The sequence below is a fragment of the Bos javanicus genome, chromosome 1 (genome assembly GCF_032452875.1).
Source record: "Bos javanicus breed banteng chromosome 1, ARS-OSU_banteng_1.0, whole genome shotgun sequence".
In the NCBI taxonomy this organism is placed as follows: Eukaryota; Metazoa; Chordata; class Mammalia; order Artiodactyla; family Bovidae; genus Bos; species Bos javanicus.
Window position 1 is genome coordinate 70,812,456 of NC_083868.1, and position 554,711 is coordinate 71,367,166.

The 554,711-nt window shown below is 42.4% G+C and overlaps 11 protein-coding genes, 4 long non-coding RNA genes, 1 other non-coding gene and 1 pseudogene across 48 annotated transcripts; 7 read left to right on the forward strand and 10 right to left on the reverse strand.

The window, feature by feature from the left end:
* Positions 1-20,468: 20,468 nt before the first annotated feature.
* Positions 20,469-60,217, reverse strand: TNK2 (tyrosine kinase non receptor 2). Of its 20 annotated transcripts, XM_061411397.1 has the most exons (17): positions 60,126-60,215; positions 47,742-47,880; positions 39,250-39,430; positions 38,182-38,252; positions 35,979-36,200; positions 34,909-35,061; positions 34,184-34,461; positions 32,616-32,742; positions 32,076-32,222; positions 31,900-31,994; positions 26,684-26,878; positions 25,370-25,461; positions 24,698-24,817; positions 22,711-24,056; positions 22,514-22,609; positions 22,224-22,351; positions 20,469-21,226 (listed from the first exon to the last, which is right to left on the reverse strand). In XM_061411397.1, exons 2-17 carry the CDS (start codon positions 47,802-47,804, stop codon positions 21,220-21,222), a joined length of 3,321 nt encoding a protein of 1,106 aa, XP_061267381.1. In that variant the 5' UTR covers positions 47,805-47,880; positions 60,126-60,215; the 3' UTR covers positions 20,469-21,219. The 20 variants fall into 20 exon arrangements, with proteins under 20 accessions (XP_061267381.1, XP_061267410.1, XP_061267420.1 ...); XM_061411426.1 differs by lacking the exon at positions 47,742-47,880 and having other exon boundaries at positions 60,126-60,217; XM_061411436.1 differs by lacking the exons at positions 47,742-47,880; positions 60,126-60,215 and adding an exon at positions 46,094-46,182.
* A 1,237-nt stretch (positions 60,218-61,454) lies between these two features.
* On the forward strand, positions 61,455-65,643 carry LOC133244424 (uncharacterized). The gene is made up of 3 exons (XR_009735399.1): positions 61,455-61,667; positions 64,776-64,905; positions 65,346-65,643. It is a non-coding gene; the product is annotated as an uncharacterized LOC133244424 (long non-coding RNA).
* Positions 65,644-70,273: 4,630 nt separating this feature from the next.
* TFRC (transferrin receptor) lies at positions 70,274-220,069 on the reverse strand. 3 transcript variants are annotated; one of them, XM_061411562.1, is made up of 20 exons: positions 219,912-220,069; positions 219,443-219,548; positions 93,526-93,584; positions 92,776-92,986; positions 92,076-92,283; positions 90,638-90,787; positions 90,148-90,256; positions 87,552-87,665; positions 84,054-84,152; positions 83,545-83,684; positions 81,738-81,895; positions 80,911-81,030; positions 79,276-79,361; positions 78,990-79,053; positions 77,966-78,033; positions 77,143-77,201; positions 76,839-76,920; positions 75,088-75,309; positions 73,870-74,010; positions 70,274-73,303 (listed from the first exon to the last, which is right to left on the reverse strand). In XM_061411562.1, the coding sequence occupies exons 1-20, from the start codon at positions 219,999-220,001 to the stop codon at positions 73,061-73,063; spliced, it is 2,529 nt and encodes an 842-aa protein (XP_061267546.1). In that variant the 5' UTR covers positions 220,002-220,069; the 3' UTR covers positions 70,274-73,060. The 3 variants fall into 3 exon arrangements, with proteins under 3 accessions (XP_061267546.1, XP_061267566.1, XP_061267556.1); XM_061411582.1 differs by lacking the exons at positions 219,443-219,548; positions 219,912-220,069 and adding an exon at positions 100,264-100,987; XM_061411572.1 differs by lacking the exons at positions 219,443-219,548; positions 219,912-220,069 and adding an exon at positions 100,127-100,233.
* Positions 220,070-220,079: 10 nt separating this feature from the next.
* LOC133244419 (uncharacterized) lies at positions 220,080-225,302 on the forward strand. The gene is made up of 2 exons (XR_009735398.1): positions 220,080-222,620; positions 225,058-225,302. It is a non-coding gene; the product is annotated as an uncharacterized LOC133244419 (long non-coding RNA).
* Positions 225,303-229,524: 4,222 nt separating this feature from the next.
* Positions 229,525-247,721, forward strand: SLC51A (solute carrier family 51 member A). The gene is made up of 9 exons (XM_061411649.1): positions 229,525-229,993; positions 230,543-230,637; positions 242,006-242,160; positions 243,195-243,268; positions 243,676-243,834; positions 244,386-244,497; positions 244,762-244,908; positions 246,698-246,803; positions 247,346-247,721. Exons 1-9 carry the CDS (start codon positions 229,956-229,958, stop codon positions 247,480-247,482), a joined length of 1,023 nt encoding a protein of 340 aa, XP_061267633.1. The 5' UTR covers positions 229,525-229,955; the 3' UTR covers positions 247,483-247,721.
* A 477-nt stretch (positions 247,722-248,198) lies between these two features.
* On the reverse strand, positions 248,199-297,859 carry PCYT1A (phosphate cytidylyltransferase 1A, choline). 4 transcript variants are annotated; one of them, XM_061411628.1, is made up of 10 exons: positions 296,839-297,307; positions 294,609-294,634; positions 277,687-277,813; positions 269,389-269,488; positions 259,141-259,257; positions 257,831-257,982; positions 255,378-255,456; positions 254,809-254,951; positions 253,178-253,366; positions 248,199-252,300 (listed from the first exon to the last, which is right to left on the reverse strand). In XM_061411628.1, exons 3-10 carry the CDS (start codon positions 277,801-277,803, stop codon positions 252,094-252,096), a joined length of 1,104 nt encoding a protein of 367 aa, XP_061267612.1. In that variant the 5' UTR covers positions 277,804-277,813; positions 294,609-294,634; positions 296,839-297,307; the 3' UTR covers positions 248,199-252,093. The 4 variants fall into 4 exon arrangements, with proteins under 4 accessions (XP_061267612.1, XP_061267620.1, XP_061267593.1 ...); XM_061411636.1 differs by lacking the exons at positions 294,609-294,634; positions 296,839-297,307 and adding an exon at positions 297,613-297,859; XM_061411609.1 differs by lacking the exons at positions 294,609-294,634; positions 296,839-297,307 and adding an exon at positions 297,320-297,480.
* Positions 297,860-301,993: 4,134 nt separating this feature from the next.
* On the reverse strand, positions 301,994-329,918 carry DYNLT2B (dynein light chain Tctex-type 2B). Of its 4 annotated transcripts, none has more exons than XM_061411713.1 (5): positions 329,121-329,914; positions 326,223-326,356; positions 321,002-321,071; positions 311,595-311,658; positions 301,994-302,138 (listed from the first exon to the last, which is right to left on the reverse strand). In XM_061411713.1, the coding sequence occupies exons 1-5, from the start codon at positions 329,687-329,689 to the stop codon at positions 302,070-302,072; spliced, it is 906 nt and encodes a 301-aa protein (XP_061267697.1). In that variant the 5' UTR covers positions 329,690-329,914; the 3' UTR covers positions 301,994-302,069. The 4 variants fall into 4 exon arrangements, with proteins under 4 accessions (XP_061267697.1, XP_061267669.1, XP_061267679.1 ...); XM_061411685.1 differs by having other exon boundaries at positions 301,994-302,143; positions 329,004-329,911; XM_061411695.1 differs by having other exon boundaries at positions 301,994-302,143; positions 329,121-329,868.
* Positions 321,002-347,214, reverse strand: TM4SF19 (transmembrane 4 L six family member 19). Of its 4 annotated transcripts, none has more exons than XM_061411736.1 (6): positions 342,339-347,214; positions 337,484-337,685; positions 337,002-337,079; positions 334,937-335,106; positions 334,502-334,685; positions 321,002-321,071 (listed from the first exon to the last, which is right to left on the reverse strand). In XM_061411736.1, exons 2-5 carry the CDS (start codon positions 337,661-337,663, stop codon positions 334,505-334,507), a joined length of 609 nt encoding a protein of 202 aa, XP_061267720.1. In that variant the 5' UTR covers positions 337,664-337,685; positions 342,339-347,214; the 3' UTR covers positions 321,002-321,071; positions 334,502-334,504. The 4 variants fall into 4 exon arrangements, with proteins under 4 accessions (XP_061267720.1, XP_061267728.1, XP_061267708.1 ...); XM_061411744.1 differs by lacking the exon at positions 321,002-321,071 and adding an exon at positions 326,270-326,356; XM_061411724.1 differs by lacking the exon at positions 321,002-321,071 and adding an exon at positions 330,895-333,309.
* A 98-nt stretch (positions 347,215-347,312) lies between these two features.
* Positions 347,313-407,226, reverse strand: UBXN7 (UBX domain protein 7). Of its 2 annotated transcripts, XM_061411664.1 has the most exons (11): positions 407,145-407,226; positions 385,688-385,835; positions 380,326-380,393; positions 371,713-371,778; positions 369,236-369,348; positions 363,751-363,897; positions 362,242-362,332; positions 361,471-361,598; positions 357,119-357,512; positions 356,923-357,002; positions 347,313-355,618 (listed from the first exon to the last, which is right to left on the reverse strand). In XM_061411664.1, the coding sequence occupies exons 1-11, from the start codon at positions 407,215-407,217 to the stop codon at positions 355,457-355,459; spliced, it is 1,470 nt and encodes a 489-aa protein (XP_061267648.1). In that variant the 5' UTR covers positions 407,218-407,226; the 3' UTR covers positions 347,313-355,456. The 2 variants fall into 2 exon arrangements, with proteins under 2 accessions (XP_061267648.1, XP_061267658.1); XM_061411674.1 differs by lacking the exons at positions 361,471-361,598; positions 362,242-362,332.
* Positions 407,227-407,349: 123 nt separating this feature from the next.
* On the forward strand, positions 407,350-427,072 carry LOC133244500 (uncharacterized). Its single transcript, XR_009735420.1, has 3 exons — positions 407,350-407,497; positions 426,578-426,672; positions 426,778-427,072. It is a non-coding gene; the product is annotated as an uncharacterized LOC133244500 (long non-coding RNA).
* Positions 427,073-428,519: 1,447 nt separating this feature from the next.
* LOC133244503 (uncharacterized) lies at positions 428,520-433,386 on the reverse strand. The gene is made up of 3 exons (XR_009735425.1): positions 433,158-433,386; positions 429,223-429,366; positions 428,520-429,127 (listed from the first exon to the last, which is right to left on the reverse strand). It is a non-coding gene; the product is annotated as an uncharacterized LOC133244503 (long non-coding RNA).
* Positions 433,387-433,476: 90 nt separating this feature from the next.
* On the forward strand, positions 433,477-433,899 carry LOC133244492 (small ribosomal subunit protein uS14-like; annotated as a pseudogene).
* A 2,516-nt stretch (positions 433,900-436,415) lies between these two features.
* On the reverse strand, positions 436,416-463,037 carry RNF168 (ring finger protein 168). The gene is made up of 6 exons (XM_061411782.1): positions 462,737-463,037; positions 457,802-457,882; positions 450,682-450,857; positions 448,031-448,152; positions 445,962-446,043; positions 436,416-442,716 (listed from the first exon to the last, which is right to left on the reverse strand). The coding sequence occupies exons 1-6, from the start codon at positions 463,035-463,037 to the stop codon at positions 441,757-441,759; spliced, it is 1,722 nt and encodes a 573-aa protein (XP_061267766.1). The 3' UTR covers positions 436,416-441,756.
* A 2,525-nt stretch (positions 463,038-465,562) lies between these two features.
* Positions 465,563-472,303, reverse strand: SMCO1 (single-pass membrane protein with coiled-coil domains 1). The gene is made up of 3 exons (XM_061411819.1): positions 472,105-472,303; positions 468,197-468,346; positions 465,563-466,010 (listed from the first exon to the last, which is right to left on the reverse strand). The coding sequence occupies exons 1-3, from the start codon at positions 472,152-472,154 to the stop codon at positions 465,566-465,568; spliced, it is 645 nt and encodes a 214-aa protein (XP_061267803.1). The 5' UTR covers positions 472,155-472,303; the 3' UTR covers positions 465,563-465,565.
* A 14,426-nt stretch (positions 472,304-486,729) lies between these two features.
* TRNAE-CUC (transfer RNA glutamic acid (anticodon CUC)) lies at positions 486,730-486,801 on the forward strand. The gene has a single exon. It is a non-coding gene; the product is annotated as a tRNA-Glu (tRNA).
* Positions 486,802-509,183: 22,382 nt separating this feature from the next.
* WDR53 (WD repeat domain 53) lies at positions 509,184-522,266 on the reverse strand. 2 transcript variants are annotated; one of them, XM_061411790.1, is made up of 3 exons: positions 522,036-522,266; positions 513,673-514,168; positions 509,184-509,967 (listed from the first exon to the last, which is right to left on the reverse strand). In XM_061411790.1, the coding sequence occupies exons 2-3, from the start codon at positions 514,150-514,152 to the stop codon at positions 509,371-509,373; spliced, it is 1,077 nt and encodes a 358-aa protein (XP_061267774.1). In that variant the 5' UTR covers positions 514,153-514,168; positions 522,036-522,266; the 3' UTR covers positions 509,184-509,370. The 2 variants fall into 2 exon arrangements, with proteins under 2 accessions (XP_061267774.1, XP_061267782.1); XM_061411798.1 differs by lacking the exon at positions 522,036-522,266 and adding an exon at positions 521,416-522,014.
* A 66-nt stretch (positions 522,267-522,332) lies between these two features.
* On the forward strand, positions 522,333-536,088 carry FBXO45 (F-box protein 45). Its single transcript, XM_061411807.1, has 3 exons — positions 522,333-522,803; positions 528,064-528,420; positions 532,909-536,088. The coding sequence occupies exons 1-3, from the start codon at positions 522,501-522,503 to the stop codon at positions 533,092-533,094; spliced, it is 846 nt and encodes a 281-aa protein (XP_061267791.1). The 5' UTR covers positions 522,333-522,500; the 3' UTR covers positions 533,095-536,088.
* Positions 536,089-554,711: the final 18,623 nt, after the last annotated feature.

The following is a 554,711-nucleotide window of genomic DNA, read 5'->3' on the forward strand; positions in this document are numbered from 1 at the left end:
CCAATATATATCTAAAGTAATATCATTTCAACATAATATGAAAAAGTATTAACCTGACAGTTAATGTTTTTTCTCAGACCACCACTCAGTGAAATTCAGGTGTGGGTGCGTGCTTAGTCGTTAAATCGTATCCAACTCTTTGTGACCCCATGGACTATAGCCTATCATGCTCCTTTGTCCATGGGATTCTCCAGGCAAGAATACTGGAGTGGGTTGCCATGCCCTCCTCCAGGGGCTCTTCCTGACCCAGGAACTTGCATCTATTTCTCCTGCATTGGCAGACGAGTTCCTTACCACCAGAGCCACCTGGAAAGCCCCAAATCCAGGTGTACTGTATAGTTATTGTATTGATACCTCTCAGCTGTGTCCAGCCAGGCTTCAAGTCTAGTGGCTGCCATATTGGACCGTGTGGCGTCCCCTGTGAAGAGTGTGTGCGTGGCAAGCACACAGAGGGAAATGACTACACAGCACGCCCCAGAGAAGCAGCCTTCACGTCCTTCACCGCTGTATGGGACACTAGTGACTGGCTGCGTTGCCAGGTTGGCTGGAGGTCCCTCCAGGCAGTGTCCACTCTAGATCCCTCCCACGCCCCTGCTTAGATTTCTCAAAAGAACAGCCATTCTACAAAGATTCTCCTGTCATTTTCAACCAGAGACCATGTCTCTCCTGAGAAGAAAACTAGCTCTTCTCATTCCAACCCCATTCTCCCCATCTTTTGCACAGCCCCTCTAGATGAACTTGTCCAAAAATCAATCAAGTGATTGATTGATCAATCAATCAACATTAAAGCAAGTGCTTTCTACATGCCAGCTGCTTGCCAGGGGGACATGAGGCAAAACTGGTTCCTGCCCTCCTGGATCTCCCAGTCTAGTGAGAAATCTCTCCCCATCTCTCCTCACCCACTCCTTCCTGCTTCTCCCTGGACCTCAGCTCTCTCTTCTGGCACCCACGGGCAGTGACAAGGGGCCGCCCAAATTGCAAACCACATGCCTTTGGCTTAGCTTCCATTTCGGAGTCCACCTGGCCTTGCTCTTCCTGGGGAGGTTTTTGTGCATTAGTCACTGGGTTCAGAGAGCACAGGATGACAGAGAGGCTGAAGTCATGAGGAGGACAGAAGGAAGTTTCGTACAGCGAGGACTCAGCTCCAGGTCTCACAGCCCTTGGGCTGCTCTGGAATGATCAAGGCCAGGCTGTCCTAGGGTGAACACAGAGGCCCCAGCAGGTCTAGTTGAGGCCAGAGCTGCACGTGGGGTCCCATTGTGCACACAGCCAGAGGAGAGAAGGGCTGGCTGCCCTGGGGGGTTCCATCCTGGCTGATGCTCTCCTCCCCTTCAAATCTGTCACAAATCAGCACACTTCCTGCTCAGCAAGATGGCTAAGCCCTCAGACCTGCTTCCTGGGGCCATGCAGGGGCCTCTTCCCTAATCACTTCCCCGTCCCTCTGGCTCCCTAACTCCAGTTTGCTCATCACCAGGCACCCAGTTCTGCTGAGCAGCCCTGCATAGTGCACTACCCCAGCCTCCAGGGTGACCACAGTCACACCTGCCCAGACGTTTCTCCTAAACCCACAAACAGTGGGCAAGACCACCATTCTCACTGCACGCTGAACTCAAAGTACACCAAAGTGGGAGGCCACCAACGCTAGCAAGGGAAAGGGTTGCTGGTTTGTGGATGTGCTTTTCTTGCTGGACAGGGGGGCTGTTTCCCTTCATTTCTTCCTCCTCCTCCTACGCACTCCTGTCATCTCCTTACCAACACCGGGAAAAGGAAAATCTGCCAGAGTCAAGACACTGAGTTGATGGAAACTGAAACTGTTGGTCATGTCCAATTCCTTGCCACCCCATGGGCTGTAGCCCGCCAGCCCCACTGTGAGATTCTCCAGGCAAGAATACTGGAGTGGATTGCCATGCCCTTCTTCAGAAGGATCTTCCCAACCCAGGGATTGAACCCAGGTCTCCTGCATTGCAGGCAGTTTCTTTACCATCTGAGGCTTGATGGAAAAGCCTAGAAAACCCAATGGATTATGTGTGTGTGTGTGTGTGTGTGTGTGTGTGTGTGTTGTAGGAGGGGTCCTTGGGATCAGAGCAGAAAGCCCCCGATGCCCCCAACTCCCAAACAATGACTGACTGTGGTAGGGATGTTAACCCACTCCTGAGAGACACAGGCTGCAGGATTCCTCGATGGCTTTGTCGAACTTTCCAAGGACTACTTGACAGGTGGTAGGTGGGACGGGGTGGGGGGTTGTCCAGGACGCCCCATTTCACACTCTCCCTCTCTCCTTCACTCAGGTTCAGACTTGCACGGTGGCCTGGAGACACTCTCAGAGTTTCCAGCTCCTTCATTATTTTCTCTCACATGATCACTTCCCCAAATAAAGACCTTGGGCATTTGATCACAACCCTTGGTGATGGCTTCTTGGGGGATCTGGGACTAACGCAACGGGGCTGTGCGTTTTCTTATACAACCCCAGGTGCAGCTGAACCCAACGCCCTGAAGAAGTCCACCGCGATTCCACCAGCAGGGGGCATAGGCGCACACAGAGCCAGTGCCCCTCCGCCCTCCTCTTCCACCAAGCCCAGGGAGCTCCTGGTTGAGAACTTGATCCCATGCTGGCCCCTCCGTGACTTGTCAGCTCCCATTTGTACCTGCCGAACGGTTGTTCTTCAAAGTCTTACTCAAGGTCAAGTGAATTCCAAGTGAAGGGCATGGCATCCCAGCTGGATACTGCAGCGCTCTCTGCTCTTCTGGGACGAAGGCATGGAGGGAGGAGGGACCCGCAGAGACGCTCTGGCACCTCCTGGATCTGGACCTGCTGGTGTCTCTGGGGGTCTGTTTGTGGTGTGTGGGGCAGACAGCCTCATAGGGTGTTACTTGAGGAAGAGGGTCTGGGTCGTGGTTCTGTCTGCACACCCAAGCTTTGAAGGTGCAGAGCAGTTCAAGGGGTCCCCTGGGGAGCATGGGCTTTGGCGACAAGCAGACTTGGGTTCAATCTTGCCTTCTCCCCCAGTTACCAGTTGTGTAAACATGGACAAACTGCTTAACGTCTCTGAGCTTGATTTTCTTAGTTTAGGAGAGGGAATAACAACACTGACTTCCTAAGCTTACTGGGAGGGGTGGATGAGTAACACATACATGGCCAAGTCGAGGTTTTCTCTAGGGGACCAGGGGTTCTTAGTAGGGATCGTAATGACCCCTACAGGACAGTTTGGGAAGTGCTGAGGTGTTTTCAGTGGTCACTGTACCAGAGGCCCCTGACGTAGAAGGCAAGGGCCAGGGATCTACCCTACACAGAGCAGTAACACACAGTGAGGAAATGCCCCTGTTCTGTATGTGGCGAAAGAGGGGTTTTTGCATGATATTAAGACATACTGAATTTTCCAGGAATGCAACCACTGGATGAATTGGGGAATATTATTTCTTTTGTTTGACACTTTACCAAGAATTGCTCACTGATTTAGAAAACCTCACCACTGACAGCACTGCCAATTGGGGTTTTTGAGCAGGCATGAGATATTAATACCTATGTGTTAGTGCCCATTTGTAATCACATCACGTGTCTCAATGATGTATTCTGACTCTGTGCACATACATGCCCTGTGGACCGTGCTCAGCTACAGATTGGGATTCCAGCGGGTCTGCGGCCAGCGTGTCTCATAAGCCCCCAAGAGAGGCCAGTGATGCAAGGTCCTGGCGCAGTCATGCCTGAATAGTGACATGCTTCATTATAAATCATAAATTCCACTTCCTCCTTTGTATGATGGTCAGGGCATTCATTGTCTTAGGTTAAGGGCCACAGGAAACACCCTGAGAGGAATAGTTCCATGCAGGTGGTTACCTGAGACGTGTTCTTGGAACCCCTGTGAGGGGTGGGAAAGGCAGGCTTGGGCGGAGGGACCTGAGCTGGGAAGACGATCATAGCAGAGGGCTCAGTTGGTCCCTCGGGAAGTTCAAGGTCTGGATGGCCCTTCAGAGAGGTCTCAAATTGACACAGGGAGCCCAGCTTTCACTCTGACTCTGAAGGATTTGAGCCATTGTCTGTGCATCCTTGCATTCATTCACCCATTCAGGTAGTCATTAAATTCTTACTGAGTCCCTGAATTCACTCTGGGTAGAGTTCTTTCCCTCTGAGACATCGCCTCTACCAGATCTCCCAGCATCCAGACCCTCACTGACTTGTTCTTAGAAGAGATGTGCAGAGACTGTGACCAAGGAATCTGCGGGTCAAGGAGGGGAGGGGAGGTGTGGGTCTCAAGCAGGAGGCCCTACGGTCCCTCCACAGTAGCTTTGTCTTAGCCTCCAAGTAGGAGAGAGCGTCCCTCCCAACCCAGCAATCTCTTTTGCACCTGATTCTCCAGTTTATCCAGCCTGAAAAATGAGACACAGCCATTTGCGCCAAAGTGCTTTACATTCTTTTTCTCATCAAGTCCTTACAACCACCTTAACATTTATGTTTTATGACGCCCATTTTATAGGTGAAGAAACAGAGGTTCAGACAGTCTAAATATTTCACCGGAGGTGGCCAGTAGAGGACGGAACTCCGGGTTCCAGAGCTTGTGCCCTTTGCACAGCAGCATGCAGCCTGCCAGAAGCCCCCTGGGAGAGCCAGAAGGACTCTCCAGACTGGAGAAGAAGAGGTCAAGGGAAGACATAGGAAATATCTTCCTGCCCACGTGGAGATTTATCGGAGGATCTAGTACCTGTCCTGTTCTGAGAACAAAGCTGAGCAGACTCAGAGGCATGGCTGAGCATCCCCCAGTGGCAGGGGGACGCTACTGTAATCTAGGGTCCACACTGGCACACCTCTGAGAGAAAAAATGTATGCCACTAGCAATACACAGAGGCAATGGGTATAAACGGGGATGTGCCAGAGACCCTGGGATGGCCACCCTGCTCAGTGCAGGAGGGTGGCAGAAGTACTCTCTGAGAGGATTGCCCACAGTGGCCAGGATGCACAGACTCTCCCCTCAGGTGGGCTATGGACATCAGGCAAATTTCTGAGCAGTCACATGGTTTATTCAGGTGACTCTCTCATCTTGGCTGCATTCTCAGGACCCAGGTTGGCAGCCAAGGTGGGTATTTATGTAACAGGAAGCTATGTGGGTGCTGGGATCACCAGATCTGAACCTGGATTCCAGTGCCCTTGCTTTCCTGTGGCTTTAGGAAAATTACCTAACCTTCCTGAGACTCAGTTTCCTTGTCTGTAAAATGGGACTAAGAAATTCCAGTTTATGGGGTAACTGTATTATGTAAGCTAAGGCCGATGAAAGTGCTTAGTAGGTGCTCGATAAAGACAGTGTATGCCTTTGAGGTGGGGTTGATATGTGGTGGGACTGGGGTCATCAAGGTGACATTAATTAAGTGTCAGAGCCAAGTCTTCTTGGCCGGGGTGAATGCCTGATTGGCTGGTGGCTTTCTCCTGTGAGCATACACTCAGGAGCACTAACCTGGGAGGCAGATTCCCGTCCTAAGCTGAGGTCTGCTGTTGGAGACTCTGGGAAACAAAGGGTGGCAGGCGGATGGGAAGAAAACCAGAACCTGAAGTTCCATCAAACCAGCACGGAATTTTCCTTTGGTTTCCCTTTGGCATCTCCAGACTTGGAGTATGACAGCTGACCGGGAGCTGTGATCAGAAAGAGCTCCCAAGAAGCTCTCTACTACTGGTCGAAGGAGAAGGAAGGGGACTCCTGTGGGTTAGAGTGAATGGAGGATATATACGTTTTCTGTGGTTTTTTCACTCTCTTCCACCCCAGTTCTCCAGCAAACCTATAGCAGCAGTGGCAACAATTGGACAGGTACCTAAAGCTCCAGGGGAGAGAACGCTTCTCTCTGACCAGAGACTCTGGCCTCCAAAGTATGGGGGAACCACACTGCTTTCTCCAGTCCTTCTGTATTCTCTGTTTGCATGGTCAGAGGTGGTTGCCATCATGTGAAGTGTTGGGTAGGGCAGGGAAATTAAAGCCCTGGCTTTCTAGCCAGAGAACCTGGAAGGAAGGCCCCTGGGAACCAGAAAGTGCTGAGGAGTTGGTGAGGAGGGGAGGCTCCAGAAATCAACCCTATAAAATTGTAGAGGAACTCCTGGGCTCATATCCAAACTACATATGCCTGGATCTTTCCCTAAACAGCACACCAAAGGAAATAAACCTGCCACCCAGGTCCCAAACTGCCCCCAAGGTGATGCTCACATGGTCAGATCTGAGTAGCATTACAAAGCACCAGCAAAGTCTTGAAAATTGAAGTGACATTGGAACTGCAGCTCACAAGGCAAGTAGGAATTTGTTACTGTATATCAATTGCCTGCTCAAACAAACAAAACCAACATCCTCCATAAGCATTAAACAAAACTAGAGTCTCACAACATAATATTCAATCAAAACAAAAAGTTCACTGGAAGGCCCCAACATGATGAATGGGCTACAGGCAGCCCAAGGGCTCCTTGGTTTAAGAGACGAGGGATGGGTGGAGCAGTAAGGCCAGCACCAAACCAGTGGCTTTGGCCCCAGAACCCTCAGTTCTGCTGCCCTGAGGTCTACATGTGTCTAAATCTGCCCAGTTCTTCCTAGACCAGCCACCCTAGCTCCCCACTCAGAACCTGGCTCTGCTTGCCCTCCCCCTCACTATCATATTTGCTTAACCAACTCCTCAATGAGCCCCCTCCAGTCAATATAAGCTGCCTGTGGGAAGGGACTGGTGGTTTCTCTCTCTCTTTGCAGTGTTCTGCACATGGCAGGAGGCACAGAAGGAGGACTCACCTCCAACTAAGGCTGGAGAGATGGGGAGGCAAAAGTGGACAAGTAATCAGATCGCACAGCTGGAAGCCCTGAGGTGTGACTCCCTCACAGTAGCTCACTTCCATTTCAAGAGGGGGAAACGGATGCTCTTGAGAGATCCAAAGACAGGGACGAGGCTGCATGTGAGAAGCAGAGCTGGGATTCAAATTAAGGCTTCTGCTTATAACCTGGGGCCCTTTAGATGGAGAAGACAAGACAGACAAGGCAGAGGAACACAGACGGCAGCTGTTGGCAGAATTAAAGCATCTGTCTTCTCCTCCCAGGATTGGAACACTGTCTAACAGAGGCAGGGGATAAGGACCCTCTTCCAACACCTCCTCTACAGTCTGTGAAACTCAGGACCAGGGAAGGACTGGGACTTGCCTAAGGTCATACAACCAGTGGCAGAAACACTTGCTGTCCTGAACTCTCTATATTTCTGGAGAATTCAGAACTATCAGATCAGATCAGATCAGATCAGTCGCTTAGTCGTGTCCGACTCTTTGCGACCCCATGAATTGCAGCACGCCAGGCCTCCCTGTCCATCACCAACTCCCAGAGTTCACTGAGACTCACGTCCATCGAGTCAGTGATGCCATCCAGCCATCTCATCCTCTGTCGTCCCCTTCTCCTCTTGCCCCCAATCCCTCCCAGCATCAGAGTCTTTTCCAATGAGTCAACTCTTCGCATCAGGTGGCCAAAGTACTGGACTTTCAGCTTTAGCATCATTCCTTCCAAAGAAATCCCAGAGCTGATCTTCAGAATGGACTGGTTGGATCTCCTTGCAGTCCAAGACTCTCAAGAGTCTTCTCCAACACCACAGTTCAAAAGCATCAATTCTTCGGCGCTCAGCTTTCTTCACAGTCCAACTCTCACATCCATACATGACCACAGGAAAAACCATAGCCTTGACTAGATGGACCTTTGTTGGCAAAGTAATGTCTCTGCTTTTGAATATGCTATCTAGGTTGGTCATAACTTTCCTTCCAAGGAATAAGTATCTTTTAATTTCATGGCTGCAGTCACCATCTGTAGTGATTTTGGAGCCCAGCAAAATAAAGTCTGACACTGTTTCCACTGTTTCCCCATCTATTTCCCATGAAGTGGTGGGACCCGATGCCATGATCTTCGTTTTCTGAATGTTGAGCTTTAAGCCAACTTTTTCACTCTCCACTTTCACTCTCATCAAGAGGCTTTTTAATTCCTCTTCACTTTCTGCCATAAGGGTGGTGTCATCTGCATATCTGAGGTTATTGATATTTCTCCCGGCAATCTTGATTCCAGTTTGTGTTCCTTCCAGTCCAGCGTTTCTCCCAGTCCAGCGTTTCTCATGATGTACTCTGCATATAAGTTAAATAAACAGGATGACAATATACAGCCTTGACGAACTCCTTTTCCTATTTGGAACCAGTCTGTTGTTCCATATCCAGTTCTAACTGTTGCTTCCTGACCTGCATACAAATTTCTTAAGAGGCAGATCAGGTGGTCTGGTATTCCCATCTCTTTCAGAATTTTCCACAGTTTATTGTGATCCACACAGTCAAAGGCTTTGGCATAGTCAATAAAGCAGAAATAGATGTTTTTCTGGAACTCTCTTGCTTTTTCCATGATCCAGCGAATGTTGGCAATTTGATCTCTGGTTCCTCTGCCTTTTCTAAAACCAGCTTGAACATCAGGAAGTTCACGGTTCACATATTGCTGAAGCCTGGCTTGGAGAATTTTGAGCATTACTTTACTAGCGTGTGAGATGAGTGCAATTGTGCGGTAGTTTGAGCATTCTTTGTCATTGCCTTTCTTTGGGATTGGAATGAAAACTGACCTTTTCCAATCCTGTGGCCACTGCTGAGTTTTCCAAATTTGCTGTCATATTGAGTGCAGCACTTTCACAGCATCATCTTTCAGGATTTGGAATAGCTCCACTGGAATTCCATCACCTCCACTAGCTTTGTTTGTAATGATGCTTTCTAAGGCCCACTTGACTTCACATTCCAGGATGTCTGGCTGTAGGTGAGTGATCACACCATCATGATTATCTGGGTCGTGAAGATCTTTTTTGTACAGTTCTTCTGTGTATTCTTGCCACCTCTTCTTAATATCTTCTGCTTCTGTTAGGTCCATACCATTTCTGTCCTTTATCAAGCTAATCTTTGCATGAAATGTTCTTTTGGTATCTCTGATTTTCTTGAAGAGATCCCTAGTCTTTCCCATTCTGTTGTTTTCCTCTATTTCTTTGCATTTCGCTGAAGAAGGCTTTCTTATCTCTTCTTTCTATTCTTTGAAACTCTGCATTCAGATGTCTATATCTTTCCTTTCTCCTTTGCTTTTCGCTTCTCTTCTTTTTACAGCTATTTGTAAGGCCTCCCCAGACAGCCATTTTGCTTTTTTGCATTTCTTTTCTATGGGAATGGTCTTGATTCCTGTCTCCTGTACAATGTCACGAACCTCATTGCATAGTTCATCAGGCACTCTATCTATCGGATCTAGGCCCTTAAATCTACTTCTCACTTCCACTGTCTAATCATAAGGGATTTGATTTAGGTCATACCTGAATGGTCTAGTGGTTTTTCCTACTTTCTTCAATTTCAGTCTGAATTTGGCAATAAGGAGTTCATGGTGTGAGCCACAGTCAGCTCCTGGTCTTGTTTTTGCTGACTGTATAGAGCTTCTCCATCTTTGGCTGCTCAGTACTACAAGGCTTCTATAAATTTCATTAATGAGTACAGGTCAAGAAAAGAAAGGTGCCTATATTTAGAAAGTGGAGAGTGAAAAAGTTGGCTTAAAGCTCAACATTCAGAAAACGAAGATCATGGCATTCGGTCCCATCACTTCATGGGAAATAGATGGGGAAACAGTGGAAACAGTGTCAGACTTTATTTTGCTGGGCTCCAAAATCACTGCAGATGGTGACTGCAACCATGAAATTAAAAGATGCTTACTCCTTGGAAGGAAAGTTATGACCAACCTAGATAGCATATTCAAAAGCAGAGACATTACTTTGCCAACAAAAGTTCGTCTAGTCAAGGCTATGGTTTTTCCTGTGGTCATGTATGGATGTGAGAGTTGGACTGTGAAGAAAGCTGAGCACCGAAGAATTGATGCTTTTGAACTGTGGTGTTGGAGAAGACTCTTGAGAGTCCCTTGGACTTCAAGGAGATCCAAGCAGTCCATTCTGAAGGAGATCAGCCCTGGGATTTCTTTGGAAGGAATGATGCTAAAGCTGAAAGTCCAGTACTTTGGCCACCTGATGCGAAGAGTTGACTCATTGGAAAAGACTCTGATGCTGGGAGGGATTGGGGGCAGGAGGAGAAGGGGACGACAGAGGATGAGATGGCTGGATGGCATCACTGACTCGATGGATGTGAGTCTGAGTGAACTCCGGGAGTTGGTGATGGACAGGGAGGCCTGGCGTGCTGCGATTCATGGGGTCGCAAAGAGTCGGACACGACTGAGCGACTGAACTGAACTGAATAAATAATTTGCTGAAATAACATAATAGGTAATGATTACTTTTTAAAGGAATGCATCAGATGAAATGCAAAGCACTGGGAGGAGTTGGTTAAATAGTAATAGATTTAGCACAATTAGCTTTGACAGTAATAATTATAGAAGAAAAGTGGCAACTACTTCTATACTCAACCAAAGGGAAATGATTAAAAATATTTGGCACATGTACTCAGTGAAATATGTTTATGAATCTATGATGAAGTGAAGTGAATACAGTAAAAGCCAAAAAAAAAAAAAAAAAAACACCAAGATGTTTAGTACTGATTGTATTCAAGTGTCAGGCTACAAATGAATGGAAGATTCTATTTTCCTGGGTTCCAGAAATTCTGTAATGAAAGTGTTCTTTTAGCAAAGGAAGAAAATGTTTGATTTAAGAGAGGAAGAAGCCATTGTTTTGTTTTAGCAGGAGGACAATAGCTGGATCAATAGCTTATCTGACTTTGAGCAACTTCCATGCCTGGTAACCCATTTCTGCTTTGCTCATAATATCTCTAGCTCCTAGTACAGTGCCTGATACACAGGAGGAATGCAGGAAATATTAGTTGGTGAGGAAATGACTGGATGGATGGATAGATGGATGAAGGACATATTTGGAAATATTTAACACTTGAAATTTAACACAATGAAAGCAAATAGGAAATCCAGTTGACAAGCTCTCCTGGAGCACAGAAGGAAGAGCAAGATACAGGTCTGCTCTCTGGAACTTAAAACCTAATCACTGAGGGACTTCCCCGGTTGTCTCATGGCTAAGACTATACACTCCCATCACAGGTAGCCTGGTCAGGGAACGATCCTGCAGGCCATAACTAAAGATCATCCAACAGCTAAGACCTGGCACAGTCAAATAAAAATATCAATAATAATAAAATTTTTTTAAAATTTAAAACCTAATCACAGAGACAAAACCATCCCTTGAGGCCCCTCGTCCAGCGTTTCCTCTGGTCTCTCCCCTGCCTCCCCACACCCCTGTCCAGCCACCATTTTCTACCACAAGTGCGTCTGTGATTTCACGTCTTTATTTCTCCTAACTTTCCTCTCCTGTGCTTGGCAACTGCTCATCCTTCAAGGTCCACACATTTCTTCAATTGTTCGATTGTGGTACTAGGGCTCCTTGTCTCTGCCCCATCAGAACTCTGGGCTCCACCTCCCCTCATTTACTGTGAGCCCTTAAGAGCCTGGTAACCATTCCAGAGGGCAGCTCACACAGATGGGACCCCTGCGAATGAACCATAGGGGTGGGGCTGCGGCCTTGGGCGTGCAGAAGAGGCAGCCTGGGCTGGAGGGGCGTGGGAAGGACTTGGGGGAGGCAGCACGTCTGGAGGGGTGGCTGCCGTCAGCCAGACTACAAGACGTCTGTACACAGGGGCAGTGCCAGCCTGGCAGGGATGGCAAGAGTAACAGGCAAGGGGCTGGCTGCTCCTCCAGAAAGGGAGGATAAAGACCCCCGAGAACAGGAACTGTCAGTACAGAAGGTGCTGGTGTGTGTGTGTGTGTAGGGAGAGCCAGGCCCACCTCACATGCTTGGAGACAGGAGAAAGGCAGAAGGCAGGATTCCTAAGGCCAGTGACACTAAACGGTGGGAGAGGAGGTCAAGCAACAGGGCAGGTCAGACAGCAGAAGAGCAACAAACCAGTTAAAAAATGGATCACCAAGAAGCACATGAAAAGATGCTCAGCGTCACTGATGCAAATCAAAACCACCTAGTCCTCATTAATATGGCTACTATTTTAATAAATAAATAAATTTTGTTATGTGTATTTTACCACAGTAAAAAAAATTGGGGGGGATTCCTTGGCTGTCCAGTGGTTAGGACTCTGCTTTCACTGCCAAGGGCCAGGTTCAGTCCCTGGTCAGGGAACTAAGATCCCACAGCCATGTGGCATGGACAAAAAAAAAAACAAAAAACAAACCCTGGGAAAAACAGTATAACGGAAAGCCATTTTCCAATAGAACAGAAGTAAAAAAAAAAAAAAAAGAAAAGAAAGCCAGCTACAATCCTATCCCTAAGAATAATCAATTTTAATATTAATTGAATATCAATTACACATTCTTTTAAGGATGGTTTGATATGCTGTGTTGTATCCTATTCTTTGGAGGAAATAAAATATGACCAATCAATCCCTTATTATTGAATATTATGATGGTTTCCAATTGTTAACTATTATAAATGATGTTATGATTAAATTCCTTGTATATATTTTTTAAATGAATGGTTTATTCAGAGAAGGGAGGCATTCAAATGGGTGATGGGTCATGGGGAGAGCAGGGCAGGGAGCACAGTCCATGCTGGGAGAGGACCAAGGGCTGGGGAGCCAGCAGGGCCACCCAGCTCTTTGGAGTGAGAGTGGAGCTTGCCTTACAAGCCTTCACACAGCTGAGCATGTCCAAGGATCCCTTGGAAACGTTGCTACAATGGAGATTCCAATTCAGTAGGTCAGGGTGGGCCCAGGCTCTGCGTTTCTCGCAGGCTCCCAGGTGATGCCGACACTGCCGGACCTACCTTGTGCCACCCTTGAAGTAGCAAGGATAAGGATACCCTTAGGATAAAGGGCGAACACACAGGGTACAGCCTGTAGTAATAGAGATATTTCCCGCGGCATTCGGTCCAGCGGTTTGTAAAAACTCCACCTGATCTCCATTTCATAAAGACCCGCAAGAGAAGGGGATTCTGGGCACCCGATGCCAGAGCCAAAAAGGGGGAAGCCATGCATCCCAGAGGTGGCCGCAGGGACAAAGTCAGAAACCTCCAAGGGGCAGCTGCAGAAAGCTGGACCCCTGGGAATGTTCCCGCCTGGAAAGTGCGTGGATTTCTGTTTAGCTTTTAATCATGGAACGGTTCATTCACTCTCTTAAGTAGGCAAGCCCTCTTATTCCAACACTAAGTTATACAATTATCAAGTCATGGCCCATTTCCTCCAACCATCTGGACCATTCTCAACAGATTACCTCATTCAAAAGTATTTTAAAACAAAGCTCCAAAATAGAAATCCTTTCTTTTAAAGCATATAGGCTTTATTTCTATAATTCAAAAAGATATATGCACTCCTCTGTTCATAGCAGCACTATTAGCCATAGCTAAGACATGGAAACAAACTAAATGTCCATTTACAGATGAATGGATAAAGATGTGATATATACATACACAGTGGAATAAGAAAGGACACACAGCAAAGAATGAAATAATGCCATTTGTAGAAACGTGGAGGCAAGTAGAGGTTATCATACTAAGTAAGTCAGAAAAAGAGAGACAACCATATGATATCACTTATGTGTGGAATCTAAAATCGGACACAAATGAACCTCTCTATGCAACAGAAATAGACTCACAGACTCAGAGAACAGACTTGGGGGAGAGGGTCGGGGGAGGAATCAAATGGGTGTTTGAGGTTAGCAGATGCAAACTATTGTGTATAAAATGGATAAACAGCAAGGTTCTACTGAACAGTGCAGGAAACTATGTTCAATATCCTGGGATAAACCATACTGAAAAGAATAGGAAAAAGAATGTATGTGTATATATAGATAGATAGATAGATACACATATACATATAGCTGAATCACTTTGCTGTACAGCAGAAATTAAGACAACATTGTAAATCAACTATACTTCAATTTAAAAAGAAATGAAAAAACATACATTTTGTTTTAATAAGGGGAACAAATCTTTCTGAAAAGCCATTTAACAATATCTGTTAAAATAATTTGTTACAAAATAAAAATGTTGGCAAAATAATGTGTTAATAGAGAACGTCTATTTTCCACTTTCACAGAATGCAAAATATGCAGTGTTTAAATATCCTGTGAGAAGATGCATTTAAAGATACAGAAAACTGGTGGTGTCAAATGGCAGGTAAAAAACGTCAGGTACATAAGAATATAAGCCAGATAACCTTATTTTTATAAAACCACAATACAGACATATATGTGCACAGGAAAAAATATATCAAAATTTCAAGTGGTTCTGGGTAATTTTAATTTTCAAATTGTGCTTTTCTGAATGTTTCAATTCAACCGTAAGTACATATGACAATCATAAAAACAGTGTTAAAAAATACAATGATGGAAGAGATCATAGGCAAAATATTCTCTGATATAAATCATACCAATGTTTTCTTAGGTCACTCTTCCAAGGCAATAGAAGTAAAAACAAAAATAAACAAATGGGACCTAATCAAATCTTCAAGCTTTTGCGAAGGAAAAAGGAAATCATAAACAAACAAAAGGACAACCTACAGAATGGAAGAAAACATTTGCTATCTAACAAGGGCTTAATTTCCAAAATATACAAGCAACTCATTTAACTCAACAACAACAAAAAAACCCAGTTGAAAAATGGGCAGCAGATCTAAATAGACATTTCTCCAAAGAAAATATACAGATCCCCAATAGGCACGTGAAAAGATGCTCATAATCACTATTATTAGGGAAATGCAAATCAAAACTACAATGAGGTATCACCTCACATCCATCGGAATGGTCATCATTAAGAAGTTTACATATAACTAAATGCAAGAGAGGGTGTGAAGAAAAGGGAACCTTCTTACATCGTTGGTGGGAACCTAAGTTGGTATAGTCTCTATGGAGAACAGAATGGAGGTTCCTTAGAAAACTAAAAATAGAATTACCATATGATCCAACAGTACCACTCCTGGGCATATATCTGAGCAAAATTATAATTCAAAAAGATACTTGTACCCTTATGTTCATAGCAACACTATTCTCAATAGCCAAGACATGGAAACAAGCTAAATGTCCATCGACAGAAGACTGGATAAAGAAGATGTGGTACATATATACAATGGAATATTGCTCAGCCACAAAAATAGAATGAAATAATGCCATTTGCAGCAACATGGATGCAACTAGAGATTACCATACTAAATGGAGTATGTCAGAAAGAGAAAGACAAATACCATATGATATCACTTACGTGTGGAATCTAAAATATGGCACAAATGAACTCTCTCTACAAAACAGAAACAGATTCACAGACATAGAGAAGAGACCTGTGGCTGCCAAGGGGGAGTGGCGGATGCGGGAAGGATGAACTGGGAGTTTGGGGTTGGCAGGTACACACTATTATGAATAAACAACAAGGTCCTACTTCACATAGGGAACTCTATTCAATATCCTGGGATAAATCATAATGGAAAAAATATTTTAAAATATAAATAAAAAAGAATGGATGTATATGTAAAACTGAGACGCTTTGCTGTACAGCAGAAATTAATACATTGTAAATCAACTATACTTCAATAAAAAATAAATAATACAGTGCTGGTATGGCTTCCCAAAGGGCACCTGTGTCCTCCCAGGACTTTTTCCTCAGCCCACAGCTTCCTCCCAGTTAGTCCAGTTTTCTGGGTTAGGGGTGGGCTCCTTCAAAGCCTCCCACTCAGTTTCTCTGCTTGGCATTAAATCCTAGCCAGCCCCGTTTGGCTCCAGATGATTGGCGAACCTGTTTCTTCCCCAGTAGCTTCCCTGGAATGTCCTTTTAAGCACCCATGGGGCTGGGCCTGGAGTTTCTGGACTTGATTTATTGGACAACGACCTCACACAATCTTAACCCTTCATCTTACATTTGGCCCAAGAGACTGCAGTGTCACATGTTGCCAATAGGTGGCGCTGCCTAACACAAAAGCACTCTTGTCCAGGCGTTCTGAAGATGGATTTCAGAGATCATGATGTAAAACTAACTGCTTGTGAGGTTGTGCATACATAGCATTGCTATGTAAAGGCACGAGGACAAATCTACCACCTACCACGACCACTACCATCACTGCACAAGAACAGCCACTTCAATACCAATGCAGGAAGACAAAAATCTCAGGATAAAGACAATCGTTGTAATGGAGTACATTTTGAGAAAAAGTTGTTTGGTTCTTATTCTTAACATTGCACCTCAGGCCAGTGAAAACTTGACCCTAGACCAGCACAGGCCCTGGACTGGCCTTTAGAACCCCTGTTCTAGCCAAGGATTTAAGGAATTGGTGGCCTCTTCATTTTCCAAGTTCAAATTTCTGTAAAAATCAATTTGCTTTAAGGACACCTTTATTCTCCCAGTGTGCAGTGAGACACCATGCATAGACCTGTGCTCCACTCATGGCCGCAGTGACGCGGCAAGTCACTTTAAAGCAGAGCCATCTCTCTCTTTTTAAAAAATTGTATTGAAATAAAGTACATTTACAGTGTTGTATTTAATTTCTGCTGTAGAGCAAAATGACTCAATTATACATACATATATACCTAATTTTTAAGCATTTTTGAAGTGGACTATTTTTAAAGTTTTTATTGAATTTGTTGCAATATTGTTTCTATTGTCTATGTTTTGGTTTTATTTCATTTTATTTTTTGGCTCTGAGGCATGTGGGATCTTAGTTCCCCGGACAGGAATCGAGTCCATACCCTCTGCATGGGAAGGTGACGTCCTAACCACTGGACCAGCAGAGAAGTCCCCATATACATATTCTTTTTCATATTCTTTTCCATTATGGTTTATCATAGGTTACTAGATACAGTTCCCTGTGCTATACAGTAGGACCTTGTTGGTTATCCCATCTCTCTTAAAGACACAGGTCTGACCACATTATTCCTCTGCCACCTCCCTTTGTCTGTTAAGTTAGAGGACTCAGCATTTCACACCAGTGTCTTCATGTTCCAGCCCTAGGATCCACTCACTAGGATGACACAATGAAAGACACTTCCAACTCACCCCAGAAACCTAACAAGAGGAGGAGTGCTAGCCTCGCCACCTGTTGTCCTCAGGACAAGCCAGTTTGCATCCCCATAGGGTGTGAGTGCAGTTTCCCACCCCTACAATGCTGTCATGTCCCTTCGCCTTCCTGGCATTTGTCTGTTCTTCCCTATCAAGTCAGCACAATGTCTCTTCCTCCAGGGAGCCACCTCCTCTCTCATTCCAAGGCATCAAGCATGTAAGAGTACGCATCATCTTGCTGCAATGTCACAGTCCCCCTGGGCACAGACTATGTCTCTTCAACTTGTATCCCCTCTTCAAGGCTTGACACAAAGAAGGTATCCAGTGAATCCTCACTGATTTGCTGATGCTCCGTATTGGCAAAAAAACTTGGGTCAGCTCTTTCAGTATCTTTCCTTAAGATCTTTTCAATAAACCCAAGAGATGCTGGCAGAAGCTGGCAGCCTGACCAGAAACAAGAACAATGGCAGGAAAACCTAGAATTCAGGGAGCTGTGTCTCTGGCAAGAAAAGTACATTGGTTCTCCTGACCCCCTGAGGAAACTCCAGATGCTTTGGTATCCCCCTGATAAAATATAATTCTGAAATGTATTAGCTCTGCCATCATTCACCAAAAAACATTTTTTTTTTTAGAAGTTGCTCAGTTGCGTGTAACTCTTTGCAATCCCATGGACTGTAGTTTACCAGGCTCCTCCGTCCATGCAATTTTCCAGGGAAGAGTTACTGGAGTGGGTTGCCATTTCCTTCTCCAAAAAATGATGTTTTTTAATGGAGCTAAAAGTGCCCATGATCTGTAACTAGAAGTGACTTGCTAACAAAAAACAAATTGTTTCCAAATAAGAGGGTAGGTGAAAGAAGAGATTTGTACACTTAAGAGTTGTTCAGTGTATAATGCAAGCTATCAATAGGCGGGAACATGAAGAAACAAAATGTGTTATGATTATGGTTTACTGGGTACTTCGCATGGCCAGTCACCTAGCAAAATGTTTCACCTACATGACCTCATTTAATCCTCACAACTGTTCTATAAAGTGGGAATTACACTCTTCCCCAGTTTACAGACTCAGAAAAGTTGTCATTTTTCCAAGATTCAACAACTGAGAATGAAATCCAGGTCTAGCAGCAAGGCCCAAATACTTTTTCCTTTCCTATGACAACATGCTTTTTCCTGGTGTGCTACAGTCCGTGGGGTCACAGAGTGGGACATGACTGAGCAACTGAACTGACCTGATAATATATTTGATTAATTTCTTTAAATTGCAGCTAAATATAATTTAATTCCTGCCTTTGTGAATCGCATACTCAGAATATATTTGCATCCGAAAGATGCAATATATATATATATGCAATATATAAAGATCTCCTAGGGGGCCTACCCCACAGCCAACCTGGAGCCCTAGACACTAAGGAGAACAACTCAGGCACATCTTGAATTGCCTTTGTTTTTAATAAACCCAAGCCATCAGCTTACTTTATGACTTACCTCTTTTCCTTAAGTTCAGATGATAATATGATAAAGCTCAAAAGGCTAAATTTCTTCTTTCACTAAATTCCTTAAAACCAGTAAGAGATTAATAATCTAATTTTTAATGGGTCAAAGCTATTAATAAGTAGCTCATAGAAAAGAGATATAAATGGCCCAACTTAGAGGAGTGCATTTTAAAACACACCATTTTCCATGTGTCAGACTGTCTAAAGGTCAGAAAGCTCTGATACCACAAGGAAAGCTCTCACACACCGGTGACTGTGACACTGGGAAGACCCTCCTCTGTGGGGAGAAAGCTGGCAGGATCCCTCAGGAGCTGCATACACGCTAGCTCAGGAACACCGCTTCTGGGAACTCATCCTTCAGATTGCCTTTCAAGTGACGAATAACCCACATTCGCCATTTATTGCTGCAATGGCTGTAACTGAAGAGGACTGGTAACAACCAAATAACTCACCATCCAAAGGGGCCTGGTTAAACAGAGAATGGTTCAGCCATATCCACGCAACCCGAGACAAGACTGGGGAAGCTCTTTCAGTATGGCTAAGGAGCTCTTCAGAACACTTTAAGTGAAAAAAACAAGAAACACACAGAAAACTGAGGATAAAGGCAGCCTCTGAAGAGGGGAGGTGGCAGCTGGGGTGGGAAATCTCACTGTATACTCCTGAGTATCTTCTGAATTTTGAACCAAGTGATTATTAGTTATCCAGAAAAAGAAAATTAAAATGCTTATACATATTGAGGCCTTCCATGTTACAACAAACAAAAGGGCTTCCCAGATAGTGCTGGTGGTAAAGAACCCGCCTGCCAATGTAGGAGATACAAGAGACACGAATTTGATCCCTGGATTGGGAAGATCCCCTGGAGAAAAGGACATGGCAACCCACTCCAATATTCTTTTTTTTTTTTTTCTTCAGTATTCTTGTCCAGAGAATCCCATGGATAGAGGACTTTGGTGGGCTATAGTCCATAGGTTTGCAAAGAGTCAGACATGACTGAAGTGACTTCAGTCAGTTCAGTTGCTCAGTTGTGTCCGACTCTTTGCAACCCCATGAATCACAGCACACCAGGCCTCCTTGTCCATCACCATCTCCCGGAGTTCGCTCAGACTCACGTCCATAGAGTTGGTGATGCCATCCAGCCGTCTCATCCTCTGTCATCCCCTTCTCCTCTTGCCCCCAATCCCTCCCAGCATCAGAGTCTTTTCCAATGAGTCAACTCTTCGCATCAGGTGGCCAAAGTACTGGAGTTTCAGCTTTAGCATCATTCCTTCCAAAGAAATCCCAGGGCTGATCTTCTTTAGAATGGACTGGTTGTATCTCCTTGCAGTCCAAGGAACTCTCAAGAGTCTTCTCCAACACCACAGTTCAAAAGCATCAACTCTTCGGCGCTCAGCTTTCTTCACAGTCCAACTCTCACATCCATACATGACCACAGGAAAAACCATAGCCTTGACTAGACGGACCTTTGTTGGCAAAGTAATGTCTCTGATTTTGAATATGCTATCTAGGTTGGTCATAATTTTTCTTCCAAGGAGTAAGCGTCTTTTAATTTTATGGCTGCAGTCACCATCTGCAGTGATTTTGGAGCCCCCAGAATAAAGTCTGACACTGTTTCCACTGTTTCCCCATCTATTTGCCATGAAGTGATGGGACCAGATGCCATGATCTTAGTTTTCTGAATGTTGAGCTTAGCACATGCTAAAAAAATTTCTGGGTTAAGTCCAGCTAATTGAGTTACTGTACTCTGTCCTACTGTCCTACAGTATATCCTGCCTCACAGAACTCCAGAGATAAAACTTAAGAGACACTGAATTAGGTGGGTTCTGTCCTCAGCCAGCTCAGGAAAGGGAGAGACTCCTTAGGGTCAAAGAGGCCTGTACTTCCTCTTTATCATCAACAGATGGCGCTACAGGGCCTGCTGCCTGGGATAGATGGCAGTGGCTTGGGGAGCCCTGGAACCTCAGGCAGCTGACAAAAGAAACAGGCAGACACAAATAAGTAACATAAAATAGAAACTAACTTTATTTCTCTGGAAGAAGCAGATATTCATAGCTGGGGCAGCAACTTTGGCAACAGAGACTGGTGGGAAAACACGGAACAGCACAGGGGAAGAGCTGGGTCAAAGAGGAAGCACTGGTGTCCCTCCAGGGCTGCTGCCCCCTTGGTCTCCTTCCAATCCTGGGCCCTAGGGCCCTGGTCCCTGCCAGAGAACGAACTGGCACCCTAGCTCTGCTACCTGAGCCACCTCAGGCTATTTTCAGGCACAAGATCCTCAGACCGGCCAAGTCCCATAATACGACCATGGTGAGGCCACATTCTGTTCGACAGGGCTCCCTGGAAAGGGCCTAGCCCTGTGAAGGGCCCCCACCCACTCCCTGGTCCACTTCTCTGTATGGCCAACACATCCTCCCTGCCCAAGGTCAAGTCTGGCTTTCCCGCCGGCAAGGCCTGGCCACACCCTTTAGCCACAGGCTCCACCAGGGACTGAAGCCCAGAGGCAGGTCCCTCCTGCACCTTGGCTGGGGCAGCACAGGCTCTGGAGCTGCAGGGTCAGCACTGGGGGAGCGAGGGACAGACGGGGTGGGGGTCCCAGCGTCCCAGCTTCCTGCTGCCGTGGCCTCGCTCTGCCACTGGGAGCCGTGGATGCAGCAGGTCCTCCAGGCCTGGCAGGGAGTCTCCCCGCCCTCCTCAGATGGACAAGCTTAAGTGATTCCTTCAGGGCAGATCCTCTGGCTCTTCAGGCATCTCAACGCCTAAAGGATGGGAAACAATCAGAAAGCCCTCCGTCAGCAGGGGTCAGTGCAAGAGGATGGAAGGTCCAGGGTGAGCAGGTACGAGAAGGCCTCTTGGTGCAGGCCAAAGGGGTTGAAAATGGGTGGTTCTAGGCAATAATTTTGGAATTTATCATCCTGGATGCCTTCTTTAACCGTGTATCAATAACTGATGCAAATGAGTAAGAATAACCACAAGGTAACGGTTAACATTCAGGGACAGCGTCCTGTGGGCCAGACACCTGCTGTGTGGTATGACAGAGGCATCCCTCATTAATTCTTCTAACCATTTCTATGAGGTTGGAACTAACACTGATACACATGTTACAGATGAGCACCCTGAGAGATCAGGAAAGGAGCATAAGCTGACACCATATGTGAGCAGGGCGTTGGGCTCCAATCAGGCTGTCCTGCCAGGGGACTCTTGACACCCCACACCCTGCCAGCACCTCCCAGGGAAGAAGTTCACTTTTGACTCAATAAAACTTTCATTGGTATTTATACTCTACATCAAGTTTGCTATTAATATACATCTACATATTTTGTCAGATTACATATAAATTTTTTACAGGAAAAGTAATGGATTTTTTTTTATTAGACATTCCTTTAAAAAGGCATTAAAACTTTAGGTGTTATTTTAAACACAAATAGGAAATGAGAAGGTGAGAAGTATTTGTCTAAATTATTGGATCCTAAACTGCTGCTCGCTAGAGCCTGCTTAGGAAGCAAGCTCCCTGCAACCAGAGTGGCTCTGATTCCTCTTACTCATTAGTTCATCTGAACAAAGAAGCTATGAAGTCAAGACAAACGTGCTTAGGAGAAACTGTTTTCCTTGAGAACTGCCTGTCTTGTGGGATTGGGACCCCCTCCCTCCTCCTGCCTGGAGCCCTGCGTCTGGCCGTGCAATGTTGGCTACTCCCAGGGGGGCTGCTCCAGGAAGCCCGGGGACAGGAAGACGGCAGATGCAGGGTTTGCTCACTTGTGGTGGGCAGGGCCGCAGGAGCCCAGCAGGTGGCAGCCGGCCTGTTCCAGGTTCCAGTCGAACATCTCCAGCACATTGTGGCACTCGCCTCGTGGCCGCAGACCCAGACCAAAGAGCTGCTCCACCTGGGGAGCAGAGGGCGGTGCCATGGGACACACTGGGGTGGGGTGCTGGACCAGGGCAGGGCAGAGGAGGGGGGTGGGGGGAGGGAGGGAGAGAGTGGGAGGAGAGCCGCAGAACAGTCTTCAGGGTCCCTGAAAGCCAGAGTGGGCAGGAGGTGGTGGTACCTTCAGATACTGGGCAGCCCTCTGCACGCTCCAGCTGTGGCTCTGCAGGGCCGCCTGGCACTCCTCTGTGGTCACCCCATGCACCATGGCCTGCAGCTGGGCACACCACCCCCACCCGTCAGCACCACTCAGGCCCCTTCCTCTGGGTCCCTTGGGCCCCCGCCCCTTCTCACCCTGCAGCCAGGCCCACTACTCACCATCTGGATCTTGTCTGCAGGCCGCCCAGCCTCTGGCCCGTCCCCGGGGTAGCCCCTCTGTGGCAGCCGAGCAGTGGCCCTCAGGGAGGATGGCCGGGCCCCTGGGTTGCTGTTGTTGCTGGAGAAGTTGGCCTTGGGGTCTGGGGCAGCCTGGGGCATTGGTCGAACAGTGGCAGTGGGGGCGGCTGGGGCTGGGGTGCTGGGCGGGGGCAGCAGCAGGGGTATGGGCGTGGGGTCTGGCTCTCTGGGGCTCTGGGCCTCATGCAGGAAGCGCTGGTAGCGCTCCAGGTAGGGCGGGCGCTCGGGCAGCAGGTAGTAGTGGGTGCTGCTGACCTTCTTCCCGTCTCGGACGATGGGCAAGATGCAGGGGCCGGCCCGCGGGCCAGGCGCCTGGATCACCTGGGGTGTGGCATACTTGGGGTCTGAGGCAAAGCTCTGGGTGGTGGGCATGGTCTTCCCAGGTGAGCTGGAGAGCCGGGGAGGCAGCGGGGAGCTGCCAGGTGGCACCAGGGGGCTGGGAGTCCTGGAGCCTTGTGGAGACAGGGGCTCCCGGGGAGGCACCCGGGGAGGGGAGGCAGGTCCGGGCCACTGGCCCATCTCCTCCTCACCTGGGGGGACTGGAGACAGCTCACCACGCGAGCGCGTGGGCCTCGGGGGGATGGGCACCCGGGGGGGCACCTGGGGCTTGTCGTCACCCCCAGGGCTGGGTGAGGGGACCAGAGAGCCAGGCGGGACCTGTAGCTGCCGCATGCATTCCTGCTGCAGCGCCTGGAAGATCTCTGCGGTTTGGGCCGAGTTGGGTGGCTTGCCCCCACTCTGGGGTGGGAGGAACAGGTTGTCCTCCAGCGGGGGGAGGAGCCTCGCCGGCTCAGGCACAAAGGCATAGTTGGTCTCGCCCTGGCTGGGCTCAGCAGAGACCCCGGCGCCCACGAGGGTGCTGTTGATGGAGCAGACCTCGAAGTCATCCTCATCCTGGGCCACGTCATCGTAGGCGGGAGGCGGGGGCAGTGGGCGTGCATCCCAGTCCACCACAGGCGTGGGATGCAGGGGCCGGGGCAGGGCCCGTGTAGGGCTCTGTGGCGGGGTCTTGTCCAGCAAGGAACAGGCGTCCATGGCCAGCTGCGCCAGTGATGGGGCACAGGGCCGTGGGGCCGGCACAACAGGCTCCTCGCCGAAATCGATGAGCGTGACCTCGCCACCACCGCGGCCGGCCTTGGTGCCTGGCACCCGGGCTGAGGGCTTCGCGAGCCACAGCCCACGGGGCAGTCCTGGCTTTCGCAGGCCCAGCCTCTTGAAGTCGCTGGACAGGGGGTCTTGGTCCTCACTCACGGGGTCGTAGGTTGGTTCTGTGATGGAAGGGAGAACCCCAACAGGGAGGCAGCGTCAGGCAGGTGGATGGGGAAGACAGTCAAGTATCTCTACCAGCTCCCAATTCCCCGGAAGGGCAGCCCTCAGCCACCAGAATCATCCGTGCACACAGACCCTTTCCAAACAGGAGGGGAGAACCTGCTCTGGGGGCTAGCAGCCCTCCACAGGGGCCAGTGAGCCCCTGCCTCCATTGCAGCTAGAGCAAGCAATACCCCACATCCGCCCGCTTCAATACCCTCTCTATTGACACAAGACCCCAAATCCCTGTGGGCCCTGGTTAGCAATCCCTACTCCGTTACAGCACACCATTAGTGCAGGCAGGGGCTATGGGCCATCTCCCACCGTCAAGGGCAACAGGAGCCATCCTTAGAGAGGACAGGGCTCCCGACAAACTGGCACGAAAGCCCAGACACAGCTTCTGCAGGTCCAGCAGGAAGTGAGGCAGGGCTGCACAATGGTGGGCAGAGGTGGCGGTGGGCACCAGGACCACACTCTTATTCCAGAAGCCCAGGCTTTGGGGGGTTGGGGGGAAGGGCAGGCATGCTGGGCCAGGTCAGCCGCAGAAGCTCACAGCACACGCCCACCTCCCCTCCCCCCCGGGCCGGCCAGGGCTCTGTACCTTCCAGAAGGAGAGGAGTGAGAGGAGAGAGGGGGCGGGGGCGGGGGCCAAGGCACCGGGAGCAGCCCCACTTACTCTGAGTGAAGATGGCAGGCTGAGGAGGGCGAGGTGGAGGCTCCCCTGCAAGAAAGGCCATGCGGAGAGTAGAGGGGCAGAGCAGGAGAGGACAAGGGAGGGGAGACAGAGCCGGAGAGAAGGGCAGAGTGCGGGGGGAGAGAGAGAGAGAGAAAGTGAATAGGGGGAGTGAACGCACACACCCAGCAGCGATGGGAAGCAATGGGGCGGCAGGATGGGAAAACTGTGTTCCGGACCCACGGGCCCAGGATCCGGGAGATGGATGAGGCTCCCAGCCAAGATGGAGCCTGGGGGGTGGCTTTGGCTCAGGAAAGGAGAGCAGGATTAGGGGGCAGTGAGGAGAGCCAGGATCTGAGCATGGCGGGGAGGAGGAGGGGGAGGAGGAAAGCAGAGAGGGCAGGCCAGCGCTGGCCAGACTGACGATGCCCACCTCGGCGGATACCACTGCCTCTCACCGCCCGCCCCACTCCCCGCTGGAGCCAGGGACACAGCTGTCCCCCGTGGCCCTGACCCAACCGGCTCAGGGTAGCCCGAGGAGGCAGCACCTCTTGCTCGGTAGCTGATGGGCTAGGGGACTGAGGGTTTGGGGACCCTTACTTTTCACCCTGCCCAGATGCTGGGTGGGCCTGGATGTGCTCAGTTCCACGCTCAGCAGGTCAGGAGGGTCCATGGGGTTTCCCAGATACAGTCTGTGGGGAGAAAAGCGGGTCAGAGATGGGTGCAGGTAGGGTGGTGGCAGAGAGGGCACCCTGGGGGAGTTGCTGGGCCTGTGCCCAGGCCTCAGGCAGAGGACAGAAGAGTCCTGTCCAAGCCCCTGACGGACGTGGGTCTGGAGCACAGGACTTCTGGCTCCCAGGCGCTCCCTTCCAAAGATCCAGCAGTGACCAGGGGAGGGTGCCACGGAGAGGGGGCAGAGGAAGAACTCCTAAGTGTAGGCTGAAAAGCCTAGGATTGTATGGGTTCCAAGTACTCCCTGAAAGGGTAGAGCTGGCCCTCTGCAACCCCCGCGGCACCCCCACCCCCACTCAGCAGCCACCTGCTGCCACTCTCTTCTCTGCTGCCAGGCCACACTGCCACGGCCGCCTCCTGCAGGGGGTCTGCAACCCCAGCTCTCTCAGGCCCTCCCCGGCTCTGGTGAGGCGAGAGCCCTGGCACCCTCCCTGGGCTCAGTGTCCTGGTGTGCAGAGCAGGGGGTGAACGGCAGGCTGAACCTCGCCCCTTGGGACAAGGCCTGTCAGAAGATGGAGAAGAAAGCACTGCTCAGAAGCCCAGTGGGGTTGGCACAGAGGCTTGGAGTCCCAGTAGGAGGAGCTCCAGGTGGCTTCCTGGGGCAGGGCCCTCAGGAAGTGACTAATCCTCCTGTGTGTCTTCCCCAGATGCCCCTAGATGACCTCATCCTTTCGCTTAAAGGAAGCTGAACCCCCTCCCAGGTAGAGTAAGCAGGGTGGGGTGGGGTGGGGAGGGGCAGAGGGCTCCGAGCTGCTGCCTAAATGCCCTCTGGAGTGTCCCTGCAGGGAGTTTTTCTGCACCTTGCCTCTCAGGCCTGAGCCAGCAGCTTCCGTCTCTAGGACATGGGTGCTTCCAGCAGAAGAAGGGAAACTGCCACCAAGTACTGGGGATCAGGAGATGCTTCCTACTAACTGCTTCCAAAGGCTACTTCCAAGTCCATTTTCCTAAGGTCAGTTTTCAGGGAGAACTTAAGAGGTGCAGGCCCTAGAGGCCCTTCCACCAAAGGAAGACTTGGTCCAACCTTTGAAGCTGCAACCTCAGGCCTGCCTGCAAGGAAAGGCCTAGGACAGGAGACCCTTGGCCCAGGGCTGTAATGGGGACCTTGGAGGCCTGGAGAGCCTGAGTGCCCAGAGAAGGGCTGCTGGCCCTGGAGCCCCCATGTGGGACCCCACCAGTACTCACTCGTCAATCTTGTCAGGGAAGCCCCAGCAGTGGCGGGGGTCACTGTCGCCATGCCCCGTGTGGATGAAGCTATTCTGCAGCGGCTGGCTGATGTCCTGGGCCGACAGACCAGCCACGGAGGTCACCACGTTGCGAGGGAAGGGCCCCACGCACAGCGTCCGCGTGTTCTGCCCACGCCACCAGTAATTCTCAGCCCTGCCCAACAGAGGTGATGTGGTAAATGCCAGGGTGTGGTGGAAGGTCCCAAGGACGGGACCCTTTTCATACCAAACTCTCTGCACCATGGTATCTGACCACCTCAGCGGAAAAGAACATCAGGGTGAGGGCCCCAGGATCAGAGCAGCCCACCAGCAGCCCCCCAGGATCTGCCACTCACCCAGTACAGGGCCTGGCGTTAGCACAGAGCCTTACCCTAAGCAACTCAGATGGGCCAGACAGCTTTTCCTCCAGTTTAGAAATAAAGAAACATGTTCAAACAAGTAACACAACTTGCCTACAGTTACCAGAGTGCAGCAGATCCAGGATTCAAACCCAGCTGTCAGTGTGTGAAGCCAGCACTCTTCTCACCGTACCACCTCACCTCCCTTCTCCCCTGGCAAGGCCTAAGCCCCTGTCCTCCCCTGGCCACCCAATTTCACTCTTCAACCTGGTTCCAGGAGCTCTAAGCTGCAGGGGCCCAAAGGAGCACCACGGCCTTAGCGTTGGGCTTGGGGCCAAGCCCTCCAACCACATCCCTCCTGCAGGCAGGTAGTCCTTCAGAAGCTTGGAAGCACCTGGGGCAACCCAAGGTTTACGTATCTCCAGCACCTTCCACCACCTCCTGCCAGGACTGTGGGACCCTCGCTCTCACTCCCACCCACCTCCTTGCCTTAAACAAGGGGTCCAGGAGGGACCCCAGCCTCCCAGTGTGGCTGGACTGTGGGACCACCAGCCCCTCACTCTGACTTCAGACAGACTCTGTTGGCACAGCCTAGGTCCGGGCCTGGGGTCGGCGGTGGAAGCCGGGCCAGGTGGGCAGGAAAGAACAAAATGCCCTCTTGGATGTTTCGAAAGCCAAAGAGTCAACAGCCCCGAGGCTCCTGCACCTGCTGCTGAGATCGCTCACACTGGGAACAGGCCCAGATTTTGGGCAACGGCAGAGGTGGGGAGGGCCTCCTGCAGCTGTAGGGGGGGTCCATGTGGCATCAAGCTGTGTCCCTTCACTGTCAGCCCCCCACCCGTACACTACCTGTCCACACCAGGGGCATAGAGCAAGGTTTCCTCCCATCTGCAGCCAGATCGGAGGGTTGGGGGAGGTGGAAGCAGGACGGAGGCAGTGAGGCCCATGAGCACAGTGATTCTGGGGGAGCTAGGAGGTGCAAGGGGAGGGCTGAGGGCCCAGCCTCCTTGCCAACAAGGCTGCTTGCCCAGCCACCACAGACACAGCAACCCTGTGATTACCGCCGTGCCTCTCGGGGGTGAGGGCAGGAAGGGAAGGAAGAAGAGAGGACAACACCCGGGAAGGGACAAAGCCCATCCAAAAATAGCAGGGCCATTCCAAGGAGAGGAGCACATCCCCTCCCCACCCCACCTCCAGGCTGGCTGAGGCCAAAGAGGCATAGAGGGGAGGGCCTGGCACCCAGCCCCCGATGCTGCCCTCCCCCCAACACCCACAGGCCCCCGGGTCTCATGGGCCCCTCCGCGGAACAGCCTCAGACACCAAACCCAGCAGCTGGATGCTGGATTCTGCTCTGCACACCTCTCCAGAGATGCTCACTAACTGAGCTGGAGAAGCAGTGCAGAGTGGAACAGACTCACACCGGAATCACGACCACCCAGGGGGGCAGGTGGTCACTCCCTCCACTCCTTCCCTTTTGCTAACACAGCCCCTCACCTGGAAGCCTCCTCTGGACCCACTTCTGAGAGGGGAGAGCAGAACTAAGCCTACCTTGTTACCTGTATGGCCAAGACAAGAGCCAGGCCTAGAAGGAAGGGATCCTTTGTCACTGCTGGGAGTCCTGACACCAAGTCTCAAAAAAGGCTTTGCTACAGGTGGGGGCTGTGGGGAGTGCAGAATATGTGTAGGAAACATACTTGGGAACCACATCCTAAGCACGGAAGCAGCATCCTCCCAGGGAGAGTCAAATATAACTCCCGAGGTGGCCAATGCTACGTTCCACTGCTCCCAGTCCCCTCCCCCGCCCTCCAAGGCTCTGTGGGATGGAGACACCATCAGCCCAGGAGAAGCAGGTCAGCCTTTCCCACCCATATTGCTCTGGCCACACCTCCCTTCAGCCCAGAGTCTCCATGGCAACGGGAGGGCACAGTCCCTGAAGCAAACCAGCATCTCCAGCAGGATGGCCTCACAGCATCCTGGGACAGGCGAGATATGAAGCAGCAGCCAGGAACCGGGGCCTGGATTAGGAACCCCTGAAGGCTGCCCCAGTCCTACTGGGGACCAGTCCCTGGAAACCTCAGTCCCAGCCTAGGTAGCCTAGAAATGGCTGACAAACGTGGCTTAAACAGTGCTCTAAACACCACCTGAGCGCTTCTCTCCGGGTGTCCCCAGCAGCCCCTGGCCTTGAGGGACAACACAGCCTTTGCTTCCTCCTCCCTCGCCTACCAGAGGAAGCAGAGGCTCCAGGCACCAGCCAGGCCAAGGACCAGCACAATGGATTTCAAAACCTCTGTTCCCCACACCTCTGTTTCCCTTCTCTGGCTGGTGGAGACAGAACGTCAGAGTTCTGTCAGCCATCCTAGCCTCCAAAGACGCACTGGAGAAGAGCGGTCTTCACCCATCCCTCTCGGTCTAGACAGAGCCTCGCGAGCTGGGCTCACAGAACGTCTGGTGTCCTCTCTCTGTCCACTGCCTGATACCTCGAGAAGCACTGAGTCTAAAGAACTGGTCAGAGTCAGGGGCAAGGGTGCTCCCAGACTGTGGCTAGGAGACAGTTTCGGCAAGAAGGAATCCAAGTCTAACAGAAGAGCACAGATGTGAGAGAGCTGAGAGCCAGGCTGCTGGAGGATGGAGAAACAGACTGAGACCCACATGCACAAACCCAGACCCAAAGGGACACCCACAGACAGACAGCCCATCCACCCGGAGATGTGGAGACAGAGCCAGACAAACACACACACTTGGGACCCAAGGACCCAAAGGGACACCCACAAACAGACAGCCCATCCACCCGGAGATGTGGAGACAGAGCCAGGCACACACACACACTCGGGACCCAAGGACCCAAAGGGACACTCACAGACAGACAGCCCATCCACCCGGAGATGTGGAGACAGAGCCAGGCAAACACACACACTTGGGACCCGAGGACTCAAAGGGACACCCACAGACAGACAGCCCGTCCACCCGGAGACATGGAGACAGAGCCAGGCAAACACACACACTCGGGACCCAAGGACCCAAAGGGACACCCACAGACAGACAGCCCATCCACCCGGAGACATGGAGACAGAGCCAGGCAAACCAACGCACTTGGGACCCGAGGACCCAAAGGGACACCCACAGACAGCCCATCCACCCGAAGACATGGAGACAGAGCCAGGCAAACACGCACTTGGGACCCAAGGAAACGAGGCGGCAGCTCAAGCCCTGGCGCTACTGACACACGGCCCACTCCCCAAGCCTCGCCGGCTGCCATGCCTCCTGCCCTCACCTCCCACCTCCTGAGCGGCTCCAGGGACCCACGGCAGGCGCTGTGGTCCAAGTCGGACTGCTGGCCCCAGAGGAAGAGCCCAATGAGTCCACACTGGCAGGCGGCGGCAGCGGAGCCAGCAGCCCGGGACGGAAGGGCGGGGTGGGGGCGGGGCCCGCCCACTGGGGCCTCCCAGGAGGAGCGGCTCCCCTGAGCCTCCTGTCCCCCGCCTCGCTCCAGGGGTGACCCTGGGTGCCAGCTCCAGAGACACACGCCCCAGAGACACACCAAGCCCCTGAGTCACCTCCTGGGGAACACTGGGCCCTGGCACATGGGCCCTCACTGAGAGCAAGGGCCTAGGGGCCCTTTACTGAGAGTAAAGGCCTGGGATCTACAGGGCAGAGGAGAGTGCAGGCCCAGGGTTCTGGCATCTGGAGGAGGGAACGGCTGCAGGCTCAGGCTCTGGCCCAAGGTCCTGCCTGCACCTCCAGGAGGGCCCTCATCCTCATCTTCCTATTTCCAGAACCTTCCCCAGACTGCCAAGCCGGAATGCTGGCCTGGAGAGAAGATGCTGGGGGCCACAGGGGTGCAGGTCCCGCTCCTCCACAGACAGCCTGGGCTCTGGGGCCTGTGTCATCAGTCTGACTCAGACCCAGAAGCTCTCCCTTCTCAACAAACACCCATGAGGAACAAAGTTTCTCCAAAGGCCCCAAACCCCAAACCTGAAGTCCAGGTAGAAAGGGCTCCGTGGGAAGCCCCTGCCCCCATCCCTGCCCAGCTCTGAGTCAGAGGAGCTGGGGCCTGGGGTGTGGGGTCCAGGGGATTTCCTCCCCTGCTCCTCCATACTCAGCCCCCACCCCAAAGGCACCTCTAGCCGGCCCCACCTCAGTCTGTTCCTCAGACATCCCAGGGATCAGATAACAAAGGGTGGGGTGAGCGGTGGGTGGGGACTCCTCCAAGGCAGGCCCACTTGAACTGCGGGGGCTGCAAGTAGAAGACGTGACTCAGGGGATGCTGCCTGTGGGCAGACACGTGCTGCCAGGTGTGAGGGGGAGGGAGGAAAGAGACCCTGCGAGGGCAGCTGGGGACAAAAGGCCCAGCAGAGGATGGAGAGGAGCCCTCGGAGGGAGCTATGGGCTCAGTGGAGGGCAGAGGCTGCCAGGAAAAGGCGGGGCTGCTCTGGGCTACTGCAGGGTGCCCAGGTGAGAGTCCAGAGTCCTTATCCTGACAGGAGGGGAAGAGGAGGGTGGGGGAGGGTAAAAGGAGCCCCCGAGTCCCCAGTTGGGCCCCAGGCCCTGATGCTCCTTCCTACCCACAGTGGTAGCATGGCCCTGACTCACAGAGCCGCAGCTGAAGCCTAGTGGGCAAAGGGTGGAGGAGACTCCAGGAAGGGAAAGCCCTTTGTATGCCTCGGCACCTGCATACTTCACTCCTCACACTCAGGAGGGGACCCAAGCCTGCCCTCCATCTCGCTGCAGGAGCCAGGGTGTTGCCACAACAGCCTGAGGGGCAGAGGAGCTCTCAGGCCCCAGAAGCCTCCTGGCTGAGTCCTTCAAGGCAGTGGGACGCAGACCCCAGGCTCCCTACCTCCCCTCGATGACGGTGATGACGTCATTCATCTGGATGTGCAGCTTGTCAGGTTCTTCGAAGTCCTGAAGGGCCCGCATGTCGGTAGGCTGAGCCTGGGGGAGACACCAGTCACTGCCCGCCCCAGGCTGATCTCTGCTTAGATACCCCTGCCCTTGTGGGCACACCTGACTCACCTCCAGCAGGAAGTCCCGCAGGGCCACAAAGGTGGGTCTGTCCTCGGGCTTGTGAGCCCAGCACTGGACCATGACATTGTAGATGTCCTGGGGGCAGTCCTCCGGCCGGGGTAGACGCTCCCCCTCCTTGTCAATCTTATGCAGGATCTGGGGGTGGAGGGGCAGTTTAAGGACAAGCAGAGCACCTGGCTCTTCACCCCCATCTTCCATGTCCCCCAGTCACGGAACCACTGGAACCACAGTCTGCCATGCCTGCACCGCAAAGAAGACCTGTGCCTGATCCCCAGGCCTCAGACCCTGACCCCCAGGTCTGCGGCCTACAAAGAGAGGGCCATGGCAGAGGAGGACCGCGAGCTGGTCTGTTCCTCACCACTGGGGCCATGCTCCCCGCTCAGCTCTCTGAGGGGTTCGAGCAGACACAGGGCACTGGACACAGCGATTCCAACAGGTGAGAGCCAGTTCCAACTGGGCCAGGCAGACAGCCAGGGATCAAATCAACCCCCGGCCACCCGGTGGGGAGCACCACCCCAGCCCCCTCACCTGACTGCCATTGAGGCCAATCCAGGGCTCCTGGCCATAGGTGAACATCTCCCACAGCGTGACCCCAAACATCCAGGTGTCGCTGGCGTGGGAGAAGGTGCGTGTCTTCAGGCTCTCTGGGGCACACCTGGCAGAGGCAGGGGTCAAACAGGTCTCTCAGAGAACCCTTGCCCCTGCAGCAGCCCCAGTGGACCCCAAATGCTCCTGCACAAGCCTGCTGTTGCTCTGAGAGCCCAGGCACACAGCAGGCACTGGGGGCACAGTGTGAAGTGGACAGGGCAGGCCTTCTAGACTACGGGGTGCACAGTCGTGGACCCAACCGTCTCTGCTCAGGTCTTTCGTCCACATGCAGCCTGGAGCAGGAAGAGGGGGGGCATTCCCACAAGGAAGCAGGGCAAGGAGGAGGGTCAGAGGCTCCAGGAGGGGCAAAAGGGGGGCGGGGATAAGATCCCAGGCTGTTTTCTAATTGTGGTGGGAGGATGACAATTTCCAGATTTGGGGCAGGATCCCAGGATTTAGGCCATTTCAGCAGGAAGGTGTGGGTGGGAAATCTGGACAGGGCCTGAAGAAGAACCAAAAAGGGTGGGAAGAGGCACAGTGGTGTCCCCAGACGTCCCCACATGCCCTCCGGGGCGAGGAAGAAACATGCCACTGCAGTGAAGCCAGCAAGGGGCAAGCACTCCAGGGTGGACTGCGGTGCCAGAAGTGAGGAGGAAGTGCCCTCGGGGGAGAATCAGAGATGTCTTGTGGGACTCGAGAGCTGGCCCAGCCATTCAAAGAGGGGGTAGAGGGTTGGGGGTGGGAGGGAGGGACACAGGTAAAATCATGTTCCTTAAGACCCACATTCCTCATCTATGAAATGGTAATAACAATAGTCTGCTCGCTTCATAGGGTTGTTTTAAGAGGGCTGCATAACAAAGTGACCTTATAATTTACCAGGGTGCCTGACTATGAAAAGAGGTGTTATTAATCACTGGAGGACATTAGGCAGGATCCAGGATGTGTGATCACCCTCGATATAAGGTCAGTAATTAATTAGAGTGATCGTATATCCTGGATTAGAAGGGTTTTCTGGCAAGCAGAACTGGACCGACTCCTCCCACCCCAAAGCTAGGAGACCACGCTCCTCCAGGTGCCTCTGATATCAGAGGCCCGTGACGGTCTCAGCGCAGGATAAGCTCACACAGGGGCCAGGGCAGGGCCAGATACCAGCCCAGTGTGCAGGTGAACATTTCTCATCAGTCTATAAGGCCCTGCCTGGAACACACCAGCCAGTCTCTGCCTGGCTGACTTCTGCTGTCTTAGGAGCTTAATACTGGGTCTTCCCCAAAGCCTTCCCGCATCCCCACAGCACTTAGCCCTGTGTGTTCCAGCACCCGCTACGAGGGCCCACAAGCATTTCTGGATGGATAAGTGAATGGATGGGCACACGAGAAAGGAAGCCAGGCCCAGAAGACACAATGCCTAGTGGAGGTACAGAAGGCCCTGGAAGCGCCAAGGCCTGGGTGTGTAGGGACTAGGGCGGGGCTGGGTCCAGGGCCTGGGAGCCAGCAGCGCCTGCCCCTCACCAGGCAAAGGGCACCTTGCGATGTTCCTGCATGACGTAGTGGTCGTCGTTCTGGGGCAGTGCTCGCATCAGCCCGAAGTCCCCTATCTTGACCAGGTCGCGGGTGGCCAACAGCAGATTTCGGGCGGCCAGGTCCCGGTGGATGAAGCGCTTGGCCTCCAGGTAGCCCATGCCCTCAGCCACCTGCACAGCGTAGCGGCTCAGGGTGCCCAGCAGGAAGTGGCCCTGGTGCTTGCGCAGCCGGTCCAACAATGATCCCAGAGGTGCCAGCTCTGTCACCTGAGGCCGCGGGGGAGGAGGGAAGGAGGCATAAGCATGGCTGAGCCCTGCCCCTCCCCTCAAGGCCTGCCACTGCCATGCTCCTTCCTGACCTGTCCTCCGGGGCCCTCGCCCTCCAGGGAACATGGGAAACTGAGGCCCAGAGAAGCCACCCAAAGGGGCCCAGCTTTTAGCAATGCCAAAACTAAACTCTGGGGCCAGGCCCGCCCATAGGTGCAACTCTTTGCCAGAGAACACAAGCACAATCCGGAGAGGGAAGAGAGGTCTGGCTGCACAGTCAGCAGGGCAGGCCTGGGAACCCCTCTGCCACTTGGGGGTGGAGGGACCAAAGCAGGACCTTCGTCAGGAAGGAGTGACCCCAGCACTAGCAGGAGGTGAGGGGGGCCTGGGGGCCCAAGACCACAGGCCCTTCCCTGTCCCCAGCCCCCTTCTGCCCACAGTATGCACCATCTTCATGGGCGGTGTGAGCACCACCCCGTAGAGGCGAATGAGGTTTCGGTGGTCAAGCGAGTGCATGGCGTTGACCTCCCGGATGAAGTCGTCCATGGCCTCCGGCTGGCTCAGCACGTCGGGCTTCAGGCACTTCACAGCCACGCTCACCTAGCCAGAGCAAGGGATTGCAGGGAGTCAGGACAGACCCCAGTCCCAACCCACTGGGCCAGCTTGCTCCTCCTCCTGCCTCAGGTCTGCTCATCTGGGTGAGCCTGTCCCAGGCGCCCGTGGCCTGGCATGGGGAGGGCAGCTGGCTGACGTCCAAAGGCCATGAGCTGGGCCTCCCCTTCGTGAGGGCATGCCCAGGTTAAGTGGCAATGATAAGGAAAGAGATGACTGGTATGATGATAGAATATTAAAATATTATAATAAAAAGATGTTTTTGGTGTGGAAAGTAAATGCTTTAAATATAATGCCATAAAACTAAGCTATGGTGACAGGAGTCAGACCAGTGGCTTTCTCTTGAAGGAAGAGGACGCCCAGTGGAAGAGGTGAAGGAGCCTCCTGGGGCAAGAGAGATGTCCCATACTATGATCTGGGCAATGGTCACACAGGCCCGTGCGTATGTGAAAATTCACTGAGCTGTACGCTCGAAAACTGTGTGCTTTACTGCACACGTACTATCTATCCCTCTGGGGAAATTTTTAAAGATACAATACTAAGACAAAAGGGCAAGAGTTAAAAAGCTGTGTTTGAAAGCTGTATCTTGAAGAAATTCAATAAAATGCCTGAGGGGGGGAAACAGGTGGAAACACTAACTTGGCTTCCTCTGAGTGGTGGGAAACAGATATTTTTTAATTTTAATTTTTAAAAGAGTTTTCAAACTTTTATGATAAGTAAAACAGTTTTATAACTGAAAAAGAAACCCTTGTGTCGAGTTAACCCTGAGCATGGACTCCAGGGTGAGCCACTCTGGATCTGTGCCCAGCCCCCTTCACATCCGAGTGGAGGGGACCGATCCACCTTGGAGGGCAGAGCAGGGCCTCTGCCCCTCCACCACACCCCCAAGGACCCAGGGAGCTCACCGTCTTCCCCGAGGGGGCGTCCCACTCGCCCCTGCGCACCACGCCAAAGGAGCCATCTCCCAGCTTCTCGAAGAGATGCAGGTCCTTCTCCCCAATGAGGCAGGTGAGGCTCTGCAGGGACCCCTCCCCAGCAGAGCCCCCTGGGGTGGGCGAGGTCTTCCGGAAGGTGCTCTGAGAGTGATGAGGGGGGAACTCAGCCTCCAGCCGCTTTCCACTGAACACCTGTTTGAAGGCAGTCGGGGGCCGGATGGAACCCTGAGGTCCCAGGGCCAGTCATTCCGTCCTGCCCCACTTGGTCCTCGGTGAGGCCTCCACACAGGTACTGGCTTTGCCAAACTTCCAGGAGACAGCCTGGCTGGAGGCCCATGTCCCCTCCTGACCACACCACCAAATGGGAGCCCACGGTCTCAGGGTGGCCTCAGGATATGTGCCAGAAATGGACTACAGGAGTGTAGCCCGTGGCTGCTGTGGCCCCACACCCAGCTGTGGGGTCAGGGACAGCTCAAAGGCACCCCCCTCCACCCCACCTGTCCCTCTCTGCACCCCTGCCCAGCACAGACTCCAGCCCCTCACCCAAGCAGATGGGCTTTAGCCTCAGGGGCCCTCACAAACACCTCCCGTCCATTTTTAGCCCTGGCCCCTTCTCTGGGTTGCCCATTTGGCGCTGTCTGTCTCCACCCTCCCCAGGGAGTCGGCTGCCCTTCATCCTGCCAGGAGAGAGGATAATTTGAGCCTGAGGTTGGACCGTGAGAGAGAGAGAGAGACAGAGAGACAGAGAGAGAGAGAGAGAGAGAGAGTGTGTGTGTGTGTGTGTGTTTGTGTGTGTGTAATGGGGTGGGGGTGGGGGAATGGGGAGAGGGGGTGAAGATGAAGCAAGGCCTTGCTGGGGAAGGGCCTGGGAAGACAGCTGGGCTTCTGGAAAGAGGCCCAGAGCTGAGAGCTCAGAAAGAAGGAAGGTTGGGGGACTCTGTAGCCTGAGCTTGGGAGGGAAGGGGCCAAAGGTCAGGGAACAAGAGGGAAGCCCTGAGAGTCAGAGCAGCTCTGACAGTTTAACATGGCCACCCTACCAGGGCATGCAAAGCCCTTGAGGTAGCACACTCTGCTCAGCTGGGCACCTGCCCCCAAGGCTGGCAGAGTCTCGTCTGTACAGGGTGAAGGGGTCTCCAATCTGAGGGCCTCTTCTCACCACTGCTCCATCTTTCCTCCCAGCAACTGGAATCTCTTCCATTCCAAGCCACGTTCAGCTGACAAAGCCCTTCACAGCCTTTTTCTCAAGGGATCCTCCCCAAGGCTCTGAGGTGAGCTGGGCAGTGTGGCTGGCACTGTTTTACCGACCACATATCTCAAATCTGGAGAGGTCAACTGACTGGCCCAGAGACCTCCAGTCAGTCGGAGGTAGATCCAAGACCCCTGAGTCCTGCACACTGCACAACTCTTCTCTCCTGCCTTCACCCACCCCAACACACTCATCCTTCCTGAAAACCTGGGCAAGGGACCAGGACAGTGTCCCCAGAAAAGGCTACAAGATCCCAAGACACAGCCCCTTTGCCAGATCACAGCCAGGAAATCTCTGCTGCCCAATCCCAGGTCCAGCTGTTTGGTACTGCCCACCCCCCACCCAACCCTGAGGCCAGAAGTGGGGCGGGAAGGCCCGGCTGGTTCATTTCCTCTAGCATTGTCTTCCAGACAATGGGCAAAGTTCCACTGAGTCAGACCTGGGACTCACCACTCCACAGACCCAAATTAGAGAAAGGGGGGTGGGGGAGGCCTTGGGGAAGGAAGCTGTCAGGGAGGCCAGTAGACCAGAGAAACCCTCCACGGACTAGGAAGGTGGGGGAGGAGGGAAGCAAAGCCATCCTGGGTCCAGACAGTCCCACCGCCCCATACTGGACAGCGGCCCCAACACTCAGCGCAAGGGCTCAAGTTACAGAGCACTTGTCAACAAGCGCCTGCTCCATGCCCGGCACCACCACCCAGCGGGAGGGGACGTGGAGCCAAGGCTGCATACAGGCCACTCAGCACCGTCTCCAGCGGAGACAGACACTTAGCCGGGCAGCTCTACAAGTACCCTGCCTGATAAGACCCCAGAGGAGGAGGTCTGTACAAAGTGTGAGATTACACCGCGGGGAGAGGGAAGGCTCCCAGGTGACGTCAGAGGCGCCCCGATGAAACCCCACTTCCACCTCCTTCCCAGTCCACCCACCTTGCTCATCCAGGACTTGCGTTTGCACATGGCCTTCCTCCTCTTCACGGCCTCCCACAGCCGCCGCTGGCCTGCGGGGCAGGGGGGAAGGGGAACCCATGCTGTTAAAGCGCTCATCCCCCCACAGAGGCTGCTTCCTCGTCCTCCTGGGGGAGGCCACCACTAGACAGTGCGCAGCGCAGCAACGCCAAGGAACAAGCCGTCCCCACCACCAGGGCCCGGCCGCCATTAACCAGATGGGCGCTGTGTCCCATTTCCAGGCAATTCTTCTCCAAGTGGACGGAGGTGTTTAACCACCAAAACTGAACAGCAGTACTCTTATGTCAACTCTCAAGAAAAAATAGTTAAGTCAAGGTGATGGATAGAATTTCTTCAATTTTGAGTTTTTCTCCCATAAGGCTGTATTATGTTCCTGGCATTAACTGTCAGTTCTCTAGGCTACAAGCAGCGTAAATCAGTATCTAAATTCTCACATTATCACTTATTTAGCTATTTTAGGCTGAATGCACTAAAAAGTTGCTAACGTTCTACAAGGAACACCATGACTTCTAGAAGCTACAGTCAGTACTTTTAGGATAAACACATGGGGGGAGGGGAAGTTAGCCTATAGAACAGATCTTTGTAGGAGAGAGGAGAGAAAGGGACAGATCAGGAGAAAGGCAGCAACCCATCTGAGGGTTTTTATCTTTCCTTCTCCACAGACCTCCAGACACTAGCCCTCCGGGTGTTTGGCACAGGCTCAATTTACAAACGAGGAGGAGATGGAAGAAATACAGCCTACGTATGTCTGCACAAACAAAACTCAGTGTGTCGTTAATCCTGAGTAGCTAGAAATTTAAGTCAGACTCCTCCAACTGCAATTCACCTTCACCACTGCACACTCATTGTGCACAGCTTTAAGCCCCACCTGGGGAGATGGGGGGGCAGATCTTGGACAGGCAGTGAGAGCTCTCAGCTCTGCCACTCAGAACAAAGCAAGGAGGGCTCTCCCACGAGGCCGGCAGTTCTGAGGACAGACAAGGTAACTGGTCTGTGGGTGACGATGGGCAAGGCCACACCCCCACCTACCGGGCCGGCCCATGCCGATCTTCTCCAGGTCCTCGTTCTTGACATACTCAAAGTGGGACAGGCGGGTGACGTTGAGGTCGTCGCGGAGGCGCAGGAAATACTGCTGGAGCTGCACCTCGGACAGCAGCTCTAGCAGCCAGCCCGTGCCCTCCTCTGGCTGCATGCTGCTGCTCCCCAGCCTCTGTGGGAACAGAAGAGCTGCTCAGGGACTGCAGAAGGAAGGGAGGTAACACGCGGCCCTGCTACTGGCCTGGGCTCACCCACATCCTACTGTGTGCTGCAGGGAAGGACTCAAACCCCCGTCCTGCTCCCCCAAACAGCTGCACGTCGTAAGAGCCTGCAGCCATGTCCTGCTTCCTATGGCAACAGGGGTAGAATCAGGGTACCTGGGACATGGCCCAGGCCCTGGAGTCAGGGTCTTACTCCCTAAATCTGTCACCTGTGGTCGAGTGACCTGAGATCAAACTCTGTCCTCTGGTTCCCCACTGGCTCTTCGACTCTCCTGGCATCACAAACTCTATAAAAATCTGATGAAAATATCGATTGGATCTCCAGGAAAATACATACATTCTTATTCATAATGTTACTTAAAAAAGTTGGGGGGGGGGGTGCAGTGTCCCTTGAGACCCATCCAAGAGCTCTGCAGATCTGAGGGACCCCACAGGGACTAGATGAGCTCCAGCATGTTCCTCCCAATGCCTGACACTCTAGGAGCTTCTCCTCTGGTCCAAAAACCACTCCCCAGGCACCACACAGAACCACAGGAGCTTGGAGAGAAAGAGGGGTGGAGGCCAGGGCGGGCTCGCAGCCGCAGCCCAGGGAGGCAGTGTGGCTCAGCTACAGTCAACAGTTGTCACAACAGGCTGTGGCCTAGTGGTGTCAAAGATTTTCAATTTTTAAAAGAAATACCAGAAATCGGAATCTGTGTGTAAAATCTCACCATTAAAGAAAGTTTGAGGGACTCTGCCAGTGGTCCAGTGGTTAAGAATCCACCTTCCAAGGCAGGGGACTCGGGGTCGAACCCTGATCAGGGAACTAAGATCCCACATGCCACGGGGCAGCTAAGTCATAACTAGAGAGAACCCTGTGCACTGCAACAAAAACCCCACATGCAGCAACTAACACTCGACATAGCCAAATAAATATCTTTAAAAAAATTTTTGAAAAGGTAATATAGGCACATGTAAAATACCAAAAGGCACAATGAAGCCATAATAAAGTCTCATCCCTGCCTGCTGCACGGCCCGTCCCCAAAGTCAGCTGCGTTAATGACTTTTACCCATTCTTCCAGACTTGTTTTCCCCCCACACACATACTCACCCATTACCCACACCATTCTGTTCCTTGTTTACACTTGACATTAGATCTTTCTCCTGACTTTTGAACTATGTCAACTAATTCAAGTTTGAAATATACACACGCAAGCACGTGTGTACACTGTGCTGGCCAAACAAAACTCCGTGCAGGTCACAGTCAGGCACGGGGCCACCAGGGAGTGGGCTCCTACCGACACTCCCTGGGGCCCAGAGAATGAGGCCAGTGGCACCCTCAAAGCTAGGCAGCTTGGCTCATCCGACACCAAACCCATCCTGGTCTGAGTAAGACCCCCTCGGAGCTGAGGGCTTGGCCTAGCCCTGACCTGTGTTCAATCCCCGCTGAAGACAGGGACCAGGGAAAAGGCCAGCTGCTCCGAGAACCCCTCCTCCCCACTGGGAGGCAGGCTTGTCCCCCCAGCTCTCCTCCCAGGTCGCTCTGGGAGAGCAGGCACTCACAGCTTGGGCCCAGGGCGAGCCTCCTGCCCCCACAGTTCCCAGCGGAGCTGCCAGCCCAGTGCCAGAAGCTCAGACTTTCCCAGGCAGCCCTGGGCAGTACAAAGAGCCACGGACAGAAACGAGACGCCCTCAGTTCAAACCCTGGCTCCTCCACTGAGGCGGCGGCCCAGAAGGGGGTTTCCAAACTTTAAGCCCTAACCGTTCACCCGCATGGTTCTCAGGAGGCCTGGGTAGCCCCCTAGAGAACATGTCTGGCTGTTAATATGTTGGGGACCGCTAGTGGCAGTGAGTGAGTGCTGGGATTCTCATACTGTCACAAATCCCATACAACTGAATTTATGCAGGTGAAAAATTTACTTATAGTCATCTGAACAGAGAATCAGATTCCATTTTATACACAAACAAGAAAGTATTTTTCTAATTTTAATATAGACTGAATTTTCCTAGAATGGAACTGCTGTGTAAACTGAGGAGAAACTGGCCTTTTGCTTTGTTCGGAGATGAGAAGTTGTCCACCATTCAGAAAGAGGTCACTGCAGACAGCCCACCCTTACTATTTCAAATGTCTCCTCTCAGTCAGCACTTGCCTGACAACATCTTTGCCTCCACGCTGGTTCTACCTGAGGTCTTAGGATCTGACTGCTTCATAACTGAAGCAGTAACTGATTTCCTTTCCATTTTCCTTTATATTACAGGAGGCATTATGTTAACTGACTACACACATAGGCACATGTGCATACACACAGAATAAACAGGTTGTATTTCTATTAACTTTATTTAAGAAAAATAAAAATAACTAACACTTCAACTACAGTTAACCAGATGCTGGGGACAGTTCTAAGCACTTGGCTGATTAACTCACTTATCCTCATACAAAGTCATCCATTACAAACAAGGGGGTATGGACTGAAGAGAGCAGGGCACCACCTCTTTCCAGAAGAAAGCCCCAAAGGACCCCTGTGAAAATCACTAACCCAGGCAGTGTCTCTCTATGGAGTGACCAGACGGGACCAGCTCGCACCTCCATCATCACTACCTGGTCCCTGGAGCAGAGTGATCCCACCCCCTACACGGCTCAGCCTAAGATGAGGCTGGCCACCAGAGCAGGTGGTCTGAAGACCCCCACTGCGTCCTCCCCAGTCCTCAAGTCCCAGTGCTCCAGGCCCCTCAACCCTACGCTCCTGGGGGCAGGAGGCAGCCACTCCTGAGAACAGCTCAAAGAACTGCCCTGTGTGGTCAGGGCTGGGGGAGACCCAGGGGCCCCTCCCCTGAAGAAGTCTCTGAGAAAGCACAGTCTGGCCTGTTCCTTTTTCCTGAAACACCAGCTAACAAATCTCCCTGCTCCCCAACCCTGGGAACAGGCTGCTCTGCGTGGGGGGGGCATGTGTGGGAAGACGGGAGAGAACACTGGGATCCCGGGGAAAAGAAGGCGGCAGCCAGGGTCCCAGCCCTGTCTCTACCACCCAGCCCAGGGTGATCCTGGACAAGTCCGCTCCCCCACACCCCACCACCAGCCCGTGTCTTTGCTTCCCCCAGCACAGCCCAGTCTACACACCTGTGTCTGACACGTGTAGCTCTCGTGGCTGGCACACACACTTCCCACACAACACTTTGCCGACACACTCGTCACCAAGAACACAGCCACCAGGGCAGAGAGGCCCTGAGCCCCTGTCGAGCCCGCCCCGTCCTTCTCGCTGGCCCTCAGCGCAGGGCTGGCTCTGACGAGCTGATTCAGGCCCGGCTGTCCACTCCCGCCCCCAGCCCCCCACTCACTGTGTACAGTCTCCGCCGGAGTCTGGCTAGAAGAGGGAACGAGAGCTCGAGGCCCGGGAACCGACGAGCTGCTGGCATCTCCACGGAGAAGGACCCACCCTGACCAGGTCACCGGGGCTCTGGCCCGAGAAGTGGGGGGGATGGGGGACAGTGGTCTCAGCTCCTGAACTGCAGGTACTGCCCAGAAGGGAGGTTAGCCAGAGGTCTGCCCCAGAGGCCCCCAGAGTCCACACCAGGAGCGGTGAATACAGTAGAAAAATAGGGTGGTTCCCTTTGCTCTACTCTACAGCTGTTTCCACAGCTGGCCAGCCTGGCAGGAACGAGCTAGTTCTTCTCTGGGGTGGCTGTAGCCTGGGTCCTCTGTCCTGTCTCTCTGTCTTCTCTTCAGTGCAGTGGTCACAGCTCAGCCCTACTCCCGGGCTCCCCCACCCGACTGCCCGCCCTCCCTCCGCCTCCCTCCCTCCCCAGCTGAGCAGCTCTGACACTGGCTGAAAAAGGACCTTTCTGAATCACTGCCAAGAAGGCGGCGGGAATGGGGGGACTCTTCCTCCCAGCCACCCGCGCTGCCCCCCCCCACCTCCACATACACAAGGCCCCCTGTCTCTGGCTTCCACCCCAGCCCCCATAGTCGCAGACAACTTCTGGGATTTTAGGGTGGGGGCCATGTCAATCAAGCAGCAATATACAAAGAGGCCCCCATATGTGCTTGTGTGGGGGCTCTGAGGGCTAGTGAGGGGGCCTGGACACCAGAAAGTCAATCCTGGACCTTGCATGCAGACCCTTCAGAGACCCTCCCCCATCTCCCAGCCCCAGCCTTGGCTGGGCGTCTCCTGGCTCAGGCCCTAATGTGGCCCTGTTACCCTGGTGCCCGACGGAAATAAGAGTCTGGCAGCCTGCCAGAGTGGGGCAGTCCAGCCAAGGGTGGGTGGGGGTGAGGGGGACGGTGAGGAATCTCCACCCCCTCCCCTGGGGTTCCCTTGTCTGCTACGCACATCACCCAGGATGCCTCCTCCCCAGACCAGCTGGCCAAGATCCAAAGCCCCCTCAAAACAAACAAATAAGCCCCTAAACCCTGTGATGGCTCCACCCCAAAACTATAGGATTCCAGGCTATAAGATGTCTCCTGAACAGTACCTACATACAGGGACAACAGCCCCAGCTAGAGGGAACTGCATCACTCCATCAACCCCCCTGGGCCCCCCATGTTCCTAGAGCTGACAATTGATCCCTCTGGCCCTCCTCAAGGGTGCCAGCTGCTCTTACACCCCCCTCACTACAGCCCCCAGACACACCTGACAGCTGCAGGAAGTTCTCTCAGGCTCCCTCAGCCCCCACCCTCAGCCATGCCCAGGGAGCCCCTGTTTCTTGCACACTGCTCTCTTGTCCCTCTCCAGCTGGCTACCAGCTCTGGGAGCCCCAGCTGGCTGGTGGAATAGGCAGCTGGGGTGAGAGTTTTGGGGAGTCAGCATCCCAGGCTCTTTCTAGGGCCTCTCTCTCAGTGATTGACCTTCCTGGCAAGGAGGTGCTTGAAGGGACAGACATTTCCTGATCTGACCCAAGGCGGGAGGAGGGGGCATGGGACACCCCCAGGCAATCAGTCCCTCTTTCCCAGCCCCCTCTCATCCCCCACTACCCAATACTTATGATGCCAGCCAGGTGCAGCCTCTCCTGGGTCCCAGTGAATCACCAGTCTTAGAATGGAACCACAGCTAACGGACAAGAGGAGGTCAGGTCGCAGTCACACTAGAGCTAACTTTCCCCTAAATTCTGGCACACAATGCCCACAGCACAGAGAAACCTATTACCTACCTCCCACCAAGCACCACTCTGAAGGAAACCCAGGCACCTGACTTAAAGGGGACAATTTAAGCAGGATCACTCCCTCTGTCGAAAGTTGGGGGAACTACTGGATTGGAAGGGCCGAATTGAAAATTACAACCGCCCAGAAAGATGTGTCCCAAACTCACTGGAACCCCAGACCTGATTCTCCCCTTGCACGTCAGGTAAGAACAAGCCTCAACAGCTTGCTCAGCAATCCAGCTGTAGGAGGCTGTGAAGAAAAGTAAAGCGTGGTCAGGGGTCAGAGCTCCGACTAGCTCTGGACCCCTCTCTCCCAGCCTTGGAAAACAGCACCCTTCTTCCCCAGCTTTGTCCTGTCAGTGACTGCCCTCTATTGGCCAAGAGAGAAAGTGCTTGATCTCCAAGGGTAAGGGAGGCAGACCCGTAAACACCCTGATCATATTTTCCAAAGCAAACAAGGACATTTGGCTTAATATGCAGATTCATAAAGCCAGTAAGAGGGAATGTCCAGGCACACGGACTCTGTGTCCGTGAAAGACTAAATCCATATCCTGGCAGTGCTTCCAGTGCTCCCATGCAGCACTAAGGCAAGCCCAAAGGGCAGCTTAATTGGGTCCTAAGGACTCAGAGACACTGAAGCAGATGTCAGCAACAGAAATTCATCACCACTGACTTTCCCCATCCTACCCCACACACAAACACACCACCATTCTTCACCCAGCCTCCTAGCCCCCAGGATCTGTCCTGGGGCCCAGAAGCATAGATACCCCTCACTCCTGACAGGCTGTCCTCAGCTCACCAGCAGACCTCGGGGTCCAGGCTATCTGGCTGCCCCTTTACCTGCGATTCCTCCTCAGCCCCAGTCAGGCGCTGATATGCAGATCTCTCCCCCATGAAATCCAAACTCCCGGCTTTAGGGCCAGAGAGGGGAGCAGAGCCCTCCCGCAGCCCCCCACCGCTCCAGCGCACCGGCAGCGTCACTGCCCTGCGTCCTGAGGGGCCGGGCCTCTGACATCCTTCAGAAGGAGGGCAGGGGCTGTTATAGCGCCTCGGCCAGGGGAAGGCCAGGTCCTCTGCCCCACATGCACCCCACATCTGCCACCTGCAGCCCGAGCAGAGCGGGTTGGTTAGCGGCCTCTCCCGCTGTGCCTGCGGCTGCCCTTCCCCCAATCCCATGCCCAGCCTCCATTCCAAGGAGCCACCTCTCCGCAGAGCAGCGCCACCAGCTGCCCTCCCGCCCCGACCCAGAGAGCCAGGTGTGGGTCCGCACCTTTACTGACCACAGACCCACAGCTCCCCTCAGCCCCTGGCCGCCTCCAGGACCTCAGAGCCACCGATCAGGTCCTGGGAATTCAAGAGCCCCCATACTCCATGATAAGGAGGGGGATCCATCCAAGAGCCCCTATTCTGACTCAACCCGAGACCCCTCCCTCTAGACCTTGGGGCCTGAAACCTCTCCTTCCAGCCCAGCTTCTACCTGGCTGCAAGAATGCGCCCACCTGGCAGGCTCCGCAGTGCACCGCCGCGGCTCCGCACTGCCGCTCCGCACTCCGAGCTAACCTGCCCAGCCCACTCCTCGCCGGCTATGGAAGCCACGCCCCCGGCATCCACACAGGGAAGGAGACCGCAGGCCACCGCAGCCCCCGCCTCCGTCTCTTGGCCTTGACTTCTCCCTGCCGCCGTCCCTCCCCCATCCCACCCCAAGACTGTGCTGGCCCAGTGCCAGGGAGCTCAGAGCCTTCAGGGCCGGGGAGAGTACTGGGGCTGACCTCTCTGGCCTCAGAAGAGTGCAAGTACCCACACTCCCTGCTGGAGGAGCTGCTCCAACATGAGTCCAACGGGCAGTCTCCCCAGTGCCGCGATGAGGACACTGCCAATGGAAGAAGGCCCACTGCAGAGGCTCTTCCTCTCCCTCTAGCCCGGAGGGCCCCAAGGTGCCACACGCACACCCTCTCATTACGATGGCATGTGAAGCATCCACTGACTCCTCAGCACCAGCTATTTAGGGCTGAGCTCAAGGCACCCTCACCCCTTTGGGGTTTGGGGCAGAGGAGGAGGGAAACGCTGAGACATCAACACACACCACTTCAAGACTGAGGAAGGAGACCCCAAGTGGGCACCAAGTGAGTTCCCATAAGGCTCACTGTCTTCAAAAGCTCCTTCTCCACCTTGAAGCACGCTGGTACAGGGGATGACCTTGCCAGGGTATGTGTTGTTACTCAGTCATGTCCAACTCTTTACGACCCCATGGATGGTAGCCCACCAGGCTCCTCTGTCCATGAGATTCTCCAAGCAAGAATACTGGAGTGGGTTGCCATTCCCTTCTCCAGGGGATCTTTCTGACCCAGAGATCGAACGGGAGTCTCCTGCATTGCAGGCAGATTCGTTACTGCTAAGCCACCAGGGAAGAGACCCTACTAGGCAGGGTGCTTATTCTAGGCAGAAGCTCCTCTGCTCCTACTGCAGGTCTCCAGAGCTCCAGAAGGCAGAAACTGGTTTTGGGAACAGCAGCAGGAACCCAAACTCAGGAGACTGTAGAGATAGAGAGGTTGAAAAAGATGCCCACACATCCTTTCTCCAGGTTGGATAAAGGGTTCGATCTAAACCATTCCCCCTTCCTGCTTTCTTCCTGCCTCCTCCCTTCCTAAATCTCTTGCCTCCTACTGCCATCCTGCTACAAGACATCCACAAGATCCAAACTGCCTCTCGGGTTTAGGGAATCTACCCCACAGGTACACCCCATGATCAACAACTTGGCCCCTTATCTCCAAAGGCAGCCGATAATGGCCAGGAACCAGCCTGCCTCTGCTGTCCCCTCCCCTCCCCCAGGCTCTCCTACAGCATCAGTGGAGTGACAAATCTACACTGAGGAGCAGACGTGACATGTAATTTCCGGCCAGAGGATTTTTCCAAAACAATCTACCGTATTCTCGAGAATATATGCCAACCCCACCTCCAGGCCAGCCCTCTCCCACCTCTGCCTTCCCTCTTCTCCAGGCCCTGGAGGGAAGATAACATATAGGAGAGGAGAAAGAGTGTGTGTTTGGGGAGAGGGGGGCGGGGGATAGGTTATGGCTCTTCTTCCGACCTGAGGATTATCTTGCCTCCACATGCTAGCCCCACCAAACCCAGTCAACTTCAACTCACCCCTCTGTGTGCAGGGCCTAAGCTTCTGGACCAGGGCCAGGCTGGTTCCCCGTGGGACTTCATCCCAGAGGAACTGCATCAGGAAACCTCACTCCTTCAGGTCATCCCAGGTCTGAAATCACACTGGTCTGGGAGGAGGCTGGCCACAGGCCAAGGGAGAGAAGAGGGTGATTCAGACACACACCATGGCTGTCCACACCCTCTCCATCTCCAGGACGCAGTGACCCACTCCCTTCCAGGGGAGCTTGGCAGCTGAGGTCCTGGGATAGACAGTCAAGGCTGAGGCATATTTGCCAGCACTGGGGGGCGCACAGGCCTTGAGTCTAACTAACCCTGAAGGTTCTTCACCCTTCTCCTTAACTGCTGGTATTTCTTAAGACTTTGAAACTCTCCCTTCCTTCTCTCTGTACCTGGGGGGTGGCAGTGGGGGGTCACCTCCTCTCCTCCTAGGGTTCCGATTAGCCCCATGTGCATTCCTGAGCTCCTGAAGCTCTAGACCTGTGTTTCCAGACATGTCCAGCTGGCTCCGCCAGGGGGATACAGGGGTACCACACGCGTCCACACTGAGCTCAGCCTCCCCGACCTTAAACCAAGCGTGTGCTCCTGTCTCCGGACTGAAAATGTCATAAGCCAATGCCAGCCACCTAGGCTGGAAACCTCACCCTGGGCTCCCCGACCATAACTCCCTACTCACTCCCCCATGGGGCAGACCATAAAATCTGCTCTCTGCCTCCTCATTCTCCCTCCCATCAATCTCACTGCGATGAGAGTCAGAAAGAACCTGAACTGAAATCTTGGTTGTATCACTCTCTAATCATTTGGGCAACTGACAACCTCTAAGCCTCAATTTCCTTATCTGTAAAATGGAGATAAACAATGCCTCCTGCATCAAGTGCAAACTCAGTGAGGTCACGAGTAGCACACCTGGCACAGCATCCGGTACACAGTCCCTACTGTTACACTCATCTGAACACAAGTCTCAAGTTCCTTTCCTGCTTGCATCCTTCTGTAACTCCTCACTGAGCCAATTACAAGGCCCTTCACAATCCACCTCTCGTATATTTGTCCACCTCCACCTCTTTTATCATTTCCTTCAAATGTCTCCATGTTCCAACCAAATCAAATAGCCTTTCCTGGAGCTTAATGTCTTTGTGCTATGCTTTGCGATTTACTGTCTACATCATGAACTCCTACACATCCCTCAAGACCCAGCTAAAACATCACTTCCTTTATGAATTCCTATTTCCTATTCCCAAATGGTTAATTTTTTTTTTACAATGCTTCCTATGTTATCTTGTTAAAGTATATTTGAAACCAAAGTGGCATATCACATAATAGCACATGTGGAAAATAGTCAAGAGAATGAAAAAAAATGTTTAATTATCCATCATGTTCTGCTCCTTTAAGGGTCACTGTTTCTGTACCACTCTGTATTAATATAAAATTCTATTGAGGGAGCCCTACATACGTACCTCTCTTGTGGTTTATACATTGTAAAATAACCATCTGTTTATATCTGTCACCCTGAAGAAGAATCTGGCAAGGCACAGGTGGTCAACAGAGTTCGCTGAAAAGGACCTCAAGCCTTTGTGATGGACCTGTCTATATTCCAGTGAGCTGTGCCACCTACGTCCAGTGAATATCAGGAATAAACCTGGTTGCCCTCGTTGGCTCTGGCTTTGCTCCGCTTCCCCCACCAACCCCTACCCTCTGTCATTATTTCTAATCCAGAAAAGCAAGTAACTTTGTGTGGGCTACCAAACTCGTTACAGTTACCCCTGTCCCAGAACTACTAAGCTACTTTGCTCCCACAAAGCTATTTCAGCTCCGGGGGACAGCACAGCAGTCCCTCAAGACAGAGGGGGAGTTTTGACTGAAGGCTGCCTTCTCATCAGACTGGACGGAGATGCTGAGAGAGGGAGAGCTGGGGTACAAGACGCCACAGGGTTGACTGATGGGAAGGAGGTCTGGTTTGTCAGGCATCCCAGCCGCAAAGAGAGAGAAAGGACAGGGACAAGGCAGTGAGAGGGTGGGAAGGCAGGGCGTGGAAGCCGGCACAGACACACCAGGTCAGGGACCCTCCTATACCTCATCTCCTTTGACTCCAACAGAGAAGGAAGTGTAACTTTCAGAAAGCAAAGGGAAGAAGCTGACTAAACAGCACAACACAGACCCAGGCTGAGCCCAACACCTCACCATATCTATCAATTTGCTCTTGAACGTATTTTGTAGCTGTTTCACGCTCCACCAGTTGAAGACTGGTGTGCCAACCCTGACACCCAGAGAGAGGACACAGAGAGTCCTGACACATTCCTGAGGCATCCCTCCCCCGCATAGAAACACCACCCGCGTGTGTCAGTGGGTAAATTCCAGCAGCTGTCTGGGTCTCTTGCACACACGTACCACACACGCCTGAGTGCCAGGGCTGGGATGCAGGGCACTGCAGCGAGCTGCCTCTCAGCACCCTCTGGCCCAAGCATCATCACGGCACCAAGGCCCAGAAGTACAGGCTCCTGGGAAGAGATGAAGGATGGAGTCCGGCTTGCAGCAGCCAGCCACTCCCAGAGCTCTTCAGGGCTGGTCCTGCTCAGGCCTCACCCCACCCCCACCCCCTCAGCAAGAGCCTAGAGCTGAAGGGGCCTATTGTTGGGGCCTGGAGGTGGGGTGGGGAATGAAGCCAGAGCTGTGAACTGGAGAGCATTTACTCTGAGAGCGGGACTGCTCATCCCCCTGGGACCATGTCCACACCAGAACCCCAGGAGCTAGGAATATCCAGTGCAGGGTGGACTGCTGAACTGGGAGAGGAGGAGTCCGAAGGTGGGAGTGAGAGAAATGTCAGGGACTACAAAATATTTTAAGTTACCTTACATCCCACCCATTTTAGCCATAAAGAAACTGAGACCCTGAAAGGGAAGGACCACGCCAGGTCTCAGGCGCCTTAGAAGCTGTCACAAGGAATGGATGCCTACGAGTCAGGGGAGATCAACAGTTCAGAGCAACGGTGATTCCCGTCTAGCCATGAAGGGGCAGCCTTGCCAAGGTCAGGGGCCTGGGAAGAGAACTTGCCTCAGTGGGAGTCACAGCATCCAGGCGACAGGCAGAGACAGGAAGAACCCGGAGTTCTCACCTCCAACAGAAGCCTGTGGCTCCCAGAACCTAGAGGTGCTGAAGGAGGGCCCAGACCAAACTTCTCAACACCCGCCTCCTTCAGTCACTCACCACATACCCACTATGTGCTCACCCTGTGCTAGGTTTGGGGGAGTATGACAGAGAAGTCACAACCTGGGTTCTCAAAAAGACACTGTGTGCAAGTTCTTCACTAAAAGCTTTTATTTTTTTATTGCCTGAATAACCTTCCCCCTTACTACCCTACGTTATCCCAGTTTTACAGATGAGGAAACTGAGGCTCTGGAGACATGACCAGGGTCATACAGGGAGTAACAGCTGAACCAGAATTCAGTCCATATACAACCGGACACGAAACGGCTTGGTTGGAGGGTTGGGGCTCATGGAGGGCAGGACTGGAATCCTATTTGTTTATATTTAACTGAATGAATTCATGGATCCTGGGAGGAAGTTTAAAGAGGGGACAGAGGTTTCAGGAAAAGACACATGCACATAATTCCACTTCTTCCCAAAACCCTCCTGAGGTGGCAACTGTCAAAAGAGGAACTTTCTGAATGGCACAAGTCCCTAAGGACAGGAAGAACAGCAGAGGAGAAAAACCACAACAAAGCTTTAGAAGCCAGAAAGCAGATGGGCCAGTGGCTACGGAGAGCAGACCTGAGAAAATCCCCAGTCTCAGGGTGAAAAGTCCTTGACTGCCCCCCACAGAATCCTCAGAAGACCTGGGAACTAGCAGCCCCAGAAACCTCTAGAAGAAGAACAGGAGACAGAGAGAAGTGCTAAAAATACACAGGATTAGTTAAAAGCTGTTTAAGAAGCAGTAAGACCCCTCTGGACTCCCTCCCCAATACAAAGCCACTGGGTGGCTGCCCTGGTACCACCCAGCAAAGTCGGGACTTTCCTTCAGAGGTAAACTGCCGGTCTCTGACTGGCACAGCAGGCTTGGCTGAGAACCGGATGCCATGGCCCTAAAAAGGAAGGCACACATAGACATGGCGATTCTAGTTCCCCTTCTGCATTCCCTCCAGCAACGTGGAGCCAGGCCTCCATCTCCTAGCAGAAGACAGGGGTATCCTTTCGGAGGACTCTGAACAGGCAAGAAAGATACAAAGAAACCAACCCTGGGAGTCCCCCTCAAACCGTCCAGCCAGGTCACCATACGAAGAGGCTCAGTCAACAAGACCACCCAGTGCTTGCAGTCAAGAGCAGATGACAAAAAAATTCTCAGACACCCAAGCAAAGCCTCTAACATGGAAGAAAGTAAAACACAGAAAAAAAAGAACTGAGAATAAACAAGACTACACAAGAGAAGAAACCTTCTGACAGAAAATGCTCATTAATATCCTGAGAGAGACAAGATGTTTCATCTTGTCTTCTTATACAAAACAAGAAGACGATATATATATATATATACATTTTTTTTTAAACAAGGGGAATAAAAAATTACAAACAGGCAGAAGACATAAAAAATTCAATAGACCCATCACCACCTCTCCCAGCAGTCTTGCCCTGGCAGTAGGTGCTTATAAATTTGTTCAACAGATCTATTTGCAAATCTATTTGTTGAATAAATAATGAGGTACTATTTCAAACTTTAATGCCCATACAGATCACCTGAGGATTCTTGTTAAAATGCAGATTTAGATTCCACACATATGGGGTAGGGCCTAAGTTCTGCATTTCTAACAAGCTCCCAGTGATAATGTGCTGGTCCTTAGCCTACACTCTGAGAAGCAAGGGTCTCGGCTAAACTCTGGAGCAGTGGTTCTCTGCACTAGCTGTGTATTAAAAAATCACCTGGTGGGTAGGAATGTGTCAATGTATGGGTCCCACCCACTGAGATTCTAAACTTGGTCTAAGTGAGATTTAGGCACCATATCGTTAAATCTCTTCAGATGAATCCAGACTGGGGTTAAGAACTGCTGCTCTAGAGAGAAAGCCTGTAATTGTGCTAATCATTGGTCCTGGCCAGAACAGTCGTGTTTTCAAATATTCTCCGCCACTGACCCTGACCACTCTCAGAAGGCTCTTCTCATCATGGCCATGAGCACCAGTTTATGGGACTACTTACTATACAGATGATAATTCTTAACACTAAATCCTATTAATGTCAGTGGATGGAAAAATCATTCTACTAAATTTCTAAGAAATTCATTCTGAAAATTTCTTCTTCAGATTCACACACTTCTCTTAATTTTTCTAATTTAAAAAAATCTGAGTCTTAAAATGTTAGCAAATTAAGTCCTTAAAAAAAAAAAAAGGTGTTTTTTGTTTTTTAGTGAAATATGGATACTTCCCTAGCCAAAAATCCTAACCCATTCTTCCAATATGTCTATTAAAACTTAAGGTGACTTTAGTAGTTTTCTGTCTATTTCATCCATGCCATGGGATAAAAGAACATCAACAGACATTTTCTGCTATCAAAATTGCTAAAATCACAACAGAAGGGATGGAGGGAAAAGTACAGGGAATTGCCACAATGGAGAGCAAAATCCACACCAAAGCTACATAATTAAAGAATATTGGAGATGAAGAAAAGACGCTATAAACTTCTGGGCAAGGGGACAAAACAAGGATTGGGAATGACTTTAGACATTAATGTTAACTCTGGAACTTAACAGCAATGTTTTTAAGATTCCAGAGCAACTGCCAGCCTGAAAGTGAAAACCGCTCAGTCGTGTCCAACTCTTTGCGACCCCATGGACTGTATGCGACCCCATGGACTATACAGTCCATGGAATTCTTCAGGCCAGAATACTGGAGTGGGTAGCCTTTCTGTTCTCCAGGGGATCTTCCCAACCCAGGGATCGAACCCAGGTCTCCCAAATTGCAGGCAGATTCTTTACCAGCTGAGCACAAGGGAAGCCCAAGAATACTGGAGTGGGTAGCCTATCCCTTCTTCAGCAGATCTTCCCAACCCAGGAATCGAACCAGGGTCTCCTGCACTGCAGGCAGATTCTTTACCAACTGAGCTATCAGGGAAGCCCATTTCCAGCCTAGATCTCTATATTTACTAATTAAGTGACTTGATTATCAGACTGGCAAGGTCTCAGAATAATCTACCATTCTTTCACCCTCCTCTTGGGAAGCTATTGAACGATGCGCTATCCCAAACTAGAGAATAAACGGAACAAAGGGGAAGATAGGAAATGGGAAATGCAACACGGGAAGGCAGTGATGGAAATGCCCAGGATACTGAAAGGGAGAGCCCAGGAGGACAGCTAAGCATCCGTGATAGAGAGCAATTAATCCATGCCATCAGAGCACAAGGTCTGAAAGAGCCTTCTTCAGAAAGGTGAATCTGATAGAATTCTTAACAGAATTGACATCCTGAGAAATTCAGACAGCTAGTGTGGGGTCTAACTGAAAGGTACATAGAAAACTAAGCAAACAAGAAAAGTCAACTCCAGGAAAAACAAAAAAGTGTGCAGGAAAGGAGAAGTCATGGTTTACTACATCATACCATAAACAATGAATAGCAGACTGATGAAAAAATGAGATACATCCAGAGTGGATGGACTGGAAGATGGGAAGAGTAAAGGTGGTAGTGAGAGAATTAAAGTAAAATCCCCAGCTCTGGCCAAGACAGAACAATATAGATCAGACTTATCCTCCTGACAGAAACAACAGAAACATGGACAAAATACACAAAATGGTTTTGAAGACACCGTATATCAAGATACAAAGACCAGTGATACCTAGGAGACAGGAAACAGAGGAAGTCAGCCCTATAGTTGAGTTTCCAGGCTACAGAACAGGGAACTAAAAGCCCACAGATTCAAGAAGCTCAATGACTCAAACACAAGACACAAGAAGAAAAGTATATCATTGCACATCATAACCCAATTGCTCAAAGTCAGTGATAACATCTCAAGAAGTAGTTGGGAAAGGCAAAGGAGACATGCTACATACAGGGAACAAAGATGACAACAAATTTCTTGCAGAAAACAATGGAAATGAGAGGACAGAGACACTGTATCATTAAAACTAGTGATTTACAATTCTATTCCACTGAAAATATCTTTTTAAAATAAAGACTAAATAAACTGTTTAAACATATAAAAGCTGAAAGAATTCAATACCAGCAGACCTGCACTATAATAAATGTTAAAAGAAATCCTTCAGACAGAAGAAAAATAATACCATATAGAAATGTGTGTGAGTGAAAGTTGCTCAGTCGTGTCCAACTCTGTGCAACCCTATGGACTGTTGCCCACCAGGCTCCTCTATCCACGGGATTTCCCAGGCAAGAATACTGGATTGGGTTGCCGCTTCCTTCTCCAGTATAGAAATATAGATTTATGCAAACAAATGAATAGCACTGGAAATGGCAACTACATGGTTAAATAGTTAACATATTTTTCTTACTGTTCAAAATACTTTAAAAGATAAATTAACTGTTTAAATAAAAATCTTACCATTGCTGCATGGGGGTTGTCACGTGCATAAATAAAATTTCTGATAATAACTGCATAAAGGAAAGAAAAAGTGAAAATGTACTATTTTATGGTTCTTACATCACTTGAAGGCAGACTATAATACATCAAAGATGTATATCATGAATCCTGCAGACATTACAAGGAAAGAAAACTATCCTCATAAAAATAGATGCAAAAAATCTTAACAAATTTTTTAGAAAACAGCATTCAACAATAGAAAGAATAATCATCATGACCCAATGGAGTTTGTCTCAGGAATGCAAGGTTGATCTAGCATTTGAAAAAAATTAATGCATGACAATTCCACACATTAACTAAAAAAGAAAATCCTATGATCATTTTGAGAAACACAGAAAAAGACATTTGACAAAATCCAACATCCATTTCTATGGATTTTCTATTAAAAATCCCAGTAAAATAAGAATAGAAGGGAGCTTATTCAAACTGATAAAGATCATACATGAAAAAAAACTATTCATAATGGTGAAATACTGAAGACTTTCCCCTGAAGATCAGGAACAATATATCTAATCTTCCACTTAATATTATGCCAGAGGATTAGCCAGTGCAATCAGGCAAGAAAAAGAAATAACAGATATAAAGATCAGAAAGGAAGAAGTAAAACTGCCTGTGCTAGCAGATGACATGACAGTCTATGTATAAAACCCAATGGAAGCCACAAAAAAGCTACTAGAACAAGTCTGTTCAGCAAGGTGGGAGGATATGAGTATATAATACTCAGAAGTAAAAAATTGGAAATTGAAATTTAACAAACAACACCATCTTACACCAACATTGTTGGCAATAGCAAAAGGTCGTAGCAATCATTGATGAATAAATGAAATGTAATATAGTCATACGATGGATGACTATTCAGCCTTAAAAGAAAAAAATTCTGACACATGCTACAACATGGATTAACCTTGAATACATTATGATAAGTCAAAAAAGCCAGTCACAAAAGGACAAACACTGTATGATGTCAAATTCATAGAGACAGAAAGTAGAATGCGACTGCCAGGGGCTGAGGTAGAAGGAGGAATACAGAGGTTGATTAATAGGTACAGAGTTTCAGTTCTGCAAGATAAAAAAAAGTTCTGGAGATGGATGACAGCAATGGTTGTACAACATAAATACACCTAACCTGGAGAATCCCAGGGACAGAGAAGCCTGGTGGGCTGCAGTCCATGGGGTCGCAGAGTCAGACATGACTGAAGCGACTTAGCAGCAGCAGCAACCCTACTGAACGACACACTTAAAAATGGTTAACATGGTAAGTTTTCTGTTGTGTATATTTTACCACAGTTAAGGTAGATAAATTTTTAAACAAAATGCTGAATTCCATTAAAAATGCCATTTATAACAACACCAAAAATTTGCAATACTTAAGGATACATCTGACAAAAGATTTAAAGGTTTGTACACTGTAAACTACAAAACATTGGTGAAACTCATAAATATAAATAAATACAGAGGTGCACATTGTGCATGGGTCAGGTTCAATATTCTAAGATATCAATTCTCCCCAAATTGGTCTATAGAGTCAATGCAATTCCAGCAGGCTATTTTGTAGAAATTAACAAATGGCTCTAAAATACAAATGTGCAACAAACCCAGAATAACTACAGCAATTCTGAAAAGGAAGAACAAAGTTCAAGATCTTTCCGTGATTTCAAGACTTACAATAAAATCTAGTGATCAAGATAATGTGGTCCTGGGATAAAGATAGAAAAGTTAGATCAATGGAACAAAACAAAATTCACAATCAGATCTACACATATACAACTGATTTTCAATAAAGGTACAAAGACAACTCCATGGAGAAACAAGTCTATTCAAAAAATTCTGGTGAACAACTGGACCTCCACATGCAAAAAACTGAACACCCTGCACCATATACTAACCCAAGAATTAAACCCAAATAGACCATAGACCTAAATGTAAAATCCATAACTATAAAAGTTATAGGAGGAAACCATCGTGCTTTCAGTCAGGCAGAGAGTTCTTAAGACACCAAAAGCGAAATCCATAAGAGAACACATTGGTAAATTGAAGTTCATTAAAATCTAAAACTTTGGCTCTTTGAAAGACACAGTTAGGAGAATCAAAATGCAAACCAAAGCCTGGAAGAAAATATTTTCAAATCATATATCCCATAAAAGGCTTGAATCCAGAATACAAAAGAACGCCCAAAACTTAGAATGGAAAAAAAAACCCCACACAATTAAAAAATGGGTAAACAATTTGAACAGACACATCACCAAAGATAAACAGATGGCAAATAAGCACATGAAAAGATGCTCAACATTAGTCATTACATAAACGCAAATTAAAACCAAAATGAGATAGCATTACAGACCTATTAGGGTGTCTAAATTTAAAGAGACTGACAAATGCTGACAAAGCAGCAAACTAGAACTTTCATACACAGTTGGTGGGGATGTAAATTGGTACAACCACTGTGGAAAGCAGTCTGGCACTTTGTTAAAAAATGAAATGTACATCTACCATATGCTCCAACTATTCCAGTCCTAAGGATCTCTCCAAGAGAAATAAAAGTATATGTCCATACAAATAATTATACAAATGTTCTTAATAGTTTTACTGTAATAACCAAAAACTGAAAACAACCCATCAGGAGGTTAATGGATAAAGAGACTGTGGTATGCACATACAAAGGAATACTACTCAGCAATAAAAAGGAATAAGCAATTGATACACACAAGAACATGGATGCATCTCAAAATAATTATGCTGACTTAAAGAAAGCCAAGCCAAAACAAACAAACAAAAATACTGTATGATTCCATTTCCTTAAATATAGGTAATGTGAACTAATGTGTAGTGACAGAAAGCAGACCACTGTTACCTAGGGAAGGGGGATGGCAAAGGAGGGACAGGACGAATGAATTACAAAGGGGCACAAAAGAACTTTTGTGGGGGAGTCTGAAAATAATGGGTATGTTCATTATCTTGATTGTGGTGGTAGTTTTCCAGGTATATACAAATGTTAAAACTTATTAAATTATGTTTTAAATATGTTCCAATAAATATATTCCAATATGTTCCTCAATAAAGCTGTTAATAAAAACAAAAAAAGCACTTCATCTTCCAGAATAAAACACAGGGCAGGGTAATAATCATGGACTTCGGGGACACAGGAAAAGGTCTGGGAGCACCAACCCCTCCTACCTAATGTCCACTCCCATGGCTCCTAGGAAGGTGGATGCTAGGCTGGCAAAGGGTCTGAGCCCTCTGCACTGAGGACACTGTCGGGAAAACAGCAGCCCACCTCATAGAGGAGGAAACTGAAGCCCAGAGACATTATCTTGCCTCAGAGGGTTACACAGCTAGTAAATGGTTTAAACCCAGACCTGCCAAAGTCCTTTCTCTTCATCTACCACAAATTCAAGAATCAACCTGAAAAAGGGTAAAGGTGTGCGCTTGTGTGTCTGTACTCAGAACAATTCTCTCCACTGAAACCAGAGAGCCAGAACCAGTCTGGCCATCCCAAGAGCCAGACTCCTTGGACACAGAAGCTGAACTTCCGGTGCCTGAGTGTTTGTGGTGGCAGGATGACAGGCAGGCGTGGGATGAAGCTGACAGTCAAGTCTGGGTTTGCATGGGGAGCAGGCTAACCGGCTCCTCCAGCGGAGTCCCAGCAGCTGCCTGCCGAGGATGCCACCACCACTCTCCATGCCTGACAGAAAAGGACCATCTCCACCCAGTCCGGTTGGGACAGGGGTTCTGGGGGCCATCTGACTCAGAGCCACTCCCTGGGCTGGGGCAGAGATGGGTCTTGGCGACGGTCCTGAGACAGGCAGCAATTTGCACCCACCTCCACCTGAGGGCTAGAGAAGCAAGAACCCACACAGTGCCAGGTAAGAGATGAACATCCCTAAGAGGACGAGGCCCATAGATGAACCACCAAGTCCCTATGGGGCAGGAATGAACAGCCTGGCACCCAGACCATGAGGGAGTCAAAAGGAAGCCATATTTAGCCCCCACCTCTGCAAGCCCTACCTCCAAGCTGGGCTGGAAGCTGGCCCTGGCTGGTACAGAACTCATGATGCCACAGCTCAGCTGCTCATCTGTCCACCTCCTTGGGGTGGGGCAGAGGTCTGGGCCACACAGGATGCCCCGAGTCCAGCGATGCAGATACCCCTCCTCTCCCTCATTTTCAGACTGGGGTCCTGAGAGCCCACACGGAGACAGGGCCTCACCAGTGGCTCTCCACCCTCCTGCCCACTATTTATCCTTGGCTCTGGGCCCTCACTATTAATCAAATGTGACAAGAAGGTGTGGCGGGAGCAGGTCAGGCTCGTGCCCAAGTCACTGATTGCCACACTCATCTCAGCTCATGTGGCTACAGTTACAAGATAAGGTCCTGTCCTTGCAATGTTGCCCCTTCCCTTTTTGGGAATGTGATTTGAGGACGTGAAGCAGCCTGTGCTGACTGCACCACCCCAGCTAGGGCATGAAGCACCTCCACTGGTAGCTGGCTGGGGGGTGGGGGGGAGGCGATTACTTCCTCTGCAACCTCACCCTAGGGCTACCCCTCTCTTCCTTCTGCCCAGGCCTGGCAGTCACCCAGACAGTCTCACCGCCAGTCTAGACTCTAAGGAAATGTCCCATCACTCCAGTTGGCACAAACAGTGCTGGGGGGAGGGGCCCTGCCTTGCCGTTGAAAACTGCACTGCTTGGGTCCTCTCCAGGTTTAAACACGGGGAAGGAAAAAAAAGGCAGTTCGGAGACCACGCTCTCCTGAAGTAACTACAGCCCCCTCCTTCCAATTGAGAACAGAACTGGGCTTCCTTACCTGCTGCCTTCCACTGGCTCACTGCAGACACTGCTTCTATGATGTCCCAGCCGAGGTGGCAGAAAAGGACCCAGCAGGGCACTGCTTGCTACCGGGCAGTGGTTTCCAACGCCCCCAGGTTCGCGGTGCTCTTCTTCTCCCCTCTCCCCAAACCCCTACATTCTGCGCTCACCTCGACCCCGGCCCGGACCCGCCCGGCCCTGGTGCCGAGCAGCCGGCCCGTGGGTTACCACCTCCTCCTCCGCCTGCGCCTCCGGATCCTGTGCCCCTCAGGGGGACCCTCCGCCTCCTGGGACCCCTTCCCGTCCAGGTATGTTTCCTGGACAGCCCGCACCACCTGTCCCTCCTGTACCCCAGGCAGCCAATTCGCTTCCTGCACCCCCAGACGTCCCTCTCCCTCAGGCCCCCGGGGCCCCACTGGCCGGGCCCTCCCCAGCAGTTCGAGTCTCTTGCGACGGGCCGGGACCTCTCCCAGGACCACCGCCTCCCGTCTGAGGTGCCCGCAGCTCTCCCAGTACTGCTCCCCGGAACTTTCGAGCTCGTCTCTGCGCTCCCAAGAGCCCTCCCCGAACTCGGACAGCTGCTCGGGCTGCTGCAGCAGCCGACGTGGGCTCCCCTCCCCCCGTTCCTGCACCCCGGTGCGGGCCTCACCCCGCTCCTGCACTGCGGGGCTGCTTTCCCCTTTCTCCTGGTGCTGCTTGCCGGGCCCCAGCCCCTCCTCCTGCACCACCGGCCAGCCCGCGGAGCCAGTCCACGGCGGCGGGCGCCTCCAGTCCGCGCCGTCCGGCGGCCCCCACACCACCCCCAGACTGGGCTCGTGGCCCCGGCCGCCCCGCTCCTGCACCCCCGGGCCCACCCCGCCCTCCTCCTGCACCGCCGGACCCACGCCCCCCTGCTCCTCCACGCCGAGCTTCAGCCCGCGGAGCTGCTGCGGGCCCCAGCTGAGAACCCCGACCAGCTGCGGCTGCTGCTCCGGCAGCCCTGGGCTGAGCCCGCCGCGCTCTTCCTGCACAACTCCCCGCCTGGGGCCCCCAGCCGGCACTGCCCAACGCACTCGCCTGCCCCCCAGAGGCCGCGCGGTCCCGCCCCTCCAGATGGTGCTGTCCTCGGCGTCCGCTCACACCTCCCCGCGCCCGGCTGCTTCCGCCCCGTCCCCCGGGGGAGGGGGCTGCGGGGTAGCGTCCCCTCCCGCTCCGCCCCCCGTCCCGGTCCCGGCTCCCTGCCCTCGCTCCTGGGCGTCGAGGTCCGCCCGCCGGGCGCCGCGCCCTGCGCCGGCCCCCGCAGGTGCTGCGGCCCAGCGCGCCGGCCCAAGAGCCAGGAGCGCCCGCCCTCCCGCCGGAGTTCCTGGAACCCGCCTGCGCCTGCGCCGCCCCAGGGGGCGGGGCCCGACGGGATTGACCCGCCCCTTTAAGGGGCCCTGTCCTACTTACTCCTCCCTCTCCCTCTTCCTTCAAACCGGCTACCACTCCCCCTTCTTCATCCCGCCAGAGGAGCTGCTTGCGCCTTCTGGTGGAGCCAAAGGGAGAAGACGTGAAGCAGAAGGTAGAGAGTTCACATTGAGCCGGTGTAGTCAACAGGGCCCAGTGGAGGAGCATTGAAATAGGAGCCTCGAATTCTAAGCAGCAGTTCAGCCGCTCCCCCTACTTACCATGTAGCGTTGAAAAAAAAAAAAATCATCACTTCCCCCTGGCCTCAGTTCCTTCGTTTCTAAAATGAAGAGACTGAATTGGGAAGTTTCCAAGGTCCCAATCCAGTGAGTGAGTGACTGCAGAGAAGGAGTCTAATCCTAATCTCTCAGCAGCAGCCCAGAGGCCAAACTGGACCGCCTTGACCCTTTCCCTGGGTCTAAGGGGGAGCTGGGCTCAGGCCTGTGACACTTCTTGCTAGGGGAGTACAAGCATAAAGAGCTCCAGGCAAAGAGGGCCTTCCTCCCTCCTCCACTGCTCCCTCTTGGGCCTGCACCTCGGAAGAAGGAGAAAATTCAGAGCTCTTCTCCCAGTGTCGGTGCAGCCTGCCTAACCCAGCCCCAGGCAGCCTTGTGTGTGTGTGTGGGGGGGGGGGGGGGCCGGGGGGGGGGGGGGGGCGGCTTATAACCCGAAGACTTAGGGCAATTGGCCCTGTTACTGACTGTACTTCATCTGTAAAATGTGTATAGTAATCAAACAACTCCAGACAGAACTGTCCCAAGGATCAGACAGCAGAGAACTCTGTAAAGGTGTCTTCTCTGCGCGCCTATTCTCCCGCGTTGGGCCCAAGGGCTCTGGTCTGAGACAGTGGGGCAATGAGAAGGGGTGGGTTCTAGACGGCTATGGGGGGCTGGACTGGGTGGATTTGGGTCATGGCGTCTTGCCCTGTGAGGTGAGCAGGACAACTTCCTACTAAATCATTCGCTACCAGTGTCTGTAAGGTTTGCCCTTTGTCATGGAGCAGGGGCCACAGAGCAGGAAGGTGAATGCACCCAACCTGGGCCGAGACAGGGTGTAGGGCGCCACAGGTGATAGAAATGAGGCTGTACACAATTAAGCAACAGCTGGTAGAATGAAGCCAGGGTTCAAATCCAGTTTTCTGACTCCCAAGTCTGCTCTGAACCACTAAGACACAACAAAGCAACACCAAACCCAGGAACTTTGGGAAGCATCAGGTCTGCCTAGGTTTTGGGGATCAGTAGATGCAAACAACAATTTGGAGCAAGTTTTTCTGCTAATAAATCAAGCTCAAAATTAAACAAGGCAAGAGGTCAAAGCACCTACGTGCTGGATGGTCCTGCTGATTCTCTTAGGGGAGCCCGACTCCCCATCCTCCCATCTCCCCTCCAGTTGCTCTCAGGGGCCAGACCCATGCCTCTGGTCCCTAGTGCAGGGTTACCTGGACCGTTAGGCTCACAGAAAAGAGGCCTCCTGCTCCCCACACCCATCCTGCCCAGTCCCAGCTCCTGGACTGTCCCCACCACCACGTTGAGCAGTGGGAGCTGTGATGGGAATTGTCTCAGAGGATGGCTCCTTCTCTGCATTGTCTGATGACTCTGGTACTAGTAGCCAGGGAGTCTCATCTCCCCCAAGGGGACTGACACCATAATGGAGTAAATGAGACAGGCTAGAAGCACAAGGTTCAGGAGATTCAGGAGGTGGCTGCAGAAATAACCCCAGCCCTCCTGTATGCCTGTGCCAGTCTCTTCCCAGAACTGGAACTTGAAGAGAGCTGCCCACAGCAGAGTGACTCTGCAGGGAGAAGGGCTTGTCGGGTCTAGTTCTAAGTAGAGGTGGCCCGAGCTGCTTGAGGGAGGCTTGTGGCGCTGCCCTTAAGAAGGCTTGAGACGGTTGCACGCAGGGTAAGCAGGAGGGCAAGGAAGGCAGCCTGTCTCATACCTGTAAGCAGGTGTTCAGCCAAGAGTGGTGGATGCTGCGGAGTTATTGGGCTGAAGGTTTTTCTTTGGTTCTGTTTTGTTTTTAAAAAGAGAGAAATGTTTTTAAACTCCTGTTACAACCTAATAGTAGCTGAACTGAATTTAGTGTTTTAATTGGCTTTTTTTAAAATGAAAAGACAATAATAGAAAATGTCAGAATATAATCTTTTTGAACTTTTCACTGAGTCATAACATGCATCCAGAGAAATGCAAAGACTTGGGTTTTACAAAGTGTGTATACCCAGGACTGAGATCAAGAAACACCACAATCAGGATTCATATATAAGTTTTAAAAGAAACTTTATTATATTAATCTTCAAGCATGCCCTTCATATTCATGATTTACTTTTAACTTTCTGACAGCCCCATCCTGCCACCACCCCCAACATAAACTCCATAATAACAGGAAGTTTTGCCTGGGAACAGACTGGCACAGGCACCTAGAACAATGCCAGGTATACAGTAGGTGCCAGGAATACTTATTGAATGGATTAGAGTCCATCACAGATAGTGTAACCAACCAGATAATGTAACTCTATGGGGCCTTCCCAGGATAGACCGCCCCCCTACCCACCCCACCATGTCTTCCGCCTGCCTCTTTTCTGTAGAAAAACTTTAGCCTCTTAGGCCTTCCCCAAGTTCCAATAAAAAATAAATTTAATCAGAGAGGTAAGAAAATGCAGAAATAAAGCATAACAGCCAAGCAAGACGAAACAGTAATACTTTAGCCGTTAAACAAAGTCAAGACCCTTTAGTTCCTCCTCAAGGGCTATAGATAATATCCTAAGCCATGTCCTTTGAGCTGTTTGACAGATACTAAAACCCCCACCAGGTGGAATAAGTTAACTGTGTGCTGCCCACAAGCATGTAGACCCCGGACCAATTGGAACCAGCAGGTTGGTGATGTTGACTCCCAGTTACATCACCACCAGCCAATCAGAAGGAGATCCATGAGCTGATTATGCATCCTTCAATCTCCCCTCCCTCACTCTGTCCTTAAAAGTTTTTCCTGGACCCATCAGGGAATTGGGTCTTTGGAACTCTAGCTGCCTGGACTCATTGCCTGGTGTCCTGCAATGAATGGTGCACTTTTCTTGATCACAAGAAAGTGGATTAGCTGTGCACAAGTGAACGAATCCAAGTTTGCTTCAGTAAGAATAATAGAAGTATTTTTATGATATTTTAATTTCATTATTTACAAATGTATGTGCTGTACATCCTGCTATAAAATGTGTTTCCCTCTGTAGGTCAGAGGCAAAAACTTCTGAAGGCAAGTGCTCTAACTTGAGAAAGTTGGGGAGGCTGTGGTTCCGGCCAGGGCGATGAGTATGGATGAAGTGGAATAGTATGCTGGCTTGACCAATGCTTCTCAATCAGGTTCGTATTCAGCAAGCTGGGAAGGGGATGCTGAGATTCTGTATTTCTTTCAGGCTCCTACACTTGAGTAGTGCCTTGAACCCAGAGATTCTCCATAAGGCTGCACATAAGAATCACGTGGGAAGGGCTTTTAAAAACTCTGCTGCCTAAGTTCCACCCCAGAACAATTAAATTTGAATCTCTAGGATGGGGCTCAGCAGCCATTGGTTTTAAAAGTTCACCATGTGCAAACAGAAACAGTGGGTGCTGGTTCCCTGGAGTACCTCCAGTGCCTGAGCTGAGGTGGGAGGAAAGTGAGGTGTGGGGTTAGGACAGATATCTGAGCAAACGATGCAGTATGACAAAGGACCATCTGCCCCTTAGTGGAGCTTTTAGAGAGGGATTTCTAAAGGAATTATTTGGCATGGGGCTATCTGTTAACCCAGGTCACGTCTTCCCAGGACCGAGAACGGACAGTGCCTTCATCCTGTCGAGCAAGTCGGAGCTCCCCAGAGCTGCTCGGGCAGCTGGGCTCACACGCTTCCAAACAGTTCAGACAGTTACTAGAGCAGTGGGAGGAGATTCTGCCAGCTGCTCCCACGTGCCTGCGCCTTCTGCCGTGCTAGAGAAAAAGCCAGATGAACCCAGAGTTTACAAGCCCTGGATCAACATAGACTATTCAGAATGAAGCGCCATAGTCCTGGGTTCTGACGCCCCCTGGTGGACACTTTGAGTTGAAGTTGGTAACCGACAAACGGACTAAGGTACTCTTTTACTTATAATTTAACTTTTAATATAATTTTTAAAGGTTACTTTTCACTTAAAATTAAATTACAAAATATTGGCTGTATTCCCCATGTTGTACAATACATCCTTGAGCCTGTCTTTACACCCAATACTTGCTACCTCCCACTCCACCACCCCTATATTGCCCCCCCATAACAACTACTTTGTTCTTTGTATCTGAGTCTGCTTTTTTGTTTTATTCACGTTTGTTGTTTTTATTTTAGATTCCACATATAAACAATATCATACAGTATTTCTCTTTTAATTAATTTATTTTAATTGGAGGATAATTACAATATTGTGATGGCTTTTGCCATATATCAACCAACATGTATCAACCACAGGTATACATGTGTTCCCTCATCCTGAACACCCCCTCCCACCTCCCTTCCCACCCTATCCCTCTGGGTTGTCCCAGAGCACTGGCTTTGGGTGCCCTGCTTCATGCATCAAACTTACACTGGTTATCTGTTTTACACATGGTAATATACATGTTTCAATGCTATTCTCTCAAATCCTCCCACCCTTGCCTCCTCCTACTGGGTCCAAAAGTCTGTTCTTTACACCTGTGTCCCCTTTGCTGCCCTGCATGTAGGATTGTCATTACTGTCTTTCTAAATTCCATATATCTATGCATTAATATATGGTATTTGTCTTCCTCTTTCTTATTTCACTCTGTATAATAGGATCCAGTTTCATCCACCTCATTAGGACTGACTCAAATACGTTCCTTTTTATAGCTAAGTAATATTCCATTGTGCATATGTACCACAACTTCCTTACCCATTTGTCTGCCGATGGACATCTAGGTTGCTTCCATGTCCTAGCTATTGCAACAATGAACATTGGGTACACGTGTCTCTTTCAGTTCTGGTTTCCTCAGTGTGTATGCCCAGCAGTGGGATTGTTGGGTCATATGACAGTTCTATTCCCAGTTTTTTAAGGAATCTCCACATTGTTCTCCATAGTGGCTGTAACCAATTTGCATTCCCACCAACAGTGTAAGAGGGTTTTCTTTTCTCCACATCCTCTCCAGCATTTGTTTATAGACTTTTGATAATAACCATTCTGACCAATGTGAGATGATACTATTTATTATGGTTTTGATTTGCATTTCTCTAATAATGAGTGATGTTGAGCATCTTTTCATCTGTTTATTAGCCATTCTTATGTCTTCTTTGAAGAAATGTCTGTTTAGTTCTTTTGCCCACTTTTTGATTGGGTTTATTTTACTTCACATAATGCCTTTAAGTCCATCTATGTTGCACAAATGGCAAAATTTCATTCTTTTTGTGGCTGAGTAGTACTCCATTGTGTGTATGTACCACATCTTTACCCATTCATCTGCTGATGAACATTTAGATTTTTGCTGTATTGGCAATTGTAAATTGTGTTGCTGTGAACATTGGAGTGCATGTATCTTTCAAATAAGTGTTTTGGGTTATTTTCATACATACCCAGGAGTGGAACTGCTGGGGCATATAGCAGTTCCATTTTTGTTTTTTGGAGAAACCTCCAGTTGTCCACAGTATTGACATCAATTTACATTCCCATCAGCAGTGTACAGGTTCCCTTCTCTCTACATCTTTGCCAACATTTCTTATTTGTGTTCTTTTTAATGATGGCCATTCTGACAGGTGTGAGGTGGTATTTCATTGTGGTTTTGATTTGCATTTCCCTGATGATTAGCAACAATGATTATTGCCAATTACCTTATAATTTGGTTATGCTTTTTTTGCTATGCAACAATTGGTATGAAATCAGGTTTTTTTTTTCCATGTAACAATTCATATGAAATCATTTTATCAATCTTTTCCCACATGGCACCTCTAATTTTCATTTCACATTATAGTTTATTTACTGTGTTGCTAGTTTCAGGTATATAACAAAGTGATTGTTGTACATTAAATCCACTCTTTCAAAGCTTGACTGCAGAAATAAACTTGTCAGTCCTTGCAAAAAAAAAAATCCACTCTTTCTCAGATTCTTTTCCCTTATAGGTTATTATAGAGTGGACTTCCCTGTGCTCTACAGTAGGTCTCTGTTGATTATCTATTTTATATATAGTTGTGTGTATTAATCCCAAACTCCTGATTTATCCCTCCCCCATCTTTCCCCCATGGATACTGTAAATTTGTTTTCTATGTCTGTGAGTCTATTTGTTCTGTAAATAAGTTCATTTGTATCCTTTTTTTGAATCCATGTATAAGTGATATCATATATTTGTCTTTCTGATTTACTTCACTTAGTATGATAATCTCCAGGTTCATCCATGTTGCTGGCATTCTTTTTAATGGGTGAATAATATTCCATTGTATGTATATGTGTGTGTGTGTGTGTGCACACACATACCACATCTTTATCCATTCATGTTGATGGACATGTAGGTTGCTTCCATGTCTTGGCTACTGTAATTAGTGTGGCTATGAACATTGGGGTGCATATATCATTTTGAATTGTATTTTTTTTCTGGATATATGACCAGGAGTGGAATTGCTGGATCATATGGTAGCTGTTTTTAGTTTTTAAAAGAACCTCGGTAGTAGTCTCCACAGTGGCTGCACCAACTTACATTCCCACCAACAGTCTAAGAGGGTTCCCTTTTCTTCATACCCTCTCCAGTATTTATTATTTGTAGACTTCTTGATGATGACCATTCTGACTGATGTGAGGTGATACCCCATTGTAGTTTTGATTTGCATTTCTCTAATAATCAGCGACGTTGACCATCATTTCATGTGCCTTTTGGCCATCTGTATGTCTTATTCAGAGAAATGTCTATTTAGATCTTCTGGGCATTTTTTTGATTGGGTTGTTTGTTTGATTTTGATTTGTATGAGTTGTTTGTATATATTTGAAAATTAATCTAAAACAAAAAGACAACCTACAGAATGGGAAAAAATACTTGCAAATGATGTGACCTGTTAGAGTGTTCTTAATGAAAACCAATGACCAAATGGACATCTACATGCATCCACATGCAAAAAAATGAATAAACCATATATTCTTTACAAAAATCCTTTATATGGAAAACTATAAAACTCCTAGAAGATAACATAGGGGAAAATCTAGATGGGTTTGGTGATACATGAAAGAAATAATTGATAAGCTGGATGTCATTAAAATTAAAAACTTTTGCTCTGCAAAGATAAAAAAGACAACCACAAACTGGGGGGAAAATATTTGTAAAACTCATATCTAATAAAGGACTGTTATCTAAAATACACCAAAAGAAAAAAAATCTTAAAACTCAACAATAAGAGAATAAACAACCTGCTTAAATCAGGAGCAAAAGATCTGAACAGACACTTCACCGAAGATATACACTTGGTAAATAAAAACATGAAAAGATGCCCAACATCTTGTCATTAGGGAAATACAAATTAAAATGAAACACCACTACAAACCTACTAGAATGGCCAAAATCCAAAACACTTGACACCACCAAATGCTGCCTAGGATGTGGCGTAACAGGAGCTCTCATTCTCTGCTAGTGGGAATGCAAAATGGCACAGTAACTTTGGAAGACATTTTAGAAGTTTCTTACAAAAAGATAACTCGTAACATATGATCCAGCAATTGCATTCCTTGGTATTTACCCAAATGAACTGAAAACCCAACGTCCACATAAACACCTGTACACGTCTTTATTCATAATTGCCAAAATTTAGAAGCAACAAAGATGTTCTTTGATAGGTGAATGGAGAAATAAACTGTTACATCAGATAATGGAATATTATTCAGCACTAAAAATAAACAAGCTATCAATCTATGAAAAGACATAGAGGAAACTTAAATGCATATTACTAACTGAAATAAGCCAATCTGAAAAAGTTACATTGAATGACCTGTATGATTCCCTAAGATGTAATGGAAAAACCTGAATGAACTTTTTGGCCAACCCAATACATGCCATTCTGGAAGAGGCAAAACTATGGAAACACTAAAAATTATCAGTGGTTGCCAGAGGTTACTGGGAAGGGAAGCTGAAGAGGCAGAACAGGATATTAAGGGCAGTAACATTACCCTGTCCGAGAAGGCAGTGGCACCCCACTCCAGTACTCTTGCCTGGAAAATCTCATGGGAGGAGGAGCCTGGTGGGCTGCAGTCCATGGGGTTGATAAGAGTCAGACATGACTGAGTGACTTCACTTTCACTTTTCACTTTCATGCATTGCAGAAGGAAATGGCAGCCCACTCCAGTGTTCTTGCCTGGAGAATCCCAGGGACGGGGGAGCCTGGTGGGCTGCCGTCTACGGGGTCGCACAGAGTCGGACACGACTGAAGCAACTTAGCAGCAGCAGCAGCAACATTATCCTGTATTGTACTATAACGGTAAATACATCATTATACATTTGTCCAAACCCATAGAATGTAAACCACCAAGAGTGAATCTTAATGTAAACTATGGACTTTGGAGGATAATGATGTGTCAAGATAGAGTCACTGATTGTAACAAATGTACTTGGGGGTGGGGCACTCTCAGGATATTGATGGTCAAAGAAACTGGGATGGGGGTGGTGTGCAGGCAGGGAGTATATGGGAACTATACTTTCCGCTCAGTTTTACTGGGAACCTAAGTGAAATCTATTAACAATGACAACTCAGTGTTCAAGCATTTTATTAAATCATTTGAGGAATCTCCACATTGTTGCACATACCAGATTGTATACAATGTAAGGGCATATCACTTGTTCACAAACACAGCTGAGCAGTAAGTTGGCAAGTCTAATACGCTATCTTTAGTAAACTAAAATTTCAAGAACATTCCAGAGGAAACACAATAAAGGTCATGCAAGTTCTAGATAGTGAATCATGACAAAGCTCACTCATTTTATCCTTTTACTTTCAAAATACATGTGACATCTAAAACCAGAAAAAATCTGACCAGCTGGTTGACGTTAGTCAGATATCCATTTCCTTCAGGAATATTAAGCCCCTTACCACATAATGACTTGTTTGATTGTAAATAACTTAATCCTAACTACAGAAATATTTTCTGAAGAAATTTATGCTGTAAAATGTATACTCGTTATTCATAAAATGCCTTGAAGTCACTGTACTTTCATTAAAATGACAAAGCATGATACTCAAACCAGGAATCCCAACTCTGACCTTTTCACTTACACTAAGTATCAGTTCAAGATAAAACACTAGAAGACTGAAACAGACTGAATAGTCAAACAAATCAGTGAGGCTGTATTCATCTACATCTATTTTAATTTACATAAATGACACTAAGTTTAAGAATCTTAAGATTACCCTATGAACTTTTTTTTTGGTGACAGTATTGAACTGCCTTAGAACAAACAATTATCAGGTTTATAATAAAAATGGGTGAGTAGAAAATAAAGTCCTAACTGATGTGGTCTCAAACTTACTTGTTCATGTCTACATTTAACTTATAACCACCACATACTAATGGTTGGGGAGACATGATCAAAGACCCTTTAGCAAACTTTACCTCCCCCAACCCTACAGTTGCCCCTCCCCCCAAACTCTGGTACAAGTTTCTACTGCTTTAAGCTAAAAGGTTAATTCTGGATTCAAACTTGTGTGAACTAAGTTTATAGGAGATAACATGCAAATAAGGGGATAAAGTTAAATTTACTTGACAACAGCAAACATTATAAATGTATGCCACTATCCTGCCTAACAGAAGACCCGGAGAAACCACAAATAACACAGCATTAGGTTTAAAAACAAAGAACCTTGAAGGAAGTAATTTTATTTTACAGTGGTTGAAGTTATCCACCAAATGCTTAATGACCACGAAATGTTTCTGCAACTAAAACTAAAAGATAGAGAATTATAGGGAGCTGGGAATACATGTTAGATACTAACGATCTTCAAGCTTTGCAGATGTCATTGCATGAAGAAAATTATGGGAAACACTGTTCCCGATAATTACGTACACCCTTAGTGTAACATATGGAGATCACTGTCTCCGATATAGACACTGTGGTAGGCAAAAACTACCATGTTCTTTATACATTATGGAAGACACTGCTCCCGATAATGTGAGTTACGTTTGTGACAAAGGTACTGGAAATTTTGCAAAATTCAAATTGAAGTTACATCTTGGATAAATTGAACTGTAAAATTTTGCATGTATGAATACAATCACAGCTTTTAAGTGACATTAATTTATAACTTGGTCACAATTCACTGCATTTAGAAGAACTGCCATTTTTATCTGGTTAGCTAAATAGAAGTTTAACTTGATTAGCAACCACTAATTAAATTTAATTCTCAAGACTGAGCTTTATAATTTTATTTGGCTTGTGGTTGTTTTCTAACACCCTTAAGTGTTGACCACAAGTGCAAAACTTCCAGTATCTGTTGGGTTTTATTAGCAGATGCTGCTTTTATTTAAAAAAAAACCAAAACGACAGTATAACTGTCATAATTATGGAAGGCACTGCTTCCGATAATTATCTTCTATTAAAAAAAAACAAACCACCATTTATAGTGAACTCTGTCACTGATAAATAAACAATAAATATCTCAGTGCCAAAATGACAGGAAGCTTTTCCAAAAAATTAACACTTTGGCCAAAATTTGGCACTGTGTTCTCTAAAGTCTGACAAACTGAGTTTGAAATTAAACACCTAAAACCTGGTTCTCTTTCAAAATACCTTGGAATAAGTGAAAACAAAAAACTAACAAAGGTTTATGGGACAAGAGATAGAGGAAAAGAAAATATACTAGGTCTTTGGCTTTCTGGTCTCCTCTTTTCATAGACAATCTTGAGGTTGCCACATTAAGGCCTTACTCCTGTGAACCTCATTTTATGCAGCTGAAGTTCTTCTATTTCAGACCTCAATGGCAAGAAAACATGTCCCATCTCTTCTGAAAGTGAACTGTTCCACTTTCAGAGGTAGAAACCAGCTAAATCCTTACAGAAGGCAGAGACCCCATGTGGAGAGTAAAGCCTTACAGTCTGGTGTCTGTCTAGCATCAGATGAAGATGGAAGACCACTCTAAGCCACCACCTTCCACCTTCAGCAGGTATCACCTTCCTCCTCCAGCTCAAAAGATAACCAGCTCATGTCCTTAGGATTTAGACCAATAGTTCACATAACTGGTTCTGACTTTTTCAGAACTATGACAGGAAAGAGGCAGTTACCATTACAAAGCACTAAAAATTCTAGAGATAATCACAGAAAATATTCTATTGTGAACATTTTAAAAAATTATTTAATTTAACTAGAAATGCAAGTACCTACCCTGTATTAAAAGCTGCTGTCTAAAGACCAATATCTAGTAGTACCAAGATTGGGTAGAATTTTAATATTAGTTTTTTAGCCCTACTGAAAATTTAGCATAACCAATACAAGTCTAGAAACCACACTACCCTGATGTTTTAGCATAAGTTATGGGTGTCACATTTAAAATTCGTTGTCAATGTCCCAAATGTCCCCAGAGAGGGCATTTGCGGCTCCCTGAATAGTCCAAGTTGCCAGAGCCAACTGGTTTTCCAACAGTGTTTGATTAAAAGCACCATTATTTTTCTTACGCAGCTTCAAGTGCTCCAGTAAAGCTGACAGAGTGTGAGAGCCAGAGCCCCAGAAGATGTGTCGGAAAGGAAACTCTCTTGGAGATACGTAGGGTGAGAGGAGGTGATATTCCACCTGCAAAAATAAAACACAGACCTTACACAATGCTCAGCTTTTGTCGTGAGAAAATGACCTGATATAGTAAAACAACCATCATTCTCTCGCTTCAATGTTTAAATTTCCCTGAATTTTAAGAATGTTGAGAACCAAGCTACTAATCTTCTAATGTTAAAACTGTAAGGAAAGCTGTCAATCCCTTTGTAAACTCTAACTGCACTGGGTTGTTTTTTGTTTCTTTTTTGGTTGGCGTCTACATACGGAAGTTTTACAAGTTTCCACTATAATAAAACAGCTAAGGGCTGACTTAAACAGAAATACAGAGAAAATGACAGATGAAAATCATTACTGATCCTTTCTTTAAAATGATTTCAGAGCCTAAAAAAACTAATACTAGGTCAAATGTCTTCTGTATTTTCAGTTTAGATATACTAGCTTTAGATCTTTTTTAAAATTTGTGCTGAATTCTAAAGCGGGAAAGGATTCCAGGCTCCTAGAATTATAAAATCTACTTTTTAGAAACACAAGATTTACCAATTAGACATGAACAAACTTGAATTCCTCCTTTTCTAAGGATTACGTACTTTCATGATACGGTCATTGATTTCCCTCATCACAGATCTGTCTGTTTTCTCAGCATTCTTATAATCCGTAGTTAGTCTAGACGTAGCACGGAAGAAGTCTCCACGAGCAGAATACAGCCACTGCATATTCAGACCCATATCCTGAAACAGAAAGACATGAAAGTCACTATTAGACGTTATATTTCTAAGGGTGTTATTCCACATACCTTTCTAAATTTAGGTGTAGTAACTGAAACGATCCTGATAAAAGGGGGTGAGACTCACAAACAAGCTCAAGTCAGCAAAAGCTGCTGCTGCTGCTAAGTCGCTTCAGTCGTGTCCGACTCTGTGCGACCCCATAGACAGCAGCCCACCAGGCTCTGCCATCCCTGGGATTCTCCAGGCAAGAACACTGGAGTGGGTTGCCATTTCCTTCTCCATTGCGTGAAAGTGAAGTCACTCAGTCGCGACCGACTCGTAGCGACCCCATGGAATGCAGCCTCCATCCATGGGATTTTCTAGGCAAGAGTACTGGAGTAGCTTGCCATTGCCTTCTCCGCAGCAAAAGCTAGATATAAGCATATTGTACACAAGGTTCCAGGCTCTATATGCTAAGTAATGTACTCATATTTAAGCTCAGCAAATAGTACTATTATCCATTCTTACGTCCCAGTTTCTGATCAGTTACAATTAGTTTCAAGAAAGCCAATCCTTATAATTAAGATTAGGTTATCGGTGATTTACTTTATTTAAGGGATCTGTTGAATTGACTTCTGGTACTATAAAAGCCACTCATTAATATTAATTTGGTTTTATCAAAACTTTGAATATTTGACACAAAGGATCAACACTAAATAAACCCACTGGCTAAGTGCCTCTCTCCACCCATGTGATCTCTGAAAAGTATTTGTGGCACAAAGTCAAAAGTTCATAGTTGAGATCTTCATATGGTTTACATCCAGCCTCTTTATGGGGTGCTAGGAATACATGAATGAGAGAACTGTTTCAGATGAATGAGGTAACACTGTTGTAGATTCTGAAACACTGCTGTGGTCTGTCCTATGTACTGCAGTCTCTGGGCTTCCTCTCAAGTGAGTTGTGGATTCTATGCAAAATTATACTTCAGTGCACTTTAAAACATACTTTGTCTACCTGTCCTGCTCCCCAGGAATAGCTAAACAGTATTCTTCAAACTGTTTGATACTTTACCAGTAGGAACCTGATTTAATTAGTGCTTACCCTTATGTCTGCTCTGAATAGGTTCATTTCCTTCACAAACCGAAGTATTTCATCATTATACATCTCGTAGTTCAGGTTCAGCTCAACCCCATGGGTAAGTTTAATCACAAGCTGACCGGCCACTTCTGCTGCTGCACGTGCCACTCTGTTCAACTGAGGAACTTCTCTGTTCAGTGTCTCATAGGTGTCCATGGGAGTGCCTAAATAAGGGTAATCTGTGTCCTGGGAAACAAAGGTGGGTTATAAGACTAGGAGTTTCACATTCTAGTTTCCCCCATCAAGGTAACAGTAACTATAATTCTTCCTTTGCTTCTAATATATTCCTACTCCAACTTTATCTCCTATCCACTACTTTAAGAAGATACTGCTTTTGCTTGTTCCTCTGAACCTTACCTACTCCTGGAATGATTTTACTTTCTTCTAAGCTGTACTGAATCCCTGTTCTATCACATCACAGACCCTGAACGGATTTGTAGCCAGAGCAGGTTGTATCCTTGTTCTTGTCTCCCTGTGAAGTTTGGCATGAGGGAAGAGGAGAACATGCCTGAAATGTACTTTCAATATAAAGTGTTACTTTTAGCCAAAAATTTACCTTCTTTCTCATCATGCAGCTTTCATCCATTCATGCTACCTTTCTGACGAGACAGTCACAAGAACTCTCTCCTTTCACTGGACAACTTTAGTAACTATTTCTTCAACACTACCACTGTCCTTGGTGACAGTCTCATTGGCAATCCTTTGGTTTGACCTCAGTCCTTAACTTTCAGACTGTACATGCTTATCTGTATGTGTCACACACATATCTGTATAGGTATGTATGTTATTTGTACAGGTATTACCTATACCTCTGAACAGCTTTTAAAAAAAAGACTCCTGAAGGTCAACAGAAATCATCCATAAATTTCCTCAACCCTAGGACCTGATACTCAGTTCTTCCTAGGGTACTAAATAGACATCATGACCTAATATTTCAATACCATTCATACTGCTGATCTAGCAGAAAGTTAGGGGAATTCCAGCTATGTTAATCTCTAAATCCACATCTTTCATCACTTCCTCACTTTTTCTGTCCTAATCCCAGGCTAAAACACCCAGTGGGAAGAAGTCTAGTAAGGACCTGGCCTCTACTGGGTCAACAATTTGATGCCAAAGTTTCTACCCTGAACCCCTGTACGAACTCTGGGATCTCTTCACACCTTGGAAGAGCCTGCTACAGAGCTGGTTTTTCAACTCCAACACAGAGGCCTTCATCATTTTCAGTCTGCCTGGATTTCAGTGTCTTCTAATTGGCTCTTGTACCAAGCCAATCTTGGTTTTCCAACAACTTGGTCAGTTCAAAGTTCTGTCCCTTAAAAAGCTTGCCTTTTTTGTGTGTGTGCTTTTATCTATAATCCCTGCCTAAAAAACTAACTAACATCTTGGGATAAACATCTACAATCATATTTCAACAGGCATCAAGATCAGCATTATCCAGTAGAACTTTGTTTGAAGGAAATATTCTATACTTGCACTCTCCAATAGACAGCCTTGTTACTGAAAGTCATCATATATAACTGAAGAAGTTTTAGCAAATAAACTCAAACGCTAACTAAGCTGAGATTAAAATTCTATGTTAAGACTGACAATAAGAAAGATTACAGTAACTGCACATGTATAATTTCTCAATACATACTAAGCATTCTAGGAAACTTGGTCTCAAAACTGACCAAAGAAGATCTAAGATACAGTGCTGTAGCATTCTTCAGACTTACCTCACAAAAACAGAAAGAGACCGCTGGGATTCCAGAATATGCAAGGAAAGGGAAAGCAGCATTATCCAAAGAAAGTTTTTGCCTACAAGAAGAGCCAAAAAGCATCTTTAGAAAGTTTTCCAAAGAACAGACTATGCTACATGCACCCCTATCCTACCCTCAGGTAAATTCTTAAACTGAATCTTTCCAGGTACAGGTAAACTCAATGCTAGGTTATTTTTAAACCTCTAATGGACATAGTAGGTGCTATTTATTGAGTGACCCTGCTTTCCTGTTAGCTATTCATTGACCTTTCTCAACTTACACTTTGCTGATCCAGTTGCTGTCCCGATACAGAGACAGCCCATTAAGTGGATGCTTCACCTGTAAAATAAATTATGATTAAAATGAATTTTAATCATAAAATTCTGGATTTTAATAAAATATTAAATTTATTTAATATAAATAAATATAATATAAATTTATTTATTCTGGATTTATTCATTCAGACTAGTCACTAACATTTTTCTCTATAAACATTTATTTAAAACATTACATTTTTTATTATATCATCTTGAAAAAAATTTCTTTAAACAGTTACAATCCATAATTTCTGAAGTTATTCCTTCTAGGCTTGTGCTGTTAGTTCTTTTAGTTATGAGAAAGAAAGTTTTCATTTTTAACATTTTAGGGGGCTTCACCCAGTTTTAGCAGTGCTTTCTAGACTTTATGTTCTGCCTACTATCTTCTTTCTAGTTTCTTCCTTCCAGCACATTTTATACTACTGCAACCTAACCTGCAAACACATTACTGCCCTGTTGGGAGACCCTACAGTAACTCCCCAGTTTCCCATGGGATCGAGGTCAAGTTCCCTGACCCTTTTTCATCTCCAGCTTTAATCACTCCAATATGTTTTTTCCCTGCTCATTCAAAACTATAGTCATTCATATGTCTGTTTTTATTCAGTGAGCATTTCATCTGGCTTTCTTATTTAAGTCTCAGGTATGGTTTAAGTTCATTTAACCCTTCCTTAACATTCTGACTCTAGACAACCCTCATAGACACCTACAGTAGTTCAATATAAATGTCTGTCATCCTAATATTTTGTCCAACTTTCATTACACTTTGATGATTAAGGATATACTCACATCTTTCATGATTTTCTCAATAAGTGAATACAACAGTGGGCTGGCAGAAACTTTGAAACTGGTAGTACCTGCAAAGAGATTAACATTGCTCCTCCTTTAGTCAAGCAGTTTGCACGCTACTACTTCTACAGCTATAACTACTTGGCAAACAGGAGGACAATAACCTAATCGATGGCATATACAACAACTCTCCCTCTTTACCAAGTAGACAAAAAAGTGGTTGAGGAGTCAAGCTCTTTAGTGACTGCTAAACACCAAATTTTACTCAACTGAAGCTCTTAGTCCTTGAGTTTGCATATTTAATGTTAACGACTTGTATTTTTGTAACTTTTTGGTTCACCCATGTTAGGGCAGTCATCTATTAGCAATAGCAAGCTTGTTATATTCAATACATTTTGTGGCAAAGGTAAAATAGCAATAATGACTAATAAAATTTAGTTTAATTGTAACTCCTTCCTTTTTCTTCCCCAAATAGACATGTCATTACTCTCCACTTCATCCACTGGCTACATCTGTATTTTTACTAACACCAGACTCTTTCAGAAGTTTGATTATCTTATATTTCTATCCATGAAGCCACAATCTAGCAAGTTGTGAATTAGTCTCCAGAAGTACCATTCTATTGGCATGGTTTATTTCCTCCTGGTCCAGAGTAGATAACTAGTGGTTCTCAAACTTTAGTGCATCATAAGCACTGCTTACAACAGTTTGCTAGGTGGTACGGTCCAGATTCTGGTTCAAAAGGTCTAGGGTAGGGCCTGAAACTTTGCATTTCTCACAGTTCCCAGGTGATCCTGATGGTGCTGATCTGGGACCACGTAAAGAACCACTGCTCTAGGCAAGGCAATCCACACCCATATAAATTATGCATTATTTAAGAGAAAACTATGTCAATCTTTTGATCTGGCTATGTCCAGTGTAGACTGTAAAAAATAACAAGTGCTGCTTTAGAAAGCTTTCTTCTTCTTTTTTATAAGTAGTTTATAAATTTATCATGAAAAGATACTAAAGAAAAGACACTTACCAACAACAGCTTTATCCAGATTAATGTAAGTGAAAGCCTTTAAATGCAATGAGGAAAGGTATCCCTGGAAAAGGAAAAATACGAATGTACTAGAATGTATTAATCCAATTATCACCTACAGAGCTATTATTAGGGATTTCTGTTTAAGTTTGGATTTTATTGAAACTAAATATACAAAGTTAAAAAATCATATAAACAAATCTAAAAGAGCATGGTGTTTGGAAGACAGCTTAAGCAATTACAAGTGGGAGGCCCATTCTGGGTATGGATGAGATATAGATAATACCTCTAGCCATTCAGTGGCACCAACAGCTCCAAAGTCTCCACCACTCCAGCTGGCAAAGACAATGCTTCTGCTGGGTTTAAACTGACCTAAGAGACAACAAAAAGTTAGTTCTATCTTGGAAAAGGTTACAGGTTGGTAACTGACTTAAGATGCATCAGAAATTTCAGATTACAGACTACAGATTCAAAACTATTTCTTTTCCTTTTGAGGCCCCAAGTGAAAAGAACCAAAAGAAATAGAAATAAATTTTAAAAGTAATAGGAGATCATTTGCAAATAAGACCTGAAGTACACAGTAAGGACCAGCTTACTAGACCTCACTCCTACATTCCATTCTTTGAGTCCCATAACTTCCAGACCAAGAGCTATTTGAAATCACAACCGAAGTATATTCTTTGAAAACGATTTGCCTAGAAGTCACTTAAAATACCAGATTACTTTAAAAACAAATGTTTGAGATAGAATTAAAACTCACAAATTTAAGTTTAGGAAAGAGTGAGTTTTCAGAGAAATTAATGATAGTTCCTTTGGGGCTTTTATGGGCCACTACCCTCCACTCCACTCCTCCCCCTCCCCTGGGTACATCCTTTTCTGCATTAATTTACTTTTGTTTATGACTTAAGCACTGCAACTTGCCCTAGGACCCAAAGATTCAAGATTTGTGATGGGGGTTTGCATGTGCGGGTGGGTCGATATAAAAGAGTGGCAAGTACCATGTGACAGTCTTGAAAGTGAGCCTTTCTTACATAAACATATTATATACTATATAATATACTTATAAACCAAATATTCTATATTTTACTTATAAAGTTCTATATTATCATTCTATAATCAAACTATAGAACATAGTGCAGAGGTATGACACTGCTTGCTTTCACACAGATTCCTTAGGGACCATGTTAGATTTGCTGTATCATTCTGGTTATGTCAAAGAGAATTTAGGGCCCAAGACAATGCTTTTCAGTGTCTCAAAGAAACTCATGATTCCCAGTACGATGAAGACACTGCACAGAAAACTGTTTCAAAGTCAAAGGCAAATACAACAAAAGACAACGTACTTTGTACTTAAGAATTCAGGGTCTAGGGATTCCCTGGTGGTCAGTGGTAAAGAATCCGCCTGCCAATGCAGGAGATTCGGGTTCAATCTCTGGTCTAGGAAGCTCCCACATGCTGCAGAGCAGCTAAGCTCGTGTGCCACAACTATTGAGCCCGCAATCTAGAGCCCAGGAGCCGCAACTACTGAGCTCATGTGCTGTGGCTACTGAAGCCCCAGGTCCTAGGGCCTGTGCCTTGCAACAAGAGAAGCCACGGCAATAAGAAGCCTACACACCTCAACTTGTCTCAAATAGAGAAAGCCTGTGCAGCAATGAAGACCCAGCACAGCCAAAAATAAATAAATAAACTTTAAGGAATGTTTATGTAACAAAGGCTTACTTTTAAGCCTTTCTCCCGTGGTACTTGCCACTCTTATACCCACCCACCCACACATACAAACCCCCATCACATTCTTGAATCTTTGGGTCCGAGGGCCCAGCACAAGCGAACCATAAGAACATAGGCAAAAGTGAGCAAAGCATATTATAACATTTAGAAGCACAGTACATAGATGCTCAAGTTCTCAAAATTTGTACTCTACCTTTTAAGACCATATCGGAAAGTATCCGGGCAAGTGTCAATAGCAGACTTGTTCCTACACTGGACTTTGCAGCTCCAGGACCCCAGGCATCCCTCTGGGCCCCTACTATAACATAGCGATCTTAATAAAAAAAAAAAAAAAAAGATAAATTATTCAAACAGCTTTTAAACTGTTTTCTAATAGTGAAGTCTAGAATAAGCACATTAGTAGAAGGGTAAAAAATGTAGTATATGTAGTAAGGGTAAGAGATACTTACTTCAGACCTGACTTAGGACTCCAGGGATTAAACATTCATACAACAATACTAATCTCTTTTTTCTACATTACTAATTAAGGTTACTCACTGCCTACTTATTTGTGCTCGCTAATTGTCTAGTAAGCACTGAAGTCCAAGGGCTTTCCTTACCAAATGGTATGACTATTTGATAGCAAACAGATATAGTGGCAAACTCCAGCCTGCGTGCCCATTCATTAATATTGTCCATGGCTGTGTTCATGCTGCAGTGGCAGAGTTGAAGAGTTGCAATGGAGACTATTTGGCCTACAACATGTTTATTATTTGCCCCCTTAAGAAGAAATTTGCTTACCTCTGGTCTACTTAATAACTTAAAAAGAGATTTCCTAGGCACAATGGTCAGTTCAACAAGTTAACTTTCTAGGTTGTTATTACCTCCTACTAAAGCTGACACTTGAACAGTTAGTTCACTTTAGGACAGATATGGTTTAGCATTTCAAGAAACCAAGCCCAGTCAGTGCTCCTGCCCTCTCTCCCTCTAGCCACTTCTTTAGTGAGGAAAACCAAACAAAAAGTCCCCAAGGATCTTTACCTGGTTCTTCAAAGCCCTTAATAACTCCAAAGACATTAAGAATTCTTATCTCCTTCAGCACATTGTTCACGCTAAGTTTCACATTCTTATCCTGTGAGGATACCAGCTTACATGAAGAGTCTGTTCCCCAAATACGAGGACAGTCTCCTTCCATATTTCTAGAAGCAGAAAGTAGAGATCAGAGTTCTGAGTTACTGTTAACTTCCTCACGGTTTACAAAATCAGTGACTTTCGAGGTCAAGAGGACAAATAGAACACACAAAATTACTCACTAGTGACCAAATACTTGTGTTTTACTCTGATCTGTAGGCAGTCATTTGAAAAGTATGAGCTGCTTCCTAGTTTAATGAATTTTTTAAAAAATTACCTATCCCACCTGATGTATGTGTTTCTGCCAGAGAATAGCTATAATTTACATTTTAAATAGACTCCAAGATGGATTAAAAATGAAGTCCATATCTATAAAGGTGCATCAATACATTCTCATGTTTCCTAACTCTCCACTAACAAGGCAAGTGAAAGTGAGAGCCGCTCAGTCGTGTCCAAGTCTTTGAGACCCCATGGACTATATATATACAGTCCATAGAACTCTCTAGGACAGAACACTGGAGTGGGTAGCCTTTCCCTTTCCAGGGGATCTTCCCAACCCAGGGATCAAACCCAGGTCTCCCGCATTGCAGGCAGATTCTTTACCAGCTGAGTCACAAGGAAAGCCCAACAAGGCAAGTATGCATTCTTATTTCAGTTACGAAAAAATACTCTCATGCTGCTATAGTTAGGTTAGATAGCTTCCCCCTTCTGATTCCGCATGTGTTATCCAAATGACTGCTCAAAAGGGCTTACTTACATAAATAAGTCAAAACATTATTAACCCCCCAGTACGCAAGAACAAGATAAGGGGCTGGCTTCACAGATTAGGAAAGGCTTGTAGGTAGTAGGAAGAAGTAGCTGATTCTAAGTTTGGTTTTAGTCAAAAAGAATCACCTATTAAAAAAACCTATTAGACACATTATTAATAGTCATATATTAAGTCCTTGCATGTAGATGGCTCTTCATTTGATATCAGTAATCCTGCTAAGTAGAATACACTTCAGCTATACAATTATGTCAAACATCACCAGTGTGGTTAGAGTAACTTATTCTATGTCACATAGCAAATAAATACTCACGTGAATGTTTGAAAATAGACTAACATCCCCTGCCAATACGAAGGGATATATCCAGATCAAGATAAAAATTAACGACATGTACTCTAAGCAGCCTGGTTTCTATTTTTAAACAGAAATACTAGTACACTAGGGAGGATATCCAGAAGGGCTAATTATGACTATAAAGCATCTGGGAAGCTCATGAGAACTGAGGATATTCAATCTATAGACAAAGAAACAAATCATTCTGCTGCTAAAAAAGAAAGTCCAGAACTAATGGATATTCCAGGGAATAAGATTTCAGCCCAATACAAATTCTAACAGATCTTCTCCAATAACTGAATGTTGCCGTAGGTAACAAAATGCTTTAACCACAGGAAGTACTCAAGCAGAAGGTACGCCAACAATATTACACAAGAAATTCACTGGGTGGACTGAACAAGGTCTCTTCAAGTTTAACGAATCGAATGTCTATTAAGATCAGTTTATAGAGGAAAAATTTCATTTTTATATACATCAAGTTAACAGCTAACCATCCCCCAAACACCCAACATGTGTTTTAAGCCAATTGTTTTAAGATTTTATCAAATCAACAGATTATTATTTCTCCCTAATCATAAAACTTGACCCTGCAAGATGGCTTTCAAATAAGAACTTACTGAAATAGCTTTTCTGCACCGGCTCTGGTAATTGTTTGGACAGGTATGTTGGGCAATCCTGATGACTGAGATGGTGGAAATTGAGTGTGATTAAAAGAAGGGAATCCAGGTGTGTAAGGGTCACCTGTTCCCAGATGAGCCTAGTGAAACAAAAGAGTAATTAGCTCACACATTTATTCAGGAAATCCCTATAAGATTCAAATTCTGTATGAGGTTATAACCTACATTTATAGTCTGAAAGTCTGAGTGGCTCTATAATATATGACTTTTGTTTTTATATGGCATATGTCAAATTCTTAATTCAAGGTACTATTGGTAAAGTATTTTTAGCAATAAGTAATAATTAGGTTTCAAAGTCATGTAATTCATCTTCTCACTTATTGCTAAAATTCTCCAAGGGCAAAAAAAGTATTTGAGGAAGGCATAGTTCTATTGCTATTAATGTAGATGGAACCCAGCATCAATTTGTAGAACCCAGTAACTTATTTAGTCAAGAAATAAAAACTCACATGTCCAAAAACTGGAAGATTTGCATTAACAATGGGATATTTACTGTAGTCCATGTATATCAAGACACCAATTGCATTTAAACTTTCAGCATTTGCCACCTAAAGAAAAACACATAAAGCTCAGAAAATGAAGATCTAATCAACAAAAATTAAAAGAATACATACTGAACATATACTGAAAGACAAAGGGCTACAGCAGACTACACCAATACTTCCAACATTTCAATAGCTAGCATGGATAGGAAAAAATACTTGCCTTAAAATTTAACTTTTTTAAAGAAATTAACTGAAAATTTTACAAGATAATTGTAGATTCATTTGTAGCTTTAAGAAATAAGAGATCCACTGTAAACTTTGCCCAGTTTTCTTTCAAAGTCTGCAGAACTAACAGCCTGAATACTAACATTGATACAATACAATCTACATATATTATTCAGACTTCTCCAGTTTTACTTGCACTCATTCATGTGTTTGTACGTATTAAGTTCTAAACAATCAATCAAAATACCAAACAATTAGTTTTAACACCACAAAGATTCTTCAGTTGCCATTTGTTTTCACCCTCAACTTTTGGCAACCACTAATCTCTCTTCCATTTCTAAAACGTTGTCATTTCAAAAATGTTATATACTCCAAAAGCTAAACATAGAGTTACCATATGACCCAGCAATCTCACTCCTAGGTAGACACACAAGATAATCAGAAATATCTATTCACCTAAAATATATAAATGAATGTTTATTGTAGCACTCTTCATAAAACCAGAAAGTAGACACAGCCTAAATGTCTGTCAACTGACAAGTAAACAAGCAAAATGTGGTATATCCTTACATCAAATACTATTCAGTCAGAAAAAGAAATGAAGCACTGATTAATGGTACAGCGTGGATGAACCTTGAAAACATTATGCACGTGAAAAGAAGCCAGTCAAAAGAGGCAAAATATTGTATGATTCTGGTCATATAAAATGTCCAGAAGAGGCAAATCCATAGCAAGAGAGTAGATTAGTGATTGCCAGGGACTAGAAGGAGGGAAGAATGGGGAGTAACTGAAAATGGTATAGGGTTATCTTTAGGATATAATGAAAATATTCTGGAATTAGATCATGATGGTAGTTGCACAACCTGTGTATATACTAAAAACTGAATAGTATACTTTAAAGAGTGAATTTTATGGTATATTGATTATATATCAATTTAAAAAGTAAAAAACACTTCCACTCCAATGTGGTTGCACAATAAAGCTTAACTAACTCTTAAAGACTAGAGATCTCTTCAAGAAAATTAGAGATACCAAGGGAACATTTCATGCAAAGATGGGCTCGATAAAGGACAGAAATGGTGTGGACCTAACAGAAGCAGAAGATATTAAGAAGAGGTGGCAAGAATACACAGAAGAACTGTACAAAAAATATCTTCATGACCCAGATAATCACGATGGTGTGATCACTGACCTAGAGCCAGACATCCTGGAGTGTGAACTCAAGTGGGCCTTAGAAAGCATCACTACGAACAAAGCTAGTGGAGGTGATGGAATTCCAGTGCAGCTATTTCAAATCCTCAAAGATGATGCTGTGAAAGTGCTGCACTCAATATGCTAGCAAATTTGAAAAACTCAGCAGTGGCCACAGGACTGGAAAAGGTCAGTTTTCATTCCAATCCCAAAGAAAGGCAATGCCAAAGAATGCTCAAACTACCGCACAATTGCACTCATCTCACACACTAGTAAAGTAATGCTCAAAATTCTCCAAGCCAGGCTTCAGCAATACGTGAACCGTGAACTTCCTGATGTTCAAGCTGGTTTTAGAAAAGGCAGAGGAACCAGAGATCAAATTGCCAACATTCGCTGGATCATGGGAAAAGGAAGAGAGTTCCAGAAAAACATCTATTTCTGCTTTATTGACTATGCCAAAGCCTTTGACTGTGTGGATCACAATAGACTATGGAAAATTCTAAAAGAGATGGGAATACCAGACCACCTGACCTGCCTCTTGAGAAACCTGTATGCAGGTCAGGAAGCAACAGTTAGAACTGGACATGGAACAACGACTGGTTCCAAATAGGAAAAGGAGTACGTCAAGGCTGTATATTGTCACACTGCTTATTTAACTTCTATGCAGAGTATATCAGGAGAAACGCTGGGCTGGAAGAAGCACAAGCTGGAATCAAGATTTCCAGGAGAAATATCAATAACCTCAGATATGCAGATGACACCACCCTTATGGCAGAAAGTGAAGAGGAACTAAAAAGCCTCTTGATGAAAGTGAAAGAGGAGAGTGAAAAAGTTGGCTTAAAGCTCAACATTCAGAAAACCAAGATCATGGCATGGCATCTGGTCCCATCACTTCATGGGAAATAGATGGGGAAACAGTGGAAACAGGGTCAGATTTTACTTTTTTGGGCTCCAAAATCACTGTAGATGGTGATTGCAGCCATGAAATTAAAAGACGCTTACTCCTTGGAAGAAAAGTTATGACCAACCTAGATAGCATATTGAAAAGCAGAGACATTACTTTGCCAACAAAGGTCTGTCTAGTCAAAGCTACGGTTTTTCCAGTGGTCATGTATGGATATAAGAGTTGGACTGTGAAGAAAGCTGAGCGCCGAAAAATTGATGCTTTTGAAATGTGGTATTGGAGAAGACTCTTGAGAGTCCCTTGGACTGCAAGGAGATCCAACCAGTCCATTCTAAAGGAGATCAGTCCTGGTGCTCTTTGGAAGGAATGATGCTAAAGCTGAAAGTCCAGTACTTTGGCCACCTGATGCGAAGAGTTGACTCACTGGAAAAGACTCTGATGCTGGGAGGGATTGGGGGCAGGAGGAGAAGGGGACGACAGAGGATGAGATGGCTGGATGGCATCACTGACTTGATGGACGTGAGTCTCAGAGAACTCCAGGAGTTGGTGATGGACAGGGAGGCCTGGCGTGCTGTGATTCATGGGGTCGCAAAGAGTCAGACACGACTGAGCGACTGAAATGACTGAACTGACTGAACTGAACTCTTACAGAGAATTCAAAATATAAATAATAAAAACCCTTCCAAGACAACCACTGTCTTTCCATTCTAAGCCCTTGTATAGGTGACTTTTTATTTTCCTTTTTATAAAACACAGTTATAACTGAATCATATACATTAATATATATAGAGAGAGAGAGAAAGAATGTATGTGTGTGTGTGTATATATACACATAAACCTTGGTTTTATATATATATATAACTTGGTTACACAAACACAATTTAAATGTCTTTCACTTAAGCATTTCTCATAACTCCTTTTTTACTGGAGAACAATTATTGCAAAGTACTCCAAGTAGATATGCCAGTTTCAGAAGTATCCTATAACTTTAGATAATAGGAACTTATTTGATTTGTAGAGTACTTTAATAAATTATATTATCAGGTATGAGAGTTTAACACTGATGGTTTTCAGAATGTAAGAAAATTAACAATACCATTTAGCTATAGAATGATTTTATATATTTAATAACTCATACTCACCTTTTCAGCAAAACTGATTTTTCCAGCTCTTACAATCACTAAAGATCCATTCACAGGCATATTTAAATCCTCAAAGTCTTGTTTAGTGCCAAAATTAGCATGGACCAGTTTGCCCTAGGATAAAGACATTAGATTCAATGAGCATTATGGTATTAGAACAATGACAGAGTCTGCTGAAAACTGAGCGCCGAAGAATTGATGCTTTTGAACTGTGGTATTGGAGAAGACTCTTGAGAGTCCCTTGGACTGCAAGGAGATCCAACCAGTCCATCCTAAAGGAGATCAGTCCTGGGTGTTCTTTGGAAGGAATGATGCTAAAGCTGAAACTCTAATACTTTGGCCACCTGATGTGAAGAGCTGACTCATCTGAAAAGACCCTGATGCTGGGAGAGATTGAGGGCAGGAAGAGAAGGGGACGACAGAGGATGAGACGGTTGGATGGCATCACCGACTCAATGGCCATGGGTTTGGGTGAACTCCGGGATTTGGTGATGGACAGGGAGGCCTGGCATGCTGTGGTTCACGGGGTCGCAAAGAGTCAGACACAACTGACCGACTGAACTGAACTAAATATTCATATCTTTCATTACCTTATGATACCTTTCATTTAATTAACATTGACTATTTATGTTAATTTACATTGCTTCAGGTATTTGGGGGAAAGAGAAAGGATAATTAAAATATGCTTAAGCAAAGAGGTATCTGTCATTAAAAACACTGTAGACTAGCCAAGGCAGAACCAATTACATAATGTTCCTATACTTGAACTGCAGATAACCAAGGACATAAGAATTAACTGAAAGCTGTGATAATAAATCCATCCAAAAGTTGTTTTAGAATAAACTAAACTTGCAGAGATCAACTTTTAGATGTTTATGTAAGTTGTCATCATAATGCTCCTAAACTCTATCAGAGTTCAGATGAATGGCTATAAACTGACATTAGCAACTAAATATCTAAACACAGATAGCATTCAGGTGAACTAATCCTCTCCACATTCTTTAACAGAACAACCTACTGAGAGAGTTAATTCTTAGGTAGGTTGATAAGACGTCCAGGGCCCCCAAGGAGGAGAAAGGGGTCTCTTGAGGAGGAGAAAAGGACAAACATTTTTTTCTACATTCCTTAGTCTTAGTCACAGAAAATGTTTTTCCCAGAACTAATGATTACACGTTAGGGGACGACAGAGGATGAGATGGCTGGATGGCATCACTGACTCGATGGTGGTGGACAGGGAGGCCTGGCGTGCTGTGATTCATGGGGTCGCAAAGAGTTGGACAGGACTGAGCGACTGAACTGAATGATTACACAACAAAGCTCATCTTGCTCAAGGGTATATTTTTCCTTAAGCTCTGTACCTTGGTTATCTTGTTATATTAAGACTTATGTTATGGGAATGGGTCTGGTAAGACCTTTCTATTGTTCGTTCTAACTTTGTTAATTTAAGATGTATGTTGTGGGAGTGGGTCAGGCAAACACATATAAGGCCTCGATACACTAGTGAGTGGGGGCGCTCTGTCCTCTTCTGATGTCTATGTCAGTAGCTTTGTCTGTCCTTTTTCACTGTCATAAAACTTCTGCCACACAAAAGGTCTTGAGTGATCAAGCCTGGTCCCTGGTCCCGAAGCTAAATCTTCTTCAGAGATCACGAATCCAAAATTGTTGACTGTAAACTATTACTACCTACCTCCAAAACACTGGCTTGTGGGTGGCCAGTGAAAGTGATACAGCACAGGCAACCAGGAAGACAGAGAAGAACCATAAAACTTCATTTGGCTCGGAAGACAATCTTCAGATAAGACTCTGGCATATAAATATGTGGATTTTAACCTAAAAAACCTAGATAGATCTAGCTAGCTATTTTTCAACTTCTATAGTAGTTTGGCCAAAGTTGCCTAAATTTTAAAAGATCAAGCAGTAAAGCATCAAACTAACATTAGACTCCAGCCAAGATGGTTATTTACATCTGCCTTCACATAAGGGTGAATCTGATACATGAATTCATTCAGTAAATCCTAGCATGTGTCAGGCACTGTCCGAGGCTCTGTGACATAGCAGAAAATGAAACTAACTCCTAGCCCTTTGTGTAGCTTACATGCTAGTGTGGAAACAAGTGAATAATGTCAGGCTCTGTACTTACAGGGTAAGGAGAAGGGACTGGAGGAAGGCCATTTTTGATAAGATAATCAAAGAAGACTTCCCTAGGGAGGTAATGCTGGAGAAGAGACTCCAGTGCAATGGGAGGGAAGAAGCCATGCTGATATTTAAGGGAGGAGTGGGACAGACAAAGAGAAAGGCGATCTAGAAAGGCCTTGAGGTGGGAGCATGTTTGAGTTAGAGTGTTTGAGGAACAGCAGGGAGGCGAGAGTGGCCACAGCAGAGTGAGTGAAGAGCAGAGCAGCAGAATCACTTAGGGCCTTGCCAACCAAGCTGAGGACTCAGGATTTTAACTGTGGCATAGGAGGGATGAGAACAAAAATATCCCATGACCAGCTACATTTTACAAGTAAACTTATACTAAGAACAGGAAAAGACAATGAGTTTTCGAGCTATTCAACAGGGGAATAAGAATCATGCATGGCTTTGCCTTACTCACAGTAACGGTCGCAGCCTTACTATATGCCACGTAACCCTCAGGACTCTCCACTGGGTATGCCTGACTGCCGTTACCGCTTGTACTCACTATAGACACCGAGTTTTGAGAACTGTGGGGGAAAAAAAAAAGGTTAAGGGAAAATGAAGTGAAGGCATCTTTGAAAAAAAAATTAAATGGATTTAATACATTTAGCATTTGACATACATTATTTATTTTGAAGGTCTTTGCTATAATTAGGGCTTCCCTGGTGGCTCAGATGGTAAAGAGTCCACCTGGAATGCAGGGACCCAGGTTTGATCTCTAGGTCAGGAAGATCCTATCAGGCAAGATGGTAGGAGTGAGGTTACCCATTCCAGTAATCTTGCCTGGAGAATTCCATGGACAGAGGAACCTGGTGGGCTACAATCCATGGGGTCACAGAGTCAGACAATAATTAGCACACCTGAGAATAGCTAATTCTATAAAATGAGGTTACCATCTTTCAACATACCTGCCTTTGACCTGAATCTTAATAAAATGTTCATCATGCCAGACTTTGCCGAGTTTACAGTCCTGTAATTGATTTTCAATGAAAAAAGCCAAACTGGTATCTTTTTCAGATCCAGCTTCACGTGGGACATAAGAATTTTCATTCAGCATCCTGGAGGGGAAAAAACTCACTGTTAAATGAACTAAAGTTTAACTTAAACACTGAACTCAAATATCAAGCAAGTTGTCTTAAAAGCATAACTCAATAAAATAACTGTAACCCAAAATTCTGGATTAACCAGAAAGAGACAAGCTTAGAAGGAAAAGAAAAAAAAAAGCATCTATATTTGCAGGAATTAAACCTCTTTATCTACTGTAAAGCCTCATCCCTATATATCTGCTTAGGGTAATTTTAGGGGAAAAGAGTATCCATAAGATCTGCTCTAAGCGAAATGAAAGACAGTGTTACTGTTGGTGTATTCAAGACATACAGCTTCAATTTCACTTCTTGAAGCATTCTGAATATCCCAGAAGCAAAACTCCTCTTCGTTTTGATATCTCATGACTCTTTGTAAATATACACATCACATGAGTTATATAATCTTTTTTGAGACTATAGCCTCACCCTCACTTTATCCATAATGCCTAGTGTACAGTACACACAAAAATATTCACCAGAAGAAGTAAAAATGCCAAGATTTCTCATTTAAGACCAAAAGAATTATTGTCCCATTGAAACTATTCGGGGTTAACAAAAGGTAAAAGATGAGCACCCCATGCTTACTGCAACTAAACAAAGCCCGTGCACGCAGCAATGAAGACCCAGTGCAGCCAAAAAAAGAAAAGTCTAAAGACAGAAACCTGAAGGATACTTCTTAGGGTATGGGTTGAGTAAGAACCAGAAGAAATCAAGAAATACTTGAGACTTGGGCTGTTGGTTAGTCCTGAGCTACAGGATGAAAAAAGCTGCTGATTCCTTTATGGATAGTAGCAGGGCTCAGCATGACTTACAGGGGAATGAGATGGAGAATCAGAGAAGAACAAAGTCTGACAGCAAGCAACAGGCTACAAAGAACCATATGACAAAAGACCAAAAGCCTATGAATTTTCTTTAAAAAAAAGGGGGTGGGGTGGGGGGAGAATCTGCCTGCAATGCGGGAGACCCGAGTTCGATCCCTGGGTTGGAAAGATCCCCTGGAGAAGGGAATGGCTACCCACTCTAGTATTCTTGCCTCGAGAATTCCACAGACAGAGAAGCCTGGTGGGCTACAATCCCTGAGGTCGCAAAGAGTGGACACGACTGAGCAACTGATGCTTTCACTTTCACTACCCTTGACTGAAAATGTCTCGCCTGTTCTAACCAGCTTTTCCTCCAGACTGTCACCCTTGTTTTATTCCATTGCACCTAATAGTATTTGCTTAGGCACTGAGGTTGGACTTGTGAAGCAGCTCAGGCTTACTTGATGGCCCTGGCAAAGTCTACGGCATCCAGTTTTCCTGACAACGTTGATTTGAGGTCTGCCCAGAATATGCGAGGTACTCCAGGGAGTTGCTCTTCTGATTCGAAAGTTTCTGTCTCCTCTGGGCACGAAGGCTGTGTTCCTGCCTCTTTCCCACAATCTTGTGATTCCACACGTCTACAATAGCCCAAGTAGCCAATCATAAATCCTAAGGATAAAGAGTTTCAGAGGTGAATTCAAAGAATTTCATTTATACTCCGTTCCTGTAAGAATTGTTAATATTTTCAAATGCTGGCATTAAATTAAACTGTAAGGCATCTGAAAGTAAATGACACATCTCAGCTTTGTCTATTTTAAACCATTCAATCTATTATATAATAATTTCATTTTAAACAGTTAGCTTTTCAAAGCAAAGGTAACTTTTCTTCCCAGAAGCCTTCTGTGAATCCTCAGGGCCAGCATCTATGCTACAAATACCCTGTGCAAAATTCTAGTGTAACATTTGCACATTACACTGAAATGATCCCTGTGTTGCTCTTCTCCCACCAGGCTAACCTCAAAGGCAGGTGTAAAATCTTAGGCATCACTGTATTCCTGGTATCTTGCACAATGCACTACATAAATGTTTGCTGAGCTGGATGAACAAACTTCCTAGAGTTGACAACAAGGAATTTTTAAAGTTTTGAATGGCTGTTCTTACCAATCAAGAAAAAGACGATTACAGCAATGATCCCGTAGCAGACATATCCATTTAACCTTTTCGGTTTTGCGATACTGGTTTGGTTGCCCCTCATGTTACTGTCAACATTTTCTTCTTCATCTGCAGCTAATTTCATCTCCACATGACTGTTATCACCATCTACTTGCCGAGCCAGACTAAACCTGGTATATGACAATGGTTCTCCACCAAACTGAGATTTAAAAAAAAAAAGAAAAGAAAGCATTATGAAGGAGAAGAAAGGGAACTGGGACATTTAAAGGAAGCTTGATCAGGTGCTACTGGGCTATTACTATGACTTGCTGTACATTCTCAAGGAAAAAGTTCCCTTTTCAAGCTAGCACACTTCCTTGTGCCCAGTTCTGTCAATAGCATAAGAGGGCTGGTTCATACACTGGCCTTTATCTCATTCAGCCTTTTCATTCAGTTTCTGTTATCATGTCTACTGATAGACATTTTGACCAGTGCTTTCTTTAGTTTATCTGAACTATCTGACTATCTCTTCACTATGCCCTGAAACTTCTTACATGATTTTCCATAATTAACTCTACTCAAGACTGAATATAACCTTCCTTTGTGAGATCTAGTACACCTCAAGACCACCACTTCAAACATAAATGAGTAACTGATGATAGCTTTGGTTATTTTTTCTTGCTTACTGGGTGAAAAGCATCTTCATATGCTTCAGACTCTTGCAAACTGGTGACAGAGAAATACATCTTAAAATCATACCAAGTTAGAGAATGCTGATCTGGCTTGATCCATCATTCTGAGCTGCCACACAGAAGAGCCTAGACACAAAACAGAGAATTAGCATAATGAGATATCTAAGAGTCAGATGCGATTGAGTGACTTCACTATCACTTTTCACTTTCATGCACTGGCGAAGGAAATGGCAACCCACTCCGGTGTTCTTGCCTGGAGAATCCCAGGGACGGCGGAGCCTGGTGGCTGCTGTCTATGGGGTTGCACAGAGTTGGACACGACTGAAGCGACTTAGCAGCAGCAGCAGCAGCAACACAGACACCACTGTATTAGACTAGTGAGGACTTTCCATTAAGTATTATATATCATTTACTTTTAAATATATTATCACCTTTCTAGAAAGGATCTTTAACCAAGACAGTTTAACATGACAACTAAATTTAGGGTGACCCTTGACTAGCTACTGAATTGAGGGGGGGATGAGGTGAGTTGAGGACAGCCTGAAGGATATTATTGGGAGAAGTAAGAAATTTGAATACAGACTATATCCTAGACAACAGTATTGTATCAATATTAGATTTAGAATTGTGATATGGTACTGCATTTTCTGGAGGACTATGTCCTTGTTAGGAGATTAATGCCAATGGTTTTAAGCATGAAGTATCGTGATGTCTGTCACTTACTTTCAAATAGTTCACTTTAACTGAATTTACTAGACAAAGAAAAGGGACAAATACAAAAGACAATAGACTGGCACCTGAAAAAAAAAAAAAAAACTAACAAAAGTAAAATTAAGCCAAAGACTGGTTATGCTACACAAATCGGTAACAAATCATGCCAACAGAAAAGGAGAGAAAACCCGATCTTTCTGATTAAATGAACAATTTCTAACAAATGATTTGATAGATCTTTGATGCAAAAAGAATAGATAAAAGAAAAGCATAGAGTATGCTATTTTACAGATGAAAAGGCCAATTATTTGAGACCTTAAGTGACTTGTTCAAGGTTGAAAACTGATCACCTAAAAATGAGGTCCAACGGCTTTCTATGAAACTGGTTTTACAGAGAGCATGTTCTCATCTCCAGAAATTTAAGAAATTACTTTTAACTTTTTTCAAAGCAAACTATGCCTCTGTAACTAAGAGTCTTAAAAGTTAAAGCACAGGTATTAATTGAAATCTAGATTTTTCTAATTAATTTGGTTTGAGTGCATCTAGATGCTTGAAAGTATGTTGAGATGTATAAAAAGACATTTATTTCACACTATTTTAAAGCTTTTCCTCTAAAAGTATACTCATAGCACATTTAACACCCACACAGCAAAAAGCAAGATGTGATATATATGTAGATTGTAAAACAAAGAAACTATACAAACTGGCATTAGAAAAGTCTCCTATCAAACTCTATTAACAAAAGAAAAAAAAAAAATTTTTTTTTAATCCTCAAGCTTTAAAGACCAGAGCCAACAAGCAAAAGTTCATACTCTTAGAAGCACAATCTCACCCCATCTGGTACAAAAAGCTTATCACTATCAACACCCCATCTGGTACAAAAAGCTTATCACTATCACTGCACTCAACTGTATAAACCCAATCACTAGAGCCAGAACTGGAAGGCCCCACCCTGAACCAATTTTAATCACCCTTTTCTAGGAAAAAAGGGCTTACCAGCTTAATATGCATCTGACTCAGCCACTCCTCAAGGTTTCTAGTTTTAAATGAATTTTAAGACTAAAGTGACAACACATTCAAATAAGTGATCTAAATAAAAGGTATAAATAAACAATGAGGAGAAACAGATATTAATAGCACATGTCATGATTTTGCATAGTTAAAATATATTTTTTACTGAGCAAACAGATACACTATTTCTATTTCAATCCCCAGACACAAAATTAAGCCTGTAACATAAAAGAAATCAAGTCAGAGGAGGAAAAAAAGTGTGACCTAGGTAATTCTCATTTTTTTTAATTAACTTATTTTTTATTGAAGGATAATTGCTGTACAGAATTTTGCTGTTTTCTGTCAAACCTCAACATCAATCAGCCATAGGTATACATATACCCCCTCCCTTTTGAAACTCCCTCCCATCTCCCTCCCCATCCCACCCTTCTAGGTTGATACAGAGCCCCTGTTTGAGTTTCCTGAGCCATACAGCAAATTCCGGTTGCCTATCTATTTTACATATTACCATATGTAAGTTTCCATGGTACTCTTTCCATACATCTCACCCTCTCCTCCCCTCTCCCCATGTCCATAAGTCTGTTCTCTATGTCTGTTTCTCCATCATTGCCCTGTAAATAAATTCTTCAGTACCATTCTTCTAGATTCCATATATATGTGTTAGAATACGATATTTATCTTTCTCTTTCTGATTCACTTCACTCTATATAATAGGTTCTAGGTTCATCCACCTCATTAGAACTGACTCAAATGCATTCCTTTTTATGGCTGAGTAATATTCCATCATGTGTGTGTACTACAACTTTTTTATCCATTCATCTATCCATGGACCTCTAGGTTGCTTCCATGTTCTAGCTACTGTAAAGAGTGCTGCAATGAACAATAGGACACTTGTGTCTTTTTCAATTTTAGGGGTGGAACTGCTGGGTCACATGGTGGTTTTATTCCTAATTTTTTAAGGAATATCCATACTGTCTTCCATAGTGGCTGTATCAATTTACATTCTCACCAACAGTGCAAGAGTGTTCCCTTTTCTCCACACCCTCGGTAATTCTCATTTTAACTCCATCATTTAAGCCCACATCTGTGAAGAACACAATTCTATCCACATTTTCATTCTATCTAAAATGATATCCACAAAGGCTCTTCCTAAAGTTTTACCCATAACAAAATTGAGTCATTTTTTCAAAATAATTTCACCCATTAGTAAAGTTTTCTATTTAAAAGAATCCCTTAATGTTTTTTCTAACTGAAATGTGCTCTAAAAGCATGGGAGAAAAACTTTTCATACCAACCTATAAACAAGTGGTTCACAAGACTACATATATAAGCCAAACAACTCTTACTTAGCTTATTTCAAGATGTCACCATCAGTGCTAACAATCTATTACAAAAGACAACCCAAAATCACCTTGATTTTTATTTATATTAGCTTCTTGTGTATCCTTGGTGTTCTCAATGATAACTGGGAAAAATATTCAGTTTCTCACACTAATGAAAATTCAGGTAAGCAAAATCAGAGCCCCACATGTTTTGAACATGAAATGGAAGAAATGTTTTAAACTGAGCCATGGGATGGAAGACAGAAGGCAGACAAAGGTAATAGCTAGACAACAGTCCCAAGCTTCTTTCAAATTCAAATCATCTTATTCCTACTTTCTTGATATGTGGCATTAATTTTCTATTTAATTTTTTAATATGGTAATTATCTTGAGGTCTTATGCTACTTTGGGATGTCTTAAAAATCATAGGTCTGTACAAAATATATATAGCTAATGAGATTAGGTACCAAAATACACTTTCACCTACATAGAAAACATATTCAAAGCCACTACTCCACTTTACCTGAAATAAAAATAAGACACATGTTTTTTAATACAACCCCATTTCAATTTAGAAAACAAGCCACAGTTTCAAGTCCTTGGAGCTCACATAAATGAAGTTTCTCTGTCTGCTTCTCTGTTCTAGAGACCTTCACCACCTAATAACTTCACTGCCCTCTACCTTCTCCAGAATGAGACAAAATCCAGCCCCGACCTCTACCCACTAACATTCTTCCTTTGTTCTTAAAGTCCTACCCATTTCTTCCCGGATCAGCTCAAGGGCCATCTCTATGAAGCCTTCTCTGACTGATTTCTCTATCCCACAAAATTTGATGTGGAATTATGTGGTAATCAACAAAGTAAAGACAACTTTATTTTTTAACAGTACCAAGGCATGCTAAATGTACATGAGGTTCACATTTCATATAATTTGGAAATTATATGAAAAGGAGTATAATGAAAACCTTGGATGTAGACTCTTCCCATCCTTGCTACTCACTGGGCAAAGCTTGGGTAGGTAAGAAATTTTTAAAAGTAGAAAAACCTTAACCTTTACCTGGCAGAGCTCCAAGATGTCAAGTAATTGGTTATAGAAACCCATTTTGTAAACAGTTTCCCAGAACACTTATGCATTTGCAGGTGAAAATGAAAAGATTACAGGAACTTACAAAACTGCATGGCCCTTAGAACACATAGCTTGGGTATACCCAGAATGACTTATAAAGAGACGGCTGGTCAAGGTTTTTACTAGCTTTAAGAGTCTAACTTTATGAGCCTAAAATGAAAAAGTAGTGGAAGGAATCAAAGAAAACAAAGCAAAATGTTCATTCTTATTTAGCTTTCTGAGAAAATGATTGCTCAAGTTGAAGGTCAGGACCACTTGAAGTCCCTGCAGTCTATCTGTGTAGTGGTCATCTGAGAGAGCAGACAGAGGGGGCACACACACAAGAGTTCTAAAAGACCTCAGAGAGTCATTTTTAAGAGCTTTCAATTGTTGTCGGATTCAAGGTGAACTGGGAGCTTTCTTCATTACAAATAGCTACGTAATCAAAGGCAAGTAAATACCTCCTTAGGGCAGAGTTAGCTGAGTTGTTTGCTATCCAACAGTCTTCCGCACAGGCTAGGTTCACCACGACCATTCCTTAACAAGAACATTCCATCAAAGACAAGTTGAAGGGTACTATGCTACATACAGACTTTTGGAAAACATTTCCTATCAATGACAAAATTTTTAATTCTGGATTTTGTGTAACATATTGAGTCTATTACAGTCCCAAATTGAGAAAAACAACAACAAAAACAGTCAATCCTAAAGGAAGTCAATCCTGAACGTTCATTGGAAAGACTGACGCTGAAGCTTCAATACTTTGGCCACCCAATGCGAAGAGCCAACTTGGAAAAGACCCTGATGCTGGGAAAGACTGAGGGCAGGAGAAGGGGGTGACAGAGGATGAGATGGTAGGGTGGCATCACCGACTCAATGGACATGGGTTTGCGTAAACTCCAGGAGATGGTGAAGGAAGGACAGGGAAGCCTGGGGTCCTGCAGTCCATGGAGTGGCAAAGAGTCAGACATGACTTAGCAACTGTCTGAACAACAATAATCCAAAACTGAGGAAAAAACCAAAGCAAAACAAAAAACCTCACAGGACCAGTCAGTATTTTAGGGAGCCTAACCTTAATTTTCAAAGCAGAAAAATCAGGGAGGGAATTCCCTGGCAGTCCAGTGGTTAAGATTCTGGACTCCCACCGCAAGGGGCACAGGTTTCAGCCCTGGCCTGGGGAACTAAGATCCCAACCACTTCTGGAAATCACCTTAAATGTCTTGGTCAATAAGGTCAAATTCCCCAGCTCAGCAACGGAATCAGCATCTAGTATTCCAAACTCCTATCTAAGCCTCGAATAAAGGTTATCAGGTGTCCAAATACTTCTGTAATAGGATAACTATCTCCTCGTTCAACCTTCTTACCAGAAAAAGCACTAGCAATCAATTTCCTTGGCATACCCAGTCACCACAATCTGGCCTATGGCAAAATGTTAACCTGGGTCAAGTCACAACTGGCCCACCCGCCCCATTACTAGCCTACAAAGCTGTCCACTACCAACAGTGATACAATGGGCTTCTAAGGCGTTTTATATCGTCAAGAACAGCCCTTTGATACCACATCGCTAATTTCCTGATGGCAAAAGCAGATTCCAATCCAAATAGCTTTTACTTGGCCCCTAGACCATAGCTTTCACAAAGTAGAAGTCTTATTCCTACGGTCTCCCATCTGTTAGTGTGAAGAGCCTAGCAATCCAAATACCTGCGGGATTCAGTCGGCTTAGAAAAACTGAGAACCCACACACAAGGCCAACAGGCAGCGCCGAAAGATCAGGTTGTACTAGAGTTCAGATACACAGCTTACAGAAACCCTTGTCTACATGCCCAGGACACAGTCGTAATGCAGTCTACTGAGGACAGCTTTGTCCCTTTCAACAATGAGACCACGGCCCCGGCAGGCCCCGAGGAATCCAAGGGCTACGAGCTCAAGGTCATCCACGCACCCCGACAGCCGTTCCCTGGGAATACTTCCTGAAAGGGCCACGTGCTCCCCGCAGAGTGGCTCAGCGCTGCGGCAGCGTGGCTGACGCCTCGCTCCCGGGCCTGCAGCCTACGGCTGTCCCAAGAGTGCCTGCATCTTCTCAGGGCGAGCTAGTGAGGAAAAGGGATCCGGGTGACCTGGGAAGCCGGGAGCAAAATAGCAGGGCGTAGAAAGACAGTGGAACACCCCTCATATCGCCCTCAGGACCCTAACAGAACCTATTCGCAGGATTGGGGGCCGAGGGGAGGAGGGCACCGGTAAGGGAAAGGTCGGGCAGCCCGCCCCGCAGCGCCGCTGCACCCCGCTTGCACCTGCAGCCTGGCTCCGCTCCCCGCCACAGCCCCTTTCCCGCCGCCACGCGGGCTACGTTCCCGCCCGCCAACCCGGAGGCGCTGCAGCCTCCGGGCGCCCCTCGCGGCTCCCCAGGCTGCTGGACCGCACCGAGGAGGGTCGCACCCAAGCCCGCTCCGAGCAGCCCCCCGCAAGCTGAGGGGAGGGTAGGAGAGTCGGCGGGATTCTAGCAGCCGCGTGTCACTCACAGAAGGACCTCCCCGTCCGCTGCTTCCCGGCCCGCCACCAGTCTTTGCCGACACCCTCTGGTGGGATAACCACCCCCAACCTGCAGTTTATAGTTTGGTCCCGCCCTCTCCCTTGCGTCACTTCCTATATCACGTACACCTTCAGAGGCGCTCGGGAAAAAGACAGCCTGGAGCTAGGAGTGGACAGGCAGTCGGATGGAGTCCCTCCGCTGGAGCGCGGGACCGAGGTCGGAGGGAAAAGGCGCGAGACTGCAAGTGCAGGAGGGGTTGGGCGAGTGGTGTACTAACTTCCTCCTCGCGTCCTTAGCTGGCGCGCAGCCGCAGCCCTGCCTCCCGGAGCCCTCAGTCTAACCTTGACCGATCTTCTGGCTGTGCAGTGCAAGGTCAAATGGTGTTAGCGTTTACTCGTAAATGCTGGATACTTAAACTGAAATATTTATTTTAAAGTGTCTGTCGTTGATGGAATATTAAGTAGGCACTAAAGCCATGTTGTGAATATATGTTTTGCAGCTTCAGAAATAGGATAAGCAAAGCAGAATTAAAAGCAAAATGTAATTGTATAGCACAGGGAACTATATTCAATATCTTGTAATAATATTTAATGGAAAAGAATCGAAAAATAGAGATATGTATTTGTATAACCAAATCACTTCGCTGTACATCTGAAACTCACAATATTGTAAAGCAACTATAATTTTTTTTTTAAAGGGAAAATGCAAATTTGTATTTCGGATGTATAAAACCCGCCCTTGAATCACTAAGACTGGCATAGAACTTGGCAGAATATTTTAATGCATGAGGGAATGGAAGAGAAAATAGAAACAAGCGATTTATTAGGGTGATAGAATTGTAGAACTTTGATGTTCCTTGCCATTGTTGTTATTATAGGATTGTGCAATGCGTAATAAATAAATAAAATGGACTGTTAATCACTTTCTAAACTCTGCTAGCAAACTTCTCACCGTTTCCCTCCCTTTGGTCGGTAATATACAGTGAGCGAGATTAGACACGTTTACAAATAGCCCCTAAGCGAGAATATTCTTGGGCCATAAAAAGGGTTACAGATAAAGCGCTCTCCAGGTCAGAGCCTAGAGGGAAACAACAACAGTCCTCTGAAATGCAAATCTCTTTCCCGACCTTGAGATTCTGCTCTTTCCCTTACTACCCGCAGGGATGTCTGTCCACCGCCCTTCTCTATACTCCGGTTACCTAAAGTCTCTCGCTAAGGAGAAGTATTTTAAAATCTTGTATGTAGTAATATCGCTGCACCTTAGTGGATCTACACAGAAAAAGAGCAGGGAATGGAACAGATTCGTTTTGATGGGGCCAACTTGAAATTCTGACAGCAGGTCGACTGAGTCCCTTCTCCTTCCCAGGCGGGTGGGACTTTAAAAGAAAAGAAACAATGCTGATATCCAGGTGAAAATCTTATAACCACGTGGAGAAAATTTAATTAGGAGATTGCAGGTCAGGATATAATCTATAAAAATCCAAATTAAAATGTTTACATTGACTAGAATGAAACCACAAAGAAGACACTAAAGAGCATGTCAATTATATGTTTATTTTCATGCTTTTATTAGTAACAAGGGATACAATGCAATTACATTCCTTTCACTATCCCTTTCTCCCTAGAAGCTCTGCGGGATCTCCCTCCTCTGTTATTTCAAGTAGATCAAAATTAATTTGTCATGCTTTGTTGTGGAACCTATACGGAGAGGCAACTCTGCTTTATCTGATATTGCATACATATGTTCAAAGATTTTACTTTTTTAAATCAGAGTTTCGTTGTTGTTGCCATTATTGCATAGCATTAGCTCCCACTTCTGGAGACCAATAACTTGGATGTTTGCAATGAAATAAATTTTTGGCAACTTTATTTAAATTATTCATCATAACTGAAATGGATATTATTCAGTTTCCAGCCTTCCATGGACTTGCATAAGACTTACCTAAAATCCATGCAGTTCTTCCAAAAGGCACACAAAAATTGTTTTAAAATCATGTATACTAGAAGTTTGCATAAGGGAAATTGGAGACTAGAGAGGGGTGTACAATGTGCTTAAATAATAAACAAGCAAGTAAATAAATAAAAGCCCTGGAGATCTGGGGAAAGAGCACAAAAACTGAAGTTAAGCAACTAGAGTTCTCAACTTTCTTGAGCCTGGGTTGTATCAGCTCTTAAATGAGAATAAAAAATACTTGCTTCACAGATTTTCTGTGTGTTTAAATGAGATAAGGCAGGTGCAGTCTCCTAAAACCACAGTCTACTCTGGCACAGAGAAGATGCTTGGTTGAGTCTGTCTGGGTATAGAATAGAGTCTGTCTGGAATAGAGCGGGATCAGGCAGGAAAAGTAACATGGAAGATGTCTTCAGGCCAGACTTAGACTGATGAGGAGACCGGCTTCCTGTGGTGTGTATTAAAAATCCTACTCTATGTAAACACCTCAGGGAAACCAGTGGTGGAAGAGAGTTACAGGAATCATAAGCTGCAAAATTCTCCCTCCCTCCCTTTTCTTCACCTTGAGATGAAAGCAGGAATCTTCCTATTTTCAGTGAGAGAGGAATAACAGGAAAAAGTAAAGCAGAGAAGTCACTGATGAAGTGAAAAGGGCCCCAGCCTCAAAGTTACCAACTAATCCAGAGCTGTCCCAACTGTGCTGCAGAACGATGGGTTTAATGGCGCTCTATGCCTCAGTTTTCCCATTGGCCACATAGAGATAACATGCTTTTATTTCCTTCACCAGGAAAATAACTTTTTCCCCCCTAAAAAGTAGGAAAGCTCCTTAAACTACACAGTTATACAAATACAAGGTCCTGCTAGTTCAGAGCCCAAGCCAAATGAGTAAATGTGGCCTGGAAACTGAAAAGTTCTAAGCAACTAGCAATGAGGCTATTTGTCCAGAAAAGGAAAGTTGTCTTTGATAGCTTCTGGTGAATAGTGTCAGATTCTTGATCTCTGAAGAAGCAGATTTAGCTTTGGGACCAGGGACCAGGCTTGATCACTCAAGAGCTTTTGTGTAGCAGTTTTATAAAAGTATGAAAAGGGACTGAGAAAGCTTCTGACATAGACATCAGAAGGGAGACGGAGGGTGCCCCCTTTGCTAGTCTTAGTAAGGGAATTAAATACTTTTTCATTAGTTACTACAATAAATCAAAAGAATATCTCAAGGTTGTAAAAATTTTCCCAGACCCACTCCCACAATCTATAAAGACCCACTCCCACAATCTATCAAAAAAGCTGAGTGCCGAAGAATTGATGCTTTTAAACTGTGGTGTTGGAAGACTCTTGAGAGTCCCTTGGACTGCAAGGAGATCCAACCTGTCCATCCTAAAGGAAATCAGTCCTGAATATTCATTGGAAGGACTGATGCTGAAGCTGAAACTCCAATACTTTGGCCACCTGGTAGAAAGAACTGACTCACTGGAAAAGACCCTGATGCTGGGAAAGATTGAAGGCGGGAGGAGAAGGGGTCAACAGAGGATGAGATAGTTGGATGGCATCACTGACTCAATGGACATGAGTTTGAGTAAACTCCAGGAATTGGTGATGGACAGGGAGGCCTGGCGTGCTGCAGTCCATGGGGTCACAAAGAGTCTGACAGGCTGAGCGATTGAACTGAACTCCCACAATTTACATTTTAAGATGACAGGATTATAGTTAACAATAGAAAGATCTTACCAGACCCACTCCCATAATATACATTCTAAAATACCAGGATTAGTCAGGAAGGAGAAACAAGCAAGATACATTGTTGTTATATAATCCTTACTAAGGAATGTAGGGGGAAAAGTTTGTCCTTTCCTTCTCTTTGAGAATTCCAGACCCCTATCTCCTCTTCCAGAGCCCCAGACCCCTTTCTCCTCCTCAGGGACCCCAGACTTCTTATCAACCTGCCTAGGAATTGACTCTCTCATCTTCAGTGGCACTTGACTGCCCTGATTCCAGTAAAAATGACTCCGTTATTGATAATGGCTAAGAGGAAAAGGTAATCAATTACCATTTATTGCATTTATACAATAATGCTCATTGAGTAGTATTGTGGGCTTCTCTGGTGGCTCAGATGGTAAAGAATCTGCCTGCAATGTGGGAGACCTGGGTTCAATCCTTGGGTTGGGAAGATCCCCTGGAGAAGGGCATGGCAGTCCACTCCAGTATTCTTGCCTGGAGAATCCCTATGGACAGAGGAGCCTGGAGGGCTACAGCCCATGGGCTCACAAAGAGTGGGACATGACTGAGTGACTAAGCACAGCATAGAACAGCATTGTGTGTCCAGCAAAGATACCTATAGAGATAGGAAAGGAATCTGTACCCCTGAAAATGCAAACAACGTGGCTGGGGAAATAGAATTTATACTTAAAGAACAAATAATAAGGATCCAAATATGAAATACAAGCAAAAATAAGTGAATCAAGGTCTGCGACAGCCAACTGCCGAGATCTGAAAAGGAAAGTAAGATTTTAGTGTGTTTATTAAGGGAGACTGTACTTCTGTACTCTAAATCTTGTTCCAAATTATACTCCTGTTCGTGCTCAGTCATGTCTAGCTCTTTGTGACCCCATGGACTCCTCTGTCCATGGGATTTTCCAGGCAAGAATACTGGAGTGGGTTGCATACGGGATCTTCCTGACCCAGGGATCGAACCTGAGTCTCCTATGGCTCCTGCACTGGCAGGCGGATTCTTTGCCACTGAGCCACCTGGGAACCCATGTATGCTTATTTATTAACACATTCTAGTTAGCTACCTGTTTTTTAATAATCTATTTTGTAATGTAAAAGTACAATTGAATATAAACACTCTCATCTCTAACTCAGGCACAAGTACAAGAGGGAACTTTTGCTACTTGCCCCACAACATCAAAATCAAACCATACACCCCTTCCAGGGGATAGAGATCAAGAACCTGGAGGAAAAACCAAGGAGGATGGGAGAGAGGGACAGCACTATAAATCCAAGCCTCTAAGATGATGCAGGTTGGGGGTGGGAGGTTTTTAGTTTTTAGACAAAGGCATTTAGTGCTTTTTCCCTTACCTTGTAAGACGTGAATTTGTTTATATTATGTATATTTTATCACAATTTATAAAATACATTAATCTGTCAACTCAGAAACTGGGGATTCAAAATCATTTGCCTTTTCTGGGGTCCTCTCTGTGGCCCAGATGTTAAATGAGTTCTCTGACATCGGCATTTCTCAAATATGTTTGACTGCGCTCCACGGCTCCATGGTAAAATGTTCACTTGACTGAACAATCCAGTATCAGTTGAGCTCAGTTCAGTCACTCAGTCGTGTCCGACTCTTTGCGACCCCATGGACTGCATCCAGTATATTTGTGTATATATGTGTATATATATCCAGTATATATGTGTATGTATGTATTTTTGTGTATATATTCACATGAAACAAGTAAACGTTTCATTAAATAATACCCTTGCTGTGTGCAAAGCAGTCTGGAATTTTCTATTTAATTTTTTAAAATGCTGATTTCAACCTATTAAATTAATTTCTCAGGGGGCTATGACCTGTGTTTGAAAACCATAGTCCTAATCCATCTCCTTTCTCAAAGCATAAATCTTTCTAGTGAACAGGACAAACAACTTGCTCAAAGTTAAACATCAACTTGAAAGGATTCTCCCTGTTACTTTGCCCACTGTTTCAACTTTCTATCATCCTGCACTTGAGCAAATATTGATTGAGGTTTTTTGAGTGGGAAGGCACTGTTAGAGAACACAGATCAAGTCCTTTCCAATGCTTTCCAACACAGTTTGGCCAGTGATGCAGAACTCTGCTGGACACACAGGATAGGTCCTCCCAGTTACTACTACAGATGCCACTCCAACCTACATTGGCTCTGACCACAGCTCCTATTTGACAACCTGTATCCACTTTCTTTACTTTGGAATCCTAGGCTCAGGGCAATCACCTTAGACTAGAATCATAAAATAAAAATGTGGAGTTCTGCACACTGGAACAGGATTGTCCCAGAGAATGAAGGAGGATTGTCAACTAATATATTTGAGGGTTGATATTTTCCACTTTATTTTTCATTTTTTCCCTTTTAAAATGTACTTGAAAACCTTCAGTTTCCTGTCCTAATACTCCTGACTAAATTATTCTGTGCTAAGAGGAAGCTCACGTGGGAGAGCATGGAGCAGGAGCAATCCAGATTAATATGGTGGAATTTGCCCCTACTTTATAGCAAGTGGTAAAAGTTATTCAGGGCGGGAAAGCAGAATACAAATTAATTTTAAAATTAATTAGAAGACTATTTATGCCAATGAATACAGTGCTCAAAGTCGGAGTTTTGAGCAGGATATAATGTCCTATTGAGCCCTTCTAGTTTCATAACAGAATTTCAAATCTGGAAGGAACTTTAACTCATGTACCATACACAGCCTATAACAGATGTCCACTAAACATATGAAGATTTCATCTAACAAAATTTCTCTACTTCACCCCATCAAGTGGTTGTGTAGCTTCTACTCAACCGTTCCAATGAGAGCAAATTTATCACTTCCAAAACCTTGATAGGTTTGGGACAGCCTTGGGAAGTTCAGACTGTTACAAAGTTTTTACCTAGTTAATTCCCTAGCGGTCCAGTGGTTAGGACTCAGCTTTCACTGCCAACTGGGTTTAATCCCTGGTCAGGGAAGACCCTGCAAGCCATGCAGTGTGGCCAAAAAAAAAAAAAGTTTTCACTCATATTATACTGAATTCTCTTTCCCTTCTACTTTTGATAAATTGGTTATTGTTTGAAGACTGTTCTTATGTCCATAGCTATCATCTTTCCTTCAGGTGAAATATCCTGATCCCTTCTAAGGGCCACCATAGGACACGATTCTACGTTTCTCCACTCACTCGTCAGTATTGGAAGCATGGTTTGACCAATCCACATGGTCAAACAGAAGAATGGAGCGGGACTACCATTCCTCTGTTCCAGGCCTTTACAGATGCCATCTGCCAGCCACCTCAGTCCCTACCTTAACAGCCACTGCACATTGCAACCTCATGCTGAGCTCTCAGCAAGAGTTCAAAGGGGACAGGCGGGCCTTTGGAGCAGAGAAACCTGGGTTCAAAATCTAGTTTTGCATGTACTAGCTAATTGTGCTACTATTCCATGTTTCTCTCTTTTCCGAGGATAATGTAATATCCACATACTGTTGCAGTCTGATACACTATACATAGATTCTCTTCCCCAGTTTATCGCTATTCTAGTTAGCAAATGATGCAGAAGAATCTAGTCTTTGGCTGGGAACATCCTTGATATTACAGCTGAATGACAGATAACAGCTAAGATTTATTAAGCATCTACTGTGTGCTAAAAGGCTTCCCTGGTGGTTCAGACGATAAAGCGTCTACCTACAATGTGGAGGACCCTGCTTCAATCCCTGGGTGGGGAAGATCCTCTGGAGAAGGAAATGGCAACCCACTCCAGTACTCTTGCCTGGAAAATCCCATGGACAGAGGAGCCTGGTAGGCTCTAGTCCATAGGGGAGCAAAGAGTCAGACATGGCTGAGCGACTTCACTTCACTTCACTTCAAAGCCAAGCCAAGAGTACATGTGAAGAAAAGGTAAACCTAGAAAAACCTAAACCTGGTGTGCTAAAAATGATGCTAGTCGTTTATCTAGTCGTTTATCTCACACAGGGCCCTGAGATCCAGCAGGGCCCTGTGTGACTCCTGGGCACAAAGCTTTTCTGTGTCCCCCGTTTCTTTGATTATCGGAAATAGCCTTCATTCAGCCTCCAAAGGGTCTTCCATCATGGCTCAGTCGGTAAAGAATCTGCCTGCGATGCAGGAGACCTGGGTTCGATTCCCGGGTCGAGAAGATCCCTGGAGAAGGAAATGGCAACCCACTCCAGTATTCCTGCCTGGAGAATCCCATGGACAAAGGAGCCTGGCAGGCTACAGTCCATGGGGTCTCAAGAGTCGGACCCAACATAGTGACTAAGCCACCACCACCACCACAGCCTCCATGACCTTCCCTGAGTTCCAATGGACAGATTTAAGCAGTTGTTAACTAGGGAAAGGGCTTCCCTTGTAGCTCAGTCAGTAAAAAATCTGCCTGCAGTGCAGGAAACCAGGGTTCGTTTCCCAGGCCAGGAAGATCCCCTGGAGAAGGAAATGGCAACCCACTCCAGTATTCTTGCCTGGAAAATCCTATGAATAGAGGAGCCTGGAAAGGGAGAGAACGTGAGACAAAGGGAAACGGTCAAGAGAAATAATAGTCTAGCTTTGGGGCAGAGTCCTGGTTCGCATCAATGGATTGTTGTTGTCCAGTTGCTCAGTCGTGTCCAACTCTGCAACTCCATGGACTGTAGCATGCCAGGTTTCCCTGTCCTTCACTATCTCCACACAGGAAAAATAGCTTTGAGCTGTTTTGTAGATACTGAAGTCCCCTCGAGGTGGGAGAAATTAATGATTCCCACAAGCATGTAGACTGCAGACCAGGCAGAACCTGAAGGTTGATGATGCTGACTCCTACTTATCTCACCACCAACCCATCAGAGAAATCTAAGTACAGGTTTAATAGAATTGCGATGCATTCATATTATCTCTACAAGACAAGCTGATTTATTAAATTCTCAGTATGTGTACTTATCCATGATAAGGAGGTTCCTTTTTTTTTTTTTTTTTACCATGCCATGCACATGTGGGATCTTAGATCCCCATGCGTGCATGTGTATGTACTCAGTCATGTCTGACTCTTTGTGACCCCCATGGACTGTAGCTCGCCAGGCTCCTCTGTTCAAGGGCTTTTTCCAGGTAAGAATACTGAAACGGGTTGCCATTCCCTGCTCCTGGGGATCTTCCTGACCCAGGGATTGAATCCAGGTCTCCCACATTGCAGGCAGATTCTTTACCATCTAAGCCACCAGGGAAGCCCAAAAATACTGGAGTGGATTGCCATTCCCTTCTCCAAAGGATCTTCCCAACCCAGGGATCAAACCCACGTCTCCTGTGTCTCCTCCATTGGCAGGATTCTTTACCACTGAGACACCTGGGAATCCCCCTTAGTTTCCCAACCAGGAATCAAACCCATGTCTTAATTATTGGACTACCAGGGGAAGTCCCATGGAGAGCAACTGAATTAAAATAAATATATTAACTTTGTTTCAAAATATCAGTAAATCAGTTTCATCTTCCTCCTTTTGACATCTGTAGTTTCAGTTCAGTTCAGTTGCTCAGCCGTGTCTGACTCTTTGCATCACATGAATCTCAGCACACCAGGCCTCTCTGTCCATCACCAACTCCCAGAGTTTACCCAAACTCATGTCCATTGAGTTGGTGATGCCCCAGCCATCTCATTGGGATTCTCCAGGCAAGAACACTGGAGTGGGTTGCCATTTCCTTCTCCAATGCATGAAAGTGAAGTCGCTCAGTCGTGTCCGACCCTCAGTGACCCCATGGACTGCAGCCCTCCAGGCTCCTCCATCCATGGGATTTTCCGGGCAAGAGTCCTGGAGTGGGGTGCCATTTAGCCTCCTAACAATTCTCTCAAGTAGGGACCATATTCATTTTATTGACAAATATGTGAGAGTGCAAAGAACACAGAGTAATTAATTTCAAGGGACACAGTTTTTAAATGGCACAGTTGAGCTTCAGATCTTTGAGATCTTTGATCTTATAGCCACCCTTCACTGCATCACAGGTACTGAAACACTGGAATACTAACCAGCAGGCAGATGGCTGAAGCCCTGGGCCCAGAACAGAATGCTTACTTCCAGGTTCCAGCCTGGACCTAGTAACCACAGCCATCTTAGGAGGGTTTGAGTCCAGTTTATAATGGAATTCGATGCCACAGGCACAAAATTAAAGATCCCAAAATACAAAGCCAAGGTCACGACATGCAATGTGCCTGGGATAATGATCTCTCAAAATGTGTCCTAGAAGTAACCTGTGCCAAAGTGAGATTTGAAACTTGCTTAACTGATGACATGAAAGCTCACAGCCCCCATCTAGGTAATCAGAAAGCAGCTAATCATGATAAACCATCTCTAAACGTTGTAAGATGAGTGCTTTTGAGACTGGATTCAAACAGAGAAGCATTTGAAGAGACCTACTCCTATAATAAAATCCATGCCAGGACTCAAAAGTAGGCAATAGGAGCCAAGAGCTGCAGAGAGAAAGAGAATCCAGAATAGAAGGCAGCCCTGCGGAGCCCAGTGCTCTCCCCATTTCAGGCAGGAGACCTTGGGTCCAGCCTTGAGGGACGCTATGGACAGGGAAGATTCCCTGTGGGTGTTGAGATGAATCAGGATAAAGTGGATTTTGAGATCCACATGGAGCCTAGATACCAAGGTGAGCTCCCTGTGCTATACAGCAGGCTCCCACTAGCCATCCATTCTGCACGTGGTGCTACTCTCTCAATTCGTCTCCCATTTCCTTCCCTCACTATGTCCATAAGTCCATTCTCTGCGTCTGCATCTGTATTCCTGCCCTGCAAATAGGTCTTGTCAGTACCATTTTTATAGATTTCATATAAATGAGTTAATATATGATATTTGTTTTTCTGACTTACTTCACTCTGTAAAACTGGCTCTAGGTTCATCCACCTCACTTCAACTGACTCAAATTTGTTCCTTTTTTTACAGCCCAGGGCTTCTTAAACTATAAAGAGCATGAGTGTTGTGGGGTCTGTTAAAATGCAGATTCTAACTCTAAGCAGGGGCCCATGACTCTGCATTTCTTCTGTTTTTTTAAATTTTTATTTATTTCTTTATTTTTTGGCCATGCTGGGTCTTCGTTACTGTGCAGGCTTTTCTCTAGTTGTGTGGGACAAGGGCTACTCTCTAGCTGCGAGTAGAGAGCAGCTCCTGTTGCAGTGGTGGCTTCTCTTGCTCGGAGCACAGGCTCTGGGCACTCAGGCTTCAGTAGTTTCAGCTCCAGGGCTCTAGAGTACAGGCTCAACACTTGTGGCACCCAGACTTAGTTGCTCCAAGGCATGTGGGATCTTCCCCACCCAAGGATCAAACCCATGTCTCCTGCATTGGCAGGCAGACTCTTTACCACTGAGCCACCAGGGAAGCCCCATGACTCTGCATTTCTAACAAGCTCACTGGTCATGCCAGGCAGCTGATCTTCCGAGCACACTTGAGTAGGTTTTAGAGGGAGGAGGGTTTCTATTAGCAGTACTCCCACAGACAGGACACTCTGTGCCAGCTGGCATTGGAGTGGTTTCTGCAGGGCAGCTGCCTTTCTGTGGCTGTAGTGGCCTCTTCTCCCACCAAGCTTTTCAGTGGACAAGGGCAATTACCAGGGCCATTGCAGCTTAAGTAAACAACCCTGGAGACCACTCCACTTCTTTGCTGGCAATCCACAAATTCCAAACCACCCACTCATCCCAAGTTCTGAGAGGATTTCGCCCCCTGAGCAGCCCCTGGACCTTGATGTGAAGATCTGTCCCAGATGGCAGTTCTCTTGCTCCACACAAATGAATCAGGCCTTGTGAATCAGTGTTGTGTCCCTGGGTAGCAGATTACCTAATGACTGGGTGAACTGAAAAAAGTATCTCTGAAACTAAATGGAGAAACAACCCAGGTGCCGTGAACTTCACCCAGGACTCTGGTGTCAGCAGACTCTGCTCTGCAGCTTCTCCTGAGACAGGGCTGGGGCAGGAACAAGCACCGTTGCTGTTGTTTACTCGCTCAGTCGTGTCCAACTCTTTTTTGACCCCATGGACTGTAGCCCACCAGGCTCCTCTGCCATGGGATTCTCCGGGCAAGAATACTGGAGTGGGTTGCCATTTCCTTCTCCAAGGGATCTTCCTAATGCAGAGATTGAACCTATGTCTCCTGCATTGGCAGGTGGATTCTTTACCACTGAGCCACCAGGGAAGCCTAGAACAAATGTAGACATTTTCAAAAACAAACACCATGACCAATTTTCTCTACCCCTACCCCCACCCCAAACAAACAAACCCACAAAAATTCTTATTGAGGACCCAAAGAGTTACAGAAAAACCTGAATGAAAATTTTGTCCAACACAATACTAAATCACTATTTTGCCTCTTCCCTCAACCCACTCACACATTCATAGTATATGAAACAGATCACATCTGGAAGGCTAGTTTTGGAGCCAAGTTAAAGGTCGATTTGAGTGGGGCACCAGCCTTAACTTGTTTCCTTTTCTTCTCTCTGAGTTGGAGAGGGAGTGGCTTCTGGGCAAGGACATTCATGCTTGGAGCTGGGGAGGGTTGGTGCTGGCACAGCGTGGGTGGCATGGTTGACTCTTGCCCAGGAATGTGCTCTCAAGGTTATCCTACCCCTCCCCTGCCCTTCCCCATACCATGGGGATTGCCCTGACCTAAAGTATCCCTGGCTACCCAGGACCTCCCCTAGAAGCTGAGCTCCAGGTGACCCTCTGGTCCCTCCCCTGAGGCCCTGCCCCTCTTCACCTGCAGACACCACTCCAGCCTGTTTGGGTAGCTCTATGTGCTTAGCTCCTGGAAGGCAAGCCCTTGCCCTGACATATTTCTTTCAGTCACTGAGCTGGGTCATGAATGGCCCTACACCAGCCTCCAGCCTGAGTGGCAGTGGGCACCTGCCCTGTACTTGTCTGCATGGCACCAGCTGCCTCTGCCAGAGACACTGCATTATCTCATCCTGTTCCTAAGCCTGAGCTTGCTCTGGGGCCATTGTTCAAGTCCCCTCTCCCTGTCTGAGGGATACCTCTGATGTTGCACATGTTCAGAGAATAGAGAATATCTGTTCCCATTCTTGTCACCTTATCCACTGTGTAGTGGATGATCTACCAAGGCTCCACTGTGTGTCAGGTACTGTGCTGAACCTGGTGATAAAGAGCTTCCCAGAATGCTTCCCTTGGGATCTCTCTGATGACTTACTTCCAGAAGCCCACCATTCTACTTCTATAGTATAAGAAGCCTTTGAAATATTGAGAGAAGCTTCCTTGTTTCATACTGAGACACCACTTACAACAGACAAATGACAAGCACACAGTGCTCATAGAAGCACTTCACTGTTCTCTACTTTCACGAATTTTTGTAAAAACAAGCTAGGCAACAGATGTGCAAATGCCATGAGTTATCAGAAAGAAGGTAAGTGATGAGTTGAAGTTCAGGTACCCACAGGCTCCCATCTGCACCTCTCCATTGGGATTCCTTCTCCTCACTATACAAATACCAATTTGTGTTCTCTCTTTCTAAATGCCAGATCTCTATTCCCAGGTTCTTGCTGGATGCCCCACCTGGATGACCCGCTCAAATTCAATCTGTCCTGAAGGGAAGCTGACACTTTGCCCCACGTCTGGTGCTCCTCCTTCCTGTCTGCCCTGCTCCCTGACACTGCACTTTACAGATTCAGAGGACAGTCCTGATAGTCTGGGGGACTCTCCCCACAGCCACCTGCTCAACCAATGTTTACTGAACGGAGCTCCTCAGGCATTGGTTTGCTTCTGGGCTCACATGGAACTGGTCATTTATTGGATAACTTCCCCCAACTGACTGCCCTGAGTTAGAGGTCATCACAAAAGTGAGTGATGGCTTCTCTGCAGAGTACTGGGCTTAGCTCCAGGAGGCAGAGACACGCCAAAATGAACTGCATTTGCCAAAGTACATCAGTGGGTACGTGACTGCACAGAAAATAATTGAATGGGAGACACACCACACTAACGAATAATAATAAGGGAAATAGTGTGGGGGATATGCGGGAACTCTGTACTATCTTCACAATTTTCTGTAAACCTAAAGGTGTTCTAAGAATTAAAATCTACTTAAAGGGAAAAAAGACGGACTTCTCTGGTGGTCCAGTGGCTAGGACTCCGTGCTCCCAGAACAGGAGGCCTGGGTTTGATCCCTGGTCAAGGAGCTATATCCCGAATGCCACAGCAAAGATCAAGGATCCTGTGTGCTGTGGCTGAGACCCAGCATAGGCAAATAAATAAATAAAGATTTTAAAATAAAGGGAAAAAGGAGTAGGGAAAAAAACGAAAAGGTATGTTGTTAAAAGTTCAGGAATTGCAATATAAATGCAAAAGCTGAAACTCAAGGCAAGATGTGGCTCAGTTCAGTTCAGTTCAGTAGCTCAGTCATGTCCGACTCTTTGCGACCCCGTGGACTGCAGCATTCCAAGCCTCCCTGTCCATCACCAACTCCCAGAGTTTACTCAAACTCATGTCCATTGAGTCGAAGATGTGTCTGGGGACTCACTAAACAAGAATGTCTGGGAGTTCAAGGGAGGGAAGACTGTGACCAAGGCTCTTGGGGAGGCTTCTGGAAGAAACAGACCTGGGGAGTCTTGGGCAGGCTGTGAGCACTTTGCTACCCCAACGCTAGGGCATGGAAGGTGTTTAAAACTTTGCTCATAGACACAAAGAAGGCAGCTTTGAACCAGACAAGCTGAAGTGGAAATCTCAACTTAAGCTCTCTAAGTATCTTACAGATACTCATCTCTAAGTACCTTAAACTCTCTAAATCTCTATGATCTCTAATCTTCAAAATGAGAATAATAATGCTCACCTCAAAAGTTTAAGTGAGAAAATACATAAAGGGCTTAGCATAGCATGGGCCCCTCAGAAAGGTCAAAAAATGTTAACTGTTGCATATGCTGTGTCCAAGTCAATACTGTATGGTATTGGTTACATGTGGAATCTACAAAACATGACAAACTAGCAAATATAATAATAAAAGAAGCAGATTCACAAATACAGAGAACAAACTAGTGGTTACCAGTGGGGAGTAGGGGTAATATAGTGGTAGAGAAGTAAGAAGTACAAATTATTAGATATCAAATAAGCCCACAAGGATATTTATACAATGGAGGGAATATAGTCAATATTTTATAAAGAGTATAAGTGGAGTATAAACTTTAAAAATTATGAATCACTACATCAGTCCAGCTGTAGCTCAGCCGTGTCCAACTCTTTGCAACCCCATGGACTGCAGAACACCAGGCCTTCCTGTCCATCACCAACTCCTGGAGCTTGCTCAAACTCATGTCCAGTTGAGTTGGTGATGCCATCCAACTATCTCATCCTCTATCATCCCCTTCTCCTCCTACCTTCAATTTTTCCCAGCATCAGGGTCTTTTCCAATGAGTCAACTCTTCTCATGAGGTGGCCAAAGTATTGGAGTTTCAGCTTCAGCATCAGTCCTTCCAATGAACACCCAGGACTGATCTCCTTTAGGATGGACTGGTTGGATCTCCTTGCAGTCCAAGGGACTCTCAAGAGTATTCTCCAACATCACAGTTCAAAAGCATCAATTCTTCGGCGCTCAGCTTTTTTTATAGTGCAACTCTCACATCCATACATGACTACTGGAAAAACCATAGCTTTGACTAGATGGACCTTTGTTGGCAAAGGAATGTCTCTGCTTTTTAAAATGCTGTCTAGATTGGTCATAGCTTTTCTTCCAAGGAGCAAGCAGCTTTTAATTTCATGCCTGCAGTCACCACCTGCAATGATTTTGGAGTCCAAAAAAATAAAGTCTGTCACTGTTTCCACTGTTTCCCCATCTATTTGCCATGTACACCTATAATTTATATAATATTGTACAGCAGCTATACTTCAATTTTTAAAAAAGTGAAAATTTGCCATATTGGAATCCACATTTAAACATACTTCAGTTTTGGAAAAACAAAAATCAAAAACCAACCAAACAAACATACAAAAACTTCAGGTCAGAGTGACTCCTAAACTAAGTTCATTACCTCCCTGCTTCTTCTCCGTAAGCCTCTCGCTCTCAGCTCCCATTCAGATCAGACTGCATTTGCCCCCCATCCTGACCTTATAGGCTGGTTTCTTGCATCTTTCTTTCTCTCTGCCTCCTCCATTCAGGCCCATGGGGTTCTCTGCCACAGGGATTGTCCACTTCTGCCACGGATCCCTTTCCTCTTTCACAAATGGGTTCTTACTCTTTTTTGACTCTCCCCATCACTGATGTGGCTTCCTCACTCCATTTCCCCACACTTGTCCTCTTCTGGGTCTTCTTGTAGCCAGCACTCCCAATGCCATATTTATTTGTCCCATTATAGCTCTATCTCAAGGTCCATCTTTAATTGGAATTCAAATTTAATAAGAAAAAGACCATCTTGGAGACTTCCATGGTGGTCCAGTGACTAAGAATCCTCCTTCCAATGCAGGGGACATGGGTTCGATCCCTGGTTGGGGAACTAAGATTCCACATGCCATGGGACAACTAAGCCCATGCACAACTACCGAGAACCTGGGCCCCTCAACTAGAGAGAAGCCTGAGGGCTGCGATGAAAGATCCCATGTGCTGCAGCAGGTCTCGCATGCCACAACTAAGACCTGATGCAGCCAAAAACAAACAAACAAATACATATTTTTTAAAAAGAAAAGGACCATCTTATCCTATAACACTTCAACCCAAATACATACATTTCTTACCATAAAAGACAAAATCAAGAGGGAGCAGTAAAGCATTTTCTGAGAAATATAACATCTGGAGTACCCAATAACATGGTAGCATCTGGTTTACTGGGAGGGGTGCAAAATATATTAATATATGGCCTGAGGTTGACATTATCAGTTTAGTGAAGAAAGAATCCTTTCTCTCTGTAACTATTAGCAGAATGAGACCTCCTTGGACATCCAGTGTTTATAAGATTAACCATTGACCAGGAGACTGATAAAATTAATCAAAGGGTCCATATCTCCCTTCTAGGCACTCCCTTACTTTTCTGCAGTTTCCCACGGCCTTGAATCCATCCAAGCGGTAACAGCAAAATTAGCAGAGGGCCATAAATTTAGATCCTGGGTCATTTTAGCTGAAAAATCCTCTATCATAGTGTATAAGAACCCTCATTCATTGCTAGTGAGTATGCAAAATGGTAGAGCCACTCTGAAAGAGAAGTTGGCAGTTTATCATAAAGTTAAACACAGTTTTACAAAACAATCCAACAATTACACTCCTAGGCACTCATTCAGTGAATATGAAAACTTAGGTCCACACAAAAGTCCTCACAAGAATGTTTAGAGCAGTTTATTCACAATCCGACCCCCCAAATTGGGAGTAACCAAGATAGTCTTCAATAGGTGAATGGATAAATACACTTTGGTACATTCATACAATGAAATACTATTCAGCAATAAAAAAAGAATTAGCTGTCAATTCATGCAAGAACATGGAAAATATTGCTAAGTGAAATGCACATTGTTAAGTGAAAGAAGTTGATCTTAAAAGACTACATACTAAAAAAAAAAAAAGAGACTACATACTATATGATTCCATTTATATGACATTTTGGACAAAGGCAAAATTATAGAGACTGAAAATATATCAGTGGTTGCCAGGGGCTTGGGGAGTGGGGAGGACTTAATAAATGAACTATATTTTAGGGCAGTAAAACTATTCTGTGTGATGCATGACACTGCATTTGTCAAAATCCATAGAACTTTACAGCAAAAAGACTCAACCTTAATGTATACAAATTTAAAAAATTAATTAGTAGGGCAGGGAAATCTCAGAGTGGAATACAGACTGTGATTTTTAAAAGTACTATTAAAATGTACTATATAACCTCACTTAAGACAGTGGAGGGTAAGTACTGACTTAAATGACTTTGGAAATGAGTAGAGGCTATAAGATTAAAGGAAATGTACATAAGCACTGTGCTCTAATTGATGAAGTTGATGCCCACAGGTGTATGGGTTAACAACTCTGAGACCACTATACATGTATACTGTGATTGAACAAATAAATAAATGGATGGCAGATAGTGGGAGGTAGACTTCTCATTCTTGGAGTGTGAAATTACAGATAAGCAAGAGGGAAGTCTAGAATGAATCAAGCAATACTAGATAGTTGCAGACATCAGTATATATGTCTGCACACACATACAAAATATATGTGTGTGTGTTTAGCCTAATGTGTATAGATATAATAGTAATAATCATGATGTGTGTATATACAGAGATTAGTATACATGTATAAAAAAAGAAAGTCAACAAGGCCAAAGTTGGTCCTTTGAAAAGATTAAGAAAACTAACACACCTTTAGTTAAACTGACTGAATTTAAAAAGAGAAAAAATTCACTCAAAATATGAAAATCAGGAATGAAAGACAGGAAATCATTACCAAACCTACAGAAACTTTAAAAGACTATAAAGTAAAACTATGAACAATTGTATGACAATAATTTAGAAAACATAAGATGAAACTGACAAATTCCTAGAAAGACACAAACTGCTAAAATGGACTCAAGAAGAAACAGAAAATCTACATAAACCTAGTAAAGAGATTTAATTAGTATTTAAAATTTCCCACAATTTAAAGCCCAGGCCCAGATTGCTTTACAGGTGAATTTTAACAAATGTTTAAGAGGAATGAATAAAAATCTTCAACAACTCTACCAAAACATTAAAGTGTAGGGAAAACTTTCCAAATCATCCTGAGTATCTCCCTGATACCAAAGACTTTACCAAAAAAAAAAAAAAAAAGAGCAATATCTCTTCTGAATACAGATGGGAAAATTCTCAACAAGATACTAACAAACTGAAATCAATAACATATAAAAAGGATTATACACTAGTGATCAAGCAGGATTTATCCCAGAAATGCAAGGTTGGTTTAACATCTGAAAGTCAATTAACATAATATACCACACCAATAGGATAAAAGATCAAAACCACATGATCATCTCAACAGACAGCAGAATAAGCATTTGACAAACTCCAACATCTTTCATATAAAAACACTCAACAAATGGAAAGGAATTACCTCAACCTGATAAAGGGCATTTGCAAAAATGGCACCCCACTCCAGTACTCTTGCCTAGAAAATCCCATGGATGGAGGAGCCTGGTAGGCTGCAGTCCATGGGGTCCCTAGAGTCCGACACGACTGAGTGACTTCACTTTCACTTTTCACTTTCATGCATTGGAGAAGGAAATGGCAACCCACTCCAACGTTCTTGCCTGGGGAATCCCAGGGGCGGGGAAGCCTGGTGGGCTGCCGTCTATGGGGTCCCACAGAGTCGGACACGACTAAAGCGACGCAGCAGCAGCAGCAGCATAGCTAATATCATACTTAAGGGTGAAACACTGAATGCATTGTCCTAAGATGAAGAAAACAACCATGTCTACTCTCACCACTTCTATTCAACATTTTGCTAGAGGTTCTAGCCAAAGCAGTAAAGGAAAAAAAAAAAAAATCCAGATAGAAAGGAAGAAGCAAAACTATATTTTGTAAATAATATGATTTTGCTTATAGAAAGTCTTAATAAATCCACTAAAAAAACTGTTAGTTTACACATGTATATTTCCTAGCTCTGCTACAGAGAAGGCACAGAAGCAGCAACATTCAGGTAAAATGAGCACATCTGGTACCCAGATCTTGGTTTCTTACATCATTCTTCGACAAAAATAAACCAGATTCCTTGGAGAAATGGCTGGGCAGGGAATATACAAGATGAATCTGGAGCATCCTCTGGTGCCAAAAGTAAGGATGTGCTCAAGGAACAAATTGATGGAGATGTGTCTCATAGCATAGGAGCCAACTGAAGGAGTGCCCCGTGGCCAAAGTTAGAACAATTAGAGAAACAAAATACATAGCCTAATACGAGATTATTATCCAAAGTATAAAATAAATATTGATGAGATCCTACTAATATAAATAAATGATTGACTAACTGGGAAAGATAGACAAATCTTCTGTACAGAAGAATTCCTATACAAATAATATATAGCGATATGGTTCCATTAAGAAGATGGAGCCAAACCCCTTACTTTTCAAGTGTGGACTGTGAATAGTGACTTCTTTCCAAAGAGTACAGTATAAAAATGGGAGATAAAAGAAAACTTTACAAGCAGTAGTACCTCAACTAGGTAATCAAAGTCAACACCAACAGAGATGAGTAATGTTGATAGGACCTTTGTTACAACGTGATGAAAATACCATTTCTGTGGTTTTGCTTCCACACATGGTAACTCCAATGTAATCAGAAAGACACATTAGACAAACCCCAATTGAAGGACATCCTACAAAATATTTGACCAGCATACCTTAAAATTGTGAAGTTCACCAAAAAAGAAAAGTGTAAGAAATGTTTATTTTCTGGAGACGACTAAGGAAACACAACTACAGGTAATAAGGTATCCTGGATGAAATCTTATTATGAAAAAAAAAAGTTTATTTAAAATATATATATATGAGTGAAAGAGGTCAAAAGCTACAAACTTCCTCTTATAAAGTCATAAATTAGCAATGGGGATGTAATGTACAACATGGTGACTATATAATACTGTACTGCATATTTGAAAGTTGCTTGAAAGTTAGACATACATTATACAACACATATAACCTCAAGATGGTGGAGTAGAAGGACGTGAACTCATCTTTTCCTTCGAGAAGACCGAAACTGCAACTAGCTGCTGAACAACCATCGACCAGAGAATGTTGGAACCCAACAAAGAAAGAAAAGATACCCCACAACCAAGGACAAAGGAGAAACCGCAACAGGCGGTAGGAGGGGCACGATCACATTTAAAATCAAACCTCATACCCACCAGAGACACTTGGAGGGCACAAACAAAACCTGTGCACACCAGGACTGGGGGAAAGGAGCAGTGACCCCACAAGAGACTGAGCCAGACCTGCCTTTGAGTGTTTGAGTGTCTCCTGAGGAGGTATGAGTCAGCAGTGGTCTGCAACAGGGACAGAGCCTCTGGCAACAGCAGTCCTGGGAGGTGCAGTGTGTGGCATAATTTCTCTTTTTCTTAAATTAATTTATTTTAACTGGAGGATAATTTCTTCACACTATTGTGGTGGTTTTTGCCATTCATTGATATGAATCACCCACAGGTGTACATGTGTCTCCCCATCCTGAAACCCACTTCCACCTCCCACCTCTCTGGTTGTCCCAGAGCACTGGCTTTGAGTGCCTGTTCAAGGCATAAGTCCTCTTGAAGAAAGTCGTCATTAGCCCCACTATAGAGTCACCAGGCGGGCGACTCACAAACTGGAGAACAATTATACCAAAGAAATTCTCACACTGCTGCAAAAGTTCTAGGCCCCAAAACAGACTTTCCAACCTGGGGATCTGGCAAAGAACTGAGTATCCCCAGGGAATCTGACTTTTAAGGTCAGTGGGATTTGATTACAGAACTTCCACAGGACTGGAGAAACAGATTTTGAAGGAGGTCACAACTATGCCTACTGTAGTTTGACCTCAGGCCAAACTACAAGGAGGGGACACAGTCCCATCCATCAGGAGAAATTTGGATTAAAGACTTCCTGAGCAGGGCCTTGCTTCCTTTGTACTCCAAGGCCAAGTTTGCCTGTTACTCCAGGTATATCTTGACTTCCTACTTTTGCACATGGTCAAGAAACAACAGTTAGAACTGGACATGGAACAACAGACTGGTTCCAAATAGGGAAAGGAGTACGTCAAGACTGTATACTGTCACCCCGATTATTTAACTTCTATGCAGAGTACATCATGAGAAACGCTGGGCTGGATGAAGCACAAGCTGGAATCAAGATTGCTGGGAGAAATATCAATAACCTCAGATATGCAGATGACACCACCTTTATGGCAGAAAGCAAAGAAGAACTAAAGAACCTCCTGATGAAAGTGAAAGAGGAGAGGGAAATTTGGCTTAAAACGCAACATTCAGAAAACAAAGATCACGACATCCAGTCCCATCACTTCATGGCAAATAGATGGGTAAACAATGGAAATAGTGACAGACTTTATTTTGGGGGGCTCCAAATCACTGCAGATGGTGACCACAGCCATGAAATTAAAAGATGCTTGCTCTTTGGAAGGAAAGCTATGACCAACCTAGACAGCATTGTTAGGTAGGTAGAATAGGGAAAAGGAGTCCAAAATGGCGGTGGCTAAAAGACAAGGAAGGGAAAAGCCCGTGAAAATAGAACAAAGGGAGGTCAAAGGAAGGTCCGAGGACCAGAGTGAAGACTTCAGGTAGAACAAACAGCACTCCTGGCTAAGCCGAATTTACATAGGGCAGGCCCAGGTGGAGGAAAAAACATACAAAAGGAGGAGCCAAAGCGCTTTCTTTCTCTCCCTCTCCCGCATGCGTGTGCTCTTTCTCTCCCTCTCTCACTCTCACTCTCTCTCTCTCCCTCCTCCAAGTGCTCCTCCACTCTCTTCTCTTCGAGTCTTTGGGTTGGCATGCCCTCACACTTCGAGGATGGATTCTCCTGCTATCTTCTAAATAAAATAGAGCTGTAACACTGATTTGCCTAAGAGCTATAACATGGTTTATCCAAGACCCAAGAGCTGTGACGCGCCGAGGGCTTTAACGTCCTTCGCTCCAAATCTTTGTTGTGATGAGACAAAGAACCAAGGAACATACACTCATGTGACATCTATGGTGCCGTGACTTGGGTTTAATCTGGCTGAAACAGCCTCTGCGCGGAAGAGGCCAAGCACAGCAGGAGCCCAACTCAGAGAAGCTCCCGTGCTAGAAGGAGAGCAAAGAAACACAGCGCAGGGGAATGCCCATTGTGCTGGAAACCAGGACAGCGAAAAACGAACTCAGCAGAAAGCTCATGTGGCCCACTCTCAGATTTCAGAAGACCTTGGGTTAAGGTAAGAGGTCCTTGCTCCTATGGCTCGAGGGACCTTTACAATCTCTCATTTCTTGTTTCCTCGAACAGGCGAGCGGCAGGGGGCACAAGTGAGGGACTCTGGAGAGGCTACTCCTCAACATGTCCCAAAGGCGCTATCTGCTGAGCCCCAATAGCTGTTACCCAAATAAGGAAAACAACAGAATGGGAAAGACTAGGGATCTCTTCAAGAAAATCAGAGATACCAAAGGAACATTTCATGCAAAGATGGGCTAGATAAAGGACAGAAATGGTATGGACCTAATAGAACCAGAAGATATTAAGAAGAGATGGCAAGAATACACAGAAGAACTGTACAAAAAAGATCTTCACGACCCAGATAATCACGATGGTGTGATCACTGACCTAGAGCCAGACATCCTCCAATGTGAAGTCAAGTGGGCCTTAGAAAGCATCACTATGAACAAAGCTAGTGGAGGTGATGGAATTCCAGTGGAGCTATTCCAAATCCTGAAAGATGATGCTGTGAAAGTGCTGCACTCAATATGCCAGCAAATTTGGAAAACTCAGCAGTGGCCACAGGACTGGAAAAGGTCAGTTTTCATTCCAATCCTAAAGAAAGGCAATGCCAAAGAATGCTCAAACTTCCACACAATTGCACTCATCTCACACGCTAGTAAAGTAATGCTCAAAATTCTCCAAGCCAGGCTTCAGCAATATGTGAACCGTGAACTTCCTGATGTTCAAGCTGGTTTTAGAAAAGGCAGAGGAACCAGAGATCAAATAGCCAACATCCACTGGATCATGGAAAAAGCAAGAGAGTTCCAGAAAAACATCTATTTCTGCTTTATTGACTATGCCAAAGCCTTTGACTGTGTGGATCACAATAGACTATGGAAAATTCTGAAAGAGATGGGAATACCAGACCACCTGATCTGTCTCTTGAGAAATTTGTATGCGGGTCAGGAAACAACAGTTAGAACTGGACATGGAACAACAGACTGGTTCCAAACAGGAAAAGGAGTACGTCAAGGCTGTATATTGTCACCCTGCTTATTTACCTTATATGCAGAGTACATCATGAGAAACGCTGGACTGGAAGAAACACAAGCTGGAATCAAGATTGCTGGGAGAAATATCAATAACCTCAGATATGTAGATGACACCACCCTTATGGCAGAAAGTAAAGAGGAACTAAAGAGCCTCTTGATGAAAGTGAAAGAGAAGAGTGAAAAAGTTGGCTTAAAGCTCAACATTCAGAAAATGAAGATCATGGCATCTGGTCCCATCACTTCATGGGAAATAGATGGGGAAACAGTGTCAGGCTTTATTTTTCTGGGCTCCAAAATCACTGCAGATGGTGACTGCAGCCATGAAATTAAAAGACGCTTACTCCTTGGAAGGAAAGTTATGACCAACCTAGATAGCATATTGAAAAGCAGAGACATTACTTTGCCAACAAAGGTCTGTCTAGTCAAGGCTATGGTTTTTCCAGTGGTCATGTATGGATGTGAGAGTTGGACTGTGAAGAAGGCTGAGTGCCAAAGAATTGATGGTTTTGAACTGCGGTGTTGGAGAAGACTCTTGAGAGTCCCTTGGACTGCAAGGAGATCCAACCAGTCCATTCTGAAGGAGATCAGCCCTGGGATTTCTTTGGAAGGAATGATGCTAAAGCTGAAACTCCAGTACTTTGGCCACCTCACGCGAAGAGTTGACTCATTGGAAAAGACTCTGATGCTGGGAGGGATTGGAAGCAGGAGGAGAAGGGGACGACAGAGGATGAGATGGCTGGATGGCATCACTGACTTGATGGACGTGAGTCTCAGTGAACTCCAGGAGTTGGTGATGGACAAGCAGGCATGGTGTGCTGCGATTCATGGGATCGCAAAGAGTCAGACACGACTGAGCGACTGATCTGATCTGATCTGATCTGAAGCTGGTGGGGGTCTTCTGTTCTTTCTCTTCTCTGTGCCAAGGATCAGACCAATGAAACTGTGAGCACCAGTCAGATATTTAGCAAATTTTCTGGCAGGCTATGAAGGGGATTCTTTGGCACGTTTTTCCCATTGCTTTTTCCTCCTGTCCTTCAGCTCTCTCCCAGGATTCAAGCCCGGCCAAAACTAATGAAACTCAGGCTCTGATGTCTCATTGCAAAAATTCATTGAGAGACAAAGCGATAAGAGGTGGATTTGTTAGGATCCAGAGAGAAGCCACTCTTCTGGGTGTGGACCATTTTCAAGGGCAAGGGATGGGGCCATGGAATTAGGCCTGGCTAGGTTTTGTGAGGTTTTGTGCTAGGTGGAATTCAGATGCTAATGAGTGAGAGGATCATCCCAGCCATTGGGGAACCACCCACTCCTCCATCTTTTGACAGTGCCTTGGAGCTGTCTTGCCACCTCTGGGTGTGTCTGTTGGCTTATAGATTGGGGGTTAAGGTTCACTTGAATTTGACTTGTCATCTTGGACCCAATTGATTTTAATTGGTTTACATTATACCCTTTTGCTATGTCATTCTTTCAAAGGTTGTGCTCTGCCCCCTACCCTCCTGTTTCTATGCTCTTTTCCTGAGCCCCATCCAGGCCCACAATGTTGCCTCTACAATCTTCTGGAGAGACAACCAGAAAATAGCTGGCCTCGGGAGGGAAATACTGTATAATATCTATCCAACCCCCTAATCCTACCCAGTACTGGTCACACTGGAGATCTTGGGGATGCCCAACTCCAGTCCGGGGGTTCCAGGAGGTCATCACGCCTTGACCTGCCTAGGGATCTGGTCCTTGAAAGGTTGTCACGCCTCAACCTGCTTGAGGATCCGCTAGTCCTAGGGGTCCCAGGAAGTCGTCACGCCTCGACCTGCCCAGGGACCCAATTCTCAGGAGGCCAGCACGCCTCGACCTGCCCAGTGATTCGATCTCTAGGAGGCTGTCATGCCTCAGCCTGCCTGGGGATCTGCACCCTGACCCGGGGACGCCTGGCTCTCTGTTGCAACAGTTCTGGGTAGGATAAGCTTCAGAAAGACTCACCCCTAAGGAAGTCCACCCATGAAACAAAGGAAGCCTATTACTTGTGGGACTGTGCCCAGTCTCAGCAATAACTCAGGAGCCCAATGAGAACCCCATTGCCTTTCTGGAGAGGCTAAAAGAGGCACTCCAAAAGTTTACCAACCTGGACTTAGACTCTTACGAGGGACGGGTGATTTTAAAGGACAAATTCCTGTCCCAATGTGCATCAGATATCAGAATTAAGTTACAACAGCTACCACAGCAGGACCCTGCTGCCTCTTTAGATGAGATGGTCCAGACAGCCACCAATACCTTTTATAACAGAGAACAGGAGAAGGAGGCCAAGGCCCAGGAGGAGGAGAGGAAAGAGACAAGGCATGCCCAGATGCTGGCCGCCCTCCAGAGAAGCCCTATGGCAAACCCCAAGTCCTTGAAGGACAAGGCACGAGACAAATGCCTGATCTGTAGACAGGCGGGGCATTGGGCCAAAGAGTGTCCAAACTGTGACAAGTCTCCTAGAACCACTTGCCACAAATGCCATAAACTGGAACATTGGGCGGCACTCTGCCCTCGGGACCCAAGAGCCTCAAGGTCAAGAGCCAAGCCTAACCTCACGATGGTTCAAGAGGACTGAAGCGGCTCGCTCCAGCCAGCCCGCCTGTCACAGATAACCATCACAGGGCTGGAGCCAAGGGTGCAACTGGATGTGGCAGGTAGGTCCGAAAATTTGTTGGTTGACACAGGGGCTACCTACTCTGTCTTGATCTCCTACTCTGGAGCTTCTCCTCCCAAACCTGTATTTTGGGTGCTACAGGAAAAACAACTACTAAAAGATTCACCCGAGCACTTCTTTGTTGCTGGGATGGACAAATATTTTCCCACCAGTTTCTTGTGGTCCCTGAATGTCCTACTCCCTTATTGGGAAGAGATATACTCACTAAACTGGGGACCACCCTTGTGATGGGAAGTTCTTCAGCCCCTAGAGCTCTACAGCTCCTGGTTACTACTGAAGAGCCCATTACACCTTCAATAGAGAGGGATCAAAGACTATGGGAAGACAAAATTAACCCCCAGGTGTGGGACCAGGGGATTCCTAGACGAGGCCACCAAGCTGAACCAGTCATCATTGTCCTCCAAGATCCCACTCGGTTTCTTAACCGGAAACAATACCCTCTCAAAAGAGAGGCTCGAGAGGAACTACAGCCTTTAATAAATGAATTCCTTGCTTGTGGGCTATTGGTCCCCACAAGTTCGCCATGTAACACCCCAATCTCAGGAAAGAAAAAAGACAGAACCTGGCGAATGGTTCAAGATCTCAGGATCATAAATGAAGCTGTAGTCCCCCTCCATCCCACAGTACCCAATCCCTATGTGATCTTGGGAGAAATCCACCCAATGCCAAGTGGTTTACAGTCTTCGATCTCAAAGGTGCATTTTTTTTGCATACCACTGACTAAAGAATCCCAATATCTTTTTGCCTTTGAGTGGGAGGCCCCAGGAGAAAAACACCAACAGATGACTTGGACAGTATTACTTCAGGGGTTCAGAGATAGCCCCCACCTGTTTGGACAGGCCCTCAGGCGGGATCTCCTAGATCTGGACCTGGGACCTAATGGGAACATATTACAATACATAGATGACCTACTAATCTGCTCTCCAGATGAAAAAAGTGCCCAACAACATGCAATTCAGGTTCTAAACTTCTTGGCAAAAAGGGGATATAAAGTCTCCCATGCTAAGGCACAGATGGTCGAGCCAAAGTCACTTACCTGAGAGTTCAGATTACACATGGTCCAGGAGGCTGTCCTCTGATCGGGTACAAGAAATCCTCCAGTTGCCCTCCCCCACGACTCGAAAACAATTGCGAGCTTTCCTGGGGCTAACTGGTTATTGTAAAATCTGGATACCCCACTATGGTCTAACTGCCCAGCCCTTATATGAAAGCTTAAAGGGACAAGATGATTCAATCGCAATGATGTGGGGAACTCCTCAAAAGAAAGCCGAGGCTACACTAAAACAGGCCTTAACTCAGGCACCTGCCTTGAGGTTGCCAGACCCAGAAAAAGCATTCCAACTTTATGTCCATGAAAGAGAGGGAATAGCCTTGGGAGTGTTAACTCAAAGGTTGGGATCTGAACCCCAGCTTGTAGCTTACTTATCCAAGAGGCTCAATCCAACTGCCCGAGGCTGGCCCCCCTGCCTTCGAAATCTTGCAGCTATTGCAATCATGATAGAAGATGCTTTAAAACTCTCCTTTGGGGGCAAACTAACTATTTTTACCAGCCACCAAGTAAAACACTCCTAAATGGGAGAGGCCATTTATGGATGTCTGATCAAAGAATCCTCAGATTTCAAGTAATGCTGATGGAAAATCCAGGCCTCACTATACACCCTTGTGAGGTTCTTAACCCAGCCACCCTCCTCCCTACCCCCGAGGGCTCTCTCCCCTTTCACTCTTGTCTAGAAACCTTGGCCCACTGGACAAAATCCCGAGAGGGATTGTCAGAAGATCCTCTGACCAATCCTGAGGAAATCTGGTACACTGATGGAAGCAGCTTTGTCTTGGATGGAAAAAGAAGAGCTGGGTATGCAGATCAGATTAGATCAGATCAGTTGCTCAGTTGTGTCTGACTCTTTGCAACCCCATGAATCGCAGCATGCCAAGCCTCCCTGTCCATCACCAACTCCCAGAGTTCACTGAGACTCACGTCCATTGAGTCAGTGATACCATCCAGCCATCTCATCCTCTGTCATCCCCTTCTCCTCTTGTCCCCAATCCCTCCCAGCATCAAAGTCTTTTCCAATGAGTCAACTCTTTGCATGAGGTGGCCAAAGTACTGGAGTTTCAGCTTTAGCATCATTCCTTCCAAAGAAATCCCAGGGCTGATCTCCTTCAGAATGGACTGGTTGGATGTCCTTGCAGTCCAAGGGACTCTCAAGAGTCTTCTCCAACACCACAGTTCAAAAGCATCAATTCTTCGGCACTCAGCCTTCTTCACAGTCCAACTCTCCCATACATGACCACAGGAAAAACCATAGCCTTGACTAGACAGACCTTTGTTGGCAAAGTAATGTCTCTGCTTTTCAATATGTTATCTAGGTTGGTCATAACTTTTCTTCCAAGGAGTAAGCGTCTTTTAATTTCATGGCTGCAGTCACCATCTGTAGTGATTTTGGAGCCCAGAAAAATAAAGCCTGACACTGTTTCCACTGTTTCCCCATCTATTTCCCATGAAGTGATGGGACCAGATGCCATGATCTTCATTTTCTGAATGTTGAGCTTTAAGCCAACTTTTTCACTCTCCACTTTCACTTTCATCAAGAGGCTTTTGAGTTCCTCTTCACTTTCTGCCATAAGGGTGGTGTCATCTGCATATCTGAGGTTATTGATATTTCTCCCAGCAATCTTGATTCCAGCTTGTGTTTCTTCCAGTCCAGCATTTCTCATGATGTACTCTGCATATAAGGTAAATAAACAGGATGACAATATACAGCCTTGACATACTCCTTTTTCTATTTGAAACCAGTCTGTTGTTCCATGTCCAGTTCTAACTGTTGCTTCCTGACCTGCATACAAATTTCTCAAGAGGCAGATCAGGTGGTCTGGTATTCCCATCTCTTTCAGAATTTTCCACAGTTTGTTATGATCCACACAATCAAAGGCTTTGGCATAGCCAATAAAGCAAAAATAGATGTTTTTCTGGAACTCTGTCGCTTTTTCCATGATCCAGCGGATGTTAGCAATTTGATCTCTGGTTCCTTTGCCTTTTCTAAAACCAGCTTGAACATCAGGAAGTTCACGGTTCACATATTGCTGAAGCCTGGCTTGGAGAATTTTGAGCATTACTTTACTAGCGTGTGAGATGAGTGCAATTGTGTGGTAGTTTGAGCATTCTTTGGTATTGCCTTTCTTTGGGATTGGAATGAAAACTGACCTTTTCCAGTCCTGTGGCCACTGCTGAGTTTTCCAAATTTGCTGGCATATTGAGTGCAGCACTTTCACAGCATCATCTTTCAGGATTTGGAATAGCTCCACTGGAATTCCATCACCTCCACTAGCTTTGTTCGTAGTGATGCTTTCTAAGGCCCACTTGACTTCACATTGGAGGATGTCTGGCTCTAGGTCAGTGATCACACCATCGTGATTATCTGGGTCGTGAAGATCTTTTTGTACAGTTCTTCTGTGTATTCTTGCCATCTCTTCTTAGTATCTTCTGCTTCTGTTAGGTCCATACCATTTCTGTCCCATACCATTTATCTAGCCCATCTTTGCATGAAATGTTCCTTTGGTATCTCTGATTTTCTTGAAGAGATCCCTAGTCTTTCCCATTCTGTTGTTTTCCTCTATTTCTTTGCATTGATTGCTGAAGAAGACTTTCTTATCTCTTCTTGCTATTCTTTGGAACTCTGCATTCAGATGTTTATATCTTTCCTTTTCTCCTTTGCTTTTTGCTTCTCTTCTTTTCACAGCTATTTGTAAGGCCTCCCCAGACAGCCATTTTGCTTTTTTGCATTTCTTTTCCATGGGGATGGTCTTGATCCCTGTCTCCTGTACAATGTCATGAACCTCCATCTACAGTTCATCAGGCACTCTATCTATTAGATCTAGGACCTTAAATCTATTCCTCACTTCCACTGTATAATCATAAGGGATTTGATTTAGGCCATACCTGAATGGTCTAGTGGTTTCCCTACTTTCTTCAATTTCAGTCTGAATTTGGCAATAAGGAGTTCATGGAGTGAGCCACAGTCAGCTCCTGGTCTTGTTTTTGCTGACTGTATAGAGCTTCTCCATCTTTGGCTGCAAAGAATATAATCAATCTGATTTCAGTGTTGACCATCTGGTGATGTCCATGTGTAGAGTCTTCTCTTGTGTTGTTGGAAGAGGGTGTTTGTTATGACCAGTGCATTTTCTTGGCAAAACTCTATTATTCTTTGCCCTGCTTCATTCCGTATTCCAAGGCCAAATTTGCCTGTTACTCCAGGTGTTTCTTGACTTCCTACTTTTGCATTCCAGTCCCCTATAATGAAAAGGACATCTTTTTTGGGTGTTAGTTCTAAAAGGTCTTGTAGGTCTTCATAGAACCGTTCAACTTCAGCTTCTTCAGCGTTACTGGTTGGGGCATAGACTTGGATTACCGTGATATTGAATGATACTGCCGGGTATGCAGTAGTCTCCAATTTTGAGACCATAGAGGCTAAGCCTCTGCCACCAGGTACTTCAGCCCAATTAGATGAGCTCATAGCCCTGACTCAAGCTTTAGAGCTGGGAAAAGGAAAAAGAATAGCCATTTACACTGACTCCAAGTATGCCTTTCTGGTGCTACATACACATGCGGCTATTTGGAAAGAAAGGGGCCACTTGACCACCTGAGGGTCCCCAATCAAATATGGTGATGAGATTCTTCGACTCTTGGAGGCAGTCCATCTGCCCACTGAGGTTTCAGTCTCCCATTGTAAAGGACACCAAAAAGGGAGCACAGAAGTGGCACGAGGGAACCAAGCAGCTGATCAGGCAGCTAGGAGAGCAGCATTACAGAACCATGACCTAATAGGGATTGCCACCTTAGTTCCACAGACTAATTTGCCAGAAACTCCTTCATATACTGAAGGTGAGACTCTTAAAGCTAAGAGCTAGGGCTTTCAAGATCATATGGGGTGGTTCCAAAAGGAGGGATTCCTTTTTCTGCCTGGGAACCTCCAATGGAAGTTGGTTAATTCCTTACATGCCACTACTCATTTAGGAGAAAAGGCCCTTCAAAGATTACTAGAAAGGTCCTTCAGAGGAACAGGCTTCCAAACAACTATAAGACAGGCGGTCTCCTCTTGTCCTACTTGCCAATTAAACAACGCCCAAGGAGCTCGAAGACCCCAGCTGGCCCAGCCTGTCCAACGACGTGGGGCCTACCCAGGAGAGGACTGGCAGATGGACTTCACCCAGATGCCAGTTTCTTGAGGGTATAAATACCTATTAGTTATGATAGATACATTCACAGGATGGATTGAAGGCTTTCCCACCCGGACTGAGAAGGCTGAAGAGGTGGTAAAAAAAACTGCTCCATGAAATCATTCCAAGATTTGGTCTGCCCAGGTCATTACAAAGTGACCGTGGGACATCATTTACTTCTAAGGTCACCCAAGGGGTCTCGAAAGCATTGGGCATTACTTATTATCTCCATTGTGCCTGGAGGCCTCAATCTTCAGGAAAAGTAGAAAGAGCCAATCAGCGATAAAAAAGATAACCCAGGAGACCTCCCTGGGATGGAAGGAGGCTTTACCAATAGCTCTCCTCCACACCCGCATTGCCCCTAAGGAACAAGTTGGTCTTAGTCCTTATGAGATGCTATATGGGAGACCTTTTGTTTATGTCAATGACCTCTTCCTAGATCCAGAGGTTCAGACCCTACAGTCTTATACCATGGCCATTGGGCAATTCCAACAGAATATACGCTTGTGGGATATGAACCAGGACCCAAAAGATTCTAAAGAGTCACCACTATATGCTCCAGGAACTCAAGTCCTAATTGAAGTCTGGAAAGATGGGTCCCCAAAGGCTCAACTCCAGCCCACATGGAAGGACCCCTACCCTGTAATACTTTCTACCCCCACAGCAGTCAAGGTACCAGGACATGACTCCTGGATTCACTACTCATGAGTCAAGCTGTGGAAGAAAACAGAAGAGGACACTCAATACACCTGTAAGCCCTGGGAAATCTCAGATACCTATTCAGGACTACCAGTGAGTGTCATTCTAATGAACATCCCCAAAATCTGGTTTCTGGAGATAAGATTTCTCAGGATAACTCTAAAGAGCTAACACAGCTTGACAGAGACTGTACTCCAAAACAGACAGGAGATAGATCTTCTGATCCCTGAACAAGGAGGGACTTGAGAGAGCCATCCTGGCGATGTGAATTTAAAATTGACTAATGCCCCTACTAGTCCTTGTTATGCTATATTGATGATGCCTATGATTATTCCATGTACTGTCAATTGTCTAACCTATTTGTCTCTGCCCAGGTCAACCAGCTACAACATGCAGTGCCAGTTCAACAAAGATATAAAACTACAGCTGACCACGGAAAATATCACACACCCTTAGATGGACACTGCTATAAGGATTCTGAGGCTTGAGACTAGCAAGAGGGGGAGACCCAATACCCCTCGCCGTCCCCGTTCAGCAGGAAGTAGCCAGAAAGACCTCAATGCCCCTATTCCCAAAGAATTGGGCCTCCCATCTCTTGAGGGGGAATGTTAGGTAGGTAGAATAGGGAAAAGGAGTCCAAAATGGCGGTGGCTAAAAGACAAGAAAGGGAAAAGCCCTGAAAATAGAACAAAGGGAGGTCAAAGGAAGGTCCGAGGACCAGAGTGAAGACTTCAGGTAGAACAAACAGCACTCGTGGCTAAGCCCAATTTACATAGGGCAGGCCCAGGTGGAGGAAAAAAACATAAAAGGAGGAGCCAAAGCGCTTTCTTTCTCTCCCTCTCCCACATGTGTGTGCTCTTTCTCTCTCTCTCCCTCTCTCACTCTCTCTCCCTCCCTCCCCCACGCACTCCTCTACTCTCTTCTCTTCGAGTCTTTGGGTTGGCATGCCCTCACACTTCGAGGATGGATTCTCCTGCTATCCTCTAAATAAAATAGAGCTGTTAACACTGATTTGCCAAAGAGCTATAAAACGGTTTGTCCAAGACCCGAGAGCTGTGACGTGCCAAGGGTTTTAATGTCCATCGCTCCAAATCTTTGTTGTGATGAGACAAAGAACCAAGGAACATATACTCGCGTGACAGCATATTCAAAAGCAGAGACATTACTTTTCCAACAAAAGTCCATCTAGTCAAAGCTATGGTTTTTCCAGTAGTCATGTATGGATGTGAGAGTTGCACTATAAAGAAAGCTGAGTGCCGAAGAATTGATGCTTCTGAACTGTGGTGTTGGAGAAGACTCTTGAGAGTCCCTTGGACTGCAAGGAGATCCAACCAGTCCATCCTAAAGGAAATCAGTCCTGAATATTCATTGGAAGGACTGATGTTGAAGCTGAAACTCCAACACTTTGGCTATCTGATGCAAAGAACTGACTAACTGGACAAGACCCTGATGCTGGGAAGGATTGAAGGCAGGAGGAGAAGGGGACGACAGAGGATGAGATAGTTGATGGCATCACCGACTCAATGGACATGAGTTTGAGTAAGCTCCAGGAGTTGGTGGTGGACAGGGAAGCCTGGTATGCTGCAGTCCATGGGGTCGCAAAGAGTGGGACATGACTGAGGGACTGAACTGAACTGAGCAGGACTTTGCCAGAAGACCCAGTTTCCTGACAGTCATTCCCTCCCACCAGGAAGTTTGCACAAGCCTCTTATCCCCATCCATCAGAGGGCAGAAAGAATGAAACCACAGTCCCAGAAAACTAATCAAACTGATCACATGGGCCACAGTGGATCACATGGAGCATACATTTCATTTAATTCAATGAAACTATGAGCCATACTATGTAGGGCCATGCAAGAATGATGGGTCATGGTGAAGAGTTCTGACAAAATGTGGTCCATGGGAAAACGGAATGGCAAACGACTTTAGCATTCTTGCCTTAAGAACCTAATGAACAGTATAAAAAGGCAAAAAGATGTGACACTGAAAAATGAACCACCCAGGTCAGTAGGTGTCCATATTTTACTGGAGAAGAGTGGAGAAATAGCTCCAGAAGGAATGAAGAGGCTGAGCCAAAGCAGAAACAATGCCCACATGTGGATGTGTCTGATGGTGAAAGTAAAGAACAATATTGCACAGGAACTTGAAATGCTAGGTCCATGAATCAAGGTAAATTGGAAGTGGTCAAACAGGAGATGGCAATAGTGAATGACATTTTAGGAATCAGTGAACTAAAATGGACCAGAATGGGTGAGTTTAATTCAGATGACCATTATATCTACTACTGTGGGCAAGAATTCTTTAGAAGAAATGGAGTAGCCCTCATAGTCAACAAAAGAGTCTGAAATGAACTACTTGGTTGCAATCTCAAAAACAACAGAATGGTTTCAGTTCACTTCCAAGGCAAACCATTCAGTATCACAGTAATTCAAGTCTATGCCCCAAACCACTAATGCCAAAGAAGCGGAAGTTGAATGGTTCTATGAAGACCTACAAGACCTTCTAGAACTAACACCAAAAAAAGATATCCTTTTCTTCATAGGGGACTGGAATGCAAAAGTAGGAAGTCAAGAGATACCTGGAGTAACAGGCAAATTTGGCCTTGGAGTACAAAATGAAGCAAGACAAAGGCTAACAGAGTTTTGCCAAGAGAATGCACTGGTCACAGCAAATGCCCTCTTCCAACAACACAGGAGATGACTCTACACATGGACATCACCAGAGGGTCTATACTGAAATTAGATTGACTATATTCTTTGTAGCCGAAGATGGAGAAGCTCTATACAGTCATCTGAAATAAGACAAGAGCTAACTGTGGCTCAGATCAGGAACTCCTTATTGCAAAAGCATTGTTTTCACTTTGGTGCCATCTCTTCATTCTTTCTGGAGTTATTTCTCCACTGTTCTTCAGTAGCATGTTGGGCACCTACCGACCTGGGGAGTTCATCTTTCAGTGTCCTATCCTTTTGCCTTTTCATACTGTTCATGGGGTTCTCAAGGCAAGAATACTGAAGTGGTTTGCCATTCCCTTCTCCAGTCCTCATATCTAGAGAAGTACTAAATCCTTTCATGGTGACATCAGATCCTCATGACTAACAAAAACCTTTTGTAAAATGACTGCTTAATGGTATTGAACTCCCCCTTCATCAAAACCTTATATATTGACCTTCCCCCACTGCCTCTTTGGAGCAGTCTCTCAGAGTTATATGAGATGCTGCCTCCTGGGCTGCAGTCCTCATTTTGCCCCAAATAAAACTTAACTCACAACTCTCAAGTTGTGTGGTTTTTTTAGCCAACACTATCATTTGTTGAGCACTAATATAGGCTGTGTATTGGGCTAATTATTTTACACAAGTAATTTTATTAATTCTCAGAACAACCCTGTCAGGTAGGTGTTATTATCTTGTAGATAAGAACACAGGCTCAAAGAGGTTAAGTATTTTGCCTAAGATCACACAATTGATGCCCAAGGTGGGACTGACTCCAAGTCTGTAGTTTCATCCATTGGGTCCTACTGAGAATGACAGGAGAAAAGATGAAACCAGGCAGGCTGGGCCCCTGTCTAAAAAATACACATTCTGAAGTCTTGCACAGTTGTTGGAATAGGGCCCCAGAATGGATTCTGACTATAGCAGAGAAAGAAACACCGTAGGAACAAGATTCACAGCAGCATTTCTGTTTTGATCAGGAGAAGGAGAAGCTCAGCCTTTTTTGTACTAAAACCCTAGAAAAATTCCTAGAACCTCATAAGAGAGACCCTGGGTGTGATGCGGTATTGGCCACCTTCCTTAATGGCCCCTACAATAAGCTCAGTAGTGAGTTTCCTATGACTTTTCATGACAAAATCCCTTAATGAAAGCAATTAGCATGATGCTAAAGAAGAATTTAGTGAAGGCTTGACATGTCAGCAGCATGGCCCCAAGTCAGAGCGCTGTGTTCTTTCTCATTATTGCTAAATTAGAGTTCATGGTACTAATGACAGGTCCTGAGAGGGACCACTCTCTCAGAGGTGGCTCTGTGTCTCCGGCTCGGACTTGTTACCACAGGGAAGCTATTGGGGCATATGCACTTGGGGCACAGGGCGATTCGCTGAGAAATCTGGGTTCACTTGTCCTGCCCGAGCCTAGGTTGTGCAAGACTGTAGCCCTTTCTGCTCCCTCACTTGGGACCTCTCTGATCTCACAGACTATACCACTAGCTATCAACCCTCTGCATTGAAGCTCCAGGGAGCTTCATGCAATATACCGTGTTAACGATGGCCTTATTACCCCTCACTGTCTCCCGGGAAGAAGTGGGCTTCCTGTTGAGGAAGGAAGGACAGACTCCATCTCATCCCCATGGCTCCACAGTAGTTGGGCTCTGGAGAGAACCAAGAAGCCCCAAGGGGATCATGATCTGGGTGTCTGCCAAGTGGAGATGCCTACCTACTCTTCTGCTATCACTCTGAACCCTGGATATTAACCAACACCAGTCAGCTCTCAGGCTGCAGGTTTCATGGTAGCACAGGCCAACATGGGCTCTGGAGTCAGTTGACCTAGATTCAAATTCTGACTGTACTCCTTACTAGTTGGGCAAGTTCCTAACCACTCTAAGTTTTCCCAACTGGAAAATGGATATGATGATCACATCAGTACCCACCTCACTGGGTTGTTATGAGAAAATTTTTATTATTCACTTTTTGGTATTTTTTTCCTCTATTCATTTTCTATAACTATGTGTATCTGTGTTGTATGTTGTTGTTCAGTCACTCAGTCATGTCCAGCTGAACTAGATATAAGGAGATGCAAGGATTGAGATCATAAAATCTGTTCCTAGAAACTCCCAACTATCTAAAGACCTGCCCCATCAGATTCCCTGGAGCACAGAGTGCCTCACTACACCCTGAACTCCCCCAGGGGTTGTTGAAGGTCAACAGCTATAGCAGCATGGGGTTCAATCTCCATAGAGGCAGGTGGCAAATGCCTTTGTTGTTCAGTCATTGGCAATGCTCTTGGTAAGTACCAATTTGTAGTTGAAAATACCTAATATAATAATTTAAAGTTTTACTTATTCTCCATTGCCACCTCAAATCTTTTTTTAAAAATTTATTTTATCTTTGGCTGTGCTGGATCTTTGCTGCTTTGTGAGGGCTTTCTCTAATTGCAGTGATCGGAGGCCTAGTCTTTGTTGCGGTGTGTGGGCTTCTTATTGCGGTGGCTTCTCTTGTTGCAGGGCACAGGCTCTAGGTGGGTGAACTTCAGTAGCTGCAGCACTCAGGCTTGGTAGCTGTGGCTCAAGAGCTTAGTTGCTCCACAGCACGTGGAATCTTCCCAGACCAGGGATCAAACCCATTTCCCCTGCATTGGCTGGCAGATTTCCTACCCACTGCACCACCAGGGAAGTTCTCAAATTTTCTTCTGGAATGATAGATGAGTAACAATGGGCTTCCCTGGTGGCTCAGACGGTAAAGAATCTGCCTGCAGTGCAGGAGACCAGGGGTCATTAAACAAACACAGAGGAAACCATAATGTAATCAGAAGGGTGGTTGGTAGAATGGAATTAGGACAAGGGAAGTATCTCTCTGGAGAGTAGCCAAAGCTGAAGAGACCTACTTCCCCAAGGTCATTGCCTTCCGATGGAAAAGGTTATCTCAGCTCCGAACTTCCTGTTTTAGGATCAGCTGAGGCCTTGGTCACACCCGCAACCCATGCCAACCTCTCCCAATCCTGCTGCATCCCCCCTTCTGTGGATGTTAATCCTAAGGGCATCTTTAGTAAACTTCCTGTGGGTTAAGCTCCCTCTTGGTCTATTTCCCTGACACCTTACCTGTGACAGTTGTAAGGTTTGAGTATTAAACCATCCCATCTCTGACAGTCTACTGTGTTTATCTCCACAATGGGCATGGACCCTCCTAGTTCCCCTGATGAGGCACTGTCCCCTCAGGGATGCCTCTTGGTAATCTATAGAAGGATGCTGGAATCCGAAGGCTTCTCACATACATGAAAAAGAAAAAATTTTAATAATCCCACAAACCACTAAAGAGGAACAATTCAAATTATACTTCTCAGAAGTACTTGGCATTGAAGTTGCTTCACTTTGAAAGGCTCATTAGAAACAACTGAGTTTTTTGCCCCTGCCGCCCCCACCAGCCCAGCTCAAATTAAGCAAAATGGGAAAATTCATTGTTTGCTCCAGAAAGAAACTGTGCAAGAATCTGAAAGACTCATCAAGAGTTTAAATTTTAATAAAATAATGAGCTCCTTGATGGAGCTCTGACTTCCTAGGTTTGAGCAGAGAGGGAGCATACACAGAGATGTCAAATTCCAGTTTGCAAGATGAAGCTTCACCCCTGAAAACACTATATTAACTAATGCCTATTCTCCTGGGTACCTTGCAGGTCACTGATTCAACTACAGATACTAAAAATAATGTAACTGTATACACACTACTATATTTAAAATAGGTAACAAACACAGGCCTACTGTACAGCACAGGGAACTCTGCTCAATACTCTGTAATAACCTAAATGGGGAATGAATTTGAAAAAGAATAAATCCTTGTATATGTATAACTGAATCACTTTGCTGTACACATGAAACTAACACAACACTGTTAGTCAACGGTACTCTAATAAAATAAAAAATTTTTTTAATGCATCTGTAATGGTTTGGTTGAGAAGGGCGTGTGTGCGTGCTAAGTCGCTTCGGTCATGTCTGACTCTTTGCATGGCTATGGGCCATAGTCTGCCAGGCTCCTCTGTCCATGGGATTCTCCAGGCAAGAATACTGGAGTGGGTTGCCATGCCCTCCTCCAGGGGATCTTCCCAACCCAGGAATTAAACCCGCCTCTCTTACGTCTCTTGCGTTGGCAGGTGGGTTCTTTACTACTAGTGCCACCTGGGAAGCCCTGAGAGGGGTGATAGTGAAAGCTCAGTCGTGTCCGACTCTTTGCAACCCCGTGGATACCAGGCTCCTCTGACCATGGGATTTTCTAGGCAAGTGTACTGGATTGGGTTGCCATTTCCAGGTAGTAGTAAATCTTACGGAACTTAGGGGCAGCTATTCTAAATTTCTAAAGAAATTTTTGTGTCATTGACACAGTTTAAAGTTGTATACCCATTAAGTGTGAACATGTTAATTTTGTGTGTGAACATGTTTTTACATGTGTATTTTACTTTTTTGCGGGGGGGGGGGGGGCATCATCCTAATGATAATTATTTACCTGGGAAAAAATTTCTCCAGTATATTATTGGAACAATAATACCTAAAGAGGAACAATTCAAATTATACTTCTCAGAAGTACTTGGCATTGAAGTTGCTTCACTTTGAAAGGCTCATTAGAAACAACTGAGTTTTTTGCCCCTGCCACCCCCACCACCCCAGCTCAAATTAAGCAAAATGGGAAAATCCATTGTTTGCTCCAGAAAGAAACTGTGCAAGAATCTGAAAGACTCATCAAGAGTTTAAATTTTAATAAAATAATGAGCTCCTTGATGGAGCTCTGACTTCCTAGGTTTGAGCCAGAGTGTAACTGCCAGAGTGGGTGCTGGCAAGTGGATGAATTGCTGAAAGAAAATGGCTCAGAGTCCTTTGGTCCACGCAGCTAAGCTTAGCTTTATTTCTTTTTAGAGTAATCTGGTCTTGGGTCAGTTGACCAAGCTCCTAATGATAACCTATTATCAGTTGAGATACATTCTGGATTTCCAACTGACACAATGCTTAACAGACACTGAGTTTCACACATAAAATTTTAATTATCAAGATCACATTGTAGACTTCCCTGGTGGTACAGTAGATAAGAATCTGCCTGCCAGTGCAGGGGACACATATTCGATCCCTGGTCCGAGAGGATTCCACACGCTGCAGAGCAAATAAGCCCATGTGCCTCGACTGCTGAGCCAGCGCTCTAGAGCCTGAGAGCTGCAGCCACTGAAGACGGAGCGCTCTAGAGCCCATGCTCTGCGACAACAGAAGCCCAGGCAACACAACAAGGTTCACCCCTGTTCCTGCAACTAGAGGAAAGCCTGCATGGCCACAAAGACCCAGTGCAGCCAAAAATAAATATTTAATACATAAAAAAGCTCACACCGGCTTTATTTTGATATAACTTGATTTTATTATTTCCTTGGTTCACACCAGAATCACATATTTGTTCACTTTGTTAAAGTATGCTTTAGAACTTGCTTACTACTTAACTGCAGCTGCTGCTAAGTCGCTTCAGTCGTGTCCGACTCTGTGCGACCCCATAGACGGCAGCCCACCAGGCTCCCCCATCCCTGGGATTCTCCGGGCAAGAACACTGGAGTGGGTTGCCATTTCCTTCTCCAATGCATGAAAGTGAAAAGTGAAAGCAGGTATCATAATAGTCATTTCTTCTCTGCACTATATACTTTATTAAATATCAAAGTATTTGATTCCTAAGATCTTAAAATCACCCTCCACTTTTTCATAAGTAGGATAGATATTTACAAACAGGTATGGTACCTATATGGCTATAATCATGGTTAAAACTAATGGGGCCACATTTGGTTCATCAGGTCAAAACAGTTGGCTCTTATCTTTCTTTTTCAAGTATTTATTGATCTGTAGTGCCTTCGTTCCTTTTTTTTGTCCTCATTACATGACATGCAGGATTCCTTTGACCGGGGATCGACCCACAAACCCTGCAGTAGAAGCATGGAGTTAACCACTGCACCACCAAGGAAATTCCTACCTCAGTTCCTTTTTGTTGGTTATTTTAAAAAATATTTTAAATGTATGCCCATAATGATATTTATTCACCCACTTAGATCCCTTGAGCATCAGAGCCTGGAAAAAAATATCTTTAGTGGCCTTCTCAGCCCTCTCCACAGTGTACAGATGCACAAACTGAAGTCCAGTGAGCTCCTTTAAAGAGGAATAGTTTCTGATAAATTGTATCAGAGATATTGTATTTGTTGGTAAGATTAACGGTGTGATTCCATTTATGTTATAAAAGAGGAGGGTTTTTTTGCTTATATATATTTTAAAATAATTTCTGAAAGGACACATAAGATGTTATTGATTATGATTAACCCTAGAGAGTGGGCCAGGGAAAAAATTGTTTCTTATTTTATAGCCGTCTGTCGTATTTAAGATGTTTTCTTCCCCTTTGTTCATATATCATATACATAATATATCATATATATTTGTGTGTGTATGTGTGCCATTTTTGCTGCATTAGTAATCTGGCTGTAAAGGCCTTCCAGAAGCCTCTGCTTAAACATACAAATTAGTGACTGAAAGATAAAAGGAATAAGATGTGTGTGTTTATGTGTGTGTATTTTGTTTTGGCTGAGCCATGCAGCTTACGGAATCTTAATTCTCTGACCAGGGATCAAACCAGGGCCCTGGCAATGAGGGCACCAAGTCTTAACCGCTGGACTGCCAGGGAATTCCCAGGAGTTTTTTATATTGAATGAGAAAGAACTCCCCTAAAACCTCTGTTCTAAAAATGCAAACATGTACGCCCACAGTAGATACTAGATAAAATCCTATAGAATCAAAATGTATAGCTCCTGTGTGAGTTTAGAAAGCACACACATTGTCTATAATTAATGTAAACAACAAAACCTCTATCTTACATCCCTCTCAAAAAAATTCTGGTCAGTTTAAAATGCAAACATGCATTTTTTGCATTCTAAAAATGCAAACATGACAGACCATCTGCTTTGAGTGGTTTTTCTACGGTAGCAGTAGTAGTAGGCTCATGGAGAGCCAACTGTTTTGACCTGATGAACCAAATGTGGCCCCATTGGTTTTAACCATGATTATAGCCATATAGGTACCATACCTGTTTGTAAATATCTATCCTACTTATGAAAAAGTAGAGGGTGATTTTAAGATCTTAGGAAAAATTTCTGGACTACAGCACATCTCTGTAGAGGAAGATAAGTAAAACAGAATGTGAACAAAATCACGGACTCACCATGACATAGCAGAGTTTCCCAGATACATCCCAAAGAACATGAATTTGGGAATCCCCAACAGCCCACGGAACCTCTATAAACCTCTATATGTGAAAACAATGAATCAGGAAGCTAGAAAATATGTGATATTCTCCTTACCAGTAAATTCCTAATTAATGTTTCAAAATTTTAGCAATCTATAGTTTCCCTTTTTGTTTCTATACAAAACCTACTTCTAGAGAGGCCCACAGTAGATACTAGATAAAATCCTATAGAATCAAAATGTATATAGCTCCTGTGTGAGTTTAGAAAGCACACGCATTGTCTATAATTAATGTAAACAACAAGACCTCTATCTTACATCCCTCTCAAAAAAATTCTGGTCAGTTTAAACACATAAATGTGAAAGAACAAACTCAAAATATAATACAGAAAATCCTAACAATATTTTTTTGGATCCATCTCCTAAAGCAAAGGAAATACAAGCAAAAATAAACAACTGAAACCTAAGTAAGGAGCACAGCAAAGGAGATCATTGATAAAACTAAAAGACAACCTACTGAATGGGAGAAAAGATTTGCAAATGATATGACTGATAAGGGATTAATATCAAATAACTCGATTTTAAAATAGGCAGAAGAAATGAACAGATATTTTTCCAAAGAGGACATGCAGATGGCCAACAGACACCTAAGATACTCAACATCAATAATCATGCGGGAACTGCAAATCAAAACCAGAATAAGAAACCACCTCACACCTGTCAGAATGTCCATCACCAAAAAGAACACAAATAACAAATATTGGCAAGGATGTGGAGAAAAAGGAACCTGTACTCACTATTGGTGGGAATGAAAACTGGTGCAGCCACTGTAGAAAACAAAATGACGCTTTCTCAAAAAAACCCTGAAAATAGAATACCACTTGCCCCAGGAATTCCACTCCTGGGTATACATCCAAAAAAAGGAAATACTTTTGAAAAGATGCATGTACCCCGATATTCATAGCAGCATCATTTACAGTTGTCAAGACGTGGAAGCAATCTAAGTGCGTATCCACAGATAAATGGATAAAGAAGACGTGATAGACACACACACAATGGAATGCTACTCAATCATTAAAAAGAATGAAATTTTGCATTTTCAGCAATATGGATGGACTTGGAAGACATTATGCTAAGTTAAATAAGTCAGAGAAAGACCAATACTATATGATATCATTCATATGTGGAATCTAAAAACCACAACAGACTAGTGAATAAAACAAAAAAGAAGCAGACTCACAGATACAGAGAACAAGCCAGTGATTCCCAGTAGGGGAAGGGAAGGAGAAACATCAATATAGGGGTGGGGGATTAAGAGCTACAAACTAAGGTATAAAATAAGCTACAAGAATATATTGTACAACATGGGGAACATAGCCCATATTTTACAATAAATAGAGGCAGAGAATAACCTTTAAATTGTGAATCACTGTATATCTGTAACTTATATAATATTGTACATCAACTACACTTCAAAAAAAGTAAAAATACAGAAAACATCTTTATAGGTGGTTTGGAATAGGAAATAGCTTTAAAAATAAGGTACAAAAGTACAAATGGGCTTTCCCGGTGGCATAGTTTTAAAGAATCTCCCTGCCAATGCAGAAGAGACAAGAGACACAGGTTCCATTCCTGGGTCGGGAAGATCCCCTGGAGTAGGAAATGGCAACCCACTCCAGTGTTCTTGCCTGGAAAATTCCATGACAGAGGAGCCTGACAAGCTCTAGTCCACTGGGTTGCAAACAGTCAGACATGACTGAGCACACACACATACATAAAACTATAAACCATAAAAGAAAATACTGATAAATTCTAGTCCATTAAAATTAAGAATTTGGTTTTATTAAAAGATTATATCTATATTTGAGAGAAATTTGTAATATGAAAACTTATCAAATAAAAAGTTGAAAAAATTTTAAGAGGTTATATAAAGCAAGAAACTACAAACATTTCTAACATACATAACCAATAAATTATCTGCATATAAAATATATTACAATTTGTTAAACCACTTAGATATGCCATCTATACTATTTTGAGAATATATTTTATAGTAAAGAAAAAGAATGACAACCTGCTGATCTGGAGCTGGAGTGCACTTGGCTCTGTAACTGTTAATAATTGACTGAATCTCTCCAACCTCAGTTTTGTTCTAAGCGACTGTAATAACAGTTACTTCCCCGTAGGGCTCTCAGAGCCAAGTATCTGTAAGCAAACACCTAATACACGGCAAGATGATTATAACCATAAATAAATAATAATGTCAGAGCAAGGTCCAAGTAAAATTCACCTCCTTAAACCCTCCTAATCTAAAATAGGACTATTTCCAGAATATGTGGTTGGAGTTAAATGGCCTTGGCTGTGGAGGGATAGAACCTGTCCACTGGTCTGCCTCTTACGTAGCCAATGGCGTTAAGTTCCTTTCTTCCCATTCACCGGCTCTGAGGCAAGAGCAATTTACAACAAACGTCACCTTCCACAAGGAGTCACTACAGACAGCCAGCAGCCAGCGTGCCTGGGGGTCAGGGTGGAGGAGCAGGGTGCGGGCTGGATTCTTGGGCAGGACACCTGGGAGGAGAAACCGTTCTGATTAAGACCGGATCCAGAGAAAAGACAATCTCTTTAACAAGTGGTGCTGGGAAAACTGGTCAACCACTTGTAAAAGAATGAAACTAGAATACTTTCTAACACCATACACAAAAATAAACTCAAAATGGGTTAAAGATCTAAACATAAGACCAGAAACTATAAAACTCCTAGAGGAGAACATAGGCAAAACACTCTTCGACATAAATCACAGCAGGATCTTCTATGACCCACCTCCCAGAATATTGGAAATAAAAGCAAAAATAAACAATTAAAATTAAAAGCTTCTGCACAACAAAGGAAACTATAAGCAAGGTGAAAAGACAGCCTTCAGAATGGGAGAATAGCAAATGAAGCAACTGACAAAGAATTAATCTCAAAAATATACAAGCAACTCCTGCAGCTCAATTCCAGAAAAATAAACGACCCAATCAAAAAGTGGGCCAAAGAACTAAACAGACATTTCTCCAAAGAAGACATACAGATGGCTAACAAACACATGAAAAGACGCTCAACATCACTCATTATCAGAGAAATGCAAATCAAAACCACAATGAGGTACCATTTTACGCCAGTCAGAATGGCTGCTATCCAGAAGTCTATGCTATGCTATGCTAAGTCACTTCAGTCGTGTCCGACTGTGTGTGACCCCATAGACGGCAGCCCACCAGGCTCCCCGTCCCTGGGATTCTCCAGGCAAGAACACTGGAGTGGGCTGCCATTTCCTTCTCCAGTGCATGAAGGTGAAAAGTGAAAGTGAAGTCGATCAGTCGTGTCTGACTCTTAGCGACCCCATGGATTGCAGCCTAACAGGCTCCTCCGTCCATGGGATTTTCCAAGCAAGAGTACTGGAGTGGGGTGCCATTGCCTTCTCCGATCCAGAAGTCTACAAGCAATAAATTCTGGAGAGGGTGTGGAGAAAAGGGAACCCTCTTACACTGTTGGTGGGAATGCAAACTAGTACAGCCACTATGGAGAACAGTGTGGAGATTCCTTAAAAAACTGGAAATAGAACTGCCATATGACCCAGCAATCCCACTGCTGGGCATACACACCAAGGAAACCAGAATTGAAAGAGACACGTGTACCCCAATGTTCATCGCAGCATTGTTTATAATAGCCAGGACATGGAAGCAACCTAGATGTCCATTAGCAGATGAATGGATAAAGAAAGCTGTGGTACATATACACAATGGAGTATTACTCAGCCATTAAAAAGAATACATTTGAATCAGTTCTAATGAGGTGGATGAAACTGGAGCCTATTATAGAGAGTGAAGTAAGCCAGAAAGAAAAACACCAATACAGTATACTAATGCATATATATGGAATTTAAAAAGATGGTAACGATAACCCTGTATGCGAGACAGCAAAAGAGTCACAGATGTATAGAACAGTCTTTTGGACTCTGTGGGAGAGGGAAGTGGGGGATTATTTGGGAGAATGGCATTGAAACATGTATAATATCATATAAGAAATGAATCACCAGTCCAGGTTCGATGCATGATACAGGATGCTTGGAGCTGGTTCACTGGGATGACCCAGAGGGATGGAATGGGGAGGGAGGTAGGAGGGGGTTTCAGGATGGGGAACACGTGTATACCCATGGCAGATTCATGTTGATGTATGGCAAAAGCAATACAATATTGTAAGGTAATTAGCCTCTAATTAAAATAAATAAATTTATATTAAAAAAAAAAAGACCAGATCCGGGAAAGAATTTCCATCCCAAGGCTCTCTGTTCACCAAAAATACACATTAGGGGCAAATAATCATCTTACATTTTTAAATAGAAGAAACCAACTTCTAAAACTCAATATAGCCCAGATTCTGCAGCACTGAAGGGCTTCCTTATTTTAAAAGCCATTTCCTGGGATTCCCTGGTGGCTCAGTGGTAAAGAATCCGCCTGCCAATGCAAGAGATACAGGTTCAATCCCTGGGTTGGGAAGATCCCCTGCAGGAGGAAATGGCAACCCATTCTTGTCTGGGAAATCACATGGACAGAGGAGCCTGGTGGACTACAAGAGTCAGACACGACTAGCGACTAAACCACAACAATGGCACCACTGAAATTAAGAATTCTTACTCTGAACAGGTTTAGCTTCTGAGAGAAATTCCTCCAAATTCTGGGTGCATTTTTAAATTGTCTATCTTGTTCATCATCACACTTAGAAATGTCAAGTAAGAAAAAAAAAAAAATGGTGTGACTAAGGCTGGCTTCAATCCTGATAGCAGAGACCATCGGGGCCAGGTCAGTTGAGAAGGCCCAGGACTCCGGGGGGCATGTCTACAAGGAAAGACGGGCTGATCTCCTTCAGAATGGACTGGTTGGATCTCCTTGCAGTCCAAGGGACTCTCAAGAGTCTTCTCCAATACCACAGTTCAAAAGCATCAATTCTTCGGCGCTCAGCCTTCTTCACAGTCCAACTCTCACATCCATACATGACCACTGGAAAAACCATAGCGTTGACTAGACGAACCTTTGTTGGCAAAGTAATGTCTCTGCTTTTCAATATGCTATCTAGGTTGGTCATAACTTTCCTTCCAAGGAGTAAGCGTCTTTTAATTTCATGGCTGCAATCACCATCTGCTGTGATTTTGGAGCCCAGAAAAATAAAGCCTGACACTGTTTCCACTGTTTCCCCATCTATTTCCCATGAAGTGATGGGACCGGATGCCAAGTTCTTCGTTTTCTGAATGTTGAGCTTTAAGCCAACTTTTTCACTCTCGACTTTCACTTTCATCAAGAGGCTCTTTAGTTCCTCTTTACTTTCTGCCATAAGGGTGGTGTCATCTACATATCTGAGGTTATTGATATTTCTCCCAGCAATCTTGATTCCAGCTTGTGTTTCTTCCAGCCCAGCGTTTCTCATGATGTAGTCTGCATATAAGTTACATAAGGAGGGTGACAATATACAGCCTTGACGTACTCCTTTTCCTATTTGGAACCAGTCTGTTGTTCCATGTCCATTTCTAACTGTTGCTTCCTGACCTGTATTCAGGTTTCTCAAGAGGCAGGTCAGGTGGTCTGGTATTCCCATCTCTTTCAGAATTTTCCACAGTTTATTGTGATCCACACAAAGGCTTTGGCATAGTCAATAAAGCAGAAATAGATGTTTTTCTGGAACTCTCTTGCTTTTTCCATGATCCAACAGATGTTGGCAATTTGATCTCTGGTTCCTCTGCCTTTTCTAAAACCAGCTTGAACACCAGGAAGTTCACGATTCACATATTGCTGAAGCCTGGCTTGGAGAATTTTGAGCATTACTTTACTAGCGTGTGAGATGAGTGCAATTGTGTGGTAGTTTGAGCATTCTTTGGTATTGCCTTTCTTTGGGATTGGAATGAAAACTGACCTTTTCCAGTCCTGTGGCCACTGCTGAGTTTTCCAAATTTGCTGGCATATTGAGTGCAGCACTTTCACAGCATCATCTTTCAGGATTTGGAATAGCTCCACTGGAATTCCATCACCTCCACTAGCTTTGTTCGTAGTGATGCTTTCTAAGGCCCACTTGACTTCACATTGGAGGATGTCTGGCTCTAGGTCAGTGATCACACCATCGTGATTATCTGGGTCGTGAAGATCTTTTTGTACAGTTCTTCTGTGTATTCTTGCCATCTCTTCTTAGTATCTTCTGCTTCTGTTAGGTCCATACCATTTCTGTCCTTTATCGAGCCCATCTTTGCATGAAATGTTCCTTTGGTATCTCTGATTTTCTTTTTTTTTTTTTCTAATTTTATTTTATTTTTAAACTTTACATAATTGTATTAGTTTTGCCAAATATCAAAATGAATCCGCCAGTCTCTGATTTTCTTGAAGAGATCCCTAGTCTTTCCCATTCTGTTGTTTTCCTCTATTTCTTTGCATTGATTGCTGAAGAAGGCTTTCTTATCTCTTCTTGCTATTCTTTGGAACTCTGCATTCAGATGTTTATATCTTTCCTTTTTTCCTTTGCTTTTCGCTTCTCTTCTTTTCACAGCTATATGTAAGGCCTCCCCAGACAGCCATTTTGCTTTTTTGCATTTCTTTTCCATGGGGATGGTCTTGATCCCTGTCTCCTGTACAATGTCATGAACCTCATTCCATAGTTCATCAGGCACTCTATCTATCAGATCTAGGCCCTTAAATCTATTTCTCACTTCCACTGTATAATCATAAGGGATTTGATTTAGGTCATACCTGAATGGTCTAGTGGTGTTCCCTACTTTCTTCAATTTCAGACCAGCGCGCTCAGCGCAGGTGGCTGCAGCTGGCACGCTCAGCACGGCCTAGAGAAGCCACCCCACGTCCGAGGTCAGGGGCGGTGGCCGGGAGGACCCCATGCCCGAAGGGCAGTGGCCAAGAGGAGCTACCCCGCGTTCGAGGCCAGGGGCAGTGGCCGGGAGGACCAACCCCACGTCCAAGGAGCCGTGGCTGTGCCGGTGCAGGAGGGCCTAGAGGAGCTATCCCACGTTGAAGGTCAGGAAGGGTGGCGGTGAGGAGATACCTTGTCCAAGGTAAGGAGCAATGGCTGCACTTTGCTGGAGCAGCCGTGAAGAGATACCCCACGCCCAAGGTAAGAGAAACCCAAGTAAGACAGTAGGTGTTGCAAGAGGGCATCAGAGGGCAAACACACTGAAACCATACTCACAGAAAACTAGTCAATCTAATCACACTAAGACCACAGCCTTGTCTAACTCAATGAAACTAAGCCATGCCCGAGGGGCAACCCAAGATGGGCGGATCATGGTGGAGAGATCTGACAGAATGTGGTCCACTGGAGAAGGGAATGGCAAACCACTTCAGTATTCTTGCCTGGAGAACCCCATGAACAGTATGAAAAGGCAAAATGATAGGATACTGAAAGAGAAACTCCCCAGGTCAGTAGGTGCCCAATATGCTACTGGAGATCAATGGAGAAATAACTCCAGAAAGAATGAAAGGATGGAGCCAAAGCAAAAAGAATACCCAGCTGTGGATGTGACTGGTGATAGAAGCAAGGTCTGATGCTGCAAAGAGCAATATTGCATAGGAACCTGGAATGTCAGGTCCATGAATCAAGGCAAATTGGAAATGGTCAAACAAGAGATGGCAAGAGTGAATGTCGGCATTCTAGGGATCAGCGAACTCAAATGGACTGGAATGGGTGAATTTAACTCAGATGACCATTACATCTACTACTGCGGGCAGGAATCCCTCAGAAGAAATGGAGTGGCCATCATGGTCAACAAAAGAGTCCAAAATGCAGTACTTGGATGCAATCTCAAAAACAACAGAATGATCTCTGTTCGTTTCCATGGCAAACCATTCAATATCAAGTCTATGCAATATCAAGTCTATTCAATCCAAGTCTATGCCCCAACCAGTAACACTGAAGAAGCTGAAGTTGAACGGTTCTATGAAGACCTACAAGACCTTTTAGAACTAACACCCAAAAAAGATGTCCTTTTCATTATAGGGGACTGGAATGCAAAAGTAGGAAGTCAAGAAACACCTGGAGTAACAGGCAAATTTGGCCTTGGAATACGGAATGAAGCAGGGCAAAGAATAATAGAGTTTTGCCAAGAAAATGCACTGGTCATAACAAACAGCCTCTTCCAATAACACAAGAGAAGACTCTACACATGGACATCACCAGATGGTCAACACTGAAATCAGATTGATTATATTCTTTGCAGCCAAAGATGGAGAAGCTCTATACAGTCAGCAAAAACAAGACCAGGAGCTGACTGTGGCTCAGACCATGAACTCCTTATTGCCAAATTTAGACTGAAATTGAAGAAATGGAATATTACCTAGCCACAAAAAAAGAGTAAAATAATGCCATTTGGAGCAACATGGATGGATCTAGAGACTGTCATACTGAGTGAAGTAAGTCAGACAAAGAAAGCCAAATATATGATATTGCTTATAGTTGAATCTAAAAAAATGGTACAGATGAACTTATTTACAAAACACTTGTTTACAAAAACAAACTTATGGTTATTAAAGGAGAAACGGGTAGGGAGGGATAAATTAGGAGACTGGGACTGACACATACACACTACTATATATAAAATGGATAACTCATAAGGACCTTCTGTATAACAGAGGGAGCTCTACACAATACTCTGTAATGATCTGTATCAGAAAATAATCTAGAAAAGAGTGATTCACTTTACTGTACACCTGGAACTAATACAACATTGTAAATTAACTATAATCCAATGAAAAATATTTTTAAAGGAAAAAATACAACCTATAAAAAATTGTGAAAGTTGCTCAGTTGTGTCCAACTCTTTGTAACCCCATGGACTGTAGCCCACCAGGCTCCTTTGTCCATTGGATTCTCCAGGCAAGAATACTGGAGTGGGTTGCCATTTCCTTCTCCAGGGATCTTCACAACCTAGGTGTCGAACACTAGGATTCTTTACCACTGAGCCACCAGGGAAGCCAATAATAATAGCTATTATTAAATATGGAAGTAGTTTATAGCTGACAAAAGCCAGTCCTCTTCAGAGGTCACTTGGATTTGCCTTGCCCTCGAGAAAGTTCTGATGAGATCAGTGTAACAGTGCAGAAACAAATGTCAAGTGGCAACGATGAAGATGGTAATGCTATTTCAAGAATCTTGGGGAACAGAAGATGCAAACAGGACATCTGACCCCATCACTTTTCTTTCCCCTTCTCCAGTTTTGGTAACAGAGTCAAGAACACAAACACTGGCTCCAAAAATGGAATCAAAGCATCCCAGACAAAGAGAGCTCGACAGGACCGGGGAGTGAGAACCACCCCATCACTCCACAGAAGCCCCTGCCCACTCTTCTTCTGTAGAAGCCACAAACTCTCCAGAGTCCTGGGCCTCCTACCACCCCCACACTGCCACCCCTGCCCACAGGGCTCACAGCAAGACTCTCAGACTTGGGTTAATTTTCTTTTATTTATGCATTTACATATTCATCATCTCCCCCACTGACTTGGATATTTGAATAGTTCATAGACAGAGTTTCACAGTTTCTGGGCCTAGAGCAGATCTTGGCGGCACATACTGCAACTTTAGCATGGAGGCCATGAAGAAAAGAACCAAAGAAAGAATGTTAGTGGAGAGAATTAATGGATGATGGTGTCTTCTCTGCTCTGCTGAAGGTTTTCAGTTGACCCCGAGTTCTCACAATTAGTCATCCCACAGCCAGCCCCATGACTGTCTCAATAGTAGGGTGCGCTGACATTTGGATGACTATTGGGAAAGCTGCCTCAAGCTCTGCATGCTGCAGGGATTTGTATACAATCCTCCTCGGGAAGCTAGAGGCTCCATGGAAGATGCATAGCCTGCTCCCTGCTCCAGGTAACTCAAGGCAGGGTCTCTTAAGGTCTCCCACACCCCCACCTATTAGACCCAAACCAGAGAAAGGGAAAGGGAAGTGACATCAAGTCTTGCAGAAAGGAATAGTCAGGAGGGCCAGTAGGTGCCAGGCTACAAAGGGGCCGAGGCCCCTCCACTTGGAGGTGTCTTTAGTTCTCATTTCACTGACGGATCCCAGTGCTGACCTGACTCTCCTGGGGATCTTGTAAGAATGATTCTGCCTCAGTAGGTTTGGAGTAGGGCCTCAGATTCAGCCTTCCTAACCATCTCCCATATGAAGGTTACCACTGGTCCAAGGACCACACTTACTAGCAGGAGCCTATCCCCTCTACCTGCAGGCGAGTCTGTGACTAAGGAGGGCCAGCCAGGCTGGGCTCTTTCTCTTAACCCAGCCTTTGGAACTCATAATGATAGCTACCACCAACAGGGTACAACCACCACTTTTCACCCTTAACGCTAACTCAGCAAAACTTCACAACAGCACTATCAGCTGGTGACTAGTTACAGATGAGGAACCCAAAACAAGAGAGGTTAGGTGACTTCCCTACAGCTGGTAAATAATGAAACTGGGTGTGAACCCAGGCGCTCTGGGTAGTTCTACACACTGGGACTACGTCACGTGCAGTCTCAAAGTCCCAGGCTACTGTGTGCTGCCCAGCTGGGTGGTGACAGATACATCTGCTGTCTGCTAACAAGATACCTTTCAAACTGTCGTGAACCCTCCAAAGTTTGTTTCAAAATACCTGCAAGCCTTCCCTTCAGCAGCTTTGGGCCATAACATAGTTTGTTTGTTTTTTTTAATCTTCAAACAAGTTCAAAGCTTGTTTGTAATTTTTTGGATAAATGTTTAGTTTCTTAGGAATTTTGAAAAGGTATTAAAAGTAATTAGTGTGGGCTGAAGGAACTGTATCTTCAACTTCCTCACTCTGGGGGACAGGTCCTATTAATATGCTTCAAACGTTGTTGATCCGTCTTGTTTGTTGAGTCATCCTGTAGGGCCCAGGGTTTTCTCCTTTGTTCTCTTTTGATCCATGGCCATGGGCAGTTAGGAGAGGAACTGAGGGGTGCAGGGGTGAGAGCCAGTCCAAAGAGCAGGCCTGCTCTGCCTCCAGCTAGCTGTGTGGCCTGCTCAGTTGCCAACCCTGCTCAGGGGTCAGGCTCCTCTGAACCTTCGTGCCAGATGCTCTGAAGTGCTAGCATGTGGCAGATTCTCTTTGAGGGTTCCTGATCTTTGTCAGACTTTTGCTAGCAGCTGCTGATTTTTTCTGTGATTGACTGTCTGTCCCCAACCTCAGGGTGATTGGTTCCTGCAAAACAGAGTCCCTAGTGAAGGTCTGAGACAAAGGTGAGAATTTCTTTGACAAAAAAGTCTTGGCAGTGATTCTGCCTCCCTCTCAGTGGTCTCGACTGTTCCTGACACTCACCCTTCCTCATGGAGCCCAGTCACCTGGATATTTTGTGATCTGCTTGACTTCCTCCAGCTCCTACTTCTAGCCTCTTGCTTAAATCCCCTCACTGGCTTCCTACTCCCCACTCAACCAGCAACAAACTACTTATCCTGGCTCCAGATCCCTCGTGTTCTGCTTAGGTTCCTCCAGAGGCCTTTGCTAACCTGCATCCTCCTCCTTCCCTCCATGCCTTTTCACGTGCTATCCCACTGCCTGGCTCACCAGTCTTTCCCCTACTTGCCTGGCAAACTCCTATTTATCCTTCAAGACTTTCCTCAGGGGTATTTTCTGAGAAGCTTTTTAAGATCCATCTGGATAAAACAAGCCAGCCATTCTACTGTTTGTGCTTCTACTGCAGGGGTCCCCAACCTTTTTGGCACCAGGGACTGGTTTTCTGGAAGACAAATTTTTCCATGGACAAGGGGGTGGGAGGCGGTGGTTTCGAGATGATTCAAGCCCGTTACACTTATTGCGCACTTTATTTCTATTATTATTACATCAGCTTCACCCCAGATCCTCAGGGATTAGATGGTTCCACAGGGAACCCCTATTCTACTGTATCCCATGCTGATCACAATGAGCTTTCACTTTATCAGTTTGAATGCATTCAGCTGCAAGTAACAGAATACCTGACTAATAGCAACATAAACAATAGAAACATTTCATTATCTCTCAGACGAGTGATGGTAGACTCTGCAGGGTTGACTCAGCAGCTCACCTCTGTCATCAAGGACCCAGGCCCCTTCCCTTCCGTCATCCTCAGCCTGTTGGGTGTATTTTGCCTCATGGCCACAAGATAGTGGCAAGTATCACTTCATCACACCTCAGCATCCAAGAAGGAAGAAGGAGGGTAGGAAAAAAATGGACTTTTTACTCCTACACTCCCTCTTGGCCTACTGATAGCCGTCCTTGCCTATCCCTGGTCCCCGCACTCTATTAGATGCTCCAATTTTAACTACTCAAATTAACCAAACATCTTAAAATGTTCACACTCAAGACCTGACTCTCAAGTACCTGAGGTCAAATACTTCTTTTGTTCTTAAAAAAAAATCAGTCTCAGCCTGAAAATCTTGAAAGGTTTGACTGAACATTTATTCACTTTTGAATAGTTTTGTAGTACATGTGGCTTTTATTCTGAGCCATCTTAAATGTGTTTTAGAAGTGGGTGTGGTATAAATAATAAATAAATGAATGAATATCTGGAAGTGTGGCTGTTTTTATTTAATCTTGGGAAAATGTGGTTACCACTGTGATAAGCCCCTTTGGCTAATAGTAAACAGGATGGCCTGCCCTCTGTCTTGAATATAAAAGCTGCAAGCCAATATAAGGTAAGAAAGCCAGCAGTGGGTGGAAGTGGGGGCATTTGAGATTTGACTTGGCTTTCTGGTACAGCCTGTTGGATGCACAGGGTATGAACCCTGAGGGATAAGGTCTGAGGCCTCATCACTGACTTCATAGCAACAGCCTGTGTAATGGAAGCATCCTTGTCTCTGGGTCTCAGATTTCTAAGCATAGGATAAGGAGTTGGGGCTAGAAGGCCTCAAAGGGCTTCTCTAACTTGGCTGCTATATATGTATTGCAGGGCGGGGGATGGGGGGTGGCGGTTATGAGGTGCCTCCCAGGGGGTAGAATTGTCCATTGGGGAGCAGTGGGAATAGGCAGTGGGGTCCCTGACCACTTTGTCTCTCTCAACCACAGTAGCTTTAACTTCCCACAAGAGCTAGGAAGAGGGTTCGCTGCCTCCTACCTGCTTTGGAAGGATAGGGTTCCCACTTTTTTTTTTTTTTTAATTATTTACTTGGCTTCATCAGGTCTTAGTGGCAGCATGTAGGATCTAGTTCGCTGACCAGGGATTAAACCCAGGCTCCCAGCATCGGGACCTCAGAGTCTCAACCACTGGACCATCAGGGAAGTCCCAGGGTTTCTACTCTTGAGGCTACTCTCCGGCTGGCAACAGAGTCTACAACACTCCTTTCTATACTCAGCTTGGAGACTGCCCCCTCAGGCTCCAAGCAGCTCAGGGGTCACCCCTACCCCTACCACCACCTCCATCTTCAACTGGGACAGGGCAGGTGGAGAGACAAGGAAAGGGAGCAAAAGGGGGGTTCCAGGGGTGCTCTCAGATGCTTGAGGGGTGAGAGGGGACTCCTGCCTTCAGAGAGCAGGACCGGAGCCCTGGGAGGCAGGGAGGGACTCACATTTCCCTGAATCACCGTCTTTGCCTCTGCCTCAGGCACAGCTGAGCTGAAGCAGGAAGAGAAGGGAAGGACTGAGAGCATAAAGGTTCCACCTCCTCACCTAATGCGCCTTGCCTCACTTCAACTTCTGCATGCCGCTCAGCAGCACAGCTTTTCAAGACAGATGGCAGGGCAGCTGGCTCCTCATGGCCTTTGACCCAGGGCATTTCCCTTCTCTGCAGCTCTAACTGCAGCCAGAGGAGGAACCACACCTCAGACTGACCTCCAGGAATCAGAGCCCTTCACCACTAGTCTTGGGCGGCCCTAGTGGCTCAGATGGTAAAGAATCTGCCTGCAATGTGGGAGACCTGGGTTTGACCCCTGGGTTGGGAAGATCCCCTGGAGAAGGAAATGGCAACACACTTTGGTATTCTTGTCTGGAGAATCCCATGGACAGAGAAGCCTGGTGGGCTACAGTCCATGGGGTCACGAAGAGTCAGACATGACTGAACAACTAACATCATCTCATCACCTCATCTCACCACTGGTCTTGAACTTACCTACAATTCTGATCTATAGCAAGTAACAGGCTGAGTTTTCCTCTTTTTGCCTCTCTGGGCTGAGAGATGAGCTTGTGACTCCGACAGGGTGGAGTACTCACTTGTAGAATAACTTCCTGTCTTCTGCTGTAGAGTTCTTTCCAGTTTACACAGAATCTATCTACTTACTTCATTTAGTCGCTAAAGTAAGTCGGCAAGATGGATACCCTGAAGCATTGTCTCCATTTTACAGCTCAGAAAATGAAGGCTCAAAGAGAACACCCATTTTCTGTTCTTGCTATGACAAATAAACACAAATTTAGCAGCTTCAGTCAGTTCAGTCGCTTAGTCGTGTCCGATTCTTTGTGACCCCATGAACCACAGCACACCAGGCCTCCCTGTCCATCACCAACTCCCGGAGTTTACCCAAACCCATGTCCATTGTGTCGGTGATGCCATCCAACCATCTCATCCTCTATCGTCCCCTTCTCCTCCTGCCCCTAATCTTTCCCAGCATCAGGGTCTTTTCAAATGAGTCAGCTGTCTACATCAGGTGGCCAAAGTATTGGAGTTTCAGCTTCAACATCAGTCCTTCCAATGAACACCCAGGACTGATCTCCTTCAGGATGGACTGGTTGGATCTCCTTGCCGTTCAAGGGACTCTCAAGAGTCTTCTCCAACACCAAAGTTCAAAAGCATCAACTCTTCGGTGCTCAGCTTTCTTTATAGTCCAACTCTCACATCCATACATGACCACTGGAAAAACCATAGCCTTGACTAGATGGACCTTTGTTGGCAAAGTAATGTCTCTGCTTTTCAATATGCTATCTAGGTTGGTCATAACTTTCCTTCCAAGGAGCAAGTGTCTTTTAATTTCATGGCTGCAATCACCATCTGCAGTGATTTTGGAGCCCAGAAAAATAAAGTCTGACACTGTTTCCACTGTTTCCCCATCTATTTCCCATGAAGTGATGGGACCAGATGCCATTGTTGAGCTTTAAGCCAACTTTTTAACTCTCCTCTTTCACTTTCATCAAGAGGCTCTTTAGTTCTTCTTCACTTTCTGCCACAAAGGTGGTATCATCTGCATATCTGAGGTTATTGATATTTCTCCTGGCAATCTTGATTCCAGCTTGTGCTTCTTCCAGCCCAGTGTTTCTCATGCTGTACTCTGCATATAAGTTAAATAAGCAGAGTGACAATATACAGCCTTGATGTACTCCTTTTCCTATTTAGAACCAGTCTGTTGTTCCATGTCCAGTTCTAACTGTTACTTCCTGACCTGTATTCAGGTTTCTCAAGAGGCAGGTCAGGTGGTCTGATATTCCCATCTCTTTCAGAATTTTCCATAGTCTATTGTGATCCACACAGTCAAAGACTTTGGCATAGTCAATAAAGCAGAAATAGATGTTTTTCTGGAACTCGCTTGCTTTTTCGATGATCCAGTGGATGTTGGCAATTTGGTCTCTGGTTCCTCTGCCTTTTCTAAAACCAGCTTGAACATCTGGAAGTTCACGGTTCACATACTGCTGAAGCCTGGCTTGGAGAATTTTGAGCATTACTTTACTAGCATGTGCTGCTGCTGCTGCTGCTAAGTCACATCAGTCATGTCTGACTCTGAGCAACCCCATAGATGGCAGCCCATCAGGCTCCCGTCCCTGGGATTCTCCAGGCAAGAATACTGGAATGGGTTGCCATTTCCTTCTCCAGTGCATGAAAGTGAAAAGTGAAAGTGAAGTAGCTCAGTCATGTCCGACTCTTTGCGACCCCATGGACTGCACCCCACCAGCTCCTCCGTCCATGGGATTTTCCAGGTAAGAGTACTGGAGTGGGGTGCCGTTGTGAGATGAATGCAATTGTTCAGTAGTTTGAGCATTCTTTGACATTGCCTTTCTTTGGGATTAGAATGAAAACTGACCTTTTCCAGTCCTGTGGCCACTGCTGAGTTTTCCAAATTTGCTGACATATTTGCATATTTGCTGACATTACAGCACTTTCACAGCATCATCTTTCAGGATTTGGAATAACTCAACTGGAATCCCATCACCTCCACTAGCTTTGTTCGTAGTGATGCTTTCTAAGGCCCACCTGACTTCACATTCCAGGATGTTCAGCTCTAGGTGAGTGGGAGTGATCACACCTTTGTGATTATCTGGGTTGTGAAGATCTTTTTTGTACAGTTCTTCTGTGTATTCTTGCCACCCCTTCTTAATATCTTCTGCTTCTGTTAGGTCCATGTCATTTCTGTCCTTTATTGAGCCTATCTTTGCATGAAATGTTCCCTTGGAATCTTTAATTTTCTTGAAGAGATCTCTAGTCTTTCCCATTCTATTGTTTTCTTCTATTTCTTTGCACTGATTGCTGAGGAAGGCTTTCTTATCTCTCCTTGCTATTCTTTGGAACTCTGCATTCAAATGGATATATCTTTCCTTTAGCAGCTTAAAAACACACAAATGCATCATCTCACCACTCTGTAGGTCAGAAGCCTGGGCACAACCAGGCACAGCGTGGCTCAGCTGGTTCTCTGCTTTGTTTCATTGTATCACAATCAAGGTGTCAGCAGGGCTGTGTTCTTTCTGGAGATTTTGAAGATGAACCTGTGTTTAAGTTCATGCAGGTGGTTGACAGAACTGAATTTCAGGTAGTGTAGGATGAGGTACCAGCTGGCTGTCATCTGAGAGCCATTCTCAGCTTCTAAAGACTGCCTGCACTCCTTGGCTTGTAGTTCCCTTCTTCCATCTTCAAAGCCAGCAATGGTGGTTGACTCCTTTCCATGCTTTGAGTCTCTGAAACCTTCCCTCGTGCCTCATCTCTCTCATCTCTCTTTTGTCTCCAGCCAGAGAAAGCTCTCTGCTATTGAGGACCCATGGGATTAGACTGGGCTTGTGGGGACAATGCAGGACAATCTCCCCACCCCAGGTCTTTAAACTTAATCCTGTCTGCCAATTCACCTTTGCCATGGCCATGTTATATAACACCTTCACAGCTCTGCACTTCACGGGGCAGGTAGCCTCAGAGACCATTATTCTGCCTACCACAGAGAGGTGTCAAAACCTATCACTTTGCTGGGAAGTGGCAGAGGTAGAACCTGGATCCACATCCACCAGTATATGCACAATATACACTTTTTCCACATCTCAGTTGGGCTTCCCTGGTGGCTCAGGTGGTAAAGAATCCGCCTGCAATGCAGAAGACCCAGGTTTGATCCCTGGGTCAGGAAGATGCCCTGGAGAAGGGAATGGCTACCCACTCCAGTATTCTTGCCTGGAGAATCCCAGGGACAGAGAAGTCTAGCAGGCTACAGTCCATGGGGTCGCACAGAGTCAGACACGAATGGGTGACTAACACTTTCACTTTCGTGTCTCAGCTGACTCAGGAACTTTCAGGGTATCGTTTAATTCATCCCATTTCTTTCTGGCAAACCAGAGGTTGGAGCAGAGGTTCATCTTTGCATAATGGAACCTTGGGAGAAATGTGGGAAACTGAGGCAGGTGGGCCCTGGCCTCCAGCCAGCTCAGTGGGGTGAGGGGTAGGTTCTTGGGCCTGTGTAGACTAGGCTGGTGGGGCCCCTGGAAGCACTGGGCTATCTCAGGAAGACTGGATGGGGAGGACGGACATGGGGCCTCTTCAGGGTCCCACAAGCTGACTGAGTCACATGAATGGCCAACATCCAAGCCAGGAGGTGGGGACAGCCTTCTCCCAAGTCAGAGACTCAGCGATAGTTAAGTTCTGGAAGCCAGTCGGAACCTTGAGCTTTCTCTGTGAGAGCTACCAGCAGCAAAAGCAAGCAAAAGCAAGTGGCCTTCTTGGGCCTGTGAGGGAGACCTTAAATCTGTGTAGAGCCAGAACCGGACAATGGAAAGGACGTGATGCCTGTCCTGTGAAACAAAGGACACGGTCGTGTTATTGGCGTTCCTTTGTGCAGGGTGCTGTCTTTATTTTGTTAAGAAACAAAAACACACTGTAATAGGGCCTTTCATAGTCTTAATTCCAACTGGTTGTCCTTCCCCTCCAAGTGTCCTTCCCCATGAGAATTTGGTTCACAGCCAAGAAAGTCTCCTTCCTTGCAGGGTTTCGGGACAGCACACACGGAGCGGAAGAGGCACCTGCGTCTCCAGTCAGCGGCCCACCAGCTCCGGCCAAGCCCTGCCAGGGAGCTGAGCCTGATGGTGAGGCTCTGAGGCCCTTTCCCAGGAACCTGGGGAGATTGCATGCTTGTGACCCCAAAAGGGAACACAGGGCGATGCCAATTATGCCTGTGTCTACAGACTGAAGTGGAAAAAGAAATCTACTAAAAAACAAAACAAGTGGTTATATTTCAGGGCATAGGTTTATCAGTGATATCTTTTTTCCTGATAATTCACATGTATTCCAAGTATAAGCATTTTGATATCTTTTAAGGATTCTACAATGAGAATGCTGCTACTGCTGCTAAGTCGCTTCAGTCGTGTCCGACTCTGTGCGACCCATAGACGGCAGCCCACCAGGCTTCCCGTCCCTGGGATTCTCCAGGCAAGAACACTGGAGTGGGTTGCCATTTCCTTCTCCAATGCATGAAAGTGAAAAGTGAAAGTGAAGTCGCTCAGTCGTGTCCGACTCTAGAGACCCCATGGACTGCAGCCTACCAGGCTCCTCTGTCCATGGGATTTTCTAGGCACAAGTACTGGAGTGGGATGCCATTGCCTTCTCCGACAATGAGAATAAAACAATGAAAATGTTATATTTGTAATCATAATGGCATAAAACTCAATTTGGTGCGTGGAAGAATTCCCTGAGTGGGATTGACAGAAAAGGGGTCCCCAGGGAGGAGGCTCTGCCACCTCTCCATTGGTGTGAGGGTCAGATACCCAGTGCCTAGAAGGACTGGCACTTGCTTGGGGCCCTGAGATGGAGCCGGTGACCTCTACTCCACGCTAGACCCGGACTCTGTGGTCCTGAAATCAATTTTGCATCCTAGCCACATAGTCCCTGCACCTGGCAGCCTAAGCTTTGCGTGTAGTGAACTAACAGTAAGCTGATTAGAGTTAGTTGATTAGGTTTCAATACCTTCTATGTTCAGCGAGGATTTTCTTTCCTCTGAAGCTGGATGAGGACTGAAGTTCCTCCCCTGGGGATACTGCACCCTAGGATTACATGTGCTTTTCCCTTCATTCAAGTCATAACTGTCAGGTCATATTTCCTGATCCCTACCTCCAGAGTATAGCCTAGAGGGGATTTAGCTTTATTTTCTTTTCATTTTTATTATCCGAGTATTTATATTTATTGCAGAAATTCTAAGAAAAAATAAGCAAAAATGTACTAAAACCACTTGCAGGCCCACCAACCAGAAATAACCACCCTATGTTTGTCTCATGAAAAGAAGTGAAACTGTTAGTCGCTCAGTCGTGTCAACTCTTTGCAACCCCATGGAGCCCACCAGGCTCTCTGTCCATAGAATTCTCCAGGCAAGAATATTGGAGTGGGAAGCTATTCCCTTCCCCAGGGGATCTATTTGACCCATGAATCAAACCCAGATCTCCTGCAGGCAGATTCTTTAACATCTGAGCCACTAGTTAAAATAAAATATCAAACATACCGTTTGGGAACATGGTTCTTCATGACATATACATCTTGAATACTTTGCAGTATTGTATATATGCAGGCCTACACATATGTTTTAATGAGTATGTACTATTCCATCACATGACCCAATCACTATTGGGTCATTCCCAATACAGTTGGACATTCCTCTACAGTTGGACAATGCTTTTCCAACTTTTTGCCATTATAAACAATGTGGTGATGAGTATCTTTGTACTCATCTTTGCCTTCATCTTGTCATTATTTGATTAAGTCAAATTATAGGAAATACACTGCTAGTTTGAAGGAAATGAAATCTTTTAAAACATCTCTTTAAAACACGTGAAATCTAAAGCCCTGAGTCTTTTTTTTTCCCCTACAAAGTGCAAAAACTGGAGATGTTAAGTATTGACTCAGATGAGCTCTGGGGCACCTCTGGCTCAGACCCTCTGATTGTCATTGCATAGCCTCAATCACCTCTCTCTGGCCTGGTAAATACAGAGGTGGACAAGGGAGGTACCTGACCTCATGGAAGTTATAAACAGAGAATTTCAGACAGTGGTAAATTATATGAAGAAACACCAGAACGATGGGAGAATGAATGGCCACAGAGAGACATTTTTAATCACATGGTCTGGTATATCTTCTCAGAGCAGGTGGTATTTGAATGGAGAGAGTATTTCATTATACTTCTCTGTTGATGTATCCTGCTTTCTCTATTAGATAGGGACCAAGTTCTGTTCCAGAACTAGCACAGTGTCTGGTTCAGGGAGAGCGCTTGGTAGCCGTGCATAGAATGAATGAATGAATGAATGCGCAGGCAAGTTAGTGGAGGTGATGGTCCCACCACCCTGGAGTCCACATACACTTTCCAGATGCATGTGGACCTCTAAGCCCAGATCCAGGGAGGTGGGGCCCTCCTTGAGGTGGGTCTCATTACCTACAAGTGAAAGATCAGAGAGGCTAAGGAGCTCACTCCACTGCACAACAAGCCATGCGGCAGAGCCGCCCAAAGAACTGAGCACAGCAGAGCAGCACAGAAGCTAACAGCAGCAGCTTGAATTTGGCTCTGCTCCATACCCTGTGACCTCAGGCAAGTCGTCAAATGCTCTATAGGTCTAGGCTTCAATCTAGAAAATGGAGAAAGCAGCACCTACCTCACAGAGCAGTTGTGAGTAGTAAACTGAGATAAAGAGTATCAAGAGTTTGGCAGGCAGGTGGGCTCAGCACTTGGGAGTAGCAGCCTGGCTGGCCCTATAGTGCCCTGGGTGCCAGTGTGGGCTGGAGGCTGAGATGGAGTTTACCTGACTGGCTCCCTTTAGGACTCTTCCAGGGTGTGAGCGGTGAGGGCAAGACTTCCACAGAGGAAGAGATATCATGGGAGCATATTTTCCACGTCACCCCACATTTTTACCCACATCTTGACCTCTCTTTAAAAAAGAATTATTTGGAGAAGGAAATGGCAACCCACTCCAGCATTCTTGCCTGGAGAATCCCATGGACAGAGGAGCCTGGCAGGCTACACTCCATGGGGTCGCAAGAGTTGGATATAACTTAACGACTACCTGCTCACTGAAACTTGAGAAAAAGCCTGCCCAGCAACAAAGACCAAGCATAGCCAAAAATAAAATTAAAATTATATTAAAAAAATTATTGTAAAAACAATACAAACACTTTAAAGGAAAAATAAATCACCTAGGATCTCAGCATTCTAACCCAGTAATGTTATTTTTTTTCTGTCTAGTCTTTCTTGTTTGTCCAAATACATACATTTGGTATCATTGCACTTACTGTAATCTATTTTATATTTTGCGTGTCACTTAAAACTTCATTATAACTGTTCCTTCATAATTCTACACTCTTCACACAAAATGTTTAATGGCAGGCTGATCATCCATCAAGTTGATGAGCTGTCATTAATTTGTTTATTTTCTTATTGCTGAATATTTAGTTTGCTTCATTTGCAGTTAAAGATAAATATATGTTCAATTATAGCCTTTTCGTTTTGTTTTAAATTTTTTTGCAGTATAGTTGATTCACAATGTTGTGTTAGTTTTAGGTATAGAGCAAAGTGACTCAGTTATATCCCCTCTTTTTTGGATTCTTCTCCCATATAGGATTACAGAGTATTGAGTAGCGTGCCCTGTGCTATAGAGTAGGTTCTTACTTGTTATCTATTTTATTCAATATATATGGCAGTGTCTATATGTCAATCCCGGTCTCCCAATTTATCCCTCTCTTGTTTATAGCCTTCTAATCCCTTACGGCTATGGTGTTTCCCCAGTGTAACAATATTCACTTTTCCAGCAGCCTGTGAGCCAGTCCTCATCAACTCCGCAGAGAGCTTGGTATTGGTGTTAATATGTCTGAATATGGTTAATTAAATCTGGTACAGCATGGTTTTATTTACCATTAAGTTCCTCTTGGAAGAAATTTAGTTCATGTTCTTTGTTTATTATCAGTCTTGATGCTATTTAGGAACCTAATTTTTGTCTTATTTGCTGCAAGATTTTTCTCATTTGTCATCTATTCCTTTTTTTTTTTTCCAAAATTATGTTTTAAAGCAATTATAAAAGCAATATATGCTCATGGTTGAAAATTTGAAAAATAAAGTCTTAAAATATATGTCACCACTTAGAATTAAACTTTATTATCCTCTTTCAAAACCAACTGTAAAAAGATATTATTGAATCTACTGGGAAGTGAGAATATGGACTGGATATTAGATGACATTAGGGGATTATTTCTAATTTTGGGGGGTGTGTAAAAGCAGGATAAATATGTAATTTTTAGAATGAACTTATCAGTTAAGATGCTTGTGTGTGTGCTGTGCTAAGTCACTTCAGCTGTGTCCGATTCTTTGTGACCCTGTGGACTGTAGTTTGCCAGGTTCCTCTATCCATGGGATTCTCCAGGCAAGAATACTGGAGTGGGTTGCCATGCCTTTCTCCAAGGGATCTTCCGGATCCAGGGATTGAACATGCGGCTCCTGCGGCTCCTGCACTGGCAGGCAGATTCTTGACAGCTGAGCCAGTGGGGAAGCCCTAAGATGCTTACTGGAGCATTAATAAGAAAACCAATGTGAAATCTCAGAGTTGCTTTTAAAAAGCCCCTGGCAAAAAAAAAGGGGGGGGGGCAAAAAAATAAACAAAAATTGGGGAAAATTAGATAAAACCAAGTTAGCAAAATTAAATATTTGCTGAAATTGAGTAATGGATGTATCAGTTCAGTTCAGTTGCTTAGTTGTGTCCAACTCTTTGCGACCCCATGGACTGCAGCACACCAGGCTTCCCTGTCCATTGCCAACTCCCAGAGTTTACTCAAACTCACGTCCATTGAGTTGGTGATGCCATCCAACAATCTCATCCTCTGTTGTCCCCTTCTCCTCCCGTCTTCAGTCTTTCCCAGCATCAGGGTCTTTTCCAATTAGTCAGTTTTTCACATCAGGTGGCCAAAGTATTGGAGTTTCAGCTTCAGCATCAGTCTTTCCAATGAATATTCAGGATTGATCTCCTTTAGGATGGACTGGTTGGATCTCCTTGCAGTCCAAGGGACTCTCAAGAGTCTTATCCAACACCACAGTTCAAAAGCATCAATTCTTCAGTGCTCAGCTTTCTTTATAGTTCAGCTCTCACATGACTACTGGAAAAACCATAGCTTTGACTAGATGGACCTTTGTTGGCAAAGTAACATGTCTGCTTTTCAATAAGCTGTCTAGGTTGGTAGGTATTCGTTTTATCATTCTAATTTTGCAAACATTTGAAATGCTCTGCAATGAAAAGTTTCAAACGCTATCTTCTCAGGAGGTCTTCCAGGGTGTCTTAACTAAAACTCAAACTCATCTCCTTGATTCTCATTTTGTATTTCTCATCCCTGATTTTTGTTTTTTTCTTCTTTGCATTATTATCTACCATACTAACCTTGCTCTTATTTCATCTGGTTAATTTGGCTTATTATCCCTCCCCAACTGGACCGCAACTCTCCCAGAATTGTCATCTGTTTTGTTCACTGCTCCTACCATCAACAATGCCTGGCTACTCAGATAATCATCGAACAAAGTCATTGTTAACATTTAAAAATTATAGATTTTCATTTTAACTTTAAATTTAACAGGGAAAAAAAAAGAAACTGTAGTAGAATGAAGGAATTGCTGAACATCAGATTATGGTTCCTAGAAGATCCTTCTAAAGTTTTTTTTTAAGTATATGAAATCATCAAGGTTGGAGGCATTAGATTTTTACGTTTGTTTTTTTTTTTTTAACTGTTCATTTCTTAATGGGCAGAAGTTTAAATTCCCAGGCAACAAAATCTAGTAACATCTTCATGAACATCAGAATAAATATTGCCAATATTTAAAGAAACAAATCTTATTTTTTTATTTATAAGCACACAAGAAGAAAAAAGTAGAAAACGTGCCCCAACTTTTAGAATGATCCTCTAGACAAAACAAAGAGGGGAAGGCAGATCTGTGAGCAAAATATCCTATAAAATATTCAGAGGAGAGAAAGCCACCCATCATGAAGAACTTACTAGAACTACTGTATCTCCCTTGTGGCTCAGGCAGTAAAGAATCTGCCTACAATGTAGGAGACCCGGGTTCAATCCCTGGGTCATGAAGATCCACTGGAGAAGGGAATGGCAACCCACTCCAGTATTCCTGCCTGGAAGATCCCATGGACAGAGGAGCCTGGTGGGCTACAGTCCATGGGGCCACAAAGAGTTGAACATGACAAAGCAACTAACACTCTTTTCATTACTTTTTGAAAGAATCCATCATAGGCATTTAATTGCTGGCCAGTCTGGCAACAGATGTACATGGGTAAACCTAGTCACGAGGCAGGAGAAAACGCCCTCTTGGTGGTCTATCACCTGTTTCTTCTACATTCTTCCTTCGCCATCCTCATTCTGGCCCATCTAAGTCTTCCCAACCTGGGTTCTGGCTTTGTCCTTCCTCCTCCCAGCCCACCCCACCCTCAGCTCCTCCCCTCACCAGCACACTGGTTTCCAGGCCTGAGGGTTGGGCTCACGTAAGAAGTTGTAAAAACAAAGACTCTACCCCTGCCTCCTTGGGCCCCATCTCAGCAGACCCTGACCTGTAGGTCAGGGTGGAGGTGGGGAGTTCATCTTTTCTGCAGCTCTGCATGTTATTTTAATGAGCAGGTTCAGGGCCCACTCCATCAGTGTCTTTCCTTACATATTCCAGAACTTACCACAATGCCTGGCAATTCAAATGTGCTAAATAAATTTGTGACAAATGAACTGAAGGGAAGGAAATATAAACCCTTGTATATGGGTACAGAAGTCAAGGTCACCTCTTTTGATTTTCACAACCACTTTGAGAAGCAGTGAATAAGGGGTATATTTTGTCCCCACTTCACAGAGGCCCAGAGAGGAGAAGGGAGTTGCCCAGTGTCACAGCTGGAGGGACCAGAGGCTGCCTCCCTCTACCAGGACAATCTCCAGGGACTTAGGAAGGGCACAAAGTTTGAGGAGCGGGGAAAGGGATTCCCATCTTCATTACATAGTGGGTTTAGGGGAGTGGAGGAGGGAGAAAAAGAAAAAGGAAGAAGAAAAGGGACCAGAAAAGAAGCAGAGGGAGGCTGGAGGTGCTAAAAAGCATGAAAAGGGAAAAAGACATCAGAAAAAAACAAAAAGCAAGACCCCAAAGCACATACAGACAGAGACTGGAAGGGATTATTGAGGAGGTGGGACCAGAGCGGCTTCTCACAGGAAGAGGCAGAGGGTGACACTGTAGGCTCTAAAGAAAACTCAGGAACTTCCTTGGCAGCCCAGTGGCTAAGACTCTGCACTTCCACTGCAGGGGGCACGGGTTCCATCTCAGTCGGGTACTAGGATCCCACATGCCGCATGGCATGGCCAAGAGAGAGAACCGCTCAGAGGGTGTCAAGCCACAAAATCTATCTCTGGGGAGCAGGCATGCACCACTGGTCCCCAAGTTTGATGCTTCTCTTGGTGTCAGAGCACTGGGCCCAAAGTCCCCATGGAAAATACATCTTTCTGCAGACTGGGGCCTCTGCCCGCCAGCCTCCTCCTCCAGGGCTGTGTGTTTAGGCAGCTGCATTGCATTTTTAGAACAATTTTTAACTTGCAGGCTGTACCTGCCGAACCAGAATGTCTGGCCAAGAGCAGTTACATAAGATCCTCAGGCCCTCTGGGTGCCAAAGGCAACAACAGCTCTGGGCCAAGGCAGGTGTGGGCTGGGTCTAATCAGAGAGTGAAGGAGGGAAAAGAGGGGTCCCCTGCCTACCAGGAGCCCTGGTAGGAAAGCCTCCCTCTGGAGAGGGGATGGTGAGTGCGGCAGGACCCAATCTGAGTCTTCTCTCCAGGAGCCCTTAGAGGGCAGTTCTATTCTCTTCTAGGGCTTCCCTGGTGGCTCAGAGGGTAAAGAATTTGCCTGCAATCCGGGAGACTCAGGTTCAGTCCCTGGGTTGGGAAGATCCCCTGGAGAAGGGAATGGCTACCCACTGTAGTATTCTTGCCTGGAGAATGCCATGGACAGAGGAGCCTGGCGGGCTACAGTCCATGCGGTCGCAAAGAGTTGAACACGACTGAGTGACCACACTACTACTATTATGGCTCCCTGAAGAATTTCAGCTATCTCCATCAAAAAACCTCATCACTGAAGATCTGTAAAATATGAATGTGTTACCATGAAGGTATGGATTTTTCTTTTGTATCTATTTAAAAATTATCTTTAGTAAATAAAGTACTTTAGCCTGGAGCAGGGGATGGACTATATGACTTCTGGATGACTCTGCCAGGCTGACGGTTCAGGGTGTACTGGGCAGATTCTAGGCAGAACATCCTGGTCTTAGCATGCAAGTGCTCCAACACCAAACCTTAGAAAATGTTTGCAGAAGGAAGAGAAACGGAGTTCATTGCAGCCTCTCTGGGCTCCTCAGGGCAGGCCCGAGCAGAAGGAAGGAGGGAAGGAGGCAGCCATGAGGGTAGTGGAATGCATGTTGCAGAAGCAACCTGGAGCCCACGGAGCCCAGAGAGGTGGGTGAGGGAGGGGGCCCAGCAAGTCAGTGCGGGCAGGAATGATGGGGAGCAGCTTGGTCCAACCCTCGCACTTTATAGACAGAAGACTGAAACATGACTCACTTGCCCACAGTCATGTAGGGAAAGCGGAGGTGATAAGGCTGTTAGTTCAAAGCCTCAAGGTCTTCCATGAACTACAGAAGGGCAAAGGTAGCCCTAGCTCTGAAGGCTGCTGGGCAGTCTGGAGTGCCAAGCCATGGGTGGGCAGCCTTCCAAGAGGTGTGGAGAAGGAGGCATCAGCAGGACTTAAGGTGGACCTCCTGGAGCCAAACCAGGGACCCTAAATGGCACTGACATCTCCATCCTGACCTTTCTTCCCAGCCTCCCAAGGCTATCACCCCACCCTGCCAACTTTCCTACAATGCAGGAGCAAAGACCCTGACTGCTCACTGTCTGCCTACCAGTCAACTGGCTTCAGACTGGGCAACAACTCCCTCCATCTACACCTGCTTCCTCCTCTTTCCACCCCCTCCATTCATCTGGCTCACAGACAGCCTGAATCCCTTTTCACTGACACTGTAGAAGTCCCATTGGTCACATTTACCTCACCCCAGATCATCATCCCCACACTCACCTGGACACCTGCCACAGCCTCCTCACTGGTGCCCTGCCTCCCACCTCTGTTCCTCCAGCCCTCCCACTCAGTCAGCACCTAGAGAGTGTCCTAAAACACAAACCTGCTCCTCTCACACCCTGGAAAGCTCGTCATGGTTTCCCCGACCTCTAAGATAAAGCACGGACTCCTTGGGAAAGCCTTGCATCTCAGCTCTCTGCTCCAAGCTTTGCCGTGTTGCTCCCAGAACCCATCAAGCCTTTTCACACCTCTGATTTTTGCACATGTTTTTTTCTTTGCCTGCGATGCCCTTCTGCCCCCTGGTCTACCAAGGATATCTCCTATTCATCTGTCACATTTCAACCAACAGCTTCTTTCTCTGGGAAGCCCTCCTTGATCTCCTCCAGCACTCACCTCTCTAGGCACTTGTCACACGTGCTCTGACCACCCATTTGCCTGGGTGGAAGGTGGCTGCTCACAGGACGGCTCTCAGTGACCTCTGCCGCTTGGCATTTCTCCTTATGCAACACTCTCCCCTTGAGTGTGGACTGGGCTCACGGGCTCCCTTCTAAGGATAAGAATATGGCAAAAGTCAGTCTCAGAAGGGTAACTTCAGAAATTGGATATGAAAAGAATGTTTGATTTGGGCCACGGATTATCTTTCACTCTCTCTCTCTCTCTGTCAAAGCCCTTGCCCTGGAGGAAGCATGCTGCCTTTCTGGAGTGGTCCTGTTGTTGTTGTTCAGTCGCTCAGTGGTGTCCAACTCTTTGCAACCCCATGGACTGCAGCACGCCAGGCTTCCCTGTCCATCACCATCTCCCGGAGTTGGCTCAAACATGTCCACTGAGTCTGTGATGCCATCCAACCATCTCATCCTGTGTCACCCCCTTCTCCTCCTGCCCTCAGTCTTTCCCAGCATGGAGTGGTCCTATGGACAGGCATATGTGACAAGGAATGGATGTCTCTGGAAAGCTGTCAGTAATGACTTGAGGTGGGGCTACTGCTACATGAATGGGCTGGAAGCAGATTCCCCCCTTAGTCAGGCCTCTGAGATGACAGCCACCCTAGTTGTCAATTGACTGTTTTCATTTTTAATCTGGCTGCACCACATGGCATTCAGGATCCTAGGTTCTCGACCAGAAATGGAACCCAAGCCCACTGCGGTGAAAGTGCAGACTCTGAACTACTGGACTGCCAGGGAATCCCTGCTTGGGTGGTTCTGGAATGGAGATTCTGAGTTAGAGACACCCAGCTAAGCTGGGCCCAGATTCCTGATCCACTGAAACCATGAGATAACAAATATTTATGGTTTTAAGCCTCTAACTTTGGGGGCAATTTGTTACACAGTAATAGATAACCAATGCACCTGTGTTTTCCATTGGCCTTGGAGCTCCTTGGGAACTCATTTATCTTCAGATCTGCTGGGGCAGCTCACTGGAGACAATGAGAAGATCCTTCAAGCTTTGAGGAAGCAAAACCAAACCAAACCAACGGGTTTCATACAAAGGATCCAGAATCAGAATGGCATCACCTTCTCAATACTTAACTCTGGAAAGCCAGAACACAAGAGAACAAGATCTCAAAATTCTGGGGAGGGGACTTCCCTGGTGGTCCAGTGGCTAAGACTCTATGCTCCCAATGCAGGGGCTTCCCAGGTGGTACTAGTGGTAAAGAATCCCCCTGCCAGTGCAGGAGACATAACAGATGTGGGTTTGATCCCTGGGTCAGGAAGATCCCCTGGACGGCACAGCAACTCAGTCCAGTATTCTTGCCTGAAGAATCCCATGGACAGAGAAGCCTGGAGGGCTATAGTCCATAGGGTCGCAAAGAGTCGAACACGACTGAAGCAACTTAGCACACACACATGCTCCCAATGCAGGGGCCCAAGTTTGATTCCTGGTCAGGGAACCGGTCCCACATGCTGCACCTAAGAGTTGAAAGTGAAAGGGAAGTCGCTCAGTCCTATCTGACTCTTTGCGACCCCATGGACTGTAGGCTACCAGGCTCCTCCGTCCATGGGATTTCCCAGGCAAGAATACTGGAGTGGGCTGCCATTTCCTTCTCCAGGGGATCTTCCCGACACAGGGATTGAACCAGGTCTCCCGCATTGCAAGCAGATGCTTTTACCATCTGAGTCACCAGGGAAGCTGCGTCTAAGAGTTGGAATGCCACAACTAAACATCCTCGTGCTGCAGCCAAGACCCAGCACAACCAAATAAATAAAAACATTTAAATGAAAAAAAAAAAAAAAGACTTTTTATTGAAAGTAAAAGCATGGACAAGACATACCATATAAATAGTAACTAATAGAGAGCTGGAGTAATTATAGTAAGATTAGAAGACAAATTAGACTTAAAAAAATTCTGAGGGAAATGATACTTAAGCTACACCAATTAAATGTGAGCGTGAAACATTTCCCAAGAAGATCCCAAATCTTTAACTCCCATGAACCCCATTTCTCAGGAGACTACTTGAGGGTGTGCTCTGCCAAAAAGAGAGAGTAAACTAAGGCTGTGGCCAAAGAGGGCACCCGGTCCAGACTGGAGCCCAGCTAGAAAGGCGACCAAGGAATATGCCACTGATTGACTACCTAGCATTCTGAACATATCGACTACAGATTTGCACAAATGGGTGTTTGGGGTTGAATCAGTAACAAGTATACAGACAACTAAGCAAACGAAAAATGTAAGACAACTGTTAACTCTAGCAAAAACAAAACAGTGTGCAAGAAAAAGTAATCATAGTATACTAATAGGCTGTGAAGAGCGTTTACAAAGTCGAAATATAAACAGTGAATACTGATCAAAACACGACAACAGACCTAAATGGAAAGGAAGGAAGGAGAAATGGGAAGTGTGCTGTGTGGTGGGGGTAGAAAGAACAAAAATAAGCTAAATCTCATCTTTCATCGTGAAAAGTCAATAGATAAAGAATTAGCTGAAAAGTTGAAAGTGATTGCCTCTGAAGAGTCGGAAATTGGGTCTGAGCTGCAAGAGACAATGGCTTTTCAAAAGTCTCACAGAGTTATTTAAAACTGCTAAACTATGTGCAAGTATTAACATAACTCTATTCAAAGTTAAACTTGAAATAAAAATCAACCACAATTTCTACACGTGGAAGATCCTCAATAAATGTCAACCATTACAATTCCTTCTATACGATATCAGACAGCTTGCTATTCTTGCAGCTCACTTGTGATATGTTAGGACACTTGGTTGCAAATTACCAAACCTCAACTCAAACTGATGAAAGCATAAAGGGGATTGTACTGTGTCATGTCACAAACAAGCTTCAGGCCTCACAAACGTGGATCCAGGCATGCACACGGTACCAGCAGAAATCTTTCTGTCTCCATTTCTTGGCTTTGTTTCCTGTATTGACTTCATGATCAGGCAGGCTCCTTTCCCACCTTGGCAAGCTGGCCTCCAGTACCTCCAGGTTTCTATCCTACCAGCTTCACTATCCTAATGAAAGGAGAGGCTCTCTCCCCAGTCGTTGCACCAGTATGCCTGGGATAGACACTCAGTGATGCGGCTTGGGTCACATGACCAACCCTAAGCAGGCTGGTGTGGCCAACGGATTGAGCACTCAGATTGGCTAAGCCTGAGTCATATGCCCACCGGGGAACCATGGACAAATGGGGTAGAATGGTCTCACAAAGGAAATCTGGGTGCTGTTACAGGAAAAAGAGAGGACAAATGCTGCAAAACCAACAGGTGTGCCTGTGCCTGAAAACTGGGATAGCTTCTTTTCATTGCATAAGCCACTGCTTAGGAAGCTTCTCCTAGAACACTACCCAATTGACCTATTTCCTCTGTTTCACAAGAGCAATTAGCATTTAAAGACAAGTCCCACGTCCCTACATCTTCTCATCTCCAGAGAAAGCAAGCCTAGATCCCCTGGTTATCCTTGCATGACAGTCTCTGGTCCCCTCAGTTTCCTGGCTCTCCTTCTCTGGGTGCTGAGAAGTGTCAAAATGCTGAAACATGGTACCGAGAGCTGAATGAAGTTCTAGGTGTAGTCTAACCAGTCCAGAGGCCCATACAGTGCTCATCTCATTTTTCCTTGGCACCTTAAAGATGCATTAACTTTTTTAATGACCACTGTGCTACACATTGTTGGCTCATACTCAGCTGTAGCCAACACCTTTTTATTACATGAGCTGTCATTAAGCCAGAAGTTCCTCAGTTTACATTAACACAGTTAGTTCTTTGAACCTAAATCAAGGACTTTTTCCTTGTTAAATTTCAACTTATACAATTTGGCCCAGGAACTTCCCTGCTGGTCCAATGGCTAAGACTCCAGGTTCCCAATGCAGGGGGCCTGGTTCAATCCCTAATCAGGGAATTAGGTACCATATGCCACAACTAAGACCCTGTGCAGCCAAATAAATAAATATTTTTTAAGGACTGGTTCATTACTGCAGTTCACTGAGGTGTTTATGAATGGATATCCTCACTTCAATACTAACCACCTCTCCAGGTTTTGCATAATCCACCTATTTGATAGGCAGATACTTTATTTTCATCCAAGAGGACAATAAAAGAAAATAGAGTAAAGGAAAAAGCCCTTTGTCCCATTATCCAAGTCCACATGGCATGTTGTGATTGCCCAACCTGCTATGGAGCAAGGTTGTTTGAATTTCCCAAGGCTGCCAGAACACATGACCACAGGCTGAATGGCTCGGACACCAGAAATCCATTCTCTTGCAGTTCTAGAGGCTAGAATGCCAAGGTATCAGTAGGGCCATATCCCCTCCAAAGACTCCACAGAAAAACCCTTCCTTGCCTCTTCCTAACTTCTGTTGGCTACTGGCAATTCTTGACATTCCTTGACTGTGGCTGCATCACTCCACATCTGCCTCCATCTCCACATGGCCTTCTTTCCTCTATGTGTTTCTTCTTTGTATCTCTATGTCCAAATTTCCCTCTTCTCAAAAGGACATCCAGTCATTGGATTTAACACTCACCCAAGTCCACTATGAATTCATCAAACTAGATGACATCTGCAAGGATCCTAGCTCCAAACAAGGTCATGTTCACAGGTACCAGGGTAAAGATTTCAACATATCTTTTTAGGAGACACAATTCAACCCACTAACCAAGCAGTATCAGATTTCACCTCCCATGTTTCTTGCATGTCCTCTCATGTCTGGATATCTTCTCTATCAGAAGTTCTTGCTGCAATCCAGGTGGCCAGGGCATTCCATGCATCCGCCTGCATCAACCAGTCAACCTGATCCACTAACCCAGTCTAGAGTGGTGGCTGCCAGCAGAATGTGTATGTGGCTGCCCTCTCCCTTTCCACTTTTTAGAGACTTTTATAGCATCTCTCTGGAGGAAAGGCCAGACTCTCCTCTGGGTAGGGAGAGGGTAGGTACAGAAGGGAGGCCATAAAGTTGCCTGGTTAAGAGCTTGGACTTTGGCGTGAGACAGACCTATGAATCTGGGCTGGCTTAATCCACCTTTTTTACATCTCATTTTCTTCCCTTGTAACTTTTCTTTATGATAATTAAATGACATCACAGCGTATCAGTGGCTGTTGCCACTTTTGCTGCTATTGCTCCTGCTGTTAGCTGTTCAGGATCTGGGGGAATCTAGATCTGAATCCAAATCTTTGACATCCCCCTGAGGCGAGATTCTCAACATCGTCAAACATGGTTCAGGGTCCACATCTGTAAAATGAGCTCTGACTACACCCAGCACAGAGCCTGGAACATAGAAAAGCCATCAGAAATGTTTGCTTCTTTTCCTTTGCTTCTTCTGGGAGTAAAGGAGAAGAGACGGGAAGGGGAAAAAGTAATGTTAGTCTCACAAGACCTATTCTTAGGAAAATCGAGTGACTCCTTCCTGATCACTCTCTTTTCCCTGTCCTTGGGGACAGAACTTGGATGCATTTTGAGCCTGTCTTTACAGAGACTCTAAACTGTTGTTGTTTTTTAAGCTAATTATAACTAGCACACGTATATCTTTTTCTCCACTGGTCCACTGAGTTCTTTAGACAACCTTCTTGAGTCACTTTCTTTATTCTGCCCACTTCACCTTTGCAGCAACTAAGGCAGGTGGTTCAGTAACAGCCCCACAGGCACAGAGTAACAAGCGGTGGAGAAGGGTGTCAGCCCACACCCTCCAATTCCAGACCCTACACTTTGTCTTTTTGCTGTTTTTGTTCAGTTGCTCAGTCATGTGCAACTCTTTGCAACCCAATGGACTACAGCATGCCAGGCCTCCCTGTCCCTCACCATCTCCCAGAGTTTGCCCAAGGTCATGTCCATTGAGTCAGTGATGCCATCCAACCATCTCATCCTCTGCCGCCCTCTTCTCCTTCTGTCTTCAGTCTTTCCAAGCAGCACTTTGTCTTTACACAAAGAAACTTAGATTTTTTAAAAACTAGGTTTAATTACATACATAAATGAGTTTTCTTTTAAAAAGTAGAAGCTTACTGATAAATATAAAGTGTCTTTGTCCATCCCTTTCAATCTCTGTTCTCCTATTCACCTCTCCAGGGGAACTACTGTTTATGGGTTTAAGAAATATGCTCCAGAATTTTAAAAAACAGACATTTCCATTCCTTTACATACAAACCTATACAAAGTATGGGCTTCCCTGATGGCTCAGTTTGAGCAAGCTCCAGAAGTTGATGATAGACAGACAAGCCTGGCATGCTGCAGTCCATGGGATCACAAAGAGTTGGACACAACTGAGTGACTGAACTGACTGATGGTGCAGTGGTAAAGCTGCTGCTGCTGCTAAGTCGCTTCAGTCGTGTCCAACTCTGTGCGACCCAGAGACAGCAGCCCACCAGGTTCCTCCATCCCTGGGACTCTCCAGGCAAGAACACTGGAATGGGTTGCCATTTCCTTCTCCAATGCATGAAAGTGAAAAGTGAAAGTGAAGTTGCTCAGTTGTGCCGACTCTCAGCGACCCCATGGACTGCAGCCCACCAAGCTCCTCAGTCCATGGGATTTTCCAGGCAAGAGTACTGGATTGTGTTGCCATTGCCTTCTCCATCAGTGGTAAAGAATCCACCTCAATGCAGGACAGAGGAGACCCAAGTTTGACCCCTGGGTCGTGAAGATCCCCTGAAGAAGGAAAGGGCAACCTGCTCCAGTATTCTTGCCTGAAGAATCTCATGGGCAGAGGAGGCTGGCAGGCTACAGTCCATCGGGTTGCAAAGAGTCAGGCACAACTGAGTACACACTTGTACAAAATATACTGTGTGTGTGGCCGTGTTTTCACACAGACAGCACACCACCTGTGGTTTGGCAACTTGCATTTTTTGCTCCATAGCACACATGAATCTGGTTTGTCCCTTTGGTCAGCTCTACTTCACCTCTGAATGTTGACCCTGCCTCTATTGACAACCCCAAGCTCCTACCCCAGGTTCCCACTCTTTCTGAGTTCTGGGGGCTCTGTGGGGCAGGTCCTAAGCAGCTATGAGGAAGCCTCCTGGGCTCAGACTTCCTTGGCCTGGAGGGACAGAATCACAGGGAGTCTACTTTGAAAGCAGAGCCACTGGCAGACCCTAAGTATCTGGGTTCAAGATCAAGGACTTCCCCCAGGCCACCTGCCGCAGGAGCAGGAAGCCCCAGCAAAGCTCTTAGAAGCTTTCTGAGGCCCTCAGTTCCTCTCTGCTGGGCCAGGTCTCCTCACCTCTACTCACTGCTAACAGTGAAAAGATAAAAGAGAAGTAAAATAAACACAATAAATAGGCTGAAAGATAGTGAAGCAAATGGCAGCAGCAAACAATAAAAACAAAACAACTGACTACAGGGCAAAACAGAAACAGTGATTAAACCCTTTTTGACTAGACTTTGATCTAAATTAGGCTCACCAAGAACAAAGCCTAAGGATGGGGTGGGAGGGGGAGCATTTCCCTAAGGGAGCTCTCTCTTCCCTGCAGGGATTCATTCTTCCTGGTGGAACTGAAGAGAGTCCCCTTGAGCCAGTCCCCATCTCAGTGGCCTCCCACACCTGAACTTCTTCCAGAGCAGGGGCTACACATTCGAATCACTCAGAAAGATTTAAAACAATTTCCCAGTGGTTGGGAGTAAATCAGCTACGAATTCACACTACGCTGATTTCTAGTGTTTGACAGTTTCCATGGTGTAAATGCCCCCACCAAGTGCTAATGGTTTACTAACTGGCTTGCAAATTAACTCACTCAGAGTTTAAGACAATGGCACTGCCTTTAGAACTCTGTAGCTTTTCTCACTTTCTAAGAATTTCCAGTATACACCATGATCACTGAAAAACCAGCCAGTCAAAACTCAGTAAGTCATTTATAGCCAAATAATGCATAAAACAACTTTTAAAAAACTCTTTCCAAAAGTTGACAGCAAAAAATATTTAATGTGGGCTGGGGGCTTGTTTTGGGGGCTTTCCAGGTGGCGCTAGTAGTAAAGAACCTGCCTGCCAATGCAGGAGACTGAGAAACACGGGTTTGATCCCTGAGCCGGGAAGATCCCCCAGAGGAGGGCATGGCAACCCCATAGACAGAAGAGCATCGTGGGTTACAGTCCATGGGGTCCCAAAGAGTTAGACACGACTGAGCAACTTAGCATGCATGCATGCATGGGAGCTTGTTTTACTGTTTGATATGAACTGTGTGAAGCTTTCACAAGGAAGCAAGTCCAGGACATACCAAGGGAATATAAGAGGAGGGAGTCCCCACTGTGTGGAGGTGGACAAGAGAGGCCCCCGCTGACTACAGAAGTCCTTCTCTGCCAGCCCTGTGGTTCATGGAGAGCTTCCACTCAGAAGGAAGCTGAGATTCCAAGAGGAAAAGCAATAAGGACACATGGTCAGTTCTTGACTCGATTCTGATATTAGAACCAGGCCTCTTTCCAAAATATACTGGAGCCCCCCTGGTGGAGTCTGAGACCCTGCTTAGGCCTGTGACCTTTAACGGTGGAGTGCTCTTCCCTTCTCTTTCCTGACCTTCAGCTATGCTCTGCAGACCACAGGCTCAGTCTGCCTAAGCCAGTAGTGCCCAAAAGGAGAGACTGGAAGCCTACAGCCTCCTGACACCCAGGAGAAAGCCTTGATTGCCCACCCGCAACCACCTCAGCAAGGCTCCCCAGGATGGGAGAAATGCCTGCAGGAAGCTTTCAGACCGTCTGCTGAGTGTCAGTGTTAGGGGAAGCACATTGACTGAAACCATCCACCCTGGTCAGGCACCATAGTAACTATTTGCATGAGTTATTTTAAGACAGGTGCTCTTGGTTAGAAACAGGAAACTAACAAGCAACCACCAACCAGAAGAGTTCAGGAGAGGTTAAAAGGAGACACCACGTGTCCAACCACCTCTTAGAATCCCTGTCGCTGGCATCCATCTTGGGTGAGCAATGCCAGGAAGGACCCTTAGTCAGAACTACTGCCCAAAGACAACCCAGAAATTACATCACCAGAAAACCCAAGACTGTGAGCCATGTGGCAATCAGTCCTCCTGGTTTCCCTGACACTCCTGTTTTCTGCCCAGGAGCCCCTTCCCAATAAAGTCTCTTGCCTTGTCAGCACTTGTGTCTCCTCAGACAATTCACTCCTGAATGTTGGACAAGAGCCCCCTTTCGGGCCCTGGAAGGGGTCCCCCTTCTAAAACATCAGGAGGCACTGTGGTGTGGATAAGGAGCCAGAGCTTGTGGTCCCAAGGGCAGGCCCACACAGCAGGAGCTGCTCCCTGCAGCCTGGGTTACACAACTCAGGAGATCAGCCAGGCAGGGTGGCAGTTCCCATTGAGAAAGCATTCCTACAAGACAAGGGGCCATTCCCTCATCCAATGTGGTGAGCCACCCCCAGGGGCTCCTTATAGCTCATACTGTCAGTGGCAAAGCTACAGTCCCCTCTTTCCCACATGGGAGAGGGCTGAGGACTGGAACAAGTCAGGACTTTCTCAGCCAGAAGCGCAGCAAACCTAGGCAGAAGAAAATAGTTGATTCCCTCAAGCACCAACCACTCTGGCCAGCTCTGGGCCTGCTTGAGTCGGGGTGGGACCTGGGTAGGTAGTCCCCAAATAGCTCTCAGGGTTGCCCTGGAGTCCTGCCCTCCAAGGTCAGCACTCCACTGAGAATCCTGGAGGGGCTCTGCTCTCAGACCCTCCTCGGTACGTCCCCCGGGCTACGCCAGCAGGGCACAGCTGGGGGCAGAGGAGAAAGGACAGGCTCTCTGTGTGCCAGTGAGGGTGTCTGGTCTCCGTGGCAGCCTCTCCTGTATCTAAAATTATATGCGGATTAAGAGCACTCCATCTGGCAAGAGCAGATGGAATTGGGTGGAAACATAATCAGGGCACTGCATTTCAGATCTGTGGCTTTCCATTTATCAAGAAGACAGAAAGTCCAGGGGAGAGGTGTATGTGGAGTGTGTGTGTGTATGTGTGCATGTGTTTTGTGTACCACATGATGTAGGGAGTAGACACTCACTTAGTATGTGTGACAGGAAGATGATTTAGGGGAGAAGGGATTAGCCAAAGGAAATGGAAAATTGACGTCAGAATAGATGAGGGAGATGGGCAAACTGGGTGGTCAGAGAAAGACCAGGATGCCCTCAAGGCTCCAAGAGCACAAAAAGGTCTGACAAAAGTCTGAATAAAAACAGGAGAGAAACCCTGCAGGATTGGGAGTTCCTCGAGGACCTTAGGCCATCTCTCCCATGGCACACAGGAGTAAAAGCAGAAAGAAGTACCTCACTGTCAGTCAAGTATAAATATGGCTATAAGCAACAGAAACCCACCTTGCAGGCACTTGAACAAATAATGGCTTCTTTGTCTCACAAAATAAAATATCTGAAAGTGGGTGGGGACTGGTGCTTAAGGGTATCAGGGCTGGCATCTTTGTGATTCTCTTGGCCTTTTTCTATGGAAATATAGTTACTGCTGTTTCCAATATCAGAAATCTTTTCAACCTAGGAAGAAAGACTAGAAAGAACCTTTTCCTCCTAGAAAGAACTGTGCCAGGCAGCCTGTCCCACTTCAATCCCATTGGCCAGAGTTGGTCACATGGTCTTTCTCAGCTGCAAGGCAGGTTGGGAAAGCAAAGCACAAGGTTGCCATGACCATGGCCTAGGCTTGTTGGCCATTCTGTTGCACCAAACAAAACGAGAGCTCTTTTAGTAAGGAAGAAAGGGGAAATGGATATTGGGAAGGCAACCAAGTCCAGAGGTGATACCCTCAGTGGTGAACATTTTCAGTAAAGACTAAATTAATATACCAAAGTGGAGCTGAAACAGTCTCCAGAAAAACTATGAGGCCTCACTCTGAAAAGGCAATAATCCAAGACACTAAAGTCTGCTTCATTGATACAATCATCTCAGTCATCACTGTCTCAATTGATCTTCAGGGCAACCCCATGAGATAAATGTTATTATATCTCAGCTCCTATAGGTAGGAAAGGTGTGTTTCACAACCTGCACATCACGTTTTGCAGGAATACATCTTTAAGATATTACAGGCATTACTCCAGATATTACTCTGCTATTTGGTCCTAAAGTGACTGCTCCTTATAGGAAGCCACCCCCTCCTCCTTCACTCAATTACTGTCTCTTGCCCTTCCCCAGGATCAAAATACCAGTAAGGAGGCCTCTGAAGTCAGGCAGACCTACATACATTCATATCCCCATTCTTCTTCTGGTCAATGTTTGGCCTTGGACAAGCTGCTCAGCTCTCTGGGCCTAGTAGACCTTGAGAGGTTGTAGCAATTAAATAGGAGATGATGCATTAGAGCACCCAGCACAGTGCCCAGAAACAGCAGGTATTTAATAGTATCAGTGCTTTTCCAGAGATGCAGCAATGTGGAAATACAGCCATGGCCCAGCTGTGGTTTTGCATAAACCAAGATCACATTATTTCCCATATACTTTCCTTACAAAATCTAACTTTTCATAATCAGGGATCATCTGTTTTGTTCTTAGCCACTGAAAAGCTGACTTGGCTTGAAGTCATCAGAAGTTATTTCAACTGGCATTTATTGAGTATCAAGTGCCAGCTGCTTGGAGGCCTGGCCCTCACCCCAGGAGGGTACAGTCTAGTTGCAGAATGGAACATGCAGGCAAATAAATCTAAAATGGGGCAGGGCATAGTGACAATTATGTGTTGTGCTAATTCAAAATGCTGGGACTTCAGAGGTAGCACAGGCTGTGTAGGTGTGGCGTGATCTTGTCCTTCCTGCCCTTGAGAGCAGTCCTCCAGAGCTGCCATGGAAGAGGTGCCACCAGGACCAGCTTAATTTATTAAAAATTAATTTCAGTGACAGCAGAGCCTTAAACTGAGGGTGGAGCCCTTCTGAGCACAGAGTCCTGTGTGACGGCAGAGGTCTCATGCTTGTGCAGCTGGCCCTGGGTGCCGCCACAGCAGCCCCTCAGCAGCCCCTTAGGTCCTGCTGCCTCTGGGTGAGTCAGGACAGGACAGACCCATGGGAAATGGGTCAGCAGGCTTTCCCAAGCCAGTGACCATGTGTCATACTCCCTACTTCTGCTTGAGGAAGGTCATTTCTGTCTGATGAAAGTCACCAGGGGGACTATGGGTTTCCACAGACCACAACGGACGCGAATTTCCCCAGCATGAGACAGAGCTGCCCCACAGTGGGGCCTGTGACAATGGCCTGTCCCTCACTGTGCCTTTTGCCACACCTCAGACCACCAGCAGAAGGTCCAGGGGCCAGGAGAAGGGATGGGAGCCACTGATTCTAACAATCCCAAATAAAAAAAGTTCCAGGGAGCCTCCGGGTCTCAGAGACAGAAACCGAAATAGGACACATAATAAACTGTACTGTGGGGACCTCCTTGGTAGTCCAGTGGCTGAGACCTCGAGCTCCCAATGCAGGGGGCTGGGGTTCGATCCCTGGTTGGGGAACTAGATCCCGCCTGCCACACTAAGAGTTTGCATGCTGCAACTAAAAGATTCGTGCCACAATGAAAACTGGGTACAGCCCCCCAAAAAGGTTTAAAAAATGTATTGCACACATAAATATTTATGATAGGCATCAGTACGGGAGTGAGATATCAAGTGACATCCTTGGGCTGGTTGGGCCCTCCAGAGGTCAGCAAGGCCGTCCTTCTGCCTCCAGCAATTTCAAGGCAAAAGTTCTGTGATATGGAGCATCTGGGCACCCACCATCTTGGAGCCATCTTGCAGGCTTGTCTGGAGATACAAGGGCTGACATGGCTGCTTCCCGCCTACTGTTCAGCTGCCCACTAATGACTTATTCTGACCCTCCCCAGAGCCCAAGAACAGGTCCCCATCAATGACCAGGTTTGCCCAGGGACCTCCATTTCTCTGCACTGTCTTTGGGAGCAGCTCTGACTGGGGGCAATCCAGCCCCACCCTGCTTCAGCCCGAGACCAGGAAGACCTAAGGACAGGCTGGCAGTGATGCCAGAAGCAAGGAAGCCATAAGTGTGCCATGGCTCAGCCTGCTGCACTTGCCAGGCCAGGCCTGGATGCCCCTGTACAGCCACAGTCACAGGGTGGGTTACAAACCTCCCCTGCAGCTCTGGCACAAGGTCCGCCTGAATGGCTCTGCTTTGAAACGAGTTTAGGGCATGTGGCCAGATCCCTCCAGCGAGGTCCTAAGTGATGAGTGATAGCCAGAACAAGCTCCTGGCTGGCCCACAAGCTCCAGGAAGGCTGGGACTTTGTAATAAACCTCTGTGTACATACACTCTTTGCACTCAGCCCAGGAGTCATTACCTGGCACTCAGAGGGTATAGGCAATATTTCAGCTCAGACTGTCCTCTTTTTAAAATGACTTTTTGGAGGCAGCTACTATCAAAATAAAACAGAAAGTAACAATATTGGTCAGGAACCCTTGCGCAGAGTAAAAAAAAAAAACAAACTACCATATGACTCAGTAACTCCACTTCTGAATATACACCCAAAAGAACTGAGTAGGGTCTTGAAGAGAATTTGTACATCCATGTATAGCAGCAATATTCACAATAGCCAAAAGGTGGAAGCAACCCAAGTATACACTGACAAACAAATGTATAAAAAAAAGTGGTATAAACATACAACAGAATACTATTTAGCCTTAAAAAGGAAGGAAATTCTGGCACATGTTACTACACGAATGAACCTTAATGACATCATGTTAAGCGAAATAAGCCAATCACAAAAAGACAAAGACACGAGGTACCTGGGGTGATCAGTATGTGGAGACAGACAGTAGGAAAGTGCTGCAGGTGTGGGTGTGGAGAGCTGTTATTCAACGGGTAGGGTTTCCGCTTTGTAGGATGAAGCGAGTCCTGGAGTTTGGTTACACAACAATGTGAATGTACTTAACACTACCAAATGTACGCTTAAAAATGGTAAACTGTATATTATGCGTCTTTTACAACTGTTAAAAATATTTACCTCTATTAAAAATAAAAATCCTAATAATATTTTGTGGTTTTTCTGCATATGAAAGAAACATTTATTAAAAATCTTGTACTTACAAAGAAGTCTAAAGAAGAAAAGCTGTAATATATCTCAGATATTACATACAAAAACTCATAAAGAAATAAAAGCTACCCATAGCCCTACTATCCAGAGACAATTGCTGCTGACAGTATGATATACATCCTTCTGTATTTTGAAAATATACATGTGTGTACACCTATCTATCCATCTGCAATTTATATCATTCAATAGATACAATTATACATATTACTTTTTCACTTAATGTATTAGAAGTATCTCCAAAATCTCCCCTAACATGAGTTTAATTCATTTCTTTATTTCTGGCTGTGCTGGGTCTTCGTTGCTGTGTGTGGGTTCTCTCTTGTTGCAGAGAGCAGGGGCTACTCTCATTGCAGCTCAGGGGCTCTACAGCGCACAACTTCAGTAGCTGTGATGCCCAGGGTTAGTACTCAGAGGTATGAGGAATCTTCCCAAAGCAGGGATCGAACATGATTTTTAATAGCTTCCTGGTACGTGATGATATGGACACAAAATGTATTCAACTAGTCACCAATTTCTGAACACTTGAGTTGTTTATAAAGTTTTTCAATATTTTTCAACAGTACTGTGGTAACACACTTATGTATATACTGTTACCTACATATCTGACAGTTTCTTTAGAAAAATTCTCCAGAAGTGAAGACACTGAGTCCGAGTATCTTGAGGCCGACCGGGCTCTCCTAACACTTGTTTCTGGCCACAGGGCACAGCTGGCCGGTGCTCTGTGCTCTGTCCCTGCTGGTGCTCAGAAGACCCCAGACCTTCCCTCCTCGGACTTCTGCTGGATTTGACTCCTTCAGGTGCTGGGGAACTGAATTCTCTGGCACTTCAGCAAAATAAAAAAGAGCCCCTGTGTCTCTATGAGCTAACTTTGTAGGTTCAAATGACATCGTACAAAACATCTAGAATCTCTGTGGCTGGAAGCGACTTAGAGATGGCCCCATCTGACTCCATCCTTTTACAGGAGAACACAAGGCACACAAAGGGGAACACCGTTCCCTTTTCTTGATGGATGGACTGAGCTAAAGCTGAGCTTGCCCCATCATGCCAGGGACAGCTGGGGTCACAGCAGAGCACAAATGCTCCAGCTCACTGGACCAAGCGCCAGCTTCCAGAAGAGTTGAGGGGTCATTTGGGGCTCTCTTTTGACAGCCTCAGTGCTAATGGCCTCATGACTACATTCTGGCTCTCAGGAAGAACCAGGAAAACCCTCCAGGACGGTATCGCAGACCCTGCTTCTACTGTAAACTCGGCAAAGCTGGTCTTAGGTTCACAGCGCAGAGGCAGGCGTGTGGGTGGGTGGTCTGCGCTTGACCAGACAGAAGAGCCAGGCACGTGTCTGGAGCTGGTTTCATGTCACAATAAGAGACAAGTGAGAGAGAAGACCAGTCAAGTCAAGAGGCAGCGCTGGTCCCTCCAGCTCCAAGGCTCTGGGTCCTGGAATTCCCATAGGAGTAGGGGGACCACCCTGAGGCCCAGTATCCAAGGACCCTCATAATGACCACAGAAAGAGGCAGCAGCTGTAGGGCTGGAAGGGGCACTGTGTTGGGGGCCAGGAGCTGGGAGCCACTCCCCGCTGACCCAGGCCAGCTGTGTGAGCCTCAGTGAGACACTTCATCTCTCTGAACTTAGCTCTTTGCATATAAAACAAGAAAATTTCCCTCATCCCCCCAGCCCCAGCCATCACCCCATTTCACTCCTCCCCTTAATAGCAAAACTCCTCCAAAGTGTTGTGGATACTTGCCTCCAAGTCTTTTCTTCTGATTCTGTTTTTAAAAGTTTATACTTTTTATGAATTGCTTCTTGCATAAAAGTAACACATATATTATAAAGGATATGAAAACAAACCAATTCCTCTGCCAGTCAGTTTAAGCAACAGGAAATCCCAAGGCATCTGAAATTCCAAGGCATCTGAAATTTCAAGGCATCACAAAGAGTTGGACACGACTAATCAACTGAACAACGAAAACAAAAGGCATCTGAAGTCCCTAATCACGCCCTTCTCTCCTCTGCTCAGGAATACCCACTATTCCAGATTTGTCATCTATCATTCCCTTTCTTTTCACTAAAATTGTTTTTTTTTTAATTGAAGTATAATTTACCTAAACACTATGTTAGCTCCAGGTATACAACATAGTGATTTGATATTTCTATATATTACAAAACAATCATCACAACTGAGCCTAGTTACCATCTGTAACCATACAAAGTTATTACAATATTATTGCCTATATTCCCCATGCTGCACATTTCACCCCTGTGACTCTTTTATTTTGTAACTGGAAGTTTGTACCTCTTAATCTCCCTCAACTATTTCTCTCTTCCCCCACTCCCCTCCCCTCTGGCAATCACCTATTTGTTCTCTGTATCAATGAGTCTGTTTCTACTTTGTAATGCTTGTTCATTTGTTTTGGTTTTTAGATTCCACATATAAGTGAAATCATATATTTGTCTTCATCTAACTTATTTCATTTAGTGTAATACTTTCAAGGTCCACAACAGGGGCTTCATTTCCAAAATAAACAAATATTTCATACAACCCAACAACAAAAAACCAAACAACCCAGTAGAAAAACGAGCAGGAGACTTAAATAGACATTTCTCCAAAGAAGACACACAGGTGGACAAGAGGCATGTGAAAATATGCTCAACATCACTAATTATTAGAGAAATGCAAATCAAAACTACAATGAGATATCACTGCACACCAGTCAGAATGGCCATTATGAGAAAGTATACAAACAGCAAATGCTGGAGAGGGTGTGGCACAAAGGGGCCCCTCCTACACTGTTGACGGGAACATAAGCTGGTGCAGCCCCTATGAAAAACAGTATGGAAACTCCACAAAAAACTGAAAATAGAATTACCATATGATCCAGCAGTCCCACTCCTAACAAAACTATAATTCAAAAAAATGCATGCACCCTATGTTCATAGCAGCACTGTTCACGATAGCCAAGACATGATGACAACAACATGAATGTCCACTGACAGATGAATGCACAAAGAAGATGAGGTACATACACACAATGGAAGACTACTCAGCCAGAAAAAAGAATGAAATAATGCCATTTGCAGCAACATGGGTGGAATTAAAGATTATCGTGCTATGTGAAGTAAGTCAGAAAGAAAAGGACAGGGACTTCTCCGGTGGTCCAGTGGCTAAGACTCTGCGCTCCCAATGCAGGGGGCCTGGGTTTGATCCCTACTCGGGGAACGAGATCCCATATGCTGCAACTACAGCCAAGTAAATAAATAATAAAAATGAGTATTAAAAAAAAGAAAGAAAAGGACAAATACTGTATGATATCCCTTATATGTGGAATCCAAAATATGACAGAAACGAATCTATCTGTGAACCAGAAACAGACTCACAGGCTCAGAGAACAGGCTTGTGGTTGCCAAGGGGACGGGGACGGGGAGAGGGGATGGTCTGGGGGTTAACAGGCTTGTGGTTGCCAAGGGGACGGGAGAGGGGGGTGGTCTGGGGGTTTGGGTTAGCAGATGCAAACCATTAATATTACATATAGAATGGATAAACAACAAGGTCCTACTGTATAGCACAGAGAACTATATTCACTATCCTGAGATAAATAGTAAAGGAAAAGAATATAAAAAGGGATATATATGTATATGTATAACTGAATCACTTTGCTGTACAAAAGAAATTAAAAGAACATTGTAAGTCAACTATACTTCAATAACAAATTTTTAAAAATTAAATAAAAATAATCAATAGTATTATACAGTTAAAAAACACTTTCAAGGCCCATCGTGTTCACAAATGACAAGATTTCATTTTTATGGCTGAATAGTATTCTATTGTATATACATCATATCTTCTTTATTAATTCATCTACTAATGGACACTTAGGTTGCTTCCATATCTTGGCTACTGAAAATAGCACTGGAATGAACATAAGGGTACATTTATCTTTCCAAACTAGTGTTTTGCTTTCTTTGGGAAAACACCCAGAAGTGAAATTGCTGAATCAAATGGTATTTTTAATCTTTGAGGAACCTCCAAACTGTTTTTCATGGAGACTGCACAAATATACACTCCGAGCAACAGTGTACAAGGGTTCCCCTTCACCACCTCCTTGACAACACTTACTATATTTTTGTTGATAACAGCCACTCTGACAGGTATGAGGGGATATCTCTTTGTGGTTTTGATTGGCATTTTCTTGGTGACTGGTGATGCTGAGCATCTTCTCATGTGTCTGTTGGTCATGTGTGTCTTCTTGGGAAAATATCTATTCGGGTCTTACAGGTTAGAGAACTTTTCAGCTATTGTCTATTCAAGTAAGTTCTCTGCCTCTTTCTTTCTCTCTTCTCCTTCTGGGACCCCTATAATGTGAATATTAGTATCCCTGATCTTGCCCCAGAGGTCTCTTTATCATCATTTTGAAAATTCTTTTTTCTGTTGAGTTTGGGTAGTTACCACTACTCTGTCTTCCGTTGATTGACATGTTCCTCTGTATCATCTAATTTTGATTCCTACTAGTGTATTTTTTTTTATTTCAGTTATGTATTCTTCAGCTCTGTTTGGCTCTTCTATATATTTTCTAATTCTTCATTAAACTTCTCACTGTGTTTATCCATTCTTCTCCCGAATATCTACGTGATCAAAGAATTACTTTGAATTCTTTTTAAGGTAGATTATCTCCACTTTGCTTAGCTCTTCTTATGGGATTTTATCTTGTTTGTTCGTTTGGAACATATTCCTCTGTTGCCTCATTCTCACCAATTCTGTTTTTATTTCCATGTATTATGGAGGTTGGTTATGTTTCTTTTGGAGAAGTGGCCGTAGGTAGGAGACACCCTATGGGGCCAAGCAGCACATTCCCCTCTGGTCACCAGAGAGATATGCTCTTGGGGGGTCCCACTCTGTGAGCTGTGTGAACCTTCTGCTGTGGCAGGGCTGACCACTGTGGGTGCACTGGTAGGCAGGGCTGGCCCCTTGCCCATGGGGCAGCCCCAGGCCCTGCCCCGAGCAGAGGCTGCCAGCTGTGGGCAGGCAGGGCTGCATCCCAACGTGGTTGGCCATGCAGCCTGAAGTGTCCCAGGGCTAATGCCAGCTCATTGGTTGGCAGGGCCAGGTCTCCAGGGGTCTGGCTACAGGACCTGGGGGCCTGGGGCTGGTGCTGGCTCACTGGCTGGCGGGTAAGCCCCTGGTGTCAACAGGCTAAGGAGAGAATGTCACCAGCTCCAGTGTCCCTGAGGTAGAGCAAGCTCCCCAAAATGGCTGCTGCCCACATCCACTGGGACCCATAAAGAGTCCCAGTTACCTCCTGCCTATCCAAGAGGCTCTCCAAGATCAGCAAGTGGGTCTGACTCAGTCTCCTAACAAATTACTGCCTCTGCACAGGGTCTTTGGAGTGTGTGAAATTTTGCATGAGCCCTTTAAGAGTAGAGTCTCTGTTTCAAACTTCAGCTGTCCTGAATGCAAGCCCGGCTGCCTTTCAAAGGCAGACGTTCTGGGGGTTCAATTCCAGGTGCAAGACCCCTAGGCTGGGGAGCCTGATATTGGGCTCAGACCCCTCACTCTTTGGGGAGACCCTCTGCAATTATAATTATCCACTGTTTGTAGATTACCCACCCAGTTGTGTGGGTCTTCACTATATCACATCTCCCCTTCTCCTACCCATCTCATAGGTTCCTTCTTTCTGTCTTTAGTTGTGGAAAATCTCTTCTGCCAGTCTTCAGGTTGTTCTCATAGACAGTTTCTCTATAAGGAGCTGTAGCCTGGGGGTACCTGTAGGAGGAGGTAAGTTCTGCATCTTCCTAACTCAGCCATCTTGATCACTCCTCTCTCATTAAACTTTCAAGCATTTATGTATCCCTAAGCTTTATGGGCTTCTTTGGTGGCTCAGACGTTAAAGCGTCTGCCTGCAATGCGGGATACCTGGGTTCGATCCCTGGGTGGGAAAGATCGCCTGGAGAAGGAAATGGCAACCCACTACAGTATTCTTGCCTGGAGAATCCCATGGATGGAGGAGCTTGGTGGGCTACAGTCCATGGGGTCACAAAGAGTCGGACACGACTGAGTGACTTTACTTTCACTTTTCACTTACATGCATTGGAGAAGGAAATGGCAACCCACTCCAGTGTTCTTGCCTGGAGAATCCCAGGGACGGGGGAGCCTGGTGGGCTGCTGTCTATGGGGTCGAAGAGAGTCGGACACAACTGAATCGACTTAGCAGCAGCAGCAGCAAGCTTTATGTAAATGGTATCTCATTAAATGTATTCTGCCACTTTTTAAAATTTGTTTTGGATTGAATTGTGTCCCTCTCAGAGAATATGGTCCATGAGCCTTAACCTTTAGCATTATATAATGTGACCTCTTTTAGATAGAGGATCTTCATAGAAGTAATAAGGTCATTAAAGTGGGACTCAGACATAAAAAAGAATGAAATAAGGCCATTTGCAGCAACATGGATGGACCTAGAGATTGTCACACTGGGTGAAGTAAGTCAGGCAGAGAAAGATAAATATCATACAATGTCACGTATATGTGGAATCTGTTTTTAATAGACACAAACAAACTTTACAAAATAAAAACAGACACAAATGTTGAAAACAAACGTATTGTTACCAAAGAGGAAACGTAGTTGCTGCTGCTGCTACTGCTGCTAAGTCACTTCAGTCGTGTCTGACTCTGTGTGACCCCATGGACGGCAGCCCACGAGGCTCCCCGGTCCCTGGGATTCTCCAGGCAAGAACACTGGAGTGGGGTGCCATTGCCTTCTCCGAGGAAACGTAGTGGGGAGGGATAAATCAGGAGAGGAGCTTGAGATGAACATACACACACTACTATGTATAAGATCAATAACCAACAAGGACCTACTGCATAGCACAGGGAACTCTACTCAATATTCTGTGATAACCTATATGAGAAAAGAATCTAAAAAAGAATGAATAGGGAATTCCCTGGTAGCCCAGTGGTTAAGAATTCACCTCCCGATGCAGGGGACACGGGTTCAAACCCTGGTCAGGGAACTAAGATTTCACATGCCTTGGAGCAACTAAGCCTGCATGCTGCAACCAGAGAAAAGCCCAAGAGCCCACAAGACATAACCGGAAAAAAAAAAAAAAAAAACCCACAATAAAATAAAGAAATAAAATAAAAACTAAAAAGAATGAATACATGTATCAGTTCAGTTCAGTTGCTCAGTTGCGACCCCATGAATCGCAGCATGCCAGGCCTCCCTGTCCATCACCAACTCCTGGAGTTCACTCAGACTCACGTCCATCCAGTCAGTGATGCCATCCAGCCATCTCATCCTCTGTCGTCCCCTTCTCCTCCTGCCCCCAATCCCTCCCAGCATCAGAGTCTTTTCCAATGAGTCAACTCTTCGCATGACGTGGCCAAAGTACTGGAGTTTCAGCTTTAGCATCATTCCTTCCAAAGAAATCCCAGGCTGATCTCCTTCAGAATGGACTGGTTGGATCTCCTTGCAGTACATGTATATATGTATATATGTATATGTATATATATATTTGAATCACCCTGCTGTACATCTGAAACTAATACAACATTGTAAATCAACTATATTCTAATAAAATTTAAAAAAAATTTTTTTAATTGTAAGCTCTTTCTTTTCAATGCAATGTCTACTCTAACCCTGGCTCTTATCAATACCCTCTGAACTAAAAGCAACTGTATCTTTGCTGGCAAAGAAGCAAAATATAGTGGGTTTTTTTTTTTTTTTTTACTGTGCTGCAGTAGGCAGGATCTTTAGTTGCAGCATGCGGACTCTTACTAGTGGCATGTGGAATCTAGTTCCCTAACCAAGAATGGAACACAAGCCCCCTGCATTGGGAGCACAGAGTCTTAGCCACTGGACCACCAGGCGAGTCCCAAATACGGTGGTTTTGAGAGCAGAGCCTGGTGCTTGGAGTCAGACAGACATGAAAACAAATTTCAGTTCTGCCACTTAAGTGATCTTCATTTAAACCTCTGTATCCCTGAATTTCCTCCATTGTCAAATAGTGATAATATCTATCTCAATCCCTGGTTGAGGAACTAAGATTCTGCAAACTGCAAGGCATGGCAAATCAAAGTCTTATTAGAGTGGGTATAATTATAAAGAGGGGGAAATTTGGACACAGAGCCACACACACCAGAAGACTGCAGGAAGACTGGAGTTCTGTTGCCATCAGTCTGGTCAGTCAAAGAACAACCAGATGCTCAGAGAAAGGCCTGTAACAGATCCATCCCCCAGCAGCTTCATAGGGAGCATGGCCCTGCCAACACCTTGATCTTGAACTTCTAGCCTCCAAACTGTGAAAGAATTTATTTGTTGTTTAAGCCACCCTATCTGTGGTACTTTGTTATGGCAGCCCCAGGAAATGAATATGTCATTCAACAATATATTCTTGAAATTTACTTGTTAATGAATGAAGCTGAGGTTTATTCATTTCTCTGCCATGTTCTGTTACATGACGTAACACCATTTATCCATTTTACTTTGAAAAGCTAAAATACTGGCAACCCACTCCAGTATTCTTGCCTTGAGAACCCCATGGACAGCTGGCAGGCTACAGTCCATAGGGTGGCACAGAGTCAGACCCGACTGACTGAAGTGACTTAGCACACACACACATGGCTCACTTACAGGTTTTTTGATTCGATAAATGCTGCTGCCCTGAAGCTCCTGCATGTTGGACCCTTCAGGGAAGTGCTCTTTGGGTCTAGAGGGCAGATGCAAGTCTTGATTGGGTAGCAACAATCAGAGCAACAATATACTCAGCAAGATAATCCTAATTGCTATCCCCTGTGTCAATATGATAGATGTAAAATGGTACTTCCTGGTGTCTTCAACTTGCATTTTCCTGATTCCTAACAAAGTTGGGCATCTTTCTGTGTTTACTGACAAGGTCTCTCGCAAAACACCTGGTAGTACTTTGTCTTTTTCTTATTTATTTCTAGGAGCTTTTGATGTACTCTGGACTCTAACCCCATACTGAATTGGCTGTGTGTTCCCAGTATCTTCACTTTTTCACTTTATTTATAGCATCTTTTTTTTTTTATAGCATCTTTTAAGGAAGAGAAAGTTTCCTTCCTTCTTAAGAAGACTTAATCTTTTAGGGCAGTTTTAGGCTCACAGCAAAATTACAGAACAGAAAATACAGAGAATTTCCCATGCACTGCCAGACCCCACACAGGCACAGCTACCTACTGCCAACATCTCCTGCCAGAACGGTACATTTGTTACAACTGATGTACCTATGCTGACATGTCAGCTTTTCATGTTAATGTAGTGGAATTTATTGATCTTTTTCTTAACAGTTAGTGCTTTCAAGAAATTCTTTGTACCCCCAAGGTCACAGAGACAGACTCTGATATACCCTTCTTGAAGGTGTATATTCTCCCTGTCATGTCGTGAATGGACCTGGAATTAATTTTTGAGGCTGCTGTGTAGCAGGAATCTTGAGTGGGCAGCAGCGCCTGCCCAGCTATTCTCACAGAGTTATTGTGAAGATCAGAGGAGAAAATATGTGCGAAAGGGCACAGAGAACCGTCCAACAAGGTACAGATCTGGGTGCCTTGGATGCTTATTTTGATACAGGATGAGAAAGCCATTTAAGAGAAGCTTGTTTCAGCTTTCGATTTGCTAATAAATTTGGTTGCATGTTAGGCTGCCGATAGACCAGGCAGAAACAAAACCTCCTCTCCTCTTCTGAAGCTAAAGGCCATGTGTGGGCTTTCCAAGAAAGTAAGTTCCAGTAAAACCGCTGAGGTTGGTCTCCCCCCATCCCCCCACCCACACTGCACACTCCCTCAGTTACCTGACATTAACAAATGTGATTGCCAAGGCAGCCCTGAGTCATAGAGAGAAGATTAAATTATACCAGAAATCTGCTCAACAAAGTGCATGAGTAATGAGATTCAGAAAGATGTCTATCTAAAGCAGCAAAAAAAGTGTGGGTGCTTTCCAGAGAGCTTGCTGTACCCCCTCAAAGATGACTCCATCAGAGCTCCTGCTCCACTTGAATGGCAAAAATTGCTAAGAAAGCACCTGTGACATCTGAGACCAGGGACCCCAGCAACTTTCCCGGACAGGAGATAACTGAGCTCCAGGAGGAGGTGGGCCAACTTCAGGGAACTGGGAGATTCAGATCCAAGGAGGCAGGTCTGCAGGGCTGGTTAGAGGTGGAGGGCTAAGAGCCCAGGGAGGAGGGGAGTGGACCCAGTAGGAGGCCACGCTGCTGGAGGAAGCTCACAAAATCAAAAGCGCCCTTTGACCTCAGAAGGTAGCATTGTTCGTGCTCCTTGAAGCACACCACGACTGAGAGCCAGGGTTTAGGCAAACCTGGGCCAGGCGCCTGCTACCCAGGCCTGTGACACTGGTCTTGTCACAGGGAAGAAAAAATCTGACTCCATAGTGGATCCTTTAATCTTTGTATTTGTCTGCTTTTGCTACAAGTTAAGAGAATGTTGCCTATAGCCTGAAAGATACAGAAAAGCCCATTCTCAAGGCTCTGATCTTTAAAAGTATAACACTTTTCCATTCTTATAGAGATCAAAAGATGGAGAACAGAGGATAACTTCTGTCTTATTGAAGGTTTATAGGAACACTGTGACCAGACCTGCCTGGACAGCTGCAAGAACAAAGGATTCCTTCGCCAAGAAGTTTGCAACAACCAGTCACATCCCCTCTGCTTTTTAGTAAAAACAGGAAGCCTGAATTCTAACTCATGGAGGATGGGTCTTTGAGACACTAGTCCACTGTCTCCTCTGTCTGCTGGCTTTTTGAATAAAGTTGCTATTCCTTGCCCCAGCAACTCATCTGTTTATCGGCTTGTTGTGCGGCGAGCAGTACAGCTTTGACAAAGTAACAGCCTCACAGGGAGGGGACTGGAGGAAGGAGAGATATAAAAAGGCCTCGGGGAATTGTTTGACAAGTGTAGCTCAGTATCTTGATTGTGGTGGCATTTCACAGACGTACACGTCAAACTCATCAGACTGTACACTTTAAACACGTGCAGTCTGTGTGTGCTTAGTCCCTCAGTCTTGTCCAACTCTTTGCGACCTTTTGGACGGTAGCCCGCCACGTTCCTCTGTCCATCAGCTTTCCCAGGCAAGAACACTGGAGTGGGTTGCCATTCCTTCTCCAGAGGATATTCCCAACCCACAGATCAAACCTGTGTCTCAGGTGTCTCCTGCATTTCAGGCAGATTCTTTACCTGCTGAACCACAGGGGAAGCTATGTCCAGTTTAGTCATTTATATCTCCATAAAGCTGTTAAAAATTACCAAAGAGCATGTTGGAGATTTTTGTTACATTGGTATGTTGATAGAAGAAAGACTGGAGTGGTGTTTCCCCCATATGTTAACAGGGTTCCAGGATGAGAGATAATTTCAATTTTCTTCTTTATGTTTTTCTATATGTTAAAAAAATATCCAAACTAGATATGTTTCACTCTTGTAGTCAGGGGGAAAAAGTGTTTACTTCAAAATAAGGACAATCTTTGGGACTCCCCTAGTGGTCCAGTAGCTGAGACTCTGAGCTCCTGATGAAGGGGGCGCAGGTTCGATCCCTGGTCAGGGAACTAGATCCCATGTGCTGCAACTAAGAGTTCTTATGCCACAACTGAAAGATTCTGCATGCTGCAACTACGACCCAGCACAGCCAAGTAAATAAATAAATATATATTAAAAAAAAAAACAACAACCAGCAATCTCGAAGTCACTGGGATCTTGTGAAGACAGGCAGCAGTGGAGCCAGGGTATCAGGTACTCCGAGCTCTGAAGCTGCAGTACCTGAGGGAACTAGCTTCGGACAGAACAAGCCAACCTTGGGTCATATCTCAGCTCTGCCACTTGTTGGCTGAGTGGCCTTGAGCTAGGTACCTCACCGTTTGGTGCTTCAGTTTCCCCAATTACAACATGGGGGTGATTGTAGAAGCCTCTGAAGGTGGTTGAGAGGTTCAGTGAGGTCACAGCCGTATTCCTACAGGACGGTAGAGACTAGACAACAAGTAGCTGCTATTCCCTCCCTGTCTTAGCTCAAGGTACTAACCAGAATTGACTTGAGAAAAGGTTTATTTAAAAAAATTAAAAGAGAATTGTGTAATCTCTGAAACAGATATTCAGTTCTGGAATTGAAAGTTTTTTGAGGTTTCTCTTAGCCGGTACCAGAAATATTTCTCTCTCCACCAACGGTAACCACCACTTGTGCCCGCCTCCCATCACCGCCAACAAGCGAGCACCCTCCCGATGTCTCTGCACATGCCCCTCCCCGCCTCCCTCTCCTTCCTGATGAATCACCTGAGCCTGCTTCTCCACCTGAGCCTGCTTCTCCAGCAGCTGCTCTTGGTGCGCAGAGACCACACTTTAGCCTTCTCTTCTCTCATGCATCCTTTTTCTGCAGACCTGGGAGCAGCCACCTGTGCCCCCACCCCGTCCCCCATGCCCAGCCCAATTTTTGACTTGGCCTTCCCTTCAGTTGTCTGGATGTGTCCTTAACTGCCTTAGTCTGGTTCCCTGGGCAGCTGCCTCCGCTCCCCTGAACCTCCGTTTCCTCATCTGTCTGCTGGCACTGATTATGCCTCCCTCACCTGGCTTGCAAGGGAACATGTTTTGTGACTTGTGCATGAAGCCTCACACAACACACGTGAGACCAAATTTTCTTCAGTTGCCACCAGTCCCAGGGAAGAGGAAACCCCTTCTGACATCCCACCCTCCTCCCAAGGGTGGGCTCCAGCCCCTGAGGACGTCACATACTTCACTGTGACCACCCTTCTATGGTGTCATCTTCAAGTGGCTGACAAAAAGCGTTGCCTGCCATTTCAGTTAACAACCAGTGCTGCCCACCATGAAGCCATCAGTCACGGCAGCCTCTCCACCAGTATGCTCCGAGGAAAATTTAGCATGGAGACAAAAGAATACAGGCCCTAGATAGATAAGATACATCAAAGGAATAATTTCAATGAGCCCAGATTCTTGCATCTTCCTACACACAGAAACGCACTAAAATCATTAACTCAAGGTGTCTGCTTTTCATGATTAGCAGCAATTATTTGATGTTTGAAAGTGAAAAGAAAATGAAGTCGCTCAGTCGTGTCTGACTCTGTGACCCCATGGACTGTATCCTACCAGGCTCCTCCGTCCATGGGATTTTTCAGGCAAGAATACTGGAGTGGGTTGCCATTTCCTTCTCCAGGGGATCTTCCCAACCCAGGGATCGAACCCGGGTCTCCTGCATTGTAGGCAGATGCTTATATATCCTGGCACCTTCCTTACCTCTTTGGAGCAGTTCCTCAGAGTGATCTGAGAGGCTGTATCCTGGGCTATAGCCTTCAGCAAGGTCCCTGCATAAAACACAACTCATAACTTTCAGGTTGTGTGTTCTTCTTCAGTTGACAAGTCTTACTGCAATCTTCTGCCGGCTGGTCACTTAAGCTTCAGGCAATCTCCCTTCTCTTCCCCCTTGGGGTCTCAAAGGCCCTTCAGGCCAAGACCACCTCATTCATCTTTCACCTCCCCACCTTTGCTTTTCACCCAAGAAATCCACCCCTTGCATAGAGCTCACCTTGTGAGCTCCTTGTCTGCTCGTTCTATTTGAACCACTGTTTGCATCTCTGAGAATCGCAGCCAGAGACTTCTAAGCCATTAAACTCTATGGGGACAACAGAACAAAGGCAGAGAGAGACAGATCAGCAATCATCACTCCAAAGGGGAAAATACTCCTTAAGAGTTTTACAGAAGTCACCAGGACAAAAGGCCTGCTATCATGTTCCAATAGGAAGGGCCCCTGACCTCACTCATGGTGTATGTGTGTGTGTGCTGGAGAACGGGGCTGACTGTGGCAGGGGTGTGTGTTTGTTGGAGAAGCAGGGGTGACTGGGAGGGACAGGGGCTGTGTGTCTGTGTGTCACTCATGGTGTGTGTGTGTGTGTGTGTGTGTGAGTGTGAGTGTGTGTGTGTGTGTGGTGGAGAAGGGGGACGGCTGTTGCAGGGACCGTTTCTGTGTGTCTGCGTGGGTGGGGATGCACTTGCAGAGTTTATACCTTTCCTCTGCCTTAAACCCTACCACCGGGTCGTGGGTTACGGGCCCACTGGAAGGCAGTTCCAGCCTGACCAGTGGTTAAGAGAACTTCAGGAGGTGAGTCACTTAGCTCCTCCTCCATGTGCTGGGTCCCTCTGGGGCCCAGCCTGGCATGCCTCTGCCTGCCTTTTGTCTCTGCCAGGTTCTCCTTCTCACCATCCTCTCCCCTACCCCCAATCAGTCTCACTACCTGCCCCGCCACAGGCGTGAGGTCAGCCAGTCTGAAGCAACCGTCTCTGGTCCAAGGACAGGCCCCTTCCTGGCACAGTTCACCATCGGAGAGGAGAGCTGCTGAATCGCCTTCCCAGGGCTCCACTGCCCCCTGCCTCAGTGGTCTGGTGGGGACCCCTCTCTCCAGGCCCCACCTCCCCACTGAGGATTGGCCATGGTCATTGTTTAGCTCCTCCACTCCCTCACTGAGGGACCTTGGGCAACTCGCCTCACCTCTCTGTGACTGTTACGGCCCTCTGGAAAACAAGACAATAACACCTACTCACAGGATTGCCGGGAGCACTGAATGGGAAAACAGTGTTTCCCAAACTTCAGTCATTCAACTTCCAGTCACAACTTTTACCATATCTGCCCATCACCTGCTCTATTTTTTACTTGGTGCCTGTCACTAAATCAACTTTAAATCATCTCACTTTGTAAAAATTATACTTTGCTAAAGAACACAGAGCCCATGCAATACGTTAATAAATGCAGCCTCTCTTGTTCCTTCGATCCATTTTAAAAACTCCTATCTCCAATCCTTCAATTACTGGTCAGCTTTTGAGCTAGCTATATTCTTTTCTAATATTCACTGTCATAAATGCTTCACTACCCTTTAAAGTTTTTATTAATTATTTTTGACTGGGCTGGGTTTTGGTTGCTCTGCCTCCTGCCAGCGGAGAAGGCAATGGCACCCCACTCCAGTACTCTTGCCTGGAGAATCCCATGGATGGAGGAGCCTGGTGGGCTGCAGTCTATGGGGTCGCTAAGAGTTGGACCTGACTGAGCGACTTTACTTTCACTTTTCACTTTCATGCATTGGAGAAGGAAATGGCAACCCACTCCAGTGTTCTTGCCTGGAGAATCCCAGGGACGGGTGAGCCTGGTGGGCTGCCGTCTATGGGGTCGCACAGAGTCAGACACGACTGAAGCGACTTAGCAGCAGCAGCAGCAGCCTCCTGCCAGTTGGTGGCTTTCTGACAGAGGCTATTCTCTAGTTGCGGTGTGCGGGCTTCTTATTGCAGTGGCTTCTCTTGCTGCAAAGCACAGGCTCTAGGCATGTTGTCTTCAGTAGCTGGGGCTCATGGACTTAGTTGCCCCTCGGCCTCGGCATATAGGATCTTCCTGAACCAAGGATCCAACCCGTGTCCCTGCATTGCAAGGTGAATTCTTAACCGCCAAACCACCAAGTCCTGTATTGTTCCAATTTTTAATGCTGCTGAAGTGAGCACAATGTTTATTAATATACAAAGTCCCCTGGGGAAGGCACATGTAGGCTGTTCCAGCATACTTTAAGAGACCCCAAGGTAACACACAGCAGCCCTGAGTCCATACCCCAGGCAGGGTGCAGCAACTGTGGGCAGGGGGAAACTTCTGCCTGGGGGAGTTGCCAGCCACCTGGAGAACCAGGACCAGGGCCCTCCATGCCCCAGGCGGGCAGTCAGAGGGGCATAGGGAACAAGGAGACATCCTGGGAGTCCCAACTGCAGGCCACTGTCAGAGTGCATGCCTCCTGCCAGTCAGTGCCTGAGGACCAAGTGCCAGGATGGCAGAGACCAGGCAAGGGGACGAGGGCAGATGTGGCCTTATTAAGCTCAGGTCTCTTGAGCTGTGTGGGCAGGCAGGGCCTGATTCCATGAGCTCACAGTGACCCGTCCCAGTGAGGAGTTAAGAGTGTGGGGACTTCAAAAACAAGCCAATTAAGTGGTGCACAGGGCCTGCATATAACAGCCCTGTGACTGTGCTCTGCGCCATCAGTTTAAAGCACTTTCACATGCTTTTCTTGGTACGTCACCCTACGAGGCAGTCAGGACAACTCCAGGACTGTTACTCCACAGATGTGGAAATCAGGGTTCAGAGAGGCTGAGATGTGAACTCTCAAGACAGTAAAAAAGGGAAGGCAATGTGGGATATTTACTGGCACCTCTTATGTTTCCATATCTGACCTCATCTAACCTCCGGGATGGTGCTAGAGGTATGAGCTAGAAGCCAAATAAGCAAAGTTAAGAATCCTACCCAATAGAAAGATGGTAATGACAACTCTACATGCAAGACATCAAAAGAGACACAGATACAGAGAACAGACTTTTGGACTCTGTGGGAGAAGGCGAGGGTGGGATGATTTGAGAGAATAGCATTGAAACACGTATAATTACCATATGTGAAATAGATGACCAGTCCAAGTTTGATGCATGAAACAGGGCACTCAAAGCTGGTGCATCAACCCAGAGGGATGGGATGAGGAGGGAGGTGGGAGGGGGGTTTGGGACAGGGGGACACTTGTACACCTGTGGTTGATTCATGTCAATGTATGGCAAAAACCACCACAATATTATAAAGAAATTAGCCTCCAATTAAAAAAAAAAAAAAAAAGAATCCTACCCAAGATGTGGCAGGTTTGAATTTGTTAATTACAGGCAGCCCCCAGCTTTATCTAAGTGTGGTCAAGAGATATTCTCCCAGTGAAATAGGGCTTTTAAGGTATTTAGGTACTCAGGCTAGTCTAAGGAGGGCCAGTTAACCCACAATACTACAGAATTCTTGAACATGTATAGTGAACACTAGAAAAACATTACTGTAACACCAGTAATTGAAACAGAAAAGCAATAGCATTTGATTTAAAAAAACAAACAAACAAACAATTATTCTTTATCTTGAATGGTTGTCTGAAAATCTGAGGCCAGATAGAAGAATGGACATAATTTCCCCTGCCCTCCTATTTTAGAACTTAAAGAAGAAGAAGAAAAAACCAGGACTCAATGGACATGAACCTGAGCAAACTCCGTGAGATTGTGAAGGACAGGGAGGCCTGGCTTACCACAGTCCATGGGGTCACAAAGAGTTGGACACAACTGAGTGACTGAACAACAACATGTGGGAGTGGGGCAGGGAGCACGCAGCAGCCCGTGGAGAGCAGGCTGGAGCGAAAAGGACAGAGTCAGCTGACCCAGTAAGGATGTTATGAAAGGAAGAAGCAGGTGCCCGGGAGCTAGCTCCACGGGAAGGGGCCGGCGGGATGGCCAGAGACCCTGAATTCTCTTCTGCTCAACAGGCTGCTTCCCACGGGAACCAGACGTCCGGCCTCCATAGAAGGATGACAGAGAATCTGCCGACTGCTGGGGAGCCAGTGATTCAGAGGCCTGAGAACAAAGCGCAAGAGCAGTTCTGTTTTCTAGGAAAGAGGAATGTGTTTCCAATGGGTAGAACCAGAAGTGGATTTAAACGCTTGCCTCCACATACAAAAGTCTGGAAGTAGGGGCAGGAGCGGCGTCTAGAGCAGCTGGATAACCCCTTCTGTCCTGGGAAGTGCGGCCCAAGGCTCTGGCTACTCTCAGCTCTGAGGCTGAGGCAGCAGGTCCCAGTCTCGGAGCCACACTCACCAGCTGTGCGACCCAGCAGGCGTGTCACTTCTCTGAGCCTCACCTCCTCCTGCCCAGGCAATAAACTTGCCCCTCAGGCCACTTCAGAGAAGAACACCTACACACAGAGAAGAACAACTCACACACAGAGTCAGGCATACAGCGTCAGGGGCGCAGACAACATGTATTCAACACATGTCACCTCCCATCCTGGCTGGCTCCCTCACTTCCTTCCCAGCCTACTTTGATCCAAGTCATGAGGCTGCAACTCAAGGGTTGTTGTTCAGTTGCTCAGTCGTGTACAACTCTTTGCGACCCCATGGACTACAGCTTGCCGGGCTTCCCTGTCCTTCACTATCTCCTAGAGTTTGCTCAAACTCATGTCCATTGAGTCGATGATGCCATCCAACCATCTGATCCTCTGGTTGCCCCCTTCCCCTTCTGCCTTCAATCTTTCCCAGCAACTGAAGGGTGGAAGAGGTCTTTCATGATTCAAAGCGGATATAAAGGGATAAGAGGCGTGATTCTAATTTGAGATCAGAGGCTGACAGCAGATCAGGCTGTGGAGGCCACCACCTCCCATTCATGGAGCCCTGCAGCAAAGGGGTTTGCAGTGGGCATGCACCCAGCTCCCGGGTCAAAGCAGAGCAGCCAGCCAAGCCAATGAAAGCGTCTATTGCCCCCTAGTCCCCAGTGTTCTCAGGTATCGTCAGAGCTGGAAAGAGCTCTGATTCCACATTCTCATTGGTTCCACATTCTCATTGCACAAATGAGGGAACAGGCCCAGAGACGGGAAGGGCTTTTCCCAGTCACACAGCCCAGCAGAGGAAGTGCTGGGCTTAGGAATCAGATGTGTCAAAACCCAGACTGGCAGCCAGAATCCCCTTTGTTAGGAAACACTTGCTCATTTACCACAAGTATCTGATGAATTTGCTTCCAGTCTTTTAAAAATACATCTGCGCTCAGTTGCTAAGTCATGTCCGACTCTTTGCAACACCATGGACTATAGCTGGCCAGGTTCCTCTGTCCATGGGATTTCCCAGGCAAGAATACAGGAGTGGGTTGCCATTTTCTTCTTCGGGGATCTTTCCGATGCAGGGATAAACCCTGCATCTCCGGCATTGGGAGGCAGGTTCTTTACCACTGAGCCACCAGGAAAGCTCCTTTTAAAAATATATAAACACAATTTAAGATTATATTTAAATATAGCATGATATACAATAGTATACTTTTAAATTAAATTATACATGAACACATTTTAAAAAAAATTAATTTCATTGCCTCCTGGGTATGCTGTGATTATTCAGTGTTTATTGAATGAATGGATGGATTTTTATCTCCACTATCCCAGTCCAAGCCTCAGCCTTCTTATCAGCTTCTTCCTGAATGACAGGAATAGGCCTTCAATTGGTCCCCTCCTCTGGATACCCCTTCACCCAGAGCCCTTCCTCCCTGTACCCACCCAGTCCTACCATGGCCTCCACAGAAGGGCCCCCAGGGGGCAAGGAGGGCAAACGAGGCTGCTCAGAGAAGTCCCCTAATCCTGCTCCTCTCGCCATCAAGGCTGACCTTGGGACACCCTTTGGACTAGTCTTGGGACAGGTCTGGGACCTCCAGACACCCTCTCCCCTGGATCCACCCCCCAGCGCCCCCAGCTGCTCCTTCACACTAATGGTGCTCCTCTCACTCAACAGCTGGGTCTGCCTTTGCTTTTACTCTTCTTTCCCCCTGGTACTGGGACTCAGAAAGACCTTGAGCCTCTGGTGGGACTTCAAGGGAATAATTCAATCATAGACAATTAGGGCTAGGGACTTCCCTGGTGGCCCAGTGGCTACGAATCTGTGCTCCCAGTGCAGGGGAGCAGATCAATCCCAGGTTTGATCCCTTATCAGGGAACTAGATCCCACGTGCCGCAACTGAGAGTTCCCACTGTGCCGCAACTAAGACCTGGTACAAACAAATTTTTTAAAAAGAAAATAAAATTAAGGCTAGTTTGATAGGGGAACCCTTTCATAATGTACACAGATAACAAATCATCATGTTGTATACTTTAAAAGTCTTACAATTTTACTTGTCAATTATGCCCCAATAAAACATTAAAATAATATTAAGGCCAGAGCCTGGGAAACTGGCAGGACCTGAGGAGACAGAGGCTCAGCCAGGCCCAGCACTGCTGAGGCCAGGGAAGGAGTGAGTTCTCCACAGTGGGGCACACCCCAGGCATAGGACCTGGGAGATACCCTGACAGGAGGTGAGAGAGTCATGGGCAGAGTATCCCTGACTAGGAGGAGAGTCCGGAGTGTGTCTGACCCCCCAGATCAAGGGTAGAGAGAGCTCAAGAATGAGTGTGTGGCCAGCAGGGGAAAGGCAGCTGCAGACAGACGGGCGGCGCCTTCCCTCCCTGAGACGGCTGTGCGCCGCCCCCCGGGGAGCACCCTGGGGGCCTGGCTGTGACCAGAGGCCCTCTGGCTGGAGCTGGTGCTGAGGAGCTCCGGGTGAGACAGGACGGTGAGCCTGGAAGGGCGTGGACCCTCCACCAAGCCCCAGGGCCCAGTGCCCGAGACCCCACTGAGCATAAACAGGGTGGGACGGAAACCAAACAAACTGCTCCTTTAAAGCCACCTGAAATTCATGTTTCAGTAATGTTTGATTTGGGGCTTCTCGTTCCTGCAGCAGGATATTTAAACAAAACAAATCTTTAAAAGCTTCAACTCCAAAGCTCAGAGCCCTCTGTGTGCCTACTTCTGGTCTCCGCTTCAGGAACAAACCTCCTTTACTTTTTGGTCTGGATTGTATCCAAGGCAGATGGAGCCCCTGGACCAAGTCAGAGGCAGCACACGTCGCTGCCAAGGGTTCAAACAACCAGACTTTTTGGCCTTCCAGAGGCTTCCTCGCCAGGGGCTCAGCGAGGCTGGCAGTTGGGGGTGCCAGCTAGGAGCAGAAAGGGCCGCATCCCTGCCCCAAACCCAAATCTGGCCAGTTATTCCCTAGGGAAGAAACTTGGTGGGGAAGAGAGCGAGCTGAGAAGTCATCCAGGGAACATGAACCAGGCTGGGTCTGTCTGAGATTGAAAGAGAGGTGGCCCATCCTCAGTCCTGGCCACTTCCAAATGATCCAAACCCAGAGCCTGCAGAACCAGCAGAGGAAGTAGAGACAGAGGGCCGGAGGGAGGTGAGGGTTACTCCTGCCAGGCTCCCCAAGCCCAGGCCTAGCCCTCACAAGGCTCCCTTTACTGTAGCCCCACACCTGCGGGGCTGTGGCGGGTGTGAAGAAGTGAAAGTTCAGCGCGTCTTTCAAGCACTGGAGGCATTCGGGCTTCTGCAGATGCTGTAACAGCGGTGACGATGAGAGGCCAGCGGCTTTTCTGTGGCCTTATCACTAGGAAGCAGAGGGCCTGCCTTCCAACCCCACTCTCCTGCTGTCCCATCCTGGCATCGCACTGCCTGGCCAGGCAAAGAGCAGGCGGGAGTGTTCTTTCCATGCTGTGTCTGCAGGGGCTGCAGAACAGATACCTAGGGACAACTGGGCAGAAGACTTTCCAGCCCAGATAGGGTCCTGCCCAGGGATCGGTACTCCTGTTTGGTGACCTAATGCTCCCCCGTTCCCCCGACTAGGGGACAGAGGAGGTTCAGGCGAAGGACCCTAATGGGTCATCGAAAAAGCCCTGCCTAGGGCCCAGTCTGCCTCGGGGCTTGTACCCAGACCGAGGACACTGGTGCCTAGCCACTAAGTCAAAGACTCCCAGGAGGGCAGGGCAGGAATAGCCCCAGGGATCCTCCAGAAAGCTCTATCCTTGTAGACAGGAGAGGGAGGCCCAAGGACTGTCCAGGGTCACGCCCACAGAAGTAACTGCAGCATCTTCTCCACAAATCATTTTGAGGATTAAATGAGATAATATAAGCCAAGCACTAAGCCTTCGGTTAGCATCAAACTGATAGTTATCACTGTCGTCACTTTTGTGATTTTTGCCTGTGGGAGCCAAGTTATTATACCAGACCTCCAGAAGATGAGTGCCCTTCCTGTTTACAGTCCAGGCCTCTGACCCACGGGGAGTGGTGAGAAGCAGGAGACAGGGACCCAGTCTTGCCTGGCCTCTACTTAGCTCTATCATCCCAGGACAAGCCCTGCTGAGCCTCTCTCCCAGTGCCAGTGTCTTGGTTTTCTTTTCACTGAGAAATAAGCTGGATATTCAGTGTGGGGATATCCCTCCTAGTGTGGGAATCTCCAATTTCAGCAGCAAAACAGTCCCAGAAGCAGCAGAAGCAGCTGGGGGAGCATGTACCTGGCTTGGAAGAGGAAGCCCCTGTCAGAGACAAAGGTGCCCTGTGCAGGCCCTGTCTCTGGCCTGGCCCAGAGTTCTAGAGGTTTCCATACCCAGGCCCAAGGGCTTCCAAGAATCACATTTGAAAATTATTACTTGAAAGCCGTCAGACAGTTTGCTTTCTGTTCCCAGAAGCAGTCGTCCAAGAAAGGTGGTGAGGGGTGGAGAGAGACAGGCAGAGTCATTGTAGGGAGCGCGTGCAAGACAGTGAAAGGAGGAAGAGGGCAGAGAGAGAGGACACAGAGTGGAAAGGTGAGAGGAGGTGAGGCAGAGACAGACACGGAGTGGAAAGGTGAGAGGAGGTGAGGCGGAGACAGACACGGAGTGACAGACCAGGGGGCTACAGGGAGAGCCAGCGGGGGCGGCGGGCGGCAGCTCTGAGCGAGGCCGGGGGAATAGCGTTTAGAGGACTACCGCCTTGACTTCCTTCAACCCAAGACACCCCCTGGCCTCGAAATAGATGCAACAAGTGCTTTCTTAACAGGAAACCCCTCAGCCTGCGGGAGAGCACAGCCGTTGGGGGTGGGGGTGGGGTGATCTTGCTGTTCCCTTGAACATGCTCAGCCCACACCTCCATTCCCCTTTGGCTGGGGGATACAAACATGCCTTGACTTTCTGTAACACAAGACCACAAACCTCCTCTCCCGACACGCTTCTCTTTTGCTGCCTGACCACCAGGAAACCCACACCCAACGGCAGCCCCAGTGTTGGTATCCCCAAGGCCCCAGCAGGTCATAAAGTCCTAACTCAGGCATCACCTGGACCCTATTGTTGGGATGATTGCTACCCTGATTAAGCACCTCCCACGTGCCAGCGCCAGGGTCAAGCTCTCCACATGCACTGCACAATGAACCCTCACAAAGGCACAACAGCAGCAATGATTCATCCCATCATAGGTGGGCCGCCCAGCTTCAGAGCCCATGCCTTAGCCACTACTCTGAACTGAAATAAAGTAAAGCTGCCTAGGAAGCACAGTGTCATGACAAAGACTAAATAAGGAGCTTTGGCCCCGCCACTTAGCAGCTGTGTGACCTCGGGCAAGTGATTTGTTTGCTCAATCAGTTCTAGTTTCTTCAAGTCCACGGTGAGAATAACAACTCCAGAGGGTTGTTGTGAGGATTAAAGGAGATCATGTGAACCAGCTCGCCCAGGTCCTGGCCCAGTGAGGCTCAGTAAAGGCTTGTTTCCCAGGACAGGTCTGGCAAACCGTCAGCCCAGCCCCTTCCCTCCACTGCGCTCCGCGTGCAGGAACTGGAAGAGGATGTGGGCATGGCTGGAGAGTCACCTGGGTGCCCAGGAGCCCAGGAGGCTCAGCCAGCAAGGGGCACGCTCTCTGGGAGGTATGAGGACTCTGGCTCCCCAATTCCAGGCTTCGGCCACCTCCTCTGCCCTGTCTCTCCCTGCCCTGCCTCACCCTCAGCCACTGGCAGGGCCCCCTTGGGTGGGGTGGGCAGGGCAGGGCGAAGGCAAGGCAGCAGGGTATCATTATCGCTCCCAGCAGAACTGGAGTCAGAGTTAAGCCTGCCTTCTTATCCTGTCCCCAGGCCCTGCGCTGACATGTCCTGCTGTCTTTGTGGGACTGCCCAAGTCCCTCCTCCTCCAAGGTGGTGCCCGGAGCAGGAACAGGAGAGGCAGCCCAAGAAACGAACACGTTTGGACACTGAGTCATCCCATCCCTTCTCTCTCTAGTGAAAATGTGTGAGATTGAGGGTGCAGGGGCAGCTGGATGAAGTAACCCCTAAAGCCCTTCCAGCTCTAACGAGTTAGGACTCTGACCACTGTGAGCTAGCCATGATGATCCTCCCTGTTTACAGACGAGGGCCCCGAGGCCAAGCAGGGGAAAGAGGCTCACTCCCACAGCACCCTAGTTGGTAGCAGAGCTGAGTGACACCCAGGTCTCCCAACTGCTGGCCCAAGGCTCTTCCCACCCCACACGCCCTGACCTTCTAGAAGGTCATGGAGGAAAGGTGTAAAGCTGAAAAAGGGGTGTCTACTTCCAGGCTCCCCCTCCTTCCTTTTGTTCCAGGAGTGGCCTGGGGACCCCACAGAGTGGCTCCAGACATGTGGGCAGCTGACAGCCCTGCAGGGGTGGGGGTCACTCCTTGGTTCCTGTCCAAGGGGCGGTAGGGACTGCAGGGCTTCTGGGCTGTGTGTGGAGAGCTGGCCCTGTTTTCAATCCTGATAACACCCCTCCCCATATCAGTGGGCCAAAGACTGCGAGGGGTGTGTCTGGGAGTCAAGGGCAGGCTCAGCAGAAATGTGGAGAAGGCAGGAAGGGAAGGTGGGACTAGTTCAATGGAAGCCCCCAGCCTGGCAGGAAAGAATTTTTGAGGGTGCCCAAGGCTTGGGGGAGAGAATGTAAGGGAATCAGAAGAAGGGGTGAGCCAGCTCCATGAACACCCCCCATCCAGGCCTTGGCCCAGGTTCCTGAATCCTCTTCCTCTCTGGTGGAGGCTAGGACCACCCTGAGGACTCCCATCTGGGAGGAGGACTGAGAGCCTCTCCTCACTGCTCAGCAGCCTGGGCAGAGCTGTGCTCTCAAAACGCACACAAACAAGCCCCTCACACAGATCTGTGAGTCACATACACCCCTGGGGTCCACGGCTCAAAGAGTCTCATGTCCTCGTCCCCACACATGCGACCATGCATTGTGGGCTTTCCAGACAGGGATGGCTGCTTCAGCTTTACTTGTAAACATGGCCCCTGAGGATTTTTAATGTGGCCGCTGAGGCCTTTTACAACAAGGTTAAAACGGGGCTGCCTTTTTGTAAGGTGGAGAGTACCTTGCATCCCTCCCCAGAACCTAAGGTTAATTCTGAAAGCTGAGAAAACAAGGGGGCTTAGGACAGGGGAGACCCTGGGACCAAGGCAAATGGGGTGAGATAGAACTGGAGTCTCTGGGTTGAAGGAAGCTGGCCAGGAGCCCAAGAGCTAGAGCCAGAGGGGTGGGTGAGGCTGGGCCTGGGGCGGAGGAAGAGGGAAGGGCAGCCTCAAAGAGGACCCAGCTTAGGGAGAACTGGAGCCAAGTCCTGTATCATCACTCACCTCCCCAGGCTGGGCCCCCAACACACAAACAGGCATGCACACACAAGCGCATACCTTCACGGGGCCCTGGGATGCTCATCCAACCCTTCCCTCGCATCTTCACCACACCCCCTTCACCTGGATACACGGGTGGTAGGAAGCAGCGTGGTTAGTGCCCATCCTGAGGGTAACAGAGAACCCTCTCACCCCTTTACCTCCCGAGAAGAGGCAGGGGGAGGGCCCACTCCCAATCGGAGGGCCAGCCCAGCCCTCACAGTAGGCTCCAGCGTGCCGGCTGAATCAGGTCCAGCTTGGCGAATTCCCAGGCGACGGGCGCCCCCTGCAGTCAGACAGGGGTGCAACAGGGCAGAGGCTGGGACTTGGGCGGACACTCCTGCATCGCTGCGTTTTCTCTTCCATCATCTTCAGCCTTCTCTGTGATTGCTATAGTTGCCCCATTTGAAGGATGACAGCAATGTTGGGTGTCTTGCCCAAGGTCGCAGAGCCAGTCAGTACTGGACCTCGGCTCTTCCCTCCGGGGGGCTTTGTCCCAGCCCTTCAGAGCCCGCCCCCTTCACACTCCCTCGCACCTAGGACAGAGTGCAGCAGGCAGTTGTAAAACGTAGGCAAAGGGTATTTAATGCGCTTGGGGTCTCAGTACTCCCGCCAGGGGAGAGGGCAAGGGCAGGCGGCAGGGCACAGGGTCTTCCCGAGAGGCTCAAGAGGTGAGGTTCGGGTGCAGGGACTCCTGGCATCTCCCGGGGCGAAAGGGCAAGAAGTAGACGGAGCCTCGTCTGGGGTCCTCCCGCAGCCGGGGCAGCACTGGGCTGGCGTGGAGCTGAGCAGAGTCGGGGGTATGAGGGCTGTCCTCGAGCCCCGCCCCACAGCCCACCCACTGCGGAGCAAGACACTGCCCAGGCCACCGCAAAAGGAGGGGGCGGCAGGGTCCCTAGGGGGCTGTGGGTTACCAACCCCCACTTCTTCCCTAATGCTCCACTTCCACATGATTCATAGACCCGGTTTCACAGTAAAAGGTGCCTTTAAATAATGGAATCCCACACCACCAGCCCCCACAATGGTAAACCACTGGACTAGTCTCAATTCTCTTGAAGAGCTGAGGCCCAGAAAGGATAAGTGACTGGCCCAAGGCCACCCAGCAAGTGAGTGGTTTGGCCTTTTCCTTTGGGAGTCCAGGGACCCCTGGGGTATTCTGGAGGTCTGTGACTCTACTGCCAACACTCTTCAGGCCTAAAATCCCCCTCCCTCCAGCTGAGTGTTCCAGCTTCAGGGCCAGCCCAACACCGGGGGGGCTTCTCCCCACACCCACAATCTGCAGACGCCCTCTCCCAACACCCACGCGCACACACAAACTCACCTCCTGGAGGACTGCAGCCTCACCGCTCCCTGGGGGACCCTTCCCTGGTTTGTAGAGACCCGGAGGTTGAGGCTGGGGGACAGACCCAGGCTCAGGGAAGGCGGGGGGACTGAGCACGGAGGTGCACGTTGGGAAGCGCGGGGTCTGTATGGGCACCCAGTCAGACCCCACCACTCTCTGCAGCCAGACAGCTTCGGCCATATACCTGGGGAGCGACAAGCCAGATGCAGGTGGTCATGGCCTCCTGGCCTGGTCCCTCTCAGTCTGGGGGGCACACAGCCTGGGCCTGGCCCTGCAGGGAGCTGGCACCTGTCTCCTCCAGGCTGCAGTGCCCCTTTTAACCCCTCTTCTTGGGGCCAGAACCCACAGAGGCAAGGAAGGGGAGGTTTCAGGGGCTCCCACTAGGCCCTGGAGAAAACTCCGAAAGAAGAGGAACAGTGAGCATATGGGGCCAGGAGCTATGCTAAGGGGCCAGGGGAAACCATCCAGCTTCACCCCACCCCAACAGCCCCAGGGGCCACCACCAGGCCTCTGCTTTGCCAACTCACTTGGGTCCCAGCGGTGCACAAATTGTTAAATACCAGTTGCTGGCACAGCCGTGGTCGAAGGGGTTGTATCCCTGCAGGTATCGGCACTGGAGTGGGTGAGGACAGGAAGAAGAGCTCAGATCCAGCAGGACGGGGCAGGCCACCCATACCAGCCCTCCGAGTGCTGGTCAGCTCAGCCCAGCCTGGGGCTGCGGCCAGACGCCAAGGACAAAGGAGCCGGAGGGTCAAGTAAAGCGTCCCACAACCCACTGGTGAGTAGCTCTGGCACCACACCCGCATCTCCTGCCTGCACAGGGGTCCTCCCCCATCACCTGTAGCCACTTTTGCAGTCTCCTCCCCTTCTGTCTCCCCTGGCCACACTTCCTTCTGCTATCTCCTTCCAGATACACTTTTGGATCTTCCTTTTGCTGTTAAACTGCTCCAAAGACAGTTCCATCCTTGCTCCTTCAACTTCTCTACTTTCCCACATCTCATTTTTTGCTTTTTTTCCCCTAAAATTGTGCCTTCACTGAATTTCACTATCTGAAAGGGTGGTTTATTAATCCAGACTGCTCCCTTTTACAGATGGGGATACTGAGGCACCAGATGGCTAAGTAACACAGCCAAGATCTCCTTGCTGGGATGTTGTGGAACTGTGATTTGAATTTATGCAGTCTGGCTCCAGAGCCCTTGTGATATAAGCAAGTGGCCCAGCAGAAGTTGGAGGTAAAAACGGAATGAAGTTGAGGTGTTTGAAGAATGCCTGAAATTGGGTTCTGGTATTGGGAAAGAGGGCTTCCCAGGTGTCACTAGTGGTAAAGAACCTGCCTGCCAATGCAGGAGACGTAAGAGACTGAGGTTTGATCCCTGGGTCAGGAAGATCCTGTGGAGGAGAAAACGGCAATCCACTCCAGTATTCTTGCCTGGAGAATCCCATGAACAGAGGAGCCTGGCGGGCTACAGTCCATAGTGTCACACAGAGTGGCACATGACTGAAGTGACTTAGCACACATGCACAGTGGAAAAGAGCCCTGTCTGGTGAATCAGGGTGCAGACCACATTTAGGTTTCTAAAGGTTGGAGATCATGGATTGAGACAGCCCCATCTGAGCAGCGGAGGGAGGGCAGGCCTATGGCCTGACTTGGGCTGTAAGAACCACAGGATGTGGGAAGGGAGAATGCTGCCCAGGAGAGGCTGAAATGAGGGACTGAGGCTAGAGAGAGAAGACATGAAGACCACAGGGGGCTGATGAGTAAGGGCTGTGCAGAGGAGTCACACATGAGCTGAGAACCAAAAATGGGTGGGGTGGGGTGATTAAGTCTTGACTGGAAAGATGGGAAACGGTGCGTAAAGAGGTCGCCTCTGTCCTTTCAGCTGTCTCAGTGTCTCCACCTACTCCCCCTCAGTGATGCAGCCAACTACAGGCTTCCTAAAACAGGTTTTAATAAAAAACTATTGCCACGTGGAAGGAATCCCATGGTAAGGGATGTTCACTTTACCACTCCGAGTAAACACAGTACTGAAAGTCCAAGGTAATGCAGGAAAAGAAAAAGAAATAAACCCATACATTGTGGAAAGGAAGAAATGAATCATGACATGACTTTCTATGTAAAATCAACAAAAAAGCTATTAGAACTAATAAATGAGTCTAGAAAAATTGTAAGACTCAAGACTAATACACAAAAATCCATGGTATTTTCTTATAGTAATAAACAAATGGAGGGATTTCCCTTGGTCCAGTGGCTAAGACTCTGCTTTCCCAATGCAGGGGGCCCAGGTTCAATGCCTTGTCAGGGAACTAGATCCCACATGCCCAAACTAAGAGTTTGCATGTCGATACTAAAGATCCCATATGCTGCAGCTAAGGCCCAGTATAGCTTAATTAATTATTTTAAAATACAAATAAAAAAATAAATAAAATAAAATACAAATGAAAATGAAATTTTAAAAATTATAACACCAAAAATGAAATGTTTAGAAAAAGGTCTAACACAATGGAGTCAAGATCTATATGCTAAAAATTGACACTAATGAAATAAATCAAAGAAGCTCTAAATAAATGGAGAGATATACCATGTTCATGGATTCAAAAACTCAGTATTATTAAAATGTCAGTTTTCAAAACTGATCTATAGGTTCAAACAAAAGACAAATGAAAATCCCAGCAAATGCTCTTATAGAAATCGACAACTTGATTCTAAAATTTATATAAATTTAGGTAAGATAAGTCAAGGTAACTAGAATAACCAACAAAACTTTGTAAAATAACAAAATAGGAGAACGCACATTGTATGATTTCAAGACAATATAAAGCTGCTAAGCAAGACAGGTGGTATTGATTTAAAAAAAAAAAAAAAGACTCCAGAAATACATCTTCACCTGTATAGTCCATTGTTTTTTGACAGATATTCAAAGGCAACTCAATGGAAGGATAATCTTTTCCAAAAATGGTGCTGAAATAACCCATAAGCAAAAAAAAAATAATCTTGACCCATACCTTATATCATATACACAATTTAACCTCAAATGAATCACAGTCCTAAATATAAAACCTAAAACTATAAAATATCTAGAATAAAATATATAAGAAAATCTTTGTGACTTTGGGTTGGGCAAAGATTTCTTAGTTACATACCAAAAGCACAATCCATAAAAGAAAATACTGCTAACATAATTCATCAAAACTTAAAACTTCTGATCTTTGGAAGATACTGTTGAGAAAATGAGATGACAAGCCACAGATGTGGAGAAAATATTTGCAAAACACATATCTGAATCTTGAATATAGAAATCGTGAAGTGAAAGTCACTCAGTCAAGTCCAATTCTTTGTGACCCCATGGACTATACAGTCCATGGAGTTCCACAGGCCAGAATACTGGAGTAGGTAACCATTCCCTTCTCCAGGGAATCTCCCCAACCCAGGGACTAAACCCAGGTTTCCCACATTGCAGGCGGATTCTTTATCACCTGAGCCATAGAAATCTTAACACTCAATATTAAGAAGGCAAACCAACTTTTAATGGTCAAATGACTGGAAAAGAATTTTAATCAAAGATATAATGGTGGCAGGACTTCCTTAGTGGTCCAGGGCTAAGACTCTGAGCTCCCAGTGCAGAGGGCCCTACCAACATTACAAAGACTCATCCCTGGTCAGGGAACTGGATCCCACATGCCACAACCAAGAGTTCGAATGCCGTGCAGCTAAAAGATCCCACAAGCCAAAAGGAAGATCAAATATCTCACAAACCGCAGTTAAGACCCGGCACAGTTACATAAATAAATACTTTTTTAAAAAGATAAACTGATGACAAACAAGAACATGAAAAGATGTTCAAAGTCATTAGTCATTAGGAAAATGCAAATTAAAACCACAATGAGATATCACTATACATTTCTTAGATCAGCTTAATTTTTTTAAAAATGACAATGCCAAATGTTAATGATTCAGAGCAACTGGAATTCCTATACATTGCTTACGGAAATTGAAGTGGTACAGCCATTTTGGAAGACAATTTGGCAGTTTCTTATAAAATTAGACATACAGTTACTATATGACACAGCAACACCACTCTTAAGTACATATCCCTTCCCCCAAAAAATGAAAACTTGTATTCACATGCCTGTACACCAACATTTATAATGGCCTCATTTCAGTTCACTTCAGTCACTCAGTCATGTCTGACTCTTTGTGACCCCATGGACTGCAGCACGCCAGGCCTCCCTGTCCATTATCAACTCCTGGAGTTTACTCAAACTCATGTCCATTGAGTCAGTGATGCCATCCAACCATCTCATCCTCTGTCATCCCTTTCTCCTCCCGCCTTCAGTCTTTCCCAGCATCAGGGTCTTTTCCAATGAGTCAGTTCTTTGCATCAGGTGGCCAAAGTATTGGAGTTTCAGCTTCAGCATCAATCTTTCCAATGAATATTCAGGACTGATTTCCTTTAGGGTGGACTGGTTGGATCTCCTTGCAGTCCAAGGGACTCTCAAGAGTCTTCTCCAACACCACAGTTCAAAAGCATCACTTCTTCGGCACTCAGCTTTCTTTATAGTCCAACTCTCATCCATACATAACTGCTGAAAAAACCACAGCTTTGACTAGACAGACCTTTGTTGGCAAAGTAATGTCTCTGCTTTTTAATATGCTGTCTAGGTTTGTCATAACTTTTCTTCCAAGGAGCCAGCGTCTTTTAATTTCATGGCTGCAGTCACCATCTGCAGTGATTTTGGAGCCCCCCAAAATAAAGTACGTCACTGTTTCCACTGTTTCCCCACCTATTTGCCATGAAGTGATGGGACCAGATGCCATGATCTTAGTTTTCTGAATGTTGAGTTTTAAGCCAACTTTTTCACTCTCCTCTTTCACTTTCATCAAGAGGCTCTTTAGTTCTTCACTTTCTGCCATAAGGGTGGTGTCATCTGCATATGTGAGGCTATTGATATTTCTCCCGGCAATCTTAACTCCAGCTTGTGCTTCATCCAACCTAGCGTTTCTCACGATGTACTCTGCATACAAGTTAAATAAGCAGGGTGACAGTATACCGCCTTGACATACTCCTTTTCCTATTTGGAACCAGTCTGTTGTTCCACATCCAGTTCTAACTGTTGCTTCTTGACCTGCATACAGATTTCTCAGGAGGCAGGTAAGGTGGTGTGGTATTCTCACCTCTTTAAGAATTTTCCATAGTTTGTTGTGATCCACACAGTCAAAGGCCTTGGCATAGTCAATAAAGCAGAAGTAGATGTTTTTCTGCAACTCTCGTGCTTTTTCGATGATCCAACAGATGTTGGCAATTTGATCTCTGGTTCCTCTGCCTTTTCTAAATCCAGCTTGAACATCTGGAAGTTCATGGTTCATGTACTGTTGAAGCCTGGTTTGGAGAATTTTGAGCATTACTTTGCTAGCATGTGAGATGAGTGCAATCGTGTGGTAGTTTGAACATTCTTTGGCATTGCCTTTCTTTGGGACTGGAATAAAAACTGACCTTTTCCAGTCCTGTGGCCACTGCTAAGTTTTCCAAATTTGCTGGTATATTGAGTGCAGCACTTTCACAGCATCATCTTTCAGGTTTTGAAATAGCTCAACTGGAATTTTATCACCTCCACTAGCTTTGTTTGTAGTGATGCTTCCTAAGGCCCACTTGACTTTGCATTCCAAGATATCTGGCTCTAGGTGAGTGATCACACCACCATGGTTATCTGAGTAATGAAGATCTTTTTTGTACAGTTCTTCTGTGTATTCTTGCCACCTCTTCTTAATATCTTCTGCTTCTGTTAGGTCCATACCATTTCTGTCTCTGATTGTGCCTGAAATGTTCCCTTGGTATCTCTGATTTTCTTGAAGAGATCTCTAGTCTCTCCCATTCTATTGTCTTCCTTTATTTCTTTGCATTGGTCACTGAGAAAGGCTTATCTCTCCTTGCTATTCTATGGAACTCTGCATTCAAATTGGTATATCTTTCCTTTTCTCCTTTGCCTTTTCCTTCTCTTCTTTTCTCAGCCATTTGTAAGGCCTTCTCAGACAATCATTTTGCCTTTTTGGATTTTTCTTGAGGATGGTCTTGATACCTGCCTCCGGTACAATGTCACAAACCTCCATCCATAGTTCTTCAGGCACTCTATCTCTCAGATCTAATCCCTTGAATCTATTTGTCACTTCCACTGTATAATTGTAAGGGATTTGATTTAGGTCATACCTGAACGGCCTAGTGGTTTCTTCAATTTAAGTCTGAATTTAGCAATAAGGAGTTCATGATCTGAGCCACAGTCAGCTCCCAGTCTTGTTTTTGCTAACTATATAGAGCTGTATCGGAGAAGGTGATGGCACCCCACTCCAGTACTCTTGCCTGGAAAATCTCACGGACAGAGGAGCCTGGTAGGCTGCAGTCCATGGGGTCACTAGGAGTCGGACACAACTGAGCGACTTCACTTTCACTTTTCACTTTCATGCATTGGAGAAGGAAATGGCAACCCACTCCAGTGTTCTTGCCTGGAGAATCCCAAGGACGGCGGAGCCTGGTGGGCTGCCATCTCTGGGGTCGCAGAGAGTCGGACATGACTGAAGTGACTTAGCAGACTTAGCATAGAGCTGTATATTGTCACCCTGCTTATTTAACTTATATGCAGAGTACATCATGAGAAACGCTGGGCTGGATGAAGCACAAGCTGGAGTTAAGATTACCGGGAGAAACATCTATAACCTCACATATGCAGATGACACCACCCTTATGGCAGAAAGTGAAGAACTAAAGAGCCTCTTGATGAAAGTGAAAGAGGAGAGTGAAAAAGTTGGCTTAAAACTCAACATTCAGAAAACTAAGATCATGGCATCTGGTCCCATCACTTCATGGCAAATAGGTGGGGAAACAGTGGAAACAGTGACGTACTTTATTTTGGGGGGCTCCAAAATCACTGCAGATGGTGACTGCAGCCATGAAATTAAAAGATGCTGGCTCCTTGGAAGAAAAGTTATGACAAACCTAGACAGCATATTAAAAAGCAGAGACATTACTTTGCCAACAAAGGTCTGTCTAGTCAAAGCTGTGGTTTTTTCAGCAGTTATGTATGGATGAGAGTTGGACTATAAAGAAAGCTGAGTGCCGAAGAAGTGATGCTTTTGAACTGTGGTGTTGGAGAAGACTCTTGAGAGTCCCTTGGACTGCAAGGAGATCCAACCAGTCCACCCTAAAGGAAATCAGTCCTGAATATTCATTGGAAAGATTGATGCTGAAGCTGAAACTCCAATACTTTGGCCACCTGATGCAAAGAACTGACTCATTGGAAAAGACCCTGATGCTGGGAAAGACTGAAGGCGGGAGGAGAAAGGGATGACAGAGGATGAGATGGTTGGATGGCATCACTGACTCAATGGACATGAGTTTGAGTAAACTCCAGGAGTTGGTGATGGACAGAGAGGCCTGGCGTGCTGCAGTTCATGGGATCGCAAAGAGTTGGACACGACTGGGCAACTGAACTGAACTGAATGAGGATAATGGCGACCTCCATTAAAAGGTCCCATGCATGCACTGCTGCACTGAGTGCCCCCGACCCTGCAGCAGGCCACCGCTGACCCATGCCTCTGCCGGAGACTCCTGGACACTCACGGGCAAGTCTGGGTCAGTCTCTTGTGGGGTCACTGCTCCTTTCTCCTGGGTCCTGGTATGCACAAGGTTTTGTCTGTGTTCTCCAAGAGTTGTTTCCCCAGTCCTGTGTAAGTTCTGGCAGCTCTATGCTGGGGTTAATTGCAACTCCTCCAGGAGGGCTTATGCCATACCCAGATCTACTGTACTCAGAGCCCCTGCGCTTGTGGCAGGCCACTGCTGACCCGTACCTCAGCAGGAGACACTCAAACACAGTTCTGGCTCAGCCTCTGTGAGGTCTCTGGGTCCTGGTGCGCACAAGGTTTGTTTGAGCCCTCCAAGTGTCTCTGGTGAGTATGGGGTTTGATTCTAAACGTGATTTTGCCCCTCCTACCATCTTGCTGGGGCTTCTCCTTTGCCCTTGGACATGGGGTATCTTTTTTTGGTGAGATCCAACATTCTCCTGTTCTGCCTCATTTATAATCACCAAAACCCAAAAACAATGCAGATATCCTTCAACTGGCACAAATGAGTAAACAAGCTGTGACACACCTGTATGATGAAATACTACACAAATAAAGAGAAGGGAACTCCTGATACGGGAAACAACCTGGATGAATCTCAAATGGATTATGCTGAGTAAATGAAACCAGACTCAGAAGGCTATGATTATATGAAATTCTGAAAATGGAGAAACTGTTGGGCTAGAAAACAATTCTGTAATTGCCAGGGGCTGCAAGTTGGGAGAGAAATGGACTACAAAAGTCCATGAGGGAATTTGGGGAGTGAGGGGAGGGTGGATGGAGCTATTCTAAATCTTGGTTATGGCAGTGATTACAGAACTGTATGTTTGTCAAAACTCATACAACTGTGCACTAAAAAGGGTGAATTTTACTGTGTGTAAAGAAAAAAGTCCTATCAAGGTTTCCAAGTTTCCACTGCACCAAGATTAAAGTATCTACCTGACTTCTTTGCCTTTTAAATCTGGTCAGTCCCAGGCAGATCACTTGATTGCGCAATGCACACCTGCTGCGATTAGAAGTGTTGCCTCATCCTCCTACCAACATTCCACAGACTTTTAGGCTTCCGTGCTTTTTTGCAATCTTTGCCCCTCACAGCAATGCCTCGCCTTCTGCCGTCCAAAACCGCTAAGTGGCACGTCCAACTCCACACCGCGGTCCTCACTGAACTCTCAGTGCTCTGAGTTTGTGCTACACAATGTCGGCAGACCCCTCTCAGCGCGTTCGCTGGTGTCCGGTGAGTTACTCTGATTTCCGGTTCCTTGTCAACACACGCGCAGGATACAGCCTTACTCGCCTCCACGCCCATGGCTCAAAATAATGCGCACGCGGCCTAGCACTCACTAGTGCACCTTCCACGCAAGAAGAGCGACTACCGAGCTCCGGAAGGAGGCGAGATCTGAGCTGAATCTGCGTCTGGAAGGGCTCACGAGGCACCTTCGAGAGAGCTCAGGCCATCAAAGATCAGGGCGAAGGAGAAAGCGCAAGGTGCGGAAGCCCGGGAGGGGTGACCACCCACAGCCCAATACCATCATGGCGCCCCGCTCGTCCCCACGTACCTTGCCCTCGTAGGAGCGCTCCGCCGCGCTCACCGACATGGCCTGGATCAGCAGCAACAGGAAGAGGGGCACCAGGAAGCCGGCGGCGGGTACAGCAACCAAGATGCTGCACAGCAGCTAAGGAGCAGCGCCTCCGGGCAGACCTCCTTGGCCCCGCCCCTCGCCTAACCCCGCCCACATCAAGCCCCGCCCACCCGCTCCCTGCTTACCCTGCTGCCTTGGGCCCGTGCCACCTCTAGCATTCTCCATCCTTGACTCTGCTTTCTCACCCCTTCGCAGTTCCTCCTATCCCCACCCATCTCTCTGACCCTACCTACCCTCACCTCGTCCCAAACCGGTCCTCTCAGGCGGCTTCACCGTCTAACCCTGCTCACCATTAGCTCTGCCCGCCCCGTGACCCCGCCCCCTCTGTTGACAGCTCCTCGCACCCTCACTGTTTGGTCGTGGGTCCCCACAGCCCAGCGGATACGCGATGGCCTTGTCCATGGAGAAGGATAGGTGGGTCGTGCGCACCAGGAATATCAGGCAGGTGACCAGCATGGCCCCCGAGTAGAGGCATAAGGACAGGACAAGCAGCATGAAGAAGCGGAAGTTGCGGTGACCGATGCAGTTATTGACCCACTTGCAGTGGTGGTCAAAGTCCTAGGCAAGAGGGAGAAGGCTCAGGCCTTGATCCAGGCTCCATCGCCCCCAAATCTTATGCGCTCCCTCTAAACCACCTGCCCTTGACCTCACGAATTGGCTCCCATTCCTAGGGAGAATCTGAGCCTCAAAGTCCTTAACCCTGCTGGCATTCCCCCAGTTAGAGCACCGCAGGGCTCACAGAGCTGCACGTCATGTCAAGAGGCTTTGGAGACAGGACCTGCCTGGTCTTCTCTGGGATAAATCCTGGTGTAACTTCAGACAGGACGTAGAATATCTCTCAGCATCTGTTTTCTCATCCACTGGGTGAGCCTAATAATAACACCCTTGCCCAGACAGTCTCCCAGGGTTGTAAGGACCAGTTAAGACAGCACATTGCTGAACTGTTGCAGACTGTGCACTCAGAACCCAGGAGACCAGGAGACCCTTTGGCCTAGACATTCAGAAGAGGCAGGATGTTCCCCTGGCTGGTCCTGCAGCTTGCCAAGGGCATTTGGACATCCAGTGTCATTGAGCCCTGGGAAGAACAGCAGTGTCTGACCAGGCCCAGCATAGATGTGGATGCCCCTCTACAGTGTCAGAACCAGTGAAGGAAGGGGCCAGCCTCCCGGAAAAGGTACAGGCACAGAGGCAGTGACCTGCCTGAGTGATCAAGAGTGGCTAGGAATTACTGCCACCTTTGGTCTTTAGCAGTCCCAGAAGTAGTTTCACACCCACCACCGGCCCCCATGTGAGTAGGCCTCCTGGTCCCAGACAGGTGCCGGGAGAGTAGGTGGGCAGGAGAGGGGCACTTACCTCCACGCAGATGTTGCACCAGGGACAGTGGTAGGTCCGGGGCGGGCGGTGGAAGCAGCACTTTTGGCACCACTGCAGGCGGAAGGCCCTGTGGTTCACCCATACCACATGTACCATCAGGGGGCCCTGTTCATCGGATCCTGGCATGGGAAAAGGATTGAGCAGCAGCTGGAGGCCCTTCCATCAGTCTGCTGCAGCAAAAGGGTGGAGGCGGGCAGCCCCACGGCATCCCTGGGCTCAGGAAGCATGGAGACCAGGTGGCAGGGGAATCCTTAGTCCCCACTGAGCAAGCTGGCCAAGCTTAGAGAGGCTGGCAGTCACAGGGAAAGTGGGTTTCCAGCCCGAGGAGTTCTTTGTGAACTCAGGCCTTCGGTACTGTGACCGATGCTTTACGGAATTTGTGTGGTAGGGAGGAGGAAGAGAAAACTCAGCGGTTGTGAAGAGCTGGCTTCTCTCCCAGGAAACTTCTGCCCTGGCCCCACCCTCCAAGGAAACTGGAAAACCTCCAAGATTCTGTTTTTTTCACACCTCCATGGTTCAAGAAATGAAATGGCAGATGCGGGGCCTGAACAAATGAGGACGTAAGGTGAAGGAGCCCTGAGGCCCCAGTGGTGGTGGGGGGAGATGGGAGGAGCACTTTAGGGATCACCCCTGCAGGCAGGCGCCCCAGGGGGCCAATATCTCACCTTGATGCAAGATGCCCGGGTCTGAGAAGTTGAGTGAAATGAGACTGAAGAAGGTGAGGATAAAGAGGAGGCCTGTGATGACGGGAAAGGCCCATTCCCCATTCTGGGCCAGCCACCTGCAACTGAAACAAGAGCAGGACTCAGCCCTGAAGCTCCAGTTCATCTAGTCAGCACCCACAGACCATAAACCCTGCTCTAAATATCCAGGCTTGTGACAGATCCATAGAGACTCCACCAGTCACCCTGTATTACCAACCACCTGCAGCTCCCAAATGCACCAAGCCCTCTATACCTCTAATAGCATTCAGTTCCCTTTGCCTAGAACATCCGGCCCTCCTGACCCCTCTTCTGCACTCCCCCTGCCTCCGTACTATCATCATCTGCTTTCCTTTCTGTTGCTCTGTAAGAAACCTGATAGCTTGTGTGGGAGACTTACGGAAATGCGAAGAAGAGGCCACTGAAAATGACCAGCAGCACCACGTTGAAGGCGGCAAATAGGCTTGGGAGGACCCAGGGGAGCGGGACCTGAGGTGGGGGGTGGGGCTCCTTCATGAGCGGCATGGCATCCTTCAAGAGCGGCATGGCTGGACCTCCCGTGTCCCCAGAGGAGACGAGAGTCACCAGGCTCCCTTCCCACTGCTGGGTCCGGGAGCCCCATGGCCACAGCAGCCTTGGAAGCCACAGCCCAGTGTAGAAGGAAAGGAGTCCCAGTGTGACATCACAGAGGCTGAGGAGAATGGGGCTAGCGGCTCTCCAGCACAACTGTCTGCAGCCTGACAACAAACCACATACCTGCTTGTGCTGCGGACTGAGGGGTCCTCTCCCTGCCAGATTGGCTTCAAGACCACGTGCGATTAGAGAAACGTGGGGAGAAGATGGGTGATGCTGCTCACCCTTTCAGGATCAGTGCTCATCAGAGGAAACAGTGTTCATCGTTCTATCTCCATCTGTTCCTTTTTTGTTATTACAAAATCGCACTTTGGGAGAGGAGGCAGCTAAATCTTCCCTTGTTTCCAGGGTTGGCTTCATGACACAGTTCTGGTCAATGAGACAGAGTAGATGTTGCAGGGTTTCTGGAAAGGCTTTTGCTTTCCTGATTAAAGGGGGAAAAGACACGGGGCAGTTTTGAACCTAGATGTGCTGGCTGGGTCCACCTCAACCCATTAGGCAATAAGTCAACACGGGGCACAGACAGAGTGACAGTGATGACACTGAGTCACTGCCCCAAGCCTTGAACTACCTCCCTCTGAGCTGCTTATTATGGGAGAAAATGACTGGGTTTTCTGTTACATACAACTGATACTTGCCATTTGCTTTAGCCACTGAGCATCAGAACCTCCCTGTGTTTGGAGGATTCCCTGAGCTATAAGTCTTGATGAAGGCAAAGACTTTCTCCAGCCCAGCTGGACCTGAAAATGCCAGACACCCACATTCGAAACCTCTCTTGCAGCTAGCACACAGGCCTGCGGCTTGGGTGCCTCAGATTAGCCTCAGAACTGAGGCTACCACCCACCAACTGAGGAGGCCACTGAGAAGAAGTAACTGTCTTTTTAAAACTTAGACCACGGCCTCTGCTTAGAACCCTCCAATTGTTCCCAGCCCCCTCAGAGTAAAGTCCAAAGTTCTTGCCATGGCTTTCAAGGCCCTTTCTGATCTTTCCCCACTGACTCTGACCTCATTTCCCAACACTCGGCCCCTTACTCACTCCACACCAGCCAGGCACGCAGCACTCTCTGCTGTTCCTCAAACACACCTGGTATGTTCCAGTCCTGGGTTCTTCACACTAGCTCTTCTCTTGCCCTGGAATTCTCTGCCACATATATTCTTAGGGCTTGCTCCCACACTTCATTGTGTTCTTTGCTCTACTGGTGCCCTCTGCGGTTATCCAGACGCCAGCATCTCCAGCTGTTTCTGTAGAAACATTGGACTTGGGGCCAATTAATGTGAATATTTAAAACATATTTTGCATAATTTACAAATGCTTTCTAGAGAGTTTGTACACATTTATACTCTATTATGAGCATACCGATATCATAATAGCTACACTATAGTTAGATATTAAAGTAAAATTGTTTCTCCAATCTTATAGATGACAAATGATAACTTGATCTTTTATATCTCCTTAAATTACTTATGAAATTAAATATTTTATACATCCATAGGTCATTTTATTGTAGTTTTGTGAATTGCCTTTGTACATCTTTTTCTTGTTCACATTTCAAATGTGGAAGTATTTTTCTCTGTTTTTTTATTGTGGTAAATATATATAACATAAAGTTTATGTTATGTATGAACCATCAGTACTATCCACTCCAGAACTTTTTCATCATCCCAAGAGGAAACTCTATACCATTAAACAATAACTCCTCACTCCACCTCCCCCTAGTTCATGGTAAACACTGTTTTACTTTCTGTCTCTATGAATTTGACTATTTCTCACAAAAGTGGAATCATACATCTGTCCTTTTGAATCTTCCTTATTCCACTTAGCATAAGGTCCTCAAGATTCATCCTTGAGCTTTAAGCAGTCCTGGAAGTTGGTCTGTTGTAACATGTATTGGAATTTTTTTGCTTTTTTAAGACTGAACAATATTTAATTGTATGCATATGCCACATTTTGTTTATTCATTCATCTGTTGATAGACATTTAGACTGTTTCCACCTTCTGGCCACTGTGAATAATGTTGCTATGAACATGAGTGCACAAATGTTTATTCAAGTTCCTGCTTTTCAGTCTTTTGGGTCTATATCCAGAAGTGGAATTTCCAGGTCATAGGAACTGCAGTAGTATTTTCTATTACAGCTACATTATTTTACATTCCTGCTAACAATGGACAAGGACTCCAATTTCTTCACATCCGTGTAACACTTTTTGTTTTCTTCTATATTTGTTTGTCTTTTATAATATCCTAATTGGTATAAAATGATATCTCACTGTGATTTGGATGGAAGTGTTGGGTTTTTCTTTCAGATTTGCAGGAGCTCTTTTATCTTAAAAATTCTAGCTGTTTATTACAAATATGTTCCCAATTTATTGTTTGTCTTTTAATTTTGCATGCAATATTTAGTGTAAAGTTTTTGTTGTTTTTATGTAATCAGATCTATGGATAATTTCCTTAGCATCATCTTACCTTATTTTCCCTTCTTCTATCTGATATTTATATTTCTTGTTTTCTTTTTCATTTAACTCTTAAGCCCATCTGAAATTAATGTCCGGGTAAGATACTAGGTGAAGGTCTAATCGTGTTTTTTCCCCACATCATTATAATCAATTATTCCAGCATCATTTATGGAATAAATGTTCCTTTCCCTCTTATGACATAGTTAAGTTCTTCATACATACTAAGATGTGCAGGTGACTCTGTGATGTGCCTCCCAGAACCCTCTCAGGAATGAAGAGCTTACCCCTCCAGCAGCTAGAAAACTGCCTCAGCTTCGGAGACTGCCTCCCCTAAAGAAAATTGCCTCACCCAGGGTCCCGCCTCTTTTCAGGGACAGCTTGCATCCAAGGAGTGGTCCAACATGAGGATAGAAAGGTCCAGATGCTTTTCCAACGGAAGACAATTCTGAGAAGCCATCCTAGCCCCCATGTGACCTTGGAGGAGGCTGAGGCCCTTACCTCAGATCAACATCTCCCCCTGCTCAGCCTTGCTTCCTTCCCTTCCTTCTTTCCCTCTTCTTTCACAGGTGTTGGTCCCCAAATCATTCCCTAATAAACAACCTGTGTCTAATCTCTAGAGTTTGTTTGTGGACTTTTTGTTTCATTGATTTACTGAATTCAGCACCATGTATTTTGATGTTTGTAGTTTTAAGATCCAGGAGTCTTTTTGCATTCTTAGTTGTCATCATTTGACTCTCTAAACTTATAAGCTGTGTAGTAAATGAAAACATCAGAACACAAAAATATTCACTAATGAATGAGAAATGAGGCCCCACTCAAACATCACCTTTCATTTAATACTAGCATCTTCCTTTTCCATCTCAACTGTAATGCGAAACAATGCCAAGTTCAAGTACAATGATAACTTATTGCAAAGTGACATTTAAAATCTTGCAAAAGAAGTAGCATTTTATGATGTTGATTGAAGTTATATTAGAATACAATTTTTAAATTTTTAATTAAAAAAATTCATTTTATTGTGGTAACATCGGTTTTAACATTATATAGGTTTAATGGGTAGGACATTGTATTTCCACTTCTGTATACACTACAACAGGCTTCCCAGGTGGCTCAGTGGTAAAGGATCCACCTGCCAATACAGGAGACGTGTTCAATCCCTGGGTTGGGAAGATCCCCTGGAGAAGGAAATGGCAACCCACTCCAGTATTTTTGCCTGGGAAATCCCATGCATAGAGGAGCCTGGCAGGCTATATAGTCCAATGGGGTTGCAAAAGAATTGGACACCACTTAGCAACTAAACAGCACTTACAACTAGCACAATATTATAAATAACTGTACTTCAATAAAAATATACTAATTTTAAAAAGAAAAAGCATTTGGCAAAATCCTTCCATGATTCCTTGACAGATTAGGAATAGAAGGGAACTTCGTCAATCTGAGGAAGGACTTTTTTGAAAAACCCACAGCTAGGGTCATAATCCCATTCCAGTATTCATGCCTGGAGAATCCCCATGGACAGAGGAGCCTGGTGGGCTACATTCCATGGGGTCGAAAAGAGTTGGACACGACTGAGCGACTAAGCACAGCATCATAATAGTGAAAGATTGAAAACGTTCTCTGTCAGATTAGGAAGAAGACAAGCACACCTGCTTTTGCCACTTCTGTTTAACCCTGTACTGGAAGTTCTATAGAGCTATTAGTCGAGAAAAAGAAAGAAGAGCATCTGCGTCGGAAAGAAAGAAGTAAAACTATCTCCATTTGCAGATGACACAATATTGTATATGGAAATCCCTGAAGAACACATACACATACACACACATTCATTAGAGCTAATAAATGAGTTTAGCAAAGTAGCAATTTTCATAATAGCCAAATATGGAAGCAAACCAAATGTCCATTAGCTGATGAATAAATGCCATTACCTGATTTTTAAAATCTGGTATATATCCATACAATGGAATATTGCTACTGCTGTTAAGTCGCTTCAGTCATGTCTGACTCTGTGCGACCCCAAAGACGGCAGCCCACCAGGCTCCCCCGTCCCTGGGATTCTCCAGGCAAGAACACTGGAGTGGGTTGCCATTTCCTTCTCAAATGCATGAAAGTGGAAAGTGAAAGTGAAGTCGCTCAGTCGTGTCCGACTCTTAGCTACCCCATGGACTTCAGCCTACCAGGCTCCTCCATCCATGGGATTCTCCAGGCAAGAGTACTAGAGTGGGGCGCCATCGCCTTCCCCAACAGTGGAATATTATTCAGCCATTAAAAGGAATGAGCACTGATACATGCTACAATATGGATAAAGCGTGAAAACATTATGTTAGATGAAAGAATTCAAATACAGACAGCCACACATTGCATGATTTTATTTGGATGAAACGTCAAGAACTGGCAAATTCATAGAGAGAAAGTAGACAAATGGTTGCCAAAGGGTGAGAGGAAAGAATAATTGAGAAGCATGAGGTTTCTTTGGGGGATAAAAATATGCTGCAGTTAGATTAATGGTGATGGGTGCACAACATGATAAATATATACTACAATGCACTGAACTACTTTAAAATGACTGAGGTAGTGAATATTATGTGAATTTTATCTCAATAAGAAGTACTGTAAAAGAGAAAGACTGGCCTTTGAATATCAAATGATTTAAGAGCCCTAGGGAAAAACTGATAAAATTTATAATCAGTTTGTATTTTTCAAAAATGACCGTTACACTGAGAAAGCCAGAACTGAAGTAATAGATGTCTTATGTTACCCTATGATTAATTAAACAAAAATAAATAAATAAAGACTTCATTCTTCTTGATTCTAAAAATCAAGGTTCCACAGGTAGCAGTCCTAAATTAGCAAGAGAAGAATCTGATTGGCTGGCCCACCTCATCTTCTAGCCACACCGTATCTATGGACAGACCGGCCTTAACTAATCCATGGATCCCACTGTATAAAGATAGTCACTTAGGGACTCCCACTTGAGAGCTAAAGCCTTCCCTCTCCCCCACCACCTGCCCTTCTTCCTTGCGTCACCATCCATCCTGAGGATTAGCCGATCTCCCTGGGCCTCCCAGCCCCTGCTCAGCGGCCTTCCTTCCTGCTCTTCAGACCTCCTCTCCTGCCTCCCTGACCTCTGCCCCACAGTTCTGTCCCAAAGAAGTTTCAGAGAACATCCTCAGCATCCTGTGTTCTGCTCTGTTGTTTTTGTTGCTCAGTTGCTTCAGTCGTGTTTGACCCTTTGCCACCCCATGGATTACAGCACGCCAGGCTCCTCTGTCCATGGGATTTTCTAGGCAAGAATATTGGGGTGCGTAGCCACTTCCTTCTCCAGGGGGTCTCCTCGACCCAGGGATCAAACTTGGGTCTTCTGCATTGGCCAGGGGATTCTTTACTACCGAGCTACTGGGGAAGCCCTGTGTTCTGCTCTAAGGAAGTCTAAAGTTCAGGGCTTTGGATGATTAAGCTCAAGGCTTCTCACCAGGGTAGGGATGAATGACCCAGGGAGCGGGGAGCATTCCTGTGGAAATGGTTTGAGGAAGCTGAGTCAGCCTGCGTCTTTGCTAGGGCAGGCCCAGGCGACTGACCCTCTGGAGGTCAGTGCCCTTGTCTTACGGGTTGTGCACTTGTGTCCACTCAGGAGGTCATTGGCCCCTGAGACTCCTGGATCACTGCACTGTCCTGTCCAGAGAACTGTGCTTTAGGAAAAGGGTAATGAAGAGAGAGGACTCTTCTTGATCCTCAGGAGATATTTTGAGGCACTATGTTGGGACAGAAGTAGGGAGTCTTCTTGGTACTGCATCGGTAACTGCTTCCTCGGACCACATCTACCCACCAACCCAGAGCAGGGGGACTTTTCTGCCTTCCCAAAACTGACTCTCTTGACCCTCTACTGGGCTTTTGTTGCTGCTGTTGTTGTTTTACTATCAAGAACTTCATCTAAGCCTCAACAGAGCCCCTAACCCAGGTCCCTTCTGCCTCTCTCCATATCACCATGTATCCAGCTTAGCGTAGTGTCATAACCCCTCTGATCCTCAGTTTCCTTATCTGTAACATGAGAATAAAGATAATGTTTACCTTTAATGAACTGAGAAAGTAGCATTGGCATATATACACTATCATGTGTAATGGGAAGCTTCTGTATAACACAGGCAGCCCAGCCTGGTGTTCTGAGGACCTAGAGGGGTGGGATGGGAGAGGGGAGGGATGCTCAAGAGGGAGTGGAGAGATATAACACTGGCTCTCTTTGTTGTACAGCAGAAACCAACACATTGCAAAGCAATTATCCTCCAATTAAAAAAAAATTTTAAAGCATTTACCTTATAAGAGTACTTGTAAAGTTTAAATGAGATAAGGAATATGCAGCAATTCCTATACCACCTGTTGCATAAACACTCCACAGGCGTTAGCTACTGTTGCTGTGATTTCATTATTCTATCTGTCATGCAACTGATTCTAAGGAGCACTTAAGTATGTGTGAGGCCCTGTGCTGGAAACTTAGGGGTACTATGTTTGGCCTTAAATAGGTTTAAGGAGAGAGCAAGAGGAGACATCACCAATCAATAAAATAGTTCATAAGCATACTATTTGGCAGGTTTTCAAAATCTGTCAAAATGCCCAGAGATTCCACTCCGTAACTGCCTCTTAAATACTCCCCTCCACCCATTTGCTGCACCTTCAGGGCTGTTTGGCTGGATGAGCCTGTCATCAGGATGCTCTAGGCTGGGCCTCATCTGTATTTCCCAGCTGCCCTCCCTTCTGCACACCCAACCAATAGCACCAATACAGTCAAAGCCTCGTCCCTGACTTCCATCTTCAGGGGGACAGAGCCTGAGTTCCTGCCGGGTTCTGACTGGGAGGGGGTTGCTCAGCAGGGGAGGTTGTGGGGGCGGATCAAGGATTTTGTCTCTAAAGGGCCCTGGGAGTCTCCTCAGGAGGGATGGAGAGTGAAGGTGGACTGGGGTCAAGGGGTGGCCAGAGGCATTCATGGGAGGGAAGAAGGAAGCACCACACCTACGGACAAGGAGGAGTCAGGAACCAGGGAACTCAGCCAGCTGAGGGGTTCAAATTCCTCTGAGGTGAACTCTGAGAAAGGAACCTGTGGGCACAGGAGGCCTGAGGAGGGAGAGAGCCAGAGGGGAAGACCCAGCCATTCTGCCAACTCACAGCCAGTCTTGGAAGCTGCAGTCAGCTGAAGCTGCCTCCCCTCAGGGTCCCGACTTGCCTGTCTCTCCTTGGCCCCCAGTGCCCGCCGGGAAGGAAAGCCGGATAGAGCAAGAAGACGATGGAGCCAGACAGGACTCAGATAAGGCTCGATCCCAGGTGAGTGAGGGAGGCAGGCCCCAAGCCAGGAGCCAGTTGCTAAGCAGCAGGGGGCCCTCTCACTCTGGCCTGTCCCTACCTCCCTCTGAGCCCAAGAATGAGACAGGACTGACAATGGACTGGTCATTCTGGAAGGTCCTCAGAGACACTGGGGAAGGGTGAGTGTATGACCTTCAGAACCTTAGCTTTGGCCCCCAACCAGGTAGAGGAAAATCCCAGAGGTGGAGGGGGCATGAGGGACATGCATAGAGCTCTGACCAGCTGGGGACCCACTCCTGGTGCTAAGGGTCCATTCTTTCTCTGGGACCCTGCTTTTTCTCCCTAGCCAACCCCTGGGCTGCTGCCCCTGTGAAGTGGAGGGAATGGACTGTGGGCTTTTTGAGCACTGCAGCCAGACCTGCAGACTGTCACCTGGGCCTTGAGGGGAAATGGAGACGCTCTGTGAACCTAGGAGTGTTCGAGGGAGTGTCAAGTTGCTGGAGTCCCTTCTGCTACCCACCCGCCCACCCCCAGTCCCCATATTCTGAACACAGGTTGGTGTCTCTCCAGGTACACGGCAGATCTTCTGGAGATCCTGAAAACCAATTACAGCGTTCCCTCTGCCTGCTTCTCTTATCCTCCCACTGCAGCCCAGCTTTTGAGAGGTAAGTCAGGGACCCTCCCCAGAGGAACTGAAAGAAGGAAAAATGAGCATCCCAAGGAGGAAGTCAAAACAGCTGAGAGGAGCTGAGGGAAGGTGGTCCTGAGCTGGCCAGCATAGAGTGAGTACCTGGGAGGTTGGCTGACCCAGTGTCAATCTTGGTAAAAACCTTTTAGGGAACTTCCCTAGTGGTACAGAGGTTATTCAGGGGGTGCAGATTTGATCCCTGGTTAGGGAAGTAAGATCCTACATGCTGGGTAGTACAGTCAAAAATTTTTTTAAATTTGTAAAAGCTGGGTAAAGTAAAACTCTGGAGGAGCCAAAAAGTCAAAAGAAGGGCATGGCTATGTGGCCTGGAGAAAAACCTGCATGTTGGGACTCCCCAGTTCATAAGGGGGACACTGACCTGGAGCATTTTTCAGACCCCAGGGCCACCCAGGGACTCACATGGATGCCCGAAGCCCACAGAATCCCTTTGAGGCCTGCACAACATCCTTCTTAAAAGGAGTCTATACCACTCTGGAGAGTGGTTTTTATGAATAATATTCTTAAAACTTAGGTGAACCTGTAAAAGTATTCGGACAGTGTTGGCCAACTAGCTCCTATTACCGAATTGGTTTTGAAAGTGAAAGGCATAGGCTGGGACTCTGTTTATTCCCTGGACACCTAAAACATGACAATCAAATGACCCTAGCATCTTGATAGCAAACGTGGCTCCCATCCATACTGTATTTTGTTTTCTTACTGCATGATCAGCCACTTCTTAGACGTTGATGAGTAGGAATCTGTGTCTCTATCCTTAATGTTTGTTCCTTCCTGATGTTCTCACCTCAAGGAGGAGACTCTTCCTAAACAGTAGGGTGTGGTCAGGGTGTACTAGGAGGCAGATATGGGCACGTCTCTGTTTCAGATGCTCTGAACTGGAGTGAATACCAACTGCCAGAGGCGGTCCAGGAGTGCCTTGTAGCTGCTCTGTGGTTCATCAAAGTAGGCAGATGCTACATCCGACTCCAGGGATATCTTGTTCAGAAAGTGCAGATGGTGACACAAGTCTTCTCACACACCAGTGTTGTCAACCAGAGGCAACTTTGTCTCACAGGGTACTTTTGGCAATGTCTGGAGGCAATTCCAGTCACCACAAGTAGAGGGTGCTACTGGCATCTAGTGGGGCAGAGGTCAGGGAGTTTGCCCTGGAAACAAAGGAAAGTCCCCACAACCAAGGAATTAGCTGGGGCAAGGGGTCAATAGTGCTGAGATTGAGAAACCCTATCTTACACAGTGAAAATGGATCACACATTGCTTTGCTGCAAAATGTGCAAATAGAAGCACCAAGGATATTCAAAGTAGGTAGATTATTCTGGGTCTGGTAGTCTGGGGAGCTACCTTGTTCCCCCATTGAACTGTTGGAATGAGTAACAGTTGGAAAGTAGGGAGTTGGAGTGGAGAAAGAATGAGTAGGCAGGTTCTCCAGGCACTGGGGAGATTCAAGGTTACTGGTGAGGAAGCAGGGGACAGTTGAGAGGGCTGGGCAGGTAAGGTGGGGCCTGCTGAGTCTCAGGCAGAGGAGTTGTACTTTATCCTGCAGGCAGTAGATGAGGGCTCTGAGATTGGGAGGAGCTGGATGGTATTTCAGGACCATTAATTAGTAATCAAGATAGACTTTGGGGAGTAAGGGCCTTAAGAAGCAGGGGTATAAATTGGAGGTCAGTGCCCCAGCCTAACAGGAAGGGCAAGAGCCTGTGCCAGGGCAGTGTCAGGGAAAGGAAGGACAGATTGGAAAATACAGGCAATCCAAAGAAAGAGCAGGCAATCTGGTAAATATTTAGACAAGGTAAGTGAAAGAAAAAGAAACTCTAATGATGACTCCGAGAATATGAACAGTGGTGATGACACTGACAGAAATAGAGTCAGGAAGAGGTGCCCATTGGACACGTGGTGAAACCCTTTCCTCCTTCATTTATAAACTCTCTGTGTCTTAAATGCTCTTTAAGAAAGAACTATTCTTGAAGAACTATTGAAACTTTCAATAATTTGTTTTTGAAATGCCTGTGATATGACTGCAATTATAATCCCTAGAGGATTTTCTTATTAATGGACTGATCCAAACTTCTATTTGGGGGGAGTGAAGGGCCAAGAAAAACCAAGACAATTTTGAAAAAGAGTAAGGAGGATATGTGCCCTGCTGCTGCTGCTGCTGCTAAGTCGCTCAGTCGTGTCCGACTCTGTGCGACCCCATAGGCGGCAGCCCACCAGGCTCCCCAGTCCCTAGGATTCTCCAGGCAAGAACACTGGAGTGGGTTGCCATTTCCTTCTCCAATGCATGAAAGTGAAAAGTGAAAGTGAAGTCGCTCAGTCGTGTCCGACTCTTATCAACCCCATGGACTTCAGCCTACCAGGCTCCTCCATCCATGGGATTCTCCAGGCAAGAGTACTGGAGTGGGTTGCCATTGCCTTCTCTACCAGATATTAAAGGTTATATAAGACTAGAGTAATTGAAGCAATAATATAATAAACTGCAACCATACAACCTAGACTGGGACTTAAACCCACTGTTTGTGGGGTTTTTTTTTTTCTTTTTGACCATACCACATGGCTTGCAGGATCTTAGACTGGGAGGAATAGAGGAATTCTCCTACACATGCCGAGGAGACACGTCTAAGAATGCTTACAGTAGCATTTGTTTGTCACAAAGAAAATAATAACAACCATGAAAACAATGTTGAGTGGAAAACATTTATATAGATTTTTTTAATGCAAAGCAATATAATTATGTTGAGCATGTACATATGTTGTAAAAAAATTAAAACATACAGGAAAAGATACACACCAACTTCAGAATAGCAGTTAGCCCTGGGAGGAGAAGTGAAGGGAAAAGGACACTTGGAGATATATACAGGGTCTTCAAGTATACCTGTGATGTTTTTTTTTTCTAAGAATAACTTTTGAAGCAAAACTGGTAATATCATAACTCTTCAAAATGGATTATGGATATATTAATGCAGCTCTATTATTCCCTTTATTTTAACAACCTTTATAATTGTAAAATAATTTTTGACAGACTGTGATGAAATGTTAGGTGGAAAAAGCAGAATGCAAAATTTTACAGTATGATTGCAGTAATACAATATGTATACACTTTAACCAGGATGTTTTTTAAAGCTACTTTTTATTGAGCAAACACTAGCATTGAATCATGCTAAGAGGTTTAATTGGAGGATAATAATCTACCCACGATTATAGAGCAAGAAGTAAATGGAATTTTACTTTGAAGTTGGAGCCTATGCTCTTCACCTCCATGGAAATACGTGCAAAAAGGAGAATAATTTTTGGTTAGGAACTAGCTTGGATTATGGGTAAAACTTTTTTTCAAAGTTTTAATTTTCTTATATTGTTTTCATTATTTAAAAGAGTAATCTTCATTGTTACAGATGCAATGGGAATTTGCTAGTTGCTCAAGTATAGTTGTATTCAACAGGTCAGTTAGACAAGTATTTCCCAAAGTGTGTTCCTTGGAATAGTAATCCCAAGGAGTACTTCATGAAAACAGAGCCTGTATAAAAATCAGTTCTGTAAAAGCTATATTCTGTAACCTCCTTTGGAAATTAACAATATAAATCAGATTTAAAATTTATACTCTGCAGGAAAGAAACATGTTTAACCTTGTTTAAAGTGTTTCCAAAAATCCTTGAGCTATCAGAAACTTTTGTTTCACAGTATCTGTTAAGATACAGAAAAATAAGATAGAGGAAGATCTTCTAAGGAGATAAATGAGTTTGAGGTAGAGTAGTGATGTTGCCCTTCCCGCCCCCCCCCCACCCCCCCCACTCCAGTACTCTTGCCTGGCAAATCCCATGGATGGAGGAGCCTGGTAGGCTGCAGTCCATGGGGTCGATAAGAGTCGGACATGACTGAGTGGCTTCACTTTCACTTTTCACTTTCATGCATTGGAGAGGGAAAGGCAACCCACTCCAGTGTTCTTGCCTGGAGAATCCCAGGGACGGGGGAGCCTGGTGGGCTGCTGTCTCTGGGGTCGCACAGAGTCGGATACGACTGAAGCGACTTAGCAGCAGCAGCAGTGGTGTTGGCTGTGGATGCTAAGGAAGTTCTCTCTCCTAGCTTCTGCCCTGTGGAAGTGAATGTGAGAGCCTGCAGACACTGCAAGCACGAGAAAGAACAGAGCACAAAAGGCAGCAGATACAAGAAACTGCAAAAGCACTTCCATACTGAATAGCTGGAATATGCCTCACCTCCACCTTCACCAACTTAAGCAACTTTTGATGGTTAATATTATTCCACATTTCTTCCCATAGTTATGTGAACACACACCAAGAGTCAGCATGTGTAATGGTGAAGAGAATGGGCTTAGTTAGGATCAGGAACCCTTGGGTTTAAATCCCAGCTCTGTCACTTTCAGGTTGTGTGATCATGGGTGAGGTGCTCAACTCTAAGCCTAGTTTCCTGGAAAAGCATGTAAATGGAGATGACAGTAAGAATCCTCATGTGGTCATTTCTTTCATTGAACAAATAGTCACAGTTACTGTTTCATGCACTTGGAGATAGAACAGAAAACAAGCCTGACAAAGTCCCTGCCTTTGTGGAGTTCACACTACCATCACTCTATGGGGACAAGCAATAAATATGTAAATAACCTCACTGTGAGGGCAACTTGGGAGGGAGAGATAACACCACACTGGACATTCAAGGGTTGCTGACTGAGGAGGGGCATTTGAGCAGAGAGCTCAGTGAGGAGAATAAGCCAGACACGGGGAGCTCAAGGAGAAAAACTGAAAAGGCAGCGGCCAAGCACTCTAAGGTCCTGGAGGTAGAAATGGCTCAGGTGGTGGTTAGGCGGCTGAGGGGTGGTCAGATCAAATCAGATCAGTTGCTCAGTCGTGTCCAACTCTTTGAGACCCCATGAATCGAAGCACGCCAGGCCTCCCTGTCCATCACCAGCTCCTGGAGTTCACTCAGACTCACGTCCATCGAGTCAGTGATGCCATCCAGCCATCTCATCCTCTGTCGTCCCCTTCTCCTCCTGCCCCCAATCCCTCCCAGCATCAGAGTCTTTTCCAATAAGTCAACTCTTCACATGAGGTGGCCAAAGTACTGGAGTTTCAGCTTTAGCATCATTCCTTCCAAAGAAATCCCAGGGCTGATCTCCTTCAGGATGGACTAGTTGGATCTCCATGCAGTCCAAGGGACTCTCAAGAGTCTTCTCCAACACCACAGTTCAAAAGCATCAATTCTTCGGTGCTCAGCCTTCTTCACAGTCCAACTCTCACATCCATACATGACCACAGGAAAAACCATAGCCTTGACTAGACGAACTAGGTTGGTCATAACTTTCCTTCCAAGGAGTAAGCGTCTTTAATTTCATGGCTGCAGTCACCATCTGTAGTGATTTTGGAGCCCAGAAAAATAAAGTCTGACACTGTTTCCACTGTTTCCCCATCTATTTCCCATGAAGTGATGGGACCAGATGCCATGATCTTCGTTTTCTGAATGTTGAGCTTTAAGCCAACTTTTTCACTCTCCACTTTCACTTTCATCAAGAGGCTTTTAGTTCCTCTTCACTTTCTGCCATAAGGGTGGTGTCATCTGCATATCTGAGGTTATTGATATTTCTCCCAGCAATCTTGATTCCAGCTTGTGTTTCTTCCAGTCCAGCGTTTCTCATGATGTACTCTGCATATAAGTTAAATAAACAGGGTGACAACTGAGGGGTGGTAGGGAAATCCTAAACCTCAATAAACAGAAGAGGTGAGATGCAATGGTCGAGTCTGGAACACAGGGTGTAGGAGAGGATGAGGGATCAGTATCGGAGACCCAGGGTCTCCAGGAGAGGAGCCAGAACTGTGGTTACTGGAGTCAAGCAGGATGGGAGAGATTTTCAAGGAGGAGGGAATAGTCAAGGACAGTGAAGATTGAGAAAGGCTTTGACATGATGGCTTCTGGAGGGGCTGTTTCCACTCTCAGCTCTCAGTGAGCTGATGAGGACGAGAGTCAAGCAGGGGCTGGGGGAGTCCCTCAAGGAGGGACCTCCATCGATATTCCCCTTCCCAACAAAGGACATTGGTTTTTAGAAATCTACTGAATTAAATTTGCTTTCTGCCTATCTGGACTTTATATTTTGTCTGTTTTTTTTTTTTAACTAAACATTTCCATTGTAAAAAATAATTCAGTAAAGTCAATATGAAAATAGAGAAAAGTATGAAGAAGAAAGTCGCGTATGGTCCCACCACTCAAGACCAGCACTGCAAGTATCATAGTACAAGCTCTGTTTTCTGTGCTTTTATTTAACAGTAGTGGAAATCCTACTATGCTACAATTTTATATACTGTTTTTATAAGCATGACATCATATGAATTTTTTCACATTACTACATATTTGGCAAAGTATGTCTTTAAAAAAACTTATTTGTTGTAAAATGTATATTTGTTATAGAATAATTGGAAAAGGAGGAAGACAAAGACCACCCACAGTCTCATCACCCAAAGATGGCATTGCTCATTTATTCCTAGGCAATCATTTTTAATGTTTTTATCTTAACCCACATGAACATAGTGTAAAATTTTAAATAGTACAAAAGGGCTACTAATGAAAATTAACACTCCCCTGCCCTATTTATTCTCATTTTTAATCTTCATCCTACTTTTTTAGCTGATGATTTTTTAATAGTTACCTTCAAATTACCATTATTTCATGTGGTATCAGTTTTGTATATTATCTGTGGCTGCCTCTGTAATACATAAAGATTTAACTCACTTAGTACCAAACTTCTACTCATTCCACATGGTTTCATCATTATTTTTAGTTGGTTATCTTTATAGCTGTATATACTATACCTATAGTTTATTTCTTATTTTGCCAACTGCGGATAGTACTTCTTCATTTTCCATTTTGTATGATAAAGATATTAGGGCCCCACTCTTTCCTTCAACTCTTTTCTATCCTTCTCTTCAGCCAAATCCTTTACATAGCTATAGTTTTACTATACTATTTATTTTTATTTCTTTCTGGTCACACCATGTGGCTTTTGGGATCTCAGTTCCCTACCCAGGGATCAAACCCTGGCTGCCAGGAGTGAACATACCAGGTCCTAACCACCAGCTGCTGCTGCTGCTGCTAAGTCGCTTCAGTTGTGTCCGACTCTGTGCGACCCCAGAGACAGTAGCCCACCAGGCTCCCCCGTCCCTGGGATTCTTCAGGCAAGAACACTGGAGTGGGTTGCCATTTCCTTCTCCAATGCATGAAAGTGAAAAGTGAAAGTGAAGTCGCTCAGTCATGTCCGACTCTTAGCGACCCCATGGACTTCAGCCTACCAGGCTCCTCCATCCATGGGATTTTCCAGGCAAGAGTACTGAAGTGGGTTGCCATTGCCTTCTCCGCCTAACCACCAGAGAGCCAGGGAATTTCCTGTGGTAATTTTGCTTTCTGTTTTGTTCATATTAAGGTTTGTTTGTTTCAGTTATAAATTATGTTCAGTAAAGGGCAATGATTTTATGTATATAATTTGATGGATTTTTACCCAAGTGTGCATCTGTGAAATCACCACTTTACTGCTTATACTTTTTTTTTAACATTCAGAAGTTTAAACTCTTTGTATCAAATTTGACCATCCTTCTCTTTGTGATTTCTTGGATTACACCTAAGCTTAGGAAGGTCTTCCCTCAAGTTTTGATGAAAATACAAATCTCTCTTTTTTTCCCTTCTCTCAATTTTCCCTGTTTTATTTTTAAATATATACCGCTTTTTTAAAATCTCTTTTTTAAAACACTTTTTTTTTTGTTGTATTGAGGTATAGCCGATTAACAATGTTGTGATAATTTCAAGTGAACAGAGAGAGGACTCAGCCATACATACATATGAATCCATTCTCCCCGAAGCCCCTACCCGCTCCCATCCAGGCTGGCACATAATATTGAACAGAGTTCCATTGGCTATACAGTAGATCATTGTTGTTTATTAAAGATTTATCTTTTTAATCTATCTGGAATTATTTTGATACATGGAAGGCTTTATGTGTATATCATGATAAAACCAGAGCAACTGTTTTAAACCCACATTTTTATTGTATAAGGATAAAATTGTGTCAGAAAAAAGATCCTCTGTTATGTTTATATCTTTAAAATTTCAAGGAAGGGAGGTAGTCTTTTTTTAATTAAGGATTGCAGCCAGGTGGATTTTTGCTTGTTTTATTTTGTTAATGTTTAAAACCTGCCAGGCCTACTAGAGCAATATCTGTAGAGGTAATTGAGAATGAGGCAACAGAACTAAACAGCAACACTAAGCCAGTAATTTGGTCACACAGTGGGCTGCATCCTAATTAAGTGGAAGCAGGTGGAGACAGGAATGGGGAGGAGGGAAGAACAACACAGTCCTATCTTTTGAGGCCTGTAACAGAAAGGAAAAGCTTACCACTGACTTCAGAAGTGTAGGCTGGCAGATTGTCCAAGGACTGCCTTCCCTGCAGCAGGTCCTCTGGATTAATCACAGACCTAACTGTGGTCAGAGATAAAGGGCCTCTTGGAGAAAGCAAACAAAAAGAAAAACATGTACCCTGAAATAAGAACAACCAGGATCAAAGTTCAGTTCAGTTCAGTCGCTCAGTCGTGTCCAACTCCATGGACTGCGACCCCATGAACTGCAGCACACCAGGCTTCCCTGTCCATCACCAGCTCCCGGAGCTTACTCAAACTCATGTCCGTCGAGTTAGTGATGCCATCCAACCATCCCATCCTCTGTCGTCCCTTTCTTCTCCCATCTTAAACCTTTCCCAGCATCTGAGTCTTTTCAAATGAGTCAGTTCTTTGCATCAGGTAGCCAAAGTATTGGAGTTTCAGCTTCAGCATCAGTCTTTCCAATGAATATTCAGGACTGATTTCCTTTAGGATGGACTGGTTGGATCTCCTTGCAGTCCAAGGGACTCTCAAGAGTCTTCTCCAACACCACAGTTCAAAAGCATCAAAGTAGTTTTTGAGAAATTCACCTTTGTCCTGGTTGCTCCTTGTGATGTCACCAAGTATGACTGACCCAGATGACAACTCAAGTCTTCACTGGGATGTGGTCTCCTTCTTCCTTGTTTTGGTGTCAGCAGCTCTGAGCTGCCCTCAGTCACCAAAACATAGGGCAGACCAGCCAATATCCTCTCATTGTTCAGTCACCCAGTCATGTCAGACTCTTTGCGACCCCATGGACTGCAGCATGCCAGGCCTCCCTGTCCCTCACCATCTCCTGGAGTTTGTCCAAGTTCATGTCCACTGCATCAGTGATACCATCCAGCCATCTCGTCCTCTGTCACCCTTTTCTTCTGCCTTCAATCTTTCCCAGCTTCAGGGTCTCTTCCAATGGGTCAGCTGATTGCATCAGGTGACCAAAGTATTTGAGTTTCAGCATCAATCCTTCCAATAAGTATTCAGGGTTGATTTCCTTTACTCCCAATGCAATACGACAGTGGCTGGACTCTGCCAGTCTTCCCCTTCTTATTCTGTCATCTAGCCAGTTGGGAGACTAAAAGCAAAGAGTCTGCCAAGGAGGGAAGAGACTTAGATAAATGAGGGTCCAGGCTTAGTCACTGAGGATATGGAACTAACTTTGTTTAAAACATTGTTGCACTAATTAGAACATGCTCAGAAACAAATATTGTGACTATATTAGTGTTTTCCTGTTAGCAAGGGTGAGGCCAGAGGAGCTTCATTGGTGTTGTTAAAATGTTTGTTATCTTCTATTATCAGGTGAGCTTGTTTAAAATGTAGATTACATCCCAGATGTATGGGAACAACATCTATGTAGCAGGGAGTATAGGGAGTGGGGGTCTGGACAGCTACTTTTTAACAACTCCTCAAATGATTTCAATAAATACTAAAGACAGCTACTGGATTACATTTAATGTGAGAATAAGTGTACTTGGGGCCAGCATAGGTCAAATATCCTTGGAGTCTTTACTTGGGTCCACTTCTTTTGTTAAAGTCCTGTTGTGTGTCCTAGTAAAGTGATAAAATTTTTGAAATCAAATTTAAACATCTCTAGGCTCCAAAATCACTGCAGATGGTGACTGCAGCCATGAAATTAAAAGACGCTTACTCCTTGGAAGGAAAGTTATGACCAACCTTGACAGCATATTGAAAAGCAGAGACATTACTTTGCCAACAAAGGTCCGTCTAGTCAAGGCTTTGGTTTTTCCAGTGGTCATGTATGGATGTGAGAGTTGGACTGTGAAGAAAGCTGAGCACTGAAGAATTGATGCTTTGAACTGTGGTGTTGGAGAAGACTCTTGAGAGTCCCTTGGACTGAAAGGAGATCCAACCAGTCCATTCTAAAGGAGATCAGCCCTGGGATTTCTTTGGAAGGAATGATGCTAAAGCTGAAACTCCAGTACTTTGGCCACCTCATACGAAGAGTTGCCTCATTGGAAAAGACTCTGATGCTGGGAGGGAGTGGGGACAGTAGGAAAAGGGGATGACAGAGGATGAGATGGCTGGATGGCATCACAGACTCAATGGACGTGAGTTTGAGTGAACTCCGGGAGATGGTGATAGACAGGGAGGCCTGGCGTGCTGCGATTCATGGGGTCACAAAGAGTCAGACACGACTGAGCAACTGAACTGAATTGAACTGAAGTATATCAAGTTCATACTATTCATGGGGTTCTCAAGGCAAGAATACTGGTTTGCCATTGCCTTCTCCATTGGAAGGACCGGTGCCGAACTGAAACTCAATACTTTGGCCACCTGATGCGAAGAGCTGACTCATTTGAAAAGACCCTGATGCTGGGAAAGATTGAAGGCAGGAGGAGAAGGGGATGACAGAGGATGAGATGATTGGATGGCATCACCAACTCAATGGACATGAGTCTGAGCGAGCTTCGAGAGTTGGTGATGGACAGGGAAGCCTGGTATGCTGCAGTCCATGGGGTCACAAAGAGTTGGACACAACTGAGCGACTTAAGTATATCAGTATATATTCTGATGTATATCAGAAGTATATATTTTGCTTTAATTATAATGTTAACTGGTCCCTGTCTGCTAGTATAACCCCTGACACTGAGAAAAGTGAATAGGCCCTGTTGACCTCCGAACTTAGAATTTTTGTTATGTACAAACTTGTTAGGTGTCTATATCCTGATTCAAGTAAGCCTTACCATACTTAGATTGATCTGGTCTAGTCTCCCATGCATGCAGAAGAATGACTATTTCCTAGTCACATGTTGGAAATTCTAGGTCTAAGAAAAAGCCAATCTTCTGCATGATAGGAAGCCTAGACCAGGTAATTCTAGATGTGGTAAAGCAATTAGATGCATGTGAGGAAGCCCACATCTTCTCCTCAGCCCTGGTCTTCAGCTCACTGGAGCCTGTCCTCTCTTTCCATTCTAGCATTGGGCCCTGTGGATATTTCCCTCATGGTCATCATGACCTTGTTTGTCCTGGGCTCAATAGCCATCTTCCTGGAGGCTGCTGTCTACCTGCACAAGAACACCCGCTGCCCTATCAAGAGGAAGACCCTGATCTGGTGCAGCTCTTCACCCACGGTGAGGGTCCTGCAGCTGCCTTTGGGAAGGGGCTGAAGAGGAAGATTCCTTTCAACTCAATAATTCAAGTTGCCTTCCTCTACTACTTTAGGGTGGGGGTTTTAGTCTGCTATCTGCAGTCAGGATCCCATGCTTAGAAGGTCACAGACAGTGAGATGGAGTGTTTGAAATCTTAGAGCCACAGAAACAGCTCTAAGAACAGCTGAAGAACTGTCTGAGCCCACCAGCTATCCCACTCACTACTCCCCTGCTACTGTGTTGCTTTAAAATAAGCTTGTTTCCTGAGACCAGCAGTGGTTCCTCAGAGGGTAGGAGGAGAGTAATTTTTTCCCATGGGGTCATGTTCACTCTACCCTTACATTGTAAGTCCTTCTAACTCACTCTTACAGCCATTTGATAGCTCTTTGGCATGCTCGCAGGCCACATGGTGGGGTTTCTCTTTCCGTGTGGTGAGCTCTGTGTCTGTTTTGGGTGAAGAACAAAGCCCTTGAGGTCCTTTTCTGCCAGATGACACCTGCCTGGGCCATCTCAAGACATCAGAGGTGCTCTAATAACATGGGATATTGAAAAGGAAGGGTTGGATCTTGATCTACGTACTCTTAAAGATGAATTGACCTATTCCTACTCCAGTGACATATGTTGAGAGATAGTCTTCAAAAGAGCCTCTGACTCAAGGTGACTTGCTGTCTCTAACACTAGACAAGGAATAAACTGACAGCTGAATTTAAAAAATATTTTAATTAGTTGATTTAACTAGCTCTTTTTCCAACTGGTCACTTTTTTTTTTTTAATATTTATTTGGCTGTGCCAAGTGTTAGTGGGATCTAGTTCCCTGAGCAGGGAACGAACCCAGGCCACTTGCACTGGGAGCTCAGAGTCTTGGCCACTGGACCACGAGGAAAGTCCCCAGTTAGTCACTTTTAAGTAATGGTGCCTCAGCTGTTTAGCTTTTGCTTCCTTGAGCCCTTGCCACAAAAGGTGAGAATGCAGTCTCCTTCCTTACCCTAACCAGCTCCTGGTTCTTCTCCAAGCAGATAGTGTCTGCATTCTCCTGCTTTGGTCTCTGGATTCCTCGTGCCCTGACACTCGTGGAAATGGCCATAACTACGTGAGTGTCCTGCCCTGCCCCCAGCTGAACTTGATACCCCTCTGAGGTCCCCCTTCTGCTCCTCTCAACCCTGGGAATCCAGAGTTTGTGTCTTTTTTTTTTTTTAATCCCCTGTCCCTTCCATAAGTCCATGCAAACAAACTGATCACAAATCAGGCCCTTTCCAACTTGTCTCTTGAACTTCTAGTGCATCTCAGGCATTATTTTGTTCTCACAGCCTGCCCTCTTCCACCTGTCCTCTCTCAGTTCTCAAAATGCCTAGACCCTACCTGACCCCTTCAGGAAGCCCCCGTCTCCCTGTCCTTTTGCAGTCTGTTTTTCTTTGGCAGCAGGTGGTATCCCGCCAGCTGCTGCCACCTCCCTTCTGTGTGCTCTTAGGCCCACCTCCCACCTCTCCCCAACTCCAGGTTTTACTCGATGTGCTTTTACCTGCTGATGCAGGCCATGGTGGAAGGCTTTGGTGGGAAGGAGGCGGTGTTGAGGACACTGAAGGACACCCCGGTGATGATCCATACAGGCCCCTGCTGCTGCTGTTGCCCCTGCTGCCCCCGAATCAAGATCACCAGGTGAGGCGGGAGGGAGAGGCTGCCTGGAGAGCAGACTGGCCTCTTCTGCACTCTCTCAAGAGCCTCTGCTGGCTCTCTCAGTCCTGCTTCAAGCCTCATGGAATTTGGCTTGTATGGAACAAAGCCAGTGATGAAAGGGTGGGCATCCCACAGCCAGGACCTACACACTGGGCACCCAAACAGGGGTAGGAGGAACAGAGGAAGGAGAACTCCAGAGTTCCCATCACTTACGCTCACTGTCCCCTACAAACTTTATCACAGAGAACAAACTGCACTTTGGACTATTTACTTTCCCCTTCCATCCGTTTCAGTTAATGAGGTTGGGGTCAATCCTCAGATAGTTCTTGCTCAAAAGGCATCATTCTGGTCTGAGGGTGAGTGGGAGGCAATAAAGATGGTTCCCAACGCTCTTCCTAAGTCCCCACCCACTTGACTATGTTGGTGTCTATGATGGTGGCCAAGCCTTGCCAGGAACCCAATGAGAGAGCTGGAAGTTCTGGTTGGGGTGGGTGATTTGTAGGCCTATGTTCCTAATCCTCTTCCTACTTCAGGAAGAGACTTCAGCTGCTGCTGTTGGGCCCCATCCAGTACGCCTTCTTCAAGATATCATTGACCCTGGTGGGCCTGTTTCTCATCCCTGATGGCATCTTTGACCCATCAGACGTAAGTCCAGAGTAAGGGGCAGCAGAGGCCAAGATGAGTTTAATTCCTTTGAGCTCTAGAAGGAATAGCTGGAACCAGTATCCCCTGATTCAGGGCCCCAGGGTTGGGATAGCCCCAGGTACAGGGCGACTGTGGAAAAGCAGAGGCTCAGGGACTCTAACGGGGAGAGAAGAAGCTTTTTTATTTCCCCCACCATTGGGAGAAGGGAAAAAAAAGGAGAAAGGGGCTTGCTTCCTCACTGACTGCTTTCTGGCCTGCCACCAGATTTCTGAGGGGAGCACAGCTCTATGGATCAACACTTTCCTCGGTGTGTCCACCCTGTCGGCTCTGTGGACCATAGGCATCATTTTTCGTCAAGCCAGGCTGCACCTGGGCGAGCAGAACATAGGAGCCAAATTTGTTCTGTTCCAGGTAACTATACCCTGGGAGAGAAAAGATGGTTAATAATGAGCCACAAATTGTAGGGGTTAGAAGCTGAGACTAATAAAGGCTAGAAGTGGGTCTGGGAATCTTCTTAAGCCTTAGGTTTCCTGTGAGATTTGGGAAAGAATCCCTGCCCTTCCCCAGTTGTTGCTTTTCTGTGCTGTAAGTTTCCTAAGGTTGCTGGAGCAAAATAGCACAAAGCGGGTGGCTTAAAACAGAAATGCATTGCCTCACAGTTCTAGAGGTTGGAAGTCCAAAACCAAGCTGTCAGCGGCCCACATGCCCACTGAACACTGTTGGGGCGAACCCTTCCTTGACTATTCCTGGCTTCTGATTGTTTGCAGCAATCTCTGGCATCCTTGGCTTGTCACAAGGCATTCTCCCCTTATGTGTCTGTGTCTCTTTTTCTGATAAGGACATCGGTCATATTGGAATAAGGACCCACCCTACTTCAGTATGACCTCGTCTTAACTAATTACATCTAATCAGTTACCAAGACAATGATGGTCACATTCTGAGGTCCTGGGGGTGAGGACTTCAATGCATCTTTTAGGGGGACACAATGACGCCCATAACACATGAATTTTTAAACCTTAAATTCTTATACCTTTGCTGTTTCCTTTTCTTCACTACCCATTAATTCTAAAAATCTTGCAATTCATCACCACTAGAAATATCAGCAATGGCAACCCACTCCAGTACTCTTGTCTGGAAAATCCCATGGATGGAGAAGCCTGGTAGGCTGCAGTCCATGGGGTCGCTAAGAGTCGGGCACGACTGAGCAACTTCGCTTTCACTTTTCACTTTCATGCATTGGAGAAGGAAATGGCAACCCACTCCAGTATTCTGGAGTGGGATTCTGGAGAATCCCAGGGACAGAGGAGCCTAGTGGGCTGCCGTCTATGGGGTATCACAGAGTCGGACACGACTGAAGCGACTTAGCAGCAGTAGCAGAAACATCAGCATTATCACAGTTACAACTATATATGACCAGTACTACATATTAGGCGCTTTTCATACATTAATTACATTTAAGTTCACTATAATCTTCAGAATCATTGTTTTTTCTATTTTACAAATGAGAAACTGAGGTGTTTTGGGGTTTGCTCAAAGGTACATAAGGGATGGGACTGGAATTTAAACTTACAACTATCTACTCCCAAACCCACATCCCTTCTCATCTGACTCTGCATCATCACCTCTTCCCTGAGAATTTTCCCAAAGGCACATTTGTTCACTTTTTACACTTTCCATTCTCTAAGCCCAGAGATAACCTTTCCACCAAATGCAATGACTTCTAGCTCCATATTGTTTCTCTTCTCTCTTCATTCTTTCTGTCTTCTTGCTGGGCCCTTCTCCTATTCCCAAGGCATAGTGATTCCTTTATAGTTAACAGATTGATTTCACATAAATTCTCATTTGACCTAAGCAGGTGCTGCTTACAGGCACATGGCAGGCAGAAGTGGAGGGTCTATAGGAAAACAGAGGACAGAAGAGCCTACCACGGAGTAAGGGACTGACAGGGCACAGAAAGGATCTAGGCTACAGAAGCACTTAGAGGTCAGGCCACAGAATAAAAGCCTTGTGATTAATTAACCTGCCCGTGATTATTGGAGGGAACCCTGGACAAGCCAAGTCTACCCTGAGAAGCTGTGCATCAGAAAAGTGTACTCAGAGAGGGCATGCACTAAGACACATTTCAAACACAGCAGTGGGCCGGCCAGCCTGTGCCAGGGATGCTGAGCCCCCATCCTCACTCCTCTTTTCTGTTCTGCAGGCACTCCTTATTCTGTCTGCTCTGCAGCCATCCATCTTCTCAGTCTTGGCCAGTGGCGGGCAGATTGCTTGTTCACCTCCCTTTTCTTCTAAAATCAGGTCTCAAGGTAAGCACATGGGGTTTCCTAGTCTATTCCAGGATGGGCAGGAGGGGGAGGTCCGAGAAGAGAGGATCTTAGATTGGAAGTAGGGCTAACCACTCTCAGAATATTCAGTGTTCTGCTTAGAGTATTGAGAAAGAGACCTCCAAGAAATCTAGCAGAGGCTCTGAGTCTATGACCTCTCTGATCACACAGACAGCTGCAATCCCGCAGCTTGAGGCCCAGCTCTGATGATCAACCCAGGAAGCCATGGGTTCAATCCTCAGCTCCTGAAAGAGGAATAGGTGTGGTTAGGAAGCAGAGGGTCATGATGATAAAACATGCAAAAGAAATGTTTAATGCTAGCCTCAAAGTTCAGGAGGTAGAGAGCCAAGTTCTGGTTCTGGCTCTATTGTCAACTTGCCATGTTACTTGTGACAACTTAATATCTCTAGGTCCTGGTTTGAGGATAAATTAAGAGAAACTGCTGTCCAACTCATATGCCAGGGCTGCTATGGGATACCACCTCTGTTAAGTTAGAATAACCTATATTTTGTCCCATGCTGCAGTGATGAACTGCCACCTCCTCATCCTCGAGAGTTTTCTGATCACTGTGCTGACACGAATATACTACCGAAGGAAAGATGACAAGCTTGGATATGAACCTTTCTCTTCTCCGGACCAGGATCTGAACCTCAAAGCCTGAGGTGAATGGCTTGGACAATGAAAGAGACACTGTATTCATTAGATGGGCACAGATTTCTTTACTGTTCTTCAACCTTGACCAAATGGGGATTGATTCTATTGTCAGCGCAAGCTGGCAAATGATGTGTGCTTTACTGTAGAGATGAATCAGAACTATGCGATAGGATGAAATTGTTTTGGATCTTGCCTGAGGAAGGTATTTTAAGCTTAATAAACAGGATGGAGTTTGATTTTCTACAATTGGGCACATTGCCTCCGTGGGTGCCACTATTAGCCCATCAAGATTGTATATTAAAAGGTTACTCTGAGCTTTCCCAAAGCAAATGAAAGGGGGAAGAGTGTATGATAGTTTTCTTGGTATAATAACAGGAATAGAACTCAGCCAGGCAAAACAGTAGGATCCCAAAGTCTCAAAGAAACAAGGCTTCTGAAGAACAGATGGAAGGTGTTTTCTTCCCTTACAGATGTGTCAGTAGGGCGCTGATGACATTAGACCTGGGAGATCTAGATCAGCCTCCCTTTGTGGGCCAATGGCTTTTTGAGTCTTCTGTACCAAGCTGCAAAAGGAATTGCAATGATATGGGCATGCAATGATTCTGAGGAGACAAATTAGGATGCAAAAGTAAAGGAACTGATCATACAGGTAAAAGTCTCAAATACATAAAATATATAATACACATGTATACCAAGTCAAAACATATAAAATGAAACATTAGGTAAAATCACTTTGCCTTTATTTGGCTAATGACAAAAGCCAAAATAACTGAACAATAACAATTTAATAACACTCAGACAGGAAAAAAAAATACTCAACACCGATTAAGGAAAACGTCCTTGTGGACACCAGCACTGGTGATGGGGCCAACGTTTACACCAAGGCCAGTATTTCTTTCCAACACTCTTCTCAGGATCCACAATACAAAACAACTCAACCAATCAAATCTTTGTGTTCAAAACAGTCAGTGTCTCCCTAAGAATAGTGGGAAAGCCCACTTGAAAGCTAAGAAAACAGAACTGCAGTCATTTTAATGTTAAACCAACTACTTTTGTTTTCTACCCCAATCTAAGTACTAACATCAAACTTTGGCAGACAGAGTATCTTTCTTCTTTCTTTTAAAGAAAATTAACATTTAATAGTATAATCCCCAAAACATGTTCTACTTATTTGCAAAAATAATAGCTAGGGACCAGTCTTTATCCCATGACAATCTATTCCATGAGAGAAAACAAGAACAATCATTGTATGACCTTGAAAAATATAACTTTAAAAATACTTATATTGATAAGCTTGAAAAAAATACCATTAGTTAAAAACATTGTTAAGGGAGCTTTTCTCCTACTTGCATTGGTTCAACTTCTGGTGATAGTTTGCTGACAGAACATGTAAAGGCTATGGCTTTTAGGAAATTAAACAAAAGCAGCAAAATAGACTTGATTTGGAAAGATTTTAGATATAGGGTTTGAAACAGGATTAATAAGGCCATGAGCTCCAGAAAGACAAAAGCTGCCCATAAGTCAAGAAAGAATAAAAAGCACTGTGAAGAATCATTGTGGATGCAATATTCAAAGACTTCCTGGACAGCTGTGTGGTCACAAATAAGAAAAATGTAACTCAGGTGCTGCCTGTGATGTTATCAGTGATCAGAAAAGGTCAAAAGCTCTCTTGACCTCCCTCAAATTTTTTCTCTTATTCGGGACTTTCGACCTCTTCACATCCCCAACCTTCTTACCCAAGCCTCATCAAAATAATGGTCTTTGGCTCTAGTGATCAGAAGCAGCTGGAGCAGTACAAATGACCCATTTCTACTCCTCTAAAATTTCAACCTCTACCCTTCAGTGCTGTGGAGTCTAGTGTATGAAAAAAACAAACTTTCTGCCCAGCTCATCTCAAGGTAACTGATGAAATGGCACATCCTCACCACTGGCTACAAGGCTTCTGTCTCCCTTCTCCATCTATTACAGAGAGAGGCTATAAGGCCAACCAACTTCTAAGGCTCTCCCATTTCTGCCACATTTGGCCTATTCAGGCTGACAGCTTTGCTTGTGCAATTTAGGGTTTAAGTAATATTAAAATTAATGTTAAAAATTAATATTAACAACACTAATATTTAAAGATTTACAGATCACACACACGGTTGTGGAATGCGAATCTCTAACCTCATTTAATTAGGCACAAATGATCAAATAATGCATCATCCCAACAACTTCCTCCACCCACCCACCGTTGTCCAGCACATAGGATCACATTTATCCCAAAGTACCTAGCATGCCATGCCATAAAGTTTTTTGCTTTCAGTCAAAATTTCACGGAGATATACTGTGTTAGGAGACTGAGGCCACAGAGGCTCACCAGAAGGGGTGAGAGTTTTCCGACAACACGTGCACATGCCAGTGCTGGCAGTCTCATGGAGCTTGTTGGCCTAGACGTCATACTCCAAGGACAGGATGTGCCCAAAGCAGCCCATCTACAGAGCAGAGAAGGCAGGCCAAACATTTGGGACCCAGACAATACCTGTGAGGAGTGACTGCAGGGAGGAAAATCACATTCGGATTGCCTCCCTTTCCAAATATACTTGGACATGTATTTTGAGAGAAAATGTAGGTGGGTTTCAGTGGTGATTTCACCATTTTTCTATCAACAGAAATGGGCAGAATTCCCAAAAAGGGAAGACTGAAGCAGAAAAGTTAAAATATATGATCCTACAAAGCTGGTATTGTAGGAAAACATTAACTTCAACAGTTTCAAAAAAAGGATTTCAAGCCAAAGCCTGTGTAAACTAGATTTGATAGTAAAAATAGCACTTCATGAGAAGAGTTAGAAATGTAATTTTCATGGGCCATCAGGACAGCAAGAGGTTCACTCTGTTTATTCCTCTACTCTGCTGCATTCTGCTTCTCTGGATGATCTGAGTTTTAAGAACCTAGGTAGTCCTGCTGTGCAGGCAGGCAGTAACTCTAGCCACTGGCCCTCAGGCATAAGAGCAAGTTTTACCAGAAAGTGTTCAGGAAAGGGATTATGAGATGCTCACAACCTTAGCAGAGGGGCAAAGATAAAATGTGGTTTTCTCAGCTGAAAACACTAAAACTCCACCCCCACAAGGGGTATTTATGAGTGATGAGATGGCCCTGGACAGAAGCAAATTTCCCCTGAACCTTATGATATGATAAGGATTAGGATTATGATAGATAATGATCTGCTAGGTCATGTGCTGTAGGATGCTACAAGCTGAAAAGGAGCTCATGCTCAACAGCAAGTGCTTAAGCTTCAGCATTCTCTGATGTGAAATTTAAGTGGTGAATCCCCTGGGCAACGTAACAGGGAGATGGGGGCAGGCAGAGGGAGAGGGAGGGAATCTACCACACTCTTATAATGTGAGCCACTGGAGACTTGCTAGAGGGGCAGTGATGTGAGTCCCTGCCAGATGCCAACTCCCTGGGGAAAAGAAACACCTCATGGAGCACTGGTTCCAGTCAAGGATACTATTACAAGGGGAAGAGGTCAAGACAGGGCTTTAAAAAGGGGTGTGTTTCCTTATGCTTTTGCACCTATGTTCTCTGCAAACCTCTCTCAATATTCAATATGGTTATGAGCAACATGGATTAACAGATCATGTTGAAACTGCAGACATTTACAAAGTATCCTTTGTAAAAAGCTAGGAAATGAGTATTAAGACAGGAGTAGTAGGGCTAGGGACTTACTCCCAGAGGAAAATTAAACTGACTTTTGTATAGGTTTGAGTATTGTCCAACTCCCCTCCTCAATCAGAGTAAACCTGAAAGTGTTCCTCCCTTTAAAGGCAGGAAGAATTTAAAGATTACAAAAAAGAGATTGACAAGAGCTCCCAAATAACTGGGCAACAGAATTTTCTGAGAGATGAACACAGCATAGAAACCGCAGCTGATGCCATGTGGTCTGGTTCCATCCCCATCAGTGTCTTCATGGACCCCATTGGGTCCAACAAGAAACTCCTCAGGGAGTAAGAAAAGTCAGACTCAGATCTCCTTCTTCCCACAGCCACACGGACACACGTGCCAGCAGTATACACTGGGGATTTGTGGCCGTTATTCAGCTTTTAGCTTTTTAAAAAAAGGAAACCAAGATTATGGTATTTCCCCTCCAAATCGCCCATCAGCATGGCTCACTGCCTGAAGGAGTTGGCAAGACGGTTTGCCTGAGAATAGAAGGCAAACACTACGGTGTATCAAGAAGAAAAGGCCTCTGGGTATTACACCACTTCCTTCTGCCCACTCCTCGGGGGCAAAAAATTAGTTCTACTTACTACGTTTGAAAGACTAATTTTTAAAAAATTAATAAAAATGACAATTTCCCTGTCAAGAGCACATGAACATAAACAGTAAAGCAAAGTCCATGGGGAGGGGATATGAATGAAGAACAGGCTTCTAAGATGTAGTTAGCCTCCTTCTTGGTGGGGATGGGTGATGTCTCTCCGAGGACAGGCTGTCTGGTCCCCCCATCCTAAGTCCTCTTGCCCCAACTGTCTTTCCTTTGTAGCTGTCCTTAGGATTAGTGTTGGGATCACAATCTGGAATTCAACAGAGAGCTTCTGAAGGTTGGGACAGAGGGAGGGGAGGAGAAAGGAGAGATGAAAATTTAGTCTTCTTCATCCTCACTGATATCATAGGCTGCAGACTTGTGTCTGGAGAGATTTGTTGGGGAGGAAGGCGGGGAAGTCTTGCCAGAGAAGGGCCACCGGAAAGAGGGAGAGGGGGAACGTTCACGAGTGGGGCTGTTGCTGGGACTCTGCCTTGGACTGATGGCCTGCAGCATCCGGCCTTTCCCCTCTTTCAGCATATGTTTCTGGGGAGACCAAAAGGAAGAGTTAGAAGAAACCTATGGATCCTACTAACCAATGGAGGAGATCTGAGACTTCAAATTATCGTGAGTGCCCTCTGTAATGTCAAAAGTGACCAAGTAAGCCACAGATACAATTCTAAGCAATTTCTCAGTCAAAGTGGTTATGCTAGACTACATGTCTAAGGGGTCCCACCTGTTATCCACTGTCACCCAATCTTTGACTTCTATGTCAAAGGAATTCTTAAAAAGCTACTTGGTCTGTAGTCTAGGTTCTAGGCAAAAACAAAGGAATTAACTCAGACAAAAGGGTATCTACCTTAGTTTTGGGGATTTTCTGAAAATTCTATATTCTCCATGAATAATCTATTCTGGCATCCAAGCACCCCCACAGCCAGATCATCTCTGATATCCTAGGGCTCATCTGCTAATAGCTACACATGCACCTCTTATCTAGCTCAAAAAGACCTTGCCTATTCCTCAAGGACAGAACTCCCACCTTACCCAGCAATCCTGCAGTGGCTGCTTGTAGTCGAGGCAGTGTTTTTTTTTTTTTTTAAACTGTTCTTTGCTCTTTCCTTTCCTTCTATCCAAAACTGTAATGTAGAAGCAAGCTAGGCAAGGTTACTCACTTGTCACCATATTTGGAGGTTTATAGAGAACTGGCAAAATTAGGCGAATGTATAACCACGTTCTGTAAAGATTTTTAAAACCTTTCTGGGGATAGTTGAAATATAGTTCTGCCCAATAAAGGGAACATATTAGATAACTTCTTATTGTCAATGTCCCTTTCTGCTCAAGGATTCTATAGTTCCTTTCACAGCATAAGAATTCCCTAGATTTTCCTGAATTTCCCTAAATAGCCCAGCAGGAAGGAACATACCAGCGCTCCTTCTGGACCAAACATTTCCAGGAAACTTCCAATGAATTCTCGGGATTTCTCTTCCCATTTCTGAATGAGGTCAATGCTTTTTTCTTCCACCTTCTGAACAAATTCCTTTGACTTTTCCTCCACATCTTTCACTTTCTTCTTTACTTTGTCAACTCGCTCCTGTAAGTGGTATTTCTTCTCCTGGATAAAGAAATAACTGTTTTGAGAAATAATACTCACTCTGACCTTCCATACCAAGGGGAAGGAAAAGACTTGGTTTGGTACTCTATTTAGACACTCCTTTCGGTCTTGAGAATTTCACTTTACTTTAATATATCCCATATTTCCCTACCATGGTAACAGAAAAGATATGCTCTGGATGGTCATCCTAAGTAAAAGTGTAATAATTCTAAGATTGTAGAGCCCAGGACTAAACTAAATGCACAGGGTAAGCCCAGTAACAGACTGGCATATACCAAACAAACTCAGATTTTTAAGACAAAACATTAACTTGGAAGATAAACATGCCCAACAAAACCCAAAACCCCATTCTAGACAGAGATGTATATGTATAGGGAGGGAGCACCAAGATCACTGTACAGTACTGCCAACAACAAGTCAACTCTAACAGGTTGAAAAAGAAAGTAGTAGACCTTTTACTTAATTCATTTATTGTGCTAAAATTTTCCCTCCATCACTGGCTTATTCTATGACTACAGAGAAGTTGTTTTTTTTTTTAACATCTGGAGGTCTGTTTGCTCATTCGCAAAGTAAGGATGATACTCATTGGTCCTGTCAGCTGCCCTAAAAATAAGGGAAAATTGTATGAACCCTCCCAAAGGGAGGGAAGGAGTCTTCAGCCAAATGAAAAGTGTTCTCATTTTCAGATCATAAAGGGGAAGGGGAGTATGTTTAGGATTCTTAAATACCTGAAAATAAATTCTGCAGTGTAACAACAGTGTAACAGTAGCCAGCATTTATCTGCACAGATAAATCAATTTAGATGAAACCATTTTACCCATTCATAATTCACAGAGCTGGGAACAAATGAGGGAGCATGGTAAATTACTCACGTATAGAAGACACAGCAGCTTTCTTCTTTTTAAATCAAGTTTACTGAGGTATAATTTATATACAAAATGTACAGCAGTTTGTTTCTAAGGGCAATATTAAGCTAAGATAAACTTGCTTTCATAATCAAATTTTAAAAGTTAGTTCCATGTGCCTTGAGAAGTTGCATGCAAAATGCTGTGTGTTACTATCCACACAGGGAGAAGATCCATAGTTTGCATCAGATTTATAAAGACCATACAATTAAAAAAAAGTTAAGAACTACTGTTTTAAATGTATTCAATATAAACACTGTACTTTGTAAGTTATACATTCTTATTTAATTGGCTGTATGTCCTTATATCAATGTTGTGATACTAGACCATAAAGGCAGATAATGCTTCTTTTTACAGAACAGATACATCCAAATGCTCTTTGTAAAAAGCCTGGCATAGTACTATGTGCAAAGAGGTATCCACTGAGCTTTTGGAGGTGATAATAAGAGCAGATTGAAGAGCAAGTTTAACTTAGACAAAGTGAGAGGCCACATGTCCTATAGGGCCAGGGAACTCTGGGATGAGGTTAGAACTTACATTGATAAAGCTGACATTGAGTTCCTTTGCTGTGTAGCCCCTCTGGAGGTTCCTCCTGGCATACACATCATAGTCACGGACAATTCGAGTGATGATGTCTGATGTGGAGATACCTTCTGTCCTCTGTGTTGGAGCAAACATGCCTAACCCAAAAACACAAATACTGTGATACTCTGCATAGCTCAGGCAGTAGGACTAGATGGAAACTGGGAGCCACAGTCCTTTCCTATCCTCAAAAAGCAGAGTCTGCTATTACTAAGTACAGTCTGAGATACTGACATACAGAAGGAAGACTGAATGAAGGGTTAGGAGTAAGGAAATGTCCTAATATTAAGAAAAGAATGGGGCTGGAGAAGGGTTTCTTGAAATTAAAAAGACAACAAAAGTAGATGTTTAGACTGAGAACTGATGGATATGATGCTATGCTCACTTTAACCTCTTATCCAAAGTGTGACCTAAAAGTGGATGTTGAATTTCTCACTGTATAAATTTTCCTCTGTAGTGATGTGATTGAATATGTCATTATTCCGGAGACTCCATAAAATGAGGATGCACATCACCTTACTCACCTGCTTCCTTGATGTGCTTATAAACATCATCACTCCCAGCAGAAGAATAAGGGATGTCATCATGAGCCACAAAATCAATCTGAAAATAAGGAAACATCATTAAAACTCAGGATAACTGCTACTTAGAAAGAACCAGGCAACACTCTGTGGCCCAGAAAAAGGGCCACAAGGTGAAGCCAGGCCTCAAATGAACTTTTCTCTTTGTCTCTCCTTGCTCGGCTCATAAATTTCACAATTCTTTTACAAGTGATCCAACCTAACTGTTTATGGATCATAAACATGAAGTTAGCCAGTTTCTCTTCTAGTTGCTCCTCCTGGTTCCTGGAAGTGCTACCTTCACACTGAATACCAGTCACCACGGTGTGGGAAATAGGCCTGGAGGATTTTGTGGTATGCTAGCTAGTGGATGGAGTCAAGAAAAGAAGAAAAGAAACCTCCCTATCCTCCTGGCTCTACAAGCACTGGTCAAACACAGTTTCTAAAAATATGAGAAAGAAGTCACTTCTTTGTTAACTAGTTTCTCTCTAAGTCTGTGAGGTAAATGGGAATATAAAAATAGCAACCAAGAGCCCCATAAAAGACCTTTAGGTCTCAGATTTATCACTTTACTACTGTCAATATCTCTTGCACTGGGATCAACAATCTTTCTAAACCTCAATTACTCCTTCTTGAATAGGCCGTATCTCCTTTGTTAATATAATTGCTAATACCACTATACAGCTCCAAGAAGCCATTGTAATGTTACGCTCATCAGGACTATGTCAGGAACTCTCAGCTAACATATCAATTACCCATGAACAATTTGTCAGGGACACAAAGGCAGCAAAGTGAAAATAAGAACGGTGAGCAAGCCAGACTCGTGACTGACGATATACTACAAACAAGGAGAGAAAAGGGAATCTGGGAGTCCCTCTAACCTCTTCTGCCTGGGCCTGCCTGGCCATGTTGCTGAGAATAATCTTGCTCTTCACCTTTGGTACCACTGGCTGCTAAATGTTGATGCAGAAAAGCTATAGAACTATAAAAGGTCTGTCCAAATCCTAAATAGTTGTAACAAATATCCCTTAGCTTCAGGCTTACCCAAATACTGCTTTTGAAGCACTTTGGCTACTTTTTATTTCCTGTCTCACTGGACAATTTACTTTCAACATTCTACACACCACTGTAAAGAACTGACAACATGCTTGCTGGTTCCTCAAGCTTGAGGGCCTCCAACCGGACCTGGTAAGTTCTTCTCAGCTATAAACCTGGTAAGTTCTTCTCAGCTATAAACCCATCTTTTGTAGGAAATCTGATTTTTTAATGTGGGAAAATAAAAAGGAGATAAGGATTTTTATAATACCAATTCACTGAGACAAAGTGAGAAACATCCCTGGTTTCTGACCCCATATAATTTCTAGACTGAAATTAAAAGTCTTGAAACTAAATTTAAGCCAATACAAGATAAGTCCATGTTTCTATATCTTATTTCCTGGAATGTGAGCTCCTTGAGAGCATGGAAAAAAAGCTATGACCAACCTAGACAGCATATTAAAAAGCGGAGACATTACTTTTCCAACAAAGGTCCATCTACTCAAAGCTATGGTTTTTCCAGTGGTCATGTATAGATGTGAGAGTTAGACTATAAAGAAAGCTGAGTGCTGAAGAATTTATGCTTTTGAACTGTGGTGCTGGAGAAGACTCTTGAAAGTCCCTTGGACTGCAAGGAGATCCAACCAGTCTATCCTAAAGGATATCAGTCCTGAATATTCATTGGAAGGACTGATGCTGAAGGTGAAAGTCCAATACTTTGGCCACCTGATGGGAAGAACTGACTTATTTGAAAAGACCTTGATGCTGGGAAAGATTGAAGGCGGGAGGAGAAGGGTACGACAGAGGATGAGATGGTTGGATAGCATCACCGACTCAATGGACATGAGCCTGAGTAAACTCCGGGAGTTGGTGATGGACAGGGAAGCCTGGTGTGTTGCAGCCCATGGGGTCGCGAAGAGTCAGACACAACTGAGCTACCGAACTGAACCGAGAGCATGGCTGGGGCTAGGTATACTCTAAAGAGGCTGGTACACTACAAGGATGTACACATCTATGGGGGAAAGAGTGGGGGTGCATAGAGGTTAAATTTCTAGCCCTGCTAGAGTGTAACCTGGTTATTTGGCCTCTCTGGCCCTGTTCTCATACGTAAAGTGGAAATAACTAATAACTACCCAACAGGACTTTCATGGGGAACAAATGAAATATAATGGATGTAAAAGCGCCTCTAAACCATCAAATCCAATAAAAATGTCAGGGATGACTATTATTAGAAGTAATAACATCATCATCTCTTTTATATTAAATTTACAGAGAAGGTAGAAATAAAATAAAGCTAGTGGAAAACTAGCCCAAGTACCAGAAGCCTTCAAAATTGAGGGAATTACAAAACAGGGAATGGGAACATGTACTCAGTTTCTTACCCGGTGTTCTGCCAGGAACTCTGGTGTCAGGGTCCAGGGGGCATTCCTCACCACCTCATCCACATAGCGGCAGTGCTGCACTGCATCATAGCGCTCATTTTCATTCATCACAGTGAAGCCTTTGAAGTTGTGTGTTAGCTCATCACTGCAAACTGAGTTCACCACATCATAAGGTTATAAGTCAAAGTCCCCTCTGCTTGCTTAACCACACCTCGGTCACTAACCTCTACCATTTCCTAGGATTGTAACCAAGCACCCCACTTGGATAACAATACTCTAAATGTACCTCAGTCTGGATAACAATGCTTTCTAATCCAAGATACACCTTCGGGAGCAATACTCACTATGTTCACACTTTGGAAAAGAGAGGATACAACAGAAGACTATGGTCTTTGGCTTTGAAATGAACCTACTGTACATTTCTGCATCAATGAACAGTTAAAAAAAAATGTTTTCCTATCAGACTGGAAAGTATCAGTTGCTCAGTCATGTCCGACTCATTGCGACCCCATGGACTGTAGCCCACCAGGCTGCTCCTCTGTCCATGGGATTCTTCAATCAAGAATACTGGCATGAGTTGTCATTCCCTTCTCCAAGGGATCTCCCCAATCCAGGGAGCAAAGCTGGGTCTCCCACATTGAGGGCAGCTTCTTTACTATCTGCAGTTAAGCCCTATTAGCCTGGACTGGACCACATAACATTTGCTTAGCAGACTTTTGTACTTCAGCTGATTCAGAATGATAAACTGAGAGGCTTCCCAGGTGGTACAGTGGTAAAGAATCTATCTGCCAATGCCAGGAGATGCAAGAGATGTGGGTTCGATCCCTGGGTTGGGAAGATCCCCTGGAGAAGGGCATGGCAACCCACTCCAGTACTCTTGCCTGGAAAATACCATGGACAGAGGAGCCTGGTGGGCTAGAGTCCACGGGGTCACAAAGTCACACACCTGAGCATGCACAGTACACATACAAACATACAGAGTCATGTTAGGGTGATAAACTGAAATCTAAAGTAAATGCTATTTTAAAGTAGGCGATAGGGGATCAGACTGCAGAAACCAGCCAAAACCAGTGAGATAAATCCTGGACATCTCAAGTCAATGAGCTTAGAGCATCTCTCTCCAGGTTTATACAGTTCAGATTTTAGATACTTCATGTTCTTCATATGCTTCACATTTTAAAAAGGCAACACTATATCCTTCATTTAAAAACCAAAATAAGAGTGAATGTACTCAGGTTATAAAGACAGGAGAAAAAGGGCTACTATAATTTTTTTCTGGACAGCACCTAAGTCAGTAGGTGTTTTCTTACCTCCCACAATGAGGTATGTATTAGGGAAAAGGTTCTTTGCTTGCATCAGAGCCCGGGCATGACCAGAATGAAATAAGTCAAATATTCCATCTGCATAAACTCTCACAGGCCGTTCACCTAAATCCAAAGGAAAGAATTTATCAGACAAACACACTGACTCAATACGTCATATTTAACAAATGGAAATGGCACTGTGTGACTGTTCAATTCTTGCACAACTCCCTTTTAAGGTGTTCTCTGGCTACTCACCTTAATTTGGGGTGTTTGGGGATTGTAAGGAATAACATCACAGAATTCCACAGACTCTCTTGGCATTATAGCCACGAACTCTCTTTGTCAGTCTGGGTTTACCAAATTGATCAGGTAATTGAGTTTCTTGGTTGTTTTCTTGAAGTTTTTTAAGCAGTGAAGGGAAGAGTTATACAATAACTATATCTAAAACTTTAAAGTCATCATTTTTGGTTTATATTTAAACTTCAGTTATGTTTAAACAGACTATAATTAAACTATAGTCTTGGCTGCTGGCTCTCATTTTCAAGCTGCTGTGATTACTAATGACTAACATTTTGCTTGAAAATAAAATACTTTTCTTGATCCAGAGGAGTGAGACTGAAAAAGAAGGAAGGTAAGCACCAGTTGTCAATCTATTGCTTCTCAGTCCCAGATTCACCCTCACTATCTGCTCTGTGGTAACAGATGGAATTTCTTCAAGCATTTCTCCTTGATAGTGAATATGTTACACCTTCTCAGTATACGGTGATTTAGAAAATACTTGAAAATCATATATAAATACTTTAGGACTTTATATTAGAGCTTTTCCTCTTTTCCTGTCCATTAGTGAAAATAATAAATGACTATCAACTTATTTTTAGTGGTAGTGGACTGTGAAAGAAAACACAGGAAATGATTTCCTGGGGTACAAGGCTAATTCTAAAGTCAAGTAAACACACTGAGAAAGAAATTGATACAGTTGTTCATCATGCTTCAAATGATAAATCTAATGAGTCCTAGGCAACCTATTTCCACTACATGAATAAAAGAAGAGTTGTTTTACTGTAGCAGCAAAAAAGAACAGTAGGAACATCTGCATTATTTTTGGAAAGAAGTGTCAGAGCCTTATCAAATACACCATACTGAAGGTAGGGATAAGATACATCTCCTTCCTGCCTTGAGGACAATGAATCAAGAGAGAGGAAGCTGGTTCTCAGGAGGCTTATGGACTTTTCTTTATAGATAGCTTTATCCATAAATGAATAGTTTTTAAATTGAGAAATCATACACTGCTGATAGAAATATAAACTGGTAAAACTTTTAAGAAAAGAAATTAGGCAATATCTGTCAAAAGACAAAGGACAAATGTTTATACCCTTTAGCCCAGCTATTCCAATTCTAGGAATTTATCTCATGGATATGTTTGTAAATATGTATGCAGATTGCATTATTCACTGCAGCACTCTTTGTAATAGCAAAACTTTGGAAACAACCTAAACTTCATTGGAAGACTATGACATGATCCACCCACTAAAACTGTGGGAAGACTTTGCTTATATTATTTGCTTAGATATCCATAGGAAATTGGCAATACTGGTTGCCTGCAAAAGGGATACTAGGTGGATGTGAGATAGTAGTGAGAGGAAGACATTTCACTCTGTGTCCTTTTTCAATGTTAGGTCATGGGAACGCATCGATTTTATAGGAAGTAAAATTTTTAAATAAATACATCAATACAACAAAAAACGGAGAAATAATATGATGGATTTAGGAGTCAGAAAAAGTTATAGCTTAAGCTTGCCAACAAGCTACATTCCTATGTAATCTTAATCTCTTTAAGTATCAGTTTCCTCACCTACAAAACAAAGCAGCCCCCGCCCAATCTGAGTAGTATAGTCTCTCTTCAACATCCTAGAAATCATGACCATGAAGCAACTAACATACTTCTATCTTTCCTAAACAAGTCCAGAGTAGTTATGATCTCACTTTATTTGATCCTAAAAGACAACAGATAGAATATAAAACTTGAGAATATTATGCTGGTGTTTCTTTCCATTAGTATATAACAAGGGCAAAGTGAGATGAGGAGATTTAGCTCAGTAAACACACTTCCTGGAGAGTGCCAGTAGGACAGAATGCTGTTAACACTGAGTGGCTATTTGCCAGCAGTTAAACATCCACATCAGGAAGTTCACGGTTCACATATTGCTTGAAGCCTGGCTTGGAGAATTTTGAGCATTACTTTACTAGCGTGTGAGATGAATGCAATTGTGTGGTAGTCTGAGCATTCTTTGGAATTGCCTTCTTTGGGATTGGAATGAAAACTGACCTTTTCCAGTCCTGTGGCCACTGCTGAGTTTTCCAAATTTGCTGGCATATTGAGTGCAGCACTTTCACAGCAGCATCTTTCAGGATTTGGAATAGCTCCACTGGAATTCTATCACCTCCACTAGATTTGTTCGTAGTGATGCTTTCTAAGGCCCACTTGACTTCACATTCCAGGATGTCTGGCTCTAGGTCAGTGATCACACCATCGTGATTATCTGGGTCGTGAAGATCTTTTTTGTACAGTTCTTCTGTGTATTCTTGCCATCTCTTCTTAATCTCTTCTGCTTCTGTTAGGTCCATACCATTTCTGTCCTTTATCGAGCCCATCTTTGCATGAAATGTTCCTTTGGTATCTCTGATTTTCTTGAAGAGATCCCTAGTCTTTCCCATTCTGTTGTTTTCCTCTATTTCTTTGCACTGATCGCTGAAGAAGGCTTTCTTATCTCTTCTTGTTATTCTTTGGAACTCTGCATTCAGATGTTTATATCTTTCCTTTTCTCCTTTGCTTTTCGCTTCTCTTCTTTTCACAGCTATTTGTAAGGCCTCCCCAGACAGCCATTTTGCTTTTTTGCATTTCTTTTCTATGGGAATGGTCTTGATCCCTGTGTCCTGTACAATGTCACGAACCTCATTCCATAGTTCATCAGGCACTCTATCAGATCTAGGCCCTTAAATCTATTTCTCACTTCCACTGTATAATCATAATGGATTTGATTTAGATCATACCTGAATGGTCTAGTGGTTTTCCCTACTTTCTTCAATTTAAGTCTGAATTTGGCAATAAGGAGTTCATGGTCTGAGCCACAGTCAGCTCCTGGTCTTGTTTTTGCTGACAGTATAGAGCTTCTCCATCTTTGGCTGCAAAGAATATAATCAATCTGATTTCGGTGTTGACCATCTGGTGATGTCCATGTATAGAGTCTTCTCTTGTGTTGTTGGAAGAGGGTGTTTGTTATGACCAGTGCATTTTCTTGGCAAAACTCTATTAGTCTTTGCCCTGCTTTATTCCGTATTCCAAGGCCAAATTTGCCTGTTACTCCAGGTGTTTCTTGACTTCCTACTTTTGCATTCCAGTCCCCTATAATGAAAAGGACATCTGTTCAAGCTGGTTTTAGAAAAGGCAGAGGAACCAGAGATCAAATGGCCAACATCCGCTGGATCATAGAAAAAGCAAGAGAGTTCCAGAAAAACATCTCTTTCTGCTTTATTGACTATGCCAAAGCCTTTGACTGTGTGGATCACAATAAACTGTGGAAAATTCTGAAAGAGATGGGAATACCAGACCACCTGATTTGCCTCTTGAGAAATCTGTATGCAGGTCAGGAAGCAACAGTTAGAACTGGACATGGAACAACAGACTGGTTCCAAATAGGAAAAGGAGTACGTCAAGACTGTATATTGTCACCCTGCTTATTTAACTTATATGCAGAGTACATCATGAGAAACGCTGGACTGGAAGAAGCACAAACTGGAATCAAGATTGCCGGGAGAAATATCAATAACCTCAGATATGCAGATGACACCACCCTATGGCAGAAAGTGAAGAGGAACTCAAAAGCCTCTTGATGAAAGTGAAAGTGGAGAGTGAAAAAGTTGGCTTAAAGCTCAACATTCAGAAAATGAAGATCATGGCATCCGGTCCCACCACTTCATGGGAAATAGATGGGGAAACAGTGGAAACAGTGTCAGACTTTATTTTTCTGGGCTCCAAAATCACTACAGATGGTGACTGCAGCCATGAAATTAAAAGATGCTTACTCCTTGGAAGGAAAGTTATGACCAACCTAGATAGCATATTCAAAAGCAGAAACATTACTTTGCCAACAAAGGTTCGTCTAGTCAAGGCTATGGTTTTTCCTGTGGTCATGTACGGATGTGAGAGTTGGACTGTGAAGAAGGCTGAGCGCCGAAGAATAGATGCTTTTGAACTGCGGTGTTGGAGAAGACTCTTGAGAGTCCCTTGGACTGCAAGGAGATCCAACCAGTCCATTCTGAAGGAGATCAGCCCTGGGATTTCTTTGGAAGGAATGATGCTAAAGCTGAAACTCCAGTACTTTGGCCGCCTCATGCGAAGAGTTGCCTCATTGGAAAAGACTCTGATGCTGGGAGGGACTGGGGGCAGGAGGAGAAGGGGACGACAGAGGATGAGATGGCTGGATGGCATCTCTGAGTCGATGGACGTGAGTCTCCGTGAACTCCGGGAGTTGGTGATGGACAGGGAGGCCTGGCGTGCTGTGATTTATGGGGTCGCAAAGAGTCGGACACGACTGAGTGACTGATCTGATCTGAAACATCCATATTAGGCCAAATCACGCTGAACTTTCTTGGATCAGCCCCAGATGTGCCTCTTGCTCTCTTCAGCCTTTTCCCCAGCACCCCAACCTCTCAATTCTCTATGTCTTAACCCAAGTCTTTGGAAAATCCAGGCTGGTGTATTAATCAACTGACCAGAAGGGGCCACTGTTGAACTAAAAATCTAGGGAGAAAGAACGCGTTTTGCATTCTTTTATCAAGTGGCTATGGGCCAGGATGACTATACCCTTTGACCGACATCTGCTGTTTCAGCACATTATCAAGAGCAACTGCTTTCACTTTCAAAAATGGTCTTGATTTGGATTATAAATTATAGTCTTTGCACTACTTCTAGACTAAATAACTAGATGTTCCCCTTTAAACAGAAAAGACCTGGGTTTCAATTTATTATTTCTTTTAATATATTCTCTCAAATAGCTACCATTGAAACATTTCATCTTTAACAGATTTCCATTGCCCTTCAGACTCTTGCCTTTTTATTCTTTTCTAAAAGTGAAAAAAGTCCTTTTGTCTTCTAAAAGAGACAAGAATAGGAAGTCAAGAGATACGTAGAGTAACAGGCAAATTTGGCCCTGGAATACAAAATGAAGCAGGGCAAAGGCTAACAGAGTTTTGCCAAGAGAATGCACTGGTCATAGTAAACACCCTCTTCCAACAACACAAGAGATGACTCTACATATGGACATCACCAAATGGTCAATACCGCAATCAGAATGATTATATTCTTTGCAGTCAAAGATGGAAAAGTTCTATACCATCAGCAAAAACAAGATCAGGAGCTGACTGTGACTCCTTACTGAAAATTCAGACTGAAACTGAAGAAAGTAGGAAAAACCCTAGACCATGCAGGTAGACCTAAATCAAATCCTTTACGATTATACAGTGCAAGTGACAAATAGATTCAAGGGATTAGATCTGACAGACAGAGTGCCTGAAGAACTGTGGATGAAGGTTTGTGACACTGTACAGGAGGAGATGGTCAAAACCATCCCCAAGAAAAAGAAACACAAAAAGCCAAAATGGTTGTCTGAGGAGGCCTTACAAATAGCTGAGAAAAGAAGAGAACAACTTCCAGATGTTCAAAAGGTAAAGGAGAAAAGGAAAGAGATACCCATCTGAATGCAGAGTTCCAGAGAATAGCAAGGAGAGATAAGAAAGCCTTCCTAAGTGATCAATGCAAAGAAACAGAGGAAAACAAAAGAATGGGAAAGACTAGAGATCTCTTCAAGAAAATTAGAGATACCAAGGGAACATATCATGCACAGATGGGCACAATAAAGGACGGAAATGGTACGGACCTAACAGAAGCAGACAATATTAAGAAGAGGTGGCAAGAATACACAGAGGCAATATACAGAAAAAGACTTTAATGATCTAGATAACCACACAATGGTGTGATCACTGACCTACAGCCAGACATCCTGGAATGTGAAGTCAAGTGGGCCTTAGAAAGCATCACTAGGAACAAAGCTAGTAGAGGTGATGGAATTCCAGCTGAGCTATTTCAAATCCTAAAAGATGATGCTGTGAAAGTGCTACACTCAATATGCCAGCAAATTTGGACAACTAGCAGTGGCCACAGGACTGGAAAAGGTCAGTTTTCATTCCAATCCCAAAGAAAGGCAATGCCAAAGAATGTTGAAACAACCACGCAACTGCACTCATCTCACACACTAGCAAAGTAATGCTCAAAATTCTCCAAGCCAGGCTTCAACAGTACATGAACTTCCAGATGTTCAAGTTGGATTTAGAAAAGGCAGAGGAACCAGAGATCAAATTGCCAATATCCACTGGATCATCGAAAAAGCAAGAAAATTCCAGAAAAACACCTACTTCTGCTTTATTGATGATGCCAAAGCCTTTGACTGTATGGATCATAACAAACTGGGAAATTCTTAAAGAGATTGGAATACCAGACCACGTGACCTGCCTCCTGAGAAATCTGTATGCAGGTCAAGAAGCAACAGTTAGCACTGGACATGGAATGGACTGGTTCCAAATTAGGAAAGGAGTATATCAAGGCTGTATATTGTCATCCTGCTTATTTAACTTATATGCAGACTACATCATGGGAAATGCCGAGCTGGATGAAGCACAAGCTGGAATCAAGATTGCCGGGAGAAATATCAGTAACCTCAGATATGCAGATGACATCTCCCTTATGGCAGAAACCCAAGAGGAACTAACGAGCCTCTTGATGAAAGTGAAAGAGGAGAGTGAAAAAGCTGGCTTAAAACTCAACATTCAGAAAACTAAGATCAAGGCATCCAGTCCCATCACTTCATAGCAAATAGATGAGAAACAATGGAAACAGTGAGAGACTTTATTTTCTTCGGCTCCAAAATCACTGCAGATAGTGACTGCAGCCATGACATTAAAAGACGCTTGCTCCTTGGAAGAAAAGCTATGACCAACCTAGACAGCATATTAAAAAGCAGAGACATTACTTTGCCAACCAAGGTCCATCTAGTCAAAGCTATGGTTTTTCCAGTAGTCATGTATGGATGTGAGAGTTGGACCATAAAGAAAGTTGAGCATCGAAGAATTGATGCTTTTGAACTGTGGTGTTGGAGAAGACTCTTGAGAGTCCCTTGGACTGCAAGGAGATCCAACCAGTCAATTCTAAAGGAAATTAGTCCTGAATATTCATTGGAAGGACTGATGCTGAAGCTGAAACTCTAATCCTTTGGCCCCCCGATGTGAAGAACTGACTCATTAGAAAAGATCCTGAGGCTGGGAAAGATTGAAGGCAGGAGAAGAGTATGACAGAGGATAAGATGGCTGGATGGCATCACTGACTCGATGGACGTGAGGTCTGAGCTATCTTCAGGAGTTGCTGATGGATGGAGAAGCCTGGTGTGCTGCAGTCCATGGGGTCTCAAAGAGTCAGACACAACTGAGCAACAGAACTGAACTGAAAAGAGACAATCTTCTCATCTCTCAAGCCATACTCCTTTTATTTCTATGTAGTGCATTTGCTCCAAGATTACACAAACTTCCCTCTTATACTCTCCCTTAACCTCCCTAAATGAAAACTTGGGGGCAGGGGAGGGATGCCTCTTGAACCAGTTATTGGTTTAAAATTCATTAATGATGGCATGTGTAGATTCTTTATTGGTTTATTCCTTATCTGGTACCTGCATGAAGACAATCAATTACTTGGTTATTTAACATAATACTGAACAGAGAGAATAAGATAAAGGAAAAACCAGAGGTCAAATTGGCAAACTTTATAGGCCAATTTGGGACTATTTGTTCTACCCAAGATATAATCAGTTTGCTGATGGTCTTCTATTATTTATAACTGATGTCTACAAAGAATAACAACACTCCAGGGTGAAAAGAACACAAAGATGGAAAAACTTAGGTTTTAGCTCCAATTCTATCACTGATTATTTGTTTTACTGTAGGGGAAACTTCACTTCTTAATTTCTATGGACCTTTATTCATGTATATAAAATGAAGAGACTATAAAGTATATAATCTCAAAAATGACTTACCTGTAAAATTCCACTATTGTAAAATTTTTAGAAATTAGATTTACTATTTAGCATTTGTTAATTACAAGTGTCAAAACTTGGAAACAGGATACCTATATATACATAGTTTTATCTTCCACAAATGGTATGTGGCTAGATTAGCAACAAGGTGGGTAATGTAACTAATAAGATCAGATCTGGTGAGGTACTGCATTCTCAATGTGTGTCATTAGCATATGAAAAGTCCTTGCCTTCAACAGGCTCTACGATCACATCGGAATGTGATCCCTGAACTGTCCAGCGGCATTCTTAAGTAGAACCTGCCACCACTACTCTGTCACATACAGCCTGTCTTTACTTGGTGTCATTTTACTCTGCCTCATTAGCCTAGTTATTACTGAAGTAAGAGGAGCCAAACCCAAAACAAATCATGTCATAAATCAGAAGGGTTGTGATAAACATGAGCTATATCTAAACATTCTTCCAAAAGGACCACATTCTCTGGAATTTTGAGGACCTCAAAACCATACTATATACAGATAAGATACAGCCAAGGGGTATTAGGATCCTAGCCTGACACTGCTCAGCATTCATTTCAGTACTTCTAAGTTACAACAGAGAGTAAAGATACTAACACAAATAGTAAGAAGTAACTATAAATATCTTCTATATACTGAAAATATATATAGATTTGTGGCTATAACTACCTCTTATTCCTGAGAGCTTGCCTAGGTTGAGTCCAGCCCTACATTTACAGAATAAAAACCATAGTAATCAAGAAAGAAATGAAAAAGGATTGGGGAAAAAAGGAGAATTGGAGAACTTAAAGAGAAGTAAGGACAGATGCCAACAGGACTTTGTATTCATAACAAATGCTCATGCAGTTTCTATTTTATTCTTTTTAATGTTCATTGAAGGACAGTTGCTTTACAATGTTGTTAGTTTCTGCTATATAGCAAAGTCAATCAGTTATACATATATCCCCTCTTTTTTTAAGATTTCCTTCCCATTTAGGTCACCAGAGAGCACTGAGTAGGGTTTTCTGTGCTATACAACAGGTTTTCGTGAATTATGTTTTATACATAGTAGTATATATAAATCAATCCCAATCTCCCCATTCATTCCACTCTCTCCTCCCCACCAAGTATTCATAGAGTTTGTTCTCTACATCTGTATCTCTATTTCTGCTTTGCAAATAAGTTCATCTGTAACATTTTTCTTGGTTCCACATATAAGCAATACTGTACGATGTTTGTTTTTCTCTTTCTGATTTACTTCACACTGTATGACAATCTCTAGGTCTATATCCATGTCTCTGCAAATGGTACTATTTCATTCCTTTTTATGGCTGAGTAATACTCCACTGTATTGATGTACCACATCTTCTTTATCCATTCCTCTGGCGATGGACATTTAAATTGCTTCCAAGTCCTACTTACTGTAAACAGTGCTGCAATGAAAACTAGGATTTGATGATCTCCAAAACCAACTGCCCAAAACAGGGAAAGTGTCTAGGATACATATTAATAATTTATGAAGCCAAAAACTGCTAACTAATGATGTAAACTAAGTATACAAATAAAGAGTATGGGCTTGGAAAATAATACAGAAAAGTCTTCTTTGGAAAAACCTGGAAAACTATCAATATCAATAAAGATAAAATTAAGTGAAGAGCATCTCCCAACTTGGGATATTTTTGTTGTATATCAATCAGTAGTATCATAGGTAGTGTACAGACTGATAGAAAGGAAAACTTGGGGGAAATTCTGAAGACTATTAAAAATGTGACAGTCTGACATTATCTGGGCCTCTGAAAAAACAGACAGGATTATAAACCAGCTCTTTGTTCCTCTGTATCTCCAGCTATGATGATAACAGCCCAAAATGTGTATCACTATTTCTCCTAGCTATGACAAAAATACTGGGAAATAAGTATACAATAAGAAGAAACAAATGAAATTTTATGGGGTACATTATCCTCTCAAATAGAATAGCAAGGGAGATGGAAGGAAAACCTCTCTCAACTAGCTTTTCCAGGTAAACCAAGGGAAGAATATAAAGTAGGTGGGTATTTCATAAATACAACTGAATGTTAAAAACAATAATCAAACAAAAACATAATTCATTATTTACTTACAAGGAGTTCCTCTGCTGGCTTCTTCCATAGTTACCCTGACATAGGGCTTACTAAAGTCTACTTCAATTTCATCAGAAAAAGGCGCTGGCTGCCGTAAACCCTTAAGAGGAAAATGAAGGAAAAGATAAATTCAATAAAATGCTCAAAAAAAATGGTAGCTTGACAGAACAGTTATTAAACATGCTATGATTAAAATTTTTCCTAAATCTTGATAACTTTAAAAAGGAAAAAGATATAAGCATTCCAAAATGACAAGTGAAAGTACAACCTTTTACCAGATGGGCAAATCATGGCATGAAAAATAAATGTCTTGATGGTGATTTCAGCCACCATGGTGGACGGTGGCTGGGAAGCTACACATAGTCCCAACCAACTGGGTCCAGAATGACAGCTCCTCTACCAGATGGTAGAAGAGCCAACCCTGAACTATGTGATGAAATTGCCAAAGTTCACAAGTGCATTTTCTTACCACTTAGTTGAAGTGGTACGGAACTGGGAAGGCAAACAGCTGCCATATTCTTTAAGTAGAATCATCACTGTGTAATGCTTTACACTGTAAATATGTTCTAATTCTCATTTACAGCCCTGTGAGGCAGGTAGTATGATAGTTAATACCCTCAATTTAAAGATGAGGAAAATGAGGTTCAGAGAAGTTATATGAATTGCATGTAATTACTCAGAGGCAAAGCTGAAATATGAATACAGGTATGCTCTTTTCCTCTTTGGAGGAAAGTCTTACTTAGGAGTTTTTGTTACATTTATTTCTAAGTATTTTATTCTATTTGATGCTTTTGTAACTGTTTTCTTAATTTTATTTTTGGGTTGTTCCTTGCCAGTATAGAGAAATGCAATTGATTTGTTAAGTGTGTATGTGTATCGGTATGAGTAATTTCAGTTGATTCTCATCTCCTGTGGCTTTGTTAAACTCAATTATCAGTTCGAGCAGTTTGTTTGATAGATTCCTTAGGACTGTCTACATATGAGACCATGTTGTATGTGAATAAAGACAGTTTTACTTATTCCTTTCCAACCTGAATGTCTTTAATTTCCTTTCGTTATCCCTTATTGCACTAGTTGAAACCTCTAGTACAATGGTGAATAGAGATTGCAAGGACAAACATTCTGGCCTTACTCCCAGTCTGAGGGGAGAAGCATGCAGTCTTTCAACATCAAGTATTAAGTTAGCTGTAGGTTTTTCTTAGATGTCCTTCATCAGATTGAGCGATCTCTCTTCCTTTTGTAGTTTATTGAGAGGTGTTTTGGGTTTTGTTTTTTTGGCCATGTCAAGCAGTTTGCAGGATTTTAGTTTGCTAACAAGGGATAGAACCAGGGACACAGCAATGAAAGTACTAAGTCCTAATCACTGGGCCACCAGTGAATTAATTCCTTGTTGAAAGTTTTTTAATGAACAAATGTTGGATTTTGTCACATGCCTTTTATACAATATAGGGACAATCATATTTTGGTTTTTTAAATTAATTATGGTGTATGAGATGCATTGATTTTAGAATGCTAAGCCAATCTTTCATTCTTGAGTGAGATTCTTCTTGATCACACTGTATAAATCTTTTCATATGTTCTGGGATTCAATTTGTTAATATATTATTAGGAATCTTTGCATCTAAGTTTATGAGGGATTTTGAACTATGATTTCTTTTCTTGTTCTATTTTTGCCTGGCTTTGATATCTGGTCTCATAAAATGGATTAGGAAATGTTATCTCCTCTATTTTCTGAAAGTGTATAGGGTTGGTATTACTTCTTCCTCTAATGTTTGATAGAATTCACCAGTGAAGTCATCTGTGTCCAGCTTTGTTTTTGTGGGAAGATTTTCTTAAAGACAATGCAATATTTTTAATTGGGACAGGTCTATTCACATTTTATTTTTTCCTTGGGTCAGTTTTGGCAATTTGGCTCTTTCTAGGAATAAGTCTGTTTCACCTGAATTGTCACATTTTTTGGCATGGAGTTGTTCATAATATTCCCTTACAATTTTTTAAATTTCTGTTGGGTTATAGTGATGTTCACTTAGAATTTTAAATTCTACACAGATCACATCATGACTGGGATAAATTCAGAAACTTGGAAGACACTTTTAATTTCAGAAAAGGATATATTTTTAAAATAAGGTTTTAAAATGAAAATATATTTCTTTTAAAGATCACTTATATAAGCTTAGTTTAAAATATGCTAAAGCTATAAGAAAAAGTCATTTTTAGGAAATTTGTGTGTGTTATCTTTTTTTAGATGTTTTTAAAAAGAGGTTAAGAAAAGACCAGGGAGGGCTTCTCTGGTGGTCCAATGGTTAAGAATCCGCCTTGCAATGCAGGGGACACCAGTTCAATCCCTAGTCCCAGAAGATCCCACATGCTGTGGGGCAACTAAGCCCATGTGTCACAACTACTGAAGCCCACGCACCTCAAGCCTATGCTCCACAACAAGAGAAGCCACCACAATGAAAGGCCCAAGCACCACAACTAGAGACTGAGCCCCCACTCAACACAACCAGGCCCACACACAGCAACTAAGACCCAGCACAGCCAAAAATAGAATAAAATTTTTAAAAAAGAGTAAAAAGACAAAGATCATAAGAAAAAAAAAGAACAGACCAAAATGTGCGATTTTCTGAAGTAATTAAGAGATTTACTTACAGATTAAATTGAAAAAAACAATTTATCCTCTAAAAGTTAGTACTCAAAGAGATATCTGACAGTAATTTGTGTTTCTAAAAGGATATGCTAGTCACAAAATAAGATATATTCTATGATTCCACCTATATAAAGGTCAAAAACAGGCAAAACTAATCTATGGTGAATAGAAACCACAGAACAAAAAAAAATCTTGGAAAAGCAGATATTGACTAGCAGAGGTGTGAGGGGGTCTTCTGGATGTACTAGTTATTACATGGATATGTACACATATAAACATTTATTGAGCTGTATACCTAAGGTTTATGCATTCTACTGTATGTAAGTATAACTCAAAAAACAAATGCCATTCAGACATAAAAAGGAATGCAATACTGATACCTGCTACAACATGGATGAACCTTGAAAAAATCATGCTAAGTGAAAGAACCAGCCACAAAAGACCACTTATTATATGATTCCATTTATCTGCAATGTTCAGAATTGGAAAGTTCATGGATAGAAAATAGATTACTGGTAACAGTGGGCTGGAAGGGTTGGGGAGAAATGGAGAGTGACTGCTAACAGGTACAGGGTTTCTCTCTGGAGTAATGAAAATGTACTAAAATGTATTATGATGATGGCTACACAGCTCTGTGAACATTTTAAAAAACTTTGAATTGCACACTCAAAATGTGTGTGTGAATTATAATGGTGTAAGAATTATCACAATGAAGTTGTTTATATAAATAAATGCCTATATATAAAATATATGAAATAGAAAAAATTATGCTTATTAACATTAGTATGTGTAGATGAAAGACAGCCTTACTGTGTTCTCTGAAATAATTCAAATGTCCAACAACTGATGAATGGATAAACATAGTAGTATGTCTATACGGATTCACTTTTAAAAAGGAATGAAGTACTGATAAGCACTATCACCTGGATAGACCTTGAAAACATTGTGCTAAATAAAAGAAGCCAGACATAAAAAAGGCCACATATTATGTGATTATACCAAATGTCTATAATAGGCAAATCCCTAGAGAGAGAAAGTAGATTAGTGGTTGCCAGGGTATAGAGGGAGGGGAGAATGAGGGAATGATTGCTAATGGGTATGGGATTTCTTTCCGTGGTAATAAAAATATTCTGGAATTAGACAGTGGTGATTTAGTGTTAAAACCACTGTGAATTTTTAGTGTTAAAAACCACTGAATTGTACACTTTAAAATGATTAAAACAGTGAACTTTGGGCTTCCCTGATGTCTCAGTGGGTAAGAATCTGCCTACAATCAGGAGACATGGGTTTGATCCCTGGCTTGGGAAGATTCCCGAAGGAGAAAATAGCAACCCACTCCAGTATTGTTGCCTGAAAAATCCCATGGACAGAGGAGCCTGGCAGGCTACAATCCAAAGGATGGCAAAGAGGTGGACACAACTGAGCGACTAAGCACAGCACAAAATGGTGAACTTTATGCTATGTGAATTTTACCTTAATTTTAAAAGATACATTAAGTATTCTATCTTTAATAACTCTGTTTCTTCAATCTTCCTTGTAGAAGGCAAATGCAGCTGTCCCTTCTGGCTAGAGTTTGTGCTGAATCGATTCCTCCTAAGTATAGAGAATGAAACCTAAGGTTCTTCAGCTATGGCATATCAGCAAAACCTTTAACTGTCTAGAGCTGCCTCCAGTTAGAATGAGTAGTATTTAAAAAAACAAAACAAAACAAAAAAACCACCCTATTATTCTCTTCTCAGAGAAAAGTGTCACTAAAAGCTGAAATTTATAAAAGTAGGACCAAGTATTTCTTTGTACCTATGTTCTCCTAAAACAAATCTCCTTTATTTTAACCTCAAATGAATCCTATGGAATATTATAACTTTCAAGTCTTCTGATTCTCTGGTAGCAAAGTACAAATGAAAGGGCAAGCCTTTAGGACCCGAAAATCGTTAGATCTAAATTCCAGCCCTATCACTTAATAGCAGTGAAATTATGGCAAGCTTCTAAAGCTTTCATCTTCTATAAAATGGAAGGCAGTAAAACCTGCTCCATAAGTTTGTTATGAGGATTAAATAAAATAACATATGCAAAGTAACTAGTACAGTGTTTCACATACAAGTAGTCACTCAACAAATCTACAACATTAGCTCATTCTCTCTTCCATGTTATAGAACACAGGTTTATTTATGCCAACAAAATTAACTAATTTGTATTACTCTAAGAGGTTAGCTTCTAAATGTTATATAAAATTTCTAAGTTTATGCAAATTATAACTAACAGTGCGTGCTAAGTCTCTTCAGTCGTGTCCAACTCTTTGTGACCCTGTGGACTGTAGCCCACCAGGCTCCTCTGTCCATGGGATTCTCCAGGCAAGAATACTGGACTGAGTTGCATGCCCTCTTCCAGGGGATCTTCCTGACCCAGGAATCAAACCCATGTCTCTTATGTCTTCTGCACTGGGAGACGGATTCTTAACCACTAGCCCCACCTGGGAAGTCCATAACTAATAGTATATACTGCATGCATGCAAGCTGAGTCACTTCGGTTGTGTCCGACTCTTTTCAACCCTATGGACCATAGCCCACCAGGCTCCTCTGTCTAAGCGATTCTCCAAGCAAGAATACTGGAGGCGGTTCCCATTTTCTCCTCCAAGGTATCTTCCCAACTCAGGGATCAAACCCGCGTCTCATGTCTCCTGCATTGTCAAGCGGATTCTTTGCCAGTAGTGCTACCTGGGAAGCCCAGCAGTATATACTACTATAGTATAATACTATAACTAATAGTATTATAACTAAAAATTAAAACTTAAAATGATCATCATTATCCTCCAAATTATGAAAGAACTTCTAAATGCAATATTGCTTTCATAAAAACTTTCTCCTGACTGTTGTTGTTGTTTAGTGGCTAAGCCATGTCCAACTCTTTTGCAATCCCACGGACTGTAGCCCACCAGGCTCCTCTGTCCATGGATTTCCCAGGCAAGAATACTGGAGCGGGTTGCCATTTCCTTCTCCAGGGAATCTTCTGACCCAGGGATCAAACCCACGTCTCCTGCTTGGCAGGCGGATTCTTTATCACTGAGCCACCCAGAAGCACAAATTCTTTATACTTTAAGACAAACTAGCCATAAAGTTATCCTTTAATTTTTCCTCCTTAATTCTTTTCTCTCCTTTATATCCATTCTATCATGACCTACAAACCCAGCTACCAAATACTTGGTGACACATCCTATTCCTTGCCCTGCTCTCAAGGAAAGCACTTTTTTTAAAAACTAGTTGAGATCTGAGTTACAGAGCTCTATATTATGTTCACATCTCTCCTCCCAGTAACCACTGCCATGCAGGCACAATGTAAGTATGTCATAAAATCTTATTTGTTCAACCCAAATATCAACTAATGAGAGGATAAATAAAATGTAGTATGTGATTTACAATGGAATGTTACTTGTCAATAAAAACAAATTAAGTACTGAATATGCCACATTAATGAATCGTGAAAACACATTCAGTAAAATAAGCCAGCCACAAAAGACCAGCTATTGTGTATTGCCATTTATCTGCAATGTCCAGAATAGGCAAATCTATAGGAATAATGTAGATTAGTGGTTTCTAGAGATGAGAGCTTGGGAGGAAATGGGAAGTGACTGTTAATGGGTATGGGGCTTATTTTAGGGATAAGAATATTCTAAAATTGGTTGTGGTGATGGTAGCACAACTCTATGAATATATTAAAAACCATTGAGTTGTACAGTTTAAATGGGTAGATTTGTGATCCCAGTAAAGAAAAAAAGAAAAAAAATCTTGTTTTTTCTACAGAGTTGAAAGAGATTCAGAGATAGAAAGCATATGTGTACAGCAGAGATTACACACAAGTTTATTTACCAGATACTCCTCATTAGAGTCAGTCCAGCCTCTTGGGTGAGTGAATCTTTGCTCATCAGCCCTTGATAAATAGCCAGTGTATACAAGAGAGGAACGTGAAACAGGTAGCAAGCCATTACTGATTTGTGACATGAATATATGAAGCAGAGTAACTAAAAACACTGAGATTCTTCAGATTCTAAAAACCAAGAGATTTAACTCTTCTCAGAGCCCATTCCACTAAGATTCATCTTCTTAGGTCTATTCCTGGCTACGGTGATCAGCTCAGAGTATTACCTTCTTGGTTATAGCTTGTCCCTACTACAAGTGAGAATGCTGAATTTGTGCCTACCACCATCTCCTAAACCTGAATTCTCTAAGAAACATTCAGAAATTAACAATGCCCTGTTTTGTTGACTGCTGAGTCATTTTCTGAGTTTAGCTGCTGTGGTATAAAGAATAATGTTCTCCTAAGGATGTGTACATCTTATGTTCTCGAACCTGTGACTATGCTATCTTACATGGCAACATGGGCTTTGCAAATGTGATTAAAGGATTTTGAGATAGATTGTCCTGGAATAGCTAAGTATGTCCATCCAATGTAATCACAAGTCTTTACAAGTGAAAGAAAGAGGCAGGAGATTCAGAAGGAGATGTGATGACAAAAGCAGTGGTCAGAGTGTTGTGACTGCTAGCTGGTCCCCTGAGCAAAGCAATATGGGCAACCTCTAGAAGCTGGAAAATATAAGGAAACAGTTCTCCCCTAGAACCTCCAGCCCTACCAACACTTGACTTTGGCTTTCTGAGACCCATTTCAAACTTCTAATCCCCAAAACTATAAGATAATATATCTGTATTGTTTTACACCATTCATTAAATTTGTGGTTATTTGTTACAGAGAAACAGGAAATGAACACACTTGCCCTCAGCATCATCATTAACATCAGTCCTGGAGCATAAACCTCCCATTTGTGAAGTCCAGTTGCTTTTACTGCTCAAGATAGTATATTGGCTTGGAACAACTGTTACTTATGTCAGAGTAGAAATGTTTTTCCTTCTGGGTTATGAAGCTCCAAAAGTAACCAGTGGAAACTGCAGTTTGATCAATGGCTAGTGGTTAATATAGGTACAAAAATACAGAAACATGTGATTCTGTTACTGGGATTTTAAAACATGGATTTCATAACACTGTGTACCAATAATAACTCCAATTATCTATAAATATTCTTTGATATGCTTTCCAGGGGAAGTTTCAGGAAGCGCACCAACCTGAGACAGGATCAAGAGTTTGGAAAGCAGTCTTTCATCAAATGTTTGTAAGTGGTTAGGAAATACAAAGATAACACTTCAGAGATAAAGGAACATAAGGTAGGCAGTAGTAGAAAAAGGTTCTTATCTAAGATATAATTAGTAATGGAGTAGAGCAGTGATATATCAGAAAAGACAGTAAGACACAGAAAACTAAACAAGAGATGATACCAAGATCAGATCACTGCCTGGGGCTACAATTTCTCTATTTCATTACTTTGAATTTTATCATTTTTTTGCCTAATATACATACAAACTCCAAGTTTTCCTAAAATTCTTTTTTCAATTCCAGTGTAAAGTTCTTACAACTGAACTCTGAAGTATAATCTGCATAAGATTTCCAACAACTGTCGGAAAGTCACTATTCACACTTACTGTTCATTCTTTCCATTATTTAAGAAGACTTGATAAGAAGTAATGTTGATATCATCAGTGTTATATCACTTTCTACCTTCCCCCTGCAAGGTTAAGAGTTCAAAAAGAAATCTCTTCCTTACTTACAATTGCACAGCGTGGCATTTTTGAAGGAATTCCATCTTCTTCTGTTGCCCCATTGGGTCCAGGTGTCTCTTTCCTCCTCTTCCTTGTGTTGACTTTGGCTGAATTCTGTGTATCCATCTTCTTTTAGCTGGTCATAGAAAGTGAAAAGAATTTTTTTCTCACTGGGGAGAAAATTTCTCAATGACAGGGAAAAGCACACACTTCACAAAGATGAACCAAATGCATCTGATAAAAAAGAGCAAAGCGTCACAAAAACCAGGTTCTAGTAGAAACACTGAAATGCCTCTCTGTGGAACAATGGCCACAATTAATCATCTGGAGCTTGGAAATTACTGCACAAACAATACTAACTATTTATTTCATACCCTGACTGCATGCAAAACACTGGAAGAACTTGGCTGAGAAAGTTAGTTATACAGACTTTCACTACTCTTGCATCACATCCCTAGGACACCTAGAGGTCTTACAGGTGCAAGGAAATGTGAAAGGTATGTCTTTGGTACAGATGGAGAAAGAGTCTTTTTTAAAAAAGAAAAAAAGATGGCCATCAGCAATTACTGGTTAACAAAGTCTGGATTTCTTAATTCTAAATGCTCTGTATATTTCAAAGACTACTTGTCCAGAGTTAGAGGTATGAAAATTGTAGAGTAAGTATACTTGTGAGCTTCTCTGGTAGCTCAGCAGTAAATAATCTGCCTGCTAATGCAGGAGACTCAGGTTTGATCCTTGGTTTGGGAAGATGCCTAGAGAAGGAAATGGCAACCCACCCCAGTATTCCTGACTGGGGAATCCCACGGATAGCGATAGGGGAGCTTGGCAAGCTGTTACAGCCCAGGGGGGTCTCACAGTCAGACACAACTTAGAAACTAAACAACAAACATACTTGTACCTTTTAAATGTCTTTCCTTTTCCTTTTTCAATACTCATTTCCCCCTCCTCTTTGAGAGCCTTAGCACCTTAAACTTGTTCACAATCCCCAACTACTAAAACCCCACCCAGGCTTCTTCCCCCAAGGAAAATTTATTTATTGTTGTCTCATTTAAAAGAAAACATTTAGCAACTATTACAGAAAAGTTGTGAATATTTGATGTTTTATGTTTGCTGCTGCTGCTGCTAAGTCGCTTCAGTCATGTCCGACTTTGTACGACCCCATAGACAGCAGCCCACCAGGCTCCCCCGTCCCTGGGATTCTCCAAGCAAGAATATTGGAGTGGGTTGCCATTGTTTTATGTTTAGGTGACATAATTTTTACAATTAAATTTATTTCTTAATAATTATAAAATTTTAGGTATCAGCCAGGAATTAGAGAGAGAGAGGAACTTCAATGATCAACTGCCACCTCTGTCCAAGATATAATGACAGATGGAAAAAAGATCCTCAGAACACAAGTGGTAAACAAAACAAAATACTAGACAGAATGAGGACTTTCTACTCTGTCTCTCTGCCTCTAATAAGCCCTCCTGAATAAGATATTTATTTAAACAATTGCAATCGTGCCTTATTTTCTTTCCTCTGGCTAAATTCCAAAGAGCAATGTGACAAGATCTACAAGAAACCTGACCTAATTCTTAAGAGACTGAAGGAGACACCTCATGAGTCATGGCTAAGTATTAGCCTGATATGAAAAAAATGTCAGAGTCTAAAGTGAAAGATGAATACCACCCAGAAACTTCCTTTCATCACATATTCAAATTCAAATGTCCTTTCATCACAAATTAAAATAAAAAGGAAGAGAATTATATACTTAGTAAGTTTTTCCAGTGATGATGATGAGTGATTTTCATGATTGTTATTAATTATTCTTTTGAAATACCGAGAATTCAGATTTACTACTCTCATCTCACTGATCTGAGTGGTCTGCTAAGAATGCCTGATCAGTCCAATTAATGACCGTTTCTAATTTGCAAACAAGATTTTGTTGCAAATATCTGTTAAATTCTCAGAGTAGGCAGACAAAATCCATTATGAGAAATATAATCAGCAAATGGTGTCAGGTAGCTCAAAGATCAGGCAGTCAATAATACTGAGTATGTATTGTGTACAATGTATTATAATTTTTACAGTAAAAGCTATTTTCTCAAGCAGACTTCTTCAATCAATGTGAGGAAACCACATTTATGATATAAAAATGCTCCTTAAGATTCTAAAACCACTGGGGGAAATTTTGTTTGGGAACAGGAGTTTACACAGTTTCAAACTCTCTCTCCATCAATGACTTATTAATTACAAAGTAAAGCGAGTTACCTTTAAAGTGAAAAAAAAAAAACAAAAAAACTCTTACCTAAATAATTAAAGCTAATTAACATCACCAATAATGCTTCCTGATACAAGGCACTGGGGTCATATTATCTGCCAAAAACACATAACCTATGTACTTATGAGGAACAATTAGACAAACCTCAACAATTAGACAAACCTCTACAAAACAAGCCTGTATTCTTCAAAAAAAATGTCAATCATGAAAAACAATGAAAGGCTGAAGGACTGTTTCAGGTTAAAAGACCAAAGAAATGACAACTAAATGTAATGCATAATTCTAGACTGGGGGAGAAATCGTTATAAAAGATAGTTATTAGGACAACCAGTAAAATTAAAATATTGGTTGTATCAGATAATAGTATGTATCAATGTTAAAATAAATTTCCTGAAGTTGATAATTACACTGTTATGTAAAAGACTGTCCTTTTTTTTAATGCTGAAGTATCTAGGGACAAAGGGTTATGATCTCTGATCGTTGCAACTTATCCTTGGCAAAAAAAGAAAAGAAAAAAAATTTATATTACATACAAAAAGGTAAAGCAGATATGGCAAAATTTCATCAATGTATGAAGCTGTGTGAGTGCATGCTCAGTCGCTTCAGTTATGTCCGACTTTTTGCAATCCTATGGACTGCAGCCCACCAAGTTCCTCTGTCCATGGGATTCTCCAGGCAAGAATACTGGAGTGGGTTACCATGCCCTCCTCCAGGGGATCTTCCCCACCCAGGGATCTTCCCCATGTCTCCTGCGTCTCCTGCACTGCAGGTGGATTCTTATGTTGAGCCAAGGAAGCCCAAATGAAACTTAGTGGGTCATAAAGGGCTTCATTTTAATATTCCTTTTTTGAAAGTTTTACTTTTTTTTTTCAAGGTAAAAAGTTTACTTTTAAACATGCTTGGGGACTTGCCTAGTGGTCCAGTGCTTAAGAATCCGCCTTCCAATGGAGGGGAAGAGTGTTTGATCTCTGGTTGGGGAATTAAGATCGCACATGCCACGGGGCAACTAAGCTGGAGCAGCCAACTACTAAGGCCAAGGGCCTCAACAAGAGAAGCCCACGGACTGCAACGAAGACCCCGCATGCCACAACTAAGACCTAATATAAGCCTAATAAATGTATTTTTTTTTAATGTCCAATAATCATTTTCTAAACAGACAGGCCCTCATCAAAGGTTGTCTTTTGGGATCTCTAAAAATAGATTCTCTCTCCTTCCTAACTCTGAATCAGTGTAGATGATACATATATTCTAAGAAGTATGTGTTAGCAATCTAAATGTGTTGCAAGGAGGTAAGATAGTAACAGTAACAATCATAATAATGACTATTTTTCTTCAATATTACCAGTGACAGGCACTGTGCTGGGTACTTTATATACATTATTCTCATTTAACCCATATAACCTGAGAAGCAGGTATTTTTAGTTCCAATATACAAGTGAGAAAACTAAGGATCAGGGAGGTTAAGCAACCTATTCAGAGGTCACACAGCTAGTAAGTGGGAAAACCAGAATGCTGTCTCCCAGAAATCCACAAATTGTTAGAAACAGAAACTGTCTCATCATTACTGCTGCTTCTTCTTTCAATTAAGAACATTCTTTCCATAGCATAGGTTCCTTAAGTTTTTGCAAGCTTAAGTCAGACCAGCCTAAATGAACAGTGAAATAAAAAGGTCAGATACTGAAAGTAGCAAGGTCCAAGGACCAATCAAATAGAACTAACATGGTTATTGGCCTGATTCCAAAGCTGCCTGATTTGCCAGCTGTACAGATCTTTCCTGTCGGAAAAGTTTTACTAGGATTTCCTGACAAGCTTTCAACTTAAGCAATAAAAAATTTTTTTATTTCTCTGTTCCTCTCTCTTCTGACATTACAAATAGGTGGCATTTAAGTCACCTGTACATTTCCTTCATGTTACAAAGTAGAGTTTTAAGGATGCCATAATAAATCAAGGGGATAAATGTCATGCTGTATTCTCACCAGTTACTTTCCATGACTTCAAGTTAAAATCTCTTAAAGTTTAATAGAAAAATACTTAACACATCCAAAGACATGTTTATCGGAACTTCTCAGAAGTCTTTGCTCTGTGTGTGCAGGGGTTGGGGGTGGAGGGGATATGTGGGCTATATTTTTTCAGCTTTACTGAATGATGTATAATTGACATACAATAAATGTATACTTAAAGCGTATAATTTAATGAGTTTCAACATTATACCCTTGTGAAATCATCAAAATTAAGATAAACATATCATTCACTCTCGTTTCCTCATACCACTTTATAATCCATCTCTCCCTCCCCACTCTGATTTTGCTTTGCTTTTTGTTTGTTTGTTTTGTTTACATTGTGGTAAAATATACATAACAGAAATTCTGCTTTGCTTTTAACTGCTTAATTCTTGAAGTACTGAATCATGTTGTATGATTAAGTTGTATGATTCAACTTAACCAGTCAAACACATGGTAGATATCACCACATTAGAAAGAAGCAAAGGAGGTAAATACCGCCATTGTGATTTTAAAGTATTTAAAAATTTCTGTTGTTTAAGACATCCAGTCTTTTTTTTGGTTTCCTTTTGATTGTGCTGGGTTTTTGTTGCTGTGCAAGGGCTTTCTCTAGTTGTGGTACACAGGCTTCTCATTGTGGTGGCTTCTCTTGTTGCAGAGCAAGGGCTCTAGAGCACGTGGGCTCAGCGATTGTGGCACACAGGCTTAGTTGTCCTGAGTGCGGCACGTGGAATCTTCGTGGACCAGGGATCGAACCCATGTCCCCTGCACTGACAGGTGGATTCATAACCAATGCACCACTAGGGAAGTTCTAAAGATATTTTAAAGTCAAACTGATATCTGAGGTCACTATGTACTGTGACACTGAATCTATTCCACTAGATTTAAAAAATCACACATAAAATATCAGAGAGAGAACTTGAAGCAGGAGAAAGGATATCTGACTAGTTATTTAAAGCTAATGTAAAATTTATGAACAAAGTAAGAATGAAGGCAACCATTAGTATTAGTATTGACACATTACAAAGCCCATTGGTAAATAATAGTAATACTAACATATTTTACCTGTATTTCAGTTGAGCAAATACATTCAATAAAATCTCTCCATCTGCCTTATATAAACACCTCTAACCAAATGTCTAAGGCAGTGTTTCTCAATAGTTTTTTATTCATGTTCCATTTTGAGAAAAGTAAAAATCTTTAACCTTACACTGTATGCATACGGCAGTAATTAAAAAGAGATGAGACCCTAAAATTATATTATGTAAGTATGAAGTCCATTTCTATCACTAGCCATGAAAATTTTGCCAAATTCTTTATCTCTCCAAGTCTTAGTTTCATCATCTAACAGATTAGGTTTAAAAGGAATAATCTATGTAAAGCCTTAGCTCAATGTCTGTGTACACAGTATGTGCTTGTAAACATCAGTTCAGTTCAGTTGCTCAGTCGTGTCTGACTCTTTGCGACCCCATGAACCTCAGCACTCCAGGCCTCCCTGTCCATCACCAACTCCCAGAGTCCACCCAAACCCATGTCCACTGAGTCGGTGAAACCATCCAACCATCTCATCCTCTGTCGTCCCCTTCTCCTCCTGCCCTCAATCTTTCCCAGCATCAGGGTCTTTTCCAATGAGTCAGTTCTTCACATCATGTGGCCAAAGTATTGGAGTTACAGCTTCAACATCAGTCCTTCCAATGAACACCCAGGACTGATCTTTAGGATGGACTGGCTGGATCTCCTTGCAGCCCAAGGGACCCTCAAGAATCTTCTCCAACACCACAGTTCAAAAGCATCAATTCTTCAGCGCTCAGCTTTCTTTATAGTCCAACTCTCACATCCATACATGACCACTGGAAAAACCATAGCCTTGACTAGACAGATCTTTGTTGGCAAAGTAATGTCTCTGCTTTTGAATATGCTGTCTAGGTTGGTCATAACTTTCCTTTAAGGAGTAAGCGTCTTTTAATTTCACGGCTGCAATCACCATCTGCAGTGATTTTGGAGCCCAGAAAAATAGGGTCAGCCACTGTTTCCACTGTTTCCCCATCCACTTGCCAGGAAGTGATGGGACCAGATGCCATGATCTTCATTTTCTAAATGTTGAGCTTTAAGCCAACTTTTTCACTCTCTACTTTCACTTTCATCAAGAGGCTCTTTAGTTCTTCTTCACTTTCTGCCATAAGGGTGGTGTCATCTGCATATCTGAGGTTATTGATATTTCTCCCGGCAGTCTTGATTCCAGCTTGTGCTTCATCCAGCTCAGCATTTCTCATGATGTACTCTGCATATAAGTTAAATAAGTAGGGTGACAATATACAGCCTTGATGTACTCCTTTTCCTATTTGGAACCAGTCTGTTGTTCCATGTCCAGTTCTAACTGTTGCTTCCTGACCTGCACACAGGTTTCTCAAGAGGCAGGTCAGGTAGTCTAGTATTCCCATCTCTTTCAGAATTTTCCTCAGTTTATTGTGATCTACATAGTCAAAGGCTTTGGCATAGTCAATAAAGCAGAAATAGATGTTTTTCTGGAACTCTCTTGCTTTTTCCATGATCCAGCAGATGTTGGCAATTTGATCTCTGGTTCCTCTGCCTTTTCTAAAACCAGCTTGAACATTTGGAAGTTCATGGTTCACATATTGCTGAAGCCTGGCTTGGAGAATTTTGAGCATTACTTTGTAAACATCAGCTACTATTATTATTTCATAGTAGTAGTAGTTGCCATCATCTGCCTTTGTCTATTTCCTACATATCCTCTATAGTCAAAAGATTTTGTCAAGTTTTTCTCCATGATTACAACTGTGAAAAGTGTACTTTTCATGTAAAATTATGATAAAACGAGGTATGCTCACTGCATCTTCCCCATTCTGTCCCTACCCCATTAAAGAATCATTGTTGTAGCAAGAACTCTTCTAGAGTCTGATGTAAAGCAATGATGAAGAAAAAAATATTATTACTACTACTGTCAGCATTTATGTAACACCTGTATGTCAAAAATTTCTTAAAATATTAAAACTCTCTTAACATTCACAACCCTCTGACATACATGTATTATTTTTATCACTATTGAATTTGAGGTACAGAAAATAAAAGTCACACAACTAGTAAGTGGTGCTAGGAATCAAATTCAGTCAGCCTGGCTGCAGACTACATATTCTTAACCACTATAGTATATGGTAAAATATGACACTGTACTTACTATACAAGAAGGTACCTAATACCTGTCTCTAAATATCTGAATGCCTGTCATGTTGAATAGGGCAGACACTTACTCTGTGACACTCTAGATAATAGAAAATGAATCACTAGTTGGAAGATGCAGAGACACAAATTTTAACTAAACATAATAAAATACTTTTGAGGAATGAGAGTATCTGAAAAGGGACTAGGTGACCTTAGGAGGCATTTCATTTTAGCATACCAGGTCATTCAAGCAAAGAATGTACAGAAATATGCTTATTCATTTTATTGGTCATAATCCTGTTAAAGTCTATCTTTAAAAAAATTTTTTTATTGAAGGATAATTGCTTTACAAAAGTCCATCTTGATTGATCTGTTTGTTCTAATCTATTAAAATAATTTCAAATTGTGACTGCCATCTATCATTTTGCAGTCACAATTTTATGTAATCTATAAACTTGAAAAGCATGGTTTTTATGTCTCCATCCACATTAGTACCGAAAATACTGATCAGAATAGATGTCACCATATACCAATGTAACATACCACTAGAACCCTTTCTCACTGAGATTCACTCATAATACTCTACATTAGTACAATATAAAATACACAAGAGTTTACCTTCAGAAAACAGAATAAAAAATATATTTAGAATTCTTAGTGATTACAGTAATAGACTGTAATGATTACAGTATTACAGTAATGATTACAGTATTCAATCAGACGTAAACCTGTTTCATTGTACTATCACATAATCCACATTTCTCTATCACTGTCCCAAAGATTATGATGATAATAGTGATGATAAAAATTATAGCTAATGCGGACTTCCCAGGTGGCGTTAGTTGTAAAGAACTCGCCTGCCAATGTAGGAGACCTAAGAGACATGGGTTCGATCCCTGGGTTGGGGAAATCCCCTGGAGAAGGGAATGCCAACACACTCCAGTATTCTTGCTTGGAGAATCCCATGGACTGAGGAGCCTGGAGGGATACGGTCCATAGGTCACAAAGAGTAGGATATGATGGAAGTGACTTAGCATGCATGCATTCAAAACTAACACAGAGTACTTTCTATGTGCCAGAAAGTTATAAACCTTTTGCATATATTATATATCTTTAAAATATTTTTTATTTATTTAGTTGCAGTACATAGAATCTTTGATCTCCACTGCAGCACGTGGGATCTCTTAGTTGTGGCTTATGAACTCTTGCAGCATGTTCCCTTACCATGGATTGAACCTGGGCCCCCTCCATTAGGAGCATGAAGTCTAAGCCAGTGGACCACCAGGGAGCTCCCTAAACCTTTTGTATATATCAAATAACAACAATCTTATGAGGTAGATAATATTATTAACTCTATTTTGCAGATGAAGAAATTGAGGCACAGCTGGGTTAAATGACTTGACTGAGATGACGCGTCTGGGACAGGGCAAAAACAGGATTTGAACGAAGGCACTCTGGCTCTAGATCTGTGCACTTAATGACAACATTATGTTACCTAGTGTACAAAATGGTCATACCTGAATTTAAGCAAAAACACTTCTTCCACCTTGGCCATGCACTACACTGTGCCAGGCAGGAATTTAATTTCACCTTTCATAAAGACTGAACTCCTTCTTACTGGGCATATCACTGACAGACTACTTAGGTTTTGGTTTGGGCTAGAGTATAACAGTAGAGGATGCACTACAGGAATCATAACACCTGTAAGGGGAGTTCATTCTAGCTGCTCCCAGGGACTTCCTGGCGGTTCAGTGGTTAGGATTCATGCGTCTGCTGCAGGGAGCACAGGTTTGATCCCTGGTCAAGAAACTAAAATCCCACAAATCATGTGGCCTGGCCAAAAAAAAAAAAAACTTTGGCCAAAAAAAAATTTTTTAGCTCCTCCTTGTACCTTAACTCTAAGTTAAGGTGAATGCATTGACCCTAAGAGATTCTTCATGAGATTAAGGAACTTTCTAATAAAACGTACTTAATTTCTAAGTTATGGTAAAGATCAAATGAGAGATTAGAAAACAAACTCCCAAATGTTGTTTGTCTTTCCACTGTGCAATCTCCTGCTCTGGACAGGGACCATTTTCATTTGGAGAGTCAGTATCATTTGGCCTGTGTGATCTTCACCCTTCATACCACATGCCATCAGATACCACATGCCTAACCTGAACCAATTAGCACATCACTCTCCCAGGCCACAGACTGGGGAAGAGGCAGGTGGGAAAGGAAGTGAAAGGTGACCTAAGATAGTCCAATCAGAGTGAATCCCAGGTCTTGTCAGATGAGAATGGTTGGACAAAGATTTGTGAATTTAAACCTGGAGACACAACTCTAGGAACCATCTATGACAATCTAGCGGTCATCCTATAACCAGGAAGAGTCTTTCTCAAAGTAGACAACACAGAGAAAGCAATGATGATGATGGAGAGAAGCCAGATCCTGAATTGCCTAATTCTGCCATCCAATGAACTTCCCTTTTTGCTGAAACTCAGGTAAGCTGGGTTTCTTATCACTTAGAACCACAAAATCATAATTGATGCATCCAATACCTGGCAATAAGCCCTAGCACACAGCAGATGCTCAATAACTATTTGAATAAATTAAAAAAAAAAACTTTGAAATTTTGAAAAACACTACACAGTATTTTGTTTTGATGGAAAGATGTCAAATACTTGTCAATTTAGAAGTGTATCAAAGATGGTAAAATAAAGCTCTCATCCTGTCAAAAGTATTTTTCCTTATCTGTTTACACATAGTTCTTTTATTTCCCAAAGATGACTTTTGTGTCCTATCCTGTATTCTACACTATACTTTAAACTGAAGATGATGCATCAGACAAACTGAAGGCTAAAGATCCTTTGGATTTAGAACAAATACAACTAATATTTTTTGTTTTATAATGTAAAATACTTCTATATCTTTCCACTTTTTTAGGAGGTAGAAAACACCAAGACCCCAGACATTCCATAACAATTAGCCTAAAAGAATTTAGAAATTATAAAGAGATTAATTGTCATGCCTTTCCTCTAGAACTATTACTAAAACTATTTTTAAACTTTGACTTTATAGGTTGCCATGTTTTTCATTTTTCACTGGCTCTCTTAGATCATCTCCATGTTCCTCATATCTACTAACTTACACACCTTGAAAGTATATAGAAAAATTTAATAACTAGTGCCTAAACTGATGAAAAAAATTACCCCCAGTTTCCCTAAAGTTCCAATAGACTTTATTGGAACTTTATTGGAACAATAGAACATATTGAATTTGCCAGAACATATCGAGAAAAGGTATGTGGAGGATGAGAGTGTACTGAGGGTAGCAAATACATGCTGGCTTTTTAATTCATTATACTGAAACTTAGCTTTACCTAAAACTATACCACCTTAATTATACTCACAACTGCCCAGTAATCACTGAATATCTCCAACAATGAGGAACAATACTTCCCAAACTCTCTGTTTATGATAACTGCCCCTTTGTAATCAAATGGCACCCCACTCCAGTACTCTTGCCTGGAAAATCCCATGGACGGAGGAGCCTGGTGGGCTGCAGTCCATGGGGTTTCGAAGAGTGGGACACGACTGAGCGGCTTCCCTTTCACTTTTCACTTTCATGCATTGGAGAAGGAAATGGCAACTCACTCCAGTGTTCTTGCCTGGAGAATCCCAGGGACGGGGGAGCCTGGTGGGCTGCCGTCTATGGGGTCACATAGAGTTGGATACGACTGAAGTGACTTAGCAGCAGCAATGCTATTCAAGTAAAAGTGAGTGATATCCCCGGAAAAGGAGACTTTAAATATCTACATTCCAGAGTGAAAGCACACACACACAGTGGCTGCCTTAGTATCTACTTGACAGTGGTAGTAGGGCTGGGGGAACACGGCACCTCCTCAGAGCCAATGCAGTACAAGAGCAAAATGAGGATGGGGAGCAGGAGATTGCCTAACAATTTGCAGGTAGATCCTGGTTTCCAGCCACACCACCCATATTAATTCATCTAAGTCAGAATGAAAACAGCTGGAGACAAAATACAGTGCCTCCCTCTTGAGCCCAAGAGGGTAGGCCAAAACCTATTTCCTTAGCTGTTTATCCTTCCCAAAAGCTTCTCTGTCAAAAGAAGCTGTAACAAAAAAGAGGAAAATAGAGCTGGCATTTAAAATGCAGCATTTGTAATTTTTCCAACACTGCTACATATTCAGTCCTTAGATAAGTCACTTCATCTTAGTCACTCAAATTCCCCATTCAAACACAGAATCTAAATATGGACATAAATACCCACACTACCACCACCCTGGCTAGTAAGTGCCTTAGTGTCTCCAAACTGCTTTCAAGATACAGGATGTAGTATCTGCTCCTGTGATTTTTACCCAGATTCACAAAATCTGGCTCCATTTCTGCTGACTCACCTCCCAGTACACACTGCTAGCCTTGTTCCTCAGTGTTCCAGTAGATGCCTGCTTGGACAGATCAACTCTGCTATTAAGGAAGCACACAAAAGAAGTGGAAATGTGTGTCAGCGGGAAGGGGTGGCAGGACGGAGATATGGAGGATAAGTCTAATCAAGTGTTTTTCCAACATGAATGTCTTGAAGGAGACAATATCTGGGTGCTGGTATGCATGTGCTAGTGTTTTAAAGATGAAAGTCTTCTGGAAGTGTAGTTTTAGAAACTCCTACTCAATCCCCTTCTATTCTACTTCCTTATTGCTGGTAGATTTACTAAGCATCCCAGGGTGAAAGAGGAGATGGACACTGCTTCTTAAACTATGCAACAACCTGAGTAGTAAAAGCTGCAATCATATATACTCTTCAAGTTTCAAAAATCTAACTCAAATTTGACTGAGTACTATAGGAACTATCTGATTAAAAAAAAAAAAAGGAGACAAGAATTTTTCCTTTGCCTTCTATTCCTGCTTCCCCTCATCCCTGGGCCTACAATAATTTCCCTCAATACAACCCTATACTCAGGATGAGATGGTTGGATGGCATCATCGACTTAATGGACATGAGTTTGAGCAAACTCTGGGAAATAGTGAAGGACAGGGAAGGCTGGCACACTGCAGCCCATGGGGTCACAAAGAGTCAGACACAACTGAGTGACTGAACAATAACAGCAATTTTCTACTGGCATACCAATGCCCAGTTCCAAAGCTAAATGAGCAAGCATACTTCATATTTGTTATCTTTATCTGCTTCTACCACTGTGGAATTTAATAAAGTAGTGCTCTAAGAGGCAAGCTCTATGAACTTCTAGGTTAAAGTGCATCAAACACTGCTGGCATTAATCATGTCATTTGCTGTACACTCAGGCCTTCCCACAGATAACAGTGCAGCCACATCACCCTTTGTGTAAAGATCTTTGAAGCTTGAGGGAGGATATATCTAGCCCACAGTGGGAGGAAGGGCTGGATTCAAGAACTAGCAGAATTCCTACAGCAAGGGTCAGCAAACTACAGCTTACAAGTCAAAAATAGCCCACAGTCTGTTTTTATAATTAAAGTTTTACTGAAACACAGCCATGCTCATTCACTTATGTACTGCCTATGGCTATTTTTGTGCTACAACTGCAGAGTTGAGTAGTTGCAACAGAGACTGTATGATCCGCAGAGCTGAATATTTACTATCAGGCCCTTTACCTAAGAAGTTTGCCAACTCTATTCTAAATGAAAACAAGATCAGTTTTATTAATAATTTGGTAGCAAACTCTACCTAGATTATGTAAACAGTTCTAATGTGGAGGACAGTGCTAGAAATACAATTATTTCAAGAAACTGTACCATACCTTTCTTTAAAAACAAACAAACAACAAACTATTTATTTGGCTGCACCAGATCTTAGTTGCAGTATGTGGGATCTAGTTTCCTGATCAGGGATCAAACCTGGGACCCTTGAATTAGGGAGCTTGGAGTCTTAGCCAAGGAAGTCCTCGCATACCATAACTTTCTGATGCAGGATTACTGCAATTTATGTCACTAACCATAAAATTAGTAGATGCTTGCTCCTTGGAAGAAAAGCTAACTTAAAGTATTAAAAGGCTTTTTCCAGTAATCCTGTACGAATGTGAGAATTGTACCATAAAGAAGGCTGAGCATTGAAAAACACATGCTTTTGAATTGTGGTGCTGGAGAAGACTCTTGAGAGTCCCTTTAGACTGCAGGGAGATCAAACCAGTCAATCCTAAAAGAAATCAACCCTGAATAGTCATTGGAAGGACTGATGATGAAGCTGAAGCTCCAATACTTTGGCCACCTGACGTGAGGAGCTGACTCACTGGAAAAGACCCTGATGCTGGGAAAGACTGAAGGCAGGGGCAGAAGTGGGCAATAGTGGATGAGATGCTAGATAGCATCACTGACTCCACAGATATAAATCTGAGGAAACTCCAGGAGACAGGGGAAGACAAAGGAGCCTGGCATGCTAAAACATCCATGGGATTGCAAAGAGTCGGACATCACTCAGCAACTACAACAGTAACAACGTCACTAACCAGTATATATCACTACACCATATGCTGCTGCTGCTGCTAAGTCACTTCAGTCATGTCCGACTCTGTGCGACCCCATAGATGGCAGCTCACCAGGCTCCCCCGTCCCTGGGATTCTCCAGGCAAGAACACTGGAGTGGGTTGCCATTTCCTTCTCCAATGCATGAAAGTGAAAAGTGAAAGGGAAGTCGCTCAGTCATGTCCAACTCTTCGTGACTCCATTGACTGCAGCCCACCAGGCTCCTCCATCCGTGGGATTTTCCAGGCAAGAGTACTGGCATGGGTGCCATTGCCTTCTCCAACTACACAATATAGAATAAGTCAAAAGAATGCCTGCTTTGGGAAATTCTAAATGTAAAGGTGATTTCACAACATTATCTGCACAGACAGTTAGTTATAAGTTAGGGCTCAATGTTATTCCTCAATATTTAGGATCAGTAAATGGCCACAATCTAAGATCTAAGCTTTGAACTTGATCTCTTCCCTCTAATTTCTCCAAAGAAACACTTATTCAACAAACACTGAGTGGGCACTTACTCTGTGTCAGACTCTGGGTTAGTCATGGACCAAAATAAAGTTTGTGCTTGGGCCTGACCACAGAGGGTTGGATTTCAGGACAGAGACTCTCCTAAAAAACAGAAACTTGTAAAAAAAAAAAAAACAAAAACCAGAAACTTGTAATAGCTCTTACAGTTGAACAATGTGCTCTGCCATTATCCTACTGAAAGAATCAGTGTGTAAACCCTGTGTTTAGATTTTGTTCTCCCTAGACTGGGTTACATCTCTAAGGCAGGGTCTATGACAGATTCAGGGAATCTGGGATTTAGACTAAAAAAAGTATATCTTTATTTTCACTGCTGCTGCTGCTGCTAAGTCGCTTCAGACGTGTCCAACTCTGTGCGACCCCACAGACGGCAGCTCACCAGGCTCCCCTGTCCCTGGGATTCTCCAGGCAAGAACACTAGAGTGGGTTGCCATTTCCTTCTCCAATGCATGAAAGTGAAAAGTGGAAGGGAAGTCCCTCAGTTGTTTTCGACTCTTAGCGACCCCATGGACTGCAGCCCACCAGGCTCCTCTGTCCATGGGATTTTCACTAGCCTCTGGAAAATCCACCATCCTTCAATTATGAATGTAAGCCACAACAGTAATAGTAGACTTAGTAAAATAGACTTTGTCACCAATAAAAATCATAGATATTTTCATATGATATTACACTTGTTACAAATATCTTGAAATACTATTTAAACACATGATCATTTAAAAATTATCATAGTTATAAGACCCACTGATAGACAGAAAGTTTATTTACTGTGTTAATAAAACCTACATGTGCTATTTCACACATTTAAAAATATTTTGATTACATATCAACACAATTTGTTTTCTTTATAATTTATGTACTTTTTTGCATATAAAAACATTAATCAAAAAAAGGAGTCCACAAGGTTTCACCATAATGCCAAAGTGTTCCATGGAACAAAAAAGATTAAGACTAGGGGCCAAACAAACAAACAAACCAGAATCACCCAGTTTCTATTAAGTGCCATAACACTCATTCTGTTCTCTAATATAGAGCAAAGATTATAAATCACTATTTTTAGCAGCCTTCACTTCAAACTGGCTTGCAAATAGCTGTGAATGTGATATAACAGCCTAGCAAATCCATGGGTTCCCCTGACAGACATTCTATTCCAAATGCAGAAAGCTTCAAACTAAACTTTCAACAAGAGAGTTACCAACAGAAAGGGAGGAAAAAAAAGACAGAAAAACAAACAAATCTCCCTCCAATCCTGCTATATATCTATCTACTTACATGATCTGCAAACAGGAAAATATAGGAAATTAACTTATTTATATTAATAAAGTATGTAAACAAACCTAACACAGTGCCAAATATGTATGAGAGACTCACTGTTGCTTTGTTGTTGTTGTTGTTTTTTCCCTTCTAGAATGATGCCCTGGCATATACTGCAAAATAAAGTATGTAAAAATGTATATTCCCTGAATTTACTGATTAAATTATAGAGGAAGGGAGTTAGGATTTAAGTTTTGTCACAAACCATTCATAAACAATAAACAAATCACATGTCATACATGAGTTCAGGTACCCATTTGACAGGAATATTGTGAAAAGAGAAGTTTAGGACTAGAAACAGAAAGGTTTAAGCTTAGGAAAGAGGAAGTGCTAGAAGTTACTCTCTAGGCAGATAAGCAAGAAAGTTGAGCCCTGTTCACACTCTCTTCTTCCTATTATTTTCTAATGTGACTTATGTAGACATAAGTAAAAGATGTAGAATCAGCCACAATCTTGAATAAAAAGGAGCTCTCACAGTCCAGTGATGATTGGGAAGTAGCCTGACTTTAGGATTTCTCTAACTGAAAAAAACTCCCCCTAAATCATGACTTTTACAAAAATTTATTCTTTCTAATCTATTTCAGGAGAACATAAATGTTAGTGTAAGAACTTCTGTTTGATTCAGTAGGAGGAATTATCTCTATTAGGAAAGTCAGAAGATCTGGCTTCAGATGAGAGTTACGCAAATATTGTGAAAGGAAAACATAAGAGAATTACAATTATTATTAGATATTTTGTCCTTATCCATCATTATTGTGCTTGCTTTTTCTATGACTATTTCATAAATTAATCAGAGTTTATAACATGAAGAGGCTATTCAGCTCCCAAGGGGAATCATGTCTAACCTGCAGATTAGATAGCTCCACAGGAAAATCATGAATGAGGGCAGATGGTTAACAAACTCCATGAGATTGTATACTAAATGTGGTTAGTATGCATATTTTTCAGATTATTAAAGGGCTATTTAACCAGAAGAACAGCTTTCTCTACCACAGTAAGGAAATCTAAAGCAAGAGAAAGCAATAATTCTTCCCGTAGTCACAGAGTAAGTCAGTGTTAACATCAGATAAAGTCACCAGGAATCCATGGCTCTGACTAGATTTCCCTTAAGGAGTCGCATATCCAAAGAGGAGATCCCCAAGAAAAATAAAACCTCACCTGTTTATGAGAGAAGACATCATAGGCTGAGGAAGGAATAATGTTCCTTCTTAATCAATTAGGCCATTATATTGGTTTCCAAAAGGAATTTACAAAGCAGGTCAAATCAAAAAGAATCATTTCATTCAGCAAACACAAATAACCCCAGAGGCAGTGCTGCAGTCCCCAAGCCTAAACGTCTTCCCTTTGGTGATGAGTAACCTTTAAGTAGTATATTCTGTTCTACGAACAAATTCTTGAGTAGCTCCTTTTAGTTATATAGAATGTAAGCCTAGTAAACATATAATATTCTAGAATCAGCCATTTTTTAGCTAAACAAAGGCTCTCCCTGGGACTTCCCTGGTGGTCCAGTGGCTAAGACTCCACACTCCCAATGCAGTCGGCTGGATCAGGGCACTAGATCACAAAAGCCAAAACTAAAGATCCTATAGGAAGACTGAAGATCCCTTGTGCTGCAACTAAGACTGGTGCTGCCAAAAAAAGGCTATCCCTCACCATTTCCAACTGATTTCCATTTAAGTATCTTTCTGAAATCTCTTCCGCTATGACACAGTATGTATGTGTATAAAGGGTGGAAGTGACTATGAGGTTATCAGATAAATACAGTGTCTGGTAAGTCAAAACTGTCTCAAGCTTCTTCTATTACATATATTTTTAAAAAACACTAAGTGACACAATCAACAAGTAGCACCTTCTACAAAGGGCTGTAAAAGAGGAAGAAGTAGTGAAACTCCTTCAATTTCATCTGCATCACTAACAGACCTCATGAAAGGGAATCAGTAGGAAATAAACCCAAGCTAGAACTGTGGTGTTGGAGAAGACTCTTGAGAGTCCCTTGGACTGCAAGGAGATCCAACCAGTCCATTCTAAAGGAGATCAGCCCTGGTGCTCTTTGGAAGGAATAATGCTAAAGCTGAAACTCCAGTACTTTGGCCACCTCATGCAAAGAGTTGACTCCATTGGAAAAGACTCTGATGCTGGGGAGGGATTGGGGGCAGGAGGAAAAGGGGATGACAGAGGATGAGATGGCTGGATGGCATCACCGACTCAATGGATGTGAGTTTGAATGAACTCCAGGAGATGGTGATGGACAAGGAGGCCTGGCATGCTGCGATTCATGGGGTCACAAAGAGTCGGACACAATTGAGCGACTGAACTGAACTGAAAACATCAGTTGAATTATCCACAGCATGGTATCATTCCCAGTAGGCCAGTCTTGGCCTCCAATGTACAAAAACCATTGAGCTGGATAGCTAAATACATTAAAGCTTCTCCTCTGTGACATTCTAGTCACCACTGTTGACCTCTCCAGGTCATCCCATCTTCTCCATGATGATCATCTGTTCACCACAGATTAGTGCACCAAATTTCATTGTCAACCAGTACCTTTTTACTAACAATTTTCTGTATTTACAGAAACATTAAATATTAAGATTGAAAAGGACCCTGAAGGTCACTTTATTCTCAGAATCTTTTCTGTCTCTATCTTCAGTTCCCCTTCTAAGCCTTGTTTCTACCCTCTTCAAAGCTTCCCCCTTACTCAGTGTCTATTCCTAACAGTTTTTTCCCATCACAAACCCCTATATCCTCACTGCCTTTCTAAATATCACTGTCCCTATTTCAATATATAAGTATTGGTTCTCCCAACTGAGGACCTGAGTTTCAGTCTTCAGTTAAAACTACTCCAATTTTATTTGGGAAGCCTTCTTCAGTTAAGTCAATCTAATAGAGGATGTGCTCCAGCCCCAGATCCTCCTAATTGCATCTTGGTATTTCCAAATAGTCCCCTCACTGTAGAATCATGGCATTTCAGACCAGAAGGAAAACTCAGAAATAATCTGGTCCAATGTTTTTCCAACTGTTTAACTACATTTTAAGATACATGAAATTCAGTTTGCATCATAACTTCACACACTCATAACTGAAACAAGTTTCATGAATAATACTATTATTATGTGAAAATTTCAGGTCTGTTTCTTTTCTTTTTTTTTCTGGTAAATTTCAGGTTCCCTCCACTAAATGGACTACACAACCCAACAACAGGACAGAACCCACAGTTTAGGAAACATTCATCTAATCCAAACTTTCCACTCACGGCGGAAGAAACTGTAGCTCGATGGTGAAGTAAGCTTCCCAGCCACAAGAAGTCTGTCCATCAAATTAAACTCGGGTCTGTCTAACCTTCTCCACCCAGTCACCACACCCCTACTCAAACAAAACGCTACAGTACCCTGTCCAGTCACTGATCCCACAGTCTTCTCCAACTCAGCCCCCTCAAAGTTACGGCTCCTTGGTTAGAGTCCCCTCGCAGCTGCTGCTTCATATTCCCTTAGGTCAGAGTCCCCTCATAGTTCCTATCCATCGATCAGTCTCCTCCGAGTCGATGGCCCTTGGTCACAGTTCCCCGCTGTCACTGCTTCATACTTTCTCGGTCATAGTCCCCACGCAGCCTCTGCCTCGTGTTCTCCGAGGTCAGAGCCCCTTAGTATTCACTGCTGCTGGGTCACAGATCCCTCGCAAGCAGCTACGTCTCAGCCACAGTCCCCTCGTTGTCAACGCCCCTGGGTCACAGTAGCCTCGCAGTCGTAGCCTCACACTCCCCTCGCTGTCACTGACCCACTCTTCTTTCAGTCACTCCTCCAGGCAGTCCCAGCACCACAGTTTCTCCTCTCAAACACAGCCGCAAGGATATACACACACCCGGTCCTTACCTGCAGCTCACGTTTCCCTGGCCCCTGGTGACTGTCCCGTCGAATTTCTCCAGAGCGCCGCGTCACGGACAAGGGAAATTGAGGAGGTTGCGGGGAGACGCCCGGGAAAGGCAGCTGACGGAAGCGCGGACCGGAAATCCCGCCTATTGCCCTCCCTCTTATCACTCCGACCACGACTTCTCTTCGAAAACCACTTCTGATACAGTGGTTCCGCCTCCATAGAGGCCCCGTGGGGCGGAGTGACTGAGCAGAACTCATCAAGAGAGAAGATAAAAAGGCAAAGGGTCACTTACCTTGCGGAATTGGACTATGCGGTGAAGAAACGGATGTACCTTGTAATAAGACACGGCTGTGACTTGTCACTCTTGCTCGCTGGCCGTCCGTCAAGGAGCGTTAACGTGGTGGCTCGCCTTTTGCCCAGCTCCGGGTTCAGTCCCTTCCAGGCGGACCTACCTGTCCGTTTTAGTCCTTCCTGCTCTATCCCAGCGGCTGACGCCGTGCCAGGCACCCATATACCAGCACATTCATAATGCAGATGGCCGCGACACCTTCCAACCTTGACACCCCCGACCTCCACACCATGGTCTGCAACTACTTCACACAGCACCTTTCCCTACTGGGTGACGTGAAAAGATGCACGTCCGCCAACCAAGTCCTATGAAAGGCCCTCTGTGTTCCAGTTGTTTCTAACCCTTGTTGGCTCACCAAGAGATGATCCCTGGGTATCAACTGGGGGCCATCTAAGCAGGAACAATTCTTGACTTGGTGGCCACTGGTAGGAAATCACACAGCAGGGTGACTGGTGAAAAGAAATGTTTTCCTTTGCTAGAAAGAAACTAGCAAACCCCTTTGGAGGAGTCCCTTGTAGATGGGCTTCCCTGGTGGCTGAGACAATAAAGAATCTGCCTGCAATGCAAGAGACCTAGGTTCCATCAATGGGTGGGGAAGATCCCCTGGAGAAAGGAATGGCAACCGACTCCAGTACTCTTGCCTGGACAATTCCATGGACAGAGGAGCCTGGTTGGCTACACTCAATGGGGTCGCAAAGTGGACAGGACTGAGTGACTAACACTTTCACTTTCAACAAGGCCAGTAAATAGCCAATGTTATGGAATAAGTAGGGCTTCCCTGGTGGCTCAGACAGTAAAGCATCTGTCTGCAATGCAGGAGACCTGGGTTCAATCCCTAGGTCGGGAGGATCCCCTGGAGAAGGAAATCAGATCAGATCAGTCGCTCAGTCGTGTCCGACTCTTTGCGACCCCATGAATCGCAGCACGCCAGGCCTCCCTGTCCATCACCAACTCCCGGAGTTCACTCAGACTCACATCCATCGAGTCAGTGATGCCATCCAGCCATCTCATCCTCTGTCGTCCCCTTCTCCTCCTGCCCCCAATCCCTCCCCAGCATCAGAGTCTTTTCCAATGGAGTCAACTCTTCGCATGAGGTGGCCAAAGTACTGGAGTTTCAGCTTTAGCATCATTCCTTCCAAAGAAATCCCAGGGCTGATCTCCTTCAGAATGGACTAGTTGGATCTCCTTGCAGTCCAAGGGACTCTCAAGAGTCTTCTCCAACACCACAGTTCAAAAGCATCAATTCTTCGGCGCTCGGCCTTCTTCACAGTCCAACTCTCATATCCATACATGACCACAGGAAAAACCATAGCCTTGACTAGACGGACCTTTGTTGGCAAAGTAATGTCTCTGCTTTTGAATATGCTATCTAGGTTGGTCATAACTTTCCTTCCAAGGAGTAAGCATCTTTTAATTTCATGGCTGCAGTCACCATCTGCACTGATTTTGGAGCCCAGAAAAATAAAGTCTGACACTGTTTCCACTGTTTCTCCAGCTATTTCCCATGAAGTGATGGGACCGGATGCCATGATCTTCGTTTTCTGAATGTTGAGCTTTAAGCCAACTTTTTCACTCTCCGCTTTCACTTTCATCAAGAGGCTTTTTAGTTCCTCTTCACTTTCTGCCGTAAGGGTGGTGTCATCTGCATATCTGAGGTTATTGATATTTCTCCCGGCAATCTTGATTCCAGCTTGTGTTTCTTCCAGCCCAGTGTTTCTCATGATGTACTCTGCATATAAGTTAAATAAACAGGGTGACAATATACAGCCTTGATGTACTCCTTTCCCTATTTGGAACCAGTCTGTTGTTCCATGTCCACTTCTAACTGTTGCTTCCTGACCTGCATACAAATTTCTCAAGAGGCAGATCAGGTGGTCTGGTATTCCCATCTCTTTCAGAATTTTCCACAGTTTATTGTGATCCACACAATCAAAGGCTTTGGCATAGTCAATAAAGCAGAAATAGATGTTTTTCTGGAATTCTCTTGCTTTTTCCATGATCCAGCAGATGTTGGCAATTTGATCTCTGGTTCTTCTGCCTTTTCTAAAACTAGCTTGAACATCAGGAAGTTCACGGTTCACATATTGCTTGAAGCCTGGCTTGGAGAATTTTGAGCATTACTTTACTAGCATGTGAGATGAGTGCAATTGTGCGGTAGTTTGAGCATTCTTTGGCATTGCCTTTCTTTGGGATTGGAATGAAAACTGACCTTTTCCAGTCCTGTGGCCACTGCTGAGTTTTCCAAATTTGCTGGCATATTGAGTGCAGCACTTTCACAGCATCATCTTTCAGGATTTGGAATAGCTTAACTGGAATTCTATCACCTCCACTAGCGTTGTTTGTAGTGATGCTTTCTAAGGCCCACTTGACTTCACATTCCAGGATGTCTGGCTCTAGGTTAGTGATCACACCATCGTGATTATCTGAGTCATGAAGATCTTTTTTGTACAGTTCTTCTGTGTATTCTTGCCATCTCTTCTTAATATCTTCTGCTTCTGTTAGGTCCATACCATTTCTGTCCTTTATCGAGCCCATCTTTGCATGAAATGTTCCTTTGGTATCTCTGATTTTCTTGAGGAGATCTCCAGTCTCTTAGAGAAGGAATTGGCTACTGTAAAAGAATTTTTCCATGTATTTACTTATTTTTGTTTACATGCTTATCTTGAAAGCAGCTGAGAAGAAATATGGTTGGTAAGCAGCTGCTGAGGAGCTACAGGGGAAAATAAAGGATTTATATTGTGACCCTTCCCTTTTGAGTTTTGTTGGGAAGCGTAGTACAAAATAGCCGTAAAAGGAGAAAGTCCTTGGGAAAATGGCGAAGGGCCAGAAGTACCCGGCTTTGTACTGCAACAGGAAAACATCTCCTGCCTTTGGTTATGCTTGGCGCCAAGATTTAATAATAAATAGGGATGTTACTTGAGAAAACGGGTTGTGGGATAAGCACATGAGTCATTTAGAGCGTGCTGTCCTTGAAATGTTTTTACTGATTATGTGTTAACCCCATATGCGCTCTGCTGGCCCTATACTTTAAGCTCTTTGTTTCTACTTCTATAAAAAGGCTTGACTGCAGAAATAAACTTGTCAGTCTTTGCAAGAGACTGTCCGAGTGTCATTCTTTCAGGTTCGTCGCTTCCAAGTCCCGGGGAGAAAATCCCCAACAAGTTTCAAACACTTATTTGAACAGGGCAGATAGATTCAGTTCAGTTCAGTCCAGTCACTAAGTCGTGTCCGACTCTTTACAACCCCATGAAATGCAGCACGCCAGGCCTCCCTGTCCATCACCAACTCCTGGAGTTCACTCAGACTCACGTCCATCGAGTCAGTGATGCCATCCAGCCATCTCATCCTCTGTCGTCCCCTTCTCCTCCTGCCCCCAATCCCTCCCAGCATCAGGGTCTTTTCAAATGAGTCAACTCTTCACATGAGGAGGCCAAAGTATTGGAGTTTCAGCCTGAGGCAGATAGATTAAGGTGCTTGAAATAAGGACAGCTAGCTGGAGCAGACATCTAAGGGGAAGATTACTACAAAGACAGTGGAAGTTGGGATAGTACCATCATAACCTCTGAGAATCTTAAGGGAAGCTAATTTCATATACAGCCTAGAAACTCTTCAATCGTGACACTGGGCAAACCCTGGATAAAACAAATACAGGTTTAAACTAACAAGGTGTGTAAAGTGTAGAGTGGCAAGAGCTGAGTAAAAATACTAGGTGAAAGGTAAAGGCAATAATTTAAAATGCAGGAAAAAAACTTACAAGCAAGCTGATCTCAGAGTTAGTTATAGTGAAAAATTAAAATCAATCCCACAATAAGGACATGGCAAAAATAACCAATGGTGTACAACCTAATGGAACTGCAGCTATTAATGTAGGCTTCCCTGGTGGCTCAGAGGTTAAAGTGTCTGCCTCCAATGTGGGAGACCCGGGTTCGATCCCTGGGTCGGGAAGATCCCCTGGAGAAGGAAATGGTAACCCACTCCAGTATTCTTGCCTGGAGAATCCCATGGACAGAGAAGCCTGGTAGGCTACAGTCCACAGGGTTGCAAAGAGTCCGACACGACTGAGCGACTCCACTCACTCACTCATGTAGGCTGATGAAAACTGCAATCAAATAAAATGATATAAAAATTGTACACAACATTATAAGTGAAAAATCAGGTTACAAAATGTATATATGATGTTTTTAACCCTGTAAATAAAAAAAACACTGGTTATGTTTGAACAACTGCATTATGGATTGTCCCTACTTTTTTCTATACCTTCTAAATGTAGTAACATGTTATAATGAAATTGAAACATTAAAATAAGACCTAAAACTTAACAGACTCAGTTGCCAAACTGTTCACTTTATTTTGTCAAGATATTTATTTAACAATGTAAAAAAGTTCATATTTCTTCATAGTCATATCTTTTTCCAGCTTTCAAGATTCAATAGTAGAAACAGCCAAATGCTGCTACAACACAGAATAAACTGTCCTAAAAAAAAGAAAGCAAACATGAATCCATTGTTAGTATTTCAGTTAGTACCAAAGGACAGCACAGATGTGAAATTAACATCATCTCAGATCTTTACCAGTTCTCAATCATGAAGACTTTCCTTTCTTTAAGAAACAGATTTTCCAGAGTATAGCTAGAGATTTTCTTGCCTCAGGATAGCTACAAAGTTGCTAACTAAAAGGGTAGGATGGTTAAATAATAGATTTTCTTTCTTTTTTTTTTTTTTAAATAATAGATTTTCTGAATGAAAAAAAAAATAATAGATTTTCTGAATGAAGAAACATAATGCAAGCTAATGTACTTTATGTAATGTTTATTATTAAAATAAGTATTCCCATTTTTCCTGATTTATCAAAGAAATAATATAATTAAAATGCTTTGAGTTTCTTAAACTATATGCATTACCAAATCCAAGCATGTTACAGTATCACAGATAAAGAAAATACAGCACCTTGTCATAAATTCTGGATAAGGACAAATGATGTCTGGTTGTTTGTTCTTAACTGATAAAATATAACTGTCTACCTTTTAACTCAGAATCTGAAAATGTGCTCCATATCCTATAAATTTGTTAAAACATGTTTTAGGTAATTAGAGGTGTTCAACATGCCTTAGGGAGAAGGCAATGGCACCCCACTCCAGTACTGTTGCCTGGAAAATCTCATGGATGGAGGAGCCTGGTAGGCTGCAGTCCACGGGGTTGCTAAGAGTCAGACACGACTGAGCAACTTCACTTTCACTTTCTACTTTAATGCATTGGAGAAGGAAATGGCAACCCACTCCAGTGTTCTTGCCTGGAGAATCCCATGGACGGAGAAGCCTGGTAGGCTGCAGTCCATGGGGTCGCACAGAGTCGGACACGACTGAAGTGACTTAGCAGCAGCAGCAGCAGCAGCAACATGCCTCAATTCAGTTCAGTTGCTCAGTCGTGTCCGACTCTTTGCTACCCCATGAATTGCAGCACGCCAGGCCTTCCTGTCCATCACTAACTCCCGGAGTCTACTCAAACTCAAGTCCATCGAGTCGGTGATGCCATCCAGACATCTCATCCTCTGTCGTCCCCTTCTCCTCCTGCCCCTAATCCCTCTCAGCTTCAGGGTCTTTTCCAATGAGTCAACTCTTCACATGAGGTGGCCAAATTACTGGAGTTTCAGCTTCAGCATCTGTCCTTCCAATGAACAGCCAGGACTCATCTGCTTTAAAATGGACTGGTTGGATCTCCTTGCAGTCCAAGGGACCCTCAAGAGTCCTCTCCAACTCCACGGTTCAAAAGCATCAATTCTTCGGCACTCAGCTTTCTTCACAGTCCAACTCTCACATCCATACATGACCACAGGAAAAACCATAGCCTTGACTAGACGGACCTTTGTTGGCAAAGTAATGTCTCTGCTTTTGAAAATGCTATCTAGGTTGGTCATAACTTTCCTTCCAAGGAGTAAGCATCTTTAATTTCATGGCTGCAATCACCATCTGCAATGATTTTGGAGCCCCCCCAAAAATAAAGTCTGACACTGTTTCCCCATCTATTTGCCATGAAGTGATGGGACCAGATGCCATGATCTTAGTTTTCTGAATGCCTTAGTACCTCCTAACCCATCAACCTCACCTCCAGCCTGGCAATGATGCAAGAAAATATGAGTTCAAGTACGTGATTATTAACCAAAAGCAAATTCTTCAGTTAACCCAGTTCCCTGGCTTCTTGGGTGGGATTATTGTGTTCTAAAATAATGCTATCTGGCACCTAACTGCTGAATAACCATAGACTGGAGGACACTGGAACCCACTGAAAAAAAGATAACCCACATCAAAAACAAAGAAGAAGCTGTAGAGATGAAATGGGAATCCGAGTTCTTGTTTCTGGAGCCGAAGAATGAACTTCACAAACACGCAAACACTTAGGGTAGCAAGCAAACAGGATTTATTAAAGAGAAGGAAAGTACAAAGCTCTCAGCATAGACACTGAGAAGAGGGTAGAGAGTCACCCAAAGGTGGGACTAACAGCAGTATTTATATCCTTAATCTGTACATTTTTGGTTAGCTCCTGTCCTTAAAATACATCATTTTTAACTAACCAGTTTAAAGGTCAAGATGCTTAGCTTAACATCTTTATGGCTTCTCTTGATCCTTGAATTAATTTGCCACCCTTTTTCATGCCACCTGGCCATTTTACAATGGACCAGATGTATGGATTTAAGATTAATAATCATCAGTTGTGTTTCATAACAAACAAAGCTAGTGGAAGTAATAGAATTCCAGTTGAGTTATTTCAAATCCTAAAAGATGATGCTGTTAAAGTGCTGCAGTCAATATGCCAGCAATTTTGGAAAACTCAGCAGTGGCCACAGGACTGGAAAAGGTCAGTTTTCGTTCCAATAGCAGAGAAAAGCAATGCCAAAGAATGTTCAAACTACCACACAATTGCACTCATCTCACACGCTAGCAAAGTAATGCTCAAAATTCTCCAGGCCAGGCTTCAATAGTTTGTGAACCGTGAACTTCCAGATATTCAAGCTGGATTTAGAAAAGGCAGAGGAACCAGATATCAAATCGCCAATATCCACTGGATTATAGGAAAAGCAAGAGAATTCCAGAAAAACATCTATTTCTGCTTTATTGATTACACCAAAGCCTTTAACTGTATGGATCACAACAAACTGTGGAAAATTCTTAAAGAGATGGGAATACCAGACCACGTTACCTGCTTCCTGAGAATTCTGTATGCAGGTCAGGAAGCAACAGTTAGAACTGGACATAGAACAACAGACTGGTTCCAAACTGGGAAAGGAGTACATCAAGGCTGTATATTATCACCCTGCTTATTTAACTTCTATGCAAGTTACATCATGGGAAATGCTGGATTGAATGAAGCACAAGCTGGGATCAAGACTGCTGGGAGAAATATCAATAACCTCAGATATGCAGATGAAACCACCCTTATGGCAGAAAGTGAAGAAAAACTAAAGAGCCTCTTGATGAAAGTGAAAGAGGAAAGTGAAAACGTTGGCTTAAAACTCAATATTCAGAAAACTAAGACCATGGCATCTGGTCCCATCACTTCACAGCAAATATATGGGGAAACAATGGAAACAGTGAGAGACTTTATTTTGACTGGCTCCAAAATCACTGCAGATGGTGACTGCAGCCATGAAATTAAAAGATGCTTGCTCCTTGGAAGAAAAGCTATGACCATCCTAGACAGCATATTAAAAAGCAGAGACATTACTTTGCCAACAAAGGTCCATCTAGTCAAAGCTATGGTTTTCCAGTAGTCATATATGGATGTGAGAGTTGGGACTGTGAAGAAAGCTGAGTGCCTTAGAATTGATGCTTTTCAACTGTGGAGTTGGAGAAGACTCTTGAGAGTCCCTTGGCCTGCAAGGAGATCCAACCAGTCCATCCTAAAGGAAATCAGTCCTGAATATTCACTGGAAGGACTGATGCTGAAGCTGAAACTCCAATACTTTGGCCACCTAATGCAAAGAGCTGACTCATTTGAAAAGACCTTGATGTTGGGAAAGATTGAAGGCAGGAGGAGAAGGGGACGACAGAGGATGAGATGGCTGGATGGCATCACCAACTCGATGGACATGAATTTGAGTAAACTCTGGGAGTTGGTGATGGACAGGGGGGCCTGGCATGCTGCAGTCCATGGAGTTGCAAAGAGTCAGACTGAGCAACTGAGCAACTGAACTGACTTTGATGTACGGGCTTAAGATTAATGATCATCAGTTGTTTTCTCCTCAGGCATATGGAACAGAAATTAGTTACTTCCCTTCTCTGGATCTGAGTGCTGATAATTTGTCATACCAAGCACACATTCCAGGAATTGGGAGAAAGGATATAACTTTAGGCTAATGGAGCCAGATGTTTATGAAAACAAGATTGAGGTCTCAGAGTCCTACACTCACTGCCTAGCAATTTCTACCTCAGCTAGATGGTAGGAAGGGCACAATCATTATAAAATCAAATACCATACTCACCAGGTAGGTGACTCACAAACTGGAGAACAATAATACCAAAAAAGTTCTCCCATTGTTGTCAAGGTTCTGAACCCCACATCAGGCTTACCAGCTTTCAGATCAGACAAAGGAACTAGGAATGCCCAGGGAATTTGACCTCAAGGCCAGTGGCATCTTATTATAGGACTTCCACAGGACTGGGGGAAACAGAGACACCAGTCCTGGAAGGCACAAACAAGATCTTGTATGCACCAAGACCCAGAGGAAAGGAGCAGTGACCCCATAGGAGACTGCTAGTGTTGGAGGGTCTCCTGTGGAGGCATGGGTTGGAAGAAGCTCACCACAAGGATGGGGCACTGAAAGCAGCAGGCCAAGAAGGTCCCCCTTGGCATAAACCCGCTTGGAGTTCGCCATTAACCCTACCATAGAGCCCAGAGACCCCAGGGCTGGGTTGCCTCAGGCCAAACAACTACTAGGGTGGGAGGGCAATCTCACCCATCAGCAGATAATTGGATTAAAGCAAGGCTCTGTCTCACCAGAGCAAGACCCAGTTTTTCCCATTGCCAGCCCCTCCCATCAGGAAGCTTACACAAACCTCTTTGCCTCCTCCATCAGAGGGCAGACAGAAGAAGCAGGAAGAACCACAGACCCACAGCAGTTAAAACAAAACCACATTACATAAAGTTAATCAGGATGAAAAAGCAGAAAGTTTTGTCCCAGATGAAGGGACAAGATCAAAACCCAGAAAAACAACTAAATGAAGTGGACATAGGCAACATTCCAGAAAAAGAATTCAGAATAATGATAGTCAAGATGATCCAGAATCTCAGGAAAACAATGGAGAAAATGCAAGAAATGTTTACCAAAGACCTAGAAGAACTAAAGAACAAACAGAGATGAATAATATACTAGAAGGAACCAACAGCAGAATAACTGAAGCACAAGAATAAATAAATGACTGGGTAGAAATCACTGCCACAGAACAAAATATAGAGGAAAGAATGAAAAGAAATGAAGAGAGTCTAAGAGGCCTCTGGGACAACAGTAAACTCACCAACATTCACGTTATAGGGGATCCCAGAAGGAGACGAGAGAGAGAAAAAGGCCCTGAGAAAACATTCAAAGAGATAATAGCTGGAAACTTCCATAACATGGGAAAGGAAATAGTCAACCAGATCCAGAAAGCACAGAGTCCCAGGCAGGATAAACCCAAGGAGGAACACACCAAGACACATAGTAATCAAACTGACAAAAATTAAAGATGAAATAAAAACAGCAACAAAGGAAAAAGGACAAATAACATACAAGGGAACTCCCATTAGGCTATCAGCTGATTTCTCAGCAAAAACTCTACAAGCCAGAAGGGAATGGCACGATATATTTAAAGTGATGAAAGGGAAGAACCTACAACCAAGAAGATTCTACCCAGCAAGCCTCTCATCCAGATTTGATGGAGAAACCAAAAGCTTTCCAGCAAAAGTTAAGAGAATTCAGCACCACCAAACCGGCTTTACAACAAATGCTAAAGGAACTTCTCTAGGCAGGAAACACAGAGAAGGCAAAGACCTACAGAAAATAAACCTATACATCTGTGTCTCTTTTGCTGTCTCACATACAGGGTTATCATTACCATCTTTCTAAATTCCATATATATGTGTTAGTATACTGTATTGGTGTTTTTCTTTCTGGCTTACTTCACTCTGTATAATAGGCTCCAGTCTATTGGACTCTGTGCGAGAGGGAGAGGGTGGGATGATTTGGGAGAATGGCATTGAAACATGTATGATATTATACATGAAACGAATCGCCAGTCCAGGTTCGATGCAGGACACAGGATGCTTGGGGCTGGTGCACTGGGATGACCCAGAGGGATGGTATGGGGAGGGAGGTGGAGGGGGGTTCAGGATGGGGAACAAGTGTACACCCGTGGCAGATTCATGTTGATGTATGGCAAAACCAATACAATATTGTAATTAGCCTCCAATTAAAATAAATAAACTTATATTAAAAAAATAAAAATAAATAAATTTCTTAAAAAAAAAAAAAGAAAAGAAACCTAAAACAATTAAGAAAATGGCAATAGGATTAAATGCACTAACCAAAAGACACAGACCTGCTTGGCAGATGAAAACATGTGCATGGATGATGTACTTCTACTTACCACATCACTTTGCTTGACCCCCCCAAATTGTATGTAATTATTTTACATTATTAGGTTAATCATGTTGCCATTATGGTTGGCTTTTATTTTTTGTCTGGCTACTGACTGAAAAAACTGATAAACATCTTTTATTATTGTGTTTATGTAACTATTATTCACTTAATACCACTGTATCATGATTGGTCAACAGGAAAATAATAGCACTCTATATCCTGCAATCACTTTTTAAAATCCAGATGCATATCAGAAATATCTTGGAAATTTTTAAAAAATACAAATGCCCGGGTATTGCTTTTTCTTTCTCCAGAGCTCCAAATATGTTTCTAATGAGCATTCATGTTTAAAAACAATTGGACTATATGATTATCTTTATTTCTTTCTAGTTTGTTTCACTTTTTCTATTTCATATTCAGCGCTCCCGTTTCATTTAGTTTATGTTTACCAATTATTCCATTTCCTTTTTTCTTTTGATGTTCTTTCTCAAGCATAGTAGAAAAGCTTTTGTACACTTATATACAAATAATATGTATAATATACGTATTTTAGAAAACTTATGAATTTTTGCCTAACTAAAAAATTTATGACATTTTGATTCCACTTGTTTGACTTAGTATGAATAGAATGCCAGATTCCTAATTTAAATAAGTAGATATGCAACAAGCAACAGAGGTTTACTGTATAGCACAGGGAACTATAGTCAATATCTGGTAATAACCTATAATGTCAAATAATTTAAAAAATATTATATGTGTATATGTATAACTGAATCACCTTGCTGTGCATCTGAAACACTGTAAGTCAACCATACTTCAATAAAATATGTATCGCTAAAATAAAATAAAATAGTACTGTCTGTGGTGAGGAGCACCTATTTTTTGTTTGTTTTAATTTCTAATCCCTTATGAATGATACTTTCATAAAATAAAATAAAAATTATTAACTAAGAAAATGAAAAAAGAAACATACAAATACAACCTAAACTTCTTATTAATTAGACTCAATGAACATAAAATTACTCTGTTAAATTCCATGAGAGTTTCTAAACCCTTACACATAATTTATGTACTTATCTTTTTGAAGACATGTACCAAACAATTTGTAGACTGGCATTGGTCTTATAGACCCCACCTTTGATTGGCACTGTTCTTCCAGTGCCACCCAGAGTTCTTCACAGGAATTGAGCCCTGGCTATCCACAGTAATCAGTTCAATAATATGCTTTTCTCTCCCCTCTCTCATTTCCTCAACTCCTACTGGCCCTTCCTGGGATTTTCTCCCAAATAAACAAAATACTTTAAGCACTGAAAAATGAAGCCTAAATAAACACTCAATAAACTGAACTAAAGATATAGTAGACTAAGTTAGCAACCTAGACCAGGCTCTCAAAAATGACTTTTAGACACTTACCCCATTAATCCTATATTCTAAATCCAGATCCTGATCATCTTTACTAAGTAATAATTAATAAGTAAAATTTTAAATTACATATTGGTTAATATGAGTATTGTCTAGTCTCCATGGGTTTCTAAGCTCTTGACCAGCTGAAATCATGACTGTCTTTTTGTGTGTGTGTGTGTGTGTGTTTATTGTTTAACTTTACAATATTCTATTGGTTTTGCCATATATCAACATGATCCACCACAGATATACACATGTTTCCCATCCTGAACCCTCCTCCCTCCTCCCTCCCGGTATCATGCCTCTGGGTCGTCCCAGTGCACCATTTTATTCCTAGCAATAAAGGAATTGAGTTATGGGTTATCCCCTACTTTCTTCTCTACTTTCTAAATGTAATAACAGATTATAACAAAATCAAAACATTAAAATATAAGGCACATAATAGGATCTCAGGATTATTTGTTGAATGAATGAATTATATCATATAAGGACTAAGGGAAATATGCAGTTTTCAAAGAGCAGGGAAAACCACCACCTGAGTTTGACCCTTCTCCCAAAGAGCTGATATTTGAAGATTTGCATAGTACTTCCCACTGCCCTGGTGGCTCAGACGGTAAAGAATCTACCTGCAATGCGGGAGACCTGGGTTCCAGGGTTCAATCCCTGGGTCAGGAAGAGCCCCTGTAGAAGGGAATGGATACCCACTCCAGTATTCTTGCCTGGAGAATTCCATGGACGAGAAGCCTGGAGGGCTACAGTCGATATGAGTCGGACACAACTGAGTGACTAACCCTTTCCCACTGTCCATCCTGTGATCTTCAGGTTAGTTGAGCATAAAATAAAACTTTGGTAGGACCATAGAATTTTAGAGCTAAAAGGTACCTTAGGATCATCTGCACCAGCAGCTTCTATACCTGGCAGTAAGATAATCATGTGGAGAACTTTTTTAAAGAATCAGATTCCCTGATTCAACCCCTGGCTTATTTGATCAGAATTTATTGAGCAGAGCCCTGGCACCTATATTTTAAACAAGTTCCTCAAATTATTCTTAGTCACCCACAGCCAGTCTTTAGGAATATCTAATACAGCTTTCTCATATTACTGATACAATCAGAGAAAAGCTCAATGACTTACCTAAAGTCATTCAATTAGAAAGTTACAGCACTAGAAATGGGACCTCTCCCAATTCACTCAATCTAGTTCTTCTCTTCTACTCTACTATACTTTAAGTCTGACTCTACTAACTCACAACCTGAGAGCATTTGGATAGAAGACAGGATCCTTTCTGGAAATAAGCATAAAATAACAACATATGTTTAAAATATATGAAATGTTCATGTCAATAATGTCCCAATGTTTAAATGAAACTTCTTTATAAAAATTCCTCTGTACTTTTGCTTAGTTTTACTAAATAGCTTTAAGATAAAGTAATTAATTTTATTACTGAAAGAAAAATCACCTTTGCTCATGGAATCCCTGCCACCCAAATTTCTTTGCAGCTTAACAAACTGCTGTCTGTTAGCACCAAATAAGTAGTATGCTATTTCTACATTCAAATTTGTGAAGAGTTACATCATCAGTAGATATAAAAGTGTCCTTATCTATAAGCAGCACACTAGGCTTCTGATTTAGTAACACAAATGGACAGTAAAATCATCTTATCTAGAAGTAGTGTCAGACAAATGTCTAAAACTAAAGTGGCCTCAGGAACTTCTCTGGCAGTTTGGTTATTAAGACTCCACACTGCCAATGCAGGAGGCATGGGTTTAATCCCTGGTTGGGGAACTAAAGTCCCACATGCTGTGATGCCAAAATAAATAAAGTGTCACCATATCTTAACAAATATTAAGGGATTTGATCTGGAATGCTCACGTGTCCTTAAGATAGGCAAAAAAGGTTTCCAGTAGACTTACATTCATGAAAACATCATGAGTACAGTTGTCAGTGTCAGCATCCCAGAAACAGCGAGCAGCCATGCTAAAAAGTCAAAGAGTAGAGAATTATCAACAATATAACAAGGACCTGAACCACATATATCTGCCATAAACAAAAGTTTCCCATGATACATTCTTACATATCAGTGCTTCCAAATCTTTTCACAGAATGAGATGACATATAGAAAATCATATTTGTATAGCAAAAGATCCTGGGTACACTAGAAGGGACTGGAGTCAGATGAGGCTGCTTGCAGCTGGAGGTAACAGGCCCAGGGGTCTAGCAGCCTCAGACTCTGACTAGCTGCTCAATGGCTGAAGAGGTGGATACCTTGAAGTCTAAGGCAGTCAAGGTGGAAAGCTCTGTTAAAGATTATTTCAGGTCAGACTTTTAGAGGAAATAATACCTAGACTTATGGCTAATAAAATGGGCTCAATTCCTGCACAATAATATGAGAAGGAAGGTCTGGAAAGGACCAACAAATTATTTAGTCCAATCTGTTCTAGGAACCAGAGATCAAATTGCCAACATCCTCTGGATCACTGAAAAAGCAAGAAAGTTCCAGAACAACATCCATCTCTGCTTTATTGACTATGCCAAAGCCTTTGACTGTGTGGATCACAATAAACTGTGGAAAACTCTGAAAGAGATGGGAATACCAGACCACCTGATTTGTCTCTTGAGAAATCTGTATGCAGGTCAGGAAGCAACAGTTAGAACTGGACATGGAACAACAGACTGGTTCACAAATAGGAAAAGGAGTACGTCAAGGCTGTATATTGTCACCCTGTTTATTTAACTTATATGCAGAGTACATCATGAGAAATGCTGGGCTGGATGAAGCACAAGCTGGAATCAAGATTTCTGGGAGAAATATCAATAACCTCAGGTATGCAGATGACACCACCCTTATGGCAGAAAGTGAAGAAGAACTAAAGAGCCTCTTGATGAAAGTGAAAGAGGAGAGTGAAAAGTTGGCTTAAAGCTCAACATTCAGAAAACTAAGATCATGGCATCAGGTCCCATCACTTCCTGGCAAGTGGATGGGGAAACAGTGGAAACAGTGTCAGACTTTATTTTGAGGGGCTCCAAAATCACTGCAGATGGTGACTGCAGCCATCAAATTAAAAGATGCTTGCTCCCTGGAAGAAAAGCTATGACCATCTAGATAGCATATTAAAAAGCAGAAACATTACTTTGCCAACAAACGTCCATCTAGTCAAGGCTATGGTTTTTCCAGTGGTCATGTATGGATGTGAGAGTTGGACTATAAAGAAAGCTGAGTGCTGAAGAATTGATGCTTTTGAACTGTGGTGTTGGAGAAGACTCTTCAGAGTCCCTTGGACTGCAAGGAGATCCAACCAGTCCACCCTAAAGGAAATCAGTCCTGAATATTCATTGGAAAGACTGATGCTGAAGCTGAAGCTCCAATACTTTGGTCCCCTGATGGAAGAACTGACTCATTTGAAAAGACCTTGATGCTGGCAAAGACTGAAGGCGGGAGGAGAAGGGGACGACAGAGGATGAGATGGTTGGATGGCATTACCGACTCAATGGGCATGAGTTTGAGTAAACTCCGGGAGTTGGTGATGGACGGGGGGCCTAGCGTGCTGCAGTCCATGGGGTTGCAAAGAGTTGTGACTGAACTGATCAGTGCATAGGATCCTAGAGAAGAAAGGGACAATTCTAAACTAGAATTCAATCTTCTAACTAATTCTATCCAGTATTATCTCTACAGGATGCTATGCTGCCTCTAAATTCTAAAATTAGCCATTCTCCTCTCCCCAGTTAATGGATAAGAACAAATGTCAGTCAAAATAAAAGTCTATTTGAAAATGGAAACAAATATGAAGAAATTTTAGATTACTAAATGAAATTACGGTATTTCTTAGAATGAAATTCTGTGCAGCCATTAAAGATTTTTTACAAAAAAAAAAACTTTTAAGAACATGAAAAGATATTCACAATATAATAAGTTTTAAAAAGTAATTTTAAATGTTCTATTTTTTTTAATGTATGTATATGATTCATCATTAACATTTATTGAACACTACTTTGTGCCTCATTGGTCTAAGTGCTTTATATTAACTTACTTAATCCTATGAGATAGGTACTAGTAATATACCCATTTAATAAATAGGGAAACTGAGAAATTAATAAATTTGTCTAAAGTCATTTATAATATATAGTAAGTGACAAAGGTTGGCTTTGAACCTAGGCAGTACACGACTGAAGTGACTTAGCAGCAGCAGCAGTTCAGCTTCAAGCCTGTAGAGAAAGATATACACATACCATACTATATTCGTTCAATTTTAAAAGCCTTTTTCCCCTGACTTTTACATAGAATAGCTCCCCCCAGCCTAATATTTCACATATTCTTAAATCCAAAAAGTTCTACCTATTTCCAAATGGTAACAGGATGAATCAAATTAATATACTTAACTGATCAATCAACAAGTATTTATTTAGCAAGTATCATATGTCCAGAATCAGTAAAACCTGGCTTTGTCCTCAAACAATTCTCAACTTAATTTGGTGAAAAAAAATAATACTCATTAAAAGAATAAGATAATGTATTGTTGGTGCTGTTATAGGTTATTTAGGATTAAAAGGGATTATATTGTCTATGCCAAGCCTCCAAGTCCAAGTTGCACAATAGTTGAATTAAATCTGTAGAAGTGCTGAAGAATTTTAGAGAATTTAGAGAGGACAAAAAGCCAAAGAAGATTTCATGAAGGAAGCAGTACTTAAGCTGAGTAGAACCAAGTGTAAGAATAAATATAAAAATGTATTTAACCAGTATTTGTTGAGTATTATATATAAGCAAAGTGCTAGGTGTAAATGATACACAGATGCACAAAACACAATTTTACTTTAGAATTGCAGTCTCTTTACACAATTTCCCAAAAAAAGGAACCAGAGCTCCTTGGAAAAATGGCCAATTCTAAGACTGTGGCTGAAAATGTACAAGATAAACCTGGGATACTTAAATCATTTCAAAACCCTTGGCTATATAAAAAATAATGTTATATTCATTTAAATATATATACATATGTACATTTTTATATATTTATGTATATATATATATATTTATAAAATTATGTCAAAAGACTTAGAAGAAATATGATGGAACAGTTTGTAGGTGCCCAAATGCTCCCACCAAGTCAATTAGAAAAAATAAATAAAATGAATCAGAGAGCTGCTGAAGGAAATAAAGACTAGGAGAGCCAAAATTCCAGAGAAAGGTGAACCACATGAAGTAAGCTGAAACTCTGAAGCAAAGTTCTCCCTGAGGCACTTACCAACTCTAAGCACAGAGCTAGAGGCTGAGAGCCTGGGATTTGTCCAGGAAAAGGACCAATTACTGAGGGAAAAAAAAAATCAGCAGGACTGCTGGCAGTCTTGCAGGGCTGGGGAGTTGGGGGTGGCATAAAACTGGAGACGTTGAAGGGGCCAAGATCCCTGTGAAAAAGGAGAGAGTAGAACTGAGCCTGTCACTTGGTAGGTTCCCCCTCAAGACATGTGTTAAATTCTGAAACTGTGCATGCAGGAACCTAAAAAGCTAAACATGGTAGGCAAAATAATGGCCAAATATGTCTATGTCCAAGCCCCAGAACCTGTGAATGTGATATTACATGGCAAAAATGGCTTTACAGATGTATAATGAATGATATCAAGATGGGGAGATTATCCAGGTGGGTTCCATGTAATCACGAGTCCTTATAAAAGAAAGAGGGAGGCAGGAGGGTCAGGGTCAGAGAGACATTTGAAGACACAATGCTACTGGCATTGAAGATGGAGGAAGGGTTTGGAGCTGAGGAATGCAGGTGGCCTCTAGAAGATGGAATAGGCAAGGGAGTGAACCCTCCCCCAGAGCCTCCAAGAGGAATACAGCCCTGCCAACACCTTGATTTTAGCTCAACAAAACCCATTCTGAATGTAGGATTTCCAGAACCGTAAAAGAACATATTTTTGCTTTTCTAGGAAACTAATTCATTACAGAAAAAGCCTTTGGAATGAAGCGGAATTTAACACTCAGAAGAAAAGGACTAAAAGTCAGTAGATCAGGTTTCAATGAACACGCCAGGTTCTTGGTTGAAAGATTTGGAGGGCTACATTCAACAAAGAAGGGTGAGGTAAAGATGGAGAAAGCCTTATCAAAACAGCAACAACCCAACCTCAACTCAGCTCAGTATCTTATTGGATTCAGGTAAGTAGACCATATTCTACCTGAGTAACAAAGGAATGGTAAACCTTTTCTGGAGGAAAATAATATTATCTGCAAGTTTTACAAGTTTTAACACAATATCCAGGACTCAAAGTAGGCATGCCAAGAGACAGAGCCATATGAAAGATTAATAAGACAAAAAAATAGTCAAAGAAAACAGGCTAACACACAGTTCAGAGACAAGGGTAAGCACTGCTAAGACCAAAATGTAAAAAGAGAGGAGAGAGGGAGGATGGAGAACATAGATTAAAAAATAATTTCACTAGACAATTAGAATCTATGAAAAAAGATTTTAAATGGAAATCCTAGACTTGTAAAATATAATAACAAGTTAGGAATTCAGCTGGTGGGTTTATTAATATCAGATTAGACAGAATGGAAAAGAGGATTAGTGAACTGAGGGACAAGTCAATAGAAAAATACTCAAACTGAAGTACAGAGAACAAAAAATCAGACAATAGCATCATAAGAGATATGTCTGCTGCTGCTAAGTCACTTCAGTTGTGTCCGACTCTGTGCGACCCCATAGACGGCAGCCCACCAGGCTCCATCCCTGGGATTCTCCAGGCAAGAACACTGGAATGGGTTGCCATTTCCTTCTCCCATGCATGAAAGTGAAAAGTGAAAGTGAAGTCGCTCAGCCATGTCCGACTCTTAGAGACCCCATGAACTGCAGCCTACCAGGCTCCTCCATCCATGGGATTTTCCAGGCAAGAGTACTGGAGTGGGGTGCCATTGCCTTCTCCAAGAGATATGTGTATTACTGTAAAAAGATCTAAATATTTGTAACTGGAGTCCATAAAGGACAGCAGACAGCAAGGAAGCAGAGGCAATATTTTAAAGGATAATAGCCATATATAGCACCCAGATCTTAGTATCTAATGCCATTATCCAAGAAAATGAATCAAGGCTCCTTAGAGAAGTGGCTGATTCTAGGGCTGGGGCAGGGAATGGATAAGGTAAGACATCTTATAGTGCCAGTAAATAAGGATGTGCTCAAAAACCCCACAATGGCAGGGTATGTAAAAGGGACCCAGGAGTCAACTGAAAGAATTCCCAATGGCCAAAGCTGGAACAATCTGAGCCATGAAATAAATAAAGTAGAACTGGATTATAATCCAAATTATAAATTTTCATAGTCCAAACTGAAATAAATGAATGAATAAACAAATAAATGGGAAAGAAACAAATCTTCTATGCGGAAAAATTCCAAATCATTTGTATAGACACTCTGCTTTCAAGGAGGTGGAATATAACTGCTTGCTCCTAAAGTGTGGGTGGCAGGTAGTGATTTCTTTGTAAAGAGTACAGTATGGAAAAGGAAAGAAAGAGTAACTTTACAGTGGACAATCTGACAAATACTACTCAGATAGGTATCAAAATTAACATCAATAGTAACATATAATGCTAACAACATGTACCCTGAAATAATACAATGAGAACAGCACTTTGCCTCTGTGATCTTCCTCCCCAAAATTTATAAATCCAGGCTTATTATGAGCAAACAAATCCCATTTGAGGGACATTCTACAAAATACTTACCCATACCTCTCAAAACTGTCAAAGGTCATCAAAACCAAAGAATATCTGAGAAACTGTCATAGCCAAGAAAAGACTAAGAAGAGACATGTAATATGGTACCCTATATATGATCCTAGACTGGAAAAATGACATTAGGTAAAAACTAAAGAAACTGGAATAATATATGCACTTCAGTTAATAATAAAGCATAAATATTGGTTCATTGATTGTGGCAAATGAGAAACGCTGGACTGGAAGAAACACAAGCTAGAATCAAGATTGCCGGGAGAAATATCAATAACCTCAGATTTGCAGATGACACCACCCTTATGGTAGAAAGTGAAGAGGAACTAAAAAGCCTCTTGATGAAAATGAAAGGGGAGAGTGAAAAAGTTGGCTTAAAGCTCAACATTCAGAAAACAAAGATCATGGCATCCGGTCCCATCACTTCATGGCAAATAGATGGGGAAACAGTGGAAACAGTGTCAGACTTTATTTTTCTGGGCTCCAAAATCAGTGCAGATGGTGACTGCAGCCATGAAATTAAAAGATGCTTACTCCTTGGAAGGAAAGTTATGACCAGCCTAGATAGCATATTCAAAAGCAGAGACATTACTTTGCCAACAAAGGTCTGTCTAGTCAAGGCTATGGTTTTTCCTGTGGTCATGTATGGATGTGAGAGTTGGACTGTGAAGGAGGCCGAGCGCCGAAGAATTGATGCTTTTGAACTGTGGTGTTGGAGAAGACTCTTGAGAGTCCCTTGGACTGCAAGGAGATCCAACCAGTCCATTCTGAAAGAGATCAGCCCTGGGATTTATTCGGAAGAAATGATGCTAAAGCTCAAACTCCAGTACTTTGGCCACCTCATGTGAAGAGTTGACTCATTGGAAAAGACTCTGATGCTGGGAGGGATTGGGGGCAGGAGGAGAAGGGGATGACAGAGGATGAGATGGCTGGATGGCATCACTGACTGGATGGACATGAGTCTGAGTGAACTCCGGGAGTTGGTGATGGACAGGGAGGCCTGGTGTGCTGCAATTCATGGGGTCGCAAAGAGTTGGACACGACTGAGCGACTGAACTGACTGAATAGAAGATGTTAATAACAGAAGAAACTGGATGTGAAATATTTAAGAACTCTCTGTACTATCTCTGAAACTTTTCTATAAATCTAAACTATTCTAAGATAAAAGACTTGTTTAAAAAAAAGAAAAAATGGTTAAGACTTTTCTCAAGCTGATACGACAAGATTCAAGAGCTTGCAAATTCAAGAAGTCCTAAGAACCTCAAATAGAATAAATACAAAGAAAACCATGTATATCATACTAAAAAGGCAACGAGAAAAACATTTTAAAGTGGCTAGGAAAAAAGACACATCACCTCCAAAGGAACAAAAATAAGACTCAGGGCTGATTTCTCAACAGAAACAACTGAAATCAGAAGAGAGTGTAATCATAAGTTTAAAGTGTTGAAAATGGAAAGGCATTTATGTTTTCCTTCTATCTCTTTCTCTTAAGGAATGTGGATAAATGTAGTATTGAGTCACCTTCAACGAATACAGATGAGGACATATCAGGGCAAGACAGGAGAGCCCATATCCTTGACACCAGTGAGGCACCTCACCAGGCACGGACTCTTATCTGTTTTAAGAAGAGAAAAAAAGCCAACTGAATATCTTATAATATTAAAGACCTTCAATGTTTAAATGTGCTATTTTATTATGATAAAAAAGGCCCTGATATTTTAGACATAAATATTGTTGTATTTACAGATGAAATGATATGATGACTAGAATTTCCTTCAAAATAATCTGATGGAGGCAGGAAGAGTAGGTGGAGGTATAAATGAAACAACATGAGTGTGTGGTTGATAACCTTAAAGCTAGGTAACAGACACACACAAGTTCCTTGGTTCTGCAGTTTTGCATACGCCTGAAATTTTAGATGACGAAAGTTTTAACAGGAGGTAAGGGAGGCCTTATATGCCATGCTTTAGAGTTTGGCCTGATCACATTTAACAGTCAGTCAGGACAAGTTTGAGGCGTTTATGCTTTACAAGGTTTGAAATAAACTCTACAGAGTTTAAGAAAAGTAAGGGCATACTTCAGGGACACTAGTCTTGTGTGTGAATTGCAAAGGAGAGAGATCAGAGTCTGGAAGTGTTGATAAGGGGGAGCTAAGCAACCCTGACATCCAGGTTACAGTGTGTGCAGTGAGGTAGTCAGGGCTACATAAAAGAGGACTCCACACTTTAAGCAGGGGAACCTGGGTAATACTGCGGGAGACAGAGAAATGAAAATGTCTGACTGATTTTGGAAGAGGAAGGAAAGAGAAATATGGAACTCTATTTGAACACACTGAATCTGAGGTGCTGCTGCTGCTGCTAAGTCGCTTCAGTCGTGTCCGACTCTGTGCGACCCCATAGATGGCAACCCACCGGGCTCTGCCGTCCCTGGGATTCTCCAGGCAAGAACGCTGGATTGGGCTGCCATTTCCTTCTCCAATGCATGAAAGTGAAAAGTGAAAGTGAAGTCGCTCAGTCGTGTCCAACTCTTCACGACCTCATGGACTGAAGCCTACCAGGCTCTTCCATCCATGGGATTTTCCAGGCAAGAGTACTGGAGTAGAGTGCCATCGCAATCTGAGGTGACAGAATAATAAAGCATTTCCTAGTTTCTCTGTGGTGAAGAAATCTCCTGAAACCTTTTGACCAAATGGAAGAGGACACCATGGTAAAGAGTACAGTGACCCTGACACCAGCCAGATACATAATTTGGGGCAAATCATGCTGAACCTCCTAAGTGTCATCATAAAATAAGAGGAATGGACACTGGAAAAAATCTGTAGTCCTTTCCCAATCTAACAATCTACAGTGAAAATTCTCAGTGATAGTATCTACAGGGTTTTTTTTTTAATTCATCCAGCAAATATTTTCATACTGTCTTACAAAATACTAGACTAGGCACTGTTTATAAAGGAAAATAAGAGATTAATACTTGGGCACAGGAAAAAACAAGAAGTACAGATTCTGAACTTGTCAGTATGGGAATGACAGTTTGATATCACGAAAATGAATGACCTCATTGAAAATGGACAGAGAAGAGCAGTGGAATAAAACCTGAGCCTTCAAGAAAGTTCACAGCTGGGGGTATAGCCAGGAAGGAGGAACCAGTGAAGGAGAAAATAATCAGAAAAACATAAGAGAAACAAGTTAGGTAACTGACATTGGGACTGGAAAAAAAAAAAAAAACAGAGTGAATTTTAAGAAACAGAAGCCCAAGCCAATAGCAATAGCTATGAAAATTGTCCCTCAGACAATTTTAAAGAAATTAAGAGAATGGTAAGACCAAGGCAACATATATACATAATCCTACACTATCTTAGGAGCATATATACATAAACTCTCAAAGGTTTATTAGCCTACAAATACTATGAAAAGTGAGTTACCCCATGGAACTTACCCAGACTATCAACCTCACTGCTCAGTACCAGGATCTCTTCAGTTCACACATGCATTTTATTACACTGTCCTTTCCTCGCATCCTTGCAAAGACAGGATCTTACTGAATTGTCAAGAAGATGAATACCCAATAAGAAATTTATAAAAATAAAAACAAAAGGAAAAACCAGCTACTCACAATACACCTTCTCCTCTTTGTTCTCCAATCACTACTTGTACCACCATTTTATATCGGTCAAATCCCATTTCTGGAAAGAAAAACAAAAAAGAAAGTTATATAGAAGCAAATACATGGGAAAATTACTTAATGAAGACAAATTTTCCTGATATTGAACACAAGCATTTGGTCTATACACTTAGTGAGTATGATTGTAAATCTGGGAGTCAGAGAGATTTGAGGACAAATTCTAACAGTAAGCTTAATAAGTGTGTAACTTTAGACAAGTTATTTAACTTTTCTGATTAAGTCTCCTCAACTGTTAAATGGGAGTATCACTACCTTCCTCCTGGAAGTGTTGTGAGGTTAGAAGAGATAAGTTTCCTCCTGTCTCTACCCATTTCTCTTCCACAGCGGTCTCTCAATAGGTCTTTGCTTCCTTCCTTTCTCTCTTGCTCTAAGTCGGGTATTGAGCTAGGCCCTGGAGACATAGAAGTAAATAAGACATCCTTCTTGCCTTAAAGAACTCATAGTAGTTGGGAAGGCAAACACAGAAAATAAAATGAAAATGCCACAGAGTAGTAATTCAAAGAGTGGCATGTACAAGGTACATTAGGAGCACAGGGCTGGGGGGGCTCCTCCCTTAGACTGGGCAATGGGGAAGGAATGACCAGAAAAGACTTCTTGGAGGATGCGATAAGTGAGCTGGGTCCTGAAAGACGAGTGAGATTTTATCAAACGAACAATGTCTCTCCAATCTATGGAGGGGCACAGCACATGCAAAGACATAGTGCGTGGGATCTTTAGAAAACTACAAGCTCTTCAGTAAGATAGAAAAGAAACCAAATGATTCTGGATTACATGGAATGGCCAAGGACAACTCGGCTACCTCCCCCAAAACTATACTGCTAAAACAGCAAAATCCTGAAAATTCTCTCCAACAGCAAATTTTGGGGACAGAAAACTGAATGGGCATCTTTATCTTCCCTCTTTTCTGACCAAAGAAAAATGGAAACAGTAAAATTTTTTTAAAAAGGAAAAGTTAAATAGGCAAAATTGAGACAGAGCCAATTCTTTTTTTATGAAAGTAAAAGCTCCAGGATCATATGGTAAATTAAGCAAATAATCTGAACATCTACAGGTACCCTTCCATTGAGGGACATGAACTTGAATTCAGGATACTTAACAAAGTCTCAGAAGGAGAAAACAATGGCACCCCACTCCAGTACGCTTGCCTGGAAAATCCCATGGACGGAGGAGCCTGGTGGGCTGCAGTCTATGGGTTCGATAAGAGTCGGGCACGACTGAGCGACTTTACTTTCCCTTTTCACTTTCATCAAAGGCAATGGCACCCCACTCCAGTACTCTTGCCTGGAAAATCCATGGACAGAGAAGCCTGGTAGGCGGCAGTCCATGGGGTCACTAAGAGTCAGACAGGACTGAACGACTTCACTTTCACTTTTCTCTTTCATGCATTGGAGAAGGAAATGGCAACCCACTTCAGTGTTCTTGCCTGGAGGATCCCAGGGACAGAGGAGTGTGGTGGGCTACCGTCTATGGGGTCCCACAGAGTCGGACACAACTGAAGCAACTTAGTAGCAGTAGCAGCAGAAGGAGACAGAGTCCAAGTTATTTTTTAAAAACACTGCACACAGCTCAGCTGAGCTTCCTCCTTCTCTATTCATTCCTCTTCCTCCTTTTCTCATACCCATGCTTTAGAAATGTGGCTAGAATATTAAATGCCCAGAGCTTAAAACATAGTTCTGATGGAAAAATAATATAGTCTTAGATACAGTGGGAGGAGGGCAAAAAAAAAAAAAGCTAAGAAGTTAAAAAAAAAAAAAAATCATCAATACCACATCAGAGCAAAAATGAAAAGAAGCTGAATGGTAATAAGGAAAAGGAAAACAGCAAAAACAAGCCAAAGAACTAGCAAGAAAAGAAACTTACTGTTTAAAAGGCCAAAAAACTCAACCCAGGAGATTACATAAATCAAGGAACAAAGAAAAATTCCTCACAGCTAATTCATAATATAAGCTTACAAATTCTATAAAATAAGAACTCAATCAGATTACAAAACAAAAGAAAGATGAAAAGGGAGACTATAGGCCTAGGAAATAAACTGAATACCCATATCTATCAGTGCAGAACTAATCACTTACAAATGGCAAGAGACAGGATAGACACAAATGAAAATTGAATTACTGACTTAATCAGAAGTGTATGTCAAAAAAAAGGAAGAAATTACAGCAAAGATAATAAATATGGTAGACAGAGGTGACTCAACACATCGATATCTGGTGTCCTGAAGAAGATAATCTAACAAATGGAGCTGGAAATGTACGAGAAAAAAAAAAAAGATACAAGAAAATTTCTCCAATATGGAAAGAATAAAATCCACAGATTAACAGACATAAAATGCTCAATATCAAACTATACTCTAGAAAATCTATTGAGCATCAAGGTTAAGGACAGAAGTCTTTCTGCAGAGAACATCAGACTGGCCTCGGATTTCTCCATGATAACATTTAATTCAAGAAGACAGTGAAGCGATTATATATAAGATTCTCAAAAAAATTAACTCAAAATATTCAGTTCAGTTCAGTTCAGTCGCTCAGTCATGTCTGACTCTTCGCAACCCCATGAATCGCAGCACGCCAGGCCTCCCTGTCCATCACCAACTCCCGGAGTTCACGGAGACTCACGTCCATCAAGTCAGTGATGCCATCCAGCCATCTCATCCTCTGTTGTCCCCTTCTCCTCTTGCCCCCAATCCCTCCTAGCATCAGAGTCTTTTCCAATGAGTCAACTCTTCACATGAGGTGGCCAAAGTACTGGAGTTTCAGCTTTAGCATCATTCCTTCCAAAGAGCACCAGGACTGATCTCCTCTAGAATGGACTGGTTGGATCTCCTTGCAGTCCAAGGGACTCTCAAGAGTCTTCTCCAACACCACAGTTCAAAAGCATCAATTCTTTGGTGCTCAGCCTTCTTCACAGTCCAACTCTCACATCCATACATGACCACAGGAAAAACCATAGCCTTGACTAGACAGACCTTTGTTGGCAATGTAATGTCTCTGCTTTGGAATATGCTATCTAGGTTGGACATAACTTTCCTTCCAAGGAGTAAGCGTCTTTTAATTTCATGGCTGCAGTCACCATCTGCAGTGATTTTGGAGCCCAAAAAAATAAAGTCTGACACTGTTTCCACTTTCTCCATCTATTTCCTATGAAGTGATGGGACCGGATGCCATGATCTTTGTTTTCTGAATGTTGAGCTTTAAGCCAACTTTTTCACTCTCCACTTTCACTTTCATCAAGGGGCTTTTGAGTTCCTCTTCACTTTCTGCCATAAGGGTGGTATCATCTGCATATCTGATGTTACTGATATTTCTCCCGACAATCTTGATTCCAGCTTGTGCTTCTTCCACCCCAGCATTTCTCATGATGTACTCTGCATATAAGTTAAATAAGCAGTGTGACAATATACAGCCTTGACGTACTCCTTTTCCTATTTGGAACCAGTCTATTGTTCCATGTCCAGTTTGAACTGTTGCTTCCTGACCTGCATACAGGTTTCTCAAGAGGCAGGTCAGGTGGTCTGGTATTCCCATCTCTTTCAGAATTTTCCAGTTTATTATGATCCACACACTCAAAATATTATATTCATCCAAAATATATTTTGGTTTAAAGACATTCTCAAACATGAAAGAATCTAGGGAATAAAGCATTTCTGAGCCTTTCCTGAAAAACCTTACAACAAAATCTTATTAGGTAAGAAATGAACCAGAAAAAAGAAATCAGAAATGGAAATAGCACGGTGAAGGGATTATTTAAATATAGAATAAATGCTACAATGCTATGGGAAATAGTCTATACTATATCATTGTTTTTAAAGTATTTATCCATACATATACATAGAAAAGGGGCTTCCGAGGTGGCTCAGTGGGTAAAGAATATGCCTGCAATGCAGGAGATCAGCTGGGTCAGGAAGGTATCCTGGAGGAGGAAATGGCAACCTACTCCAGTATTCCTGCCTGGGGAATCTCATGGACAGAGATGCCTGGCAGGCTACAGTTCATGGGGTTGCAAAGAGTCAGACACAACTGAAGCAACTAAGCACGCATGTGTGCATACACAGAAAAGAGCTCTGGTATGATATTTATGAAATACTAATCATTCTTCATGGGTGTAAGCATTTGAAGTGATTATTCTAATTTTAATTATCTTTTTACACTTTAACTTTTTAATAGCAAGCATGTATTTTTTACAACAATTTTAACAGAATTTCACTAAAAATCTAAAAACAATGTTAATATACTAACAGTTACAATAGAATAGAATAGAATTGCAGTAGAATAGAATTGCAATTTTCTTCTTTGTATTTTTTTATATTTCTAAAAATTAAGATACGTTATTAAAAATAAGAAAATATATCAAAGTATTAAATGGAAACTCTCATGGTTAACAGGCTTTTATATAACTTTAAAAAATGCATTAGGTATATTTTCCAGGTTTATTACAATGAAAATGTATTACGATTACATTCTTCCCTCCAAAAGAATTTTTTAAAAAGGGTAGGTAGGGAGTTTCCTGGTGGCCTGTTATGATTCCAGGCTTTCACTGACATGGCCTGCGTTCAGTCCCCAGCTGGGGAACTAAGATTCCACAAGCCATGAGGTGCAGCCAAAATAAATAGTTTTTAAAGGGTAGACAGAAAGGACTTTTTAGATGGCATGACATTATTAACAAAAGAGAGTAAGAGAGATAGAAAGACAAAGAACAAGGAGGAAAAGCATGAGATCAGCCCTGCAGGTGTAGAGTGAGGCAGGAGTGGGGAGGTGAGTAGGGCAAATGGCTAAGCATTTGGCCAGACAGGTGGACTAAGGTCCATCTGGGAGGATATGATAAGAAGCTGAGGACTTGATATCTCAGCAGATCAGAAGTTACGGAGGAAAGGAGGAAAGGAGCCCCTGTACTTTCTGATCTTTCTGCATACTGGGATATCTTGGATAGTCGTTCAGTACAACTAGGTATTTCACACCTTTGCTCTTTCCCACCATATGCAAAAACCTGCATGAGTGAAAGTTACCAAATAACTGAGAAGACCAACACCGAAGAAAAATGTGTGTTTAACAGAATCCACAGCTAAGGTATGTCCCTTGTTTAAACATAAAGGAGATAAATTGGTAAAACTGTATTTTGAAGGGAACAAGTCATTTCCAATTACCATCACTATTACCTTTTAATTTATCTTTAATATTTTCTGATAAATGTTTTGTGAGCTGAGGTATTTCTTCTGGAGAGTATTCAGCATTGGCCAATTCCTCCTTGAGTACAGCATGGATGCAGTCTTTAACCACAGAGGGTCTGAACCTAAATGAATCAGTTCAAAACATCTAATTGGTAACTCCAAAATCCTAAACTTAAAGTTGAACTTCAGAGCTCAACTTCCTGCAGTTTTTGTCATTACAATCATTTGATCCTTCTTTTTCATATTTTTATTATAAAAGTAATAAAAACAAGTTAAGAATACAAGTCATATCACAAACATATCTCCAGCCTGGACCATTCCCCTAAACTTCAGATCACATATTCCCACCAGTACTCCATCCAGATGACTAGGAGGCAACTCAGATTTAGTACACCCGATACTGAGCTTCTGATCATTTCTCACCAAAACTAGGTTATCTCAGTCAATGGTAACTCCATTCTTCCAGTTGCTCAAGCCAAACACCCTGGAGTCAGTGTGGCTGCCTTTCTCAGAGCCCTCATCCCATTCATGAGCAAATCTTACCAATTCTACCTTCAAAATAACCTAAAATTCAATCACTCACCAGTCAACTACCACTACCCTGCTCCAAGCTACCACTGCTTCTTTCCTGATTATCATGACCTCCTCACAAGTCTCTGTGCCTGCCTTTTCCCCCAAAACCTGTTCCCAACATAGTAACTAGACTGGTGCTATTAAAATATGTGCCAGATCATGACACTCCTCTGTTTAAAATACCCAAATATTTTTCCCCTCACTCAGAGTAAAAGCAACATTCTGTGACTTGCAAGGTCTCATTTGATCCACCCTAGTAAACTCTCTGACCTTGTTTTCTACTACTTTGCTGCTAATTCTCTCCACTCAGGCCACACCAGCCTTCCGTATGTTCTTGGACCACACCAGACATACAAACTTCAGTGCTTCTGCACTTGATGTTAACCTCTGTAAGAGGTTCAGTTCCTCTCTTCATATGCATATCTAGCTCCTTCACTTCTTTCAAGTCTTTATTCAAAAGTCTCTTTCCCTAGCCACCCTTTATAAAACTTCAAACCACCTTCCTACTATATCACTTTATCTATCTCCCTTCCAAGTACTTATTATTATCTGATACACTATATGGTTCACTTATGTAATTATCTTGTTTGTGGTCTGACCTAACTACAACACAAGCTCCATAGGGCAGAATTTTTTATCTGTTTTGTTCATTGTTATATCCCATTTCTAGAACAGCATCCAGCAGACAAATATTTTTTGAAGAAATGAATTACTGAATAAATGAAGACAGAGAAAAAAGTCTCCCCTAATTTAGCCACCCTAACAATACTATTAGCATTTTAGTTGCATTTATTACATATTACAACACTAAGTTCCTTTTCTGGGCTATATAGTATCTCAGTTGATTTGTTTATCATGTGCCAAGTTACCAGAATGTTTTAAGTTTTGAGCTTACAATGCAGCTTAATATTTGGCAGTACTAGTTTTTAATTACTACTTTTTAATATTATTTTCTTTGGTCTCTTGGCTGCTTATTCTCACAGGCAAATTTTAAATAATGGATAAACTTACAGGATTTGATCTGTTCAAAATGTGGTTTTCCTATAAACAAGCATACTATATCTGGCTTTTCCTTTAAGTCCTTTCCACTCTCAGGAAATGTCAAAGGCATTCTGCAAGTCACAAATAATCTCATAGTGTTATTTCTACATAATATATACTTGCTGTTAATCTTGCTCTGTATTACAACAGAAACACAGGTGAAGGGCATTCTATGTATTTAGAATGTTTAACCAAGACAACAGCATATTTTTTTTATGTCCCTTCTAAGCCACCAGGGACTTGCCAGGTGCCCTTGTGGTGAAGAATCCACCTGCCAGCGCAGGATACATAAAAGACTTGTGTTGATCCCTGGGTTGGGAAGATCCCCTGGGGGAGGGCATGGCAACCCACTCAAATATTCTTGCCTGGAGAATCCCATGGACAGAGGAGCCTGGCACACTACAGTTGCCATAGGGTTGCATAGACTCGGACACGACTGAGGTGACTATACACACGCGCTACCCATCAGAAAATTGCTACATGAAATCTTTTTATCACATTATAACTAACGTTCCTGGCTTCTACTATTCACCAAGCACTTGATTTGGGAATGTAATTTCAAGTAACAGAGGAGGGGCTTGGGAAAGTCTTAATTTTTTTTTTTTTATCTTGGGAAAATGAAGTTATTGATGGATCCTACAACCCTGACCCTCCTCTACACAAGACTTAGTGCCTTAATTCTGGGAAGGTATCAGGGTGGCAGGCCAAAAGCCTCTGGATACTACTTGGGTAAGACTATAATATGAACACATACAGGTCTCGTGCAGAGGAGTAAGCGCATTCTGGGCACACTTAGGGACACATGAACCCTCAAAACTGAATGGCATTCAAAGCAAGCCGTTTGTTTTCTGCCATCTAACCATCTCAATTCCTCTGTGTCCACTTTCTGAAACTCCGAGAGTCAACTACCCCTACTGCGCTACTCTAAGGGACTACCTCCGAGCGCTCTAACCCTGCAATCGCTGGTCCGGTCCTCTGCTGTTTTCTGCAGCTGGAAGGCCAAGCGGAACAGCACCGCATCCTCTCCCGCCCAGTCCTTCCTTCCCCGGTCACGCCCGTTCCTCCCTCTCAAGTTCCTCCGCCAACACTCGGGCTCCTCCCCTGCCCGCCCCTCCGCCTCTAGCCCCGCCCCATCCTCCATAGCCCGCTACGCACCGCCCCCCCTTCCCCGGCGCCGCGCTCCTTCCAGACACCCTAGCTATTAGGCGAGCTCTGCCTGGGGCCGGAAGGAGTCTCGAGGGTTGCCTCCGCCACAACCCGTCTTCTACCCGCCTTTGCTGGAAAACAGGCCGCAGAATATAGGTATTCTCCGGCTCCCCAGCGTTGTTCTCAGTCTCAGGCAAGCCGTCAGCTGCAGCAGAGGACGCGCGCATAGTGAAGGACGTGTGCTTAGGGAAGGAGGCGGCAACCGACATAGCCTCAACTTCTTGGCCCCGCGTTTTCCGCAAAGAAAGCTGAGCCTGTGGCCGCGGCAGCTGCTGAGCCGTCTCCAGGGCGACAGCGCCGCCTTTGACCCTGCGTGCAGCGGACCCGCGCTCTGCACCGTGGGACCCGCCCTTCTTAGCGTGCTCTCGCCGCCCTCCTCCTTGCGCATGCGCATCGGATGCTGGACCAGAAGTGTGTCGGGGTACAGTGAGCATAACTTCGGCGAAGACTGGGCTCTTTTTGTCCGATTTACAAAACACTTCCAGAGGCGTCGCAATCTTAGGAAGTGACACAGAGCCTGAGGCCCGTAGAGGCCCAGGGATACACAGGTAGTATGCGGCAAGGGAAACCGAGCTGAAGCAGGGCAAGGTTAGCGGTTTCAGTGACAGATCTAAAGCATTCCTGACTTTTTGCATGTGAAAAAATCTTTCGCCTCCTAGGCCTTTCCGAGTTAGAAAGTAAAAATAAATAACAGGTCAGCTATAAAAAGTTACAGGGATTTTTTTTTTTTCTTGAGGAATATAGGTAACCATCTGATGCACGTTCTTAAATTGTTTTTACAAAAATCAGGATCTTACTAGATGGAAACCGCTGACCACAAACACTAGACCATAGACTGCCTAGAGCCAGAGTTTTGATGTTTGAGATTCCTGTAACTGCCCTGTTACCTCACCAAGAACCAGTCAGAAGTTTCAGGAGATGATCAATTACCTGGGGACCCTCACCCATAATGTTGCCCTGAAAGCCACTGGGGAATATGAATATTGTGAGCGTGGGCTGTCCATTCTCCTTGCTTGTTGCTCTGCAGTAAATGCTGTAGTTTCCTTTACAGCCCAGCAGTAGATTGGCTTCTGCTGTATTGGTAGAAGGAAGCAGTTGCAAATAAAAACCATATGGCTCTCAAAGTCTGAAATATTAACTGAGCCTTTACAGAAATTTTTTGCAGTGTCCTGCTTTAATCCATAACTGTCGACCTACAGATCCCCCAGCCTCACCACCCTGCTGCTCCAGGGCAAAAGGCAGGAAGGACCAGACTTAGGATGCATTTTCTGCTTACGATTGCACCAGTCCTGGTCCTGTTTTAGAAAGCTGCATTATCCTGTCAGCTTCAAAAACTAAGAGAAGAAATTCGGCCAATACCATACTGACCAAAGGTCCCAAAATGGGAGATAGGTCTTCCGCTTTCTGCATTTCACATTGAAGGAGCTGTGGCATCACAGGTCTCCACCCTCACCGTCTGTCTCACCTCCATGCTTCTGAGCATTCTATTTCCTCAGCTGAGGAAACGCTCCCTTCACTCTTTAATGGGCTAACCATTTCAAGAGTCAGTTCAGACATGACTGAAGCCTTCCTTCATCTCTTGACAGATTGCCTCAATCTCTTATTACTCCTGGGCTGACCTCTAACATGGTCCTTACCATATGACATTCAAATTATTAGTCGATGTGTTTCCCTAACCTGACCATGAGCTCTTCAAGGACAGGGACAGGCCCAGAGGCAAGGATCATGCCTCAGGCATAGACCACACAGTGGGTACTCGGTATATACCACTTATTGAAATGCACTGAACACTGGTGGATTAGTCAGCTCAGGCAGCCATAACAAAATACCACAGGCTGGGTGACTTTAACAATGGAAATTTATTTTCTGGAGGCTATAAATCCAAGATCAAGGTGCCAACAAGGTTGATTCCGACTGAGACGTTTCTCCTTGTCTTGCAGATGGTTACCTTCTGGCTGTGTCCTCATATGGCCTTTTCCTCTGTGCTCCCATGGAGAGAGATCTGGTTTATCATCTACTTTCTTTTTTTCCCACATCTTTTTTTAGCATATACTAAATACTCAAAAATATTTAGTTCTATCTCTGAACTCCATTTAGTGTATCACACTGTTTTAGTTATTGTAGTTTTACATTAGCTTTTAATATCTAGTATAGTCCCACCTCATTCCCTTCTCCTTCAGAAGTCTCCTGGCTAGCCTAGATTGTTCATTTTTCATGTGAACTTTAAAACCAGCTTATCTAATTCCATATCCTTTTCCACCAAATGTCATTGGTGACTTTATTAATCTTGTTAAATTTATAGATTAAAGAGCATTCATATTTTATGATGTTAAGTCTTCCTATTGAAGTTCATGGTGTACATTTATATGCAAGTTTGTGTCCAGTAATATTTTAAAGTTTTCTTCAATAAATATTTCACATTCTTGGGAATTCTCTGGTGATCCAGTGGTTAGGACTCCTCACTTTCACTCTCAAGGGCCTAGGTTTTCTCCCTGGACAGGAAATGAGGTTCTCACAGCCACATGGTATGGTGCAGCCAAAAAGTAAGTAAATAAAGAGAAACTAAAAGATAAAAAAAGTGTTTCACATTCTTGTTATGTTGGTAGCTAGGTTTTTTTTTCTTTTTGTTTTTAATATAAATGGGATTTCCCCATCTCCATGTCTGTTAACTGTTTGTTGTTTGTATACATGAAGATTTTTCATTCTGTATATTTTGTACCTATATGTGTGAAATTCTTATTCTTTATAATATAATTTGAGTGCTCTAGATGTGCAATCATATTGTCCAAATATAATGAGAACTTCACTGTCTTTCCTATTTTATATCTGTTAATTTCCCTTTGAATACTTGGTCTTGGGCTAATACCTCAAGAACCATATTAAATGATAATGATAATGAGTATCATCTATTTGGAACTTTGGTGAAATTGCTTCTAGAATTCCTCCATTAAGCATGATGCTGACTTTTAAGTTGAGATAGTTATGTTGTATTATGATCAAGAGGGAGCTGTCTTCTCATTTTCTTGAGTTTTATTAAGAATGTATATTGAGGGGCTTCCATGATTGTCCAGTGGCTAAGACTCTGTGTTCCCAATGCAGGGGACCAGAGTTCGATCCCTGGTCAGTGAACTGCATCCTGCATGCCGCAATTAAGAATATGCATGTCACAACAAAGATCCTCGGATCGTAGCTAAGACTCAGTGCAGTCAAATAAATAATTTTTTTTTAATTAAGAAAAGAAAAAGGATGTAAAGAATGTATGTTGAATTTTATCAAATGCCTTTTCAGACTTTATAAAGAAAATCATTAGGATTTTTTTCCTCCTTAAATCTATTATTATAGGTGAATAAACTTTCTGAAGCTTAATCATGCTTTTATTCTGGAAATGTACTACATTGTCATTTTTATAGTATAATTGACATATGACATTATATTTGTTTCAAGTGTACAACATAATGATTTGATATTTGTATATATTGCAAAATGATCACCACAATAATTCTAGTTAACATTGGCAGCAAATATTAGTTACAAAAATTTTTTTAAAGATCTATTCTCTTAGCAACTTTAAATATGCAATACATATTATTAGTAGTCACATGTTATATATCACATACCCATGACTTAACTATTTTATAATTAGAAGTTTTACCTTTTGACTCCCTTCATCCATTTCTCTCACTCCCCAACCCTATGTCTGGCAACCACTTGTCTGTCACTGTATCTATAAACTTGGTTTGGTGGCTGTTGTTTTAAATTCCATATATAAATGAGATCATATGGTATCTGTCTTTGTGTGACTTATTTCACTTAGGTCCATCCATGTTGTCACAAATGGCAATATTTCTTTCTTTTTTTTTTATGTCTGAAGAATATTCCATTGTGTGTGTATACTATAACATCTTTATCCATTCATCTATTTATTTTTTGGTTGTGCTCGGTCTTTGTTGCTGCGTGGGCTTTTCTCTAGTTGCGGTGAGCAGGGGCTACTCTTTAATTGCAGTTGCCGGCTTCTTATTGTGGTCCTTCTCTTATTGCAGAGCACAGGCTCCAGGCACCTGGGCTTCAGTAGGGGCAGCACATGGGCTCAATAGTTGGTGCTCCCAGCCCTAGAGCACAGGCTCAATAGTTGTGGTGACGAACTTAGATGCTCCTGGGCATGTGGGATCTTCCAGGACTAGGGGTCAAGTCTGTGTCTCCTGCATTTGCCAGCATATTCTTTACCACTGAGCCACCAAGAAAGCCCTCCATTCACCTGTTGATAGACACTTAAATTGTTTCCATGTCTTGGCTATTGAAAACAATGCTGCAACAAACATGAGGGTGCAGATATCTTTTTGAATTAGTGTTACTGTTTGCTTCAGATAAATACCCAAAAGTGGTATTGCTGGATCATGTGGTAGTTCTTTTTTTAATTTTTTGAGGAACCTCCATCCTGTTTTCCATAGTGGTTACACCAGTTTACATTCACATCAACAGGGCACGAGTTCTTTTTTCTCCACGTCCTCACTAACATTTGTTCTTTCTTTCCTTTTTGATAATAGCCATTCTAACAGGTATAAGATGATATCTCATTATGGTTTGCATTTGCATTTCCCTGATGATTAGTAATATTAAGCATCTTTTCATATACCTGTTGTCTCATCCTCTTCTTATAAGGATGCCAGTGTTACTGGATTAGGGTCCCACTCTTATGACCCCATCTAACCTAAGTTAAGGCTTAGGGCTTCCCTGGTGGCTCATTCAGTAAAGAATTTGCCTGCAATGCAGGAGACCTGGGTTTGACCCCTTGGGAAGATCCCCTGGAGGAGGGCATGGCAATCCACTCCAGTATTCTTGCCTGGAGAATCCCCATGGACAGAGGAACCTGGAAGGCTACAGTCCATGGGGTCACAGAGAGTCGGACATGACTGAGCATCTTTCACTCACTCAGCCTTAGTTAGCTTCTTAAAGGTCCTATCTTCAAAGTCACATTGAAGGCTAGAGCTTCAACCTATGAATTTGGGAGCCACAAAATTCAGCCTTATTAATAAGCTGGTGAACTTGAATTTGGAAGATAGGGGCTCCAGTACTGACTTTTCCTGAACCTAATTAAATGCTTTTGGGTGGCAAGTCCATTATCCTCTAGGAGCCTCAACTTCATTTCTAACATGTGGCCAGTTTTACAGGACTGTGGAGAAGCTGAAAGGAGATCATGGCTGGAGGACATTTCATGGACTATAAGTTCCTACACAATAATAATGATTTAACTGTTTCTTCTATTAATATATCATCTTGCAGTAATTGATTTAAAATCCATTGTATCATTCAATATATATGCCAGGAATCATTGTTATTATTACCACATGACTTCCTAAAGGGAACTGTGTTTATAATTCGTACCCTCTCTTGCAGGAAAGGTTCTAGGCAGCACATGATGAAAACACTGATGTATGAGAGGGCATTACCTGTCACTTCTCACAGAGGCTGCAGAAAAGGCCCAGGAAGCTGTTGATGAAATGAATGACCACCAGGAGAATCTGGAGGAGGCTGATGCACAGAAGGGTGGAGAAGAAGCACACGTGCCAAATGACAGCTTTAGAAGGCTCCAGGCAGACAGAGTTCCAGAGTGGATGGTCATACAAATAATTCCTGTCCCAAAAAATAAGGAGACCAGGGGTTGGAATAAGTAAGAAAAGTCCAAGCAACCTCAATAGAAACCTGGGTTCACCCTCAGCTCAGGTCATAGGATTAGACTTTTGAGGGTGACTCTTTTTGTATTTGCAATTTTCTAAGAATCAGAGAAGCAGGATGCTAGAGTGCATGACCAAAAGGGATTTGTAGCCCACGTGTGTGCCTTTCTCTTTCCGAAAAACTGCAAATCCAAGTTTCCATCCATTTACCTGTTATGCAGGTCTTTGAATGGGTAACCATGTTTCCAAGCCTGTGTCTGATTGAAGGGTGAGACATCAAACATGCAAAAAGGACCATCTTTCAGGGCTACTCCAGAAGTGATAAAGCAAATCAAGGCTCCAAGCAAAGCCAGGCCACTTGACAACAGAGCAATAAGCATCTACACAAGGAGAGAGGAAACAGTGAGCCTGAGATGGGGTCATGACTCGGTGACTAGGTGACTTGTGGTGCGATCTGGACAAGTCTCACTTCTCTGGTTCTCAGGTTTTCCCCAGTCATGAGGATAATTCTACCCACAGCACCTCCTTGAAAACATAACCAAGGTAGGGTTGGTTGACAAGGAATCACCGAGTAGAGCTAGGAAGGGGTGGGAAAGAAGGAACAGAAGTGGGAAGGGGGAAACACTGGCACCTTGACCAGGCAGCAAGCTCAGCCTAACTCAACAGGCTCTTCAGAGCTGCTCAGCAGATTGGCATCAAAAACTTGTACACTCAGACTGCAGTCATTTAGTCTCTGGCTTAAAAGGTCAGACTGGTTATCCAAGCCCCAGTCCAACCCTTTTAAGGGAAAGCTATATTTTTTCAAAAGTTCCAAGCTGCCATCCATGATTCTTCTCTTTCTCAAATCAAGGAAGGAAGGGAGGAAGAAGGAGAAGAAGAAAGGAAAGGAGGGAGGGAGGGAGACAGAGACAGAGAGACGGGGAGACCAAGTCAGAGATTACACTCTGAAATGACTTGAGTTCTGTCATTGTACTTTTCTAGTCTGTGCACCACTCATTTCCCTCCCAAAAGATAGCGACGTGTTTATTTCCTTGGCAGGATTCTAACTTCCAGATTGGTTTCTTTCTCAGAGTACGAGATTTTTTTTTCACCTTCCAAAAGAACATATTTTAAAAGTTTAAATAAAACATACACACACACACACACACATATATATATACCTACACAGAAACCATATATAGTTTTTATATAGAATCATAGAGTCATTTTCCCACTGTCAAGCTGGTTTAAAACTCAGGAGGGGCCAAAGAAAGATGCATAGTCAGTTTTGACTCTTAAAAGATTCAAGATGAATTAGTCTGACATAAGCCTAGGATGGTGGTTCTGGAAATATGGTCCCTGTTCCAGCAACATCACATCACCTGGAAACTTGTTAGAAATGCAAATTCTCCCCACAACCCAGTCCCATGGAGTCAGAAACTCTCGGGGTAGGGGGTGCCAGCAATCTGTGTTTTAGCACAGCCTGCAGGGATTCTGATGCACGCATTCAAGTCTGAGGGCCGCTTGCCTAGGAGAAAACCAGACATGACTGAGAACAGATAGTGAATGAGATATGTGGGTGTTTATATTTAATTCTTTAACATGTAATTCTAAATCAGCAGGGTTCCCAACATGTGGGTTGTAGATATCAAAGCAGACTGTAGACTTACTGTAAAAAGGACACAGATTCATGTGTCTGAGGCTGAATGAGCAATACACCTTATACACTTACGTACTGAGATATTTCAAGTATATATAGATGCTGCTGTAATTAATAAAGTGCACATTTATTCTGGGCCTCAGTTTCATTTTCTGTGAAACGGAGACATTAGACTAGAATCTAGTCATCAGATCTCTGGAGAAACTTTCAGCTCTAAAAAGAAAAAAATAGCCAGGAAATTTTCTATCAATGACACATGACTACAAAGAACATAATTCATGTCCATATTGTTCAACAGGCTAAAACTAATAATAAGAACAGCTCATGTATAACTGAATCACTTTGCTGTACTGTAGAAATTAACAGGACATTGTAAATAACCATACTTCAATAAAATAAATTTTAAAAGAACAGTTCCCCACAAATGTGTTCATTAACACTCCCTGGAATAGGTTCTCTCATTTTAACAGAAGGACCTCAGGTTCAGAAACCTTGCCCAAGAGCTTAGGGCTTTTAAGAAGTATGGTCAGGACTTGACTTCATACCCCAAAACTCAAATTGCCTCATCACTCTGCCTCTAAAGTTGTAGAATGTGGGGACATTCTGGCTCTTAGAAGAGTAGAATTGGGTTCTTACCCTTCGGCAGGGCCCGATCTTACTGAAGCAGCCATATCTCCAGCCCATCAGGGAGATCAGGGTAGCTGCAGTGAGAACCTGGAAGAAGAGGGAGTTTGTTAAGACGAGATTAGGTAATTTACATCTCTAACTGCCACCTAAGGCTGTTGAAACAGAGTGGTTGGACATCTCACATGGACTTAGTTATCCTGTATTTCCCAGAGGATTTGGCTTTGACTGTCAGGACACAATTTTGACTGACTAGCCTGATGTGATTCTATGGACAGCAGCGTTCACACCCAGCCTGCCTAGTCCAAAATCCAGCAAACTTTGATCAGCCTTCCTAGGGTCTTCTATCCCTTGGAGTTGCTATAGATTCACAATCAGTTTGTTAGTTCAAACTTGTTTTCAAGAAATTACAAAGCTCCTTCCCTCACCCTGACTTTGTTTCTCCACCCCTGGGGGACACGGGAATTCACACTCAGGGAACCCTGGACACTTACCATGAGGCCTCCTCCCCAGAGCCCAGAGCCCAGCATGGCATGCCTGCCAATGAGGCCCCTCAACAGGTAGGTCACATTCCAGTTAGGAAACAGGAGCAGTGTGTTGGCCACAGCAGCAAACAGGGCTGTAGTCCCAAGGCTCAGCCCCAGAATGCGGGAACAGGTCCGTGAGCATGCCATCACACAGGGAGAGGACAGTGTCCTGGAACCAATGGAAGGAGGGTCATGTAGCTCTGTTACTGGGACTGACAGGTAGGGGAAACCCCCAGAGCACAGGGCGGGGTGTCATCCTCTTGCTTTAAAAGTTGTCATTTTCAAGGTGTCCATTGTCACAACTTCCATTCAACATTGTACAGGGGATCTTTTCCAGTGCAATAAGAAAATAAAAAGCAGCAAAAGCCACAGATACAAAAGAAGTAAGAATGTCATTAGTCACAGGTAACATGATTATCTGCATGGAAAATTATAAGGAATCTATTAAAAAGTTACTAGAAAGAATAGGTGAGTTTAACAAGGTTACCAAATAAAAAATTAAATATATAAAAATCAATTGTATTTCTATATATAAGCAATGATAAATTATAAAATTTAAAAGAATATTTATAATAGCATAAAATATTAATGGAAAATACAGATACATTTAACAAGATCTGTGCAAGACCTGTACACTAAAAATTATAAAACATTGCTGAGAAAAAGAAAATCCAAATAAATGCAAAGATAAACATGCTCATGAATCAAAAGACTCAATATCAATGCAACCTCAGTCAAAATCCTACTAGAGTTTTGTTGTAGAAATTGGCAAGCTGAATCTAAGTTTACATGGAAAAGCAAAGAACCGAGATTTTTCAAAACAATTTTGAAAAGAAGAACAAAGTGGGAGGACTTATGTGATTTTAAGACAAATAAAGCTACAGTAATTCCTCAGTGAAGTAATGGTGTATACAGACATATGGACCACTAGGACAGACTGGAGAATTCAGAAATAGAGTTATATACATACAATCAAATGATTTTTGAAAAAGATATTTTAGTAGGAAAAGGAGAATCTCTTCAACAAATGATCCTGGAACAATCCATATGTAAAACAAAAATATGTATTTTGCCTATTACTGGTAACCTTATTCAATATTTAACTTGAAATGGACCATGGATCTAAAATCTAATACAAATTTTCTTTTAAAAATGGAGAAAATCATTGGGATTTTGGATTAGATAAAGATTTATTAGAATACAAAAAATACAAGCTATAAAAAGTGAAAAACAACTTCAAAATTAAAAACTTTTGCTCTTCAAAACTACCATTCAGGGGAGTTCCCTAGTGGCCTAGTGGTTAAGGATTCTGAGCTTTCACTTCTGGAGCCTGGGTTCAATCCCTGATCAGGGTACTGAGATTCCTCCACAAGTCATGCGGCATGGCCAAAAATCCCCCCAAAACAAAAACACAATAAGCTACTGATACATGCAACAAAATGGATGAGTCTCCAAGGCATAAAGCTAAATGAATGAAGCCAGAAAACTACTCACTCTATGATTCTGCGTATATGAACTTCTAGAAAAGGCAGAACTGTAGTCTAGTGATGGGATCAGTGGTTGCCAGGTGCTGGGAATAGAAGAGGGGATTAATATAAGGGACACAAGGAAACTTTTTGAGGTGATAGAAATGTTCTAAATCCAGATTCTGGTGAATACCACAACTACATACATTGACAAAACTCACCAAATTACTCTTAAAATTTGTGAATTTTATATTTTAATTATATATCAATAAAATTGATTAAAAATTAAAAGTTTGTGTCCAGATAGGTTGAAAAATGCCTCCTCCACACCGATACTTTTAGCCATTTCTCCCTTTTAAATTTTCGCTGATCTGTGAACTTTTTATGTATATGAATTAGAATAGGACTAGTATTTGGTAGACTCAGGTCAGTGTGAATCTGAAAAAACCTATACCATGACATCTCCAAGAAGTGGTTTGTTGCCACTTTGCAATTCAGTTACATGTCTGTCTCAACTTAAGGCTCTTGACACTCCTCTCCTAACAGACCAGCTTTGCCCATAATCAGAAAATATGTGTGGATCAGAGCCTCCACCCCAATCTCTCTTTTACATATAAACATATAACTAAATATATAATATTTCAGAGTTAAAGAATAAAGCATAATGTATATATTTGCCCTTACTAGTTGTGTGGAATAATTGAACAACATCCATGTAAACACAACTGGTTTACAAAATGGATCCTTACCACTAAGAAATATTACTATCATCTTCCAGTACTCCTTCCCAGTACTCCTTCCTGGGAAGGACTACCCTAAATTTTAATTTTATCATACCTTTTTAAAAATGGTTTCACAAATTATGAACTTAATTAAAAACAAACAAACCACCTTAATTAGCCTAGGATTTTTTATTTGTCCAGACTTCATCTTTTACAGAGACTGGTGTCAGACACAGCATTGAGAAGTCCATTTGGGTGGGGCGCGAAGGGGTGGGGTGCTCTTGTGCTGTCAGCCCCCACCTCCCACATTCCCCAGCCTCCGCAGTCCTTGGTGATCTTTTACTTCCCCTAATCTCAGAGCCCAAACACCTCAGCAGCTCCTCCCAGCAGGGAATTTCCTGATGCAATTGCTAATATTTTAGTGGGATGAGTTGTCTTCACCATGTGCCCTCTGCACTGGGTTTTTCTTCTACAGAAAAAGTTATTTTCTCACGGTGAGTAAAATAACTTGTCCCTGATGAAAGCAAGTTCAGATCTGTGGAGGCGGGGCACACGTTGGAGCAGATGGGGGTAGGATAAGGAGGAACAGTGGCCCTTTCCCCTGAGAATCAAGGGGCCTAGAGGGAAGGGGAGGCACCAGGGATCAGGAGGGATGGCGTGTCCCTTCCCCGACCCCTGTCCCCCAGCGGAGAACCAAGGAGCCATCTTTTCCTGAAGTAGTCCTCCAAGCCGATATGGTACCGGCTGTTTCCTCCCTAGGATTGTAGTCAGGAGACAGGGCGCCTGTAAGGTAACAACTCCTCACCCCCAACAGTGTGTGATGCAGCCTCCAGCTGGGCTCTTAGGACGTGTCTCCAATCCAGGGTTGAACTAACCAATCCAGGCTGTTAGCAAATTAACCTACACACCTCCCAGATGACTGACATTTTGTTAGGGGCCCAAGAAAGGACTGGTGTGTGGCTGGACTTGGAGGCATACTCTCTGGCTGGGAGAAACTTCTGTTCAGGAATGCCTTCAGCTGCCTTTGAATCATTCCACCTATGAGTAAGGCCTGTCTAGACACAGATCACTGACATGGACAGGCCCTAATCTCTTCTATGGACTTTTTTCCAATCTGGAGTTTTAGAAGGGAAACTAGGGCCTTCCCTAGTGGTCCAATGGCTAAGACCTTGTGCTACCAATGCAGGGGGCCCAGGTTCCATCTCTGATCAGAGAACTAGTCCCCACAGGCCAACTGAAAAGATCCCTCCTGCCACAAGGAAGATCAAAGGTGCCACATGCTGCAACTAAGACCCGGTGCAGCTAAATAAATAAATAAATAAGGGAAAGGAAAAGACATGAACATGCAGAGGAAAACTAAATTGAGCATGGCCTTTGGGATGAGTGGGATTCAGAGGATCCTGGCTGTCCTACTTCTCTGCTAAAAGCACTTGTGCTGCTGCTGCATCTCGCAGGGCAGTGGCTCAGTTTGAATTTCACTTCCTCCCTGACTTTGTTCTTCTAGAAATCACAATATTTTTAGAAATGCTTCCACAAATGTGAGCCAGGAGATTAGGAAAGAGTTTGGCTAATTTGATAGGTGAAGAGACAAGCCGGGTCATAAGGTAAAACTTTACAACCAGGCTTTAGGGGAGGCCCTGATCTAAGTTGAGATCTGGGGTAAGTGAACAAACAACTCATTAGCTAGATGTCTGGGTAACAGTTTTAAGTGATCAGCTAAGTCTTAAGGCGATGGTACCCCACTCCAGTACTCTTGACTAGAAAATCCCATGGACGGAGGAGGCTGGTAGGCTGAAGTTCATGGGGTCACGAAGAGTTGGACACGACTGAGCGACTTCCCTTTCACTTTTCACTTTCATGCATTGGAGAAGGAAGTGACAACCCACTCCAGTGTTCTTGCCTGGACAATCCCAGGGACGGGGAGCCTGGTGGGCTGCCGTCTATGGGGTCACACAGAGTTGGACTCGACTGAAGCAACTTAGCAGCAGCAGCAGCAAGTCATATAGAAGAGCTTGTAAATTCTATGTGTCTCTAGATCTACCTCACTTATTACTTAGCCAGCCTTTTTATCATTCTTTCATCAAAATATTATATTAAGTGACCACTGTCTGCCAAGGCACTATTCACTCTGGTGAACCAGAGACAACCTCTTCTCTTGAGGAACTTAAAGTCTGGTGGGGACACTAACCAGGCAATGAGCAAGTACTGAGCCATGGACTTCAGCCTACCAGGCTCCTCCATCCATGGGATTTTCCAGGCAAGAGTACTGGAGTGGGTTGCCATTGCCTTCTCCGGAGTACTGAGCAGAACTGTCCAATTGAAGGTGTGATGGGAGCACCAGAGGATCGCCTAATCCTGCCTGCAGAAGCATGCAGAGCCTCCTGGAGGAAGTGCTATCCAAGCTAAAACTTAACAAGGTATTAGATGGGCAAAGTTTGGAAGGGAAAAGTATTCTAAGCATGTGTAAACGTTTGAAGTTGATAGACTGAGGCAAAGAGATGTTAAATTGCCTGAAGTCACACAGAGCTCAGCGGCTGAGGCAGGTATCCTCTGGATTAGAAGTTTGTGCTCTTAAAAGCTAGACCAAACTATTAGCTGGCCATCCCCTCACTGGGCCCTTTCCTTTCTGCTTACCTGCTTCCAGTGGCAAGAATCAGGATGAGAGACAGAGAACCTGGAAAAGGGCTCCGTGTTCAGAGTGGGCTTAAACTCCTGTGGCCTCAGCTGGGACTCCTGCAGGGCTGGACTGCAGGCTGTTCTTTCCGGACTCCTACAAAGGGCCAGGGCGGCACTGTTTATATGCAGAGGTCACTCAGGCGGGTGCATGGTGTGGAGACATGCCCCCACAACACTGCCTACAGATCTCCATCAAGGAAGCTCTCCTCTTCTGAAGAGCCCTCTCCTGATGACCCACCCTCTGCTCATTTTCATGTGACACTAAGAAAGGAACCAGGAGGCATGGCCTCGTGAGTAAAATGCCTTATGAGTCAGAGGATGGTACCCATGAGAAATATCTTAACCTCCCTTCTTTCCCAAGCGGCAACAGTGTTTCACACACTATCTGCACATATGTGTTTCACTCTCTGCAAAGTTTGGGCTGTTTGAAAAAAACAGCACCAAGCAGGGCAACCATTTTTTTCCTTATCACCTCCCTTACTTTGCTCTTCGCTGTGCTTTTTGATAGCTTTTTAACTTTCTAACTTTCAAGCTCCAGGCCACCATCATCTTGTACCACCATTTTAATAGTAGAGTGTTTGCTATTAGATAAGCCATTGGATTCAGAACAGAAATACCTTCTAAAATCTGAATGATATCTGACAGTCTGCCATCAAATCATTCCAATTGCCGAACTATGAAATGTTCTGGTAGCTCAGCACCTGCAATGCAGGAGACCCGTTTGATCCCTGGCTTGGGAAGATCCCCTAGAGAAGGGATAAGCTACTGACTCTGGTTGTCTTGGGCTTCCCTGGTGGCTCAGATGGTAAAGAATATGCCTACAATGCGGGAGACCTGGGTTTGATCCCTGGGTTGGGAAGATTCCCTGGAGAAGGGAACGGCTACCCACTCCAGTATTCTTGCCTGGAGAATTCCATGGACAGAAGAGCCTGGCGGGCTACAGTCCGTGGGTTCCCAAAGAGTCGGACAGGACTGAATAACTTTCACTTTCTTTCATGAAATGTTCTAACAGATACTGTATGTAAAATCCTTTTGCTGAAATCCAAGAAAATGAGAGGGCTTGCATCTTATGCTGTGAGAGGAATCTTGCCTCTTATTTCTCAAAATAAACTTGTGAGGTAGGTATCATTTTGTAAATGAGAAACTGAGGCCCAGATTATTACTGAGGCTCAATGAACTATGCAAGTTCACATAGCTAATAGGTATTTGTAGCAGAAATTGAGACCCAGATCTCTTAGATGCCAAAGCACTTTAGCATTGCCTCCAAGAAGCTAGTTGGAATTTGGGTTGGGGGAAAAAAATCTCAAATATCAATGTGTGGGGCTGTAGAGTGTAGTTAGATGACATAGGATCATTTCCCCAAACTCACTCACTGTTACTCTGAGCAAGTCGAATTCCTCTGGGCTATAATCTCTTCATATGCATGATGAAGCTAATCTAATACTTATTTTACTTGCTTTAAGTCTGTTGTAAAGATCCAATGAGATAGTTTGTGAATGTGTTTTATAAGGTGAATAATGTTTGTTCTTAATATAAAGCTTTTTGAGTCCTCAGCCTAGTATCTTCTATCAAAATTCAATTCTCTGGGTGACATAAGAATTCACTTGGGCTCTAAATGATTCCCTTTTATCATGAAAATGGAAACTGGATCCTATTTAATGAACTTTTCCAGAGTGGTTTACCAGCTTGTGTGTCAGGCACATATACATCTGCATGCACAGAAATTTCATAGAAAGCATAGAAAGCTTATATACAGTTTAAAGGAGCATTAATAACATAATTTTCCTTCTCATACATAAGAACACCAAGGGTTTCTTATGTATGTTTTTATGTTTCTCATAAAAACACCAAGGGTTTTTTCAGTATTGTTTTCATCATTAGTAGAATCTCTGTGCAGTTACTCCAGCCAGTGCATGAATTCATTCATTAATCAAGCGATTCCTGAGTTCCTACTGTGTTCTAAGCTTTATGCTAGATTCTGAGTCTACAGAGCAGAGTAAGATACAGCAGCAGCCCCTGCCCTCATGAATCTCAACTGTGGGGGAAGAGGCATATAAATAGCATAGATAAGTAAAAATGAAGTGGAAAGTGGCAAAGATTTTTTAAACAGGACATGAAAAGCAGGGCCCATAAAGAAAAAGACTGATAAATGGAACTTAAAATCTTAAGAACCACTTTTCAAAAGACATTATGAGAGTGAAAAAGCAAACTACAGATAGGAAAAAACATTCACAATATATATGACAAACGCCTCATGCCTGGAATTATAAAGAACTCCTACAAACCAGTGAAGACAAAAACCAGTAAAAACTGGGCAAATGACTTGAGCACACACTTCTCAAAAAGGATCACCAAATGGCCAATTAGTATATGAAAAGCTCTAACTCATTAAGAAAAGGCAAATTAAAACCACAATGGATACTACCAAACACCTACTGGAATGGCTTGAATTAAAAACATTGGTAAGAATGTGAAGCAATTGGAATGCAACATTGCCAGTGGGAGTGTAAATTAGTATGACCACTTCGGTTAACTGTTTGGCAATATCATTTACCAAATGAAATATTCACCTACACTGTGACATAGCTATTCCCATTTTAGGTATTCCCCAGCAAAGGAAAATGCTGGAATTTGACTTTAACACCTTAAAGAGCTAAACACAGTTTGGGTTGGTGAAGGCAGTTTAAGTCTTTGTGACAAATAATTCAATGATTAATCTTATGAACAAGACCCTTCTTTTAGAAACTATATACTTGCTATAAACAATTATACTAAGGCCAGCTTAGGTCGAATTCTTCATTCCCTTTTGGTAAGACCTCTATGGTCACAGAGGCCTGGTCACTGCTGTGACAGAACTAAACATTATCTTTTTGCAGATATGTTAATGATATTAGAAGTTGGCTCTATTAGAGGCACAGCTACTAATTATCACTTGGTTGGTGATACTTCTACGGGGAAGCAAACGGGAATCCAGGGAGGGCACAAATTAATGGGGCCTGGGTGGGAAAACTATTTGCCTAATGCCATAAAAGGCTTCCCAAGGCTGAAAGGCTTTCAAAAACAGAATAGATGTTCCATCCTCGACTGGAGGTGGGATTTGAGCAAGGAATAATGGAAGTTGAGAAGATGGAATTCACTGGTAGAAGGGAAAAGGAAAAGATGATTACAATCAGGCCAGTCTTTCCCAAACAAGAGTGACAGACTCATCAGCTTCCTTGTGTGGGTTTCAGCCTCAACTGACAGCTGACTAAATAAGGAAGCACATTTTCCTTAATTGGAGAGAAAAAAAAAAAGGAAGATAAAAAATGTTGAAAGAGTTGCCATTTATACCAGTTCACTGAAGAGGAAGTTTGGGATTTTTTTCCTTTTTCTTCATTAGTATAAAAATATAACAAATACTCAAATTAAGCTTCCATCTCCAACATCACACTGAAACTATTCTTAGTCTTCAATGACTCCTTGTCTATTGAACACTTGACCCTAGACAGAATTAGACATAGTTGGCGACTAGATGCTTCTTGAATGTTCTCACTCTTGGCTCTCTTGACAGCTCACTCTGGTGTTTCTCCTCCTTCACAGGTCACACCTCCTAGACTGGGCCTCTTCATGTTGGTAATCTCCAGGCCTCAGTTCTGGACCATCTTCTCTTTCTCCCTAGTGACCTCATTCTTTCTCATGGCTCTAAACTCCATCTGTAACACTGATGATTTCTAAAATCTCTTAGGTTCGGTTCACCTCTCCTCCAAGCATCAGAATCATGTGTTCAACATGCTGTACTACACCTGCACTTGGAAATGCCGCAGTGAACACATCCAAAATGATTTTTCCACTACATCTGCTTGATCCACCAGTCTGTCTGTCTCAGGAATGACATCACTACCTACCTACTGCCTCAAACTTGCCATCCTTGATTTCCCTTTCCTCACTGCCCCACATCTAATCCAACAGCTGTCTTTACATTTTTACTTTAAAATGCATCATACACCACACTGCAGTTCCACTGCTATTACTCTAGTCCAGGCAATTTCCACTTTGTACCCTAATCACTGCAACAGTCTCTTTTCCAGTTTGTCTCCACATTCACAGCTTCTCATTAAACTATTAACAGTATATGTACTCTTTACCAGGCCTAATGTGTTATATGTCTGGCTTTTACGTATTTTATGCCACTCCTTTTGCTTACTACATGCCAGACACATTGGCCTTCCCTCAATACCTCAGATACATCAAGAACTTTGCTGCTCCATAGCCCTTATACTTGTTCTCCTTGGAAATTTTCCTACTTTTATTTTAGCATGGGCCACCTTTTCATCCTTCCTGTGTCAGCCGAAAAGTTAACTCCCCAACATATTATTTAAAGCAGAATTCTCTACTGGCTCCTTTCCCAGTTCTGTTCATAGAGTTTGAATAAAAATCTGTTATTTTTTTCATTTGTTTACCATCTGTATTCCTAACTGAAAAGGAGGTTCTCTGAGGGCAGGGACTATCTGTTTTGGTCATCACAATCTCTGTAACTCTTGGCTTTTCTCCCATTAATTTAGTAATTACTTTTTTCCTTCACCTAAGCTGAGTCCTTAGTCATTAGTCACTGCTGGTCTGAAAGACTAGACTCTATGTGACATATTCATTGGACTACCAATACGTCAAATATACAATCTTAGTTTCCTTACAAGGCTATCTAACCCAACAATTTCATGAACAGTTCAGCCAACATTCATAGAGCTTTCATCATGAATGTTCAACATATAACTAAGAGTAGAGAAGAAGCTAACAAACGTTACCCTTGATAATAGAATGATGAACTAACCTTTGTCAGTAAACACCAGTGTCCTCAACATGAGAACATGAGGGCAAGCAAAACTGAATTATATTAACAAAAGTATCAACAGTACCCAGTCTTACCTCACAAAAGCAGTAATGCAAAAAAACTAATACTGAAAAGTTTTTGATTTTATTTCCAAGATCAAATATTACAACAGGACATTTACAGGTATTTATAAAAAAATGCAGCAGTTGAATTTATAGATCAGAGGTTTCCTTGAGTTTGGTCCCTCTCTCAGCACAGTGAGCTGATGTCTTCGAAAGACTCCCCTCCCTCCCCCACCCCAAATGTCCCACCGCCCCCTCCCCAATTCAAGTTGCAGTATCAATATAAAGTAACTGGGTACAACACAGCAAGAATATTCACAATTTGGTACAGCCAAAACCAGAGGATCACCAAGAGAAAGATCCTCATTTTAGAAATTATTTACCTATAGACTATGTGTATCTATAGATATATCACACCCAGTTATCTAAGATTTCCCTGGTTTTAGAGCAAGTGGAAGTTCCATTGAGTCTTAGCCAGCAGTTACAGCTCTGCTTTATCTAACAGCATGTTTTTCTCCTCCTACAAGTTTATATTTCCTATGGTCTCCTTATGTCTTCAAATTTAAGGCTTTCCCTAGCACCTTTATTATCTCTTACTAGATATACAGGAGGATCTTTCAAGTGTCTTAAACAAAAAAATTTAGTGGATGATCCTGTCGCCCCTTTCTCACTGGTCCCAAAGCCTTCTTCCCACTCTTGAGAAGAACTGCAGAAACAAATGATCTCTCCTAGCACCATGGGATTAAAGCCCTGAAAATTGAGAACTATATGTTATGTGCATTTTAGGGAGCACTTGCCAGAAACACTACAATAGGAGCACTGTCTCTGTCCATTACCTTCTTGGATTCAATAACCAAGTTACACTACAGATTAAATTTAGAGCTTGTCCTGCATTAAGAATGCAAATCTCACTGAGACCACCACTTTATCCAGAATAAGTTGAGTATACAAACATCCCAGGGAATTTCTAAATACCATTAGAAACTGCTTGAGAACACTAAAGCAAATACCCTAAGTTGACTTCACTCAAGTCCCCAACCCACCCCCGTCCCTATCCCCAAATTCCATTCCTTGATTAACTTCTCCGAATAAGATGGGAAGTGAGGTTTGGAAAATGACATGAAAAATGCTGAAAAAACACAATAGTGAAGACACCAGAATTGGACACTCCAGAAGACTCAAAATGCAGTTAAAACTGAACTCATACAAAGCATGCAGAGAAGCCTACAAACACTCCTGAGAGTTTCCATGGAACAATCAATACCTACTTTCTTTCTTAAAGGGTTAAAATAATAATAATAAAAGACACCAGATGCTTAGAAGTTGTTAACAATCAAAAGGAAAACCGTTCTAAAAAAAAAGATTCTTAAAGGAGTGAATAAAATTATTTCTAAGATTCATGCCAAAGCTTGGCTGGAAGCCCCTCAAAATCCAAGAATCATATAAGCATCAACCTGTACTCATTTCTCTACAACTAAGACTAGAGGATTATCTCACAGCTTTACTGTCTCCCAGCAAATTTTAAACAGTCTTTCCAAATCTAAGGGACAAACCTAGGAAAGGAACAAGGCCCAAGTCCCCAAATAGGTAAGATAAACAGCCACTACAAGCTTACTACTAATTAGCTGAAATGTGGAGGTCACATACTACTTTCATTCTAATTAGCAGGTAAGAGGGGATTTTCTGGTGGCAGTGGTCACTCCATGTGAGGTTTAACTTACAGGGCAGTTAAATTATCAAAAAGCTACTGTTAAGAGCATATGATTAGTGTCAAAAACCTATTTATATTTTGAATCACACCATTTATTGATATTTTTCATTATTAAGAACACAGAAGCTTGAGAAAAGCATACTATAAAACCATTTTGTTGAAAACAGAAAGATATCCAACTAAGCATCAACATTCCAATGTCATTAACTTGAATATGTCCTGGTGACACGTACTAGAGTCAGCGACCTTGACAGAGGAAAATTTTTAAAAAAAAAAAAAAAGGCAGAATGGCAGGGAATGGTTCCAGACCAAGAATTTCTCTCCCTTATCAGTTAAGATGCCCATATTGAGTCTTTGAAAAAAAAACAAATAGAAAAGACTTTAAGGAGGGGAGAATTCAATTCCAAGTCAGAATTTATCTAATGATTTGAAATGTTTCCCATTTTATTTACCATGTCTAATAAATGAGTGATTCATGGTGGCCGAGTTAGATAAATAATTTCCTTCAATGGAGATAAAATTTTTCTTACATTAAGTAGAGCTTATTCTTCCAATCTATAAACCCAAGTGACTTTATAAGGGATATAAAATCTTAGGGCATTTTGATCTCTGTAGAGGAAACACTATTAAGCAAACAACAAAAACTTGTTGTTTGGTGCAACAGAATTAAGTACAACAAGGCAAATGTCCATATTTATAGATTAATATGTGATTGTTCTTAGGCAAAATACTACCATCAGTATTTATATCTCTAATCCTACAAGTCTGGTTATCTTTTGAAAATGCTTTACAGAAATACTAAATTATGTTTAATTAAGGTAGTTCATATTAGATTGCTCAACTCTACTTTGAGATCGTATGTCAAAGAAAAGCCTGTACCAAAACTATTATGTTTATGAGAAAGACTGAGATTCTAAGCAATACAACAGCATTCCATAAGCTAAAGAAGGGGGAAGGGTGTCATGGACTAGCTATTCTATATTTGGAATAAGGATTCCTAGGTAGAGAGTTATAAAAAATGATGTTTGCCTCAAATTCTTTCCTGGTATATTAATTTATAAAAAATGAAAAGTTATTAAAAGTCAGAAATGGAATTTCTTAAACATATCCCAATTTCATTAAAAATCATGACATTTTCTGAGAATAGATGTCAAAAATCAAGAAGAGAATGGAAACGTAAAAGAGAAAGTTGTATTAAAAGATTTTCTAATTAAGGGTCTCATTACATTCAATAATTTAATCACACAATCACTTCATGGGAAAACTACCAAGGTCATCATAATCTCTATTTAAAAAAAAGCTAAGATACTAATCTGTCTCTCTAGCAGGACTGACACATAGGTGAATCAAAGACCGAAACAGCCATCACTGAAATATAGAATTTTGACATATCAGGAGAAATCACCACACTGGCTTGGTGTTCTATGTTGGTTATTTTCAGTACTACAGAACATTTTTACCACTATTCTAAAATGTATACAGTGCAATACTAAGTTTCATGGCAAGACAGTAAGTAAAATGCTAAGCAAGGCAAATAAATGAAGTTAAATATTAATAGTACACAGCTGTCCTTAAGTGGCTTTTTCATCAAGGCTTATGTTTATTGGAAAATTGCTGTTCACCAGAAGGGTGGGTTCTTCTTACTATCATTTAGTTTTACACAAGACTTTACTTACTCATCAACTTCCATTCCGTGATTTACTATTGAGTAATACTTCTGAGTACTATTTACTCTCTCTCTCTGGCTCTAAATGAAAGAGACCCAGAAAGACAGAAAATGACACCATGGAGATACACTCTATGGGATAAGAAATATTTTTAAAAGTCAACCTAATTCGATCCTGAAAAACTTGTTTCTGTCAAAACCAAGTGAATTCTACAATTTACACAAATCAATTTCCGAACAACTGCTTAGTCAGTAAACTGCTTTGTTTAAGCACACATATAGAATTAAATTTAACTCTGGCTGTCAGTGAAATAATTGGTTCTTATTACATTTTAGTCACACTCAACACTGATTAGGAAGACAGCAAGTTTAAATTAAAAGTAATGAATTGTGTTTAAAAGATCATTAGTAAACCTGAAACTATTATACTCTCCTTCTGGAGATTTCAATCATTACAGTATGGGTAGATCAAGTTACTGGACAAATGAAACCTGGACACAGGGAAAAAAGCAAGAACTGATTAACAAGAATGCTTTTAATTACTCTAGGGATTAATATATAAAATAAAAGGAGGAGACTCAGAGCATTAAATTTTGGAGTGGAGAGGATTCAGAGATAATATAATTCAGTGGTCTACAATCTGTGGGTTCCCAGAGTCTCTGGAAAGGGTCTGCAATTCCACATGCACACTTACATTTTCTCCACCTAAGGAATTAAGGATTTTAATACTTAACCCTATAACTCCCCACCACTGCTGGATTTTAACGTTACAAGCCCTTTTACTTGAACAGACTAAGAACTATTGATCTAGTCCAATTTTCTGTTAATTAGAGGCAGAGACGTAACCCAAGTATACTTTATACCTACATATAGTACCCCTTCTGCATATAATACATTTAATGTGTACCCAGAAAGAGAAATTAAATCTTCCCTTTCCAGTAGCAAGTGGCTCCCTCTGGTATTTTCCTAAATGTCCAAATGAGATCCCTGCTAGCTTAAATCTTTAATCCTGGGATCAATACTTCTTTCCTAGTTATGCCTTATTGTTATGTGTCACACCCTAAATCTAGCAGTTTCAAAAGCTGGTACTAAAGAATACAGGGGAATCAAAAGAAAATGTGAGCAAGTGTTTGCCACTTTTCAGTTTTATTTCCCTAAATAAAACTTACACTATTTTTTACCTTTCCTAAACTTCTATTGTAATTATGGTTCAGACTCAGGAAAGTAAGCGTTTACATGTTCTATTATCTCATGTGTAGTGTGTCTCTCCAACTGGATAAAACAGGCAGGAAGCAGATCTTAGATTTAAGATTTTTCCAACTTTGATTAAGGACTCAAATAACTGTTAACTTACAGAGTAAAGGAAGTAGAATTTTATAGATGATTTGAAAATACACACACAGAATGTACAACAATCTAATATAGACGGGATATAGAAAAGATAATTGTATCTTTTCTGAAAAATGGTAAAAAAAAAAAGTTGATAAAATTCTTTTTTATCCATTTTTTTCTTGGCAAATAGTGCCACAGTTATTTTCCTTTCACATTTTCATCAGTGCATCATTTTTAAAAAACAATTAGTAATCAGCCACTGAAAATAATGGTGTAAATAAGACTATCTAGGCATAGTACAAATCTCACGAGCTTTAAGGAAACAAAACCAAATAACTTACGGAGCCAAACAATGAGAAGATAACCTTTTGAACAAATTGATTCCTGTTGTAGGAGACCACAGCACGGGAGTGAAAAAAAGCATGAATGCCAACTCTGATTTTGCCACTTACTAGCTGTGACATCCTGAACAAGTTCTCTGAACTTCAATTTTCTTCCTTATCTGTAAAATGGGGAAAATATGCATTTTGTGGAGTCCTTAGGGAGATAAGAAGAAAATGCACATGAAGTACTTAGTACTTGTTAGTTACTCAAAATTACTTTCCTGTTCTTCCCCCATTTGGCTATTCTCTTCTCTGGTCCCTTCATAAATCAAATTCAAATGATTTCCTGTTACTTTCCTCCCTACTAATTTTCATTTCATCTCCCTGTATTTGTCTTCTGTCATTTATTCTCATCAAAGTCTATCCTGTTCTTTTCCTTCCTACCTTTTAAGGTCTCTTTCAAGCTGTTTCCAATACCTATGAGGAGTGACTATTTTTATCTAATCTCACTAACTTCATTTTATCTATTCAATAAAACCTCTCCTCCAAAGAGGTAAGGAATTTGCAGAGGAAATAAGACTTACTAATAAAGTGTATTAAGTTCTTGAACAAAGCACAATCCGTACTCTTCCTGTGTACAATTCATAATGCCCTCCTTGTGGGCCTATATACCAAACCCAGGATAATTACACTCCTGCCTCAAAATAAAATCCTCTACATCTTGTACTCTAAAAACCCCTGTTTTATTTAAGTTGGATCAATATCTCATGCTCCATCTCTTTGATATGCTTACTTATATCACTTTGATGTGGTCATCTCATAGTAATCAAAGTTGAGAAAGTTACTTTGGTTTCTTATACATGGATATGCCAGAGCTGAGCTTATCAGAAAGAACTACATCTTATCATTAATGAACATGTTGTCTTTTAAGTTTTCTAGATATGTTTTACAAAGAGAAATTACTAGGTAAAAGAATGAAACAGAATCCTATGGGGAAAATTCTTGACTTCATATTTTTAACAGATTTGGACTTTAGCTGTGACTCTGCTGAGAGTGGAGATAGGTGCCATCACAGCACCAAAGCTGAGCATAACCTCACCTCTTACCCTGTGCCTCCCTGAATTTTTAGATTTTTGACCTTGTCTATGACCAACAGTTTTTTTTACCCTCTAATACACCTTTGTATATAGCTCTGTTCTTCAGATAGCAAGTATATTATCCAAGTTCAGAGAAACAATTGAGGAATTAACATGAAAACCATGCTTCCTCAATAAATCAGAAGCTGCTAGTTAGCCTCGAGAGCCTATGAAAATACACCAAAGTGGTATTACTCAGTCACCAATCTAAAGAGAGAACTTTGACTCAAGGTATAAATGAAATTGTAATTATATAAATATATTTATAAATATTTATACAATTATATACTTATACATAAGCACTTACACAGACTTAGAAAAAAATGTAAGAACATTAATTCAAAAGGACTCACTGAAGAATAAACAGAATTTTCCATGATTTCCTTGAGGACATACATAACTCATTCTTTAGGGAGGGTCCCTCAAAGTCCAACCATTAGAAACCGTATTCTCTAATTGTGTACTAGCAACACACAAGCATCTTTTTTTAAAAAAATCCCCCAGTTGCCAAGAGAGTGATCTTAAAGTAGATGGGAACCTAAAGGTCTCTGAGTAATAGCAATTTATGTTCCTCAAGTAGAAGAATCAATCAATCTAAATCCCAATCAACAAAATAGGTTCACTCTGTATTATGATTTTATAACAAGTTAAAGTTCTGATTTTGCCACCAGAATTACTACTACCTGTTCAGAGGACTCTAAAGCTCAAAATAAGAATTGAGCATAATGTGAAGTTGGTAAGTCTAATTGCATTATATAGATTCAAGATGACCTCTTCTAAATAATACTGAAAAAAGCACTCACCAACTACAATTTGAATGTGGCTTTTGTTGGCAGAAAAAACTCACACCTGAAAATTATAGGTAATCTTCCCCACTTCCGTTACTAAATGTTGTCTTATGAACTGATTTTAAAGGTCCTCCCCTTAGAGCTAAGTTTTCAGTTCTGATACCTTTTGTAAAAAACTGCATGAGGAATTAAGCTCATTTAATCACCAGAGCCTTTCAGAGACAGTTCCAACCAAGGGTAAAAGATAAATCATTATTTCTAACCAAAGGAACATGGTTAGCAACTCTCAGCTTCATCTTCTTCTGTTTCCCCCAGGGCATACATTAAGTATGCCTTAAAGCACATAGGACAATCAATAACCATAGTGGTTACAACTACAAGCCATTGTACTCATGATTACTGAACAGCTGCCTTCCTATAGATCACTTGTGGACCCAAACAATGGAAGGGCCAAAGGAACTAATATGCTGTACTGGCAAGTACCTTCCTATTCTAGTCACCACAACGTGTTCACAAAATGTCCATTCCAAGATTAGCAGGATCAAGATAGTTTATAGAGTAATAACGAAGAAAGCTGTCTCAGGCTAGGATATTGAAAGCTACTCCATGCTACTCACCCTAATTTAACACTCTTTCTGTCAGTAACACATATCATGGAAATAGTTCTAGATGGCAGTTCTTTGAGAAAAATATTAATTATAATGAGCAGTAATTATAAAGGATGCTTTTTCCATGTAAACAAAAGCCTGGGCACTTTGTTACGTGGTATTTCCTACATGAACAACAAAACAAAACATGTGTTAGAGAATTTCTTCTCCCTACTAAAAAAGGGCTTACAAAACAGAGAGGCTGTTCTTCTTCTGAATCTGGCCATTCCTTTACCAAAGGCGTCTAAGGAGTAACATTTCATTTCATCCCCTAAAACTGCTGTGTAAGAGACCACTTATTGGAACACACATTTCCTGCTGCCAGTACTAGGAGGTCTTATCCTTAACACTTCCATTTGGTCACCAGATTAGGTAAGAAAGAGAGAGAAAAGTAGGAAAAAGAAGTAAATGGGAAAGGAGGAAAAAAAAGGAGGGGAGGTGAGGCTGATTACAGGAGAGAACAAGAAACAGCAGAGAAGGCAGGTGACTTGCTTGCCCAACTTTGGCTCTATGGTCCTATGAGCCAAAATGCATACTCAGTGACATGGTATCTCACAGAAAAAGGGAAAAAAAGGGGTAAGCTGAGAGAGGTCAGGCCATGATGTTAATTTCTTTCCTGTACAAAGACAGTCTCTTGAGGACAAAGGCCTGCCTCCTGTAATGTAATATCATAGTCCAGATGAGAGAGTTTCCTCCGAGGGAAATTGGTGAGAAGTTCAAAACGTTCATTTGGATATCCTTTAGACTGGACATGCTTCACCAAAGCCTATGAAAAACAAGAGAAAAGACAAAGTTGTTAAATGGGAACAAAAGACAGAACATAATGAGTAATTTAAAAATATAATATTCATTTTTATATCAGATAAGATGTAAGTTTAAGTTATAAAAACTGAAGCTTACTCTTGTAGAAATGGTGATATAACACTTTGCATGGGGAGATAATAAACCTGTACTCAATAATTAATAGCCAGCAAATGACATTGAAATGTTCAGGGTTATTACTGTCTCACCAATAAACAAACCTAATTTCTGTTTATAAAATTATTATCCTCATTTTTAAACACTTCTTTAGTTTTCCTTCCTTCTGTTTATCAGGGAAGATACATTTTTCATCCTATCTTGTCAGTTGTGCACTGAATCCTTTCTTGCCTTCTCAGAAGCCATGCCACCACCACAAACCACTTTTTTACATGTATCTTCAACATCTTTTCTACAGATGCTTCCTATCAGACTTAAACATGCTTAGTCTCTCCTTCAATCATCTTTTCCCCTCAGATTGCTGCTCACTCCTCACTCTAGATTCAAAACCAATCTTCTCAAAAAAGTGGTTTATACTTCTATTCATTGTTTCATCTCCCATTCCTTTCCACTTACTAGACTAGGAGACTTTCTAGGTATTAACACCAGAGGCTAGAGCCTGCCTGCATTCGTCACAGTCTTTAAGAGTCTAATTATTTTCAGCCACAGCAATGGCCAGGTATAAACGCTTGAACCAAGGAGGATTCATTCATAGGCTAATCTAAACAAGTCAGATTCATTCTCTTTTCCAGGAGTTGAAAAACACAAAAGAAAGGCTTATCAGCTATGGACTCTAGAGGAAAAGCTCTCAAAGCTCTCTATTACGGATTATGTACAAGCTGTTTTCCAAACAGTCATCAGAATACAGAGAGAAGGATGGTATGAAGCAGAGAATCACAAGGGGGACACTCAACAGGCCCCACAAGAGAAACACAGAAAACAGTCATGTTTCTTAACTACTTTGCAATTCCAGCTACTAGGAAATCCAGGAGGCCCCACTACAGTCTTTAACTAAACCTCACTCCTTTTCCAGGCAATAATTTCAGTTGGGTTTCTACTGCAAGCAGCTGTGGAACAGAGAAGCCTTGACTAGAACAGACTATGCAAGTTGCCCAAGATAAGGTGGGAAGGAAATAAAGCAGTGAGAATTAAAGATTCACCACAGTGAAGTTTCCAGTTAGAGGTCATACCTAACTAATACCCATATCAAAGAATCATCAAGCTAATTACACCAATTAGTTTTTCTGCTTCAAGTAAACTAGATATACTTACTAGTAGTTTAGCTTGCTCTGGAAGAGTGATTTGTTCCCTTTTTCCATCTGGATACCGCAACATCAGCTGTGCTTTTGGTCCTAAAGAAAAGGTTAAAAAAATATATATAGCTATATGACAGAACACTAATTTAAACAAATAATTCTCTTCAGTAATATTAAAATTTTAAGTAAAGGAAGTTTAAAATGTGACCCACCATTTACATCAATGCCCTCCACTATTCCATCTGATTTTTCAGGTGACATCTCCAATATTTCTGAATCCATGACTGGCAATCCTTGGTGGTTTGTGGCTGTTCCAGGCTCAGTTCTGGCAGGGGGCTCAGTCATTGATCTTCTGTTCTCCTCTTTTCTATGCCCCAAATCTTTGTGGGGAGACTTTCTAGACTTGGCAAGATTCTCTATCTCCTCCTCTTCATCAGAGCCACAAACAGATATGAACTCCTCACTGCCAGAAAAAAGTTCAGATTCAGATTCTTCATCTGAGCGACTATCCTGTTTTGTCTGTGTGGAATCAAAATGTGTCTCTTGTAAGGAGGCTCTGATGGCAGCTTCTAGCTGACTGTCTTCACTTGCATCTATAAGGCTCTCCTGCAAGATGCAGTCATACAACATGGGTAGAAAGAAAAAGAAAACAGTTAAACCAAAAAAGTAATCAAGTCAAATAGGGCATGGGAAATCAAACAGTCAGCTTGCCATTATTATTGTCTGCTGGATGTATCTCTTCTTCTAAATTTTAAGCTATTTGAGGGCAACAACTTTGTCTTAAACAGCCAAGTTGGAATGGCATTTTAAACACAAAAATAAAAACTGTCACACTATCTGGCACTATGATTACAAGCACAGGACTTGGCAGGATGTGGGGTGGGGGAAATCAAAAACAATTTATTCCTTGCCCAGAACAAGACATGAATTAAGGTTTTAAAATAAAAGTCAAAACATTAGTCTTTAACATGACTAAGCACAAAGAAAGATGTCTATCTTGCTCACTAACCAGCACAGCTTTGGCACACAGAAGGCTATCAGTAAATAAATAACTGAGTAATGATCATTTTACAAAAAAATCTAACAGATCTTTAACATTCAAAACAAAACACTGTATAAAAAATATGAAAAAATAAGTACATTTTTTCAAACTTAATTTCAATGAAGGTTCTCATTGTGACCACGAAAAGCAACTTCCAATAGTTCTCCCCATGGAAAAGTCCTACTGTCACAGATTTCACTAAACTTGTTGAGTCACAAAATAGGCATTACTAGAGTGAATCCAAACTATACAAAAAGATTTTTTATGATAGTCAAAAGCTGAACACTGGATATTTTATGATATAAAGGAACTACAGCTAATTTTTTGCAGGTGTTTTAGGGATACTGTGATTATTTCTAAAAATAAAAAATCTCTTATCTTTTAAAGATACATGCCAAAGAATTAATAAATAAAACAATGAATTCTGAGATTTGCTTCAAAGGACGGGGTATAGCTGAAACAAGACTCACCACAAGTTGTTAATGACTGAAATTAGTTAATGGACACATAGAGGCTCAATAAACTCCTTCTATTCTAAAATTTTCCACAATAAAAAGTTCAGGTTGTTAACAAAAAATTAAAGGAGCTTCAATTTGGCTTACCCTATCTGCCAATAACATAAAAAAAATTTTTTTTTTTTTTTAAATTTTAAGGCAACTTAAGACTAATTTAGCACCAAAAATATATATATATAAATTGGACTTCCCTGGTGGCTTAGAGGGTAAAGCATCTGCCTGCAATGCAGGAGACCTGGGTTCGATCCCTGGGTCGGGAAGATTCCCTGGAGAAGGAAATGGCAACCCACTCCTGTATTCTTGCCTGGAAAATCCCATGGACAGAGCCAAATTTTAAGGTAACTTAAGGCTAATTGAGCACCAAATATACATGTAAATAAATAAAAAAGGCAAGTAGATGTACCCATGTGACCATCAATGGCTTAAGTGAACTGTAGGTTTATAATAATGATATTACACAGCATGCAGCTTGATTTTAAAGACTCCCACCATAGTAGATACTGCTGGCTTCCTATCCAACATTCATTCTCCTCTGATTCCTTACTTACTAGATCTGACTTCTATTTAACTTTGTACTTGAGGCAGATAATATGGTTTTCTTTTTTAGTGAATTCCATTGGTTGGTTGTCTAACATTAAACCAACCTTGAATTCCTGAGCTAAAACCCATTTGGTCAGGATACACTGCTTTTTTATAAACTGTTGAGTCTGATTTATGAAAATTTTGTCAAGAATTTTTTATCTCTGTTAATGAGGGTTATTGGTTTAATTTCTTTGTCTTTTGTTTTCCTTGTAAAACAAAGCTCAGTTTTTGGTTTTGGTTTTGATAGCAAGTTAATGCTGGCCTCACAATGAACTAGGCAGTATTTCTTCCCCTTTGGTTTCTTGGAAGAGTTTGTGTAGAATTAGCATTATTTCTTCCTTAAAAATTAAAGACATTTACCAGGGAAGCCACCTGGGCACAGTTTTCTTTGTGGGAAGTTTTAAACTACAAATTCAATTTAATTAACAGATATATTAATAGGACTATTCGGGTATCTGTTTTTCCTTTAATGAGCTTTAGTAGGTTATGTCTTTCTAGGAATTTGTCCTTTTTACCTAAAGGGTCAAGTATTTGACATAAAGTTATTCACTGTATTACTTATTATTTCTTCAATAACTGTAATATCTATATGATGGCTCCTCTCCCAATCCTGTAATTGGTAATTTGTGGCTTTTTTCCCCTCACCATCTGACTAGAGGCTTACCAATTTTATTGACTTTCTAAAAAACAAGCTTCTGGTTTCATTTACTTTTTTCTTTTGTTTTCTAAGTTACTGGTTGATCTTTGTTCTTTCCCCTTTTCTTTCTGCGTAGTTTGGGTTTGATTTAATTTTTTTCTGTGTGGGTCCTTTTTCATTTCATTTAAGATGGAAAACTAAGTCATTAATTTGAGGCTTTCTTTTTTAATACAGGCATTTAGTTATTTACTTTCTCTGTAAGTGATGCTTTAGTTCCATTCCACAATTTTTTTTAGCTGCAAGATAAACTGGTAAATAGAATTTTTTAGTGGGGCATGCTTCCATTTACAGGCACAATTAGGATCTTTGCTTCCTTATTAAAAGGTACCTCAACTGTGTTTGTACAAGCAACTGTGTCCAGCTAAAATAAGCAGAAATCTTCATCTGTGGCTCTTTATCTTTGTAATAAAGATATCACCTCTTTTCTCCTTCTCCATTAGACTGTGATATTGGGAGCACAGCATCTATACCATAACCATGAGGACAAAAGCCAAGACTAAGGATGGAAGTGGGGGGAAAAAAAGAGAAGGAGCCTGGTTCCTTGATGACATCCACAGCAGTCAAGTCCTAGATTGCTTCCCTCTGAACTTATTGAGAAAAGATGTCTTCCTTGTTTAAGCTATTTTATGTTGCAGTTTCTCTTGTACAGAGTTGATCAGAATTTAAGTCAGAGAATTATTTAGTTCATAAGTGGGGTCTGAGGTACTACTCACCCAAATAAGCCCTATGTAATTATCCAATTTTATGGCCCCACTCTTTTCCCTACCAAGTTCCTTAACTTTTATAAGACATCTGGTGAAATATTAAACCAAATTTATGTTGTAATTCAGCAACTTGAAAGCTCAGGCTCCGGATTTTGACAATTTCAGCCTATGATTGCAAAAGATGAGAAAACCCTCTCAGGGAAATCATAGAAACTTCCTGGATTTTTTAATGTCTTAAAAAAGAATTCTACTTAAGTAAAATTCATGAGTAATGGAGGAGGAAAAATGAATTGTATTCAAACCCTTGGCAAGTACTCACAGCCTCTCCTTAAATGTGCACTTTATTTTCGGTAGTAATTTAAGGAACTGTTTCATTACTGCATGGTACTAGACTACTAAAGTCAGATCCTCTATAATTAATTCCATCCTCACTGCCATCAAACCCAAATAGTTCCCATAATCAATGAGAGATTCCCACAACTTTGAAGGTCTCTTACTTAAAACTAATTTTGCTATCAATTATCAAGTAGGTCAGCCTAGTAATAGCATATTATAGAATTAAATATAGAAATAATCTTTAGGTGGGCCTGAGAGCCAGGGCCTAAAGCTATGTAATCAGAAATAATGCCCAACTACACCATGAGAGATGTTCTAGCAAAAATATCATTTCTGCTGCTGCTTAGACCTGGATTCCAAAAGTCCGAACAGTACTGCCTCTCAAAAAGTGGGTTTCTCTGTTACTGGGCTCACAGGTAACATTCACATTGTCCAGTTCTAAATCCAGGCCTTAGGTCCCATGCCTGACCCTGGCAACAAGTGAGACTGGAAATATGAATCTTGCAGTTTCACTGAGAAGAACCCTTATGTGGGAAACTATCAAAACGTAAGATATTGTACAGCCACGTATTTTAACTGTCTGCCACTTACATTATTATCTTTACCATCTTAACCTCAAACATTTTACACAAGGCACTTTTATACAATTATATTTAATTGCCCATCACCACTTCTCAGTCATACTTACTGAACGGGCACATTTTTTGGGGGGACTGCTAGAAAGTCCATCCAATTGCCCATGTTCACCCAGAAATCCCGTTACTTGGTCCAAGAAAGAAGATACATCTAACTGGTGCCACTCTACAAGCTTCTGACCTAAAGATTAAAAACCAGGATATAGAAATATAATAAAAGCAACGTTCTTTCTGAATTCTAAGTATTTCTTTCAGCATACCACAATTAAAATTTACTGGGAACATATACCCACCCATCACCACTTAAGTTACAGTGTCTTCATAACCGAGAAGATACATTAATTATAACGAACCTAAGAAATTCCCAGCCTTCATGAAAGAACAACTACGCTATCTGCTGGTATCATTTATTGCTATTTAGGAAGAGGAGATTCAGACAAACCAATACATATACAAAACTCAATCAGTTAATAATGAAACTAGCTCTACCCTCTGCTTCTCTGGTGGGATTACAATGAGTATCGGAATAATCTTAAATAAATGACCTAAGGGGATCCTTAAAAATGGTAAGATAAACTGTTATTCTTTGAAAGAACAGAACTGCAAATTTAAAATACTACCATCTCCCAAAGTTGTTTCCTAACAAACTCCCTAAATACACACATCAATAGATTTTTAAGTAATTCTGAGGCACATGAACAAGAACCTTTCATATATATTACTACAGACAATCTTGAAACTGGATCCAAGATAAAATTGAAGATTATTTAGGTAATTGAAAGATACACAATAAGTTAAAGGCCGTAAGCTGAAATACACCTTACCTGTCCGTGGATCCAAGATGGAAACATAGGGGAAATCCCCTAGCTTATAAAACTGTATGTATCTCTGACCTTCCTCACTGTCGTGATAGACCTGTTAAGTCATTGATACATATTTAAAAAAAAATCAGCCTCTTAAAAAAGTACCTTGTTATATACCAACAGCTATTAATTCTCCAAAAACACCTTTGGCATGTTAGGCTCTCACTGCCTACAGAGAAAATGAAGGTCACCTAATGTGAACTCTTCACTTCCTGTCTTCAGAGTCACTTCTGACTCTTACATAAATACAGCAATCCATCCTTCCTCCTTGACCCAGTTCTTCCTTTTCAAGTCACCTGTCCCTCTATGTCACTTCTGACTCTCAACTACATACATCTTAATAAATCACAATATGTTAAGATTATCAACTCAAGTGCCCAGCATACTGCTAGGCAAACAGATGCTCAATCAATAGTTGTTGAATAAAAGGTTACTGTTCAGAAAAAAACTTACAGAATTCAGGGGCCTGTAAAGAATGACCTGGCAAATTACTAACATTAACAGCATATCTTAGAGTGGGGAAAAATTAATTCATAAGTTTTTATTTTTTATAAATTTTTTTTTTGCTGCATTGCACAGCATGCAGGATCTTAGTTCCCTGACCAGAGATTGAACCCGTGTCCCCAGTGGAAGTCTCAGAGTCCTAACCACTGGACTATGGGAGTTTTTCCCTATAATTTTCCATAATATAAAAAACTGGAGCAAGATCACCTACTGTTAGCATGGTAATTTATATAAAAAGAAACCAGAGCCAGAAAGACTAAGTGACAAATTTAAGGACATACAGTTAAAGATTACCAAACTCAGGCTAAAATCAACATATTAAACAAAGGTTTCTCAATTCCTTCAAATCTTCTACATCTGCACTATCAATTATAGTAGCCCCCAGAATATGTGCTACTGAAACATTTGAAATGTGACTAATCCTAACTGCTATACTATAAATGTAAAATACATACCAGATCCTGAAAGCTTAACACTCCCCCCGCAAAAAAAAACAAACCCCACAACCCAAATGCCTCTATCAATATTTTAACATTAGTTTTATATTACAGATACTGATTTTTAAAATATATTAAAATCAATCACCTGTTTCTTTCGACTTTTAAAAATGTGGCTACAATAAAATTTTAATCATATTACATTTCTGTTAAACAGTATAGCTATACACTCTTTTCAAGATGCTTAAAAAATGATGTTAAAATTCTTCTGAAGTATGTGTACTATATGGTTATATGGCTTGGTTCTTTTTTTTTTTTTTTGGCTTGGTTCTGTTTTTTCCTCCTTCTCTTCACTGATGCTCTAATTTTCTTTTGTCTTTACTATCTTAGCCATTATGGGTGGCTCTATGTTTTCATATGTAATAATTTAATTCAGCTATTTTTTTTCACCTTATAACCTACTTCCTCCTCCTAGAAACCACATACTACCAAAGTAAAATGCTATAAAATGTCTGATTAACTCTCCCACCTGCCAGAAAATGAAATGTTCCCGGATAATATTCTTCACAGCTTCATTGCTCCATACGTCACGGTTGAGGCACTGGCATGCAAAGTCTTGTACATTTTGAATGTTTATCATCAGCCACTTGTTTTGCATCTGGCCACACTCTTTGGCCTATAAGAATAAAGTTACATAACAATTATTAGAAACAGTTCCTACTTGGTAACAGGTGTGTTTCAGAATTCAGAAGTTATCTTCTTTCCATATAAATACTAAGTACTAAGTTTTTCCCCTCAAGTATGACGCCTAGAGTTTTCTGTGTATAAACTGCTTATATATACATGTATATAGATATGTGTAATTATAGAGTCCATTTGCAAGCATTTTTCAAATTTAAATGAATTGTTTTCCTTTTATCCATTGTTATTTATTAGAGTGGCTGGATTTTTATTGCACTGGTAAACATGTAAACCTCTTTACCTGAAAAAGATTCCATAAACAAGGGCACAATTCTATTGTGCTTTCTCTACTAATCCCTATCCAAAAATATACCTCTTCTTTTTAATAACTGTAACCAGTATGTGTGTATTAGTTTATGTTATTTTTTCAACATCATTTTACACACATTTCCAAATATCGTATTCATCTCAATTATTAGGCACATGGCATTTAATAGATTCACTCTATAAATCACTAGAAGCTGCTGAGGATTTTTTCTCTCAGGGTTCTTTTCCTAGGCGTGTATTTAAAAACTGAAACTACAGATGAAACGATGTTTCAGAATGATCTCCAAAAGACTCCCCAATTTACAGCACAAGTATCAATTATGAGTGTGTACTTTTTTCCCCCCTTACATTGCCTTATCACAACAATGATCTAAGAAATATTACTGAACTGGAAAAGCATGGCAGAAAAGCAAATGAGCAAAAGCTACCTCAAATCCTCTTATAGAAACAATGAAATGGAAGTCACAGCTTTTAAATCATTTTGTCCTGGAACAATATATTTTTTCCCAAATAAGCGTGACATGGGAAAATCTTAAGAATCAGCTAAAACTCAGATTAATAGTAACTGAAGAACATATATCATTTCGGAGGTATTGGAAAACGTAAGACTATCTTCTGTTTAATAAGCAGGTTTACACAATCTTAAAAAAATGTTATTCTACTTTTCTATACAAATCTTCCAGAGAAAATAATTTTATAATATTTGTTACTGATTCCAAAGGTGAAAATCCAAGTTCTAAAAGGAAGTAGCCTTATAATGAGCCAGAAAGCTACAATTAACTGGTCAAAAGCTTATTTTTAAGTATACAAAATCTAGTAACTCCTTGCTTCTAGGAAGTAATAGTATTCCACTTAATCCCTTGCCTATAGCAAGCATGTGGATTTAAAAAATGGGTGATAAGTGAGTAATTATACTGCTTTAACTGAAGAAAAGTATTTGAGAAAAAAGAAAATACATTTTAGAGGGACAGACTAAATAGTACACATCCCTATAAGGTAAATTTACTACGTCTGCCTTAACTGCAACACTGACCAAAAAACCCCCCAAAAACAAAACAAAACAAAAAACCCATGAAAAATTTTAAAAATGCAGAGTTCAAAAACAATAAGAGCTATCTGCTATTGTTTTTAAAAATTCATCTATTCACAGTCATGCTTTCATTCATTCAGATTCATATTTGAGTATCTACCATGTTTCAGGTACAGCAATAGATGCTGGAGTTATAGCAGTTACCAAACCAAAAAATCCCTTCCTGCACAAAGCTTACAATGGGAGAAGAGTTATACAAGCAAAAGAAACTGAAAGATGTTAGGAAATTACTTTTAATGCAAATCAAAAATCAAAACTACAATGAGGTGTCACCTCACACCAGTCAGAATGGCCATCAATAAATAAATCTACAAAAAACAAATGCCGGAGAGGGTGTATAAAAAAGGGAACCCTCCTACACTGTTGGAAAAGTACGTAAAGAGGATACAGAGAAAAAATTAATCTATTTCAACAAATATATATGCATAAAGTTGAAAAGGAAATATACTAAAATATGCACTGTACTTTCTTATGGAAATGAAAACTATTATTTTTCCTTGTTGCTTTTTTTTGGCTGTGCCTCACGGCATATGGGATCTTAGTTCTCCAAGCAGGGATCAAACCCACACCTACACTGGCAGTGCAGTCTTAACCACTGGACCACCAGGGAAGTCCCTCCTTGTTGGTTTTTAATTTTTCTCTAATTTTTGCCTAATTTGAATAAAAACATAAGCTATGTATAAAGTTTATTTAGAAAAACTTTATCTTATGTATTTTGTTACTGAGTCAGTTCTTTACATTTTAATTAAAATATTTTTATTTGCATTTATAGCAAGTACTTTGGAAATTAAAGTACTCTTGGTTTTTCTAAGAGTAGAAGAAACTTATTTCTACTTCTACTTACTTTACATCAGTAAAGTCCAACTGAATGGCAATTTTACAAATAAACATGCATTTGTTATGAAAATAAGAAATATTTTATGGAAATTGTTCTGATTCTTTCTGTACAATATACTCTAGATTATACCACTAGATAATTTATGGAGGGCAGTTGTGTGCCAGATACCCTTCTATGCACCATGGACACAGAACAGTAAATAAAACAAAATCCCTGTATTCATGCTAATGGGGAAAGAAGAAACTTACATGCTAAGAGGCAAAGAGGAAAACAAGAAATATTTCCTTGCCGAGGTCGGATAACTTACCCTAAGTGCCTTGTTCACTCAGCTCCAGCTACACAAATTTCCTTGGCTGTACCAAAAATATGCCTGAACTCTTTCCAACACTAGTATCTTTACACTTAACTGTTTTTCTACTCTTTCCTAAGATCCTTCTATGGTTTACATTCCCTCACTTTGTCCCCAAACAAGAGTCCTCTCACTCTTTCCCTTACTCTATTTTATACTTTCTCCTAGCAACTACTGTAACCTGAAATTTCTGTGTGTCAAACATACATAAAACATAAGTATATATACTAAATATGTTATATAGATATTGTTTTTGGGTTTTGTTTAGTCTGTTTCTCCCTCTATAAATTTTTTGATGTCAAAGGACTTAGTATAATTTGTTTACCACTACCTTCCTATGGCAGAAACTGCTTACAGATAACAAATACCCATTTTTCCCTTCACCATAGTAACAGAATCTCCAACTTTCAGCTAAGCATCTGGATACTTATTTCCTAGTATCCTTTGCAACTAGGTGTAGCCACATTGCTAAGTTCTGATTGATGGAATGTGAGAAGTGATGTGTGTGACTTCTAAGTTGTTCCTTTAAATGGAAAAGGTGTACCCTTCTCAGTCACTTCCCTCCTGCATGCTAACTGAAAAGCAAACATGGTGGTTAGCCACCTTGAATCATGCAGACAAGGGCAAGCAAGGCCTAAGGAACAGCAGAACAGGACAGGAAAAGCTGCATTCCTGATAACTTCATAGGGCAGAACCATCCTAAAAGCATGGACCTCTATCTTCTTTAAGCTATTGTTTCTTTCCTGGTCTCTCACATGGAGTTAAATCTTTATTCCAATAAATATAATCGCCATCCCCTAGAACAAGGCCTTACAATAGGAGGCCTTGTTAAATACTGAATGAACTTCACAGGCATGAGCCAGAACCCTTGATTATGGTCTACCTCTAGTTACACTAAGAAACAACAAAGTCTAGTTTCTAAACTTGTAAAACTGTAGCTCAGATCTACATCTAATCCAAACCTATGGGTCCTGCCTGAGCAACCAAAGAAAGTGAAAGTCGATCAGTCGTGTCTGAATCTTTGCGACCTCATTATTCCTTTAATTTTTAACATTCATCTCTCTTAAGTTTCAGCAAATTAATTTTGCATATTGCTTCCCTAATTTTTATAAAACTAATGGATATATCATTAATCATAATGAAATGCCTATTTTTTCTGGAAATATTTATATCATTTAAAGAGTTGTAAATGATAAAGTTGAGTATTATCAGTGAAAAAATACAGTTGAAAACAACATAGGTCACAAAATACAAAGAATAAAAGGTGATACAACAAATTGAATCAAATTCCAGATGACAATATTGAAAGATTCACATCTTCCCTTAATGAACAAGCAGCAGACTAATTGCTTTTTATGAGGCCAAAGTGTCCAAATTAAGTCAAGTTCAGAGTTATTCACTAAGCCCCTGAGCAACACAGAAGCTAATGAAAATAGAAAGCACATCAAAACAAACTCAGATCCTTTTTCTTTCTTACATATTATGTTATTCTCCGTCAATGGTTATTAGAAAGGATAGGCAGTTGCCATGTTAAAGATCACGAGCGAAAGATGAAATCTGAGGAGACATCTAACCTGACATTTTTGAGCTGATAAATTGACATCAGACTCCCTGAACTTTATTTACACAACAAAAAGAAACACATCTGGTCAAACCTCCATTATTTGGATTTTGTACATGCAGCCAAACACTGTCAGGTTTTACAATTCAGAAAATTAAAGAATGCAGAAAGAAGCAGCTTATAATTAAATTTCTTAACCTAAGTATTTCATTTAGACCCTTATGGCAGGAAGTGAAGAGGAACTCAAAAGCCTCTTGATGAAAGTCAAAGTGGAGAGTGAAAAAGTTGGCTTAAAGCTCAACATTCAGAAAACAAAGATCATGGCATCCAGTCCCATCACTTCATGGGAAATAGATGGGGAAACAGTGTCAGGCTTTATTTTTCTGGGCTCCAAAATCACTGCAGATGGTGACTGCAGCCATGAAATTAAAAGACACTTACCCCTTGGAAGGAAAGTTATGACCAACCTAGATAGCACATTCAAAAGCAGAGACATTACTTTGCCAACAAAGGTTCGTCTAGTCAAGGCTATGGTTTTTCCTGTGGTCATGTATGGATGTGAGAGTTGGACTGTGAAGCAGGCTAAGCACCAAAGAATTGATGCTTTTGAACTGTGGTGTTGGAGAAGACTCTTGAGAGTCCCTTGGACTGCAAGGAGATCCAACCAGTCCATCCTAAAGGAGATCAGTCCCGGGATTTCTTTGGAAGGACTGATGCTAAAGCTGCAACTCCAGTACTTTGGCCATGTCATGCGAAGAGTTGACTCACTGGAAAAGACCCTGATGCTGGGAGGGATTGGGGGCAGGAGGAGAAGGGGACGACAGAGGATGAGATGGCTGGATGGCATCACTGACTTGATGGACGTGAGTCTGAATGAACTCCGGGAGTTGGTGATGGACAGGGAGGCCTGGCGTGCTGTGATTCATGGGGTTGCAAAGAGTGGGACACAACTGAGCGACTGATCTGATCTGATCTGAAGTGTTATGTTAAAGGGCAAAATGTTTTTAAAAACACAATCATAATTCACTTCCAAATATGTAACTTTCTAGATATCTCATTAAGACGCCAATTTCTCTATATGTTGAAAACTTTTTTTTGCTCTTAGGAAAATGCCACTAAAAACTGCAAAAGGATTCACAGGTTGGGTTTAGAATCTCCAACAACTTACTGTTTCAAAACTGCCTTTATGCATCAAATCAATGGGTGGCCGGAACAGATCTGCAAGGGTAGTTAGTTTCTTATCTATCGCTCCTCCATTTCTTAATTCCTGTTCTTGCCGAACTGCAACACAGGAGGATAAGAAAGTTTCAATTAGCCATAAAAGTCATGAAATCTCCCAATTAAAACAATGTATCAATTGCAAGAACTAATGAACAATGTGCTTGATCTCAAATGCAAAGATCTAAGGCTGACTCTGAAAAATAATACAAAGTGAGTTGGGGAGAAAGTCTTAAGACTTGGTGCTCTCTATCCAAACGTAGGGATAAAGGCAAAAATTATCTAAGAGTCACTATTCAAAATATTTCCTTCACATACTCAAAATGAACTTAAGCATACAAAAAAATTTTCATCTCCATTTATCTAATTTTGAAAGTCACCTTAATTTATCTAGCTACATTCCAGTTGTTTCAACATTCCCAATCTTGAAAGATTCTGCCGGTGAGAGACAATGACTACCGCGGTCATCTGCTCCTCAAAGCATACAGGATTCCCTGGATGACTTAAGTCAGTCTGGATTCCACTCTCTCAAGTTACAAGACCTATCTGAGCTTCAATGAACTCATTATAAATCATTACAAAATCATATATGGTCCAAAAGTTCCTCACATATTCTCCAAACATATCTGTCCTTTTCTTTAGGGTTCCATTACTAAATCAGTACTGCTGCTGCTGCATCACTTCAGTCATGTCTGACTCTGTGTGACCCCATAGACAGCAGCCCACCAGGCTCCCCCGTCCCTAGGATTCTCCAGGCAAGAACACTGGAGTGGGTTGCCATTTCCTTCTCCAGTGCATGAAAGTGAAAAGTGAAAGTGAAGTCGCTCAGTCATGTCCAACCCTCAGTGACCCCATGGACTGCAGCCTTCCAGGCTTCTCCATCCATGGGATTTTCCAGGCAAGAGTACTGGAGTGGGGTGCCATTGCCTTCTCCGAAATCAGCACTAAATCCACTAAAAGTAGATGGTCAAGATTCTCGTTCTAATTTATCCCACAGAAAGACATAAATTTATTTCAAACAGCTGTAGCCAAAATGTTAATAGTGGCTGCGTGGGGTAATATGGCTTTTTCTTGTATTTTTCAATCCCTGTAATAATCATTTTCATTGCAGTCATTCCTTTAATTGACATATATCAGGTTCCTGAGGAAAATCAGTTTTTATTTTATTATAGTCACCATTTAAGTGCTCATTCAGAAATGGATTAAGTTCGTAAATAATCAGATTTCTATTATATCCACTTCTCTTATTCTTCTATAATCAAGTAGGTTAGAATTTAGAATAATTCAGCTCAAGGGGGTGGAGAAGGACATGGTAATCCACTTCAGTACTCTTGCCTGGAAAATCCCATGGACGGAGGGGCCTGGTAGGCTACAGTCCATGGGGTTGCGAAGAGTTGGACATAACTGAGCGACTTCACTCTCATTTTTCACTTGCATGCACTGGAGAAGGAAATGGCAACCCACTCCAGTATTCTTGCCTGGAGAATCCCAGGGACAGAGGAGCCTTGGTGGGCTGCCGTCTGTGGAGTCGCACAGAGTTGGACATGACTGAAGCAACTTAGCAGCAGCAGCAGCAAGGGGGAGTTAATAACAATCACAGACTGAATTCATAATTTACTTTTCAAAATAAGATGAATCCTCAAAGTTACTAGGCCTAATATTAATCATTTTTTTCTTTTTTTCTTTTTTTAATTTTTTATTAATTTCTTAATTTTTAACCCCATCCTGAACCCTCCTCCCTCCTCCCTCCCCATACCATCCCTCTGGGTCGTCCCAGTGCACCAGCCCCAAGCATCCAGCCTCGTGCATTGAACCTGGACTGGCATCTCGTTTCATACATGACATTTCACATGTTTCAATGCCATTCTCCCAAATCTTCCCACCCTCTCCCTCTCCCACAGAGTCCATAAGCCTGTTCTATACATCAGTGTCTCTTTTGCTGTCTCGTATACAGGGTTATCGTTACCATCTTTCTAAATTCCATATATATGCGTAGTATACTGTATTGGTGTTTTTCCTTCTGGCTTACTTCACTCTGTATAATAGGCTCCAGTTTCATCCACCTCATTAGAACTGATTCAAATGTATTCTTTTTAATGGCTGAGTAATACTCCATTGTGTATATGTACCACAGCCTTCTTATCCATTCATCTGCTGATGGACATCTAGGTTGCTTCCATGTCCCGGCTATTATAAACAGTGCTGCGATGAACATTGGGGTACACGTGTCTCTTTCCCATTTTTTTTCTTTTTAAGAAAAAAATTATATAGAACAAACCAGGATCTTGACCTGAAGGGGAGTGTATGGGTGCTTTTCCACCTTGTGGTTTTATCTGCAGGAGACGGGGAGGGAGAAAAAGACAAGAATGGAGGCAGAAGGAAGGAGGAAGAGAAAAGGAGATGATAAACTGATCCATAGATACCTACTAGTTTCAGTTTGAAAATCCCGGAAACCATCAAATATTGAACGTGCAGGCCGTCGTCTTTTAGGAGCTTTAGGAGAAAAAAACAGAATTGACACAAAAGCTTAAACATTAATTTTTTAACAATTCTAAAATGTCTTTGTAAGAATTTCTTATTTTAAGACACTAAGATTGATAATAGTGCCCTCTTCCAAAAAATAAAATATTTTTAAAACTTTCAAGTCGTTCATATATAGTTAATGTAACCATTTTCAGACCAACATTTTGTTATATAAAAAAGAAAATTAAGGTCCAGCCAAGACTTGGCCAAACTTATGTAAAAAGACAGGAAGAAGGATTGTGAGGATGATTCCACATGGAGATGAATCTTACACATGCTCCACATACCAAATTCAGGTTATTTTAAAGGATCTGCCTACCCTTTAGTACAATACTTGAGTAAATTTTAAACCATAATATTTAAGAACTACTTCTTAGTAAGTGGCACACATGTAGAATTATAAACATCAAAAAACAATTTTAATTTTAGAGTATAAATTTTTCCTATAATTACAGAGAAATAAACAGAACCAATGTCTTCTGATACTGTTGAATAGGGTCTATAACCCAATCCTTAAGTATTGTACAGATAAAGTTTCAAAAGCAATCATCAAAATGTTATCTTCCTGTATGTTCTTAAACCTAAAAAATTTACCAGGGCTTAAATGGGAAAAGAATCTGAAAAAGGATAGATACATGTATATTATATATAACTGAATCACTTTATTGTACACCTAAAACTAACACACAACTGTAAATCAACTATAATATAAAATTTTTTTTAAATTACCAGGTCTTTATATACATTAAATAAGGACATTTAATGATTCCTTCAATATGGGTGACAGTCATTAAGTTGGCTTATGGCAAGCCCGGCAAGCATGTAACTAGAACAATACTCTGTAAGAAATGATGATTAGATAGTAAGAACAGATAGAAACTATGAAAGTCCCCCAATCCCAAGTTCAAAGCATCCTTCGCAACAGCCTGCATTTTCCATTATATAGAGTAATTCTTTAAGAACTACTGAGTAAAAAGCAAAACAAAAAAATAACAAAAAAATGCAGAACCACATGTTAAAAAATTACTTATTTGTTTAAAGCATTATCTGTCAGTATATCATTTGGAAGATTCCCCTGGAGAAGGGCAAGGCAACCCACTCCAGTATTCTTGCCTGGAGAATCCCATGGACAGAGGAGCCCGGTGGGCTACAGTCCATGGGGTCCCAAAGAGTTGGACACAACTGAAGCGATTTAGCACATATTATTTATGCACTTATGCATATCAGTATTTACATTGAAGAATCACAATATTATCTCTAGGAAAAGGAATTTGGTAAAAATGAGAGGCTTCTATATTTAAACTTTGCATTGAATTTCAAATTTAACTTGAATTTTACATATAAATTGTTTTATTTTATTGAATAAATTATACAAATTTTAAATTTTATTAAACTTATAAAATTTAAATATTGCATTATTTCTCTATCCCTCCCTTTATACAGAAGAAGCAAGAAATATTCTTTTCAATCTTGGAACTATTTTTATTTAAGAGTTCCTATCTTAAATATATATGTTTCTAGCAGTAATAATTTCTCAATGATTTCTTAAAACTCATTATCAAGTACTATTTAACCATAACAAGAAAGTTTTAACCAATTATTAACCATAACAATTAAAAATTATCTTCGGTTAAGACATAGAACAGCTGCTTAAGAAAGCATATTATTATTGGAGAGGCAGTACATAATATATAAAAGGTAGTTTTTTAATTTTTAAATTACCAATGGCAGGCCAATCAACATTCTACATTCTTTATACACATACATATTCACTCCCCCAACCCTGCCTCCAATTTTAGCACTTCTCAATCTCCTGGAGATTCATCGTAGGTCCTCACTGCTAGCTTTCCAACTACCCTCGTATTTCTTGGACTCATGACCTATTCCCATTTGTTTCCCCCTTATTTATCCTAAGTCGAAGCAAGAACTTCTCCTCAGGCCACTACACCTCTAGCTTCAGGACCATTATTACTCCTGCCTGCCTCTTCATACATGGTTTCCAGACTCTTCCAAACCATATGCTAAAAGTAAACATCAGTCCTCTTTATTCTTACTCTACTACCCACAAAGTAGAGTACTGGTCACTGAGGTCAAAGACACTAAGCTGCAAAGAGCTAAAAGAGATTCACTCGGAGCTTCACAGTCAGAATAGGGGAGAAACAGAGGAAAAAAAAAATATGAGAAGGGGAGCACTGTTTCACATTTTCACAAATCTCTGTTAATAACTGCTATAAGAGAAGACACCTGAATTTTTAGATCTGCTTCTGCATTCAATCTGCTGCTATTCTTTTAATTCAAGTATATGAAGAAAAATAAAATTTAACTTCACACAGGCATGTAATTGTAAAAGGGAAGAGTATTTTAACAGTTTTAAGGTAATTGTCAACATTTTCCTCAGCTACTACACCAAACTCAATCAGAGGTAATTTCTTAAAGGTTGGTAGCCAACATGGAATCTAAAATATTATCAATGAACTTTTCATACTCTGCTACATTTAAATCTACTGGTCTACGTGTTAGGCAGGCTCTGTGACAGCACCCAATTATCCCTATCTCATGACCTGTGCGTGAACATCTTGAGTATGTGCAAGATCAAACAGAATGAGGCAGAGGTGACAGGATGTCACTTCCAATAATCAGGTTACAAAAAGATGGTGGCTTCCATCCTGAGCTGTCCTCTCTGGCTCTCTCATTTGCTCTGTGGTATGGAACTGATGATGTCTCCAGTTAACCATCAGCCACATAAGTGAATTTAGACTCTTCCTCTAGTCATGCTTTGGGACGCCTGTAGACCTGGCTGACACCTTGATTATACCCTTGAGAGACCATAAAAGAGGGACCCAACTAAGCCACACCTGGATTCCTAACACATAGAAATGGTGATATAACAGACGTTTGTTGTTTCAGGACGTTAAATTTTGAAACAATTTGTTAAACAGCAGCAGATATCTAATATATATTGCATATACAAATATATATTGATCAGAACAGATATTTCACCCATGTACAATTTTGTAACAGTGTGCTTTGGTGGCTTGAAAATATTTGTTCACTGAGTTATGCAAAACATTCCAAATATTGACCACTTCATCATAAAATATTTTAAAAAATAACTGTTAATGTCACCACTAATCTCATCAGAAGATTATTAGATGTGAAAAGAAGGGAAGTGAAAAGCAAAGGAGAAAAGGAAAGATATACTCATTTGAATGCACAGTTCCAAAGAATAGCAAGGAGAGATAAGCCTTCCTCAGTGATCAATGAAAAGAAACAGAGGAAAACAATAGAATGGGAAAGACTAGAGATCTCTTCAAGAAAATTAGAGATATCAAGGAAACATTTCACGCAAAGATGGGCTCGATAAAGGACAGAAATGGTATGGACCTAACAGAAGCAGAAGAGATTAAGAAGAGATGGCAAGAATACACAGAAGAACTGTACAAAAAAGATCTTCACGACCCAGATAATCACGATGTTGTGATCACTCACCTAGAGCCAGATATCCTGGAATGTAAAATCAAGTGGGCCTTAGGAAGCATCACTATGAACAAAGGCAGTGGAGGTGATGGAATTCCAGTGGAGCTATTTCAAATCCTGAAAGATGATGCTGTCAAAGTGTTGCACTCAATATGCCAGTAAATTAGGAAAACTCAGCAGTGGCCACAGGACTGGAAAAGGTCAGTTTTCATTCCAAACCCAAAGAAAGGCAATGCCAAAGAATGCTCAAACTACCACACAATTGCACTCATCTCACACGCTAGTAAAGTAATGCTCAAAATTCTCCAAGCTAGGCTTCAGCAATACGTGAACTGCGAACTTCCAGATGTTCAAGCTGGTTTTAGAAAAGGCAGAGGAACCAGAGATCAAATTGCCAACATCTGCTGGATCATCAAAAAAGCAAGAGAGTTCCAGAAAAACATCTATTTCTCCTTTCTTGACTATGCCAAAACCTTTGACTGTGTGGATCAGAATAAACTGTGGAAAATTCTGAAAGAGATGGGAATACCAGACCATCTGATCTGCCTCTTGAGAAACCTATATGCAGGTCAGGAAGCAACAGATAAACTGGACATGAAACAACAGACTTGTTCCAAATAGGAAAAGGAGTATGTCAAGGCTGTATATTGTCACCATTTTTATTTAACTGATATGCAGAGTACATCATGAGAAACACTGGGCTGGAGGAAGCACAAGCTGGAATCAAGACTGCCGGGAGAAATATCAATAACCTCAGATATGCAGATGACACCACCCTTATGGCAGAAAGTGAAGAAGAACTAAAGAGCCTCTTGATGAAAGTGAAAGTAGAGAGTGAAAAAGTTGGCTTAAAGCTCAACATTCAGAAAACGAAGATCATGGCATCCGGTCCCATCGCTTCATGGCAAGTGGATGGGCAAACAGTGGAAACAGTGGCTGACTTTATTTTGGGGGGCTCCAAAATCACTGCAGATGGTGACTGCAGCCATGAAATTAAAAGACGCTTACTCCTTGGAAGGAAAGTTACGACCAACCTAGACAGCATATTGAAAAGCAGAGACATTACTTTGCCAACAAAGGTCCGTCTAGTCAAGGTTATGGTTTTTCCAGTGGTCATGTATGGATGTGAGAGTTGGACTATAAAGAAAGCTGAGTGCTGAAGAATTGATGCTTTTGAACTGTGGTGTTGGAGAAGACTCTTGAGAGTCCCTTGGACTGCAAGGAGATCCAACCAGAACATTCTGAAGGAGATCAGCCCTGGGATTTCTTTGGAAGGAAAGATGTTGAAGCTGAAACTCCAATGGTTTCGCCAACTGATGCGAAGAGCTGACTCATTGGAAAAGACCCTGATGCTGGGAAAAATTGAGGACAGGAGGAGAAGGGGACGACAGAAGAAAAGATGATTGGATGGCATCACCGACTCAATGGACATGGGTTTGGGTGGACTCCGGGAGTTGGTGATGGACAGGGAAGCCTGGTGTGCTGCGGTTCATGGGGTCACAAAGAGTCGGACATAACTGAGCGACTGAACTTAACTGAATCTCATTAGAAAGCCTTTAAGTACTAGGAAGCTAACAAGATCACAATCATGGACTTAAACTTTCTAAAATTCTAAGTTCTGCATGAAAGCTGTTTTTTCCTCAAATGACTGGCAACAATTAATGTCAATTGTTTGCCTTGAAGCAGTTAACAGGCTTTGTTCACATTCAAGAAAATGTCTGCCAAATGCCTAACTCTAAATAACTACAGTTTGTCAGTAATCTTTCAAGAAAAATAGCGTTCCATAAAAAAAGCAGCTAGTTTAGGTTTCAACTCAAATACGAATACAAGCGTTTTTCTTTAAAGTAACCAGAGCACTTCAGTATACAGAAGTGCTTTATGTACACATCCTATTTCATCAAAAAGAATAGTTTAAAAATATGGGTCAAGATCAAATGAAATTAATTTTTATTGCTTTGCCAAGAATGTTAATCAGTAAAATTGGCTTAAAAAAAAAAAAAAACTTGCAAGTATGTATTAGTGAAGAATTCAACAAGTAGCAGCAGTTTGGTGCTACTGTCCTGATTTAATTAAGATGGCAGTAGTTTGACCAATCATTGCTTCTCAACTATCAGCCCAAATGTCAACACTGTGAAAAAGGCAAATAACTTGTTAGTATTATTATGAAAATGGTTCTGTTCTTACAGACCCACTGAAAGGGTATCAGGGACTCTCAGACCACACTTTGAGAAACACACTTTAAATCGATACTACTCCTAAGAAGAAAACAGTTCTCCAAAAACCTTTTCAAAGTTATCATAAGGTCTACTAACGAAAGTTAAGACTGACTTCCTAATTGTATAAAGTCATTCTTATCCCCCACCCTCATCAAACCAGAGGTAAAAGAAAGTGATGTTTCAAATAGAAACTCTCTTGCTTCAAACAGTAGAACAGCATAGAACCCATTTGCTGTAGTCTTCCCCACACAAAGATCCTGCCTTTATTCCTTGCAATAAAGGAAAGAGAAAGCTTCCAAGGGCATTATTCCTGAGCTCTATTACATTTATATGTAAAAAAAAAAAGCAGAAAGCACATATTATTCTTCAATATTCAGACCTTATAGTGCTCTTTCTCCCATCTTTATTTCTGAATCTTCTTCTCATCACTATTTCTGATGCTGGAGAGTACATTCTTTATTTCTTTCTACAGTAAACTCCAAAGCTGCCAGGTTAAAGATCAATCTTAAAACTCTCAACTAACTGGATTTTTCAAATCAAAAGACATGGTTTATATAATTTTCTTCATCTTTTTCTTACAACTTATTTCTTCTTTTAGCCTGCCTACCGACTTCTTATAGACCTATTTTTTGGCATCACTATTCTCAATATACACAATACATATTTCTATGACGCTGTCTACCCAACCAAATCACAACTTCTTCTTCTGGGTTTTGGGTTTCTTTTTAAGTTTTTTTGGCCACACTACATAGCAGGCAAAATTTTAGTTTCTCCATCAGGGATGGAACCTGTGCCTCTAACAGTGGCAAGTGCAGAATCTTAACCACTAGACTGGCAGGGAAGTTCCTTATCTTCTGTAGTTTTAATATACTTCTTAAGGCCTAAAATATCTGGCTCACAAAAGGTAAGTGCTTGTTAAAATAAAATTATACGCAATGTTGAGCATCTTTTCATGCGTTTGTTGGCCATCTGTGTGTCTTCTTCGGAGAAATGTCTGTGTAGGTTTTTTGCCCATTTTTGATTGTGTTATTTGTTTTTCTGGTACTGAGCTGCATGTATATTTTGGAGACTAATCCTTTGTCAATTATCTTGTTTGCAATTATTTTCTCTCATTCTAAGGGTTGTCTTTTAATCTTATTTGTTTCCTTTGTTGTGCAAAAGCTTTTAAGTTTAATTAAATCCCCTTTGTATATTTCCATTTTGCTTTTGTTTTTATTTCCATTACTCCAGGAGGTGGCTCAAAGAGGATTTTGCTATGATGTATGTCAAAGACTGTACTGCTGATGTTTTCCTCTAAGAGCTTTATAGTAATGCAAGTCAAAACTATAATGAGGTATCACCTCACACTGGTCAGAATGGTCATCATTAAAAAATCTACAATCAATAAATGCTGGAGAAGATATGAAGAAAAGGGCATCCTCATGCACTGTTGGTGGGAATGTAGATTGATACAGCCACTATGGAGAACAGTACAGATTCCTTAAAAAAACTAGGAACAGAACTACCATGTGACCCAGCAATCCCACTACTGAATATACACCCTGAGAAAACCATAACTGAAAGAAACACATGTACCCCAATATTCCGAGTGAAGTAAGTCAGAAAGAGAAAGACAGATATTGTATATTAATGCATGCATATGGAATCTAGATGTTACTGATGAACCTATTTGCAGGGCAGCAATGGAGACAAAGACATACAGAACAGACTTGTAGACACAGTAGAAGAGGGCAGGACGAACTGAGAGCAGCATGGAAACATACACATCACCATATGTAAAACAGACAGCCAGTGGGCATGTGCTGTGTGAGACAGGGAGCTCAACCCAGTGCTCCGTAACTACCTAGAAGGATGGGATGGGGCGGGAGATAGAGGTTCAAGAGAAAGGAAACATATGTGTACCTGTAGCTGATTCATGATGTATGGCAGAAACCAGTACAATATTGTAGAAACCAGTACAATATTGTAAAGCAATTATCCCCCCAACCCAAATTTTTAAAGAATAACAAAATCTGCCTTCCAACGCAGGGGACAAAGGTTGTGTCCTTAGTCGGGGAACTAAGATCCCACATGCCTTGGGGCAACTAAGACCTGATGCAGCCAAATAAGTACAATACAATAATACAATAATAATAATACAAAAATACAATAATAATTTTTGTGTTAAAAAAACTATAATTTTTCTTTAAATCTGATTAAATGTTCTATTTCCTACTATGCACCCCAGACTGATACCATAATTTTTTGCATGGATTAGAGATTATTTTCTCCTTTTTTCAATACAGGAATGGCACTTCTAGAAATTAAATAAGAGTTCCCTGGTGGTTCAGTGGCTAAGACTTTCCGCTCCCAATGCAGGGGACCTGGGTTCAATCCCTGGCCAGGGAACTAGATCCCACATGTGTCAACTAAGAGCTGGTAGAGCCAAATAAATAAATACATTAAAAAAAAAAAAAGAGTGAAGATATAGTGTATCAAGACAGTAAGGACATGGCAGTCAAATGGGTACTCAAAAAAAAACAAAACAAAACAATCAGTCTTTTATCTAATGATAGATTTATTTCCATTATAAGGCAGCAATTCCTTTTGCTTATTTTCCTCCTTTTGGCCTTCTGAAACAACTATGAACTTTTTAATCTGATTCACTCATCAGAAAGAACCAACTGTGCAACTTGCCTCAGTGGAGTACGGAATTACAAGCTAAGAACTGACTGTACTTTAAATAATAACCTCTGAACAAGCCTTCACATCTTTTGATAGCTTCATTAAAATCCTGAAGACAACAATAAAGGCAAATAAAGCTAGAAAAAAAAGGTAAACTTACCACCAAACAAAGGTTCTGGTTCCACCAGTATTTCTTGCTTTTGAGGAATTGGGGCACGAACTTCCTCTCTATTAAGAAAAAAGAATAAGTGGGAAAATATCCAAATGAAAACTGTTTTCTGCTACCTATTCTCACTGTAATTATTATGAATACATTCAAATTAACAAGTAAAATGAACAACAGACTTAGTGACTTTAAGGAACCACATTAAATTATGACAAGTGATTGTTGGGTGATTTCCAAATAGAGATCAACTGGGACAAGGTACCTGGCATAGACAGCGCAAATGGGCTTAAGGAAAGAGAACAAACATAAAAATACAAGATACTGTGCCTTTCCTCTTAAGTTCCCTACCCTAAATTCTTAAGGAAAAAGAAGACAGGAAATTTATACACACACAAAAAAAGTTCAGGAATAAATTAATGGAAAAATATGAGCTTAATAAAAGCAATATTTCATCATCACTACATCAAATAGAGAATTAAAACACAGATATATTAATATAAGTTTAAACAGGCAGTTAATTTTATGCTAGTTATGATGGAGCTAAAGTAAGTAGTTGCTGTTTTGTTGTTTAGTCACTAAGTCATGTCCAACTCTTTTGTGATCCCATGGACTGTAGCCTGCCAGGTTCCTCCAACCACAGGACTTCCCGGCAAGAATACTGGAGTAGGTTGTCATTTTCTTTTCCAGGGGATCTTCCTGACCCAGGGATCAAACTGCATGTCCTGTGTTAGCAGGCGATTCTTTACCACTGAGTCACCAGGGAAGTCCAACCTAGGCAGTACTTTTGGATTATTCATTAAAGAGACACTAATAACAGGAAAAAACACTCATCTTTTAAAAGCCTATAAATTCTTCAGAGTTCACCTCCAGAGGGTTTACTAATAATCCATCTCTTCTAGTAAACAATACTCATTTAGATATGCTGTAAAAATGGTACATATCTCTTTATATGTCATTTAGTTATTTGAGCTTTAACTCAACTACAAAACTCTGCTGATTAATGTTCATAGCATGTAGTAAGTTCCAAATTTAATATGTTCCTCTTAAATGTTAATTTAACTTAGGCCAATGTTTTTCATTCAGGTGTTTCTATAGTAATAACTGAGCTTAAGGCTCTGTTTTTGACACCTAAAAGTTGAAACATCAAAACATGCTATTTAATGAAGTATCAATACTCATTTGTCAACAAAAACTAACATACTGTAAATAAAAAAGAACTAGTCAGACAAATGGAGAAGGCAATGGCACCCCACTCCACTACTCTTGCCTGGAAAATCCCATGGACGGAGGAGCCTGGTGGGCTGCAGTCCATGGGGTTGCTGGGAGTCGGGCACGACTGAGCGACTTCACTTTCACTTTTCACTTTCATGCACTGAAGAAGGAAATGGCAACCCACTCCAGTGTTCTTGCCTGGAGAATCCCAGGGACGGTGGAGCCTGGTGGGCTGCCGTCTATGGGGTCGCACAGAGTCGGACACGACTGAAGCGACTTAGCAGCAGCAGCAGTCAGACAAAGAAATCTACAATAAGCCAAATGAGTGAAGCATAAATGATAATTTAGTATTACGTTATGAACTCTTTCCTACTGGATTTCAGTCACTGCTCACAAATGGAACTGCAATACTCTGAAGAAACAGACGTGTGTCTCTAAGAAGAAGCTCTATTAAATCTCTTTCACCAAAGAATAGGCCATTATCTTAAGAAAAAGATATCTTAACAGACAACTTTTACCTGAATAGATCTTTTCATCATTGGTATACTTTACATTTTACATGAAAGTGTGTGCGTGTACAGAATTATCTCAATCTAAGGCTTCCAAGGGAACATTTCATGCAAAGATGGGCTTGATAAAGGACAGAAATGGTATGGACCTAACAGAAGCAGAAGATATTAAGAAGAGATGGCAAGAATACACAGAAGAAATATACAAAAAAGATCTTCACGACCCAGATAATCATGATGGTGTGATCACTGACCTAGAGCCAGACATCCTGCAATGTGAAGTCAAGTGGGCCTTAGAAAGCATCACTAGGAACAAAGCTAGTGGAGGTGATGGAATCCCAGTTGAGCTATTTCAAATCCTGAAAGATGATGCTGTGAAAGTGCTGCACTCAATATGCTAGCAAATTTGGAAAACTCAGCAGTGGCCACAGGACTGGAAAAGGTCAGTTTTCATTCCAATCCCAAAGAAAGGCAATGCCAAAGAATGCTCAAACTACCACACAATTGCACTCATCTCACACGCTAGTAAAGTAATGCTCAAAATTCTCCAAACCAGGCTTCAGCAATATGTGAACCGTGAACTTCCTGATGTTCAAGCTGGTTTTAGAAAAGGCAGAAGAACCAGAGATCAAATTGCCAACATCCTCTGGATCATGGAAAAAGCAAGAGAGTTCCAGAAAAACATTTATTTCTGCTTTCTTGACTATGCCAAAGCCTTTCACTGTGTGGATCAGAATAAACTGTGGAAAATTCTGAAAGAGATGGGAATACCAGACCACCTGACCTGCCTCTTGAGAAATTTGTATGCAGGTCAGGAAGCAACAGTTAGAACTGGACGTGGAACAACAGACTGGTTCCAAATAGGAAAAGGAGTACGTCAAGGCTGTATATTGTCACCCTCCTTATGTAACTTATATGCAGACTACATCATGAGAAACGCTGGACTAGAAGAAGCACAAGCTGGAATCAAGATTGCCAGGAGAAATATCAATAACCTCAGATAGGCAGATGATACCACCCTTATGGCAGAAATGAAGAGGAACTCAAAAGCCTCTTGATGAAAGTGAAAGTGGAGAGTGAAAAGGTTGGCTTAAAGCTCAACATTCAGAAAACGAAGATCATGGCATCCGGTCCCATCACTTCATGGGAAATAGATGGGGAAACAGTGTCAGACTTTATTTTTTGGGGCTCTAAAATCACTGCAGATGGTGACTGCAGCCATGAAATTAAAAGACACTTACCCCTTGGAAGGAAAGTTATGACCAACCTAGATAGCATATTGAAAAGCAGAGCCATTACTTTGCCAACAAAGGTCTGTCTAGTCAAGGCTATGGTTTTTCCTGTGGTCATGTATGGATGTGAGAGTTGGACTGTGAAGCAGGCTGAGCGCCGAAGAATTGATGCTTTTGAACTGTGGTGTTGGAGAAGACTCTTGAGAGTCCCTTGGACTGCAAGGAGATCCAACCAGTCCATTCTGAAGGAGATCAGCCTGGGAGTTCTTTGGAAGGAATGATGCTGAAGCTGCAACTCCAGTACTTTGGCCACATCATGCGAAGAGTTGACTCATTGGAAAAGACTCTGATGCTGGGAGGGATTGGGGGCAGGAGAAGAAGGGGACGACAGAGGATGAGATGGCTGGATGGCATCACTGACTTGATGGAGGTGAGTCTGGGTGAACTCCAGGAGCTGGTGATGGACAGGGAGGCCTGGCGTGCTGCGATTCATGGAGTCGCAATGAGCCGGACATGACTGAGCGACTGAACTGAAGGCTTCCTGGTAGCTCAGCCGGTAAAGAATCTGTCTGCAATGCAGGAGACCCCAGTTTGATTCCTGGGTTGGGAAGATCTTCTGGAGAAGGGATAGGCTACCCACTCCAATATTCTTGGGTGTTCCTGGTGGCTAGGCTGGTAAAGAATCCGCTTGCAATTCAGGACACCTGGGTTTGATCCCTGGGTTGGAAGCTACCTGGAGAAGGAAATGGCTACCGACTCCAGTATTCTGACCTGGAGAATTCCATGGACTGCATACTCCATGGGGTCGCAAAGAGCTGGACACAACTGAGCAACTTTCACACAGAAGGCAATTTAATTACTCAAGAAACAAGTCTTAAATCTGATGAAATATATCAATTAGGGCCATGGCTTAATTAGTAGTCCTTATACAGAAAGACATATTTTAGGTTATCTATTCCAAGACTGCTGGCTACCTAATGAAATGGAAGAATGGAACAGAAGGTGAACTGTATAGAAAGAAAACCTGTTAAGAAAGTAGGCTATGGTGTTAGTCACTCAGTTGTGCCTGACTCTTTGAGACCCCATGGAGCACACCAGGCTCATCTGTTCAGGGGATTCTCCAGGCAAGAATACTGGAGTGGACTGCTATTCCCTTCTCCAGGGGATCTTTCCCACCCAGGGATCAAACCTGGGTCTCCTGCACTACAGGCAGATTCTTTACCATTTGAGCAACTGACACTGGCTTAGGAAGTAGGTGCCACTATCAAATGCTAATCAATTAGTAATACAAATAATCTAAGCCAAATTATAATGTAATTCAGTAGGAAAAGACATTCATTAATCAAAAGTATTTTTAAGTACAATTAAGAAAACATGTTTTAAACAGTGAAGACTGATATGTCAGCTATGAATACCTGTTATAAACTAAATCATATTTTCGTATTGATTTCCATTAAAGATTTCAGTTATGTTGGTGGAGATTGGATTACTGAACTTGACATAAAAAGCCAATACAGATAGGAAAAACCTTCGTAAGATACAAATAAAAATCTTTAAAGTTCACACTTTGTGGGAAAATAGTATATTACTCTAGAATCTAGAACTAGATTAAAAAAAAAAAAAAAAGCAATCATGTCCTGGAATGTTTCTGCGGCTTTTTAAGTCTAATTTAGTAAATATCAAATCCACACCTTTGGCCTATTCTATTTAAGGGGATCCCTTCTGTCTAGTATCTCATGTTGTAAACATTAAAGAGTTATAAAGGGCTATCTGTATTAAAATCTTATTTAAGGGTATTTGAAATTTTGATTCAAAAATCAACGTATTTTCCAAAGACTACTGGAATTTTGCCTAACAGATATTCATTTTAAACTCTCCTTGGTATCAAACGTAAAGGGCGGAAAACATCAATGTACTTATCATTTGTCACTATTCTCCATATATTACAGTTCTATATGCTGAAGGTGCTTCTAAAGATTAGATACCTATAGTTATTTAAGGCATAAAGGATTAGAATTTTTTTCAAAAAATTTTCATGACAATTCAAAACTTTCCTGGGACAATGTAGGAAAATCTAAAAATGGGAGATCTGACCTTTATTGGGCTCTACTTGCATATCTGCTACTTAATTGCCGCATAGCTTGGGGAAATGGCTATACTTCAGCTTCCTGTGTAAAACATGGAAAATAATACCCACCTATAGGATTCTTCTGAGGATTAAATAATAGACTTGACAGTGCTCTAGAGAATTTAAAGCACATAAGTATAAAAATTGTCACCTGATACATTCAGATGCTTTCAACTTTTTATTTGTTCAAAATAGAGAATTAACCTAATTGACAAAAACGTAACTGCTCAATGTTGGCAGCAGGTAGCTCCTAATAATAAATATTAAATTCATACTCTGTGTGTGGTCTGACAGTGGAGACACTTGCTGAACTGGTACTGGGCTCTTCAGCGATTCCTCCACCATCCAAAAACATAGTGACTGCCATCTCCAGATTATTGTTGCAGGCTTCAAGCATATGTTTCCCTACACTTTCACTTGCACCTGAAATAGTATAAAAACAAGAAAAAAGTTAAACAAAGACATCTTCTTACATTCAATTCACATTAGAAGACAGAATGCCCAAGGAAATTAATAGTACTTTCCCTCTTTAGAATGTTTTTTTAATTAATTTATTTTTAAGTTGAAGGATAATTGCTTTACAGAATTTTGTTGTTTTCTGTCAAACCTCAACATGAATCAGCCATAGGTATACCTATGTCCCCGCCCTCTTGAATGTCCCTCCCATCTCCCTCCCCATCCCACCCCTCTAGGTTGATACAGAGCCCCTGTTTGAGTTCCCTGAGACATATAGCAAATTCTCATTGGCTACCTATTTTACACATGGTAATGTAAGTTTCCATGTTACTCTCCCCATAAATCTCACCCTCTCCTCCCCTTTCCCGTGTCCTTAGGTCTACTCTCTCTGTCTGTTTCTCCACTGCTGCCCTGCAAATAAATTCTTTGGTACCATCTTTCTAGATTTCATATATATGTATTAGTATATGATATTCATATTTCTCATTCTGACTTACTTCACTCTGTATAACAGGCTCCAGGTTCATCTACCTCATTAGAACTGACTCAAACAAGTTCCTTTTTATAGCTGAGTAATATTCCATTGTGTGTATGTACCACAACTTCTGTATCCATTTATCTGTCAACGGACATCTAGGTTGCTCCCATGTTCTAGCTACTATAAACTGTGCTGCAATAAACATTGATGTGTCTTTTTCAATTTTGGTTTCCTCAGCATATATGCCTAGGAGTGGGACTGCTGGGTCATATGGTGGTTCTATTCCTAGTTATTTTAAGGAATCTCCATACCGTCTTCCATAGTGGCTGTATCAATTTACATTCCCACCAACAGTGCAAGAGGGTTCCCTTTTCTCCACAGCCTTTCCAGCAGGTACTGTTTGTAGACCTTTTGATGATGGCCATTATGACCAGGAGAATGACCATTATGGCAGAAAGCAAAGAAGAACTAAAGAGCCTCTTGATGAAAGTGAAAGAGGAGAGTGAAAAAGTTGGCTTAAACTAAACATTCAGAAAACTAAGATCATGGCATCCTGTCTGATCACTTCAAGGCAAATAGATGGCAAATGGAAACAGTGAGAGACTTTTATTTTCTTGGGCTCCAAAATCACTGCAGATGGTGACTGCAGCCATGAAATTAAGATGCTTGCTCCTTGGAAGAAAAGCTATGACCAACCTAGATGGCATATTAAAAAGCAGAGACATTACTTTGCCAACAAAGGTCCGTCTAGACAAAGCTATGGTTTTTCCAGTAGTCACGTATAGATGTGAGAGTTGGACCATAAAGAAAGCTGAGCGCCAAAGAATTGATGCTTCTGAACTGTGGTGTTGGAGAAGACTCTTGAGAGTCCCTTGGACTGCAAGGAGATCCAACCAGTTCATCCTAAAGGAAATCAGTCCTGAATACTCATTGGAAGGACTGATGCTGAAGCTGAAACTTCAATATTTTGGCCCCTCGATGCAAAAAACTGACTCATTGGAAAAGACTCTGATGCTGAGAAAGACTGAAGGCAGGAAGAGAAGGGGACAACAGAGGATGAGATGGTAGGATGGCATCACCAACTCAATGGACATTGAGTTTGAGCAAGCTCCAGGAGTTGGTGATGGACAGGGAATCCTGGCATGCTGCAGTCCATGGGGTCGCAAAGAATCAGACACAACTAAGTGACTAATTCTGACCAGTGTGAGGTGATATCTCATTGTAGTTTTGATTTGCACTTTTCTAATAATGAGCGATATTGAGCATCTTTTCATGTGTTTGTTATTCTGAGTTGTCTTTTCACCTTGCCTACAGTTTCCTTTGTTGTGCAAAAGCTTTTAAGTTTAATCAGGTTCCACTTGTTTACTTTTGTTTTTATTTCCATTATTCTAGGAGATGGGTCACAGAGGATCTTGCTTTCTTTTTTCTTTAAATAATTATTTAATTCTACACTGTTGCCTGATTAGTGTGAAATATACAGAACTAGAAAAGAAAGCAGCAACATTAAAATGTAGTCTTCATAATAAAACAAAAACTAAATAAAGCGTTTATTTGCTATCTCTTTAAATAAACCAACTATATATTCAATATTTGTTAATCAACTGAAAAATAAAATGAAACATATCCTAGAAAGTTAGAACTACTTCATTAGAAAAAATGCAGTTCAGTTAGCAATTTCTATTTCTAACAGAAAGGAAGCATTTTCGTAATAATGGGAGAGGAGATGCTACATTTTTTGTCAAAGATATAATTAAATCAAAATCTGCTACGAAATGCCAATCTTCATCATTTAAAACTGGTCCTATCACACAGTTACTCATTTATTTGTACAGTAAAGCAAACATAATCTGTTTGACGCAATGTAAATTGGTAAAGCCCTTTAAGAAATCAATTTTTAAAAAATATTTATTTACTTGGCTGCACTGGGTCTTAGTTGTGTGACATGAGATCTTTGATCTTTGTTGTGGAATGCAGAATCTTTTAGTTGAAGTATACGAACTCTTAGTTGCAGCATTTGGGATCTAGTTCCCTGAACAAGGATCAAACCTGGGCCCCCTATATTGGGAGCACAGAGTCTTAGCCAGTGGGTCACCAGGGAAGTCCTAAGAAATCAATTTTATAAGATGTTATCAACAAACATAAAAATACCTTTTACAATTTTTGACCCAGTAATTTGGACTTGTAGTCTAGATAAACCTACATAAATCTATACAAATCTAAATAATCTATATAAATCTAGTCTAAATAAATCTATATAAAATACACGCATAACCATGTCTATATACATGTCCAATATAACTTCAGTTAATACCGAAAAACTGGACAACATAAATGGCTAACAGCAGTAGAATCTAAATTGTAAATCTATTTGGTGGGACATTCTGTGAGCATTAAAAAGCATCTCAGGTCACAAGGAACTATAGTCAATATCCTATAATAAACCACAATGGAAAAGAAAAAAAAAAGCATCTCAGACTTTCCATTCGAGATGATTTTCTTTCTACCTGAATTTTGTCCCTTAGAGTCTCCTCCAGCCAAGACTGATGGTGTGTTGGTTTTTTGTTTTTGATCTGATAACACCTTTTATTTTGCCATTGTTCCTGAAAGTTTCAGTGGATATTTTATTTTAAGGCTGACAGTTATTTTTTCCCAGTACACTGAAGATAGCATTCCGGTGTCTTCTGGCTTCTGCTACTGCTTGTGGGAAGTAAGCTGCCAGACTAAAGAAAAACATTTTTATAGCAATCTGTTGTTTCTCTCTAGTTGCTTTTAAGATCTTCTCTGTCTTTGGTCTTCAGTAGTTTCACTCTGATTTGCTGGGGCTGACTTTATTTATCCTTCTTATGATTCATTGAACTTCAACCATAAAGACTTATCTTTTATCAATTCTGAAAAATTCTCAGACATTTTCTTTTAAGGGTCTTAGTTGAGGCATGCATCGACCTTCTGTTGCAGTGTCCCCTGCACTGGAAGACTGATTTCTTAACCACTGGACCAGGGAAGTCCCTGCCGATTTGTCTTTGACCTGTTCACGAGCTTTTGTGTTGTGCTATAACCAGATGCATCTGACTCTTTGCAACCCCACGGACTGTAGCCCACCAGGCTCCTCTGTCCATGGGATTTTTCAGGCAATAATATTGGAGTGGGTTTCAATTTCCTTCTCCAGGGGATCTTCCTAACCCAGGGATCAAACTTGCACCTCCTGCATTGCAGGCAGATTCTTTACCATAGTGCCACCTGGGAAGCCCTCATGAACTTTTAGTTTTAATTTTTTATAACTAGAAGTTCTGGGTTTTTTCTAATCTGATTGGTCATGTTTCAGAGACCCTTACTTCATACTCTTACTTTGATCTTTTTCCTTTATTCTAATAAATTAATCAAACTTCGAGGAATTACAAAGACAAAAGATAAACTACCTGCAGTCTCTAGTGGTCACTGTCTCGTTTCTGCTGGCTCTTGCCCACTGTGCCATGGTTTTTTGTGCATTTTGTGATTTTTCTGAATGTGATCTCAAGTGGCTTAGAATTTTAATCTGTAGATTTATGAAGCCTGGGTTGAAGGTACACCCCTTCTCAGAGAGGATGATTTAACAGATTTTGTAAAGTACCTGAGGGTACTACCAAACAGGGGCTATTTAAAATACATTCTTGACCTGAAGTTTTATATGACCACATGGGAAATGTGACCTTGTAAGAGCCTTTGCTATAAATTCTCAGTGAAGATATCTCCTACCACTCCCCAAATGCAAAGGTTCCAGTGTCGTGAATGGAAGAGGTCTCCTTGCAGATTCTTCTCCTTAGAAGGCAACAGGCTTGTTTCCTGTGCCCTATGAGGCTATCAAAAGAGAAATTTAAAGCCATCCAGTTTGGGCACATTCAACCAGGGTGAAAGCTTAAACCTAGCTAACATCTCATTCCCAATTTCATTTAATATTTAAGCTTCTGAATATTCTTTATTTCCTTGCCAGCCAGTGAGGCATCTTGAAAGATTTTTAAAAATAAATATTTAAGTCAAGTCTTTAACTCTTCTTACCTAGATTACTAAAATAGGCTCCTAAATGATCATCATTCCATTTTCCACCTTGCTGCTGAGGTTATGTTCTAATATACAAGTGTAATTATCACACATAAATACAAACACAAATACACACAAATGGCTTAAAATTCTTTAATGGCTCTCTGACACCTACAGTATAAATTTCAAAGTCCTTATGATCTGGCAAGTCCTTTGTGATCAGACCTCAGCCTATCTCTCTGGCTTTGCCTCTCCTCTTCACCATCTTACAAATTCAGTATTGCCACACCAAATTACATGCTTGGAAAGTCTTTATTCTCCTTATCTCCTCCTTCATCCAGTTCATGCACACTCAAGAATCACTGTAAGCATTACTTCTGTCAATTCCTGTGCTGAGCATTCTCTATACTACCTCCTCCCCACTCTCACCGCTGTTGATACTCTACTACATACGTGGATATACTACTAAGCATTAAATGCTTGTTTACTTTCTGTTTCCTCCAGAAGAACAGGAGCTTCTTGAATTCATTTCTGTCTTGGTATCCCCAGCCCTAGTATTGTCGTTTGCTTGCATGTTACCAGCATCCAGTAGGCTTAGAACTATCTCATAGTACTTCAGCTAACCAGTTAGTACACTGGGAAAGAAGTGCCAGACTTCAATCAAAAAAGCCTTCTATATCCTTTGAATTTTTTTTTTTCGTGGCCAAGCCAAATGTTTGCAAGATCTAAGTTCCCCAACCAGGGACTGAACCAGGGTCCTGGCAGTGAAAGCACTGGATCCTAACCACTGGACTGCCAGAGAATTCCTCTATTCTTTGAATTTTAAACCACATATTATTTGTTTTAAACTTCCCTTATAAAAGTGATATGGTTACACTGTGGAAATCACTAACAGCAAGTGGGTATTTAGGAAAAATGAACTTAAGATAAAACTTCCACTTAAAGCATCACATACAAATTTTTTAAATGGTATTACCAAGGGAACATTTCATGCAAAGATGGGCTCAATAAAGGACAGAAATGGTATGGACCTAACAGAAGCAGAAGATATTAAGAAGAGGTGGCAAGAATACACAGAAGAACTGTACAAAAAAGATCTTCACGACTCAGATAATCACGATGGTGTGATCACTCATCTAGAGCCAGACATCCTGGAATGTGAAGTCAAGTGGGCCTTAGAAAGCATCACTACGAACAAAGCTAGTGGAGGTGATGGAATTCCAGTGGAGCTATTTCAAATCCTGAAAGATGATGCTGTGAAAGTGCTGCACTCAATATGCCAGCAAATTTGGAAAACTCAGCAGTGGCCACAGGACTGGAAAAGGTCAGTTTTCATTCCAATCCCAAAGAAAGGCAATGCCAAAGAATGCTCAAACTACCACACAATTGCACTCATCTCACATGCTAGTAAAGTAATGCTCAAAATTCTCCAAGCCAAGCTTCAGCAGTACGTGAACCGTGAACTTCCTGATGTTCAAGCTGGTTTTACAAAACGCAGAGGAACCAGAGATCAAATTGCCAAATTCCAACATCTGCTGGATCCAGAAAAACATCTATTTCTGCTTTATTGACTATGCCAAAGCCTTTGACTGTGTGGATCACAATAGACTGTGGAAAATTCTTCAAGAGATGGGAATACCAGACCGCCTGATCTGCCTCTTGAGAAACCTGTATGCAGGTCAGGAAGCAACAGTTAGAACTGGACATGGAACAACAGACTGGTTCCAAATAGGAAAAGGAGTACGTCAAGGCTGTATATTATCACCCTGCTTATTTAACTTATATACAGAGTACATCATAAGAAACGCTGGACTGGAAGAAGCACAAGCTGGAATCAAGATTGCTGGGAGAAATATCAATAACCTCAGATATGCAGATGACACCATCCTTATGGCAAAAAGTGAAGAGGAACTAAAAAGCCTCTTGATGAAAGTGAAAGTAGAGAGTGAAAAAGTTGGTTTAAAGCTCAACATTCAGAAAACGAAGATCATGGCATCCGGTCCCATCACTTCATGGGAAATAGATGGGGAAACAGTGGAAACAGTGTCAGACTTTATTTTTTGGGGCTCCAAAATCACTGCAGATGGTGACTGCAGCCATGAAATTAAAAGATGCTTACTCCTTGGAAGGAAAGTTATGACCAACCTAGACAGCATATTCAAAAGCAGAGACATTACTTTGCCAACAAAGGTCCGTCTAGTCAAGGCTATGGTTTTTCCTGTGGTCATGTATGGATGTGAGAGTTGGACTGTGAAGGCTGAGTGCCGAATAATTGATGCTTTTGAACTGTGGTGTTGGAGAAGACTCTTGAGAGTCCCTTGGACTGCAAGGAGATCCAACCAGTCCATCCTAAAGGAGATCAGCCCTGGGATTTCTTTGGAGGGAATGATGCTAAAGCTGAAACTCCAGTACTTTGGCTACCTCATGCGAAGAGTTGACTCATTGGAAAAGACTCTGATGCTGGGAGGGATTGGGGGCAGGAGGAGAAGGGGACGACAGAGGATGAGATGGCTAGATGGCATCACTGACTCAATGGATGTGAGTCGGAGTGAACTCCGGGAGTTTGTGATGGACAGGGAGGCCTAGCGTGCTGCGATTCATGGGGTTTCGAAGAGTCGGACACGACTGAGCGACTGAACTGAACTGATCTCAATATAAAGTGATAATCATAAGCTACAAAAAATCGTCAGATGATAAAGTAGCTAAAGTTCTGTCACAAAGCTGACAAATACACATCTAAGATGCTAGTTAAAAAAAAAAAAAAGAACTTCCCTGGTGGCCCAGACAGTAAAGAATTCACCTGCAATGCAGGAGATCTGGGTTCAAATTCTGGGTTAGGAAGATCCCCTGGGGGAGGGAATGGCTACCCACTCCAATACTCTTGCTCAGGAAATCCCAAGGACAGAGGAGCCGGGGGCGGGGGGGTACAGTCCATGGAGTCACAAAGAGTCAGACACAACTGAGCAACTAACACTTTCCCTTTCCCTGGTGGTCCAGTGGTTAAGAATCCACCTGCCAGTGCAGGGGACACAGATTCAATCCCTGGTCTGGAAGGATCCCACATGCCACAGAGCAACTAAGCCCTCTGTGCCATTTCCTCCAGCTGCAGATGTCTTTGTAACCAAGGCAGAGCCTTTGGTGGCACTTTATAATGCCATGTCTTTGCATGATATGGAGAGTGGTAGCAGTCACATCAGTCCCCTCATTTTTCTTGACAATATACCAAATACCCACCTGCTAAGTTGTGACCCCCCTTCCTCACTCTGAAGTAGATATAGGAACAGACACTACTTTTCCACAAGGCTTTATCACTATCCTTGTCTCTGTTAGCTCTTCTATCTTACAGCCTTTGGATACTCACTCAACTGGCCAGTTCTTACTTTTCTCAAACCAGTTCTCTCCCCTTAAATTCTTAGTCAGGCTAAACCAAAAGTTCTCAAGTTCTAAACTACATATAAAATAGATAAACAACAGGCCTTACTGTATAGCATAGGAAACTACATTCAATATCTTGTAATAAACATAATGGAAGAGAATATGAAAAAAGAATACGTATAACTGAATCACTTTGGTGTACACTAACTACACTGCAAAAATTAACTATACGTCAATAAAAAGTAATTTTTAAATAAGTTCTCAAGTTCTAATATGTACAGATTTACATTCTCACCTTTAGAAAACACTTTAAAAAATGAAATCTCAAAACAAAAACAAATTCAACTTTTTGAGGGAAAAGAGGCATTCAAATATTCTAGTAGACAACTGTATGTTAGACAATTAATACAAACTCCACTCCAGTCCCACTCCAATATTCTGGCCTGGAGAATTCCATGGACTGTATATGTCAGTCCATGGGGTCACAAAGAGTCAGACACGACTGAGCAACTTTCACTTTCACTGGGGGCATAAACAGCACAAATTTGATGAAAAATTTCCATATTATTACTCATAAAACCTAAGGCTTTGTTTCAGTGCTTTTCTAGTATTTTTACATTGTGTCCAGGTATACTGGGTTATGTTGTTATATTTCTCAAATGCTAGTCTAAAAGTTCAGTGTCTATTGTACTCCACCATTTTAATTTACTCATCTACAGAGCAGTTTCTGAAAATTAAAAGGTTCACATAGGTAAACTACTCTGGTTGTTTACTCTAGCAAGAGATGAATGAACTGTAACCTTTGCCTTATAAAACTAGTTTCTGAATGACATCTACTGATCTTTTTCTTTTCAGAAAATTAAGTGGCTGAAATTTGCACCATTCTGGCTCTTGTCTCTTGAGGTACTCACCACATTGCACTAAAGCACCACAAAAAGTACAGAGAACATGCTGATGGGGAATTGAAACTCTCTTCTACTATAACAGCAACCAATACTGGCTGCTTTCACTCCTTTTCAAATTTTTTCATAAGGAAATTCAGCTTAAAAATGATCACTGCTGGGAATTCCCTGGCAGTCCAGTGGCTAGGACTCAGCCCTTTCAATACTGGGGCCAGGGTTCAATCCCTCGTCAGGGAACTGAGGTCCCACAAGCTTCGCGGCATAGCAAAACATAAACAAACAAAAATGACCATTGCATTCAAATGGTTGTTGTCATCCTTCTCATCACTCTTCAACTATCTGAATTTCAATACCCCTGTTATGGGAACCATTTAGAGAACCTGTGAGTTCTGAAGTAAAATAGAAGACGCCATGAAAATCAGGAGCTTTAAAACCAATCCTCAGGCAAGCTGGCCCATCAAAATATGGGCTGCCTATCCCAAAAGTCTTTTCCTAAATGCCTAAGAAATTTTTTCACTTTATGATGTTGCCTAAAATGCTACCACTTAAGGTATTAATTTGGGTAAACAAACACCCTTTTTGAAAGTATAAACACTTAACTGAAGAGTTAAGGATGTATCAATTATTTGTGGAAACAGTAACAGATTTTATTTTCTTAGACTCCAAAATCACTGCACTTGATGACTGCAGCCATAAAACTAAAAGATGCTTGCTCCTTGGAAGGAAAGCTATGACAAACCTGGACAGAGTGTTAAAAAGCAGAGACATCACTTAGTCGACAAAAATCCATATAGTCAAAGCTATGGTTTTTCCAATAGCTGTGTACAGATGTGAGAGTTGGACCATAAAGAAGGCTGAGAACCAAAGAACTGATGCTTTCGAATTGTTTCTGGAAAAGACTCTTGAAAGTCTTGAAAGACTGCAAGGAGATCAAACTAGTCAATCCTAAAGGAAATCAGTCCTGAATATTCATTGGAAGGACTGATGCTGAAGCTCCAATACTCTTGCCACCTGATGTGAAGGATTAATTTGTTGGAAAAGACTCTGATGCTGGGAAAGATTGAGGGAAGAAGCAGGTGACAGAGGTTGAGATGGCTGGATAGCATCATCGACCCAAGGGACATGAGTTTGAGCAAACTCCAGGAGATAATGAAGGACATAGAATCCTGACACACTGCAGTCCACGGGGTTGCACAGAGTCGGACATGACTCAGCGAGTGAACAACAACCATTATTTTAGAATGTGGGTTAATTCAATCATGATGAAAAAAAGTAAAAGTGCTAGTCACTCAGTTGTGTCCAAGACTTGTGTCTTGTGACCCCAAGACTCTGGGCTTCCCTGGTGGCTCAGATGGTTAAAAAAAAAAAAAAAAATCTGCCTGCAATGCGGGAGACCCAGGTTCAATTCCTGGGTTGGAAAGATCCCCTGAAGGAAATAGCAACCCACTCTAGTACTCTTGCCTGGAAAATCTCATGGACAGAGGAGCCTAATGGGCTGCAGTCCATGGGGTCACAAAGAGTCGGACACAACTAAGCGACTTCACTTTCTTTGCAACCCCATGGACTGTAGCCCACTAGGCTCCTCTGTCCATGGAATCCTCCAGGCAAGAATACTGGAGTGGGTAACCATTCCCTTTTTCAGCAACTATTCCCTACTCAGGGATCAAACCCAGGTCTCCTGCATTGCAAGCAGATTCTTTACCACCTGAGCCACTAGCTGCTGCTAAGTCACTTCAGTCGTGTCCGACTCTGTGCGACCCCAGAGTCGGCAGCCCACCAGGCTTCCCCGTCCCTGGGATTCTCCAGGCAAGAACACTGGAGTGGGTTGCCATTTCCTTCTCTAATGCATGAAAGTGAAAAGTGAAAGTGAAGTCGCTCAGTCATGTCCGACTCTTAGCGACCCCATGGACTACAGCCCACCAGGCTCCTCTGTCCATGGGATTTTCCAGGCAAGAGTACTGGAGTGGGTTGCTGTTGCCTTCTCCAAAGCCCCTAAAACCCACTTCCACCTGACATCCAGTAACAATAAACTGAGGATTTAGATAAGGTAGGGGAGTTAGTTCAGGAAAACAGGGATGTCAGCGGCTTTAGCATCCCCAGTGCCTTTAGAGGGAAAAGACAAGAAAGGCCTACATGAAATGCCACATGGTTGGTGGTGGGGAGGAGTAACTCAGGGCATCAAAAAGATACAGAGCTCCTGGGGATAGCACACCAAACAGTTCAAAAGAAAGTATCAAAATTATTGTTCTGGCCAGTCCTGTACCCCAAAATGAAGAGAAAACATTCACATTTCCTTCTGTTCTCAGGCCGGGGAGTATAACAGAGCCATTAAGAGCCTGGATACTATCAGATAAACCTGAATTTGAATCCTGGTTCTGTCATTCACTAGTTGTGTAACTTTGAGCTAGTCACTAATTTCTCCAGCCTTCAGTTTTGTCAGTTACAAAATGCAGATATTACCAATTTCATGAAGTCCTTGTGTGGATTAAGAAAATGCACATTAAAGAATGTGGCACAGCTCCTTATTGGAAAATAGTGGCTGTTACTAAAAATAGATTGTCTCAAGTTATATGATGTGTGCTGTGTGCTTAGTCACTCAGTTGTGTCCGACACTCTGTGACCCCACAGACTGTAGCCCGCCAGGCTCCTCTGTCCATGGGATTCTCCAGGCAAGAATACTGGAGTGGATTGCCATGCCCTCCTCCAGGGGATCTTCCCAACCCAGGGATCGAACCCAGGTCTCCTGCATTGCAAGCGAATTCTTTACCATCTGAGTCACCAGTCAAGCTATACATCAATGAAATAAAATGAAAGATACTGGAAGTATGAGGCATGAATATTTATTTATAGCTATGGAGAACCACATTACATCAGAGAGTAAATAGGCAGAGTAAGACATTTCACTGTTTTCTTTCCCTCGTTCATCTGCTGCTATGAACATATGTTTCATTCATGTTAAACATTCATTTTTTTTAAAAGCAGTATAATAGGGGAAGTAAAAACATTACTCTAAAAAAGTGAATGCTATGGATAAAGAATAAAATACACAAAAGGGATCTGCTCTGAAAAAAATCTGTAACAGCTAGACAGCATACCAGTGTGACTGAGGAGAAGCATTAAGAGCTGATGCAGGGAGTTTCCTAGCAGTCCAGTGGTTAAGACTTGGGGCTTTCACTGCCCTGAGCCTGGGTTCAATCCCTGGTAGGGAAACTAAGATCCCACAAGCCAGTGTGGCCCAAAAAAAAGAGCTGATATAGAGATAGAGGAAACTGTAATAAAAGTTTAAGTGAGCATTCCATAGATCTATTGAATTATAGATTAAAATAGAATTTATTAAAAGGGATTATACCAGGAATGACTTGAAGACACTAAAGCTATAATAAAGGAACAATAACTGTGACAGTTGGGGACATAAAGTGTCAACATTCAGGGCTCGGAACTGCTGTTCCTATCTGTAATCCTCACTTGACCATTTAGTGCTAGAATCTAGGCAGCATATCCTAGAGAGGGCCCTATTGTAAACCTGCTGACAATTTGACAGGATAACTTCCAACACTGGAGCTTGTCAGGATGACCTAAGAGCTTTCCCAAAGAAAGGGTCTCTACCTATTTGATTTTTTCAAAAAGAAGCACATGCTAAATCCTGGCATGACTGAAGAAGGCAGTATTAGAGAGGGACCCGGAGAAGGCAATGGCAACCCACTCCAGTACTCTTGCCTGGAGAATCCCATGGATGGAGGAGCCTGGTAGGCTGCAGTCCATGGGGTTGCTAGAGTTGGACACGACTTCACTTTCACTTTCACTTTTCACTTTCATGCACTGGAGAAGGAAATGGCAACCCACTCCAGTGTTCTTGCCTGGAGAATCCCAGGGACGGGGGAGCCTGGTGGGCTGCCGTCTATGGGGTCCCACAGAGTCGGACACGACTGAAGCGACTTAGCAGCAGCAGCAGCAGCAAGAAGCAAAGTACACAATTCACTTTTTTAAAAAAAGCCATATTATCTGAGCCATCTGTGCTTGTATAATCAGGCATTCTAAGTTTTATCACTTGCTGTGTCACGAAGTGTATCCTTTTAGAAACAAAAGATAACTGAAGGATAATTAAAGGTTCTAGTGGTTCTTAGTATCAGGAAGTACCAGAGGCATTTAGAAATGTGAGATACCATAATGTTTCATGAGTAGGGGGTTGGGCGTACTGCTGGCATTTAACAGAGAAGCCAGGTGTGCCTCAGAAGATTGGACAATGTCCCTCCTCCCCTAAAGACTGCTCACACCTTCATTTCAGAATTTTGGCCTCCAGAACTGCAAGAGTAACTATGCTAAGCAATGCAGTTTGTATTAATGTGTTGTAGCAGCCCCAGGACACTAATAAAAGTGCTAAATCTTCTGCAATGAATAGAACAGACCTATAGGACAAAACATTGTTCTAGCCGAAATGCCAAAAATACTTCCACTTAGCTAAACAGTGGAACAGAAAGTTAACTGAGAGGACAGAGGAAAAGTGAGGAGGACTAAATGATATAGAGGAAAGGAACAGCAATAAAACAAATTTAATCAAGTTACAAGTTTTATGTATATACTTAGAGGTAGTAACAATTTTTGGTGAGTCAGCAGTAAAAAAAATTTGAACTTCTAATTACACTCAGAATGAAGAACAAATCTTTTTTAAAAGGGGAAGGGGGGACCTTTAAAAGAAGTTTGCAGGGTCTTCCTGGTGGTCCAGCCGTTAAGACTCTGCCCTTCCACTGCAGGGAGCATGGGTTCAATCCCTGGTTGGGAAACTAAGATGCCCTATATTGTGGCAAAAAAACAAAAACAACAACAAAGAAGCTTGCAGATTCAAACTATCTATAAAGCTGTTCTGGGCTTAGTTTGAGGTCTCAATATTATAGGTAGCAGCAGGACAGCTTAATCCTGCTGTGTCTTAGTTTGTTCAGGCTGCTGTAACAAAAATATCATAGATCGGGTAGCTTAAACAACATACATTTATTTCCCACAGTTCTGGAGGCTGGGAAGTCAAAGGGCAGCCTCCAGCAGATCTGGTGTGTAGTGCAGGCCCTCCTCCTGGTTGGTAAGACAGTTCCGCTCTCAGTGTGTACCTGCATGGTGGAAGGGGCCAGACACTCTCTGGGTCTCTATTTTAAGGACACCAGTGGTGATGGTTTAGTTGCTAAGTCATGTCCAACTCTCTGTGACCCCATGGACTATAGGGCTCCTCTGTCCGTGGGATTTTCCAGGCAAGAATGCTGGAGTGGGTTGTCATTTCCCTCTCTGTTAAGGACTAGTCCCGTTCATAAGGACCCCACCTTCATGAACTAACCACTTTCCAAAGGCCCCACCTCCTAATACCATGACACTGGGCAAGGGGGTAATCAGGATTTCAAAATACGAATTTTGAGAAGGACACAAAAATTCAGTCTGTAAAACCCAGTAATCATATCTACAGCAGGAATCTCACTTTACTGTTTCTCACCACTTGCACTCTTTTTACCTATCCATTACCTTTTCCATATGCTTTAGCTTGCTAATGGCACCAAAGGGCATCAACCCAGCTTTGGCACACAATTTATCGCTTGTTGCCTCTTAGTTCACACTTTCCCTATTAACGACATAATGTAAGAAAGAGCACCAAACCTATAATGTAGTCTATGTCTCTACCACAGCTGGAAGGATCAAGAGACATTCCAAACTTTAGTAGTCCCTTATACCTATTCTCTACACTATTTTTAATGCCCAAATAGTCTCTTCACTATTATCAAGGAACCTAAGTATAGCAGTCACAGAGACTTTTTTTTTAAAGGAAAAAAAAAAATCCCTCTATAGACCTTTTCTTTCCCAAAGGGTTAGAGCACAGAAATAACAGGGACACAAATTGATTACTTTTTGGTTCTACATTTCCCCTAGAAATGATAACAAAGTAAGCCAATCTACCAAGGAAATGAGAGTCAGTGATAGTTGCAAGAAGTAAAATGCAAGTTCAACCTCCTCATCAGTTTCCCATCCAGGAGTTTTTAAGCATTGAGGAATAGAAAATTTTTTTTTTTTTATTTTATATACAGTAACTATGGAGAACAGTATGGAGGTTCCTTAAAAACAGAACTACCATATGATACAGCAGTTCCACTCTTGGGCATACATCCAGAGAAAAAGATAATCCGAAAGGATATATGTTCACTACAGCGCTGTTTATAGGAGCCAAGACACGGAAGCAACCTAAATATCCACTGACAGAGCAATGGATAAAGATATGTCACAAACACACACAAAAACATACAATGGAATATTACTCAGCAATAAAAAAGAATGAAATAATGCCATTTGCAGCAACATGGATGGACCTAGAGATTATCATACTAAGTGAAGTTAAGTCGGGCAGAGAAAGACAAATATCATAAAGTATCATTCAGCTGTAGAATCTAATTATTTTTTTAAAAACAATACAAAGGAACATATTTACAAAATAGAAACAGATACAGGAAACAAACTTATGGTTACCAAAGTGGAAACTCGGGTTGCGGGGGAGCGGGGAATAAATCAGGAGCTTGGGATAAACATATACACACTACTATACATAAGACAGATAACCAACAAGGGCCTACTGTATAGCACAGGGAACTCTTTACTCAATATTCTGTGATAACCAGTATGAGAAAAGAATCTAAAAAAGAATGAATATAGGGACTTCCCTGGTGGTTAGTAATACACCTTACAATGCAGGGGACATGGAAACTTTCATAGCAATCTGATTAATTTTATGTCTTTTGTCTCTAATAAAATAAAGTTGGGCTTGAAATATGTTTGGATGGCAAACTATCATATGAAAAAATAATATTATTAGTCACTAAGGAAATGCAAATTAAAACCACAATGCCATACAATAACACATCTATTAAAATAGTTATAGAAAATTAAAAATACCAGAAGGGCAGCTGGAACTCTTATACACTGCTGACAGGAACGTAAAATGGTTAAGACTCAGGAAAACAATATGGTAATTCCTTAAAATTACGCACCTATTGTAGAATCCCACTCCTAGTTATTTATCTAAAGGAAATGAAAACTTACATTCATACACTGTACACTAACATTTTTAGCAGCTTTATTTATATAATCTCCCAAACAAGAAACAATTATCCATTCATTTCATCACTGCATAAACAAATTGCAGTATATCCATACAATGGCATATTATTCACAATAAAAAGGAACCACTCATACCACAATGACATGAATGAGTCTCAAATGCAGTATCCTAAGTAAAAGAAGCCAGACTCAAAAGAAACCTGACCACACATGGTGCTTCTATTTATATCAGGGGTCCCCAGTCTCCAGGCCACAGGCATGAGATTAGAAATATGTGCACAATCAATGTAACATGCTTGAATCATCCCCAAACCATCTCCTGCTCCCCAAGTCTGTGCAAAAACTGACTTCCACAAAACCAGTCCCTGGTGCTAAAAAAAAAGTTGGGGACTGCTCATTTATATGACGTTCTGGAAAAGAAGACAATAGGCAAAAACATTAGGTTACAGGTAAGAAGAGGGGCTGACTACAAATGGGCAGGAGGAAATTCCTGAGGCTAGAACTGTCCTACATCTTGACTGTGGCTTTACGACTGTATGCACTTCTAAAAACGTTATACACTAAAAACATTAAATTTTACTGTATGCAAATTATATCTTTTTAAAAAAACATCATTTAGGCTTATATTTTGTATGTGTTCTTTTTATTTCAATTTTTAATCAATTAATTTTTGTTGTAGTTTTACAAAAGTATTGGTCAATGGGGAGCCCCCTGGCAGTCCAGTGGTTAAGACGCCACACTTTCACTGCTGAGGGCCTGGGTTTGATCCCTGGTCAGGGAACTGAGATCCCACAAGCCGAATGTGGCATGGCCAAAGAAATACATTGTTTAATAAAGATTTTTTTTAAAGGGAGGAGGGGATTCTTCCTACAAATAAGTTTGAGACGCACTGACCTAGACATATAACCTTAAATCATTTTACTTCTCTGGGCCTTCAATTCCTCATTTTAACTCAGAAATGGGTCAGTATGGTTACGAAGATGTCTTCCAGCCCTAACCAAGAAAAATCTATAATTTCTAGTTTCCTAAAGTGCCTACATACTATCTGAGGTATTACCCTACTCCTGATGTTTGAAATACCACCACAGTCTCCTGGTTTTCCTCCTACATCTTTAGTTTCTTCCAGTCTTTGCACTTTCTTCTTTACTATATGTTTGATGTGCTTCTTCAGCTTTATAGCCTGTTATAGTCTCACACGACACTCTCCCTACAAGATGCCATCCACTTTTTATAGCTTCAGTTGCCATCAACATGACTCATTAGATGTCACTGTTCTTTCTGGATCCAAATATTCATTTCCTTACTGAACAGCCCCATTTGGAAGTCCCAGAGACAGCAACTTATCTAAATCTGAACTAAACATCTCCCTAAACCTCGTCTACTATTCTGTATCTTCACAAATTGTACTAGATATGCTTAGATGTCGAAAACAGAATCCTAAACTTCATTCTGACTCCTCTGACTTCTTTCCTTATCTAATTTCAGGACATCAATATCTTCAATTATTTTAACAGTGTTCTACTTATCTCTATGCCTAACCTCTTTTCCACTAGAGCCAAGCAGCTCTTTTGAAAAAACCCAAATCTGATTGTGTCACTCCCTTAATTAAAACTTTTCACTAACTTCCCACAACACTTTGAATAAAGCCAAGATTTCTTAACATGAGTTGTAAGGCCCTACCTAACCTGGTACCCTCTTACCTCTTCAACCCCATTTACTGCATCTCCCAGGAGCTATGCTTCTTCACTGGGAATTCTCATCAATTCCCTCAACCTATTGTCTCTCCTTTCCTATTTCTATATGTATATCTGTGCCTCTCTCTCTGCACATGTTTATCTCTCCTCCAGGTTTTAGCTAAGAAACTATTTCTTCTAGGAAGCCTTTCTTGATCTCCTTCCTTTGTGCTACCTTAACTGCTCCTTACCATGATTCCAATGTATTACAATACCTATTTATGTGTCTGTATTCCCATTAACCTTTAAGCTTTATTCAGGACAGCCTTACCACGTCTTATTCATGGTAGTATCCCCAAGACCTGAACCATGCCTGGCACTTGGTAGCCTATTAATAAACATTGAGTTTACTAGTAAGAGTCTATTGACAACTCAACAAAATACATTCCCTCCCTAAATTTCTACTCAAACTTCATTAACATTCTTTGAAATAGTTCTTAAAATTCCAAAGGGTTTTCTTTTAATATCTAGAACACTGGCAACCACCTTTCTTCAGAGAACTTAAATACTAACCAAGAAAAATATATTGTACAGAATATGAATGGAAATGGACCACAAATCCAATACGAGAGTTTCTAATTTCTTTAACAAATATGGATTCATTCAACAATTTTAAAGAAAGAGTAAAGTAAAGTGGTTCTATAATTTCCTAAGGTTGGTGAACGCCTACTATACACCAAGCCTTATGAAAGAATGCTATACTAGCAACCACCCGTACTCTTCTAAGCCTCACTTTCTATTCCCTCACATTTCAGTCTTACTTTCTGATTGTTTATTTATTTTTACCCACTGTATAGCATCTATGTATCCTTCATCTCATGATTTATTCTAGTTACATCTATGCATTCTGTATATGTATGGCTGGATCTCAGCCCAAGTTGGTGTTAATGGGATACTGCCATGATTCAAAAACATTTTCAAAAATTGTTCTTTTGGAATTACCTTCAGATCCAGTGACACACTTTTTCCTCAGGTTTTGAGAATTGATATAACTTCTGAAAGTAGTCAGCAGTCATTCAAAGCCATGTATGAGAATATTAAGGGAGATCAAACTGAGCAATACTACAAAATGTGGTAGACTATAAAATAAGTGGATGGTTTTCTATGTAGCCTGAAATAATACAAATGGCAACAATAGTAAAGGTACAAAACTGCTCAGTGTGATCACTTTGAAGACCATCATTTCCCTGGCTATTTGCTTATATAAAACAGTTTAATAATAGGAAAAATGTTTATGATGTAATGTTAATCAAGTTTCAGGATTCTAAATTATATATATTTTGATCCATGATGTAAGAATAATTTTAAAGTAATTTAAGAAATAAAATAAATATGTAAATAGAACTGGAAGATAATATGTAAAATAAATAATATTGCTATTGTGAGAATGGGTTTTTTTTTCAAAATTAGTTCATGTTAGATGTCTTTTTAGTACTTTTTAAAAGTCAGAGTCACTATTTCATACTCACATATCATAGGGAGAAATTTGTTCTATTTAGTGAGAAATAAAACTTAAAATTCTTCCAATTTTCTCTTCTACTTCTAAATGCCACAGAAGAGGTTAACTCACATTTTTGAAAATGCATTGCTTTTATCAAAATGTTGGGCTTCCAAGTAAGTAAAATCTTTCTGAAATAGAGTATAAGTTCTTAAGGTCAGTTTCATTCATCTAGCAATAATAAATTTCAAATACCTTTTTGTCATGAATATTACAATCTAAAATGTATGTGGACAGATCCCACCAATTTTAAGATATATGACTAAAGGGGCCAATTATGTGTTTCTAATAATTAATTACAATCTTGTAAAAAATTGTTATTAGAAATCCATAATACATTAAGAACAATCTAAGGTATTTTCCCTTTTGCAGACTTCCATATACCACTGTCTACTGAGGGTCTCCAACTTGATTCAGTAGAAAGGCCTGTGACCAGGAAAGGAGCCATGAAGACTAGCAGACAGAAACAGAATTAAAACAATTATGTGAGTCACTTCATCTCACCACATTTGGGTTTTGTCTACACCTACCAAAAATGCTGCATTAAAAAAATAATGTAAGTCTAACACAATCTGAATTCCTAAAGTGGTAGTTAGCAGTTAGCCAAAAAACTGGAATTAAATAGGTGGCATCTTAAACCATCTCTAGAAAATCTAAAGAAATGATATCTGATTCACTACAAAGATTTTTCTGTATAAACATAATGTATTATATAGACAATAATTTTTTAATTTTCCCAATAATGACCTGCTTACACACTGGGAAATGCATTGTATCTCTAATACTCCAAACACAATTTTAAAATATTAAGAAAAGTTATCATTCCATTCTTCATCCTAATTTTGTTACAAATTTTATTTTATCAACTTTGACCTGATGTTTCATGCCCACAAGCTAGACAATGCATCGAACATCTAGTCATCCTTGCAAAGTAAAAAATAAAACTAGCCTTAACCATCCATGAAACGGCAGCTCGCAAACAACCGGCAGTGGTTAAAATATAAAATTTCACTTAACCAGCCTGCACATCAAACCCTGGATACACTAAAAGTGGCAATGTTCCCTGCATCTAACAAACTACCAGATAAAGTATAGATCTGCTAACATTCCGACCTCCTTCCAAAAGGACAAACTAGAACGGCAAAATTACACTCAGGCACATGGAGTACTCTTCTCTCAAATCACTCCACAGAGAACTTCATCATTTGCTCCGCCCTCTAATAACTCATGCAAAAAAAGTTCAGCACCATCAGAAAGAACAAGACACAGAGAATTCATAGAATGGCTTAGGGCCTTTCCTCCAGGCAGTAAGAGGATCTGCGTGTGCCCTTCGCAGGGGTCCAAACGAAAAGAAAAACCGAGGATTTAGGGGATAGTGACATCCAAAAACCGATTTTGTCTCACAGAAGTTTTTGCCGTCATTCCTATTTTATCAGCAAGGAGGCCTGGGCGCCATCGTTTCAGTCTTTACTATTTTATTATGGGGAGGTGGGAAACGCCACCAAGGATTCCTTCAGGTCTTTCCAATTAAGGTTGGGGGGGTTCCCCCTCATTCTTTTCTTAAAACCTCAGTCTGGAGGGTACTCCTCAGCACCTCCGGCTTTCTGGCGGCCTATCCCCCGAGATCGGTAAAGGCGCTGCCGAACCCTCCAGCCTCGCCGTTAAGGCGGGAGGGCCCGAACACGCCAGGGCCACAGCGATGGCTCCGAGGGGCCCAGAAAGGGGAAGGGCAGGCCAGGGACGGGTGAAGAATGACCTGGCCGTGGAAAAAAGGGAAAAAGAGGTAAGGGGATGCGCTGCACCCCAAGGCTGCACAGAGAAGAGGAGATGATGATGAAGGAGGAGGGCGGTGGCCCGGGTGCGGCCCCCCACCTCTCCCGCCCCCAGGTCCCCGGGCCGGCGGGGGCGGATAGGCTCGGCCCATTCCCTGAGTATAGGCTGAAAGGGGGTGGGGAGATCTCCCTCCACACTGCGAGAAGACCGAGAATGAAGGTACGGGGTGCACGGGGATGGGGGGTGTCTCCCGCCTGAACCCGGAGACCCGACGCCGTCGTCGCTTCTTCCTCAGGAGGGAGGACGGGAGCTGTGGGTAAAGCCCGAGGGAAGAATGCATGAAGGTAAAGAGAAGCCCAGGGCACACCGGCCGCCCGCTCCAGACCCCACTCTCCACCTTCCGGTAACCGCGTCTCTTACCGGTGATGGCGGTGAACTGCTGAATTAACCCCTTCAGCGCCGACGACGCCGCGGAGCCCCCGTGGGCAGCCATCTTACCGCCGCCGCCGCTGCCGCCGAACAACAACACAGACACACACGGAACGCCCTCCCCCAACTCGCCTCACGGCTTGCGCAGGCTCATTGACCACCCCAAGCTCCGCCCCCGCCCCGCCTCCCCGCTGCGATCAGCGCAGGCGCACTTGCAGACGGTGGGAGCGCTCGGCTCTCCGGGTTGGCTGCTCTGTTGCTGCCTGCCACCGCATCCTTTGCGACCTCTGGTGCCTTCTTTGAGCTCCAAGACTAATCTCATAGATAAGTTTCCGAAGGTCTTGGTAAGTAGTAGACGTCTCGCGTTTCAGCTTCACAAGCTTTTTTTTTTTTTTAACAGACCCAACTTCGGATGACAGTGAGTTTTGTTGTTTTTGCAACTCTGGAGCCCTCTGCTAGGTTTCGTGCAACTGGCATCAAAATACATATCCTATATCACTACACCGAAGCGACTTTTGCACCTGCTTCCCAACTTCCAAACTGATTAGTGCGGCAGTCCATCCAGCAGAAGTAAAATACCAGGACCATTAGTGCAAATAAAGTTCTGGGCGCAGAGCCTGACACATTGTAGGTTTTTGTAAACGATTGTCCAGTCCGCTTTCCTTCAATAAATTTGCAACAGGTCTCCCTTCAAGGTCTCAGTTTCCTCATGCAAGGGAAACAAGTGTGTATATGTGTAGAAAAGAATAGAATAGAATGTGCAGAATAGAAAAGAAATGTATAGAGAAGTCACTGGAAAGGTCAGAATGATAATAGTTACCTCTAGAGAGGAGGAATGGAGGGCATGGTGAAAGGGGACTTTGAGGGTCTTTATTAATCCTTTCTCATTACTGTTCACTCAGTCATGTCTGACTCTTTTCGACCCTATGGACTGCAGCAGGCCAGGCTTCCTTGTCCCTCACCACCTACCCGACCTTGCTCAAACTCATATCCATTGAGTCGATGATGCCATCTAACCGTCCCATCCACTGTCGTCCCCTTCTCCTCCCGCCTTCAATCTTGCCCAGCATCAGGGTCTCTTCTAATGAGTCCATTCTTTGAATAAGGTGGCCAAAGTATTGGAGCTTCAGATTCAGCATCAGTCCTTCCAATGAATATTCAGGATTAATTTCCTTTAGGAGTCACTGGTTTGATCTCTTCGCAGTCCAAGGGACTCTGAAGAATCTTCTCCAACACCACAGATTAAAACCATCAATTCTTCGGCACTCAGCTTTCTTTATGGTTCAGCACTCACATCCATACAAGACTACTGGAAAAACCATAGCTTTGACTCTACAGACCTTTGTCAGCAAAGTAATGTCTCTGCTTTTTAAAATGCTGTCTCGCTTGGTCATAGCTTTTCTTCCAAAGAGCAAGCGTCTTTTAATTTCATGGCCGCAGTCACCATCTGCAGTGATTTTGGAGCTGAAGAAAATAAAGTCTCACTGTTTCCATTGTTTCGCCATCTATTTGCCATGAAGTGATGGGGCCAGAAGCCATGATCTTCATTTTTTGAATGTTGAGTTTCAAGCCAGCTTTTTCACTCTCCCCTTTCACATTCATCAAGAGACTCTTCAGTTCCTCTTCACTTTCTGCCTTAATCTGCATATCTGAGATTATTGATATTTCTCTTGACAATCTTGATTCCAGCTTGTGCTTCATCAGCCTGGCATTTCTCATGATGTACTCTGCATCCTTTATTTTTAAGCAAAGGTAATATTATTATGTTAATTATCTGACTTAAAGTATGTTTAAAAACAATTATAGGAGTACGCTTAAATCTGATGATCCCTTACCTTGAAAATAAAGTTAAAGAGACTCAATTTAGGCTCTTAAACTACCTCCAACTACATATTTTGCATCTACACAGAAAAATGGCCCAATAAAAGAGGATAAGTCATCTGGAGAATTGAGCCATCCTAAAAGTCTATAAATGCACTATTGAGATGAATTTTAAAAACAACCAAGTCAAATCAAAGTAACCATAGGGTTATATGATTGGCCTGTACTCCTAATCAAGAGTATTGTCAGTTAAATGACCCAGGTTGCTACAGTTTCTAGGTGGGTTGAGGAAGCCCAGGAACCAGTCATGGATTTGGAAAACTGGTTCACGTTCACACAAAGGTGCAAAAAAAGAGAGGAAAAACCAGAGCAAGATACAGTGTAACCTCTTCCTTCCTAGAGGCCTTAATCCTAAAGTCTGTGTCTCTGAAGCTACCATGCAAAATCAGGTTCCACATAAGTTAGTCTAACACCACTGACTACAAAAACTATGTGCAGTTATTTCTGTATCTTCATTAAATGCAGAGGCTAACAATGAGATCTGTAGGTTTTATTTCCAAAGTCTTAGGGTTCAGATATTATGATGTCATTTTTAAATAAATCTTATGAAAAAGTGGTAAAGATTGTGATATCCACGACTCTAGAAAAGATTTTGTAGAAATTAAAAAAATAAGCTAAAAGAAAGGAGACAGGAAATTAATAACAAAACCTTGACAGTTTTTTTGGATTTTTAAGGAATATGAAAGTTCTTTAGAATCACAAGAAAATATACTTAAATATGTCCCCCAGATCATGGAAAATACATTCTTGAAAAAACATGGATTATGCTCAGGAACTTAAGTTGCAAAAATATTGTACATTGAATAATGGAAAATTAAAGTTTTGGATGACAAAGAGCAACTATCCCAAACTTAAACATCAGTATGAAAAGGCAAAAAGATATGACACTGAAAGATAAACTCCCCAGGTCAGTAGGTGCCCAATATGCTACTAGAGAAAAGTGGAGAAATAACTCCAGAAAGAATGAAGAGATGGAGCCAAAGTGAAAACAATGCCCAGGTGTAGATATGACTGCTGATGAAAGTAAAGTCCAATGCTGTAAATATCTGATGCCAATATTTCATAGGAACCTGGAATGTTAGGTCCATGAATCAAGGTAAATTGGAAGTAGTCAAACAGAAGATGGCAAGAGTGAATATCAACATTCTAGGAATCAGTGAACTAAATGGACCGGAATGGGCGAATTTAATTCAGATGACTCATATCTATTATTTTAAAAACAACCAAATCAAATCAAAGTAACCATAGGGTTATATGATTGGCCTGTACTCCTAATCAAGAGTGTTGTCAGTTAAATGACCCAGGTTGCTACAGTTTCTAGGTGGGTTGAGGAAGCCCAGGAACCAGTCATGGATTTGGAAAACTGGTTCACGTTCACACAAAGGCGCAAAAAAAGGAGAGGAAAAACCAGAGCAAGAAACAGATATATCTTATATCTATTATCTTCTTCATCCTTAGAAGAAATGGAGTAGCCCTCATAGTCAACAAAAGAGTCCGAAATGCAGTACTTGGGTGCAATCTCAAAAATGACAGAATGATCTCTGTTCATTTCCAAGGCAAACCATTCAATATCACAGTAATGCAACTCTATGCCCCAACCACTAATGCCAAACAGACTGAAGTTCAATGGTTCTATGATCTACAAGACTTTCTAGAACACACCAAAAAAAAGATGTCCTTTTCATCATAGGGGAGGACTGGAATACAAAAATAGGAAGTCAAGAGATAACCTGGAGAATCAGGCAAGTTTGGCCTTGGAGAACAAAATGAAGCAGGGAAAAGGCTAACAGAGTTTTGCCAAGAGAATACACTGGTCATAGCAAACACTCCCTTCCAACACAAGAGACGACTCTACACATGGACGCACCAGATGGTCAATACTGAAATCAGATTGATTATATTCTTTGCAGCTGAAGATGGCAAAACTCTGTACAGTCGGCAAAAACAAGACTGGGAGCTGACTGTGGCTCAGATCATGAACTCTTTATTGCCAAATTCAAGAAAATTGAATTGAAGAAAGTAGGGAAAACCCCAGACCATTCAGGTATGACCTAAATCAAAGCCTTTACGATTATACAGTGGAAGTCACAAATAGATTCAAGGGATTAGATCGTAAAGACAAAGTGCCTAAAGAACTATGGACAGAGGTTCCTGACATGGCACAGGAGGCAGTGATCAAGACCATCCCCAAGAAAAAGAAATACAAAAAGGCAAAATGGCTGTCTGAGGAGGCCTTCCAAATAGCTGAGAAAAGAAGAGAAGTGAAAGGCAAAGGAGAAAAGGAAAGTTATACCCATCTGAATGCAGAGTTCCAAAGAATAGCAAGGAGAGATACGAAAGCCTTCCTCAGTGATCAATGCAAAGAAATAGAGGAAAACAATAGAATGGAAAAAACTAGTGATCTCTTCAAGAAAATTAGAGATACCAAGGGAACATTTCATGCAAAGATGGGCTTGATAAAGGACAGAAATGGTATGGACCTAACAGAAGAAGATATTAAGAAGAGGTGGCAAGAATACATGGAAGGACTATACAAAAAAGATCTTAATGAATAGATAACCATGATGGTGTGATCACTCACCTACAGCCAGACATCCTAGAATGCAAAGTCAAGTGGGCCTTAGGAAGCATCACTACGAACAAAGCTAGTGGAGGGGATGGAATTCCAGTTGAGCTATTTCAAGTCCTAAAAGATGATGCTGTAGAAGTGTGGCACTCAGTATGCCAGCAAATTTGGAAAACTCAAAGTGGCCACAGGACTGGAAAAGGTCTGTTTTCATTCTAGTCCCAAAGAAAGGCAATGCCAAAGAATGTTCAAACTACCACACAACTGCACTCATCTCACATGCTAGCAAAGCAATGCTTAAAATTCTCCAGGTGAGGCTTCAACAGTACGTGAACTGAGAACTTCCAGATGTTAAAGCTGGATTTAGAAAAGACAGAGGAACCAAAGATCAAATTGCCAACATCTGTTGGATCATCGAAAAAGCGAGAGAATTCCAGAAAAACATCTACTTCTGCTTTATTGACTACACCAAAGCCTTTGACTCTGTGAATCACAGCAAACTGTGGGAAATTCTGGAAGAGATGGGAATACCAGACCACCTGACCTGCCTCCTGAGAAATCTGTATCCAGGTCAAGAAGCAACAGTTAGAACTGGACATGGAAGAGCTGACTGGTTCCAAATTGGGAAAGGAGTATGTCAAGGCTGCATATTGTCACCCTTCTTATTTAACTTATATGTAGAGTACATCATGGGAAATGCCATGATGGATGAAGCACAGCTAGAATCAAGATTGCCAGGAGAACTATCAATAGCGTCAGATATGCAGATGACACAACCCTTATGGCAGAAAGAAAAGAAGAACTAAAGAGCCTCTTGAAAGTGAAAGAGGAGAGTGAAAAAGCTGGCTTAAAGCTCAACATTCAAAAAATGAAGATCATGGCATCGTGTCCCATCACTTCATGGCAAATACATGATAAAACAGTGAAAACAGTGACAGACTATTTTCTTGAGCTCTAGAATCACTGCAGATGAGGACTGCAGTCTTGAAATTAAAAGACGCTTGCTCCTTGGAAGAAAAGCTATGACCAACCTAGACAGCATTTTAAAAAGCAGAGACATTACTTTGCTGACAAAGGTCCTCAGAGTCAAAGCTATGGATTTTCCAGTAGTCATGTATGGATGGTGAGAGTTGGACCATAATAGAAAGCTGAGCACCAAAAATTGATGATTTTTAACTGTGGTGTTGGAGAAGACTCTTGAGAGTCCCTTGAACTTCAAGGAGATCCAACCAGTGAATCTTAAAGGAAATCAGTCCTGAATATTCATTGGAAAGACTGATGCTGAAGCTGAAGCTCCAATAGTTTGGCCACCTGATTCAAAGAACTGACTCACTGGAAAAGACCTTGATGCTGGGCAATACTGAAGGCGGGAGGAGAAGGGGATGACAGAAGATGAGATGGTTGGATGGCATCACCGACTCAATGGACATGAGTTTGAACAAGCTTGTGTAGATGGTGAGGGACAGGGAAGCCTGGCGTTCTGCAGTCCATGGGATCACAGGGAATCGGACATGACTGAGCGACTTCACTTTCCCTTTTCACTTTCATGCATTGGAGAGGAAATGGCAACCCACTCCAGTGTTCTTGCCTGGAGAATCCCAGGGACAGGGGAGCCTGGTGGATTGCTGTCTATGGGGTCGCACAGAGTTGGACACAACTGAAGCAACTTAGCAACAGCAGCAGCAGTAAGTATACCACCATAAGACCGGGAAAATAAATACCCTAACCTCACTCTCCTCCTCCTCTACCGTTTCTTGCCAGCAGTCTCTACTAGCAGAACCCAACTGGAAGACAGCATGCGTGCTAAGTGCTAAGTTGCTTCATTCATGTTCGACTCTTTGCGACACCATGGACTATAGCCTGCCAGCCTCCTCTGTCTATGGGACTTCCCAGGCAAGAATACTGGAGTGGGTTGCCATTTCCTTCTCCAGGGGATTTCCTGGACCCAGGGATTGAACCCAGGCACCCAGGGATTGAATCCACATCTCCTGCATCGCAGACAGATTCTTTACAGTATGAGCCACCAAGGAAACCCTATTAGTCATTCAGTTCAGTCCAGTCGCTCAGTCGTGTCTGACTCTTTTCGACCCCGTGAACTATGGCACGCCAGGCCTCCCTGTGGCAAATACAAATTAAAATTGCAGTAAAATACCATGCCACACTTATCAGAATCATTAAATGACTTACTATACCAAGTGTTAGAGAGTATGTAAAGTTGAATCTAGTTGATGAGAATGTCGACTAAAATAAGATGTACAACTTGAGAGTTGTGAGTTAAGTTTTATTTGGGACAAAATGAGGACTGCAGCCCTGGGGGCAGCATCTCAGATAGCTCTGAGAGACTCAACTGGAAGACAGAGGACACAACAGCCTGTGGGGCAGAGAGTAGAGTGGAGAGAGAAGACAGTGGGTGGGTCTGGAGAACCAAAGGCAGGTTGATGGGCACAAATAGAAAGTGAAAAATATTTAAAACTTAATTGTCGAGAAAATACATATCAGAATTTGTGAAATGCAGTTTTAAGAGTACCTAAAGAACAAGTTTGCAACCTTAAATGGTTATATTAGAGAAGGTTAGAAAATGAGGACCTCAATAATCAAGAGGTTAATAAAGGAACAACAGAATTAACCCAGGGAAATTTAAAGGGGAAAATGCAGAAATCAATAAGATAGAAAACAAAATACAAAAGCTAGTTCTCTGAAATAACAAGTAAAATCGAAATCCTTTTACAAATTAGATTAAGAAAAAAAAGGGACATAACAGATAGAGCAGTGACTTTTAAAATAAGAGAATATTATGAACAACATTATGCCTATGAATTAGGAAATAGATGGCAGTTTCCTGGAAAAATATAATTTACCAAAATTGACTCAACTATGAGTAGACTTATGACAATTAACAAAATTGACTTAACTACACAAATAAACAACCAGACCCAGATGACTTTACAGGTGATTTCTACCAAAAAGAGAGAAAGAAAAAAGAAATAGAAAAAAAAAGAAGAAGAAAAGAAACAGGTGGTCCTAAACTAATGCAGATTATTCCAGAAAAGGAACAATAGGGACAAATAACTCCTTCTGAAAACAAAGCAGTAAATGAAAACTCAGCCTCACTCATGGTTAATCAAGATAAAAATGCTATACTAAACCAAAATTTAGAAATCCAATAAGACACACACATATATGCATTACTTTTTAACTAGATTTATTCAGGAATGCAGGTATAATTTTATAACAAAATTTTTTTCAATGTAATTTTGATAGTAGAATAAATTAAATATAAGAAACCATTTGATCCATTTGATCAGACAGAAAAAACATTGATGTAAATCAATATCCTTCCACAAAACAAAACCAAAAACATCCTTAATGCTCTAGGTAGAAAAAAAAGCTTCCTTAACTTAATGAAGAATATTTACTAAAAGCACAGAGTAAACAGTGTTCTAACTAATAATAAAACATTTAAAGTCAAAAACAAGATAAGTATGCACTCTAACACTATTTCTATTCAGAGATATATGAGAAGTCCTAGCCATAGTAGTAAGACAAGAAAGAATATATTTAAAAATTTTTTAAGAAGAAAAAATTGTTATTGTATACTATATGACTATTTGCACAGAAAATATAAGCAAACTAACAAATTTTGAAATCAACAGAAAAGCTCAAGGATATTTCTGGATATAAAACCAAAATGCATATTTTAAAACTATATTCCTAAAGATGAACAGCAAATAGTTTGGAACTGTAATTTTAAAAATATCCCATTCATGATAGTGACTAAAAATATAAAATATATTTAAGTATAGATTTAACAAAAATGCAAAAGGTCTTGTAAAGAAAATGATAAACTTTATTGATAGGCAATAAATGAAGAAATCTACTATATTTGTGTGTAGGAAGACCCAATGTTATAAAGATGGTAATTTTCTGTACAATAATTGATAAATCCAATGTAATTCCAATCAAAATCCCACAGAATTTCTCCAACATTTTACTAAGGTGATCTGAAAATTTGAAACCAAAAAATCAATAATAAACAAGACACTTTTTAAGTAGAACAGGTGGAAGTTTTGCCTACAAGATATTAAGGCATAAGGTACAGTAACTAAGACTGTATGGTATGGGTGGGGGATAGACAGAATACAGAACAGGGAGTCCATACACAAACACAAAGGTAGATGGACACCATGACAGTGGTGAGGTCATGGTGATTAGTGAGGAAAGGATGGACTAACCAGTCAATAACCCTGGGACCTAAATACAACTAGATCCTAACCTTAGAGACAAAAATAGATTATAGATTCATTAAGATTTAAGTAAGAGGAGCAAAACTTTGTAACTTTCATGATAGGGTATTTATAGGGGCTTCTCCTAAAGACTTTAAGTCAGACTGCCTTGCAAAACTTAAGAAGGGAGTGCCATGTACTTAGTGCTCCAGGGGGCACCATTCATATAAGCCAGAGAGTGATTCAGTTCAGTTCAGTTCAGTCACTCAGTTGTGTCCAACTCTGCAACCCCATGAATCACAGCACGCCAGGCCTCCCTGTCCATCACCAACTCCCAGAGTTTACTCAACTCATGTCCATCAAGTCGGTGATGCCATCCAGCCATCTCATCCTCTGTCGTCCCCTTCTCCTCCTGCCCCCAATCCCTCCCAGCATCAGAGTCTTTTCCAGTGAGTCAACTCTTCGCATGAGGTGGCCAAAGTACTGGAGTTTCAGCTTTAGCATCAGTCCTTCCAATGAACACCCAGGACTGATCTCCTTTAGGATGGACTGGTTGGATTTCCTTGCAGTCCAAGGGACTCTCAAGAGTCTTCTCCAACACCACAGTTCAAAAGCATTAATTCTTCGGCGCTCAGCTTTCTTCACAGTCCAACTCTCACATCCATACATGACCACAGGAAAAACCATAGCCTTGACTAGACAGACCTTTGTTGGCAAAGTAATGTCTCTGCTTTTGAATATGCTATCTAGGTTGGTCATAACTTTCCTTCCAAGGAGTAAGCGTCTTTTAATTTCATGGCTGCAGTCACCATCTGCAGTGATTTTGGAGCCCCAAAAATAAAGTCTGACACTGTTTCCACATCTGTTTCCCATGAAGTGATGGGACCAGATGCCATGATCTTTGTTTTCTGAATGTTGAGCTTTAAGCCAACTTTTTCACTCTCCTCTTTCACTTTCATCAAGAGGCTTTTTAGTTCCTCTTTACTTTCTGCCATAAGGGTGCTGTCATCTGCATATCTGAGGTTATTGATATTTCTCCCAGCAATCTTGATTCCAGCTTGTGCTTCTTCCAGCCCAGCGTTTCTCATGATGTACTCTGCATATAAGCAGGGTGACAATATACAGCCTTGACATACTCCTTTTCCTATTTGGAACCAGTCTGTTGTTCCATGTCCAGTTCTAACTATTGCTTCCTGACCTGCATATACAGAATGCCCTAAAGCTGTGGATCAGCAGGTTTTTATCAAGGAAGTGAAAAAATTATTAAAACATAAAATCATAAACTACGAAGGCAAAAAGTGATAAATTTGACTATACTATAACTAGAAATGTCTGGACTTCTCTGGTGGTCCATTGGTTGAGAATCCGCCTGTTTGCAAACATCACATCCAGATACAATAACATCCAGAGGAAGAAGAGCCAGCTCATCTCTTCTGCCTTTTTCTCTTTTTTTTTTTTAATTGAGAAAGGAAATATTTCCTAGAAGTCCCTTGAGAGACTTTCCTTCAGATTTCGTCGGTCTGAATTGAGTCACAATTCTGTTCCTAAAACTGTCCCTGCCAAAGAATGTGAGATAAACATAACTGGTTTTTAGTAAAGCATATGGCTTTGTGGAGGAAGGTGGATACCTCCCTGAAGTCTGGTCCTTTTAGGAAGAAGGAGGGGAATGGGTGTTAATTAGGCAATTGTCAAAATCTGCTCCATTCATAAAGCTTCACTCTGAGCCTGATGAATTACCCCTGTACTCCTTGGTTCTGATTTTACCTTTACCTAGAATCCTTCCCCGGAGAAGGCAATGGCAACACACTCCAATACTCTTGCCTGGAAAATCCCATGGACGGAGGAGCCTGGTAGGCTGCAGTCCATGGGGTCTTGAAGAGTCGGACACAACTGAGTGACTTCACTTTCACTTTTCACTTTCATGCATTGGAGAAGGAAAGGGCAACCCACTCCAGTGTTCTTGCCTGGAGAATCCCAGGGACGGGGAGCCTGGTGGGCTGCCGTCCGTGGGGTCGCACAGAGTTGGACACGACTGAAGCGACTTAGCAGCAGCAGTAGCAGAATCCTTCCCAATGATACTTTACCTTTCTACATTCCTTCATACCAGGAAAACAGTGTGTGAATATGTTGGTCATTGGAAACTTCTGTCTCTCAATATGATATTTAAAGACTGGTACTTGGTTTAGGGTTAGAGTTTTCTGTTCCTACTTTTTTAATATTTCCAGAATGTTATGTAAATAGAATATACACGGTGGAGCCTTTTGAGTCTGGCATCTTGCACTTAGCATAACGCATTTAAGATTCATGCAGAACTTCCCTGGTGGTCCAGTGGTTAAGAATCCACCTGCCAATGCAGAGAACATGGATTTGATCCTTCGATCCCTGATCCAAGAAGATCCCATATGCCACAGAAGAACTAACCCCGTGTGCCATAACTACTAAACCTGCACTCTAGAGCCCGTGCTTCGCAACAAAAGAAGCCACTGCAATGAGAAGCCTGCACATCAAAATGAAGAGTTGCCCCCGCTGGCTGCAGCTAGAGAAAGCTCGAGTGCAGCAATAAAGACCCAATGCAGCCAAAAATAAATAAATAAAATTTTAAAAGAGTCACCCATATGTTGTCTATATCAGTATTTCATTCCTTTTTACTGCTAAATAGGATTCAGTTGTAAGCATGTACTACAATTATTTGTTCACTCATTAGTTGAAGGGTATTTGGATTGTTTCCAGTTGCTATTATGAATAAAGCTACTACCAACTCGTGTAGAAGTTTTTGTGTGAACATAAGTTTTCACTTCCTTGGGAAATACTTGGGTGTAGAAATGCTGGGTCATATAGTGAATGTATGTTTAACTTTATAAGAAATTGATAAACTGTCCAGATATTTTTAAAATTTCATTTCGGGGAAGATGCCTGGCAATCATCCCCTCAACCAAATCATTAAAGTTAATTAATATTACCAAGAATGAGACAGAACAATATATTGTATTCGTTTTTCTTTTGACTGCACAGCATGTAAGACCTTGGTTCCCCGACTAGGGATGGAACCCATGCCCCTGGCGGTGGAAGTACAGAGTCTTAACCAATGAACTGCTAGGGAAGTTCCTAACATGATATGTTAAGAAATAAACAAGCATCACCTGTGACATATTCTTGGCAAAACTTAAACTTCCAGGCTTAATTTCCAAAATAAAAGACAAATCAAAAAATAAATTAAAGAATTCTATAAGGAAGCACTCAGGTAGATCCAGAATGTAAGCATTCACCATGCTAGTCTCTTCAAAAGAATCAGTGTCATAGGTGGGGGCAGGCAGGTAGTGGGGGAGGGAGAAGGCAAGAGGATTGTTCTAGATGAAAAGGGAATGAAAAGGAAACCACCACAATCAATGCCTTCATTGGATGCTAGTTATAAAATAACAAAAAAGAAAGCAGCTATAAAAGACATTTTTTGCAAACTGGAAATTTTAATATGGACTCAATATGAGATGACATTAGGCAATTATTAATTTTCTTAAATAAGATAATGACATTGTAGTTATGAAAAAGTTTTTATTTCACAGAGGTACATTCTAACATATTTAGGGGTAAACTATTATGATGTCTGCAATTTACTTTTAAATGGCTCAGCAAATTTAAAAATATGTAACATAGCTATGATAAAATGTTAATAATTATTGAATCTAGGTAGTAGTGTACAGGTATTCTTTCAGATTTTCTGTTTGTTTAAAACTTGTATGAAATAACTGGAAAAAATCAAATTATTGTATTTTTTATTTCTATAAGTTCTATTTGTATTTCAAATCTGATATTTAAACATTTTCTTGTTACTTGCAGGTGCTTTCAAACTTTCATTTTATTCCTTTTGATAGTCACAGTTATTTTTAATCCTTGTCTGGTAAATTCAGTATCTGAAGACTTTGCAAGTTCGTTCACTGTTATTTATCCTGCTTCTCATACATGATACCTGGATCTCTCTGTGTGTGCTTCAGTTCAGTTCAGCTCAGTCACTCAGTCATGTCCGACTCTTTGCGACCCCATGGACTGCAGCACTCCAGGCCTCCCTGTCCATCACCAACTCCCAGAGTTTACCCATACTCCTGTCCATTGAGTCAGTGATGCCATCCAACCATCTCATCCTCTTTCGTCCGCTTCTCCACCTTCCTTCAATCTTTCCCAGCATCAGGGACTTTTCCAATGAGTCAGCTCTTCACATCAGGTGGCCAAAGTATTGGAGTTTCAACTTCAAAATCAGTCTTTCCAATGAACACCCAGGACTGATCTCCTTTAGGATGGACTGGTTGGATCTCCTTGCAGTTCAAGAGACTCTCAAGAGTCTTCTCCAACACCACAGTTCAAAATCATCAATTCTTCGGCACTCAGCTTTCTTTGTAGTCCAACTCTAACATACATACATGACTACTGGAAAAACCATAGCTTAAACTAGACGGACCTTTGTTGGCAAAGTAATGTCTCTGCTTTTTAATATGCTGTCTAGGTTGGTATAACTTTTCTTCCAAGGAGCAAGCATCTTTTAATTTCATGGCTGCAGTCACCATCTGCAGTGATTTTGGAGCCCCCCAAAATAAAGTCAGCCACTGTTTCCTCTGTTTCCCCATCTATTTCCCATGAAGTGATGGGACCGGATGCCATGATCTTCATTTTTTGAATGTTGAGCTTTAAGCCAACTTTTCTCTCTCCTCTTTCACTTTCATCAAGAGACTCTTTAGTTCTTCTTCACTTTCTGCCATAAGGGTGGTGTCATCTGCCTATCTGACGCTATTGATAGTTCTTCCAGCAATCTTAATTCCAGCTTGTGCTTCATCCAGCCCAGCATTTCTCATGATGTACTCTGCATAGAAGTTAAATAAGCAGAGTGGCAATATACAGCTTTGACACACTCCTTTTCCTATTTGGAACCAGTCTGTTGTTCCATGTCCATTTCTAACTGTCGCTTCCTGACCTGCATGCAGATTTCTCAAGAGGCAGGTCAGGTGGTCTGGTATTCCCATCTCTTTCAGAATTTTCCACGCTTTATTGTGATCCACACAGTCAAAGGTTTTGGCATAGTCAATAAAGCAGAAGTAGATGTTTTTCTGGAACTCTCTTGCTTTTTTCATGATCCAGCAGATGTTGGCAATTTGATCTCTGGTTCCTCTGCCTTTTCTAAAACCAGTTTTAACATCAGGAAGTTCATGGTTCATATATTGCTGAAGCCTGACCTGGAGAATTTTGAGCGTTACTTTACTAACATGTGAGATGAGTGCATTTGTGCAGTAGTTTGAGCATTCTTTGGCATTGCCTTTCTTTGGGATTGGAGTGAAAACTGACCTTTTCCAGTCCTGTGGCCACTGCTGAGTTTTCCAAATTTGCTGGCATATTGAGTGCAGCACTTTGCTTAATTTATTTATTTTTTTTTTACCCTGAGGTGCTTATTTTTTGCAAAATGACTTAAGAATTCTTCAAAATTTAAGATTGAAGTTACATTTCTCTAGAGATTTATTTTGATCCTGTCAACCATTTAGAGGCACTACTATTTAAAAATTAATAAATAGAAATCTCAGTTAAGTAAGAGTCTGGAAATAAAAGGGGGAGTACTCATGCCCCATGCCATAGCAGATTCCAACAGGAAGAAGAACTTCTTTCCTGGTGAGGACTCAACCAATGAGAAGCCATGGGCTCTTCAATTACTCTAGCCCCCCCACCCTCCCCAGCTTCCTTTTCCTCTCTGTAAAAGCTTTTCCTTCCCTTGCTGTGTGGGAACTTGCACATGGCTCATCACATTTGTAGGCCCGCAATTGCAGGTCTTTGCTGATCCTGAATAAATCCATCTTTGCTGGAGAAATACCTGGCAGTTTGTTTGCTTTAGGTCAGCACTACCACAGCAGGACCAATGTGAATTAAGCTCATAAGACTTTCTGAACCAATGAAACAGGGTTGCTAATCAACTAGTGAGAGCAGGCCTTGGGCTACAGCTTCTCAGAGAGAGCCCTCACCCCCCATTATGCATCATTGAGGCAACCTTCCATGCATCTCCATGGTGACAGAAGGTGGAAGGGTTATTTACTTCTGGTTCTCTGTCATCAGAGGGGTCAAATGCATGGGGTGTGTTTTATACTGTACTCTTTTTTATGAGCTAAATTGTATCACTCTAAGATTTGCATGTAAAGGTCTAATATATAGCACCTTAGAATGTGACTGTATTTGGAGACAGGGACTTGAAAGAGATGGTTAGTTAAAACTAGGTCCTTAGGGTGGTTGTAATACATTCTGACTGGTGTTTTTCTTTTTTCTTTTTTAATACACAAAACAATGTACCATCTTACCCTTGCCCATGCTGCGTGACATGCAGGATGCCATTTTCCCGACCAGGGCCTGAACCCAGGCCCTGTCAGTCAAAGCACCGAGTCCTAACCAGTGGACTTCCAGGGAATTCCCTGACTGGTGTCTTCATTAAGAGGAAATGTGGACCCAAAAGAAGACACCAGGGGTGTGCATGCACAGGTGAAAGACCAAGAGAAGACACAGAGAAAATGTAGCCATCTGTAAGCCAAGGAGAGAGCCTCAGAGGTAAACTAAACCTGTGGACGCCTTGATCTTGGACTTCTAGACTCCAAAACTATGAAGAAAATACCTTTCTGTTGTTCAAGCCACCCAATCTGTGGTACTTGGTAATGGCAGCCCTACTAATACCAATACCCACATTGCATGACCCTGGCTTTTTTCTTTACTCCAGACCCCAAGGGGCTGTGAAAATTGCAGCTCATGTTCGCTGGATCTGTCATACACCCTCAAACAGAAGAGATTTCTGTGCTCCCTTTCTGTTTCTGAGATTCCACATTGACTTTGGCCCAGTGATTCCTTATTATCTTGTCATCTCTTTAATGGTTTTAAGAAGTTTTGTTTGTTTTAAAATAGTATCCGGCAGTTTTAGTTGTTTTGTGTGAGAGAGTCTATCTGAACACCTCCCTCCACAGATCAGCTTTGCTGGAACTGAAGTTCCATTTAGGGGGGAGAGTTAATGTACTAAAAATGTGAACAGTCCCAATAATGGAAGTCCTCAAGAAGGAAATGGGGAGAGAGAGGGAGGCAAGTGGACTAAGAAGGAGGGGAGAGTGAGGGAGAAGGAAAGAGAAATAGAAGAAAAGGCAAGAAATAATGGATCTATCCTGAGACAAAAAAGATGGAAAAGTGAAGGACAACCTCAAGTCTTCAAGTCTGGGAAGAGAAAGAATGGTGATTTCTACTAAGAAGTATAGATAGAAGTGAATTTTCAGATAACGACCATGAGTACTATTCTGAGTGGTAGTAAGACTTGATATGGAGAAGGCAATGGCACCCCACTCCAGTACTCTTGCCTGGAAAATCCCATGGACGGAGGAGCCTGCTGGTAGGCTGCGGTCCATGGGGTCGCTAAGAGTCAGACACGACTGAGTGACTTCACTTTCACTTTTCACTTTCATACATTGGAGAAGGACATTGCAACCCACTCCAGTGTTCTTGCCTGGAGAATCCCAGGGATGGGGGAGCCTGGTGGGCTGCAGTCTATGGGGTTGCACAGAGTCGGACACGGCTGAAGCGACTTAGCAGCAGCATTTAATAACATGGAGTTTGAAAGTAGACCTGGTAGGTCTATCTTGAGCAACCACTTTCCCTTTTTTAAAAAACTGTTCCTGTTGGAGGATTTAGTAAGCTATGTTACTGGAACTCTGAGCAGTTATTTTAATTCCTTAGCAGCCTAAGATACCAGTGACATACAAGCCCCCATGTAAGATTTCTATTTATCTTGTATATATTTCAAGTGGGATAAATATAAAATATGTACCTACTCCTATTCCTTTTCTTTTAAAAATTATATTAAAAAAAATAAATAAAATAAAATTCAAAAGACAAAAATTGACTCCTTTCTTTTTCCTGTTTTCTACATTGTTATTGACATTATAGTTAGCAATGGCTATCAATAACCGAAAGCTTGAATATAACTGGCTTAATAAAGAGTTGTTTCTCTTACATACCAAGATGTCCAGGGGTAAGCAGACTGGTACTGGTTGAGTGAAGTCAGGGCTGATGACTCTTAGCTTCTGCTTAAATAGATTATCTTTGTGAATTTAGGAACTGTCTATTTTTACCACAAAGTAGCAGTAGCAGGGGGTGGGGAGAGAAATGTTTGCACTTTCCTAAACTCTTAGCAGAAATATTAAGGTCCTAAATAATTCCAGCCAGGAGCTGGACAGTGCTATAGAGACTAGCTTCATCCTCCAAAACTTGGTTTCTCATACATATCCAAGCCACCAGTTTTATAGCAGATTAAGAGATACACCAGTTTTGAAAGTGTTTTGAGTGCCTGTCTGCTCTGGCATCTGGAGTTAGTGCCATTGAAATTGCTATTCCTTACCTAAAAAGAGGTTCAGGACATCCTGGATGAAGGGAACTATAATAACTGTGATAGTTTCCTAGGGCTGCTGCAGCAAATAACCATAAACTGGGGGGCTTAAAACAATAGACATTTATTCTCTCACAGTTTTGGAGACTGGAAGTTCAAGATGTCACCAGGACCATGCTCTCATGAAGGTTCTAGGGCAGAATTTACTCCTTGCATATCTCTTAGCTTCTGGTTTCACCAGCAGTCCTTGGCATTCCTTGATATAGAACTATATAACACTAATGTCTGCCTCTGCCAGCAAATAACATTCTTCCTATATGTCTCCTCGTTTTCTTATGGCTGTCTTCTTGCAAAGAAACCAGTGACATTGGATTAGGGATTTGAAATAATCCAGTATGACCTCATCTTAACTAATTGTGTCTGCAATGACCCTATTTCCAAATAATGTCACATTTTGAGGTACTGGGGGTTTAGGACTTCAGCATATATGTATTTTGGGAGGCCACATAATCCATAACAAGGACCTCATCGCTGATTTAGAAAATTTAATCATAAACACACACTCCAAACACACCAAAATCATAAACACACCCTCTTTTATTTATCACCCTATGTCTGTCTAGGGAATTTAATCATTCCGTAGGATTCTTTCACGCTTGGTCTCATCACTGTCCAGTGGTACTTCTGAAATCAACAGACACTTCTGAGAGGTGACACCACCTCTACATCAAATTTCCAACCAGATCATGGTTTTTGTCTCAGGATGGCTCAGTTCTATTCCTACTCTAGGGTTAATACTCAGTCTTCAAGCAGATATGGTTTACCCCAGAATTGTAAGACATCCTGGATGAGCCCCACAAATACCTGATATGACTGAGCGACTGAACTCAACTGAACTGAATCTTGAACAAGAAGTAGTTGTAGAATAGCCTTGTGTGTGTACTGCATGCATGCTCAGTCACTCAGTTGTGTCCAGCTCTTTGCAACCCTGTGGACTGTAGCCCTCCAGGCTCCTCTGTCCCTGGGGTTCTCCAGGCAAGAATACTGGAGTAGATTACCATTTCCTACTCTAAGAGATCTTCCTGACGCAGGGACTGAACATGCATCTCCTGTGTTTTCTGTATTGGCAGACAGATTCTTTACCACTGTACCACCTGGGAAACCCATGAATTGCCTTAGTTTTCTATAATTCAATTTAATTTCTACTGAGCCCTTGTCATCTGGGATGGCAAGTTTCAGTTTTGGTTTCCTCATGCTTTACCCAAATTGTTCCTAAGTTCTAGGGTGTCTTGATTGGTTCCCTTGGGGGATATACGTGGTCCTTGGTTGTCATCCATTCATACCAGCATCTTTGAGATATTGGCACAGTCCATGTGGTCTTCAGTGGCCCCCAAGCACCATGGTGTTCTCCCATCTGCAGGATTCCTTTGAGTCTGAAAGCCCTTAGGGCCACATGTCTGTGTCACTCTTGAGCAAACAAGAAATGCCCTACTGTTCCTATTCCACAATGGGCCAAAACAATATGTTTCTGAGACAAGCATGTACATGGACAAAGTTTCCCTCTCTAGAGGCCTACTGTGCCTGAACATGTCATGCTTCTCCTCCCTTTTGCCAGCCCAGACAGTCTTTATTTGGGCTGAGGTCAAGAAATCTTAGCTTACTCATATAGGGGAAGAAAAAACCTTTTCCGCTATCCTTCTGTTCAGTTATTGGGGTCATGCAAATCAAACTCATGAAGACAGATAATGGAAGAAAAAAGTTTATTTTTCACATGCAGTGCACATACATGCAGGAAAATTCAGTGATGAGTAACTCAGAGGAGTAGTTAGAATTGGGAGCTTAGATACCATCCAGGTAAGTAAATGTTGGGGTGGGGAAAGGGACTTATAACAAGATAAATGACTTTTTGGAAAAATTTTTAGAGTTGGGGGTTTTAGGAAGATAAACAGGATATAAGAAAGTCATAATAATGTTTATTACATTTATATAGGTATGAGTGGTCTTCCTGTCTCCTTCAGGGCCATAAAATTGCCCTGGAGAAGGAATTTGGGGTAGATTTTATTCTCGTTTTCCCTTCCAGGAATAGATCTGCCCTGAAGAGTAATTTATGGCAGCCTTATTTCCAAAATATTGTTGCCTCAAGTCACATAACGAGGCTTTGAGAAACCTATTTTTCTGCATCTGTTAAATTTCAAATGTTTTCAGCTTAAAATAATCTTTATACCAAATAGCATATTTTTGCGTGGCAAATTCTGATTCCCTTCACTCAACATCAGGTATTTTAAAAAATCTATTCTTCTTTTTGTGTTGAGTTCTCTCTGGGGAGTAGATTTTGAGACTCTATAGCACTTCTTTTTCCTCTGCTTTTTCCTAGGTGAATCATTCCCGAAAGAATGAATGTCCAATAGCCCATCTGACTTATGGGCTTATTTTCATTATTTTGAAAGGACCAAATAATGCAAGGACCAGGTAAAACATTGGTTAATATTCCAAAAACCTATCCTGACACACATTTGCCATGTCATTTCATCTCAACAACTCTGTTAAGAAGGCCTTTTTGTTTCTTTTTTGCAGTTGAGGAAACAGAGGGTAAGAAGATTGCACAGATTGAAGCAAAATTCAAATCCACATCTATCTGATTCTAGAATATTCTCCATTTTTTTCCCCTCCTGCTCACTTCAGAACAGACTCTAATATATTTCTGTTCACAATGCACCAGTCCACTTTTACTGAGGTCCCCCAATACCTCAAAGCTAATTCCTATAGACATTTATCAGTCTTTATCTCAACTGACTTTTCAATAGAATTTGGCATTTCCTTATTAAACCCTTCTTACAACAGTCTCACTCTTGATTTCCTGGGACCACAACTGCTGACTTTTGTCCTGTCTTCCTGATCCTCCCCTCTTCTGCGGCTTATTCCTCCTATCAGCCTTTCACTGTGTCCTGAGACTTGCCCAGGGCCACCTCTCTTTCTTACCATATCCTCAGTTCTAATAATCAGAAATAGAGAAGATTTACAAATTTCAGGTGTTAAATAAGTACATTTAATCCTTATATTTATTTTATATAATTTATATTTGACAAGACAGCATATTTTGTTTGAAAGAACATGGCCTTTAGACTGTAATCTGGATACAAATCCTGGCCTTTTCCACTTACTGTCAAAATGCCCTGATCTCTTCTTCTATAAAATGGGAAGTTTCTAAAACTGTGTGGAGTGTGAAATGGGAGACTAAAATGCAAACTGTCTAAAAATGTGTCTAAAACTGCACAGAAGTCCATTCTTTTTTCTTATAAATCAGATCCTAGCTTACTTCCTTTCTGAACAGAACAGTGAGTAGTCTGAGTTCAGTCTCTAGAGTCAAATAGTCCTGTGTTTAAATCCTGACTTGGCCTCATTCTTGCGATTTGACCTTGGGCAAATACTGTGAGTTTCGGTTTCCTTCATCTGTAAAATAGGCACAATAATAGTGTCTCCTTAGCAGAACTGGTGAAAGGATTAAATGAGATATTCAGCACCCAGTGCACTTGCCTAGTCCATAATTAGTTTTCAGTAAATGTTAACTCTTGGGAACATGATCATCTCACACCTTTATGCAGTCATATTTCAATTTTAATTAGTTGGAGCTCCTACAGTTTTCCCCAAGCAAGGCATAATTTAAAATGAAATTGAATAGTTTGAGGTTCTTGGCACATATTTTACCAAGGCTAGTATCAGAATGGGCATCATTGGTGACTCAGTGGTAAATAACCTGCCTGCCAATGCAGTAGATGCGGGTTTGATGCCTGGGTCACAAAGATCTCCTGGAGAAGGAAATGGCAACCCACTGCATAATCTTGCCTGGAAAACCCCATGGACAGAGGAGCCTGGTGGGCTATACATCATGAGGTTGCATAAGAGTCAGACAAGACCTAGTGACTAAACAACAACAATAATATCAGAATAAATTAGAATCCTGAGCGTGATTCATAACAGTATCTTAATCCCAAACCCAGACATTTGATGCCTGCAATTGGGATTTTAACAATATGTGATGAGGGACTTTCCTGCTGGTCCAGGGGCTAAGACTGCATACTCCCAATGCAGGGACCTGGGTTCAATCCCTAGCCAGGGAGCTAGATCCCACATGCTGCAGCGAAGAGCTCACACGCCATAACTAAAGAACTTGCATGCCACAACGAAGTCTGTAATTCCCGCATGCTGCAACTAAGACCAGGTGCAGCCAAACAAATACTTTAAAAAATATACATAATAATAAGCTGATTTCCTTTCTTTAGAATGGAGGTGGATAAATTTACTAACTTCTAAATTTAATTAACATCCTTATATTTATATCAAAATGTATGTGATATTAATAGCCCAGTCTTTGTCTAATGTCCAAATTATAAAACACAAAAGACTATGCAGTCTCTTTCTTCCCTGATACTGCTCCTGCAGGCTCCTCAGCTACAGCCCTATTACCATAGTAAGCACTGCTGGACATTTATGAGAGCCCAGGGATGCACAAATGCAAGAGGTGTTTAGAAAAGCCAAAATTCTGGAGAAAGTGGCTTGAGAGGGAAAGCAGGTTGGTAGCATCCCAGGCAAAGTCATTTTTCAACACATTTCCAGGAATGGTCTGAATTTTAACTTTTCTTCAAATACCTGGATATCTGTCACTGAAATTAATAAATAATATTTTGAATACAGTAGGTAGTTACATAACAGTGCATAGGAATAGGTGTCTCTTTCTCCTAACTACTGATTGAAAATAGCTAAAATGAGAGTTTATAGAGAGTAGAGGAAATAGGTGGTGCTGTTCTTGCCTGGAGAATCCCAGGGACAGGGGAGCCTGGTGGGCTGCCGTCTATGGGGTCGCACAGAGTCGGACACGACTGAAGCGACTTAGCAGCGGCAGCAGCAGCACTGATAAAGAACCTTCCTGCCAACGCAAGAGACATAAGAGATGCAGATTAGATCCCTGGGTTGGGAAGATCTCCTGGAGAAGGCAATGGCAACCCACTCCAGTCTTCTTACCTGGAGAATGCCATGGACAGAGGAGCCTGGCAGGCTACGGTCCATAGGATTGCAAAGAGTCAGACGTGACTGAAGCGACTTAGCAGGCAAAGGAAACAGATGACCAGTCTCCAAACTTAAAGTAAGACTGTCATTTCCTAAGATCTGCAGTCAGGAATAAGAAATAGAAAAGCACACATACAGCTGAGGTTCAGTTCTCTAAGTACTTTCAGATTACAAACTTTAAAAAAATTTACCTTTTCCTAAGGTCTATTTTAAAACTAGTACAGCCACTATGGAGAACAGTGTGGAGATTCCTTAAAAAACTGGAAATAGAACTGCCTTATGATCCAGCAATCCCACTGCTGGGCATACACACTGAGGAAACCAGAAGGGAAAGAGACACGTGTACCCCAATGTTCATCGCAGCACTGTTTATAATAGCCAGGACATGGAAGCAACCTAGATGTCCATCAGCAGATGAATGGATAAGAAAGCTGTGGTACATATACACAATGGAGTATTACTCAGCCATTAAAAAGAATACATTTGAATCAGTTCTAATGAGGTGGATGAAACTGGAGCCTATTATACAGAGTGAAGTAAGCCAGAAGGAAAAACATCAATATAGTATACTAACGCATGTATATGGAATTTAGAAAGATGGTAACAATAACCCGGTGTACGAGACAGCAAAAGAGACACTGATGTATAGAACAGTCTTATGGACTCTGTGGGAGAGGGAGAGGGTGGGAAGATTTGGGAGAATGGCATTGAAACATGTAAAATATCATGTAAGACACAAGTTGCCAGTCCAGTTCGATACTGGATGCTTGGGGCTAGTGCACTGGGATGACCCAGAGGGATGGTATGGGGAGGGAGGAGGGAGGAGGGTTCAGGATGGGGAACGCATGTATACCTGTGGCGGGTTCATTTTGATGTTTGGCAGAACTAATGCAATTATGTAAAGTTTAAAAATAAAATAAAATTTAAAAGAAAAAAAAAAAAGAATATATATATATATATGTATAACTAAACCACTTTGCTATACACCTGAAACTAACACACCATTGTAAATCAACTATACTCCAACTAAAAATTATATATGTATATGTATACACACACACACATATACATCTTTATTTAGAACAAATATTTGAAGCTAGCGTAACAACTTGAGCAAGCCATGAATGATTTTTTTCCCCTCTGTTAACTACTTTTCTCTGTGCTTCAGGGATCTCCTGAGTCACAGGGGAGCATGTAGGTAGGGGTCCCTTGTGTCACGGGAAATATGCAAAGGATCATCCAGAGAGCCATGGGAACCAGCGGGCACGGGTCCATTTCATGGGCTAATTTTTAAAAAATCTACTGAGGTATAATTTACATGCAAGAATAATGCATCCATTTTAGGAGTACTGTCTAATGAGTTTTCAAGATATTTGAACATTTACATGACTTTTAATATCTGGTATGTTTCCTAGTGTAGCTAACAGTACCAGTCAGTGGCCTGGCAAGAAATAGATGGCCAATTACACTGGATAATTTGAGAAGAGGGATTATTTACAAAGGCGTGGGCATGGTGTAGGGAAGGCACAAGATGGTTCCATGTAGCAGCGCCAAACAGCTGTTCCCACTCCATTCTCGGGGCAGAAAGGAGGAAGCAGCCACCAGAGCCCAGGAGGAGAGGCTCTGGTGCAAGGGAGACGGTGTGGAGGGTGCGCCCTCACAGAGGCATAGCCCGCCAAACTGTGGCGATCCTGCAGAGCAGTCAAGGAGATGTATGGTTCAGTCATACTCTCCCTTCTCTGATTTCTTGCCAGGGCTCCCCTCGGCATGATTCAACTAGGCATCAGAGGGCCAGGGAGCCCCCGAGTTTAGTCCTTACAACTTACAGTCCTCCTGGGGCATTCCCAGGACAAGGGTGAAAAAAGGATCATCAAAAGATACATGTTATACTGCTTAGTGAGTCTAAAGTAGCAAGACTTCTTGTTTTGAGGGTGGTGAATGTAGAGGAAGGATCATTTCAAGCTCAGCAGTTCCTCAGCCCATGCCATGCTGCTGCTGCTAAGTCGCTTCAGTCATGTCCGACTCTGTGCAACCCCAGAGACGGCAGCCCACCAGGCTCCCCGTCCCTGGGATTCTCCAGGCAAGACTACTGGAGTAGGTTGCCATTGCCTTCTCCAATGCATGAAAGTGAAAAAGTGAAAGTGAAGTCGCTCAGTTGTGTCCAACTCTTAGGGACGCCATGGACTGCAGCCCACCAAGCTCCTCCATCCATGGGATTCTCCAGGCAAGAGTACTGGAGTGGGGTGCCATTGCCTTCTCCACAGCCCATGCCATAGGACCCATATTAATTAATCTGATGCGTAATAACATAACCCTAGTGTTGTCTTGATATGACACATCTATATTATCTCAGCCAGGAGCTTGGGCATGGCTGTGTTTTCTGCTAGGGTCTCACCAGGCTGCAGTCAATATGTTGGCCAGGGTTAATTCTCATTTGGAGGCTCCACTGGGGGAAGGATCCACTCCCCTGCTTGCGTGGTTGTTGGCAGCTTTCAGTTCCTTGCAGCTATGGTACAGAGAACTTGAGAATTTTTGCTGGTTTTTGGAGGGAGGGTGCCCTCAGCTCCTGGTTTTGGAGGGAGGGAGCCCATTCACAGTCCCCTGCCACGTGAGGCATGGCCTCAAACACTTTTTTTTTTACCAGAATAATCAACCTGGGAAGTAAAAAAGGTGCAAAGGGGAAGAATGAGAAGTACCAAGGGGTCCCAGAAGTAGCTGATCCCAGAAAAACATCAGCAAGTGTTCATTTGTAGAAGGTGAGGGCCCATTCTGAGTTGGAAGCCCTATGAGTGGATCCCAGGACAAATAAAGAAGGGCAAAGGCAAGAGCGTTGGAGGGGGTGGCAGAGGAAAGTGGAGAGGAAAGGTCAAAAAATTACACAGGCTCAGTGGTGGCAGATTTTAGAGAGGGAATCCCTTTAGAAAGCAGAGGCAGTATTTCTTGGTAGCAGCTGCTGGTGAGGCAGGAAAGGAAGGAAGTGAAAGGAGTAAGAGACTGCCAGAAACAATGAGATTCTCGAATTGATATGGAAAAATAAGAGTAGCTGGAATATTGTGAGAGAAAAAAAGAGCCATGGGAGGTACCTTGCTGCTGCTGCTATGTCGCTTCAGTTGTGTCCGACTCTGTGCGACCCCATAGACGGCAGCCCACCAGGTCCCCCATCCCTGGGATTCTCCAGGCAAGAACACTGGAGTGGGTTGCCATTTCCTTCTCCAATGCATGAAAGTGAAAAGTGAAAGTGAAGTCGCTCAGTCAGGTCCGACCCTTAGCGACCCCATGGACTGCAGCCTTCCAGGCTCCTCTGTCCATGGGATTTTCTAGGCAAGAGTACTGGAGTGGGGTGCCACTGGGAGGTACCTTACTCTATCATAAAACTTCAGTGACTAAAATAATGTGCTATCAAGGCATGAGTGGATAGCATGCCTGTGGAACAAAACAGGAAATCCGGATATAGACTCTAATGTGTGTGGAAACTTAGCTTATAAGTAGGTTCTCAGATTAGTGACAGTAATGGGTTTTTAAAATATGGTGTTGGGGAAGTTGAATAGAGAGTGAAAAAAAATAATAAAGTTGGACAATACTTACTCCCTACACCAGGTTAAACATCAAATGAGTCAAATATTGAAATGTAAAAAAATGAAACCATATAAAATATACATGTATTGAGGGGAAAAGGTAACTTTTATAGCGTGAAGAAAATTCTTTCAACAACAAAAAAATCAATCCACTTTTTCAAATGTCTGAAAAATAAAACTATCTGAAAGTCAAAAACTTTAGCATGGCAAAAAAAAAAAAAAAAGCCTTATAATTAAAGTCAAATGATAAATGGAAAACTGGTGTCAAAATACAAGACCTGGGAATTCTCTGGCAGTCCGGTGGTTAGTACATACCTGTGCCTCGGTCGTCAAGTGATCAGCATTGCTCGAAGCAAATAGGGAAGTGTGATGATGTCTGTACAGGAAGTGTTTACTGGCCTGAGACCACTGATGATTAAAGCTGACTTTCGAAGCGTGAGGCTGTTACTGATTGGTTGGTTTTCAGATATGTATTCAATGAACCAAACTGTCATTGATTGATTAGACAGGTTTATAACCGGTTCTGGTGGTTACTTATTACCATGACTATCAAACAATCAATCTTTTCCTACCTGTGTGGGGGGACTTATTTCTATAGGGAAATTTTTTGTAACTAATTACTAAGAAAACGTCAATCTTCCTAATTACATTAAGAGCCCATAGGAATTGAGAAGAAAGTCTAACAAACCAATAAAAAAATAAGCAAAAAATGCAAACAGAAAATAAATACAAATGGTCTTGGAACATTGAGGAAAAAAAACCCTTCCTTTTGCCTCCTTGCAGCCGAGAAAGCAACATGGGTCACCAGCAGCTCCACTGGAGCCATCTGAGAAAATTCGGCCAGGGTTCTCGCTCTTGCCGGGTCTGCTCAAACCAGCACTGTCTGAACCGGAAATACGGCCTCCATAGTGCCGCCAGTGTTTCCGCCAGTATGTGAAGGACATCGGCTTCATTAAGTTGGACTAACTGACTTCCTTAAATGGATCATCCAGCACGTCTGCCTTAACAATACTAGCTCTTTGTATATAAAATACAAGTTTTAAAAACTTAAAAAAAAAAAAAACCCTCAATCTCACTTAAAATACATGTTTCCTGTAGTAACTGCTGTCAAGACTCTGGAGAAATACACAAACCACCTTCTGTAAAATTAAACTGTCAAAATAACTTTTGACATTTAGAGACAATTTAATGCAGAAGCCACTAAATTTGTTTAATTTTTTAAAATTTATTTTTAAAAATTTTATTAAGTATAGCTGATTTATAATGTGTTAGATTCAGATGTACAGAACAGCAATATATATATTTTTAATATATGTATTATATATATATTTTTCAAGTTCTTTTCCCATATAGTTTATTATAAAATATTGAGTAGAGTTCCCTGTGCTATACAGTACGTCCTTGTTGCTTGTCTATTTTATATATAGTAGTGTGTGTGTGTGTGTTAACCCCAGCCTCTAATTTATCCTTCTGCCCAAGAAGCCACTAAATTTGGAATAAGTGTTTCAGTATAAAATACGTAATGCATGAATTATTTTTTTAAGCCAAAAGAGGCATGATTGTGTTTCAGCTCCCATGGTAGCTTTTGTTATTATTCAAAATTAAAATGACCACTTCTTCCCAACCAGAGACCTGAGTCTTAGGTAATTAGACCTCTTCTCTACTTTTTGGTGTGTGACCTACTTATCAGCACCAAAAAAAAAAAAAAAAACTTCTAAAAATAAACTAAATTCGTATAATTTTTAGCTTTATACAAGTAAAAGCTTTAAATATAAGTTTTCTAAGCATTTTCCAATAGAATCAAGTACATTTTTTGTTTACAATGTGCTTTTCCAAACAGAACTGTTTTTGAGATCTTGAGATTTTTAAACACTGTTTTCAAGTCAGTGAACTTGGAATGCAGTTGCATAAACTATAGCACTTCAAGCTCTTTGGAAGTAGATTCTCACATTGAAAGCAAATTGATTTAGTATTATTTCAGTGCCTCTTGCTAAGATTATTACATAATTCTTGTCATCTCATTTTTTTTTTTTTTTTGCGGTCTAGAATTACTCTGGAGAGTTACTTCATTATGATCTATTTCCATTGCTAAAATGCCCTCCTTTAAATCTTATCCTGGTGTTCTATTATTTCTAGGATATCCTCCTAAGAGCTATAGAAATTTAGTGATGATGTCTGATGGCCTTAATTTTCTGTAGAGGAAATTTCAGAGAGGGGTTCTTGGTATTCCTGTGGGTGAGAATTAGAAAGCTTTTAGGGACTCAGGACAGTGGTGGCTTCAGGTGACTGTTAGTCTGTGTGTAACAGGTGGCACAGAGAAACCTCACTCTCTCATCATCAGTTCTGGTTGAGATGGGGACACTCAAGTATAATCAGAGCAATAGGTACTAAACAACTGGCAGGGCTTTCTACAGGTGCTTGGGGAGGTTCTCCAGTTTACTTCCATACATTCTTAATGAGGTTTTACCTCTCCTGGGCGTTTGTGTTTAAGCATCATTTCCCATACATATTACTCCATCTTGTCAGGATAGCTTTCCAGTTTCTTGCTTTAGAGGTTTCAAGACATTTTTGTCCCAGAACCCATTAAGGGAAAACTCTGTTGTGCTTGTTTTCCCTCCTCTTATTGCTTATCTCCTGCCTGTTTTCTCCAGCCTGTCATTCCAAACTCTCCTGGAATATAAAAAAACACCATTTCCAGGGACTTCCCTGGCAGTCCAGTGGGTGAGGTTCCAAGTGATCCCACATGCTGCCAGGCTGAAGAAACAAAAAAACCCCAACCCCTTTTCCAGACTCCTTCACCAGCAAGCTTCCTATTAAGTTCTATAAAGAGGTACTAGGAGGAAAGGGAAAAGGGGACATTTCTTTGCTGTTCCTCTCAGTGTTGGCAGTTGATCCCAAGCTTCCAAATGCCTTCAACTCCTCTAGAACCTTTTCAGAGCCCCAGCAGTAGCTGGGAGGTATGTCTCAAAAATCTGACCACCAAGTCTGCAGGATCCACTCTCCCACACATCCTGAGCACCTACATTCTAGTAACCAGAATCCTTCCCATGTGTTTCCCAGCTTTGAGGGTGGTAGCCACTTCTCACAGTGATCATTTTTGGGTTATCTGTGTTCCCTTTTGTTCCAACACCTGTCTAACCATTTTTCTATACTGCATACTCTGTTCAAATACCTATTACAGTTTTCTTTTTCAGTGAACTGTGATCAATAAACCCAGTATAACCTACATCTGTCTAGTATAAACTGACCAGAGTGGGATTCTAATCCTGCAGTAAAAAACAGACACCTAAACCTTTTATGGGTTTTAAGAGATGAAGAGGAATGACACAAACGATGGATAAACTCAATTTATGATCCCCAACTGAGTGAAAACCTGGATTGAACTAGTTTCACAGACAGAGCCTAGGTGCAGCAGCCTGGGACCACAAAAGCCAAGTTGAAGAGAAATGTAAAGTGAAATGTAAAGTAAGAGAAGGAAGGGTCCTCTCAGTTGAATTCAGGGTCCATGTTGCTCCCAGTCCTGCCACAAGGCAACTTACATTGAAGGGTTAAAAAAAAAAAAAAAAGACAAAATTTAAAGTAATGATTATTTATTAAGATCTTTACACAGGAATCAAGTTATGGGTAAACACAGTAGAGGCTCACCTCCCCATTGCAGTTTTACACACCTTTATGCATACCAAATGTATAGAACTTGTATAGGAATTTGAAGAAGCCACAAGATATTTGAGGAATGGTTTCCTCTGAGGCTAAAGTCACTTGTGATCTGGGAGCTATAACACAGGGAAACTCATGGTCGGGGTCTCTTGTGACACAGAGCTAAAAATACATCCGGTAGGGGAGAGGTGAGTAGTGTTCGTGAGTAGACAGAAGGCAACTGCACTTTACTGGATGCTATACATGGGCACTTACAGTACACGGAGTCACTGGATAAGTGACTCTCCCCAAAGTGGGGTCAGATGGAGTAGTGACTGGAGGAGAGCCAGGAGAGACACTATCAATTTAAGGTTCTTCGTTGAGTCAGGGCCTGTGCCAGTTGCTCTATTACTTCCCTTAATTCTCCATTGCAACTCTTGGTTACATTGATTCCTGTTTACAAATTAAGAGAGATTAAGTAGCTTGCTTAAGGTCATACAGGTAGAGATCAAGTTAAGAAGGACATTATTTTCTTCCCTCCTGCACCACACGCCCCTTCTTTTGGTGGTCCAAAATTCATGCACAAATTACTACTCCCACAGTTCAGTTCCTTATATGTGAACTAAGGAATCTAAGAGCTATTTAGTTTAAGTATTTATTTTTCTTTATTTGGCTACGCCAGGTCTTGGTTGTAGCACACAGGCTCTTGGAACTTTGTTTCAGCATGTGATATCTTTCAGTTGTGGTATGTGAACTCTTAGTTGCAGCACGCAGGATCTAGTCCCCTGACCAGGGATCGAACCCAGGCGCCCTGCATTGGGAACACGGAGTCTTAGCCTCTGGACCACCAGATAAGTCCCTCTAGGAGTCTGTTTAAAGCCATTCACAGGTCCTACAAGTATCGCAGAGTGCAGATTTGGCTCCTGGGATTTAGTTTGCAGACTTCTGTGCTGGGGGGCTTTCAGTTGAGGCTTCTGGTGTGTTCAACAAGCTTCCTTCCCCTGGTAGGTCCTGAATTCTGTTCTTGTCTCATCTGCAGTGTGAGCCTGATGACAACTCCTCTCTGCTTTTCAAAGGTTTTCAGCCTTTTAGCCTCTGCTCTTAACAGTTTCAAAACTGTAGTTATCTTGATGAGAAAGTGGAACTTGTGTTTGATCACCTTCAAGTCTCTAAAAACTCCAGCTTCATGAGCTGGCCAAGAGTTCTGCCAGAGAGCAGACCTGTTCACCAGCGGAAGTCCTCATTCCCATTCTGCATTCAGAATAGGCACACGCTACAAGTGGAAGAGGGGTTGCAAACATCAGTTCACCTCTCAGGTCTCCCCTCTCTAGAATCTTAGCCCCTAACATAGTCCTCATTGTTTCAGTAGCTTTCTGATGTTTTTAAATAGAAAATTTTACACTTTTATCTGGCTCTTCTCATTGTATTCAGCAGGACTGCAGGTCTACAGCACTGCTACCTGAAAAGCATAAGCTTTGCTTCTCAGATAATTTAAAAATAGTACATTAAAGCTAAATGTATTCATTCACAATGGTATTTGCAAAAACTGTTACTTTTTTTTCACATTGAAAAATCTTCCTAAATTATGATTCTTAGAATTTAAAGGAAAAAAAGAACTGCTTAGAGTGGTATAAGCTTAGATGCATAAATAGCCTTAATCTTATATTTAAGTTTTGAGTAGATGATACATTCAACATGATTGAAAATTCAAAAAGTAGAAAAACATCTAAACTCATTCTTCCACTTCTGTCTCCCAGCCACCCAGTTTCTTTCCCTGCTGGCAATACTGTTTTTCTCTGTCTTCAGTCAGTTCAATCCCTCAGTCGTGTCTGACTCTTTGCGACCCCATGAACCACAGCACTCTAGGCCTCCCTGTCCATCACCAACTCCCGGAGTCCACCCAAACCCATGTCCATCAAGTAGATGATGCCATCCAACCATCTCATCCTGTCGTCCCCTTTTCCTCCTGCCCTCAATCTTTCCCAGCATCAGGGTCTTTTCCAATGAGTCAGCTCTTCGCATGAGGTGGCCAAAGTATTGGAATTTCAGCTTCAACATCAGTCCTTTCAATGAACACCCAGGACTGATCTCCTTTAGGATAGACTGGTTGGATCTCCTTGCAGTACAAGGGACTCTCAAGAGTCTTCTCCAATACCACAGTTCAAAAGCATCAATTCTTCGGCGCTCAGCTTTCTTCAGTCCAACTCCCACATCCGTACATGACCACTGGAAAAACCATAACCTTGACTAGATGGAACCTTTGTTGGCAAAGTAATGTCTCTGCTTTTTTGCTGTCATGACTTTCCTTCCAAGGAGTAAGCGTCTTTTAATTTCATGGCTGCAGTCACCATCTGCAGTGATTTTGGAGCCCCCCCCCAAAAAAGTCAGCCACTGTTTCCCCATCTATCTGCCATGAAGTGATGGGACCGGATGCCATGATCTTCGTTTTCTGAATGTTGAGCTTTAAGCCAACTTGTTCACTCTCCTCTTTCACTTTCATCAAGAGGATCTTTAGTTTCTCTTCACTTTCTGCCATAAGGGTGGTGTCATCTGCATATCTGAGGTTATTGATATTTCTCCTGGCAATCTTGATTGCCAGCTTGTGCTTCCTCCAGCCCAGCATTTCTCATGATGTACTCTGTATAGAAGTTAAATAAGCAGGGTGACAATATACAGCCTTGACATACTCCTTTTCCTATTTGGAACCAATCTGTTGTTCCATGTCCAGTTCTAACTGTTGCTTCCTGACCTGCATACAGGTTTCTCAATTCTCTTCTTTGGATAAATAGTTGCACACTATTCTACACTTGTATTTTTTGTTTACTCTATATCTTATAGTGCTTTTCATATCAGTAAAGTGGGGTTTTTTGTTTAACTGCTGTATAGTATTCCATTTTACCATCATTTATTGTCTCTTGATACGCTTATGGTTGTTTCTAACTTGTTATTACAAACAATACCATACAAAAATCTTTTGTGCATGCCATTCTACATATGTGTGAAATAGTAAGAAATTACTAGAGGTAAATTGCCAAGGTTACCTCTTCAGGGCTTAAAAGTTTTCTATTCATATCAAGCAACACATAAGAGTGCCTATTTCCCTACAGTTTTGCCAAGACTGGAAAAAAAACAAAAACAAAACCAAAACCCATACACAGATAAAAACAAAACCAAAAAAGCACCTTTATCTTTACTAATGAAGGATGGAAAAACATATGAGCATTGGTATAAGTGATATTATGCATCTTTTCACACATTCAAGAGCCATTTGTATTTCCTTTCCTGAGAACTGTTTCTTGGGAACATAAACTTTTCTAATTTTTCTTTTGAGTTGTTAGTCTTTTTCTTAATGTACTAGCAGACACTTTATAAAAAGAAATTAGTTTTTTGTGGTGAACTGTATCTACTTTTTCCCTAGTCTTCCATGTCTTCCAGTTTTCCTTTATGGTAGTTTTTACACAGAACTTATTTTCATGTTTTAATTTTTAACTGTGATAAAACATATAGTCCATTTTAATTTTTAATAATTATTTTAATTTTCAGATTTTCAGCCTCTGCACAGTTCTAGCACTCCTTGAGATATTAAACACTCATATCCGTTCCATAAAAATGGAAGGAAAAGTATCAATACATTATAATGACACAAAATATTTACTAGTTTTTTACAAAGATGCATACATGGTAGGATTATCAGAAAGACTAAGAAGTTAAAATTTGTGTTAAAACCAATTTTAGTCAGCAAGACTTTTCACAGACAAATAGGTGGTTATATATGTAAATCCTAAATACATTATACTATTTTTCTCCCTTTTTGGTCATGGACTATTCCAGGAAGATTTAACTGCATAATTTTATTTGAGAAATCCCTAAAATGTAAAGCAAAATTGGTCTTAAAAAAATATTGGTTTGATGAAAAGATGTTAGTCTACTTTAGACAAATTTGGATAGTTTCTAAGTACACTTCATTTCAGCACAATCATTACTCAGGAGACAATCATTTTTGAGAAAGGGCAAACTAAATTTTAAGTTAGCATCAGGATTCTACCCATAATTAATCAATATTGAACGATATGCCATCAGTATGCAGATTACAGAATTTTGGTTACAAAATTTGGAGAAAAAAAAAATCAATGTCCAAAAGCACTGATAAATTTAAGCTACAATTATTAACTCTAGGACATTTTATTATGTTATTACCTTAATAGCATGGTTAACTAGACATCCATCAGAAATGCTGTTAAACCTATTATTTGCTCAAAGTTGTTCATACTACTGAGACAAAAGATCTCTAAGTTAAATTTCATAAAATGAAATTGCTGCCTTCCTATTTAACTTTTGGGGATAAGATAGGGCAAAACCCAAGTATCATACTTTCTATTTTTGTCCATAAACACAAATAAGTCAGTACAATAACATAAGGAAATAAACACATGGTTAGTCAGGTTCTACAATACAGGATACTGTGACATAACTTTCCATTTTTTCCTCTGGAATAGTAGATTCGATAGTAAGGTGTGTAAAACTATAAAATCTAAATGTTTCTTTGTCATTCAGCAAAGAAACGACGAGGAAGAACACTCTGCCAGACTACACCCGCTACTCCATTCTAGAGCCAGCCGTCTGATCATCCCACACTGTTCATCTACCCACCTAGCCTCATCCCAAGACAAGCTCCTTTGCATCAACAGTCTAGTTTTGTCAACTAAGTCCTAATTTTCCAGAAAACCCTGATTTTTCTGATTTCACACTGACCCCAACCCATTTTAAGTCAAAGAAAATATTGTTAATACTTAATTAAAGCAGAGATGGAAATTAGTGTTATGAAAGATGTATGTCAAGTGCTCTGCAAATATGGGAAAGCTGCAAGAAAACAGCTTTTAAACCCTGCCTGGATACCTTAGCTACTTGATACTAATGTTGCTTTGATTACTAGTCAGGACAAAAAGGGGCTCAAAGGCCATAAAATATGCATTTTGGGGGAAATGCACGGAACTGAATATTTCCTGGGAGTTGGCAAATGCAATTTTACATCTGTAAAGGCTGTCAACCTATACTTAGTACATCACAGTTATTGAAAAAGGAAAGGAGTGGGACTCTTGCTTACAACTGAGTCCGGCAGAAACACATTCATGTATTTCTCCTTTGTAATCACATGGTCCTTTAGAGATAATGAGTGTGTCTACAGAGCAGAGCTAATGAAAAATTTATAAAGAACCTATGATGGAAAGCTTCACAACCCAGTCTTACTGGATTATAAAATACTCTTCTTACTCAAGCATTACTTTGTGACTCTCTGAAACATCTGAAAAATACTTTTCTGTGACTTACTAGGCTGTAGGGAATGAGCAGTTTTAGATACATTACAATTATCATTAGTAGAATTTGCTATCTTTCTTCTATTAACCGAACATTTCAACTGGATCTTAAAAGAAGGTTGCTGATGGTTTTCCTTTTTTGAGTCTGTCCGAGGTTTTGGCTGCTCTAGCTCAGTTTGTCTTTTGGAATTTCTGTCTCTGGAATTCTTTCTCTGTCCATTTAGTACTTTGTCTGGAGGTGAGGATACAGTCCGTAACTGATATCCATCTGGGGATCCTTTTTGCCGGTCTGGCCTCATTTGCTCTTGATCCACCTCTTCCTGAAGTTGTAATGCTAATAACCTGTCCTGCTTTTCTTGCTTATGTCTCTCAAAAAGTAGATGTTCCAAATCTATCAGTTTTTGGGTCAAGCTGATTTCTGTTTCCTCTTGGTCTGAGGAGGCTTTGGGGAACATTTTCCTTCTTTTTGCAGAAAAGCATGGCTCTCTGATTGCTTCAGACAAAGGTTCTAGGTTTCTTCTTTTGGAGGTACCCTTACTGATTTGTAGGTGAGACTCTTCATTTTCTGTTCCAACCGTGTTGTTTCTAAGGAACTGTGTCATATCTGATAGAGTACATTCACTCTCTGTTTCACCACAAGGCTCAGTGGCAGCATCTCCAGAGTAGGGAACTCTGGCTTTAGGTTCCTCAAGATTGATGACACATAACCCTTTTTCATGATTGCTTGGTCCTGTTTCAACTTTTCCTTCAAGGTACCATTCTCCATCACTGGTATATAACTGAGGCATAGGTGACTCCACTGAAGACTTTGCACCTTGTTCCTGAACTTCAAGATATATTTGAGGAGAAAGCGTTGGCATATCTTCTTCAACCTCTGTGTCTTGCCATGTAGGGCTCTTCACATCACTGTTGTCATCAATTTTCTGTAGAAAACAGAAAAAGATTGAATGAACCAAGGGAAACCATCAAGTCATAACATATAAGTCTTATTATACTAACACCAAAACTGAGTTGTCAGTATATACTATAATTACCTGATTATTACTACTACTAAGATATATTAGTTCTTAATAGTATTTTTATTCTGTGTGCCAACTTAAGGTATTTCTTCATTTTCACTCCCATGAAAACCTGCAGCTCAAAACCCACAAGTCAGTTTTATATATGGCCAGGAGCTGGCACCATGACTTGACCTCTCATCTTTTAAACTTCCTCCAAACCAGGGACTTTTAATCCCTTTTTGTGTCACAAACCCTCCTCCTTTTGGCATTTTTGTGAAGCTGACAGGCCTCTTCTGAGAATAATATTTTAAAACATAAAAGTAAATACATAGGGATCAATTTATATTGCAACATAATTATTAAAATCTTATGATATAATAATGCATATCATGAATACATTAAATAATAAGATCTAGTGACAAGTCTAATAATTTGTAACACTGAAGGAGGGATGAGTATAAATGTTTCAAGAGATCTACAACAAATGTAATATGTTATTGGTAACAAAGACACAGGTACTGTTGACAGTATTATGGTTTGCTGCTTATATTCATGACTTTGCTGCTAAGTCACTTCAGTCATGTCCGACTCTGTGTGACCCCACAGACAGCAGCTCACCAGGCTCCCCTGTCCCTGGGATTCTCCAGGCAAGAATACTGGAGTGGGTTGCCCTTTCCTTCTCCAATGAATGAAAGTGAAAGTGAAGTCACTCAGTCGTGTCCGACTCAGCAATCCCATGGACCACAGCCTACCAGGCTCCTCCCTCCATGGGATCTTCCAGGCAAAAGTACTGGAGCTGGTTGCCATTGCCTTTTCCAATTCATGACTATAGGAAACACTAAAATGAGAGGTCAGGCGGAAGATAAACCTTTTCTTCTATCCAGGTTCATATTTACTCTATGGATTCTACCCACAGACCTTAGGTTAAGAACCCTTGCTTTAGCCAGTATAATTCTTCTCACTTACAGGTCTTGGGTAAATTAAGATGTAGGGTTAGTTTTGACCATGGGAAAGCCTTAAGAAAGGCTTCAATGAGAATTTGCTTCAAGACAAAAATTATTTCTTGTTCAAGATCGTAACTGTTCTTTTACCTACTTTGCTTTGCATTTATTGTTCCTCATAACATTTCTTGTGAACCAATGTAGTCTGGGTTGGACAAATTCTAAGCTGCCTACCACGTTTTGCTGTGAGTATTAATATCAAGATAGGGGGAAAAAAAATACCAGCCTTCAATACCTCCTTCCATCAATCATTAGTCCCAGCGTAAGCCAGACTATCTGGACTTGAATTTCCCTCTATTATCTCTACTTAAGAGACTCTTTGTGGCTAAGCTGGTAAAGAATCTGCCTGAAATGTGGGAGGCCTGGGTTAGATCCCTGGGTTGGGAAGATCCTCTGGAGAAGGGAATGGCTACCCACTCTAGTATTCTGGCTTGGAGAATTCCATGGATTTGTACAGTGTATGGGGTCACAAAGAGCTGGACATGGCTGAGTGACTCACTTTCACAGGACTGTGAGCAATTCTCTTGCCTCTGCATGCCTCGGTTTTCTCAACTATAATTGGACACAAGGATACCTTACAGAATTGGTGGTTGTGATGAAGATTAAACAAAATACATACATTTTGGGGCACATAAATATCCATTAAGTGTTAGGTACTATAAAACCACCTACCTGAATTGAAAAAAATTTATGAACCTATTTACAAAACTTTGGTTAACAAAACTTCTATATAGGACGTTGATCTTGGTGTCAGCTCATTTTTTCTAGTGCTATTTTCCCGGAAATATGATAGAGGTGGAATGTCACTTGTGTTACTAGGCCTCATAGCTTATGATAAAAATGACCCTTATTGTTGAACTGCATCTGTACTAGGAGACCTAGGAGGGATCTTTAAGCCCCTACAGGAAGCCAAAGTTCAGGGCTTTGGTAAACGACTTACAACTCTTTGACTGGCTCTGTTCCTTACCTGGACCTCTGGAAGCTACACCCATGAGTCGTTACAGTAAATAATTGACTCTTATGGGGCATGGGACTTCTAAATCTTCATGGTGACTACACTCCTCTGCATGGTCTCACTTCCAGGCCATCACTTAGGAGCTCTGCAGTGAGGATTCTTGCTGAACAGATATGCCTGATGCTGCCCTACTAGCACGCTTTATTTCCCATTCTGTTATCTTTTAAGTGAAGCTGGTACCAGGGGTAGCCTATTTAGTTTTGTGAGTCTGATGATCTAGGTCAGTTCAGTTCAGTTCAGTTCAGTCACTCAGTCGTGTCCGACTCTTCGAAACCCCATGAATCGCAGCACGCCAGGCCTCCCTGTCCATCACCAACTCCCAGAGTTCACTCAGACTCACGTCCATCGAGTCAGTGATGCCATCCAGCCATCTCATCCTCTGTCGTCCCCTTCTCCTCCTGCCCCCAATCCCTCCCAGCATGAGTCAACTCTTCGCATGAGGTGGCCAAAGTACTGGAGTTTCAGCTTTAGCATCAGTCCTTCCAAAGAAATCCCAGGGCTGATCTCCTTCAGAATGGACTGGTTGGATCTCCTTGCAGTCCAAGGGACTCTCAAGAGTCTTCTCCAACACCACAGTTCAAAAGCATCAATTCTTCGGCACTCAGCCTTCTTCACAGTCCAACTCTCACATCCATACGTGACCACAGGAAAAACCATACCCTTAACTAGACGAACCTTTGCTGGCAAAGTAATGTCTCTGCTTTTGAATATGCTATCTAGGTTGGTCATAACTTTCCTTCCAAGGAGTAAGTGTCTTTTAATTTCATGGCTATAGTCACCTAGGTCAGGGATATACAAATTTTGCCCATGGACAAAATTCAACCTGGTGTTTGCTCTTATAAACAGTTTTACTGGAACAAAAACAAGCTCATTCGTTTACATTTTATTCTGGATGTTTCCACGTGAAAACAAATCATTAAATAGTTGTGACTGAGACCACCTGGGCCACAAAGCCTAAAATATTTACTATCTGGCTTTTTAGAGAAAAAAATCTGCTGACTCCTAGCTTAGGTGAGACTAAGATGATTAAGAAGGTGTATTCCATTTACTACAGTGACTTTTTTTTTTTTAAAGTTAGGAAACTACAAGTATTAACGATCTATAGTATTAATAAACTTGCCAAGTCAAGAATATCTTTAGCATCCACAAACCTTAGACATGGAGCTTTTTCTGTCTTCCTGTACAACTTCAGACTGTGATGCTGACCCAAGTTGAGATTTAGGTGACAAATACCTTTAGAAAAAAAGAGTTTGAAGTTAATTACACTTTAATAAAATATATATATTAAAAAAAAAAAGTTTGCCAAAATTTGAATGCTTTGAAACACAAGTGGCATGTATCCAATGAAATAAAGCCAGATTAGCTATTTATGCTCAAAGTTGTCTCACTTGCTACTTGGCTGATTTATCAGAAAAAGTGTTATTTTATCTCCCTGTCTCAGGTATTTTGGTCTAGCTCTGGAACAACACTTACAAGTCCGAGTATTGATATTTTAGTGAAAAATAGGAGAAAAGGAAGCAAAAGTCAAATCTAAATTATTCCTGAATTCTCAAAATAATCTAAATAGGTAGGTCTTGGCATCAAAACAACCTAAGACTGTATAGTCTTTCCAAAAGTAATGGAAATGACATTTTAAATTAGGAGAAAGAATATGTTAGTTTATTTTTAATGTCAGAAATTCTACATTTTTTATCTCTGAAAAATGGTCCATGATCAGATTCTTTACCATTTTGGTATAGAGATTTTATTACATACAAATTTATATCAACTATCTGCTCAGAGACATGAGATTTATCAATATGTTAGCATAAGAGCTGGAAAAGGCAATGGCAACCCACTCCAGTACTCTTGCCTGGAAAATCCCATGGACAGAGGAGCCTGGTAGGCTGCAGTCCATGGAGTCGCTAAGAGTCGGACACGACTGAGCGACTTCACTTTCACTTTCATGCACTGGAGGAGGAAATGGCAACCCACTCCAGTGTTCTTGCCCGGAGAATCCCAGGGATGGCGGGGCCTGGTGGGCTGCCATCTATGGGGTCGCACAGAGTTGGACATGACTGAAGCGACTTAGCAGCAGCAGCAGCATAAGAGCACATCTCGATCTAAGCATCAGTTTATTCTTGTATTTCTGATAAATTTTTATGTTTATATATTTCAAAGTATATATTTAGATTCAAGAAGATTTATGACAATTATATCCTTTATGTGTGTGTATGCTAAGTTGCTTCTCAAACTCATGTCCAACTCTTTGCGACCCTATGGACTATAGCCTGTCAGGCTCCTGTGTCCAAAGGATTCTCCAGGCAAGAATACTGGAGTGGGTTGCCGTTTCTTTCTCCAGAGGATCTTCCTGACCCAAGGATCAAGCCTGTCCCTTTTTATGTCTCCTGCATTGGCTGGCAGGTTCTTTTACCAACAGCATCACCTGGGAAGCCCCCTATATCCTTTATGCTGAATAATATTATATCGATTTGAAATATCCCTGCTTTTCTCTTGATTTCTACTTTACATAATATCAGCATTAACAATATTGATGCTACATGTCTGCTTTTTCTCTTAATAGCAACCACCTCTTTTAACACTGCCCTCTCGCTATAAATCTTCATCTCCCTGTCCCAAATTTCCACCATCTCAAATCCTAAATTTCTATGAATTTTGGAAGGGGGTAAATCACCTGCACATATTTATCTAGTTGAACCAAAAGCCCTTACATGTTTTTGAAGTCTAGATTGTAGTTGATAAACTTCTTCGACTATGAATTACTATGGGAAACCTTGTCAACTCGTCTTGCTGCTAAGAGGGGCACAGTGGGGCAACTAAATTCACTTCACTGTTGACTACCTGACTCATGTTTTTTGTATAGTAGGGAAGAAATGTAATATATAAACTGGGAAAAACAGAGTGGGGTAAGATCTAGATGCCAAATTGTAAACTCTTTCAATGAGGATGGCCTTATACTGGACTAGTTTTTTTTTTCATTTGAATCCAAACCAAGAGAAGAAGGAATCCAACTGATTGATTTTGAGAAAATGGTACCAACATGGAAATACTGAGCAGTCAAGATAAAAAAAGGCTTCACATCTCTTCATGCTAGCCAGGAATCTAAGCTATGTGAGCATCTCTCTTATTTTCACTTTATATTAATCTCAGACAATCTAGAGAGTTTCATGCAGAGTTGATGGGCCAAATTTTGATACAGCAGTATTTCATATTCACTTACTTCTGAATATCTCCAGTGTTTGTTTGTTTGTTTTTACTTTTCTTTTGTGATTTGGTTGTGACTGGATCAGATTTTCTGGAATTCAAAGGCGAAGCCAAAACACTTCCCTCACAGAAATTGTTCTTCGACAACAGAAAAAGCATAAAACAATTTTAAAATAAAATAAGCTATTAATTAACTCAGAATCCACAATAGAATTTTTCAGGTATTATGCTCATTATACTTAAATTCTATATATCCTGTGAAATAATACTGACCATGCAAAAATTAGTATAAACAAGATTAAGTTTATCTAAGTTGGTCTAAATTGCATTATTACCCTACTTTAGATAAACACAAACAGCATGATGATACTAATCTCATTAACTGATCATTTTTTAATTTTTCTAATGAATAATTTCATATATTTATAACTACTTTAACCTATAGGGGAAAATTGAAAAAGCTGGGGCTATACCTGGAATAAAAGTTATTTTATGTAAAATAATTTAATTGGGGAATTTAAGGGCATATCAATAAATAGCATGAATATTTACTTCCTATCTCATGACAGACCCATAAGTTTCCTACTATGTCACTGGAAAAATTAACATACTTAGTGGTGGTTGACATTTGGCCTTGAACCACCAAACTTTTATTCCAAAATATCAATAGATCTGCTCTTATAATCCCATGTGAAAACAAGAATTAGAACAATAATTCTCGAAAGACAAAGTTGACCCCAGGGTTTCCTCTTTGATATATTTTCTTTCCTATCCCATTTGTTATTCTATCGGTCTTTTTTTGGCCTTGCTGCTCAGCTAGCAGGATCTTAGTTCCCGCATCAAGGACTGAATCCAGGGCTATGGCAGTGAAAGTGCTGAGTTATAATCACTGAACTGCCAGGGAAGTTCCACAGTCTATGTCTTTTACTTAATTTCTCAGTTGTGTAAAGTTCTGAAACTATTCCACTTAAATTTTAAAAGGAAATATAATTTTTAAAAGGGTGTACATTCTAAAACTCAGTTATATTATGAATGGCAAGTCTCTCAAAAAATGGAGGGAAAAATCAATTCTGGATATACTTCACTTTGGTAAATATATTTTAAGATATCTGTTGTTTGAAAACAGAAGAATTGTTTTTAGAGGCTCTCAAACCTGCACACACACGTCCCCAGAGGGGAGTGGTATTCCCTAAATCCCACCCCCAGAGATTTTGTATTTTAAAAGAACTTCAAGTGATTCTGCCAGGTCCTTTCAAATTACTGGGTCTCACTGTATCCTTTGGTCTTAAAGTATGTGTTCTATCATCCTTCCCTTAATTCACTGTCCCCTAGGCAGTAATTTTTAACCATGGCAAGATAACAAAATCCAGGTTTAATATGTTATATAAGAATTTAGGGACTTCCCTTGAGGTCCAGTGTTTAAGACTCGTGCTTCCATGCAGGGGGCAGGGGTTCAATGCCTGATTGGGTGACTAAGATTCTACAAGCCGCGCAGCATGGACAAAAAAGAATTTAATGTGCTTCACTTTCAAAAAGTGATTGGCATCCATACAGTGGAATATTTTACCACTATTACAAAAGAATTATAGACTATATGTAGCAATATGAAAAATCTCTTATGAAATATCAAGTGAAAAAGGTCAGGAAACAGTTTATGAAGCTAAATCTCTTCCTGACCCTTGATGTTGGACCAAGTCAAGTGATTTGCTTTATTAAATGGCATGTAAACTGTCATGATGCTTAAACAGAAGCATTAGGAACCACTGCATGGTTGGCTTTTATTCTCTTTCCTCTTCCATAAGAATGGCATGGCCTAAAGAGGACTCCCTCTTCACATGAAACACCACCAAATCAGCTGACATGAATCGTGAACAAGTCATAAATGTGGGTGGTTGAAAGCCTGAGATATGGGGATCATTTGTTACCTCTGCAATGCTGACTGATGCCATTTCCCATTTACATGTAAAATGATAAAGGAGAAGAAATTTGTGAACATAAAATACTAAATAAACCTACATTCAAAAGGAAAAAAAAAAGGTCAGGAAAAAAAAAAACAACCCAGTGTGATTCATTTTAGGTGAAAAAAAAAAGTTATAAGTAAGAAACCATTAATAGTGCTAACCTTTGGGGAAAGAGCCTGATGTAATGGAATAAGAATAGGAGTGGAAAAGTGGGAGGGGGAAATGGAGTTTTCATTTTCCACTGAACAGCTTCCTACGTAACTGAATTTACTTATGAAAAATAAAAATTTTTTATAGAATACTTGGGGGACTTCCCCAACAGTCCAGTGGTTAAGACTTTGCTTTCCAATGAGGGGGTATGGGTTTGATTCCTGGTCGGGGAGCTAAGATTCCACATGCCTTATGGCTAAAAAACAAAACATGAAAATAACAGAAGCAATATTGTAACAAATTCAATAGACTTTAAAAATGATCTACATTAAAAAAAAAAATTCTTAACAAACAAAAAAATCCCCAAACAAACCAAGAAAACCACATACTTGGATTAGAGCAAATATATAACAACATGCCAAAAAAGTTTTGTTTTAGGTAGAGCAAATATGTCAGAAATAGTTTCAGTTATGGTGAATGCTTCCTCTTTAGACTGTTCAAAATCAAACAAAGCAATAGTAATGGGAATACTTCAAAGTTCTTTCTTAAAACTTACAATATCAAGGCTCAGTCTTCTTGCCAGTTCTTCATCACTTTTCAGTTGTTCTTCCATTTCTCTGTGCCTTTTTTCTGCCTGTCTCTTTTCCTCCTCTTCCTCCTCTGCCAGTAATTTCTGAATGTATTCTTCACTGGCTTTGTTTTCTTCTTCCTCACAGGCTCGCCGCTCTGCCTCTACCTTAAAGATGATTAATAAAGAACAATCCTTCTCTGAACTTTTGAGTACACGTGCAATATTTCTTAATAAGAATAGTGAAAAAAAAAGAAACAACAACAAATTGGCAGGATTTGAGGGAATTAAAATCCCTCAAATGAAGGTCAAATCTGGAGAGGCCATTTCCTGTAAAGTAGTTCAGGAAGTCTCCTTTAGGAAGCCTCCCCAGTAGGTCCAATGAAACTTTGATCAAAGCCTCATCCCTCCTTGTTTCAGTCCTTATCACAGTTTCTATTACACTATAACACAGTTTTGGAAGTCTTCCTAGGGGATACTTTTCCTTAGGTATTAGAAGGTCACGTTCTGACTAACTTTGGCTTAGGTTTCTGAACCAAACACAAGCAAGGGAATGGAATGATAAAAACTGAATTAAACTGTTTTTTATGAGTTTTATGAGGAAAGACAAAGAAAAACTGTAATAGATTAGCAAGTGATCTAACTTTCTTAGCTCAGTAAATGGCAGAGTAGAGGCTCAAACTCAGCTTTCTGGACCTAAGACCATGCTTGTGGGCATTTAAACTATACTTCCTGAAAGAAATAATGTTAAGAACTACTTTAGAAATCCAAAGGACCTGACTCGAAAATAAGTCCTTGATTCAATTCAAGTGAAGGAAATAGGAGGAAAGATTTGTTAAGTTTTCTTGCTCTTAAAGGAAAGCCACTGGAAGAGACTGCTGTTTCTTCCTCTGCATATCATTGTATATGCAGCTGAGGTTCAGAAATGTGCAGCTGTCTTGCTATTAACCTGAGGATAAAGCCAGGTGACAGAAGTCAGCAAAGAAATGGAACCAGAGCTGTGGATGAAACCAACCCAGAAGTCCCTACTAATCTCTGGAATTCCAATAAATTATAGTTTTTTTCACCTATACCCAAAATCATCCTGATAAAACCTGTTCTCACTACATTGTTGTGAACATTAAATTATTTCTTAAACCCTTACTTAAAGACATTATTTAGACAATATGCTGACAATTAACTACTATGATTATTTATTAGCTCTTGTAGAGCTCACATGGTCTAATACAGTAGCCACTAGCTACATGTGGCTATTGAAATGTGACTAGTCCAAATTGAGATGTAGTATAAGTACAAAATACACAGTTGAAGACTAAATAAGAATAATCAATACTTTCTATACTGACTACATAATAAAATACTTTAGATACAATATATATAAAAATTTCATGTTTTTTAAAAAATTAAAATGTGGCTAATAGGAAACTTTCAACTGTGTATGAACCCATTGGACAACATTGCTCTAGACTAATCAGGGTAGGAGGAGTACTAAGGTTTTTCTGCTGCTACTGCTAAGTCGCTTCAGTCATGTCCGACTCTGTGCGACCCCACAGATGGCAGCCCACCAGGCTCCCCGTCCCTGGGATTCTCCAGGCAAGAACACTGAAGCGGGTTGCCATTTCCTTCTCCAATGCAGGAAAGTGAAAAGTGAAAGTGAAGTCCGACTCTTAGAGACCCCATGGACTGCAGCCCACCAGTCTCCTCCGTCCATGGGATTTTCCAGGCAAGAGTAGTGGAGTGGGGTGCCACTGCCTTCTCCGTAGGCTCTCCTAGTACTAGTGAAATCCAAAGACCCCGCTTTTCCTAATTCGGTACTTGACAAAGAAAGTAGACTGAGCACCAAAGAACTGATCTTTTGAACTGTGGTGCTGGTGAGACTCTTGAGAGTTTCTTGGACAACAAGGAGATCAAACCAGTCGATCCTAAAGGAAATCAACCCTGAATATTCACTGGAAGGGGTAATGCTGAAGCTGAAACTCCAGTATTTTGGCTACCTGATGCACAGAGCCGACTCACTGGAAAAGACCTGTTGCTGTGAAAGATTGAAGGCTGGAGAAGGGGATGACAGAGGACGATGGTTGGGTGGCATCACTGACTCAATGGACATGAGTTTGAGCAAGCTCCAGAAGCTGGTGAAGGACAGGGAAGCCTGGTGTGCTGCAATACATGATGTCAGAGTTGGACATGACTGAAAGACTGAAAAACAACTTCACAATTAGCCCTTTATGCTTTCCTCATCTAAAGGCACTGTTTCTGCCTCTAAAATTCATATACTGAAGCCCTAACTCCTCAATGTGACATTTACAGGTGGGGCCTTCAGGAGGTAATAGGATCATGAGGGTGGACTCCTCATGAAAGGGACTAGTAGCCCATGCCCGAAGGGCGGTGGCCAAGAGGAGTTACCCTAAGTCCGAGGTCAGGGGCAGCGACAGAGAGTGCCAGGCTGCAATGGCACAGGAACAGCTGAGAAGAGCTACCCAAGTCTGAGGTCAGGGGCGGCGGCCAGGAGGAGCCACCCCATGTCTGAGGTCAGGGGCGGTGGCTGAGAGGAGATACCCTGCGAACGAGGTCAGGGGCAGCAGCCGGGAGGAGCTACCCCACGCCCCCACTCCGGAGACAAGGGGTGGCGGCCAGGAGGATCAACCCCAGGTCCAAGGAGAGGTGGATGCGCCGGCGCAGGAGGGCCTAGAGGAGCTATCCCACGTTGAAGGTCAAGAAGGGCGGCGGTGAGGAGATACCCCTCATCCAAGGTAAGGAGCAGCGGCTGCGCTTTGCTGGAGCAGCCGTGAAGAGACACCCCACGCCCAAGGTAAGAGAAACCCAAGTAAGATGGTAGGTGTTGCAAGAGGGCATCAGAGGGCAGACATGCTGAAACCATACTCACAGAAAACTAGTCAATCTAATCACACTAGGACCACAGCCTTGTCTAACTCAATGAAACTAAGCCATGCCCGTGGGGCAACCCAAGACAGGCGGGTCATGGTGGAGAGATCTGACAGAATGTGTGGTCCACTGGAGAAGGAAATGGCAAACCACTTCAGTATTCTTGCCTTGAGAACCCCATGAACAGTATGAAAAGGCAAAATGATAGGATACTGAAAGAGGAACTCCGCAGGTCAGTAGGGGCCCAATATGCTACTGGAGATCAGTGGAGAAATAACTCCAGAAAGAATGAAGGGATGGAGCCAAAGCAAAATCAATAGCCAGCTGTGGATGTGACTGGTGATAGAAGCAAGGTCCGATGCTGTAAAGAGCAATATTGCATAGGAACCTGGAATGTCAGGTCCATGAATCAAGGCAAATTGGAAGTGGTCAAACAAGAGATGGCAAGAATGAATGTCGACATTCTAGGAATCAGCAAACTAAAATGGACTGGAATGGGTGAATTTAACTCAGATGACCATCATATCTACTACTGCGGGCAGGAATCCCTCAAAAGAAATGGAGTAGCCATCATGGTCAACAGAAGAGTCCGTAATGCAGTACTTGGATGCAATCCCAAAATGACAGAATGAATTCTGTTCGTTTCCAAGGCAAACCATTCAATATCACAGTAATCCAAGTCTATGCCCCAACCAGTAACGCTGAAGAAGCTGAAGTTGAACGGTTCTATGAAGACCTACAAGACCTTTTAGAACTAACACCCAAAAAAGATGCCCTTTTCATTATAGGGGACTGGAATGCAAAAGTAGGAAGTAAAGAAACACCTGGAGTAACAGGCAAATTTGGCCTTAGAATACAGAATGAAGCAGGGCAAAGACTAATAGAGTTCTGCCAAGAAAATGCACTGGTCATAGCAAACACCCTCTTCCAACAACACAAGAGAAGACTCTATACATGGACATCACCAGATGGTCAACACCGAAATCAGATTGATTATATTCTTTGCAGCCAAAGATGGAGAAGCTCTATACAGTCAGCAAAAACAAGACCAGGAGCTGACTGTGGCTCAGATCATGAACTCCTTATTGCCAAATTCAGACTTAAATTGAAGAAAGTCGGGGAAACCACTAGACCATTCAGGTATGACCTAAATCAAATCCCTTATGATTATACAGTGGAAGTGAGAAATAGATTTAAGGGCCTAGATCTGATAGATAGAGTGCCTGATGAACTATGGAATGAGGTTCGTGCCACTGTACAGGAGACGGGATCAAGACCATCCCCATGGAAAAGAAATGCAAAAAAAGCAAAATGGCTGTCTGGGGAGGCCTTACAAATAGCTGTGAAAGAAGAGAAGCGAAAAGCAAAGGAGAAAAGGAAAGATATAAACATCTGAATGCAGAGTTCCAAAGAATAGCAAGAAGAGATAAGAAAGCCTTCTTCAGCGATCAATGAAAAGAAATAGAGGAAAACAACAGAATGGGAAAGACTAGAGGTCTCTTCAAGAAAATTAGAGATACGAAGGGGACATTTCATGCAAAGATGGGCTCGATAAAGGACAGAAATGGTATGGACCTAACAGAAGCAGAAGATATTAAGAAGAGATGGCAAGAATACACAGAAGAACTGTACAAAAAAGATCTTCACGACTCAGATAATCACGATGGTGTGATCACTGACCTAGAGCCAGACATCCTGGAATGTGAAGTCAAGTGGGCCTTAGAAAGCATCACTACGAACAAAGCTAGTGGAGGTGATGGAATTCCAGTTGAGCTATTTCAAATCCTGAAAGATGATGCTGTGAAAGTGCTGCACTCAATATGCCAACAAATTTGGAAAACTCAGCAGTGGCCACAGGACTGGAAAAGGTCAGTTTTCATTCCAATCCCAAAGAAAGGCAATGCCAAAGAATGCTCAAACTACAGCACAATTGCACTCATCTCACATGCTAGTAAAGTAATGCTCAAAATTCTCCAAGCCAGGCTTCAGCAGTACGTGAACCATGAACTTCCTGATGTTCAATCTGGTTTTAGAAAAGGCAGAGGAACCAGAGATCAAGTTGCCAACATCCGCTGGATCATCGAAAAAGCAAGAGAGTTCCAGAAAAACATTTATTTCTGCTTTATTGACTATGCCAAAGCCTTTGACTGTGTGGATCACAACAAACTGTGGAAAATTCTGAAAGAGATGGGAATACCAGATCACCTGACCTGCCTCTTGAGAAATCTGTACGCAGGTCAGGAAGCAACAGATGTTCAAGTTAAAACTGGAACAACAGACTGGTTCCAAATAGGAAAAGGAGTACATCAAGGCTGTATATTGTCACCCTGTTTATTTAACTTATATGCAGAGTACATCATGAGAAACGCTGGACTGGAAGAAACACAAGCTGGAATCAAGATTGCCGGGAGAAATATCAATAACCTCAGATACGCAGATGACACCACCCTTATGGCAAAAAGTGAAGAGGAACTACAGAGCCTCTTGATGAAGGTGAAAGAGGAGAGTGAACAAGTTGGCTTAAAGCTCAACATTCAGAAAACGAAGATCATGGCATCTGGTCCCATCACTTCGTGGGAAATAGACGGGCAAACAGTGGAAACAGTGGCTGACTTTTTTGGGGGGCTCCAAAATCACTGCAGATGGTGACTGCAGCCATGAAATTAAAAGACGCTTACTCCTTGGAAGGAAAGTTATGACCAACCTAGATAGCATATTCAAAAGCAGAGACATTACTTTGTCAACAAAGGTTCGTCTAGTCAAGGCTATGGTTTTTCCTGTGGTCATGTATGGATGTGAGAGTTGGACTGTGAAGATGGCTGAGCGCCGAAGAATTGATGCTTTTGAACGGTGGTGTTGGAGAAGACTCTTGAGAGTCCCTTGGACTGCAAGGAGATCCAACCAGTCCATTCTGAAGGAGATCAGCCCTGGGATTTCTTTGGAGGGAATGATGCTGAAGCTGAAACTCCAGTACTTTGGCCACCTCATGCAAAGAGTTGACTCACTGGAAAAGACTGATGCTGGGAGGGATTGGGGGCAGGAGGAGAAAGGGACGACAGAGGATGAGATGGCTGGATGGCATCACTGACTCGATGGATGTGAGTCTGAGTGAATTCCGGGAGTTGGTGATGGACAGGGAGGCCTGGCGTGCTGCGATTCATGGGGTTGCGAAGAGTCAGACATGACTGAGCGACTGAACTGAACTGAGCCTTAGAACAAGAGATACAAGAGAGGTGATCCATCTCTCCCTCCCTCTTTTTGCCATGTAAGAACACAGTGAGAAGACAGCTGTTGAGAAGCCAGGAAACAGACCCTTGCCAAACGCCACATCCAGAACTGTGAGAAATCAATGTTTGTTGCTTCATTCACCCAGTCTATGGTGGTTTTGAGCCTGAATGGACTTAAGACACCATATACCACCGTTTCCTATCCTTTATGCTTAAAGCTTCAGGGAAATTTAAAAAATCTCCTTCATACTTAAATGCTTACAGATCACTATCACATAAGAAGAGCACCAAACACGTATAAATAAACTAAAGCTAATTTTAATTATTTTGAACACATGTAAAAACTGGAGCTTTGGGATGTCCCTAGAGATCCAGAGATTAAGACTGTGCCTTCCAAAGCAGAGGGTGAGGGTTTGAGCCCCTGGTCAGGAAGCTAAGATCCCACATGACTTGCAGCCAAAAAGCAAAATACAAAACAGAAACAATACTGTAATGGTCCACATTAAAAAACAACTGATTTTGATATTTGGCAAAACTAATACAATTATGTAAAGTTTAAAAATAAAATAAAATTAAAATTACAAAAAAAAAAAAAAGACTCTTGAGAGTCCCTTGGACTTCAAGGAGATCAAGCCAGTCAATCCTGGAGGAAGTCGACCCTGAATATTCTTTGGAAAGACCGATGCTGAAGCTCCAACACTTTGGCCACCTCATATGAAGAGCCAACTCATTGGAAAAGACCCTGATCCTGGGAAAGATTGAGAGCAGGAGGAGAAGGGGCTGACAGAGCATGAGATGGTTGGATGGCAACACCGACTCAATGGGCTTGAAAAAAAATAAATAAATAAATAAATAAATAAATAAATAAAAAACAACTGAAGCCTTTATAAGCTATATTAAAATCATTAACATTTCAGTATATTATTTATTTATATAGGCACATAAAACTGTATGCAAAAACACAGCAGAAAATTTTTCCAAAAAAGAACATTTACAACCTACCTTGCTTATCTCCTCTTCATATTCTCTCCTTAATTCCCCAGGCTTACTTAATAAGCGGACTGGCTGATAGTCATCAACTGTTTCAGATCAAGAGAGAAAATTACATTATAGGCAATTACAGAATTCTATAGCTACCTTTGAGCTTACATTAAACCCATATTAATATAAAATGCAAAATTAAAATAAGTGTACAATTATTAACAGCTACAGGAATATGGAATTCCATTTTTAAAAAGGCCAGAGGTTTTCTGGTTCAAAATGGCACACAAATATGTATACTTAGCTCTTTCTCTAGAAGCCATTAAAATAACAGTAAAGGAATTTTTAAAAAGCAATCCCACAATAACAGCAAACAGATAGTTCTCCAAAAAAGATATATACAAATAGCCAGCAAGCACATGAAAAGATGCTCACCGTCACTAGTCATTAGGGAAATATAAATCAAAAGCACAATGAAACAGCATCTCCCCCCTACTCCATCAAACCAAGAAAACAAAACCAGGAAGTAGCAAATGCTAACAAAGATACAAAAAGGAACTCTTGCCCTTGCTGGTGGGAGTATTTAAGATTGTACAGCTGTTATGGAAGAGTATAGCAGTTCCTCAAAAAATTAAAACATAGAATTACCACATGATCCAGCAATTTCTTTTCGGGTACATACTCAAAAGAGTTGAAAGCAGGGACACAGACACTTGTACACCAATGTTAATTCACAATAGCCAAAAGGTGGAAGCCAAAGATGGAAGTAACCCAATGACCCACTGACAGATGAAAGGATAAACAAACACAGTAAACACGTATTAGCCAAAAAAAGAAATTCATTCATTCACATGCTACAACATAAAGTCTGACTTTATGTTAAGTGAAAGATGGTGGTGATCATTTTGTACTATGTAAAATTACTGAATCACTGCTGTGAAATAGTGAACCTAATGTAATACTGTAAGGTAATTATACTTGGATTATTTTTTTTTAATGAAGTCGCCAAATTGCCCATACTGGGAAAAAGAGAGAGCGGAGAAAAAGAGAAAGGGAGGGAAGAAGGGAAGGGACAAAAAAAGCTACAAATAGCTACTATGATTCTACTTATATAAGGTACATAAAGTAGTTAAATCATAGAGACAGGAAGTAACAGTGGTGGTAGCCAAGGGCTGGATAGAGAGGAACTGAGGAATTATTATTTAACGGGCATAGAGTTTCAGTTTTTGAAGATGAAAAAGTTCTGGAAAGGGATGATAGTGATGCTTGCACACCTATGCGAATGTACTCAATGCCTTGAACTGCACATCTAAAAATGGTTAAAATGGTAAGTTTTGTAATGTATACTTTACCACAATTTAAAAAACACACTAAGATACCAGTTAACACCTACTAGGATGGCTATAAAAAATGAAAAAAAATTTTTAAAAAGCAGAAAAGAACTAGTGTTGGTTAGGATATGCAGAGATTACACGTTGTTAAGGGAATGTAAAATGATGCAGATCTGTGAAAAAGTTTGACAGATCCTTAAAAGGCTACACATAGAATTACCACATGATCCAGCAACTCCACTCCTATATACACAAAAAAATGAAAACATATTCAAACAAATACTTGTACATGAGTATTCATATCAGCACCCATTCAAACAGCCAAGGGTGAAAACTACCCAAATGTTCATCAATGAATGAATGAAATATATATATATATAAATTATTCAGCCCTAAAAAGGAATGAAGTACTAATGCATAATAGAACCTTGTATGAACCTTGGAAACATTATGCTAAGTGAAAGAAGCCAGACATAAGAGATCACATATTTTATGAATACACTTATATTATCTTTGTTGCTGTTGTTGAGTTGCTAAGTTGTGTCTAATTTTTGGGAGGACCCTATCAGAGATACCAAAGGAACATTTCATGCAAAGATGAGCTCGATAAAGGACAGAAATGGTATGGACCTAACAGAAGCAGAAGATATTAAGAAGAGATGGCAGGAATACACAGAAGAACTGTATAAAAAAGATCTTCACGACCCAGAAAATCATGATGGTGTGATCATTGACCTAGAGCCAGACATCCTGGAATGTGAAGTCAAGTGGGCCTTAGAAAGCATCACTACGAACAAAGCTAGTGGAGGCGATGGAATTCCAGTTGACTGTGGATCACAATAAACTGTGGAAAATTCTGAAAGAGATGGGAATACCAGACCACCTGATCTGCCTCTTGAGAAACCTAAATGCAGGTCAGGAAGCAACAGTTAGAACTGGACATGGAACAACAGACTGGTTCCAAATAGGAAAAGGAGTTCATCAAGGCTGTATATTGTCACCCTGTTTATTTAACTTCTATGCAGAGTACATCATGAGAAACGCTGGACTGGAAGAAGCACAAGCTGGAATCAAGACTGCCGGGAGTAATAACAATAACCTCAGATACGCAGATGACACCACCCTTATGGCAGAAAGTGAAGAGGAACTAAAAAGCCTCTTGATGAAAGTGAAAGTGGAGAGTGAAAAAGTTGGCTTAAAGCTCAACATTCAGAAAACGAAGATCATGGCATCCGGTCCCATCACTTCATGGGAAATAGATGGGCAAACAGTGGAAACAGTGTCAGACTTTATTTTTCTGGGCTCCAAAATCACTACAGATGGTGACTGCAGCCATGAAATTAAAAGACGCTTACTCCTTGGAAGGAAAGTTATGACCAACCTAGACAGCATATTCAAAAGCAGAGACATTACTTTGCCAACAAAGGTTCGTCTAGTCAAGGCTATGGTTTTTCCTGTGGTCATGTACGGATGTGAGAGTTGGACTGTGAAGAAGGCTGAGCGCCGAAGAATTGATGCTTTTGAACTGTGGTGTTGGAGAAGACTCTTGAGAGTCCCTTGGACTGCAAGGAGATCCAACCAGTCCATTCTGAAGGAGATCAGCCCTGGGTGTTCTTTGGAAGGAATGATGCTAAAGCTGAAACTCCAGTACTTTGGCCATGTCATGCGAAGAGTTGACTCATTGGAAAAGACTCTGATGCTGGGAGGGATTGGGGGCAAGAGGAGAAGGGGACAACAGAGGATGAGATGGCTGGATGGCATCACTGACTCGATGGACGTTGAGTCTGGGTGAACTCCGGGAGTTGGTGATGGACAGGGAGGCCTGGCGTGCTGTGATTCATGGGGTCGCAAAGAGTCGGACACGACTGAGCGACTGATCTGATCTGATGGACTGTAGCCCGCCAGGCTCCTCTGTCTATGGGATTTCCCAGGCAAGAACACTGGAGTGGGGTGCCATTTCCTTCTCCAGGGGATCTTTCTGATTCAGGGACTGAACCCACATCTCCTTCATTGGCAGGTGGATTCTTTACTGCCCAGGCACCTGGGAAGCCCTTCCCAATGAATACCTGTTGCTTATTCTGAAGTTCTTTTGTTCTCAGATCCATCACACAGCCCAGATGCTTCCTTCTGCTTATACCACGGAGATCTGATTTTGGTGATTTGTCCTGGTATCTTTTGGGGTTTATGGGAACATTTTATGAGCTAATTCTGTGGAAGAATGTCTATGATGTTTAATTCTGCTAAATAGGTGGTGTGTGTGTTTTACTGGGGCTTCATAGAAATTAAAAAACCAAGCAAATTCACAGAGAACTCTGGAAATGGGGAGGGGAAGAGTGGGAGTCATAGCTTAATGGTTAAAGAGTCTGTCTGGAGTGATGAAAAAGTTTTGGAAACATAGTGGTGATGATTGCAAAACACTGTGAATGTATTTAACACTACAGCGTCCACTTAAAAATCGTTAAAATGGCAAACTAAGAAAAGCTATGACCAACCTGGATAGCATATTAAAAGCAGAGACATTACTTTGCCGATAAAGGTCTGTAGAGTCAAAGCTATGGTTTTTCCAGTAGTCAGGTATGGATGTGAAAGTTGGACTATAAAGAAAGCTGAGCACTGAAGAATTGATGCTTTTGAACTGTGGTGTTGGAGAAGACTCTTGAGAGTCCCTTGGACTGCAAGGAGATCCAACCTGTCCATCCTAAAGGAAATCAGTCCTGGATATTCACTGGAAGGACTGATGCTGAAGCTGAAACTCCAGTACTTTGGCCACCTAATGAGAAGAACTGACTCGTAAGAAAAGACCCTGATGCTGGGAAAAACTGAAGGCAGGAGAGGGTACGACAGAGGATGAGATGGTTGGATGGCATGACATGAGTTTGAGCAAGCTTCGGGAGTTGGTGATGGGACAGGGAAGCCTGGTGTGCTGCAGTCCCTGGAGTCACAAAGAGTCAGACATGACTGAGTGACTGAACTGAACTGAACTGACAATAAGTAAAAAGAATTCCAAAAAAAGGTCAGTGTATCACAGCATTAAGCATCACATTCAAAGCCTAAACAAGAAACATCGCATGACTTATTGAGCACATAAATGGTCAAGCTGCTGGAGTCAAGCGTTCAGTTTGGGGCATAAAGAAGAGTCCACACTGTGGAGGACCTCTGAATAAAAACAGCTGAACTAGATGGCCACAGAAAGCTATTTTAGGCTCCCTGCAAGCTTAAGAATTAAGTGAATGGCAATGTACAGGCAAGCAAGTTAGAGAAAATAATTGAAAGTGAAAAGGACATTAACACAAGAATCCTTACTTCCGCTGTTGCTATACTGCAATTGTGGCTCCTCTGCGACTATTTATATAACTTTTCACATGACTGAAGACTCTATCGGGCAATTCTTTTGTTTCGGGTTTTTCTTTTCATTTTTAATCGAACAAATACCAAGTGAACACACGCTGGGCATTATAACAATGAACAAAATCTTGCCATTGACCTTAATCAACATTTTGAGACCAAATTAGACAAATACTAACTGGCTCTCTGTTTTATCCTTTTAAAAATGGATTAGTGGCGGTTGGCTTTCAAAATGATCTTGGTTTTTAGACAACAAACGCGCTGGGTTTTACTCACCTATTTCCTTTGATTCTTGCCCAGAGGCTCTTAGCTTGCATTCCTTTGGATAGTGTTTTTGAATTATCTCCCACAGTTCCATATTAACAAGAGAATTTGTTCGGCTACGGTACCGCGCCCACGAAGAGACCCGGCGGCGACAGAAGGGACAGCACAAACTTGCCTTTTCGACAGTCGATTCGAAGCATGGTTTACAGAGCGTGTGGTTACAAGGCAGTGTCACAGGCTCGAAGAGGATTTCCACACAGATCTGACACTGACATTCTAACAAGGAAGGGATGGACTCTTTGGGTACAGCCATTTTAATATGCTAATAAGGCATATTCAACATCAACACCTGAAAGAGAAAGAATCTTGTTTCCTGTCCGAGTAGGAAAAAAGCAAAGTAACAGTTTTGCGTTTTAAATATTATGCCCAGTAGCCTGCCAGAATTCAGAGACTGAAAGCATCAAATGTCTAGAAGTAAAAATGGTGTTCTACAGGTCAGGTAAACAGTAAAACCCTGGAAGGCGGTGTATTTGTCCATGTTTAAGATAAACATCCGGAAAGAAAACAAATGAACCTTGGCTGCTCCCAGGCATTAACAACCATTGCAGCAGGGCGGAAGGTGGGCGCCAGATCTCTGGCGCAGCCTGAGCCACGCGCCAAGTTCCCCTCCTCCCGCTTACCAGGTGAGAACGCTCCCTTAGCTCCTGGCAGCCAAGACGCAGGCCGCCGAGGCGCATAGCCCTCGGCCCATCGTTCGAGGAAGACTGCAGCTCCCCTCCGGACGCGGGCTCCGTTGGAGCGGGACTTCCGTTTTACCGCTGCTGTGGGTCCGCGCTCACGCCTTACTCGGATTCTGAGCCCACCCCTCGTCCTCTCTAAAGTCAGCCAGAAAGCCTAATCTTAGCGGCGGTGCCTCAGAATCCCGCAAGGGCTAGTGGCGTCACGACAGCCCGCCAAAACGGCCCCTCCCACCATCGAAAACCGACAAAGGATACAGACAGCTAACATTCCGCCGATGGGACTTCCGGGCCTGCGCGCGCACTGCCCGCCCCGCTGGCCCCGCCCTGCTGGCCCGGGAGAGAGCCCGCCCCTCCCCTCGCGCGGCTTGTGTGCTTGCGTGCTAGGTCGGTCCAGTCCTTTTGGACTCTGCGTCACTATCATCTGTGGCCCCAAAGATTCCTCTGTTCTTGGGATTCTTGAGGCAAGAATAATGGAGTGGGTTGTCATGCCCTTCTCCGGGTGATCTTCCCAAGCCAGGGATGTAACCCCCGTCTCCTGCGCCTCCTGCATTGGCGGGTTTTTTCACCGGTGAGCCACCGCCCACCTCGGGTCGTTGTGGCTCTAATTTTCTCGCGTGACTCCTGCTCCCGGGGACTGCGGACACTGGGCAGTGTCGCAAGATTGGTCTCTGGGCAGAAAAAGGAAAACCTCAAAACAAACTGAGACCCGAGCGGTAACTTGAAAATTCTTCCCTCTATACGCCTCAGCCAACCTTTCTGTAGTACCCTTCTGTACTGTTTATACAAGATGGCTTGCCTCAGGGAACCTTGCCCCTCTGCCTGATTGTTAAATCAGGACCTTTGTTCAGGACGCTGTTCACCTGTGGATGGCTACAGGAAGGAAGAAATTGACACATCCCTTTCCCAGACTTGCTATTCTAGGAGATATTTGCAAGATGAAGGGGCTTTTTACTTCTTTTCCTCACCCCACCCCCTCCACCCCACTCATTCTATAAAAGAACCTGGCATCCAGACCCAGATAGGATGGTTATTTTGAAACATTAGTTTGCTATCTTATTGGTCAGTGAGTAGAACCAGCTCGGACTTGGTAATGCTGTCTGTTCAAGCACAAGTTGCCTGTTCTCTTTATTTGGTGCCCTGCAATAAATGCTGTACTTTGTCTTAACACAACCGCATGTCAGTAGATTGGCTTTGTTGCAGACCCAAGTTTGATTTAGTAACACTTCCAAGACATAGTTCCAGTCTCTCTTTTGTGGCATGGTTTCTCTAAACAATGTGTCTGGAGAAGGATAAGACTGAGTGCATGTATCTGGCAACCAACTTATTTTCAAGGAGGAACCAGCAAGGTAACACAGCTTGTATTACTTCTCATCCTTCTCTAGGTAACTTCCCTCCAAGGTGTTACTCATTCTGGTCGTCCTGAATTTGTACCTTCCAAATTAAGTAACTTTTGCCTGTAGGGCAGGAAACCACACTTTAAAATGTTTCTATTATTGACACTACATATGCATGGCATTTGTTCAAAAAAGATTATAAAATATATGATCACTGTGTGGGAATTCCCTTTATAGTATAAAATACCTGTGGAACTGTACCAGAAAGAAAATGCACATCAACATACAAAATATAGTAGTTTTTTTTTTTTTTGCTTTACTACATCATACATTCACATGTTTCAAAATTCATAAAGTACAAAATGAATTAACAGTGAAAAGACTTCTTCCTACCTTTGATCCCTAGCCTCTAATTAGTTTTCTTCCCTAAGACAATGTTACCACTTTTTAATGTATTTCTCCAGAAGTTTATAGATATAGTAGCCTATGTATTTGTTTTTGCCCTTTTTTTCCCATTGAGCAATAATGTTGGAAATATTTTAAAACACATCTTGGTGATAACTCTGTGTTACTATACAGTTAAATGAAAGCTTCTTCATTCTCTTATATTGCTACACAGAAAGTATCCATTGTATCAGTGTATTATAATTTAACACTCTTCTCACTTTTGCTATAAAAATAAGCCTGATAAATTGTATATATGTGTTGCTTCCTATTTGCAAGATAAATTATACTAGACATGGAATCTCTGAGTCCAGTGTAACAGATTAGCTTTTGACTGATGGTATCAACTCTTTTAGGGGTGACTTTTTCTCTTGGGGGGTCATCTCTGCTTTCCCCTTCTCAATGACCTGCACAGCCTTCAGCAAACCATCCTGCAGCGCCTGGTTCTTTACCATATTAGAGATCATGAAATTGATATCTCTTATATACATCTGCCTTACTTTAGCAATGTAGTGTTCTGCCTTGTTACCATGTGCTACAAAGAAGATACACAGTGCTGTGATATCTCCTTCTTGCAACCCATGTTCCTCCAGAACAGACTCCCATACAACTCGGATGCGCTTATTCTTGACTTTTCGTCTAAGGATGGAGGCTAAGGTGGGAAGACTTCTCACCAGATCTGGCAGCTTCTCAAGCACACAAGTGTGCAAGTGGACAAGTACTTCAATGACGTAGCTGTATAAAATATTCAGTTCCATTGAGGTGAACCTACAAAAAATGTTGGCACTTCTTAAGCAGTAGAACTCTCTATGTACAGCCATAAAGTGAATTTTATTAGGATAATTCAAAGAAGTATAAACATACTAGGAGAACTTTAAACAGATTGGGTTAGAGGTTTCCAGAGAAAGAGAACAAGACTTGGATCTCTTGACATAAGAAAAGCCATTGTTTATCTAAGCAGTTTTGTGATCTAAGCCTGGCCACAGTGCTTGCCCTGGAACAGGTCTCAGTAATTCATGATCTTAAGGGAAGTGATGGAATGTTTGAACAAAGGAAAGGATATCAAGAAACAATAGTTCAGTGATAAGTGTTAGTTGCTCAGTTGTGTCCAACTCTTTGTGACCCCGTGGACTGTTGCCCACCAGATTCCTCTGTCCATGGGATTCTCCAGGCAAGAATACTGGAATGGATTGCCATTTCCTTCTCCAGGGGATCTTCCTGACCCAGGGATTGAACCTGTGTCACCTGCATTACAGGCAGATTCTTAACCATCTGAGCCACCAGGGAAGCTCAATTCTTCCTAAAAGGATATACATAACAATCTGATATGTATCTTAAAAGTTCTGCAGGAACTAAGGCCCCACCCAGGTGGTGGTGGTTGTTCAGTCACTCAGTCATGTCCAGCTCTTTCCAACTCCATGGACTGTAGCATACCAGGCATCCCTGTCCTTCACTATCTCCCGGAATTTGCTCAAACTCATGTCCATTGAGTTGATGATGTCATCCAATAATCTCATCCTCTGCACCCCTTATCCTCCTGCCTTCAGTCTTTACCAGCATCAGGGTCTTTTCCAATGAGTCAGCTCTTTGCATCAGGTGGCCAAAGTATTGGAGCTTCAGCTTCAGTATCAGTCCTTCCAATGAATATTCAGGATTGATTTCCTTTAGGATTGACTGGTTTGATCTTCTTGCTATCCAAAGAACTCTCAAGAGTCTTCTCCAGCACCACAGTTTGAAAGCCTCAGTTCTTTGGTGCTCATCCTTCTTTATGGTCCAACTCTCACATAGCTTTGACTAGACAGATCTTTGTTGGCAAAGTATTGTCTCCTCTTTTTAACACACTGTCTAGGTTTGTCATAGCTTTTCTTCCAAGGAACAAGTATCTTCATTTCATGGCTGCAGTCACCATCCACAGTGATTTTGGAGCCCAGGTGGAGGATAGAATGATGATGTTGACCTTTTCTGACCCTTTTGACTTCAATCACTAAAGCTTGAATTCTGTCAGCTTTTGCCCCAGTTCTGTGCTGGTCTCCTCTGTTCAAGCTCCTTCATGAATATGCATCTATCTTTAGCTTAAAACTTCCTGATTTTGATATTTGGGAAGACATTGCTTAGGGAAAGATCCCTGCTGTTCTCCTTACTTGCTGCAAGTAATAAATCCTTCCTTGTCCAAATCTTTGGCTTGGTTGTGTCTTTTGGCCCAACACACACCAAGAGGCCAACCCAGCTTTTGGGTTTAGAACAGAAGCAGCTGTTATAGTTTAGAAAATACTTTAGAAATAGGGCCTGCCCTATTACCAAAGCCAAGACATGGAAGCAACCTAAGTGCCCATCAGCAGATGAATGGCTAAAGAAGATGTGGTGTATATCTACAATGGAATGTTACTCAGCAGTAAAAAAGAGTGAAATAATATCGTTGCAGCAACAAGGATGGACCTAGAGGTTACAATACTAAGTGAAGTAAGACAGACAAACATCACAATATCACTTATATGTGGAATCTAAGAAAATAGTGCAAATGAACTTACTTATGAAATAGATTCACAGACACAGAAAATAATTGGATGGTTACCATAGTATAAATTAGGAATTTAGAATTAACAAATATATACTATTAAAATAATTTTTTTAAAAGAAAAGAAATAGGATTTGCACTAAACTGGATAGCTTAAATCTCAGGCCACTCATAGTACAAATTTTTCAATGGCAGAGTACTTACATTATCCATCTCTGTGTTATTAAGACTTTGCCAAGTAAGGGACTCTGAGATGTGTACCACAGTATGGGAAGTAAACCAGCACTCAAATCAATCTTTTTTGAATGAATGAGCCTGAGAAAATGTGATTTCTTCACAACGCATTGTTGGAACCATATTAAGAAACCCAGTTTTAGAATGACCACTGCAAGCTCTCATGAAACCACAAAATTCCACTGATTTCTGATTAGATACTCACTTGAGTGACAGAACTGCTTTCCATAGCTCATCTTGGGCTCCCTGGTTTGCCAAAGTCTTGCTATGATCTTCAAATTTCTGTGTCAGATTATCCTTGATGAAGTCCAGTTCTTTAAAATGTGCTTCTAAAGCTTGGAGTTTGTGGTCTACTCTATAGTATAACAGAATCAAAGGTTAATTTGGGTCAGAGCACAAAACTAAGATTTCGCCTAAAGATATAGCTACAATACATTATTTACAGTCACTAGCAGTAGCTACTTAAATTTTACAATTATGGATAGATGTTCCCATTTGCCATTCTCTCTAGTCATCATCCTAGTTCTTGCATTCCTTATGTTGCCGAACATGTGAATTGTCCAATTATCTCAGCTATCTGCCTCATTTTATTAATATATTGTACCTCATACTTTAAGAAGTATTTTATACAAACTTTGATTCCCATAACAACTATAAGTAGTGAAGCAGTCATTTTTACTATTTTACAGATAAAGAAATTGAGTCTCAAAAAGATCAAGACTTAACCATCATATAGCTATTAACAAGTGCTGAGACCCATGTTTATTAAGGTGGCTTTCTCCACCTTATTCTATCAAAGTCTTATCCATCAGGGATAAGCTCATTCCACGCCTTCTTGAATCCCTCAGCCTTTCTACCTGGAGATCTGCTCCTTGCCTGCTTCTCTGTCACAGACACTGTCTCTATTACTTGTCACTCCCCATCTCTTCCTTTATTTTTAGAGTTAGCTTTTCGTGATCTAAATTGTAAACTCTTGAAGAGAGAGGATCATAGACTATTTCTTGAACATCTTTATGCTTGTCCCCCAATACCTAGCAGAGGTCTTACACAGAAGTAATAAAACATGTCTTCTATGACATTTGTGGTGTTAGTGAAATGCTAGGCCATGTAACAGCAAAAGGGGGACCTGAGTTGCTCTGAACAACCCTGATCATTAGAGGGCGCTGTGGCACCAAAATTACGTCTAACTGAACCACAAAGAACTGAAATCCCACAACTCATTTGTGTGAAGTCACCCACATTGTCCTTCATGAAGTGATACACAGCCAGTTCCCTGAGTTTCTATGTCCCCAGTGACCTGAATACTGTTGTGGTTGCCTAAGGTTCTGTCCTTGACCATCTTCTCTTCTTGGTCTTCACTTTATTCCAAGGTTAATTAGCTTCAGGTACCACCCCTGTCCTTCCCTTGTGGCTCAGAGGGTAAAGCGTCTGCCTACAGTGCGGGAGACCTGGGTTTGATCCCTGGGTCAGTAAGATCCTCTGGAGAAGGAAATGGCACCCCACTCCAGTACTCTTGCCTGGAAAATCCCATGGACGGAGGAGAGTAGTAGGCTACATACAGTCCATGGGGTCGCAAAGAGTCAGACACGACTGAGCGACTTCACTTCACTTCACTTCACCACCCCTATCCTAAGCTCTAGAGCTGAATTTTCAATGATGTTTTGTACATCTCCACTTAGATGGTGGTATCAGACTCAACTGTCTTAAGCTGAATTTACTAAGTAAACCCCTCCCCTTGCACTCCATCTTCAGAAATTTCAGCAATGGAATTTTCTCATTGCTCTGGATTCTGTATGCATATAGATAAAGCTCTGTATGAAATGTACATTTTCATTGGGAAGATCCCCTGGAGAAGGGAATGGCTATCCATTCCAATATTCTTGGGCTTCCCTGGTGGCTCAGATGGTAAAGAATATGCCTGTAGTGCGAGAGACCTGGGTTTGATCCCTGGAGATGGGAATGGCTACACTGCAATATTCTTCCCTGGAGAATTCCAGGGACAGAGGAGCCTGGCAGTGTAGAGTCCATGGGGTTGCACAAAGTCAGATACAACTGAGAGACTAACATTTTCACTTTTTTTCAAGGCTCTGTATGAAATATGCATTTTCATAGGAACATAGGCCTCCATGACCTAATATGCCAGCAATCTGTCTACAAGTCAAAACTATTATATCTGGTAAACTCTTTGTATTAACTTTTAGACCTTTAAGAACGTACTTCTTATAAGTCATCTCCAGCTTGAACTCTAGAGATAAACTCTAGCTTGTCAATCAGTATACAGGTTTACATAAATTGAAGCAATTATTTGGAATCCTTTCACCAAAAGTTATTCCTCAGTTCAGTTCAGTTCAGTCGCTCAGTCGTGTCCAACTCTTTGTGACCCCATGAATTGCAGCACGCCAGGCCTCCCTGTCCATCACCAACTCCTGGAGTTCACTCAAACTCACATCCATCGAGTCGGTGATGCCATCCAGACATCTCATCCTCTGTCGTCCCCTTCTCCTCCTACCCCCAATCCCTCCCAGCATCAGAGTCTTTTCCAATGAGTCAGCTCTTCGCATGAGGTGGCCAAAGTACTGGAGTTTCAGCTTTAGCATCATTCCTTCCAAAGAACACCCAGGACTGATCTCCTTCAGAATGGACTGGTTGGATCTCCTTGCAGTCCAAGGGACTCTCAAGAGTCTTCTCCAACATCACAGTTCAAAAGCATCAATTCTTCGGCACTCAGCTTTCTTCACAGTCCAACTCTTACATCCATACATGACTACTGGAAAAACCATAGCCTTGATCGTTCAAAGGCATTCCTGCTGCTGCTGCTAAGTCGCTTCAGTCGTGTCCGACTCTGTGCGACCCCATAGACGGAAGCCCACCAGGCTCCCCCATCCCTGGGATTCTCCAGGCAAGAACGCTGGAGTGGGTTGCCATTTCCTTCTCCAATGCATGAAAGTGAAAAGTGAAAGGGAAGTTGTTCAGTCCTGTCCGACTCCTAGCGACCCCATGGACTACAGCCCACCAGGCTCCTCCATCCATGGGATTCTCCAGGCAAGAGCACTGGAGTGGGGTGCCATTGCCCTCTCCAAAGTCATTCCTAGATCGTTTCAAATAAATCCTAAGGAACATGTCTGCAAATCTGCATTTCTGTGACAGTTGTCCAGCTCAGTTAATGGGATCACTATCTACCCAATTCCTTGAACTAGAAACCTCAGAATAACTCACTATTTTTCCCCTTTCTCTCCATCAACATGTCTCTAATCTATTCCCTCCTTTCTATCTCTAGTAAGTCAGTTAATCACCATCTTTCACTTCAACCTAGGATTACAGTAGTCAAACTAGATTTCTGCTTTTCACCTCCAATCCATCCCCGAGAGCTATTCTTCTAAAACACAATTCTGTTCTCATAACTTGACTATTATATACATTCTATGCTGCCCTGACTTGCCTAGTGATATTGCTAGAGTCAAGTCGGATCTCCTCAGCAGGAATTGTAGACTCTTTAACCTTTGCCCCTATCTTCTGCCAGTCCTCTTGCACAACTTAGTCACCAGTCACATGAGACATCTAGCTGCTGACTGAATACGGTATGATAGTCCAAGCATCTGTGGTTTACATGGACTGTTTCCTCACCCTAGAATTCCTTCCCATATTTTTATTTCTTGCAAACTCCTACTCACACTTTCAGATCCAGTCTAAACGTCCCTCTATGAAGGGTTCCTTTTCCTAGTATCAAAGGCAAAATTCATTCCTCTTTTCATGTTCTCATAGCCCTTTAGGAGCATCACCATTATAAGGTCAGTCACATTAAACTGTAAGCATTTTTGAATAAATCTGTTATTCCAAAGGCTGTGAGCTCCTTGAGGACAGAAACCACATTTTATTTATTTTTGTAAGCCCAGCATATAGCGCATGCATTAATCGAATGGAATATAGCACCTAGGAGGAGATTTTTCTTTATTATTAATGGACACAATTTTTGAACCTGAACACATGAACAGAAAAAGAATTCTAATTAGCATGCCTGTAGTTATTTGCCCATTTTTATTCTTCATTCTTCTCCTACCCATCTTCCCAGAAAAGCCGACCCATGCTTGCTCCCTCCCTGTAGCCCTTAGCAACCTTTTCATTGCCTCCTTCAAGGATATCAGGGTTGTGGTTTCATTGTTCATCTTCTTAAGGCAAAATGAAAAGAAACAAAACAAGCAAAACAAAAGCCCCACAGAGGTTTGAATCCAGGGTTTTCTGCTGCTATCCACTCAGCAACAGGCAGCAGCAGTGTGAGTATTCGATCTAAATTCTGCCTGAAAGGTCACTCAGTACAAGAAGCTTTTAATAGCTTGCACATCCAAATATAGTTTCAAAGAACTGATCGTGTGAACACAGGTGTCCTGGGATGCACTATAATATTTGCCTTTGAAAAATGACCCATAGTACATCAACATAGTAAAACAACCAGATGTAACTGTGACTCAGTGTATATTATGGTAAATGGATATATATGTACACAAATGTATACATATACTAGGTTTAAATTTGATGGAAATACTACTCTCAAATTTTAAGAGCTTAATTATTCACTTAGAATTTAAATTAGTTTTAAAGAAGCTTCAGACCTTTTATGATGAATTATATCAATGCAAAAAAATCTAACCATCCTTGCTAAGTTGCTTCAGTCGTGTCCGACTCTGTGCAACTCCATAGATGGCAGCCCATCAGGCTCCGCCATCACTGGGACTCTCCAGGCAAGAACACTGGAGTGGGTTGCCATTTCCTTCTCCAATGCATGAAAGCACTCAGTCGTGTCCAACTCTTAGCAACCCCATGAGCTGCAGCCTACCAGGTTCCTCTGTCCATGGGATTTTCCAGGCAAGAGTACTGGAGTGGGGTGCCATTGCCTTCTCCAACCATCCTTAGAAACTAATAAATATTTATTAAGCTTATAGTATTAGATTAAGTATTAGAAATAAAAACAGGCATAAAACAGATTTCTGAATTCAAGGGGTTTAAATACTAACTGAGGAGGTATTTAAAAGATAAATATATTGAAAAGAAAAAATATATAAAAATATTGTGTACTAAGTAGATACCATAAAAATCATATATGATGAGAGAGTATATCACTGAAGCCTTGGATAATTGAATATCACTCACATTGAAGGTGAAATTTGGTTTTGGCCTTAAAGGAAATGTAGGTCATTGATTATCAGAGAAGAGAGAGAAGAGAATTACAAGCCAGAGAAACTGAATAAAATCACACATGTGGGTGGCAAGGTTATGTGATGTGGTCAGGGAACAATGAGTGAGTATCTCTCAAGCAAAAAATTTATGTGAGAAAAAGAAAAACAACAGCATTTAAACTGATTAAGAGTCAGGTCATGGATGTATTCATTCATTGAATAACATTCATTTATTCAATATTTGCTGAATGCCATAAATTCCAAATGAATGGATAAAACCCATGAATGAATGACCGGCACTATTCTAGGTACTGGGAATAAAATGAAGAGTAAGGCAAAACCCTTACCCTAAGAAGCGTACTAGTAGGGAGACTGAAAACAAGGATTACAAAAGAGTGGATGGTTCTAGATAGCCTGGTAAGGAGTTTGGACATATGTGTTGGTTCTGCAAAGTTATTCTAGTATGGATGTTTAAGATGGATCCAAATAGGAATAAAACCAGAGGCAGAGATGTCCCTCAGGAGACTGATGTCACAGTCAGCTGTGAGGTGATGAAATTACAATGTCTGTCCTCAGGAAAGGGACAGATCTGAGAGACAATATAACTGCTCAAGGACCGCTGGGGGTTGGAGTCAGTAAGTCTCTTGTGAGTCTTCAGAAAAGCTTGGGTGTCCTGAAGGAATCAAGTCCTTCTTTGCCTCAGTGGGAAAGCCTTGCCAGGATCTTTGTGTCCTACCCAGTGGCCATCATCCCCAATATCTCCCCACCTCCGCTATTTTTTCCTCATTAACAGAATCTAAATCCAAATATTGTTTGAGTATTCAGCAGCTGTGTGCTTCAGGGGACTCTGGGATCCACCCTATCCAGTCACAAGGAGGGTAAGGTAAGTCTTGATGAGAACAAGCCAATCAGGCATTTCATTAATGTTGCCATTATCATTGGTTTAGGAAGTGGCAGGTGGCAGAATTCTGGCCTATGAAATGTGAGGGGAGGTTTACTGTGGGGCTTCTGAGAAAAAACACTTTTTTTTTTAACTGGTGATAAAATACACATAATATTAAATTTACCATTTTTTTGGTGGAGAGCAGTGGGAAAAATGGAGAAAAGTAGTCAAAAGTTATAAACTTAGTTATAATAAAATAAGTAAGTCTAGGAATGTAATGTACAGCATGGAGACTAGAGCTAATAACACTGTTTTGTATTTTTGAAAGCTGCTAAGAGTTTATCCTAAAAGCTCTTATCACTGGAAAAAAATTATAACTATTTATGGTGATGGAATTAACTAGACTCAATGTGGTGATTATTATGTAAACATAAATATATTGAATCATCATGTTTTACACCTGAAATGAATACAATATTATATGTCAATTATATCTCAATTTAAAAGTTTTACCATTTTTGACCATTTTAAGTGTACAGTTCTGTGACATTAAGAACACTTATACTGTTGTCCAAACATCACCACCATCCACCTCCAGAACTTTTTCATCTTCCTCAGCTGAAACTCTGCACCCATTAAACCCCAGCTTCACATTCTCCCCTCTTCTTAGCCCCTGAAACCACCATTCTACTTTTAATCTCTATGATTTTGACTACTCTAGCTCCTTAGATAAGGGGAATCATGTCCTCTTGTGACTGGGAGAAGAGTTTTTCTGATGATAAAAAGAAATACATGGAAGAAAATGCTCTCTTAACCCCTCAATATTGTTGGGTCTTCCTTCATGTGATGCCTGGGACTGCGGCATTCAAGCTATGACAGCCATGAGGGGAATCAGCTCAGGGACTTGCTCAAAAATTAAAAATAGAGCTACTACTATATGATCCAGCAATCCCACTTCTGGATATACATATCCAAAGGAAATTAAAAGAGGGTGTCTATGAGATACCTGCATGCCCATGATCACTGCAGCATTATTCACAATAGCCAAGATATGGAAACAAGCTAGGTGTCCAAGAAAGAAGGAAATCCAGATGTTTGCAACAATGTGGATGGATCTTGAGGGCATTATGCTAAGTGAAATGTCAGACAGAGAAGGACAAGTACTGCATGGTATCATTTATATGTGGAATCTATTAATAAATAAAAAGTTAAACTCATAGAAACAGTAGAAAAGTGGTTGCCAGGGACTTGGAGTCGGGGGCAGAAAGAGACTGGGAAAAGGGTAAAGTTAAATAAAAAAGAAGAAAGACGCTGTCACTGAATTAATCTCACCTAGAACTGTTTCATTGCTGCTGCTACTGCTGCTGCTAAGTCGATTCAGTCGTGTCTGACTCTGTGCGACCCCAGAGACGGCAGCCCACCAGGCTCCCCCATCCCTGGGATTCTCCAGGCAAGAACACTGGAGTGGGTTGCCATTTCCTTCTCCAATGAATGAAAGTGAAAAGTGAAAGTGAAGTCGCTCAGCCATGTCCGACTCTTCACGACCCCATGGACTGCAGCCTATCAGGCTCCTCCATCCATGGGACGGGGGTGCCATTGCCTTCTCCATAGTATGCTTATTATGAGGAAGAATGACTTTGCCTTATTGATTAAGCCTTTTATAGTTCAGACTTGGTCCTTAAGGAATTCAGCGAATGAAGGAGACTTTTTTTGTGTGTGTGTGGGGGTGCCCATCACACAGCATTCAGGATCTTAGTTCTCAGGAACAAGGATTGAACCAAGGCCCCTTGCAGTGGAAGTATGGCATCCTAAACACCGGAAGTCAGGGATTTCCATGAAGGAGACCTTATACATCAGATTCTTCTTTGCTGGGGTTTCTTCGAAAGCACTTCATTTCTCTAGAGCTAACATTAGTTTTCTTATGGGTAGACCTGTGGCTAATATCTTGACAAGGAAATAAAACAGGGAAGGAAGAGAGGAATGGGTGGAAACTCTGACATAACCTGGCATCTCTGTCCTCAGATCACTCAGAATAAGCCATTGGGGAACCAAGCCTCAGGCCCTGGAAGAATGTTTAGAACAGGGTAGAGGGCAAACGGTTCTGCTGTGGGATCAGAGCCTGGCAATTCCCCCCACAGTGCCGCTTCCTCCAGGATGCTGCCTGCCTATCCAGATGCAGTATTTGTTTCCTTGTCACACTTGCACTGACGCTTCTTGTCTGTGCACACCTAAACAGGACCTGCTGATCACTACGTCCTGGATTGCCTCTTTGGTATTTGGCCTATTGTCTGCCCAATATTTTGAATTTCCTGATCCCTTCTGCCAGGCTCATGTTCTGCACCCTCCTTGTCCCCTGTCATATTGGTTTTCAAACTTTTTTAGCTAGTGAAGTTTATTTTTTTACAGCAGTTTTAGGTTCACAGGTAAAATTTATATATCCCTGCCCTCACATAGACTTAACCACACCTGCCCCCCAACCCCTCTGCCATGATAGACAGCCTGCACCATAGTGTATATCTGTTATAAGCAATGAACCTACACTGACACCTCCTTATCACCCAAAGTCTCTAGTTTACATTAGGTTCATTCTAGGTGTTGTCCAGTCTGTGTGCATGCCAAGTCACTCAGTCGTGTCCGACTCTTTGTGACTCCATGGACTGTATCCCGCCAGACTCCTTCGTCCAAGGAATTCTCCTGATAAGAGTACTGGAGTGGGTAGCCATTCCCTTCTCCAGGGGATATTCCAGACCCAGGGATCAAACCCAGGTCTTCTGCATTACAGGCAGATTCTTTACAGTCTGAGCCACCAGGGAAACCTTGTCTAGTGTATAGTTTTTGACAAATACAGTATAGGTATTCACCATTGGAATGTCATACAGAATAGTTTCACTGTATGCTCTGCCTATTTATTCTTCTCTCTCTTCCCACAAACCTCTGGCAGCCACTGATCTTTTCACTGTCTCCATAATTTTGCCTTTCTAAGAATATCATATGGCTGGAATCATACAGTATGTAGTCTTTTCAGATTGACTTATTTTTACTTAGTAATAGGCATTTAAATTTTCTTCATGTCTTTTCATGGCTTGATAGCTCATTTATTTTTAGCTCTGAACAATATTACATTGTCTGTATCACAGTTCTTTTATCCTTTCACCTATGAAGGAATCTTGGATACTTCTAAGTTTTGGTTTCTATGAATAAAGCTGCTATAAATAATGTGAAGGTTTTTGTGTGGACATAGGTTTTCAGTTTATTTGAGTAAATACCAAGGATCTTGATCGCTGGATTGCATTGTAAGAGTATGTTTAGTTTTGTAAGAAACAACCAAATTGTCTTCCAAAGTGGTTGTACTGTTTTGTACTACTACCAGCAATGTAATTAGGGTTCTTGTTGATCCACATTCCTACCAGCATTTGGTGTCATCATTGTTTTGGATTTTGGCGATTCTAATAAGTGTATAGTGGTATATCATTATTTTAATCTGCAATTCCCTAATGACAAATGATGCTGAATATCTTTTCTTGTGCTTACTTGCCATCTTTGGTAAAATGTCTGTTCAAGGGTTTTGCCTTGTTAAAAGTCAGATTATTTCCTTATTGTTGAGTTTTAAAAGTTCTTTGTGTATTTTGAACAATAGTTCTTTATCAATTGTATCTTTAAAAATTTTTTTTCCCACAAACCTTTTTTATAGCAAAGTTGCAACCTAGATTCCTACCTGCTTTCTGTTGCAGGGTACAGATCTTTGAAAGAATGCTGTACTCAAGAACTAAACAGCAGTGATGAGAAGTAAATAGTACTTTGGTTGGTGAAAACAAGCATCTGAGAAATAAGCATCTAAAGCAGCAGCAGGTTTTTGTTGTTTATCCTAGAGCTGAATCAAGTACTAACAACTGAATACTTTGAGTACTATCTTTGAGTACTGAACTCAAAGTACAGATGCTAAGTGAGTAATGTTCTTTCTGACTCAGGGAAAAGACCCAGGAGTTTTTGCCAGATATTAAGTTACCATAAAGTTTACGAATAGCCACTTTGCTCTACAAGTTCTAGTAAGAGTAGTACTGCTGCTGCTGCTAAGTTGCTTCAGTCGTGTCCAGCTCTATTCGACTGCATAGACGGCAGCCCACCAGGCTCCCCTGTCCCTGGGATTCTCCAGGCAAGAACACTGGAGTGGGTTGCCATTTCCTTCCCCAATGAATGAAAGTGGAAAGTGAAAGTGAAGTCGCTCAGTTGTGTCCGACCCTCAGCTACCCCATGGACTGCAGCCTTCCAGGCTCCTCCGTCCATGGGACTTCCCAGGCAAGAGTACTCATGTGGATGGAAATAAGACTTGTTAAAATGATATTGAACACTTTGTCAGGGGGCTGCCAACTTGATTTCCCCCACATTTTTAGATTGCTCACTGTGCAAACTTCAGGAAAATGCATTCAGTCCAGACATTTGCCTACAGCTGTACATCAGAAGAAGATTTCTTTAACTTGCACATTTATAAAGATTATAAAAAGGATTCATTGAGAATGTCTGAGTTCATATTCTTGAAAGAGAATTCCATACATTTTATCATGTCCATGACCAGACTCAATCTTTCATCTGGCCCAGTCATTGGATAAAAGCAAGATCCAGACAACAGCATTGATTCCAGGCAATCATTCCATTTACTTGCAATCTGCTTGGTTTTCTTTCCTCTTATTTCTTTGTTTTTTCTTTTTCTTTCCTCTTATTTCTAAACCCCAGTTTCTAAAACCTTGGTGTCCTTTAGGCCAAACTGTCCTTGGGCTCTGATCAGATTGGTACAAATTCTTTTTCTACCACTTCAGATTAGATCTGTGAGCTTGTGCAGGTTACTTAATATCTCTCAGCCTCTATTTCTATATTTTAAAATAGAGGCCGTTATCAAAGGACTTTAGAGGGGTTGACCCTAAATTACCCACAGAGGGAACCTGTACTCTGTGCTGGCTTCCTTCCCTTCTCTGTCTCACTTTCCTACTTCTGTACTATGGGCGCTTCCTGGAATTGTAACTGAGCAGGACCCTATAGGGCCTTCCCAGGACACAGCACCACCCACGCCCCCATACACATCCTCCACTTGCCTTTTTATTTATTTATTTATGGCTGCACTGGGTCTTCATTGCTACAAGTGCACTTTCTCTAGTTGTGGCAAACAGGGGCTACTCTCTAGTTGCAGTCTCAGGCTTCTCACTGTGGTGGCTTCTCTCATTGTGAGGCATGGGTTCTAGGTATGTGGGCTTCAATAGTTGCAGCACTTTGGTTCAATAGTTGTGGCACATGGGCTTAGCTGCTCTGCAGGATGTGGCATCTTTCCTGACCAGGGATAGAACCCGGGTCCCCTGCATTGGCAGGCAAGTTCTTAACCACTGGACCACCAGGGAGGTCCCCTGCCTGCCTCTTGTTTGTAGAAAAATTTTAGCCTCCTAGGCCTTCCATGAATTCTGAAGAATAAATTTAATCAGAGAAGTGAGAAAATGCAGAAACAAAGGAAAACAGTCGAACAAGACAAAATAATAATAGTTTAGTCATCAAGCAAAGTCAAGGAACTTTAGTTCCTCCTCAAGGACTTAGATAATGTTCTGGGCCATATTCTTTGAGGTATTTTGCAGACACTGAAGCCCCCACCAGATGGAAGAAGTTAACTGCATCCTGTCCACAAGCACATAGACCCCAGACTGGTTGGAACCAGAAGGTTGATGATGACTCCTGAGTATCTCACCACCAACCAATCAGAAGAATGTCCATGAGCTGATTACACATCCCACAATCCCTCTTAGCATGTATCTTCCGCCTCTTTTCCCTAAATAATTTCTGGGGAGTAGGGAGTTGGTTTATTTGGACAGGAGTCTACTTCTTTCCCAGGATTGCCAGCTTCCTCAATCCACCTATCTTTCCTTTTATCCAGCATTTCTCTCTCTGTATGTAATTCTTGAGCCATTAGCAGCTGAACTGGAGTTAGGTAACGGAATCATCTCACACGCCAAATGCAATTCTCATCTTAGGTCCTGCTCTGGGGAAAGCCAAATTAAAAATAACACCTCTATACCTGTATGATATTTATTTTATTTTTTTGTACGACATTTCTTGTTCAAATATTAATCTCAAAGAATCTTAGCAGACCCTACTTGCTAGATTGGCTACTGATCCCCAGATGTGTCAGTGTGATAGGCATACTCATAGACAGTGGGGCTCTTATCGAAACTTCCATTAAGGAACTTGCGAAAAACATACAAATAGTTTACCTACCCTGAATATATTGGTATTTTCTAAACGAATAAGTGTTTTTAAAACATTGAAGTGTAACACACACAGAACACTGTGTATCAAAAGTTTGTGAAAATTAATAAAGGGAAATGTCACTAAAATGGCATTGAGAGGCTGAAAGGGGGAGCTTTTATGCAGTACCACTCAAGTCAGTTAATTACAGGAAAACTGTCAATTATAGACCCCAATAGAAGAATCACCAACAGGAAAGAACCATCAGTTACAGGCCCCAACCAGACAAGGTATATGTTGAGTATCCTACAAGAAATCAGCTACCCCAGCGACTTAACCAATGAGAAACTGTCATCACCGTGAACTCCCACTTTTCTCCAATGGGCTTTCATTCATGATAATAATCTTATACTTCCTCCTTTTTCTCTGTAAAATACTGTTCTTCTCCTTTGTTTGTTGAACTTGCTTATGGTTTTTGCTGTGGCTTGTTTGTCTTGAACTGCAGCTCTCTGCTCTTCCCAACTAAACCCATTTTTTGCTAGTAAAATAACTTACTTTTAAGATCAATACGCTCGATGACTGTGATGTTATGATATAATAAGAAATACTTATTGGGTCTTTGTCCTGGTTCTTGGCACAGAGCTTCTAAAACTCTTATAACTTCCTAAATGGTAATAGTAACAGAACATCTCTTATTATAATTGTTTTTTGTCCTTAGGTCCTAAAACCGGTAAAAGAAGCATCTTTTATTATAATATTTGGTTTTATTCCCAGTTACTGAAATGGCTCCAGAGTGATAAAAGTGAAAGGAGTGTCCATTGTTATTCATAGCAAGTCACTTTCAACAGTACCTGAGTTTATGTTAGTGAGGCAAGTTTTAGAAAGCCCCTAAGGATGTGGGGCTGGTTACCAGGAGACTCAACCAGATTAGAGGGTTGGGATTTTCAGCTGCACACCTCAACCACTGGGGAAGGAAAAGTGGTTAAATGTTAAGGCAATCACTAATGCCAATGAAATGAAGCTGCCATAAAAGTCCTAATCAAAGGGTTTGGGGAGCTTCCAGTTTGGTGAACAAGAACACATCGATATGCCAGTAGGGTGGTGCACCCCAAACTCTGCAGGGACAAAAGGTCCTATACTCAGGACACTTCACCCTATGTATCTCTTCATCTGGCTGTTTATTTGTATTCTTTTTTTTTTTTAATTTTATTTTTAAACTTTACAATATTGTATTGGTTTTGCCAAATATCGAAATGAATCCGCCACAGGTATACACGTGTTCCCCATCCTGAACCCTCCTCCCTCCTCCCTCCCCATACCGTCCCTCTGGGTCGTCCCAGTGCACCAGCCCCAAGCATCCAGTATCGTGCATCGAACCTGGACTGGCAACTCGTTCCATATATGATATTATACGTATTTCAATGCCATTCTCCCAAATCATCCCACCCTCTCCCTCTCCCACAGAGTCCAAAAGACTGTTCTATACATCAGTGTCTCTTTTGCTGTCTCGTATACAGGGTTATTGTTACCATCTTTCTAAATTCCATATATATGCGTTAGTATACTGTATTGGTGTTTTTCTTTCTGGCTTACTTCACTCTGTATAATAGGCTACAGTTTCATCCACCTCGTTAGAACTGATTCAAATGTATTCTTTTTAATGGCTGAGTAATACTTCATTGTGTATACATACCACAGCTTTCTTATCCATTCATCTGCTGATGGACATCTAGGTTGCTTCCATGTCCTGGCTATTATAAACAGTGCTGTTATGAACATTGGGGTACAAATGTCTCTTTCAATTCTGGTTTCCTCAGTGTGTATGCCCAGCAGTGGGATTGCTGGATCATAAGGCAGTTCTATTTCCAGTTTTTTAAGGAATCTCCACACTGTTCTCCATAGTGGCTATACTAGTTTGCATTCCCACCAGCAGTGTAAGAGGGTTCCCTTTTCTCCACACCCTCTCCAGCATTTATTGCTTGTAGACTTTTGGATCGCAGCCATTCTGACTGGCGTGTAACGGTACCTCATAGTGGTTTTGATTTGCATTTCTCTGATAATGAGTGATGTTGAGCATCTTTTCATGTGTTTGTTAGCCATCTGTATGTCTTCTTTGGAGAAATGTCTATTTAGTTCTTTGGTCCATTTTTTGATAGGGTCATTTATTTTTCTGGAATTGAGCTGTAGAAGTTGCTTATATATTTTTGAGATTAGTTGTTTGTCAGTTGCTTCATTTGCTTATTTGCATTCTTTAATTTATTCTTTGTAATAAATTGGTGCATGTATGCATGCTAAATCACTTCAGTCGTGTCCAACTCTTTGCGACCCTATGGACTGTAGCCCACCAGGCTCCTCTGTCTATGGGATTCTCCAGGAAAGGATCCTGGAGTGGGTTGTCGTGCCCTCCTCCAGGAGATCTTTCCCGCCCAGGGATTGAAACCATGTCTCTTACATCTCCTGCATAGGCAGCCAGGTTCTTTACCACTAACGCCACCTGGGAAACCCCAGTAAATTGGCAACAGTAAGTAAACTGTTTTCCAGGGTTCTGTGAGCCATTCTAGCAAATCACCAAACTTGAAGCCGTCACAGGAACCCCTGATATATAGCCAGTTATTCAGAAGTACAAGTTACACTTCGGCATCTGAAGTGGGGGCAATCTTGTGTGACTCAGCCCTTAACCTGTGCTGAGTTGATCCAGGCAGTTAGTTTTAGAACTGAGTTAAATTGTAGGACATCCAGCTAGTGTCTGCCAAGAACTAGAGAATCGTTTGGTGTGGAAAACCCCACACATCTGGTGTCAGAAGTATTGCATATAGAGAGGAAATGGTGTTTTTCCTTTTAATGATTTATCACAAAGTGAACACACTCATGTAACCTTAAGCTAAATTTAAAAAAAATAGAATATTGCTAGCATGTCAGATTTGTCATGGCCTTTGTGGCCCCTCTCATTTATTGCTTTTCCTCTCTCTCTAAAAGATAACCACAATCTCTCATTAAACATTAGTTTTGTTTATTTTTGAACTTTTAACAAATGGAATCATACAATATGTATTTGTAAAGCTTTACTGAGATGTAATTCATATATCATACAAGTGACTCGTTTTAAATGTACAATTCAAGAGTTTTTAGCATATTCAGAGTTGTGCAACTATCATTACATCAATTTTGAATATTTACATCACCACAAAAAGAAGCCCTATATCTCTCAACAGTCACTACTGTTTCTTCCCAATCCTTCACCCCACTGCCCCCAGCACTAGCAACTGTTTATTTTCACTCTCTGTAGATTTGCCTGTTCTGGACATTTCATATAAATGGGATCATACAATATGTAGTCTTTTGCAACTGGCTTCATTTACTCAGCATCATGTTTCCAAGGTTCAGCCATATTATAGCCTGTATTTGTATTTCATTCCCTCTTTATTGCCAAATAATATTCCATTATGCAATGTTATGGACTGAATTGTATCCCCTACCCACACTGTAAATTCACATGTTGAAGCCTTAACACCCAATGTGATTTGGAAATAGGAACTTTAAAGAGATCATTACAATTTTATGACATTATAAGGGTGGAGCCTTAATCCAATGTGACTACTGTCATTACAGGAAGAAGAAGAGTCATCAGGGAGGTACACACATGAGAGAAAGGCCATGTGAGGACACAGTGAGAAGGCAGCCATCTGCAGGCGAAGATGAGAGCTTTCAGGGGTAACCAAACCTATCAACACCTTGTTATTGGGCTTCTAGCCTCCAGAAACGTGACAAACAATTTTCTGCTGTTTAGGCCATCCAGTCTGTGGTATTCTATTCTGGCAGCCCCAGTAGACTAATGCATGAACCAAATGGAATTCCTAGAGCTTAAAAATGCAAAATCTAGAATCTAAAATTTACTAGGTTGGACTTCACTGGTGGTCCAGTGATTGAGTCTGCCTGCCAATACAGGGGACCCAGGTCTGATCCTTGGTCTGGGATAATTCCACATGCTGTGGAGCAACTAAGCCCATGTACTACAACTACTGAAGCCTGCAGGCTCTAGAGCCGTGCTCTGCTAAATCAGAAGCCGCTGCAATGAGAAGCCCTCACATCGCAACTAGAGAAAGCCCTCCTGCAGAAACAAAGACCCAACACAGCCAAAAAAAATAGCATTTAAAAAATTGTATTAAAAAATTTTACTGGGTAAATTAGGCACTGGAGATGAAAGGAGTAATGGGTCTGAAGACAGGGCACTAGAAACCTTTTAAACTGAAGCACAGAGAAGTAAGGCTGAAACATAACTAACTAGAGCCTCAGTAATTTGTGAGACAATATAAAGAGTTCTGACATGTGTGTACTGGAGTTACAACAAGAGAGGGAAGCAGCAAAAGCCATTTAATGTCAGAAATATTTTCAAATTTGGTAACACATTAAATTAGAAAAAGTTGAAAGAAGTCCAAGCAGAATATACATAAGGAAAAGCGTACCAATGTGACTATAGTTGATTACACTGTATTGTATAAATGAAATTTACTAAGACAGTAAAACTTAAATGTTCTCACGAAGAAGGAAAGAAATAGAGAGACAGAGCAGAAGAGAAAGAAAGAGGTGATAGTTGTGATAATTAACTGGACTAGGGACTCCTTTCAGAGTGTTCAGTTCAGTTCAGTTCATTTCAGTCGCTCAGTCGTGTCTCTTTGCGACCCCATGAATCGCAGCACGCCAGGCCTCCCTGTCCATCACCAACTCCCAGAGTTCACTCAGACTCATGTCCATCGAGTCAGTGATGCCATCCAGCCATCTCATCCTCTGTCGTCCCCTTCTCCTCCTGCCCCTAATCCCTCCCAGCATCAGAGTCTTTTCCAATGAGTCAGCTCTTCGCATCAGGTGGCCAAAGTACTGGAGTTTCAACTTTAGCATCATTCCCTCCAAAGAAATCCCAGGGCTGATCTCCTTCAGAATGGACTGGTTGGATCTCCTTGCAGTCCAAGGGACTCTCAAGAGTCTTCTCCAACACCACAGTTCAAAAGCATCAATTCTTTGATGCTCAGAGTTCTTTATAGCCCTACTCTCACATCCATACATGACCACTGGAAAAACCATAGCCCTGACTAGACGGACCTTTGTTGGCAAAGTAATGTCTCTGCTTTTCAATATGCTATCTAGGTTGGTCATAACTTTTCTTCCAAGGAGTAAGTGTCTTTTAATTTCATGGCTGCAATCACCATCTGCAGTGATTTTGGAGCCCAAAAAAATAAAGTCTGATATTGTTTCCACTGTTTCCCCATCTATTTCCCATGAAGTGATGGGACCAGATACCATGATCTTCTTCTCTGAATGTTGAGTTTTAAGCCAACTTTTCACTCTCCACTTTCACTTTCATCAAGAGGCTTTTTAGTTCCTCTTCACTTTCTGCCATAAGTGTGGTGTCATCTGCATATCTGAGGTTATTGATATTTCTCCTGGCAATCTTGATTCCAGCTTGTGCTTCCTCCAACCCAGTGTTTCTCATGATGTACTCTGCATATAAGTTAAATAAACAGGGTGACAATATGCAGCCTTGAAGTAATCCTTTTCCTATTTGTAACCAGTCTGTTGTTCCATGTCCAGTTCTAACTGTTGCTTCCTGACCTGCATTTAGGTTTCTCAAGAGGCAGATCAGGTGGTCTGGTATTCCCATCTCTTTCAGAATTTTCCACAGTTTGCTGTGATCCACACAGTCAAAGGCTTTGGCATAGTCAATAAAGCAGAAATAGATGTTTTTCTGGAACTCTTTTGCTTTTTCGATGATCCAGCGGATGTTGATAATTTTGATCTCTGGTTCCTCTGCCTTTTCTAAAACCAGCTTGAACATCTGGAAGTTCACGGTTCACGTATTGCTGAAGCCTGGCTTGGAGAATTTTGGGCATTACTTTACTAGTATGTGATTTGAGTGCATTTGTGCAGTAGTTTGAGCATTCTTTGGCATTGCCTTTCTTTGGGATTGGAAAGAAAACTGACCTTTTCCAGTCCTGTGGCCACTGCTGAGTTTTCCAAATTTGCTGGCATATTGAGTGCAGCACTTTCACGGCATCATCTTTCAGGATTTGAAATAGCTCAACTGGAATTCCATCACCTCCACTAGCTTTGTTCGTAGTGATGCTTCCTAAGGCCCACTTGACTTCACATTCCAGGATGTCTGGCTCTAGGTGAGTGATCACACCATCATGATTATCTTGGTCTTGAAGATCTTTTTTGTACAGTTCTTCTGTGTATTCTTGCCACCTCTTCTTAATATCTTCTGCTTCTGTTAGGTCCATACCATTTCTGTCCTTTATCGAGCCCATATTTCACAGTGAATATCTATATCAAATCATCATGTTTTACACTTTAAATATAATTTTAATTTGCCAGTAATACTGACAAAGCAAATACCAAAGCACAACAAAATCAAATTGAAAGACAGTGATGAAGAGAACATTTTAAAAGCACAAAAGAATAGGGAATTCCCTGGTGGTCCAGTGGTTAGGACGTTGTGCTCTCATTGATAGGGCCCAGGTTCAATCCCTGGTCGGGGAACAAAGATCTCACAAGCTGTATGCAATGGCCAAAATAAAATAAAATCCACAGGATTATAAACAAACAGAAAGCACCAAAGAATAAATGATATATTAAATACAGAGAAACAAAGATAAACATTACTGCTGACTTCTCAGAAAAAATACCAGTCAGGAGAAATTGAACTATCATCTTGAAACTGATGAAACGAAACAAAAACAAGGAGTAAAAAAAACTACCAACCCACGACTGGTAATACTACCCTTCAGCATGAAGATGAAATAAAAAGACATTTGCAAGTAAAAAAAGACCAGATTGGAGTAGGGTGGGTCATTAACACAGCACTAAGACTAGTGTTGTCTTAGCCCCTACAGGCTGCTATAACAAAACACCACGGACTGAATAGCTTATACACAACAGACACTTTCTCACAGTTCTGGAGGCCGGGAGCTCTAAGATCAAGGTACCAGCATGGCTGCCTTCTTGCGAGGACACACTTCTTATTTCCTGGCTGGCCTCTTCTTCCTATGTCCTCAAGTGGTGGAAGGGGCTGGGGATCTCTCTGGAGCCTCTTTTATAAAGCTCCTACTGTACAACTTTCTAATCCCATTCATGGGGCCTCCACCGTCATGACCTAAGTACATTCCAAGGTCTCCACATCGCCTCTGGAGTTAGGTTTCGACACATGAATTTGGGGGGAACACTTTCAGACCATAGCAAGTGTCTTTATAAGAAGAGAAAAGACAGACACACACAATGGCAGGTTGCCTCTGTGAGGACAAAGGCAGATTGTAGTCCTACAGCTAAAGCCAAGGAACACCACAGATTGGTAGGAAGGTAGGAAGAGACAAGGAAAGATTCTCCCCTACAGGTTTCTTTCCTTGGCTTCATATTTGGCAAAAGACACACTGGAACTCCTACGCAGATTTCTGGATCTCCTTCTTTGCATATATATGCTCCCATCTCTCTTGTAGTCCAGTTCCAGAAATTTTAGTTGCCTCACTCTCTACAAGCTCTGACTCTTTTCTCCTCAGCTCAGCAAGTCTGTCATGCTTTACTTGGAATCCCCCTTCTTATGCTGATATTTGGTAAATGCCACCAGGCAGAAAGCTAGGAAAATTGTAGCGCTCACTTCACTTTTCCTTTCTTTCAGAAATCACTCTTCTGGGCTGCCTATGGTCCAATGACTGAAGACATATATATTATTTCATATATACTGTAGAGTCATCTAATTTCTTATTGCAGGAGGTTTAGTCTGGTACCAGTTACTCTGTCATGGCTAGACGTATGTACTACTTTTTGACTGGTTCCTTCCGCTTACCATTATGTTTGGAAGCGTTATCCTTGTTGTTGAGTGAAGTAGTTAGTTTTATTTTTGTATGGTATTCCATTGTATGAATATATCACCATCTACTTATATATTCTTTAAAAAATTTTTTTAATTATTATTATTATTTTTTACTTTACAGTATTGTATTGGTTTTGCCATATATATTCTATTGTTGTTAGACATTTGAGTTGTTCCTATTTGTGGGCTATTATAAATAATGCTGCTATGAACGTTCTTGTACATGTCTTTCAGTATAGAATTCCTGTTGGGTATATATCTAGAGATGGAATTTTTGAGTCACAAGCTGTGCTGATAGTCAAGTTTACACATATAGCCAATTAGTTTTGCAAAATGGTTGTACCAATTTTTATTCTCATGTGCAGTGTATGAGAGTCTCAGTTGTTCCATGCATCATCAGCACCTCATGTTGTCAGTTTTTAAGATGCTAGCCATTCCAGTGGGTATGTTTTAGTTTGTATTTTCCAGTTTCCATGAAACTGATCACTTTTTCATATAATTATTGCTCTTTTGGATATCTGCTGGCCCATTCACATCTTTTGCCCATTTTACTATTGGATTTGCTTTTTTCTCTTATTGATTGATCAGTTAATTATTTACTCAGAGTCCTTTGTCAGTTATACACACTGCACATATCTTATTCCATTCTGTGGCTTGCCTTTTTGCCCTCTTAATGATGTTTTGATGAACAGATGTTCTTAATTTTAATGTAGTCCAATTTATCAATGTTTTAATTTCATCTTACATATGAAATCTTTCCTTTTCCCAAGGTTATGAAAATGTTCTTTTTCTCTTTAGAAGCTTTATTACATTATCTATCACATTAAGACTTGCAACGCATCCAGAAATAGCTTTTTGATGAGTCTGAAGAAGAGATCAAGATTCATTTCTTCTTCATATGGATATGCAGTTGACCCAATTCCATTTATTACCAAGACTGTCCTGTTCTCACTACTCTGCAGTGCACCTTTGTCATTAATCAAGTTTCCATATTTATAAGCATCTATTTCTGTCCTCTATTCTGTCCCATTTATCTGTTTATCTACTCTTGTGCCCATACCACAGTCTTAGTTATTGTAGCTTTATATAATAAGCCTTAATATCATATAGTGAGTCTTCTATGTTTGTTCTTCAAGAATATCTGGGCTGTTCTGAACCATTTGCATTTTCACATAAAATTTACAACAAGCTTAATAATTCTTATAATAATACTAGCTGGGATGTTGATTAGGGTTACATTGATATCTTTATAATATTTAGTCATCTAATTCATAAATATGAGAAAAACTTTTAAATTTTCTTCAGTTTTTCTCAATCACATCTTGCACTTTTCTCTGTAGACCTTTTGCATGTATTGACTTAATACTAAGTATTTGATATTTTTTGATGCTATTGTAAACGACATTTAAAAAATTTTCCCTATTGCTGCTGTTACATAGTAATATTGGCAATTTTTATAAATGTATCCATTTATTCAGCACCCTAAATTTAATTTTAGTAATTCATCTGTAGATTCTTTTGATTTCCTGTATGCACAACCATATTGTCTGTGAATGACAGTTTTACTTCTTACTTTCTAATTCTTAAGCTTTTTTTTTCCTTTTTTTTTTTTTTTTTGCCTCATACTATTTAGGACCTTCTGGAGGATGTCAAATAGAAATGAAGGATGGACATATCCTTCTCTTCTCTTGTTCCCAACATCAGGGGAAAATGTGTTAATATTTACTATGTTTCTAAATAATCCATATCTCAAAGAAGAAATCACAATGAAATTTAAAATCTTGTGCAGTACTTGGATGCAATCTCAAAAATGACAGAATAATCTCTGTTCATTTCCAAGGCAAACCATTCAGTATCATGGCAATCCAGGTCTATGCTCTGACCAGTAATGCTGAAGAAGCTGAATTTGAACAGTTTTATGAAGACCTACAAGACCTTCTAGAACTAACACCCAAAAAAGATGTCCTTTTCATTATAGGGGACTGGAATGCAAAAGTAGGATGTCAAGAAACACCTGGAATAACAGGCAAATTTGGCCTTGGAGTACAGAATGAAGCAGGGCAAAGGCAAATAGAGTTCTGCCAAGGGAATGCACTGGTCATAGCAAACACCATCTTCCAACAACACAAGAGAAGACTCTACACATGGACATCACCAGATGGTCGACACCGAAATCTGATTAATTGTATTCTTTGCAGCCAAAGATGGAGAAGCTCTATACAGTCAGCAAAAACAAGACCAGGAGCTGACTGTGGCTCGGATCATGAACTCCTTATTGCCAAATTCAGACTGAAATTGAAGAAAGTGGAGAAAACCACTAGACCATTCAGGTATGACCTAAATCAAATCCCTTATGATTATACAGTGGAAGTGAGAAATAGATTTAAGGGCCTAGATCTGATAGAGTGCCTGATGAACTATGGATGGAGGTACATGACATTGTACAGGAGACAGGGATCAAGACCATCCCCAAGAAAAAGAAATGCAAAAAAGACAAAATGGCCGTCTGAGGATGCCTTACAAATAGCTGTGACAAGAAGGGAAGCGAAAAGCAAAGGAGAAAAGGAAAGATATACCCATTTGAATGCAGAGTTCCAAAGAATAGCAAGGAGAGATAAGAAAGCCTTCCTCAGCGATCAGTGCAAAGAAATAGAGGAAAACAACAGAATGGGAAAGACTAGAGATCTCTTCAAGAAAATTAGAGATACCAAGGGAACATTTCATCAAAGATGGGCTCGATAAAGGACAGAAATGCTATGGACCCAACAGAAGCAGAAGAGATTAAGAAGAGGTGGCAAGAATACACAGAAGAACTGTACAAAAAAAAATCTTCATGACCCAGATAATCACGATGGTGTGATCACTGACCTAGAGCCAGACATCCTGGAATGTGAAGTCAAGTGGGCCTTAGAAAGCATCACTATGAACAAAGCTAGTGGAGGTGATGGAATTCCAGTTGAGCTATTTCAAATCCTGAAAGATGATGCCGTGAAAGTGCTGCACTCAATATGCCAGCAAATTTGGAAAACTCAGCAGTGGCCACAGGACTGGAAAAGGTCAGTTTTCATTCCAATCCCAAAGACAGGCAATGCCAAAGAATGCTCAAACTACCACACAATTGCACTCATCTCACACGCTAGTAAAATGAAGCTTAAAATTTTCCAAGCCAGGGTTCAGCAATACGTGAACTGTGAACTTCCTGATGTTCAAGTTGGTTTTAGAAAAGGCAGAGGAACCAGAGATCAAAATTGCCAACATCCACTGGATCATGGAAAAAGCAAGAGAGTTCCAGAAAAACATTTATTTCTGCTTTATTGACTATGCCAAAGCCTTTGACTGTGTGGATCACAATAAACTGGAAAATTTTGAAAGAGATGGGAATAGCAGACCACCTGACCTGCCTCTTGAGAAACCTGTATGCAGGTCAGAAAGCAACAGTTAAACTGGACATGAAACAACAAACTGGTTCCAAATAGGAAAAGGAGTACGTCAAGGCTGTATATTGTCATCCTTATTTAACTTCTATGCAGAGTACATCATGAGAAACACTGGGTTGGAGGAAGCACAAGCTGGAATCAAGATTGCCAGGAGAAATATCAATAACCTCAGATATGCAGATGACACCACCCTTATGGCAGAAAGTGAAGAGGAACTAAAAAGCTTCTTGATGAAAGTGAAAGTGGAGAGTGAAAAAGTTGGCTTAAAGCTCAACATTCAGAAAACGAAGATCATGGCATCTGGTCCCATCACTTCATGGGAAATAGATGGGGAAACAGTGAAAACAGTGTCAGACTTTATTTTTTTTTGGCTCTAAAATCACTGCAGATGGTGACTGCAGCCGTGAAATTAAAAGACGCTTACTCCTTGGAAGGAAAGTTATGACCAGCCTAGACAGCATATTGAAAAGCAGAGATTACTTTGACATCAAAGGTCCGTCTAGTCAAGGCTATGGTTTTTCCAGTGGTCCTGTATGGATGTGAGAGTTGGACTGTGAAGAAAGCTGAGCGCCGAAGAATTGATGCTTTTGAACTGTGGTGTTGGAGAAGACTCTTGAGAGTCCCTTGGAGTTCAAGGAGATCCAACCAGTCCATTCTGAAGGAGATCAGCCCTGGGATTTCTTTGGAAGGAATGATGCTAAAGCTGCAACTCCAGTACTTTGGCCACATCATGCGAAGAGTTGACTCATTAGAAAAGATTCTGATGCTGGGAGGGATTGGGGGCAGGAGGAGAAGGGGACAACAGAGGATGAGATGGCTGGATGGCATCACTGACTCGATGGACGTGAGCCTATGCGAGCTCTGGGATTTGGTGATGGACAGGGAGGCCTGGCGTGCTGTGATTCATGGGGTCGCAAAGAGTCGGACACAACTGAGTGACTGAACTGAACTGAATGAAATAGAAATTGGTACTGAATCAGGTATTTGAGAGACAGGGCACAGGCATCTAAATATTTTTAAAATCTTCATTGGCGAATCTGATTTGCAAACAAAATTATGGTGATACCCTGGTCTCAAAAGACACAAGCTTTGAAGGAAATGTCATCCTACCAAGAAAGAGCCAGCCTGCCTTCCTTCTGTTCTCCCTTCCTCTCTCCCTCCCTCTTTTTTTTTTCCCCCCTCCAAACATAGGATTATAAAAGTACTGTGGGTAACAAAGAAGAGACAAAAGAGCAGTAAATCTACTGTCTGTTTACCTATTGTTTGACCCTTGGTGGTAGTATAAACATCATAGACACCAAGAAGATTGTAACTTATGCCTCTGGCTAACAGAAACCAGAGCTGGAAGTGTCTTCAAGAGAAACTTCAAATAATAGCTGTTTCCATTTGTTTCAAGCTTTACAAATGAGGTGAATCAGAGCTCTATGATTTTGCATATAATCCCATGCAGAAGCCAATGGCATGCACATTCTTGAGACTGTCATTGCAATCTTATTAAAGTTTGCTGTTGCTGTCAGCCTGTGCAATTTCCCTGATTGACCCGCCAAAAGTGTTCTCCTTTATGAAAGCTGTCCAGAAATAAACAGATATTGTGAAAGGAGACAAGGGCAGATTCTGGAACTTGAATTCTTGATGATCTTAAATGATGATGTATGAAAGAAATAGGGAAAACAGTTTGATTTGCTCCAATTAGGTTGACCCAGAAAGGAGAAAGTGTCCGACTCCCTGCGACCCCATGGACTGCAGCCACAGGATTGTGTCTCTAGGGGGAGCTAAATCTCTGCAGAGCAATGCAGGAAGGGAAAATATTGAAAATTCTTAGAACCAAAAAAGTAATGCCTCATGAAAATCAGTTACATCAATCAGGAAATTAGAATATGTTATTCAAAGGGGAGCAAGTCTAGGAGTAAGAGGTTTAAGGGAAACAAAGAGAAACAGAAGTGTCTGCTTAGTCCTGTCTCTGGCTTATTCTGGTAACAAGCCCCAAACCCCCTGCCTCTCCAGTGGGATTCTGTCTTGCGCACCCAAAGAGTACTGACAAATAATAGCGGCTATGTGTCATTTTGGAGAACTGATGGTAACGACACCAGAAGTGCTAGTCAGGGCAAGTCAGGGCAGATCAGGTCTAAGTAGTCAAACTTGTTCACCCTCCTGTGCTCCTTTCCTAGATTTATGGCATTAGGATCCACCCAGTCACTGAAACCGGAAACCTGGGCTTCCTTCTTGACTCCAAAACCTCTTACTGAAAATGTGACTAGTTATTCTACTTGGCTACCTTAGAATTTATACTGAAAAGTGCTCCTTCAGAACATGCTCTTCAGAACACACTATGGGTTCTAACTTTGCTACTTCCCCACCTTCCCCAGACCTGACTGATTTAGTCTTACCTAGAGATGCCAAAGATGACTCAAGAGGATTTTCAGGGCTCTGTGTACAAGCCAATGCATTCAAGTTTGAGTACTGTCCATTTTCAAAAGAAAAAACTTATTAGACTTTTATGATTGACTATTATTTAATTATTTAATTATTATACCAAAATTGTTTGTCCAAATCCAATATTAGGTATGAGATTCTTACAACTCTTACGTAACTACAAAATCAAAACAAACCTACATATTGAACACAAACCAAATCACAACTAATAAAATTGCCAGTAATAATTTATTATGATGGCTGATGTTATTTTGCTGAAACTAAATCACCTCTAATATCATGGATTTGGCACTAACTGCTTTAAAGGAGATTTTTTTTCATTTGGCAAATTGATACTACCTTGGGCAGAGTAATGACTCAATTACAAAACATTTCTGTAATTGAACTACATCTATCACTTAATGCATGCAGTCTTAGTTCATGAATTTTAGATGGAAAGAAACACAATAACCTGAATATTAACACCTGCCATGTATTTTGAACATTTTTAGATTTTATGAGTTTTTTTCCAAAGCAGACACTGATGACATATTTAAGATCATTTAAGATAAGAAAGCCTTCTTCAGCAATCAATGCAAAGAAATACAGGAAAACAACAGAATGGGAAAGACTAGAGATCTCTTCAAGAAAATTAGAGATACCAAGGGAACGTTTCATGCAAAGATGGGCTCGATAAAGGACAGAAATGGTATGGACCTAACAGAAGCAGAAGGTATTAAGAAGAGATGGCAAGAATACACAGAAGAACTGTACAAAAAAGATCTTCATGACCCAGATAATCACAATGGTGTGATCACTGACCTAGAGCCAGACATCCTGGAATGTGAAGTCAAGTGGGCCTTAGAAAGCATCACTATGAACAAAGCTAGTGGAGGTGATGGAATTCCAGTTGAGCTATTTCAAATCCTGAAAGATGATGCTGTGAAAGTGCTGCACTCAATATGCCAGCAAATTTGGAAAACTCAGCAGTGGCCACAGGACTGGAAAAGGTCAGTTATCATTCCAATCCCAAAGACAGGCAATGCCAAAGAATGCTCAAACTACCACACAATTGCACTCATCTCACATGCTAGTAAAGTAATGCTCAAAATTCTCCAAGCCAGGCTTCAGCAATACGTGAACCGTGAACTTCCTGATGTTCAAGCTGGTTTTAGAAAAGGCAGAGGAACCAGAGATCAAATTGCCAACATCCGCTAGATCATGGAAAAAGCAAGAGAGTTCCAGAAAAACATCTATTTCTGCTTTATTGATTATGCCAAAGCCTTTGACTGTGTGGATCACAATAAACTGTGGAAAATTCTGAAAGGGATGGGAATACCAGACCACCTGATCTGCTTCTTGAGAAATTTGCATGCAGGTCAGGAAGCAACAGTTGGAACTGGACATGGAACAACAGACTGGTTCCAAATAGGAAAAGGAGTACGTCAAGGCTGTATATTGTCACCCTGTTTATTTAACTTATATGCAGAGTACATCATGAGAAACGCTGGACTGGAAGAAACACAAGCTGGAATCGAGATTGCCGGGAGAAATATCAATAACCTCAGATATGCAGATGACACCACTCTTATGGCAGAAAGTGAAGAGGAACTAAAAAGCCTCTTGATGAAAGTGAAAGTGGAGAGTGAAAAAGTTGGCTTAAAGCTCAACATTCAGAAAACGAAGATCATGGCATCCGGTCCCATCACTTCATGGGAAATAGATGGGCAAACAGTGGAAACAGTGTCAGATTTTATTGTTCTGGGCTCCAAAATCACTGCAGATGGTGACTGCAGCCATGAAATTAAAAGACGCTTACTCCTTGGAAGGAAAGTTATGACCAATCTAAATAGCATATTCAAAAGCAGAGACATTACTTTGCCAACAAAGGTTCGTCTAGTCAAGGCTATGGTTTTTCCTGTGGTCATGTATGGATGTGAGAGTTGGACTGTGAAGAAGGCTGAGCGCCAAAGAATTGATGCTTTTGAACTGTGGTGTTGGAGAAGACTCTTGAGAGTCCCTTGGACTGCAAGGAGATCCAACCAGTCCATTCTGAAGGAGATCAGCCCTGGGATTTCTTTGGAAGGAATGATGCTGAAGCTGAAACTCCAGTACTTTGGCCACCTGATGCAAAGAGTTGACTCATTGGAAAAGACTCTGATGCTGGGAGGGATTGGGGGCAGGAAGAGAAGGGGACGACAGAGGATGAGATGGCTGGATGGCATCACTGACTTGATGGAAGTGAGTCTGGGTGAACTCTGGGAGTTGGTGATGGACAGGGAGGCCTGGCGTGCTGCGATTCATGGGGTTGCAGAGTCGGACACGACTGAGCGATTGAACTGAACTGAACTGAAAAATTAAAATGGGAGTAACTATGGTTCAGGCATCCAAAATGGAGCTGGGTGGCCATTGTGGATGTGGTTTTAGACATGTCCCTGTATCACTGAGAACTTGAACCCTCTGAACTGTATATAACTGACACCATCAGCCATTTTGAAAACAATATCCATTAGCAGCTCCTAGATGCAACCTTGTAGTTTCAAAGCCCCCCAGCTCTACTTAGCAACTATGTAATCATCTTGAACCCCAAGTAATCCTTGTTTAACAAGCACCCTTCTTGCCAGATCCAATCCTAATTCTTGACAATTTATGTAACTGTGGCCTTGCAGTTTTTGCCTGTATAAGCTTCCTCCATTTTTTAGTCCAGAAGAACATATTTCAAGTGCTTTCTTAGATTTGTGCTTCCCAGGCTGCAGTCCTAACAAACCCCAAATAAAAGCTTTTCTTTCTTTTTTTGCCTCCACCAGGTCTCCATTCGTTGAACCCTTGTTAACAACATGATTTAGAAGACGTTTTTCCCGTTACTTCTGGTACTGCTGTTGATGAGTGGAGCAACGATGATGGAAGATTGGGGAGGGCATTTATTGACACATATTGAGTGACAGTTTTAATTCTGGGGGACCTGTGCCTGCTGAACAACCAAAGTGTTTCTGTTGATAATGTGCCCAGTTTAAACCCTTGTTTGTACTATTATTTCTAAAACAACTTTCAAACTAGAAAAAGAAAGCATGTAAAAAGTATGTAAAATCTATGGGGAAAAAATTCTAATTTTAAGTCGAAAATTAGTGATAACTCAAAGAAAGACAAACCTCAGAGGCATGAAGGCTTCAAATGTTCTACGTATAAGGACACTGGTTGGTAAGTAATAAGTTTGGAAAGAACACAGTAAGAAACTTGTTTTGAAAATGTACTTTTTATAGCACGCAATCTTTAAAAATTCAGTTTTGAGGTATAATTTATGTACAATAAAATTCAAAAATTTTTTAAAGTACAGGAACACCTCTGGTGGTCTCATGGCGAAGAATCTGCCTGCTAATTTGGGGACACGGGTTCAGCCCCTGGTCTGAAAGACTCCATATTGCTGTGGGCCACCAAGCCCGTGTGCCACAGCCGGCTGCAGGCTCGAGAGCCGGTGCTGCTCAACAAGAGAAGCCACCACAGTGAGAAGCCTGCTCACTGCAACTGGAGAGCAGCCCATGCTCTCCTCAACCAGAGGGAGCCTGCACACGGCAGTGAAGACCCAGAGCAGCCCAAAATAAATGAATAAATAATAAAAATATTTTGTTAATAAAATAATTTGAGAAGCGCAGTTTGTTGAGTTTTGACAAATGTTTATAGTCATGTGACCACCACCACAATCATGGTAAACCTCACAGAACGTCACCCCTATTACTCCCCAAGTTCCCTCGTACTTATTTGCAATCAATTCTATACCCACTTCTGACCTCTGGTGACCTCTGATCTGCTTTCTGCTTTGCTTTTTCTAGAGTGTCACTTAAGTAGAATGATACAGTATTTTGGTCTGACTTCCTTTATGTATCATCATGTTTTTGAAATTTTCTTGCATGTATCAACAGTTTGTTCCTCTTCTCAGTAATCTTCCACTATATGGACATACTACAATGTGTTCAAATAGTTACCAGTGGATGGACATTTGGTTTGTTTTCAATTTGGCTATTATGAGTAAGTAGCTATAAACTTGACTTCACTTTCACTTTTCACTTTCATGCATTGGAGAAGGAGATGGCAACCCACTCCAGTGTTCTTGCCTGGAGAATCCCAGGGACGGGGGAGCCTGGTGGGCTGCCGTTTATGGGGTCGCACAGAGTCGGACACAACTGAAGTGACTCAGCAGCAGCAGCAGCAGCTATAAACTTTTGAATACGGACCTTTGTATGGACCTAAGTTTTTATTTCTCTTGGGCAAATAGCTAAGCGTGGACTTGGTGGGTCATAGGTAAGTATGTTTGACTTCATAAAAACTGCCAAACTTTTCTTCCAAAATGGCTGATCCATTTTTTTATTCTTAACAATATGAGAGTTCCAGTTGCTCTGCATCTTTTCCAATATTGTCAGTCTTTTTAATTTTAACTATTCTGATGGATATGTATAGATATAACCTTGTAATATTGTATTTACCTAGTGACTACTGATGTCAGCTACCTTCTCATGTGAAGTGAAAGTCACTCAGTCGTGTCCAACTCTTTGCGACCCCATGGACTATACAGTCCATGGAATTCTCTAGGCAGGAATACTGGAGTGGGTGGCCTTTCTCTTTTCCAGGCGATCTTCCTAACCCAGGGATCAAACAGGTCTCTGGCATTGAAGGCGGATTCTTTATCAGCTGAACCACAAGGGAAGCCCAAGAATACTGGAGTGGGTAGCCTTTCTCTTTTCCAGCAGATCTTCCTGACCCAGAAATCGAACCGGGGTCTCCTGCATTGCAGGTGGATTCTTTACCAACTGAACTACGAGGGAAGCCCATATCTTACCTTCTTATGTACTTATTAGCTATTTGTAAATTCACTTTGGTAAAGTGTCTGTTCAAATCCTTTGTTCATTTTTAAACTGGATTGTCTTTTCATTAAGTTGTAAGAACTTAATGAATATGTATGTAAGTCCTTTAACAGATATGTGTTCTACAAATATTTTCTCCCAGTTTATGGCTTGCCTTTTTATTTTCAGATTGGAGGGGGGAAGAGCAGTTTTCCATTTTGGTGAGGTCCAACTTGGACTTCATTTTTTTCTTTTATGGTTTATGCTTTTTGTGTCCTAAGAAACCTTTGTCTAACTGAAAGCCACAAGATCTTTTCCTGTATTTCCTACTTTTTATAGCATTAGCATCATGCGAAATGCTGGGCTGGATGAAACACAAGCTGGAATCAAGATCGCCAGGAGAAATATCAATAACTTCATATATGCAGATGACACCACCCTTATGGCAGAAAGCAAAGAACTAAATAGCCTCTTGATGAAAATGAAAGTGGAGAGTGAAAAAGTTGGCTTAAAGCTCAACATTCAGAAAACGAAGATCATGGCATCTGGTCCCATCACTTCATGGGAAAATAGATGGGGAAACAGTGGAAACAGTGTCAGACTTTATTTTTTTTGGCTCCAAAATCACTGCAGATGGTGAATACAGCCATCAAATTAAAAGATGCTTACTCCTTGGAAGAAAAGCTCTGACCAACCTCGACAGCATATTAAAAAGCAAAGACATTACTTTTCCAACAAAGGTCCATCTAGTCAAAGCTATGGTTTTTTCCAGTAGTCATGTATGGATGTGAGAGTTGGACTATAAAGAAAGCTGAGCACCGAAGAATTGATGTTTTTGAACTGTGGTGTTGGAGAAGACTCTTGAGAGTCCCTTGGACAGCAAGGAGATCCAACCAGTCCATCCTAAAGGAAATCAGTCCTGAATAGTCATTGGAAGGACTGATGCTGAAGCTCCAACACTCTGGCCACCTGATGCAAAGAACTAACTTACTGGAAAAGACCCTGATGCTGGGAAAGACTGAAGGCAGAAGGGGACGACAGAGGCTGAGATGGTTGGATGGCATCACCGACTCAATGGACATGAATTTGAGCAGGCTCCAGGAGTTGGTGATGGACAGAGAAGCCTGGCATGCTGCCTTCCCTGGGGTCACAAAGAATTGGACATAACTGCGCGACTGAACTGAAGGGAACTGAACTGGTAGTATTAGCTCTTATGATCCATTGTTTATGGTACAAGGTAATGGCTGAGGTTCATTTTTTTGGCATATGACATCCAATTGTCCCAGCAATATTTGTTGGAAAGACCATAATTGGATTGTGGTCCACGTTGGATGATGATGTTGGAAATACCACTTTGAATTACTTTGCTGAAAATGTTTGCCATAAACATGCAAGACAATAAGTGCATAAAAGGATGCTCAAGATTCGAAGTTGTTAGGAAATGCAAATCAAAACTACAATGAAATAATTCACACTGACTCCAATGGCTACAATAAAAAGAAAAAACAAATGTTGGTGAGGATGTGGAGAAATGGGAATCTTCATAATTTGCTGCTCAGAATATAAAATGTTGCAGTAACCCTGGAAAACAATTGGGCAGTTCTTCAAAATATTGAATACAGAGTTATTGTGTGTGTGTGTGTGTGTGTGTGTGTGTGTGTGTGTGTCTGCACAGTTGTGTCCGACTCTTTGAGACTCTGAGGACTGTAGCCTGCCAGGCTCCTCTGTCCAGTCAATGGGATTTTCCAGGTAAGAATACCGGAGTGGGCTGCCATATCCACCTCCAGGGGATCTTCCTGACCCAGGGATTGAACCCAAGTCTCGCGTCTCCTGCATTGGCAGGCAGATTCTTTACCACTGAGCCCATTAATCACAGTAGCCCTGAAGTGGAAACTACCTTACACATCTATCAACTGATGAATAATAAATGTGATATATATATACATGTATCTGTGTATATGTATATACTTGTATACAAACACATATAATGGAATATTATTTGGCTATAAAAAGTAATGATGTATTGATACATGCTATAACATGGATGAATCTTGGAAACATTATGCTAAGTCAAAGAGGCCAGTCATATAGACCACATATTATTTCATTTATATGAACTTCCCAGAAGTGGTAAAGCTACAGAAATGGGAAGATTAATGATTGCCTAGGGTGGTTTAAGGAGAAATGGGGAGTAACTGCTAATGGGTACAGAGCTTCCTTTGGAGGGAGGGAGAGAGAGAAATTTTCTAAGATTAGGGTGTGGTGATGGTGTTACAATTTAATACAAACCATTCCATTTTAATTGGGTGAATTATACAGTATTGAATTATACCATTAAAAGATGCTTACTCCTTGGAAGGAAAGTTATGACCAACCTAGATAGCATATTAAAAAGTAGAGACATTACTTTGCAAACAAAAGTCCATCTAGTCAAGGCTATGGTTTTTCCAGCAGTCATGTATGGATGTGAGAGTTGGACTGTGAAGAAAGCTGAGCGCCGAAGAATTGATGCTTTTGAACTGTGATGTTGGAGAAGACTCTTGAGAGTCCCTTGGGCTGCAAGGAGATCCAACCAGTCCATTCTGAAGGAGATCAGTCCTGGGTGTTCATTGGAAGGACTGCTGCTAAAGCTGAAACTCCAATACTTTGGCCACCTCATGTGAAGAGTTGACTCATTGGAAAAGACTCTGATGCTGGGAGGGATTGGGGGCAGGAGAAGGGGACGACAGAGGATGAGATGGCTGGATGGCATCACTGATTCGATGGACATGAGTTTGAGTAAACTCCGGGAGTTGGTGATGGACAGGGAAGCCTGGCGTGCTGCAATTCATGGGGTAGCAAAGAGTCAGACACGACTGAGTGACTGAACTGAACTGAATGTTTTTTTTAAAAAACTCCCCTCAAAATTATGGATTTAAAATTTTTGCTCTCTAAGGCTATATTCTTGTTTCTACAAGTGCCATAAAACAATTACTTCCAGCGTTTGAAAGACCAGCTGTCTCTTCTCTTACATGATTAGAATAAAACTTTTTCTAGTCACAAAACATACAAAAGCACATTAAGGTAAAAAAAAATTTAGTTTTACTGATGTCAATTACATAAGCCAAAGCAGCTAAAGTAAACAGAAAGTATACTGGAGAACTGCAGATCACTGGGAATACAGTCAGACCTCAGTTTCCCTCTCTGGTTTTCCTCCTGGTACATGGGTACCACCTGACCAGTGAGAACATGGCCTGCTGCTCCCCCAAACCCTTCACATTATAGGACTTCAGCCTTGTGACCTTCCAAATTCTCCTTGCATATCATCCTGTATTTTCATATTAGAAACAAAATTTTTTCATAGCTTTAATTCCTCTTTCCAAACAAGTGTATGTATCAATAATCAAGAAATAATCGAGAAGGGAGGAAATTGCCATCACCTGTGTCTTTATAATTCATAATGTCAGCATATGTCTGCATATGCTTATACTGTTTGCAGCTCTGTCTAGCTCCTGAATCTGAGATGTATAGTTGGGGTGCTTGTGAACACTTCGGCCAGCCTCAGAGCTTGGCTGAGAAAGGACCACAAGATACAAGAATGATCCTGGGTAGGTATGGGTGTCATCTATTACTTCCTGTTTTCAGAGGGAGGGACAGAATCCCAGAGAAGTGTCATCAAATGGCAAGATGAAGCCAGGATCCTGTCACAGATGTTTGCTTTAGTCCTTCAGAAATATATGTTCAGTTCAAATACCAATTTATTCAATTTTCATTCTTTCATGAGTACACACACAAGCTACAGAAAAAAGGCTCTCCTCATCAGTCTATGGTTATATAACCCCTGTATCTGACATAATGACATTCTACTACATCTTAATAATTTTTTCCTTTTTTCTTTTGGCTGTGTCATGTGACAAACAAGATCTAAATTTTCCTGACTAGGGATCAAATCCATGCCCCTGCATTGGGAGCATGGAGTCTTAACCACTGGACTTACAGTGAAGTCCCAGTAAAATTTTTTTCTCTTTTAATTAAAAAAAATTTCTTCTTTATTTTGGGCTGCGCTGGATCTTGACTTCGGCAGGGGGCTCCTCCTCATGGCGTGTGGGCCTCTCCAGCTGCAGCACGAGCTTAGTTGCCCCTTGGCACTAGGGATGGAACCTGCACCCCTGCATTGGAAGGCAGTTACTTAGTCACTGGACCACCAGCGAAGTCCCAACTTTTTCTTTTTTAAATTGAGCTATATTTGACATACAACATTGTATAAGTTTAAGGTGTGCAACACATTTATTTGACATTTATATTGTAATAATTGCCAGGCTGCAGTCCATGGGGTTGCACAGAGTTGGACATGACTGAAGCGACTTAGCAGCAGCAGCAGCAGCAATAGCTAACATTTCCACCTCATCACAGTTGTCAACTCTTTCACTGCTGTGAACAACCAAGGTCTGGTCTCTGCAAGTTTACTGTTTATAATACAACCTGTTGTCTGTAATCACTGTTCTGTGCACTAGGTCTCCAGGACTTATTTACACACTAGTTGAAAATATGTACCCTTAAACATCTCTCCCATTCTCCCACCCCTGGCTTCTGGTAATGACCACTTTACTCTTATTCTTTCGGGTTTTTTTGGTTCCACATATAATAGATATTATACAGTATTTGTCTTACTCTGACATATCTCACTTAGCAAATTGTTCCCAAGATCCATCCACAGTGTTCTAAAAGGCAGAACTTCTTTTTCTCAAGGCTGAATAGTATTCCATTGCATACATGTACCACATCTTAACTTATCCTTATACACACTTAGGTTGTTTCTCTATCTCAGTTATTGTGAATAATGCTGCAATACATATGGAGTTTATATGTCTCTTTGTGGAGAAGGAAATGGCAACCCACTTCAGTATTCTTGCCTGGAGAATCCCATGGAAGAGGAGCCTGTGAGCTACAGTCCCTGGGGTCACACAGAGTCAGACATGTCTTTTCAGTAACCAGTTTTCATTCCTCGGGACATACAGCCAGAAGTGGGATTACTGGATTATGTGTGTTTCATTTTTAATTTTTTGAGGACTCTGCATACCAACTTACAATCCCATCAACAGTGCAGGAGGGGTCTCTTTTGTCCCAAACCCTCATCAACACTTGTTTTCTCTCCTTGATAGTAGTCATTCTTACAGGTGAGGTGTCTCTTGAGTGATGCTGAGCATGTTTTCGTGCCTGTTAGTCGGTTAGATATCTTCTTTGGAAAAAATGTCTATTTCATTCCTCTGCACACTTTTTTTTTTTTTTTGCTATTGAGTTGTACAAGTTCTTTATAAATTTTGGATATTAACTCTGTATCCAACACAATTAGAAAAAAAATCTCTCATTCTAGTTACCTTTTTATTTTGTTGTTTCTTTAGTTGTGTGGAAGCTTTTAAATTGGATGGAGTTCTACTTGTTTTTTGTTGTTTGTGCTTTTGGTCCAAAAAATCATCGTGGAGGGTAGTATCAAGGAGCTTCTTTCCTCCTGTTGAGGTAAGTTATATGGTTTCAGGTCTCATGTTTAAGACTTTCAAGTTAATTCTTTGTGAGTAATGTAAGATAGGGATCCAATTTCATTTTTTCCGCATGTGATTATCCAGTTTTCCAACACCATTTGCTGAAGAAACTATCCTTTCCCCACTTATCAAATAATAGCTGATCATATATGCAGGAGTTTAATTCTGGGCTATTTTCTTCTTTGGTCTGTGTCCATTTTTATGCCAGTACCATACTGGTTTAATTACTATAGCTTTATTGTATAGCCCCAAGGCAGGATGTGTGATGGCTTTCTTTCTCAGGGTTGCTTTAGCTATTTGGGGCCTTTTATGGTGCCCTACATTTTTAGGTTGTTTTCTATTTGAAAAATGCTGTTGGAATTTTGATAGGGATTACACTGAACCTATAGATGACATTGTGGAGCATGTACATTTGAACAATAATACTCTCTTCCAGTCTGTGAACACAGGATGTCCCTCCACTTGTGTCTTCTTTGACTTCTTTCAGCAAAGTTTTGTAGTTTTCATTTTACAGATCTTTCACTTTCTTGTTCCCATGTGTTTTATTGCTTTGATCCCACTGTGAATAGGAGACATTTCTTTTTTTCAGATGTTTTACTGTTGGTGTATAGAAAAGCAACTCATTTTGGTGTAGCGATTTTAAACCCTTGAACTTTACCGATTCAACAGTTTTTTAGTTGAGTCCTTCTTTTTTGTGCCACACCCCACAGCATGCAGCATCTTAGTTCCCTGACCAGGGATCAAACTCACACCCCCCTGCAGTGGAAGCATGGCATCTTAACCACTGGACCATCAGGTAAGTCCCCAGTTGAGTCTTTTATATCTTAATGATTTTTAATAAAATATTAATATTGCATTCATCTAGCCACACATTGGTTTGTAACATGATTAACAATCTTGCTCATAACAAAAATACTGCATTCAACTTTCACGTTACTACCTATTTGTGACCTCTTGTATCAACATTTATTGTTTTTACTTGATCACTGCATGCTGATGCGTCTTCATTCATTGCCTAGAATGATTATAGGGAAATCATGTTCAAGTGAACTTTGGGTCACTCTCCTCAAGCATTTTTATGGCTTTAGAGAAGAAGACCTGATGGAGCTCTATCAAACCTCAGCTCAGTCCTTTCCTCCACTAAGAGCACTAGGGTACGGCAGAGCTCTCCAGGTATATGAGAGGTTCTGAATTCTCTCACATCCTCTTCCGGGCTAGGTTAAATCCTGCTTCTTTGGCTGGAGTATGGCCCGGGTAGTGGTGGTGACAGCATATTTTGTTCACTTCAGTTGACTCATGTCCTTATTCTCCCACAATTTCCCTCTTGTCTGACAACTTAGTCTCTAAAATCAACTTTAGTCCAGTGCAAGAGGCAATATTCCCCACTGGGAATGTGCCACAGGAAGAAGGTTGGCTATGAAGGAGACCTACCTCTGTTCAGACCCCAGACTGAGCCACAAGATCCTTACTGTTCCGTCTCTCATCTCTGTGAGACCTGCTCAAGGCTAAGGGACCTGTCTTCTGCAGTTCTGGTTGCTACCGTCTGTCATCATCAGACTTTAGTTAAGAATATTAGTCACAACTGGCTGGCTAAGAACAAGAATGTGAATTATTGCTAAGTTTCTTGTATATAATATCAGTAATATGATTATGTTGAAAAGTGACCTTTTTAGGAGATGCATACTGATGTATTTTGAGGTCAAGTGTCATAGTATTTCACTTTCAAATAGTTCAGAAAACCAAATACACTCATAGAACACATGTGCAGTATCATACTATTTTTCATGAATTCTCTGCTTATAAACAGGAAAACTGAGATGATGGAAGAGTTATTCATAGGTAAGGCATCAGAATTATACATAATTATGCCAGAGGGTGATTGATTAATCCTGAAGGTATTTCAGCTCTTGGCAGGGAGAAGCAACTGGGTGGCACTGCATCAGCTTCAGGACTGTCTATCCCAGACTACAAACTGACTGTAATTTGGAGAGAACATCAAATGTGAAATGAGCATGTCTGGGTATCTGCAAACAGCACTGGTTGGGAGAGCCATGCGTAGCCCTCATAGCTGGTATTAAAAATAACCTAAAGCATAAGCAAAGGGTTCAGTTTGGTTGCCAGGCAACCCTGCTGCCAGCTCCCTTCAAGCTGACCTTTATTTTTATTTTTTTCTATCCACATCTCTTAACATTTTCACCTTCTGGATCTCCCTTGATTCATTTAATATTTAATGATTATTGTTTGTGAGTTGGGGGGTCCAGGACAGGCCAAACCACAAGTTCTGAAATTCAATAGGCAGACCCTTGCCGCCAAGCATCTCACAGTCTAATAAAGCAAAAAGGTAAGTATATAATTATCTTGATTATGTTCCTTTAACATAATCCTTTACTAGTTGTAATGTTTATCTGCAAATAACCTTTTGCCAAATAAAGTAACATTTACAGGTTCCAGGGATTACAACCTGGTATTCTGGGGTACATTTTCAGCCTTCTATAGATTGAGGACTTTGGCAGGCCACTTAGAAGGTGAGGCCACTTAAGTTCTTACTCAGTTATCTGAGGGCCCAGTTGGCTAAGGTAAGCAATATTTAAAAATGGTATCCTGGGACTTTCCTGGCAGTCCAGTGGTTAAGACTCCATGCTTCCACTAGGCAACACAGGTTCAATCTGTGGTTGGAGAACTAAGATCCTACATGCTACACAGTATAAGAAAAAAAAAAAGTATCCCGATTCTCTATGAGCCAAGGCTATGGCACTTTCTTTGGCTTACTTTACCAGTGTGTTTCTTTAAGCTCTCATTAACTAATTTAGGTATACCTTGTTGCTTGAGAATGTTAAGTCAAACTGTAGCAAAATGACTGACCTAAGAAGAGGTCACTTTGCATATAATTTTCACATTGTAAATTTACCAAAATATCAATAGTTGGTTGTAGATCTTTGGGAACTGTAAGTTCAACCCATACTCTTCTTCCCTGAGAACTAGCTCCCTTACCTGTGGGGGCTCCTTTGGCAATACTGATACTAAATGACAACATCCTCCTGATCAGAGGTGACTGTATCAGAGCTAGGCCCATGACTAAGTGAGACCACTCAGATTATCTTCAGGGCCTTGGAACTTAGACACTACTCACTCAGGTTCTGGAATTGAAAAAGGTTGCTGATGTAGCCCTAGAAGGCCATCTTTTGTCAGGTGAAAGAAGCAGAGATGAGTGACCACAGGGTCTGAGAGACAGAAAGTGTAGCTGTTTTGGTGCTTGACGGCTTCCCTGGTTAGAAATGTAGAGTCAAGCTACATTTTCATTCTGGGTTGAGAGAATTTTGCACTTCTACCCCCACAGTAAATTTCCCTTTTCACTGAGGCAGTCTGAGTGGGTACCTGTTATCAGCAACCAAACAAAGTTTAAAATTAATGTTTCAATCCTGGCTTAAATACTTCTTACCTTGTTCCCATAACATTATTAAAGCTCAATAGCTAAAATAATGTTGTACTTGGGTTATTTCCCAAAAGATTTCTCTAAAACCTCCAGAGATGGCCCATGATTATTGGTCATTCCTGACATTTTAATACATATTAGAATCACTGGACAAACACAATATTACTATGATGTTGTTTTCCTTTCATAAACAGTAGCACGGAAGGGACCTTAGGGGACGTCTAATTCAACCTCTATACTTTCAAGTATGGAACTCAAGGCCCAAAATGGCCAAGAATTTTGCCCAGTTCTGGGATTAGAAACTTGTTTCTTTCTGTCAGTACTCAGACCAAGGTCCTGTGAATGGATATTTTAGGGCCAAGATGGCAGTCTCCTGGCTTTAAATTTCAAGTGAAATTAAACAATATTTATTGACTGCCCACATAATTGGTCACGACTCTTTTATTAATAGTTAACGAGTTAAAAAAAAAGGCTTAAGGAGTATACTTGTTTCAGGCATAGCTGGTTCTAGGCTCAACATTACTGCGAGGAGTCTCTCTCCCCATCCCTAGGCAAGTCTTTTCACAGGTGAGGCACCTACAGACTCACATCCTATCAGCTTAGCTACCTCAGCAGTAAAAGCCTGATTATTCTTGGACTTCTCTGTTATATGAGCCAATAAATTCCTTTTTTCTTTCCTTAAGTCAATTTGAATTTGGTTTCTGTCATCTGCAGCAAGCATTCTAAAATTGAGCTTATCAAAGAATTCTCCACAAACCAGCATAATGGTAACTAATCAGATTCTCTCTTTAAATCTTTGAATCTAAGAGTAGGCAGTTAAAGCAGAAGTTGAAAGAACATGCAGAAAAACCAGCAATCCAGTGCATGATGAAAACTCACTCTTGACACAATGTCTTGGCTTCTATTCTCAACCTCTTCTGCCTACCTCGTATCTTCTGCTTAGTCAGAGTTTCTGCTTATTCATAACTTCAGCTTATTCTTGGTCCCAACAGCATCACAGCCTGGATGGCTGCCTAATATCCTAAACTGATTTGACCCTGGAACACTTTTCTTAGAAATGGCAAAAAGTGATTGTCAGTATTCTGGGCTTTACACAGAACAAGCAAGAACGGTTTCCTCTTTCAACTTGGTAAATATCCTCATGACAGCCTGGAATTACTAATGTTGTCACTAATGCGGTGACCACGTTTGGATCAGGATGTGAGCTTTCCTAAGGCAACAGGCTTGACAAGACAATGAAGATCCTTTGCAGGTAAGTCATCGTGCCTGCAATTTTCTTGGATCCTCAAGTTACTTAACATCGCTGAGTTTTGATTTCTGTGGTAATAAAATGAAGGAAGTCACCCACCTTATTTCATTCCACCTTAATGAAATGAAACACATGTAAAATGCTGGAGCACAATCAGGACTCAGTGAATATTCGTTCTCTTTCACCAAATTTTAATATGTCATTTACCATATGAAGTGTTACCCAATTATCTCCTTTTGCTCACATGTTATGGAATGCTATTATTCCACATATGACAAAGAGTTTAAACAAAGAATCAGGATTTTTTTTTTAACTTACAAAATGTTTTGCTGCAGTTTTTCAAATGTTTTATTGGATTTAAAATTCTTTTAAGGGATACACCGATATACAACTAGTTTGATCAGCTACCAATATATTTTGGTACCCCTTTATTTTTGTACTTAAGAGCCAGTTCACTTTTTCTCCATGTTCAATACTTAACTTTGGTAAAATTTTGCCATGTTCATCTTCACCTGTTACTGAAGCATGAGTGCCTCCACCTTGCTTGGTGTAAGCTGCCCTTTTGGTTTTCTTCCTGTGAGTATGTTTGGTTGGACTCTTATGTTTTTTTTCAATTTCACTGCTTACATCCCACAGCTTTATCTTTCCATCATTTCCTCCAGTAAGCAGCAAATAGGATTCTCGCAGAAAGCAGACTTGGGAAACCCCCAAAGAATGGCCCTTAAATCCCAGTTCCTGTTCACACTTGACTCCCATCACCCTAAAGATTCGAACCTTACCATCTTCTGCACCGCAACTAAAAACATTGCCACACGATGCCACAGACACAGAGTGGGCTAAGGCAGGGTTTAAAAGCTGACCAGGTGATTGTGGACTTTCCATTTCTTCTGTTTCATCCTCCTGTAAATTTGTAATCCAGAGTGGCCGGGCTTTCCGAAGGTTCCACAGCATCACCTTTAAATAAGTGGAAGTTACACAGTTAGAGTTCTAAATAGTTTGTTTCACGAACATGCTTATTCTGCTTCTAAGAAAATCACCAAAGTAGTCTAAGAATGATTAGCAGGATACATTCCCAGCAACATTAAAAAAAAATTCAGACAGCACCACAACATGCCAGCAGGATGCTACCCTGGTACCAAAACTAGAATGCCAATGGGCAGTAAGGAAGGTATAATTTAAAAACTAGATCCTGAGTAACTCTGGATCAACAAACCCTTTAATGTGTAATCCAAACTCTTACACAGATGCCAATTTCTTCAAGTCATCCTACCCCGACTGCTACAAGTAAAACTGAAAATGAGGAAATTTATTAATTTTAGCCTATGCTTGTTACAAGTAGAAACACCTATCAACTAAATAAACTAAACCCAGGATCAAACCTGGATCTCCCACATTGGGCAGATTCTTTCCTGTGTGCGCCACCAGGGAAGCTCAATGCCTAGCATAGTACCTGTAGAAAAGAGCAGAAATTTTAAGCAAGTCTGTTAATTTGACATCCTGGTATACTTGGCGTTTTACTGTTGTTCTCTACCATGATCTTGGACCTACTAAGTAGATTTAGATAAAATGCAATTTTAAAAATATTTAAAACAAAACAATAAGTTCTGTGGATTGATTTTACTCCAGACTTCAGCAATTGTCTTCCTGGAGCAACCGATTTGAAAAAGAAAATATTCTTCATACTTTCAGAGCGAAGAGACAACTTTATTTTGCCATCTAGTACCGTCCCTGAATTATGGCTCATGATCTAAAAGGGGCACTAGGATAAGCACGACCGTTTAGTCAAAAACACAGATCTGAACCGAAAATATTACCACTGCTGATTATACCAAGGTTTCGTTTGCTATTCAAAGTAACTTCCTTCAATGCATCCTATTTCAAAAGAAGTGACACTCAGAAGTGAATGCAAGCATATCAAAGTGACCCTGCTCAAAAATTTCTTGTACAAAAACATTTCTTTCCACATAAAAGATTCATTTTCAAGGGGAAAAGAAAGAGGCTCTTCCACTATCTGGATACTTAGGTTTTGGTCCTAGAGACTGTTCAAACTCCAGAAAGAAGAAAACAAACTTGAAACCATTTACTTTCAAATGTGGAAATGAGGGATAAAGAAAACCAGTGTATATGCTACAGAAATTCATGATGGAAAAAAAAAAAAAAGGAAATTCATGATGGGCTTCAAATTTCCAAATGTCCTTACAAGAAAAAACTGTATTGGAGTGGTGGGTTCACATGTATTTATTTAGTGTTATTATTTATACCTTAAAAATACATCATGAATATTATTTTGTGTCTATTTAATAAAAGATTAAGTAGTCTCAAGTGTCTTAATAAATCACACTTCATTCCTAAGGTCCCTGCTTGAGTAAGCTTTTTCTATTTAAACCTATCTAAATCAAAGGATCTAATTTTTATAATTTCTCTAATAACAAAGATGAGCTTCCCTTGTGGCTCAGATGGTAAAAGTGTCTGCTTGCAATGCGGGAGACCTGGGTTCAATCCCTGGGTGGAGAAGATCCTCTGGAGAAGGAAATGGCACCCCACTCCAGTACTCCTGTCTGGAAAATTCCATGGATGGAGGAGCCTGGTGGGCTATAGTCCATGGAGTTGCAAAGAGTCGGACACGACTGAGCGACTTCACTTTCACTTTCAATAACAAAGATAGGTATGTTGAACTTATCTATTATGTGTGGCAATAATTCAGTTCCTGCCTTGAGATAAAACACCTTGTTCAGAGATAAATAACTCTCATCACTAATCTGATAAAAACTCCCTTCCACTATTACACCTACATTCTTGGACCCCTCCATAGGCTGGCTATTCTTAAAGTTCAGAAAAATACCAGATAACCAGATTTTAAGAAGTAAACTGGAAGAAATTATACTTTCAACTCCAGTTAAAGAAGTAATTTCAGTCAGAAGTAATGACTGTACTATCTTAGTCACTTTTATTATATATTACAACCCAATGCAGCAGTTAATCTATAGTGAATTTTTAGCAATTCTTGACAAATCAAAAAGCAAAAGACTTCTTTTCACAATATATTTATTTCCTAGAGTATTCTCTAACACCTGCCTGGCACTAAACTTTCTCATCTAGAACTGGAGGTAAAATGGTAAATTCTGGATGCCTGCTTCTTGTGTAATCTGTGACTGCTATACATCTACTTGGCTGACTGCCATGTCTAACGCAGTTAATGAACCAGTGATTGAAAACTGGTATAGCTTAAGGATGAATGAATGAGTAGTCAGAGACACTGTACAATCCGCCTACTTAAAACAGATATCTGACTGGTTGTGTAGGTCTTTCTGCCCAACACAGTAAGCAGATTATCTCCACTAGTGTAGAAAAATATAGATTTATTAAAGTTCTGGGCAAGACCTAGGAGTAGAAAAGGAATTTTGATGTCATGGGATCACTGTGCCCTGTAGGTGTAAAATTATTCTCAACCAAGGCACTACAAATTTTTGGTAGGACAATTTTTAATTAGGGGCTGCCCCAGCGCAGCAGGACATCCACTGATTCTTCCTAGTAAAAAGACCAGTAGCTTGGGGTGGGGGTGGCAGTCAGAGTGACAACAACTAAAATTAGTCTCATTTATTTCTAAATTATAAGGAGGTGTGGAGGATAGAGGAGTGGCAAAGATCACTGGCCTGGAAGTGACCAGGAGTCTTACAAGATACTATAAGCAGCTGAAAAAGTAGATTAAATGCCTATAACAGTGTTGGGCACACATATCATCTATTTAAATAAATATCTTTAGTGTCACAGAGAAAAAATATAGGCTTTGAAGTCAGAGAGATTGAGGTTTGAATTCCAATTCAGTCCGCTGTGGGAAAACTCAATTTGAACTTCAGTTTCCTCATTTCTAAAAAAGAAATAGTATGGTCAGGGTGTGATTAGAAAGAAAACTAATATATATGCTGCTGCTGCTGCTAAGTCGCTTCAGTTGTGTCCAACTCTGTGCGACCCCATGGACTGCAGCCTACCAGGCTCCCCGTCCCTGGGATTCTCCAGGCAAGAACACTGGAGTAGGTTGCCATTTCCTTCTCCAATGCATGAAAGTGGAAAGTGAAAGTGAAGTCGCTCAGTCGTGTCCGACTCAGCGATCCCATGGACTGCAGCCTACCAGGCTCCTCCATCCATGGGATTTTCCAGGCAACAGTACTGGAGTGGGGTGCCATTGCCTTCTCCCAAACTAATATATACAAAGCAGTGTAAAGTGGTAAGTGACCACCAAAGGGAAGCCATGCCTATTCTCACTCCAGTGATTTAGAGTAAAAACAATAATAGATCCAGGCCCTCTGTTTTTTTTTTTAATTATAAACTTTATGGAGAGTGGGTGGGTGATAAACTCTGTATTTAGCATGGTCCTTTGTTTAAACAGATGTTTAGAATCAAATATTCGAATTCTCATGTTTTAGGAATGTCTTAAAGCATAGAGAAAGAGTAAAAGATTAATAATTACTTTGTTAATCTACTAGACTTTGTCAAGTTAGCATTAAACATTCAGTAGACATAAAGTTTACGGTTCCTAAATACATAAGGCATGTCAGTGGATAAAAGAAAATGCCAAGATATATTTAGCCCAATCAATAATTTGATTCTATTAGCAAGTCCCATTTAGAAATTACCCATGTACTCTCTGCAAGACATCACCTGCATATCCAGTCCACATGACACCAGGCTCTGAGGCCTTTGAGGTCGAAAAGCTACAGAGGAACAGATATTGGAATGTCTCTTCAGTGATCTGCTAATTTTCTTATTTTCCAGGTCTAGAATTTTGATTGTTCCAGAGTCATCAGCAGAAGCCAGCAGGTTTTCAGTTTCATTCAATGAAAGACAGTTGATTTCTTCTTCATTCACATGAAAATCATCCAAGGGTTCTTTAAGAGACCTGACATCCAGTATGCTAATGGTTTCTCCATGTGAGGCATAGAGTTTGGTGGGGCAGGATGGAGAAAATAAGACGTTGGTAACATCCTCTGCCCCTTGGAAGCACGTGTGTCCTAAAAGAGTCCCATCTTCACCCCAAACCACGAGATCCCCACCTTCTGCTCCAGAAGCCACTAGCCCTTCTTGACTTGCATTCAGGCAGAGAATAGGAGAAGAATGTCCACCAGTCCACTTGACTGCCATAATGACCCAGGTAACTCTGTGAAGAGGGGGGAAAACTATAATCTCACATTTTATATAAGAACTTTGTAAGACACAAATATTTCATTTAAAAAATAAAAGACATCTAAAAAACTCAATCAATAAAAAAAGACATTTGAAGATCAAGCCTACAAAGCCTGGTTAACACAAAACTGTGGCTGGCACATCCCTACATGTGTTTTCCTTGCAATCAGGTACCCAGGTAAGTCTGGTCCTCCAGCCTTTGATGTGAGGCTCACATAGGAATAAACAATAAATACACTTATTTTAAATTAAGAAAAGTCCTTTTTAAGAAAGGACCACACAATCATCAGGTTATATCCTTTGTCTGAATAATGTTTATAGAAAATGGGCCCTGGGCTTTTGGGTTTGAATAGCCCTATTACCTATCAGCTGGGCAAGTTACTGAATCAATGACCCACTTTCCTTCTTGATAAAATGGGGGTAATAATAACATCCATTTCATAAGATCAGAGAAGATTAAATGACACAGTAAATGTCAAGTGCATGTAACAATGCCTGGTATGTAAGGAGAACTCAACAAAAGTATTATCATTGTCACTTTGGTTACTTTTATTAGGCTAGTCAAAGTGGCATCATATATATTACACCAATGGTCCTCCAAGTATGGTTGCCAGCAGCACTAGCATCACCTAGGAACTTATAGAAATATAAATTATTGGACCCCACTCTGCTACTGCTGCTGCTGCTAAGTCACTTCAGTCGCATCCGACTCTGTGCGACCCCACAGACGGCCTCCAACCAGGCTCCTCTGTCCCTGGGATTCTCCAGGCAAGAACACTGGAGTGGGTTGCCATTTCCTTCTCCAATGGATGAAAGTGGAAAGTGAAAGTGAAGTCGCTCAGTCGTGTCCGACTCTTAGCGACCTCATGGACTGCAGCCCTCCAGGCTCCTCCGTCCATGGGATTTTCTAGGCAAGAGTACTGGAGTGGGGTGCCATTGCCTTCTCCTCGACCCCACTCTAGGCCCACTGAATCAGAAACTCTGATGTCAGCACCCAACAGTGTGGTTTAACAAGCCTTCCAGGTGATTCTGACGTATGCTAGAATTTGAGAACCTGTTGTTTTAGTCGCTAAGCTGAGTCCAGCTCTTTTTGTCCCCATGGACTGTAGCCCGTCAGGTTCCTCTGTCCATGGGATTTCCCAGGCAAGAATACTGGAGTAGGTTCCTTGTCTAGGGGATCTTTCTGACCCAGGGATCAAACCCATGACTCCTGCATAGCATATGTGTTCTTTACCACTGGGCCACCACGGAAGCCATTGAGAACCTGTACTATACCACTAATCATCAGGGGAACTGGTTAAAAATGCAAACCCCTGGGTCTTCTCATTGGAGACTAATTCAGTACATTATTTAATTTTATTCTCAAAACAACATTTCTGATTGGTATCATTCCATTTTACAGATAATTAAATTGAGTCTCATAAATTTAAAATAATTTTCCCAAAGTCACCTGTTCAGGATTTGTACTTAGGATCTAAAATAAAACAATCCTAAACTTCTAAATAATGAAGACCTTTTTATAACAATTCTACTTGATAACAGGTTTAACCTGTTAGTATTCGAAAGTACAGAAAATGACCAAAAGCTACTAATAATTCATTACTGCTTCTAAATATACTCACATTTTTTAAAAAATCACATTATCACCTACTTGTACTTATATAACAGTAGTGTTTATGTGCATTATTTAGATTCCTGATATGCTAGGCAGCCTGCTTCTTTAAACTGGACTTGCCACATAATGCTACCCCCTACCTTAACTATCTCCTGCTGCTGCTGCTGCTAAGTCGCTTCAGATGTGTGTCTTTTGCAACCCCTCCCCAACTGGGCTATAGCCTACTAGGCTCCTCTGTGGATAGGATTCTCCAGGCAAGAATAATGGAGTGAGCTGTCATGCCCTCCTCCAGGAGATCTTCACAACCCAGGGATAGAACCCATGTCTCTTATGTCTCCTGCATTGGCAGGCAGGTTCTTTACCAGTACCGCCACCTGGAAGCCCAATTACCTCTTGGGTAAAGCAAAAAAGGAAACTGGGGCAATTTATACAATTAAATGATCAGACAAAAGGAAGCAAACACATCTATCTGGACAAATTATATTTTTCATTCCACAAGACAAAGGAGAGTTTATCTACTAAGAAACTGCAATAGTTGCTTTAGTATTTTCAGATATAATACCTGAATTCAGTTCAATTGTACAGAGATAAATTTCCAAATACTGTTTTGAAGAATAATTTAATCTACTTAAAGTTTCTACTCCCGACACAAGTTTGTTTCCTCCCACTTTTAGCCACACACACATACAAAATCACTAACTACTAGACTGCCAAAAAAACCCACTGATCTAATAGTAATCAAAGTAACAGAAACACAATCACAAAATCAGATATAGCAATTTTCATATACAAAAAAAAAATATAAAAAAGACAAAGATACATTTAAAAAATTTTAGCAGAAGCACTCAATTAGTAAACAGAAAAAACTAAATAGAGACTGAAGCAAATACATTTTAAAGGAGAGGTTTGGAGAGGAAATGACTCAGGCAGATAAAGACAGGGAACTCTGGTGATTTGATTTTTGCTGACAAGTACTGACACAGTAGTTAAATAATTTTCTACCATAATCAAACCAGTCAATCCTAAAGGAAATCAACCCTGAATATACGTTGGAAGGACTGATGCTGAAGCCGAAGCTCCAGTATTTTGGCCACCTAATGCGAAGAGCCAACCCATAGGAAAAGACTGTAATGCTGGGAAAGATTGAGGTTAGGAGGAGAAGAGGGCAACAAAGGATGAGATGGCTAGATGGCATCATCTACTCAAAGGACATGAGTTTGAGCAGACTTTGGGAGACAGTGTAGAACAGGGAAGCCTGGCATGCTGCAGTCCATGGGGTCGAAAAAGAGTCGGACACAACTGAGCAACTGCACAACAACAAACCATAACAAGGACTTTTGCCAAATGTTCCAGACAAACCAAGGAAAAAGGACACTCAACACAATTTAAAATGAAAGAGATTAATATTTAGGCTTAGGAACTGTCCTTTGTGATGACTATCGACTCACATGATAGAGACAATATCCTAACTAAAAATATGAACTTTGAATTAATCATTGAAAAGGCTATTTAAGTTACAAATAGTTTAACTATGTAATGAATCTTTAGAGTATTGATCACTTATTCCTAAGTCAGAGTTTTAATTTTTCTACAGTGAATGAACTTTAAAGTCTAGAAGTCTGCCCTCTACAGTTTTAGGATTTTGTATCCATAAAGGTTTTGGATCTCTGTTAGAATATTAGGTTTTTCACTAAGAAAAGGCAGGGTTTCTAGTACTCCTATTTCTCCATCACAGATCTACCCACAGAGGACCTAAGTAAGGCTGACTTGCAGACAAAAGTTTTAGGTTTTCTTCCTAATGTAACTCTTTTCCAGAAAAAGTTAATTCAATTTTAAAGATACATCTAGTTAAACTCTACCCCAAAATGTAAGAAGTTAGGCAATAAATGAATTTTGCTCTTCAAGAGACTACTATAGACAACAATACAGTTCCTGTAAAGTTTTCCATAATGGAAGCAGTAGTAACTCTTGGACTGTTATTCCCAACAAGTCCAAGGTCAGTTCTACCTTAATGTCTACCCACCAGAGTAAAGAACAAATGAAACTTCAGGCAATGGCAACCCACTCCAGTACTCTTGCCTGGAAAATCCCTTGGACAGAGAAGCCTGGTAGATTGCAGTCCATGGAATCGCTAAGAGTTGGACACGACTGAGCGACTTCACTTTCACTTTCAATCTCTACACCACATGGATAGTATTCACTGATTACCCAGCTAGTCAGAAAAATTAAAATAGAGACCTATTACAGGAAATAATAGGAAAAAAGAACTGGGAAAGCCCCAGAAATCCGTACATTCTGAGGCATTTAATTTAATCACCCAGAGTACTGATCAGGGATTCAACCAGCATACCCCGCCACCCAAATCACTTGTTTACTTAATCTACAAAATTGAAGTTATTTGTTATTATTTGAAATGTTCAATCAAAAAGTGTTAATCAGACTGCTGTGGTAGAAGGTAGTGGGAAAAATTAACTACATATGAGTTCAATCAAAACAATCTTTTAGAAATGAATTGGCAATCTGCTGTTTCTTGTTTTTGTTTTACTGGGACTGGAGAGCTACCTGGAAGTAGCTAAGTGCCACTATCTCCACTCAGGTATCAAGTCAACAAGCTTCTCTTCTCAAAGGTAGATGCCTAAAGGGTCAAGACTAGAGATCTCTTCTAGAAAATTAGAGATACCAAGGGAACATTTCATGCAAAGATGGGCTCGATAAAGGACAGAAATGGTATGGACCTAACAGAAGCAGAAGATATTATGAAGAGGTGGCAAGAATACACAGAAGTGTACAAAAAGATCTTGACGACCAGATAATTACCATGATGTGATCACTGACCTAGAGCCAGACATCCTGGAATGTGAAGTCAAGTGGGCCTTAGAAAGCATCACTACGAACAAAGCTAGTGGAGGTGATGGAATTCCAGTTGAACTATTTCAAATCCTGAAAGATGATGCTGTGAAAGTGCTGCACTCAATATGCCAGCAAATTTGGAAAACTCAGCAGTAGCCACAGGACTGGAAAAGGTCAGTTTTCATTCCAATCCCAAAGAAAGGCAATGCCAAAGAATGCTCAAACTACCGCACAATTGCACTCATCTCACATGCTAGTAAAGTAATGCTCAAAATTCTCCAAGCCAGGCTTCAGCAATATGTGAACCGTGAACTTCCTGATGTTCAAGCTGGTTTTAGAAAAGGCAGAGGAACCAGAGATCAAATTGCCAACATCCTCTGGATCATCGGAAAAGCAAGAGAGTTCCAGAAAAACATCTATTTCTGCTTTATTGATTATGCCAAAGCCTTTGACTGTGTGGATCACAATAAACCGTGGAAAATTCTGAAAGAGATGGGAATACCAGACCACCTGATCTGCCTCTTGAGAAATCTGTATGCAGGTCAGGAAGCAACAGTTGGAACTGGACATGGAACAACAGACTGGTTCCAAATAGGAAAAGGAGTACGTCAAGGCTGTATATTGTCACCCTGTTTATTTAACTTATATGCAGAGTACATCATGAGAAACGCTGGGCTGGAAGAAGCACAAGCTGGAATCAAGATTGCCGGGAGAAATATCAATAACCTCAGATATGCAGATGACACCATCCTTATGGCAGAAAGTGAAGAGGAACTAAAAAGCCTCTTGATGAAAGTGAAAGTGGAGACTGAAAAAGTTGGCTTAAAGCTCAACATTCAGAAAACGAAGATCATGGCATCTGGTCCCACCACTTCATGGGAAAATAGATGGGGAAACAGTGGAAACAGTGTCAGACTTTATTTTTTTGGGCTCCAAAATCACTGCAGATGGTGACTGCAGCCATGAAATTCAAAGACGCTTACTCCTTGGAAGAAAAGTTATGACCAACCTAGATAGCATATTCAAAAGCAGAGACATTACTTTGCCAAGAAAGGTCCATCTAGTCAGGGCTATGGTTTTTCCAGTGGTCATGTATGGATGTGAGAGTTGGACTGTGAAGAAGGCTGAGCGCCAACGAATTGATGCTTTTGAACTGTGGTGTTGGAGAAGACTCTTGAGAGTCCCTTGGACTGCAAGGAGATCCAACCAGTCCATTCTGAAGGAGATCAGCCCTGGGATTTCTTTGGAAGGAATGATGCTGAAGCTGAAACTCCAGTACTTTGGCCACCTCATGCGAAGAGTTGATTCATTGGAAAAGACTCTGATACTGGGAGGGATTGGGGGCAGGAGGAGAAGGGGATGATGGAGGATGAGATGGCTGGATGGCATCACTGACTCGATGGATGTGAGTCTGAGTGAACTCCGGGAGTTGGTGATGGACAGGGAAGCCTGGCGTGCTGCGATTCATGGGGTCGCAAAGAGTCGGACACGACTGAGCGACTGAACTGAACTGAAGTGAAAGGGTCAAGCACAGTAATTAGTCATTTCCTATTGTGAATTAGTTTAATTAGATAATAGAGTCCTTTCTTCCAACACCTAATGAGATTATGGAGTGTGGGGAGGAGGAAGGTGGGGTACTTTGAAAACATTTTTATGAAGGGTGGAGTGCTAAGATGGAAGTTCTAAGCAGCCAAAGGGCAGAAAGGTACTGAACATGGGGGCAGGGGACATGGTCCAGAGGGTGATGAGCAGGCAAGAAAGAAAATAGGAGGTAGTGATAAAGAAAAGCTTTTCCTACTTTGAAATCCTACCTGGGCCACTTGGGGGTACTTTGCCATAAAAAGTCACCTCACTGACTGGACTAGATTTATTTCATCAGGTCCTTCAAAGGCTCTCCCTCACTTATACCAGGGCAGACAATATAGAAGCCAATGTCTTTAATAACCAAATGCTCTCTAAAATACTTGCTCCTGTCATATCTCCATGTATCCACTTGTCCTTTTCAAGTGACTGTGCCTTTAAAGCTGTTCATTCTGTCTGTTCTTTGTCATCTTCTTGGATGGACCAACTCTGTCCTTGAAGATGTAAAAGAAATTTCAGTGCCTTTCCAGACAAAACATGGACTGCCTTCCTGGGAATAGTTGAAAGTTGAAAAATGAATAATAAATTCCCTAGCCTGAGGTTTAAATAATATGATAGTCACTATCATTGTAATAAGTATACTGGTCAACTTTTCTTCACACATTTCAGTTTTCCAAAGTGAGTGGTTGAAGGGCTGTGGCACTGACACTAGTAAAAAAGAAAAGAATCTGGGTGACTAAGCTTGGAGGAAAAAATATCTAGGAAGAAGGGACTGGCAAGTAGTAATCAAACACCACTTATCAGAGAGTAGAGATGGTAGGTGCTGTTCTTTTGTTTTTTAATTTTATTTTATTTAACTTTACAATATTGTATTGGTTTTGCCATATATCAAAATGAATCTGCCACAGGTATACATGTGTTCCCCATCCTGAACCCTCCTCCCTCCTCCCTTGTTTTACTGGAAAACAAGAAATGGATTATTCACAGCAGGAGAACTTTCGAGAAGATTCCTTACTACTTAAAGGAAAGACAGTGGAATTGACTACTAAGGGAATCTGTGAACCCTATTATTTTAACAATTACTTCGCAGTGTTGCTTTGAGAGTTATATACTCTCTCCCGTAAAGGGCCCCAGTAGATTGCCTGTCTTACATGATGGTTATTATTTTCTCTTACCGAGCATTCTTTAAAGGCTGTCGGAAAACGTTCTGGCCACCTAGGAAAACGTAGTATGACTAAATAATGCTGAAATTCTTTCCCTTCCAAATAGTGTTCTTAATTAGAGCCTCCATGTCATTCTCCCTACTAGAATATCTAGTTAGTTAAAAACACACCTCAATTAGCCTACTAACCGGTGGGTTAGTAGGAAAGACTGGGAAAGGCCATATTTTGTCCAAAATAATGTAGCACTTAAAGAGCACTTTAAGGTTACCCAAACATGGGAGGGGGGAGGGAGGTGTTCAAATGTAGAGACCTCTCATGCTACATACAGGCTAGCACACACGTTCTGATAAGCACTGGTACTAAGGGAGAACAAGAGGGCCTGACCAGGAAAACACGACCTCAGCTGCCGAAAGAAAAGGAAGATCTAACTCAAACTGAAGGTGGCGGAGCTAGCACTGGCTAGTAAGGAGAGGGAAGTTTCCTGCGTTAGGTTGGAATGGTCAAGCAGGAACGCAAACGACTCAGGTAAACCTTATAGGAAAAGGGGACCAAAAAAGCCGACGCGAGGTCACTAGATCAAGAAGGGGGAAAGGCGGAGGACAGCCTGAAACCCACCCGCGCCAACCTCATACCTGTGCTTCCCGCTTCCCTCCAAGGCGCCTGGCGATGACCTCACCGGCGGGCGCCCAATCCCATCTAGCGTAGGGCGGGAGGCGGCCGCAGCCAAATAGTCACATCCGGGGCCGAGAGGAACCGCGCGAGCTGGGCGTGCGTCCTTGCTTCGTGCCCTCAACCCGTATGGCGGAGCCACGGGCGCGCCGCGGGGAGGCCGTACGAGTCGGGCGGTTCCGGCGACCGCGCTGAGCCGCGGGGGAGGGGCGGGGGACGCCCGTGCAGTCGGTGCGTCTGCCCTCAGTGAGGCGGGGCGCGCGGCGGACGCCCCCGGGCAGGGGCGGGAGTGGTTTGGAGGGGCCGGGCGGTTAGCTGTGAAAGGGGCGGTGAGCGAGCTGCTCCGGTCTCAAGGCGAGGCTTGGCCTCTGGAGCAGAGACGGGGGGAAGCGGCGGCGGCGGCGGCCCTCGGGCCGGCTGGTGAGGCGATGGCGGCGCCGGCCCCGGGGGCTGGGGCAGCTTCGGGCGGCGCTGGCTGTAGCGGCGGCGGCGCGGGCGCCGGCTCGGGCTCTGGGGCCGGGGGCCGGTTGCCCAGCCGGGTGCTGGAGTTGGTGTTCTCCTACCTGGAGCTGTCCGAGCTGCGGAGCTGCGCCCTGGTGTGCAAGCACTGGTACCGCTGCCTGCACGGCGATGAGAACAGCGAGGTGTGGCGGAGCCTGTGCGCCCGCAGCCTGGCAGAGGAGGCTCTGCGCACGGACATCCTCTGCAACCTGCCCAGCTACAAGGCCAAGGTGAGGGAGCCCCGCGCCACGCCGCTGCCCCCTGTCCCGCTTCTCCGCGCAGCTCTCAGTATTTCTCAGCTAAGCTTCTGAGTCAGAAGCGCCTTTCCACCGCTCCAGTCAGTACCTTACCTCGCCTCCCCCGCCATAAAGATCTCTTTGGGTTGAAGTTCTGCTCCTTAACCCACCCCACTTCCGTGATGTACTTTTTAAAGGATCAGATGGTTTTCCATCCTTGGTTTCCATCATGCTACTTTCCACCGTCTATCCCCTTAAAAACAGGCCATTGTTGTAGCTTTCAATACTCTAATCCTATTTTTCTCTCTGTCCTTTATTAGATCATCTCGGCTGCCTTATTGACTTAGTTTCTAAGATTTTTGCTTTCACCTCACGTTTTCCAAGCTCTGATTTATAACTTTTATTTTTGCCCAAGGACCTTGAATTCCCTCCGCTATGTTACAGGCTTAGAAATAAGTGTGGTCCAAGGCATCTGCTAACTTTAAAGATACAGGCTTTGAATAGAACATCGTACCATTGGTGCCACTTAACAGTCATAATATTGCCATGTCCCACTGTTATTGGCTATTGCCTTGCCAACTTTTTCATAGTCCCACCTTGCTGGTGTGTCTCTTATGTTCTGTTTGTCATCCAACATGCTGTTTCCATTTTTGGTGACTTTTTCCCCCCTGCTGCCAGACTCTTGTGCTTAGTCTTGCTTTCATATACAAATAAAAATGACAAGTAGCAGATCTTAGTAGGACTGAGAGCATTCCTCAAGCAATATAAACAAATGGCTGTAAACTTGAGTTCAGTTTGGATGGATACAGCTATTTAGGATTGCAGTCACCAAGAGTATACATGAGAGAGGATAAAGTCTGATCTAGAATATGGTAAACATAAAAATACATTAACAACTAAAAAAGGGAAAACATGTGAAATAAATGTAAAATGTATTCTTCTGTAATAAAATAGGTTTCAGTTTAATAAGGTTAGGATAAGGATTACTACTTTTAAATATGTCAAATTGTTTATTAAGTGAAATAACATGATAAGTTGCAAGGACAGTTAGTAGATGCTCAAAGGATAATAATTGTAATTCATATAGTAGAGGGCAGAAGATTGCAATTTTGTCTTACTGTGCCTAATAAACATTTAGGTTTCATGAATCTTATTTAGTTTTTATTTTTCCATAAAGTTTATTATTTTTACTTATTTTAAATTAAGACATTTTTGTAGTTGGCCTGTAATAGACATGTTCACATGATTCAAGATTCATGTAATAATATGTAATAAATAATGTATTCATGTGAGTCAGTGTTCAAAAGAAGCAAAGTGATCTAAAAGCAAAATGTCTTCCTTTAGTCCTTATACCCCCACCATCCAGGTTGGAGGCAGCCTATTTTACCTGTTTTTCTGTATCCTTGCAAAGGGTTATAAATTTTAATACTTTGTATGCCTTTGTACTACTTGCACTGTAGGTATTATAGACTTGTGCATTCAGATGTTGCCGGAGTTTTCTTGAATATCTTGAAGATAAAAGATTAATTCAAAAGGATATACGTAGCCTAGTATGAAAGTCCTCAGTCTAGGAGAAGAGGAAAAAAAAATGTATAGAAATAACTAGTGGTTATTAGTTAGAAACTAGAAGTTTAGTGAAGGAAATTCACAAGTTGAGTGAACAGCTTTAGAAGGGTTGAGATTGAGATTGTATTTAAGCTGAATTTTAAAGATGGGGAGGATATGAACATTTTACTAAGAGGAAATACTCTGAACAAAAAGCAAGACAGTGGAAAGCAGAGGATTTGAGTAGTATATATTTTTATTAAAAAAAAATGAATGTTAGGTACTATGTTCAGTTTTTCAGATGCAATGCTGAATAAAAACAAATACAAATGCTATGGATGCTTTCCCATATAGCGCTAATCCAGTGAGGGGAAGTGGGTATTTATCAAATAGTCACACAGTTGTAAAATTGCATTTGTGATGAGTCCTATGAAGGTTAGATCCATGGTGCTCTGAATGTCAACAGTGGAGAATTTGACCTAAGTAGCGAGGTCAGGAAAGGCTTTCTCTGAGAAAATAATGCTGAGACCCAGAAAAAAAAAGGATAAATAGGCCAAAGAGAGAGAGAAGAGCCTTCTAGGAGGGAATCTGGTGAGTATGAGTGACAGAAAGTAATCAATGTGGCTGGACCACAGAGAGCAAAATTGAGGCAAATTTGATAAAGATGGAAGAGGTGGACTGGAGCCAAACAAAAGGAAGCCATTTTAAATTGTAAGTGAAGGAGAGTTAGGAGTATGGGGCTTGGTGATATGATAGTTTTCCATTTTTAAGAGGTTATTATGACTTAAGAATGGACAACCAATTGGAGGGGAACCTTAGAAATATGTATAGTAGTAAGTATGTAGAACAAGAGATGGTGAGAAATTTAGGAAATAAAAGCTACAGGACTTGGCAGTAGATTTGAAATCAGGGTGAGGAAGAGGGAGGTGCTCAGGATGACTTCTAGGTATCTGGCTTACATAATATAGGGATTACCTGGGCTAGATTTTGGAGGAATAACAATGAGTTCAGTTTTGGTAGCACAGAATTTACAGTGTTAAGACATCAAGAGTTTTTAGATAGGCATCTGTTACAGTTTGTAGCTTAGAGGGAAGGCTAAAGATATAAAATAGTTTAGTTAGATTGAATTGTAGTGGGAGATATGATGTAAAGGTAAGCTGAAACTAGAGATATCATGGAGGTCCTTGACATAAGGCTTCAGTCTGTAGTTTAGGCTTTGTTTTACAGCTGGAAACCACAGAAATTTGAACAAAGAAATGACAAAGTAAGACCTGTGCTTTAGAAAAACTAGTAGTCCATAAGATGAATTCAAGAAGGCAGGGGTTGGTTGCTGTACCAGAGGTATTCAAGATCAGAATAAGTGTATGGAGCAGAGAAGAGGATAACTGGGAGAGAAATTGCAAGAAAACAAGTCCACATAGATGGACAACTGACTGGGTGAGGTGGGATGAAGAACAAGGAAGAGTCAAATATGATTTCCAGGAGCGAGGTTAACTGAGAAAAGGATAAGAACAGGCTTGGGCCAGTGTAAAACTGGAAAGCATTTGGAGTTGTCAGTCTAATTAGGATTTGACTTATTTTTAGAAGTTTGTATTTTACATATTACCAAGTAACATTAGTTATTCCAGTCATACTTGACATCTAATTGTAATTGCTATAATGCAAAATCCATATTGTGTATGAGACTGTATAACAAGAGCTATAGACTTTTTATTTGTGTATTTTCCATTTTATATGATTTTTCACATTATCTCTAAAAGATAAGGACACTTAATCCCAATACCGTTATTACATCTGTAGTATATAAATAAATAACCCCTTAATATGAGAAGTGCGGCATTCAAATTCCAGTTTTCTCATAAAATTGTCAAATGTTGTGTCTTTAATTTTCAGTTTATGTAAGCAAGATCTATGTAAGGTTCTCATGACAGTTGATATGTCACTTAAGGCTAATTTAGTCTGCAGATACACCTTCCATCTCTCCCACCTCTCACCCCTGCAGTTTATTTCTTGAAGAAACCCAGGTGTTTACCTTGTAGAGAGTAATCCTCAGTCTGGATTTTGCTGATTTCATTCCTGTGGTTTTGCTTAACATGTTCTCTGTCCTCTGTATTTCCTGTAAAAGTTTGATAAATTTAGGTTAGATTAGATATGTTTGGCTAGAATCAAATGGTTGGGATGTATATAGCACTTTCAGGTTGTTATAGTAAGACTAGGTACAGAAAAAAATTAGGTATACTTCAGGTTTACATCCCCCTTATGAAAACATGGGACGCCTGAACCAAAGAGGGTTTTTGTTTTTGTTTTAATCTGCGACCTGATGGCGTACAACAGTTAAACAGTGAAGTGCTCACTGACGGCAGAGGGGATGGCACACTGGATGAGGGCACTGGGTGCCTGACTTACCTGTGAGACGCTTATGCTAACTACACGTTGACTTTTATGCCTGTGTCCTAATTCCTGAGTTTAACTAGGTAAAGGTCTTAAGGTCTTTCCTATGATGAAATTCTGATTCTGGAATTGATTTCTCAGGTTAACTAAAGCAATAGGTCCTAGCCTTCAACTGCTTCTGCACAGTTTGAGTAAAGAAGGGATTTCTGAAAAACATACAGACCAAAAAGCTCTAAGTTATTAAAACATGAGAGTGAGTGAGTGAAGTTGCTCAGTCGTGTCTAACTCTTTGCAACCCGATGGACTATAGCCTACCAGGCTCCTCCATCCATGGGATTCTCCAGGCAAGAGTACTGGAGTGGGCTGCCATTTCCTTCTCCAGAGGATCTTCCCGACCCAGGGATCAAACCCGGGTCTCCCGCATTGTAGGCAGATGCTTTACCGTCTGAGGCACCAGGGAAGTCCAAAACATGAGAAATGATATAGTAATAACAATTTTCTTACTGTCTTTATTTTGGAAGCTTCAAAGACTAGTAATTACCGAAAGTCAACTAACCTGTTAATGGTAGCTGCTGTTAATGACTATCTCTTTATAAATTTTAGTGGTTGAATTTAGATGCTATCTAGGGGATTATTTGATTTGGTAAAATGAGAGTGGTGATGTCTTAGTGCATGAGTAATACCTAGCAAGGAGGCAGAGGATCTAAGATAGTTTGTGGTTATTAAAATTTCTCATAGCTAATGTGACTGAGTTCCCTGTTTTACTTAAAATACTGTTCTTTTTGATGACAGCATTGCCTACATGAAAACTGTACATATTTGAACTTTTTAATGTAAAAATATGAACTATAAGCCAGAGTAGAGGAAACAACCTCCCTGTACCCATCACCAAGCTTTACCAATGATTAACTCGTGGGCAGTCTAGTTTCATGTTTACCCTGTCCAATCTCCCACTCCACTCTTGGGTATTTCAAAGCAATTCCCAAATATCATTATGTCATCGCAAAACATCTCAGTATTCCCTCTAAAATATAAGGATTTCTGTGTATATCTTTTGATGTCTTAAGAAGTATATTTGGAGAAATTATACAGCGATTTAGAATTTTGATCAATAATGAAACAGTTGGCAGTTTTATCTTTAATGTGTAATTTATTATGTTAGTGTCTCATCCCCAAAATGAGCCATTTTTGAGACGTAGTTATTGTATTACTTAAAATATATAATTTTATTGTTTAAAAACATGTACCCTAAAGTTTGGGTACTTTTTAATGTTTAAGAAAAATAAAATTCTCTTTCTGTGGTCTTTCATCTTTTCAGATACGTGCTTTCCAGCATGCTTTCAGCACTAATGACTGCTCCAGGAATGTCTACATTAAGAAGAACGGCTTTACTTTACATCGAAACCCCATCGCTCAGAGCACTGATGGTGCAAGGACCAAGATCGGTTTCAGTGAGGGCCGCCATGCGTGGGAAGTGTGGTGGGAGGGCCCTCTGGGCACTGTGGCAGTGATTGGAATTGCTACAAAACGAGCCCCCATGCAGTGCCAAGGCTATGTGGCATTGCTGGGCAGTGACGACCAGAGCTGGGGCTGGAATCTAGTGGACAATAACCTACTACATAATGGAGAAGTCAATGGCAGTTTTCCGCAATGCAACAATGCACCAAAATATCAGGTGAGAAACCGAGAATTTTCTGAAAAGTGAGCCTTTGTTAAATCATGCCTTAATTTGTTTTAAATTTACAAAGTTTTATATAGCAGCATTATTTGTCTTTTTGGTAATTTTTAAATAGTGTAACTGGCCTTTTTTGGCTACTCTGATTACCTTTTAGTATCTTAATAATTTTTTCCTTATACATATTCACCCTGAGCAATCTGTCTTTACTTTAAATCAGGTTGGCAAACTTTTTCTGTACAGGGTCAGATAGTAAATATTTAGACTTTGTGGTCCATACTGTCTCTCATAACTGTTCAACTCTGTTGTTTATTATTCTAGTAAAACCTTATTTATACACTGCAAGCCAGATTTGGCCCAGGAGCCATAGTTTGCCAGCTTGTACTCTGGACTGTAATCTTTCTTACAACACGGCACATCTAAATTACTTTTTCTAGATACCTCACCCCCACAATTGCACCTTTGTGCATGTATGTACATACTTCTTCTCTGCTACTTACTGACGTGTGGATTGTATTCAAAGCCTGTGGGGGTGTCAATGATTTCTATAAAGATAGGCAAGTTCAGGCAAACTACTACATTTTTAATTTTTGTTTTTTGGCCCACCACATGGCATGTAGGATCTTAGTTCCCCGACCAGGGATCAAACCTCTGCTCCCTGCAGCGGAAGCACAGAACCTTAACCACTGGACCAAACTACTGCATTTTAAAATTCTTTTCATCTTAACCCTCACCCATATTCATTTTATTCTAGGATCAAAATTATAGTTCCTATTTGTAAAAGCTATATGATCACCATAGATTCAGCAGAATCTAGAAAATAATAATCTGATAAGTTGGAAATTGTAAAGAATTATAGATGGCACGTTTTAGAGGGACATGTGGTTTGAAAGCTCTAGCCTTAGTATTGACCTCAAGTCAAGCATAATAAAGTAGAAGAACTAAAAATATATCCCATTTCCAGAGGTATAAAAGTATGGAAGATTTTCTTTCATAGAATCCTTTCCTTACTGTTCTTTCAGGCTCTACAGATACACTAAGGAGAGGGATGTCTGGACTTAATAATCACTGAAGATAAAGTTCTGTCACTAGCCGTGATTTTGAAGTGAAAATCCTTTATTCTTTGTTTTTCAAAGAACATACTCTATATGATTTCAGTCCTTTTAAATTTATTGAGACATGTTTTATTCCCAGCATATGGTTTATCCTGATGAATGTCCGTGTGTACTTGAATATATACTGTTGCTGGATGGAATAATCTATTAAAGACAATTAGGTCAAATTGGTTAACAATATTTATGTCTTCTGCTTTCTGTATTTTTCTTCTACCTGTTTTGTCGTTTACTAAGGACTATTAAAATCTCCAACTATAATTGTTGATTTATCTATACTTTCAGTTTTGTGAGTTTTTGCTTTATGTGTTTTGAAATTGTTATTAGGTGCATATTTATAATTGTTAATCTTTTTTTAGAAAAAGTTTATTTCTATGCTGGGTCTTCATTGCTGCACAGACTTTTCTCTAGTTTCAGTGAGCAGGAGCTTCTCTCTAGTTGAGGTGTGTGGGCTCCTCATTGCCGTGGCTTCTCTTGTGCAGCACGGGCTCTAGGGTGCGTAGACTTCAGTAGTTGGGGCACGTGGGCTAGGCAGTTGCAGCCCCTGGGCTCCAGAGTACAGGCTCAATAGTTGTGGTACACAGACCTTGTTGCTCGGCAGCATGTGGGATCTTCCAGGATCAGAGATTGATTGAACCCATGTCTCCCGTACTGGCAGGCAGATTCTTTACACTGAGCCACCAAAGAAACCCGAAATGACCTTCTTTGACTCTAGTAATATTCCTTGTCTTTATGTCTATTTTGTCTTATGTCAGTACAGCCAGTCCAAGTTTCTTAGGTTTACTATTGCAGAGTACCTCCTTCCCCTCATCCTTTTACATTTATTCTGTCTTTATATTTAAAATGAGTCCCCCAGACTGCTTATAATTATGTATCTAACCCAATCTTTTGATTTAAGTAGTTAGTCCATTTATATTTAATGTAATTGTTGGACTGCTTGATATTCTCCTTGTCTCTGTGCCTCTGGAGCTATGTCCCTTTTTCTCTCTGTTTTTTGGATTTATTAATTTCTGTTGTTCTGACTTTAAATTCATAGTTGTTTTTTTTTCCTTCTTGTCATTTAAACTCTATGGTCATTTCAACGCTATTGAGTCAGGCTGGTGAATTTTGGTTATTGTGCCCCTGAGCTCTAAAATTTTCATTTGGTTCATTTTTATGCTTTCCATTTCTCTACTGAGATCTCTGTTCATTTGTTAATACTGTGTTTTTCTTTAGTTCTTATTTTTAATATATGTATATATTTTATAATAACTACTTGGAAGTCTTTTCCAAATTCAACATCTAGGGCCCACTTGGACTCTTTCTACTGACTCCTTTTTTCTCCACGTGTATAAGTTGTACTGTCCTGCTTCTTTTCATATCCATTCATTTTTTAATTGAAAACTGGACCTGGTAAACAATACAATAACTCTGAAATGTTTTGTTCCTTTAGAAACTGCTTTGTTCTGAAAACTGTAGGTTTTCTTCTTCTAGTAGGCAGTTAACTTGCCTGGACTGAAACTGTATATAGCAGTTAATGTCTTTGTTGAGTTTTTTTGGCTTCTGCTGCTGCTAAGTCGCTTCAGTCATGTCCGACTCTGTGCGACCCCATAGACGGCAGCCCACCAGGCTCCTCTGTCCCTGGGATTCTCCAGGCAAGAACACTGGAGTGGGTTGCCATTTTTTGGCTTCTAGCTGCTGCTTTTTCTGCCTGGTTCCCTGGGGGTTTTCCCTGTGTTTGTGTAATGCAGTCCTCACACAAGGATTTGGGCAGTTTATTTTGGGGCTCACCCTTTTTGTGGTTTTATTGCTTCTGGAGTTCTAAGTTTCTAATTGCGCTGCTATCTCTAAATTTTGTCCTCTGCACCTAAGACTTGGCCTTTCTACTCCTTGTGCTGTGTGCTTGCTATATGCTCAAAGGTAAAGCAAACTTGAAAATTTCATCGGGAGTGGTTCTGTTTTCTTATTTCATCTTCTGTAAAATAGGGATAACTCCTAGGAGTGATGTGAGAATTAAATGAGATAATATAAAATGACTCAACAAATACTCATCAGAATATTAGCTTTATGTTTCTAATTTTTGTTGTTGTTTGTGCTTTGTTCGTAAAGTAGTGATGTTGGTAATTTGGAAGTTCTTAGGTCCGTAAAATGGGATTAATTTATGAGCTGGGCAGAGAGAGAGAAAAAGATATTGGTAGTTGTTTGTGATAGGAAATACAATGAAGGAAGGTAATGATAGCAGTTGAGGGATATCATAACTGGAAAGTGTTCAATTATGATTTTTGATTGAAAAATGTTAGGACTTTCTGCCTCCAAGTATATAGATACAACAACCTCTAATATATGCAAATTATAAGGATAAAACATGCTACTTCTTTGCTTACTTTTCCATTTGTGAAAAGAACTGGATAATTGTGCTTCTATTTAGTTTAACAACCAGTGCTGCTCTTTTTTTTTTTTTTTAACAAACAGGTCTTTCAGAGTAGTGGACCGCAAAGTGATTGTTTAATAAGTGTATTTTGTGTCTTTAGAACCTATAGCCAGATTTGATGATTCATATTTATATAATTTCCATATTGTATGTAGAACTGCTTTGTATAATTTAATGGCTAAATGTTTTATTATAGTATTTTTTTTATTTTGGTGAAATATACACAACAGTCTTTATTATTAACTTTTTGTAAGTGTATAATTCAATGGCATTAAATACATTCACAGTGTTGTGCAGCCATCCCCACTGTGTATACCCAACATATATCCAAAACTTTTTCATCATCCCCAGCATAAACTCTGTGCCCACTGAACAATAACTCTACATTTCTTCCTCCCCCAGCCTCTGGTAACCTCTATTCAATTTTCTGTCTATGTGAATTTGAATATTCCAGGTGCTTGGTATAAGTGGAATAGTATAATACTTGTATTTTTGTGTCTAGCTTATTTCTCTTAGCATAATGTTTTCAAAGTCCACTCATGTTGTAGCATATACTAAAATTTCTTTTTAAGGTTGGATAACATTCCATTGTATGCATTTACTGTAGTAATTTGAGAAAATTTAGAGTGCCTTTTTTGGTAAAATGTGCCAAGTTATAGGTTTTAGTGGTAACCTTCTTTAAAAAGCCCTTAAAAAAATCTTGGGACTGTTCAGAAAGAATATTAAAATTTTAAGTATTAAATATTGATCCCACACAAGTCTTAAGTTTAAAAAAAGACCATCAAAACATTTGTGATGAAATTGATGTGTGTTCTTTTTCTTGATGTTTCTCCCTGACCAAATAACTTTGTTGGTTTTTCTAGATAACTTTTGAGATGTATATTCTTAATAATATTTTCAACTTGATTTCCTCTAGATATGCCTTTGATGGGTTTCTTCTAACCTTCTTTTGATGTCTGTTTGCAGATAGGAGAAAGAATTCGAGTCATCTTGGACATGGAAGATAAGACTCTAGCTTTTGAACGTGGATATGAATTCCTGGGGGTTGCCTTTAGAGGACTTCCAAAGGTCTGCTTATATCCAGCAGTTTCTGCTGTATATGGCAACACAGAAGTGACTTTGGTTTACCTTGGAAAACCTTTGGATGGATGACAGTGGCTTTCTTGGGATGAAAGACAGAGTGGAGGAGATACCTGCTTGTGGGAAGTAGAATCATGAAGTGACAGTGTCATACATGCATGCCCACGAAACATCCTGAAAAACACATGATATTGTTAACTGGAGAAGCAACTCTACAGCAGAGATGATCTTAGTGTTTCCTCTTTCTACTGGGCCAGAAAAATCCTCAGGGTTGCAGTTGGTTGAGTGGGCAGTTGACATATGCATGTTTCAACAGATTTTGTCTCTAAGTTAACAATGTGTTATTTCCAACTTTTAAGGTGAGATCATAGAGATGGTGTCAAAGGGATAAGATAAGGAACTAGCAAGAGTTTTTAAGTAGTGTGTTTGTGAAGAAAGATTGATCCTGTTTTACAACTGCCTGTTTTCTCCAGACCCTTTTTTCCAACCAGCTTGACTATTGGAAAAGTATGAAACTGGTTGGGTTTTATTTAATATTTTTAATATATTGAGAAGCATGGTCTGCCTGGACTGCACTTCTCTAACAGTGAGATATAAAATTGTGCAGCTATTTTAAAAGTTGTATATACAGTATGTGTGTTAAAAAAAAAAAAAAAACTGTTAAAAAAAAACAGGGCAAAGGAGTTGCTTTGTTCTAGTTCAGTTTCTTAAAAACCACTACATGGTACAAAATTAGAAAAACATTAGGGACAGTTTGGTAACTACAAAGAAGAGGATTTTAAGAGAAGATGTGTTGTATTGGCTCGTTTTGTATTATATTTGGCTTACAGTTTCCATGACTGTTACAGTCTGATTTATTTTTTTAACCATCAAAATTATTGTAAAGGTCCCTCGTCTCCAGGCTAAGATTGAGGAAAGGCAAATCTATTTCTAATCATACATATATCAGTAATAATAATAATGTGCATCTTATAGTATCTGGTTTTATTTTTTTGACCTTCTGAGAAAGTGTCTTGTAAAAGAATAAAGAACGTTGCCATTTGTTCTTATAGGCCTCAAATATGAAAATTGTTAGTCACAGACCTTAAGAAAATAATTGATCAATGATCCTTTATTTTGTAACTTTATAATGCTGTAGATATTATAATCTTTTTAAGTTCATATTGTTTACATCAGGCAACAGTCTAAGCCTCAAACTTGTCATTGGGGTTGTCAAGAAAATGTTTACTCACCCACCTGAAACAGTGCCAGCCTGAACCCAGCTTAAGAATGTTCTTAATCTCATTATAGATAATTGCCCCCATGGGACTTGAAATAAAAGACCTTATGCTGGAAACTTGAGGTTGGCAACATTTTGAAGGTTTCATTGTAGTAGAAGAGTTTAACATTAATTCCTATTCAGAATTTTTGACTAATCTGATTTCACTAATACTTTTTCAAATGAATAATTCAACATACATGAACTGAAATTTTCTTTTGTTAGAAAAGAAACAAATATCTTTCTGTATGAAAGTATAAATTGTATGGTTTCAGATACATCTTTGTGATAAGAATTGATTAAGGCAAGTGGAATCTTTGTACTTTTTAGGTTTTGCTATATGCATATTTTGTTTTGCATCTAATAAAGTTAGGGACAGCAAGCAGTTGGCTGGGGTTCTTGGGTTGCTCCTTGAGAGTTAATATTATTAGTACTCCCACGAAGCAAGGGATTTCAGTCATGAGCAAAGATTTCATTTTTGCCACCTAAAAAGTGTACACAAGTATTTATTGTATATTTGGTATGTTGCTTAAAGGTGAAATCTGTAAAAGGTCCTTTTTGATACCCACATCAAGGAAGAAACTTCCTAGAAACCATATTTAATACTACAGAGTGAAATTATATGTTACATGTATTAGAGAATATAGCTGCTACAGAAATGCATTTTTCTTGGTGTGGAACAACTCAGTTTGGCAAAGTTTAAAATTTAACTAAAGAAGAGACCTAATTCAGGATAAATATTGAACTAATTAGAAAACTGGATTGGGATATGATCAATTCCAAGAGCTTTTGCTCAGAGCTTTTTTTATATCTTACGTTTTGTCTTATTAGTGAACATTCATTTGTAACAAAGTTTTGAAGGTGCTGAGTGAAAAACAGAAACACGTGGTTATTGCATATTGAACCTAGAATCAAATAATTGCCTAAATATTTAACAAAAAGCCATTCTTCTCTCAGAGATTTAAATTCTTTAATATCTGATTTGCAAATTTTATAAAATGGAGGTTCTTATTTAGCATGAGCGTCAGGGGAGTAAGGAGCTTTCCTTTATAACCGGGTAAATTGTTACTGGATACCAATAGTAGTTGTATAGAATACTAAGACAAACTGTTACAGTGTTTGAGGAAATGGAGTCTCTTTTTCACTGCTACTGAGAGAGCACTTAAGTAGAAGACAGTTATGTCTGAATATTAAATATAAATAATCTAAACCAGTGGTTCTCAACCTTAGCTATACTTTGGAGTCATATGCATTTTGGAAAATATTGATATTTGGGTGCCATACCCTAAGATTCTCTTGTTGGTCTGGGGTATGACATGACCATAAGGATTTTAAAAAACTTCCTAGATGATTTCAGTATGTTGTCAAGGCTGAGAACCACTGATCAAAATACAACTTAAGTTTTCTCATCTGCAAAAAAAATCCTTGCTCCCTCCCTTCACTACCTCACAAGGATATTGAGGGTAAAGAAGAAAATAATGGGAAAGTGCTTGTGCTGTGGATAAAAAGTGCTATTGAAAGGCAAAGTTGTATTTGTTGTATTTCAACTGAAACTGTGATCAGGAAGAAATGTGTAATTGGATCTGCTCTGTTGACTTGGGAAACTAGGAGCACTCTCTTTGGTTCTTAACTTTAGTGAAGCATGCGATGGGTAAGAAAACATTACTCTTATTCATACTATGGTCTTCTGTCATACTTGAGATAGACTGGTTTAATTATCTGGTTTCACACAGGAAAGAAGAAATATTAAGGTTTAAAGTCTGTAATGGTCAATGGTTCACAATTCATTAAAACTTTTCATACAAAGAGTTCTGTGGTTAATATATATCATTTCTTAGTTGCCATTATTTTTTCATTATCTGACTTTTGAATGTTAAACCACTGATTTCATCTCCTTCATTCTTATTCCTGTAATTTTGGATATACATTTGACAAGGCATGTAAAGCAAGTAGGTATTGCTCAGTTGAATACTTAAAAATCGTGGTTCTATGATTAGGCATCTTCTGCCTTTTAGATATGATTTGATCAGAGAGAGTTTTGAAAATAATAGGGCCCTAACCCACATAGTAGGTATTATAATTAACTTTTTATTTATGTCCTCAAACTGCTGTTTATATAGACTGTAATATTTATATTTTTGATCGCTTTAAAAAATGAACAGTTTGATAGAAACTTGAGTTTTAAAGATCAGTATTGAGATTACTTTCTAGAAATCAAGATCACCACAGTCAGAACCACTATAAAGCCTTCTGAGAAGGAACAGCCCATACCCAACCCAAATGTTATTCTAATAAAGCATTCCTCAGTTTCTCTAGCTGAATGTAATCTCTTCTTCCTTAAAGTTTCCTAGTCTTTGTATTTATCTATACTTAACTCATGCTGTATTACTTTATAACTTGTATAAATTTATTTATATTTATTATTTGTTCATGTCTTATCTTCCTTAAACACATTAAGAAGGAATCTCTGATGTATTCATCTGTATACCCATGTCATCAAACCCAGTAGGCAGGGAATTGCATATTGCATATATGCTATAGGAAGAAAACACCTTCTCTGAATTTATAGGCTATAATAACAAAAGATAGATGAGAAAAATTTTTGTATCCTGTCCAAATCTGAGGCTTGTAAGGAAAAAATAGTGACTGTGAATGCATTTTAGCCATTCCCCTTTATTCTTGAATATCGCTAAACTCTGCTATTTAGTTCTTGGTGTAGATTTCTTATTTGTTAAAATTAGAATTCTGTATATTAATTTTTTGAAATTCTTTTTTGCTTTAGTTTCTTAATAAAAGTTTAAACAAACATTAACTATTTGTGATTGCTTACATTTAAAACAAGGAATTTTTTTATACTTTGGTCAGAAAGAAAAGCAGGATACCTTCGTAGCCAAATGTGTTGATGGAATTTACCTATAAATTCCATGGCTTTTAACAATGGAATCCGATTCACTAGGATCCTGTTTTGTTGTCACCTCCACCCCCAGCTAACAGTTGTTTGATAATGCAGTTGTTCGCCAAGAGTTATAAGAAGTACAAGAAGCAGGAATGGCTGCAAATGGCTCCTGTGATCCAAAAGCTTACAAGAATCAGTTGATCATGTTGCTAAAAGTTGCCTGATGTATTATTAATAATATGTTACAGTTAAAGAGTTTTAATTTTCTAAAGGAAAATTAAGTAGGTGCAGAATTTCTGTATTTATCTTTTTGTTTAGTGGGAAGAGATACCAGGAACAGCTTAACCAGTCTGTTGTCTTAATTTCTTTTATGAATCTTCCCCCCAAGCCATTTGCTTTTTATTTAATATATTCATTAAAAAATTGTTGAGAGCAACATGTTCTCTGCTTTTCAGAATATGGTTTGTTAAAAGAACTAGCCCCTCAAGATTTAAGATTGTCATTATTCAGCTTGTGTGTATAGGATTTTACTATGAATGAGTGACTCAAGAAGCAAGAATCATTTAGGGAGTTTTTCTTAGGTCACTCTGTTGACAGTCCTTAATTTCTGTTTCTTTTAAAAGAAGAAAACATAAGAGAAAGATAGGGAAGTCAAGTCCTGTCTGTTCTGTGGTAGACACTTAGTAAGCTGTATTGTCTTTCTGCTCCTTTTCTTTATAAATGAAATGGAGGATAAAATTGAGTAATAGGAATAGTAGTGAGGTCCTATCTCCCTTGAGAAAGGCTCCTGAAATAATTTTATTAAAATGCTAATATCCAATTAGATTAATTAGAAACGAAATAGAAGTAGGCCAGATATCTTTAATGTAGCTAATGTTATTCATGTTTTCCAACCAATGTTCGAAAGGTCTGTTACTCATCTGCACCCTTTGTTGGTTACCTTTACTTTTGAAAGAAAGGATACTTAGGGTTGGAATGAGGGAGGTCAGTCACTCCTCTCCCCCTTTGGCAGTCCAGAGAATGATACATATAGTTCACAACCAAATTGTCCAGAGCTCTACCAACCCCACTAGACTTCACAACAGAGTGGACAGAGTGAGGGGAGTGTATACCTAGTGTATATTGAAAGGACAACCAACTATGCTTTTAAGTAGTGACTCTACCTGTGGCATTGGAGAAGACTCTTGAGAGTCCCTTGAACTGCGAGGAGATCCAACCAGTCCATCCTAAAGGAGATCAGTCCTGGGTGTTCATTGGAAGGACTGATGTTGAAGCTGAAACTCCAATACTTTGGCCACCTGATGCAAAGAGCTGACTCATTAGAAAAGACGCTGATGCTGGGAAAGATTGGGGGCAGGAGGAGAAGGGGACTATGGAGGATGAGATGATTGGATGGCATCACCGACTCAATGGACATGAGTTTGGGTAAATGGCAGGAGGTGGTGATGGACAGGGAGGCCTGGCGTGCTGCGGTTCATGGGGTCACAAAGAGTCGGACATGACTGAGCAACTGAACTGAACTGAACTACCAAGTAAAGGCTGGTATGGTTTTTTGGTTTTAACTCATGGCTTATATCTCTGTGTAACAATTGCTGGACTTGAGATTTTACAAGTGCCTCTTTTAAAATGTTTTGAGGAGCTCAGTATGCTTTATCATCTTGGTTTTAAGTCCAGAACGTTGAAATAATAGTTCAGGAGTCACGAGCTCTGAGTCCTGGCAATCCTGCTTGCTGTGACATGATTCCAGAGCAGCTTTCTTTCCTTTAGGGCTGTTTCCTTATGTACTTAAGTGATGAGGTTGACCTAGCTCAATGGTTCTCACTTTGGGATGTTCACTAGAATCACCTGTTGTCGTTTAGTCGCTAAATTGTGTCCGACTCTTTTGCAACCCCATGAACTGTAACCCACCAGGCTCCTCTGTACATGGGATTTCCTAGGCACCTGGGAAGCTTTTAATGTTTTGAACAGCTTTATTGAGATATAATTAATATACAGTAAGCTACATTTATTTCAAGTACGCACTTTGACAGAGGTATATACCCATCACCATCAAGATAATATATACCTGGGAAACTTCTAAATGATAAGATGCCCAAGTAAGTTAGATGGACAGGGGATGCACTCAGGTATCAATATCACTAGATTTTTTTGTTATTGTTGTTCAGTCGTTCAGTCTTGTCTGACTTTGCGACCCCACGGACTGCAGTACACTAGGCTTCCCTGTCCTTCACCATCTCCCGGAGCTTGCTCAAACTCAGGTCCATTGAGTCAGTGATGCCATCCAACCATCTCATCCTCTGTTATCCCCCCACCCTTTTTTTTAGTTCCTAGGTAATACGCCCCGGACTAGAAATCACCACTCAGGACTGTTTTTTCTTTCGTTTTGGTTGCGCTGGGTCTTTGTTGTTGCCCGTGGGCCTTCTCTAGCTGCAGTGAGCAGAAGCTCCCCTTCCTGGTGCACGGACCTCTCATTGCAGTGGCTTCTCTGGTTGTGGTGCGCAGGCTTCAGTAGTTGTACCTCACAGGCTCAGTAGTTGTGTCTCATGGGCTCTAGATCACGCAGGTTCAGTAGTTGAGCACAGGCTTAGTTGCTCCATGACATGTGGAATTTTCCCAGACCAGGGATTGAACCCGTGTCCCCTGCATTGTCAGGTGGATTCTTATCTGTACCATCAAGGAAGTCCACAACTGACTTTTGAAGAGACTGAGAGTGGTGGCAAAATCTCTTTTATGACCAGGAAAAGATATATAATTTATATAAGATATACTTTTATGTTTATATAATTTATGTAGTATGCATGTGTGCATGCTGTCATTTCAGTCATGTCCGACTTGTGATCCCATGGACTGTGTAGCCCACCAGGCTCCTCTGTCTATGGGATTATCAGGCAAGAATACTGGAGTGGGTTGCCATGCCCTCCGGGGATCTTCCCAACTCAGGGATCTAACTCGTGTCTTCTGTTTTGCAGGCATATTCTTTACCACTGAGCCACTGGAGAAGCCCTTATGTTGTATGCATTTATAAAACTCTAGCCCTATACTGAGAACAAGTCAGTGGCAGACCCTGAGCTACAGCTATGGCATCTAAAATATCTTCTGTTGATCCTTCTGTCATCTTTAGTGAGTCAAGTTTAGGCAGTCATTTAAGAGGTCAGTGTCCTTAGTAGGATTCTTTCAGGGACAGTGGATTTGGTGTCCTTCCTGAATCAGAGTGATCATGAAATTTGAGTGCTAAACCAAAGCTGAGAGAGAAGCTGCACCTGTGGTTTGTCACATATTAGAGTCAAACTTTTTACCTCTGAAAAAAGGGAGATATAATCATTGAAAATTGCCACAGGAGAGAAATGATAAAACCTGGTGCTATGGGTTGCATTGTGTCCCACTCCACCCCCCACATTCGTATGTCAAAGTCCAGGTGCCTCAGAATGTAGCCTTATTTGGAAATAGGGTTATTGCAGGTGTAATTAGTTAAGATTATACTGGAATAGAGTGGGCCTCTAAACCATTGTGATTGTTGCCTAAAAGGGTATATCTGGACACAGACATGCATAGAGGGAGAATACCACATGAAGAGAAAGGCAAAGATTAGGTGATTCAGCAGAAGTCACAGGATGTCAAAGATTGCCAGCAAAACTACCAGATGCTAGGAGAGAGGAGGCATGGAACAGATTCCTCCCTCCCAACTCTTAGAAGGAACCAGCTCCGCCCACACTTTGATCTTGGACTTCTGGCCTCCAGAACAGAGAGAAGATAAATTTCTAAGTCACCCAGTGTGTGGTATTTTGCTATGGCAGACCTAGGAAACTAATATACTTGGTAAGTTTTTGCTCTACCAATTTTCTTATTTGTCTTTGGGAGCAACTTTGATGCTGTATTCTTTTGTTCACGGGATCAAGGGATAAGGCCAGGAACTATTTTCGAGGGTGTTACAGATTCATTGGAAGGTCTTTTGTCAGGTTTCATTGGTAACTCAGTGTTTGTAAAGTACATAGCATAGTGGTTCAGTTCAGTTCAGTCGCTCAGTCATGTCTGACTCTTTGCGACCCCATGAATTGCAGCACGCCAGGCCTCCCTGTCCATAATTCTGGAGTCTTGACTCAACCCCAGTTCTACCATTTACTAGCTCAAATGTCTTTGGAGGAGACATTTGATTTCCCTATGCCCCAGCTCTCTTCCCTGTAAAAGGAGGGTGCTAACTCCTATAAAGCAGTGGTCCCCAACATCTTTGGCACCAGGGACTGGTTTTGTGGAAGACAATTTTTCCACGGACCAGGAAGTGGGAAATGGTTTCGAGGTGATTCAAGCACATTACATTTATTGTCTACTTTATTACTATTATTATTAAACCAGTTCCATCTCAAATCACCAGGCATTAGATCCCGGAGGTTGGGCACTCCTGCTTTAAAGGATGTTGTGAGGTTCAAATGAAAGGCATATTGAGCTGCTTTAGAATAGCACCAAGAGCACATTATAGTAAGCATTCAGTACATTTCTCATTATTATTATTGTTCTATACTATATAATAGGTAAATAACATTAGGAGTCAGTCATAAGAGAAAAGCAATTTTTGTGTGTTCCTGTGTGTGTGTAAAAAAAAATTTTTAACTCATTTTGTCCTAAAATAAGGAATATTTTAAAATATTCAAATCAATAGAAACTTCAGGTAGTTTAAGCAAAAGAAGTTAATCAGACAGATACAGGGGTATTTCACAGAGGTCAATGGCAAAAAGGCAGTTGAACTCCATAAGGGACTTGGACAAGGCAAGGGAAAAGAATTAGATGCTCAACAGTTTCACCTCTTCCTCGCCTCTGAGACATCTCTTCACTTCTCTTTCTTTTCTGCATTGTTCACTTTGTGGAAAATGGCTGCCCATATTGCTCCTTCCAAGGATAAGACTGGACTCTTCGTCCCAATACCAAATCCCCAAGATAGGGACTCCACTTCCCACTCCTATGTGTCCAGTCAGCTGTGATCGTGTGGTGGGTGGCAAGTGGGTTCACTAATACCCCGGAAGCTGCTAGGGTTCCAACTCTGTACCCAATGGCTGGGAGGGTGGGCAGGGTCACAGCGAAGAGAGGTTGGATACCACACAAACACTAACAAACGTGCTTTGGCCATATGAAGAGTAGCACATTTAGGGATTCTGAGAAGGGGAAAACAAAAGAGGCAGAAAGAGGTGAGGAGAATGAGATACAGAGAGGAGAGCAGGGCAACCCCGTAGGGAGGCTGAGGCTCACAGCAAGATAGCACCCGAGGGACTAGCGGCTCCATGCCAGACTCAGCCCTGAGAGGCAACAGACACTGTCTGGGCAGCAGCGGCTGCACCTCAGCAGGAGCTGGTTTGCTAAACTGAGGGCAAGAATAAAAAGCTCAGGTCTTTTGGATCTTGAAAAAAGAAACGATGATTCTTGCCTCATGCTTCTGTTCCCTGCTTTAAAGAGAGACTAAAGGCTGGTGAGGTTTGAAATCCAAAGAGAAAGCAAGCTCTGGGATCTGCTTTTTGTTTGGGTGATCTGGCTTCATTAGCACCCACTGCATCTCCCGGGAGGAAGCGCAGAGGTACGGTAAAGGACGAGTGTATTACAAAGTCTTGTCCTCTGCGCATCTCTCGTTCAGGGCCCTATCTGAGGTGGCTGGTGGAAAATTATGATCGTCTTTCTTATTTCTTTTTCCATCAGAATCATGACAAGATAAAAAAAAAAAAAAAAAAAAGAATCATGACAAGAAGCAAGAATTAAATACCAAGAGCCTCTAGTGTAGGGCATTAATGAGGGGCTCGCCCTCCTCACTTGGATGTTCATTCAGCTCTCGCACACCTACCCAGCACCTCCAGCACAGCCTGTACGGTAACCTGCTAGACTCCGTCTCCACACTCTTCATCGTCACAGGTGTTGTGCTTAATGCTTCTAAGCACCTGTGGTGTGCTTTCCCTACATCCTCTCATTTATTTATCACAACAGCTCAATGGTACCCTTTCCCAAGAGAGACCTGAGTCTCTCAGAGGATAAGTGACTCGCTAAGTTTCAGAGTTGGGATTTGGACCCAAATCTCTGACTCAAAAGCTTGATTGCTTTCCACTCAACAGGGGACGCAGATTCATGTCAACAGATAAACAGCCTATAACTAGGTGAGTATACTTGAAGAGGCAGACACGAATAGTGGTGGTGGCTGGATCTTAGAGACACTCTGACAGCTGCTTTATTTCTCAGGATGGCGGGGGTCGGGGGTGGGGAGGAGGCGGAATGGGCACAACTCACATCTGTGCTCTCAAGCCACGTGTAGGGTCTGTGCTTCCTCTCTCACCTCTGTGAACTGTCCCCTTGTCTCCTGCCTGGTAGTTATGATCAGCAATAACTACAAAACCCTTAACTTGTGTCTGGGTTGCCAGATCAAATACAGGGTGCCCAATGAAATGTGAATTTCAGATAAATGAATAATTTAGTATAAGTATGCCCCAATGTTGCATAAGATATGCTAAAGAATTATTCATTGTTTATCTGAGATTCAAATTTCACTGGATGTCCTGCATTTTTATTTGCTAAATCTGGCAACTTTAAACCCATCCAGAGACCTCTTGCTTGGTCCTGACTGTCAGCAGCCATACCTTTCTCATCTCTTGGCTTTTCTGTGTAGCATCCTGATGGCAGCCTGGCTCTGGGCCCCTGGGCTCCACCCAAGCATTCCTCATCTGCTGTTGTACATGCCCCAGCATGAGAGTGGGGTCTGCTACTGCTGCAGAGAAAAGCTCTCATCATATTTTCTTGTTTTGTTTCCTCTGATAGCACTTCCCTGGCACCACACTGGCAGGCTGGCAGAGTAAGCAGAGCATGCAGGTAGAAATTGGCAGAACTTCATCTCAAAGGACATGGCCCAAGAGGAGAAAATGTTGGAACACTGGAAGTCTATGGCCTAAACTCAAAGCACAGATTGTTATAAATACCTTTCACTTTGTAGGTTGCAAAAAGCAGGCGCTTTTGGTTACTTGATCCTTTCCTCAATTAGAACTCCTGATCCCTCTTTCTCCTTTCCCCTATTCAGATATTTACTAAGGACCTACTATGATTACCACACTATCAGGCAGGCAGAGATGAGTGAAACATTGTCCTCAAGGATCCCATGACCGACCAAGGAAGCCAAGATCTGCCTAAATAGCTGTAATGTACAGTAGAAAATGGTAACACCTGAGGGAAGTGCAGAGCGAAAGCTGTGGAACTTTAGAAGAAGTGGGTGAGGGAGAGGTTCAACCCAAGCACCTTCATGGAGGAGGTGTCTTTTGAACATACCCTCAAAGGATAAACAGTACTCAGACATCTCTCAACTTACTAAATAACACATTGTTGAACACTAGTTCATTAATAGCAATTTACAGTTTGTCAAACCACCACTTCACTAAAAACTTGTTTTGCCTATTTATAGAATTTGTAGCAAATTGTGTTTTACCAAGTCTTCCAAATATTGTTCATTATTATTTTAAAACATCTCAGGCAATGTTCATGTCCCAGATGTAAAGTTGATTTCTCTCTTCCACCCAATTTTATTTTTTTAATATCTAAAAATTGTATAAGCCTCAGATGTAATAATTCAACATCTGTATTCATTACAAAGTGATCACCATCACAAGTCTAGCTGCCATCTATCACCATACAGTTGACCCCCTTCACTCACTTTGCCTACCCCTTAACCCTCTTCTCTGGTAACCACTAATCTATTCTCTCTCTGTGAATCTATTCTTATTTCATCTTGTTTGTTCATCCATTTTGTTTTTTTAGGTTCCACATATGAGTGAAATCATATGATATTTGTCTTTCTCCAACTGATTAGTTCACTTTGCATAATACTTTCAAGGCCCATTCATGTTGTCACAAATGCCAAGATTTCATTCTTCTTTTGTGACTGAATAGCATGCCATTGTATATATACCATACCTTCTTTATCCACTCATCCTTCAATGAATACTTGTTTCCATATCTCGGCTGTTGTAAATAATGCTACAGTGAACTTAGTGGTGCATACATCTTTTCAAATTTGTGTTTTCAGGTTCTTTAAATACTCAGAAGTGAAATAGCTGGGTCATACAGTGTGCATTTCCCTAGTGACTCAAATGGTAAAGAATCTGCCTGCAATGCAGGAGACCCAGGTTTGATCCCTGGGTCAGGAAGATCCCCTGGAGAGGGGAATGGCTACTCACTCCAGTATTCTTGCGTGGAGAATTCCATAGACAAAGGAGGCTGGGAGCATGGGGAGCTACAGTCCATGGGGTTGCAAAGAGTCAGACATGACTGAGCAACTTTCATGTCTTTTCAAATTCATGTTTTCATGTTCTTCAGATAAATACCCAGAAATGGAATGGCTGGGTCATACAGTAGTTCTATTCCTAATTTTTTGACGAATTTCCATATTATTTTCCATAGTGGCTACACCAGTTTACAGATTGGTAAGTGGAACCCCCATCACCTGTGGTCCATGCGATTTTCAATCTGGTGATTTTGCACTGTTTTTTGGGTAGAGTCTGTGCATGAGCCCTTTAAAAATGGATTTTCCAGATTGGAGGGCTTCCCAGGTGGCTCAGTGGTAAAGAATCTGCCTGCCAATGCAGGAGCCACAGGAGATGCAAGTTTGATCCCTGTGTCAGGAAGATCCCTGGAGAAGGAAATGGCAATCCACTCTGGTATTCTTGCCTGGAAAATTCCACAGACAGAGGAGCCTGGCGGGCTACAGTCCATGTGGTCACAAATAGTCAGACACGACTGAGCACACACACATGCACTGTCCATATTGGTGGTTGCCAAGCGGGAGGGGTTTGGGGGAGAGATGGAGTGGGAGGTTAGGGTTAGCAGATGTAAGCTTTTATAAATAGAATGGATAAACAACTAGGTCCTATTATACAGCACAGAGAAATATATTCAATATCCTCTGATAGAATACTTTAAAAATAATGTGTATATATTGGTATAACTGAATCACTTTGCTGTATAGCAGTAGTTAACATTGTAAATCAACTATACTTCAATTAAATAAAAAACAGGAGAAAAGTGGGTTTTCCATTACCTGAATTTCTAGAATTTTCCTGAACATATTTTCTACTGGTTTTTCAAAGCCAAGTGTTTGGGGTGCTTGACTGACCTTTCTCTCCAATGTAGGATCTAAGGGTTGATGTGGAGTTACAATCCCTTGCTCCTTGGGGAAAAGACTCATACCTTTGTGATCCCTCTGAGTGAGGATCACTGCAGCTGGGGTGTGCGTTTTCCCTTGATGAGCCCGTCTCTCTGCCTCTATGACCTGTCTCGATGCTGTCATTTTAGCCTTTGTGTATAAGTTCTATTCATCCAGTTTTCAGATCTCCTACTGAGTGAATTATTCCATATGTAGTTGTAGATCTCTTGTGCCCATGGGATGAGGTGAGTTCAGGATCTGGATACAATACTGTTTTGAACCTTCTCCTTTCTGATGAATAGCTTCCAACCAACTTTAAATTCGTTTCTCCGTATCCTTGGGCTTCTGCAACTCCACTGATTTGATTCCCACACCCTTTTCTGCAGGCACATGCTTGAAGCTTTCTCTATCTTATGACTATTCCTGTGTAATTTTGACATTTTTTAAATAAGCAGAATAATAAAGAGAATAACAGCAAACACCTACTGTTTAGCTTTAACAAATCTTAACATTTTGCCATATGTGCTTAAGATAATTTTTCCCCAGAGACAAAATATTATAGATACAGTTGAAGCCCCTGTATTCCCTTGCCTGTGATTTGATTCCTTTCCTTTCCAGAATCTAAGACTTCTCATTCCCATGTTTATTTTTATACTTGTCTACATATACATGATTCCATGAAAGTTTACCATTGTTTTGCATATTTAAAAACTATATATGTATGTACATACATATCATAATACTGTTCACATCCTTCTGTAATGCTATATCCTTATGATTTATCCATACCTAAACAGAGAGATGTTAACTCATTTTAGATTTCTCTACAGTATTCATCTTACAAATATACTACATATATTCATTCTTCTGTTGATGAATGGGTTATTTCCAATTTTTTATTATTACAAACAAAGCTTGAATGCGTTCTGTACACATGCTATAGTCTATCTAGAATATATTACTAGAAATGGCATTCTATAGGTTATACTCATCTTCACCTTTGTTAGGTATTGCCTAATTAATTATGAAGACATTTGGCCCAATTTACTCTCACTAGCAATATTTCTGTTTATGAAGCAGTCAAGGTCAAACCCCACAGATAATGGTACAGGCATATTTCACCCTGCAGGTATAAGGCAATGCAGGTCATGTGTGTGGTACCACAGGCGCTGACCATTCCCTGAGGAAGTGTGCTCAGGCCAGGCACAGCTGGACACACTATGCATTGTGTACAGGAGAGGGACTACACACTTCCTGTGACCGCACACATTTACAGAGGAGTATGGAGGAATCAGAATCATCTGAGCAAGCCATCTTTATAATTAAGATTTTAGCCTTGCTGGCATGAGTAATGCATGAAAAACAGTCCAATAATTCAGAAAATTTGTAGACCAGGCTTTGTGGTCCTCCCTGAGAGCCTGCTCATAGGTAGGCTACCTGAAAGAGGCTCACAGCAGTCATCCAGTAGACGGTTGGTTTCTCTCTCTATGTTGCACCTCTGGCCCCGAAGGCTTGTTAGACATAGGCCTCCTGACACGGGGAAGGTATTGGTTGACAACATTGTGACAAATGCGCATCAAAGGCTATGAAAGACAGAAAAGATATTTTCAGACTTCTTGTCCACATCTGTAATCCAAAGGAAGAAAGAGTGTTTTCACATTTTTAATATAGGTCTTTATTGAGAATTTTTTGTTTTGGAGAAAGTAGAAATTTTATTATTAAAAAATACAATTAACTTATTATCCTAGTCCTATTTACTAAATAGCTTATGCTTTCTTCCACTGATTCGCAATAATATCCCCTTCATCACTTACCAAGTTTTCATACGTACATAATGAGTTTGAGGGCTCCCTCTTCTATTCCTTTGGTTTATATCTCTACAATAGGCTTATACCATATAGTCGTAGTTATTCTCACTTTATTGTCAATCTTCATTTTTGAAAGAGTAAGTTCCTTAACCTTGTGATTTTTAAAAATTGTTTTGGTTTTTCTTGGTCCTTTGTTCTTCCACGTAAATATTATATCTAACCTGTCAAGTTACCTGAAAATTCTATTGTGATGTGAGAAAATATAAATCAATATACATGTTTAATTAACAGATTAGGGAAGAACCGATATTAAAAAAACTTAATGATAAAGTGTATTCTCATCCATGATCATGGTATATCTTGTCATCTTTTATGACCTTCAGTATTATCTTTGAGGGTGTGATACTTGGATAGGGTTCTCCACTTGGATTTGGAAAAAATTGAGAAATAAAGGAGAAGTACTTAGGAGACAAAAAATACTATGATTCACTGATGGAGACCAGGTTAGAGAATGTAGTTTTAGGTCAGATAGTCAAGTTCTTGGTACCAAATATTAGTAGGCATTCAAAAGATTTATACAAAAGATCTCATAGATATAGCTATGTACAGGACACCGCCAGCAATTTGCTCTCCAAGAAGAAGGAAAATAGAAACGAACCTAGCATGTCCAGATTATTCTTCTGAAATTTACTACTTAATAACACTTAGTACTCCAAGAGGCAAAAGAAGTAAAGAGGCAGAGAAATTAGGAATGTTTGTTAACCAATAGAGCTCCTTTCAAATGGATGGAAATCTTACTAGTAGGAAAGAAATATTCTTTCTTTATATTATATACCTTATATAAGGTGTCTGTCTTTTAAAATTGAGAATGAAATTAGTTCCTCATTACATTTTTTATTGGTTATTATGGGGATATAGGAATTCTTTCGATTTATCTATGATGAACTCATTTTCAGCAAGCTTAGAACCATCTTATGAGATAAGTAATGTTATTATCCCTCTTTTAGATAAAGAAATCGAGGCAACCGAGAGTTTAAATAACTTGCTCAAGGTCACAGATCTGGGATATGGCAGAGTCTGGTTCTGGTCTAGGCAGTCTAGTTCCAGGGCTATCTCTCTGCATCCCCATGCAGACTTCTTTCACACGAATTTGTGGTATCCATTGTATGAACGACCCATCATTTATTTTTCCAATCTTTACTGATGAACATTTAGTTTATTTCCAGTCTTTCCTTATTACAGATACACTGCAATGGGAAACCTTATACATGTGTCATCTTTTAAAAAAAAACTTATTTGTCTGCTCTCCGTCTTAGTTGCATCACGCCAGGTCTTCAGTTTTCATTGCGCCACGTGGGATCTACTTCCATGACGACAGATCGAACCCGGCCCTCTGCACTGGGAGCATGGAGTCTTAGCCACTGGACCACCAGAGAAATCTCCATATGTCATCTTTTTTACATGAAATAAATTTCTAGCATAACAAAATGTCCTAGGCTCCTCTGGCACTTTTTCAGACCTGAAATCAATTGTTTTATCAAGAAGCCTGGTTCTTTTAGGGGGGAATGACATTTAGAAACCAGTATCTGGGCACTCAACAGGTGTCTTTTACTGAGACTCTCTTTCTCTTTGAATGTCTAGAAAATGTCTTCATTTTGCCCTAATGCTTGAATGAGTTTGACTAGTGAAACAAATTCTAAGTTAGCAATTCCTTTTCCTCAGCGCTTTGAAAATAGCATTGTTGTCTGGCATGATAAGAAATTTGCTGTCCGTCTAATCGTCTCTTCTGTATAGCTAATCTCTTCTTCCATGATGGCTATTAAACCTTTTTCTTTATACTTATTATTGTACAATTTCACTTCAATGTAACCAGATGTGAATTTATTTTTACTTATCTTGCTTGATACTCACCATGTACGTTTCATATGGAGACTCATATTTTTCTTCAATTCTAAAAAACTTTCAACTATTTTTATAGCTTTATTGAGATATAATTTACATACCATTAAATTCACCAAAGTATGCAATTCAGTGGTTTTTAGTTTATTCACAAAGCTATATAATCATCACCACTATCCAAGCACAGAATATTTTCAACACAGCAAAAAGAAATCCCATACCCATCAGCAGTCCTTTCCCATTTCTCCCTTCCCCAGTTCCCTAGCAACCAGTAACCTACTTTCTATCTTGATATATTTGCCTATTCTGGACATTACAAATAAATTAAATCATGTGATACGTGAGTTTTTCTGTCTTGCCTTTTTCACTTAGCATAATTTTTTCAAGGTTCATCCATGTTGTAGCATGTGTCAAATTTCATTCCTTTTTTATGGCTGTATAATATTCCACATATCTATACTGCATTTGTTTGTCCATTCATCAGTTGAAGGACATTTTGGTCTTTACTTTTTGGCTATTACTACTAATGCTGTTATGAACATTTGTATCCATATTTTTAGACAAACCTATGCATGAAAATATGCTTTCAATGTCCTTCAGTGACATTGCCTAGGAATAGAATTGCTGGATAATACAGTAACTCTATATTTAAAATTTCAAGGAGAGGCCAAACTGTTTTCCACAGTGACCACACCATTTTAACATTCCTACTAGTGGTGTATAAGGGTTACAGTGTCTCCAAATCCTCACAAATGCTTCTTTTTTTTTTTTTTTTTTTTAAAATTATAGCTATCCTAGTGAATATGAAGTGGTAATTTGTGTTTTTTGAATAATGTTGAATATTTTTTTATGTACTTACGTGCATTTATACAAGATCTTTAGAGAAACGTCTATTCAAATTATTTGCCCATTTTTCAATAAGAAAATTTGTCTTTTAATTGTTGAAATGTAGAAGTTCTTTATATACCCTGGAATAATGGTGCCCTAGTACAGGGGTTTCCCTGGTGGCTCAGAGGTTAAAGCAACTCCCTCCAATGCGGGAGACCCGGGTTCGATCCCTGGGTTGGGAAGATCCCCTGCAGAAGGAAATGGTAACCCACTCCAGTATTCTTGCCTGGAGAATCCCATGGATGGAGAAGCCTGGTAGGCTATAGTCCACGGACCCGCAAAGAGTCGGACACGACTGAGCGACTTCACTATTGAAGTACAACATTTTTTAACTTGATGAAGTCAAATTTATCTATCTCTTATTTATCAGTTGAAGTTTTGGTGTCATATTCGAGAAACCATTGCCTAATCCAAGATCATAAAGATTTATTCCTTTGTTTTTTTCTAAGAGTCTTAGTTTTAGGTTTTACGTTTAGGCCTATGGTCATTTGGAGATAATTTTTGTTTAGGGTATAAGGTAGGGGCCCAACTTCATTCTTTCTCATGAAGATATACACATGAATTAATTTTCAAAATTTCTTCTTCAAAATTCTCTCAATTATTTTCTTATGAAATTTTTTAAAGAGATTGGATTAGAGACTCAAACTAGTCTCTATGTCACTTGGCTGCTGTTTCTTTTTTTTACTTAAAAAGTGTTTTTTGTAGGGTTGACTCTGTCGTATTTTAATTAACAAACTTTCTTTTTGTGCTCCTGTTTGCTAAATTTGTAAAGTCATTGAATAAAAAGTATATTTCCAGTATTTCTAATCTATTTTTTTCTTATTAAGAAAAAAGCCATTTAATTAATTTGTTTTGAATATGCAGTATAGGCACATTGTACAAAATTCAAAAGACATAAAACATAATGAAGAAGTTATTGGCTTTTTAAAAACACATCTGTTCTTGTTCTATTTTTGCCAGTTTTTATTTCTTAGTTTTGTATCTGTGTAATGCACATTATTCACAGAGCTAGATGAGTAGTGGGAAAGATAGGAGAGAAGCCCTGACAGTGAAATGACAATGGGAAGGAAATAGGGAGGGTTTGGGAGCAGTGAAGAATTCAGTTTGAAGGGAGCACAACCTGTGCACTGAAGTCTAGTGGGAGGCAAGGCTGGAAAGGTGGGTTGGGGACAATCTGTGGACTTTGGAACAAAACGTGAGAGAAGGTAAGTTGAAGATTTTGAACACTACTCTCTTAACAATGTCGTCTTTGAAGATGTTTTTCAGCAAAAAACACAATGAACACTGTGCTCTCCGTCAGTCAGTTAGTTCAGTCACTCAGTCGTGTCCGACTCTTTGTGACCCCATGGACTTTAGCATGCCAGGTCTCCCTGTCCATCACCAACTCCCGGAGCTGGCTCAAACTCATGTCCATTGAGTCAGTGATGCCATCCAACTACCTCATCCTCTGTCGTCCCCTTCTCCTCCTGCCTTCAATCTTTCCCAGCATCAGGGTCTTTTCCAATGAGTCAGTTCTTTGCATCAGGGGGCCAAAGTATTGGAGTTTCAGCTTCAGCATCAGTCCTTCCAATGAATATTCAGGACTGATTTCCTTTAGGATGGACTGGTTGGATCTCCTTGCAGTCCAAGGGACTCTCAAGAGTCTCCAACACCACAGTTCAAAAGCATCAATTCTTTGGTGCTCAGCTTTCTTTATAGTCCAACTCTCACATCCATATATGACTATTGGAAAAACCATAGCTTTGACTAGACAGACCTTTGTTGGCAGAGTAATGTCTCTGCTTTTTAATATGCTGTCTAGATTGGTCATAGCTTTTCTTCCAAGGAGCAAGCATCTTTTAATTTCACAGGTGCAATCACCATCTGCAGTGATTTTGGAGCCCAGAGAAATAAAGACTGTCACTGTTTCCGTTATTTCCCCATCTATTTGCCATGAAATGGTGGTACCGGATGCCATAATCTTAGTTTTCTGAATGTTGAGTTTTAACCCTGCTTTGTGCTCTAGGAAGTACTACACCGTGGTCTAGGAAAGTTAATACATTTCAAATAGCCCAAAGGGAGAAGATTGGTAGTCTACGCTCATCAAAAGCTTTCTGTCTCAAGTCAATACTCTCCCCCTTGTTCTACCTTGATCTCCTTATTTATTTTTTTAAGTCATTTATTGATTCTAATTAGGAAAGCAATGATCTACATAGTTGTTAGTTTTCTTTTAACCTCTTTTAGCAGGCCTATATCGGAGAAGGCAATGGCACCCCACTCCAGTACTCTTGCCTGGAAAATCCCATGGATGGAGGAGCCTGGAAGGCTGCAGTCCATGGGGTCGCCAAGAGTCAGACATGACTGAGCGACTTCACTTTCACTTTTCACTTTCATGCATTGGAGGAGGAAATGGCAACCCACTCCAGTGTTCTTGCCTGGAGAATGCCAGGGACTGCGGGGCCTGGTGGGCTGCCGTGTATGGGGTCGCACAGAGTGGGATACGACTGAAGCGACTTAGCAGCAGCAGCAGCAGCAGCAGACCTATATACTGATTCTAAGTCAGATGTTTCAGATATTTCCCGCAAAGATTGATTTTTAGTGTCAGTCTGCATTAAAATATTCCGTTTTGTTGCCCGCTCCTTAGAGTTCCCTCTTCCACCCTGGGTGTGGAAAGGGGCCATCCCCCGAAGGCACCTGGCTCCCTGGGTTTGTAGCATTCTCCCGCCAGGGGGCAGCAGCGCCACACTTCAGATTCTCAGGGAAGGGTTGGGTGGGGTGGGGTGCCTTGTGGGGAGGAGCTCATAGAAGGAAACCCATACAGACCGGAAAAAGTTAACTAGTTCCTCGTCCCATTTCAGAGCTAAACCCACAAGCTGCCGTGGGTTGAGCCACAGTCTTTTCTGTAAAGCTAACAGAATCTTTTCTTCTGGAGGGAGGAGGATGCTCTCAATACTTTTGAGGACCTTTTTGTTTGTTTTTTAATCCCTTTCTCCTATTTCTGTGTCCTCTGCTTTTGCTAATGAAAGTTCTAGTTCCTCCAGCTTTCCTTTTCCATTCTTTCCTCCAGCTTCCCACCACCATGCTTTATGGGTCCTTGACCGGGTCACTCTGGGAAGAAGAGATACAGTGTGAGGGAGGAGCAAGCTGTCTGGCTTCCTGAGCTCCTTGCCTCTCCAGGGACATCATTTTCAGATTAGATTACCAATTACCTCTGTTCAAAGGCCTCTGGCGCTCTCTTACACATCGTCCTGTCCCATTCACTTGTGATCCTCTGCCTGGAAAGGATGAGAACAGAGGCACCACCCTTGCAGTCTGGCCTGTAATGGCCTACACCTGCATGCCACGGTGGGAAGGAATACCTGGGGGCAGAACTTGTGGAGTTAGGGATCAAGGCACAGTGATGGGGGACAGTTTTGCAAAGGTCCCAAAAGACCACGATCCTAATACCGTCTCCATGTTTTCCCCAAATCCGCAGTTGCAATGCCTTTACCCAGCATGGCCACCCTGGCTTATCACAGTGGAGGTGGTATGGTGCAGTAGAAAGCACATGGGACCATATGCTTGATTGGACTGCTGTGTGGTTTGGGGCAAGTCACTTACCTTCAAGCCTCAGCTTTCTCATCTGCAAATGGATATTGATAGTTCTCTCTATAGCTACCTTACAGAGTTGAGAGAGTCAAGTAAGATAATGATACGAAAAGGTTTTATGAACAATAGAATGCTTCCAAAACATCATTTGTTATGAGAGCACTTTGGCTTCTGTTTCATGGGCACAGAATCTGGTATTGGGACACACTGGATTCTTGA

Excerpts from the sequence above, each read along its gene's own strand:
- TNK2 (XM_061411521.1), bottom strand. The coding sequence starts at position 45,770 with ATGGGATTGGGGGAAGGGCAGCCGCAGGCACAGCGGGAGAGGCCGCTA. Across the intron at positions 24,818-25,369 it reads GCATCTGGGCAGGGTGAAAA|GGGAGCCTCCACCTCGCCCT; the intron begins GTAAGGGTCCCC and ends CCTTTCTTGCAG. Across the intron at positions 22,352-22,513 it reads GGGCTGCCCAGTATCTGAAG|GTGGAGCAGCTCTTTGGTCT; the intron begins GTACCACCACCT and ends TCTGCTCCCCAG.
- SMCO1 (XM_061411819.1), bottom strand. The coding sequence starts at position 472,154 with ATGAACAATGAAACCACAACCCTGATATCCTTGAAGGAGGCAATGAAA. Across the intron at positions 468,347-472,104 it reads TTGAAGGAGGCAATGAAAAG|AGTAGACCACAAACTCCAAG; the intron begins GTTGCTAAGGGC and ends GTTATACTATAG. Across the intron at positions 466,011-468,196 it reads AAAGCAGTTCTGTCACTCAA|GTTCACCTCAATGGAACTGA; the intron begins GTGAGTATCTAA and ends CATTTTTTGTAG.
- DYNLT2B (XM_061411685.1), bottom strand. The coding sequence starts at position 329,689 with ATGCAAAAAGTCAGGAATGCTTTAGATCTGTCACTGAAACCGCTAACC. Across the intron at positions 326,357-329,003 it reads GCGCCGGGGAAGGGGGGGCG|GTTCAGACCCTCTGTGGTTA; the intron begins GTGCGTAGCGGG and ends TGATTCATTTAG. Across the intron at positions 302,144-311,594 it reads CTCATGATGTTTTCATGAAT|GACAGTTTATTCTGTGTTGT; the intron begins GTAAGTCTACTG and ends TCTTTTTTTTAG.
- TFRC (XM_061411562.1), bottom strand. The coding sequence starts at position 220,001 with ATGCCTCTACTCGGGGGCCATGCTGGTCACCTGCCTGATATTCCTGGT. Across the intron at positions 93,585-219,442 it reads AGCGCTCCTACGAGGGCAAG|GCTCTTCTGTGTGGCAGCTC; the intron begins GTACGTGGGGAC and ends TTTTGTGTCTAG. Across the intron at positions 92,987-93,525 it reads GATCAGCATTCTCTAACTTG|TTTGGTGGAGAACCATTGTC; the intron begins GTATGATTTTAA and ends TTTAAATCTCAG.
- RNF168 (XM_061411782.1), bottom strand. The coding sequence starts at position 463,037 with ATGGCTGTACCCAAAGAGTCCATCCCTTCCTTGTTAGAATGTCAGTGT. Across the intron at positions 450,858-457,801 it reads AGAGGAGATAAGCAAGGTAG|AGGCAGAGCGGCGAGCCTGT; the intron begins GTTGTAAATGTT and ends TCTTTAAGGTAG. Across the intron at positions 446,044-448,030 it reads AACACTGGAGATATTCAGAA|GTATTTGTCACCTAAATCTC; the intron begins GTAAGTGAATAT and ends TTTTTTCTAAAG.
- SLC51A (XM_061411649.1), top strand. The coding sequence starts at position 229,956 with ATGGAGCCAGACAGGACTCAGATAAGGCTCGATCCCAG. Across the intron at positions 229,994-230,542 it reads CAGATAAGGCTCGATCCCAG|GTACACGGCAGATCTTCTGG; the intron begins GTGAGTGAGGGA and ends GTGTCTCTCCAG. Across the intron at positions 244,909-246,697 it reads CCAAATTTGTTCTGTTCCAG|GCACTCCTTATTCTGTCTGC; the intron begins GTAACTATACCC and ends TCTGTTCTGCAG.
- PCYT1A (XM_061411636.1), bottom strand. The coding sequence starts at position 277,803 with ATGGATACACAGAATTCAGCCAAAGTCAACACAAGGAAGAGGAGGAAA. Across the intron at positions 269,489-277,686 it reads AAATGCCACGCTGTGCAATT|GGTTTACGGCAGCCAGCGCC; the intron begins GTAAGTAAGGAA and ends TTTCCTCTTAAG. Across the intron at positions 257,983-259,140 it reads TACATACCTCATTGTGGGAG|TTTGCAGTGATGAGCTAACA; the intron begins GTAAGAAAACAC and ends TGGTGAACTCAG.
- TM4SF19 (XM_061411736.1), bottom strand. The coding sequence starts at position 337,663 with ATGGCATGCTCACGGACCTGTTCCCGCATTCTGGGGCTGAGCCTTGGG. Across the intron at positions 337,080-337,483 it reads TCTGGGGAGGAGGCCTCATG|GTTCTCACTGCAGCTACCCT; the intron begins GTAAGTGTCCAG and ends CTCTTCTTCCAG. Across the intron at positions 334,686-334,936 it reads TTCAAAGACCTGCATAACAG|GAATTATTTGTATGACCATC; the intron begins GTAAATGGATGG and ends TTTTTGGGACAG.
- FBXO45 (XM_061411807.1), top strand. The coding sequence starts at position 522,501 with ATGGCGGCGCCGGCCCCGGGGGCTGGGGCAGCTTCGGGCGGCGCTGGC. Across the intron at positions 522,804-528,063 it reads TGCCCAGCTACAAGGCCAAG|ATACGTGCTTTCCAGCATGC; the intron begins GTGAGGGAGCCC and ends TCATCTTTTCAG. Across the intron at positions 528,421-532,908 it reads ACAATGCACCAAAATATCAG|ATAGGAGAAAGAATTCGAGT; the intron begins GTGAGAAACCGA and ends GTCTGTTTGCAG.
- WDR53 (XM_061411790.1), bottom strand. The coding sequence starts at position 514,152 with ATGGCAGTCAAGTGGACTGGTGGACATTCTTCTCCTATTCTCTGCCTG. Across the intron at positions 509,968-513,672 it reads CATGTGGACTGGATATGCAG|GTGATGCTGTGGAACCTTCG; the intron begins GTGATGTCTTGC and ends ACTTATTTAAAG.
- UBXN7 (XM_061411664.1), bottom strand. The coding sequence starts at position 407,217 with ATGGCTGCCCACGGGGGCTCCGCGGCGTCGTCGGCGCTGAAGGGGTTA. Across the intron at positions 385,836-407,144 it reads GCAGTTCACCGCCATCACCG|GTGCAAGTGAAAGTGTAGGG; the intron begins GTAAGAGACGCG and ends ATACTATTTCAG. Across the intron at positions 363,898-369,235 it reads ATAAAGGCAGTTTTGAAACA|GCCAAAGAGTGTGGCCAGAT; the intron begins GTAAGTTGTTGG and ends TTATTCTTATAG.